At 43.9% G+C, this 576716-nt stretch overlaps 10 protein-coding genes and 4 long non-coding RNA genes across 20 annotated transcripts in view; 8 read left to right on the forward strand and 6 right to left on the reverse strand.

Moving 5' to 3' along the window:
* DNAI7 (dynein axonemal intermediate chain 7) overlaps window positions 1-30635 on the reverse strand; it is a 352760-nt gene extending 322125 nt beyond the window's left edge. Inside the window, exon 1 of the mRNA XM_085049056.1 lies at window positions 30617-30635. Coding sequence (XP_084905182.1) covers window positions 30617-30619 — 3 coding nt within the window. The 5' untranslated portion in view covers window positions 30620-30635. The remainder of the gene's footprint in view (window positions 1-30616) is intronic.
* The window catches only part of RASSF8 (Ras association domain family member 8), a 78803-nt gene extending 26914 nt beyond the window's left edge, over window positions 1-51889 (forward strand). For all 3 annotated transcript variants that reach the window (XM_085049064.1, XM_085049063.1, XM_085049065.1), the window contains exons 2-6: window positions 7377-7459; window positions 31219-31413; window positions 43465-44354; window positions 46335-46479; window positions 47594-51889. In XM_085049064.1, coding sequence (XP_084905190.1) covers window positions 31311-31413; window positions 43465-44354; window positions 46335-46479; window positions 47594-47715 — 1260 coding nt within the window. In that variant the 5' untranslated portion in view covers window positions 7377-7459; window positions 31219-31310 and the 3' untranslated portion in view covers window positions 47716-51889. The remainder of the gene's footprint in view (window positions 1-7376; window positions 7460-31218; window positions 31414-43464; window positions 44355-46334; window positions 46480-47593) is intronic.
* A 14299-nt stretch (window positions 51890-66188) lies between these two features.
* On the reverse strand, window positions 66189-70113 carry BHLHE41 (basic helix-loop-helix family member e41). Of its 2 annotated transcripts, XM_085049076.1 has the most exons (5): window positions 69875-70108; window positions 69553-69616; window positions 69164-69271; window positions 68831-68942; window positions 66189-68707 (listed from the first exon to the last, which is right to left on the reverse strand). In XM_085049076.1, the coding sequence occupies exons 1-5, from the start codon at window positions 69934-69936 to the stop codon at window positions 67683-67685; spliced, it is 1371 nt and encodes a 456-aa protein (XP_084905202.1). In that variant the 5' UTR covers window positions 69937-70108; the 3' UTR covers window positions 66189-67682. The 2 variants fall into 2 exon arrangements, with proteins under 2 accessions (XP_084905202.1, XP_084905201.1); XM_085049075.1 differs by having other exon boundaries at window positions 66189-68942; window positions 69875-70113.
* An 11458-nt stretch (window positions 70114-81571) lies between these two features.
* On the forward strand, window positions 81572-93166 carry LOC146443910 (uncharacterized). Its single transcript, XR_014849361.1, has 3 exons — window positions 81572-81654; window positions 83495-83832; window positions 84474-93166. It is a non-coding gene; the product is annotated as an uncharacterized LOC146443910 (long non-coding RNA).
* LOC146443911 (uncharacterized) lies at window positions 81782-82574 on the reverse strand. The gene is made up of 2 exons (XR_014849362.1): window positions 82472-82574; window positions 81782-82107 (listed from the first exon to the last, which is right to left on the reverse strand). It is a non-coding gene; the product is annotated as an uncharacterized LOC146443911 (long non-coding RNA).
* A 1980-nt stretch (window positions 93167-95146) lies between the features above and the next one.
* SSPN (sarcospan) lies at window positions 95147-111794 on the forward strand. The gene is made up of 3 exons (XM_085049078.1): window positions 95147-95625; window positions 105880-105966; window positions 110854-111794. The coding sequence occupies exons 1-3, from the start codon at window positions 95305-95307 to the stop codon at window positions 111217-111219; spliced, it is 774 nt and encodes a 257-aa protein (XP_084905204.1). The 5' UTR covers window positions 95147-95304; the 3' UTR covers window positions 111220-111794.
* A 25861-nt stretch (window positions 111795-137655) lies between these two features.
* On the reverse strand, window positions 137656-380048 carry ITPR2 (inositol 1,4,5-trisphosphate receptor type 2). 2 transcript variants are annotated; one of them, XM_085049079.1, is made up of 57 exons: window positions 379768-380048; window positions 350659-350729; window positions 343382-343497; window positions 342219-342305; window positions 341313-341471; window positions 337556-337654; window positions 336570-336653; window positions 335571-335717; window positions 334241-334336; window positions 322575-322619; window positions 313541-313695; window positions 312048-312147; window positions 311767-311927; window positions 309414-309555; window positions 308522-308680; window positions 307478-307650; window positions 305820-305939; window positions 305533-305718; window positions 304750-305001; window positions 303744-303888; window positions 302663-302813; window positions 288990-289183; window positions 285990-286122; window positions 285020-285077; window positions 283324-283489; window positions 281216-281389; window positions 276455-276544; window positions 276167-276292; window positions 274854-274976; window positions 273029-273229; window positions 269390-269641; window positions 267819-267944; window positions 262788-262916; window positions 262091-262211; window positions 252263-252453; window positions 250940-251082; window positions 248490-248598; window positions 214293-214401; window positions 212543-212730; window positions 211283-211466; window positions 210445-210701; window positions 209350-209550; window positions 207306-207416; window positions 202454-202549; window positions 201189-201308; window positions 182989-183096; window positions 181275-181467; window positions 178710-178835; window positions 175468-175643; window positions 174004-174168; window positions 171711-171906; window positions 169548-169640; window positions 165265-165392; window positions 163777-163942; window positions 162370-162530; window positions 141760-141921; window positions 137656-140504 (listed from the first exon to the last, which is right to left on the reverse strand). In XM_085049079.1, exons 1-57 carry the CDS (start codon window positions 379857-379859, stop codon window positions 140418-140420), a joined length of 8103 nt encoding a protein of 2700 aa, XP_084905205.1. In that variant the 5' UTR covers window positions 379860-380048; the 3' UTR covers window positions 137656-140417. The 2 variants fall into 2 exon arrangements, with proteins under 2 accessions (XP_084905205.1, XP_084905206.1); XM_085049080.1 differs by lacking the exon at window positions 322575-322619.
* A 24771-nt stretch (window positions 380049-404819) lies between these two features.
* Window positions 404820-406514, forward strand: LOC146443914 (uncharacterized). Its single transcript, XR_014856117.1, has 3 exons — window positions 404820-404861; window positions 405882-406000; window positions 406193-406514. It is a non-coding gene; the product is annotated as an uncharacterized LOC146443914 (long non-coding RNA).
* An 8770-nt stretch (window positions 406515-415284) lies between these two features.
* Window positions 415285-434767, reverse strand: INTS13 (integrator complex subunit 13). 2 transcript variants are annotated; one of them, XM_085049081.1, is made up of 18 exons: window positions 434280-434767; window positions 432566-432797; window positions 431600-431674; window positions 430653-430855; window positions 429811-429891; window positions 428558-428648; window positions 427552-427680; window positions 427367-427390; window positions 425790-425874; window positions 423482-423571; window positions 422915-423004; window positions 421286-421464; window positions 420336-420506; window positions 419793-419947; window positions 418600-418830; window positions 417560-417699; window positions 416764-416899; window positions 415285-415994 (listed from the first exon to the last, which is right to left on the reverse strand). In XM_085049081.1, the coding sequence occupies exons 2-18, from the start codon at window positions 432788-432790 to the stop codon at window positions 415955-415957; spliced, it is 2145 nt and encodes a 714-aa protein (XP_084905207.1). In that variant the 5' UTR covers window positions 432791-432797; window positions 434280-434767; the 3' UTR covers window positions 415285-415954. The 2 variants fall into 2 exon arrangements, with proteins under 2 accessions (XP_084905207.1, XP_084905208.1); XM_085049082.1 differs by lacking the exon at window positions 427367-427390.
* A 960-nt stretch (window positions 434768-435727) lies between these two features.
* FGFR1OP2 (FGFR1 oncogene partner 2) lies at window positions 435728-446806 on the forward strand. The gene is made up of 6 exons (XM_085049083.1): window positions 435728-435869; window positions 438728-438864; window positions 440007-440124; window positions 440993-441135; window positions 444095-444208; window positions 444515-446806. Exons 1-6 carry the CDS (start codon window positions 435866-435868, stop codon window positions 444650-444652), a joined length of 654 nt encoding a protein of 217 aa, XP_084905209.1. The 5' UTR covers window positions 435728-435865; the 3' UTR covers window positions 444653-446806.
* A 3517-nt stretch (window positions 446807-450323) lies between these two features.
* Window positions 450324-468562, reverse strand: TM7SF3 (transmembrane 7 superfamily member 3). The gene is made up of 12 exons (XM_085049084.1): window positions 468286-468562; window positions 462122-462276; window positions 460170-460320; window positions 458943-459063; window positions 458059-458230; window positions 457590-457767; window positions 456257-456343; window positions 455764-455844; window positions 454908-455060; window positions 453688-453785; window positions 452991-453153; window positions 450324-452531 (listed from the first exon to the last, which is right to left on the reverse strand). The coding sequence occupies exons 1-12, from the start codon at window positions 468353-468355 to the stop codon at window positions 452269-452271; spliced, it is 1692 nt and encodes a 563-aa protein (XP_084905210.1). The 5' UTR covers window positions 468356-468562; the 3' UTR covers window positions 450324-452268.
* Window positions 468563-469697: 1135 nt separating this feature from the next.
* MED21 (mediator complex subunit 21) lies at window positions 469698-474000 on the forward strand. Its single transcript, XM_085049085.1, has 4 exons — window positions 469698-469854; window positions 470068-470182; window positions 470400-470500; window positions 473278-474000. Exons 1-4 carry the CDS (start codon window positions 469813-469815, stop codon window positions 473452-473454), a joined length of 435 nt encoding a protein of 144 aa, XP_084905211.1. The 5' UTR covers window positions 469698-469812; the 3' UTR covers window positions 473455-474000.
* Window positions 474001-518737: 44737 nt separating this feature from the next.
* On the forward strand, window positions 518738-523681 carry LOC146443919 (uncharacterized). The gene is made up of 3 exons (XR_014856118.1): window positions 518738-518833; window positions 519473-519590; window positions 521947-523681. It is a non-coding gene; the product is annotated as an uncharacterized LOC146443919 (long non-coding RNA).
* Window positions 523682-526462: 2781 nt separating this feature from the next.
* On the forward strand, window positions 526463-573339 carry STK38L (serine/threonine kinase 38 like). 2 transcript variants are annotated; one of them, XM_085049086.1, is made up of 14 exons: window positions 526463-526572; window positions 555815-555959; window positions 557719-557770; window positions 559054-559176; window positions 559719-559802; window positions 561423-561546; window positions 562130-562284; window positions 563170-563272; window positions 563884-563945; window positions 564767-564884; window positions 565063-565186; window positions 566789-566884; window positions 567791-567882; window positions 569285-573339. In XM_085049086.1, the coding sequence occupies exons 2-14, from the start codon at window positions 555826-555828 to the stop codon at window positions 569410-569412; spliced, it is 1395 nt and encodes a 464-aa protein (XP_084905212.1). In that variant the 5' UTR covers window positions 526463-526572; window positions 555815-555825; the 3' UTR covers window positions 569413-573339. The 2 variants fall into 2 exon arrangements, with proteins under 2 accessions (XP_084905212.1, XP_084905213.1); XM_085049087.1 differs by lacking the exon at window positions 526463-526572 and adding an exon at window positions 550151-550399.
* Window positions 573340-576716: the final 3377 nt, after the last annotated feature.

The raw sequence follows: 576716 nt of genomic DNA on the forward strand, positions 1-576716 counted from the left end.
GGAAGAAAAAGGAAGTTTGGCATCTCTTGGCTACATAATGAAGTGACAGATTAAAGCTCCAAAAGAAATCTGTGGTTATGTAGTAGCAGTAGCTGCTGTAAGACATTTATTCCTTTGGTTGGTTACTAAGAAATGGCGTATTATAATCCAAATAACACCATTTCCTCACACAGCCAGGGAGGGGAATGCGATGGCACAGGACAGGGATGTTGGATGAAGGACTGATGGAGGATACTCATCATCCCCAAGGACAAAAGCTTGTGGGGGAAGCTGGAAATCTGCAAGCTTTCAGGACTGGCTTTGCTCTCTGCAGGTGCCATCTGTGACTGGTTTTTACAGCCATGAAACACGTAACAGCTGCACACTTCAGCGTTTTACCTCTCATTAGCCAGTGTGTGCTTTCAGTTAAAGACACTGGAAGTTCGCTAGATGGAAGCTATTTGCAGACACAGGTTATCTGAAAGGAATTATTGCTTAACAAACTTGCTGTTTTATTCTTGCCTTTGGAACAGGGGCTGGACTTCTCTGTCTCCTGCCAGGTTTTCCTGCTGCTGAGAGCAGTCTTAAGTGCTTTGCTTTGTCCTGTGCAAGTCTAAGAGGTCTGGAATCAGGGGGTTATTAACAGTGGTTTATGACTCCTTGCCAAGGGAAGGGTAATTGAAGTTAACCTTTAAACCCTCTGGAAAATCACTGGTTTGGGTGAGAACTTTCATGTGTGGAAAGGGTTATTTGGAAATGCAGAGTGATGGCAAATGTTCTGCTTATGTTACAGACAAAACTGACTTGACACTGGATATTTTTGCTGGCATGGGTTAATCCTAGACTGAACCAATTTGAAATTGCAAATAATCGGCAGTGACTGTTTAATCCTGATATCTTAATTGTTTTATGTTCCTGATGTGGGCTCTGCAAACTAATGTACCTCAGTGCTCCTACAAAACCAGGCTAAATCACCACACAAAGGGATGCTGTGTAAACAACCCAGGCAAGCAGAAAAGAAGGGCTTTTACTTGCAAAGATAGCAGCAATCTTTCATTATTTTCAAAAATAGAACAGGCTCTCAAGAACTGAATATAAATTGATACGATGTGGAAATGGAGATTGTCTGGCAGTGCCTAGAAAGTGGAGCATTGTTTCATCAAGAATTGTGATATCCACTGAGAGAGAACTGGAGGTTCTGTTGGATTCTGGCTTCATGGTGAACCACTGCTTTGCCACCAGTGCAGTCTTTCTGCTGGCAGGGACACCTGATCAGTGATAAAGGAATCATAAAGCTTTCAATGGCTTGGGTTGGACAGAACTTCAGAGGTCATCCAGTTCCAACCCCCTGCCATGGGCAGAGACACCTTCCACTATCCCAGGCTGCTCATCCAGCCTGGCCTTGAGCACTTCCAGGGATGGGGCAGCCACAGCTTCTCTGGGAAGGGAGATTTGGTTTTATTTTTCATTAGTTCTCCATGATTTTAACTACACTAATGGAAATAAATCAGAATCTTACTCCATTATTTTTTTCAGTCGCTGTCAAGTAGACTTATCTTCAAGGAAAGAAATGAAAGCGAATGCAACGTCATTGTACTTCTATTTTTATGTGCTACCCCTTCTGTGTTGCCTAAATACCTGGATGACTTGGCCAACTGTACTTTCTCAGAGACGTGCATGCTTAATGACAGACATGTTTTAACTTGAATTGTTGCTTCAAAGTGCCTTCCTGTGGCTCTAACCACTAGGATTAACAACAGGAGCTAACCTCCAACCCAGACAGGTCAGTGGATATGTGAACACACAGGCCTAATCCTGGTTTCTGCTCAGTGCTGCTTGACTTTATTACTCAGTCTCTTGCTCTTTTTCTTTCAATATGCTTTCTCATTCATGCTTTTCTGAGAATTTTCAGTGTTAGCTTGGAGAAGGAGAAAGCATGGTGCTCTACCTGTGAGTATTCTGCTTGATGTGATGATGTCCTCTGAGCCTGTATGTCGAGGCTCTCTTAGCTGGGTCGTTCAAACAGAAAGAAAATAAATCACTTCAAGTGTTTTTCTTCTTCTGTCTCTTTCCTCAACGATTGGAACTCTAAGGGCTTAGAAATGTATTAAGTGAATTCAAGCCTCTTGTTCCTGGAAAGCAAATGCCCTTCACATACTTGCAAGGAGACAAATGACAGGCAGAGTCCTGGAGATCTCAGTCAAGACTTTTCTTTTACATCAAGTAGCTTTATGATTTTAATTTCACTCTTCTTGGTTTATGTGTCAACATGTTTTTTTGTAGCACTTGCTTTTCAACACCGTGGTAGAGCTTAAAGAGCTAGGGTAATGTTGGGAGCAAATAAGGAGTAGTTCAGAGTGGAATTTGAAGATAAGCAGTTCTTTTTCCTCCTGAGAAGAGCTTAATAGTAGTCATGAAGAATCACCTTCTTTTCTGGGAGGTAAATGGTGTTGCTCCTGCTAACACAGGGTATGGGACTTAGTGGTGAAGTCTGGGCTGGACAAGTCCAATGTCAATTCTATTTGAGGTGGTGTGTTGTTCAGGGAAAGGAGAAATAAACTTTTTGGCTCTTGCTATGACTTCTGTAGTCGTGTGAGGACATGAGCAAGTGACTGCAGTCGGGGAAGATGTGAACAGCTTGATGCTCCTTATATTCTCCTAATAATGTGTCTTGCTCCCAGTTTGGTTTGGTTTTGTCCCCACAGGTAAGAGCAGTAGCCAAAGCAGGGTGATCCAGACCCTGTCAATTTGGGAGCACATGCTGTTTATCAATAGGGTCAGAAAGGGCAGAACAGTGATCTGGCAGGAGGGAGAACTGCCTTCTCCTTCCCACTGGTGTGCCTCTAAATCTTCTTGTCAGCATTTCCTGTATTCCATTTTCACACCTGATGGGAAGACTCCATCTCACCCCTGCAGACCTTTGTGCCACAGGTTTGTCAATGAGGAGATGCTGCCTGCACTGACTGACTTGTGAGAGGCAAGCTCTCCTCTTGCTAGAAGCCAAACACCAATCCCAGGTCTATTTTTACACAGGTTATTATATAGCTGCTGAAGGATGACTTCTGATTAACAGTGATGAGAAGATAATTGGGACCATCTGCCCCAGATGTGGTAAAAGGCTTCCCTAGCTGGCAGCACCTGATCCTCCTCACCACTCAGTCCAAAACAAACATACCTTTCATCACTACCTCAAGGCATTCACAGATCCATCTGTACTTTGGATGTGATGGTGTATCTTACTAAGTTGTGGCCTTGAGGCAAATAATTCTAGTGGTGTAGTTTCCAAGTGATATCTGCAGTCTTTCAGAGTTGTCATTGCCTTGGTAGGAACAGAAGCTAACATCCTGTATCTTCCATTACCCAAAAGAACTGACTGAAATGTTCTGACCTTGTTAAAATTACAGATGTGTCTCCTTGGAGATAGTGACTCAAACTTTCTAAGCTGTTCTTTCCATATTTTTTTTTCCTTTGTGGCTAATTGTTACTTAACTTCAACAAAGACAGGGATGTAATTTCAAAGATTTCCTGCTTTTAATCAAGAATGTTGCTTTCCTGTATTTAAAAAACAACACAACCACCCCCACCCCCACCCCCAAACCACTCTGAGTTTTGAAAAGTTAACCTCACACCTTTTTTAATGCTCTTTCTCTGTAAGGTCTTTGTCAGTGTCATAAACTGCCTTGTGTTTCCTGAACTTCATTTAAACAGAAGGTTGCTTTGGTTCACATGGATTGAGGCACAGTTTTGATCATACAGTAAGCTGTAGACCACCTGTGAAGAAAATAAAACATGATTTAAGGTAAAAGCATTTGTTACCATGCCAATCTTGTTTTCCTTCCATGTGAGTGGAAGGGTCACAGTTGCTTTAGAAATGTGTGGCTGAAAGAGACCACCTGAGTTGGAAAGTAATTCCTTGTTCTTCCAATCCTCCTCCTGCACTGCAGACTATGGACTAATAAAAAGTTTAGCCAAAGAGGTTTTGGAAAAGGCCTCAGTGGGAACAGACCACAAACCAGGCATTTTGCATTTTCATACTCTCCAAAGTGGTGACCAACAACACATTGACCTCATTCAGTTAGCTTTTGTTGGTAATGCCATCAGATACTCAGCTGATGGACTGTGTCTGGGTTCTCCCTTCTGCCCTCACCACTAAGAAAGCCCTTGCTTTGCTGGGCAGGCTCCCAGGTGGGATGCAAACCCTTGCTTGGGATAGACAGGGATAACGCAGACCTCTCATGTGTCTCAGGCTGACATCTGAGATGTTGCAAAAAAGCTGTTGCAAGCGAAGGAAATCAGCTCTTCCTTCTTTCTGTGATCTTTTCTGTGCTCTTGAATTCTCAGCCTCAGATGCTCTTTAAGCCATCTGATGAAGAAGGAAGAGAGGGGGTGTTTGACCATGGGGATTTTTTTCAGTGTCTGCTCAACAGTTTGTAAATGTTCTTTTTGAACAGCAGAGCTGAACCTGGAACAGTCCCTCAGTGTATGTTTAGTTTGGTGAAAGAATGAGCCTGGTTAGGTTTGGGTTTAATTTTCTTCTCCCTTCTTTCAGAGGAGTGTGAGGTCTTTCCACCTGCAGGAAAGGGAGTTTCCCACCTACAAGAGCTGGAAGTCTTGCTCCTCTCTCTGTTTCCTCCCTACCAGTGAGCTCCCTGCATGTGCAGTGTGTATTTCCTTGTGATCAGAGATGCACATTGTCACCAGCATGATTTTACCAGTTTGCCAAAACAGATGGGTTGTGTAGCAGGTTGGTCATCTTGGTTCACCTTGCAAAGAAACCTGGCCTCTGGGGAAATCCTTTTTTGTGGCATCTCTTATAAAAGAAGCTCTTCCTTTGAGGTACTTGTGGTATTTGCATGTGTGCGTCTCCTCAGAGCCTTGTAGGAATAGACCTTTAATTCTTCTCTTATTTTACCTACTTCTGTTAATTACTTTTTCTTTGTAAGTTTGGTTATTTTTGTTTTTTTGAGACCATATGCCAGGGAACCTAGGCAGCAATTTATGCTGTATCCCTGCTAAGATTCAGCTAGGCTGGACTCCTTTCTTGCTGGTTTGGCTGATTTCTCTCTATTCTGTATATCTCTTTGCCTTTTAACTTGTGAGGATCTCCTTCTACAAGTACATACTGGAGCTGGGGGTCTGGTCTACAAGGCTGCAGTGTGAGAACAAAGACCACTTCGGTATTTTCCTTGGGACTTTCATAAAATAAAATACATAAAACATCTCCATTAAAATGTCTGGATTGATGAAGGGAAGGGGGAAAAAAAGCGCCTTTTCCTCCAGCAGTGGCTTGATTAATGGATTTATTGTTTGGACAGATTTTCTCAGGAAGCCATATGGCTTGAGGAGAACAAAGAGGAAGTGGCTGATGTTGGGAATCTGATTTAATAGGGGTCCCTAAGGACAGAATGTGGCTCTTATCCTCACTGCTTCCCACTCAGTTTGCAGAGTGGTCTGGGAAGAGCTTTAGGGCTTCAGCAGAGCTGCAGATAATGCAGCTCTGTTGGAGTGGAAGTGTTGCTCCCTGTGCTGGGTCAGCAGCACAGCCAGTCCTTTCTCAGCTTCAGAATCCACTGGCTTTGGCTGCTGTGGGAAGTGTCCTGGAGTAATTAACAACCAACAGTAATTGAAATGTTTGCTACTCGTGTATTGGCAGTTGATCAGTTTGCAGTAGATTAAGGCAACTTTTGGTATCTCAGAGCTGAGCTTTCATAGTTTGGGGTGAGATGACTATTTCTCTCCTCTCTATCTCTCCCTCCCCCAGCAAAATTCAAGCATCTGTGCCTCTGGATTAACTAATTCACCATCTGTATCCTAAAACCAGATTTATTTTCCTAATCTAACATGTGTAAATGGGGATTGATAAGTAACTGGGGCTCAAGCACTGGTGGTTTAACCTGATGGGGTGGGTTAGATAAGCGTTGTGCATTTTCTATGGCTGTTTGACCCTAATGAGGATTATGTGGTGAATAAACCTGAGTAGAGAACTTAAAGAAATGTTCTATAATGGAACTGCAATCAAATACATTAAGGAGCTTTATCAAGCATATCTTCCTTTTGTTAAATTACAGCTTCTCAGCTGAGAGGCATAAACTCACCAGAAACTATTCTGTTCATTTCAGAGCTAAAGTAAAAGGCTCATGTGAACTGTTTGTATATGTTAGTGGGTCCAGAGTGGAAAGCACAAAACATCACAAAAATGTATTCTGACAACTCAGGAATTCATTAATATTGGTTTGTGAGTGAAAACTGCATATCCAGTCAGTCGTGGTGAAAATGATTTGATATGTGCCTGAGATTTTAGGAGCTCCTAAATGTCCCATTGTGAAGTTTTGGGCTGTGGTGAGAGAAGCAATTATTCCTATAGGGCTTTGGTGCATCATGTGCATGGTCCAGTATTTTACAGACATGCCTTATATCTGGATCTTTAAGAGGTTTTTGTTGTTTTCTGAACTCTTATGACATTTCTGTGCTGGAGTTGGGACTTCTTAGATCTTTCCATGTGACAGATACTAGGAGACAGGCATTTTGTCTGGACAAAATTCAGTGTCTGACAACAGTGGCAGACGAGATGCTGAAATACCAGTGGGAAGTTTTTCTGATTTAGATCTATTCTTCCACGCTGCACTCTATAAAGTGCCCGTGTAGAGTTACACATAAAAGATACGTTCCTTTAAAATATTATTCAGAAAATCTTTGGTCAGGAAGGTTTAAAAATAACCACTTCTCACATGTTCTCCTTGGCTGTGCCACAGCATTAGGCAATGTCTGTCCGTCTGTCACAATGATGCTGCTAAACATTGTTGTAGTAAGCATCCCTCCCAAGCTGATTATTAGTCTTAATCAGCAGTTTGGGGTTTGTTACCTTTTGCCCAGTTTGTTTGGCTATTTATGCATGCATTGCTCGTGATTCACTGCTGCAGGCAGTCAGGGTGTGCAGCTCGAGAGCACTTGGAGGGTTCTACATCTGGAACAGCTCCAGTTTGAGGATTATTTTCCTTAAAAAGAAAATTGGGAAAGCAGATTATTTCACAATCTCCTATATTTACAATTGAGCAGTGCTAGATGCTCGTGACTACCTAATACAGTGCTTAGGATTTGTTTGGGGTTTTTTTCCTAATGTTCTGGGAAGCTGTTGAAACGTTGTTTACCACACTTAGTTATTTATAGCAGGAACATGTCACACCAGGTATAAGAAGCAGCAAATTAAGAGCAGCATTCTGCATTTCTTTTGAACTAACTTTTCAAAAATGAAATGCAGCTTGTGTGTTAGAGATCCATAGATGCCAGGTGAACAGTGTGTTTTTCCAAAGCATTAAAGGAAGGAGGGGGAATAGGATTTCATTCTCACGAAGGCTGTTTTACTAATGTGTAACAATATTTCTATTTTTTCCTTCTAGCAACTGCCCTTGTCAGCAGAGTTGACACCAATGCCTGGAGTAGCAGACTGTGCATAAGCAGAGATCTCTGTCTTCATTTGCAGGTAAGAAGTTAGCACCAAAACCCTCCAAGTAGGAGCTTCACATGATGCTGGGCAGCAGATCTTCATTTCGGGGAGAATTTCTTTGCTGAAGGGGTTGCCAAGCATTGAAATGGGCTGCCCAGGGAGCTGATGGAGTCCCCATCCCTGGAGGTGGTCAAGAAACATCTGGTATTTGTGCTCTGGTTTGGGTGATGAGGTGGTGTTCAGGCAAAGATTGGACTTGGTGATATTGGAGGTATTTTCCAAGCTTCATGGTTTGGTGATTCTCTGTAAGGAGTTGTCCTCAGCTCAGCCACTCACACTTTGCCAAAAATCAAAAAAAAACTGTCAGGAAAAGTGAACAACAGCAGGTGATGTTTTTCCTGACAAAGTGATGAATTTTTGATATAGTAGAAATTTAGTTTTGCACTGGTTTGGTTTTCTGAGTCCCTTGTTTGATGATGCAGATGAAGTTGGTGAAACAAGTGAGAAAAACTCAAAATGCAGCTTCTTCTCTGGTTTGTCACCATTTACAGCCCTTGTTTGAAGCTGATTTGTCTCATGCACATTCCAGCTTTACAGTGGAAGACTTCAGTACCAGTCACAGCACCTCTTTCATTTCTATGTATAGATTGCCATCCTACCACTCCTTCTATTGCAAATACAGGATTTGTAGCAGTATTCTGTCAATAACTGAAGCAGCTGAGGGACCATGAGAGCTAAATAAATTGAAATGCTTTGTTCATTTGCCACAATGAGCTTGTCTCAAGTTGAAGTTCTCTGTATCAGAGGTGCAGACAAAGATAAAGGTACAACAGCTTTATCTCACTGCAGGAAAAGCTGAAGCAAGGCAGCATTGGATGGATACTTTAATTATCCTTAATACAGTGTGGAACTAGCAGAAATACCAATGCACATATATAAAATGCACCCTGTAGGGTGAAGGGGAGCTTTGCTGAAGGGCAGCATGTGTGTGTGGATGATATATCTGTACATACAGCATCCAAAATGCTGTATTGACTTGAGTCTGGCTTCAGACATGTCTCAAGTTGCCTCATATTTGAGAGGTGGTTTTGGTTATTCATTAAAGCACTTTCAGTCCCACATTCTAGGCACCTTATGTGTCTCTTAAATACACATCAGTGGATTGTTTCTAAGGCAAACATTTCCAGAGCATTAATTGCTGCCTTCAACCAACAGCATGTTCTTGCTGCAGGGTGTGATGGTTGGTGGGGTGGGGTGGTACCAGCAGTGGGGACAGTCCTGCTGGCTAGAGCAGCACACAGAATTTATACACACACTGCTCTCTTATTTTTCCCAGGTGACATTTAGCCAGAGCACACACACATATGTATGTTAACCTGGAACTCCAGGAAACTTGGAATGGGGTGGTGTTGAGCCAGGTTTTCTTCTGCCAAGTTAAAATATGTAAGAATTTGTTGGCGACTCTATTTTGAATAAATTCCTTTCAGTGGAGCAAGTTTGTGGCCAGCTGCCAGGTGACTGCAGTGTCACTCCTTTATTTGTCACTTCGAAACAAGTCATGTGAGTTACTGTCTCTGAATGATGTTATTGTATGAGAGCAGAAGGTATTTGCCTGCTGGAAGTTCATCAGGATGGTGCCTGTCCATCCTCTCATGGGGAGAGTTACTTACTTATCTTCGTGTGTTGTGAACAAACCAATTTGATTTTTTGCCTTAAGCATCACTAATGTAATTTGTTGTTGTTGTGTGACTTTATTTTGCTGTCTGTTTTGGAGCACAAGGCAGGGTCAGTTTGTAGCATGTGTTTTATGAATGCATTTTTTTCCCTAGCTGAAATCATAGAGTAATAATAGATTTATGGACTTCAAAAATCAATCCACTTTTATTCAGTGTTAATCAATAAGATCTGTTGCTTTTCTTCATTATTTTATTTATTTTCTCTGGCAGCACAAGTGGACATCAAATCACAGGAGTAACTTTGGGAAACATTTTTCTTTCAGTACTTAAACTTTAAATATGAAAAGTGGACAAAAATAGACATAACTTTTTCTTTGAAGTTCAGAGTAGGTCTAATGACTCTCTAAATTGAATTAACTCATACCAAGTCTTAAATACAGTTGACACAAAGGTTGTTTTGAGAGCCACTTCAGAAGCTTTCACTGGCAGAATGCTACTTCATGGCTTTTTGCATAGTGATACTGCATTTTCTGACACGTTTGATGAGCAACAAAACTAGACTTTGTTGGCGTGTGAGCGCTGAGACTTGATCTGTGTCCTTCAGCTGTTTTGTGACCTGTGTTTGTGGTGATGTAGATGTCTTTGACCTACCTGAGCTGGGCAGATGCTTCTGCTGCTGGCTGGACTAAAAATCCTGAGTGTTCCCTTCCATGGAAGCAGAGTGAATTCCTTTTTCATCTGAGCACCCCAGGTCATGAATCAGAAAATACTCCATTCCTTCATCTCATGATTTTTTTTTCCTCTTCACCTTTGGTTAGTATCCACTGGGAGCCATTAACAGGTGGGAGAAGTTCCTGGGTGCTCTGAGAGGATCTCTGGCTCAGAGAGTTCTCCTCTGCAGTGCCAGTGAGCTCTGATTGAGCTGGGCAGTGACCTCCAGGGGAAAGTTCTCCTTGCTTGCCCTGCCTGCCTCAGCTGGTGTGGCTGCACACCTTTCTCCTGCTGCCTGTGCATGTAGCCTCTGCAGGGAAAAGCCAGATTCCTTGGACTGTGGGATTGCTGGGATCCTTGGGGTTTGCTGCATTCTTTGCATTGCAAGAGATACTTTTCATCTCTTCCTCTCCTCCCCACTCTGCACAAAGTGCCTCTTGTTTCCCTGCTGTGTTGCACTTGTTCAGACTGGTGGGACAGCAGAACTGAAATTGAAGATACCATGGCATGTGCATCCATTGCTTTCCTTTGCCTCACTTGGTAATATTTTTATTACGTGTAGTTTCTTGCTTTCTCATTTAAGGTTTCTTTTCCTTCACTTTATTGTCCTGTGTAAATCTGTCCTTACATAAAACTTGGGTCTTATATCCACATCTAAATAGTTTCTTTGCATTTGGAGCAGCAGTGTTTGAAATGCATTTCAAGTTGAATGCTTTGAATGTGTTTCTGAGGAAATAAACTGGTCTGACGGTTTAAAAAAAAAAATTAAGATTCTGTCAGTGGTTTTTCAGAGTTGGGATTCATCTTGTGCTTGCCAGCTGAGGGCAAGCTGAAAATGGAATGTAAGTGGAGACAGGATGTCTGGAAAGGACAGCAGTATTGATAATAAATGGCAGGGAGGGTGGTGTGTGGAAATGCCACTTACATGAAGAGACAGGAGTCCCTGCTTTTTCTGCTTCAGAAATACTTGATTTTTGAAATGTGAGTTGCTGCATCCAAGCCCTGGGTGTTGCAGGCAAACCATTTCATCTTTTTTTTTTTTTTTCATTAATTTATCGAGCTTTGGCAAGGTTTGCATCCTCTTACTTGCTGGGTTGTCACTTTCTGTAGAGCACTGAATAAAATGGGATCGTGCAATTCCTGTGGACTCTAAAGTTAAAATTACTTCATTCAGTTTTTATTAATTTATCAATCACTAGGGAAATCTACAGTATTCTAATCTTCATGGCAGCAAAATGTGGAAGACCTCACCTCATGGATGTTTAATGATTCACTGTCATTAAACATTTGAGAGGAAAAATGTGCCTGTTACCCAACTCAGAATTTTTCCCACTTTACTTACTGCTGTGTAAACATCAAAATGTAGTTTTCCCAGTCTGCAACTGCAAAGATAGTATTGTTTTTTGCACTAATTGCAATGCACATTAGTCATTTCTCTCTCTGGCAGGAAAGAAACTCTGCTTTTTGGAGGCATGTCATTCTGATACAATCTCTCCTCTTTGTTCCATGCAGGTTTGGCAGTTCTGCAGACTGCTTCCTACAAAGGATCATTGCACAATGCTTAAAAAATGAGAATTTCTGGGCTTGAAAGAAATAGAAGTTTACCTTTTGAATTGTAGTTGTTAAGGAAATGTGCTTTAGTATTTGATATCTTGGAGTGAGGAAGGAAAAATAGCAGCTAAATGAAGTCAAATTTAAATGCATCTTGTTTGTCAAATTGCAGAAATCTTATTCACAAATACCTGCAGTTAATATTCAGGTCATTCATCACTAAATAGGAAGAGAAATGTGAATGCCTGTCTTACCTCACTCTGTAAGCCTAGCTTTGTAGTTCTATACATTTTATAAGTTTACCACACACCCCTCCTTTTTTTTCCTTCATTTTTTTCTTTATCCCCAGTCTTCCTCATCAGTTTGGATTATTAGGAAGGAAGGGAAGCAAAGTGTTAGACTGCCAGCACTCACTGCATTGTATTTTTGCTGTAATAGATCAGTGGTGAGCACATCTCTAAACGAGGTCCAAGCCTCTCCCTTGCCAGAGGGCATTTGAATTAGCATTTCTACCACAACCAGACTGCAGGATTTCCTCAGCCAAATCTCCTTGTTGGGCACATTGAGCCAGTTTGCTGCTCTCCCTCTTGAAGGCCATACCTCTGGAAGGTTCATGGAGTTCAGGGAACACTTCAGCTGTGCCTATGAGATGGGAGATTGTCTGGAATGGATTTCCTCAAAACCCTGCGGCCTGGATTGGCACAATGTCTTAGGCCATGGGAGATCTTCATTTAATGCTTTTGGGGGAAAGTTCTCTTAAACCAGCAAGGAACTGGTCTTTGCATTTCTGCACTTGGGGTGTTTCACTGAGCAAAACTGTGTAGCTTTAGTGCAAGTTCTCAGTGTGAACCCAGAACAGAGTTTAGGGGTTTATAGCTTCATTTCCCAGGGTGCAGCCCTGTGCCATGTGCTCTGGGATGGTCCTGCATGGGCAGGGAGGTGGCACCAGTGACTCACTGTGCTCCTTCCAGCCTGACCATCCTGCCAGTCTGCTCTGAGCTGGGAAAAGGTTGTTTTTTAAAAGAGGTTTGTAGTCAGATCCTGTCTCTCCAGAGGCATTGCATGCTTAACTTTCCTGGGAATCTACCAGTGTGCATGAAGCTGAAGTGTTTGTTTGAGCCTCTTTAGGCTCAGGGCTCTTTTTGGTGGTTATGAATGGAAAATATGAGTTTATGAACCACAATAGATTATACTATAAAGACTGGCACAGTGTCTTCTCTTGACATGTCCAAGACCCTGACTTGCAAAGTACAGACTCCAGCACTGTTACACTGATTTAGTATCATAAAATGTATTGCCAGTAATCTGCTGTTCTTAGTTGAAACAGAAATCTCTTATTCTGGAGCATGCTTGGGCAATGGATGCTTAATTTTGTTGGCAACCTTTATCATATAAAAGGTACAAACTGATTACCTAAAACAAAGCTGCCATGTGTATGCCTACTTTTCCCCATGTTGGAAAAAGCTATTAGATTTTATTTAGATGTTTTTAGAAGCCTGTCTATCCAGACAAGAAGATGGATAATTAATTACTCTGCTCTTTTCAATAAATGGGAGAGGAGTGACTGTATGGTGATGGTAATTTGTGGATAGTTTTAGGATTTTTTTGTCAGGAATTACTGCTTTTCTAAATGTTTTTAACTTTGTTTAGAGGGGCTCAGAGAAGGTCAAAGAGCTGTAATGCTACTTGAAGGGAAAATGCTGAGGGCCCTTTCTGTAACACAAACAGCTTATTTTGGTGTCTCTGGTCAAATTATTGTGTCAATATTAGAAGACTTGCACCTGAAGTAGGTGTACGTAGTCAGAAAGCTGAAAATTGTTCTGCTGATGGTTCTGTAAGGGTGAAGCTTATTTACCACTTTAAAGTATTTCCAAGTATAATCTTAAATAAGGAGAAGCTCAAATGGGAGAACCTTGCTAGACTTCTGAACATAGAAATGAAAGCTTTGTTCAAGAAACTTCATGTAGCCTAAGTACTTAATGTACTTAATGTACCCCATCCATACTTAATGTACCCATGGGTTTGGTGGGCAGCACATGTGGAAGAGAAAAATCAGCCCCTGATTTTGTGTGTGCATGGACAGTGCAAGCTGGAGGCACAAATAACTGTATGTGGGAGTACATGCTCTGAAACTAAAATGTGACAAAATATGCTGCTTTTTGCAAATTTTCTGGGTGTATTTACATGGTCTGTGTGTGTATTAACATGGTTATTTCAGCACAAGAAGCATTTTTGCCAAACACAGTGTTATCAGAGGTTTTCAGAAGGGTTTGTGTAATTTACTGATTGTGAAACACAACACAGTGTGGGAGCTGTTGTCAGATAAAGCCATAAATCTTTGCCTGCTGTTCAGAACATGCAACAATTCCCTTTCCCTTGCACGTACTTTTATCACCTTTTTCACATCATCACAAGGTATTGGCTGGAACGGTCCTTCTGAGGTCAAGGACTCCAATATTCTGCTTCAACACATCACAAACATGGGATGAAATCAGCTGGGAAGTTGGTCTGACCATGTCTTGAAAACCTACAGGGCTGGAGGTTTGCACAGCCAGCTTGGCTCCCACTATTCCAGGGCTGCCCTGCCCTCCCAGAAAGGAAGTTTTTCCAAATAGCCCAAAATCCATGTTAGCCATGGTCTTCAGAGCTCTTTGGAATGTTCTTTTCTCCAGCTCTAGGGTGCCAGGGTTCCAGGGGAGTTAATATTTTCCAACTTCCAAACAAAATGTCTTAAGACACTTCTCCCACTAACAAAAAAATTACAAGAAGTAGTATTGTTAATGTAGCTTCTAATAAATACGTATAATGAAACCTTTTTTGTGAGATTTAACATATTAAAGGCTAAGATTTAAGACTATTTCGCATCTTGGTATTGAAATGTACCTCAGAATTTGGTGGGGAAAAGACATGGTCCTTCTTTCTTGTTTATTTTGTCTGGCAAACTAACCTTGTAGAAAAAACACCATGGTTCCATTAGAAGAAAACAAAGGAAAAGGACATCAGCAGTATTGTGTAGTTGATGGTTTCTAGTTCAGTCTCTTCAATGCACCCTTAAAGAGTTTCTTTAGAGAATTAAGGTTTTGGGGTTTGTTAATTTTGGGGGGGTTCAATTGGGTGGGGAGTGAATCTTTGCTATCTTCATAGCTAAAGATCCTCATGTTTTCTTCACTGAAGCATAGCTGTACAAAATAAAAACCTGAAATGTGAATTAAGGGTATCCCTAGAAAAATAACTTGTAAGTAGCAGCATTTTCCATCTCGCAGCTCGTGTGGTCTGAGAGAAAAGAAAATATAGATTTTCTGCAAGTAACATATTAAACTTTCCATTTTCAATTCCAAGTGGGGATATAAATCTTGCCCTACATGTATCTGATGCAAAAGCTATGGCTGAGCTGAAAAAAGAACTTTATCTAGAAAATACAGGTAGTAGTGCAGGTGGAAGCTCAAATGCCTTTACCTCCCTGGGAGATGTGTCAAAAGTACCTGCAGAAATACTTAAATCACAAACTCCTCTTTGGTGTCTCAGTGCCAGTAATGTGATACAGAAGTGCTTTACAGGTAAAGAGAAACAAAAGTTTTAAAAGAACATGGAAAGGGACATGTATGTCATAGGCTGTCACAAGTGGCTTAGATTCTTTCTAGTGTGACATGTGAAATCTGCTGTGTTAGTCAGAGATTCTGAATGGAATCCATCACTTTTTTTTCCAATTTTTTTTACTATCAGATGTGAGATATGCCCAGCAATGGTAAAACATGCTCTTGAGCTGCAGCAGACCCTTTTCCAGGGTTATAAAATGAGTATAAACACATGGGTGTGCATTGTAATGGGACAGTCTTTTCCTACTTATGCCAGCAAGGCTTTACAGACTGAAGTTTGCACCGAAATTGAGGAACAATGAGATAAAGCTCTTACTGGTCACGTGGATATGCTATCCACACTCTTGAAAGCTTGCAGGAATGTATAAGATGATGGGGGTGATTTGGTAGTGTTTTCTTCCCAAAGACTGTTCTGAAAGTGTCACCTGAAAGTTCTGTGCAGCTCTCATAAGCTCTAGTCTGAGAAAAATTTCTTCATGCTGGACTATTTCAAAAGTTTTAGGGGGAAATCTTTGAGCAGGGTAGAAATAACATTGTTCTCTGGTGGACTCCTCCATTTGGGAAGATGAGTCCTTTTTTTACCATTGTGTTTGGGCCAAGACAACATCCTTGGCACTTCTGAGAGAGACAACTTCAAGGTTAAAACTAACCAGAGATTAGATAACTAGGGTTTGGCTTCAAGGTGCAATCCTGTTCCATAAAATACTTGAAGGGCAACCTGACCTCTGCAAGAATGTTAAAAGAAAAAAAGACAAAAAAGCTGGAGCCTGAACATTATCCAGCAATTATATTGTACTGCATTCTGCATTTCTTCTCATTGTGCAACATCACAGTTAGCAGAAGTAAGAAATCCTACTAGTTCTCTGTTAGCATAAAAGGATGGAATGTTCAGCTGTTCCCACTGCTCCCTGGATGTGAAATTGGAACTTAGCAACACTTTGTGGTGCTGGTGCATTTGAACAGTCTGACTTGATCCACAACTTACAGTTTGTTACACATAAGCTAAACCCAGACAGTTTACTAACTTTCCAGTTCCTACTGACCTGCCCCTATATGCTGACAGGCAATAAGAATCAGACAAATTTGTGATGGAGAGAAGTTCTGAGATTGGGCAAGATGATCCAGCACTTGTCCAGAGTATGTCCTAACGTGAAGCTGATACACTGTGCTGCTTTGGGGTGCCTTCTTCAGCTTTACTGTCCCTGTGGTGTATTAAAATACTGAAAAACTAAAAGGTTCTCAGTGAATTGTATGTTCAGTTTATTGTTTAGTGTGAATGCTTTTTTTTTCCTCCCTTGAGAAATGCTAAATGATCAACATTTTTTCCCATAGAAGTTTACCTTTTCTTGTTTTCCTGTATTGAATAACTGATGCAGGGATGTGCATCTGGTCCTGGGTTGGGTCCCTGTTGGCCTTTTGGCCTGTTTGAGAGAGAGCTTTTGTGTTTCACCCTCTGAAAGTTCATCTGACATGCACCCAGTGCCGCAGTGCAGACCCTGGCACACACTTCTCTCCCTGTGCTTTGGGAAACCTACAGCATGAGCTTCCTGCATTCCCATGTCTGCTGCCAGGGCTTTGTAAGCATTTCTGTGAAAGGATTTTAGTTTAATCCCAAGTCTGTAAGCAGTATTAAGAACTGAAAATTGTTCCATACCATAAGAATGCCTTTAATTACCAGATTTGTAGAGCTAAAATCCCTCTTGCTTTTTCCACAGTCTGATGTACTTTGGGGGTGTTTCTGGCTTCATCACAAGAGGAATGACACCATCATCTATGAGAATGCTTATCTGAAAGTAAAAGATGAGGTTTGAGGCTCTTGAAAAAAAGAAGAGTCTAGAACCCTGCTCTCCCACTTCAGGGGTAAATGCTCTGAGCTCCTACATCCAGTCTCCTCCTTGTCCCTGGGTCTAATATTCAAATCTGGAAGAAAAATTGGGATTATAAGATTGCTGGGAAGGACTTTGAGCTGTGAACATTCCCCCTCTTCACCCAGCCTGGCTGAAGAGCCTGAACACACGAGACATGCACTTGCAGGTGCCTCTGTCTCTGGGGCTGTGTCCCCAAATATCTACCTCTGGCTGCCCTGGGTAGGGAGCTCTGGCACTGCAGGTTCTGTGGCAGCCCAGGAAGAGTGGCCAAGGTCCAGCATGCCTGGGAGAAAGTCCTGCTCTAGGTCTGCCTGTACCAGAGACTGTAACTCCACAGAGTTGTTTCAAGGAAATGTCATTCACTGCTGTCTCCAATACTGCTTTCTAAAGCTTTCCTGTCCGTTCTGCATGCTGAATTCTCAGCTGGTATTTGGTTTCAGACCTGAATCCATGCTGCTCACATACCTGTTCTGACACTGTTACTCTAAACAATCTTCTTCAAAGTGCTCCTGCAGCAATAGAATATGTGTGTTCTGATGTGCAGGTAGGGATTCCTACATACCCCCAATTGGTTTTGCATTTCTGCAGATGTAATGTTTGAGGGGTGGAAGAAAGCATTAGACCTTGGATAGGGCTAGTATCTGATCTGAAGGTTTTCTTAGCATGTTTGTCCCTGAAAGTATGTTTTGACAGAGTGCAGCAGTTCCTGTGAAGCTGGTCCTGGATTACAATATTGTTTGTTTAGGACTCAGAAGCCTCGGCTTAGATTGCTGCTTGTCAGCACAGTGCAGGATATTCCACACGGTGTTTGCACATGGAAACACTGTGACCCCAGCTCCAGCAGTGGAATTCAGATAAAGTCATACTGTTTTCAGCTTTTTTTATCCTCATTTCTCCATGAAAAGGTAATACTTTATGCTGTAGTTGAATCTGCCTCAACTTAGTGAAAGAAAATATTTCAGAAATAGCCCGGAGGTGTTATATTCTGCACCAGAATACACCAGGTATTAAAGCACTACTGAAGCAAGAAAGTATATTGCTAAGGTTGAAAGCTCTCGGGTTTGGTGAGCTCAGCCTAAATGTTTCAGCTTCCTTATCTCCAGGATCCCAGTGAGCTTTTGTAAGTGGAAGAACTGCAAATAGTTGAACAAGCAGGGCTTCAGCTCCCAAGTTGTTTTTAATTAAAGGCTCTCCCTTCTGCAAACTACTCCCACATGGAGGGCTGGAAACTCCCAACTCCAGAATTTTTCTTTATTCCCCAGGGAGGACAATGGAGTTGACCACCTACAAAGAGTGCAGATATTGCAGTGAACACAAACTGCTTCCTCTCCAGGCAGAGGTTAGCTGGGAAGGAAATTAAAAGAGCTGGAGGTTTTGGTTGTGCTTTTCTTCTCGCAATCCATGTACAACATGATTTCATTTGACAGAGAAATCCAAACCACTGCTATCTAGCCTTGAGTGTTCTGGTTGCACTCTCAGAGATTCTCAGGCAATGAGAGTAGCTGCTCCAGGTGAAATTTTAGGCTGGTCAGTGTGTATACCATTGTACTCAAATTCAGGTCATGGTGAAAATGCATTAAAAGTGACCTTTCTGTGATCTGATCAGGGAACCAGATTTCTTTAATTTAAAGCAGGTTTAATAATTTCTGTTTTTTTCCAAAATGTTGCTGAAGCATATTGCTTCTAAAAGCAAAGAGAGGGAACCAGTCAAACCTTTGTGACTGGAACATTGTGATGAGCTTGTTCTTATCAATATCACTGAGTAGCTGTCATGGTTCATTAGGATTCCTCAAATTTATAGGCAACACACTCTGTAAATTAAGCTTTATTTATCTAGCACATAACCATTGTGGTGTAACCATCCTAACATATTTCCTTTATAGTGAATAATGGACTCCAGCATCAAGTTAATCTTAACAACTGTGTGAGTTTGCTGTACATCTATCAAGATGTAGGATATGTTTTCAAATATTATCTCACCTTGTTCTGCTGCTGTGGAGGTTGCTCAGCTCTGTCCATGCCAATGGCTCTGTTGTTGGCACAGCAGAAGAAAGGGAGAAGATCATGAAGGCTTAAATAAATGTTGATTCAAAGCCTTTCTCTCTGCCTGCTGGACTGTGGTACAGTGCAGTCTTTTCGTGAAGAAGGGTGATAACACTGGAAGCTCTTTCTATGACAGAGGAGAAAAGAAAGGAGGGGGGGGTTCTTTAGGTGACCAAATTGCCAGGGGTTCCTTGACATTTGCTGATCTAAAATAATGAACATAAACATTGTTTGTCCCTCAATGAAAACCTGAACCCAAAAAAAAAAAAGAAAAAAAGACATGCAGAAGAAGGAGATCTTTAGGAAATGAGATGAAAATTTAGATTCACTGGGGTATATCTGGCTTGGGCCACTTCATTTGAGGTGTTTGGTATTGGAGTTGCTATTGGAGTTGCAGAGCCAGGGGGACTCAACACTTTGTGGAAATTAAAGCCCAGTGACATATCACACACAGGAACATGTGCTACATAAGCAGTATTAAATTAGCTGCTGCTGGAGCTGTAGCCTTTTTGGTCACCTCTGCAGTAATGTAGATGTCCCAAGGACTTGCAGGGTTCTGGGATTTTTTTCCTTTCTTTCTAGCCTGGCCTGCATTAGATGCATAGAATGTAAAACTCTATTGCACTCTGTGCTAAAGGTGTGTAAGCTGCAGATTGCTGAACTCTTCCCCTCAATTGCTGCTATCTAATACCTTCTTTCTTTTGGTTTCTTTGGTCTAATGGTTTCTTTCTTTTTGATAAAGACACATACAAGCATACAGGCAATTTGAACATGGGTGTCTAATGTGGCTTTTCAGTTTTCCCATTAGAAAAATAAACAAACCTTTACTTCTCTTTTCTGATATAAGTACTCATGTAATTGGATTTTAATTTAAATGTCATGTTTTGGATGTCTGGACTCCTTAATGCTTTATATTTTGGACAATTTTAGATGTTAATTTGCTTACTAGCTTATGATTAGCACAAACTTTCTGTGGGCACTGCCCCTTGAGTTCTTTCCAGGATTTAGATTGCTTGCTAGGTAATTGTGCTTAATAATCCATCCTGGCCTCCTGATGGTACCTGGTATTGTATACTTCCATAGCTGTATATCAATAAAGATTAGAAATCCCAGCAACCACTTTTTATTGAAAAGAAAACTGACCAGGCTCTTTCAGTTAAGCTCCCTCACACAGTTCTAAATCCTTAACCCTATTAACTCATTCACTGCTGCCAGTGGCTCTCCAGACTGCACAGCCTCTGTTTCTGTGGAGAAGAGGAATCCATAGAAACAGAATCCACAGATACTGGTTTGTTTGTTTGTTTGTTTGTTTGTTTTTAAGTAAGGAAGACCAGGGGAAAGTAAAAATGTCCTAATCGGATCTCTTGGTTTTGGTTTGGTTTTTTTTTTTTTTCTTCTTCAAAAGAGAAAGGCAAGCTGGACTTTGTCCTTCATAAGCAGTATGATGATAACCCAGAGAGTTCACCTCAGCAGTTCATACAGCAGTGCTGAATGTGCTGTTGTGTTTAACTTGGGTTCTATGTCAGGAAGGCTTCAGGAAGAATTTCTTTGTGGAAAGGGTGGGCAGGCATTGGAATGGGCTGCCCAGGGAGGTGGTGGAGTCACCACCCCTGGAGGTGTTGAAGGAAAGATTGGACATGGCACTCAGTGCTCTGGGCTGGTTGGCAAGGTGCTGATCAAAGGTTGGACTCGATGATCCTGGAGATCTTTGCCAACACTGATGGTTCTGTGCTCTTCAGTACCATGTCTGACATCCCAGGCATCTCATAAGTTCAGAACAAATGGTGAAGATCCACCTTGATAGGAGGAATGATAATGAAATTCCTTCTGGAGCGACAAGTGTACTTCCAGAAGGCTTGATTACATTGCCCATCCTCTGATGCTTTGCAGGAGCTCTTTGAAGCAGAACTGTGCTTGTCTTGGCCTCCCTGAAAGGCAACAGAACCCCCAGAGAGAAGGTGTACCTGCCCAAGGTGTGTAGGGCACGTGGAGAGGGGTAGAGTAAGCTCAATCTGCACAAAAAGCAGCAGGATCATACCTGTGGATCCACTGTGCTTTGGTAGATGCTCTGCAGAAATGGGTTAAGGGACAATGTGGAGGAGGATAGAGAACTTCAACCAGTAACTTGGTGGAGTTGCTCTTCCATGTGCCTGTCTGAGGTGACACTAGTGAGGGAGCCATAAGGTGTTGGAGTTGACTGGGAAAAATATGTGAGAAGTAAATAAGAAGGGTGTGGAAGGACTTCCTGAGTGAAAATAAGTAGATCAAGTGAAGAAAGGGGAGGGCTGCTTCACACTGCCTGCATTTGGCAAGTCTGGTGACTCCTGAAATGTGTCCTGGCATCATTGTTCTGGTTGCTGAGGGTGCAGGGAGGAGGAGAATGTAGCCCTGAGGGGCTGAGATGAAAGCCTGTGGCTACGTGGCCAGCAGTGAAAGGCTGCATGTATCTCAGAAAGCACAAAATGGAGACATTCTCTGAAAATACAGAGGGAAATCAGTAAGTGGGAAGTCATGCCAGTTTAAAAATGGATAAGAAGGTAGGAGCAGGAAAATGAAAACTTTTTTTTCCCCCTTGCCATACTTGAATTTAACCTAACATCCATTTTCCATTGGCATTGCTGACTGTGACTTCTGTTAATTGCTGTCAGTTTTCTGGCAGAGAACCATGCTTTTCCTGAAGAGCTCTTTGCTGGGTCCTTCTGTGAATGCAATACACGATCTTTTTAAGACTTCCAAGGGGAAGTGTACTTATTATGATGTTCATCTCCACACTTCTTGCTCATCCCAGTGAGTTGTGGAGTTTAGGCGACTTTTAGCCAAACTTAAGAGAGAATTATTGGTCTAGAAAGTGTGGAGTTGGTAACATTTTCCTTAAGATTATCAGCTGAATAGAGAACCTGAGCTTCCTCACCTCCTGAAGTGGAGTTTGGTTCCACATCCATTTTGTGCAGTGTGGCCAAAGTGGTGCAGCCTAACCTTGGAGCTGCCTGTAGCACAGCCACAGTGCTGAAAGCAGGGCTAGGGCAATTCAGACTGAAAGAGGGGGAAATCAGGTAGATAGCAGGAAGATATACTTCCCTGTGAGGGTGCTGAGGCCCTCAGAGAAGCTGTGGCTGCCCCTGGATCCCTGGAGGTGTCCAAGGCCAGGCTGGATGTGGCTCTGAGCAACCTGGGATAGTGGAAGGTGTCCCTGTGCATGGCAGGGAGTGGAACAAGATGGTCTTGAAGGTCCCTTCCAACCCAGCCCATTCCATGATTCCATGAATTAAGTAATGCACTTAGAGTATTTTAGCCCATAAACTATTGCTGTGTGTTATGATTACCTCAGATTTTGCTCTAATAAAATTAGCCAAGCTCACAATTGTCAAGAGAGGGGAAATACTTAAGTGATCCAGCTGAGTCCTATAAATAGATAATAGAAGAAATAAAGAAGTTCTTTTGTGCCTGGGGAAATATGGAAGTAAGCACAGCCAAGTGTAAATTTTAGAAAGGGATGGGTTCCCCCCACTCATTTATCTTGCTTAACTGGTTCAAGACTCCTTGGAGTAGTAAGTTCTGTTCTGTCTTGCAGACTTTTCTAGGTTGCCAGGAGAGCAACTTGAAATTTCTTAGGTAATGTGTGATGAATAATGTAGCTGCTCACTGAGTAAAGCTTTGAGGTTATAATTTTTTGGAACAGTTATGTTAAATAAGTTATGTTAAATAAGTTGAAAGTGCCTCCCCTTGTTTCTGTTTCAGAAATTGCATTTCATTATAGTGAGATTTCGGCAGTCCTGTCATACCATGGTTCTAAACCATGTGCCTAACTGACTTTTAAAACTTCTGTCAATTCAAATGTAAATAGTTTTCAATTGCAAGATATGTTTTATTTCCTGCATCCTTCAGTGCAGACTTGGAAGTGGAGGAATGTGCTCATTTGTTTTCAAGGTTCATCACAACACAGAGGAAGAAGGTGCTGTGTTTTGGTCCATATCTTGAAATGTGGGAAATAGAAGTTTTCTGTATTTTTTTTCCTGAAATTTGCCCCCAGCTCACGTTTTGGGTGCAGGGAGCACCTCTGACAGCTGAGAGTCAGGGTAGCTGCAGTCAAATAACTAAGCCCAGCAACTGCTGCACGTGGGCTTGTCTGAAATGCAAGGAATAGATTCAGCCCTACAAGAACAAGAGTTAATGCAGCTCTTGCCAAAACGGAGCAGATGAGCTCATTGCCTCGTTAGGGTAAATATTGGCAATTACACACCAATGTCTTCAGCCCCTCAGCTGGGTGTGAGTGTTTGTGGACAAGCCGTGATGGGAGAGGGGAAAAGTTGAACGGGTGGAGCTGTGTCTTGCTTGGAACCAGTTTGGAGAGTGACCTGTTTTGTCTCCTTTGAAGCCAGGGCATCTCGAGGTCTAAGGCAACTTTGAAGTAAGGTGTGTCTGTTGTAGCTTTCGTATAAATATTTCCCCTGCAATGAACCAGCTTATTTCTCTGCTCTTTGTTTTCTTTCACTCCCACACACTATTTAGACCATATTAGAGATGTATAGATGTGACTTCCACCTAATGCTGCTGTTTATTAATAAAGTGGTGTGTAATAAAGCTGTTTTCTCAAATGCACTATATATTTGCTACTAATGAGGAACAAATACTTACACAGCTTTGGAAGACATTAGAGTGCAGTAAATGTCTGCCTGCTGACTGAGATGATGAATCAGGAGATGTTTATTTAATGCACATGTCTTTTTTTGAGCTGTTTGTCACAGGATTTATATGCAGTGCAGGCTCCTTGGCTAACATATCTGGAAAAGGATATTCCTCTGCCATAGAATAAATCCATTCCAGCTGCTGTCTGAACCTCTGCTGTGCTGCTACCACTTATCCTGCTGGAGCCACAGCAGGGACACCAAGGGCATCCCAGGCATGGAGCAGCTCTGCTGGGAGGAAAGGCTGAGGGAATTGGGATTGTTCACCTGCAGAAGAGAACCTTTGGGGTGACCTCACTGTGGCCTTGCAGTGCCTGAAGGGAGCCTGCAGGAGAGATGGAGAGACTCTGGACAAGGGCCTGGAGTGACAGGACAAGGGACAATGGCTTCACACTGACTGAGAGCAGGTTTGGATATTAGGAAGACATTCTCCCCTGTGAGGGTGCTGAGGCCCTGGCACAGGGTGCCCAGAGAAGCTGTGGCTGCCCCTGGATCCCTGGCAGTGTCCAAGGCCAGGCTGGATGTGGCTCTGAGCAGCCTGGGACAGTGGAAGGTGTCCCTGCCCATGGCAGGGGGTGGAACTGGATGGGCTTTAAGATCCCTTCCAACTCAAACCATTCTGTGATGCTGTGATCCAGCCCTTCCTAGAACAGTGGTGGTCAGTGAGGCTTTCTAGGATGAATCCACTCAATCCTGCCTCTCTAGTAGGATTCTGATGTTTCCTACTGACATTTTTGTTTGTTAGTAGCTAAACTACAGAATGAGGAAAAGGAGTGCTTTGTGTAAAATGAAGCAGTTGATACTTGAGTCCTAATCCTGGAACAGATTCAGGGCTGGGATTTATTGAGTAAGCCTGCTTGAATTGAATTCAGACTTGTATCAAAGTAAATCCTATCTCAAGACTGAAAGAAGTGCTGCATCAGATCTTGTGTTGGTTTGCTGGTACATATCCTAAATATAATGCTCTGAAGTTTTAGATTTTTAAACATCTGCTTTAGAAACTCTCTGACTGAAATCTAGTAGAAGCAAGGATCCTTGAAACTCTGACTGAAGTGCTGTCAACATTTCCAAAATGCCCTTGGGTTTTTGTACCACAATTCCATGTGGAGTTTGGATGCTTTTTATATCTAATCTTGGGGAAAGGAGAGTATTAATTTCAGAGAGGTTGTTCCTGTTGAATTAATGTAAGTGCCAGAGTGTGAAACTTACTGTTAGAAATGCAAGGTTATGCTCTCAGCAGTGACCAAATATAAAGGAACTTCAGTAAGCCATCTGTTTCCTTGGCTCACCTGCTGGCTTGTTTTCTTTCAAACGTTTTGTGGGGATTTGAAAACGCTTTGCAGCACCACTGGGTCAAGCCTTAAGATAACAAGGTGTTCCAGACTGTGGTAAGAGCACTATCAGTCCAACCATCAATATATGCTTGTGACAGATGGTTGGACTTCACTTTTCCTGTGAAAGGTGTGAGAATTTTAGACAGTTTGGGATCATACAGGTTTGTAGTAATGTCATCACTCATACCCCATATTGGATGAATGTTGTTTCGTGCTGCAGTTGAGTCATTACTAAGTGGTGCCTCTGGTTTCTTCAGATTGTCACGTGTGATTTAGATTAAAACACTATGCAGGAAGATGTCCTAAAGACTTAACACACTTGCTGAAGTCAGAGATCAGTCTTAGAATTAAAACTGAAGATAAAAATACAGTTTTCAAGGTGGAAGAACTATTTCAGGTTGCCATTAACAAATAGTAGTATCTTCTCAAGGGATGACAAGAAGCATGGATGAATGCTTTACCTCCTGCTATCACTCCTCCACCCCTAAAAGAAAACAAGTTAATTCTTTCTAGCTAATTCTCACCAATACAGAGAGAAGATACAATTTGTTTTTTCTGTGCTGTAAAGATTGCAGCTCAAGGAGAGATTGTAGCTCAGGGAGAGGTCGGGAATGTTCTGTAATTAGGCAAAATACCAGCTGTAGCTGTCCTGCTTCAGAACAATGTTTCTTTCCTTCATTTTTTCCCACCAAATTGTTAGCTGTATTGCAGCAGGAGAAATTGCAGTGCAAGCAGCAGTTCCAGTTCTAGGCAGTTGAGGGTTCCTGGATGGAAGTCAACTGGTAATTTGTCTGGGAAGCTGCAACTTGGGGAATTTTGGGTTATCCAGAGGCATGATTTTGTGCAGCTATTGTTGCTAGAACAACTGCCTGCACTTTAATGCTTACACACACTCCTGTGCTGGTGCTGTACTGTCCTCTCACAGGAGAGGTGTGTGTGTGTTGTGTCTGTTTGGATATCACTTTGGGCATCGGGATTTGGGTCTGTGACACAAAGCTGTCAGACCATCTTTTGGCCAGTCTCGTGGAGGAAAATTCCTTGGTCCTGAACTCTCTCTCAAGCTCACTCTCAACACTATCATCTTCATGGTTGTGGGACCTCTGGTTTATTTGTTTCAAGCAGTGCTTATTATGTCAGAGTGTTCTTCTGGAATAGCGCAAGAATAACCTCCACGAGGGTTAGTCCCACAGAAAAACACTGTGTAAACACTTTCTTTTCAAAGAAAGTCATAGCCTGATTTCAACCCCACAACCTGTTCCTTTCTGATAAAAGTTTTGCCAAATGAAAGTCTTGCAGGAGACTTTCACTTGGATATTTTTGACTTGAACCTGACGTGAAATGTTTTTACCCTTTGCTGATGGGAAGCTGCATATCTTGCAGGATATTCTTCTTCATCAGTCTAAGGGAGGAGGATTTTTGGTAAATGCTAGGGAGCTTATTTCTAGCAACCAATTCTGTATTTGCAGTTATCTTCATCTGGAAAATTTTACTTGGCTCTGTGCCAGGGTTCTTATGGTGGGGAAGACCTTCCAAATGCATCCCTGTTCACAGGGAAGGCACTGCCATGCTCTTCTGGTTAGTTTTGAACTCTTTCTGGATAGCTGCACTGGCTCATTTATGTTCCTTTGTTTGGTATTTTCCAATCAAGCCTCACTAGCACTGACTAATTATTCTTATTAATGGCTTACAGCATGGGTGGAACAAGCTGCCTGTTTGTCCAGGGCCCTACCTGATGTCATAATAGGGCAAAACAAGGAGCACAGCTTGGCCATAGTGCACAGAGAATGGAAAATAAAGGGTAAATGCCGAACTCCAAATGATGTTTGGTTATTGCTAATTACAAATGGAAGCACCCTGACTTCTAAGTGTAATAAACAACATGCTGAGGACTTGCTGGGGCTACAGAAAGTCGTTGAGCTGGTTGGTCAAAATTCTGCTGCAGCAGGTTTTAGCCCTGGTTTGAGGTGCGTGATGGTTTCAGACAGTATGAACCTTCTAAAAATTAGAAATGAGGCGAAATTGGCATCTTGATTTTAGCTCTCAGATTTCCTCATGACTTAACACTTATGTGAAGGTGTTCTGCAAACATCTGCCTGGAATATCTTTTTTTTCTTAAATGCTAGGAAAGCCCTTTGCGCTTAGTCTGATCTGTTTGTCTTTTGTGAAGCCTCAGCCTTTTCTATATTTTGTAAGCAGGTTGTGGAGAGGTAGCTAAATAGTAGCATATATATCTATATATATGTTTGTGTGTGTATATATGTACATATATGTATATATATATATATATGCTGGATTTTATTTACACTTAAAAACTGAGCAAATATCTGAAAGAGTAAGATACCATCAGCCAATTAGGATGAAAGGGGAATTTAGGGAAAATGCTTAATGCATGGTAAACAAGGTAATTGAGGAGGCTTCAGGCAAGGTGGTGAAGTGGGGGAAGGAAGTAGCTGTGGAATGCCAGATTTCCAGTGCTTGGTTCCAAGCAGAACTACGTGTGGCTGTGGAACTGATGGCTGACAAACTGGGAAAAAGCTGTGATCACAGACGTGCTTTGGCTTGTTTGCCCTCAGTAAATTAGTTGTGCATTCCTATTCCCAGTCATTGCTGAAATAAGTTATGCATAAGGTGAACTGGTTTTGAACTTAAGGAATTGAGAAACCTCAAGTGAGTTTTTCTTTCCCCCCCCCCCACCCCTTCCACTGGCTTCAGAAAGAAATTTGTACAGTATTGGTGGCAAGGATTATTTTTCCTCCTCCAATATAAAAACACAGTGTGCATTCTGGACACAGATTTCAGGTCGAAAAATATATTTGGGGCTGTCAGATGGCCCTCAGTGGCAAGGCAAATCAGCTATTACTGGTATGAAAGTTAACTAACAGCAAATAAAGAACTGAATGCATATGAAGGAAAACCAAAGGCTAATAAAAAGGTGCTACAGAGGTATGTTGGGGAAGCAGAGATAAGCATGTGGCCAGAAGATTTTCTGGTTTCCAGACCTCTCTGGGAACTTCTACTGCACAATCCTAGAAACCAAACCAATCCTAGATTTCTTTTTAATTTTTTTAAAACTTACTGCAGTTTCTACTTTGCATAGAAACTCTAATGAGACACAGTGATTTCAGCACATGGATCTAACATTTCCAGTGTTCTTAGTGGAAGGTCCCCAGAGAATCTTGTGAGCACGTGTGGGGCACATGGAATCACACAATCAGTGAGGTTGGAAAAGACCTCCAGGATCGTTGAGTCCAAGCTGGGCTCAGTCAGCTTGTCAACTAAACCAGAGCACTGAGTGCCACATCAGCCATTCCTTGAACACCTCCAGGGATGTGCAGACCTTTTATTAACACACTCCTTTCATTCAGCCCTGCCTGTTGGTCAGATGGACGCATGTACCACAAATTCTTTATATTATTTAGTCTATTAAAACTATTTGTCCTGTAAGAAATGAATGTTTCTCCTGAGCTTGAATGTTTCAAAGGCACTTTGTTCAGATCATTTGCTTTGGTGAATGCTTTCTTCAAACTTGGAAGTGTCAGCAAGTATTTCCTTATTATATGACGCCTCTCCTTTAGTCTTTGCTTTTTTTAAAGATGGACTGTAGGAAAACAAATGACCAAACCTGATCTGCACTGAGCAGAAGACTGTGCTGTGTGCTGACTGGGGGGAAAAAATGCACTTGCTGGCTTGCTAAATTGAGATAATACTTTGGATGTTGACAGACAGAAAAACAATTAGAGCTGTCGGATGCTTTGCTGACATGTGCGTTGTCGCATGGAGAGATGGCTTGGTTGGTGCCAGGAAACCTGAACTGTTCAACCTTCAGCAAGATATTAAGTTAATTAATAAAGTTCCTTACAGCTGGGCTGGGAATGTGAGGTCTGTTTATTTGTGAACACAACTGGTCCAAGAACAAACAGCAGAGGTCACTGATGGAGCCTGTGAGGTGCTTTCTCAGTTGCTGTTCTGTTATGGGCTGGTAAAAGACTTTCTTCTGCTTAGTTTATTGGTTCTTTAAAATGGTGTTAACCTGATGGAAGTGTTTGTGTTTGTACACTGTTAATGCCTGTGCAGATAGTAGCTTTCTTTGAATTATCCAGCTTTATGTAGGAAAATATTTATCAAAATATTGTTTCTGTAAATGCTGGTATTCTTAAAAGGTATCACTTTTCTATTGAGTGTGCAAGTCTGTTTGAAATCTGGTTTTACTTATATAATTTTACATATACTTCTGAACAGGTAGGTTTGGACAGGGATTTTGGGGAAACTGTGCTGGTCTGAGTTCACTGCTTGGTGCTTCCCTGCTAGAGCTCATCCTGTCCATGTGCTGGGACCCTTCTGGCTCTTACAGGCTCTGAGGTTGTTGCTGCCCCAGCCTGTCAGGTGAGGATCTTCCAGGAGTCCTCTGGATCATGTGTCAGCATTTGTCAGCTGCTGGAGGAACTGTTTGGTTGCAGAAGTGAAGTCACTTCTCCCTCTAGCTTGAGGGCTGCACTGGTGCATCTTCTTGCTGCAGAAAGAGATGTTCACTTCCCCAGGAGAAAGCAGCTCTGGTTAGACTGTAAATGTGAACAGCACTATGTATTTGCTTAGTGTTCCCTGCACCATTTCTGCCTCGACGTGCAGTTCTGTTCAGTCCATCAGCATCATCAGATTCCATGTTTCTTGTGTAGCCCTACCCTGCCTGTCTTCACTAATCTCCTCTAAATAATTTTCAGAGTTCTTTCACTCCATCCCTGTGTTATCCGATTTCCTGGTACTTAATTCTTCAAAAATATTGTTTTTAATTTTATCGCTTTATCCATATAGGATTACCTGAATACATGAGCTTCTTTTATGGTATTATCACAGTTTATTTTTCCTCTATCTGCTTAAGTAGCCCAGCTGTCTTATTAGGCTTTCTTTATTTGTTTTTGGGTTTTTGTTGTTGGTTGGTGTGTAGGTGGTTTTTGGGTATTTGCTTTCTTGTTCATTTGTGGGGTTTTTAAGACTTAATCATCATTATTGGTGCTTTGGTTTTTGTTGCGTTTTGGGGGGAGATTCTATCTTTTGAAGACAAAGTTTTTGGTGGGTTTACTTCAAAATTTTTTTCGTTTGTTTAGTATCATTGCAGTGCCTATGGAAAAACCTAGGATAAGATATTAGACAACATCTGTTTCCTCACAGAACCAGCACAGTGCTGGTAGGGGTTAAACCACCCCTACAACACTTTGCCTGATGCATCTTGTTTCAGAGGAAGAGAGAAGCAGTCTCTCTGCTCATTTTCCTTTCTGGGTTCTGGTACAAAATGCACAGGTTTGTGAGGAATAGGAACCTTCAGCTGCTTCTGCACGGAGACCAAGTTGGACTCTCATGGATGGCTGTAATTAAAAATGTTTCCCCCTTGTTTTGCTACAGCCCCACCTGCTAGGAATTATTGAAAAAACATTGAAAGCATTCCTAACCAGTCCCTTGAGACATCCAGGCAGCAGATAAAGGAACAGGGGCACCTGTTACTGCAAACTGTTAGGAGTTTATTCTGGAGTTGTTTCTTTAGTGCTATTTCTCTGGGTGCTCTTTTTGTAACAGCTTCTAAAATTTTAGAAAATAAACTGTAATGAAACTTTTGGGTGTGCCTGAAGAAGAGGTAGATGTTGGTAAAGCATGGGATCCTGGAATGGAATCACAGACTTACTAAGGTTGGATAAGACCTCCAGGGTCACCAAGTCCAACCTGTGACCAATCCCCACCATGTCACCCAGCCCAGAGCACTGAGTGCCACATCCACTCCTTCCTTGGACTCCACCTCCTCCTTGGGCAGCCCCTTCCAAAGGCTGAAAAAATTCCTGCTGATATTCAACCTGTACCTCCCCTGCCACAGCTTGAGGCTGTTCCCTCTCCTCCTGTCCCTATTCCCTGGAGCACAGCCTGACCCCCTGGCTGTCCCCTCCTGTCAGGAGCTGTGCAGAGCCACAAGGTCCCCCTGAGCCTCCTTTGCTCCAGGCTGAGCTCCTTTCCCAGCTCCCTCGGCCCCTCCTGGCTCTCCAGACCCTTCCCCAGCTCTGTTGCCTTCCCTGGACACTCTCCAGCCCCTCAGTGTCCTTCCTGAAATGAGGGGCCCAGAACTGGACACAGCACTCGAGGACTCAATGCTGTTGACCAGCATCCCCAGGTCCTTTTCCACTGGGCAGCTTTCCAGCCACTCTGCCCCCAAAATGTGTGGATATTTGTTTCCTGTTGCTGTTTTTAAAGAAAGCAAGCTGTGTTGCCCCTCCTGCCCAATAGATGTCAATGTGAAATTGTCAACTTTTAAAATTTCTTTGCTATAAACACCAGGATTTTTCTCTTCCAGCTGCTGCAGGCCGTCAGCTGCGTTGTCTTTGCTGTAGTGCAAGTATGACTTGACTGACTTGCATTCATGGCTCTTGGATGATCTGGTGAACCATGGAGCTCAAGGTATGGGTGGATGGAGTGCAGAGAATCGTGTGTGGTGTCACCGAAGTCACAACATGCCAGGAAGTTGTCATAGCCCTTGCTCAGGCTATTGGTGAGTACTGCCAGCTGGGAAGTGGGGTGAAGCTAAACCAAGGGAGGGTGGGGTGCCATCAGAGCAGAAAATAAAATGCACAGTGGGATAACCTTGCAGCGTGAACTTGTAGCCTTGGATTTTTCACCTGCTAGAGAGAGATTAAAAAGACAGAAAAGAAACACTTTGAAATCTATAAACTTGCATTCAGATAAAATTTATTCTCTAAGTAATAATAATTATGCTGCTGCTTGTTGTTGTAAATGCAGCCTGGACTAAGGATGGTGCTAAACTGCCAATACTCTGAGTACCAAAGAAAATAAAAAAGCAGTGCAATATAATTGGTTGGCTTTCACATCCTAATGATGTTCATTGAAATTATACTCATTGTAAGTGTCTTTAGCTATACTGGGAATAGTGTAGATCAATGAAATAGATCCTTCAGGGTCTCCTCTTACTCCTGCATCCCCCATAACTCACTGCTCACGATTGGGTAACTTGCAAGTCTCTATGCTGTTAGCTCTTTGCTGAAGAATTTAGAAGAAAAAAGGAAAATCTTCCAGGCTCCACCACAGGACGGTCTTGTCAGATCTTGCTCAGTGATTAACACCCTGAATAAGCCTCAACCTCATCCCTTCAGTATTTCCTATGCTGATACTTATTCTTTGCTGAAATGTTATAATTGGCTTGCATACTATTTAAATTTAGACATTAAAACCTACGTTTTACCTAAAATTAATAGTTTAAAGGCAAGCTTTTGCATTTTTCAGTATGCCAGCATTTTTGTCAGATTGTATTAGCAGTTAGACTCAATTTTAAAATAATAATTTTCTAATAAAGAGCAAGTTAGGCCCATGAATGTCAATGAAGTATTCTACCTGTAAGCACAAAGTCAATTTCTCTGAAATAGTGAGGTTTATGTATTTAAATGTTAATCTTCTAAATATCACTTCTATCTATTTTCATCTGATGGAGTGGAAGACTGGCACTTTTGTATTTTATAGATTAAGGGGTTTGAACACAATGGTAGCATGTGCATCTCTATATGCATCAAGTAACTTTTAAGGCTTCATTTAATAATTGTAGCAAGTCAGTTTGTCTCTCAAATCTTGTGTTTGATGTTAAGCTGTTAAATGTGCTTTTTCTGGTTGTGTTAGTTGCAGCTTTTTGTTTAATAGTAATTGGTTCATGAATTGCTTCCATATCTCATTTTCTGCCTGCAGGGCTTTTTAGAAACAATTCTGCTAGCATGATCATTTTCTAGTAATGATGAAGTGATACATGTTTAGAAATAGTGAAGTGGTTGTGATGCTTTTGTTCTTCACTTTGCTTCCAATATCTCTTTCAATTCTGTTTCCTTTGCCTTCTCCCACAGAAATGTCAGACTTCCAGTTCTAGACAGTAATTTAATGTTCTCCTGTGCAATTTCTCCTTGGGTTTTTTTTTTCCTGTATCCTCAGTTATCAGCCTGAACTCTGTAAAGACTCCCTCAGCCTTGGAAACACACACAGGTTTTGTCAGCTCTGCAGACTTCCTTTTCTGTAACACATCACCAGTTTGTCTGGGACAGGCGACTCTGCTTCCATGCCGAGATAAATTTCAGTTTGCAACCAGAGCCAAATGAAGCTAATCCTTTGGAAATTCCTTCCTGAGGCAAATAACCTCTCTAGAAAACCCCCAGAACAATTCCCCTCTCACTGGGGCAGCTAGGACAGTATCAAACACCATATAAATTCCCTGTGTGTCTTTGGCAGGTAGGGCTTTCCCAGCCCTCCTGTCAGGCTGTTGGTCAGGACAGCAGCCATATGTCTGCCCCTGTGATCTGGCTGTAGGCCCCAGCTTCCCAGGAGTAATTGTCACTCGAATTTGAATGGGAATCTGTTAAAATGTGTTCCTCTAGCTCTCACCTGACATTTGGTGGTGGAAAGTGGCCAGTCTTAGTTGGCTTCCCCCTCGATTGGCTCTGATGGGATTTTCCACTTTGCAGTCTGGCTCCTTCAGCAGTCACATAACTTGGCTGCACTCAGGATTATTTTGTCTGTCTGTAAAGTTTGTGAGAGGCTCCTTTTGTTTTATTATGCCTTACAGTTTATTACTAGGTCCTTGACTTAAAGCATGCAGCACACACAACACAGTCTTCTTCACCAAGCCTGAAATGTGAACTGTGAGAAGTGTATTATTTTCTAGAAGTGCAGCATCTGGAATATCTGCAAACTGGCTTATTTTACAGCCATATCCACTGAGGAAAGGACAAGCTAAAGATACCTGGATTAAGACATCCATAGTTAAGCTTCTCATAGACAAATGAAGCTGCCTATATTCTAGACTTGTGAAAAATAAAGCTTTATTCTGTATTTCAAAAATAGGAAAATCAAAATCCTTATGGAGTGGGCTGTGGTTAAAAGGCACCTTTGGACATTATCCAGTCCAAATCTGCTGCTCAAAGCAGGGTCAGGCAGAGCAGGTTGCACAGGACCAGGGACAGTTGGGTTCTGAATGTGGCCAAGTGTGGAGACCCCATGGCAGCAGTGTTTACTCCCCCTGGCAGTGAGAGGGTGTTGTCCTTAAATGGAATTTCTTGTATTTAAAAAAGTGCCTTTTGCCGTCACTTGATCGAATGCAGGGCCCTGTCTCCTGATCTCCTGCTGTGATAAGAGCAATAAAGGTTTCCATCTATGCACTTTCCAGCTCTTCCCTTGTGTCATGGAAATTCAGCAACAGCTTCAGGATACAAAAGTTTGTTGGTTTTTTTGCTTGTTTTCTTTTTTTATGTTCTAGGGAGATTTTACCCAGGAAAAAAAAAACCAACAAATTATACTGGGCTGTGAGCCTTTGCAAGAGGTCCTATCCCATATCCAGTGTCTAATCCTTTGGCCATGGCATTCTGTCACTTAACTTGCCTGGCTAATGCTCCTTGATTCCTTAGAAATTGGAGCTCCTTCAGTAAAAAAGTGTCTCTCTGGGGCTGTACTCCTGATGAATAACATTTGTGTTACCTCTTCTTTTACTGTCATCTCCTTCCCCTTCCCCTGCTGCTCATCTCTTGATCACTGCAGAATAAGAAATTACTCTACCCAAAGCAAGAATTTTAGAGGGTTTTGGCTGGGTTTTTTTCCTTTTTTTTTTAATTTCTAAAGAGTTTGAATTCAATCTCAGAACACTCTCATTCTTTAAGATAAAAAAAGAAGGGAGAGTTATCTCCTTTGGTGATCCCAACAAAGCTTATTAAAAAAAATGTGTACGTAATTTATTGAATGCAAGCGAGAATAATATCAATTGGATGTAATTCCAGATGCTGAAACTGACTGTATCTCTAACTTAGAAGGAGCTGGAAGTGCCTTAGCTGGAGGGAGGACTGCTGGAATTCTGTTCAAGACAGACCTAAAAACTATTCAGTTACAAGTTTCCAGAGAGTGAAATCATCTCTCACTGGGATCTTGAAAAACACTTGATACTACCTTTTACGACTCTTATCTAGGTCTCCTTTATTTTTTTTTTTCTTTACTCAAGCTGTTTGCAAGTTACAAAGAGGATGTGGCTTTTTAATACAAATAAGAGAAATTATTGTTTCATTGTGAGAAACTAAGCCCTCACCAAAAGAAAAATTCACCTCAGCACACAATTAAAATAGAAGACAACCATGAGGCTTGTTTTAAAAATATTTTTTGCGAGGAGAGATGAGCTTTTCCAAGATTCATCTTTGTCCCTTTTAAAAATGTACATTTGACAGCAAATTCTTCACTAACTCTTGTGTGCATTCTGTGAAAATCATGCCAGAATCTCTGCATATAAACATTGCTTGGTCATTTTGATTCCTCTTCTTTATTTGGGCCACTAAAAACAAGTAAAACAAAAATTGTTGATACTTTTAAACTATGTGTGTTGAGATGGCCGATGAATCCAGCCCAAGGTCTCTTTTGAGTGTGTGTGAGCATAGTGACTCTTCTCAAAAGAGCATTGTGGTACTGAGGGGAAAAGCAGGTGGTATCCTAAAAAAAGTGAGCTAATCGTTTTAGCTGATGGTTTAAGCTTAGGTAGTTTAACTGTAGATACTTTTGTTTTTTTAATTGGCTTTTACTGGCAAACACAAAAAATAAAAAAAATTGTTCCAAAGCAATGTGGCAATGAATAGTGCAGTCACAGTTATGAACAGTCACTTGCCCTGTTCCTTCAGACTTGTTGCTCTCCCACTTCCAGCTCCCATGAGGATTTTTACTGCATTTGTTGTGATTTCCTTTAGCCCTGGAGCCTAGAACACATCTCCTGTGCTCAGAATGACATGTTTGTTTCCTAGAAAGAGAATATTTCAGTCTAGAGACACAAAGTTTGAATTTCTTACCAAAAGAAACCTGCTGCCCTCCTCCCTGTAATTTTCTGTGGCAAATAATTAAATTGGCATACTTGCTTTAAATAGTGCTGTGGATTTTGGTACTTCTGGCTGGAGAATATGAGCACTACTTCACTGAATAAGAAGTACAGCCGTCTCTTTTTAAAATTAAGCAAATGCAGCCATTAGGTGTCTTTTTTTTTTTTTCAGTATTTTTCCTCAAAGATAAATGGAGTGTATTAATTAAAATGTCAATGCTGTCTCAAACACGTGTTAGGCATTGTAAGGCTCAGCCAGAGTTGTATCTGGAAAGATCATACCACTTCTTTTACAAAACCATGTAGTGACAGGGCAAGGGGGAATGGCTTAGCACTGATAGAGAGGTGCTTTAGATTGGGTATTAGGAAGAAATTCTTCCCTGTGAGGGTGGGCAGGCTCTGGCACAGGGTGCCCAGAGAAGCTGTGGCTGCCCCTGGATCCCTGGCAGTGTCCCAGGCCAGGTTGGACAGGGCTTGGAGCAACCTGGGATAGTGGAAGGTGTCACTGCTAAATCTGCTTAAAACTTGAGTGTTTTCATGCCCAAAATTTCATTTTCTCCTGTTTCAAATAGTGACATTGAGTGATAAGTACAAGAGAGTGGTGCTCTGTGGTGTTGCCATGATGTGATCGTGTAAACTTTCTGGTTCAGAAATCTGGTGCCAGTAAGCTTGCAGAGGGAGACCTGGGCTCCTGGATGTGCTTTGCCATGTCTTGCTGTCTGACCTCGGCCAAACAGCCCTGCTGTTTTGCCTGTTTAGGACACAGGTCTCAAAGAAATGTGGTACCTCAGGGTGCTTGGACAAAAGGCAGTTGAAAGTATGAAGTGATAACTTTGTTCTGTCAGGTTGTGATAAATGCATACCCTTTTTCTGAGAGCAAGGAGAATAGTAATGAACTAAGACTTCAGTCCTGATAAAGTCACGGAGCAATGGCTGTGCCTGGAGAACTCAGCAGAGCTTCAGTGGAGCCTGTATATTTCTGTGGGTATTTCTTCCTAGGACTGGACTCCTCCTCTGATTTGTTACTTTTCATCATGCTTCATACCTGTGGATGCAAAATATGGCATGAGTTAAGAAATCTGAGTAATGCAAACTCTAACCTCTGTTTTGAAGGGTTTTTTTCTCTTAATCTTGGGTATTTAACGAGTTCTCAGGTAGCTGGAATGGTATTTTTTCTAAATTGCTGTGGATGTTAGTTTAAGTATCACATAATGAATGAAATGTCAGCTTCATATTTCAAAAATACTGAGTTCAAATCATCCTGGGTTGATTAAAATTGCCAGCAATTACTTTTCTATCAGTACTGTTAAAGATTCAGGAGTTAATGCTGTTGTCCCTTTGGTAAGGCAGAGCATTTTCACCCATGTGTTCCACATAATAAGAGCTCTTAGAAGGTTTTACCCACATGCAATTACTTTTCTTTTGCACTGCCTTGTTAAGGAAGAGCAGCCTAGGGCTGGAAGGCTGTCTCTGGGAAACCAAGTGGGTCACAAAGCTGTAGCCAGGTTGTGGAGGGGATGCATTTTTCAGCACTCTGGGCAGTCTGGGTTTGGCTTGAGCTAAGTGTTGGCAGGTCTGGTTTTACCTCTATGGAAACCTGTGTGCAGACAGGTGACAGTGTGTTTGTTCTTACTGTGCACTGTGCTGAGTCTGGGGTGCTCATGCAGATTCAGCTCAAGAGCAAGACTGCTCCATCTTCCGTTTTGGTTTGGCTGTCTTAAAACTTCTGTCTCAGGTGCAGATTTTCTTTTTTGCCTTTTTTTTTTTTTTCAAGACTGTCCAGAGTGCCACCTTGTAGGGCAGGCCTTTGGCACAGCTGCTGTGCAGCAGAGGTGATGGCACCCCTGGGGAAAACAGGAGCTAGGAATGTGCCTGCCAGGCAACTTCACTGGCACTGAGTGCATCCTGGTGGTGTCTGGGAAAGAGGAGAAACTGGGAGCATGACTGCATTGAAGAGTTTGAGAGTAACTCCTATGAGGAGCAGCTGAGGGAGCTGGGAAAGGAGCTCAGCCTGGAGAAAAGGAGGCTCAGGGGGACCTTCTGGCTCTGCACAGCTCCTGACAGGAGAGGACAGCCAGGGCAGGTTGAGCTCTGCTCCAGTGAACAAGGGACAGGACAAGAGGAAACGGCCTCGGGCTGTGCCAGGGGAGGGTCAGGTTGGATATCAGGAGGGATTTCACCGAAAAGGCTGTTAACATTGGCAGGGGCTACCCGAGGAGGTTTGGAGTCCCTGTCCCTGGAGGTGTCCAAGGAGGGCCTGGATGTGGCACTCAGTGCTCTGGGCTGGGTGACAAGGTGGGGATCAGACACAGGTTGGACTCAATGATCTTGGAGGGCTTTTCCAACCTGAATGCTTCTATGGCCTCTGGTGCCAAAGGCCTGCTCTTGCCCACCCCTGCCCCTTGTCTAAGGAAGGAGAAGTGCCCTCATGTCTAAGACTGCTCATTCCCCCACCTTTCCCAGAAATGATGTGAGAGCAGGGCAGTGAGTCACCTCCTTGCACTGACTCACTGCTGTAGGTCCTGGCTCTGATGCACAGCAGACACTTAATGGAAAGATGCATCTTATTTGGTGCTTGGCATAAACGGTTGTAGCCTGATGGGAAAGATAAGGCACAGATGTATTTTTTTCATGGTGTATAATACTACCTGCGCACCAAAAAAACATAGTGCCTGAAATGCTCTGCATGTAGAGGATTATGGACTTCTGAGAGGGAGTAATGGGATGAATGATTTCTGTCCTGAAAAGGAGAATTGATGACCTCTCAGGTTACAGTCTTGCCAAGAGTGTTGCTACTGCTGCTTTCCTTTGGAGTTTCATTTTCACTTTTGGCAGCAGAAATAGTCGCTCTTGTCTACTGTGTCAGCTGCAAATATTAAAACATAGAGGAGCTTAAAGTGAGTAATACTTACATGGGTCCTACTGCCTTCATGGAGTGTAATTTAAAAATCTGCCTCTTGAGAGTCTGAAAAAAATGTTCAATTACCTAGTACCTATATTTCCTTAGTTTAATCACCGTTCATTGTGATGGAATCTCTGTTTAATTTAGCAAAGGACATCAATCCCAAGCTAAGACTGTGTGCCTATGGCTGGGCACATGGTGTGGGCACTTGGGTCCAGAGGTTGTGTTTGGCTGTGCAGCTCAGCCAGCTGCAGGACACGGAGTGCAGTTTGCCCTTTAATGTCACAGCATTAGAGCCAGGTTCAAACCACACATGACAGCTACTTTGTAGGCTGTCAGAACGTCAGCATTCTGGAGTCCATCTGTTTCCTTTCTTGATGTCTGTCTCAATTTTGAACTAAATTATTTTTTTGAAGGTGTTCCTGTGGTAAGAACCTGTGATAGGTGTGCTTAGGGAGCTGTAGGTGGAAACAACCTGTTAACCTTGACGCTGTCCTTTGTGCAGATAGAGTGTGCTTCAGGGATGTGAATATGGAGCTCCTTCTGGTTTTGCTTGTCATTTGCTGTCTTGCGAAAAAGATAGAAGTTCTTGACAGTTGTTTTGAGATGGTAGTATGTGGTAATATCATAATCTAATTCACAGTATCATAGAATGGTTTGGGTTGGAAGGTATCTTAAAGCTCATCCAGTGCCACCCCTGCCATGGCAGGGTCACCTTCCACTATCCCAGGTTGCTCAGAGCCACATCCAGCCTGGCCTGGGACACTGCCAGGGATCCAGGGGCAGCCACAGCTTCTCTGGGCACCCTGTGCCAGGGCCTCAGCACCCTCACAGGGAACAAGTTCTTCCCAATATCCAAACCTGCTCTCAGTCAGTGTGAAGCCATTGCCCTTGTGCTGTCACTCCAGGCCCTTGTCAAGAGTCTCTCTCCATCTTTCCTCTCAGCCCCTTCAGGCACTGCAAGGCCACAGTGAGGTCACCCCAAAGCTTCTCTTCTCCACGTGAACAATCCCAATTCCCTCAGCCTTTCCTCCCAGCAGAGCTGCTCCATGCCTGGGATGCCCTTGGTGTCCCTGCTGTGGCTCCAGCAGCTCCATGTCCTTGCTGTGCTGGGCCCAGGGCAGGATGCAGCCCTGCAGGGGGGCTCAGCAGAGGGGCAGAATCCTCCCTGCCCTGCTGCCCATGAAGTAGCTGCACCTGGAATAGGGTGCACAGGCTCTCTGCTTTCTCCAGCCCTTGAATTCCTGTTTTCTGAAGAGGAAACTGTAGAACACCATGCTGCTGGGGCTTTTTTTGGGCTTGTCTCATGGTTTTTCTCTACCATTCTCATCAATACAAGGCTTTGATAGAAGTATTAAAAAAAAAAAAGTCTAATATGTTCTAGTTGCACTTAAAGAAAAGTTTTATTTCAGAAGTTATAGGGGATTCACTGCTGACCTGCTCACTGAACTTTCCCTGGAGATACTGCATAATTCCAGATGAGATTCAATATTATATTCAGCTGGGAGAAACACACTTTAATTTAAGGAATGCCTTACATTGCTGATACATGACCATTACCTGAATGCAACTGTAACTTAATTTTTAAAATAATAAGGTTGCATGAATGAGGCTGGACTGTGTTTTTCCAGGTGCTCTTTGTGTCCAGAAGCTTGTGGACAGCAGGCAAGGCAAGAAGCAGCATGCAGGCGTCAAACTGTTCCTCGTCAACAACCCGGGGAAGCTGCTTTCTCCTTGTCAGTGGCTGCACATCAAAACCAGCAGTTTGCTGCAGGGACGCCTGTGTTCTGAAATACTCTGTCATTAGTTCTGAATTAACTCATTCACCCTTTCATTTGTGAATTAATCCCCTCTAATGCAGGCAAACATCACAGTTGTGGTTGTCTGGGTGTTGTTAATCTGCGTCATGCACAGGCTGAGCACTAGACCTGGGTAATGATCTCGGAAGAGAACAGCTTTGTTGTAGACCAATCCTGAGCTCCAGGTGTGGTTGTTGAACTGTGCAAGTATTACTTCTACAAAACACTTCCTTTTATGTGGATCTTGAGTGCTGAGTTCATTGTTTAGGGCTGTGTGTTGATTTGGAACCCTAAACTAAGATGAAAATAGTTCTTGGCAAGTCGGTGCTTAATTCTTTAATTCACTTTCAGTCAAGATTGTTAGAGCTTTATTTTCCTCCTCTCTCTCTCTCTCTTTTCTTTTCTTTTTTTTTCTCCTGTTATATTTCTTTTAAGTAATGAATTTAATAGCAGAGTGAGTAGAAACTGCACTCTGCTCACTCCCCTAGTGGTACCTACTCCTGTTTGCAATTTCAGGATTTCTTTGAACTTGACTGTTTCTGACATAACATGAGCATTAGTAGCACAACCATGATTACAGGCTGAAAGCTTTTAAGATTAACAAAACAGAGCAGTGAAGTGCAGCCTTTGTCCTGGGGTATGTTTTTAGTTAATTTTTCCTCTCCAGGAAATTATTGTCAGTATGCTATGGCAAACAGTATTACATTTATTTTTCCTATAACAAAACCATTGCCTACTAAAAGCTATAAATCTTCATGGATCAATGAGCAATATTGTGAGTTAGCAAAAATCTCCCCACTTTATCTCATATACTTTTATAACCTTGATTTTGAATTACTTTATTACAATATGCCTTAAATCTCTTTCTGAGAGTGTTGCCCAAGTGTGTTAGTATGCTGATAGGATTATTTTTCTTTTTTCCACTTTTTTTTCCCAGTGCCTTCATGGAGTCATTTATTTATAAGGCATTTGTAGTGGTGGATTGCTGTTCTTGTGCTGCCCACCTTGTTTTGCTGACTTCCATCAGGCAAATCATTCAGCCCTCATTCTTAACTTGGAAGTGAGCATGGACATTTCAGTCTCTGACTGGGCCAGCCAATCCTTCTGGGAAAAGCCACAAGCCAAAGCTGCCTGTTCTCCAGGCAGTGCCTCCACAGATGATTTTTGTTCTTGTTCTTTGCATTGTGAGCTAATTTTGAGGAAGTGAGAGCAGAGGAGCCATGTCCAACTCAGTAGTTCTATCTCGGGAAGCTCTTTAGGAGGCAGAGTCTGATTTTTGTGGGGTGCTCAGTGTGTTAATCACCGCAGTGCAGTTCATTTCCTACAAATCTGAAGTGAGGAGTCCATGTGAGTGTTGTGACTGGAGGTCAGGGGCAGATCTCCAGCCTGAGATTAGGATATTCTTGTCCTTTTGGAAAATGTGTGATGATTGGGCAGGTTGTATGAGTAAGGAGAACATATCAAATAGATTACCACTGATAACTACATTTCTTCCAACTCCTTCCCTCTGCAGTTGCATATATGACAGGCTTTTATGTGCTGAAATAAATCATTTGAATGATCATTTCTCATGAAAATGAATGAAGGTAATGCATTAAAGTAGTTAATGATGTTTTTAAGGTTAATGGCAATTGTGGAGCTGTTCAGAAATTCATTAGCATCAACTGCTTTAAAAGCAGTTGATCTTTCACATCTATTTGTAAATAATGTTGTGGCTTTTAAGTGAAGTTACTTTGATGGGGGAAACTCTTCTAAAATGGGAGAATGCCATATATCAGAGTAGTGGGAGTGCTTAGAAAAATATCCCATAATGAGTGTTGGAGAAGGAAGACTACTAAGCTGAATTTAAGTATGTTTGATAAGGGAACAAATGAAGCCATGAATGTAAGTTGTACTGTGTCAAAAGAGCACTCAGAAAAACTCTCAACACTTTATGAAAGGACTCGAGCTTCTTCTTGAAGGCTGGGTTACCCCAGTGGAGATGTGGAAGCTGCTGTTACAGGTGAGGAGTTTGAGCAGGGAACCCAATTGTTCATTTGCAATTCAGGCAGCCTCTGCTGCTCTCGTCCCTGTGCTCTCCTCAGTGAAGGTTTGTCGCATCAGCAGTGCTGCCACAGGCATCACATCAGGCTGGGGCCCAGGCTGGCTCAGGGTCTCAGTGAACTGGGGAATGAAGCTCTGTCAGTCATTAACAGCTGCCTCTGACTGATGAAACAGTTTACCAGCACACACAGAGCCTCCAAATTTGATATTTTTACATAACTGTATGAAAGATCTGGGTCTCCTCCTTGTTTTTGTTCTTGTTTTCTTGGTCCAGAGGTTTGCATTCGGTGTATTTACGTGGTGGTTACTGGGTCACTTGCTTTATTCTCCCCTGTGAGAGTGCTGAGGCCCTGGCACAGGGTGCCCAGAGAAGCTGTGGATGCCCCTGGATCCCTGGCAGTGTCCAAGGCCAGGCTGGATGTGGCTCTGAGCAACCTGGGATAGTGCAAGGTGTCCCTGCCATGGCAGGGGGCTGGAACTGGACCATCTTTAGGTCCTTTCCAACCCAGGCCATTCTGCGATCCCATGAATTGCGTGAATCTCCGTGAAAGCCTGCCGCGGACTCGTGTAATTCCGCGAGTTCCCACGGTGTCAGTCGTTCCTCGCTGCCGCCGTTCCCGCCCTGCGCGGGGAGGGTTTAGTGCCGCTCGGTGATGTGCGAGTGAGGCAGCGGGTGGGGGCCGGGCAGCCGCGCGGGGCTGGGCGGGAGGGCCCTGTCCCGGTGCCGTCCCGCCGTGTCCCGGCTTTGTCCCGGTGCCGTCCCTCGTGTCCCGGTTTTGTCCCGGCTCCGTCCCTCGTGTCCCGGTTTTGTCCCGGCTCCGTCCCTCGTGTCCCGGTTTTGTCCCGGCGCCGTCCCTCGTGTCCCGGTTTTGTCCCGGCGCCGTCCCTCGTGTCCCCGCCATCCCTCACGGGCGGAGCGGCGGCGCCCCCCCGCGGCCGCGCTGACGCTGTGCTCCCTTGCAGGGCGCACCGGGCGCTACACGCTGATCGAGAAGTGGCGGGACACGGAGCGGCACCTGGCGCCGCACGAGAACCCCATCGTGTCCCTCAACAAGTGGGGACAGTACGCCAGCGACGTGCAGCTGATCCTGCGGCGCACCGGGCCCTCCCTGAGCGAGCGGCCCACGTCGGACAGCGTGGCGCGCATCCCCGAGAGGACTCTGTACCGGCAGAGCTTGCCGCCCCTGGCCAAGCTCAGGCCGCCCGGCGACAAGGCCATGAAGAGGAGGGAGCCGAAAAGGAAATCGCTCACCTTCACCGGCGGCGCCAAGGGCCTCATGGACATCTTCGGGAAGAGCAAGGAATCCGAGTTCAAGCAAAAGGTGCTCAACAACTGTAAAACGACGGCGGACGAGTTGAAGAAGCTGATCCACCTGCAGACGGAGAAGCTTCAGTGCATCGAGAAGCAGCTGGAGTCCAACGAAGCCGAGATCCGCTACTGGGAGCAAAAGTACAACGCCAGCCTGGAAGAAGAAATCCTCAAACTGGAGCAGAAGATCAAACGGAACGAAGTGGAGATCGAGGAGGAAGAGTTCTGGGAAAACGAGCTGCAGATCGAACAGGAGAACGAAAAGCAGCTGACGGAGCAGCTGCAGGAGATGAGGCAGAGGATCCTGGAGTGCGAGAGCAAGCTCAAGGACTACGTGTCTCAGATCCACAACATGGAGAGCGGCCTCGAGGCAGAGAAGCTGCAGCGGGAGGTTCAAGAGTCCCAAGTGAATGAAGAAGAGGTCAAGGAAAAGATTGAGAAGGTGAAGGGAGAAATTGATATTCAGGGCCAGCAGAGTCTGAGGTTGGAAAATGGCATTAAAGCTGTAGAAAGGTCTTTGGGCCAAGCTACCAAGCGATTACAGGTAAGACTGTCCTTTTATCTGTAGCTAGAGAAAGTCAAAGAGTGTGTCCAATTTCTCTTACACAAATCTGAATCCCATGAAAGAAAACGTGGAGAAAGTGTCCAAAGTGAATTGGGGTAAAAGGGGGTATGTTTTGCTTTCATTTTCAAATTGCATTTCAGTTTGGGGGCTTTATTTTGAAGAGCAGACAGTTTTCATTTCACCTGTGTTTAATGTGATCATTCAAACTATCTGAGAAGAAAAGCAGTAATTTGCACCACCATAGCCTTTTCTGAGGATAAACTTCTGATCCTTTCTAGGTTTGTCTGCCCCCCAAAGACATTAATTAAAAAGAACAGTCCAAAAGCAGCACCTGGATAGATAGATAGATAGATAGATAGATAGATAGATATAGAGTTAAAGAAGCTGCTACCTTGCAGGGTTTTTGTTTTAAACAACAGCATCCCTCTCTTCCTGGCTGACTTGCTGGTGTTCAGGATTTTCTTTTCTCAACACCTCAGGCATTTGTGGCACATGTGTCAAAAGAGAATCCAGTCCCTGTTTCCTCACTAAAGTAATTATATCACCTGGAACTTGATAGAACATGAAAGAATAAATGGAACTCCAGCTGCTAGCTGGATGAGGTGGAGGAAAGATTGGGGCTGCTGGGATTTTTGTGTGCCACATAAGATAGTCCTAAGGCACCACACATCAGCTGGAGTTGTGGCTCTTGCTGATTGCCAGGATTCACTGTTAATATATTCTGCAGTGCTGCAGTAGCATTAAGGTGATTCCACTGCGAATATGTAAAGGGATTTTGTATCCTTGTTCTTGCCCTAGAACCATGCCAGTAGGAGCTGTTTTGCTAAATGATGGCAGGGGGAGGTAATCTTTTCATCCAGAGCAAAATGGATGAAAACTGTGAGCAGTTTGGCCGTGTTTATCTATGCTAAGTTTCCAGACATGCTACATTTAAGGATTTTTACTGATAGAAAGCTCTAAGTCCTTTTATCTATCCTCACTAGCATTTACTGAGGCTATGATGGAGTTAAAAATATTTCTGGCATGGTTCTTTTCATAGGCTAGGTTTCACTTTCTCAAGAAAGATACCAGTTAATTCAGACTTTCCAATTTTGTTCTAAACCTAAAGGTGCACAAATCTGGAAGTCCACAAAAAATAAAGTGACCTCTGTATTACGGAGCTTTGGCAGAGAGGAAATAGAGAAATAGTTTATTGCATGCCTAAAATTAAAGATGTCTGCTAAAGCAGCTCAACCTCTGTGTGTGGGAATAATAGTAGTCCAAGATTATTGTAATCTATCAGAGCTGCCAGATTTGCATATCATGAGAGAAGTACAGAGAAAGATCCTAAATCATCATCTGTGCTTTGAAGGGGTGGTGAACCAGCCAGGCTTTGGCCTCACTGCGCAAAACACTTGCAGAGTGAGAAAGTTCTGTCCAAAAAAGCTTAGACAGAAAATGCAAAGAATGAGAAGAGAAAAGAATTATACCCCTTTTAAGATCAGAGGAACTAAATGAGCTGCCCAAGCCATTCTGGACACATCAGGTAGAACTAAGACTTGGTGCCAGACTGCTGCTCAGTTGATTATTTTTTCAGAATTCACACTATTACCTTTATTTGCTTACATCTGATGTGCCAAAGTTTTTCTCAGGTGGTATGAGAAACATCTGCTAGTCAGCTGAGAAGCAATATAAAAATAAAATACATTAAAAAAAAACCCATTAGGGTCATAGGTTGGACTCAATGATCTCAGAGGTCTTTTCCAACTTAATTGATTGTGTGATTTTACTAAGTGTAGTGAGTGTTGACTCGCTTTTTAAATTACAAGATTAAAATACCTTTCAGTTCTTCAATTTGCATTTGAGCTTTAAAAACTGGAGGCTTTCTCATCAAAGGGAACAGCATTAGTTGCCCAGTTGTAAATATGGTAATGAAATGCTGCTTTATATGCTCAGCAGATGTTTTCTCTTTCCTGGCAGGACAGGGAACAAGAACTGGAGCAACTGACCAAGGAGCTGCGCCAGGTGAACCTGCAGCAGTTCATCCAGCAAACGGGAACCAAGGTGACGGTGCTGCCGGCAGACCCCGTGGAGGTGGAGGCCCCACACGTGGAGCTCGAGAGAGGTACAGCCCTTGGAATGCCTTGGGAGGGAGGGAGAAGGAGGGAGAGGGGGCTGGCAGTGCCTTTACTGCTGCTTAATGCTGGCACTCCTACGTGAAATGAATGCTCCCTTAGCGAAGACATTAGCAAAACTCTAAGAGAGCGCATTGTGGAGTACTTCTTTTCATTCCAAGGGTTTAGCAGGCTCTAAATAAAGAGCAGTATGTGGAGAACTTCTCTCCCACTGTGCCTGGGCATGCGTTTGTCCCATCAGCAGCCCATTAAGCCTGCAGCTTTCAAGAGTGGCTGCCGTGGCTGCAGGCTGTCACGCTGGCACTGAACGTGACCGTACATCTGACGTTGCCGTTCGTCTGGGTTCTTCCTCTTCTGGTGGGGGTGTTGTCAAAGCAGAGAAAGGAATGTGTCTGGATCCCAAGAAATGCCAGACAGCAGCCGCATGGGAACAGGAGCTAATCCAGCTGGGCTGCCAGCCATGCAGCAGTCCTGCACAGATGGCTGTCGCGGCGGGTGCAAGTTGACTTTGCCCCTGGTGAGATCAGTGCGGCTGCACGTGCCCACATCTGGATTCGGGATTTCCTGGGCAGAACTATGGGAGCGTTTTGAATGCGTGTCAGAGCTGCAGCACCAGCATGGCTGTGTGCTTTTTCCAGCACTCTGCTTCCAGGGGGGCTGTTTGTCTCAGCATTCTCCTGTGCTGGGTCTGTCCCTCTACTCAGAAAACTTTCTGACCAAAAGGGAGGGCAATGGCGTGGGGAGAGGAGAAAAGACAGCCAGGCCTTAAAATCCAGCATTTGTATGACCTGTTTTAAGGGGGCAGGAAGCTGAAGCTTTGATTTGTGTTAGAGGTTCAAACTCTTTCTGCACATCACCATACAAATGTGTGTATCTATATACATATTTCTCATGGGAGGGTAATTATTTTGCATGGGTTTTGTTCTGTTTTGAAATGAGTAGGAAGTGTGCACCTTAGATCTCCTCATTTCCTAGCCAGGCACTTCAGTTGTTTGTTATATGTGGAATTTGTTCTTCTGTATCACACTAAGCAGGAGAAGGAGAGGTGCTTTATGAATGTCACCCCTGCTGATGACTTTTCTAATTGCCCTTTTTTTCATGCAGAGCCAACCTTTCAGTCTGGGTCACTGAAGCGCCCTGGCTCCTCAAGACAACTCCCCAGCAACCTTCGGATCCTACAGAATCCCCTGTCATCTGGTTTTAACCCGGAGGGCATTTATGTATGACAATACATACCTCTTCTAGAGAGGACCTAGTAAGGTACCCTGGACAAGATACACTTTATTTTATTCTGCCAGTGATGAATGGAAAAAGTTTTTCTTGTTTTGTTTTTTTTGTTACGCCACCGTATTATTTTTTCTTCCTCCAACACCACTTGGAGCCATACCCTGTGCACTGATGCTAAAGAGACAGGAACTGTCTCAATTCATAATTGGCAAGGATGACCTTGCTGTCAACACAGCTTGAGTGAAAAAAACTTCATTGTTTTTGCCACTTCAGAAGTGTTTGGGAAAGTGTTGTTCCTTGTATAGGCATAAATGGAAGACTGAGGGTGAAGGAAACCGTGTATGCAACTTAACTGAGGTTTAATTTATTCCCTTTAATCAATGGACCTGTGAATGTTGACCTTTTATATTTTTATTTTTAACTTGTGAATTATCACGTATGGCTGTGTGTCAGTCTGACAAGGTGACTTTAATTTGTGTGTACAAACATCCCCCATTTGATCAAGTACAGCAACCTGCAATGCAGAGTTCTGAGGGGTGCTGAACCATTGCAGTGGTTTCTCACCACTAACTTCGTTCATTTCTGTTGTGGGTCATCATGTCATGTTCCATCCATCGCTATCTTTTAAGGCGTGAAAAGTGAGTTTGTGGGATTTACTTGCTGTTGAATCTGCCTTGAATGAAGCACCTAGCGTTCAGAAGATTTATGGATTTTAAACCTTGGCTTGGTAAAAATATTTCCAGCATATGATTGAGAATGCACTAGTTAGATGATATTTTATTATATAGAATGTATATTTGAAATATTTTGCCACATTGTATATGCCTTTTGAGAAAAGAACAATGTAAGAAGTTGTCTTCATATATCTTACCAAAAGAGAGTAGGAGGCTTCCACTGTGTGTGATTTTGTACTTTATTTTTTCCACTAGCCATTACAGTGTTCTTGCTTTGTAACTAATCTTGCTGTTGGAGGGGAAGAAAAACGCAACACAAGTGAGTATCCTCTTCCAGCCTTCCAGAATCCACTCAAGTTTTGTGAAGGAAAGAAACCTGGCAGAGTCCCATGAAGTCAATAGCAGAGTTCTTATTAATAGGAGTGAGGCCAGGATTTCATTCAGCTCCCTGGTGGAGACATTTGGCCCCTTTGAAAGACAGTCACTTACAGAATGTAAAGCTTCCAAGCAGGAAATTCACACTTTTGGTGGTCATTTTTCACAAAACGTGAAAAGAGAACATTGTCTTATCTCAATGTTGCTCTAATGCAATCGAAGCTAAGAAAGAATTAGAGAACAAGGTTTCCCTGCAGAGAGTAGCCACTCCCAAATAACTCAGTGGTTCCAGGCCTTGAAGTGAGATTGCTGCAGGGGACACCAAGGTTGTGGAGAAAGGGACTGGCATCAGTGGGACACTGTGAACGTTGGGGGCTGGCCTCATGGATGAGTTAGGGAAGGGATGGGCATTCTCTGGCTGCATTTGGATTTTCTGTTCTAACTCACAGCATCATCCCCACCCTGGGCACCACAGGGGGACACTGTGCCCTCACTGCAGGACTGAAAACTTGGGCTCAGTCAGTGGCAAAACAACTGAACTCCTGATGTCCTTAGCAGGATCAGGGTTTTACCACTGGTAGGAAACTCCAAGCTTTTTGCCATAAAAAAATACTTAACTCCTAGCATCCTCTTGTGTTGATTCACTGATGTGCAGATAAATGTTAATTTAAGTCTCCTTTTTTAAAAAAGGAGCTTCCTGACAAATGGAAGTTTTAAAAGATATAGTAGAAGATGTAGGATTCTTGAGTGTTTAATGCATTTTTTTTCTTTCCACTTATTAATGGCATCATATATTCTAAAAATGCTGCTGTATTTAGACTAACAGCAACAGATAAGGCTGTGAATATATAAAGGACCTTTCCAAATGGACTCTGAATTTTTACTGTTTAACTTATCAGGTTTTTTTTTTTTTGTTTGTTTGTTTAGTTGTTTTTTTTTTCATCTTCCCTTGTGAGCAAACTGGAAAATGAGATATTCCTACCTGAGGAACCTTTGCAGTGCTCACCTATTTTACTGTTAGTTTATCACAATTCTGTGCTCATGTTTACTGTGCCCATAACTTTGTATTAAAAAAAAAAGAAAAAAAAAAGAAAGAATGTGTGTATATATATATTTTAAAAAAAGTGTAAAATATACATAGTTTGGGGACAATATCTGTCCAAGGTACTTGAGCATTTATGCCTTACATTCTGGGTTCAATTTACAGAAATGAAATGGCCCTCTCCAGTGGATATCTTGCATCTTCAGCACCTCTTGATGTTAGAGAACTGAGGCACTCAGCACCTTGCAAAGTCTGGCCCAAATTATGCTGCATGGGGGTGGGGGGAAACAGTCTTGTCCTGAGATGAAGTATTTTTAAGGCAGATCAGCATATTTACCCCAGCTAATGTTTTTGTCATGTTCTGTGACTGGTCCATCTCCCACAGATGTCAGTTTGAGCTGAACTGGGCTCTTGCACCATAAAACCTGCTCTCTTTCTCTGCCAGGTTATTCTTTAAGACGGAGGGAGGAGGGAAAGGATAAAAAGCAAGAGTAAGAGCAGCTTTGGAGGACTTAAATGACAGCTTTGTAACAGAATCAAGGGAGGAATTTGCCGTTTGAGTTAAAAAGTAGCACCTGCTGACCGCAGCAGCTGTTTGACACAGGGGCCAGCCTGGAGCTGGCTCAGGAGTGACCACTGCAGCACCCCTGAGTGGCCCCTCCTTGTCAGGGCTTTGGCACATGTCAAGGTGATCTGAAAAACGTTTGCAGCTTCAGTCACTCTGGTGGCTGAGGAGAGGTTTTGGTATCCAGACGTGCCAGTTGTGAGACACTGACAAATTCCCCTGCCCCCACCATACTCCTCTTGCTTATTGAATTTCACCCAGGCTGAAGTTCCGTAGCATTTTCGCTCTCTCTGTAAATAAACCAAAAAGAAATGGCATGCCCTTGCATTAAATGTGAATTGAACCATGTGTAACAGTTAGAGAAATTCCTCACACCACGACGTTCTGAGTTCTGCTTCTGATCAACTGCGGAAACTTGCTCCTTCTTTACAACTGTACAAAAAGTCCATTTTCACAAGTGTTCCAAACCTACTTCTGGGGCATTAGCAGAAAGGAAGCTACACACATACTAATTTTAACAAGTGCCATATTATTTACTGGGCAGCATGATAAAAATGGGGTTTTTTGCTTGCATTAAATAGTTGAATACACAAGCACTATTTTCCAGTGCACAGGGAATTTATATGGAGAACTCCTGTAATTTATTACTAATGAAAATTAACTGTGTTACCTCTTTCACCCATGAGGATACAGTTCATTTTTGCTGGAGATGCTATGTTGTTAGGGGAAAAGAGGGGGATGACCATCTGAAAAGCCAGTAGGTTAAGGCTAAGGTAAACAGTGTGAACGCCTGAGCAAGAGAGAAACCCAAGTCCCACTCTGAAAAGTCAGCTAGGAACCTGCCTACAAGTATGCTTCAGTGGGACTTAGGTTCCCAAGTGCCTGAATTGCTTCTGGAAATGGTATGTTAGCTTTGAGATTGCTTGCTTTTATAAACCCTGGCAAGTTGAGAGGAAGTTCTTGAAGAAGAGAACTACCACTACTAGCATTAGCAATATGCAAACATATGAGGTAAGAGGGTGAAAAGATCCTTTAGTGAAATAAAAAAACTCCTCTTGGGGCAGTAATTGCCTTGTTTTTAGCATGAAGAGTATTGCATTATTTTATTGAACTGGGATCATATGAGTATGATCAAAGAAAAATTGATCTTGTAATTTTTAGTAAGTTACCTTGAAGCATATAAATTCCTGATGTGCATTAACTTGAGTGAATTGGGCCTTAATGATACATGTAAATAACAAAACTGTATTCAGATATTTTTTTCCAGAAAATCCTCTCTAATGGTCTGTACTGTATTAAAAAAAAGTGTCAAAGTGTTACTTTTATATTACACCTCCCTTTTTTTTTGTTTTTGTTTTTTTTAAGAACATTGGTATGTGCATGTTTATTCTATTTGCTACAGTATTTTAATGTTTTGGATGAAGGCCATCACTTGTATGGAGATGACAAAACAATCATTCTGTCTATTTATTCAGTATTGCTGCTTAAAGTTTTCAAAATAAAGCTTTCAATGCCAATATAGTGACTGATTGAAAGCTGTTCTAGCTCTCTTCAGGTGTTTTTTTTCTATGTTTATAGAAAACTAAATAAGTGAAATTTGGTGTATGAGCTGTTACACCAGCAAAGAATTATTGCAGTAATATGGGGGGTGGGATGTAAGTGTGTGTAGTAAATACCTAAATGTATGCATGTGGTGAATGCCTTTAGGTCTCTAAGGGGAGTGCTGAAGAATGTTAAGTCCTTTGGTCTTGCGAGCACTTTACACATGTGATCAAGTACTGGTCAGAGCTTCACACCCGTGTGCAGTGCTTGTGAGGGCAGAACAAGGGGCTCACAAAGGATCAGCTCGGAGCCCTTTGAACCACATTGGATTTAAGCACATTCTGGAGTGTTCCATTGATGTGTCTCTGACTGGGGCCTAAACACATGTTCTGATACAAAACCCTTTCAGTCGCGGCAAGGATGCCTCAAGTGTAGCTGGTACCTCCAAAAATTTTGGTAGTGCCAAAATGGATCAAGTGTGTCTGCTCTACTTGTGAAGTGTATGAGAATGCTGAGAGCATTCACCCTCACCATCATCCCACGAAACTGCTAACTAGGGGTTCTGGCTGGAACATTTGAGTTGCTGATGCTTTAACCTAGAGAAGCAACGCAAACTAACTGTGAAAACACGAGTGACGAGCATTTTATTACTGCTCTGCTTCAATGCAAGATGAAAATCTGTATTATATGTAACTATATTTTTTTTTGTCATTTAAAAAGCTTCTATTTTTTATTCTCATGAATGGTTGACAAAAAATATTGGATATGCTCCCATACAATAAATTCCCCTCTGAAACTTTGGGTCTTTACAGTTCATGGTTTGCTGGAATTGCACCGTTCATGTCGCGCACGTCTCACAATAGAGCTGCTGGGACTCTGTCAGAGAACATGGGAGCTGAAAGCAGGGCCAAGGCCAAGGTTGGTGTGTCCAGCTCAAACAATCCCAGAAGTGGCCCTGTGTCAAGCATTAGGACACAGGAACTCTCCTAAATGGCAATTTTGTTGGGTTGTGGGACACACAGCTGGTTGGTGTGGGACCTCTATGGCAGACAAGAGAGATTCTCTATCATTAGTGTGCTGTAATCTCAAAAAGATAAAACCCAGGCACTGCAAGAGAGCAGAGGAGCTTCTTTTCAGCTGAGGAACTGTTACTAAGATTAACAGGAGCCCTGAAAAGACAGAATTGGTCAGCAACTTGGGGGAAGTGTAATTAAAGCCAAGAGGCAGAGGTTGACGTGGAGGTGATCAGGGAGAGGAATTGAATGTCCAGACCCTTCCCAGAACAAATGCAGGGTGCCCTGATGCTTCAGGGAGCAGAAAGACATTAATCTTTGAACAAGGAACAGAAGGTCTTTTAGGCCAGATTCAGGTGTAGTTACTGTGCTGAGGACCCGAGAGGGTCTGAAGATTGCTTGAGATCATTTGAGCTAATCGAGGCTGGGAACTTGCTACAGTTGGAGACTTGTGATTTAAGCCATCCAAATGCAGTCCTTAGTCTAATATCACAACAAATGGATTTTCCTAAGCTAACTGGAGCCTAATCTCATTAGATGTGAGGAGAAATGAGCTAACAGTAGTAGTACTGTTGACTGGCGAAGAGACAATGTCATGAACTCCACCGAAGCCCTAGTACTGTTGTTGTCAGGGCTGTGGAAGTTATGGAGGCCCTCTGCTTCTGAAAGGTGCCCTTTCCTGCTCCTGTGCCAGTCAGCTAGCTGGGTTTTGTGGTAACTAATGTTTCCCAGCGTGCTCAGCACAGCCAGAGCTACAGCTGATGGTTCTGATCTTTGCCTTTGCCTTTAAGGAACAAAGTGGCGTATTTGTATGTGGCTGCTCCAGCACTAACTAGCTCAGTGTAACTGCACCACTAATGAGTTGCAAAACCAGACCAGATCAATGATCCATTTCATTCAGAAGCTGTACTGAATTCTTCTGCCTGTCACGTCTGTGTCAGCTAGGTAGTATTCCTTTATAAGCCAAATTTTTAATGATTGTTTCAACTAAGATGTCTAGTGTCTGAAGTAGGGCATAATGAGCAATGGTCCCCATTCTTGCCTTGCTTGAAAACAATGTATTTGCTACCTTTGATATTGTAGCTAGTGTTAATGAGTATTTTCTGGGTCAGCCACTGCTTCATCATTAACTTTCTCCAGAAATACTGGATGGAGACAATCTCAGTTGGTCTATTCTGTTCCCTTTTTCCAGGTGGGTATGCTGTGTCCATTTTTCCCATCCTCTGCAGTGAGTTCTGTGTGCTGTCCAGGGGCTGACTGGAATGGAGCCTCTGGCGTGAGCTAGTGCAAACAGAGCTGATAAACTTCATTGCTCAACCCCACCCTTGTCTGATCAACTCAGGCACTGCCAGTGTCCTCATGCCCCTTCTGGTGGGTCTGTGTGTGCCTCCCCCAGGCAGGAGACCTTGCTGCCACACAGACAGCCCTGGAGTTTCTCCCCCATGCAATCTGAAGTTTCATTCCTAGAGGCTTTGTGGATCTGAATCCCTGGCTGTGGAAAGGCTGCAGGGATGTCTGCCATCTGTGGGAGAGTGTCATCACAGTATCATCACACTTCTGTTCAGACATCTGGAAGCTGATGGAGGTGAAATACCACTATACCACACTGTGCTTATTGTTTCAGCTACACGCTTTGTCTTGTTGTACCCCTCTGCAAAGGGAGGCAGGTAATTGGTAATTGGAAGACTTAGTAGGAAAACGCAGGATTAAAGATCTAATATTCAATCCTGGGTGAAGTTGTAGGGAAGAAAAGTTTTCTATGATTTATTTTTAATGAGCAAAAGTTTGAAGGAAAAATATTCAGAAGAGCTCCAGCTGGGCTTCTGGAAAGTGAACTTAAAAAACCCACCTTATCCCATGCAACACAAATGAGTGCCAATAATTACCTGCCTAGGTATTTTAAAAAGGAGGGCTTCTGGTCAAGAAAAAAAAATGGGAGAGTGGGGGAAGGAGAGAAGTGAGATGTAGACCAAGTAAAATTCCTTTAACCTGATTTCTATTTTCCCTGAAGTCCCTTCCACTGCCAGTGTGATGGAAAGTGAATCATCCAGCTTTGGAGCCAGTGACATGGTATCACACAAGTACCATCAGGAGCTATTGCTAAAATGAAATTCAGGCCAGCCTTTAAGTGGGAAATAACTGGAATTGCTTTGTGGTTGCCTGTGGAGCTTCTCCTAAATTACTACCTGTCACAACTTTTATCAGGTGTATCAAACTGGTGCTCATGAAATGTTATGTGCCCAGAAAAGATGATGTCTCTAGCAGTCCCAATCAGCCTGAGGTGAGCTTTGATCGATGAGGTGGAACTGGCCGTCCTGGCACACTGAAGAGAAGCCCCAGAGTGCCAGCTGACCTTTGACTACACTTTATTGCTGTAAAGTTGTCTTAAGTGGTCCCTTGACCTGGCACATCTGCAGCATGGCTGCCAAGACTATGACCTGCATTCTCCATTGTCATGTTGCTCGTGTCACGTACAAAATGAGCGTGGAGGAGACAGCGACACAGCAAACGAGAAAGGCAACAATGTCCATTAGCTGCAGGGCTCGTGTGAAAGGTTATGCCAGGGGCAGGCAGCAGGTAATTGTGTCCCCTCGACTGTGACAACGCTGCAGTTCCCGGTAGGCCCACACGAGAGGGCAGCAGTACATGCAGCAGCTATGCACTGAGATGGGAAGCCGGTTTTCTAGGAATTCACAGCACGTGATAGGGAATCGCATAAGGCACCCAACTTTCCATCTTTACACGTGTTCTTTCAGAAAGGACACAGTAATACTTAAAAAGAGCCATGTCTTAGACACAGTATCAGTGTAACTGATGCACAAATGATGCCATTCCTGCAGTTTCTGAGCAGGCCTGGAAGCTTTCTGAAACCTGTACAGATGTGGATTGAAACATTCCATTTTAGATTCTATCCTGTGCCTGGTGTATTTACCCATGCCTGGGAAGCTTTTGTTTCATTTCCCAGCTCTGCCACAGATTCCTGTGTGTGACCTTAGGCAAGCTACTATAATCCCTGTGGATTGGAGTCCCCCAGCTGTAAGCCTGAGATAATACTGCCTCATCCCCTTTGACTTTGTCTGTGTATACGGCAGGCCCCGTGGGGAACAGCATCTCCATTCCTATTTGTTTGGCAAATAGTACTGAGCACAATGTGGTCCTGAACTTGGCTGTGCCATCCAGACACTGCTGCATGAAGTGTATTTTTATATCCTACCAAGAGAGTGACAAGAAGTCACTCAAGAGTTGGTTTTTCCTTGCAGTGAGAGCAAGATGCAGTAGTGCTGTGGGGAGCTGGGGTGTTCTGAAGGTGAATTGTTGTTTAACTTAAAGTAGATTTCTTTTTGCAAAGGCATAAAAAGAAAAATCAAGCTAAGGAATAAAACCTCATTTCAACTTCTGCTCAGCTCTCCTCTTGCAAAGTGCTTCTATTACCAGAGGCAGCCTAAATCCTTTTGCAAGTGCTGCTTGGGAGGGTGTTGTACCTAATCAATAGAAACAATTGAGTGAGCAGGCTGAGATTTGCTTGATGGTCCCGAATGTTCCAGTATTTCCACAGGCCTTAGGATGTTCTAGGAACGTGCATGTAACCAGTAATGCACCATGACAGGTTGCCATCTCACAATTTTCCATAGATACCAAATGCCCTTTGGTATTAGTGGCTGAAGAGATAAAGCACCCAAGAGTTGCAATTGTAGGAGAGTGCCTTTTTTGGTTGTTTCCCAATTCCAAAATGTTCTCTGCATGCTCCAAATAAATTTAACTAAAAAACACCTCAGCTGCACTTACACAGGAGTCCTGCACAGAATGGGCACCCTTCAGCATGTCTGAGCACAGAGACTCCCCACTGCTCAGTTCTGAGGTGAAAGAGCATTTAAAGATGTTGCCATCTGAACCCATTTCAGTAAGAATTAGTGCAGCTGCTGGCATCTGACAAGGCAGTGAATAAGCAGCCTTGCAGTACCTTATCTCATGTCCTGCTTGATAAAGTTCTTGCTGCTACCTTTGTACATTATCTGAGGAGCTGCACAGCGGGAGGCACCTACTTCTAGGAACACCTCTCTCCTGTGGCAGGAAGAATGCAGTTTCCCCAGGATGCAGCCACACAGGACAAACACGTCATCCAGGTGTTGTGAAAAACTGCAAAAGCAGTAGCCTGGAAAGTGTGAGTACCTTGTTTGACATATCTTTGTGAGAGCACAATTCCCAATTCTCAGCAATTCCTAAAATTCCCAAGAAAAAAACTACTTTCTTATGTTACAACTGTGTAACAATGATCCAAATTATACATTTTTTATATGTGCATGCAAACATACGTGTATATAATCACTCATTAGATGTCATTATCCCTTTTGTCAGTTTGGGAAACTAAAGCCCGGGGATGTGCAGGGCTTTCCCAGGAGTACAAGCCCTTCATCTCCATGTACTGGCTTTTTCACATGGACCATTTGCTAAAAAGTCTGTTCTGACCAACACAGAGTTGTCCAGCAATGGTTCAGTGAGGCTGTGGGGCCACCTGGCCTAACATTGTGCCTCAAGCTCTATAGCAAGAGCTGACTGGGCACAGGCAGCTCAACAGTAAACCACCCTTGGTGTGGAGTTACCAAAATAACCTACTTAGTGAGGAAGCTTTCCCTAACCCTTCAGTCAGAGGTTAAACCTCTTTCTGATAGCAGAGGATTTATATCCCTTCCAAATTAAATAATGAGAGCACTTCAAAAGAGGTGAGACTTAATCTCTTCTTTTGCAAGTGTTGCACCAACTTCAACCAATACAGATTTTACCTTTTAGATCTAATTAATCTGTTTTATACTCAAAACTTTGCAAAATCAGCATCTTCATTTACTGGTGATTTTAGCACACTGGTTTCAGCATATGCAGGAGTTCAGCTCCTTACATTATTCGAGTCTCTTCTGATTTCCACTTCAGGTAACTCTGCTTAGCTTATTGCTTCTCTTGTCAGAAGCTCAAAGACTCTCCTGCAACGTGGAGGTGCCTTCAGTCGAGGAGTCAGGCTTGCATCCTGAGGGCACTGCTGTGTGGAGGCATCAGGAACACCCGGGGAAAGGAGGGAATCCCCTCTTCACAGGCTTGTACAAATGCAGATGGTTTGACCTAATTGCCCCTTCTAGTGCCTGAAGGGAGTCTACAGGGGAGATGGAGAGACACTCTTTCCAAACGCCTGGAGTGACAGGACAAGGGGCAATGGCTTCACACTGACTGAGAGGAGGGTTAGATTGGATATGAGGAAGAAATTCTTCCCTGTGAGGGTGGTGAAGCCCTGGCACAGGTTACCCAGAGGAGCTGTGGCTGCCCCTGGATCCCTGGAAATGTCCAAGGCCAGGCTGAATGTGGCTCTGAGCAACCTGGTCTGGTGGAAGGTGTCCCTGCCCATGGCAGGAGATGGAACTGATGATCTTGAAGATCTCCTCCAATCCAGGCCATTCTGTGATTCTGTTTTATGATGTGGCTGTACCCACTAGGGAAAGTGCTAGGGTAGCCCTAAACTACCAGGGTGCTGCCCCAGCCCAGGCAGCTTTGTTCCTGAAGGTACAGGTGGTGATCTCTGTGGAAAACAAAAGTCAGGGACATGCAGTATCTTCCCCCTGGCTTTGCCAGGCAGCTGAATTGCCCTCTACCCCTTGGAATGCACTGCCACAGCGTTACTAAACTCAAGTAATCCTGTGACATCACCGTGTACTTTTAAAAGCAGGTACTGCAGACTCTGCATGTTCAGCAATCACAGCAAACAGCTGGACTCCTGGAAATGCCTTCTGGGCCTGGCAGGACACTGATGGGAGCGTGCTTCCCACGGCTGGCTCCTGGGGCATGGCTCACAGATTGCTCTCAAAGGTCATTTTAAATAACTGTACTTACCTCGTCATTTACAACACCAGAATCAGCCCCGTGACCAGTTAGGCATTTTTCAAAGCCACTTCACATTTTGCAGACATGGATGTATCTTTATATCCTTATTTCTGCGCTCTGCAGAGCAAACTGCACTCCAAACACAGCCAAGGAGCAGGAACATGTGCAGCCCAGCTTCACACAAACACATTTTCCTTTGCAGACAGACTAGGAGTGCCCAGAATGATCTTCTAATAGTGGCAGCTTGTTAAGCAAAGGTAGCTCCTTCTCTCTCAGACATCAGGAGATGTTGAGCGAAGCACAGGCAGTCTTAACTCTGACCCTCATTCACATGCATCCCAAACCCTTCAATTACCTTTGTAGCAGGTAAAAAGGAATTCTTGCTTATTCTACACACTTTTCAAATTTTTAAGCATTTTTTTCCTAGTCATGTTGGTCCATTTGCCTCTACACATTTCATTTCTGACTCTACTGTGGAAAAGGAAGTTCTGCTGGCAATGCATTCTGCATGACAGATCTAGCAAACTCCCTGTATCTCTGACAGATACTCCAAACCAGAGTATCTGTCAGAGACTGCAGTTCTGGAGAAAACAAACCCACCTCAGAGTCAAGGTTTCAATTCCCTAACTCCCAGCAGCTTCTCCCTGGAACAACAGAGGGCACCAGTCCTCACACAAAAAGCTGCAGCTGGAAGAGAAGCAGCCCTGCCTTTGAGTCATAGTTCAGGACCGAGAATATTTATGTCTCAGTAGGTGATTGGGATTGAATATTCTTCCTCCAAGGAGGTTCACCTCTGCATCTGCTGCTCCCTGTGCCAAAAGCTGCTCTCAGAGATGTGTGCACTGTTTCTCTGGTGGATCTTGCCCTAGTTTGCACAGAATGATTAAGCAGTCACTTACTAAGAAATAGCTTTAGCCTGTTTGATTAGAATCTGCACTTGGGGGAAGAGGAAACCACAGTGCCAGTTCCTGCCCCAGTTCCCGTGAAGATCTGTTTTTATTCCAGTGGACTTGGAATATAAAATGCATAAACCTGCAGCAAAGCAGGGCTGGAGCCTCGGTTTCTCCTCTCAGGTAGCTTTGTTATTTTCTGACCTTGCTGGTCTGTCCAACAGGTGCCACCACATCAGTGCTGCCACCACCAACAGTTCTGAAATAAAGGGACCTATAAGAGCCTACAGGAAAGATGGAGAGACTATTTACAAGGGCCTGGAGTGACAGGACAAGGGGCAATGGCTTCACACTGACTGAGAGGAGGTTTAGATGGGATAGCAGGAAGAAATTCTTCCCTGTGAAGGTGGTGAGGCCTTGACAGAGGTTGCCCAGAGAAGCTGTGGCTGCCTCTGGATCCCTGGCAGTGTCCAAGGCCAAGTTGGATGGAGCTCTGAGCAACCTGCATAGTGGAAGCTGTCCCTGCCCATGGCAGGGGAATGGAACTAGATGATGTTTAAGGTCCTTTCCAAACCAGACCATTCTGTGATTCTATGTCACAGCAACAATATTGTTATTTCTTAAGAATCTAAGTTAAAAAACAGCCTCTGCTAAAGCATTCCCTAATTTATTGATGCTCCAGCTGATGCCGTCAAGGGCTGTAAACCTCTTGATTTTTATTATTTTCTGTACAGAATTGGCCCATACCTGCATAACGTTGCATTCTCTTTGCTCAATGTGCATCAGGCAAACCTCTTGAATACTGTGACTCTGAACCCCTCAGCAGCCCTTAGACAGGACATAGTCTTAAGCTGTGCCAGGGGAGGTTTAGGTTGGACATTACAGAATCACAGAATACGGTGACTTGGAATGGACCCACAAGTCCAACTCCTGTCTCTGCACACACAGTCCCTAAGAGTCACATCGTGTGCTCAAGACTGTTGTCCAAAAGCTCCTGGAGCTGTCAGCCTTGAGGCTGTGACCATTCCCTGGGGAGCCTGTTCAATGCCTCTGGGGGGAAGAACCTTTCCCTGATATCCAGCCTAACCCTGCCCTGATACATCTCCAGCTGTTTCCTGGGTCCTGTCCCTGAGAGGTCAGCACAGAGCAGAGATCAGGGCCTGCCCCTCCCCTTCCCCTCGTGAGGAAGCTGCAGAACTGCTGTGAGCTCTGACCTCAGTCTCCTCCAGCTGAACAACCAAGTGCCCTCAGCCCCTCCTCATGTGGCTTCAGCTCCAGGCCCTTCCCCATCTCCATGTCCGTCCTTTGGATGCTAACAGCTGTAGATCTTTCTTATATTGCAGTGACCAAAACTGCACTCAATAATCAAGGTGAGACCGCAACAATGCAGAGTAGGAAGAATTTGTTCACTGAAAGGGTGATCAGACAGTGGAACTGGCTCGCAGGGAGGCGGTGGAGCCGCCGTCCCTGCAGGTGTCTAAGGAAAGGCTGGACGTGGCACTCAGTCCGTGGCGTGGCTGACGCGGTGGAGTTCGGTCGCAGGTTGGCGTCAGTGCTGTCAGAGGACTTTTGCAGCCTCACTGACCCTGTGACTCAGCGGGAGCAGTGCCGATCCCCCGCCCAGGGCGGCCATGCCTGAGGGCAGGCGGGGCCGCCTGAGGGGAGGTGGAGCGCGAGCCGCGCGCCGACCAATGGCTGCAGTCACCGCCGCTGGCCCCGCCCCCTCACCACCTCCCGCCCTCCCGCGGCGGGCGCGGCCCCGCGCTCACGTGCCGGGCAGCGTGCGCGGCGGTCACGCGGGCGCGCGCGTGACGACGGCGGCCTGAGGGGCGGGCGCGCACTTGGGATGAGGCGGGAGCCGGGAAGCGCCGGGAGGGGCGGGGGGAAGGAGACTGCCGGGGAACCGGGCGGGCTGCAGGGGATTCTCCGGCGAAATCACCGCGAAGGGGCCCCTAGGCCCCCTGCGGTGCCTCCCGGCAGCGCTGTCCGCACTGACGCGCCCGGTGGGTGCGCGGGTACTGCCCGAGCGCTCCTGCCGTGCGAGCGAGCCCAGCGCGCACAAGTGCGACAGACCTTCTCTCTTCACAGAACCATAGAATCATTTCGGTTGGAAAAGTCCTCTGAGATTACTGAGTCCAACCTATGACCGAACACCACCGTCTCAAGCAGACTGAGTGCCCGTCCAGCCTTTCCTTACACACCTGCAGGGATGGTGATTCCCCCGCCTCCCTGAGAGCCAGTTCCACTGTCTGATCACCTTCCCAGTGAAGAACTTCTCCTTATGTCCGACCTAAACCTCCCTGGCACACCTTAAGACTTACATCCTCTCGTTGTAAGCACAGCATAAAGAGATTTTTCATCTTTCATTCATTTTTAGCCTCTCAGTCCTGTGCAGAACAAAAGAGTTCAACTTGCATGTTAAAAGGAGACACTCAGTTTCTCCTGCTGGTAGTCCTGCAAACACATTTGGAGATCTTGCTGCCAGGAGAGGATATGGAGTCTCCCTCACTGGAGGGATTCCAGAACCATCTGGATGCAATCCTGTGCCGTGTGCTTGAGCAGGGAGGTGGGACCAAATGACCCACTGTGGTCCCTTCCAGCCTGACCATCCTGGGATTCTGTGAAGAGAAGCTTTTTTTTTTTCCTGCAGTTCAGGCTGCTTTATTGCTACAGTCTGCTCTTGGTGGTTTATGATTGTTTTTGATGGGGACACTCATATTTCAGGTCCTACAGCTGGAACTTAGGGCCCAGTCTTACAAACTTTGTGGAAGCTGTGATCTCCATACCATAAAAATGCTGATCAGGGTCACTATTCACAGGCTCCAAACCTGAAGCCAGTGCAGTGAACTTTAACCAAGCCTGAAGCCCTCAACACTATAACCATTAGCCCATGCAGAGGGGCTGCTGCTCCCACCTAGGTGGGCTCCTCTGCAAACAACATGATGTATAAAGAAGGCTGTGGGCCTGTGTGCCACCAAATGCAGGGCTGAAGCCTTGGCAACCTTGTTGATAAAGTAGTGGGAGAATAGAATCCACTTCAGTGTCTGTCAGCACAGCTGCCTCTGTACTTCAGGTATTAACCCAAACACGCTTGGGGAGACAATTTTCTGCTGAGGAAGAAGGTGCCATATTTACATGGCTCTTTTCCTGAAGTTATTCCCTAGAAATTGCTCTGCTGTGAGAGTGGTTTGATCACATCCTTTAAAAACATATAGTAAAAGGCAAAGTGAAAAACCCCAACAACCAACCAACAGGGCTTTATGAAGGCAGGAGAAGCAATTTTCCCTTGTCCCTGTGATGTGGTAGAGCTGCGTGGAATCACAGTCCCTGCTTTCTGAAGCATGGGGAAACATCTCCCCGCCTGTCCCAGGCACCGCCTGCCTCCTCTGGGGTGCCGGGAGGGTCATGCAGGCCGGGGAATATCTGCAGCCCAGGAAGAGGCAGCGGTGGCAGCAGCAGGTGTGCTGCCACAGGGTGCCCCGTGAGTTCAGCGAGGCAGAACAGCCTGTCCCAGGCAGGGCAGCTCCCGCAGCCCGCGGCAGCGCTGTCATGCAGGCTGCGCTGAATTTAGTGCTTGTGACAGATTGACAGCCCTGCAGGCTGAAATGCTGGAGCCACGGGAAGGATGCAGAGAGCAGAGCAGCTCGGCCTTGCTCACATCCAGCCCACGGCTTGCGCAGCTGCTGCTGGCGGCAGGTGAGCCACCGGCTTCTCTCTGCTGCTTCCCAGTGAGCTGCTCGGAGCCTGCAGGAGAACCAGAGGCAGTCAGCAGAGATTCACACTTTCTTGAGTGAAGCTGGCTCTAAAAAAATCCAAAGCTTTTTTTGGCAGAGAGGAAATTTCACATTTTTATTACTTTTTTTCTCCGGGGTTGTAGTTTCATGTTCATTTCTGCAACTAGAAGGCAGGAAACTTCTCAAAGAAGGCAGGGATCACATGATTCCAAGAGCTGAGGTTTGAAGGGAGAAAGAAATGCATTGCAAGACCCAGGTTAAGGGCAGGCTAGGAATTTGCAGGTGCTGAAACACACTTTGCACAAAATCTCCAGGCTTGCTGGATGTTAGACATCCAGTCTGCCCTGACTAGAGACGAAAATTAAACAAACAAGGTCCAAAACACAAGGTCCAGGACCTACTCCAAGGCCCATTATGTTCCAGAAAAGGAGTCACATGGCTTAATTGGTAGGTCAGGCCTGTCTTAAACAGGGCTGATGGTCAAGTTCTGTAACTGTAACCCTCCCAAATATAAAAATTCCTTGTCCTTCAGTCAGAGGTACATGATACTGCCTTCCATTGGCTTAACAATCCCAACCATGGTTATTTAACACACTCTAATGGAGGCTGTCATGCCACTATAATATACTGGTTAGTAAGATCTGCTTTCAGTTTATTGCTTAAGAAAATAAGCTTGCATCCCTTATCTTGTAGTTTATGGGACAACAGAATATGGATTCAAGTGTAAACAGTAAACGTAGCACCCAGTCCTGCACTCTTAGCACTTCCATAAGGGAATGTATATTTAAAGCTGGGAAGTTCTTGTCCAGTGTTTCTCTGATTGTTTTTAACCTCAAGAAAATTCAAGATATACAAATTGCTTTAGGCTCCAAAGGGATCTGAGGAAGCCTGGAATTTAATAATTAAGGCTGACACTAGGGTCCCTCCTGTCATTTGCCTTTTGCCTCCAGCAGCAGTGGGTTATCAGCCTCAATTACAAACCTTTTTTCCCCATGTTTGCATTTGTCAGGCATTGAGATTATCAGAACACACATAATTTGTCTTTATGTTTTATGTCATAAAATGTAATAGATTCATCTGATGCTGCAACTTGGCATGAAGTCATTTGGCACACTTGATTCAAGGGCTAATAAAAACAAGCCTTCCTGTTATTGTACATGGTAAATACTGAAATTGATAAAGCCCTCTAAGGATCTTGGTTTATAGCCCAGTGAAACTTAAACCTATTCATATTCCCAAAGGAGGGAAATTTGAAGGAGACCTAAAGCCTTGCTCACACTCAGATTTTAAACTACGCTCTTTAGGAGGGGCACTGTTTTTTAAACATTTTTTAAGGAGTGCTTATGGCTCCCTACTCTTTGTGTGCCTGTAGTGAGATGGTAGGAAGGGCTTTGAGCTCGGTCAGGCTGATTCCCTGGCTGTCAGGAAGAGCTGGAATACATGAGCACTTTCATCCCAGCCTAACTGGTAGCCTAACAAATGTTAAGCTGTTCAAGTATGCAGGTCAAAGCTACGAGTGGAAGGGTTGAGCCAAGCTCACTTTCATTCGTGTGACAATGCAGGGAGCAGAACCTGATCCAAAGATGGCTGGAGCCACATGCAGATTTTTTCCCATTTCCATACCTAGTAATTGACTCCAGCAGGTAGGGTGGTGCACTGTAGCAGCCTTTGGTCCATTATTTATGGAAAAAACACATCTATGTGTCCATTGGTATTTGCAGACAGCCTGCCTGTATCTCTGATAGGAATTAAATTTACTCTAGCTTCCATGTGAAGACACATACCTATTTCTTAACAATCCTACTCGAGTCGTTCAAAAGGAGCACTTATTTTTCACCCAATTTATAATTCCTCCTGTATTTTAAAGGATTCATGGAATGAACACGACTCTTAGGAGTTTTTTATTCCACTCAAACTTCATTCCTTGTCAGTGTAGTCACCGATATTGCAGAACCAGCAGAGGGAGCACGGAACGTTCCCTTCATCTCTCTCTTACGTAAACACTGGCTACTGTTTGAGGGGTTCCTTTAATTTTATTTCTCTACAAGAATTTTTACAGGGAAAGGTGATCTACAGCTCTTCTATTCAATCTGTAGAAGTCTTTAGGGTGTTTCATTTCCATGCTAGGAATGATTTGCCCGCTTCCACCACTCTATTCCTTCTCCTGCTCTCCCCCCACCACAAAATGCTCAGTTGTCATAGAGTATTTCCAAGCTGGGACATCCATCATTCATTCTTGCAGAGATTATGATACGTCATTAGATTGTCAGACAAATCATAAAGTTTGCTCCTTGTGAGCAAAGAGAGCTCCCATGCAGCACCAGGGCTGTCAAGTGTTAATTTTAGAGACTAATATTTTGCAAAAAGAAGAGGAAAAAAGTAGATGTCAAGAAGAAACATGCATGTTCCACATGCATGCTTTACACTTGGCTTTGTAAAATATGCACATATTAGACCAGAGTTTGCCAAAGAGAGTTACAGGAATCCCAGCAAATTCAAACCCAGATTAAAAATGTGAATTAAATTATCATTAGCCACGCAGTCATACAGTTTGAAGCTCAATGCACCAATTATTATGTATTATCATTACATTTTTTAATTAGTAGACAACCCCATTTTGTGTATTAAAGTTTTTATTCTTTAGTAAGAATTTTTTAATCACAAAATAGTGTGGAAATATTTAGATAATAGAACTCATGGAGTGCTGGAAAATATTGAATATAAAGATTGATTTCTAATATATCACATACTAAACTGTTCTAAAACAGCTGGTTTCTTGCAGACAAGATTTATTTTTTTAATAATTTAAGACAGCATAAGCTTGTATCAAGCATAAGCATTGTAACAAAAGTGCAACTTTTTCAGCAAATCCTCCCAAAAGATATTTAACTCAAAATATCATTAACACATATTTTTCTCCCTACAAAAATAGCATGTCAGACATCATTAATTGGATGTATTAACAACTATTTACATACAGCCACTCTGTAGGCTAGTAAGATTTTTTTTTTTTTGTAACGTTGTTTAAACACAGCGTTTGAGGCAAACAGTAGCAACAGCAGCAGCAGATGCACCAAACGGACTGACGGACCCCGGACACACACACACTCCTCGCCAGGCTGTGGTGTCTCACCTCTTACATAACATTCAAGTGAGATTTCTCACAGTGCTACCTTGGCAACAAACTAAAAATATCTAGGCAAGGTCTTGGTTTAAGCCTTATTATAAAAGCTTTATCTGTGTGATTATCTGGCGTCTGGTTTGTCTCCAGAAAGGGAAATCGCAGTATTTGAGCATGGGATGAGGGGAGAACCCATATGGGAAACTTACCCCAACTGGTATAATCGTTTCTGATTGCACAGCGAGGTGTTTGCCTACAACCTCCAGTTTGTGTCACTCAGAATTTAGGATAAAATGAGTTGAGGCTGACAAGTTGCTCTGTGTTTTCTTGGGGGAGAGAAGGGGTTGGGGTTTTTTGTAGTTCAGTGCAGTAACATTCATTTTATACAGCAAGGTTTGGGGTGGGGAAAAACTCTCGGGAACATATTGGATTAAATAAAGATGGGGTGAGAACAAATGCACTTGCCACACCTGTATACCTTAGCCAAAAAAAAAAGAAAAGAAATAAACACAAGGTTATGTAATGGGTCTGACCCTCCTTCCCTTGCACACCCAAAACTCGCTGGAGCCAGCGGCATCCCCGGGTGCTCAAGGCACTGCAGGTTTGGGCTCAGGGTGCATCCTCCACGCTCCGGTTCTCCATAAAGTGCTAGCACAGGTGCTGGGCTCTGCCCTTCCTCCCTCGCCTCGCTCCCCGCCCTCACCCTGAACCCATCCAGGTCTCCCGGACAACAAGTGCAAGGTCCCAGGTGGGACTAAGGGACACACTGTATAAACCGATTCCAAATAAGGTGCCACATTTAATTACTCTATATAGAGAAAAAAAAAAGAAGTATCCTTACTATGTTTTCTTCCTTCTTCTTCTTTTTTTTTTTTGGGTTTTTTTTTTTTTTGTTTTCCTTATTTATGCATTTATAAAGCCAAACATTAAAAAAATACTGAGTAGCAAATTTTATCCTCGACGGTCCTCTGCGGGAGCCGCTCCGGGACCTGCCGCCCTGGCAGCACCCCGCGGCCGCCAGCTCCCGGCGATCACGGGCCCCGGGGACCCCTGCCCTCCGAAGGAAACCAGGGGCGCAAGTGCTGGCCCGACGGCCCCTCAGTCCGAGGGGAGGGCAGCGGCGGCGGGGAGCCCGCGGGGGCGTCTCACGGGCCCTCTGCGCCGGGCTCCTCGGCAGCTGCGGGCTCCGGCTCCTCGCCGGGCTCGGCGGCGACGGCGGCAGCGAAGGGGTGCGGGAGGTGGGGCGTCGGGGGCAGCCCGGCGGCGGCCGCCGCCGCCTTCTCAGCGGGGCCGAGCACGGAGGAGAGGCAGGGGAAGGAGGCGGCGGCGGCAGCAGCAGCGGCGGCCGCCTGGGCCGGGATGCCCGGGTAGAGGAGCGGGATGGGGGCGGCGGGGTAGAGATACTTCTCCAGGCTGCCTTTATCCAGGAAGGGCTGCATGTACGCGGCGGCGGCCGAGGGGGAGATGAAGTAGAAGGGCAGGCAGAAAGGGGCCGCCGCCGGCTGTCCGAAGGGGGCCCCGCCGCCGCCCGCCCCCAGGGCCATCAGCGAGCCCAGCAGGGAGGCGTCGGGTCTGACCAGCGCGGCCGCCGCCGCCGCTGCCGCCGCCGCCGCCGCCTCGGCGCCCCGCGCCGCCAGCCCCGGCGGGCCGGGCATGGGGCTCCCGCCGCGGTCCAGCTTCAGCCGCTTGGGCGCTGGGGGCAGCTCGTCCCCCGACGGCTCCTGCTTGATGGCCAGGGCGGGCAGCGCTCCGCCGGCCGCCGCCGGGGCTCCGCGCTCGGGGCGCGCCTCGCCCTCCCCGCCGTAGCCGCTGTCCGTGTCCGTGTCGGTCTCGGCGCTGAGCTCGGCGGCGTGAGTCCGCTGGATGACGGGCACGCAATTAGCCTGGCCCTCCGGCTTGTGGACCGGCGCGCAGCGGGGGGCGGGCGGGGAGGAAGAGGAGGAGGATCCCTTGCTGAGGGGGCCCGGCGGCGGGGAGAGGAGCTGGGGGCCGGGGAGGAACTGCGAGGAGATGGAGTGCAGGTGGCCGAGGAGCTGAGCGCATCGCTGCTCGCGGGGGGTCCAGCTCTCGAAGCGGGAGAGGTACTGCAGCACTTCCTTGGCGCACGTCTGAAAGCCCGAGTGGAAGGCGTCCAGGTCGGCCTGCACCGGAGACTTCATGGACCGCTCCCCTGCGGGGGAGACCGAGCGGGGACAGCGTTTGCCCGCGGCTCCGGCATGGGGTTCCCCGCTCCGCGCCTCCCCCCGCCCGCCCCGGTGCGCCCCAGCGGCGGCGCCCCCAGGGCCCCGCTTACCATTCTGCAAAGCAATAATCTTCTGGTGCTGCTGCTCCGTTAAGGCTGTTAGCGCTTTCAAGTGCTTCAAAGTCAGTTCCAGCACCACCGCTTTCTCCAGGTGTCCCAGCGTCTGCAAAGGCAAGGGTAGGGGGCAGCTCGGCTACCTCCCGGCACGTTTTGGCTACCGCCAAACGCCGCCTGCTTTAACTTCGGTGTAGCTGGTCCCTGAGGCATTACGGCCAGGACGGCGGGCCGGCAGCGGGCAGGCAGCCCGGCGTCCCGGGGGCTGCGCAGCGGGCAGGCTGCCGGCGCCCGCATCTGCATGGACATACACGCTCCTGGGCACCTTACCGTCAGTTTCAGATGCTCGGGCAGTAAATCCTTCAACTGGGCAATGCACTCGTTAATCCTGTCTCGCCTCTTCTTTTCTATCAGTCTATGTGGCAGTTTGTACGTCTCCTAATAGCAAAACCCGGAAAAGCCAAGTGTTAGGCAGGGTCCCTCGGAACGCTGATCAAAACCAAAACAAATGTCATGCGGACCACATGCCGCGCAAATTATCGTCAAGGCACCGCTCTCCCCGCCGTGCCAGCTCGCTCGTAAACCCACTTGCAATTCGGGGGGCAAGTTATATGCGCAGCCCCCCGGGGATGCTCTCGGGAGTGAAGCTGGGCTGCAGAATTCAGCGAACCCCAATAAGGCGGTTAAAGGAGAAGAGAGCCCCAGAAACTTATTCTTACCTTGCTCTCGTCCCTCTTCACGCCCCTCTTGGGTTTGCACATATACAGGGCAGGGTAGTCCAGCCTGGAGAAAAACACAAAGATCCAGCATCGGCAAGTGCAGCGAGAGCTTGCCTAGCACCTCCTCGAGTGGGCACACGGGCGCCGAGCGCTCTGCCCGAAGGGCCGGGCAAGGGCTCGGCCGGGTCCGCCCGCGGAGGGAGGCGGCGAGCCCCGCGCCCCGCCGGGGAGCCGGCGCCGCTCCCAGCGCTTCGCAGCACTTTCTCAAGAAGACGAAACGCCGTAGAGATACGAGACGGAGATACTGGCCCCGGCGCCTTACCCTATAAAATCCCTATGCTCCAGTAGCTGCCTCTCCGGCAAGCGGGAGATTCCTTCATCCATGTCTGGCAGCGGCTGATGTTTAGTCGCTGCTTTTGACTGAGCCTGCGGGATGCTGAGATCAGTCTCGGGAGATCCGCGAGCGACGCTGCGCACATGCAGCCTCCGTCCCCCCTCTCCCGTGCAGTGGCCAAAAGTGTGCGGCGGTTCGTCCCCCCCCTCCCCCCCAAAGTGCCTCCGCCGCCGCTGCCGCTCCCCCCCTGCCCGCCTTCGCTGCGCTCCCCGCGCACACGCCCGCAGCTCCCGCCGCCGCCGCCGCCGCCGCGCCTGCCCGCGGGGCACGCGCGCCGCCAGCCAGCCCCGCACCCGGCTCACGTGCGGCGCGGGCGGGGGCGGGACCGGGGAGGGGACGGGGGGGTCCCACCGCCCGCCCGGGGCCGCCCTGCGAGACAGCGGCTTCCCCCCGCGTTACTGCTACTGCCGCTGTCATCGTCAGCGTTACCTCCGTGATTATTGCCACTCTTACTGTATTTTTATTATTTTTATTTTTTTTCTAATTTTAATAATTTCTTTTAAAATTCTACTTTTATTATTGTATTTTTTTCCCCTTGTATCTGGGGAGGAGATCCGGCCGTGGAAAACGTGCCCAGGGAGAGAACAGGGGAATAATCGAGCCCCTCTCTTGGGGGAAGCGGTTAGGGGGTCACGTTCGCCATACGTTCTCTATAGATTTCTATAGGATGCGTGGGCACGAACAGGCGCACACCCGTGTTATTGCGCGGAGCGCTCCCTGGCCCGGCGCCGCCGTGCCGCAGCTCTCGTCCCCCGGTGCTCCCGCCTGGCCGCCGCTGCTCCCGGCAGCTCTCCCTCCCGACCTTTGGACGGGAGCCGGATGTGCCTGCAACGCCAGACCGGGGCAGAAGCCCTCCATCTACACAGACGGACTCACGTACAGAGGCACATATATATAAAAATACGCCTATCTGTAATATAAACACGTCTGCTGTTGACGCTGCCCTCGGGCAGCCCGCATCCCAGCGGGGCGCAGGGGGTGACATTGGCAGAGGATTTGTACCGGTGCAGCGTGACGGACCGCGGCAGCCCCGGGACGGGGCGGGGCGGGAACCCCCCCCGCCCCCCCGGCCGCGTCCCTGCGCGCCGGGCGCGCCCGCGCAGCCCCCGCTCCCCGCCGGCGGCGGCGGCACCGACAGCCGCCTCCCTAATCCCGTCTCACACTGGTACGAGCACAGGGCCGGCAACGTGACCCGACCTGCTGCCACATCACTGCCGCCGGGCTGCACCGGGCGGCCCTGCCCCGCCGCCCCCCGCTAGCAGGCGGCGGCACCGGGCGGCACCGGGCACCCCCGGCTCGGGCTACCGCGGGCCGTGCCCCTCCTGCCCCGCGCCCCCCGCCCCTTGCCGGGCAGCCCGCCAGGAGCGTCCTGCCGGCGGAGGGAGGGGGTGCCGGTGCCCGAGGGAAGGGGATGCTCTGCCCCGCGCCCCGTGCAAAGGCGCTGGTTGTGCGTGCGTGTGTGTCCCCGCGTGTGCGTGTCCCGGTGTGCGTGTCCCCGCGTGTCCCCGCGTGTGCGCCGTGCCTGCACGCCGGCGCGGCATGTGTGGCCCTGCAACGTGCGGGGTGTGCGGCGTGTGCGGCGAGTGCGGCGGCCCCGGCCCCACGTGCGGGGCGGGGGGAGCGGACACCCCCCACACCACCGCCCCCTCTCCGAGCCGGGCTGGCGGGTTGCTCTCCGGTATTCCCGGCGGGAACCGCGGGCGGGAAGTGTCAGCTGAGGCGATGCATAGCGATGTGTTTATCCCCGCCGCCGGCGCTGACCGCTTGCTTTTCATTTGGTTGGGTTTTGCTCCCTCCCTTCCGCGGGCTCCGGCTCCTGGAGGTGAGTGACCTCCAAACCCGGGCTCCCACGGAATCCGGCGGCTGGGGAGGCGGGGGAATCACCCCAATAAACACAAAACACGCCCCCGCCTGCCAAAACGGAGACGGGAACCTCACATCATTCCTGTCTAGCGATCGTGCTTTACAGGTAATCTGGCCAGGAGGGTAACTCGTGATTTTTGCGTGCGGGGGGGGCTGCCGAACCGCACTGCCCGTATGTAAAGTGCGAATGAGGTTTTAGGAGCAGCGAAGGCTCTGATGAGGTGTTTGAGGCTCCTGCTTGGCAAGCAGCAAGCGGCACTGCGGGCTTGTACAGCTCTCTCCCTGTTAACTTGATGGCATTTCCACACTGCCCGTGAAGCTAAACCGAGGACAAAAATAAATAACATACATGTGTGCCATGTGCCTATAGGTTATAGGAGTGGGGGGGTCAGAAGGAAAGGCTTGTGGACTGCTGCAGAGGTGGTTGGGAAAATCTGCTGCTGGTGAGGAAAGCAAACTATCACATGTGTTCATGGAGTCATAGCATGTTCTGAGTTGGAAGTGACCCACAAGGATCATGGAATCCAACTCCTGGCTCTGCACAGGACACCCCAACAATCCCACAATGTGCCTGAGAGTGTTGTCCAAACAAAGCTCTGGCAGCCTTGGGGCCACGGTCACTTCCCCAGTGAGCCTGCTTGACCACCTTCTGGGGGAAGAACCTTTGCCTAATATCCAACCTCAATCTCCACTGGCACATTACCTCAGGTAAGCCTGGACTATATAGAGCATCTCCCTCAGGAAGGGGGATCACAGACTGCAAGGGAAATTTGCTCATCAAGGACACATTGGTTGTCCCAAGTCAGACATCCATGCTGGACATCTAAAGTGGAGCTGCAGGCTCTCTTGTTAGTCAGCAGAGAGAAGCAAGCAGCTTCAGCATGAAATTCCTCTCCTCCTGATTGGAGTGGTCCTTGAGAAAGCATCGAGAAAACTGGAGGCACAGCCCATGTAAAAGAAGGAGCTTTACTGTGAAATAAAGGACATGGGGACCTTTTTGGGGGTGCCAACTCAAAGGGAGCTTGAACTCTGAAAGAAAAGACAGGTCCCTGCAGGTCATTCCTGCTCCCATGGGCAGGAAAGCAGGGCTTTGCATGGTTTCTAACAGACAGCACGGGGAGCACGGGGGTGAGCATTTCTGGAGCAACCTCCTTGTGGAACACCTGGAGCATTTCTGGAGCATTTCTTTGCCAGCTTCGTCCTCTCTGGAACAACCTTCAAATTATGGAAAGAATGTCCGGGGTGAGACTCAGCTTCTAGGATAAGTCCTTATTCTGGGATTCCTCTGGAACCAAGTGGGAACGGAAATTTAAAATTACCAAAGACGCAAAACATGAGCCGAGACAGCTGGAGACTTTGCAAAAGGAGTTCAAGCAACATCTGGAAACTTCTAAGAGAGTTTTATAAGAGGTCACCTGCAGACAAGGATTAAAGACTTCAGTGTCCAGAGAGAGTGCAAAATTCTCCTGGAGGATTCCCAGTTTAAAGGGGCAGGATAGATCAAAGGGGTGATCAGCAGCGTGAGTATCATGCAAAATAATGTTTTCCAGAAAACAAGAGGCGCAACAAAATCTTTGGCCAATTTATAAGCCAAGATGAACCACAGCAAAGAGTTAAGAAACTGAGAAAATCAGTCAGAAAAGGAAATAAAAGGCTTGCAGGTCACCGCAGGAAAAAACAGCCTCCTGCTGCAGACAAGAGCTGGCGAGCACACCGCCTACCACCAACATCCACCAGCATTTCCAGTCTCCAGGAGGAAGGAATCAAACTACTTGTCCCAGCTGAATCAGTGCAAAAGCCACAGTGTTTGAGGAAAATATTTCTGGGAGATTTGTTCAGCTCAGGTCATAACCACAGCATAAAGGAATGGCTCTGAAATGGGAGGCCTAGGAACCAATTTGATGGGGTCAGTTCTTATGTCAGTGAGCACTTGCCTTCATGAAAAGAGATTAAATTATCTAGTCTGGCTGTATGACTAGAATCAACCATCAAATTAGAGAGAACTGGTCATCTGTGTGCCACAAAGTGGGGGACAAAGAGAATTCAGCTGAAGGGTCTGGATTATTTTGGTTGAACAACAAGGTATTCAACCAGGGGAAATTGGACGTTGACCTATTAATGGATTTTTCAGTTAGGGGATGACCAGATTGAAACTGGGGGAAAAGTGAAATGCAAGCACATAAAAACCTGAGCTGGGTCAGAACAAAGGTCCTGCTGTCCTGGAGACCAGGAGGAGATACTTCTGGAGGAGCAGACAAACAGAGCATGCACGTAATGCAAGCTCCCTGGGCTGGTCTCCCAGGTCCTGGTGGAGACTTCCCGAGCCAGGAATGATAGCTCTGTGTTTAATGGGAAGCCAAAGATGCTCTGAGAGGCTGAGGAATGTGCCAAGTCCTTAAATCATGGGCTGCAGCAGAGCATTGGGCCAGGGAGCAGCCAGTGGTGACAAGGTGGTCAGTCCTGTCAGTGCAGCTCTGTGGCTCACGTGGGGACAAGAAAAGAGAACTTCCAGCTCAGAGTGTACCTAACATATGTAAAGTGAGAGAGACAGGGGCCGTGCAAAAACACAGCTGAGCTCAGAAGCAGAAATAAAATAACCTGAGTGTGAGAAGGTGGTGGGCCAAGACACAACGTGCAACGAGCCCTTTGCAGGGATGCAAAATGGGGAAATAGGGAGAGATCCAGCTGGGGCACCATGTGTTTGTGAAGAACTGATGCAAAAAATGTACAAGGGAAGCATTGGTCACAATCTGGTAGACTTTGGCACATCTTAGGGCCAAAGAGATGGGACAAAATCTACCAAAGCAGCCCATGGGCTAACGGTGGCCAAGCTAATCAGCTTGTGGTGGATAGTGGTGACAGGAGAGTGTAGACACATCTCCAAACCTGGGAAAGTCAGATTGGTGAAACAAGGTGCTGGAGTAATAAGTGAGCCATGGTGATGTCCTGATAAACACCAGGAACTGTTTCTTACGCCATCAGTTTGGAAATTCCCTTAAAAGGTGCGTTTCAAGTGAAGCAAATTGTTTGAAGGTAGCTGAGAACCTGTCCTGTCTTTGGGGACAGTGAAAAATAAAGGTGGCTCCACTCTGAGGTCTCTGCCAGCCCTGATGATGGGAGAGTCTGAAGCCTGCCTGGAATTTTGGGACCTTCAGAGCCTCTTCCCCAGCAGGTCAGTTAGATGTTGTGCATGTGAAACAGAAATGATCCCCATCTGTCTGCTGGATGCTTTCCAGGAACATCAACCAGGACCAAGTAAAACAACCTTCCCCCTAAACTCCCCCACTGAAGTCCCTGGGGAGAAGTTGTTTCTGAGCATGAAGGCCCCTTGGGTAATGCCATTGGGCTCAGTTTGGTCAGTCACAATAGATCTGAAAGCTGTATATTGGCAGGCAGAAAAGAAAAAGAAAAGAAAGATGGGAAAATGGCTTTCTCAGCAAAGCCCAACCTGGGAATTTAGTGATGGTTGGGAGCTCATGCAAAGCCCCAGCTGCATGGGAGGGGTTGATGGGGAAGGGAGGGCACACCATGCCAACAGGAGGCCTTGGATGGCCTCAACCTTCCAAGAGGTCTGCTGTTCTTAGGCTATTTTTGGGTGCATGCTGAGACCTTTGAACAAGTGGTAGGTGCAGTTACACAGAGCCTGTGATAAGTTCAAGGCTGACAGTCTATAACTGGTCCCAAAGGAAAGAGAGTTGTTCCAAAAGAGGGTAACTGCTGTCTGCTGCACAAGCTGGTGATGGGGAATTTCCACTGAAAAAAGCAAAACCGAGGTTGCCCGGAGCTGGCCTGTTCCCCAGAGCTGCAGGTCCATAGGACTCTGCTCCTGTTACAGAAGATTTTTTTGTGGATATGCTAACATTGCACAACTTCACTCGGGCACAGTGACAGAGGGAGAGCATTTCAATGGCCAGCAGAATGGGATTTAGCAGTTTCAACCTGTGCAATTCTTGCCAGTGGTTAAATTTACTGATAAGCTCTGCTGGTATTTGCACAGGAGGAACACTGTAATAAGGGTAGGCCATGAATCCCTGCATTAGCTCACTCCATGGGCCTAGGAGTCCCAGATGCAATTTGCCCAGGTCTTTAGGAAAATGGCAATTTTACAACTGCTCAATTAACTACACCTCTGGGCACAAGTGGAGTAGCAGGGATGCCTAAACCAGGCAGCACCTTTGGGATGTGGTGCAACAGCGTCATGAAGGGTTGATTCTTCAAGAGGATGAATGCAAGAGAGGGAGATGCTTGTTTCCTCTCAAACTACTTGTAGATGTGCAAATACTTCCAGTTCACTCAGGAGAGCCAAGGAAGGGAAGTGCCAGAGAAGGAATGTGGGCTCCTGAACAAGTCCATGGCGGAAGGTTCATCACAGAAAGAATCCCAGTAGGATACAACTAGATGAGCTGGGAAACTCCACTGGCCTAGAGCACAATAGACATGCATTTGGAGCACAGTCGAGTGTGGGCTACCAAGGGAAAAGCAATCTGGTCGTGGTGGAAAAGCCTGGAGTTAAAGGTCAAATATGGCACAAAAGTTATAGTGTATGGAAACAATCTGTGGTGCATGTTGTTCAGTGATGTCTGGAGCAGGAATTCTGAGATTATTATTTCAAAGCTGGCAAATGTTTTAAACCACCCTGTGTTTTGGTACATTTCCAACAAGCCTTAGCTAAGCTAAGGGAAAAAGTCCTACATCGGTTAAGAATCTGGAAAGATGTAGAAAATGCGTGCAGGAGATGAATGCCACTATTGCAAATCACAGTCCCACAGAAACACAGAGACACCCCATGAAACAGAATCTGACAGACTCATTCCATTAATGGGCTGCATTGCCTGGTGTCCTTGGGTTTCTGTCTGAAGCAGATTCTGGGAGCTGCAGACTATTTCACAAAATGCCCTGGAGCTTGTCTGTTAGGACAACAGTGCCAGATGTCCAAGTGAAAGACGTCCTCTCCCTCCAAGTCCTAGGAGGTATGGGAGGATTGCACAAAACTCAAGGGAGAAACACTGAATCCAGAACATTTCGGCAGATCTGTGAGGTGGTTGGGATCCCAAAACAGCTCCATGTGACCACAGCCTGAAGGGTTGGTGGGATATTCTTTTTGCAGAGTCTTCCAGTCAAGTGGCTTGCTCCTCAGAACTGCATCAAGTGGTAACACCCAGCAGATTCTAGTCCTTTGGGAGGCCCCAGGAGTAGCAAAGCAGTTCCTCACCATTTTGGTGAAAACTGAAGGACTTCTGCATGCCTTTTTATGGACTTTTGGGAGAAGAACAAAGAGTTTTGGATCATGCATAGAAGCACATGTTCTTTTTATTTTTTTTTTAATTGAGTGGAAATCTGGGGTATTTTACAGTCTTAGAAAAAACAGTGTGAGAGTCTTAAAAAGGATAAACCTAGAGCAACTCTGTTGGACTTGCTGTATAAGGCCATATGGTACTGACCTGGATATTTATGGTGCTAACACACTACAGTGGGGTCCCAGGCTGTCACAAAAAATGTGCTAGGAAAAAAAACATACTGGGGGAACAAAACTTCAGTGTTTCACTCTTCCTCTGTTCTTCCTTCACTGCAAATGTAGCTGTGGAAAGCTGAGGCTGGAGAAGTTGAGGCACAGATTCCCTTCCTCCCTGCTAGCTCCAAAGGGGCAGAGATTTGCAGGAACACTGAATGCACCTTGAGAGCACTCTGGGAGTGGCAGCCTGGAAGGGAATCAAGGAGCAGAAAACTACGAGAAAGGGGAGTGCAAATGTTTTGGATTAGTGATAGGAAAATACCTCGCTGAAGTGCACTGTGTAATTACAGTAAGTACCAATGTGTCATTCATCACTTCAGAAATTATTTTCCCTCCTTCTCAGCATGGTGGGTTTATTAGAACCTTGTCATTTTGAACTCCTTCAGAACAAAGGAGGAGGCTGAGAGGTCAGGAGTGGGAGGGAGACCAAGTCTTCCTAAATCCAAGTGTGCAAGACAGGCAGGACAGTCTTCCTCCTCTATGAAACAGAAACCACCCCATTCCAGACACTTGGCTGCAGACAGGTGAGTGCTGAGATGATGTAAGAGAAGTCAGAGAAAAAGCCCAGTGTGTGTTTTTGGGCACAGATGCTACTTGGAGCAGTCTGGCTCTGAACAAAGAGCCAAACTCCCATTGTATGAGTCCTGGGTTCTGGTTGCTCAGGCCTGAGCTTTTCAGCTAGAAGGACAGGAGGAGAAATCAGGGGATCAGTTGCTGCCTGTCTGCTTCAGCCACTACCTGAGATCTACCTGGAATGTGCAAGCAAGGAGAAGTCCTCTGCATTGTGTAAACAGCATTGGACTGGAAAGCCAAAGTGCTCCACAGGCATAGGAACCAACTGGAGCCCAGCCCCAGAGCACAGGCAGGACAGCACAGAGCTCAGCACAGGCACTCAAGAGAAGGGACAGGCGTGTGTGATGATCACTACAACCCATTGTCCCAGAGGGAGGGACAAGTCAGCCCTTAGACCCATCCTAGCTTGTCAGGACGTATCCAGGATACCTCTGGACCTTGTACCAGCTGGGAAATACCCCTTCAGCCATTGTGCCTGAATTCCCTGCTCCCTCCAGTGTGCCCTTTGCTCCCAGACCAGATGGCAGGCATGGTGACCTGTGCTGGCAGTGCTTCCTGGGGTGTGCAGTGCCACAGTGAGCTACCCCGCGGCATGTGGGGCTCTGAAGCTCGTGAAAATGCTGCTTGCAGGGTCACCTGCCCGTGGTGGCGTTCATCTCCCCGGTGTTTTACCAGGCTGCTGCAGCCGGGGAGGGAGCACTGCCTGCGTGTGAGCAGTGCTGGTGGCAGGCCTGGCAAACCTCCCTTCTTCACAGGGATTCTCTCCTCCCCTCGATGAGCAGGTTTCCAGACAGCTGCCTTTTATGAGGACGGGTTTCAGGAAGGCTCTAAAGCCCAGCCTCGTTTAACTCGTCTCCCAGTCCTGTGCTCTGTGTCCTGCTGGGGAGGCATTGCATGACCCCTTCCAGCTGCCGGCAGCCAGGCTTTCAACGTGGCAAGGGGCCGGGCTGTGTCTGGGCAAATGTTTTCTTTCTGCGGTCAGAAAGCAGGGCTGGGCAGAGGCGCCGTGCCCGAGGCACATCCTGACAATGAGCCCCTGCCCACCCAGGACACGCTGGGTCCCGATCTCCCACGTTGATGGCAGGGACAGTGAGGGTGGCAGTGACCCTGGGTCTGCCCCAGGCACAGTGCTTTTCCCTGGGGAGCAGCAGGGACTCTCACCCTGGTGGGGAGGGATGCAGGGTGCCAGAAGAAGAGCCCGGGGTGCATCACAGGACGGGCACAGTGCCACCCACACGGCCTACCTGTGGGATGTGCTAGCACCCGCTAGCTCTGCAGCTTGGCTTTGGTGTTGGCCCCCTGGCAGAAGGTGGTGTGCAGCCTGTGCACCCCAGCAGGACCACCAGGGACCCCTGCCTGCAGCCAGGCACTGCTGAGGTTGCTGTTCCATCATCCCCACACACACACATGCACGCACCCCACAGCTGTGAGGGTCCAAACCATCTTTGCACAAAAATGCTTTGCATCCCAGACCCCAAGCACAAACCTGGTGGCCTTGGCAAAGAGCAGGGAATTAAATCGCCAAACCCAAGGCTTCAGCATGTGCCTGTTAAAGCTCATGAATTTATGTCAGAGCTGGAAAAGGTCTGTGGTATGAAAAGGTCAGTGTTCTGTTTTACTGCCCTTTACTTCCTTTGCTGTCCTACCAAGGTGTGAGGAGGAAGCTGTAGGTTGGAGGGGTGCAGGACTCATGGAGGTGAGCAGGTGAAGCATGACGTGCAAGCCAGGCAGAGCAGTGAGTGATGCTCACCCCACCCTCCCATCCAGAGCAGGATGGGCAGCAGGTCCCCACAAAACTCTGCTGTGAGGAGCAGAAGCTGTGCAGCCATTTCAAGACTTGCTTTGAACTTCACTCTGTGACTTAAAGCAGCCATGGCCAAAGTTCCGCCCACGGAGCTCAGCACAGCGGTCCAGGCCTTTGCAAGGAGGTCTCACTTGTGGGATTTCCTGTATGGCACAAACCACTCTTTAAAAACTCTTCCAGTGTGTGAAGTCTTTGGCAAGGCAGCAAGACCTTGACCAACACAGTTTTTTCCTGAAGAGCAGAGGCCCCATGAGGTACAAATACCTATGCCTGCCCTGGGAGCTGAGCTGAGGTGTGGGAGCTCAGCTGGGCAGAGTGAGGCAAGCAGGACCACTACCACATCATCCCTCATCCCTGTCCATGGCAGGGAGATTGGAGCTAGATGATTTTTAAGATCCCTCCCAACCCAGGCCATTCTATGATTCCATGATTCCTCAGCCCCACAAACCCAGGGGAGACAAGAAAACTTAGACTTTTTATTACTTTCCCATTTTGCAGATTAGTGTTATCATTCCCGTTACATTTTTCATTTTAAACACCTTTTTTTGTTGTAACCAAAACCATTTAGAGGAGTTTCCTGAGGCTCTGCGGGAGGGGGACAGCAGCTGGGTGCTGGCAAGTGCCTGCAACAGGACAGTGTGTCTTCTTGATATCTCCATCTTCTGCAAGTCCAGTCCATCCACTCCTGGGAGCACTACCCTCAATAGCTCTTTTTTTTTTGCCTCTCTGGAGTTGTCTACTGCAAGAGTCCCCTCAAAGCACTTGCATGCAACCTAGTGTGGCACAGTCCATGCTGGCAGCTTGAGATCCCCACTGGCACCAGCAACAGATGACAGAATCAGGCAAATTTCAGATCTGTATCTTCATGCCTGGAGAATTCAGGCCAGATGAGACAAGCAGCAAAGACTTTGTCTGCAGAGGGGAGGAAAAGATCCCTAGATGCCACATTCATATCAACCATCCTGCTTTTGCCACTGCCTGGCAGCTGGAATGCTGGCAGTGTGAGAGCTGGAGGCCTGGCCTGTGTGCAACATGGTGCCTTGGGGACCTATAATCAAAGTTTTGATTATTAGCGTAACATTGGTCATAAAGAGGAAACAGAATGAAATAAAATGAAAGTGCAGCTATCAGCTTCCCTTGAGTTTAGCTTGATCTATTTTAATTTAAATGGAAAATGCCACATAACTTATCTATAACACTCTAAAGCCCTAGTCAGGAACATATTGCCAGTGCTAGATAGTGGCATGTTTTAGCAGCAGTATGATGGACATAAAGCTCTTTAACACACACAGAAAACCAAACCTTGAATGCTCTGCGAGGAAAATGATTTGGGCCTTGTCAAGAAAGTAGGGAGCTTGGGGCAGGAAGAAATGCACAGTACCTGGCATGGAGTCTCATCATGTATCTTGGCATCTTTTTATCTGTTTCTGGAAGTTCCGAATGGCAAAAATAGAAAACGTCCATCGCAAAGGTGCTGTGAGGCAATTTTGTGCATGTGAAGTGTTTCGAAAGCCCTGGGAGCCTTGCCCAGCTGTCATACAGTGACCTCGGACAGGGGTTCATTGCAATGAGCTCCCAATGTCCCTCCAGCAAAATGACCAGAGGGTCTTCACTCCAGTGCAGCTTGCGCCGCAGGTCCTGAGGGCAAAAGCTTGATGGGCTCCTCCAAGATTGTTTTTATGTTCACAGCAGATTGCAAGTGGAATTATATTCCTCTCCCCCTACCAGAAAAGGCTTTGGAGAGGTGTGCAGGGTTCATGCTTCTGGAAATGCCCCCTCACGTGGAGCCTGTGCCCAGCTGACAGGGAGTGTCCCTGTGTCCTTGTGCCTTGGCCCTGGGAAGGCAAACCTCTTCCAGCTCCCAACAGCACACTCGAGTTCCCACTCGACATGGAAAACGCCGAGGATGGTGTGGAGAGCGCTGCTCCAGTGGCCTGGCGCCGATATCAAAGGCAGGTACGTGGCCTCATTTCCCACTCGAGGCAGCTGCAGGACGGCGCCGCTTCCCTCTGCAGGGGGAAGCTCGCGCACGGGCCGGAAGCCATCATGGAACAGCCAGCTCAGGAAGGGGCCAGGGCCAAGATTTTGTTTTTAACCTGTTTCTTGTTTATTTAAGCCTTTGAGGAAGACGAATAAAAGCAGCCAGTGAGTGAGGCGGGCTGTGTTGCAATCGGAGCTGCGTGTGCTGGCTGGGTCGCGGCGGTGGCGGCGAAGGCGGCCTGCGTGACAGCAGCCACTGCTCAGCCCCACAGAGCCACCAGCGGCTCACACGGCAGCCAGGCTGCTCCCAGAAGGTGTCCTGGGCACATCCACGTCGAGCCAGCAGCAGCTGGTGCTTTGGCTGGCGGCAGGAGAGCTGTGCTGCCTGCCAGGCTGCGGCGCGGGATCAGGGCTCCGGAGCTGCCTCTGCTGAAGGAGGAATTAGAGGCACAGATGTTTTGGTTATTTTGTGCAGAACAAGTAAAAGTAACTCTTTCCCTTTTACACAGAGGCATCAGTCCCGGATGCCTAGTCCCTGCTAGTGCTGCCTGTGCCACCTGCCTCCTGCCCCAAAAACAGGGACAGGCCAGTCCTACAGAGCTTCTGCCCCTCTGTGCAGCACTGACAGATGTAGCACTGCGCATATTTGATGCTGCAATGGGATGGCAGCAGATTTGCCACAATCAGCCAATTTTTGTTGCAGTTCACATCTCCCTTGCATCGCTCATGCTCCCCAGTCCAGGCTCCAGGTTTTGATGAGGGCAAACTCACGTTCCATCAGAGCAGTGCTTACCAGGGAGAGCAGTGATCAGATACTGATACACAGGGCTGTGGGGGAATGTCTGCCCCCTCTCTCCCATCCAGACTGGCTGCTACTTCCCATGTCTGTGATCTCATAGTGCACTGGTTTGGGAAAACACTGGTTTGGGAACTTCCAGCTGTTCCCACCAGGTGCTACAGGAGGTCCCAGCAACACAGAGCTGGCAGCTGGACCCAGGACTGGGATCACTGCACTGGAATTGGAACCAGAATTTGACTGCAGAGCTGGGAGATAAATACACAGTTTCCTATTACAGAAAATGTAGACTCAGGTAGAGGTATCTTCTTGTTTTTAACAGGCAGAGGATTAGTGCCTGTTAGAGGTCATCCCGATATTTAAAAGTGTAAATAAAACGTAAAAATTGGATTAAGTGTGAGTGTCACCATGGGGAGGGTCTGACTGGGGCTTGGGGTCAAAGTACAGTGTGTGGAATAAAGTGAGACCATTATGGGTTTGGATCCCATAACTTTCATGTGCAGGAACTACCTTCCCCTCTCAATGTTATTTTAAAAGGACCCATAAGGGGCACTAGGTTTAACCCATTTCAAAGAGCTCTAAGGCAATGTTAGGATGTTTTTCTGAAATGCTCCTTTCCCCTAAGAGAGTAGATAGATATGTCATAATCTATTCGTAACTCTCCTTCCAAGTTTGCTTGAAAAGTAAATGAAGCCATTACAGAAATTCAGCTGACCAAAAAAAAGGCCAGCTCTGGCCAGTCATTTCAGGCTAAGCTAATGCAATTATCATTCTTACCCATATTGTCATGCAGTTAGTCCTGCTGAGCCTAGCACTCAATGGTCCTGATTTTTCATCATAAATTCTCTTTGTTCTTCTTCAAGTATTACTCCTGATTAAGGTCTGAGATTTGAGAAAATTAATGTCAGATTTTAAAGTGACAGGTGATTTTTCTTTGAGCAAGTTTGTTTTGTATGGATAAGCTTTTACACAGCATTGACATATTTTTGACTCCTCTTTACCTTTTGGTTTCCTTTGTAGATGCTCTTCTTAATATCTCTGAAAAGATTGTTGAGCCTGTGCTCTCAGAGAGGGTAACAAGCCCTCTTGCAGGTGTCACTGTGCAGCGGGGGAAGACATGGAATGGAAGCAGGCACCAGGAATGCAAATTCCCGCAGCAATTTGGGTCACATGTCCAAAGGGAATTATAATTCCTCACATGCTTTCTCACGCAGCAGGACACAGGACCAGAGGGACTGCTGCCACGGACTGGGCTTTCAGCTCATCTACTCCACTCTCCTCTCTGAAGGTGCCCAACTGCCAAGTCCTGTAAACCCGGAGCGAGAAACACCAGAATGGCCAATCCTAACTTGCTTATGGTAAAATATTTTGCTAACCCATGGCATATATCACTTGGTATGTCCCCTGAAGAGCTCTGGTTTGTATCCTTTCTGCTTGATTATCTCCAATGAGGTAACCCTGGAGATATCCACAACCTTTATAAATGCCCGTGCATTTTTTTTCAGACCTCCTGAGCTCTGCGTCTCAGCAATCTCCAGTGGCAGTGAATCCCAATCTTGCAGCTCACTGCTGAACAAACACTCAGTCCTTCTGCCACTCAGTGCCCATTTTTAAAAGCAAATCAAGCATTCCCATTCCCTTTCCCACAACAACATGAACTTTCTTGCCGCAGCCTCCCTTGCGCTTTGCTCTCTGCCCTCTGTATCAGTCAGTCAGTACTACCTTTATTACTATTCCCTTTCACCCCATCATCCACCTTTGCACAAGATCTTTCCAATCATCTTCAGCAGGAATCTCCTTGGCCCTTGAGGCACAAAACTGCCTACCCTCCTGGGCATCCCTCTCCCCCCTTTACTGCTCCTCACCAGGACTGCAGATGTAGAATGGATTATTTTGAGGTCTGGGCAAAGGGAGTCACACCACAGATAAAACTGTGCTGAAATCAGGAGGTGTCTCAGCCAAGGTACTAATCAGATTTGCTTTTGTTACCCTGATGCAGGCCAAGACCTACAGCAGGGACATCAACCAGGGTCCAGCAACTCCTTCCTGCAACTTCTATTTCACCCTGGCAAGCCAGACCTCCGCCCTCACCTTCCCTGTGTCACTGAGGCCATCAACCTGCCCCTGCCAGGACTGCTAACACAGCTTCATGAGGCCTTGCTTGCACCAGAGACCTCATTTTGTGTAGGAAAATGTATGTCCAAAATCCCTGGTTATGATCCACAGTGCTGGCAGCAGGCAGTCTGCTCTCAGCCATGCTGGCTGATAGAACAGGTGTAAAAAGAGCAAGAGAGGGATTTTGAGAGCTATTACAGCTATCAGAGAGACAAAAAAAATTATTCCAGCACAGACATGGTATTCACATGGAGAGCAATGGGAAAGAGGGTTTGGTTGGCAGCATCCCCTTGACAGTGCCTGTGAGAGCAAAACAGATCCTTCAAGCATTCTCAGTTCAGCTCTGGGCTGTGGCTGCCCAGAGGAGAGCTCCTGGGCTCTGGACACCATGCAGAGCTCGCAGGGAGCTGCCAGGCTGTCACTGCAGAGGAGGCCCTCTTGGTGCCCATTTAAGCTGCTTATGGATGCCTGGGACAAAAGGCTCTTTTTCTTTCTGCCTTGTAGCTGGAGCTCAAGGTTGGACACTCCCGGAGCAGTGGATGTCCAAGGGCACGAGTCCCTGTGACTGTGCCCATGTAAAATGGCCTGTGCTGGCAGGAGGAGGATGACAGTCAGAGATACCACTGACATAATTTTGAGGCTGGGTGAACACATTGCAGCTGGAAAAACACTAAAAAAAAAGGCATTTACACACCTTGTACAGGCAACTGCACTATAGGCAGCTCTGGTAAGGATGTTTGCTTTTCAAGTTACTCAGGACATCCCATTATACAACCCCATTTTCAGTCGACTAAAGCTTTGCCAAGCATTTTGAGGTGATTTTTTCCATGCTGTATGGCTGCCTCTGACATCTTTGAGGGAAAGATCCAGCCAAATGGGCTGGGTGGATGCCTGGCACCAAGCACAAGAGGAGAGGGCAGAAGAAGATGTTTTGCACCACATGAAGTGCTTCTGGTGACCTTTTTGCTGAATGGCTCGAGCACAGCCTTGTTTTAGAGCAGGGGTTTGAAACTTGGCACAAGGGCTGGGTGCCATGTCAGGGGTTTGCTGTGGGTCTTCCCACTGCCTCCCATCCTGCACCAATTCCTTGCTCCTGCCAGTCAGTCCCCAGGCTGTCTGAGGTGTCTCACCTGCTACCTCTTGGTTTTACAGCCCTGCTGATGAGCCATGGCACTGCCAATGTGGCATGAGACCATGGGATTTCTGTCTTTGTGGGATTTAAAAAACTACACCCACGAATTTGGGTAAGAAAATTTTACTACAGTTGCACAGTGAATTATTGAGAGGTTTAGAAGTGCCAGGATTGAACTGACCTGTGCAAATTCAATTCACTGTCCAAAGCTAGTTTAAAAGAGATATCTCTTGCTTCTTTCTTCACCCTACACAGCTGGCCTTCCCATCTGAATTTCCTGTAGTTTTAGTTACAATGTATTGATAACCCCTAAGCTTTTGTTGTTTTTTTCAACATGGCTTGAACTGGAGGTATTTGCAAACAGCTGAGATTTCAGGAATGTTACTGTTGCTGTGCATCCCAAAAGAAACACCCTTCCTTGCCTCTCATGCAGCAGTGAGGTGGAAGAGATGTCACCCTGCTTAAACCCTGCTTTAACACAGGTCCTGAAGAGTGGATAGTAAGAAATTAATACTAAGGAACACAGAGGATCTCTAGCCAGAGGGAGTGACACAACAAGACAATTGCAACCGCAGCTTTGACTCTACTGTGCTCGTTAGAATACTGTACTTCCATCACTGTTCCATTATCACAGTTTCCCTCTCAGCTGGTGCACAACTCCATGGATCTCAGTTATAACCTGTGGATTCCTGAGGGATTTGTGCAGGTGAGGAGCTTAACTGTCTTAAGTGCAGCCGATTTTGTGGGTAATACTGATGCGGAGTAAGCAGCATTCACAGCTAATTAAAAATGCTACACTTTAAAATAATTTCTGCAAATTAAAAATCTTTAGCAGCACTATTTTAACTACATTTTCTAAGTTCCATGGGGATTTGAACTCTGTTAATTTTCCACTCACTCCCTTGGCACCATTTAGCATATCAAAATGACCATGAAATTAAAAAACCTTAGCCGTTTTTACTTCTCTAGGAATTAGTGCTAGCAGGAACAGGAAAATGTTTTGCTGCAGGAAAAATGTGACTAAATTCAGGCCCTTTCCCCCTTTCTTCCCCACAAAAAGACATTATGTTGCAGTGCTGATTGACCCAGAGGAGCACAGGAGCTTCTCTGGGCACATACTGATTGCTCTGCCAGGAGGAGGATGCACAGGGCCACATTTCCTTGTGCCATCAGGCTGGGCAGTGAGTTAGTGCTAAATGACATTCTCTTGGCCTCAGAATGAGTCAGTATCTGTCAAAATCAGCCTGGTGTTTTAACTCCCACTCTGGGCACTGGCCACTGAGATGCAGCTACTACCCTGTGCAGCGTCAGACACCAGACCAATGCTGGAATGAATACTGAACCTCAAGTGTGTTGTTCCCAGGTTCCTGTTCTGCCTAACAAACTGCACTGTAAGCCAGAAATGTCCTTTAAAAAGGGTGGAAAAGAGTGGGGGCATGTGAGACTTCTCTTTGGAACAAGGCAGAGTGCATTTGCAGCATCCTGACATCGTCACAGCAGCCCAAACTCACAAACATCACTCTGTGAATTTGCAAGAAAAATGGCTCCGTTATTTAGCAATGAAATCTGCAAATCAGCCTCTGACAGTCACTCTGAAAAACGACATAAACATTCAACACAAGAACAATCAAAAATACATCAGATGTTATTTTTTTTTAACTGAGAGAGAAGACTCACATCCTTTCACTGAATGTATGTCTACACAGATCAGTGTCAGCTCTTATTCATTTGCTACTTCTAACTATGTACATTTATTTCTGTTCCTTGGGTCTTAGTCACCTTGCCACTGTGATGGCTTTGTTCTGCATGCTCTGATGAAACTGAATTCTGGGTGTTTCTTCAGAGCACAGGACACATCATTTTCTGGTCCTCTCTCATCCATACAGCATCCCATACTTGCCCTGCAAGCAGCTCTCGCTGGCAGCCTCACTCTCTTCTCCCTCTTTGGAACAAGGGGGTATCCAGGAGAGTTATCACCCTGCCTCCACCACTGGATCCCTTGTGGACCCTGTGCACATCATGGAACCTTTTCTTGCCTCTTCAGGCCAAGACACTGCATCAATCCCAGTGGGATGAGCCTGGCAGCAAGGATCTGTGCTACGTTTGCTTTCCCCACTTGTAAACTGAGCATCATAATACTTGCCTAGATCAAAGGGGGTAGGGGGAGAATTAAATAATTAATGTATGTAAAGCACTTTGAAAGATGAAAGATGCTATATAAGTACAAAGTACTAACTACAAAAAAAAAAAAACAACAAACAAACAAAACCCAAACTGGTTACTGATGTAAGTCTCCATTTTATTCTGTAAGAAATGCATGAAATCAGAATAATTGCCACTAACAAATTAGGAGTTAGATTATGCCAGGCCCTATCACAGCTAGTCAGGGGACTGGCAGCCTTGCCTCCTCCTGTGGTTGAGTTAGGGCACCCATATGGGCAGAAGGCTCAGAAAGTGTACCCACAATGGGGATCTGGAAGGGAAGGCACTTCCTGCATCACTGAATCATCTCAAGCACCGTGTCAAATGGTACAATTCAAAATTTGATGCTGCAGTGCCTTACAACAAGCTGTTCCTTGCTGTTCCTCTGCCTCGCTGCTCCAATGGCCAGAAACCTTCCTCTGGCTCCCAGGCTGAAGGCACTCATGGCCATTTGTATCCATTTGTCCTTGTGCCAACATTGTTTTAAGTTTAACGCAGGATATTTATAGATCAATCGTGTCCTCTCTAACCTCTGATGTTGTTGGGCTGAACCAGGCAATCCCTTTCAGTTTCCTATTGCTGCATGGGGTCTCCAGCCCCCACCAAGCAGCCTTAGTGACACTTGGTCCTGTCACAGTTCATCTTTCTCTAACAGAGATGAATAAAGCTGAGTGCAGCCTCCTCACAGGGTCCACTGATACTTGTTCTCCACCACTAATACCTTTCAGTCCCATGAGGGAAATGCTTGATTCATCCTCTCTCACATTTACCTTTTTCCATAGCCATACTGTGCTGCCATTTCAGAGTAATCCTGTCACCAGCCAGGGCGCCTGAGACTTTTTATTTTCCCAGAGAAACTCTGACCCTTCAGCCTTACGTGCCAAACCTTACATTTGGCACAATTGAATTTCGTCCTATTCCCATTGTTCCCACCCTCGAGGTCACACAGTCCTTCCTGTTTGATAGGCTGGGGCCTCTCTGTATTGACAAGCGCTCGCATGTCTGTGTCATCAGGAAATTTCACCATGCACTCCTCCCTCTTTTGTGTGACAGAAAAATATGGACTAAAAGCAGTCCCCAGGCAGCCCTCAGACCAATTCACCAGCACCTTCCAGACCTGCTTTCAGTTCATCTTGCTTTCACCTCCTATCCTGCTATGCCTCACCTATCTTACAGAGATGGTGGAGGTTCTTCTGGTGGGAAAGATGGTACAGGTTTGTAGGGCTTGCTGGACCCAACCAGTGCTTTGAAAGTGGTTGTGTTCCCTTGGGGACATTGCAAAAGAGAGTCAGACAAGTTGCGAAGCACTGACATTTCATAACAATGTCAAGCCAAGGAAATATAATACCCAGGGTAACTTGGGATGGGAGGGAATACTCTTCAACATCTGGTGGAGCACATGCAGTAATTCTGGCAGCACGGAGAGCTCTGTGTCCTCAAGAACCCTTTTATATTACAACATGAAGCCATGTTGGTATTGCTGCTCAGAGGGAAGCTGAGCCCATGGAGAAGTGGAGGGCAGAGACAAGGGCCAGGGGGCTTTTCAGGAGAGAGGTGCACAGAGATCAGGAGTCCCAGATCTGTCACACAGCTCTAGCCCAAGCCTTAGGCCTCTGTTGAGCCTCAGATAAAGACCAGGCAGCTTTGCTCATTTGTGGAGGTGATTTGTAGATAGTTTATGTCAATGTAGCAAAGCAGGAATCAAAGGGATGCTGATTTCTGGGAATATTCAGGTCTTTTTGAGGCAGAAGATTATGGTCCAGAATCTACTGCATCCTGCAACTGCTAAGAGAAGCTCAGGAGGAGACTGCAAAAGATGAAGCCCAGTATATTCAGGTCTCCTCTCCCCAGGGAAGATCATGGGGTTCATCTTTGAACCAGCCAAGAAGTAAAGGCAAATCTTGGCCACACCAAGGTGAGCAACCAACTTCAGCTGGGCTGGAGATGTCAGCTCCAACACTCAGGTGCTTCAGGGCTCCAAAGATGACTCTGAGAAAAGCCATCACTGATGGTGGACCCTGGTCAGAGGAAAGTCACAACCACTTGCTTTCAAAAGACTGAGTGACTCAGAAAATTCCAGGTGGTGTGCCTTCCAGAGGACCCAAAATTGTGTTTCAGGCAACTGCAGTGCCTGTGAGTACATCAGATCTTGGAGTACTGCTGGAGCAGTGAGTAACACAGTGAGACTGCCCCAGTGCCAGGGTGAGACCTTGAGCCAGCTGCAGGAACAAAGCCCCAAGTGTCTCCATGTGCCAGAAAGTGAAAGAAATGGGATACATGTGCGTATGTTCCACAAAGTTTGTCCTGGATCTTTGGAGAGAACACCTTCTTAGAGCTGCTGGTAGTGTTACACCAGCTCAGAAGCAGTTTGTTTCATGTGCTTCTTGAAAATAAGGCCTCTCTGATTTTATTACAAAACATCCACTCGCATGGGACAAGCTGAGCACATTTGGCACCCACTGCTATGAAGCTGCTTAATTTTATGCCTCTCATTAATGAGAAGTGGGAGCAGAAGCCCTTGCCCTTCCCTCTGCTGCCCACAGTGCCTATGTCCTGGTGTAAAGCCACAGGTAGATTTCCTGGAACTTCTGCACATGGTTTAAGGCAGCATCTCGAGCCCTGCACATGCATGTGGGTGTGTGAATGCATTTTATTTCATGATCAGAGGCGATGAAGAGAGTAAGGTGCATTATTAAATGTACAGCCTCAGTGTGTGGAGTATCCTGACCTAAAACAAATCCTCTTCTACTTCTTTCCACATCTGTGACCTCAGCCAGCTAAACTGAAAAGCTCTGTACCTTGGTCTTACCCTTAGTGATGCCAAAAAGGCACATGGAGCATATGCAAAGAATACTTTGCATTGCATGGTTACTCTGGAGGGCACCTGGCACAACCCAGCACTCAGAGCAGAGCCTGCAGACACACAAAACAACATGAAATAGCCTCAGAAGGGCCTGTGGAAAACAAGCCTCCACCTCCAGATGACCTGAACTTTAAAAGTGGCTGTGGCAGAAGCCAGCCTGGATTGCAAGTGTTGGACCCATTTCTAATTGGTCTTGTGTTTTATGCAAATGTGCTTTCAAGAGTGACACATTGTTATTATCTGTTGTCAACGGGCACGAGGTTGTGGAAATCAAGTTTGACTTTAAACCTTTTTTCAGTGAGAATCTTCCGTCATTTACTTTAATGGGGAACCCCCTGCAGTTTGGCCCAATCTTGGTGCTGAACTTTGGCTCCTTGGCCATGCCTGGTGCAGCTCTGCAGTCCATGGCTCACGGTGAAGGGATCAGGGGAACAATAAACAAGGGTGAGGCAAGGTCTCAGCTTCTCCTTAGCTTGGAGAGTGGTGATCCTTTGGCCAGCTGTGGCACATCTGGCTCCCTCCCAACTCCAGCTGTCACACTGGGGTGGCATCTCTGAGGGTGCTCCTGGGTCAGCAGCTTTTTGTGGAGTTGCTCCTCGGGCAAAGGCAGCCAAATGTCCCCCAGTCCTTGAGGCAACGAGGAGAGCCACATCCAAGCCTTTGTTCCTTGCTAATTCTGCTGCTCTGGATTTGTGTGCCTCAACCCTGCCATTGGCACTTGGCTGGGCTGCTGCTGCCTGGAGAAATATCTGTGTAAACACCATGCTATGGGAGTGAGTGCCTGTGCCTCTCTGGGAGCCCAACCACGCCAAGCCCACTCAATTTCCAGGGCAAAAATGGCAGTGGGGAAAAATCAGAGCTTTCTGTAGTTCCTGTGTGTCCCCAGCCCTAGGAGAAGCACTAGGAAAGACTGTGTCACCACGAAGCTGCAGCCCAGGCCTCGCCTTTTCCATGCCTGGCGATGTGTGTCCTCTTTGCCTTGTTGTCACCCGGGCTGCACTGCTTGCTGGCACGGCGAGGAACAAGAGCAGGCAATGTTTTACAGAGGATGGTGTCTGGCTGTGGAAAAGCTGTGCAACATGACTCATTTTGTGTAAAGGACATGAAATTACAACTGCGTGCCACATGAGAGATGGTAGCTGGGCTCAAATCAAAAAACATCCTCATCCAGGAAGGGTATTCAAGCATGTGCTTAATTTAAGAACATACTTAATCAGGGCCTTTGGGCATAAAAGGGTAATGATTATTCTTGTGTTGCTGGGAAAATCCAAGTGACATCCGGAAGATGTATTACTCGAGAAAATTTAGTGTTATTTCAGTGTCCTCGTTTAATCTTTCAATTTCCAGAAATGTAATTCTTTTAATTTGTCATTGCTATGAGTTCCTTCACAGCTGTTTTACACTCAATTGTTAATGCCAAGTGGAATCAGCAAATACAATCTGGTTCAGATAATAAGCATGGAAGATCAATCCTCCATCAGTCTCTTTTCTCCGTCCCCATTAAACTTCCCAGCATGTAAGATATCTGTGTTTGACTTTGCAGGGAAGGCTAGCCACTGCAAAAGAACTTCTGGTACACACTGTTTAATAATTTAAAATCAGCAACATCCCTGCCCAGATTTTTTTCAATGCATTTGACCCCTAATTTTTTCTCTAAATAACCCTGCATTGCTGCAGAGATCAGAAATTGTGTGATTCTAAGGTGGAAATGACTTTTTGTGTGCAAGGAGCCAAGGAGAGCCTGCCTGTCTCAGTGTGACCAGAGCAGATGGCAACTAATGCTTTCGTTTTCCTTGGAAAAACCAAGTTGCACAGCTACTTTGAGAAGGCAACTCTGGTCTACGCTGACCACATTTCATGGTTTCATGCCCAAACCCTTCTGTCACTCTACAGAAGATGTCCCCTGAGCTGGCCTAGACTTCTCCTGCCCTGGGGACTCTGGGCACCAGCTGGAATTTTCAGAGGGGCTGCAGGGATCTGGGACCCAAGTGGACATCCCACCTATATCCTGTAGGAGATCCTCAGCCCTTGGAGCATGGCCTCATTTTTTTACTTGCTGTATAGCAAAGGTATTGAGGCACCTGTTTTACCAGAGATTCTCCAGCCAAGAGATAAACAAGGGTTGTTATTGGCTGTAAGGTAAGTGCTTGTTAATTTTATTGACTTTAGGTTAAATCCTGTTCATCCTCCTCAGGCAATTACTCCCACTGAAACAAATATGAATGTCAGCATGAATAAAGCAGTTGGATTTTGGCCCCTTTTAGAAGACAGCAATCATAAAGCTAGCTGCCAGCACAAATCCAGGTGCTAAACCAGGGACTTTCCTGGGGGAAAAACCACAGTAAAGATCTGTGGGATAGAATTAGGGAAATGGATGGCCATAAAGGAAAAAAAAATGTAACTTCATTTCACTCTAATAATTATTAGAGTAGATTTTCAACTGGGCATAAGTAAAACGTGTCCACAGCTTTGGCACTGCTTCCTCGTCTGACCTTGGGGATGATCCTTGAAAACTCCATTCTTCTCAAAGCTGTGGTTAGATATAATTGTATGTGGCTTTGAGAGACAAGATACACCAGTCCAGACCAGAGTGCAAGCTATTGTAAGGATATTTTAAAAAGTGGATGATAGTGACAAAACCTCTTGGTGGGAAACTGTGAAAACACAGTGCTCTAAGCAACATGACTAGAGGAGAAGGGCTTTTCTCAATTTTTTTTCACCTCTTGTTTATTTTCCTCTTCCTTTTTTGAACAATATATCTTAATCTGGCCCTATAGATGTAGCACGAGAGTTATGTGTGCAGAAAGCATCTGAAACCACTTTGTTTCTAGTTTTCTTTCATGCATTCGGTATTATAAATAACCAAAGAGGATATTGCTTAACCCATAAAACAAAGTGACATCATAATTTATTAATACAGAAGACACAGTTCATTGCTGTTAAATGCCATAAAGAGCTGGAAATAGAGTAGTTTCTCAGAAGGCACTGCCAGTGTGTCAGAGGAAATATTTCCTCGATGCTATATCAGCATGTGTAAGATCCCCTCTGAGTATTTCAGCATTTTGGCCAATCCCAGCTGAACTGCTCTGCCACACCCAAAGGCAGTTCTGGTGGGGATTTCTCCAGTCTCTCCCATCTTCTTCAGAATGAACCTGAATGAACCTGCCCTACTCCTCCCAATGCTTTTCTCTTGCTGTCTGCTTCTAAGGGAAGGCAAAAAGCCCCACAGAGCCCCTTGGTGGGGACAGAGCTGGCTGGTCCATGTCTGGTTCTCTCATCAGTGTCGGTGGGGCAGCAGCACAAGCCCACATGTCCTCAGGGTGTCCCTGTGACAGCAGGGAGGAGCGATGCCATGTGTCAGGCTGTACACACCCGGCCCCAGGCCAGAAAAGCATTGAGGCACCTGTTTACCCCGAAGCTTTTGAGTAATTCCTCTGGTCTGAGCTAAGCACAGGCTTCCCACAGGCTCTCCACTTCCCAGGGGCTTCCCCAGGACTGGAGCACTGTGGCCCAGCTGAGCTAGGGCTGCCGGCACAGCCCCAGCACAGGACCACTCACCACCCACCTCTTCTTGCTCCCTCCTCCTCACAGAGCCAGAATTCAGTGTCTGCCTCTGCAGCCTCCAGTCCTGCTGCCACCTCCATGGGTGAGCCCCTGGGGAGCCCCACCAGTGTCCGAGAGGCTCTGCCAGGGCTCCCAGTGCTGGATTCAGCCACAGAGCAATTTCTGATTATTTCAGGAAAAAAATCCAAATTCTGTTGCTGTGTTGTCTCCAAGCACCAGCATCAGCTCACATATGGACAAAGTGCAGTGACCACATGTCCACAATAAGACATCCCTGTCTCTTTTAGGTAACATAAACAATCCTTCTGGTAAGGACAACTTGCAGCCCTGGAAACACACTCAGCGGATGTTCAGCTCCATGCTCTACCTCTGCCTGCCCAGAAGCACCAGTTCTCACTGCTGCTCCCCATCTGCCTCATCACAAAACATGCCTAGCTGTGCTTTTGCAACTTTTAGGAAGAGACAGGATCCCTTTTGGCTCCCTGGGACATTAATGTGTATTTTTATTTGCATTCGTTTCACACTTCCCACACACGCCATTGACCGAATGCACCTATTCAGTGAGGCCCAGTGGATGCTGTGTGGCTTCCCCCAGTGCAGCCAGGGTGCCATGAGCTCCTACCTGCCGGGCATTTGAGCATTCCTGGCTCCCTGTCCAGGCAGGTTTCCCTGCTGTCCATCAGTGCTGAGTTCCTGTCCCGCTCTCGGCCCGCGAGGCTCCTGCGCGTTGGCAGTGCGCTACCCCCCTCGCATCCCCCCCTTCTCCGGGCTATATGTGGCATTTCGAAGCTCTGACAATCTGCTCTGAATGTTTTCCATATTTGTTCAGCCTCCTCGATTCAAATACCAGGAGCAAGTCGGCCGGCACAAAGCGGAGCTTTGGGGGGCGAGAAGCTCAGGGCCCCGTGGGCGTGCGCTCTCTCTCACACACGTGAAAGGCTGCGCTCCGCCAGCATGGGAAAGGAGGAGAAGAAAGCCCAGCACGGCAATCCCAATAACCAGAGCCACGCAGGGAAGGCACCCGGAGCGGAGAAAAGCACCGACTCGACGCGGGAGCCTGCGATGAAGAAGAAGAAGAAGCAGAGGAAAGCCAAGGGGGATCCCAAAAGTGGCCAGGAGGAGGAATCCCACACTTGTTGTGGCTGCCGTTTCCCGCTGCTGCTGGCTCTGTTGCAGCTGGCGTTAGGCATCTCTGTGACAGTGCTGGGCTTCCTCATGGCAGGCTTCAGTTCCTCTCTGCTAGTCAGAGACACTCCATATTGGGCTGGGATAATTGTAAGCATAAAGTCTGTTTCTCCATAAAGTGCCTTTGCCAGCATTAATGCAAGCTGCATGACGCTCCACTTTAGACTAACCAACTGCATGCACAACACCATTTGAGTTATGCTAACTATAAATATTCCTGGGATTAAGTGTCTGGCTATACTTTCCCAAGGAAAACCGCTCCTGCAGAATAACACAGCCTTTCGTATTCTGCCCTGCAATACCCAACAGACCTGAAATAAAATACAGGGTTGCTGTTCACTAGATGTATCTATTAGCTTGTGCTTTGCAGTGAACTCCTGCCTGGTGATGCTGAAAAAAAATGTTAATTTCTTACGCTGCCTACCCTCTTTGCCCACCAAACCATAACCATCAGGTTTTGGAAGTGAGAGCATAACTGTGTAACTCGCAACTTTTAGCCGGGTGAGGAGAGCAATGTCTGTCTCCGCAGCTTCCTCGCTGCTCTGTGCTGGAGAACTGCTGGGATTTAACCCTCCTCCTGCTTCTGTTCCTGCCTTCTCCCCAGCAGTGGGAGAGACTGCACGTGGCCACGGGGAGGGGACAGGCCTGGTGGATGTGGCAGGGACAGGGAGCCCATCCCAGGGCCTGCTGGTGGCTCCTGCCAGCTCATTTTGGAGTGACATGCCAGCCTCGCCACATGGGCTGGAGGGACTGGGCAGAGGGCAGAGTCCTGCTGGGTGCAAATCAGGGGCATGCCTGGGGGGAAGCCTGGGTTGTTCCCCAGCAGCAGCCACCCCTGTAGAGGCGGGGACAAGGTGTGTGGTGCCATCTGTGGTGTGACCCTTCTGGCTGTGTGCTTGGGGACATGAACTTTGCCTTGTGGAGACACAAGGTCAGTGATTACGAGCCTGGGATAGGCCATGGATATAACTGAGCATGCAGGTTTTTTTCCCCTAAGCAGCAGGTTTCAGGAAAGGATATCCTGAAAATATGTCCTGATGTGTTAGCACAGTTCTGGGTGTTGTCAGACTGGAAGAATTCCCAGCAAATAAATTTGTGTTTAGGTACTTAGAGAAAAGATTTCTCAAAGTGCTGAACTGCTATAGAAGCATCTCCTGTAAATATAATTGATTGTTAGAAGATTATCTGAACACCTGAACTGATTGGGGTTTGCTCTGTTAATCCTGCTGGGCAACCCTTCAGAGAGTGGAGGGAGCAAGGCCTGAGCTCCCAAAGGAAGAGCTCCTCTGACTCATCTCTTCATGTTTCTCTTCTGGCTGAAGAGGTATCCAAGAGTTTAGTGGTGTTTTGTGGGGCAAGAGCCTGTCCTTGCTTGGAAGGAGAACTTCCTGCTGTTACAAACCTGGGGAGAATACACATGATGAAATAGCAGTATGTGACATGTTCTCTCCTCTTGTTTATTTTGGGGATTCTGGAGGTCAGATTAAGTCTTTTCCAGACAGCACTGCTGGTGTCACAGGTTTGACAGAGCTTTTTCACTAGAAAAAACTGGGGAAAGAGTGAGCTGGACTGAACTAATGTACAGCCAGGGATATGAGAAAAGCCATGAAGCAGCCCCTGGCCCGTGTGAATGTCATCAGTGCTCAAGCAGCATCCATCTGAGACATCCACAAATGGCTGGTCTCCCCTGGAGAGGCCTGAAGCCCCACCAAAGTCACTACTCTCTGAAAACAGAGCTCTAACCCCTGTTGTTTTTAGCAGCAGCTGCCAGCAGTAGTGACATTTAGATGCCCACATGAGGCAAAGCTCAGTCGCTTTCAGAGTTCCCCCCTGAAAATCAGCAATAATTCTCCATGTGTGTTCCTGAGCTAATTCCCAACACTGAGCAAGACTCAGCTCTCAGCCACGGTGGTCATGTTTTTCACTCACCAGCCAGGATAATCCCTGGGGAAACATTTCCTGGGACTGTGTGCTGGCTGTGGGAGCTGGGGCTGTGCTTTGTTTCGTGTTCCAGGTGTCAGGAGGACCAGTGCAGACTGTGGCTGCAGGGAGAGCCCCTGGGGAAGGGTGACTGCACCTACGCTCTGAGTCAGAGGGTGACTCTCACCTGGGGGACTCTGGTGACATGTTGAGTCACCAGCACACTCAAGCGTGGCTCGATGCCTCCTGGCTCGAAACGGCTTTTGGTGCCTCCCTGTTTACCCTCAGGGTGATGACAGGGACTGTCTGCTGGGGACACATGGCCAGGCAGGCTCCTGGAGGGTCTGACACCAGCTGAGAGGAGGTGAAAAGGAAGCTGGGGCTACAAAGGGAAGGATGAAGCAGTGAGGCAGCCCCAGAGCTCCCAGCACTGGCTGTGGCATCACTGGAGCAGTGCAAAGCACAGGACTGAGGGGCAAAATGCAGGAGGCACAAGATGGTGCTGCATTTACTTGGTTCCCGTGCTGTGGTGTCTCCGTGGAGGGACTTGGTGCCCACTGGGACATTGGGTGGAGATGCCAGGAGCTGCTGAGCTGGGGTTTGCAGGTGGGCAGTCCCAGGGTGCTGCTGGTGAGCTGTGGTGGGGACTGCACTGAGGATCAGTTGGGCAAAACTGGGGAAAACTGAAGGAGGAGCCTTGGCTAGGACCTGTGTGTGGCTGTTTGTCTTGAGGGCTGCATGGAAGGTGTATGGATAGGGGATGGGTGACCCGTGTGCTGCTCAAGAACAAACCTCATGGCAGAAAGTGGCTTCTCAAAACTCATATATTCACACAGAAATGAGCAACAGGACAGAAGGATGCGGTGTAACATACCAGAGCATATTTGTTGTAGTAGCATCCCACTCAAGTGCTCTTTTTAAAGGACTTGATTAGTATTCAGAATCAAGAACTTAAAAAATCTATTATCGAGACCTTTTTAGCAACATTAGCTATAATGGGTGAAGCTCATTCCTGGTGTTACTCCTTTGGAATTACACCAGACTGGATTTGACCCCACGGCTGTTAATGCAGGATGACAGAAAAATGAAGGAAATTTGCTAATGTGCTAAATAGACCCTGATTGATTGAAATCTGGTTGTATTTTTTTTTATCTTCTTTATTAGTGGCAAAATGGTGACACCGTTCCTTGCTGAAAATCAAGTGCTTCAGTGCATTACCATGAATGGAAAGGAACTGTTTTTAGAGGAGCAGCCAATGCAAAATTTTAGCTGAGGAAAACCAGGCAAGGCAGTCTGAACTGAATGGGTTCAAAATCCGATTGCCTGGGTTTGTGAGGCTGGAGCAGGCCAGGGATTGGGTTCACCATCCTGGGGAATAAATGTGGCCAGTGGTGCTCTGAGTGGCAGTGGAGGAGGACTCCAAACCCCTAAGCACCAGCCCTTCCCTCCTGAGCCCCTGGAGAAGGAAACCATGCAACTTGCATGGCAGCAAAAGGATTGCACCATGAAAACCAGCTAAAACCCAGTTCAAACCAAAATGCATTTAGTCCAAAATGCATGGGGCATTGGTCAGAAAGCAAAGGAATGTTTTACAGACAGAAACCATGGAGCCTATGGGATTTACCACTTCTGCTTGGGCTTCAACAACCTGTTCCCTGTAGAAAGCCTCTGTCCCATTGCCAAGGAGAGGCAGATAAATGCAGTTAAAAGCAGTGAGGGTGGCATTTGTTTCACTTGCCTAGAGCCATTTACAGTGAAGGTGCCCAGCTCTGAAGCAGCTGCCCATTAGACCTGTCCTGAGCTCCCCAAACTGGACTCCCTGACAGTCTCTTCCTTCTTGCTGTTTTACAAGAGCTTGGACAATCTCTTCACAAACTCACCCATGAGTGCAGGGCTTTTATTTTTTTTTCTGTGTCTTGCCACTGGCTCGGTGCACAGCTTTGGGCAAGTTACTTAACCTTGCTAAGACTTTGTTATTTCCCCTGTAAAGTGGGGTTAATAGTGGCCATCCGTCACCCCTTGCTTTGAGATCCTGGGATGAAAAGTGTCACAGAGACAGTAGATATTAATGGTCTCCTTTTCATTCTTTTTCATTAGCTTGTGGCCTTTTGACACCCAGAAGAAGTAACGATGTATTTCTCCTTGAAAAACCTACTTTAGATTATTTCCACTGCGATCAAAGTTGGAGAGTACCAGAGTTTTCATGGGCAAGCTCCCTTTTCAGCCCTGTTTTGCAGACTCAGGCAGTTAAGAAAGTTACAGAACTGCTCATCAGAAATGATTATCCAGGGTGTTTATTATTTCTGTCAGGAAGTTATTTTAAATGTATATGTATAGATGTTCATAAAATTAGGACTTTCAAAAACATTTTTAAAAATCTGATTCACAAGCAGCTCCAGGCAGCAACTGTGGCTCCAGCTGTCACTGATTTTAGTGCAAAAAGCATCCCAAAAGATCTGTTCTGATGCTTTTTCCATGCTCCAGCCCTTCTTCATCTCCCCAGGTGTTTCCCCAGGCCAGAGAGTCCCTGAGCTTTACTCAAGGGATGACCATGGCTTGTCACTTTTTGGCATCAGTGCTCAAGCACTGGTTTCTCTGCCCTGGTGGAAGTGAGGCTGATGTGGGGCAGCGTGGTGCAAAAGGCAGGCAGACTTTTAACTGCAAAAGCAGTTTAATCAACCTTCACTTACCTGGAGTCAGAAATGTTTATGTCTCTATAGCTTTTACTTGTTATTAGGGAAACCATTTTCAATTTTTAATGGAAGTTGACACATAAAACCTGGTGCCATCAAAGCAGCTAGTGGAAATTACAGTCCTGCAGGCATCCATGGTTTTTTTATACAGGATAGTTTCAATCAGCCATGGGCAAACACCTGAAGTTTTGAGGGAGGACTGCCTTGAAGACTGCTTGTTTAGAGCCATGTGTAGCACCTGAGCTGGACTCTTCAGAGCCCTCTGCCATTAAACCTCATCCTCTTCCAAGAGTAACTGTGCACTGATTAACTGAAATCCACACCTTTGTGTTGCTCAGGTGTAGAGTGAAAAGCTGTCATGGGAAGGAAAGTTCAAACGTTGTGAAAGAATGGTTTGAGAAGGTAACTGCACACCTGGGCTGTGTGTGATACCTGGCCAAGGGCTGCTCTGATCCTGGACCCCTCTGTGGCTTAGCCCCCAGCTGAACTAGCTAGATTGTGTTTGTGCAAAATTCCTAGCTAGATTATGTTTGTGCAAAAAGCCTGGGTAAGATTTGGAGAGGGATATCAAACAAGTTTCCCCAGCCTGGGTAGCCTCACAACTCTGGAGATGGTGGCTTCCTGTAACTCCACAGTCACAGACACACCTCAAACCACGAGTGCTGCTCACGAGTACTCTCAGCCCTGCTGCACTTCTCAGGCTGAAAATCACTGCTGGCTCTGTGAATGCCTGATTTTATTTGATTTTTTTGATCCCTCAGGCGTTTGTTCAGGCAGGACAGTATTTCTGGTTGAACAGCAGCAATGGACTGCTGCTGCAGCTCCTGGCTGTGTAAGCAATCGTAGCCTTTGCTGGGGGAATTAAATCTTACCTTAGCACCAGTGATGAGCTGCTTTCAGCACTGAGCAACTGACCTAAACAGCAAAGATCATTATGGAAAAAATAGCATTTTATGTGATTGTGGAGGTTCTTGCAGGGTTTTAATGACTTTACAGGGTTTAAAAGAAAGTTGTGGATCTGCCACGGTGTGTTATTGCATGGCTCAAAGGGAGCTGTGGCAAAAACATCATTATTTTATTCTGTAGGTGGGGCAGGGATGGGCAGTTATTGTAGGGTTTATGGCTTTTGCCTGCAAACACAATATACATGTTTGCCTTTATTATTATTTCTGGAAGTAATTTATATGCAACTAGACTGTCCTTAAATTTCACAAGAAGTCTATAAGGGGTAAAAAAGCCATTAAGGCACAGTACCTCTGTGTTGCAGAGTGGCTTCTTTCACATGTGGCAGTGAGACCCAGGCTGACCTGAGGCTGATGAAAGCTGGCAGAGAAAGCTGCCTGCAGCACCCACTTTCATCACAGCTTCCTCAAACCTCGTGCAGCAAATGAACTTCAGAGCTGCTGTCTGCAGCAGCCTGTAGAGATGTCTGGCACCAGAGGTGATCCAGGTTTATAATGGCAAAGCCAACAGGGACATGTTCTTCCTCACATCAAAATCCCTGTGCAGCAGGAGCGTTAGATTTGCTGGATAAAGTGGCTTCTCCAAAGGTGTAGACAGCAGTTAAGCCTTGCCTGATAAGGTGGGAGAACCATCAAGCCAAGGATCACCTCTGAGGGTGAGCCAGAGACTTCAGAGATAGCTACAAGAGATCATTCTTTACCTGTGTCCCTGCAAACAGAAACATCCCAGGTGTCTCCAAGTCAGCAACTAGAAAATAACTTGTCCAGAATGGAAATTGCTTCCTAATTCTATTAACAGCTATTTTCCTCCTGAAGTTTGAGTCTATGTTCTTATTAAATAGGAAGAGTCCTCCTGTGGGTCTCAGCAGTGCCATGTGTGTTGCAATGTGCACAAGGGAGAGGTTTTGTCCTGCAGGGTTTGCTTTCCACCCCTAAAAACTGGCAGGAGGTTCTCTCTAAAAAAGTCCCCACACAAAGAGCAGATGAGCTATCCTGTGTCTTTGTGAGTGTTTACAGCACTTGCCTGCTGATGTGGCACAGACCCAAGGTGCTCCCTAGAGCCAGGTTTCTGCCTCCTGCCTTCATTTCTTGGTGGATATTCCCAACTCTCCTGCTTTACCAGCCTCAGGCGCCAAGGTTTTCAAGATGCCCTGGGTAGGAGGTAGTTTGGTAGAGAAAACCACCTATTCTACATTTGGGCTAAAACTGTAGCAATAACAAAAGGAAAACTGGTTTCACAAGCATACAAGGGAGAGATGGAGAGAGATTAGAGCAATCTGTGGTTTTGAAATCTGTCGGAATAAAGCAAACCACATTAATAAGTCAGCGTGCAAAGATAATGAGTGCAAACCACAGCGGAAATTTGCGCCCTACACGTTCATATTTCCCCTAACTACACACAACATGCAACCTTCTTCATCCCTGCCACGTGGTGTCCTTGTGCTGTTTGTACACCTAGTGCTGAGACCTTGCAGGAGCAGATGGGATAACATGACAACAGGCCCTCTTTGGGGTGGGAGCAGTCTGGAAAATTTCTCCTTCTATTTTGATTGTGGCTTAAAAAAACCAATGATTGTTCAGTCACTTTTCAGCCCTGAGGTGCTCCTGCCCAATGGAGGGAATGCCTACTGCTTCCCACAAAAAAAGAAATAGTGTTAAAAATTTTGTGTCTAAATTTCGAGGTTTTTCAGCCGGTGCTAGTAAATAGCTGTTTTCCTGGGTTGCAAACTGGGAGGATTTCATAGGGTATGCCTTAAACAAAATGAAATCTTTACCTTTCCTAAGTACTTCTGTATCACATTTGGGTCTTTTTCTAGACAGCGCTTTCCAAAATTAAATTCTTCCCTTGGATAACCTTTCACGTCACTACCTATTCAGCAAAGGGTGTGTTAGTCCATATGGAAATTTTGAAGCAGGATCTTGAAATAAACCCAAGTTGAAATTTGCCCAGCACAGAAATGCAAGAAATGCATATTCCTGGATTTCTGGGCAGCAGCTGACCAGAGCTGATCTAATTAATTGTCATCCTGCGGGTCTCACAGAATCTGTTTTATTTGCGTAACAAATGTGCATCGATCGGTGGCAAGCACGTGCTAAAGCGGGTTCAATTGCATTTTATGTTGTGTGCTCAGTCAATAAGGCAGAGGAAATGTGTGCTTCACTCTGGGATGTGGCAGTGGCTGTTGCAGCAGCAGGATGCAGGATTACCTAATGCTATTTAGCAGTCAGCATCAACAGCACCTGTAATGCGCCTGCAGCTGTTTTAGTTACTTAGTGGCTCCTAAAAAATATTTACTGGAGGATTTTTATAGTTATTCTGTTACACTTCACAGGTGTAATTCAAAGCTGATCTATTAATAATGTATAAAATAGCAGCATAGAGCTGTTTCCTATATAAACGTTCCACGCTTTGGTTTCCTCCAAGGAGTGAATTTACCTTTAAAGAGCTGAAATGTAAAACATATGTGGGTCATAATTCTCAGCCACGTTATTTTTTTTACTGCCACTTAGAAAAATACACATCTCTGGTTTAAAAAAAAAAAAAAAAAAGTTACTGTATTGTTATAAAAGAAATTCTGAAGCTTTCTGAAATATCCTGGTCAAGACTTGCCGGAATCCTGACCCAGTGTAATCCTTTATAAATACTTCTCTACAAATGTGCTTCTTCAAGTATCCCTGAGCATATTATTTAAATCCCAGAGGACCTTTAGAAAGTGTGTGCAGGAATGAAACTACTTTTAAGCGATAGCCCTTTGTATGGGAAGCTTTCTGAAGAGGGAGGTCTGATCCTGCCACGTGTGAAGCCAGCAGGAGTTGTGCAAGAGTCGTCCAGGGCACTTGATGGCACAGAGAAGAGTCCAGCACTGGTCTCTGGCTCTGACCTCGGAAATGAATGCAGCTCTGTCAGCCTCTGTGGTGAAATGGAGCGGGAAGGAGGCACTGGGAACAATCCCATGATGGCTCCTGGCAGTAACCTGAAGGCAAATTTGGCTCTCGGTCCATGCAAGTGTAAATGCCCACTGGTGTAGCTGAAGCAAAGCAAATGTGATTTATTGCTCATAACAAGATCCTTCAGCACCAGATCCTGAAAATACTTAGGTCCAGCTTTGATGTGAGAAGCCCCCATGATTTGTCATGAATTTTGGGGTGTGATGTTAAGAGACTGTATTTAAGCATTATTATTTTGTTTAGATCTTGCTGCAGGTTCTTTCCTGCAGCCATTACTGCCACTGGGGGAACTTATCATTTGGATATTATCAGCAATAGGATGTCTTCAGATTTAAGTTTTATGGGCATGTTAATTGAATTGAAAGATTAATATACAGCGCAAAGGACCAAGGACATAGGCGATTAATCCTGAGAAATAAAACATGGTTGAGTCACACAGAAGCACTACAGGGCAAAAAAATCCCCAGTACTGAAGGACCTTTGACAAGAAAGGTTGTTTTTTCCCCAGACAACCCTGTCAGCTACGGCTGTCAACAATAAAAAGAAAGAAACAAATAAATTGGAGGCCGTGTGTAAGTCACAGGACCAGAATATAAATACACATGACATGGAAAGGAGTAAATAATCCTGACGCATTCTTTAGAAATGTTCTCGGGCAATACTTCCTATTCATGTCCCACTGAAGTGACATGAAATAAAACTTTATGGGGAGAAGTGTTGCTAATCACCCAGGTTCCTGAGGGACATGGCTGTGTGCTGGGAGGCACTCCTTCTTTGCAGGGCTGCTGTCTCAGGCCTTCCACCAGCAATGCAGATGTTAAAAGTTTGATACCTGGTGCAACAGATCATGAAAGGAACATGTTTATCCATTGCTGTCTAACAGGACACTGTGGGTTTTGCACTGCAGGTCAAGCTCCCCGTGGAGCTGGAAATGTGGATGTGGGCAGTGCTGCCAGTCCATGCAGTGAGCAGGAGGGGATGGGGCTGTGCTGGAGCCCCACACTCCTGCAGGCATCTCCATGGCAAAGCCCCACCTGGACAAAAGGCAGCTCACACCTGGCTCTGGCCAAAGAGGGAAAGCAGAAAGCCTCAGATTAGTGACAACTCTTCCAAACTCCAGAAGTAAAATGGAGGAGGTAAAAAATACATATCTATCTAAAAATCTAAATAATCTTCTAAAAAAAGGAAATCATATTTATTGGTCTAGATCATCAGAGCAGGATCTTCCCTTCTTACCTGGCTGGAAAACGCCTACCTGTGGGTATCTGCTCCAGCAAATAAATCCAGAATTAATAATAAAGACAGATAAATGACTAATAAAGTGTGAAAATACTTTTCCATTACTGTTAACTTTCAGCAATTACTGTCACAGGGCTACAACACAGTTTCAGATTGCAGGGGAGACACTTACCTTCTTCAGTAAGGTGTCCACTCCAGAGGAGGGTGAAAGCCTCTGCTATTAACTCTGCTGCTTCTTTTCCAGTGGCAGCCATTGTTTAAGGATTTAACACTTGCACAGGTGACATAAAAACTGCCAGCACCCAGGGCTGCATAGGATGGGGCTTTTTGGGCCTGCAGGCTCAACTTCACAAGCCTTTTGCTCTTTTTCGATAGTTACATGGGCAAAAACTCAACACAACCCTGGCGACTGTTGCTGAGCTGTGTCTTTGATGACTTTGCTTCCACACTGCTTCTTGAGTTATGGTCCTGATAACACAGAAAGGTGGCTTGGCTTGGGGTGGGGCGGGGGGAGGGAAGGTATTTTTGTGTTTTGTAGGGTTTTTTTAACCTCGACACATTTTACATCTCCTGCCTTGCAGGTCTGCCTGGTGTCCTTAGTGGGATTTGTTATGCTTTGTACTTCGTACCAACCCGATGAGAAGACTTGTGTGCAGTTCACAGTGAAGGTATTTACCTTAATATTTTTTTAACATTTCTTTTGCTTCTCAAGTCATTAAATGCAATCAGAAAAGTTAATACTGGGGGTATCTTTAAAACCACAGGAAAAGAAGTGAAAATACACCTGAAATGCAGGAATGGTTTTCTGTTACTTTCCAGGCAGCCAAGAAGAAACTGTATCCTACTAAGGAGAAACTCTAATAACAGTTCAAATAGGAACAAGATACCATTTTATTCACCATGTGTTAGGAATATAGACAAATCTGGAATAATCTGGGAAGTGTTCAGAGAGTTTAAGTAGATTAAGTGGAGACAGTGAGCAAGGTAAGAGGTAGGGTGGCATGAAATGACTCCACTTAAACCAAGTTTTAGTATTTAATGGGGAAGTGCTAGGAAAGCATGGGAACATGCATTCTCCCACAAAGCAAATTCCCATCTGAGCATTGCAGGAACTGTACAATATTCCACCTTTGTCTCCAAAACTCATTTGCTGACTCTGGTGAGCAGCTAGAAGAGCAAGGCTGAGAACACTTGTTTGTAACACCATTTTTTTTCGGGGCTATTTTTCCTTATTATTGTAATTTTCAGGGCCCTTAATATTTTGCAGACACATAATAACCGAGAAAAATACCGACGCAAGCATCACAAAATAACAGTGATTATTAACTGAAAAAGGCAGAAGGAAACAAAAGGCAAGGAGCAGCCTTTCAGAACCTGGCATCCATCCTCCCTTAGAAATTAGACCCCGGTGTGCCTTTTGTGTCTTCCTCGAGCTTCTCCCGTAGTTAAAGAAAGAAAGGGAGAAGAACAATTGTGCCTGCCCTGTGACTGCCACTACATTGTCCGCTGTCACCTTTACAGCCCCGGGGCTGCCCAGGGAGCTGCTGGGCTGGGCGGGGGCTGCCACACCAGGCTTTTTACAGCCTGCATTAAATCCAACTTGGCATCCAGGCAGGAAGGGAGTCATCCCTCGCCTTGGGAACTGGGCAGCTCAGATGTCTCTGCCACCCTCGGCGACACCACCCACCCTGACAGTAAGGAATGTTGAGCCATCGTTCCCTGAAAGGAAATAGCCCTTTGGAAATTGCTCCCGAGGTGATGTAAAATGGGTCATTCCTCGGCACCAGGCAGAATTGGAGCTAAAATCTCCCGTGAAGGACTCCTGGCTCAGTCAATAGCCAGCGGAATGTTGCCTACCCAAGGCATCCTGCTCCCCAAAATCCCCCTTCCCAGCATTTCCTACTGCTGCATGCCACAGAACTCCATCATTCACAGGCTGTTCCCCTCTCCTGTCCCATGTCCCTGCTGGGAGCTGTTATTCCACAGTGCCTCTCTGGACAAATGGCTTCTGGGTTTGTACCTGTTTTAACAAAGTAGGAGCTAAAAGTCTCCTCCAGGGCTTTGAACACACAGAACTCAACAACATCTCCAGTATCACTTCTCAAACCTTCACATTTCAGTCAAAGGCCACCTCTGAACTAAAAAAAGAGCATCAGCCATGACAAGGTTGAGGATGCAAGATTACAGTCATGAGACAGATTGTTCAGTGGGTTGTTCTTTTCTCCTTGGGGGCTGATGCTCCATCCAGCACTGCAGTTGGGTTCAGCCCAATCTGCTCCACCTGATCCCTGGCCCAGGTCCTGCCAGTGCCTGGTTCCCACCTGCCACACACCATCCTACAAGAGAATCTTGGCTGGGCTTCCCTGGAGTGCAGTGAGCACCCCGAATTTCCTCACAGCCCAAGGATCACTGTGACAGGAGGACCACACACACAGAGGGGCCTGGGGGGTTTTGGCCAACCCCCAAGGTGACCCTGTGGCCACTGTGAGTGACTCTCTCAGCGTGGAAAACAGGAGAAGACCTGTGCAGTCCTCTCTGCCTTCCTCCCTCTCCACAGCTGCTTCTTTCATTTCACACTTGCATGAGCCCTGGATCCTGTTAAAGAAGGAGGTGTGAGAATTGCTTTCGGCAGAAGTCCCTTCCTGAGACTCCTGTGGGTACCCACAGCACGCCATGTGTCCCTAAGGAGGGGAGACCACCCAAAAAAGGGAGGGTGGCTGTGCCCTTCAGGGGGACAACCGCAGTGAGTGCCACACAGGACAATGCTGAGCCATCCTGTGGGTTTCCTGGGCTCTGTGCTGCCATCTGACACATCACTCAGCAGGGCTGTGCCCACGGCATCCCCCAGGGTAGCGTGACACCCTCTGCACCCAGCCCACGCTGTGACACACCACAGCTCCTGCTCCTGGCAGGGCTCTGCCTGAGCCACCACCACCCTCACTAAGGGCTTCCTGATCCACCTCTGCACACCCCTCTGCTTTCACCTCTCAGAACTATAGGAGCCTTTTCCATGAGGAACTTGATCCATCTTTGGTTATTTATTTTATTATTTTAGTCAGAGAGGGAAACTGCTGCCAGTAAATATTGCTAAAATGTCTCTCCCGTGTATGAGGAACACGAAGGAGGATGAGCTGCCATGCTCTGACCTCATTGCACACTGTCTCTCCCCGCTTCCCTTTTCTTCTTCTATTTAGGCAGTAATTGCAGTGCCTATCTCTCTGAAGCTGTTAAAGAGCAGTTTTCTAGTGGCAAGTTCTGGTTCCTGGGCACAGCCCACCATGCAGTTGTATTTGTGATGCTGAAGTTGCCTCCAGGTCTGGCATGTGATTCATCTGCTGATGGGATCTCAGCACTCACTGTCTCGTGCTCCCTCAGAGGCAGTGCTTGCATTTGGCTCACCTTTGATATTTGGAAACGTGTTCACTTCCAGCAGCTCGCAGAGAGATTCCTCTGCAAACATCTTGTGAGAATAATAAGCTGTTTGGAAATTGCCCTGTGTCCCTCATGCACCTCCCTTTGCCTCCAAGGATTACTATAAGAGCTGCCTGTGTATTCAGATTGTGAGATTTCCTTCCCTTTAGGAACACAACAGACAAATTCTCCCTTACTGTACCTGGAGCACGGATTAGGCGGTAGATTTCATGCTGCTGTGTCCTGACTTTGGAGAGAAGTTGGCAGCTAAATAAAATACCTGCCAAGGGAGAACCAGGTGTAGCCTTGGCTTAGAATCTTGTCTTTAGGGAGGCCTGATCTGTCTTCTGCTGGGCTGAATCCAGGGACTTCCACCAGGACTCCTATATCACAGAACAAGCAACATTTGCCCATTTTCTATTTTCCCCATCAAACACATTTGCACCATCTTTTAAAACAATGCCATTGGCTTATGAGTTAACACGTCTTGGTTTGGAGGGAGTCCATCAGTCAGTAGCACTGCATCTTCTGTGTGCTTTATATGGTGGCCCTATTTTCCAGCTTCACCTTTCCCATGGACCTTCCCCTTGAAAGCTGCAGGGGTAAAGTAATTGCATTTAATAAGAGCCACCCTCATTTTGAAGTTGCCCTTGGTTTAAGGCTTCAGGGGAAGTAATTAAATTTAATAGTAGCCAAGTCTTGGAAACTAAGATCTTTCTGTAAGAATTTGGTGATATGAGGGGAAAAATGTATATATAGTGCTTCAAGACCTGCAATAAGCCCAAATACTTTTTTTCAAGCTGGCAACCAAATAGAAGATTGATTCACACTGTAGATATAAGACAAATACACCAGGAGTGTGAATTTTATCAGGACATATATACTTGGAGTTTCAAGGTCACAAAAAATGCTTTTATATTGATATTTTGCTGGCAGTATTGAGGTTAAAGAGGGAAAGAGAGAAAGAGAAAGAGAGAGAGAGAGGGAGAAGCTGCTGTTTAAAATAACAGATTCCCAACCATGCCATGTGTCTGACAGATAAGACGCCAAGGAAAATAAATGTTTTTACAGTGCTGAACAGAACCAAAAATGCATTTTTGGCTAAACACAGACTATGACTTTAATATACATTCACACATATTTTGTATGCAGTGCAGCAAGTGCCAGTTCCAGCTATCAGAAGCAAAGGGAAGTCCATATGTGCTGGTATCCAAAGCTCTCAGATGCATCCTGGGGTGACAAAGGCTCTGCCTTGCTGCCACATTCCATGTGTTTGTGGGGGTGCACTCTGCAGAGCTACCCTTGATAAAAGCCACGCTATTTTTAAGCTGCCACTGTTGCAAAGAGCAGCGGAGGTGATGCCCAGGCCCTTGTCCTTCTCACACCACAGCACTGGGAGAAGAAAGTGCTTGCTGCTCTTTCAGGCCTGTGAAAGGCTTCCCCACGTTTATGGGGCAGGTTTTGGAAGCAGACTGAGCACAGCACACACTTTTTTTGTGGAGGTCTGCATTCCCATTCCACAGGGGGACCTGGGAAGCAAACAGGCTGGCTGCATCTGCAGGGCCACAAGCGGGAGGTCAGCCACCCTGCTGCCTGGTTTGCAAGTATAAATCGCATTTTTTTGGGTGTGCAAACCAAGAGCCGGGAATAACACACGAGCTAAGTCTCAGAAACACCTACAGTTCAGCACAGCCTGGGATAAGATGGCAGCCCAAGCCTCAGCTCTGCTTCCAGGCACTAATTTATCTCGGCTGATGACCGTGAATCCTGTCAATGCAGGTACAACTGAGAGGAAAATGCTCCCTCCCTCTCCGTAAAGCATCTGGCTGTATAGAGGCACCAACTTCTCAGTGCTCTCACCAGGCCTCGAAATTGCAAGGTGGAATTATTAATTCTTGAGAATTAACATATATTTGATTTATATACTCATGCTGAATATGCGTGGCAGAGTTGTTAGTTCTTGAGATGACCACGCATCATAAGGAGCCTTGCAGTTTTTGAAGCACCAAATATCACATGGAGGGTATGCAAAGCACCAAGCCACATGGAGGGTATGCATGCATTCCTCATGTGTTCCTCAATCTCTGTGCAGCTGGAAAAAGGGGGTTTTATATTTTGTTGGGGTTTATTTTCCTTTCTTTTAGCTGCTGTATTTTCTCCTGAGCGCCCTGGCTCTGGTTGCCTGTGTTTTGGCAGTGGCTTTTGCTGCACACCACTACTTGCAGCTGACCAGGTTCACCTGCGACACCACCCTGGAGTCCTGCCAGTGCAAACTGGACGCGGCAGACCCGCTGGGCCGGACCTTCGTGTACCAGGATGCAGCTGACTGCGCCAGCCTGACCAGCCTGCTCGGCCTGTTCCTGCTCCTGCAGATGGCTCTCAACCTGGTGGCAGCCCTGCTGTGCCTCCTGACGTGCTTTGTGGTGTGGAAGCACCGCTACCAGGTCTTCTACGTGGGCGCTCGCTTCCAGCCCCTCACCGCCGCCGAAGGCTGCGGGCAGCAAGTGTAGGGCTGGGCTGGCAGGGCCTGGGATGCCAGGGAATCCTGGGCATTCTGGGAAGTGGCCATGGAATGGCTTTAATGAATGTATTTTTCAATCAGTTTAAGAGCGTTTCGTCCGTGGAAAGAGGCCTCTTGTGAGATTAGCAGGAGGTCATGCAGCCCTGAAGATGCGGCTGTACAAATGCTCACCAAAGAGGAGCCTTAATAGCCGTAGATAAAATCACTGGGAACTCATCTGCAGGGCGACAGCCATTACAAAATAGGGGCCATTTCCCTCTTGCCTTCAGAGAAGCTATGCCAATTTCTACCACGTAAGGATCCAGACTGCTTCATTATATCTACGGGAACATGCTTCGGGAATGTATCATACCTTGGTGCTCTGGCTGTAATGCACACCAACCTGATGGGAATTTAACATTCAGAAAAGCAATGAGGGAGGTCAAGACCTCTTCAAATGCAGGTTGAGACCAACAGCAAAGTCAATGTATTGATGGTTGCCATATATAATACAGCTTTTCAGAATAATTAATGATATAGGTTACCTAACCCAATTACTAATAAACAACAATATGAGTGAGTTCACTGATGGTTGTTTGGTGGGCCCTGCTTGAGATCCCAGGCAGATTTCTGAAGTTTGGGAGAAAAGATCAGTTTAAGGAATCATCCTTTGGAATCCCAAAGTAGAGGGACCCTAAATCACTAGTCGTGTTGAAAACTAGGTCCATATTGCTCTAATTGCAGGCTCACAAACCCGGATTTTAGCCAGTTCCACCAATTATGCTCCAAGCACAAAAGGCCAAATGCATTTTTGGTGTAACTCCTCTGAAGACAATCAGCCTTACACACCAGCAGTGGAGTTGGGCCAACAGCCCTGAAAGATATATCCCTGCAACAATGAGTGTTTTTAAAATGGGGTGGAGGGAGGGAAACAAGAAGAGACTGCCAGTCTCCCAAAGACATCTTTGATAATGATGAGGGCAACAGAATAATTATTTCTTAATGACTATAGAAAAACAAAGCGTATTCAGGCAGTACCTTTTCACCCTGAAAGTGCAGCTCTAGAAGTGCTTTATATCTTATTAGCCTTATGCCAAGACAACTATGTTGGTTTGTCCCTTGCACTGCCATTTCCACTTGCACATCATGGACATCTATATTTAGGAGCAATTCAGAACTGGCAGCGCTTTGGACTGCCTCCTGATCCATATCTGTGCAAGAGCGAGGCAGCTGGTGCTCACACCCTGCCATGACGAGGGATTTCCCGATCCCAGCCAGAACAAGGATGTCTCTGAGGTGGGGTGGAGCAATCACATGGCAGAAAAATTGTGCCATAATCATGAGCTAGGAGGAAGCAAATGAAATTTATATAAGGTTTCAAAGAAACAAAAACAAGTTTCTGCAGCAAAAATAGCCATCAGGAAGTCAAAAACCCAGCATGGTGAAAATCTAGTTGTCTGAGGAGCTCTAGTCCTACCAAAAAACTGTCTTCCTGGTGATCACATCATCCAGGGGCTAGACCATCAAGCCTGCAGGGTTGGAAGATTAGAGCATAGTGAAGCCTCCCATGGCCCACCTAGAACACTGCTGGGTGTATGGGCTGTAGTTTTAGTCATGGAAAGCACCTCTGCAGCAGACAGCATCACCAAGGCACTCTCTGCCAAACCACAAAGCAAGGAGCTGCAGAAGATGAGGGGTTTTGAGATCTGCTCCCAAAGGGCCTTTTTTAAGCACCTAAAAGTAACAAGCACGGTAAGCCTGGCCGCAGGGCACGTTTGCAAGGGTGCCCATGTCACCACCCATCCAAAGAGCTCAGCCTGCCTCCCAGGCACTGCTGGGGCGAGCTGAGACAGGAGAGGAGCATGCAGACCATGGCAGACTCATCCAGCAGCATCCTGGGGCCATCCGTGCGGGATCTGGTGTGAGCCAGCCCATCTCCCACGGCTCTGGCACAACATGCTGCAGGCAGAGCTCAGGGAGCTGTGCCAGGGCCATGCCCCCTGCAGATGGGTGCACAGGGGTGCCTCTCCCCAGGGTGTGCTCAGCTCTGTCCCCCATCCTGCACACGGCTCCAGCAGTGCTCTCTGGGGAAGCTCAGGGCACAGGATTTACCTTCCTCTGACCTACACAGCCCTCAGTGCACCTGTCCCTCCCTCCAAAAATGTGGGATCTTCTCTCCACAAAGGAGCAGGAAAGGGATCAAAGGGAGTCTGAAGGAGAGCTGAGCTTTGGGGCTTCCTCCTACCCTCACCCCAACACCGACGGCTGGCAAAGCAAGAGGGAGGCTCTGCTGGCAGAGAAGGCATGCTGCCCCCGGCCCATCCCGAGCGCCAAAGAGGACAGCTTGCTGTGAGCACTGCAGCTGAGGCTGGCAGCAGCCCTGAGCTGCTGTGGGACACGGCTGGCCAGCCCCGGCCCAGCGGCATTTCCACCAGAGCCGCCCTTTGTCTCCTTAATCCCCTGACCTCCGCCTCACCCGCGCGTTTTCAGCGCCCGTCTCCCATCGCCTCCCAGGTGCTGGGCTCCCGGAGGGATGGATGGAGCTGCCTGGCCTCTGCCTGCTCACCCCTGGGCTGAGATTTGCTGGGGCTGCTCTGGAGCACGGCAGGCGCAGCGGGGATGAGCACAGAGCTGCTGCCAGTGCCTTCCGAGGAGAGGGGAGCTCCGGATAGCAGAGCCTGCTCCACTGAACAAGCTGAGCACCTCCCTGGCAGCACACCCTCCACCTCCAGTTCGGCTCGCTAATCAGCGCGATGCAACTTAACCCTCTGCTCTGGAAGAAAGCAATATTCATCACGGATTCTGTCGGTGGTTTATATGCTTAATGAGTAAATACGGGGCATTCTGATCAAGCAAGGATTAAATTCTTTATTTCCTTTTTATGTCTCTCAAGAGCATAAAATCGAAACGGGAGAGATGGAGAAACAGACACGGGAGGTTTAGGAACTGAGTTCCCCCTGGGTATGGTTTTACAATGTGTATTTTGCTCAGATTAAGAATTTTGGAAAGTACTAATTAAAGGATTTTCACCTACCACAGCATACCCAGACACCTCCCAGCCTTTTCCCACTGTCAGAGTCCACATGGACTGCACTAGGAAAAAGGACTAGGATTAAAAGGCTTGGAAAAGACAGAGGTGTTGAAGAAGAAAACAACCTTTTTTAAGCCTGGGAAATTTATTTTCTAGGTGAATGCCACAGAAAGGGGTAGGATTAAACCTCTATGGGCACACAGAATTTGCGAAGGGCTCGATGTAATTTACTCTCACAAGCCCAGGTGTGATTCTCATTTGCACCCTGGCCACTTTACACTGTTTTCCCAGTGTAAAGGGGTTGTAAAGACCGCATCAATCATCTTTACACCTACTTTATGGCCATTTTACACAGCTAAAAGGGCCCTTTGTGTAAATGAGAACTCAAGCCCCAGAGAATTTAATAGAGAGGAGATCCTTTCTATAGACTGTGCTAGACCCTCTAATAGGGTCTATTACCGGGATATAACTCTCCGCCGGATTTTATAGCCTGGCTCAGAGATCATCAGTCTCGATTAAATTCAGCTCTGCAAAACTTTTCCAAAGGCCATAACCCCCTGGTGTCACGCCTGCTCCTCCACCCCGCACACCCGCCGAGAGCTGCACGGATGGATAGCTGCTGGGCTTTTCAAAAGGAGAAGCAGCAGCCACCGCTCGCCTCCAGCCCGGAGGCATCTCCATGTCGCGCTATGCAAATCCCGGAGCAGCGACACGGCAGCGAAAAGGGAACCGAGACACGGCGCCTCGCGGGGAGCCGAAATGTCACACAGCCGCAGGGAGCTGCTGCCCCTCGGCCTCCCCTGCTGCCCCGGGAAGGACAGGGGCTGGTGGGCGAAGGGGAAGCACGGCCAGCTCCTGGCCCCACGCTGGGCTACCACCAGCCCTCCCGTGCTGGCCATCTGCGCCTGGCTGGCCCGGCCGCGCTGCGTGGGCACCGCCTGGAGCTGTGCCTGGAAAACAACTCTGCACAGCTCTCCTCATCCCCGGGAGCTGCAATCCACTCACAGGACTCCTTTTTTTTCTATTTTTTTTTTTTCACGCTCCCAGCCAGTGCAATATTTGCTCTCGGGGCCTTTCGAAAGAGAAAGCACGCTGCTAGCGTGTGAGAGGAGCCGCAGCTCAGGTCCTCTATATTTAGAAAGCCAGGATGTCGTACCTCGCCTTGAAATTTTCATAGTCCCCTGCACCCTGCCCACCCACACACGTACACATGCTTGCGTCTGGAAAATGTTTCTCGGCCTCAGCGAAGGGTGTTGGCTTAGGGGGATTCGAGGGAGGTGCAGAGGAACAACAGCAGCTCCGTCCCGGGAGCCAAGCTCGAGGTGTCCTTAAGGCAGAGCATGGCAGGGCTGGGGACACTCCGCGGCAGGGCTGGGGACACTGCCGGGCAGGGCAGCAGGGCTGGGGACACTGCCGGGCAGGGCAGCAGGGCTGGGGACACTGCCGGGCAGGGCAGCAGGGCTGGGGACACTGCCGGGCAGGGCAGCCGGGCTGGGGACACTGCCGGGCAGGGCAGCATCGCGGCTCCTCGCGGCTCTGTATCATAAGCCCCGAGGCAGGGCCGAGCTGTCCCGAGGCACAGGAAAGCCCTGTCCCGTGTCACAGCAGGCACTGCTGTGCCCTCAGCCAGCATCTCCCCCGGTTCGTTTTCAAGTGGCTGCAGCGCCTGTAGCAAGGGCTCCAAGGAGGGCAATTCTGGGGGTAGCTCATCTCAGGTCTCTGCAGTTCCTCCTCCCCGGGCATTTTTGCTTTCTGCTAAATGGCTGCTTCTAGAAATCACTACTCAGTAGCATTTATCCTCTGCTAAATTGCGTCTGTAGCCAAATATCATAAACAATTATTGCATCTGCAAAGACTGTGGTTTGTTTTTCTTTTGGTTTTGGTACCTGGTTGAGATGCCTTTGTCCAAGCAAACAGCTGAATGCCTCACCTAAACTTCAAACTTGTTGGGGGGCAGCTGGCGATTTCTTTTTCCTTTCTTTTAAAGAAGATACGGGCAATGCCTATTTAATTTGTTACCTCAACGCTTTCCCACTCCACAAGACTGTCTCCACGCTGGAGTGCAGCCCCTAATAAAGCTGGCTGCAGGCAGAGCGTGGAGCTGAGACCACCCAAGCCCACCAGAGAGCCCCTGCTTCAGCCAGGTGCAGCCAGGTGTCCCTGCCTGGCACGGAGGGTCAGCCACCAAACACAAGCAGGAGCCTGGCCTGAGAGGAGAGAATAACCTGCAGAGGGTGATTTGAGTCCCTGCCTCTCCTTCAGGCAGATGGATTAGGAATGATGAGTGCTGGGCTGACTTCGAGTTATAGGAGATACAGAGAGTGACACCGATTAAGGCAGCCCTCGGCTTTACGAGCCCTGATTGTCCTGAAATGAGGTATTTGAGCAAGACAGGGTTTTAACCCCGTTTCACTCTCACAGCTGTGTAAGGAGAACTATTTTTAATAAGCCCAAAGCTGAGTGGAGAAGAATTTCTCCTCACTTCAGTGCAGGATTTCTCTTTCACCAAAACTACGATGAGAGGAAGCCTTTCCCTGATCCGTCCCCCGTGAGGCTGGCTGGGAGCATCTCTGCTGCAGCCAGAGCTGCACGCATGCAGAGGTGTGTAGAAGCCACCCTAATGTCCTTTTTGGGACATTTTCTTCCAGTTCCAGCTGCCAGCTGACACAGGGAGGACAGGGGAACCCAGTGTCCCAGATCCATAATGTGCCCGAGTCAACCAAGCCCTGCAGCAATCCCCATTTATACTGACACTGCTGGCCACCAGGGATTTGGTGGGATAGTTTAGGGAACAATCACACCGAAAAGGAAAGAAAATAGACATTTACACTTTCCCTTCCACCTTGTGAATGCAGGCAGCAGAGCAGCTCGTACACAAAGGGGCCCAAGAGGAAAAGCAAAGCCTCCCATGCCTTTTTGCTGTCCAAACCTGCCAACGTGCTGAGAAACAATGAAAAAGTGCAGAAAATAAACCCCCAGAAATCAGGCACTGATTTCTGAAAACACTTCAGGTTTTCAAGATCCAAAGTGTTATTAGATTAGGAACATGAAAATTAGTGCATTTTCATGCTTGTTCAAGTCTTCCAGACAGCATCAGGTGGGGACCCAGACAGCCAGGCTTCCTTGCTGTCACCAAAGGAACTAAATTTTGTAACCCAGCTGGGAGGGGAGAGAGATGGGGAAGGGCAGTTTTGGGACTGTACTCACATATCCATATATATTCTGTTAAGGCTACTGTTTGCATAAATTCAACATTTTTCTTGTGTACAAAAGGAAATTGTAGCATCTCAGCTGGCAAAATTCTGTGCTTCTGAATTAACAGAAGTTGCATCTCCACTTCATTTCTAATAAAACTTTTCTCAGTCACTCCACCCAGGTTTCAGTGCTTCTCTTCCTTCTCCATTTTCCAGTGAGGCAGGAGTTTCCTGGCTCATCCTCCACAAAGCAGGTGGAGTAGAAGAGGAGTAAAGACTGATTGGATTTGTCTTTGCCTGAGCATGACACATCTTACTGTAAAGCTTTCCCCACTGACAGGAACATGTTGACTGGGGCTGGTTTGGAGTTTGATGGGGTTTTTCTTTCAGTGGCTGTATAAGGATCTGTTTCAAGGCCACTGAAATGGGTGAAAAACTAACAAATATTTCCCTTGCCTAATGCAAAGCATCATTAACCCTGCTGCAGCACACTAGAGGCAACACCAGCTATCAGAGAAAGTGGGTTGCTTAAGGGACAGCCTCAAAGACTAAAAATAATCAGGGAAATAAGAATTGATGCCATATGAAAGCAAACACGCAGTCAGTTGTTATCACAGAGCTTTTCACGTGATGGTCTGCGCGCTGATCTCACCCTGAGCCTGTTTGTTTTGGACAATCTTAAAGGGTCCAGCCCCATGGACTGGCAGCAGCACACAGGGACTGATCCGAGAGCACAGGCCTGACCCAAAGCCCATGGAAGTCAAGGCATTGACTCCTCCAAGCCCTCCCTGCAGGAATCACTCTGGGTTTGGAAAGATATGTTGCAGTTAAAGACGTTGGTCTGGGCTTAGGGAAAATGTACTGACACTGTCGCTGTCAAATCCAGGCAGAGACAAGTGGAAATCAGAGGGGTTGTAACTAACAAGTGCAACACAAAATACAAACAAAGTGGCTGAAGGAAAACTTGAGCAGTCAAGGGGAAATGCAGCAAGTTCAAACAGACTGCCTTGGCCCAGACACATTGCACAAAACCTGCAGTGATTTGAAGAGGAAGGGGAGAAGGATGGCAGGAACTCAGCATCTCGCTTTCTCACAAGCCTCAAAAACATCGCAGGCGATGCGAGAAGAAAAAATTACATGGCTTCAGTCTTGTCTGGAAACATGTGGCACAAACTGAGGCAGAGGAGATTAAACTTGGCTTTGCCCTCTTTTTTCATTCCCCTGCTCTTTGCTAGTATTATCTGGGCCGCTTGGTCCTCAGCAAACAACCGAGCAGCCAAAATATGGGCAGGATTCACACCATCACCAAACCAGCCAATGAGTGAAATAAGGCACTTGTTTTCCTGGAGCAGAGGGGGGGAAGCAGGGGGGATTTTAGCATTTCTGTGTGGTGTTGGAAACCCACCTTGAGCAGAAGCAGTCCCTCAGCTCACACAAACCACCGGCGCTCCTCTGACGTCAATTGGCAGCCGCTGGTTTGCACCATCCCAGCGCTGGCTGCAGCAGCACAAGCAAACAGCTCTGGGCTCCTGCAGCCCTGCCCTCCCCTCGCTGCTCTCCAGCATCACCCACAGCTGTGTTTGCAGAGGCAAAAGGGCACAGAGCAGCCACGGCAGGCATGGCTCGGGCAAGCGGCACGTTGGCTGGCGAGGTGTGGGTGGCACGGGGCTGCAGGGGATGGTGGGTGCCAGAAAGCTGAGGGTGTGCTGGGCAGGGTCTCTGCTGAGGGCTTCAGCACTCAGGGCCACCCGTGAGCTGTGGCAGTGCCCGGACAGGCTGCTGGGAAGAGAGCAATGCTCACACAGCTACGGGAGAGACAGGGATGGCTGATGTCCTCCAGCTTGTCTCTGGAGAGGGTTTGGGAGAGCTTGTGAAAGAAGGATGAGAAAATTACTGACCGTGGGGAATACCACAGGCACTCATCTGCTCTCCCCTTTCCCTCTTCCCACCAAACAGACTCCAGGCCTGAAGAGGGTGGGAGCAGGAGAAATGTGACTCCTCCAGGGTGCTTCCTGCAGCACAGGGCTGGAGGGAAAGGTGGCAGCAGCTGGGCAGCTCCTTCCCTGCCCTCCCTACTCTAGGTTCTACCCCCAGCCACCCATCCCAGCCCATCCCACAGGATGCATTTTGTCCCAGCTGTGTCCCAAAACTGCTCACAGAGCTTGGCAGCCCTTGGTTTTGGGGAGATGCTGCTGAGGCTGGCAGTCAGTGGCAGGATGAGGGCGGCTGCAGCGTGGGGAGCCTCTGGGGACCATGCACGGCTGCGTTCCTGGGCTGCAGTTTTCAACAACAGCAGAGCAGCCCACTCTCTTTTTTCCCCACCTGAAAAGCCTTCAAAGGCCTTGCCTTCCAGAGCAGGAGGTAACTGCAGCCCCTGCAAGCCAGCTCAGCTGAAGCTGTCCTGAGATGAACCCAAAATTAAGGCAGCCAGAACTGCTGATTGCCTCTGAAAAGGAAAGCACCAGAGACCCTTAATTCCTGGATCTCCTTCCCCACCCATGCTGAGGGCTGCTCAGGGGCTTGCAGTGTGTGGTGCAGTACAGAACCCCACTGAAGTGCCTTTTCCCTCATTCCCATGATCAGTATTTGTTCCTGGAAAAAGGGATGCTGTGTGCAGCCACAGGCTGGAGCTCAAAGGCACAGTGGAGAAAGGAGGTTGGACATGAACTATTCCCAAGCCAGAACCAGTTTGCCCACAGCACGTTTGCCACTTCCACAGCCAAGAAGTGGGCTGAGAGCTGTGTTGTTCTCTTCACAACACAGCTCTGCCTTGGAGAGCCCTTTGCAGAGCATCTGGACCTACATTACAAAAGCTCTAATGCAGCTGAAGTGAGGTGTAAGCCCACTCTGTGACTTTAGTTTGAACCTGTTCATTTTATGGGACAGTGGGAGGATGTGAATCCCTTTCCCCTAACCTACTGTAACACTGTGGATCCCTTTTCTCAAACCTACTGTTTGAGTTGAAATGCTCACAAAGAAGGCAGAGGGCCCAGCTGACCCCCTGCAGTGACATAGGGAGACCCAGTTTTGAGGCACGACAGATTCAGTGACCAACTGAGGGCTGTGGGCTTTGTGGGGAGAAAAGAGACCTGCAGGACAGGGACACTGTGGGAGCAGCAGCTGCCTGCAGAGCCCGGGGCTGGCTGGGGCCAGCACAGTAGTAAGCAGGTGTTTCCATCAGCAAAAGCTCTCTACTTGCTAAAATAGATGTCGCACAAGCAGCTGAGAAAGAAAGCTCCAGTGCCCAGCTGCCTGCTGCAGGCACAGCTCAGTGGTGAGGGACTCTGTCAGGGACAGCCAAAGGCCATGGAAGGTGATGGGGGGAGCTGGCAGAGGTTTTCCCTCTGCACCATGCCAGGGCTGCATCCCAGCAGTTCCCCGAGCACCTGGGCATCCTGGCTGGCTGGAGGGCCTCTGCTCACCTTGCCAGGAGCAGCCATCCTCCTGCCAGCCCCTGTCACCACAGCTGCACCCTGTCCTGCCGGCAGTGTCCCAAAGGGGTGTTAAACAAAGCGAGCCACCCATGCTGTGCTGGGTGCTGAGTGCAGGGAGTCAGCCCCTCCTGCCTTCACTCGTGGGATCCGGGTGACCAGAGAGAACAACTGCGTGTGTGGTCCTTGGGAGTGGCTCATTCCTCAGCCCCGGGGCACAGGGGCACCAGTGCTTGTGCAGAGCAGCTCCCTGGGGCCGAGGAGTCCCGGCAAACACCCCCAAGGTGTTGTGCAAGTGGTGGGAATGTGTTGTGCAAGCGGTGGGGCACGCTGGCTCTGGCAGCATCCTGCAGGCTCCTCTGGAGCAGCACAACCCCAAGCCTCACGCTGCAGCTCATGGATCCTGCTCTCCTGCAAATGTTGCTCCCTGCCTCTCCAAACACCACCCAAACCTCCTGCTCCACTGGCTCCCTGAGCATGGTTGTGTCATCTGCAAGAAGCAGGATGGCCCCAATCTTCCAGCCTTTCCACCAGACAGACCTGCTTGAAATGGGTGGGGATTTTCCCTGTTCAGTGGACCGAGTGTGTTGTGATAGTTGTTGCAAATTAGAGCAAGTAAAAAAGAAAAAAAATCTGCAAGCAAATGAGGGGGAGATGTAGGAATGCTGTTCTTCCTTCTCATCTCCTCTAAGCTATCCTACAGCCTCCATCCAAAATGCCTGTGTTGTATCCTCACAAGCAGCACTGTGGTCACTCAGCCGTGCCACCAGATGCTTTGGGGAGGACCTCCTTCTCTGGGGCTGAACCTGAAGTTCATCCTCTGGGATTAGGAGATTCACTGTTGATAGCTACTCATTTCCATGGTGATTATTCCCTTCCACACACAGAGTAAATGGCCTGTGCAGCTCTGAGCACCGCGGGAGGCAAAGCTCTCATGGGAAAACCAGCCCCAAAACACTTGAGAGAGGAAAGAGGGTTAATGGCTTTACCCATCATGGACTGAGCTCTCCGACTTGACAAACGCCCCTGCTGGGATCCAGACCCTGAGCAGGCTGTCACAGCTCGGGACCACCAGCTGTCCTTTGGGTCATTTGGATCCTTTGGAAGCTGGCAGCACAATGCTGTCTGTGCAAATAGCACAGTGCAAATCTGGGAAACACAAACCCAGCTCTGCTACTGACCTCCAATACGGTCCCAGAGAGCCCTGGCATCTCTGTGCTCCTGATTCCAGGCTTTTCCCTCCCCAGGCTCCAAACCTTTTTGGCTGGGGACGCTAGTTTTCATGTTTGCAAACAAGAGTGTGAATCATGTGGGGCAAACCCGCTGGGCTTGGGGCAGCGTTTCTGATTTACACCGCTGTAAATTACTGCCTCTGCTTTCAAAAATGTTGTTGCTTTGTTGGACAGGGTCCCAGTAACTCTGCAAAGAAGGGAGTGGGAGAAATTCTTCGTAGATTAATTTCTTATGATTTATTGGCTGCTGAGCATCAAGCAACCACTTGCCTTGCACAAGGCTTGTGCATCCCCACAGTGGATAGTGGCTCCAGAGGACTTGGTGCTGTACAAACAAGGAATAAGTTGGCTGTTTCCAGCTAAGAAGAAGCTCACAAGGCTGTTTTACACCAGTGAAAGGGGAAGGTGGAAGAAATAAAAGGAGGGTCGGGACAGCTCACCAGTGAAATACACATTTTGACCCGAGGTGTTCATTCATCCTTCTAGCAGCAGCTCTAGCCACAGTTGCTTTGACTGAAAAAGAAAACTTTCCAAACACAGATTAGGGGGTCAAATAAGAAGCTCTGCCATGAAAATACTCATGCTGGGTGGAGAAGGATGAGGAGGAAAGAAGAACACCCTTGGGGAGGCAGGTTGCTGAGAGCTGGGCTGGTGAGGGAGGCACAAGCAGGAGTCTGAGGGGCAGCCAGAGATGGAGAAGCCACCATGGAGCATCACAGGTGTCCATCAGGCAGGATGGCTCAGGACAAGAGGTCCCAGCTCCAAGGGGTGACCCTCCTGCTGGGGCTCTCAGAGCTGCCAGGAAGGCTCTGATTGCTTCTCCTTCTGAGAATGCATTTATCTGTGGGTAAAAATTAAGACCTAGTCTCCATCAATCTGCCATCCTTCGTTGGTTAATTCACTGAAAGTGGTCTGAAAAAAATACATATAAAGAAAAAGACTTTCCCTTGTTAGTCACTTTCCAGTGATGTATAAATGCTCTGACAGACAATTATCAGTGATATTGATTCTAACTAGGGCAGAAAATGAGCAGGTGAGTGTGAAATAGAAAGTTATTTATAAAGATGCAATTGAAACAAAATCCATCCTGCAGGCTTGAGAGTTTAAGGAGCAAAAAATGCCTTTACTGTATGTCTGTGCTCTCTCTGCTGGGGTTCGGATGCTTCCTCAGGAGTGGGAAGGCCACTTCCGTGGAAACAACCTGCTGAAATAAATAGGCAGCATGGCAACAGCTGAAAATAGGCCTGAAGACACCAGAGAGAGACCCTCAGCCCAAGGCAGAGCGGGCTGGTGCAGCATCCATCAGGCTGAACTGGTGCTTGCTCAGCCCTCTGCAGCGGGACGTCAACACCAAGATGCATTTTCAAATGGAAACCTAATTCTTACTGTGGCAAGCATGGCTCTAGGTGCTTTTTGCAGTGCTGGCACCCAGAAAAATGCCACCACCACTGGCAAGTCTTCTCTGGGCAGTGGTGGTGACTCCATTTGCCTCTCCCTAGCTGCAGAGCCCTCTTATTGCTGTGCTTTGGGGTCCTCCAGCTTGGGAGCTGCAAACTCTCACTGGCACAGCACTGAAGCCCTTTTGCAGGCACAGCCCTGTGCCAGAACCCTGTAGGAGGCTGTGCTGTGGCTGCTGGCCCTCAGCACCAGGCTCACTTTCCCCAGCAGCTCCCCCACACATCCTCCAGCCAGGCCAAGACCTAATTTGCTGGCCACAGGCTGGAGGTGACTCTTGCTGAGGAAGGAAGGCTTTTGCCAGTTTGTTATTAAATCACAGCACTGTCCATGCCAACATTAGGCTGTCTGGGGCTAAATGCACAGCAATTATGTACCTGGGCTCTGCCAGACAGCTTGGGGCAGTGATGCAGGGCGAGGTGGGCCTTCCTTGCCCTGCTCAGCCTCTTGCTGCCAGCTTTGTGACTCCCACCCTGGAGGTACTCCCAGAGGGAGAGAAGACCTGTGGAGATGTGTAGGTGTGCTTTTGGATGTAGGATCTGCTGCAATGCTGAAGTCCTTTTGCTTCTTTATCCCTTGCTGTCCAAGTCATTCATCCTCATCCCACCCAGGGCCACCACTCCTGGCAAAGCTGTGACAGCAGAGAGCAGCACGTCAAATGGACAGCTGGTCCCAGTTTGGTTCCCAGGATTGCCCCAAGCATCCGGGGGCTCTGAGGAGCTGAGCATCACAGGTCACCTCCCCTGCCCCGGTGACGACAGCGAGGGTGTCTGTGTGGAGCCACATCCCCCAGCAGGGCTGCTGTACCTGTCCTTGTGCAGAAGGACACCCTCCGGGGCCGCCAGCCTTTCGGGAGGGGCTCAAACTAAACAGGAAGGCTTGTGAGCAGATGTGGTTGCAGCAGTGCTTCTGCCAAGGCTCTGCTCCACAGGCATCAGCTGTGGGGAGAGGTTTAGCCCGAGCTGCAGTGCCTCATGCCCAGCATCCCTGCACAAACAGCCTCCAAATCATGGGGGAGTGTGTAGCTCTTTCAGAGCCGACCGGATGGTTCCCTCATTTGACATGTCCTCGTCTTGAAACAACATCACTTTGTTGAATTTTGTGGCTTTCTACGTGGAACAACATTAGCTCATCCAAGTCTGTGGTTTATTTGAAAATGAAATTCCGGTAAGCTTTTGTACCATCTGGCAGCGTCCAGCCGAGCGGGGTTAGCGAGAAACCGCTGCACACGTGTGCACAAACACACACCCAGGAACACTGTCAGCATCACACCGGGGCTTGCAGCGAGCCTGGCATCCGCAGGGCAAGGCAACAGGGAGAAAATCAGAGCCTGACTCCTCTCCCAGCCGTTTGCCTTCCGTGGGGCTTGGCTCCCTCCAGCAGAGGGCATTTTCCAAGCCATCCCTCCTGCGCCGCTTCTACCCCTTCCTTCCTCTGACGTGAGCGGCCGAGTGGCTCCAGATGTAAATCAAACACAGCTGGGTGAGCTGCAGCCCGGCGCCGTGTCACAGTCACAGCTGCTGCAGGTCACTGCTCTGCTCTCACAGGGGTTCTGATCCACACCAGCCTGGCCAGGCACGCTGAGGAGGGTCTGAAGCAAAAAGGAGAGGTGTGGAGCCCATGCCATGGCTTCTTGGCAGCTCCATGCAGTGGCTGAAGTGGCACTAGGTGGGACCAGCCCTGGATTCCCTCCTAGCTCCTCTGGCCAAGTCAGGAAGCAGGACACACAGCAGATCCCTGATATTTTGTGCCATCCATTGCAGCCTTTCTCTCCTCCTCCCACATCTGTGCACACAGAGAGCTGCCACAGGCAAAGCTGAGAGATGTGGCCATCAGCCATGCACACAGCAGACCACCAAGCATCCATCTGTCATCTTCTCCCCTGCTAGAGGGCTCAATTATTTCTTCTCCCTGATGTCCAGTGATAGGATGCATGGGGAATGGTTCAGAGCTGTGCAGGGGAGGTTCAGACTGGACATTAGGAAGCATTTCTTTAGCCAGAGGGTGGGGAAACACTGGAACAGCTTCCTAGAGGGGTGGTCAATGCCCTGGGCCTGTCAGTGTTTAAGAGGCATTTGGACAATGCCCTTCCCAACAAGCCTTAACCTTTGGTCAGCTCTGAAGTGCTCAGGCAGTTGGACTGGATGATCATTGTAGGTCCCTTCCAAGTGGAATAGTCTGTTCCATTCTATTCTACTCTATTCAATTGATTCCCCTAATTTCATTCAGGTTTCTCCCTTCTTTCACACTCAGCTTCTGATGGATTTGTATTAAATGTGTGTGTGATGGTGGGGAAATGGTGGGGAACATGAGATGCTAGTTAGGACATGCAGGACTGTGAGAGCCAAACCCAAAGCCCACTGGAGCCAGCAGGCAGTTTTCCAGTCATCCAGCAAGCACAGGGTGTCTGCACACATTCACCTCTATGAGCTGAGGGACAGAGGAAAATATACGTAATGCCTTTAAAAAACCTTAAATTCTAGCAGAGATCTGCTTTTGGGAGCAAGCAATGGATATCTGAAGGATGAGCTCTGATGCTCAGCCAGCATTGCTGAAAGACTTCAGACCCATGGAGGTCACACAGTGCCCTGCTCTGAGGGGACATTTCCCAGCAGCAGCTGTGCTTTGGTACCACAATCTACAACTGCATGGACAGGACTTTTGATGGAAATTGCTGTGGATTTCTCCATTCAGGAGGGGCACTGCTGGATCTCAGTCTGCATCACATGCATTTAAAACGTGTGACTGTTCACCTGTGTGAGAGTATTTTCTCCCTGCATTGGACACAGGGATAAACCTGTGACCCTGAGGTAGCTGGAGGGCAGCAGGGGAAGGCAAGATGCCCTCAGCCCCAGCCTGACAGGGGCTGCTTTTGCCTGGCTGCTGAGCCCCAGCTCCTTCCTCCACATGAGATCACCAACACCATCTCATCCTCTGCCCAGCCCACAGCTGCTAATAAAAGCAGGAATTTGGATCACCTGGGAACATCTCCCATCATCCTGACTGGAGAAATAAAATCAAATCAATTCTACCCACAAAGGCTTCAAACCCAGGCAGTGTTTCTAAAAGGTGGCCCTGGTGAGGTGCTGCACTGGCTGGGCTGCGGATGGGAGGCTGACACGCTGTGATAATCCTGCTCTAATTCTTTTTTTTACAACGATTTTTTTTTTTTTTAATATATATATAGTTTTGCCTCCGGCATATGCTGTACCAGTGTAGCAGCTCTTCAAGTCCCATGTTTTCCAGCGAATGTGTGAGTGACAGCACCTAAAAACAGCAGCTGTTACATAAATAAGGCTGGCGCTTCCCCGCCAGCGCCGCCGTGGCAGTGGGGACAGGGGCCAGCACGGCCTGCGGGTGACATCACTGTCCTGGACAGAGGGGGACAAAGTGGGGGACACCCCCCAGGGCAGCCCTGGTCACCACCAGCCTCTCCATCCATCACAGACTGTCACCTCCCGGGGCAGAGGCTGCTGCATCCCTGCTGCTTGTCACCGGTGACGTTCCTGTCACTGCTGTCCTGTAAAACAGCAAATAGATAAAAGGAATAACCCAAAATGTGGATTTCTGGCATCTCACAGTTATTTTGCCGATGCTGAGTGTAAGGATTAAAGTGGCCATTGTTCCAGCACGATGTATGTTGTATCTTAATGAGCAGCTTAATTATTTCACTTAGCAGGAGATGGCCAATAAAGTATTAAGAAGCCAAATTTGGGACTTGGTTTCCTTTCATATTAAGATGCAAAAGTCTGATTTGTACTGCTTGTAAATTTGCCATATCTCAGCATGCAAATACTCCTGAATAATTTAGGTTTTCTTTAAGAAAGCGTGCGATATACCCAGAAAAGATTAATATTCAACAGACGTCCATCATCGAAGCAAACACTTCTTTTTTTTTTTTTTTTTTTAAATTCTAAAACTGTACTGAGTTTCTCATAAATTCCTTTAATGGGACAGAAACCATCCTGGTCCTTCTTCATAAGGCTTGTCAGTGTGTCTCTGTTCATGAATGTGGCAGGAAAATTTTGCCTGTGTGAAGCTTAGAAATGTTTGACCCCCTTGGAAGGACAGGAGGGGATGTTCTTTGAACACTTAGCCAGACCCAAAGGGGAATAACAAGAAGCACAGCAGGAGGGAAGCTGGGACCTGAGGTCATGTTTGAGTTTGTAGGAAGAGGAGATGGCAGAAGCCCGTGGTCAGCCCTGGATGGACACAGCTTTGCTCACACACTCACTTTGTTGGGGGGAGAAGAGTGATGGTCCCTGAGGCACTTCCAGGTTGTGCCTCCCACTCTTGTGACTTCCCTGCACCTTGTAACGTGGCAGTCAGGAGCCAGGACTCCCACATTCCCATTTGGAGAGTGGAATTCACTGAAAGGTAAGAAGGAGAACTGAAATGTGCTGCTCTTCAGGCTCAGGTATCAGCAAGAAGAAGTTTTCTCTCTCTGACCCACCTACAGCTGACACATCTGTGAGGAAGGTGATGTGAGACTGCATCAGCAAAGGTGTGTGATTCACCCAAAACTAGGTGGGTACAAAAAAATCACTAGGTTGGGATTTTAAAATAAGCATCAGCTTTGAAATTTATGTCTCTGTTCATAAACCCAGAATTTCTGGTAGGAAACCACTCCAGCAAAATATAAATGGGCATTGATTACGAATTTTGGCAGAAGCTCAAGTTTTTCTGAAGTTTGAAGTGGTCTCAGGTAGCTCAACCTCCTGGCAGGTGAGAACCCCCTTTGTGTTTTGAACTTGGAGCTCAAATTGCTGTGGGTCCAGGTGTGTTTGGGCACTGGCCTTTGGCTCACACACCTTTTGGGCTCAGAGCAGCTGGCAAAGGATGGATTTCAGAGTGTGGAGTCAGAGGCAGACATCAAGTCACAGCAGGGAAAAATTGCTCTCCAAAAGTGATTGTTCTAAAACCAAATGCCCAAGACTTTGATCATTACAGAGGGTAACTGTGGAGGCTGAAGGGAATGAATCCCTTATTAGAGGTGATATGGTCACACAGAGGAATTCCAAGCAAACAGTTCTGGAATAAATGATGCTGCTCAGTTCTTTTTGGAGAAACAAATGAGTTCCCTTAACTACAGGCTGAGACTCAGAGCATCTTCAGCCAGTTCAGCTTCCCAGGATGAGCTCATGGACACAGTGCCTGTTTGGAAGCCCCAAATATGCCTCTAAAAGCAACAGCTAAACCCCTGCCTCATCCTATCAATCCTTTAACTTGAGACATGTCTTGCCCAGGGCGGGACTCTGCAGACACAGTGAATCCTTCCTGCCCAGCATCCCTGGGGTCAGAGGAAGAGGCAGCCTGGCAGCAGGTCTGGCTGGGTGGGAATTGTGAAGGACTTGAAGAGAGGGATCAGAGACAGCCTGAAAATTGCAAAACAATGGTCAGTCTGTGTTTGGAGGGTGCTGGCTTTCATTTGGACATAAAACTGGTTGTGAGAAAAGGATATTCAGACCAAAGTGGTGCTGAGGGTTTTGTTTTCTCTCCCCTAGCCAGCGAGTGTGAGCACTGATATTTCCCCAGCTGTGGAAGGGTCATTTGAGTGCCTTATGATCACTAAAGGAAAGTGCCTACATCAAACCCACACCTCACAGAAACACTTCACCAGAGCTTCACTGCTCTCCTTGGCTCATCCCCTCTGAGATGTGGAAGCACCTTGTTCCCAGCAACTCCTGGTGCCTGCCAGGAGCCCCAGTGCCTCTGGGAATGCAGGTCCCACTCCCAGCTCTGGGATACACCAGCTCCCCTTCCACCCACGGTGACCTGGATAGCCCCTGGGGAAAGTGATGTCCAAGGGCACACAGTCCTCCACCTCTCTTGGCTCCATTCAACCACAGGATAAAACACCCATGAGTGTTTTTCCAACCTGTATCTCTAGCCTTGACATTCCCATTTGACACAAACCTGCCTGAAGCTCTTGAGTCTTCATAGATCCTGAGCATTGCTAATTGTCATGGCTATTGATGTGAGACAATGGGTCAGAAACTCTCCACGAGCTAATGGAAGTTTGCAGAATGAAGAGTCTCTAGGAGCATTTTGGAAGCCAGGGCTTGGTATTTGACTGAAGTGCTGTACCTGACAGGAAGGTTATAAACATAGCCATAAAAGATATCCCAGTGCCTAGTCCCTTCTATTCGAGTTGCAAAGTCAGGTAAGATTATTCATTTCAATAAATAGTCAAGACATCTTCAATCAAGTGACAGCTTGTTCCCATACCATAATTAAATTTGAAGCTCAATTACTATTGTATAAGTCAATGGCATAGACAGGATTATTACAGGAAAATCCCCAGAGATGCCAAGATTGGTACAGAGAGGTGGAAGTGAGAGTTCAGTGTGAAGCTAAGTGTAGCCCAGGCCAGATCTTGCTGCTGGGCTGGTCCTGGGCTGTATCCTGGAGGCACAAGCATCACTCATGGAATTGCCAAAAAATCCTGTCTCCTCCCTGCAAAGGGAGGTGCAAATATGTGTGAAAGCAGGAGCCCAAGAAAATCAGTGCAAGCTGGACATGAGCTTCTGGGGCTGGATGGCCCAGCAGTGGGAACTGAACCCCAGAACCCATCCTGTGCTGGGCTGCAGCAGAGCCCGTGGGCAGCAGGGCAGGGGGGATTCTGCCCCTCTGCTGAGCCCCCCTGCAGGGCTGCATCCTGCCCTGGGGCCAGCACAGCAAGGACATGGAGCTGCTGGAGCCACAGCAGGGACACCAAGGGCATCCCAGGGATGGAGCAGCTCTGCTGGGAGGAAAGGCTGAGGGAATTGGGATTGTTCACCTGCAGAAGAGAAGCTTTGGGGTGACCTCATTGCTGCTTTTTCAGTACTTAAAGAGGACTTACAAGAAAGGTGGGGGCAGACTTTTAGCCAGGCCTGTAGCAATAGGACAAGGGGTAATGGTTTTAAACTAAAAGAAGGCCAATTTAGATTAGATATAAGGAACAAGTATTTTACAGGGAGGATGTGTTACACTGGAACAGGCTGCCCGAAGAGGTGGTGGATGCCCCAGCCCTGGAAACATCCAAGGTCAGGTTGGAAGGGGCTCTGAGCAGCCTGATCTAGCTGAAGACTAGATCTCTCCCTGCTCATTGCAGGGAGGTTGGGCTGGATGACCTTTGGAGGTGCCTCCCAGGCCAAATTATCCAGGGATGCTGTGACTCCACAGGTCTGTGTCTGGGTGGCTGTGGCAGTGTGGGAACTCCAGCACAGCCATGCATTTGCATTCCCTGAGCTCCTTCTCCTGCAGGGCTGCAGAGCACCTCTCCCTCCCCACCTCCTCCTCCTGCAGGGCTGTGTTCTCCAGCTGCAGCAGAGCTGCACAAGCACATCAGGCTCTGCTGGATGGGGACAAATCCCAGCCCTGGCAGGGCTGAGGACCTCCTGAGGTGAAGGACCACCCCTCCCATCGCTCCCTGAGGACAGCACTGGACACTGCTGCTGCCCAGCTCACAGCTGTTTTCCCTCAGCTCAGCTCTGGTTACTGCCCAAGGGCTCCACTTCATCCCTGCAGCTTCCAAGTCCTTCAGCTGCTTCTCCTGTTTGTACTGATGGACGAGGAAAAGGACCAAACTCTGTGTTCCCACTCCAGGGGACAAACAAGGAGAGCATCATCACATTGACTTGGCTTGCATTTCATGAAATAATTAAAAAGATATCTTTAGTTTTGGAGAACCTGGGTGGTAATCCCAAACACAGGGGTTCAGATGTCACACTGCTAAGGCCAGTGCTGCAACTGTGGCTGGCTCAGGGCCTCAGTGCAGTTTAAGGTCAAGGCACTTCTGACCATGGTGAACTTCTTTTTGGGATGTGGGGATGGTTTCCACCCCCTATCCCCCTGCCATTTGTATTTGTAAATGAATTTCAAAAGGAAACAGTGCCTTTGAGCTGCTAACAGAAAAGTCTAAGATGGTGAATATACTTTTAACCAAAAAAAACCCCCAGTACTGATGGAATTACTGCTCATACACACAAAAATCCCCATTAAAGTGCAATCCAGAAATTACAGGATAATTTCATTTCTTAAAAGAAGCTATGTTTCCTTTATCCCTCCTTGCCAAGTGCTGCTCTGTTCTGAAGAAGTTTCTTGCTCTTGCCTGTCCTTTCTAGCTGCCCATTCATGTTCCAGGTGTAGCAGCTTTACATCTCTTCCCAGCCCTGCATGAAGCAAGTCCAGGACTGCTCAGAGCAGCAGCTTTTCATAAGCCCTTTGCCCTCCTGCTGTGAGTTTCCAGCATGGGGCTCTGCAGGAAGCTGCTGCTGAGGGTTTCAGTGGGAGTCATGGCTTTGACCAGCTGCCCATGGCCAGCCAACGTGACCACTGGTGCTCAGTGCTCAGCAGCACGCTGGCCTCTGTGCCCTGCTTTCTCCTCACCTGTGCCCCTGGGCTTGCCAGGATGTCCCCTGGCAGTGGGCACACACCCCATGGGTGTGGACTTGCCCTCCAAACTTGTGCTTTCCTTCTCTGGAGGGAGCAGGCTCTGCAGCTTCTCCTGGCCGTGCTCTGTGCGCTTTGGTCTGGGTGCTGATCAGCTGCAGGCACGAGGAGCCAGCCCAGCCCCATTGTCTGCTCCACACTTCATCTGCCAAGGAAGGTGCCAATTAGTGCCAGCTGTCCTGGGCTGCTTCCTGCAGGGCTGAGGGGGGTCCTGGATCTGGGCCCCCTCTCTTGTTCTCTCTTTGTAGCAAACTCCCTCAGTTTGCCCACTGATGTCCAGGGATTTCCTAAAAAACAAAACAAAAACCACCAAAGAAACCCCTTATTCAGACAGCTTGATGTTCAGTGCCCTGCTTTATTTCATGTGTTTGGAATATAATAGATTATTATTAAAATAATGTGGTAATAACTCCCCACAGTGTGAGGATGCTCAGAAGGCAGAGCAGCCTGGCCTGGGGGATTTGCAGCTCTCTCACCCATCTGCACTTACTGGTCCCATGGCTGCTTTCCGAGCCCAGCACAGCCAGCAAGAGGAAATCAAGAGGCATCTCCTAAAAGGAAATATTTCAGAGGGTTGCCAGCACCATGGTGCCATCAGAATAAGCTGTCACCAAACGGCAGCAGCACGTCTCCCAGCACAGGTGAGCTCACTGAGCCATCATTCCCAAATGCTGGGGATCTGTGCTGGAGTTTCACCCACTCCACAGGACTGAATGGGCTAATCCAAGCCCATCCCCTCCCCACTGGCACTGAGTTGGAGGCTGTGCAGGTGTTTGACCTGATGTGGGACATCTATCCTCCACTGTCACTCTCAGCCTTGGGGTGCACCAGGGTGTCCTTTGTCACCAGCACCACATCCCCCTGGGGCCATCCTGCCCTGCCGAGGCTGCCAGGGGCTGAGCAGGACTCGGGCAGTGGCTTTGTGACCTGGGGAGGTTTGAGCTGAGGCAGAACCAGCTGGCCCTAGGCCTTACCTGCAAGGTCACAGCACAGGGCCCTGCACGGGGTCAGGAAGGAAAGACAGAGGTGGAAAGATTAAGGCACAAAGCAGGGAGCAAAGCAAATGATCTTTTTGTGTCTGAAGCCATTGCTCCATCAAACAACTGGCATTCCTCACCCTGTCAGTAATTCCCAGCCCCTCTGGGTTCATGAATGGCACGTGGAAAACACCACAGATGGTCATTTGGCCATGGCGTGTTTGCAATTTATAGCTGACTTCCTCAGAGCCCTGCTAAGTCACTAAGCAGCCTTGAGGTCTGAGCGAAGGTTTAGGAGCCAGGAAAATCTGGGATGAATCACTTGCTCACGCACTGGCGACCTGAGGAAATCAGTTGACCTCCTTGTGCCCGGGCAGTGAGAGAGGAGCCCTGCACACAGCCCCAGCTCCTGCCCCAGCCAAGAGCAGTCCCTGGCCCCGGCAGCAATCCTGGAATGCACGGGGTGTGTCCCAGAGCCAGGATCCCACGGAGCTGCAGCCACTCGGGCTCCCTGCATGGAGCCAACCCCAAGCCCTTGGAAAGCCCAGGGAAGACTTGCAGAGCTTTCTGTGTGTTGCTGCTCAGGAGTCACTTGCTTCCCCGCAGTGTCCGTCTGGATTTTGAATAGCTCATATAATATGTTATAAATGACAATTGAAACATAAAATGAAGAGGGGAGCACGTGGCTCCAGGCAACATTTAAAAATACCAAGACTATTTCTAAATGGAGATCACCACATCCAAAACAGCCCTGGGCAGACTTAGCTGGAGGTCATTTGCTGGCCTGGCTGAAAGGACATGTGTGGTCTCCATCAGTTCTCAGAAGATGCTGTTAATAGGACATTTTCTGGCAAAGCAAAGGCAGGAGGGGACACCCAGGAGATGGGCAGTGCTGAGGACACAGACCTTCCCTCCTCTCTTCTGAGGGGGGAGCAGTGACAAAGGCAGGTTGGATCAATGTCCCTGTTTCCCCCTGAGGAGGGTGAAGTGTTGGATCAGGGCAGAGGACCTGTGCAGTGCCCTAAATTCCCAGCCATCTTTTCCTCAGCATGTGGCTGCTCATGCCATGGACGTTATTGCTGTGGGAATCTGCCACAGCCAGATCCCAGCCACATCCCACTGTCCCATCAGTGGCACAGCTTCCTTTCCTTCCCTGCCACCTGCACTGACATAACTTCTGTTTCCAAATATTTGGCCAGATGGGGAAAATTACAGTTACCCCATGAGATAACTTGTCACTTGCCTGGAGAAAGCGTCTGTGAACCTCTGGCTGAGGGAAGGCTCAGAAAGGCTGAGAAAGAAGCTCTCCCCAGTAAAACCAGGCAAAATAAAAGGCATTTGCAGGGGAAAAAAAGGTAATCTGGCAGCACCATACCTGCCTGGATTTGGTGTGAGTGCAGAAGCACCACACTCAGCCCAGGAGACAATTTCAGATATGTGCTCCTCGCCTTGGAGGTGATGACCTGGAGCAGGGTGGGCCTTTGATCATTCTAATGCAGAGTTTGATTTTGCCATGTTGAAAAAATGAGCTTGGTTATAATTTGCTTTTGCTTTTCTTTTTCCTCTCTTGAACATGCTTCCACCTCCCGCTCTGCGCCGAGCCCGGAAGCAGAAGTATCACATTACTATGAGAGAAACGAGTTTTGTGGTATTTCCATCCCATCCAGAGCCAGGAAACGCAGGCAATTTTGCAAGACAGCTTGTACTCAGTAAATTTCCAGCTCGGTTTATATTTCTGTATTTATTTAGATTTGTGCTAACCATGTAAGAGAGCACTCATCCCAAGTGAGGTGCTGTGGACAAAATTGAAAAAAATCCTCAGATTTCCCAGACAAAGGACCCTGAGCAACAGAGATTTCACTGGACTGGTGAATCCTCTCTTCCAAAGACACCCAAGATTGACAAAGGCATGGACAGCCAACTTCTGGTAACACTAATTCTTCACAGCAAATCAAAAGCAAACTTTTAGTAAATCCCACCAGTAAATTCACCATCTCTGACAACATTTTCTTGTACCTTTGAGACCTTCCCTTGAGCTTTCTGCCTTCCCTTTCTTTCCCTGCACTGTAACACATCACATTTACAACACTCACAGTCCTTGGCTAGATGCATAACACCCTGCAGGCATCTTCCCACAGCCCAGCTGAGCAGCCAGTGACCTGTACAGATGTTTACACCTGCATGGGAAGGACCATGACAGCTCCAGGGACCAAAATCTCCTCTCCTGACTCCTCCATCGGCAGCAAAGCCCTGCCACAGGCAGAAGGATTCACATTTCACACGGGGAGGCAGTGCTCACACCAGCTTTGCTTGTTTAGGGCTGCAGCCAAGCCATCCCCATTGCTGCCAGCCAGTGTTCCCAAATACCCTCAGTGTGCACGAACCACACACAGCACAAACACCTTCAGCTCCTGAAACACAAAGATGAAGGGCTGGGAGGGCTTTTTGGAAGCACCAAGAGTTCTGCTGGCTTTATCAAACTGGGGTGAAGGCTTTGGTGCCAGATAAAGCTGCCATTGCAGCTCCCTGGTGGGCTACAGATGGGCCAGAACCAGCCTCAAAGCCAGCAAATGTTGACTTGAAAAAAAAAGCTAACTCAGAGCCAACTTCTCACATCCAGCATCAGCTGAAAATGGAGTTTTTTTAAACTCTGTTTCAAGGTTGTGCTGTGCTCTGCTGAACACAACTGTGGGTCTCTACAGCTGGGCCTGAGTTAAGAGTTTCATGCTGCAATGCTGACGGGGCAGGGAAGAGAAAGCAAGGAAATATATCCTTATATCTTTGGTAAGGGAGCAAGTGCTCCAAGGAGAGGATTGTGAAATTCAGATTGCCATATCCCAGTTGAAGGCCATTACAGGAAACGCTGCTGGAATCCACAGTTTTTGCAGCAGCTCCATGTTATTGGGAACAAAGCCTATAGAGCATAAGGCAGACTTTGGGGGCCAGAAGGGAGTAACTTATAAAGGGAATTGGAGCCTCTGGGCTGCAAGTTGATCCTCACACTGATCTTGCTATCTGGATGAAATCTGAATGGGAATGTCATCCAGAGTAACAGGCTATAGCTGGCTTCAAACTCCAGCTGAGGGGATGAAGACTGTGCACTAATTTGCCACAAGAAGGGCTGCTAGAAAAACCTCCTGCTTACATTGAGTCAGATATTGGATATGGATGATCTACAACATTTAGACAGAGTTATTAAGTCATAAGTATGCCAGTTTGACCATGCTCCTACACACTGTAGCTTACTGCTCTGACTTATCAGGTAATGCCCTGTGGTCCAGGACATGCCCAGGTCTCACCTTCCCTGTATGGCAGCACACAATGGTGGGGACATGGAGAAAGAAGCTTCCAGTACAAAAAAAAAAGGTAACTGTTGGCTATTAGCAGCCAGAGAAACACATTGAAATAGCAAAGTCACAAAGGCTACTTGTCTTGTGCCTTGCAGTTTCCTGCTTCAGCCTGAAAAAGTGCAGCATATAAATAGAGCAGGCAAGTGTGAGCTGATGATAGCAATACACCAGTGCACGTTTAAAAACCCCACAGCCCCAGTTTCTTTTGAGGCATTTTGAATGATTTTCTGCAAGCTGGGGATGTTCAGCAGGGGCACCTGCAGGCAGCAGCCATGGTCCTGCGGGCATTCCGGGACAGCGGAGAGGTTAGCAGCCTTAAACCTCAGCTTGCTCCCCTCAAAAATAAACTTGGCAGCCTTCCCCAGCAAATAAGCACGTGCTTTCCAAAGAAAACATCCTCGTCTGCAGATGCTTTTGTCACAGCAGCAGCAGCAGGGAGGGTGGTTAGGGAGGAGCAGAATTCACTTGCAGGCCACAGAGGTGTGAGCCAGTGCTGAGGGAGAGGTTTGCTCCCTGAAACACCTCTTGAATTAAAATGTGCCTTGGGGGAAGACATCTTTAAAAAGAAAAGCCTTGGCATTAGGTTCTCAGTCCTGCATGAGAAACTGCTCCCCTTTGGGCTTAGAAGCTTAAGGCTGGTTTGGGGGCTTTTTTAAGTATGACTGTAATCTTAGGTTGAAAGCTTACCGTGTGAAAACCCGTTTTCTCTTAGGATATCCTTTTTGCAAAACCATCTAACAAACCTAGTAGTAAACAAGCTCCTTTCTACTTAACCTTAAAATCATAAGAGAGAATAGAAAAGAAAGTTAATTCTACTCAAAACCTCAGCAAGCTGGCGTAACAAGTGCACGGGAGAAACAGCATGCTCTATTTAATAGGATTTTTCTTACTAATTAATTAGCAGGCTTTCTCTCACTAAGAAGAGGCCTTATTCATTTCCTCATTAATGTTGACTATCTGTAAAAAACACAGCTGGGAAAAAAAGAAAGAAAGCACTTGTAGTTGACCTGCCACAGGTTTGTAGTGCTCTTCTTTTTTTTCACAAGACCAGAGATTTCCTCAGCCCAGTTTGTCTCGGTTGAGAGACACAGTGGTTTTAAGCTGTTTGTCTTTCTCAGTTCTTTCACCCAGATGAGCGGGGAAAGCCCTCAGTCTCTCCCTCAATGTGCTACTTGAAACTAAAAATATGGGGAGGGAAAAAAGGGAGTAGAATAAAGTGCAAAAATATTGCACCTCTGCCCACCCTCAGCCAGGCTTTCCCAAAGACTGCCAGCCTGGGTTTCCCAGACCAGAACACACACTTCCCCCAGCCTCAGCACCAAGAATGAGACAGACATATATAAAATGACACACTTTATTAAAAGTTACATTCAGCAGCAATGGACATATTTACTTAAGTAGATTTTAACTGTCAAGGAGCTTATAATTATAAATCTCTCTAAGGCATTAAAAGCTCTTAGACATTTTAACTTCTTTGCAATCATTTCATATAAATAGGTAAGGTAAATGATAGTTGCCTAGGAAGAGCATACCCCAGCTGCATTAAACAAAGATATACACATAAATATATGTATAAAACAATGCTTTTTGTTATAAACTCATTCATGGGGATATTTCACAATCTTTAAGTCTTGGGGCCTGGCCCTGCAACTATTATCCATGCAAGGAGCCTCCTGTTTGCATTACCATGTGTGAGTGTACAGATTGCTCACATGGATGGAGCAGGGCAGGGCCTAAGCTTTGACAGAAACAGCAAAAATGTCAAAATGCTCAGTGAAATATATGTACAGTCTGTGCAAGCAGCATCATCTGCTGTCACTGATTACAGAGGTCTCTCTGGGAAGCTATGAAAGGCAGAAAGGCACCATGGCCAAGGTGAAACTGCATGTGTTGTTTCTGATGCTGTAGGTGTCCCTTCAGAAGAGCAGGATTTGGGCCCCTGAGCCCCAGGGGATGTGGTGTGAGCTGTGAGACAGAGAGAGCACCAGCAGCACCCAACTGCAGCCCTGAGCTGGGGGCACAAACACATCAAACCTCAGCTTCTTCCACCTCCAGCAGCAGAAACCTCCCCTGATGGGCAGCACTGCAGCTGCATTTTCTGAGTGTAAACAAGGAAAGTGCCAACCAATTCCAGTATTAGCCAACCACCCACCCCCAATAAATAATGAGAGTTTAATTTATCTTATAATTGAGCTGTGCTTTGTGTTTTATTACCACACGTGTGAGGAAGAGGAAATTGCTGTTGCAACAGAAGCTGTGACTAGATCTGATTAACTGTATGAACTAATTTGAATTAATACAGCTACAGGGTCTGAGTCTCTACCAACTGACTGCTGACTTTATGTTTGTGGGCAACTCCTTTGGCCATCACCTCTCACAGCCAGGATGCTTTCTGGGCTAAGGCAAACAGAAGGAGATTTTCTTCCAGTAAAATACCTGATTTCCACACAGTATTTTTTGAAGGACACAATTGAAGTCAATGGGAAATGTTTTTGTGGTAGAAGATATATTACTAAAATAGATTGCTTTTTTCTCAGCCATATCACTGTCACAAAAAAAGAAAAAAATAACTGGTTTGAATTTGGGATAAAGAGAGTGAAATGCCCCTTCCTTCCCTTTCCTCTAGGTTTGAAAGTGCCTTAACTAAGACAACAGCATTTCTCCAGGAGGAAACTGGAAAATATTGACACCACTAACACTTTTTCCTTTGACCAAAATGGCTTTTATAACAAAATGAAAATGTTACAGGGAAAAATCATTGCAAAAATATTTTGGTTTAAAAAGTGTCTCTATGGAACAAGAGGTGCATTTTCAAATGCAAGACAATTTGGTAACCAAAAGCCACTGCAAATGAAAGTGAACTGAGAACACAACTCCCATTTGTGCCCCCCAAGTTTTCTCCTAAAAGACAGAAGAGTCCCCTAGAGCTCTGTGGAAACCCTGTAACTTTTCTTTTAAGCCATCCCAAGAAATGCAGGGCAGGGCAGAGCAGAAACCTTCTCAGGTGACTCAGGGCTGAGAGCTGGAAGGAACTTCTCTGGCATTGCCCCTCTGTTCCCCAGCAGCCAGGCCAGGCCTGCAAGCCCCTGAAGCAGGAAGGGCAGGCAAAACCATCAGCCCATGATCTTCTGCTCACAGGAAAGCTGGCAGAATATGCTGCTTATTTATTCAAGTCAACTCCTGCTGAAGATGAGTTTATGGAAGGGAATGACACCATTACACCTCTGTACAGAAAGACATTTCTAAGATTTTTTTTTTTTAAATAAAATCCCATACACACTTCAAACTATAGTTTTTTTTGGGGTTGGTTTTTTTTCTGAATCCTCCATTGGAACTTGAATTTAAAACACAGTTTAACTCCTCAGTATGTGAAACCTCACAGCCACATTAATCGAGAACATCTGAAGCCAGGAGAAAGAAATCACTTCCAGTTATGTTGTCAGTGTTCTGTGCATAACATTCCCACAGCTGTAGATCCATTGTGCTCCATGTTATAAATAAGAAATTGCATGGTGACAGCTAAAATTCAAAAGCGTTAATGTTTCTCTTCACAATTCTTTTTCTATTTCTTCCTTCCCCCCCTCCCAGACTGTTGAGGTTTCTCCCCTTTCCCTCCTAGCAGAAGTTACTTGAAGCAACATTATCGCTTCCCCGACCGACGTATTTACGGCAATTAAAAACTAGTAGATGCCAAGCAAATATGACTAATGTTGCTATTTGGCGAGTGAGCCAGAGACGACCTATTGATTCCGAGCCAGGCTGTCGTGTCTGCCTTAATAAACACCTCTCCTCCTTGTGCTCAGCTCGGCTCTCCCGGCAGCTCCCAGGACACATCACGCTGTCCCAGCCTCTGTCCCTGCCGGGCCAGCGAGGGAATACAAACGAGCTGCCTTGTATCGCTCACATTCTAGGTTGTGGTCCCTCTCAGCCATGAAAAACAGCTACAAATTGTTCCCAGAGCTAAACCACTTAACATCTTGGCACTCGGTTGTTTTTAACTTTGCAACAATAGGCACTGTTCACTCCTCTCAGTCTCAGTTTTTTATTCTATAATAAAGCAGGAATACTGATGAAAGGCTAGTCACGGCTTCTCCCCGTGGTATCAGGGTGGTGGCATGTGATGATTCACATGGGGTGTGTTTGATCCAAGAAAGCCCAGCCTCTGCTTATTCTTCCTTTGTTCTGTCATCTAAGGTAGAAAGGCAGAGAGAGACGAGTTGAGATTTTTTTTTCTTTTTACTATTATTTAGCAGTCACAGAGCAAGATACATATAAGCAAAACAACAGGGAGTGGAATTCTTTTCTTCAGCACAGAAAATTACAAGTAAGAGATGTCTTTGAAGTGAGAGATCTGTTTCCTGCAAAGTATGGACATTTCATTTTCATTTATACATTATCGTTATCCCCCCGGCAGGTCTTACAGTGTATCATTTGCGCTGCTATTATGTTGTGTAGCCCTGCAGAGGGTCAGCATTTACACTTGGTGCTGTACAATCACAGAATTAAAAGATGGCCTCAGCCACACAGAGTTTAAATTTAAGCCAGGAGAGAAGAGATTCAGCCAGAGGAGGATGAAAAAAATCCCACCAGGATGGTGTGGGTAAGCACAATAAGCAATGGTCTCAGCACATCCAGCCTAAACCTTTGTCGGCTTTTTCACAGCGAAAAGTTTTAAGGAGGGATTTGAAGGGGAATAATTAGAAAACTGTCGATGCCACTGAAGTGCTTCCCATAAAGAAAAACACACAGATGCTTTTCTGAAACTGTAATGAGCAAAGCAGAGGTGACCAGCATCTGCAGCAAAAAAAGGAGCTGGCCTTTTGATCCTGAAGGGAGAGCAAACACACAGGGCAGTGTGGGCAGGAGCAGGGCTTTAAGGGAGGCTTTAGGGGAGGTTTTAGGGGAGGCTTTAAGGGAGGCCAGCAGCTTGTGCTCCACACAGGAGAGAAGAGGGACCCCCAGGAGGGGCACCAAGGCAAGGGTGACACCAGCAAAGCAACGGGCTCTGCAAATCATTTTCACAAGGGCACTGCTGATGTTCTCACTTCGGGGAAAAAGCCCAAGGGCTGGACACAGAAGGCTTTTTTCCCCGGGGCTCCATCAGTGTGCAGCTATTCCTGACACCACAGTGCTTTCACTGCCGGGGTATGCAGCACCTCATCCCTCCTGCACTTCCCTCTCTGTCCTCACACACTCTCTGGGAGGATTTCATGACTAATTCCCCCTCAGCTTTTCTCCGTACCTGATCTTTGTTGCTGCTAACAGAGTACAATTTCACTCCAAACCCCTATCAGTGTTATCTACCCAGAAAGCTTACTGGAGGGAAAGATAAAACCTTCCCGAGACAAAAGTCTCTTTTGTAACACTGTCCTGACTTCGACCTGATGAAAGGTAGCACCTTCACCCACACGTGCCCACTTTGCTGTCCACATTGGGGCACTTACCTGTTCCTTGAGCTCAGCCAGCTGACTGGAAAGCTGTTTTACAAGGCTCATGGTTGACTCCAGCCTCTCTTGCAGGTTCCTGATTTCATTTTGCTCACTGTCGCCTTCATTGCTAACCAGAGACATGGCTCTCATCCGAGGGAACCAGTCCAAATTCTTCTCCTGCATGGGTATGAGAAAAATTAGCTGTGTTAATAGGGCTTTATGTAGGGCAACTAAGCTGAGACTAGAGAGCCAAAGCTCAGAAGGACTTCTACTCAGTGGATGACGAACAGCAAGTGAGCTTAAGCAGTAAATTTAGAAGGTATTTCAAATGAGCAGTTTTATGCTTGGTTCTCCTTAGCTACAGAGAAGGTACCTGGAAAATCTGGGCTCCCCACAGCTGCACCTGTATTGCAGCATGGGCAGCATGGCACATTTATCTGTGGCTCTGGCAGGCAGAAATGACCCTGCTGGGAAGACTCCTCTGGTGCACCAGCCCCAGGAAAGCCTCAGTGCTCCCCATGCTTTGCTCTTGAGTGTTTGCACTCAATTTCCCCACCATGCCTTCAGCTTGGCTGGTCTCCATCTATTTTGGCTGTCCTTGGAGCAATGTCAGTGAGCCAACACCAGGAAAACAAGACAGGAGTCCTCCAGACCAGCCTCAAGCATTTCCACTGGAAGAGCAGAAGGACCTGGGCATGGCTTAGACTGTAATGTGCTATTCAGACTGTGCATCTTGGATAAATGCAAGCACAACCCCACAGCCAAGGGCTAACCTGCCAAGGACCAAGCAGTGCGTGGAACAGCACTCAGCAGGGTGTTTCTTTATCCATGGACTCAGGCTATGGATTCAGTCAGGATAAAACCACTGCAAACACACAATATGAGTCAGGAAGGTGCTGAGTATCTACATGAGCCTGAGTTGTCTCCATGGCTCAGGGGCACAGATATTTGTGTGCAGAGCTTACCAGATGGAGGAGACGGAAGGGTGCAAGACTAGGAGGAGGGGCAGCCATGTGGAAAGCAACCTGCTTTGCCCTGAGACAAAGGGAGCAGGTCCTGCAGTGGGCTGTGCATTACATCCACCCCTGCCCTGCACCTTGTGGGCAGTGGGAGGATGTGGTTGGGTCATGTGCATGGGGTTTGCAAGGGGCCTCTCTGGACACGTGCTCTTAACTCGAGAAGAGAGGCAGAACGAGCTGAAGTGCGTTTCTTCCAATCCCCTGAGCTGTGAATGGCCCCACACAAACAGCACTGTGTCGGGAGGAATGGAAAGGAGCTCTTTCCGAAAGTCCACCTGCAAGACATCTGGAAGGCAGGAGCTCAGCTCTGTTGTCCAGGTATTTGGTAAAGTTTTAAGTGCATGAAACTTATCATGGGCTTAGACTTTGCCTCTGTTTTTCCTATGAAAATAGAGAAGGCAGCAATGATTCTGCAGCATTAACAGCCCAGGGCAGCTGGGCCTGAGCAGGACCCAGGAGGGCTGGCCCAGCTGAGCTGTGAGCCTGGGCATACACCAAGGCTTTATCCTGCTTCCAGCAAGATTTCCTTTCATCTCTGTAGTGCTCTGCCCTGATCACCAAACCTCCCCTCCTACAGCAGCATGATTTAGAAACAACCAAGCTAAGCCTGGGTAAGCATGGAAGAACTTAGAGTACTCACATTTGCCCACTGTTTGTGTTAGCCCAGTCCCCTCTGTTACCCTGGATAAGACTAAATGCAAAGCGGCATGAATTTTAGCTTTTTTTCCCTTCTTTTTAACTCGAAACTTCCAAAGAGTTTTTGTCTGGCTGTGCAACCCCTGGTCCTGTCCCTAAATCAGCAGAGATGTCCAGGGATTTGGAGCGTGGCCTGGGTTGCATTTTGCAGCCCTGGGCTGTCAGCCGTGGGCGCTGGTGGAACGAGGCCTCTTTGCTCGCCGCTCACTTCTCGAGCCTCGTGATCTCATTATGACAATTTACTGTGGTTACGCATGATGCCATTTTCAATGGGTCATAACTCATTCAAATCAAAACCTGTTTTCACCAGCTCTGCTGGTGAGCTGGAGAGGAGTGCACGTGACCCTCCCTGTGGATATCCCCAGCTGACATGCGGAGCGGGAGGCTCCTGTTTCTGCAGCATGCTTTCCTGCTCACAACACCAGCATTCATCTTCCACCAGTATGGGCTGATATTTATTTTAAATTTATTTTGGCTAGGCTCTAGCAGGGCATTCATCACGTGCCTGGTGTCGAGCACAGGTGTACTCATTTATACTAAGCTTAGTTTGTGCACAGTGCCTTTCTGGATCGATGCCTCTTTCTTCTTTTTTTTTTTCTTTTGCAAAATGTTTGCCAGCAAATTTGTCTGCCACTACAGGCACAGAACTTTAATTCAAGGCAGCTACAGCGAACAGAGCTGCACTTGTACCTGAATGTTTCCTGGAAAGCTCTGGTATCTGCACCCATTACAGCTTCTCTTGCTCAAAGCACCTGAAGATACCAAATGCAAGGCCACAGGAGCCAGCTGAGGGAACAGGAGCCCCTTCAAAGCTCACAACAATGCCAGAGCTCCTAAAGCCAGGCTGCACAGGGAGAGCAATCTGAGACTCCATCGTTGTGGTTCCTCTGTTTGCCGAGTATTGCTGCCAGGATTGTGAAATGCACTTTGCTGGTTTTGTTTTTTCCATCTGCCACGCCCTCACTCCTCCAGGACACAAGGCAGAGACCGCTGGCTGCTTTGGAAAGATTTTTGTGGACTGACCCTGCACCCACTGCAGCATCCAGAGCAACACCACACCAGACATCCTGGCTCTCCTGGGGATCCCAGTGTCACCTGCTTCCCTCCTCCTCAGCATGGCATTGCACTGCCCAGAGAGAGGGATGGCCAGGCGCAGCTGGAGACAGGAGACAGGGACAGAACTCACTGTGGAGCACACGGAGCAGATGTGCCCCTTCAGCTGGAGCCACCCTGCACCATGTGCCAGCTCATCTTGGCCACCACGAGCCCCAGAGTCACAGGACTTCAGTGACAGACTCCACTCCTTCACGTGTGCCTGGCTTTTGCCTCCCTAGAAATGCTGCGATAATCTCTTCCAGGAAAGAAACCCAGCGGTGGTTCAGTTACATATCAGGAAAATCTGGGCCTTTTCTTTTTCCAGAGTATTGTGGAGGATCAAGCAAGCACTTGATCCAAGTTCCAAGAGAAGCTGATGGTTTGCCTGGACTGGAGAGCTCATGAAAAGGTGCTGCTGGACTTGTGCAGGTAGCAGAGACACAACAGGTCCAACACCTGCTCACAGGTCCCACTTGGCAGCCCCAAGGCTGTGTTAGGCACAGGCCTCTTGGTTCTCAGCTGCAATACACACCGAATTAAATCAGTCCAGCTGCGTATTTCTGTCATGCAAAGGATCAGAAAGAGTCAAAATTCAGTAGGAGACACATTATAGCTTGCCAGGCTGTCTTTAGGTTAAAAATACTTATCTAGCTTTCACTGATAGTTCCTTTATAGTGCACACAGCAGGTACTTTCCCTTGCTGAACAGCATGCTTTTGCCAGTCAATATGATCTTACTTTTTCATTGCACTATGAACTGCAGAACTTTATTAAAGGGCAGCATGAAAATTAGCTTTGGCAGATAGCTCTGTTTGCTGAGTCTATACCACAAACAAACAGCAACTGGTGCTGGAGACAAATAACTTTTCATCTCAAACCTGCCAGGATCCAGGCAGGCAAACTGGACAAGGCTCCTTGGCCAAAAATTTTCATGATCTGTTAGTGTTCATGGGGAGGCACGCACTCCTGTGACTGCTCAGCAATGGGACAGCTATTTTTACTTCAAGTTAATTGCTTGCCAATTAACTGGAGGTCATTAACATGTTTGTACAACCCCAGACATTTGTTCTGGGACTTAAATGTTTATGGGCTCGGTGCAGGGTTCACCCTGACCAACACCTTCAAGCTGTAACGTGCAGGAGCACTCCTGGGGGTTTGCAGGATGGCATCTACCACGCCTTAGCCATTACTCTTAGAAATCCAACTATTTTGCCCAGGATAGCATTCACTCAGACATTCTGAACCCTGCCTGGAACCGAGAGGCAATTTGGAGGAGGAAAGCAGGCTGCTGGCAGGGAGCAGGGCAAACCTCTGCAAACAGCTGTCACGGGACTCAATCAGCAGCCACCAGGTTAGCCTGAGGTGACACAGCTCGAGCATTAATGAGCTCACAGAGGGTGAACCATGTGGACAGGACGCTTTTAAACGAAGTAGCTACCTGAACAAATAATTAATTGTTAAAATGTACCGAAATCTTCCTCCTAAACAACCACAGTTTGAGGCAGTATGTTGTTAGCTGTTATTGTTATTTCATTCTTGCACAGGACAGCAGCTATTCACAGCCCACCTACGGATCACAGCATCCTCCTGCTCCACACTCTTCCTGCAAGCACAACCTGTGCCTCGCAGGATCCATATTTAAGCAGACATCTGTGTCCAGGGCACAGCGTCAGCCAGACAGCAAAGCTGCAGGGACAGAAAGGAGCTGCAGCCTCCTCTCCGCCAGTTCAGCTGGGGGAAAGGAAAAAAAAACCAGAAAGGAAAAAAGGCAGGTGGGGTGAGCCAAAAGGCTGCAGGCCAGAGAGACTGCACACGAGCAGAGCAGACATTCGGTGTGGCGATCCAGCGAGCTCGCTGCCTCCCTGCTCCCCCTCGGCTGGGGCTCCAGCCGCAGGCACGGCTCCCCCAGGGCCAGACCTCCTCTGGGTACACATCCTCGAGGTGCCCAGGCCAGGGCACATGCCTGAGAAATCACAGGGCTTAGAGGATTTGCTGCTTGCGCCTGCTGGGAAACCTCAAGCCCTCTGTCTCGGAGAGGCGGGCTCAGAGCAAAAGTCTGTGTCTGCCTCCTGCAGTTTTCTGTGCAACTCTCTCCTTCCCTTCTGTGGGCTTTCCAGGGGGATGGCAGAGCCATGGGATAAGTCCTATTGGTAAAATATTGCCATTTTTCTGACTTTGCTGGCGCCGGTTGAGCACGGGTGGAGGAAAGGCTGAAGAAATCTGTTTAGAGTTTCTATACTTTGTACGAAGCCTCACTTGAGCCATCTCTGTCCTGTTGGCACAGCCAACTGGCTTCAATCAGGCTCTCACGCTGAGCTGAATCCATGCCTTCGGAGTAATTGGCAGAGGGATGTTTCTTTAGGAGGTGCTGGTTTCACAGGCTAGCAGCAAGATGGATCAGCTGCAACCAGCAGGAAACACTGGGCTGAGCCTTTAAAAAATAGATTACTAGATAACAGTGAGAGAAAATAGGTCAAAGAGTAGGACAAGGGGGATGAAGTAGAGGAGCAAAGGCAGCCTAATGCATACTTTCAGCCAGAGATCCTGCCATGGGCTGTGAGTGCCATGCTGCCCTCGGCTGTGCCAGCCGCTCATTTCTCCAGGACGCTCTAATGCAGTGACTCTCAGCCCTTCCCATCCCGTGACCCCTTGTTGCAACACGAAAACAAGCCCTTGCAGGACTTCCCTCCTATCTGGTCACCATGAAAAGTGGTGATTACTGCTCCTGGCTCCTTCTGGGTTGTGACCTGCCCAGCTGCATGCACCAGGGCAGGGGACCGGCCTCCATGTCCCCCAGCCCACAGTTCCACAAGGATCCTTCTCTCCTCGGGGACTCAGCGAGGCTGTCATCACGAGGGCTGTGACCTAACACCAAGGCTGAGGAAACAGGTGTGCTGGGAGCCCTCTTGCTCCTCAGCTAGATGGCCACTGAAGGATGCACAAGAGGAGCATCAATCACCACAAGGGTTTGATCCTGGCACCTCCATGTGTTGTCCCAGAACACAGCTTTGTGGGCAGGCAGCAATCACAACCTCCAAAAAATGTTCCTTCAGCTTTAGGAGACTGAACCTCTTTAGAGAGCCTGAATCTCTCAGGTTTTCATTGGGGTGGTAAAACCCTGCTGCACCGTACTGAGGAGAGACCCTGCTGCTGATCCCATGGTCTCCACGGCTGAGGAGAGGCATAGCCAGACCTCTGTGCCTCCAGCATGAGGGCAAACAAGCCATCACTGCTCTCCAGCAGGAGCCCCTGCCCTTCCAGGCATGAGAAGGAACAGTTCATTCCCCTTTTCTGGCCAGCACCTTGAATAAATACTTAGCACTTGGTACAAAGAGATTTGTTTACTGAGAATTATTCTGTATGTCTGAAATGCAAATAAATCCATCCCTTCCCTTCCCAAACAGGCTGCCCACAGAAGCAGAGAGGGATCAGTCCAAATGACCTTTCGAAAGCTATTATTTTTTTGTCTAGGGACAGAGTCTGGTCCTAAAAGTCTGGAGTTATATAGCTCCTATAGCCACCTTAAAAAGGGATTTTAAAGATTTAAGCTATCGTGTGCTTTAGATGACACAGGGCAATAACCACTTTGTGATTTAATCACAGACAATAATAATTTGGTTCAGTGCATGATTCAGCTAATCCACAATTTGATAAATGTTCATCCTAAACTACAAACCCAAATAGCTTTCTGCAAATCCTGTTTGACACTTTAATGTTAAGACTGTATTTGATAAGCAATCTGTGCTGTACAAGAATATGGGGAGGGAAATTAGGAATTGTTATGCATCTATATGCGTCCACAACAGTAATTCAAAGAAAATAAAAATAAGCCTTGGCAATTACAGATAAATCTTTATGCAACAAGAAAACTAATAGGTTTGGCTGGGTCTACACTGGATTGATACATGCTACAGCTCCCACAGCTCACAGAAAAATAGAAAAACTTGTTTCCCCCTGAAAGAAGGTTGAAACCACAACACAGACCCACTGTCTGCTTTAGCAGTGTCATTGATGCATTTACTTTAATTTTAACTTGGCTGAATGTTTTCGAGGGCTGCAACAGAATCTATCACCGTAATTCTGAGTAATTGTGAGTTTTTCTAGACTGATATCCAGGCCAGGCAGTTATAAATGTCTCAGTGCTTCTGTATCAGCATTCCCACTCATGATACCCCTGAGTATCATGAAAAATACTCAGGGTGAGTATTAATTAAAATTGCTCAGGGTGAGCAAAAATTAGGGTGAGGAATGATAATAAGCCCCAAAACTATGAAGAATTTTCTCTGATGCTCTGTGGGGCAGTTCTGACACTCAGCTTGAACCTCTGTAAAGGACACACTCACAAGGTGTGTCTGGCACCACAAAATTTCTGCTTATCAAACACACCTGAGGGACTTGGCATTTACCTCCAAAAGATGGAAATGATCACGAAAATAATTTTTTCCAGTCAGGGCCGTAAGTGTGAACGTGCTCTCACAGCGCTGTGGTGGGCAAGCCACAGGTCCGTGAGACACAGAGTGTCCCTAGAGGGGAAAAGGCCACCCTGACCCAGGCTGCAGCCACCAGAGAGGAGCCACATGGGAAGGGATCCCACTGCAGCAACTCTGCCCTGGAGGGTGGAGAGTAGAAACCAAAGCAAGTGGCTTTGTCCCTGAAATGGCACCGTGGAACCCGGGGATCTGCAGGTGTGCAGGGACCATAGGGGACTCAAGGGAGAGCCATGGCACAGCTGCTGGTGCTTGGAGAGCCCAAGCCTGTGTCCCATCCCAGCACCACTCTCCTGGAACACGCGTTTGTTTCTCGTGTCATCCCTTCCCCATGGTGCATTTCTCAGCTGTTGCTTCCTTCTGCTGTTTCAATTGCTCCCTGCCACCTTATCTCTCTCATAGCCCTGATAATTGATATTCTCCTCTTCAAATCTTCAAGAATCCCAACATTACCATCAAAAGCTAGGATTTGGTTTGTAGTATTTCCACCCTTAAAATAGATACAATTACAGATTTGTGTAAAACATGAGTTTATTTTTCCACATTCCAGTGTTTTCATGTTGTTAGTGGTTACGAGACATACTTTAGGAAAAACACTTCAGATTATTCATTTAAAATAATTAAATTATTTCTGATATAATCCCTGGATCTTGTGCATAACGAAACATCTGGTACAGAGGTTAGAAAATAAATGTTCTTGGCTTTTTTTTTTCTTTTGTCAAACAGATGTTGTTGATACAAAACACAGAACTGTAAATCATAGCCTGCATGTGGACACAGACTGTCACTACTGAGCCGAAATTTACTGTGGCTAGATAGAGGTTTGAAACAGCAATGAATCACTGGCTCACTAACTTTATTCACGTGGGTATGGTTTCAATATCCTGACATTAAGTGCACATGTCCTGAAAGAAAGGACCTTCTAATGGCAGCCGGGGAGGCTGTGGCTCAGCTCCAGCTGTCTCGGTGTGGGAAGCACAGGGCAGCCCGTGTGCAGGGGAGCGTGGCAGTGTCTGTGTGCCCTCGCAGCCCCAGCACTGCCACCAAAATGCCTCTAACTCGTTCCCCCTCAGCTTCCCCTGCTGCTCCCGACAGCATTTCAGCGAGCTCACCCATGGTTTGCGGGCCAGGCTCCCGCAGAGCCCGGCAGCGGCGGCTGTGCTTCCCGTTGGCTTTGTTTGGAGTGACCAGAATTCCGATGCCTCTCCGGCCCCGTGCCATTCCCACTGCCACACTGCTTGCACCAGCAGGCTGAAGCTCCCACTTCTCCCGTTCCTCTTTTCATATTGATTTTCCTTCACAAAACACGCCAGCAGCACGCTGCAGACACTGAGCTCCAGACAAAAGCCAGTGGCACAAATCCCACTGCAATGTAAGCATACCCTGCAGTACCAGGCCACAGATGATGTCTCCTCCTCAGAGACTTGGGTGCCATCCAGCTGGAGAGGACACCACAAATTTTGACCTGTTTTTGCCAATGTGCCTGCTGGTTTGATCCAATGGATCAGGGTCTAAACTCCAAGCCATGACCTCTACTTCCTATCTTTTGTAGCACAGGATTCAGGAGAATATTGGTTGAAATTTATGTTTTGGGGTTTTTTTTTCTCATTTAGCTTTACTTCTCTGGCCCTGTCACCTTGTATTTTCCAAGCACTGTCCATTTCCTGGCTTTATCTTCAATTTGATGTAACAGAATCTTTGGGAAATACAAAGACTCAGCTGGAGACTCATTTTTCAGAGGCCCAGGACTTGACCTTGTTCTCAGCTTTACACAGGCAGAGCTCCACTGATTGCAGCGCGATTGTTCTGGTTTAGGATACTGCCAGAGCCGAGGCATTTGGAACCCTGACCTGAATGTTCCTGCTTCAGGCCCATTTTCATTCTGATGTATTTTGCACATGGGGGCACTATGAAAGGACAACTGAAAGAATAACACTTTCTTTGAAAATTAGTAAGAATTATTGACTATCCCCACACAGAACAGTTTTGTTAAGCACTGATGCACTCATGCACATACCTTACACATGCACAAACCACAAAATCATTAAGGTTGGAAAAGACCTGTAAGATCATAAATGCACATACTCAAGTACCACTCAGAGGAGAGGAATAAAATCTAAAATTCTCTATGAAGCATCTCTTGACAAAAAAACACCAAGCAATGGCCACCTTCCAGCCCTATGGGCTTGAACACTATCAGCTTACTATCAACCTGCTCCCTGACCTCTAGCTCTGCTCCACTGCTTGCAAGTGGATTCCTCTGCACAGCAAGAACAACTCCTTGCCCAAGCAGGCACAATGGCCATGGATTGGCCTCATGGCAGCTCTGGCTGCAGCAGATCCCACAAGGTGCCACCTGCCCACTGGGAAGGAAGCACAAAGCCCTTTTATTCCCTTCAGGAACCAGCAAAACTGGGCCCTCAAGGTGAAATGTCCACTTGTTCAGGTTTGTGTCTACTGTGCTTTGTTTTCAAAGCTGCAGGGATAGGTCAATAAAAGAAAAAAACACAGTGGTAAGTGGTACTTTGTGACCCTTTATCTGCCTATACTACATTTTCATTTAGTGCTCTTGCTAGGAAATATTAAAATGGATCCTCTGTACAGATCTGCTTTTTTTTTTCTAATTTTTTTTTCAGTCCAGCATTTAAAATTGTTTGCTCTGTTCAATTAAACTGAATTTTCACTTGAGAACGAGCAGACCCGAACTTAGGATTTTCCTTCAGCCACACCTGGCAAAATGAAAAACAGAAATGAAACATTTTAGTCACATGTGTATAAAATACACAGGGTTCATTAAACATGATTTAAAGTTGCCTGTTTGTTTTGGAAGCTCTTTAGAGCTCCTACCACCCTAAACTCACAGAAGTGTAATGTGCTTCCTGATCTATTGAATTTTGGAGGATGGCTGTAGTGGGTTCCATTATATATAAATTGGATGCAGCCAATTTACAATCTCCGATATATACTTTTATCTCAAAATGCCCTGTGAGGCAATTGTGTAAAGTACTTTATCAGGGATTGTTGTTGGTAATATTGCAAGAATTCATGATGTAAAAAATACATCAATGTCATTTAAATTGAACAAAATAGTTCCTATTTTTTTTCTTGTCGAGCATTTTTAACCATCTTCTCAACAAATTTGTTCAATAAATACTGTATGAAACAAACATTTTGCACTTTGTCCCACAGATGCAATTTGCCAACCTGATTGATTTCTTTCTCTACAACTAATCTGATTTCTTTAGGCTATATATCTTCTCTTTTATTAAAGATGATGCAATCTTAGCTTTTTATCATACACACATCCACCACACAAAAAAAAGAGAGCAGATTCTGCAAACCAGCCTTGCAACCAAATAGAAAAGCCTGACACAAATCTCATAAAGCTGATCCCAAAAGATAAATGGCACAATGAGACCAAAGTTACACAAATTCAGAAACTTATCCATGCAGAGTAATACAGGCCAGTGGATTTTTCTTCCTGTGACAGATATGGCAAACAAGTAACTTCATCATATCTGTAGCACCTTGTGAATCAAGCTCACGCTAATGCTGCACCAAGTTCCTCCAAATCTTGCTGTCTCTGCACTGTGAGAGGTCAGAAGCAGAATTGCATTTTTGTAGCCTTTCCTTGGTTTACATCTTGTAGAATCTCAGTGCTGTGGTTTGGGTCCAAACAACTTTAGGGCTATTTAATTTTAAAAGGAGTTCCTGGTAAGGCAACAAACCCATCACCCTGTTCTTTTACTGACTGCCCTCATGTCTTTGGGGAACCCTTGCCTTTCTCAGCATCTGCAGTTATCTGCCTTGGCTGTGGCCAATTTTTCAGTCTCTTTCCCATTCAAGCAGCCAGAGGCTTAGTACCACTGTAATACAAAGAACAATAATTGTTTTCAAATGTTGCAATAATATTCTCAAAGAGCACTGAAGCGTTTTGTGTCTGTTGCTTCTCCCATCGAGAGAAATCAAATGAATTCAGTTGACACGTTTTGGGATCTGCTCATCACGTTGTTCCTCTGGGGTTCAGTTTCTTATCACTAGCTGTGATCCCAGCTAAGGTCCAGCTTTCACTAGGCAAAGCCCTGCACAGCCAGTCCCGGGAGGATCAGGGCTCTGTCACTGCCAGAATTTTAAGTGCAACAGTAGGTGCCGATCCAGTGCCCTGGAGAGCCATTCCATCACTTGGAATCACAGACTAAAGGTCTGCCCACACACAGACCCATCTCAAGCCACAGGCTTCTTTAACAAAGGGATAAAAGATGGCTTTTGCAGGCTGCCTGGAAAGTTAACAGCTCCAGTCTCTGGCAGGTCGAGGCGAGAGCAGATTCCAGCTGGGAACCGCAGCCCATGTGCTGCCAGCAGCACTGCTCGGCTCCAGGGCGCTCCAGCTGGAACACCTCCACTCCCTGCTCCTGGGGATGTGCAAGTTTCAAGGAACACTGCCTCGTGTCCAGACCCCTCCTCGAGTTTTTCAGGCCAGCAGCAAGCAAACAAACAGGAACCCAGCTCAGCTCGTTTGTTTTAATTCGCAAATTGAACGAGTTGAGGTTGGAAGGGAGACAAGGAGGCTGTGACTACACTGTATTACCAAGGCAGAATCCATCTTTGTAGCAAAATCTTTGAAGTCTAAATACTGGTTAATAGACAGGTGGCCAAATCTTGAAAATACAGAGGAAGTCAAGCTAAGCTTACAAGTGAGCTACAATATCACAGGGGCCAAAAAGACTAGGTCTGGGCAGCATCAAACCACTGATTCTGGATTTCAGTAGGAAAAGAACCCCAAATATAAATGAACATATTTTTGAGGAGTGTTAGGCTCCACTCTGTAACTTGGAATTACACCACAGCTGTGTATTGAGAAGTGATTTGAAAGGAGAGCGGGAAACAGGGTTGTGTTGGTGCTGGGACCTGTCTCTGTGAGTTAACAGAATGTGAGGGGCTGAGCAGGGACAAGGGTTCTGTGCCACAGCCATTCCCTCCCCGAGTCAGCTGGGGGACGAGGCTCAACACCATCCCCTCACCACACACAGCAAACCTGCCTGTATGCAGCACCTGCCCTGGATACCAATCTTTCTCCTGCTCCAGCTAATGGCATCGTTTCTAAGGAGGCAGGATCAGATCCATGGTTTCCTCTGCAAGCAGCAGCAGGATAATTAATTTTGCCTGTCTGTGTATAAACACAAAACCACTGAAACCTCAAGCTTTCACAAGGAGGTACCAAATGAAGCCCACCTTTCCCTTTATTTACCCACATCTCACGCATCACTGAGCCAAGCAGGCCAACTAAGTTATTTATGGCAGACCAAAGAGCCCATTGCTGGAAGATGCAGAGCCCTTCAAGTAGAAAAGAAGATGCTCAGCTCTCTTGAAGAATAGGAGCTTTGTGCAGAGATGCAAAGTCCTCACGTGATGCTAACTTTTCATGCTTTGAGAAACACAAATGAGCAGGAAAGCAGCTAATTAGGCACGTTACTGTGATTGCTTATTTTATGAAGTGGAGAGGGAGGTGTTCAGCACTTTAATGAGATAATAGCATAGTGGCAAAATTGTACAGAGAAGCAAAAATAGCAGTGGTCTACCTACAGAAATGAACATTATTTTTGAGCGACGAGAAAAGCAACAATAGAAAAATAACTCAGTACCTAGCAGCAGAAAGAACAGTACCTCAATTTATTCTGTACATGTAAGACCTGGATAACACTTGGATATATGAGAGAAGAGGGACCTGCCCTCCTATACCCATGCAGTGGTTGGACCTGTGCAAAGCAGCTTCAGTTCTGTTTTAGTGACCATTACTCAATAGTGACCGCTCTGAGATCCTCCATGGATTTGGGGCAGGCCTTAATGCAGAAAAAGGACTTTCTCTGGGACCTGGTACACCTAATCCAAAGCCCTGGACTCCCCACAGGACCTGGGTCCACGTGGAAGGACACAGAGAGCTGTGTTCTCACTCGCTCTCCTATTTTGAGCACAACAAAAAAGTGGGAGCTGTAAATCATCTATTTAGGCGTTATTTCTTTAATTGCTTATTTTATGAAAACCCAACTGCAGACAAAACCAACACTGCATTTCCTAGGAAATGAGCCTGTCTGCGAGACCTCAGATCTTATTTAGCAGCCAGCTTTTGTGCTCTTGGTATTACTGCCATGGTAAGTAATTACTCATAACGTGACATGCATCGTATCAGCCTTTTAAAAGTAATTAAGAAAAAGTTGCATTGCTTAATGATATGTACATACGTCTCATCCTTGCAAGTTCGGCTTTGATAACATCTGCTAGTTTCTGGAGCAAAGCCAGTCTTAAAAAGTAAAATAACCCAGCCCTAACAATGGGAGCATTATTAGCTTCCCAAAAGCTATAAACTCCATGCCCCACTCCAGCACAGCATTTGTGTGCACAAGTTCTGTAAGGAGTTTCAAGCCTGAGAGTTGCCAGATCAGAAAAATTCTGATGAACTAGAATTTATGATAATGAAGAAACCTTAAAAACAGGGTTTATTTATAGTGAGCCAGTTTAAGGGCTGCAGCTCACCGTCCCTGGCAGATTGAGCTGGTGCCCTTTCTCCCTGCTGATATTATCCCACCTCTAAAGAGGCAGCAGAACTGGTGCCGTGTCCTCTCCTCAACCAGTGCAGCTCAGACTGGCGTGACTTCAGCGGCCATCAATTTTCATATTAGTACTCTGGGCTGTGAACTGCAGCAGCCCAGGAGTGAACAAACACATTCCTGGTCCTCCCCCCTTCTGCTCTCGCTGCGGCAGAAGGGTCTGGTGGACATCTGGGGGAGGAAACTCCTGAAATTGTCTGGGATGAATCACCAGAGTGCATGTGAAAAGCACATGGAGTGTCTTCCCCAGATTCCAAGTGCCTGTTCTGCAGCATTTATGCTACCTTGGATTGACATTTCTCTGCTTTAGGTCGTTCTCTCTACCCATACAGTGTTTTGTGATTCTTGGATGTAATAAGAATATCTGTAGAACTAGCGGAGAAAACTTTTACCTCCAAAATTCAAAAAGGTGAAGGATAACAGAATAGAAAAATTTTGGATGTCAGAACTTTTTTCTTCCTTCTCCAAAGAAGCTTTATTTTAAGAGCAGAGGTCAACAGCCCTCTTAGTAGGTATTATTTTATTACATTCTTTGACAAAAATCGACAGCAGTAAAGAACAGCTTGTTCCACAAACGCCCATGCTGTCATGCCCTTCCCCTTTCTGTACAGCACTTTTTCACTGTCTCCACCTCTCCTGGCTGAATTTCCCTTGGAGCTGCCTCCCCTAGAACCTCCACGTGCTTCACTCGGGGACAGCCACCAACTCTGTTGGTCATCAGGGGAGCACACCAGGCTTTGGCATCGGTGAAATGCCTTTTTCTCACTAAGCAACCCTGGAGCAACCACTCCTGAGGTGTGAGGGGACGGGCAGGCAGCCTCCTGACCCACAGCTGTTGGGCTCCGTGGGCGCCCTTGGCTCACACCTTGGCTGTTTTGACAGTCAGCTATGTCTGCTGGGGTTGGCTCAAGTGAGAAAAAGTCCCTTTGCAGGGTGTGCCAGGGGCTGTGCGCAAGCAGCTCTGGCTCCAGGACAGAGCTTCTCCCCTCGCCCTGCTCCTCTACCGGGGGGTCACAGCCTCATGGAGAGGCTCTGGCCAGGACCTGACCCCTGGGAGCAGCCAGGAGCTGCCACAGCTCACATCACACCTCCCCTCCCGAGGTGGGAACTCGGGAAACATGGAACGGCGAGGCAGGAGAGAGGAGGATGCCGAGGGAAAAGGCTGGCGCTGCCCAGCACACAGCATGGGCAGCATGACAACTATTGTGAGGCTTCTCAATGGCTCATTTGGCATTCTTCCCAGTGCTGCTTTTGAATTTAACACCCACTTCTGGGTGTCTAATAGAAGGCAAAACCATGAGGCTGGAGGTAGGAAGAACAGAAACAGCACCAGTTCAAAGGAGCACTAAATCCAGCTGAATTTTCAAACTTCAGCGTTTAAAACAGCAAACAAAACCATCAGAATGTTTCAAAAGGGGAATGCATTTTTCCTCGTGACATGGCTAAATGCTTCTTTTATTTAATAATTTAAAAGAAAAATAATAATTAAAAAGAAAAGCGGACACCTTCAAAATATTTAAAAGAAAGCAGGTAAAATATTTTGTCATGCGACCAATGTCAGGTAATTGCTGTGCTGCAAAAGTGCTTTTAAAGAGCTGAATCAGAAGACAATTGTTCAGAATTTCAGGCTCGTGTTGCTCAACCTGTCTCTACTGCTTCCTCCCTGCCACACTGATGGAAATAAAAGCTCCATGGTCCCAGTGACCATAATGGAGAGCAGGAATAGAACAGAACCTTTAATTTCCCAGCAAAGATTGCCTTGCTTTAGAGAGATGGTCTAATTCATGGCAGTATCCTTTACTCTTAGGAGCATAGGCTGGTTTTAGAGCAGTTTTCAGCTGACTGAGGAGTTACATAATTGCACCAATTACATCCAATTACATAATTAGGGTAAATAAGTAATAATATAATTAGGTGCTGTAATTATGTAGTTATGACAGGTAGCACTAATGCTGATAAAAGCCATTATGAAACTTGCTAAGAACTGTGGACAGAGCATGCGAGAATGAAACTTTCAGGGCTTCGTTTCCCAAAGTCTTTCATTCTTCCAATGGGCAAAATAATTAATTTAATTACTATGCCAATAGCCTTTTATTTTTGCAAATGAATGGAGGCACAAATCGTAGGCTAATTCATATCTGTGTTTAGCTGCAAAAAAATCAGTAGCTAACCATATCCTTTTTTTTAACCTCCATTTATCTATTTACAGCTACCAAAGCTCAGGTGAAATATGTGTGTACAAATTACACCTCTGAAAAGTGAAGTATAAAAGTTTGGACATTAACCTTCATTGTTCCAGTTATCACATTAAACTGTCTCCTCTGACAAATGGACACGAGGAACATTCAAAGATTGCTGTATCGATGTAATACAGGTTATGTGCATCTCTGGGTTTGCTAGGGATGCTGTTCCTGGTCAAATGGGTCAGATAAGCAGGGTTTTTTCTACAGGAATGAAAATTCAATAGGGGAATCAGTCATGCAGGTTCTCAGTGCAAACACAAGGCATGCAGCCAGCTTTTCAAAGTTTCTGTCTCTTTAGATATTGTATAATACTTGTCTGACTTCATAAAAAGGCCTGGAGAGCAAACAAATAATAAAACCTACTGCCCTGCTTTAATATTCATTAATATTTGACCCAATAACTGATAAAAGATAGTGTGCTGGAAGAAAGGGCATCGCTGGAAGAGCTGAAGTGCTTTATTCCCACCAACATCTCCATAAAGCTTGAGGTGTATAAACTGTGTGTTGCTTCACAATACATTTTATACTTGATGCTTTTTTCTAAAAAGAAAAAAACCCAGAAATAATAATACCTTTCTTTATGAAAGCTGGATAGCTCCTGACCAATTCTATCACTGCTCAGAACAGTATGCTAAGCACTCAAGCAAACACAGAGCTGCTGGGAAAATCAAAATCACAGGGAACATTAGGAGTTTGCAGAGACAATGCCCACAGTCCAGAGCAAGAAAGCAAAAGAAGTGCTCTCCCCTGAGGTCTTTTGAGGCCAGAGACATACAAGATAATGGGAATGGCTTGAAACAAACCACCCCTGGAATAGAAATACAAATGAACTTGGAAAGCTGCAAAAATCTTGCCTTTGAGTGAGGAGTGTGTACAACACCCACGTGTTTCTTCCCCATTCTTGAACTAGAAAATTGGAGAAGTGAACTATGATGTGTAAATAACTCCCATCCCTTTTGGCACCTAGCCTTTCAAATAATATTCCAAAACAAGAAAACCACAGTATTCCTGGTTTTTTAATCTGTTGTGCTGTCAGCAAGCCTTCAAACCAGATGGTTCACTGTTTGCTGGACAAATGATACATAGAAAAGACTGAGAGTCATAAAGTCGACAGTCATATTTTTGGGTTCTGACGAGGCTGAGCAATGGAGAAAAGAGACTATCAGAAATTGCAGATGCTTCTCCTGGTGCTTAGTTAATACTGATAATTATTCAAATGTTACTTTTTGCAGTACTTTGCAAGACAGGAGTAGGCAAATGCAAATACTAATTAGTTCCTAATTGCAGTTGTAGGGGCAATGAGGATGACACCTAGAACTAAAGTCTACTATTAAAGTTACTGCAACATACTCCAATATTTTGACCTATGTGTATTTAAGGACAGATCAGAGCCTTGAAGATTGGATTTGGGTGGAAGTTCTCTTCAAGTGATCTGGCTGTGAAAACACAGACTGGGGTTTGATCTGTTAAAGCTACAGAAGCAGCCACAGACAGCATTCCTAATAGTAACAAAGACTAATAGAATGAAGAGAGCTCTTCCATGAGTATGATTCACAGATTTTTTTTTGGCCATATTTTATATAATATGAAATATAAAATCTCATTCCACCTTGTCCTTTCCAAAGAGGTCCCAAAACTGCCTGGCTATTCAAACTATCCTGTATTCCTGCAAGTATTTCCTGCAATGCCATACACCCCCAGTAAGACTTATTCAGCAGTGAGTCAGTTCCACTGGCAAGCCCCTTGTGAAAGGTTAATTTGAAGTCTCTTTTCTGCCAATGCTAACCAGGATGGGGTGTCTTACCTGGGACTTGGTCACCTCTCCCAGCATCACAAGGATGGTCATTCAGCTTTCAGGCTCTCAGAGAGTCTGAATCAGCTTCTCTCTCTGTCTTCATGACAAAAGCCATACTCAGGCTGAATTAGTGCATGGAATGTAGCACATCTCACGTGCCTTTGGTGTGATTTCATTACCATCAGGCTGTGTTTGAGACACACCAAACACATTTACTACAGCAGCTCATCCGTTTGACAGCTGCAAAACTGCCTCTGAGAGTTTTCTTTTGACTTTTCCTTTGGTCCTGAGCAAAGCTGTATCTCTAAATCTCTTCTTCCACTCAAATATCGTACTTCACTCTTCCAGTCAGAGTCTTTAATTTCTTAATATTCCTTGTAGCATGTGATATACAGTAAATTCTCTGGCTCCAAGAGAAAGTGTCCTTTTTTATTCACTTCAGAATTTCCAATTGCTTCTGCTATGCAGCACTAGTATTTCTGCAGCACACCTTCCCTGGATTTTGCACTAGGAATTTAAACTACACAAAGACACAATTACTAATCTCATACCAGACACTTGCAGTTTGTTCAAATTTTTATTTCCCTTTTTTTTTCTCCCACTCCACCATTTATACTTCCAGTCCATGTAAGCTCTACACTTCTAGGTCCATAGGTACTTCTCCCATCACCCAAAATAACCTTTAGCTTTTTATATACTTATGGAAAAAACAAGTCTTCCATCAGAGAGTTTAATAATCCCAAAAACAGGATTAAGCCACCAGCATTCTGCCACTGAGGAACAGGGGCTTTGAGAAATCAGTTCAGTGCTAGAGGTCACATGAGATTTTGGTGTTTTCCTGTAAGTGTTTTAGATATTCAAACAGGAGTTCCAGCCATTGATGCAGAAGTAAAATACTTCTGAATTACACATTGGAAAAGTCAAACCACTGCTGCCACAGGATGAATACACTTACTGTGAATATTAATGCATGTCTTGGAATTAAACGTTAATACCTAACATACATACCACAAAGTTTAAAATCTTACAAACACTGCAGGGAGAGGAAGAGGAGGAATGAACAAATGAGACAAGCCCCAGAGTTTGATTACACCAATTAAAGTGTATTTCTGAGATAAACTAAAATATTTCCACGTGTAACAGGACAAACTTGCCACTATGAATAATTTCTTGTAATGCAACAGAGTCTACAAGGATTTGTTTTAGGTTTTCTAGCTCACCCACCACCCTAGAGAAGTGTAGGTCCATCCTGCCTACAGTATAAACCCTCTGAGCTGGGCAATGAGATTGATGGTACAAAATTGATGGAAATAGGATGTTCCTCTGTACCTGAGCACTGAATTCCCATCACCTGCCACAGCACCTTCCCTTCCAGTGGTAATAGCACTCACAAAAGCTCCATTTAACTGCAGCAATCAAGCACACACTCCTGTCTGAACACAACCATTTCCACTAATGTGAGTTCTTCAAGGTAAACTCTGCACAGTGGTGGAGTCACCTCTAATTTTAGCCTGCTCCCAATTAGGCATCTTGTCTAAACCAACCATTTAGGCTCTCAGCAGAGTGAGAAAGGTGAGTGAGCCCAGCTATCCTGGACACCCATCAGAAGCCAGGATAAATACCCCAGCTTTCTGCACTGATGAGGCACAAAAAAGAAGCTGGGATCGACTGAAACCCAGCACCTGACCTGATGACAGCTGAAGTGAAAGAAGAAGAATCTTCCCCTTGGCTAAACTGGGGACTAAAAGGCCACCCAGCATCTCAGTAATGAGGCTGGGTAGTACATCCAGTCAAAGGCCTGATGAGGGATAACAGAGAGATAGCCTTGAGAAGAAATGTGGCTCCAGAAATGCATAAACAGTGAAGCCCAATGTGCATTTGGTTACAGCCTCCTCCAGGATTCAGACACATGCCAGCTCTGCAACCACAGAGCCTGGCACAGGCCCTGAGCACTGCAATACCTGCCAGCAAGTCCACAGGAAGAAAATGCTGCACCAGAATATCCCAGCAGGCAGGCAGAATTCCTCAAAAATGAAGCCCCGAGCCAGGCAGCCTCGATAATCCATCCCTCTCACTCACCAGAACGAACCCTCTTCAGCAGCAGGCTGGAAATGAAAAGTAATCGAACACCTCTCTGGGCCAGAGTCATCACATTTCTCTGCCTGAATCCAAGTACTCTCACTGCTTCACATGGCAGCTCCTGCAGCTCCTCAAATCCCTGTGGCTGCTCTGCTTGCTCTTCTCACTCGCTGGTTCAGAGCAGCCATAGGAGAAAAGCAGCAGCCCCAAGCACTGACCCTGCATTTCAGTGCTCAGCAGGAGATGTTATTTTTCTGGACAGCAGCCCAGAGACACCGGACAAAGCCGGAGCAGCAGCAGATGTTATGATGCTTGAGGTGTATAAACTGTGTGTTGCTCTCCTGCCCCAGCTTTGGCTAATGAGGCAGCAGAAGCCACAGAGCATGAGAGCACCGACGCCAAACTGGAGACCGCGGCCTGCGCCTTCATCTTTTTCATTATGTTTAAGGCTGGGTTTTGTTGCAGGCTAAGACACGTGAAAAGGTCTTTAAAAATACAGATCGATGCCTCCTATTGTTCAGAGAGAGAGGAAAAAGAAAGATATTCTCTGCTCTATCTGCAAGGAGCATCTCTCAGTTGCCTAAAGCACATGCCCAAATTGACTTACCACAATCATTTGCGCCACGTAGCTCTCCGGGCCAGTGTATTCAGTTGGATCTTTAACTTTGACAAGAACTATAAAGTACAAATAATGCCACATGTTGTGTTCTGCCTTGATATGCTCCTCAAACGAAACGGTCTTGTTATCGAATTTGTCTCTCTCCAGTCCTGCAAAAAGAGACGAACATAATGCCAAAAAATAAACTTCGACATAAAAATACGCAAATCTGTTAAATATGTTAAAGCAACCTAACTTAATTTAAAGGATCATAAATTTGAAGGATCTTAATTTAAAAGCTATAGCTGCCAGGCAAGAAACATCAGGCCAGAAGGCATTCCTGACAGAAGTCTTTCAATGCAGCATTTATTCTCTTTTGTGATATTTCCTCTTAATAACAATAACAATATAATAAATATGTTACAGCTTTACAGTGCCTTCTATGCTGAAGGCTATAAAGTGCTTTACAAGCATTGGCTCTGGCTCTTGCTAGATGTGTACTGGGAAGCACACAGTGTGCAGTCCAGGTCCTGATCTTCCCAAGATTTATGCACATTTTTAGCATCAAGCATATAAACAGTCCCACTGAAGCTGCAGTGGGATTGTTTGTGCACTTAAGCCTGGCAGAGAGGGTGAGTCTCTGCAGCTCTGTTGTCACACAGTCTTTTCAGAGCTGTAGTCGTAAGAAATTTTTTGGTTTTTTCCCTGTAATGGGTCAGATCCCTGAAGAAGGATACCAGAAGTGAGGAAGGAGAGGAATCACCAGTGTTTGCCTCCATGTTAGTGCTCTCCTCCCTCGATCTCTTGCCCACAGACACGAAAGATGTTGTGCTCCGTTCATCCCTGTCAGCACAACCATGGAAACAGCACCCAGACTACAAAAATGCAGGTATTTCTGAAGTCCCCCAGGGAGTGCAGGTCTGCCCCTCTTTGTGAGTGCACTTCAAAGTAAGTGTGATTTATCTGTGGGCTTTGTGGGGATGATTTCCACCGAATTCTTTTGTTCCCTGCTTCATAGCACCTCCTGAAATCGGCAGGTGCTGCTGATGCTCCCCTTCTGGAATGCACTGCACTGTGAAATAGAAGCTGCACTTTCATCTGCAGCACACTCTGTGAAACCAAGTCAGCAGCTGCCCCATCTCCATTAGTGGTGATGATGCATGTGTGAGACACAGCTCTTCTGCCTCAGACTCTGGGTGGAGACTGTGATGCCACCTCTTAGCAAAGCTAGCTTTTGATTCATAAACCAACTCTTTTTCCTACTGAGAGGGAATAAATTTGGAATCACACTCTGGCATTTCACAGATTTTCCTTGCAGAAGATAACCAGTCCTGAGGCCCAAGCTTTATTTATTGAGGAGTAGTTCATTTTTACTCCTTTCACCCTCAAATATCTCAACAGATCAGTAACACCTACCACAGATGAAACAGGTGGTCTTTAGTATCTCCTCCTTTTTCTGCTTTTCGCTCCTGAGATCAGCAAATGTATCAATGATGACTCCAAAGATCAGGTTTAGAACAATAATTATGACAATGAAGTAAAACAGAAGATCATAAACAACTCGTGCAGCAAACAAGGGCTCCTGCAATAACAAGGTTGCAATAAGGTATAAAAATAGCACACCTCTAAAATATTAAACAACTTTTTCACCATAGCTCAAGCACAGCTAACAGATCTTTCTTTTCACATGCCAAATTCTGCTAGCCTTACTCACCAGAGAGGGACTATCTATGTGTCCCAAGTCCTTTTCTTCACCATGACTGAGACTTGAAGCCACCCAGTTGCTCAGTTTCCCACACATTCATGGAGATAATAGCATTACCCTTTGTGAAGTGCTTTAATGTAATTAGCATTAAATAGCTGCTAAGTGGCAAGGGGTCACTTTCAAAGTCTCTAAGTGCTTACAGAGTCCACTGAGAATAAACTTTGGCTCCTGCAGAACCTCCCAGTCTGTGAGACAGGATGTAGTCTCCTACTACAAGCACAGGGAGCTCTTCCCTCCAGATTTGAGTTGTCTGTGGACTCTTGCAAGCCTTGCTGAGATCCTACTTTACCCTGAATTTATTTGTAACACATTCTTGTGTTATGGTGCAGCTCATCAAAGTGCTGCCAAATTAGCTTTATTGGTGATGTTCTTTTTGAACCTAAATAAAAATGCATGAAACCACCCAAATATTAAGGGAAGTCCTTAAATCACTGAATTTTTGAGGAAACTTCTGGAAGAGAAAATAGGCCAGAATATATGAAATTTTGTTTCGACCTTCATGCTGGTTGAGTACAAGTAAACAACAGGACCTATTCCACTGGATATGCCACGCTGAATATAAGCTAGAATGTCCAGGTGGAAGCTCCTGGGCTCAGTCCCTCTGGTGCCATTGCTGGGCCCTGCTCTGACCCTCCCTGCACAGGGACACCCAGGGCTGAGGCTCCTCTCAGCTGGGGCTCCTCTGGGGGCTGAGCAGCCCCAGCTCCCTCAGCCTTTCCCTGTCAGAGATGCTCCAGGCCCTAAATCATCTCCACAGCCTCTGCTGGCCCTGCTCCAGGAGCTCCATGTCTGTCCCCAGGAGCTCAGAGCTGGACACAGCACTCCAGATGTGCCTCACAGGGCTGACTTCTTAGCAGTGCATTGAAGGTTATGATATTCTGCAGCTTTCCATAAGTGTGGAAAGCTTTGTTGTGCAGCTTTCCAACTACCTAGAGATCCTTTCTTCAGCTATCATCATCACACCAAGCTTAGCTCTTCCCATTAAATATCCCATCTGGGATCTAAAAATTACACAGATAAATCAACTGTGTGACATGAGATCAGACTAGATACAAACACTGTCTATAACCTCCAAAAATTGACTTTGGCATTCATGAGATGCACAGGGAGTAATGCATTTCCTCAGCCAAAACACTCACATCTTTGGAAGGCTTTCTGAGCACGTCTCCCACACCACCACCATTCCGCAGGCCTTGGTTTAACACGGTCACAATGCACATGAGCAGTGTGTCACAGGTCCTTTCTATTCCATCCTCCTCCTCTTCACCTGCAGACAGGAGAGTGGCAGCCTTAGGAACCACAGCATCAAGCAATCACTCGACAAATAAAGCCACAATTCTGTGTTAGAGAAAGCTACTGCAGGACACATCTGCGTCTCCTATTCTGCATCCAGGACCTCATTGATCATCCCCACCCATGTGCACATCGCTGCTGGTGACATAGTTAGGCACATCAGGCATGCTTAGCCTGAAGAGAGATGGAGAAAATCACAAGCAGGGCTCCCACCAGAGCTGTTAATGACCCAGAGCTGCCATCTCTACTCATGGGAGCACCCCTTCTCTTTGCAGTCCTCCCACCGCTTTTCCAGGGTGGGCCCCTAAAAACATAGCATAGACAAGAAGCAATAAACTGAGAATAAGAAGCACATTTGGAAAAGGATTGTCTTCCTGTGAAATCATTCCTCTACCTACTCATGCACAAGCCAAGTCGTGTTAGCATTTCAAACCATTAAGGAGGGACTGGCTTTTGTACAAGGCAATCTGTCCACAATCTCTCCACCAGCACACGTGCCCAAGCTCAGGTCTGACAGGCTTTAAATGAAAGGCTCTCCCTGACCTCAGCCTGAAAACTTGGATCCTGTCCTTATCTCTGCTGCAGAGCTGCTGTGTGGTTTTGGCCGAGCCACAGAGGGTACTATTGTGCAGGAGATATTTGAACGTGCAGAGGAGCTGGGCTGGAACACCAAACCCGGGGGGACTCTGTCTGCCTTGGCCAGGGTCCCTTTGAAGAGCCCTGCTTGAGCTGTGTCCTGCTGCCTCGGGCTGAAGGGTCAGGGCTGGGATTGCCATTCCTCCTGCCTTCCCTTCTCCTTAGGGACACTCTTGAGCGGGGAAGGCAGCGATTCACACTCGCTTTGCTCCACACACTCATCGTAACGTGGTTTAATAAATAACAACATCCTGCTGGGAGAGCTGACTGAAACACATATTTAACAGCCCCAAACCACCACATCTGGGGCACTGAGACAGACTCTGATAAACTGAATTGACTGCAAGCACTCGCACTACAGACAAGTAATTTGGATTTAAATTTAATTTTGTGTTTGGGTTCCCAAATTGCAGTGCATGCATCCCGGCTGGGATGGGCCAGCGCTGGTGTCTGCTGCTTTTGCCTCCACTGCTTCTCCTCCACAAGCAAATTAAATGAGAAAGGAACTCTGAGCAAAAAGAAAAGCAAAAGCAGACATTGGGACAGACTTCCCTGTTAAACTATATGGTCATTACAGACACTACTCCCACAAATAATCCCAGATTTAAAAATAAATGCTTAAATATTGAAACTGAAAGGATTGAAACAAGAAACCTTTTTTATCCTGACATATCTAGATTTTTTTTACTAGCAAAGTGATGTTATTCATACCAACCAATCTTTGCTGTCATATCCTGCCATTATTTCCTCCTTTCAAACAACACTCCACAATTTTTTTTTTTGGAGCTGTGCTTGAGAAGGAGACAATCCACAAAACAAATTAAAAGCCTTGGAAAAAGCCAAAGCTTTGAGTTGGAAAAAGCCAAAGCTTTGATTTCCTTTAGGTAATTACAATATTTTCACTAATCACAAGACCAAACTCAGGTGCTGGAAGCAGCAGAGGATTAGATTCTGGTGAACAGAGAGGATAAACTGGGGCTGAAAACTGGAGAGGAGGGAGTTACCTACCAGCAGCCCTAACAGACAACTCCCCATGCCCACTGAGATGCAAATTCAGAGCAAGCCAGGCTTCAGAGAAACAAGATACATCACCTTGCACATCTTGCAACACAGAGTCAGCATCCCACACTGCACCCAGAAAAGCAAGCTCAGGCTGCAAGATCTTTGCCAAAGAATCAGACTGCCCAAAGTTGGCAGAAACCTCTAGTGCAGCAATGTAAGCTGTGGGGAGTGTGCAGACATCCTTTTTTCTGTTCTATTTCCACTCCCAGATGTGGAGCAACAAGAGCTGCCTTCGACCTGGGAGCCAGGCAATCCTACAGGCACATGTTCTGCCTCAGTTGTTCTGTCTCCAACACTCAAAAGCATTCACAACCCAGGCTCAGCCCCTCCAGTCACCAACCATGCCTATACTTGAAAGAAAGGAGTGGATCTGTAGAGTGGATCACTGTTCAGGACCCAATATTGGCACTAATTGAGGCTCAGGGGGGTTTATTTGCAAGCAGTTCCACCCTGGAGAGTGTCTGGTGTCTGGACAGCATTAGGCAGGCTGTCTTCTGATTAAACTTAATTCAGAGGCAAAGCTGGTTAAACACTAAGACCACCCCACAACGTTAATCACGGGGCAGGAGGAGGGATAATAGGAAGATTCACTTCAAAAATCCTCCTCTGATGGCCCACAGCTACCTGGGCCACAGCAGCACATCAGGGGAGACACCATGCAGACCCATGGAGCCTGCACAGAGCAGGCCTGGGAGTGGAATGAGGCTTTGGAAATGTCCCCTTTTGCACACAGATACCTGTGCACCTTCCTGGCATGGGTCTCTAGGGGCAAAGGAGATATGTACTGCAGGATGTGAAGCTCCTGTAAGTGATAAGCACTTCAGCCTAGACTTAAGCAATATGAAAATGTCTTTGGAGCTGAGAGAGGGAGACTCTGAGGCAGGTGAGATGAAGTATTTCTAGGCTGACAGCCCAGAGCAGCAGTGAGGCTGCAGGGAGGGGAGGCTCTCTGGGCAGAGCACACTGGCTCCCAGGGAACTCCCTCACCAGGGAGAGCAACAGCTGAGCACAGGAAACCCAAGGAACATGCAGAGGCCCATCAGAAGAAATGATCAGAAAGGATCTGATCTGAAAATCCAAAGAAATTCCTGTCTCCACTCGGGACCTGACATGCCACTGAGAACATTTTTTGTTTCCTACACACAGCTGTGGACTTCTCTGGTGCTGCAGTGGGAAACTCCCCAAATCTCACAGAATCACAGCACCATTAAGGCTGGAAAAGACCTCTGAGATCGAGTCCAGCCATTAACCTAACCCTGCCATGTTCACCACTAACCCACATCCCAAGTGCCACATCCCCATGCCTTTTGAACACTTCCAGGGATGGTGACCTCATGCCTTTGCATTCCACCACAGTCACACGTCTGCCAGAGGGCAAATCTGTCCCAGGAAAAGAGAGAAAGTAGAATAATACCTTTTGACCAGGTGGCTAAGGTGAGCAAAACTGTTCTTGCTGAATGTTGGTGGTTTTTAATGTTACCGGATAAATAAAATCTATTGATGTGAGAGTGCATTTAGATGTTTTGTACAGCCCTCTTTCATTATGGTTTGATTTTAAAGGAGCAGTACCCAAACAATAAGAAATGTGAGATTTCTATCATTTAAAGAGCTTGGCAAAAGCCACACTTCATGTCTCTGACTGATTGATTACTCTTTGAATGCAGCAGCTTTGCCAATAGCTCTTAGACTGTTTTCTCTATCTAGTCAGACAGCTTCCCATGTTGTTTATGAGGCCTGTTTGCACACCAGCTGGGGAGAAAAAGCCTACTTTTATAGCCCTCTCCCTGAAGCCTTTGATCCTAAAAACTCAAAAATTAGTAGTAGAAGAATAGAGCTTATGAAACAACATTATATTGACAGGAAGGGAGCATTTATTTCCCCAGTTTCAGCCCCCAGCAACCACAGGCAACTGTGGCAAGAAATGAATTTCTGTGGCCCTGACTGGATCTAACAGTGGCTCAGTGTGTGCAGGTGAGGATGCTGCAGACAAGCAGCGAGTTTTTTCTCTCAGCTAAGTCACTTGGCAAGAAGCAACCTGTACATTCGAGCATAATGATTCAGCAAGCTCTTTTAGTAACAAAATTAATGTCAGTGCATTTGGAAATCAGGTGTGGGAAGCACTCCCATTAACAGCAAAGCTGCCAACTAAGCTCCAAGCCCTGCACAAGTTGAGCACTTCTGACTCACAACAATGATCCTCACTTCTCACGCTGGCAGAAGTCCCTGCAACAGCAACACACAAATCAGAGAATCATAGAATGGCCTGGGTTGGAAGGGACCTTGAAGATCATCTCATTCCAGCCCCCTGCCATGGCAGGGACACCTTCCACTACCCCAGGTGGCTCAGAGCCACATCCAGCCTGGCCTTGGACACTGCCAGGGATCCCTTGGTTCTAAGTGATCGTCAGTCTGAGGGAACTCCTGTACTGACCTGGGTTAAGAGCTGGGATGCTTGTGGAACAGTTCTCTTTTGCACAGGCTCCCATCATTGATGTCAGGGTTGTAGTGGGAACTTCACCCATGCCTGTGAAAAAAGCAGGATGTTGACAAAAAGACAGGTACTGCACTGATGTCAAGTTTGGAATCATTATTTTCTAGAAGCAAATCACTGGGTTAGAGAGTTAAGAAGAAGAAACAGAACAAATTACATCAGCATTTCCTCCCTCCTCAAAAGAGTGTGCCTCAACAGCTCAAAGCAATCACAATGAACAAAAACACAGTTTTATATTTACTGTATATCACAGCTATTCCCATTTCATCTCCTGAAATTAATGAATCTACATCAAATGCGGCTGCTTCTGGTGAGAACAAAATATATTCAAAGCAAGAAACAACTGTCAGATATGAAAATAATGTCAGTTTTTAAAACCATTAGATAAATTATTCACAAAAGCTGACAAGAAGGACACCAAGCTGATGTTCAGTTATCCTGAATGTAGAATATTTAAGGGTTTTCAAGGATTATAACACAGTTTGGTACTCATTTGTAAATATGTATGGGTTTGTGTAAAACGCTAATTTAACATTCCCCAAAGTGGTAAATGTGTACATCAGCTTGATTTTATCAAACCAATTTTGTCTTGTGCATCTTCAACAATTTTCTGCATTTCAAATTAGAGATACAAAAAGGTTGAAGGAGAAAAAAATGAAGACAAAACTATACAACGAAGTAACAGCCTAAGACAGTATGCGTAATGCAGAAAACATGCACTCTGACTTACTTTCTGCTACTTTATAAAGAAAAAATTTAAAGCACTTGTCCTGGGAAGCATAATGTTCCATCAACATGCAGTCAGCATATTTTCTTGATGAGTTTTTCATCAGAAATGGCAATGTATGAAGCCAGCAAGAACATACCCACACCACAAAAATCTGCCAAGAACTCAACAGAAGCAGCACAAACGCACCGGAGCCGCTGCCCTGGATCAGACCAGGGCTGGGCGTAGCCTGTTTTATTAAGATGGTCACAACTACCTTTCAAAGTCACAGTTCACACCCTAAGTTCTGCCCCAAAAATGCATGGTAAGCCAATTTAGCCCCTAAAGGATGATCAGTGGCAAAAAAAAAAAAAAAAAAAGTATGTTAAAGAAATCTGTCAATTTCTTTTTTTTTTTTTCCATATGGTTTCAAACCAGCTGCAGAAGTACACCAGGCCCATGGCTCTTGAATGACCTTTGCCTTGTTTGTGAGCTTTAAATCTTGAAAAAACAACTTCAGGAAAAGGCTGGCAAACACACAGCCCCGGCTGGATTCTGCCAGTTCAGTGCTTTTGTACAGGTCTGAAGAGCTCAGCATTTGGGAAAATCATGCCTCTAGGAATTTAATCACAAGCAATTCTCAGGTATTTCTGTGCAGCCAGTTACCTCCCTGCCCATGCTCCCAGCAGGCTGGTTGGCAGCACACACAAAGCTCTCAACAGAGCAGACCTGGCTCGTTTCTAGCAAAGCAAGTTTGTAATTCTCGATTCACTTTGCTAAAGTCTCTTATTCCAGAAAGCTGAAATTCTCGCCTTCTAAAAACTGGTTCACAACCTCCCAATGACTTTACTGAAGTCAAGATTACACACTAATGATGATGTTCATGAAATACACACTGAATTTAAAAGATGCTCCAGGAAATCTCCTATCAGTAGAAGTGTGGATTCTGTGATAAATTTATTCTGGATGGAGCTTAAAAAACAATGAAATGAATGCAGCTGCTGAACATGTTAAGATCACATGCCTCATATAGGGCACAGAAATTATGATGAGCTGCTTTCAAGGTGGGATGAGAACAAATACAATCCACTTTGAGCTGCTTTTCCAAATACTTAGGAAATACAGATTATTTTTTTAATGTTATCATGAGTTTGTGAAGCAAACATAATAAATCAAACATGTTAGATTTTAGTACTTCAACAAATAAGCCCAGACTAAAACAACACTATAGACATTAAATTTTACACAGAGACTTAATTGAGTTCTAAGGTATATGGAATTAGTTCTGCTCTCACACAGGCACAAATAAAGAAATTTGATGCCCTTAGATGAAAAGTTAGGTTAGGCAGACAGAAGAGGGGTATGTCGGCAGCAAATTTTAATATAAAAACCAATACCTGCAGCAGGGGTCCTGATTTTCAACCTGTCAACCTCCATGATAAAGTCATCTTTCAGGAAGAGGAAGCCAATGATGGAGAAGAGATAAACCAGGATAAGTGCTAGCACTGCAGTGAGGATAATTGAACGGCCATTCCGGGTAACACTTTTTATCACATTTAGCAAAGTCTCCTCTCTGTACACCAGATCAAACAGCTGGGAAAGGCACAGAGTGAAGGAAAAATGAATACAAATGAGGCAATATATAGATGTTACATAGCAAAACAATCTGAGCTATTGAAACATGCATCGAGCCATGTTCTACTTTCTCAGCTTCATAAACCTGCATTGACTTCAGTGGGAGCTAGGCATGCTGGTGGAGGAGGAAATCTAGCACAGAAGTTTAAATTTTATAATAAATTATAGCAAAATCCAAAGCCACAAAGTGTATTTGAGCCTGATCCAGACATGGACAACACCTACCAACAAGATCCATTTTTTCTTTCTGTGTTCAAAATCAGGCTAGATTAAAATTTTAAAAATGTGTTCATACTATGGATCTGTATCTACAAAGGAATTTTTCATGTTATCTCTCATCTCACAAACTTGCATAGGCTACAACTCACAAATGCACTCATACATGTAAGTAATCACATGCTTGTAAACTGTTTCTTTGGGCTCATGGCATCATTCAAACGTCACATGGACAAAGATTGTGGCCACCTTTTTTTAGGACAAAGTTAAATCCATGGCACTGTTTGTATAAGACTATTCTTCTTTACCCTGCACCATAAGCTTTCCTGGTATTTAAAGAAAAGTATATATTAAGATAATATTGCTTTAAATGTCAAAAGCCTAAACTAGCAATTAAATGTGACAGGAGCTTTACAAGAACCTATAACTTTTTTTCCCCTCTTACAATCTTCTTGATGTTCTATAGTGCTTTAGACCTTATCTGTAATGCATGTATTTCTACTTCCAAACACTCAGATTACAGATATAAAGTGACACACTATGATTTATCAAAATGCTCCACAGAAGAAGGTATTAGCCACAATTTATAAGATCTGAAATCCACAGCCTTGTGAAAGGATTAATAATAAAGGAAGAAAGAGGGGAGGCAGTGATTCATTCCATACAAAGCAAAGATTAAAATGAGGAACAAATATGAGAGTTTAGACTACATCCACTACTAAGTGAACAGCTGGGAGCAACCTGGGAATGTGGATAATGTCCATGAATCATGGACATTGGTCAATAGCAGTCACTGACAAAAAATAAGTACATTAAATGTTTCTTAAGCTGCTTGACACTTTGCAAAGCATTCTAAGATAGAGATCATCTTACTCATGGAAGGAACAGCAGATAATTTGTGCATTTTTTAAGCAGGAGAGTTACATCCATTTGAAGAGGGTCCTGCAGCTACAGCCACAATCTTTGCTCCTTTAAAATCTGCCCAAACTTTGAAGCAGACTATAATGTCAAGATCTGGAAGGTCTGACTTCAACAGGAGCTCTACCTGAGTAAGCACCCAACCCCTGAAAATTTTAGTGTGCTTAACACATCTTTGAAATGCTGCAAGTTCACCCCTATTCAGGAAGCTGAGAAAAAATACACCAGGAAGGTGAACCCATGGAAATGACCACAATTTAGTCAGTCTCCCTACAAGTTTTACACGTTCCAGTATAGAGCAAAACAATTAGCACACAAGAGCAGTGAAACACCTTTCCCTGCTACTCAGCATGAAGGGAGCAGTCAGTGGAGTTTAGCATAATTTTGTGTGATTCATTTTCACTGCACCTGTACCACATTATTAAAAGGCATTCCATCTGGGTAATGGCAACGAAAGAAAATGAAGTGGGATACATTTCAAGTGATGAATCTTCCTGCTACACCAGAGGCATGCCATCCCCATTTCCCAAGTAATTAAAAAAAAATAAATTATTGGGGATGAGGAATGGGATCCTTTGGTATAGGTATGATGCACAGACCACAGGACAGCTGCCCCCAAAATGTTAGGACTGACAGAAGATGCAGGAACAATGGACACAGAATATGGAGAAAGCTGGGAAAAAGGAGTGGTGATTGCCTGAAAAGAAAGGAGCAGACTTTCAGCTCTAAAACAGATAAAATAAGTCCTAACAGAAACAGGTTCTAATAAAAACAGCAGCTCCTAAGGGGCAGCAACACAACGGCGTGCTAAAAATACACATGATTTGGCTTGATTGTCAGGAAGAAATTGAAGACAGCTGCATGGGTAACGGTATTTTCTATTTTTGCAAAGTTTTCCCCTCCACAGCAGCACGTACTTACCAGGAAGCTATAGAAGAATTCGTGCACACAGAGGCCCAGCATGCAGACCAGGACATAGGCCACGTGGTAGAGGAAAGCCATGTCCATGATGACCGCTCTGTAGCCGCGCGTGAAAGTCCCGCGGTTCCCAACAAAGCTCACCAGGAACACGATTTTGTTACAGAGCTGGGGGGGAGAACAAAGGCTGGGTTTATGCCATCGGGAAAAATCCTGTTATATATTGTTGGGGTTGCTGTCTAGATAAGTTGGTTTGACTAAATGCACAACTTTTAGATAGCTGGAGTGAGGTGAGAGAAACCCAGCTCCGACTGCGCACTGGGAACGAGCCCATGAGGATGAGTGGAAGTACATCACTGCTCCAACACTGCCCTGCGCCTCCTCACTCTGGGATTTATTCCTATAACATTAGTAAATAGGTGGGCAGGATTAATGTCACAAGGCATTAAAAATCAACTGGGGAGTGAGCTCCCAACAATTTTGAGTTTAGACCCGAGACTATGTAAGAGCAGCTAGGCATGCTACTACCAGGAGAACAATAGTAACACAACAGAAAGCGTGTGGGGGTGTGTGAGAGCCATTGCCTTCAGATCGTGTTCTTCAATAAAAAAAATCCCTAAAAAAACCCATCAGAACTGAGGACATTTTTGAAGTATAGCATTTAAACAACAGCATCAGATTCTCCATGGCTCCTGAGCTTTGCCTGCACACCAGCAGCAGGGCAGAATGAGCAGGAAAGCATCTCACCTCATCTCTTTGGCAGTCCAGGACAAGGAGTGAGGACTCAACATGACCCCTTTGTTCATGGGCAAGCACTGTTTACTTGCCTTTACCTTTGACTATATGTCTGGGTATTTTTAAGTATGTGAAATTCTCACATACAGAACTGGTGGCAAACAGCCCAGTACTTCATGCTGGGGTGAATTAGAGCTGTAGCAGTCAGGCAGAAATTTAAACAGATGACTTGTGAACACGACTGTGTATCTTACCAAGCTCAGTAAGCATGCAAACTTATTCATGTCTAAGTTAAGAGATCTGGCAAAGAGCTGAGAAAATTTTTAATTTTGAAAACTCTTTTCTTCCCAAAAATGTATTTAAGGTCTCAGAAACTTTTCACAAATTCGTGTCAATAGTGCTGAGCATGCTGGTAGAGAAAATTATTCTTTTAACCTGAGAAACTGTAGATTCGATTGCCCTTATGCAGCAATATTTCTTTAAATTTCATACTGTTTTTGTTTTTAAAATATTTGCATATGCACAAAACTAATCCAGGTTTTTTCTTAGCTTCCCACTTTGCTGACACTGCTGTTTCAGGATGACTGGAAATGATTTATTTTTTTGGCTTAACCAATGAACCAGAAAAAGAAGTTTTTGCGCAGCTCTAATCAAAGGGTTTTTTTAATAGGACACCCTTAATATTTTTCCTTCTGCTGAAAGGGAAATTCTGCTTGCTTTTGAAGTACTTACATTAGCAGCACCAAGGAGTATCAAGGTAGGGCCGAGCCCTATAGTATATATAGACCTGAGAATAACAGACACCAAAAAGGGTCGAATGCCAACAGGCTTGGAGATGAAAAATAGCATTGCTGTGCAAAACGCCACTGCTATCCAGAGGAGCACGGAAAACAACGGTGAGAGCGTGCCTGTAGGGAGGAGAAAGGGAGATTTGAGAAAGGCATCTTTGGAGACTCCATTTTCCACCAAGAAACAGATCCAAAAGATCAATTCCTTTGCCAGTAGAACTAACAAAAGCGTGATTCACGCATCACAACTGCTGACCACGGCTTGCCCTAATTGCGGCAGAGCTATTATTCTCAGAGCATTGTCGCTTTTTGCACAGGTAATAATAAGAGCAGCTAATGAAATTTCCATTAAAATCCAGGGAGTGCTCAGAGATGGAGCAGTTTAGCCTTCTCCCGGAGCAAGGCACTAATCAGCTCCCTTCTGCAGGGATCATTAGGGCTCCTCCGGGCTGATTCCGTGATTGCTCAGCTACAGAAATAGCCGGTGCTGGGGGCAGCACAGCGAGTGGCAGCACAGCGCCGCAGTGCCACGTTTCCAGCCCCGGCTCCCGGAAAAGCAGCACTCTCCCGAAGGGCTGCGGGTGTTCCGCGGGAGCCTCCGCCTCCTCCTCCGCACGGGAGCAGGGCACTGGGGACAGCCGGAGCAGCCCGGGCAGGGACAGCATCTGCAGTGCCCGCAGCGGCTGCGCTGCGCTCCGGGAGCAGCGGGTCCCCTGCAGTCGCGGCTGCTCTGCGAGATGCTGGCTCCAGGCGCTCCCCGAGACTCGAGCGATGCCCCTGTTTTCCCTCCCAGCTCCGCTTCAAGCCCTGGAAACACACCACGTTGCTGCGATATAAAAAGCACATTCAGATCTCGGGGCGCTGTCACACTTGTACACTGACTGCTATTGTTACGGGATGAACCGAGAGGTCAGTGACGGGGGAGAAGGGAATAGAAAATTTAGCTCGACTCACAATAGGAATCATGCTATCTCTTTGGCAACGGATGCACAGCTGAGCAGCATCATTGGGATTAGAAAACAATGAGGTGAGGCCCTAGCCTCAACATTCAGATGGTATCCAAACTTTTCCAAAGTTCGGGAGCATTTATAACCCTGGCAGGAGGTTCAAGGTCAGCTCTGTCAGGTAGTTTCTTTGCCAACAAGATTTGGAAATTTTTAATGGATCCTGAAAAACAACTCTTAAGCCGATCTGAAAGGTAAGGCAAAAGCTCTCTGTGGTTCTCTCACATATCAGTTTTCCTCCTTCTCTCCCGCAGGTCCAGCAGTTTCATGTCGCAGGACCATGCAGGCAGACAGACACCCTGGAGGCAAGGAGTCTTCACAGAATCATGGTTTGGGTTGGAATGGACCTTAAAGATCACCTTGTTCCACCCCCTTTGCCATGGGCAGGACACCTTCCACTGTCCCAGGTTGCTCAGAGCCACATCCAGTCCAGCCTTGGACACTCCCAGGGATGAGGCAACCACAGCTTCTCTGGGCACCCTGTGCCAGGGCCTCAGCACCCTCACAGGGAACAATTTCTTCCTGGTATCTAAACTAAGCCTCCCCTCTGTCAGTGTGAAGTCATTGCCCTTTCTCCTGTCACTACATGCTCTTGTCACTCTTCAGTCTTTCTTTTCAGCTCCCTTCAGGAACTGTATTCAGCTGGAGCAGTTTTGCTTATGTCATATTACATAAGAACTGCAGGTACCTATTAAAAGGCAGCATTTTGGGATGATTAGATCAGCCCAGGCACCTCGGACAGGTGAGGAGAGGTGGATTTACACAGGGAGAAGGGGAAAAATGGGAGACAAACCCCAGCTGTTGAACCAGGCTCTGGTGGAGGGGAAGGAGGTGGAAGTAAGGTGGTGGTGGAAGTAAGGAGGTGGCCTCATGACCTGCTGATCTGATTTGGCCACACCTATTCCTTGCTGCTCAGGAGTCGCTCTGGCTTTACAAGCGCCAGGAGCTGGAATCCTGAAATGCGCTATCACTGGATTACTGGGGCCACTTAAACTAATGCCATTTAAATCTGCAGTTCAGAATAAGTATTAATACCTACTGATTGCAGACTAGAGGATTTACACGAGTATAGATTAGCTAAAATTCAGTAGCTTAAAAGGTTTATTTTTAACCCTTTGTTTCTCCTCTCATCCTCCATGGGCTCCAACACATGTACTCTGGGTGATTCCCTGTTTTATAAAAAGGAAAGCACTGCATGCAAATGCTTCCCTTTCCCTGGACACTGCCCTGCAAACTCTGCTTCACTCCACGAGGCTGTGGAGCTGCCTGTGCTGTGACCTGCAGAGACCATCCCGTGGGGTGAGAGGTTGGTGTGGCCCCCATGCCAATGGATTTTAATCCGCTGCCTTTCTGTTTCGCCAGCCAGCAGGAATGCTTGCTGGTGCCAGCTGTGGTGTTTGTGAAAAGCACATGTATCTGCTAGAAGCTGGACTGCTTCCACCAGCCCAGTTCACATGCCATCAGACAGAGGTGACTTTCAGTCACATTACTGACTGGACACGAATCAAAGGCCCAAAGGTGAATGGCTCTGCTCCCATTACCAGTATTCTGAACTATTTAGTCTCCTTTATCCCAATTAAGCTTGTTTGGGCTTCAAAGAGGCCTCCTGCTATTCTACTGCGTTTACAGCAAATAATAAATTTCATTAAATATTTCCTGTGACATGGGATGAAGCAGAGAAAGGATCATAAGTTTTAAGAGTATTTTTATATAATGCATTTATCCTCTGCAACCGTTATGCCCTTTTATTCCAATGAAAAACACAGTCAAAAGCCAACAACCTAGTTTTCAAATCATTCTATTCCATATGTTTCCAAGGCTGCAAGTCATTCCGTTTGGTCAGGCTTAAGGAATCTCTGTCCCTCTGCTGCCAGGAATCCTCCTCCAGTTCAGAAGCTGCAGCTAAATGTGTGCAGTGGGATGCTGCAGTATGGCAATATAAAAAAATTAGCTGAGATCATCTAGATAATCTTCAGCTTATGCTCTGTCCGTTTTACTCTGCATTGTGTTGGCAACATGACACACAGATCAACCACCACATTTCAGACAACATCTGGTACCTACTTAGGAGACACTAAATGGCTTCCAGAAATGACTGCACCTGAAGATGCAGCTTTATTTGTTCCATTAGAAGTGAAAGCATCTAAACTTAAAAGGAAAAGTAGAAGCAAACTCTACTTGCCTTCATCTCCATCATCTCCAAAAGGGTAGAACAGAGCAACTGCTAAATTGATGAACACAGCAAGGTTGAAGGAAATGCTTCCCCAGAGAGAGATGTGTCTGGAGAACCAAAACAGGGCTGGATTATCTAGAAAGGGGAGAAAAGCAGCAATCAATGAACTGAAAGCGGGCAGAAACTCAATCAGCAATGGCCCCAAGGGAATGAAATACAGATTAATGTAGCAAATATGCAGATCATTAAAATTAATTAAAATAGGCAAATATGGAACATAGGTTTGCCATGAAACACAGTTTCAAGCAGAGCTTTTAATCCAAGATCACAGTCCAGTTTATTATATACCAGAGTTTTGCCTCTGGTGAGATTTTAGGCCTGGATATTTTGCAAAGGAGATTTTTCAGCTGCTTCTGAAATGCAGCCTCTGTGCATGGGGACACAAAATCAAGCCAACAAATAGATTTTAGCACTCTGCATGCCAGTCAACCAGAAGACCCGGAATGGGTGATCCAGATGACCTATTTGGACCAAGTACACTGATGACACATGCAAAGAACGATGGAATAGACATGGTTTCAGAACTGCAGTATTTTTCCCACCTCTGTCAAACGAAAAACATTCTGATCTGCTTGGGAAGCAGGCAAAATTTGGTCTGACTGGGTTTTGGTTCTACAAAAGCTGACTATTTCCTGCATGATGCTCAGAAGCCCATGGTCACCTGCTGGCAAAAAGCTCTGTACTCCTGCTTCAAAGGACTCAAACAAGCCGTGATCTCCATATGTGAAGTGCTGTACAAATACACAGAAATAGTCTATATCCCAAGGAACCTACAGCCTAGCTAAAAAAGACTAAAAAGGGAAACAGGGCAAAACAGGGTTAAGATTTTGAGTCCAGAGTCACATAAAGGGGTCAGCAGGAAGGCCAGGAACAAGATCAGAGGGTGCTAAGACTCAGGAAAGCACTTCATATATATGAATGCACTAAAATGCATTTAAATGAACATTTGAAACAAGATCCTATGTGCCATAGTGTAAAAATATCCTTAGTCAGAGAGGTTTCAAACATGATGCATCCCTATTAATTAGATTTTAAAGTACTGAAAACTTGCTGGAAGTATGCAGAGCACCCAGCTAAGTTTTTAAAAAACAGCAGACTCCTTCAACTGCACATGACTGTCTCAGGCTTTAATGGCAATTAGGCAAATACTCAGATTTCACTGTGATAACCTTGTGCTGCTGACTCCTGAGATTTAAGCATTTGGAGCCATTGCACAAATGACATCTGTCAATTTAAGCAGTACATGCTAACAGAGACTTGGCTAAAGAATGAACCCAGCTTCAACCTGTATTATCTTTTCAAATAATAAAAAAAACCCCAACATGGAGACTTGTGAGCTATTCCACTGATGAGAGGAATTGAGAAATTTCTGTTCTGAATAAAAATAAACCAATTTTCTTTGTTTATAGCATTAGGCAGGTCTGGTCTATCTAATTGTTGTGTTGGCTTTTTTATTTATGTTTCTAAAGCAAAACCCCCAGATATGATTCTTTTACTGAAGTAATTTTTCTACAATAAAATGGCTTTTATTCCTAAACAGACTGCAGATTCTGGAATAATTTATTTTCCAACTTCTATTCTGGTCAGTTTGTCACTACTAAGTTTTTAGAGTGCCACCAAGAGAAGCAGACTTGGGCTGATGGGGTTTGTGCTGAAGACTCAATGCTGCTGAAAATTATAGCCTGGGACTTGACATATAAAAAGTTGCAGCAACATCCATGTTTCCATCATGTGAAGGATGCTCCCACATTGCTTTGACTGTCCAAACTCCCAAGATTTTCTGACCACTGACCCTATTCCTCCCTTCTTTCCTGATCAGTTGCTGTGAGCAGATGATGTGTGACGCTCCAAGAGCATGTGGATTTTAGCAGTGAATTTCACTTTTAGGCTTTTTTACATATGTTCAGCCTGAAGAAGAGAGGCTTTGGAGTGATCTAATCATGGCCTTGCAGTGCCTGAAGGGAGCCTGCAGGAGAGATGGAGAGAGAGACTCTTGACAAGGGCCTGGAGTGACAGGACAAGGGGCAATGGCTTCACCCTGACAGAGGGGGACTGACTCCATGGGAACCAGGCAGATTTTAAGCAGCTGAGGTTCTGGTGAGAGATGTTTTTAAGTGAGTGACGTTTACAAGCTTTTTAATGGTCTTTCAGGAATCTGCAAACCTCAAATACGCAGCTACACATGTTTTTGTTAAATATTAGGGGCCTTGGCTTAATTAGGTGCAATGCTATTGAGATTAGTAGAACTACACCCAGTTTGTCCATCCCTCAATTTAACTTTTGGAGTCCAAAACATCATCTTGAACACATTAATAACTGCTCCATATTACACTTCTTTTATGGTGGCATGCAAGTATCTCAGCTGATCTACACTCTCAAGCTCTGAACAGTTTTGCCTGTTGTAGTATCAGAGTGAACAGAAAAAAGTGTATCGTTAAAATGAAAGTATTTGAAGGTTTAAAAACAAGGGTTTAGCATAATGAAGCTATTTTTTTAAAAAATTACAGTACTTACTCCTAATTTTCTTTTGCCATTTCATCTCGTTGTACAGATCCTCAGTCTGCTGGAAAAAGTCATTGACTTTGCTGCCTTGTTCATCTCTCTCTGTTGTGTTGAATACTCGACTTTTGGATTCCCGAGTGAGGAATTCACAAATGTTGGGGACAGGAAAGACAATTTTTTCCATTGTTCTATCGTGGCGAACTATCTATAAACAAAATGCACATTTTTGTCAGAGTCAGTTACTATTCCATCATTTTGTCATATCTTTTCTTGTTCATACATCTCTTTTTATTTATAAATTGTTGCATTAATTATTTGAGCATTACAGTACAGTTGAACCAATCAATCCCAATACAGATTAATGCTGGGTTTTTATTCTCAAAAGCCTGAAGGTGGTTGCCTGAATAAGGTGGCAAACAGAGGTCTCAAGAAAAACCTAGGTCCAGACTTCCCCAAATATAAAAAATGTTCTAATTCAGAATGCTTCAATTTTGCAGTATACTGAAACAAATCTCTCCCAGTAAAAAGTGGAGAAGTTCAGGGGCTTTCTGCTCTGATTACAAAATTATTTTCTCATTTCTACAATGGGACAAGTTGTGAAGGTGAACATGCAAAAATAGCACCTTCTGGACCCACCCATATCTTGTTGGTCTTTATCTTTCTACTTGACAAAACCCAAGGTTTTGAATTGTTTGCCTTTCAGGACCTACCAAGTTATTGGTGAGTGGGCTAGATTTTATTTCATCTCACTACACAGCCATCAAAATTGCTTCCCCATTCTGATCGTGGACTCTGCATTACTAAAAATACAGAAATTGCTAGAAAACTCATTTTGACTCCAGCAACCATGTCTCTGTGCAGCCACTGGTGAAAATAAAAAACCACCACTATTTGAATTTCAAATCAAACAAATGAGATACCTTAATATAGGAGAGATAATATCTGAAATACCAAACAGGTCTAGGACTGCTTTCAGAGAAAGGCAAGCAATTATCTATTTTGTATAGCAGCAGTGCTGGGTTGAGTTTCAGTTTTCCAGAAGGAACTATTGGCCACATAAAAGTTGACCACATGCTTTGTTTAATGCCTAAATTTACAACCTACCCAGATAAACTGGCTGATAATTGTTAAGGGAGATCTCAGCAGCACCCAAAGTATTAAAATACATTAAGAGGAGCACTGAGCTGCCCTCTGGATAACCACTGCCATGGAGCTTCCATCTATCCCCTGGTGGGATACCTCTGCGGACCTCTTTCTCAATCCAACCCATGGCAGGTGTAAAGTTTAAAACAGAGAACAGAACTGCTGAACCAGGCCAAGCCTTGGTACTTTAAACAAAAGCCATATTGAATGTCTACACCACTTCAAAACCTCCTTGTACTCCAGCCAGACTTTTAATTTGATCAGCCAGCATCAGCAGCTTTGAAACTCATGATTATTTATTTGAGTGATGTACCATACAAGACTATTCTTGACTTAATGACACAGCTACTATCCACAGTCATTATTTCCCTAACAAAACATGTTTGGTAACACACAGCAAAGCTACTGAGAAATGATTGTTTCGAGCCACTTCTGATACAGGTGTATTCCTCTTCCTCCCACAGCCAAAACCATATTATTCAACCTTCTCCTCATAAATAACCCACACCATTTGGAAGTTTAAAGAGAGGAGATACACCACACACAAGATGCAGATTTCATCTTCTGGTGAGCAATGCTTTACCTCTATCTGTGCAGTATGTTTGGCATAAAACCTCAAGGCTTCATCTCCTTCATCTGGATCTGACCCTGGCTTCAGCATCTGATGCAATGTTTTATTGTGACAAGCCAACTAGAAAAAGAAGAAAAATCTGATTTATGTCCCGCTGCTATGTTTTCAGCGTTATCATCTCCACTTAACTAACACAAATCCTCCTTCCCCCCATTCCCATATACTTACATGCTCAACCCAGTGGGGCTCTTTCCACAGATAACAACAAAAATGTAATTACTCGAGAACAATAGAAATAATTTAGTCTTAAGAAGTCAGCAGCAAGTCTTCAGTTGAGATTTATGAAAGGCAGCTTAGCCCACAGCCTGGATGGTTTTTGGAGGGCTTTTGAGAAATGCCAAACTATTCGACTGAATGCTTCTTTTCACTTGAATTTGGACATAAAATTTGCATACCTCTGAGTACTAAATTACATTTACAACTAATTTTTCTCAGCGACTTCAAATGGCTAAGCTAGGTTGTAGGTTGGTATTCCAGGGCTGGCAAGATAATGTCTGTAACTAATTCTGAGGCAGCTGGACTGCAGCACCAGGCAAATAGATCCTTAACTGTAAAGTTTATACACACAGCAAGTATGTACATACACACAAATATGTATCTCTTACAAACTTTCACAAATCATACACTTTACATGATTCATAAAATACATCTGTTCTATGTTGAGTAGTAGATACTTTAAATGCTCCATTGCTGTACAAAGTTTAATAAAAAAATTCTATCAAACGTATTCATGATGTCCTGTAGGTGAGTGAGAAACAAAGACTTCATTATAAGGCATAAGGAAACTACTAAAAATTCAATTTTCCCTACATCATAGTAAGTGGTTTCCATCCAGAATAGCTGAGACATTTCACCTGTTTTAAGATGGGAAAAACTCCAGAAGGAAAGGGAAAGGGAAAGGGAAAGGGAAAGGGAAAGGGAAAGGGAAAGGGAAAGGGAAAGGGAAAGGGAAAGGGAAAGGGCTCCTCCCAGATGTGATCTAGGGCTGAATCATCCCAGCTGACATTACCACAACAGCCCAGACACAGCCATTAGAAACGAGGCAGGCACAGCACTCAAAATGACCACAGGAACTCAGGCTTTGAAGTGATGATCTCCACAGGTGCACCACGATTGTACTACATGAAATAGCACAGCCTGGTGAGGAATTATAAAATAATTGCACAGCTATGAAAAGACTGACAGGGATTAAGTCTAAAAGTAACAATGGATCCAAACAGATATTGTAATAATCTAACCAGAAAGTGATCTCAATCATTTGGAATCTGCATGTCTTATTATCTCCCTTTTTTTTAAACAATAAGGCAGAGGAAAGTTACATATACAGTTTAGTTCCCTAGAATCTACAGATCAAAATAAATGTTCTTCTCGGTCTTGATATGCACTTACTAATTAAAGATTAATAAAAAAAGGAACATCCAAAAGTAAGAGAATATCAGAAAGGGATATTCAGGAAGAATAAATGTGCTTCCTACAATTTCCTTGGGGACAGAAATCTGCTTGGTCCTGACAGCAGAGCCCAAGCCAATGTGGCAGAACATCAGCCCTTTATAAAAGGGTCATGAGCAGATATTCAGGGAGACCAGCAAAGAAATGACATGAGGATCAACTGCAAAGGAATATTTCTTCCATCAGCAATAGGTTTCCGTCCTGAATAGTTACTTTTTCACTCTGTCTAGGAAATGCATGGATAGTAGCATAGCACGTACTCATGTCTTAACTTCCACTTATTTTTGAGACTAAAAAGGTTAAGACCATCTGACTAGTTCTTCCCCTTCATACAAGCCAAATAACCTGATCCAGTCAGCAGCCTTTGCAGCATGACCCCAACAACTGCTTATTGAATTCATTTTCTAGAGGTCTCTTGCATACCCCCTCAAGACATGCTCTAGAATCACAGAGAAAGAAGATGAGCCTGTGGAAACAAGACAGTTACTGCTTAAAAATGCCCTTTCAACAGTGTTATTACTTTTGCCTTTCTGCTTTATTGGATGTCCCTCTGCTTCTGTACTTAAGAAAGGGCAAGCAAGAGCGCCCAGTTCACCTTCTCTGTACCATTCATCATTCTGTACACTACTGTCACGTTCTCTTTTATTTGTCTCTTCTTTAAATTAAAACAATCCCTATCTTTCCCATCCCTCCTCAAACAGAAGACTCCCTGTGACTCAATTATTTTCCCTGTCTATCTCCAAATGCCCTTTACTTTGGCTGTATCTCTTCTTTAAGATACGAAGAAGAGCACTGACTAGACAGAATGCAATCACACCGTGCTTGGAGTGATGAATTAGCATAACCAGAAGCAAATATATTCCCCTTTTATTATCTTCTGTAATACAGAGGAACTTTGCCTGTATCTTGACCTTTATTTCTCCAATGTGAACCATTAAGATTTTGTGTTTTCTAACAAATGACAAGTCAAGGACATATGGGTAGTTCTTCTTATTAAAACTAAGCCAGTTTGGAGAAAGGGACATGCTATAGATTCAGAAATTTCTATTAATACCACAAAAAACTTTCTATATTCATACATGAATTTGTATACAGAATTGGAAATGTATACAGAATTGGAAATGTAAAGCATATGAAAACTCCAGATACTGCTTCCTGGTATGCTCTGAACTGTCCATAGCTTTTACTGTAAAAGTCTCTCTTGATAAGTAGCAGTAACAGGACTAGAAGGGAAAACCATCTCAGTTCTCGTGCTGTAATGGGACTGGCTAGGACAGCGTATTCAGGGACTGCTGAGGATTTGAGATGGAGCATATTTTGCTATCAGGTTTCACATGGACAGCAGCCACACTCTTTAGAACAGTGTGTATTTGGTGATCTGCACTGTATTTTCTGAGGCTGTGCTTTCAGGCTGTGACTGTCCCGTGCTGATGTGTGAACAGAGCCTAGCACTGCCCAGCTGGGGCTTTCCAACACAGCCACTGGACACAGTGATCTGAAGAATAAGCCAGGATTTTCTGTGCCAGGACCTCAACTGCCCCAGAAAGGACACATCAGAAACAATGAGGGATTGCTGATCAAGCTGGAGGAACTGCAGCACATTTCAGACAGGGAACCTACCCAAAAGCACCAGCAATCTTCAGCTGGTGAAGCTGAATTTTCTTCACTCATAACTTCATTTCTCTCAGCTTCCAAATCTCTCAATACCCACTTACCTTCTGTGTACTCTAAAGCTTCAGACAGTAACCTCAGGGCAAAGGGCCCATCAATTTTCTGCTCATAGTGCAGTTTTCACACAGGTGGGATTGCTCTACCTCTACTGCTAATATTTCTGTATTGCCATAGCTCCACTGACGAAAGAACGTTGTGGGCAGCAATCTGAGAGAGCTCAGATCCAAAGCACAGGCCCGTGGAGGGACACAGAACAGCTTTAGGAGTGCTGTTATTTGGCAACCACAGTGTTTTCTGATGCTCTGCTTTCATGATCCTTCCTTCGCCCCGTAACGAGCTCAAAGGCCCACGAGGGCCAGGGGGACTGTGTCAACAGATTCCTTGACCAGGGCAGAGCTTTTTGTGAGATCAAAGACACAGCAATGAAAATAACAATGCAGTGACAAACTGTGAACCTAAAATGCAGAAAGCTTATCCAAGCTTATAATACACCCTAGGTGACAGTCTGTGCGTGGCATGTAAAGGCCGTGCAAGCTTATATTTTTTTCATCTCTAACTGCTGTGATGTAGTAAATTGTTACATCCAGGGTGCTGCACAAATCTTTTGGGGCAGCTGGAGGACAAGACATGGGATGGACATGGCTGATAGCAGCTATAATGAGAAGAACAGTCCCATGTATGTTCGCAAAGCAAAGCTCAAAAATGCCGTTCAAGAATACACAGCAAATGTAACTGAAACAAAAAAAAGTTACCATCACTAGAGCCTGAATTTGCAATGAGCTCCTGAAAAGTCACCATTGAGGAGAAAACTCACTCACTCCCTCACTCCCTCAACTCCATCCCTCACTCACACATCAGCCATGCCAGTGACAATATTTTAAATGTCAACACTGTATTTTACTGCTCATCAAGGCATGTAGGGACAAGGAAGCAATAGCACATAATGGAACAGTGATTTCCAAAGAGGGGATGTGCAAGGCAATAGCTATATGAATAAAGATCATTTGGCTTTCAGTCAGCTCCTGAGGAAGGAGTGCTGTTCATCTTGAAAGATTTTTACTTAAAAATTTGGAAAACACTGTAATAAAGCATCAGTACAAAATGTGAAAGATTGAGGACAGACCAAGAACGTTGAAGACATTAATAAAGAAACAGTAGAAATAAATGACAGAATTACAAGTAATGCTCAGTCTAAACTCCTGATACAACATGACTATAAAATCAGACCTGCTAGTCATCTGGGATGCCATATATGATCAGCAGTGTGGAAAACCACAGCAGACCCACCTTTTGCAATTAATATATGGGTTTCCTGCAGGCATTTGGTTTTATAGTCCAGATTACCTTGAACAAAAATGAAGTTATTTAGATGCTCCTAAAGAAATGACTGATTTAAAGCTGTGAACATTCATTTCACCAGCCTGTCATTAACTTGCTGAGGTGGGATAGTGGATTGGTTTGCCAAAATAACACTATGGATATATATATGTGAGCACATTGAAAAATTGCTCGGAAAAGAGAATGTTTTTCATCACTTCTCATCATTTCTGTAAAACACAGAGCCCCTCCCTATTTCAATAAGAACGTGTCAGTCCCTGCTTGTAACTTGTAAACTGCAGGGGCCTCTCCAGTTCTCATCAAAGGCATGAGGTCTTACCCAGTGCACAGCTGAGATGGTTGTCAAAATTCCTGCTGATTACACCAGGCTTTGCTGAAGCCCCCAAAAGGATAAGAAATGCAAGGAAAAAAGTACAAGAAACACAAGCTAGAAATAGTAGGCTGGAGACCCCCAAATTCTGAGAGATTTATTTCACTCTCCAGCATTTTAAAACTGCCAAACCTGGGGGGTAAATGTGACTTTTTATCACTAGAATGGTATAAAGGGATCTAAATGAGTGAGACTTAGTGTCCTGTAAGCAGTCAGGGTTTTTATGGAAGAGTCAGTTCACAGGCAAAGTGTCAAACACATTAAACTGATTTCCTAGGAAAGGTTGATGGAATATTACAAAAAGCACTGGATAACTGGCTGAGAAGCAGAAATAAACACACAAACAGCACAAACAGTTCCTGTGCCTTGACACAATTTACAGTTACAGTATTGCTATTAAGAAGCATTACAAACATCTAAAAAAAGTAGAAACAAAATTCTTTAAGGAATGATTCTCCTTGTTCCAATTCTCTCAATTCTCCTCACAGCACTCCTGGCAGGGGAAGGGCACTGGGGAAGGCAGCATCAGGAGCATTGACTGGGGTTTGTTTTGGGGAGGGAACTGGATGGGGATATGCTTGTAAGCTGTCACACTGCACAGTGCCCCCTCTGCCCCTGCCCCACTCACCCTCTAGGCTGCCAGCCAGCCCACCCTGAGCCTGTCAGGGCAGGGAGGCCACTCCCCAGTCCTGGAAGTTAATGAACAACAGCATTTAGGGAAAGTGAGGCGAGAGTGTTTGTACAGACCTGATGTCCAAGGCATGATGTCTAATAGATCTGCTGTAAATTATCTTCACCTCTATCCTGTCAGTAACCAGAGCTCCTGCAGTGTGGGTTGCCATGCCCCAAGGCCAGTGGTTCTTCACCAGGGGGAAATGTGACAAAATATAACTTGCAGCAACACCAAAATAATTGCATCTGCTCAGATGAGTCTCACCTTGCCATGCAAAAAGGTTTGTGCAGCTGGGGCTCACCTACAGCCTCAATCTCTTCCTCTTTTGTCCTCTTCAGTTCCTTTGGCTCCCAGAGCTGGGTGATGGGAGATCTGGCACCACCAAACCTCCCCACCAGGGATAGCCCAGTCATCTCACCAAACACTTCATTTTCTGCTTAGAGAGTGAGAAAGGATACAAAAGCTGCCTGGGGGCTGACAAGGAAACCCCCAAGGACCGAGAAAAAACAACCAAGAGAAAGTCAAGGAGTAGCAAACAGGATGGGTGACAGACAGAAGAGTACAGGAGACAGAGAAGGAGCTCCTCTTCCTTGGCATGCCAGACCTTGCCCCACACAAGCTCCCTGCCAGGGCAAATGGGAACATTCCATCGGTAAACAAGGAGAGAAAAACGCCAGGAAAAAAGAAATGTCATCTTAACCATAACTGAGCAGAAATTTTTATTTCAAGTAGCTGTACTAAAAGCAATAACAACTTCTCAGCTCCCCATGTTCCAATCAAAACTGAATGGTGCTTTCTGCAATACACAGGGCAACTTCCTTTCCAGAAGTCATTACAGTTTTATAGAGCGGCACCTTTGCACTCTACCACAAAGCAATCTGTTAACAAACATTAGGAACAGCAGGGATGGAGCAATGGGAGACTCTCAAATCAAGTATTCATTGATTTCATTTAGACAATTATACCATACAGAGCAACCAAAAGGGTTTAGAGTTAATCTTTCCCTGATGGCTTGTGGTACATGAGCAGGTCCCTGGGTGGTCCAGACGCTTTGGATTCTGCTGCTGGGTCTTCCATGGCCTCGTGTAACCTCTGACACACCAACTCTCCTCCCCAGCCTCCACATGGGGCACACTACAAATTGTGGCTAATAGTCATCTACCTCACAGGGGAGAAACAAAACACCTCAGCATTATCACATAAAAGAAACCACCACAGCTAAGTGAACTCTATCACTATTGTGTTTGCAGCCCCCCATTGTAATTGCATTGCTATTTTTGTTGTGGTTTCGCTGTTCTTTTTTACCCTGATGAAAACCAGCAGAAGACAAAACGACTTGTTAATATTTCAATGAGCTTTACTTCCACTAGCCTCCTCTCTAATTTCTTTTGCAGGAAAAAGCTGAGCTGCAAAAACATGAAGTGTACACACGTGTGGGGAGGTTCAGGTCAGACAAAACACGCTGCAACCAAAAAAGATGAATTTGAGGTGGGTGGATGTGAAACATCTCCACGGGCTACATGTAAACTGCCATGGGCAGCTGTGCCTGCTTGAGTCAAACCAGCCCAATGAACACACTGGCCACACAGGGATTTGGGTGTCCAGTGGCTGTACTGGACACAGCATGTGGACAGCAGCATGCAATCCAGAATATTCCAACAGGATGGCACAACTGCACTTGTAGACTGCCACCCGTGACTACCGTGAGCAAAGTTTTGCAAGATGGACGGAAGATGATGGAAGTGTCAGACATGATTTCAGGAAAGTAATGAGAAAGTTCAATGGGAAAGAAAGAAAAGGAGAGCAGAGTTTCTCCAACTGGTCTTCTTCAGAGCATAACAAGGAAAAAGATCCCAGCCACATGCAACTTCCATGAAAGGCAGACACAATCTGAGAAAGCCCAAACCAGTGAGTATATGGATTCCAAATCCACATAGCAAGAGAACAGTCCACTTCTAAAAGCCACCAACGAAATATATAAATACACCTGAGATAAGAGAGAAGGCACACCCTTTTCAGGAACTCTTAAAATCCTTTTGCTCCCAAGCACTTCACTTTCTGTGTTTCTCTTTTCTGCAGAACGTGACTCTCTGCCAGCTATCTTCTCCTGTCTACAATGTGGCTTCTCTAGAATAGGAAGGCTAGCACAAACAAAAGGAGGAACTGCTGATGACTCTTACTTTGGGGACAATGTGGTGAGGGGAACCACAGTTTTAAGTTTTTAAGGACGGACACACTTCCTTCTGTAAGCCAAAAGACCAGAAGACGTTGACTGGCAGTCAACATCCCTTCCTCTGGCACCGTGAGCAGAAAGCACCTCATGGGTTGGTCCTTCCAGAATGGACTCAACCTCTTCTTCAGGATCTACCCAAACTCATCACTTCCATTTGCAGGGTGGTGCCATGGTTTCTTTGGCACATTGTGACCCCTTGGGCTGTTCACTAACCCAAGCTGACACAACCACCAGCTCTGCTGCAGGCAGGTGTGGCTTGTAACGCAGCCACAGTCCACACTGCCCCTGCAGAGGCTGGGATAAGCCATCTCCCTGTCTTCAATGAGGCACATTAAAGGGGTTTAAGTCCTCAGCTGCAGCTTGTTCTCATGGCTTCTCATCAATGGCAAATTAAAAAGCCTGTTCATAGCCAGTCCTGTTCACATCCCACCTTCTCGACACGTAGTTCCACAACACACAGAAAAACAACTCACTCATTCAGAGTCAAAAACATACAAGACCGGAGTAGCAAGCAAACAGCTGAAGCTGCAATCTGTCAGATTCCCAGCAGACATGGATTTCCTGCTATCTGCTGGGATTGGATATATGTATGTTGTGGGGTAAAAAGCAGGGCAGGGTAGAAGTGTGGAGATGGACAGGAACTGAGACATTACTCCCCTCAAACAATTACAATGGGGAGATATTCCAGCATTTTCAACCTTGCTGCCAAATCTCTGCCTCCCCATCCAATGAGCAGAGCAAAACATCCCTAAAAAAAAAAAACAAACCAGGAGCATAGGAACAGAGAGAGGAGAATGTAAAATGATGAGTTGCTCTTTCCAACTCTGTATTATGGCTATTGTCCTCAGCAGAGCCCTTTCACCTGGCACCTATGAAGTAACAGTTACTGCTGGGAGTAAAAATTTCACCTCTCTTCTCATCAGGTATTCACAAATAATGCTGTTTTACCCAACCAACTAGCACCTAAAGGCTGTTCTGCAGACTCAAAGACAGAAAAAGCTGGAAAGATTTTCCAAATGAAGTTCATTTAAGGCTACCACAGATAATCATTTGTAAAACAAACTCTGAAAATCCTTGCCCACAGAAAAAGGCAGAGAAAAGGCTGCTTTAACCCCAGGCTGATTAGATGCCTATCTGTGTGCAGGTCTGAAGGTGATCATAAGTAACTGATCACCTCACTTTTGGTGTAGAAAAGCATAATCAGCCGTTACAACTAAATTTCACAGCTGGACACTTTTATTCAGTATCTCATAAAGCTGCCTCAGAAAAAGTGCAAGGTGAACCTCATTTTCACTTTTCTGCACTGTGTTAAATAAATGAAATACAGTGGATGGCAACTGAGCTCTGCCTATTTGTAGATTACAAATTCAGATCTTGTCTGGAAAACTCTATGGTGACTGAGATATCTAATTAAATTGTGACATCAGAAGAGATGAGAGTTAAAACGGAGCAACTGTGAGGAACAGACATATTTTGACATTCTGTTTAATGCTCTTTATTTTTGTTAACCTGTAATTACTTCAATGACTACTGAACATAAAAAAGTATGTCTTTGTTAGAAAAGATGCTCCCCCCCACCCGATTTTAATTAAGGTGTTAAGGATTTCACAGTGCAGATATCTGAGGCCTATTAGAACTGCTCTGATACTATTAAGTGAGACCAGATTTCACTTCCATTATATTTCCAAGGTTACCCTCACTGCCCTTCAAACCAAACAACAGTTCCTCCAAGCTTAGAGTAAAATGTTTTAGTTGTGCTTTAGTTCTAAGTAAAAGGTGCACCTTGGTTCATTTGATGGTTACCTCTAATGGAAAAGCTCCATCTCTGCCTCTAGAACAAGAACTCAACACTTTGTGTAATTAAACTTCCTTAACGAGGGTAGTCTGCAGCAATTTGAACAAAATAACTACATTACTTACGTTTCTGAGCCAGTGATATGTGCACACAGCACCTGAAGGTGGCTGAACATGCAGTCTGCTTTGAAGGGTGACTTTGGAAAGATGGCACTGTGTGGTCCCACATTTATTGCCTCTCAATGGCTCTGGATTGAGTTTACTCAGTTTACAAGGAAAAGAATTTTCATTTCTACATCACGCTTCTCCAAGCAACTTCCACCTAAAAGTTTGAAGTCAAGCATCCTCCTTGTGGCCCATAGATCATCACTCTTAATGCAGGCTGAGCATGCCAAACACAAGCAGGCAGCTCCAGGGCAAGAGTATGGTGTGAGGACAACAGGACAAGTTCTCTACTAGCATAAATCAGTATAAATCAGTATTGCTTGCCTGCTTGGAGTGGAGGCATTTCCACGTAGAGCAGCTGTGGATACAGCTAAGCAAAGTGGGAAGCAAAGTAGCTGCCCCATGGGTGACAGAGAACCAAAGGAGGACTGAAGTCCCTCTGTCCACCCCATGCTGCTTCAGACAGCAATAAAAAGGTAGTGTGGTTATTGCTAGGATAGGGCTGCAGAGCCTGAGAGCAGAGAATGTCTTGAACAGTATTTCATTGTCCCACAGCCAATTTTCAGAGTAAAACCACAGACTAATGTGAAGATTTCACAATGCAGACATTTGACAAAGAAAGGATATTTCTTCTGGTGTAACGTTTGGGCCCTGACACCAATACAACATATTTCCCAAAGACAAAAAATCTTGTAAACCACAAAACACAAGGATTACAGAAGTTAAAGATAGAAGAAGAAACCCACAAAGCAGAAATATTAAGGCCACCTGTGCACTAGTGAAATGCACAGTTGCCACAGTCAAACAGGATATATCCCTCATTAACATTACATATAATAAATCACACACATATGTAGAATAGACACTTCATCTTATTCTAGAGAAGTAGAATGAGAAGAATTAAAATAAGCTAAAACTTTTGTGGCCAACCTACGGCAAAAAGCTCTAGCTTGAATCCTAGCAGCTCTTAGCAGCCTAAGTGAACATGACACCAGATGGAAAACAGAGGTTCCCATGCAGATCCCTATCAAAGTCAGAACAAGATTGTGAGGTGAATGCTTCCAAGGAGAAGGGGAGAAAAAGACAACAATGAAGGACAAGTTACCAAGGTTATAACCTGAGACCTAACATCAGCCACAGACATTTATTTAATCTTTCAGGTGCTCATTAGTGTCAAGCCCTCATGGCAGCCTCCATACTGTCTCTCTACACTGCAGCTGGCTGAACGTGGAGTTATATCCCATCCTAATGAGCCACAAGGAGGGTGATGTGCGTCACTGGCTTCTGTTTCAATCTTGGCAATCTCAGTGTAAAAGCCTTGCAACAGCTTCTGATTCTCCTGACATTTAATTAGCCGGTGTCATTTTGATGCCATAGCCTGTCTCATCAGGATGATAACTACAAAACAACATGTGGAGCATAAAAGTTCCATGAAAAGTTTCAGGTCTGGCAGCCAAGCTTACGAGTCCCCTGACAGTCACGGTTCCTGGGACTGGTTCCCATTAGCCTTTTGTTTTGGCACTGCTATCAGCAAGAGCTTCTCTATTAAGGAGAGAGAAACAAAAAAACTACCAAAAAACTGCAAACCTCAGCATAGCCTTGCAAAAAGTGAAAACCTTTAGCTTGAAAAATTTTAGCTGTCCTGCAGAAAGAGAGCATCCTCATTGCACAAACTCACAGCTATTCATCTTGAAGGACAGTTTTATCCTACAGGATAGAGTCCATCATCTTCTGGCCTCAAAAGGCAGTCCTATTTATTTAAATGTGTACAGTATTTGTCCCATTTGCCATCTGGTACTTGGGAAGACAATCTCCAACAATATCTGTCAATTGCTCCTTGTTCACATCAGCTGCAGAATTTCACAATGGTCATTGCTACACAAAAGGTGAGCAATCTACATTTTGACTCGATATAACCAGTGTGGGTTTTTCCAAAATCCCTATCTCTACACTAAAACAGTTAATTTTTGAGAGTGCACCAGTCACAGATGTGTAAAAAGTCAAATGAACCAAGACATTTTGTTCACAAAGCAGAATCAACTCAAAATCTTTGTCATCAGAACCTCGGTACAACCTAACATTTTGTAAAGACAGACATGCAACTACCTGAGGCAGAAGAGGAGAAAGAACTCAGCAAGCTTAAAATATTTACTGAACCAGTGTGGTCCCCAGACCTCAGCTCTTCTGGAGGATCCTTGCCTGAGCTCAAAGCTGCTTCCCAACTGAAAGAGCCTATCTTTTGGAGCAAAATGCTCTGGGAACTTACAGCTCCCCCAGGGACAGGGAGATTTCTTTTAGGCAAATGTTGTGGGCCAGTAATGACAACACCTCTATCAAGGGTGAAGGTGTTCTTCCAAGACTTTTCCCTTTGTCTTCTGTTCATCTCATTTCCATGATATAACCACAATATTAAAGCTTCAGCCATTTTATGCCCACTGCAGACCACTGGGCTGTTACTGGTTCCACCAGTTCTCTATCCTATACAGCCTTTCAGGTGCTTTTTGCTGTGTCTTAGAGAAGGTGCTTGTCAATGCATAGTATCGAGCAATTAATTTCTGCCTTCTTCATCAATATTTCTTTATCAGAAGTCAAATTTCACCCTGAATTTACACCTAACCACAATCACACTTCATGTAGAACAGTGTCTGGTCAGCCTGGGACAGCCCACTCAGTTCAGGAAGCTTTGGAGAAGCCACGGGCAGTGATCCCACTCCACATCTGCAGTCCCACATTTACAGTGTTACTTCTTGTTTCCTCCTGCATTAAACCACGGGAAATCTGCACCTATCATTTTAAGCAAGGTCTTGCCATGGAATCCCTTGACCTGACTTGAATTATATTCAGGTCAAGACAAATGGATGAGTACAAGAATCCACATTAACCTTACAGCATAAGTTTTAATAATTGCATTTTATTTTATACATGCACACACAAACTCAAGGGAAAAGGAGGACGAAGGACTAAGTGAATCTGTCTAAAAGTTAAAATACAGCAAAGTGAAGGAAATCCAGGAACTGCTCCAAACTACAACACCAAAAATAACCACCTACAAAAAACCCTTAAGCCTGACAATACCTCCCTCACACACATACACACATTTGCATCCGTTACCTTATGAAAGCTTTTCTTGCCTCAGCAATCCATAATGGTAGCAGCACAGGAAAGTTTATTTGAAAAACACATGTTAGCATGTCTCTAAAAGGCTTTTGGAGTACTAATATGCTCAGTGATTATGCACTTCCCACCTGTACTACCCAAAAAATGCCAATTTTCCACATTAGCAAAGTAGCTGGGATCGAGTGAGCATAGCAGGGAAGCCAATGTGGCAGTCAAAGCAAAGCACTGGGGATCAAACAAGCCAGATTTGCTTCCCGTATCAGCTCATGACCTGCTGTCTGTGCCTGCTTCTGCCTTGGTGCCTCTACCTGCAACACCAGGTAACACCACCTACCTGAAAAGGGCAAAACAAAATTAACAAGAGATTTTAACCGCTCCAAAATTCTACAAAAAGTAAGATTAATTCTTTAAAAATTTCTGAAGCCATTATTATTATTTTATTGTAATTTCTTTGTTCTGCTGGAGCATATAAGAGTCCCAGAACCATGCAGTCGTAGGCACAGCATGACTTGATGTGGAAAGTAAAGGTGGTCCCAGCCCTGGATGTACTCAAATCTGATGATTTGAAAGACAGACTTGAACAGAAACCCACAGAAACAAAAGGCTTTGCGCTTCTTAGAATTTTTCATATTTGGATAGCTACATTTTTACTTTCTTTCTCCTTGACTTCACTTTTTCCTTAATGAATGCCTCATATCCAAGTCTCGTTATCAAACCTCTCGTATTTCATATGTCAAAACCAGTAACTTTTAAAAAATAGCTGGTAGTGTATTCCTACTCCCAAACTATAAATCCATGCCATCAATTATTGCCATTTTAATTGCCTAGTTAGGAAATACCCTTCATCTGTCTACACTACTAAGTAATGAAGTAAACATGGCAACAAGACATTAGTTTGATAACGCTTGCCAAGTTTGATAAAAAAGTCTTGATTCTGGTATTAATATATTAACAAATAGATGAGGCTGAATGACTTATTTTGCTCAGCCCACTTAAAATTAGCACCAGAGAGAAAGATGTGTGTCCTTAGGAGTACCTGCAGTGAGAACCTTACAGTTCACAGCAGATGAACTTGGTTTATTTTAAGAACTTATAAAGGGAAGGACACTTCCAACTGTGTTAGTCTAGCAGAAGATAGCCTGGTTCAAACTTGTGTTTTCTCTGCACTGATCTCAGGCAGTGATAACTCTTCACACCTTATGAGGTGAGGAGATAATTTTCATTAAGTCTTGGTGGCACCAGGAAATTGTATAAATATAAGTAGTTTACTTGGTTGGGATTTAAACAATATTTTAGCTTAACCTCATAAAAACCCCCAAACAAATAACCAACCTTCTATTCACCTGGAAGTGACAAAGGTAGTGTGGAATTCCCTGTGCTCCCTCTCCAACAGGGCATTTAGGCATAAACTTAAAACTGAGAAAACATTTTGCCAGCCTGAGACCACAGAACATGATGTCTACAGGCAGATGAAAGTATGCTCTTGACACGCTGCAAGCTGACAAAAAGCTATGTAAAGTTATTTCATGTTCTTGTGACCATCATGAATAAAGCCCCTGCTGAAAGGTACAGTGGGTTAGCTTGGGCTCCATGCCTGATTTAGACAGTTTGCATGAGCTGAAAAACACAGAGAAACACTCCAAAGTATTTTTTGTTAACAGAAGCATATATATATATATATATATATATATAGATATAGATATAGATATATATATACACGCATGCAAACTACAGGAGCCTCTGGTTATAATCAGTGCCTTATCTTACTTCCTAGTAAATGCAAAGGGATCATGAACCTCATGGAAATATTGCCAATGAAGTGCTGTGTTTTAGTTTACTAACTTCTGAAATATTTTGTTATGACTAACAGGCAGCCAGCTCCAGCAGCCATCTGAAAAGCCAGAGGATTTCTTTAGCCTTTTATAATTTATTTTTTTGCGTAACCATTCAAGAACTTGATTCTATTACACTAATGCTTCTGCAGGTAAGGAGCAGGAATGAAACTTTTTTTTGTGCTACTGTGTCAAAAGCTTTTGTAATTTCCTACAGGGACATAACATCAAGATGAAGTCTCTTTGTGGACAGCCTTACTAACTCGGCAAAACGAAGTGTGACCTGCTTTAACACAACCTCTTAAGAGGACAGCAGTAAAAATACCACACCTATTGACTGGGGCTGGAAGAAAAGAGGTATAAGAGATGATGGAACTGTTCATAACACACCTCTGGCACTCACCTGAGACTACTGAGACAAACAGCAAGGTCAAGGCTTGGCTCTGATCATGACATTTGAACTAGAGAAAGAAAACAGAACTTCCACCGTGGATTTTCAAGAGAATTGTGAACCCTTTCTACCTACCAATAACAGGCTTATTTTTGCAGGATGTGACCTCAAGCACCAGAAGGGCTACATCTGGAAGGAGACCCTGCCCCAGTTCAGGGCAGTTCCTCGTGCACAGCTCAGTTCTGCTTTCTCCCAGTGGTGCTCCCTTCTCCCTCTGCTCATCCAGGGAGCAGCAAAAGTAAGGAGCAGCAGTGTCCAGACAGCCCGGGGTCAGTGCAAGGGAAGCAGCACAGCCAGGGCACGTGGCAGGCTGGAGGAAGATGAAGAAATAAAGGAAAGAGAGGACAGGGAAACATGTGGAAGCCATGTGATCAGTGGCTGCTGCGCCCACACATCTCTGTGTGTGCACCATGTACAAGTGCATTTAGGAAGGGGCTGGGCGGCTGTAAGGGAGATTTGGTAACAGAAATCTCAGCCTTGCTTGTGACACACGCCTAACTTTCTATGCACCGTGGGTCAAACATTTACAAAAATGCCTTTTGCTTCTGGTAAAGTCAACCACAGGAAGGGCAAGGAAGGATGTAGTGGTGGCAAAATGCAGAACCCACCAGCAGCCTGAAGAGCGCAACGACAAAAACTGAAAGTCGGAGCTCCCCAAAATAAACTGTCTGTGTTTGAGGGTTGGAACAGCAAAAAGGGGAACTCTCAGTCTTGGTTCTGCCATTACAGAGGGACCAAAAAGCTGTAACTAGAGCAAGTGGTCACCAGGAAGTGTCAGGAAAGTGACTGAAGAGCCACACTAGTAGCAGAAGAAAGCTAAGTCAGGCGAACTGCGACAGCAAAGAAATGTTACATAAATCAGGTCAGCTAAGCCAAGAAGAAGGCCCAGGCAGCAAAAAGCCACTTTGACAGCAAAGCAGAGGTGTTTGGAGACTGCAGCCAGCAGAGGAACCCAGCAACAGTGGCCTTACTGAGGAGGGTCCATGCTTGTATCCTGCCCATCCCAGGGCAAGCAAAAGGACACATATGGAAAGAGTTTGGGGTCAAAGATCAGCAGGCCTGTGCCAAGAACTGAAGCTTTTCACTAGCAGAGGACAGAGAAAGGTCCCAGATTGCCTGCCCTTCCATTGCTTTGTTTTGATATGGGGCTTGACATGGCTGCAAAGCTATCGTAAACACACGTACTGTGTTACAGAAATGCAAGAAAAAGAAATCAGACTTTTTTTCTTTTTTCTTTTTTTTTTTTTTTTGGTAAAAAGATGGATATTTTTACAGCATACAGAGCCAATCATGACATTTAATTTTACAGAACAGGAAGGAGCTCAGTAAATTGCTGTAAAAATATCCACCTTATGCAACCAAAATGCTAGCTACAGATCAGGAATAGCTGTGGAGTGGCATCATGGACCTCCCAGCACCATGGATATGAGCCTAGGGACAGAGCTTAACCTACACCTCAGCTAGCTAGTGTACCCCTGGTAGTGGCCTCTTGTGTAAAATGACCCCAGGAGTCACCCCATTTACAGCTTTAGGCCTGGATTCCACTGCCCCAAACCATCTTTTCCAAGTCAAAGACCCTGCTAAGTAATTTAACACAAACTGTAGGCAGAAGACATAAAACACTGACATTTCGATTTGGCAGGCATCATTCAGACTAGTAGTAAATAGTCCTACAAGGGAAGGAGCTGCGGATGCTTTCCAAAATACTGTCATTTTTGATGGGTATCTTATGGACAGCCCTACACAGTGTGAGTAGAACATGGTCAACCACAACAACAACATAATAGCAATACTTACTTCTTTAAATGTGCTTCAAGCACACCAGCATAACTCAGTAACTGTCTTTCTGCATTCCTTGCTTGAAAGAAACATTGCATAATACTACTGTAACTATAGATTGCTTTCTTGTCTTTTTTCCACCAAGTATTCAATTCCTAACAACACTTAATAAATTTAAGTAATGAGGAACACTCCCTATCCCCATCTATTTATTTCTTCTTACTCAGGAAAAACATTAAAAAAAATTTGGCCCTTATATGAAATACCAAATTTATTATATAACCGAGAAGTTTGTGGTCCTTACTCTTTTAATGACAAAAAACTTTTCAATACTTTGAACATAATTGAAAGATAAACTATTTTTGACACCAAGTGCTCTGAAGAATAAATAGCCCATTAAATAAAAACCTTCAGTGTACCTTCTACCTTTACCAGAGAAGTAAAAGTGATCAGAAAAAGCTCGAGGGCACTACAGCATAATTCAAAAGAAGAAAGCAGTGAAAATGCCCAATTATTCTCATTGGCAATGTAATACATCTAAAAAAATAGTTATCTTCTGAAATTAAGTTCACTTGGTATCATAGCCAAAGGCACCATTTAAAATACACCAATAATGGTAACATAATTTATTATTTGATTGATATAAATGATCTGTTAATATTAAAAGAAGACAAAACTAGGTGGACACTCACTGTTTTGCTCTACATTGTTATTTCAACCAAATAACACTTTGCGTGAAATTTCTCCTCAATGGGAGGACCAACATATTCAGGATCTCCCCTTGAGCAGGGAATGCCTCTCAAGGTTGCTCCCCAAGAATGAGAGATTCCTTACCACAGCAGACTCTTGGGAAGTGGTAAATAGCATGCTAAACTCTGAAATCTTAGCTAAACTATATAAAGGATTGATCATGTGCATATAATCCTTTAGACATAAATGGCTGGGCAAGTCTGGGATTAAGTCTGGATCCAGCTGCACCTAAACTCCCCTCTGAGGGGTTTGGAATGCAGGAGGGTCCTTCCTTAACATCACAACTCAACAGGAGGGTCTCCCTGACACTTTTGGCTGAGCCTGTCCTGTATGCAGGAAATAATCAAGTATGCCTTGCCATTGAATCTTATTAACCCACTGTCACATTTGCTATCAAGCTTTGTTTTTTTATCAGTAAACATGCTGTTACTTCTCTCTTACAGCTGAAGTGCATCACCCCACCTGTGACAATGTGGAATTAAACCATGTAAAGCTTTTCTGGAAGCCATCAGCAAACAAATCAGACATACCTGATGTGCCAAAATATAGATATTGTGGCCAACATCTTTTGGGGAGATGCCATCATCTCCGTTCTCCTCCTCGTGGTCACATTCCAGACCTTGGTTGTATGCATTCTTCATCACATCCACCTGCAATGCAAACCCAGCCAGGGAGAGATGAAATAAATGTGGTTCTTGGGGAAAAAACACACTGTGTTTGAACACAGCCACTTTGTTCAGCTCCAGCCTGGATGGGTGCCCTGCAGCTCTGCAAGAAGAGCGAGCAGCCCGAGAAACACTTTCTGAATAAAGACAAGCTTGACGGATTTATGAAGCTCCAAACCACTACATTTTTCATCAGCAGCCACGAGAAAGGAACAGGAATGCTGCGCCTTTCTGAGCAATGATTTTCACAAATGCTTCTCAAGACAGGTCTAGATATGGCAGGTAGTGTTGTGCAGCACTTAGAGTGCAGCCATGATCTTCCTCTGGCCAGAAGAGGCAGCAACACAATTTCACAGGAAAAAACCCACACTTAAATCAGAAAAGAAAGGAGGATCTGGGCAGGGTGCTGGGGAAATTCCAAATATTCAAAAGCTTCCTGCAGGACCAACATGGGGTTCCCCACACAAGGCCTGATCCTGCAGTTGTACCCTAGATGTCACCTTAGTGATGACTCCCTGAAACCAGCAGGCACTGGGCTCTGCCTGAGGGCAGCACCAATGCCCTCAGATACTTCCTCAAAATTCCTACAGAATTCCCAGATCTCTCAGTGTCTCATGATCAATAGCACTGGAAACAACTTCTCCAGATTTCTAATCCATTTAAAGTTCCTGGAGAGCTCCACAAACATCAGGGCTGTTCCAAAACACAGCAACAACTGTTTGTAACTCCCTTTGTTCATGAGGCATAAATATAAAACACACATATATAATAAATATATTCTATGTCTACACACACATTTCTGTTAGCACTGCTTCACAAACTGTACAAGCTTAATTTGCCAGCCCCTGACAAACTGCACTTGAAGACAGTCTACCAGAGTATGATAATTTAGTTAGGAAACAATTACAGAAAAGTGCTTGGAACAGATAAAAATAATGAAGTCGTAAAGACTGAAATCATGCATGCTTGATCCTTTTAAAGTACTTTTTGTGAATTAGTACTATCCTGATACATTGTGCCACCATACGCTGCCAACACTTTTCAGCTTAGATGCAGATCATTTTAAAAATGTTTTAATGACAGATTTTTTTTCAGCCAAAAGATTTATGAATATTCACAAGTTTTCTCACCAGTTCTCTTGGTCTCATGTTGAAAAGGATTCTTTCCGCATTCTCACTGTCTTGCCTGCTTTCCATAATAGCCAGCAAAAGCTTGGAGGCATTGTTCTAGAGACACAAAACCAAATTAATGCAAATTTTAAATCTCTTTCATGGATTAATGACCCTTGCATTTGTTTTAATTGAGATTATGAGGACCACTTTTTTAGTGGATAAGATTTTCAACTACTTGCATCTTTTATTTTACTGACATATTTAATAGGGTTTTTTAATGTCAGCATACTGTAAAAGTAACTCTGCACGCTATATTGGAAGAAAAATTTTAAACGCTGAAAAATATTTTACTTAAATACAGAGCCTAGCTGTAGACTGTGCACAAGAAATTAAATGCCATTCCCTTGCCTTATTGCCCACCTAGCAATTTTTGCCTTGGCCTTCTGTTAAAACAAGACTCAACAGAGGTAATTACAAAACATATTACACAAAAGGTTTTATCATTCCAGCAGGTTTCCTTCCCCTCTGGTTTTTACAAAATCCAACTGGTTATTATTTGAAAGGCTGTAAAATAAACTGTTTTCATACACTCCTGAGACTTTGTTTCACTACTGAATATTCCTGGGGGAATATATAAAGACAACCTTTGCTTTGTCAACTGGCTGCTTTTCCCCAAGACCTCTCCTAAGGATTGAACAGCATGAGCTTTAACAGCAGTAGCCCAGTGGTGCCTCAGACTTCAGAGACCTGTCTGTCTTCCAGCTAAATCAGCTGTTGTGAATAGAAGAGGAAGAATGGTTTTGGAGGGTTGAGTGCTTTCTGGCAGAGCAGGGTGGCCTTGGTTGACCTGCTCCAGCATCTCCTCATCATCCCCTGTTATAGACAGAGCTGTCTGAACACTTGAAAGCAGGATGTATCCCCAAGAGAAGAGGTAAGGACCAGGAAAACTCCCAACCCACCCTACAACCTCATTCTCAGCTGCTATTGCCAGTATAGCAATTCCAACTGAAATCTCTCCAGTGAGGGTGTGCCTCAGACAATTGGCATGGGCAGTTTCAGAGGAAAAGGGTTCAGCTGGTTTTGGGACCAGGGCAAAAAGAAAGATTTTATTCCCTACATGTTCAAGAAACTTATGCTATAAGCTGCCTTTGTATCCCCAAGTTTTGATAGTAGAGCTGAGAATAAGGAGCACTGGAGGCCAACAGAACAATCACATGAGTTGTAGTCTCCCAGCCAAAGTTGTCCAACTCGGAAGCATTTAGTAAATTACAATTTGAGTGCTACAGAGCAGAAACATGCTAATTTCATAGCTAAAAGCCCACAGAGTTTATTCTCAGTGAGCACAGAACCACAAAACTGTGCCGGTTGGATCACAAAACCACACACTAAAGGGTGCCCTCTGGACTGTGGTTTCAGCAGTCCAATTCCTGCTCAAAGCAGGTTGCCCAGGGCTGTGTCAAGCTGAGGTTTAAACATCTCTGACTGAAGGATGAGACTGAAGGTAGATGGAAGGAGAATAGATTAGAATGAAGACTTGTATATAACTGGGGAATAGGAAACTTCTGGGAGAAGAGACTGGGAGTTGAATGAGAATCCAGGACAGGGGAGCCTGGGTTTGCCAACACAGGAATGAGATAAGGATAAAGAATTTATAGATGAGGAGAAAAGCCTTAAGTGGGACTGGCTCAAGGAGAAGAGCACTCCACATTTTGCCATTTCCCTTTCCTTTTGCCTGAAATCAAATCAGGACCATCTACAGGAAAGGTCCAGTGAGATTCCTTCCCCTGCAACTAACACTGCAGAAATTCAATGTGCACAGCAAACGAGAACTGGAGGGAGAGGACAGCATTTCCATGAGCATTCCCAACAGGATGCCGCTCTGAAAAGCAGGATGCTTCCTCTTCTGTTGCAGTTTTGCCTTGCAGTGGTGACCAGGTCAGTCGTGGTAGCATTGACAGGATCTCAAACAGAGGAGGAGGGAAGGGGCCATGACAGGCTGCCAGGTAGCTTGAGAAGGAAAGGGAGGAAACAGGAGAGAGGCAACAGTCTACTCACTCACGGGGGAGGAGGACTTTGAAGCTATTTCCCAGCGCAGATAACCCTGGGGATGGAGAGAAGCCTGCCACAGCTTCCAGGAAGCTGGGAAAGGTAGAGGCTGAGTAAGACTTTGTGCCATCAACAGCCAGCTTCTTGCTACTGACTCAGCAAAAGTGGCATGCCATGGCCTAGAATTACAGCAGCCATTTGAGATGGTTATTTGACTACTTGTTCCTAACTTTCTGCACATTTGGAGACCCTAGGATCTGATTTCTAATCCCAGACATCAGTGAGGAAAAGATGTCCATTGCTTGGAAAACACAGCACAAAGTTCATAACACATTAGTACTGTGAAAACTCAGTTTCCAGGTGCCACAAAACAGGAAAGCCTGAAGTTCTTCTGGTCTTTCACTTTCACCTGGGTTCCCTGCTCATCTCCTCAGAAAAATTTTGGAAAAATAAATTAATGAGGGAAGCAATTAGATACAGCAATGAGAAAAAATAAGACACTTGTATTGGACTCTCTCTACCCTTAGACTTACAATGTCTCATCACAGATGTGGCAGATATTGAGGTCTTACTGTGTGGCAGGGCTTACACACCAGTCAGTAAGGAAGGCCACAGGGTCACACTCAAAATAAAAAGAGGCAGAATAGAGCACTGGCCATCTGTGCACTCAGTGAACACTGCCTGCTCTGCTCACTAAATGATTCGGGAGTCCACTGGAAAATATAATCCATGAAGATGTAATTAAATACCACATCAAAAACTATGTGCAAAACAAGCTAAACTAAGATGGCATGGGAAAATACAATTCTGCATTGCCTTTCCTTTGATTGGGGGGTGTAAGTTCAACATACAATGTTCCCTGCAAACGGTGTCTGAGCTTGTTTGTAATTGCAAATGTATGGGCCTATATACTTTGAATTCTGTATTTTCACTGCAAAAATTTATGTATTTGCAACTTCACAGTTGCCTATGAACACTGACAGAGTGTCAATGTTAAACATTACATGGTAAATTCAGTGCTTTATTATTTCAGTGTGTTGCCACTCAAAATCAAAACTGGCAGCTTCTTAATTTGGATCCAATTCTTGAGATGAGATGTGGCTGAGCAACTTGTCCAGTTCCAAGCTCCCAGTATAAGAATGATATGGACTTAATGGAATGAGTCCAGCAAAAGCCATGAAAACGATGAAGGGAATGGAGCATTTTTCATATAAGGAGCCACTGAAAGTTGTGACTGTTTAGCCGGGAAACAGATGGCTTAGATGGATCTTATCAATGGGTAGAAATACCTGCTGGGAGGACATGTAGAAGATGGTTCCAGACCCCTCTCAGCAGTGTCCAATCAGAGGGCAAGAGACAAAATAAAATATCCATGAAATTCTATCTAAACACAGATGTACTTTCATACTGTCAGAGCGATCAAACAGTGGAATAGATTGCCCAAAATGGTCGTGGAGTCTCCAGTTGTGGAGATATTCATCTGGACATGGTCCTGGGAAACCTGCTCTAGCTGACCCTGCTTGATCAGGGGGGTGGGACAAGGTGACCTCAAGACATCCCTCCTAAAACAAATGACTGATTCTGTAAAATCTGAATAATTTCCACAGTTTGAACCTCTGCTATCATTCACCACCATTTTTGTTATTTAAGTAAGTCTGAGCCTCCTGTGAACAAGGTAACATTAGTCCTTGCAGAGATGTCTCTAAACTCCATTTTTGGTTACTACACAAAAAAGCTGTTCTACAAGCATTTGCTCACTTCATGACAATGGCAAATCAAAATGGCACTGGAGTGAATGCAGCTACATCTTTACAGAGACTGAAATTTGGACTTCAAAAGAACTGTCTGCATGTTCAAAGTTAAATGTCTGCCTAAGTGTTTTGCTAGAGGGGGACCTGAATTACATTGCCATTCAAAAATGTAATTACAGTTATTAAAATCATATGTAAAGCACTGTTTATTCAGTGTTTCATTGTACATGATATATAGCTACATTAATTATTTTATTAGACATGTGTAAACGTTGCCAATATGATGCAATGCAGCTACCACAAAGTATTTGCTGGTTTGGGGAGGAAACAGACCATCTGCAATGGAAATACTTAATTCGGGAGGCAAGAAAAAGAAATAACGCAGAGCTCCTCCTGGACAGATTCTACCCTACTTGGCAGACAGCACAGCTGCAGGGCTCCCCTCTGCATGCTGTGGCACACAGGCAGGAGAAACTTATCTAGAATCCTATCTAAGTCTCCCCAGAATACAGAACAAAATTCCTTTATAAGCCCTCCTGCTCTAGTCTTTGCCCTCACACTCTACACTTTGTGTTTCCCCTCAGAGGACACTGAGAAGGGAAATAAAAAACAATTTACTTGAACCTTGTTTTCAACTTCGTTTGACATTGCAGGTCATCTGATGTATTATTCTTTTTCACAACATTTCCTTCTCAAGTAGTTTTTAAGAGTTCACTATACACAGAGACTTGTTGCATGCCTGTACAGTGTGGCTATTTATCAGTCTTGAGAGATTTTACATCCACAATACAGACTTTTCATGCTAGCTATGTCATGCCTGTTTGATAGAAGTTTTTTTTAAAAAGCTGAGGACATTCTCCCAACACAGCAGTAGGTCAAAAGGCCTGTGGCAGAGGGCCTGATAAGGATTCAGAAGCTGAGCTGAATTCATTTGCAAGCTCTTTTTTTCAAAGGCGTCTGAGTATATGATGCTGTGGTAAGATGCAGTAAATGTCAGGCTGCCTGGAGCTCCCACATAGGTATGCTTTCTGTTGTTACACAAATTCACATAAACAAATTTACAAATACTGTACCTTGAGCTGAAGCACCAGGTCCATGCAGTATTTGCCAAGAGGGTTTATGTCATTCAAGATGAGAGCAATTATAATATCAATCCCATTAGACTCATGGGTGGCTATGCACGTCTGCAAAATAAGAGAAGAGAAGAGAATGGGGCAGGAGAGAAGGAGGGGAGGAGCAGGAAAAAGAGAGAGACAGGACAGCCAGAGGGAGGGAGAGAATATGCACATCAGCAAATTTCCAAAAGAAGGACCCAGAACTAATAAAGACCTTGCAACAGCAATGAACCTTTCAGCCAAAGCAGAACAGCCTGAAAACATGCCACAAGAAGTGCTGGGGGAGACTTGTGTGGCACACAACTAACCCAAACACTGCCAGTAGCGAAACACCCAACTGGAAAAAAGGTGGTGCAAGCTAAAATCTGCTGCCAGTGAATCCTGCAGGGCTTGGCACCAAGTGGTACAAGTTCCAGACAGCAGCCCTCAAGAGCACTGCCAGATTCAGCTGAGCACATGCCAGCCTCAGACATGAAACACTTGCTCAGCTGCAGGCACAACCCAATTTGCACGCTCAGATTCTTCATTTGCCCTCAGCAGCCAGCATTTACACTGCTGTTATAGCACAAAGTGTTTGTGAACAGCAAGGATCTCTCCATGCGTCTGGACGTGTCCTGCACAGAAGGATATTTCTGGATATGGGACACAAAGCTGTATTTGTGACCAGTGGTACTTCCCAAATGCCTTTGCAGCTGGAGTTCTGAACCTTCTAGGCCTTGTGCATAAGAGCCAGTTATACAAAAGCCTATAGCACTTTTTCTTCTGGCAGGTTTATAGGACAATAGGAAAAGTTTCCCAGAAAGACAGAGGGGAAAAAATGAAAGTGCAAGCATGGAGCGTTTGCCCCTGAAATGCACTGAATTAGACTTGCAATTATTGTAAACAAGTCTAACTCAAATCCTGAGTGACTTCCCAGCACGCAGGTCTAAGTAATAAAGTGTAATTCATCATTCCCTTCCATATCAGCATTCCTCCAGTACTTTTCACGTAAATTTGTTGGAGAACACGTTAACATGTAACATTTCAATTCCAGTCCTGTAACTATGCATTTCTCACAGTTGTTTTTCCCATTCATAAGTGGATTGAATATGGCTGTTCAAAATTCAGTCCACTAAGTGATTTTTGTTTGTTTTTAAAATATTAAGTAAAGGCAGCTGATTACCAGCAATGGTAATAATAGCACTTTACATTTCATTGGTGCACATTAATGAAGAAGCGTTAATATTGCATATATTTCCTCAGCTTTTTCTAGCATAAAGAAGAATTTGCTTCTGTAATTTCACTCACCACAATTTTCCTACTGCTAATCCACAGTAAAAATTCTGCAGTTTCATCTGCACACTACTACAGTTCTCTTCAGATCAAATATGGCAGCACATAACTACATCCTTTCTCTTTCTATACTTCTTCAGCACGGTACTAAAGAGATTTTACCAAAAATCACAGCTGTGTGACTTCAAAAGACTGCAGAGAGCAAGGCACAGGAGATCAGAAGCATGGTTTTTAGTCTCATCCATTTCACTGCTGATGCCATAATTAAAGATGCTGCTAGGTGGTACAGTAGGATGGCTAGCTAAACTTTGTGGCAGTCATGTGAAGTAAGGAAAGGAAATGTTTGCAATGTGTATAAACAGCAGCAAGGGCAAAATGTGTGAAAATGAAGAACACAAGTCTGTGTTTGCAATGCACCTCCAAAACTTGAGATTCCAAACCAATCTCACAAAGTGAGGTTTAAGCCATGGACATACCAACATAAAACATGAAACTCTCTCCAAAAGGACTGTGAACCCCCAGAGGAAGAAGTACTAGTGGAAGTGTCTGTTTTGAGTTCTGATTTAAAAGGGTCGCTCAGGCCCTATGAAAGCTTGAAGCATGTTAAGTCTAGTCACAGCAGCTACAAGTGAATTTCTGTTATGAGCAATACTGAAAGGTTTGTGATAAGCACCCAGACACCACACATCCAGATAGATTCCTCTGCACCCAGAACTGATTTGAGCCCTACCTGGTTTTCATGGCATGGGCCCTGACAATATTCCGTCAAGCTTTCCAGCGTCTGGTTGACAAGAGCCACATTCCTCTCATTGATGTAAAGCCCCAGTAAACCCAGCCCACCTGTGGTGCTGCCACAGATGCAGTCCAAAAACTGAAGGGTCTCACAAACGAGGTTGTAATTCGTTTTATTGTTTTGATGTCTTAAAAAATTCTGGTGAATAGAGAAAAGGAACAAACACACACACAAGGAAAAAAAAAGAGAGTCAAGGCAAACAAGTCTTTTTTCAGGAAAACATTGAAGATTACAATTTATGATCATATGACCACTGTGTCTCAGGTACTGAAGTACACTTCTACAGAAAAGACATTAGGCCTCAATGCAGCAGTTGAGAACTATTACCTAATTAAATCATAAAGCGAGGGGGACTAAGGAAAGTGAACTTGGCAAACATCTGCACTGGCCTTAAATGCCTTTTATCTGTCCTGTATACCTGCTCCCATCCACCTGTTACAGTCCTTCTCTTGGAAGCTCACTGCCCACAGCTGAGCAGGTCTGGTGGTACATTATGGTTGTTATTTGGCAGAACAGGAGCTCAGCTCAAACCACTCCAACCACTCCTTGAAGGGAAGCTCCTGGCCACAGCACTGAGGTGTATTTGCAGAAAATACATTTTGCAAAGTTTGCCATGAGTGCAGTAATTTCTGTAGAGCTGATAGCAGGGACACACACAGCATCTTCAAGCCTATGATCATAACACCTTTGGAAAAGTACCCAAACACTGCCCAGAAAGTTCCTGTGCCCTTCAGGTCTGTGGTCAGTCATTTGTGCACAGGAAGCTTACCAACAGAGACATTTAGACCCTTCTCAGTTCCATGTAGCTGTGCTGAGATCCCCAAGTAATTCTGAGGACACAGAAACGTGCTACACCACAGCACCCAAATGATTCCTGAAAAGGGTAATTTTAACCCTTGGACCAAAAACCCCAACATTTCAGACACCTTTATTCTGTAACAGGAGCCAGGCAAAGGTGTGGGGTTTTTTCCCTTATGGAGGTGCAGCCCCTCTAATAACACCCCTGTAAAAGCTCAGCTCAAAACACTTTACCTGGAGCTCTCGGTTGTGGTTCTCACACAGCAGCTGAAGAAATCTCAATATTGGCTGCATGATTGCAATGGCAGGGCTCATGATTGCTTCTTCTGTGGATTTCTCTTCTGCATTTGCAGCATCTGCTCCCGAGCCCATCAGATCTATTTCTGGGTCCATTTCTCTTCTGTACACAGAGTAAGCCTTGGAAGTTGCAGAAGATGCTTCTGTTAACTGTCCTTTCATACCCTCTTTCAGATGCAGGGTTGAATCCTTAACTGAAAAGAAGATAATTCTCCTTTATTTTTGAAAGTCTTTCTCCCCATTTGATTAAACAATAAGAAAACAATAATAATGAATGCAACTTTTTCTTTGTTGGTGCCTAACTTTTCGAAGACCTCTAGGCAACTCACAAAGAATATCAAAGCAACATTCATGCATGTTCCAAATAAACCACAAACCAGAGTGAAACAGAACATTAACACAAAAAGCCCTACTATTTCTCTCCCATATACAATAAATGATGAGAACAATGGGAAGACCACAGGGTGGGAAATCAGTTCCTGCGCTTGCTCTTGTGAAATAGCCCCATTAGCAGCAGCCTCTGCCTCTGCTCCTCTGAAAGCATGGCTCTATATCTTTTATTGATGCAAACTGGCAGAGCTTCACTGATTTCATCAAAGCTCATTCCTTGTAGCCAACCTGTGATGGACTATAATTCAGAGAAAAACAGGCAAAATATGCAGATCAGCAATGATTAATAGTAAAGCCTATTGATCAACTCAACATCGCATCAGTGGTGCAGCACATGAGGTGTCCACATGTGCTTCTCCCCTCTTTCACAGGGGTGCCTCCTTACCTCTCTTTTTGGGAACAGATACGGTCAGGTCACTGTCATCCTCTTTCTTTTTGCTCCCCAAATCAATAGTGTTCACTGTCACTGTGGATCGGATCTCCTGCTGAGCAGCTTTCATGCGATCATACAGCACTTTAAAGAACCTTTCCGACTTTTTCTGCTCCTTTAGTTGCTGGTAAGTCGAATACTGCAAAAAAAAAAAAAATCTTAGATATCAATCTTCTAAGGAAGAAGAAATACAAAAATACACTTTTTTGGGAAAAAAAATGCTGCATAATTACTTCACTTACACAGAACAAATGTTGACCAGTTCTTTCATTAAGTAACATACAAGGCTGGTAACAAAGATTGATAATAATGTTTTAAAATTTGGGTAAAATGGTGAACAGTGCTATTTGCAATCTTTTAAATTTCACAATATAACACTTGAAGTTAAATTACTTTGTGACACTCTCCATTCCTCCAAGCTTACTAGAGTCATAATATTCCATCTACAAATAACAGTGAAAAGTATCTCATTATGTAACAACAAGAGGAAGCATGGAACATCTAATATGTAATATTATAGCTTGGAATATATTGATTTTTTTTGTGCTACAAACAGACTTTAATATTAAATAATATTTTAGGTTATTAATTCCAGTCCCTCAGTACAACTGTCAAGAAGACTGAGTACCATTTGCAACAGTTTACAAACAATCCCAATTCTCCCAGCCTTCTCTCATCATAGCAATTCTGTCTCTTCCCTCAAGATTAGGCTAAAATCAAGATTTAGCCTTGATTTGGCTAAATCTGGGTAAGAGGGATATAATTCACAAAAAATCTAGAATCCACAGTTTAAAGATATTTTCTATGGACTAGGATACTGGTCTTCTCAAATGACCAGTTTTTCTCCCTTTGGAGATTTTGATAAATGTCTCTGAAGGCTTCCAGAAAATAATTTGTTATTATAAACTTAAAAGTATTATAATCTTTTATTTTACGAAGAGTGACCTAAAATGGGTGGGGATAATGCCCACATGGCAATGACCAGATTAAAAGTACAGTGCTCCACAGAAAGGGACAGCTGAAACACATTTTCTTCTACTGAAGTCTCCCCTACGAGCTACTGCACAGTAACAGTGCATATTTACATTTGTATTTCAGTGATTCATATTACAGTGACAAACTTCCCAGAACTCACAGCAAAAAGGTTCTCCTTATTTGTCTCCAGACCACATGCACCTGAGAATCAATATGTGAATAAGCACATTAAATAAGTACCTGTGTTTGCGTATTTCCACCTTCGAGCAAGGCAATACCAAGCAGAATGCCTTCTGAGAAAATCCTGTCATTCCTGGTGTTCACTATCACATCTATGACCAGTTCTGAGGCACCTTCTTTGTCCAGGAGGCATTGGATATCAAACATGGTCACCCCAGACTTATCTGCATCTTGTCCTGAAAATCCACCTGCAGATTAAAAAATACACAAATATACTTCATGTTTGCTTCACAAACATATATGGAAAAGGATCTATTAGTACTGATAAAGCACGCAATAGCAACGTAATAAATTGAATTTTGAAATTCTGTTTCAGGCAAAATTCCCTTTGATAAAAACAAGATTTTTGTATGAAACTGCAATGTTGGGCTCTAAGAATAAGAAATAAAACAAATCCCCAAGCCATTGTTCTGTCAAGAAATTCAGACAATAAATAAGTGGAAATGACACTGATTTGTTCACGGAACACTTTTTTAATTCCACTGCTGCATACATACACTAAACTGTGAGTAGGGTCAGTGCTCTGAGACCACTTTTAAACGTGCTCTTAATCTCAGGCCTAATCTGTACAAAAATCATGTCCTGGTAAATCCATCCTGGTTATGACTCTGACCTTCAAAGCCAAATGCTTTTGCCAACTCCTGGATCAGCAGCATCATGATAACATTCTTCAAGAGCACAGACTCAAGTTAATCCAAATTAAAGGTGTGGGTTGAAAAAATTTTGCTAAATTCTATTAGCTCATTAAATCAACCATCTTTTATTATCACAGATTATCATCTTTCCTGCTATACTTACTTCTATAAAGATGTAACTGCGTCTACTTCATTAGTAAAAATATAGTAGCTTTAATCAGCCAGTACTACTTTGATTAAACTGATTAAAATGGTTCAGACTTTGTGATTAAGCCACACACACACTTTTAAGAGAGAACTAAAAAAATAGTGAATCTTCAGTCTCTTGTTTCTTAGGGAGCAAAATTTGGCATATAGGATATTAAGACTGTAAACACTTCCAGTGTCCACACTGAAATAGCTAGGGAGGAACAGCTGGGTAACATCTGGAAAAGCTGACAAATCTGGGCATGCCTTCAATGTGCACTGAAAATGCAAAATGCAGTTTTGACCTGGCTCTATACCTAGCTCCTGCCTCATTTCTATGACATCCATTATTATTGGTTTTCCTAGAAACCACCCCACAGTAACTTCCCATGGCTCCTACAGCAGAATGATACAAAAATTTAGGTTATAATGGACCTACAGAGATCATCTACAGAAACTTCCTCCCCACAGGAAGTTAGGGCAGGTTCATCAGAGTCTTGTCCAGTGAAGTTGTAACAAAAACTGACACATCCTACAACCTCTCAGGAACATCTGTTCTGTTGTCTGACCAGTATTTTCATGAGCAGCTTTTCCTTTGATCTTATTTTTTTTCTCATATATCAATAAAGCATCTGGAATGTCAAAAAAAAAAAAATTCCGTTTCCAGAAACAACATTCTCACTCTTCAAATGTTTTGTGCTTTGCTGAATTTATTTATTGGTACCTACTTTGGTACCTCCAAATGGACAATCTGAGACAAGCATGTGCAACTTAAAAATAGGAAAAGTCTGATACTACCTCTCTTCTAAGTGGTTACAGAACACGTTTGATTTATTTACCAACTGAATGCCTGGAGCATGTCCAATGTGCCTATTAGAAAAAATGGTGCTGCTAATTTTGCTCTCCTGAAATGCTGTGTGTTGATTTACCTCCCACTTGTGCAGTTTTGCTGTAGCTGGCAGACAGGGGCCCATTCATGCCACTTCCATATTCCCCTTTAAAGTACCGATACAGGAGTATTTTCCTTAAAGTGTTGCCCTTTAGGAGAAAGATAAAAATAGAAGAAATGAGAGTTGTGGCCAATTTCCTTTGTTTGAAAAGCAAGCTGTTTAACATAGATACATAATTTAGTAGGCCTTTCCATTAGAATTAGTAAGCACACAAATAGGAAACTTGTCCAGAAAACAAACATCTAATGGTCTTATCTAACAAATCCCAGGGGAAAATTCTAAAATAGTGTTGTATAAACTTTTTTTGAAGTTTGTTTTAAACTTACTGATTATAAATAAAACACTTCCACCTTAATAATTGTGACTGGCTGTCTGTAAGATGTGTGTATTGAAACAAGCTCCACAAACAGCCAGTGCTCTGCAGTCAGTGTGTCTGTGCCCTACCCTGCCATGGCAGTACTTTCTTCCTATTTTCTGCAGCTGAGTAGTACCACTCCCTGTTCTCTGATCTCAGAGAATCCAGCTGATCATCTGAAAGAAGCCACATCACATAAAATATTAAAACAGAGATATGACATTTGATAGAACAGCTTAAAAAGCATTCTCTGTGTCTCCTTGTTCCTTGACTTCCAAAACCACAACCAGTCAAAATTTGCATGCAGCTCCTTGAAGATCTTCCCTTTCATTTTACTTATGTTCTGCAACACAAGACACGTTGGAGTGAAAGTCAGGGGTACCAATTACTTGGCATTTTTAGTTTGCCTTCAGTCTCCACAGAACACCTGCAGTCAACACTCAGCTTTGCAGAGGCAGAAGGTGACACAACAACTGCAGGCTATGTGTAACCTCAGGTTTTATAAAGAAGAGTAAGCAAGCTCTCCAATGACCAACACAGAAGGGAAAAATTGGTAATTTCAAGAGTTTGGCAGCAAAATGGAACAATTTTTCACTACTTTTACTAAACTATCTGGTTTTAATGAAAAGAAAATTCTAAAAAATATGTGCACTAGAAGCATTCTCAGCATTCAGCAGCTCGCCAGTGCCTGCACATTAGTGCAGCAGTCAACTTGGCAATCAAAACATCTCTGTGGCCACCGCAGACAGCAGGCAGTGGGGAAGCAACTCCCAGACACTCCCACTTCTCTGTGAACTTAGCAATATTTCCAGTGGCAACCACACACTGCAGTGGGGCTTCACTGCTTCACAAGCCTCAAAGACAGCAGCCTTGTTCACCTCAAACAAGTGCCAAAATGCAGGATTTTGTGTGTCGCCTGACAACACCAACCAGCCATTCTTTCCTAGTTCTCCCATTTTGGTGTTTTCATTTGATCACAGTCTGTAAAGAGTTCCCTCAAACAGCCAAGGAAAGCACAAGGACTACAGTAAAATATCAAAAGATATAAATACAATGCCTTCAAGAAAAATAAGGAGTGTCACCCACAGGGAATTTATTGGGTGGATTTTCCAGGCGAGTTTAATCCAGTATGCTCTACACTACAGAGGAAGGCAAAGAACCAGAAGTCTCTGAGGAACTCACACAGAGACAGATTCCTTCCCAGCCTGGTTTGTGATGGGGTTTAACCCAGAGTACATGGACAGGCTACACTAACCAAGCTCATAAGCAATTTTAAGAGCACCAGCTCCTCCTGCTCAACATTCTGTCTGCAGCTGGGACGAAAATCCAGTGTCTCACAGCAAAGTGACCCTCATTTTCTTCATCTCCTGATGAAGAAAAACGTATTATTGATGGGAAAAAGAGTTCCCAGAAGAACTGATAAACATGGACTGAGAAGAAGGCTGAAGGCCCTTTTCAAGCTTTCTCAGGCATGTATATCACAGAGTCATAAAACTGTGTTGAACAAAGCGGATCACATAGCAGAAACCCTTCTTAACTCCTGACTAGGACCCAATCCAGAATGGGCACTGCCTTGAGACATGATCTTTTAAACAGAAATCTTGGCATTTGCCATAAAACTTGACTAACCACTCAGTTTGAGTCAACATCCACAACCAGCAACCTATGCAGTCAGCTGATGACTAATGGTAAATTATATAAACAGTCACAGTGCAGTCACGGGAAGAAACACCAAAAGCCATCTATATATAGTTAAGAATACTACCTGTGGTCACAAGCTTTATTGTTCAACCAAAAGAGCCTTTATTTTATCAAGAAGAATGTTGAAAACCAGAAAATAGCTTTTGACTTATAAAATGAGTGATTTAGCACTGGGGTCTGATTACCTGGAAGCAAGGAACTGCTAGCACATCTCAGATCTTCCTCCTGCCTGGTAACCTTCAAAGACACCAGGGGATATGAAGATGTTTCTCCAGCTGGCTATGGAGAGGGGAATTCTGCTCCACCCATATCCAAACTAAGGCAGAGGTTTCATTACTTCTTCCAAGAGGTCTTAATTATTAGGATTCCTGCTCTCTCTGAACCTCCCGTGAATACAGAAACAGTTATAGTTCCCAGAAGCCACAGCGTCAAGAGTCAAGGATGTTTGAAAAGCAGAAGTGTGGTGGAACCTCTGCTTCGCCTGACAGCTGTGTCAAAAATGCACCCTCAGGCTCAACCCACATATTCACAAACTCGGGATCTTCATCCCCTTTGTGACGGCCTCAGGCAGCCATATGACTTCCATGAGTCTTGTGAAATGAGCTGCCACTACAAAGAGCAGGAGAGCCCAGCCCCACAAACCGGGGCTGAGAAACGCGCGGAGAAACGCCTGAGGAATGCATCAGAAACGCCCGTCACCTCCAGCATGTGACTGTGAGGCACCACGCTACAAAAAGCTGGAAAGACCCTGCTTCCAGAAAAAGTGCTGATCCCGCTGGCGTAGGTGTGTGGGAATGCTTTTATGGGAATGCCAACAAACACAGTCAAGAACAGCCCCATCACACGGACGAGAGCAGCTGCTGCCAGGACCAGCGAGACAGCCACGCCATTGATGTCCTTGGAAATGGATTCCTAACTTAGCATAGCCACAAAATTAATACTGCCCAAAAGCAAATGATCGCAGCAGCAGCATGAATAAGCAGTTTGCAGCAGCTACTACTGACACTCATGGTACTCCAGCAGAGGCCAAAAATAAAAGCACACTCGGCAGTGCAGTGCTATCTTCCCCAACAGCGTTTCTACACGAGGCAGAAGTCCTGGCCTTCCAAGCTGAATCTCTGCCCTGGTGGCTACAATACACTTTCTTTTATACCTCTTATTAGTGTATGGAAGTGGCATGTAAACATCACTCAGCTGACTGCAACCCTTCCATAATGGCTAGAACATTGTATAGCTTTGGAAAAACGACAATGAAACATAACAGTCTTATTGTTGCTGATGAATACCAGTGCATTGTCCCTAACAAAAGCTAGGATAAAGACAGAGGACACAAGAAAGCAACAACTGGATATTGTTGTTGCAGTTTTAAATAGCTAGGGATTGACAGGCAAAAGTTTCCAATAGGGAATAATTATTCCAGTAGGAACATGTAGACACAAACAAATTACGTTTTCTCAGTCCGTATTTCATTACACTCGTTGGTCCTTAAACTTGATTTAAATGCCTTAATACAATGGTTTATTCACTTGCCTTCTCTGAGCCTGCAAAAGGCTGGTTCCACATGGGGATGTGCCAGGAACCAATGGCTGACAGAGGTAGCTAAGGCTTATCATGGATACCTGCATCAGCACCAGCTCACTCTATTACACTACCAAAACTTATCTGTCCTGTCTTAAATAACTCTGCAAACTTCTTAAGGAACTGGAATTATACTCAGGATGTTCTGGAGGCTGAACTAGAGGATCTGGTGATGTCTTCTGGTTCTCACTCTACATTAAATGCTCAGATTATCAGTGATTACACAGAAAAGGCAGCTACATCCAACAAGTATTTCTGTGATACAGTGAGAATATTTCAGCATTAATCCAGGAAGATGCACAAAAACCAGGCTTATTAAATCTTTATATATGTCTAACTTGCAGCCAATTACGAAAGAGGAGCTGTTGGGGATCTCTGTTCTACTAATAAAGGTTTTCAGAAAGTTTGGAAGAGATACAAAATCCCAGAGAACTGGGAGAAATCTCTCATGCAATGATACTTTTCCAAAAGTACCTGGGAGTACTTTCTACACTTTCTAATGATATCCAATCCTCTGCAGTGAGCTTGGTATCAGTTCTGGGTAAGGCAAAGAAATAACTGATTTTGCATTCCATTAACACAAAATTAAACTACTATATACTGATGGCAGTTTTAAAACTGGCGTAATGTTGTAATAACTGCCTCTGTACAGGTTTGCAAAAACAGACCTTCTGAAACTTCTGAAGATTATCTTCTGCTTTTGCTAATAATGAAAATACCATTCTGGTGAAGTTTGATAAACTGTGCAGTGTGACACAATCCTGTAAGTCAAAATTTTTGATAAAGTAAGCCCAGAAGGATAGTTATCAAATGGCTTAACAACTGAGTGACTGACAGAATTCAACGTGCAATTTAAAGCAAAAAATCATAAACAGATGAATGGGCTTCTAATGGGAAAACTTATGAAGTATGTATTGTCTGTCTCATTTGGGGTTTTCTTTATGAAATGAAATAACACAGAAAATAATTATTAATTGTGTTTAGAAAGGACACACAAAAAAAGGGGGGGATGAGGTCAAGTCACCGCCAACAGTTTAGGCATCATTTATTAAACTGACTAGAAGCAAACAATATGAGTGCCATTATGTCCAAACCTCTGTATGTCTTAATAACAATAAAATGCAGAACACACCAAAAAATGGAAGATTCTGTTCTAGGAGGTCATGACTTTGGAGAAGAATGAAAGGCCTTGGAGAAAAATCAGTGCAACAACAACTCCTCAAATCCCACAGTTCTGCAAAGGGCAACGAGAGCTGTTATGTAGGATTTGTGAGACTATTTTACTCATCCACATGCAGGGGCATGTTACTGCAGCAATACCACATGACAAGTTGGTGTCCACAGCTCAAGAAGAATGCTGACAAATTGGATCAGGTTTGGAGAAGCTCCATGAGAGTGATTAGAGAATAAAACATGCCTTTTCATCAGAAATTCAAGGCTTTCAATCCACTGAGCTTATCAGTCTAAGCATGAACTCTGTTTCTGACTATCTACATAAGAAATCTGATATAATGGATGAGTTCAGTCTAAAGATAAAAGGTGCAAGACATGCTGGTGAGAAGCTGAAGACAGAGAAATTCGGCTAGAAAAGAGGTAGAGGCAGCTGGGTTATTCAGTTTGTGGGTTATGAATTTTATTTTTATTTTATATAACAGTAGTGGCATTTAGCTATTGGAACAGCTTAAGAAGAGGTGTGATAGTCTGTACTGCTGGCAGTTACTAAACCACGACTAGGTGGCTTCTCAGACAGAAACTATTTGAAGATCTTGTGGTCTACACTAGGAGAACAAGCTGGGTGACAAAAATATGCCATCTCACATAATCTATGAAGACATCGTGCCACCTTTTCCTGTAGTAAATATAGATGAGGTTAGAAGCCTGGCTTTCTATGAAGGCTATGTTTAAAAAACACCTACATGTTTCTTGTCATTATTTATAAATGAAATTTCTACTCTACTTGGTCTGAGTGCCTGCTTCAGGATGAATTCCTCAGTTGTTGTTTTGTTGTTGTTGTTGTTGTTGTTGTTGCTGCTTTTCACCCATTTTCAAACTATTTTGCTCCCTCAGTTCTCCTGGAGACAAACCATGGTAGGAGAAGGAGTTTTGTGCAAGTGGCTTCTGCGAAGATACCACTCGTGGTTTTATAAGCCTTTAAATGATGATTCAACCTGCTCTTGAAATGTAAGATGACACAGACGTCTCCCCATCTCCAAAAGAGATCAGCTGAGGCCACAGTTACCACACACACGGTGTTGCACAAGCACGGGCTTGGAAGAGAGCCCTGGAGTCTTGACTCCTATTATGTCCATGAAGTGGAAAATTTCTGTTTTCATGATGCCAGCAACTTCCAGGGGGCTCACAAATTGGGGGAAGTTGTTTGTTTTGGGGAGTTGTTTGTTTGTTTTTACACAGAGTGAGCTTTTTTCTTGGTTTTGATCTTTTTGCAACAAGATGTTTTCATAGCCAACTGATAGTTGAAAGTGATATATTTTCACCAATAAAATATGACACCCAACAGCAGAGTTATTTGCACACTGGGGCATTTATCCACCCCAGGGAAAAGAGCAATTTTAAATATGAAGTTGGGTCCAGCTGGAGTCCAACTTTTCTTCCACTAAAATCAACGGGAGATTTGCCAGCAACTCAAGTAGGAGAAGGAGCAGACACACACTTTGCCAGGCAAAAGCGTTTTATCCAAGACTAAAAGGAAAAAAACAACCCAAAATATGCACCAGACTTCATGACACAGTTCTCTTAGGAGAGCAGAGCTGGCCACCCACACCTCTCAGCTGTCTCTCATTAGGCAGAGACACCCCACATTTAAAATGTGCCATTGTTCAATCCTACACAAAACTGGGAGGAATCCCACTTGTCTCAGTACAAATTGCCTACATCACAAATACTAACTGATAAACTTGAGGTTGTAACTAATGCAGAGATGCATTAACAGGTCCAGATAAAAAAAAACAACCGAACAAGCATGACCTTCTGTAAAACCAAACCACAGTTGTTCGAAAAAGGAGTTTATTTTTTAAACAGTCTTTTAATTCTTCTTTCCTTTGCAGTTCCAGGTTCCATAGAAAGCTGGAAGCTTAAGTGCCAAACTATTGCAAAACAACTGCTATTGCCAGTCCATTTTCAATATGGATAGGGAAAAGAATACTGGATACACTGCAAAAAAAACCCCACAGGTTCTGCCTGATAACTGTCCAATTTTGCACTCCGAAGAAACTCAGGAAAGTGTCATATTAAGAGTAAGATTTTTTTGGCAGTACCTCTAAAAAGTGTCTCCACTAGGAATATAGCCGGATAGAAAAATTGTTTGGGTTAGTGAAAACCTCAGCACTGGGGCATTCAGACTTAGAGTGAGAAGAAAACACTTTGAAAAACAGAGTTTGATTTTGTAATTGTATCATTTTTCTATTGGGCCATTAAGTATTAGTAGCTACTGACTGGCTTTTCTTTTTCTTTTTCTTTTTTTTTTGTTCAAATATAAGATCCCTACATATGTATATATGCATTTATATGTGGAGAGAACAGGACTTTGCTGTGGGCAAATATTATTGTTTATATCTGTCACTTGTGCACATAAACTGTGCACTTACAAAACAGGTCATGTTTGCACCTCTGTAATTTTTCCTTTCAAACTTCCTCCAGTACAAGACAAAGCACTGAGATACACAATAACTCAAGTTCTCCACCACAGAAGGAAAACAATGTAAGATTTGATCACGATTATTCAGAAGCATTTATGAGTGCACCATCAATAACAGACTGTAGGAAAAGACCAGATCTGAGAAGCACAATTTCAGAGACTAAAATTATCTAACTCTTATGCTGCAGGGGGTAAACTTTCAAAGTGATGCACAAGGAGTTATGCACACAAATCCTATTATTTGTTAACAGGATTTCTCTGTGGAACTCCTCATGCTCTGCAAGGAAAAAAATTACCCCTAATGTGAATATTTACCAAAACAGACACTTAATTTCCAGATGCATACTTATGAGCACTACTGTGCTTTGACATTCCATGAGCACTTTGAAACAGGTAGAAAGGGAAAATACTAGAGGAGGCCAAACACCAATTTCATGACATTATTCTCTTTTGCCATGCTGCTATTATGTTGAACTTCAATGCCAGAGCATTACTGATACCTGATTTGCTAGCTAAGGGTTGCACTGCAGGTGCAGTAACTGCCCTGTTTTGGATCAGATACAGCAGAATCTTCACCTGTTGGCTCAGGAGACACTTCTGTATTTCAGTTTTCTGTTCATTTTTACCTTCCACCAGTTCCACTGATTTCTCAACTTCCTCCTTGTCTACTAGCAAAGATCACAAAATCACAGAATGATTGACTTCTTTGGGTTGGAAGAGACCTTAAAAATCACCCAGTTCCACCCCTGCCATGGCAGGGACACTTTCCACTGTTCCAAGTTGCTCAGAGTCCCATCCAGCCTGGCCTTGGACATTGCCAGGGATCCAGGGGCAGCCACAGCTTCTCTGGGCACCCTGTGCCAGGGCCTCAGCACCCTCACAGGGGACAATTTCTCCCCAATATCCAATCCAAAACTGCTCTCTGTTAGTGTGAAGCCATTGCCCCTTGTCCTGTCACTCCAGGCCCTTGTCAAGAGTCTCTCTCCATCTCTCCTGCAGGCTCCCTTCAGGCACTGCAAGGCCACAGTGAGGATACCCTGAAGACTGATGATGACACTTCAGAATTTGTACTCATGTCACTGCTTACCTCTGAAGAGACCTATGCATTTCTTAAACCAGGTTATCAGAATTATTTTGCAATCCAGGGTTACAGGCTTCTGGAAATTTTTCATTGGATTTGACATGAGTTGTAGATTGTTCTAATACACTACTAAATGAGTACTTCTCATTGGTTTTCAATGGTTTGGAGTTTTACTATGTAAATGTCAATAAACTGTGATCTGTCACTTTCTCCAATAAATAGAAACGTTCCCAGTTAATTATTCTGTTAGAAGTGGTCTATATGTCTATAGTATTTTTCTTTTGAAAGAAGTGATATCGAAATAAACCAATTCTCAGCATTCTTGCAAAATAATCAAGGAGCTTACGTCTTGTCTCAAAACAATCCCAAGACCTCATCAAAACCAACCATTTTTTCCTCTAGTGCCATTCACCTCTGCCTGAACACCACTATATTCAACACACAGAACTGCCAGATTCTCTCTTTCCATGATTTACAGATGTGCTTTTGACAATGATCAGCAACCCTGTATCCAGAGTGCCCTGAGAACCAGCCTGACAAAATGATCAACACTCCTGACGCCTCTGAGAAATGCCTCTTGCATTCTTAGATGGAACTAGATACCAAATTGTTGCTGAATTCCTGGATTTCAGGCACCACGGGAAAAAAAAACAGGTGTGCATACGTGTGTGTGTGTCTCCAAATATCCTTGTGGCCACTGCAAAGGAAAACAGCTGGTCCAAACATATTCTAGAAGCTTCCATCCACACAGGAAAATGGGAAGGGCGGAAGGAAGCCAACCCTGCAGCAGTTCAGGGCAGCAGCAATATTTAAAGTGTTTTCAGTGGGGTGTGGAAACACAGCCTTAGCATCCACCTTGCTGGAAAACATGCACAGGTCAGCTCCATAAAACAATCTGGGTGGGGCCAGATAAAGCAGGAGGTGTCCTAAGTGGTGACATCCATCCATCCATCCATCCATCCATCCATCCATCCATCCATCCACATCTCCCTTCGCTCTGCGCTGCACAGCACAGCAAGGAAAACAAAGCACCCTCCTCCTTTTCTAAGCAGAGGGGAACAATTCCCACCTGGAACAAAGCCAGCTGCTGCACTGATTTCACTACATCTATGAAATTAGGTGGAATTTCAGACTTACAGAAAAGTAGAGCAAAGTTAGACAACACTACAAGTCTAGCGCTTTATTAGAGATCCTTTTTGACAGGGATAATTTGAAAACATTTATAATTCATGTTTGCCAGTTAAAAAAAAAATAGTAGCAGCTTGAATAAATTTCCAGTAAACTTGATCAGGAATTTTCTATTCATGTCAGCTCTCCCAGCTGTATAATCCTTTTCATGATAGCTGGCACCTGAAGTTCAGCATCTAAAGTTTTGTGCTTGTATCAGAATTCCAGTTCACATTAAAAAAAAGTCCAAACCAAAACCCATCACCACACTAATCTCTAGTGTTCCTGGTCCTGGGAATAGTACTTGGAAATGTGAAATCTGTGCGGCCAGAGCCAGAGGGCCAGGGAAAAGAAAAGAAAAGAAGAAAAAAACCCCTAAAATATGTGGATGGGGTTTTGATCGTTAACAAACAAAACCAAAGTAGTTTCATCATTTCTAGGAGCCTGGCTCATGACTTTGATTGCCAGAGGTGGCAAATATCAAATATTAAGCAACCTCCTCTGGTAGATCTGTTGATTTTTGTCAGATCCTTGCTGCTGACCCTCAGCAAGGACATAGTTGCTGCCACTTCGTTGTCACCACAAGGAGCCACATCTCCTCTTCCTCAAACAGCAAATGCACCCCAAGTAGCTAAGAATTAATGGCAATACAGGATTAGCAGGTAAGGCCACACTAGAAGGAAAGGACCCCTTGATAAAATATGAGAAATGGATAATCTTGTGACTAAAATAACGTCCTTGAAGATTTGAGCTCTTTTTTCTGCCCTGGCAAAGGCTGTGCTGCCACAGAGAAGAGCTGAGCTCTGCAGTAACCCCAGTGCTGAATTCCTCAGGAGGCTGGGAAAATAGGTCTTTGGTAGGTTTATTCCCCAGGAATGAGGAATCAGGTCCTGGTTCAGACCCTGGGCTAGGCCAAGCCACCTCAACTCCCATAAATGTCATTAAAAAGTGAGCAGGCTAAGCACCTCTCCAGGGTCATTCCGGGATTATCCTGGATTTTACCCACTGATTCACAAACCTGCAGTGACTCGGTGTTGGAGCTGGTCTTTCCTGGCATAGCTGAACTTTTTTTAGAACAGAGCTTCTCTTCCAAATGACAGACAGACATTCTGATTTTTGAAGGGAACTTTCACTAGGTAAAACCTCTATGTTTCCAAAGCAGTTCTCAATCCTCCCTTTTAAATTAGAGGCCAATATTAGCTTTCCATGCGTGGAGCCTGAATTTCATCAGTTCAAACAAATAAACCCAGTAACATCCTTTGAAGACTGCCATGGAAATAATTCTGACTTTGTGCAACACTGCAGCAGAAGGTTCATAAACTAATTCTATTAGCCAAAGTTGCTGCATGAAACTGAAACGTTGTTAAAAGAGTAACATTTTGTTTTTAATAACTTTCAGAGGTATATTGGCTGTCACATCAGAGCTCAATAGCTTCTTAGCTGTCATCTTATTTCAGGAGCAACAACAATTTCTAAATGCTAAATTTCCCAAGATCAGGAAAAAGTTATCTTCTATGTTGAACAGAAAAAAAAACCACTGAAGCCACTCTAGAACTGATTGAAAAATGACCAAAATTTGCTTGAAATTAAATCAGCTGTTCAGAGGTACAGACAAGAGGGAGATGAAGTCACATTTTCGTGAGCCTGTCTCAGCTTTTCAAATTCCCACTACTAAAAGACAGATTCATGTTTATATAAAATTTAATATGCAAGCTGTTCACCCATAATATTAAATTGCCCCTTTATATTTAATATTTGCTAAAATTGCTGAGATATTTATGTCCCAGATAAGACTGCAGCACATGTGCATTAGCTATTTCATCATAAAAGATTTTAGCATATATTTCTTATGAAGCTGTTGCCATTATAATGCCTAAATGTCTATTGCTTCCAAGGAGAAATATATGATCACTGGAATGTTCCTACATGCACAGCATGTAGCTATGGAAATACAATGTCATATACTTCTTTAGAGGTGTTAAGTACAGCATAGATTGACTGTGAGCCTGCAGGAAACCTGCTCTGGAAGTCCTGCAACAGCAATTTTTTTCTCCTGTGTTTCAAGGGTACTGATATTCCCACTCCTGACATCTGATAAATGCCATGCAACATCCCAACATCAGGACTCAGCAGCATTATGAAAGCCAAGATGAACTTGACAGTCCCAATAACCAGGAATTCAACTGCATAGCCATGGCACCCAGTCAGTGCTTTTAATGAGCACAAAACAAAACCCACCAACAGTTTTAGGGGCTAAGTAAGTGACTGATCAGGCTATTCTGCTTATTGGTAAAAGCCTCTGTTCTGAATGCAGCAAAAAACCTTGTGAAAACACAGAGTAGGGTGGAAAATGGTATAGACAAAATTAGTGCTCCAAGTTAGATCAATACCACAGTTTCATCCAAGTCCTGTGTTCTCTACAGGTTGCCATTTCCCAGAAGGCTCAGAGAAGTGCTGGGAGCACAGAAAGGTGTGGAGAAGCCATGGTATTATAGATTGAGATTTCTAGCCTTGGAAAAGACATGGAAAGATGTGGCAAAAGTACAGCAAAGCATGAATGGGGTGGAGATGGGGAGCTCAGGAATTCCTGTTTCTTCTCCCACCCAAAAAGTGGCCACTAATGGAATGTAAAGAGGGTCGATGAAAAAGTGATAAAGAAATAACTGTTAGCCCACACATAATTAAATGGCCATGGGAAGTCACCAAGGCCAAGAATTCAGCAAGACTCAGAAGAGGATTTGGGCATTTCTATAGACAAGAAGTAAAACCAGTTACAATAGCAAATGTTAAAAAAACAGCTATGGGAAAGAAGACAAAATCTCTTGCTTTAGGGCCCACAGATTTATGATCTTACTGTTAAGGATTATCCCAAGACTTCAGGAAGAATAGAAAACTTGATGTCTGTCTACAGTGGGGGTTCTTAGACCTTCTGAAGCATCTGGTGATGGCCACACAGCAAGAAACACTCTTAATCCTCTGGTCTGACCCTCTTTAGCAATCCACATGAGTTTAAAAGAGAACATTAAGTGTACCAAGTCTATTTGTACTGGATCCAAGAAAACAGAGCAACCCAGTGGAGATGCAAGAGAAAAATAGTTTCTAGCAGAGCACTACAGTGACCCAAAATATCAGCTGGAACTCCGACTCCAACAGCTTAAAAACAGAATTACCATACCAAGAGAGTATATTACTAAAATCCTGATGTGAAAAGGTCTGCATTTCCACCATCTGATAAATATCCTTGGCCAAATATTTCTGGTTTATATAAAAACAATGGCAGGTAGAAACATTCTTGCTTTTGAACACAAGGCAGCTTCTTAGGGCAAAGCTCCAGGCTCCCTTCTCCAGTGAGACATTCTGCTGGTGTGGACTTGGGTACACACACTAACCTGATCAGCCAGGTAACTCCAAATTCTCCTTCTCACTCCCACAGAAGACTCTTCTGTTTTGTACTAGCAGAGCCCGAAGCACCTCATCCTCTGAGACACTAAAGAATGTCCCTGCATGGCAGAGACAGCCACAGTAACAGACTTCTCAGTTCTGATGACAGCCTATGAACACCAGATCCCTCACTTAGCCCTAAGTAACACTGACCAGAACATCACCATTATTTAGTTCCTTTAATTAATTACCACTTTGCAAAGGCTTTGTTACATAAATTGGTTTCCTATACATATTAATGCCTTTCTGTCTCCCTGTGGGTCCACTTGATGATGAAATGGCTTTTTGACTGCAAAGGACTCAGTGTCACCCAGATGCCTCCACCTACATACTTAATGTCCCTCTCTGGCCTAAAATTCCCTGTATGCAGAAGCAAGAATTAGTATTCTAACTGTGGCACCATGAGCTGCTGAGACTCAGCCAAAAGCTTGACAGATTTATTTAGTGCAGAAGGGATGATGCAGGAGACCAGGAGAGGATCTGGATTTCGTCTCTCCTGCTTTGCTGTCCTCCATCTTTTTTTTCCTTCCTTGTCCCCTCTGAGTTTGCCTTTTTCCTCCCTGTCCCCTGGCTGTACTAAGGACACATTATAATCCATGTGACACTTGATATGTAGCTTCTGTCCCTCAGTAACTCTGGTAATCATGCCTCTTGTTTTACAAAGCAGCTCTGGAGGAGACTGGGAAAGGGCAAGTGAGCATTTGGGAAAGAAGCATCTGGTTAAAAGATGAGCCTTTTCCTTCTCCTCCACACTTGAGTCACTAAGCCAAACTCTCAGTAGAAATGCACCTGATGATTCACTGTACCAAAAGCATTGGGACTGACACAACAAACCAAGATGAAGCAAAATGATGGCCAAAGAAAAAAGGACAGGAGAAGTTTAAGATGGAAGCAAGCTGGCAGATGAAAAAGTTCCAAGCATGGCATCTGGTTCTGCAGAGAATTTTCCTCAGGCTTTGGTATATGCAGATAAGTACCTCAGACAACAGCAAAAAATCATTATAGATACGAAGAGAAACTCATCTTAATGAACATGTATTCTGCAAATCAACAGGAAGATGGGGAAGGAAGGAGGATAATCTTCAGTGTCTAATCTTGGACTCACCTTCGAGAGAAGTCAAAGGAAACTGAGTATACCAAGTATTGACAGAGGTCCTGGATGAAAATGTAAACTCTACTTTAGGATGTTACTGCAGTGTTAAGTAGAAACTTTAATTTGGAATTTGCTTGCTGCAAAGCCCTTAACGTTTTTAGCACAAGACTTAGGTTTCATTTGAACAGGTCTGAGAAACAGACATATTTACAGCGGCAAAGGTGTTTTACTTTGTTTTCACTAGCAGAATGCTCAAATGGCTAATTAAAATGAAATTCTCTTACCAAAAAAAAAAAAAAAAAAAGAAGAAGACAAAAGCCAGAGCCAGTGTCTTTTTAAAATTCCCTGATGTTTAAGGCAGACTAAATAGAGTTGGTTTCTGGGAATGTGCATGCTCTGACCTGTGTGAAAAGGCAGCTGAGGGACTGTGTACAGGCAAGGCAGTTACCATGGATACCTCACTGCTTTAGGTGTAGAAGCTTAACACTGCAAACAACTTTGCAGCATTAGGCGACCAGCCTCATAAAAACACTGCAAAATAACAATGAGCTCTGAGATAACCATTATGATCTGCTTTGTGACATGCAAATATAAATCTTCTATCCTAAGACAAAAGACAAAAGTAGGATTGAGAGGACGTGGCCAGACCTTGCAGGCCTTAGTTTACAGTCTACTCCTGAAGGATGCCATGGTCCTTGGCTCCCTGATGATAATGGGACCTGCAAGTAGGCAGCTTGCCTCAGAATATTGCCCTCCTACCTAAAGTTTTACTTTAATTAGAACCCCAAATTTGAGCCAACGCAGCACAGGCAGAAGGAGACAAAGTCAGGGTCAAAAAAATCACAATTATTTAAAATTTTCTCTGAAACAGTGCGAGTTACTCTGTAAATACTACCACAGAGCTTACGGTATGACTGCATTAAATGACAGATCTTTCACATGAGATAGTAAAATGTATTCCCACATCCTTCAAAGAGCACTGGGTCTTTGTGAGGAGATGCTGACTGTGCCTGCTGGGCAGTGAGCTGTGTGCCTGCTTAATGCCCTCAGCCTTGAGAGAGGCCAGAGATTTTTTACCTTTACAACTGCAAGCCCATCTCTAGGCTTAACTACCACTGCACCTGCCAGACAGACAGTCTCAATGAGCAAAGAAAATCTGCTTCATACCATTCTAATAGTGGCAAAAGATATTCAGTCCCTCACATCAAACTATCTGATCTATTGATCCAACAGCCAACCATTTTCCAGGCAGTGAATGCATGTGTCTCCTCTTTCACCTGGAGCAAAAGTGCACAGGAAATCACTTGAGATGCTTTCTCCTGCTTCTGGTATTAAATTACACACAAAAGAAGTTCAGGTGCAAGTGAGGCTGGGGTTATGTTTCAGGGGATGAAAAATCCACCTCAAGGAGATTTATGATCATTTCAACTATTCCACAGCCAGGAGCTCACACGGATCAAAAGCAGTGCTCATAGCTGGCTCTTACAACATTGTTTAAGATGCTTCAACAAGATTATAGATGCATTTATTGCAAAGCTGTGATGGCCAAACCCTTTCACGAGGCAGGACAGCTGAAGAGTGACCTGGAAGAGCTGCAAGTTACAGGCTATAAAGCAATCAGAGAAGTTGGAGCTGATGTGGGATGCAGACAGGGGCATTCAGCTCGTAAGACTCAGCTGAACACAGATGTGCATACCTGCAATGTTTCATAAGCAAACAGCAGGTACCCCTCCAGCTTTTTGCAGACTTACCTGACAGAGCAAAGTGGACTCCTTTCATGCTCTGTCAAGTATTTCTGGCAGTGGGTGCATTCCCCTACACTGTAATAAATTTGCACTGCCCTGAGTTTTCGCCAGCACAGAACCATCTCTCAGCCTTCGTGGCACAAATCAAAAGGGGCACAAGCAAAAACTAAACTGAAACCCTAGATCTGTGCCACAAGGGACCACTTTTTCAGTATCAGGCTTTCTTTGTGCCCATAGTAACAAGAAGGAATAATACAGATCACATAAATGGCAAAGTAATTGATTCTATCTACAAACTAAGCAGGCAGATTTTAAAGACGCCCAGCGCCAAGGGCCTCCTTGGCTCCTCTGAGAGCACTGTGGGAGCTCAGGTCCCCTTGCAGCTCTCCCCATCAACATTTCTACTACAGCTAGCCAAGTTCTGTAACAATGAGAAGCAGGTGCAATGACTGAGAAACCTTTAAACCACTAAAGACCAGTTTCCTGATGAGCGAGGGTGGAAAACTTCCTGCTTGTTTGATGACTGATCCCATGGGGAACACTGAGCAGGCAATGCTGTCAGCAAGGGAACAAGGAAAGTGTGGCCAGAGTGATCCCATCATGGCTCTAATAACATTAGAAATCTTTTTAGTGGCTTTAATGGGATTTGGATCAGGTGCAAAGGAAGCCACCTTACATCCCCCTGATCTGTTACTCCTACCAGCACAGCAAAACAATCAAATCCCAAGCACCTGGTTTTGCATGTCTGCACTTTGTGAAGGATCACAATCCCCCTACATCCACACACAAACAACCTCTACAGCTGTAAGACAACTTGTTTCTTAATATACTAGTGAGAGAGGAATTAGTAAAGTAGGTAAAAAAAGGAAGTAAAGAATTAAATACAAATTTTTAATTTGGTATTTTCCCCTCTAAAAATGTTGCTGTGTATTTTAAGCAACCAACCATCCAAAAGAGGCCTGAAAGTGGCTAGAGTTATACTTACAATACTATTAATTTCAGTGTCCAGATCAAGGGCAATGAAGTACTCTAAATGTACATTAAATCCTCCCATGTAACCAAGCTATGCTGCATGCCCAAAACCACTGCTAATGCTCTATGAGCTGCACGAAACGCCACCTGATTTTTCTGGATTCTGCCTGTGCTACAGTTTAACATCAAAGGGAGTATTTAAAAAATACTTCATTATGCGCAGTGTTGGCTGAGGTTTGTCACTATTCCTTGCCCTTCTACTGAAGAGATTAAGTGGATTTAGAGCTAGACATAAACTCCTTGGTGTTTTTCAGATAAAGAATCCCACTCCTCCTCATTTAAAAGCTGCTAGCCTTGCTGTAGGTGGTAATTACATTGAGGGTGAATTGCTGTGGTTTCTGTCTGGCAACACCCAGCACTGGCACATGCAATCCCCACAGTGTCTGGAAACAGCATTACATCAAACCATCCAAGCTAGTGGCTTACACAACCAGCTACAGCCCTTTGAAATCTGTCAGCTCCAGTGACTTGCTGTGTGCACTTCTGCTCCTCAGACATCAGCTTCATCCCTTTTAACACACAGGTATCAGCCTCCTTTAAAAATAAAATTTGGAGGCATCAACCTTTAGCCTAACTTAAAATCATAGGATGAAAAAAACATCTACGTATCAAACAGCAAAGAGCTGCTTGATTTTAACACCAAATCTGACCTCAGTCCATAAGAGGTTGTGGGTGCATACATGCATCACTGTGGAGAGGAACCTCAGACAACAAGAAACAAGATAGCACCAGAAAGGGAAGCTGTAAAATTCTGCTTGTGAAATTAATTCGTGAAATGGGTTAATTTGGAGCTAGCCTAGAGATCCCTAAGGCAGGGCAGCACTGCACACTGTAGGCAGGCACATCCCATCATTAAATCTAAGAGCTATGGATCAGGTTCTTAATTAAAATCAGTTCTGCTGGGATCTCTGCACCAAAATTAAAAATCACCGAAAAATCTCAAATCAAACAAGGCATTCATGTCTCGAGCTTTCAGGCAGCCATGTCACATTATGTGAAGACCTGTGAGAAAGAATTATCTCCTGAAATCAGTGGGAGCAGACATCAAGCAGGTACTCCTCAGCTCAGAACAGCTGTATCTGCATCATAGCTGTGTGCTAAGTAGGCAACAGCCTAAGCCACAGAATCACTGCATTTTCTACAGGATTTGAAAACAAACACGTTGTACTTTTACAAGAAATACTGTAACTGTGTCCTTGGAGGATTGTTGTTCTGTACCAAAGAATTATTTCCCTTCCCTCTCCTCCCCCACTTCCCTCCCCTATGAATTAGTAAATGAATTTCTGCCACAAACCCTCAAACCATATTCTTCCCAATCAAAGAGTAAAACGATACCCAAGAGAGCAAGGCAGCACAGAACCAGTGAGATCCTGCAGACAGCCAGACTGGGTGGAAAGCTCCTGTCACTGCCACACACAGATGGGCACACATGCTCAGAAAGCCTATGGGGGTAAAACAGGACAAGACCAGAAAGGATTACATCCAAACTACATTGCTGGAAAATGTTCTCCTGGAACTGGACAGCTGAATCATCTGCAACCAGACCAAAAAAAAAAAAAAAAAAAGATGATATGCAACAAAAGACCATCCATGTAATTTAATAAGTAAGCACAGTTTTGGTGATTTGCCTTTTTTTTTTTTTCCCTCTGACCCCACACCACAAGTTTGGAAACAATTCCTTAAGGGCAAGGTCCATATAATGGGAGAATCCAGCATAGGCACTTATGGGCAAATATATTACAATCTGCATATATTTCCAGGGGAAATGAAGCCTGCAGTTGAGCTCAGGGTCTGCACTTCGGTGTTTTAGCAAATGGGCGATATAATGCGTGCCTGTGAACTCAGCCAGAATACAGATCCAAGAAGATGGGACTCTTTTAATGTTGTTTTTTTTATTTTTTTTTGTAAGACGCAGTGCTACAGGGGCTAAATAAAAAGCTTTTGAAAAAGTCATTGCACATAGCATGAGAATAAAGTGCCAGTCGCAGCAGTGGCCGCACAGCCGGCATCCACATTGTACAACAATCGCACAGCGCAAATCGTGACTATGAAAGGACAGCCCGAGCAGCAGGTGGCAGGGAGGGATGGCAGGGGGCCACAGCCCAGCACCTCTCTCTGCAATCTCTCTGTTCATCAGTCATGTCACACGGGCTGTTCCCCTGCAAGGAACATCCAGAGGAACAGAGGAACTAGAAATGCGTGTCCCGGGCAGGGGAAGCAGCTGGCAGGCATCTGTAATTGAATTCCAGGAGGACTTGGGCTATTTTTAAAACTCTCTGTAGGTTGGCTTTTTTGCTTTTTTTTTTTTCAAACAGGTGAACATTTCCAAAACTCCACAGAGTTTTAAAGTTTCACTGCATACATCTCTGAGTTCCTGCTCTGTGTAAAAATCATGCGATAGCAGCGAAGCATGAGCAGTCAGAACCAGATTCTAAAACTCTGCACCAAGAAGGGGAAAAAAATAATCCATTTTCTCTGTAACTGTATATTTTAAGGATAAAGAACTTTTGTCTTGAAGTGCAAACACATGAAACCTCTTCTACGGTATTTATACCCTACGGGGACACTGATTTTCTCACAACTCCAAAATAAAACAAATTTCATTGTTATTTTTTATGTGCTGTGCTTCTGCAGTATCTAGTAACCCACAGCTCTGAGGGCCCATTGGTATTTAAGGAATGAAGCCCTACAAAATATTGGCTATGGAATTGGAAGAATTTTGCTATTTTCATAAATGGTACCCGAATAAGGTGTTTTTATTTGACCAGTCAAACACTTACAGCACTGGCAGAGCTAAGCAGGACTCCTGATGTGCTCAGGTTGTTCATAAGCAACCTGACCTGCTCAAGCTGCAGTCCGAGCTTTCCACACCTTTGGAGCTCCTTTATCTCCTGTAATGCCTGTTAGATGATAACCAGAGCCCTAATATTCCCTCTCCACAGCCTGGGAGAAGAATGGCCCTTTATTTTGAGAGGAGGCCTGCTGCTAATCTCCAGCTGTCAAGACCTCTGAATCTGTTTACCTGTCTGGGCACTCCCTCTCCTCACGAGAGGCAGGAGTACCTGCCACTTCCTTACCTGTCCTTGGGTGGATCAGCAATGGATGGTTAAAGGACTTGAAATGCAGCTCAGCATGGCTAATACGAGGCAGGGAAAACCAAAGACTGCTAAAGCTGCAGAGAGGAGAAGTTCTCATTTTGCTCACAGCACAGTCCAGTCTGAGCTGTACTCTGAGCTGTACTCATTTATTTTCTGAGATGCTGCAGCAAGTTAAATTCTCTGATGATAATGAGCAGTCACCAACTGCATCACCAACTCATTAAATCAACTCAGTATCCACTCGTTAGCAAACACATTTATACTCTCTGGTTTTAAGACTCACTGGCTAGCAAAAGCCAAGCATATGATATTTGTTGGGGTATAATTTCTATTATTTTTGTTCTGATTTGTGGGAAATGATCCTTATGTAGCAGCAGCATGCCTCCCTCCGTCTTTTGATGTGCTAGATTATACACAAAACCTGTTACTTTTAAAAAATATTCAGAAGATAAAGCCAGGGATCATTTTTTCAGCACTTTGCAAGACAGGGTTATGTAACTATACATCACAATGTATATTTTAACACAGGTCTGCTGCATATAGAGAGGTGAAGTAAAAGAATAGAGGAAGAGCAACAGAAAGGAAGCCAAAAACCTCTAAACCACCCAAAAAAACCCCATTTTGTGATGCTTATTAATACAAAACCAACTCCAACAATAATATCCTCTTGGAAATACAATAAATAGAGGATAATAGAATGTGTATCATATAAAGTGATATTATTTGTTGAATATTCCCCAGATGCACAACCAGTATACCTGATCTTACCCAACAGCACTGGAGTTTGTTGCAAGCACAGCTTTATAAATGGCTATTTTCTTGCTGTAGTGGTGGCAGGGGAAATGTTTAAGAAGAAAATGTTTTGACTGCCATGCAATCAGACTGCCTGTAAGCAGTATATTCTGGCCCTTAGAAAGTAGGGGGGATTTAATACAGTTCAAAATTTCGGAGGGTTTGGTTTCTTCACAGCTCCTGGGCAGCACTATTATTCTTTCCAAGGGCAAGACAATGAACATTAGCTTCCATCACAGGAGGAAGGATGGGATTTCAAATGGTACTTTGGAGAAATGGTGAATGCTGCAGGGTGGGGATGGGGGAATCACTTCTCTGTCTTTCAGCCCTGTTATGTCAATTTGCTCCTTGGCTGCTTATCAATAAAATTTGTTGCTTCAATTTAAAGCTGCCCCAGACGCTCCACATTTGGAGGTTTTTTCCCTCCCCACAGTCACAGGACCTTCTTTTTTTTTTTTTTTTTCCCAGAGAACGGGATAAAAGGTGAGAGGTTGGTGGCAAGAACGTCTGCAGCTGCACACAGGCACCCCTGTGCAATGCCACTGGGGACTCACACACCGAATAATTTATGAAAACTCCTCTCAGGCCACCTGCACTCCCAAACCTCAGCGCCTGCTCTCCAGCATCCTCCGCCAAATCCCCCATCCCCAAAGGCGGGGAGGCACCTCTGCCTGCAGAAGCCCTTCCAGAGGCGGCGGCACGGCAGGAGAGAGCAGGTTCATAAATCAAACGCTGCTCCCGCGGCGAGGCAGGGGCACGGGGGAAGGAAGGCAGGAAGGCAGGCGCGGGGCTCTGTCTGTCCCCCGCCGCCGCCGCGTTACATAAGGCGCAACTCGCGGCTCCCTCGGGCGGCGCGGGGATGCGAGCTCCATGCAAATGCAGCCCCGCAGGAACGGCGGGAGCCATTTCCCAGCTCCTGCCGGCGGGGCCGAGCTCCCCGCGGGCTCGGGGCCGTGCACGGAGCCAGACACTGCGCCCATTACATAACAGAGCCCGCGCCTCCCCCGGCGGCGCCGCTCACATGCGGCCGGTCACATGCCCAAACAGCTCGCCGCATCGCAGCCCGGCCACGGGCCGTGGCAGCACGGTGGCCAAAATTCCAGATATTCCATCTCTGAAAGGGGCATGAGCCTTGCGCTCGTCCGCATCCTCCCGGCACAGCGCGCTGCCCTGCGGGAGCATCCCTGGCGCACCGCAGCTGCCGCAGCACCTGCGCGGAGCTGAGCACCGCTGGGCACTGCTGGGCACCGCTGGGCGCCGCTGGACACTGCTGGGCACCGCTGGGCACCGCTGGAGCACGGCTGGACACGGCTGGGCACCGCTGTGACCCGTCCTGCTGCCACCGTGCCCGGCTCTCAGCGGTGGGGAGGGCTGGGAGCAGCATCTCCCGTGCAGTGAGTGCGTACCGCGCTCAGCGCTCACAATCACAGCATTGCTGGGCTCGGAGGGGATCTCTGGAGCTCGGCCAGGCTAACCCCCCTGCCTTGGTGACAGAGAAACGCAGCCAGGTGGGTTTAAAAGGTCTCCGGTGTCATCTGGGGATTCTCCCCAGACAAGGCAGGTGCTATTGAATAATGGATGTAGATCGGCTGTTGGGGATAAACATGCTCCTCCCCGTGTTACAGACGAGGCCCAGATGCCCCTGAGGCAAGGGGGTTCCTCCCAGTGTCACCAGCTGCAGGTCTGTATTCCCACAGGTAGGACAGATAAAAACATTTCCCCTGGTATGAGTGCCACAGATCCCAGCCAGGTGCTGGGAGGACTGTGGGGTTAACACACATCCCAGGTCTCAACATCCATCTTGCTGCCTTGCAAGCTGACAGCCACCCTACCCACGCTGGGCATCTGCCCTCGGGTTGCAGATTTTTGGAGCCACCTTGACCCAGAAATCCTCCTTCAGGAGAACAGGCATTGCAAATCAAGTTGGCCAACACAGCAGGAAGAGTCTCTGGAGTCTGTACAACTCAAGAAGCGACTCTTTTCGTGTATGCCAACATTTCAGCAAATTTGAAAAAGCATGTTTTTTTCCCAATAGAAGCCAACTTCAGAACAAGAATTTATACAGTAATCCAAGCTTAGTAATTTTTATTTTTTTTTAAAGACTTCAGACCATTTTTTTCCCCCAAGAAATCTTTCATTCACAAAGCCCAGGAGCACACTCCTTGATTTAGGGAGGAGAAAACGGGCACCCTGCCAACCTGCGAGGTTCTGCACTGTCATATCCAAAGTCCTGCTTCCACTTTCAGAGAGACCTTCTCTCAAGGTGAGTCACTCAGTCCTCTGGAGAGGAGCCCAAAACAGGAGTGAGCTTGTGATACTGAAAAGTCCCCTGTGCTGCACTGACACGTGCCCACGGTGGTGGTACCTTGCTGTGCAGCAAGCTCAGGGCAAGAGGAAGAGCTCTGTTCAAGTAGCCTGTCAGAGGGGACATCAGCTCCCTTCCCTGGTCCTTCAGCAACCCTCCTCACCGCAAAAAAACCTCAAATTAACAAAGTCCCAGGCCTAAGCACAGAGCTCACCGAGGCAGAAACAAGCATTCAGGCAAGATATCTGTTGACCGATCTCAGAGAAAAAAAAGAAAAAGACAGCCTTCCCCAGGGTGGCTGTTGCTCAAGTCAGATGGGCAGTGTAACTTGTTTTAGCTGCACATGTGCTTCCCGAGCAGGAACGTGTGTGAAAGAGCCCTTTTGTGCAGGGCTGCAGCTGCCTGGTGCTGCTTTGCCACCTCCTGTGGCTCTGGAGGCCCCTGCTGGAAGATGGAGCTGGACGGGCATGGCAGCAGCAGGGGCAAGAAAGCAGCCCCTTTGCAGCTGGCAGGGCTGCAGTGTGCAATTAATAGCTGAGAATCATGCAGAAGGCTTGAGAAGACTCTTCGAATTTACCCTGATTTTACTACCTCACGGTTCTTGCAGGGGGCAGAGCCCCAGCTGGCTCAATAGTAAAATCACACTGCACAGGGCTTAGAGCAAAACAGACAGATAGTGATCAAAGTACTGAATTTAAGACACAGAAGCCATAAACTGTTGGGTAGATCAAAAGAAAACATTATTCCAGCAACATTTCCTTTCCTGGTCCCAAATAAAGTCTTTCTTCGGCTAAAAATCAGAAAAAAACATAGAGAAAAAGGAAAAAGTATTTGCAAAAATAGGAAAGAGAAAGATTGTTTAAAGAGACAAAGGAATTGTTTTTCCAGTTTCAATTCTTTTATAGTTTAAAAATTAGGTTAAATACATGATGAATTAAAGTACATATTAAGTAGTTGACTTCCTGGGTTTCTTTAATCTTTTTTTTTTTTTTTAAAGGAAGTAAAAGACCTGTATTTAGAGTACCCAGTGTGCTAGAATTTGCTACTGAGTTAAACACAGCCAGCACTGCTCTCACCTGATGCCCTACACAGCCACAAATAGGTACCAGGCTTTGCCCAGACTTCTGCAATACAAATTACTCATTTCTGACTAAGCACACCCCAACCCCAAAGTAATCCCCTGAACTTGCTGCTCTGACTGACATTTAGGTTGTTTTTTTGTTTTTGGTTTTTTTTCATTAAAACATTTACATGCACAGAAAAAAATCCAAACTCAAGCAATAAAACCTGAGGTTTTCCTTGGCATGATGTTATTCGCTGTAAGAATACTTAAATATGATACTTAAATACTTTAAAAGGATGGCTTAAATGGTTCAACTTCCATTTTTGAAATGGCCCCTTCTAAGTCCTTATGGTTGGTTTTATTGTGAGAATTATCATGCCTACACAACATGCCAGGAACAACCAGGACAAATTTAATAAAGACTGGGACATATAACCAGAACAATCCTTGTGCCACCCAGGGTAAATTTACTGACCAGTGCACACTTTATTGCTAGCAGTGAATTACCACTGTTATATCCTCTGCCTCACAAAAGCAGCCTAGTTAATATGGGTCTCCTTGCAAAATCAAGGATATTCAGGCTGCACAGTCTATTCTCCAGGAACATTTTTAGCCTCTTTAAAAAAACTGTAAAAGAAGAAGTTCCCAATGATGTGCAGGGCGTCCAGCATTTGTTTAAATGCAAAGATTTTCATTTTTAGAGAGCCACAGTCAAATATTTGTATATTTGGGAGAGTTTGGTTTCTTAAAATGCTAAGCTGCACTCAGTAGAGTGGCCTGGGAGGAACCTTAGAGCTGGGAACCTCTAACTGGGCACAGCTGAGAAAACACCTGGTTCAAGGGAAGCTTGTTGTTCCCCTGGAAGCAGTAAGGAGTCTTCCAACTGGAAGACCTGAGAGTCAAGGTTATCTAAATTTCTTTTGCAGCAGAGACAGGCAGACAGGCATCCAGCCCTACTGAGTGGAGGGCTAATGGGACAGAAATGCTACTGTAGACACGTAAGGAGTCAAAAAAATCAAGTTTTTTGCAAGAAAGAGGAGAAAAGTAGTAAAAAAAAAAAAAAAAAAGAAAAGCTTACGGGTCAAAGTGACACTGAAAATTAAGCTCAAAATCTTCAGGGTAATCACCAACTGCAGACCAGCCTGGTCATCACACATCATTTAACTATTCTGGTCTTTTCCCCACAAACTCCAGAGGTCAGGTAACCATAAATGAACCTGGCTTTTATTGCAGTAAATAAACACATGAAAATTCAGCAAAGGGTTCTTCAAACCCTAGGATTTGTAAAATAAAATTGGAAGAACAGGCGCTCTAAAGACTCAGAGAAATCCTAAATAAACTACTTGTAATTAAAAAATCTCATGATTTTCAAGCCAAATCTCGTGATTTGTTTGTGGCCTGACTCAGGGTTTTCAGTGCTTGGGGCTGGCAACTCTGACTAAGCAGGGATATGAAATAAGAGCGAGAGTGACTGCCCGCCAGGCTTCTGTTTTCCTGGGACAGAAGACAAAGCAGCTCTGACAATTCCAGCTGGCAATACCATCCAGGCTCTCCTCCAAGGCCAAACATGCTGGGTAAAATCCTCAGCAGACAAAAAAAAAAAAAAAAAAAAAAAAAAAATCCTATCAGAAGCAGTCACTGTGGTTGCTTAATAGCTGTTTTCTGAAGTTCAATATAACATACATTTTCTTTTCCTTGAAAAGGGGGAGAAGGGCCACGTTACAGACTAATCCCTTGCCAGATGTCATTAGTGATGAAGTCCCTTAGAAATTACATCAGTTTGAAACGAATCAGAAAACAGTGAGTTTCCATTTCCTCCTCCTGCCTGGCTAGACAGAGACCTCAGCATCAGCTTTCATCTGTGGCCTGGAATCAACCCTCCTCTGCGTCTTGCTCGGGGTGGCAGGGGTGTTAAGCACGTAATTGCAACCATTAGAAAGAAAAATAGCTCCCTCTCTCCTGCTCCCCATCCCTGCCAAATACCAGCTCCTTCATTAGGCTTCCTGGGAGCTGTCTCAGCACCCTGCAGGAGTTTCTCCCTGCTCCTGGTGGAGGTGGGTTTCTCCAGCTGTGGCACACATCTGCAGCCACCACCCTTGTGTCCTCCTGGTGATGCCAAACTGGCAGCTGTCCCCTCTCTCCTGATGACCCCAGGTGTCCCCTCACACCTGGGGTGTGACAGCCTGGGCAGGGAGTGGAACGTCATTTCCACCCCTGTGCAATGATTAGCCCTCCCTCTGTCTGCTCACAGGGTGATGGATGAGGAGCAGAAGCACAGAAAGAGGTCGAGTAGAAGGGCCTTGCTGGTTCTTAGTGCTTTTGCTTTCTCTAGTAAGGCAAGAGCAAAGCCTATCCTGGTATATGAAAGGGATGTATCTTTAATTCTTGGTGCTTGGACTGACTAAACCAAAATAATATCATAAAGCAATGTTTTCTGTAGAAACTCAGTGCCTGAAACACATTTCTGGATCGTAAATCTTGGACTGGAGCAGTTTATGTAATGCCACCTATTCACGCTGCCCTAAGTAACCATAACTAACCATTCCATTATAATGAGTCCATTATCCCCTGCTTTATTGTATTTTCTCTTAAAACAGAGATCAAAGATTTGGATCTAGTGGCATCATGCCGATTTCATTTTTATTACTGGCTCCCTAGGTCTATCATAAATATTCATTGGCCATCCTTAATACAAGGCATTGAATTCTGCTCACTGCTATCTCTGGTGCGACTGCAAAGTACAAACAGGGTTGTTGCTCAAACATATTAAATAAAGCAGCAGCAAATTTGTGACAGTCAACAACAACAGCAGCCACAACAACAACAAAAAACCCACCCAGAAAACAAAAGAAGCCTTTTTCCTTTCCAAGGGAATTCAAAACTGAAGGAGACATTTTCTCTCGCCCCCTCCACGACTACTGCAGACATTTGACTGCTGTGGGAATCGAGCTGTGCAGCAGCAGCAGCAGCAGCTGACCTGCTCTCCCACAGACAGGAGACATTTCTGAAAAGTCCACAGTTGCCACACTGTGGTCTCTGTGATACTGCAGCACTCTCTGTGCTCCCCAGTAAGAATTATAACCACTACCTGGCAGTGGTACTGAAACTGCTCATAAATGTGGCCTTTTCGTATAGGAATTAATTCTGAAAAGGGAGTGGGAAGCGTGTGGAGAGAAATATGCTCCAGAATCACAGTCAGGAAAAAGGTTTATGCAGTTTTATCCTCCTGATTCTCAAAAAACCTTGCAACTGTCCCTAACTTCAGGGTGCCTGCAATTTGTTTCTCTCACATGTTCCTTTGAACTCCCTTCCCACCTCAGTGTAGCTCCTCCCAGGGTATGGAAACCCCTGTTGCACATACAGGAATTGCTCCTGCTCTGCAAATAAGCACAGACAAAGGCCCCTTGGGATGTCAGCTGGACATTTTGAGCAACCATCAATCACTAAAATTAGGGTGGCCATGGGAATTATATTTTTCCTCCTGTTAAGTAACACTCTGAGAGCATTAACACATATCAGTTGCTTTATGTTCTAAGCAAGAACATCTACTCCATTAAAAACAAAACAATATGCTAAGACACCAAATGAAAATTCTAATATTTGTCTTCTAAGAAAAGGAGATGGAATTGGACTAAATAATCTAAAATAAATATTTATATTTTATGCATATGAATCTATCCTCACACAAAACTCCACACACCTGGAGACATGAACTATATGATGAAACTGTTGACTTGTTTTACCTATTAACTTACAATATACCTTTGGTTATTTGCCTAGTCCTTTGTCAGTCTAGGATCTGATAGAACCTTCCACTGAATTCCTAAAAATCTGCTTTATTCCTAACTGAAAATATAGAAATAAAACCAGTCAGGAAGAAAACCTTGATCATGGTATCTTCATGATGCAGAATTTGATTTGAAGAGCCCCAGTGAGCATGGAATTTAACTTCTAGATGTATTGAAGTATTTGGTGCAATTCATCTCACCTGTATTCGAAACAACAACAAAAATAAAACCTACTTGGTGTTGTTCACAAAAAGGATCCTGATCAGTTCCACCTGAATAAGGTGAGATGAATCGTACCCAGAGCTTGAACAGTTTCATTTATTAAACACCTCTCTTCTCTTGCACTCTTTTCCATTTGTTTTTAACTAGCAGCAATATCAACAGAGAAGGATGTCAAACAGTTTGCAGGCAGTTTAGATTTTCTTGCTGATTTGCCCTTCTTAAGATCACATCCAAAGAAAGGAATTAATGTGAAATAAGAAGGGCAAACCCCCTATGCCCTATACACTTTGTAAAGAAGGAATTCCAGAGAAAAAATTGGTCATTTGAAGTTCAGAGCAAGGAAAAAGCCAGTCCAGTTTTATTGGTTTGGTTGATGCTATCTAAATCAATAGCTACAAAAAATATTTTAGGGTATCAGATGCTCCTTGAGAGGAAAGATGATGTATGTGAGAAGGGCAGATGATCCAAATTCCAAAATAATTTAACAATCAGGATTTGGCATTTAATATTTCTGAAAGAAAACTGGGTAACAACATACCATATTCTTAAAATGTGATAAATATGAGCCTCCCTGTTTGAAAAATAGGGAGACTACAATCTTTTGGATGAAATGTGTTTACAACCATGTGTTTCTGCAGCCTGGGCATCCTGCCATTAGATTTGTCTGTGACTTGAAGAACAAACAAACAACATAAAAGTTCAAGCCCAAGGTTTTGAAACAAAAAGGAGTAAGTTCCAGTGAGTAGTGAATACCATTGCTCACTGAACTATCACCTGAGCTAAAAGTACCTTTAGGTCTCTGGAGATACTATATTTGCATCATGGTGAGTTAACAATCATACATATAAAAGAGAGGGCAGAATCATGACTGCAATGTAGTTAGGCTTGTGTTCACTGCCCCTCCAGCAGATTAAAGTGCCTTTCACTAGATCAGGACTTGCACTTCATAGGGGGTCAGAAGGGCTGTCTCCTGAATTACCTGGCCTTGAGACCCAACTTTGGGTTTAAAGTTCCTGTCCAGCTCAACAAGAGCAGTGCACCCTGCCTGAAACTTCCTGTGGCACAGACCCCTGTAAGTGCCTCACAAAGGCCCAACTAAAGTGGCTCTGAACAGGCTTCTGAACACAGGCAGGTGACAGGAGCAAATCCCTGGGGCCTCTTACAGAAAAAAAACCCCAAAAACTCCCCTTATTTAAAAATAAGTCATGCTTTTCATACACCAAGTTCTCACAGGGTTTTGCAGCAGCAACAAATGTATGTGGCTGAAAACCCAGCAGAACATCTGGGGGCTGTCCACCAGTGTTGCCCTTCAGTCCAGAACGATGCACATCCCAGGAGGGATAAGAGGCACCCCAAAGATGAGAGGTGCTAATTCAGAATATTCTGGTTGATGCTGCCTGTCACAGCCCCAGAAATGTGCAGCAGAAACAACACAACAGTGCTTGATGGCCTGAGGCTCTAAGCACTGTGGCTGACAACACCTGGCTAGAGCAAACAACACCATCACATGCCTCCTGGTATCCCTTTGCTTAATTATTCCAGCTTCAAGCCTGGAGGAGGGGAAAAGTGAAACTGTGCTCATTTGTTTTTCTGTAGGTGTTATCTTTTTGTAAAATGTCAGCTGTGTGGGTCTAATGAGAAATTACCATATTTTAAGGTTCTGACCACATCCAGTGTTTAGTCTTGCATATCTGAAAGCTCTGGTGCTCCTGCCACTGCAATTATTGGCTCAGAGGATTCAGGGCAATAGCAAAGCTGGAATCCTCTGCTGCAATGGATTTCTGGAGGCTTTGGTTCTGCAGCTGACCACTACCTTCACACAAAGCATCTCCAAGTCTGAGGGGTTTGTCCCACTTGTGTTTGAACTTCCACTCATCATTTAACTCCCATGACAAAGCCACCAAGGGCAGTTTCTGGACTGTACCAGAAGTGCTGGCACTGCTGGAGGTAAACATTCTTCCTCCCTGTGAACTGGTTTCCTAAGGAGAGAGATTTTAATGCAGGATCCTGCAAAAACATCCTTTACCAGCTAAAATACACCAGTGATTTTAAAAATAATTCAGTATAAACAGCACTGAGGTGACATGTTCTCCTGTGGTGTTTCTAACCCCCTTTTACCTCGCAGACACACTGAGCTCAGAGAGGAGAATGGCCTGTTGACAGCAGGGAGAAACAGGGCAGTGCATAGGCAATTTTATACATCAGCACAAATAAAACTGACAGCAGAAATAGGGAAAAATTAAATGTAATTCTTCAAAATGCCTGCAGTGCCACTAACCTGAAATGTGAGTAGTAACACAAATAAAGGAATTTGGATCCCATTCTCCCATTTAAAATAAGCACTCTTTTGAGGTGTGGTACATTTAGCAAGCAACACATATTCAGAATTATTCTCTGTTTTCTCCTCTTTTTTTTTTTTTTTTACCTACAAATGCTGTTTATCTGAGTGCTGCCTAATTTGCACATGCAAATAAATAAAATCATCTCAAAAAGATGAGGCTTTAGACTAGAATGCAGTTTAAGCTGAGAATGTCTGTGATTCAAAGAGCTGCAATGCTGGGACACTGTAGTGGCTCCCAGCAAAATCTCCTGGCTTCTAAAACCCACTGAGGCCATTTATCCCAGCAGAAAAAGACCTGCAGCTCCCACTGGCTGCAGCCTGACTGGTAGATGAATACAATAATAAACTGGCACTATTGCTTTTGACAAACTCACTGGAGTTTTGTCAACAGCTCCACATGAAAATGTTCAGTTCTTCTGGCACAAAATAACCATGAGGCAGCAGTGGCCATATCTGGGACCACATCTCACAGGAATAAAATACATTTGTATTTCTACTGAAGCTGTGCTGGGCTTTTTCAGATGTATATCTGGTGGTGCTGCTGCAAACAGAGGGGAGAGGAGAGCTTACGTTTTATATCTCAAGTGGGATGCAGAAACATTAACCCTGCAAAACAAAAGGCCACAAAGCTACTTCTGTTTTTTTTAAATCATGAACTAGTGCAAAACTCTAAGAGCAAACCAACATTTTTCATGAGTTTTTCCAAAAAAGGCAAAAAGCTCAACTACTTGTTTCTGACAATTAAGCAGCTTACAGAGTCTTTGTTCTACTGACACTTAAAAATGCAGTTTTCAATTATTTATACTGTAGTTCAACACCTAAGGAAATAGAAGTATAAAGTCTGTGTTCTGCAGCACAGAATTTAAGAATTTCAGCTTCTGAACCCTCTTTGAAGCTGCTGGACCACCTTTCCTGGCCCACCAGCTCCATGGTAGGGACACTTTAACATTAATAAGGCAGCAAGTTAATGCTAAGGTTTTAAACTGCTCCAGTCATTTGCAAAGGGAGCACACATCAGTCTACATGTCTCAGGTGCTTTTGGAAATGTTACTCAGATTCAAACTGAGATGTATAACTAGGTCTAGAGGCAACATTCACCCAGAAATTAAACTGATACCAAGCACTGTGGTGAAGGATAAAGAGTTATGCCTTAAAAAAATTCAAAAATCACAGTCCAAGACCCTTCTGGTTTTGTAAAATGGGTATACAAATGGCCAGCAATTATAAAACCAAATATAGATGGGGCAGATCTAGTCCAAGCACAGTCCTTTCTGCCCCTCCTGTTTTTCTTCTCAAATAGTCAGTCTGAAGCAGGCTTTTAGATAAATCCATTTAGATGCTACGGTAGCTCTCTGAACAGAGACAGTGTGAGCTCCCTCCACACACTGCTTCCCCCAAATGCTTTAATGCTGTTCTGGAAGAGCCTTCTGTAAGGGAGGGGCTGTAGATCAAGTTTCCCTCCAGTCAGTGACCTAATCAATACAAACAGGACTAGGACTTAATGCAGAACTTCCAGGAGATTGCAATAATCACCCACAATTACTTACGAAAGCCAATCAATGGCCAGGAGGTTTTATGGGTCGTTTATATACCTTAAATCAAACTTCTGAAATTAAACCTTGATACCCAACACAATTAGATCTGGTGCTAAGCAAGACAAGGCACAAGCAAGTGCTGCCTCAGAGGCTGACTGCAAAGGAATCCAAGGATGGAGCCAGGAGAGCACCAGAGACCTGAAACACAGAGCCAAGGGGAGGTGGAACAGCAGAGGTGACACAGTGGGTACAGGAAGAGATATAAAATCAGTGAAAGAAGGCCCCACACCTGGTTTTCCCTCTTGTTCCTTCACTGACTGGGAATTAAAGCAAAGAGAAAGAGAGAGGAGGAAATTTTATTTCACGTTTTCAGCCTTGTTTCTTACTATGGGAAAGTCTGCAGAAACTGGAGGTTTACCATTTGTGCCACATTTATCACAGAAAATACATTGTGATTAGCAGACTCGGGTTTCCTGTCAAAATGTCCCACATCCCTCTGTAGCTTTGTTCTGGTTATGACCATCATGTATATACTACTATATATTTTTTTAATATCTGCATACCATAGTTGAATAATTTTGCAGGCAGTGAGATCACAGCTCAAAAAAGATGGGAAACGTGCACATGAGGCTACTCATTGTGTTATTTTTACTGTTCTGAAGCCCATGGCATTGAACAATGACTCATAAGAGCAGCAAGCCAGAGAAGCACTTGCAAAGCATATCCAAGGTTGTTTATTCATGTATTTGTTTGCACTGATTCATCACGTTCCTCTGTGAAACCAATGGGATTCCAAGGGAGGAAAGGGGAGAAATTCTGTGTACAAAGAGCTTTTCTACCCACCATGGCCTCCTGAGCTGATGGAGGTCACATGGGGGATTTGGGAATACAACTCCTTTATGCACTCCTGAAAAGCAGAGCCCTTGCATGGGAGTACACTCCCTCTGATGGGAATTCCCTCCCTTAACTCTACCTCTCTTTATCAGCACACACAACAGGGTACAAGCAGCAACTAAAACAAGCAAATCTTCTTGCTTGTTTCATGTCCTTCATTAAAAGTGTTGCCTTTTTTCTTCCCCTGTAGTCTGAGATAAGGTTAACTTATGGTGGGTCTATGTAATTATTTTGGAGAAGTTTGGCAAAGGTCAGTTACAAAAGCAAATTATTTTTCCCATGTGATGCAGTGATGTTATGCACTCAGAATGCTAGTAGAATAAATATGAATAATGAAGAATAATAATACCTGCTTCCCCTGAGAAATTATTTTTATGACATTAAAAGAGAATTTGTCTGCCCAGGCCTAACCACAGTTTTCTTGGAGTAGGAGGTGAATATGGGGTTGGTTTTCTCTGCTTACACTGGTTATTTTTGCATAGGGCAGGGCTGATGTCAGCACTGAGAGATTAGCTGATAGCTCTGTGATTCATATTTAAGAGTGAATAATGCTGAAAGGATTTGGGGAATACCCAAAAATACGGATAAGAGGAAACTACACAAAAGGCACTGGGATCAGGCTCAGAAAGAACAGGGACAGCTGACATCTAAATCTGAATCTACCTATTGATACCCAAAGGAACAGGCAAAATGAAAGAGGCATTTGAAAAACTTGGTTTTACAAGAGAAAACTGGGCAATGAGGGGAGAGAGGAATGCAAGAAATAATTAGACACTCACAGAGTACAGACTATGTCACTTTTTCCCAAAACTGGCAGCTCTGCTTAAACATTGCAGATTTCCTTTCACACATTTGCGAGCATTAAAAAGTGTGTGGAGTACAAAAGTCTGGCACCACAGGCAGCAGGGAAAAATTGTACAATTGCAATTAAAAATCCCTATATTTCCATTCATTTGATGGTAAAGTTAGGTGTGACATATGAAGACTAGTCACCAGAAATAGAGGACATCCAATATATAACAATTATACATAGCAATACTTGCTACTGCTAATTTATTTCATCTTCCTTGCCTTGACTCTTGTCAAGTCCCTCACACAGAACTATGTAAGGCAGATAGTTTCTTTTGTTCCAAACCAACTTCCTACCTTACCACACTGTTCTTAAGACTCCAAGTTATCCCTAAAACATATACAAAATTGAAATAATGTCAGATTCTGTTACTGTCCCACAGCCAACGTTTTAATACCGTGCTGTTAGTTCTATATTTAATATTAAAGTGGTAGCAGTACCTCTTCTGCAAAGTTAGTTTTCTTGTCAAGCATTTCTCGTAACGTCTGAAGAATTTTAATGCAGAGCTTTTCTTCTTTCTCCATTAGCTTCTTTGTGTGATTAATCAACCTTAAAGTAAAATATTAAAACTTAAAGAGCATTGCACATTGTTGCTAAGCCATACTACAGTTTCTTTATGCAAAAATTGCCCATCACTATATTTTTCCTCAAGGAAAGGAAATAAAAGTGGGCAAGAGAAATCATAATTAAAAAGAAAATGGGACTTTCAAGGTGTTGGGAGATTTTTGTGTCAATTTGCATATCTTACTGCCCATACAGAAGGCAGAATTCTACATCCACTTTTTATAAGGGCTTTCAGTTAAGATCCAGACTTGCTATTTCATCCTTTCTTTATTTAAAGTTAACTTATTTCAACCCTTATTTAAAGGTAACCAGCATTCACCATGCATCTTGCAAACTTTAAAAGCTACAACCTTTACACCTTCCAACTTCTATGATGGTTATATTATATTTATGATACAATTAGCAAGTGGTATTCAGCCAAAAGGATTTCCAAAAACCCTTACATGGAAGTGTTCAGAAATACAGACATTTGGATGAAACATAATCACTGTTTACATTCACACAACAACTTGACAAGCCAGAAAACAAGGTACATTTCTGTCTCCAGCTATGACTGTGACAGGAGTTTGGATTTCAGTCAGCTGAAGCCGATACCAGAAGCAGCCTTTCTGTCTTTGTGCAGAACAGATCTGTGCACAGGTCCTTGCACTGGTTCACACATTGCTGGAGAAACGTTTGTGAAAATAGAAAGGGAGGAAAACTGAAGGCTTTAGACAGGTCTGTTTTTTTTCCTTCAGTACCAGTGCTGGTTTATGGTGGATAAAATAGAGTTCATCAAATTATGGTTTGAGATCAGCATGCATCACACAGAGGCACTGTGGCCATTGATTTGCACTGAAAGATGGCAGCATTAATGGTCCTAAATCACAAACAGTCTCCAGAACCAAGGCTGGGAGAGCTGACACTGTCATCTAGACCAGCTCTGAAACACAACAGAACTGATCACTGCTAAGCTGGAATCACAGAACCATTTAGGCTGGAAAAGACCTCTCAGATTATCGAGCCAAACCATTAACCTATCACTGCCAAGGCCACCACCAAACCATTTCCCTAAGTGCCAGGTCTTTTAAATGACTCCAGGGATTGCTAATGCCATTCTGGACTCAGTGGGGACACTGTGCAGGACTCTCCCACTGTCATCTTCACCCATTTCATGAGTTTTGAGTACAAAACCAAGCAGTTCTCAGGCCTGCAGGACTAACAACATTTTAAAAGAAGTACATCTTTACCTAGGGATTTCTATATTATCTAAGGATTCCTTTGCCATGGGAGGTAATTAAGCAAAATTGGACATCAGGAGGAATTTCTTCACAGAAAGGGCTGTTAAACATTGGCAGGGGCTGCCTGGGGAGGTTTGCAGTCCCCATCCCTGGAGGTGTCCAAGGAAGGCCTGGATGTGGCACTCAGTACTCTGGGCTGGGTGACAAGGTGGGGATCAGACACAGGTTGGACTCAGTGATCTTAGAGGTCATTTCCAACCTGAATGATTCTGTGATTCTGTGAAAACAGAAAGGTGTTGATTGCATTTTCATGCTGGCTTCAAACAGGAGTTTAGACAGAGGACATGGGATGAGACAATCACAAAATTAAAATTTAAAAAATAAAATTTCCAAACATATAAAATATATTGTTATAATGCTACCTCTGCAGAATATGCAAATAGCCAAGGAATCAGGAGAGCTGCCAAATACATTCATTTCCCCCAAGTTATCTCTGTTTAAATTATAGTTTCTCAAGGGCAGGGAGGGCATCTCACTTGAGGACTAATAAAAAATTTGCAAGACTCTATTCCAATGCACAGACTGCAAATAAAACATCTAATAATTTAAGACCAGAAAGGGGTGCCAGTGAAATGTATTTTCAAAGAGCTGTTGGCAGTTTAAAATTAAAATATCTATTTGCTGTACCAAAAAAAAAAAAACCTAACAAAAAACCCACAAGCCTTGAGCACCCCATTGATTCATTATGGATTCTTGAAAATTCTACCACAGAAAGTCTAAGTTTCTGCTGTTGATTTGGAAAATGTAGTAACAAAACTAGTCCATTAAGAAAAGTAGGTTGAGCCTGTCACAATTTTAACAAGCCACTAGCATCTCATTTCTAGCAGGTATGGCAAGCAACCTCCCTCTCTGCTTTCTCCAGAAAACAAAACTGCCAAGAAACATAAAACATGGAGCAAAAGACCTCACTTTAAGCTTTCAGTAGTGAACTCAGACACCTGCATGCTTTAGTCTCTGCTGAAAAGCACAGGTGAGGGCTGTTGAAAATGTTAAAACCCTGCTATATTTTCCAAAGAAGCAAATAGGCCCCTCTGTACTCCACTTACTTGGACATGAAAGCACCACATCTTATTCTGGCATCGCTGCCCTCAGGAAAAAGGAGCTCTGGACTGTACAGCACATCAACCAGCACTGAGAATTCAGCTTGCATCATGGGGGTGAACTGCTGCTCCAAGGAGGACACCACGTCCTGGGGAAGACAGGAGAACAACATCCATAACTGCAAGAGAACTACACCAACATCGCTGCAGAGTCGCACAGTTGGGTGTGATGCACTGCTGGAACCACTCTGGTGCCCAGCTGCAAGAGCCCTGGGCAAGCCAGGTGACTGTAAAGCCACTTCAAGCCTTTCTTCACGCCACTCCTCAAGCAGGACAAGGGGGAGAAGGTGCCCATTGCTGTTCTCTGAAATTTCTCCTCCTCAGTGCTGCTCACAAAACCTGTGGCAACAGGCAGGATGATGGTGGGCTGGAAGAGCAATGCTCATACATGCACAAGGTGATCTCCATCTCATGGAAATCTGCAGTGATACAAACCTGGCCTAGTGGCTCCCAAAACCCCCAATACCTCCTCTGCAGCCAGAAAAGGACATGTGGCCATGAAAAGGCAGAAAGGAGATCCTATTCTGTGGAGCACTTTGAGGAGAACACAGCTTGAATACTGTGTGCAGTTTTGGGCACCACAATATAAGGAACATCTAAAGCTGTGAGAGAGCCTCCAAAGGAGGGGCATGGAGATGGGGAAGGGCCTGGAGCTGAAGCCACATGAGGAGGGGCTGAGGGCACTTGGTTGTTCAGCTGGAGGAGACTGAGGTCAGAGCTCACAGCAGTTCTGCAGCTTCCTCACGAGGGGAAGAGGAGGGGCAGGCCCTGATCTCTGCTCTGTGCTGACCTCTCAGGGACAGGACCCAGGGGATGGCTGGAGCTGTGCCAGGGAAGGGTTAGGGTGGATTTCAGGAAAAGGTTCTTCCCCCAGAGGGTGGTGGGCACTGAACAGACTCCCCAGGGAATGGTCATGGCTCCAGGGCTGCCAGAGCTCCAGGAGCATTTGGACACTGCTCTGAGGCACAGAGTGGGATTGTTGGGGTGTCCATCCAGGGCCAGGAGCTGGACTTTGATCCTTGTGGGACCCTTCCAGCTCAGCTCATTCTGGGATACCTCCTCCCCCTGACTTCTGCAGGAGCTGAGTGCTGATCCCGGATTGAAAGGCCCCACTTTGCCCAGACACCAGAGCAGAGCTGAGCCTTCAGCTGCCCCACACAGGAGTGCATTTGCTCCTCCAACACAGCACAAAATATGCACTGGGCCTGTCCCTGGTGTTTTCCACACCTGCACTCCCCCTGCTGCCCAAGCCGTTGGCTATGTCTGTACCTGGAGTTTTTCTATGATATTCCTGTAATCCCAGGCAGGCCCACCAAGAGCTTCTTTGAAGCGAGGTCCACTGCGGGCTGACATCCTCCACCCCATGGCTGCCCTCTGCACCATGTTGGAGTGACTCTTCATGAACAAGGTGTTGACCTGGCTGTCCAAATCCACTGGAATCGCAATCCCACGGTTCTTTGCTTTAATAGGAACAAAAAGAAGAAGACATTTATATTGACAAAAAAATTGAAAATCTTACAAAGATCATGCCACGCAAAAGCCTGATCCTGTTCAAGTTAAGGGGCAGGGTGATATCACTTCAACAGGTTTTAAAAATAAGGACCCTTAAAAAAAAAGACCCTTAAAACTAAGGATACCTAAATGGTAGAAGTCAGCTGTAATCTAGTTAAAGAAAGCAAGTTGTACTTGGATCATTTCCACTATATATTTTCACAGACACAGACATTTATTTTTTAAAACAGAATAATTTTTTTACTAACTTGAAAAAATCCAGATATATTAATAAAAGTAACAAAGTATGTGTTATTATTTCCACAGCTAGTTTTACTCTATTCAGAAGGAAATTCTAAAATTCTTCTTTCTAGTGGGCATATGCACATTTATCCAATTTATCCCAAGTACTCTCTGTTGCTTTTCTGTGTATTTCACTTGTGAAGACCTTGAAGAACCAAGTGCATACAAATTAAATTTGAAAAAGACTGTCTCCTTTTCTCTCTAGCTTTCCTATACTGCGAGGGTTGCTAAACCCTGGATTCCTGGATGGTTCCTGAATGTCACTGCAATACATCCAGTAGTTAATAAACATTTGATAGTCTAACTGACAGTTAAGAAAATTTAACCAATAGCTAAAAATGCTGGTTTTTTTTTCTTTTTCAGACTTAAGAGGCAGGAAATGACAGTAAAAAGAATATCAGAATAAAAAAAAAAAAAAAGAGGAAAGACTTGCTGAAATTCTTACAGGGCATCCACTATTAAAGTACTATTGCATCCTGAACTGTTGTTTGAAAAGGAAGTTTGGAAGGTATGTCAGAAGGAAATGTTAGAAGGAAAAGAATGTTAGAAGGTATCTGCCCTCTCCCTCATTAAAATCTCTGTTTTAGCTGCTCCTCTCCATTCCACTGGAGATCAGAGTGACATTGTTCTCTGGCTCAGCATGAGTCATTTGAAATCCAACCGATAAAGAAGAGCTTGTCCCACCCCTGGCAGTGCCCAAGGCCAGGTTGGATGGGGCTTGGAGGAACCTGGGGTAGTGGAAGGTGTCTCTGCCCATGGCAGGGAGGTTGGAACTGGATGGGCTTTAACTTTTTCCAACTCAGGCCATTCTGTGATTCTGTGATCGATACAGCAGTATCTCTGAAAGATTATGTCCTGTTCCAGTGATTAGCCTCTATATTCTATGTCATTTCACTTAATTTCCATGGCACAATTAATGTTTAATAAACACTTAGAAGTAAAACAGAGAAGCAGTTCTAATCCATTTGCAATAATGACTAATAATAAGTAAGTTTTCAGTTTTCCTTACTGAAACAAGGTGAATTTTAAAAAACCATTAGTCCAAATTGCTGTTTCCCCACCACTCCACACTAACAGGCTTTCCACAGTGGGGGAAGGCATCAAAAATATTCCACCCCTCCCTGCCAGCTCTTAAAACATCCACAACTTTAAGTCCTGAAGGTGTGAAGTCAGCAGATGCCCTTGTTTCCCCAAGAGCCCATGCCTCCAACCCCACGGGAGGACGTGCAGGCAGAGGCACCACACAGCTCTGATGAATGAAGGCTGCAGTGCTGCCAAGCACTGTGAGTCACAGAGCCCAGGCACAAACTTTCTCTTCCCCTCAGTAGGAGATGGGAATGACAGCTTTTATTATCAACCTAAATCTGGCTGTGACACCTCAACCCCCAGCCTTAGAGGCTGGCAAGGGTGCTCTGTCAGGGGCACTCTCATCGCCTCAATGGATCCCGCAGGTTCAGGGCACCCTCCTCTCTTCCCACTGCAAGGCTGGATCCTGATGCAGGACTGGGGCTTCCCCCTGAGGATCAGGCTGTTTCACTGGGATACAGGAGAGTTTTCTAATTCCATTCCTGGTAGGCACTTTCTTTTAAACGGTTTGCCATGGGGAATTGAAAAAAAAAATATTTTTAGGTCAAGCTGGGAAGACACAAATTGACTTTTCCTTTCCACTCTCCATTTGTTTTGAAGGCAGGCTCCTGATTAGCATGTGGAAAATGCCATGTGTGGCTGGCCATTATTTCTAATGATTGTTTTTCCATATAATTCAACTGGGCTATTTTTCAAAACACATTTGCCCTGTTGCTGCCTGCTTTACTGGAGAAGTCCATTAAAGTTCTGCCAGTGTGGGTAGGGTGCTGCAGCCTATTAATCCAATTTATTGTGTCCCAGTGTCAATCACTGGAATGTTACTGGACAATGCTCACTTCTCAATTAAGTGGAATGTATGCAGAATCCTGATAAATTGAAGAATAAATTTAGCAATGGGGAGCACACTGCTCAGAGGAAAACCCAGACTTCTGCAGTCCTGTAGATGCCATTTGAAGTTAACAACTTCCATCAGTGTCTGAGGAGCAGTCAAGGACTATGATTGTTCAAAGAGTTGCAGCTAATTAAAACTATCACAAAGAAAACCAGAGAGAGAAAAAAAATACTCCTTTGTTTTGAGCACTTCTTACATGTATAATTCCATTTGTAATTAAGATTTGTATTGGTTGTCAAAGGGCACCGTTGAAGTCTAAGCTATAAACAAAGCCTTTGTCTTCTTATTTCTTTGCAGCTTGTAGAAAGTTTATCTTTCATTTGTTTCACATTTCATTATTTAAAACAACATGAAACATATTTTTGCATTTTGGAAAGCTGATGAACAAATGTGAACATAAATATTTATTTTTAATTTAGGTGTTGTAGGCTGCTTTCCTCTTCAAAATGTGTCAATCTCCCTTAAAGTATCAACATCAAATATTTAAAAGCATGTTTATTTTTGTTCCACTTAGAAATACTTTTGGACAGCACTCAAACTTGCAAAGTACAGTCAGAGCTGGTAGACAAAGGAGCCAACAGGGGGTAAAATTCTGTCTTTCATCTGACTGGTGAACTTGGGCAAAAGCTACATGGCTGTCTGTACATAAATATCCAGCAGCATACTTACCAGGATGAACTCAATGATCATTGTGGGTCCCTTCCAACTCAAAATATTGTGCAATTCTCTGTTGTCTTCAGCAAAGGTAAATTCTGCCCTGCAGTGGAGGGCACATCTCAGGCCTATCCAGTGCCCAATTCCCACCTAGGGCAGCACAGTCTGGCCAATTCCCACCTAGGGCAGCACACACAGGGCTAATTACACCCTGAATACATCATTTTGCCAGCATCAGAGGAGATGGAATTTCTGGGAAATCCTTTGAACTACTAACTCTCAATCCACTGCTCCCAATTATCTCTCAGCAAGAGAGCCAAGATGAGCAAGCAAATGGGACCTGTGGCAATGGCAAGAAACACGGTGCCACCAATTCAGCCAGGTCACAGCAAAATGCTCTGCCCTGTGCTGGGTGGTTCTGTGGGCATCCAGTGCATCAGCAGCTTTCCTGCCCCTTGCTGCTTAAACAGAGAAAAAGGACTCAGAGATTCAGAAGAAAAGGCCAACATGAATGTCAAGGATCAAGTAGCTAAAAATCAAGGTGCTCTCGACGAGCAAGCAAGACTCCAGCAAAGTCCTAGGAGCACAGTCCAGCTGCTCTGAGAGGCTGAAATGAGCCCAGGTGTTATTTTGTTAAATTACCTGCATGTAGTTCTCTTCACAGAAGCACAGCAATTGGAGCAATTTCAGGAATGCCTCCTGAAGCATCGTCCTTTCACTGTGCTGCTGCCTGAGTCTGAGGACCAATTTAGCCCTAAGGATTTCCAGGAAGTGGCCCTTGCCTGTAATTTTCCTTGGAAGCCCATTCTCCAGAATAATCCATCTTGCCATGAGGAACCTTGCTGTTCTCGCTATTTCCACCTACTGCTCCCTAATTTTAAATTTCACTCCATTATCTTTTGCAGTATAGACAAAATACACCAGCGTGTAGTGGCTTCACAGCTAAATTAACCCTGAACCATCCCTGGCGTGGGTTTTCAGGGGGATTTCAACCCTAAGAGCCTCTCAAGGAGGGGTGTGATGGGCAATGTGGTCAGGAAAAAGCCCCAGCTGTAGCTGGCTGTGAATCCTTTCCTCTGCTCACAGTTTACACCCCCTGGTAGTCGCAGACAGCTCTATCATGTTCTCCCACGCTTCCCAGTTGTCACGTAACGGAGCGATGCATATTTAGTTCAATTAATTTTGTTCCATAAATCAGTCCCTCCAGCTCCTTAATCATTTACTGACTGCTTAACAAATGCATTTGGATGGAGAGACACTAATGCTAGCAACAGCAAGACTTTTTAAGGGAAATAAAAGCTTTGTGTAGACAAGACACAAACCTGCCAATCTTGTACCCTTCACTTGGATGTTTTTTTCCAACGGAAAATCTATGCTAAAATATTTATCAGCCTGTAAAAAGATCATCATTGAATTTTTCTTGCAATTAGGGAAACACAAACAGTTAAAATAGAATAAAATATGTGCTTCATCTGAAATGTATTCTCCTTGCTGTCAAAAAAGTAACAACAGGATAATTATTTCATTTGAACTAAAAATTGAAAATGAAGGTCTAGCTTTTTAAAAAATGGAAAAAGATTTTAAAATTCAAATGGGAAGTGAAGTAAACATATTTTCAGGACTGAAAAAAAATTGTTATGCAAAAATTCTCCTATATGGACATTAAAATACACATAATAATTCCAAAGAAGCAATAAAATGTGACCTAGATTTTATGTTTAATGTTTTTTATTTGTAATTTGTCAGGGAAAAGTAAAGGGCTTTAGAGGGCATAAAGACGGTCAAGAAGAACCACAGGAGAGTTTTTTTGGATTTTGTACAAGGAGGTATTGGTGACTTTAAATTAAGGAATAAATACTCCACTAGAAAGGACTTCACTACACCTTCAGACCATCTGCTCTCTGTTTCAGACAACCCATGTTCCTTAATGTCTTTGGAAAAATTTATTGAGACCCATTTAAAATGAAGGCTTATCTGCCATCCCTCCTCCCTCCACTTTCTCTCAGCCCAATGACCAAGGACATTCTTCCAAAGTTGGTTCCAATCCTCTGATTTACAATCTAAATTTATTTAAGTTATTTACAACCTAGTGTAATTTATGTCCCGTTGGTTTTGGGTCAGCACTGTCCTTCAGCTTAAATGCCTCTGTGACCATTTATCTTCTTGAGTACTTTTAAAGAGCAACACCACAGGTTTGTGTTTTGCTCGGCAAAGCACATGGGGGCTCTGAATTCCCTTCCTGGAGCACAGGTCTCCTTTCCCCTGAGCACCACAGCAGTGCTCCCTCTGTACCTGTTCCAGTTTTCAACTTAGGAAATGGCATTCTTACAGGGCTCGCCTCGGATTTTGTAGGATGGAAACAAGAATTCTCCTTTTGCTTCTCCCGCACAACATCCCAGAGCATAATCGGATGGTGAGTGACTAATGCAATTTGGCTTGCTAACAGATTTTTTTTTAGAGGGTCTGCCAAGAGACTTGGTCTAACAGAATGCAGGTTCCTATCTGGCACTGTTTGCTCATCTGGGAAATTCCAATTATTTCATTATTGGTGATCACAGCACAGGCATACACAGACTACATCCTTGGGATACACAGAGTATCAAAGGCAAGATTCAATTTTTAAAAACATAAGGGAGAAAACTAATGGATACTACAGAGACAAGAGCATGAGAAAACTACATTTGTCCTTGTAACAGAAAGCTGATGCTCAGAGGTGAAGATACAAGAATCTCTGCTTAATTAAGAAGCAAAGACAGTTCTCTGTGTGGGTCCTGAAGGATTGGTCAGCTCTGGGAGAAAGACCCTGCTCCAATGCCATTTAAGATATGCAATTCAAGACATACAACCTTTAGCTGAGAGGACAGGAGGTATTCCCCGGTCTTTACAGAAATACAGTGGATGGTTTAAAATGCAAACTTTGAGACTGGCCTCCACCCTTCTCAACCTTGCAAAGATCATAAAATGCACCAACTGAAAGTCCTCTGATAATGAATTCATTCAAAATAATTTAAATGGCTAGATGTCTTAGTTCCTCTGCTTCACAAGGGTCTGGGGAACTTTTAAACATTTTTCATTTGTCACTGTTTTACCAGGGAGATGGGAGCTGTTTTGATAATAAATTTTCTGGGCTGCATTTTCAAACAAAAGTTCAGTCCTATGTAATAATAGAGAAAAGGCAAAAGTGATGTATGTATAATGTGTTCATTCTCCCTACTGTGAGAACCTGCTTCAGAAATCCATGTGAACAAGTCACATTAATATATGTATATTATTTCCTAAGTCTTTCTATTCATGCCGAGCAGCCAAATGTCTCCTGGTGCACATCAGTATCCATGTGTTCCAAACCTCCTGGAAGCACAGAGGGCTCTGCTGAGCAAGAGGAGCAAGCCTCTATGCTTCCTGCTGAACTGGAGGCAGGGAACTGGTGAAGTGGAGTTGAAAGAAATAAGCTTCTGCAACATATCCTTTTGTTGACCTGCAGGGTAACACACATTCTTACAGTGCTCTGCAGAAGGTAGATGTAATGATCTTGAGGTCTTGAGGCAGTGCTTGCATTCACCTGCCAGCAACAAACCAGGAAGCACTGAAAGCTTTATGTTGCTTAAACCTGCTCTGAAGTGGGTTTTTAAAGTAAGTCATTATATGGATCTTTGATATCTTGGGAAATCTGTGTATGATCTCTCTTCCCCCTGAGATTCATTTGTAAATCCAGGGCAATGACACACCAACAACCACAACAAAAAAGTCACGTTTGTTCTTTCAACTCTGTACTACAGTTATTTTCCTTCAGAAGTCTTTGGTCCCTGCTGTAAATCTGTCCAGTACTCCATCTTTCTGATATAGGCAAAATCTTTTTAGAGGCTTTTTAAAGCCCTGCTGTGAAACACGAAGGCCCTAACATTAAAGCTGTCAGACTCTCAAGTCAGAAGAGGGAAACAAAGGTCCACATACACAGCAGCAAAAGAGGCACAGGCAGGCTGCTTTGTTTGTATCATGGAAGATGCCTCTGGCTTCTCAAAGCCAAGCATCATTTTGGGCAGTGGAACAACCGACAGAGAAAGGCAGCAGGCACATGCTGCAATCACAGAAGGGGTTTGGTTTTAACAGTCTCTGGTACCCTCAGCTGGGGCAGTTTTCCCATGTATTTCCACAGAGAAGAGCAGGCCTACTCAACTAACCCAGGCAAGACACGTTTGCCATCGTGCCTACAAACACCGAGTATCACCCGCGGTTAAAATCTCCGCTGGCCAGGCCGATTTTGCACAGGGGTGTTTGTCAGAAACTCTGCTTCCACTTCTTCTCTAGCTAACTTGCTCTTTGGGGAAATCCCCCTCACCCCTTCTCTTACTCTCCATTTCTGCACTGTCAAAATAAAACACTAAATAAAAACGTGTGACAATTCTTGAACAGAACACAATTTTACCATGCTGGATATTGCTATTAGTGATGAATCCCCAAATAGCAGCTATGATATGAGCAAGGAAATCAGCTTTCAGGGAGCTGCTCTGAGGCTGCTAGCCTGTGGCACCCCCAGGGGTTTCCCAGGCTCCCTTTTCCTTCTGCTGCTGCAGGGAAGTCCCAGAGGAGGACATGGAGTGATGCCCTTCAGCAACAGCTCAGCTCCGCTCTGCCACGCCTGAGAGTACCCAAGGCATGGCTCAGGTCCCAGGGGTGGGAAGCCAGAGTAGCAGGAAGGAGGTTGGACCCATAGGACAGCATGAAAGTTTATTTATTAAAAAAAACCCAACAATTGTAAACCATCTCCAGAAAAAAGAAAACAGAATGAAAGAAAGGACTGTAGAAATTAAATTCCACAAATAGGGAGCTAAGTCACACATCTGAAGCAAACTGCAGACATCAGCCATTCCTGGTTCCAGCAACAAGAGGCACCCAGAAGACTACCCACCCAAGACCACCAACCCTTTCATGTGCTGGCACACCTGGCATGAAGCTAGATCTGCCATCCCCTTGGGGTAACCTGTGGTTTCCCTGTCAAGCTGCTGTGGGGACAAGTTCAGCTTGGCTGTCCCAACATTACAGAATCATAGAATAATTTAGGTTGGAAAAGACCTCTAAGAGAGAGTCCAACCAGTAACCTAACAGTGCCAAGTCCACTGCTACACCAGGTCTCTAAGTGCCACATCTAGATGTCTTTGAAATATCCCCAGGGATGATGACTCAACCACTTTCCAGGGCAGCCTGTTCTGGTGCTTGACAACCTTTCCATGAAGAAGTTTTTCCTAATACCCAACCAAAACCTCCCCTGGTGCAATTTGAGGCCATTTCTTCTCGTCGTAGCACAATGCCCCTTGGGAGAAGAGAAAGCCCAGTGAGACCCTGGCCTGACTCATCTGGCAATTAGCAGAGCTCTGTATCACTGGAATTTGCTGGGAATTTTTCATGCCAGAATCAGCTGTGTGCTGTAGGCACGTAGCCAAAGGGAAAATAAACCCATGCTCAGTTGTCTCCAAACACCCTCATCTTGATGAGGTAACACAACGACCTCTCTGAGCTAGAATTTGATTTTAGATGCAGCTCGACAGAAATGAAGACATTGAGCTGTCGACAAGCACACAGAGGGCATGGTTGGTCTCAAACATACTCTCACCTGCCCTACTTCTCCCCCTTTCCCCAGACTCCCAAAGGAAGTAATTTATTGATGACTGTTTCCAGAAATGCCAGAGAAGAGCAAGGACATAAGTGTTAAACACACAAACAAGGATTTGTAGAGATGGAGCTCTATGTGAGACTGTAGTAGCTGTAGCATAAAGGAAATTAAATGTCTCCAACTTCCCAAGTTCTCTTGCCAGATGGATCCATAATTAAATCATTTGCACAACAAATAAAACAATTGAAGGTTGCTAAATTTTTAGGCAACTGCTTATTCACATTCACACAAAAAGTTAATGAGATGTTTTGCCTAAAATGTTAAATGATACTTCTGTAAAGCTATCCCAAAAATCTAAATTTAGAGTGGATTGTTACTGTGCTGCAGATGGCTCAGGGACCCTCTCATATTGCTTTATCATTATTTATTAATACTTTTTAATACGTGTATCAACAATAGAATTCAGCCAATTTCTATGTATCTCTCCCTCTACTCAGCTTTCGTTCACACTGAGCAGAACCTTATTCTACAAGCAATCAGCATCGCTGACTTTTGGAAACTATATTGAATAATCCTTTATTCTGTCATAGCAGAAGGCTTAAAAATCATATTTATGGAAATTTAACTTTATGAACTTTTGCCAGTTTTAGCAGTGTTCTGGTGAAGAATATTTTCTTTATGTAGGATAAGAAGTTTTAAAACGCATTTGAACAGGGACACCTTTGCTTATGTTGTGATTTAATATCATAATTTGCTTGATATTAAAGAGTTAAAATCATCAAAAGTTTCAACCAACAAATTAAAATTGATGGTTGAAAGTTCAACCATCACTCACTTAGCAAGCTCAGCCCTCTGACCTACCAGTTTCACCCTAACAACCCTATTTGGTGAGGCAGATTTGAATGGGTTATAAAAGAAGGAAGAATTTAGCCTCAGAAACTGGGATTTCTGAAATCACCACAGACACAATTTCAGGATGGTAGAGTCAAATTAAAAACTGTTAAACCTCAAGTCAGATCTTTAAACAAAAAGAGCAATAATCAAAGTAAAACCTGGCACCTACCCACTTCAGCCAAAGTCTTGATACATGACTCCACCGAGGCTTTCTGCGTTGGGTTTGGCCAGGTACAGTTGTAAATTCTAAAAGCAGACTGCAGCAGCTGAATAAAAACAGGCTGGTGTGTCTGAAAACAAAAACAAACGTGGAATTATATCTGTAAGGATCTCCTCACAGCTGCCCTAGGGTTTGACACAAGGTAAAGCAAGGGGTTTTTAGCTTGTAGACTGAAGTTATAGCTCCATTAAATTCTCTTTGATCTTTAGGTCTGGCAGAAGCAGAAATCAATGCTGCACCTCTGAAAAGGCCACATCATGCCATTTTTTCTCAGACTGACACTGATATCAAGCAAACAGTACAAACCAGGACAGAGGAGTCTTCCCCATTTTCAGGCATGTGTTCCTTCTGTCATAGGACACAGCACTTCCCTCACACAAATACAATGATTATTCTGCAAGGATGCCCGTTCCAATGAATTCACAAGAGCCAGAAGTAAATCTGACCACACTGAGCTGTCTACTGGTTTAGAGATGTAAATGATTAAAGTGTTTTAAAGAGGAATTAAGCTGGTAATCAGTGATGTGAGAGGGGACAGAGAAGTTAAAGGAAGGTGAAAAGAGACAGCATTCCTACTCCAGCAGGTAGCAAAAGGTATCTTATTAACGGTCTGAATAACTTATGCGTCTGTGTCTCTTCTCCTTACCTGGAGGCTGGTGCTGTTATCTGAAAATGGTGAATTGAAGAAGCCACTCACAATGCTCATGACAGGCTCAGTGACATATTTCTCCAGAGACGTGTCTGCATGTTTACGATCTGTGGTTGTGTTACAAACCTGCAGGGAGGAAGGAGGAGGAAACAATGAGATTTAGTTCTTTCCAATAAGCCAGCTTCATTATTTTGCATTTATTACAACACATCTGGTATTTCTCCTTAATGTAAAAATGAAAGATTTTTACACAAAATCTATCAGAGATAACTGTGCTAAGAATCCAAGCTGGATTTGTGGTAGTTCATCTTTATTTTTGGAGGTCCACATTGTCTTTTGAATACCATTCTCTTCTGAACTAGCTCTTTCTGGCTGCCTGCCTATTCTTTCCCACATCATGAAGAAGAAATCCCCCTAAATCAGCACACTGCATGCCACTTACACATTTAGACAGATTCAAGAAGAAAATGGACCTTTCCTCCCATTGCAGGGCTGGATGGAAGATGCTTCAGAGACAGATGAGACATAAACAACTGAGGTTAGAAAGATTTCATACAGCATTTAGCTTCTCTCAACAATTAATCACCTCAACTGGGTGGCAAACATGAAGCTCATTTGCAGGAGAAATGTTGTTTAAAAGGAGGGAAAGAAGGGAAACAGCACACTCAATACCAACAGGCTTTAGGATAGTACTGGAAGACAGGCAGTGATTCTTAGGGAAGCCACATGGGGAAAATACAGAAGCCAAGCTAAAACAATGAAAGAAGGGAATGGATGATACCAGAACAACTCTGGAACACAGAAGGATGATTAAATGGTGGGACGAAGTGGGAAGATTTCTACAAAAAAGGATCCTGAAGACTCCCTTTGGTACGACACTAAAAGTTTGTTGCTGTGTAAAGATGTCACACTTAAAGAAAGGGAAAATTACTGGGGTGGATTACATCCTTCAGTATTTCCTTTATTTCTCTTCAACACTTGTGAACAGCTATACAGAGTCATGTTAACTTTGCATATGTCAGTGTACACAGTACTGAAAGGAGTCTACAGAGAGCCAAAAACAGCGGGAAAGGCAAGACTGGACAAATAAGGAGTACAGACTGTAGTCATACTATCTCTTCAACACCCTTTAAATAAGCAGTTGTAGTCATATTTAACAAGAAATGAAGGCAGAGTTGTTTTCTCTTTCACCTACGCAAGCCAGAGACAACTGCAATGTTCTAGGGAATCTACGCAAAAGCAGATTTTATTTTGAATACAGACTCCAGAGGCAGCCTTTTCATTGCCATCTGTGCATTTAACACATAATCACAAACCTGAGTGGTACACACTTACCATTACATCTCTTCAGGGATGGGGAGTCCAGAGAAGCTGAATGAATTGCATAAGGTCACAGAGAAAAGTTGGTGACAGAAGCAGAGAGATAATCCACACCTGAATCTCACACAGGGCAAAGATTCTCTCTAATTACTGTCATGTAATGACCCTGTCATGTCACTGCCACTGTCACCACGAGACGGCAATTTCACCAGGACTGTTTTAAGGAAGTTCACTGACAAGACATCCAAGAGCACCTGTGTTCAGGGTGTGACAGAGCTCAGGGGATCACAGAAGTACCAGGAGTCTAGCATTGTCATATACTAGGCAGAGGAATAACCAAAGAGAACTTGAGGCCTAGACAAATGAGGCATCTTGAGGAGCTTGCTTGTCTGCTTATCTAAAATGTGTCAGATAAACCAGTCATGCCTCCACAGAGTGCATTTTTTATCACCCCAGGAAAGATTTTGGTCAGAGTAGCAAGAGTGGCTAAAATTAAATAGCAAACTCTGCAGCCCTTCCATTTTGGGAAAAGTGTGACACCACCACCACCCCCAGCCCTCATGAAGGTAAATGATTGAGTTAATAATCAAAACTCATTTAAAAAGGTTTTTTTTATTTGTTTTTTAAAAAAAAGACATCATAGATCTAAAAATCTCTGGAAGTTCTTTTGCTTTTAATTAATCTGCATGCCAATTTTGGCTGGAACCAGTAGCTCTGAGCTCAGCACATGCAATCCTAATAGGAAGACAAGGAGCTGTGCAGTGCTAGCACAGTGAATTCAGAAATCACCAAAACTAAATTGCAAAACACTTTTAAGCTTTCCCCTTCAGTTGCCTGAAAAGCAGAGCCATATGCAGGGATGCCACTCTGCTCCAACAGAAAAATTCCAACAGTCTGAAAAATTCCCAGCACAGAAGGAATTTGGAAATCCTCTCATTTGTTCTTATGCCTCTGCCCTCTGGGGACTGCAAGATCTTCCTCAGTGGAAGAAAAAAAACCTGAAATGCATGAAATGGAGATGAGGATTGAGAAAGCAGTGTTTAAAAACCCCTTAAGAGGCTTTGGGACCAAAACTCACATGAATAATACTTCAAAAATTCTGCAGAGAAAGCCAGAATGACTTTACAGCTGTCAGATCCCAGCTCTTTAATCCTGCTCAGACTACAGCTGCTGACTTACACAGGCTGGGCCACACGCAGGAAAGGGAAGCCTTTCCTTCAGCAGCACCCACTTTGCTGAGCACAACGCTGTAAGTCACACACAGGAGAAAGTAGGTTGGCAGAAACTGCAGAAACAGGGTGTCTTTGGAAGCGCGAAGGCTTTTGGCAAACCCACTTTATACACGGATCTGCATCATGCCTGCTTTGCAGTGCATCACGTTGTGGGAAGGAAAATGACAGTTGGGGACTAAATATTTCCTTCCTCGATCCAGAAAAAAAGAGAAAAAAATCAGTTACTTTTTTTTTTTTTTTTTAAATATATATCTAAAACAGAAGGAATCCAACCTGGGGATAATACTCTCCATCTTTCACCTTGGTACTCTCCAATGACAGACTCAAAGCTCACAAACTCACCCACTGACAGGCATTTGTAGCAGCTAAAAGAAAAGCATTTCCCCTTCCCCCATGCAAAAGCATCCCTTTTAGCTCACTGGAACACAGAGGATCAAAGGGCTCTTTTTCTAAATGCTTTGAAAGCTATTGTAACATCTTTCATGAGGCTGACAGCATTCTAACTGTCCTGATAGCTATGGAACACTGATATATTTATAACACATGGACTCTGTCAGGGCCTCAGAACACCAAATCCGAACAAATACACTCCATAACCTAGAAAATATAGCTATCCATGCCTGGAGAGCAGGACAGGCCAGAGTGCTTCTGACATCCTTGCAGGAGAGCAAAGCAAACCTACATTTTGCCATTCAGTCCCAACAGCACACACACAAAATGCAGCATTAATCGTTCTCTCTTCACCTCTGAAGACCTGGGGTCTCATTCTCTTCTGAGAGGGATGTGTGCAAACAAGCTCGGTGGTCACCAGCAGCTGGACAAGCCCACAGCATTTGGCACCGTGCAGTTTGTCTCCAGGTTCATGAGAGGAAAGCTGGACAGAGCCTTCTCTCTACTTGTCTGCTTCTAGCCCAGAAAATTGGCCATGTTCAAGGGCTAGGGAGGAGGGATCGTCTGTTTGGGAAGTCAGGGTCAGGACATGTCAGGAAAGGGCAACCCAGAAAGGGAATTAAATAGAAGAAAATACTTCTCGAGGTAAAACCAGTAAGATTAAAACTCCTCTAAGGGTGTTTCTTATTTTAATTTTCAACCAAGGTTATTTTTTCCAGAAGGGCTTTCACTGTATAACACAACCAGAGAGACAAAACAGCAAGAAAACAGGGTTTGTAGAGGACTAATTACTCCTGAAAATGGCTACCACAAAAAAAAAAAAGGCAGCAAAAACATTCCTGCCATAATCTGCTCCCAGGGGAAAAAGAAAGCACCAAAAAACCAAAAACCAACCACAAAAGAAAAAACCCCAACTGTTCATAAGTTTTCTGCTTCACAAATAAATGAACAGGTCCCAGTGCCTATTGTACAGCACAAGTCTGTGCATTCATTCTTCTTTTAGCCAGAATTCATGGTATTTGCTCCCAATAGGTCTCATAGAAATTATTTTGTAGCACACTAGAGGTCAATGTCTGCTGCAGGACTGAACTGAGATTCTTTAACCCTTTTTTCTTCATCTCAACAAAATGAAGCATGCAAGGAGTGAGAACTTAAGTATTATAAAATGTACTGGACTGTGGACTGGGAAAAACCCAAAAACTCATGGTTCTACTTCTTGAGCAGAAAGAGCAACACCGTTTCTTGGCATTAATATTGTAATTATTTACAATAACAAGAAGCATTAACCTCCTAGAAAAGGATATGTAATATAGGCTATAATCATTACATCCCACTGGCTTCCCCTCGTGACTCTACTATTGTATTTAATCCCTGTGGAAGTCATAAGATTTCCCTTGTTTTCTGCCTTCAAAATAGCTGGAAAAGGAAGCTTAATTCAACTTGTAACTTAAAATTTAATTCAACAAGTACTGACACTGTGAAGCTCACTGGGGACCACAGGAATGGCAGGCCTGTGGTACTGCCTGTGCCCTGTCACCTTGTAGCTGTAATTTCTATTTGAATTAGTATTCTGAGGGACCAGAGCTCTGCACCTGCCTTTCACATCAGCAGTGAGAATGCACTGACAGGAGAATAAAAGACAAAAACAGAGATTAAAGAAGGAACATGAGCCAAAGAAGATCTTGATCCCTGATCCTCACTATAACAACAGAGTAAAGGAAGAGATTACAGATGTGGGGGTTTTTTAGTCACCACCATAATGACATGTAGCACATGTTCCCAAGAGACGTACAAAGGCTCTCAGCCATGTACACACACCCAATTTATTTCTCTGGAAGAAAAGAGAAAGGCACGTGGGTTCCAAGAAGCCCTTTTAGAAAGAGAAGGCTGGTAGTAATTAGCAGGTTAAATGACAATAAAGAAATTAGAAATGACTGTTGAATAAACCAACCAACCCCTCTTAACCTACTGTCAACTTTGAATAAAAATAGTTAACAAAATAGAAGGAATTCACCAAAAAAAGTTCTTGCCAGTTCAGTTGTCACCCATGACTATTCTGTAGTATTTAACACCTGGTGAAGCTTACCCTTGCCATATCAACAAGGAAGTTCTCAAATAGCTTCCAAATATGGTTACTGGCATAGATTTCTTTCATTTCCACTTCAGTGTCCACGTAACAGTGGTTAACAAAATTAACATAGGCAATTTTCACCTGCAGGAACAGTGAAAACACAATCATTATGGAATGGAACAGTAAAAGCAATTAACATGATGTTTTCTACCTGCAAAAATACTGAACAATAAAGATGAACCTTCCAGTACTAACAAACATTCAAAACCATAATAATGCATATGTTTGGTTCTGAAGATTTAAGGAGAAGGAGGGCACCACATGCCTTGATGTGCTTAATGAAAGACCACATGAAGAACAATGAAAAGGTTTTGCAAACATCCTGACTCTAACGACAAAACCCCTACAAAACAAACCAATAATAATTCTGATATTTAACTGATATTAAGGCTAGCAAAGCCTGGGCTCCAAAGGCAGGGCCTGTCAAAATGCAGCACACCCCTACACTTGCCAGTTGACTGTGGTGGGTTGAAGCCTTGTGACAGGCTTGCCAAATATAAAATAAAAAGTCTTCAGCAGAGCCAGGACTGCAGTCCCAATCTTCCCACAGTCCTAATGCAGCACTTGCATTTGGGATCTAAGTCACAGAGAAAGGCTGTGGAGCACTGGGACTGCAGCAATGGCAGCACAAGGCTTAGGAGGAGGACTGCAGTCGTGTTTCTTTCTGGCATGTGCACAGCATAAAAATGGATATTCAGTGCCCAAAATGTATAGATTAAATATAAACATATGCAGATGCACTGAAAATTTCTTGTCACGGTCAAAGGAGAGAGAGTTGCATATGTTTAATGCAGTGAAGAGAAAACTCAGATCAGACCTTTCGCTTTCATTTGTTTGGGCTTTTTTTTAATTGCCATCTGTTGAAATTAATGTTAAGAGGAACTTTCATGCAAAGCAAACATATTTCTTTTTAGTAAAAGAATTAGTTGATCAAAAGGGCAATTTTCATGGCACAGAGGGAGTCTTAACTCCTGCAGGCCCCAGTTCTGTTGTTTTGAGCCCCGTTTTTCCACCAGGCAGTATCACTGTCCCACTTCAGCATGAGAGGTGCAGAATTGTGCCTTCATATGCAGTGAATAAAAACATTTGTGGGACTGCAGTTGAGTTTAATAAAATGAGACTTCACCCATATTCATGCTGACTTCAGCATGGACAGAATTTTATCCATCATTCCCAACAAATTCAGGCAGTGGCAAAACATTGGCTTGACCAACAACTCAGCTGGGTCTTCACAGCTACAGCCAGGAGTTATGAGACATTAAACTCTTCACATTGGCTGGACAAAGCCAAGAAGGCAAATCAAGGTGTCAGGTCTGAAAAGCTAACAAACCAAGCATAAGGGACAAGGAATTCTCTGTGGAATTAAATACTGTCTATCCTTTCTCACTTAGTCACCTTAAGAAGCACCACCCATTTCCAGCCTGTTTCCTGTGCAAGTACTCAACTTGCCAGTGCATTACAAACAACACAACCATGCCTGAGTTTCTAAAAACGCACAGCCTGCTTCCTCCCTGGGCGAATCGTACCTCGGGAATGCAGTCATCGTGGGTCACTACCCTCACTATATCATCCAGTGGCAGCAGTGAATTGCACTTGATCTCTGTGTAGACATTCTTGCCCTCGGTGCAGGCGGCCAGCAGCTCCACCAGGGTGACGTGGTAGGCCAAGGGGCCGCTGTCGTCGGCTCGGTCGCGCTCCGAGCACATCATCTGCAGCAGCACTGGGAACGACGCTCTGTCGTTGTAGAATATCAGCACATCTTCGCCGCCGTTGATCAGCTGAGGAAGAGATGACATGGTTTGGAGCTGCAGTCATTTTGGACTCGGTGATTTTAAACATCTTTTCCAACCTAAATGATTCTGTGATTTTCTTAATTTCTTATTTAGTTCTAGCTCTAAATATAAAAACTCTTTAGCTAAAACCCTAACAACCAAACAAAAATTACTCTCATGTGGCTTACCAAATGAACATGTCAAAACAATACCCAAGGCAAACTTCTCTTATCTACAGAAGTGCAAATCTGGAATAACTCAGCAAGGAATGCACTAATGCAAGGTGAATTCGAGGCTTAATTTCTGTGTAGCTCTGTCTTTACCTAAGACAGCATGCCATTCTTATTATTCCTACCATCTCGATGTTTGTGTGAAGTTAATTAATTATCCTCACCTCCTACTGGGAGGCCAGGATGCATTATTATCCCTGTTTTATAGATAGGCACTTGAGGTGCAGTGAGATGCAATCTTCCACACTGCCTCACACAAAAAGCCTGTGGATCACCCGGAATTGAACCCAGCTTTTCCCTGCCCTTGCCCAGCATTGGAAACAAGGGACAATTCTTCCCACCCTGTGCAAGTTTGGCAGCTGGGTCATGACTTTGTCAGGGTCATGTCAGCACTTTCATTTAACAGAAGACTGGGGTATGTGATAAATATTTGATTCTGCTACAAGTGCACTGCTCATCTCAAGAGGATCCAAGGTGGTGCTGGATGCCAGCAACCCCATCTCAGCACATCTCACTGAAGAGTTTTGCTCTAACCCTGCTTGGAATCCTCTCTCCATCACTGTCCTTTTAAGCACAATCCACTCTCAGTGTGGGTGAAAATAAGCTCCCACAAACCCTTTCTAATACAGAACACACCCCAGCAGCTCAAAAGTCACATATATTTTGTGAATTAGGCACTTGACCTATTCCAGTCCATACGTGACATGAAATCCCAGCTTACTCAATTCAAGGGTAGGCACAAAGGTTGCTGGAGCTGCTGAGAAATGGGAAAGCAGCAAGAACAGGAATTAAAATTAGTCTCCTGTAATGAAAAGTCAAGAAACATTTCATTACACTTTCCAGGGTTTCAACACTTCAAATTTTGAATTCACAGCTTTTCTGTTTGTGCTTTCCCCGTTTCTTGCTTATTTTTACTTTGACATTTGGCTGGAGTGAATTGTGAATCCAGTCTTTCCTGCAATTCCTATTTCTCATTTATCTTTGGGTTTCTAAAGTATTTCTACACCCATGACTTCTCAGACATTTTCTGGACAATCCACAGCACAGAAAAAAAATTTTAAAGGGACAAGAGCTTGGGACAAAACAACCCAGCAGCATTTTCTTCCAGTGCAGTATATTTTTTGTGAGTTAAGAACTCTATGGAAATATAATAAAGGCTGGTCAGTATTGGAGTAGCTATTGATGCTCAGTGAAATATTACTCCAGAATACTACAGGTAGTAGAAAACTCTGCTGCCACATTGATCTGGCTCAAAGTAAATTCTGCTTTCCCTTCTGTAATAGTGTTTGCTCTGGTAGGCACAGTTCTTCCAGGAACCTCAAAGAATGCTTGTAATGAGAAAAAGTGCCCTAAGGAACCTTTCAGGTTGGTAAACATCATTGCAGACATGGAGACCAAGGAGAGAAGAACAAGGGAATCAGCCAGATTAGGGATGTTCAATCTATTTTATGACAGTATTCTCTTGCCATGGTGCTGTGTAGAACATGTAAATATGAGGTTTATTCCTCACTCCCAGTAAACAGGAATAAGCTCCAATATACTTCCTGTGGGTGAAAGAAAACACAGGAGGAGTTGAGGCAAGCTGTACAGTCATATTCTCTCTTGCCTTGTGGTAAATTGTTTATGTGCCCCATCTGGAGGCACAGGAAAAGCTGCACCACTTGTTTAAGGTCACAAAGCACATCCCAGTTGTCTGCTGAGAAATTGTCCTGACTCTGCAGCAAGTTCCAACCATTTGTTCCCTTTAGAGTAGATTGCCATTCAAGTTTCACAATTAGCATCCTTTTCTAAGAAATCATAATTGCTTACCTGTAATGTCCTACCTTTTGAAAAAGAGATCATTATCTTACCCTCTTTCATCAAACCAGGGTTGCTCCCTCCCCCCAGCAAAATCCTGCAGGACTTACAATGTGAATGTCATAACCAAGTTCCTTTCTACTTTCATCATGGAGTCAGGTTGAAAATGTAATAGGACTGTTTATCTTTATGCTGTTATAGGCCAATAACAAAATATATTTAAATTGAGAAAAGTCTAAAAATTTTGTTTGATGATAAAAAAAACCCTACACAAGCCTTTGGTGGAAGCAGAAAAATCTAAAACCACAAAGGCACAAGAAATGTTTGAATTATGTAAATCAAAGGCTTGTAATTGATATTGCACGTTAAAACACTTCAGTCAAATTGAAAAGGTTGAGGTGAATTTCATTAAAGGTTATCCATGTAGGCAGGAGCTTTATTTTCTTAATTAGAACTTTTTCCTCTTGTTGCTGTGGAATAAAATTTCAGTGGAATTTAGATTTGCTCATACCACAAAAATCTAGAGCTTATCTGTGACTTCTTTGTGAAGACATCTCTTAAAAAAAACCAAACCAAGCCAAAAATAAAAAGCACTTTGTAAAGTTAATAAAAATGTTGCTTGGATTCTAATCCTACCATGACTTTTCACCATATTCAACTTTACCCACTCATTAATCTCAAGGAACTGTTAACATAATTACAGTTAAATGCATGAGTGTCTGCAAGTTGAAGACTTCATTTATCCTGCTCACTATATATCAAATCCTAATTGCAAAGAAGTCAATTAGGTATTTTCCTAGGAAATTCATTGGCAAAAAGATTTGTCCACAAACCACTTGGTGGAATTTACTGGGTTAGACTCTGAATCTAGCTAGTTAAAGCTAGAGTAGCTCTACTGACCCTCACAGAAATGCTTTGAAATAAAACAAAACCAACAAAAAAGGCAGAAACTAGTAGGTAAGAATTGATACATGCTAAAAAAATGGTCTACAACACTATTTAGACAAATCCATAGAGCTAAGAGCCTCTTATATGGCAAACCCATGCCACAAGAGTGGGTAAAAGTGATCCTAAATTACATTACGGGAAAATGAAGGTTTATGTAACTCTGAGATTTCCATGCTACATCATCTACAAATAGACATCTCTGTATCACCATGCTAACACTCATGTTTTCTTTCTAGTAGTTATACAGATGGCCTTACAAAATTAGATCAAACTCCCAAAAACGTCTGCTAAAATATTCATTATTTGCGATGCCGCTGAAAATTCTAAAGCGAGGGTGCCATTATATCTCATTGGTATCAAGAGCAGGAAAAACAGCCTCAAAATACACGAGTGATTAGCATGTGAAGCCTTTGCTTACCTCTGTCATTACCATGTCCTGGCATTTTTTGACGTATTTGCCATCTGCTTTGACGATGGTCTGCAGGAATCGCAGGTACTCCACGTGCCGGCCGTGGGTCTCGATGCAGTGCACAAAGTGCTGCACCACCCTCTCGCTGATCTCGTTGCACAGGAGGTAATTATTCATGAAGATGTGCCTCATGGTCTCAGCTTCCAGGAGCTAAACAGATCAGAAACAGCCTTGTGAGCAGAGCAGATCTGCGTTGGGATTGTTGAGAGAGGCACAGGACTCCCGAAGAGAGGAAGGCTCATTGGTAAAGGGAAACTGGAGAAATCCAATGGGCACCAGCACAGTCATTTTCAGTGATCTTGGGGTCCAGCTTCCAGTTGTGATGGGATTTCTCCACACTTCCCTATGAGCACAAACAGTCCTCAAGTGGACACAAACCAAAGCTGTGTCCCTGTGGAAGGGGAAGGCACACACACACCACACTGCTGGAGCACTCTACAGGGGCTTTGGAATATGGGACACCTGAGACCACACTGGTGCCACTCACCATCAAACTTTGCAATGAGGCCAACAAATGAGAGGATGAGCTGCTCTGGCTCTCTCTGTGGCTGACAGAGGAGGCACTTCCAGCAAGCAAATCCCTGCACATGCAGACTGATCACTCTCAAACAGAATGTCTCTTTCCACATTAACTCCAGAGGGAGCCTGGGGCTGTGTATCCATGAGTAGCGTGGAGCAAGAGGAACAGATCTGGAGCATGAAGGGATGCTGATGAGGACTCAGCACGCAGACTTTGTGCATTCTTGGGCCTTTTGCTCTAGGTCAGTCCCTTAGACTAAAGGCTCATGAGGGTTGGATGTGCTCCTAGAGGATATGTGTCTGTTTAGTGTCATCTGAAAGCAATCCACACCAAGTCTGCTCCACACTGAGCACAAAAGCACAGTAACTGGGATGATCAGGAAATCAGCTCCAAAAGGACAGAAATGTGAGTGCAAGCAGGCTCCATCCCTGGCACCCGAGTTAAGTGTCAGTGTTGGATATGATGGGATCTGGGCACTGGTTCCCACTGTGCTCAGCACAGTGATGTTCACTTTTGTCCCAAAACGCAGAAATAAAAAACAATAGAACAGATGACTCCTAATGTACACAGGCCAGAGTCTACAATCCTCATACTCACAACTCTAAAAGCATGTTTTGCTCAGTAGATCCACTGAGCAAGCATCATTCTATATGTACCTGTAAACACACATACAAACATATACAAAAGGATTGTGATAAAAAATACAATCATTGTATTGTAAAGACAACAATTTAATAGAAATTCAAACTTCAGATTAGTTGAATCAAATGGGAGCATCATCAACAAAAATGTATGGGTCTGATTGTCTTGTCACACAAGCTTCATGACAGCAGTCACAGCATCTTCTACCTTGGCTTTACAGTCCATCAGTGAGTCAGGATGAATCACATCAGAGTCAAGTTCAGCACAATGATGTGACACATATTCACAGATACTTCCAGTAAACCCCACTAGTAATACTGTTTTCCACTTTTAAAATGGTAACATTAAAGCAAATGACATAAAGAGCAACACTAGGGGAGAGGAGAGAGGAGAGAGGAGAGAGGAGAGAGGAGAGAGGAGAGAGGAGAGAGGGGAGAGAAGAGAGGGGAGAGGGGAGAGGGGAGAGGGGAGAGGGGAGAGAGCAGAGAGGAGAGAGGAGAGAGGAGAGAGGAGAGGCATAATTTAGTGAAATTATTTATTTAGCGCTGGGATTTTTCAGCAAGCCCAAATTTAATTCCAATTATCATATTCTACTTCAAATGAAATACTTACCCCTGGAGTTAAGAACAAGTTGAGATTTTTGTGGAGGAGAACTTGATTCTGAGGATTTCCTCGACAGAAATTCTGAAGAAAAGTGTGGGCTAGATTCATAACTTCATTCATCTTTTCATCACTCTGCAGGAAGAAAGGAAAAACAAAATCAGCTGGCTGTACCTAAACATACTTGTTAAAACCACACAACATCAATTCAGACAGGAGCAAAGCAACTCTCCTGAGCCTTTATAGGGCAGGAGTTCTCCCTCTGGCAAAAGCAACTGATGCAGTTTCCTTCAGAGTCCATTAGCAGCTGTATCTTACTCTGAATCAACTTGACAATAGAGACTCAGGTAGGAGCACAAAATCAAAGTAAGATTTCCTCATATGTGGTTATAATTTCCTAGTTTAAAAAAGTGCTAAGGTGCTTGATTTAAAAAACAAAAAAGTAAAAAAACCCCAACCAACCAAAACAAAAATATCTCTCTGCATTAATTTTAAACTTTGGCAAAGATTTGACTTTTATATAGCTACATAAAGAAACAGATGTATGTGTGCATGTGTTCATACACATACTCCCACAGAAATATATGTCTCGTTTCATCCCCACGTTATATTCCTCTCATGTAGTATCCCAAGTATGATTTGATGAACCACCTGTATGGACAAGCTCTATTTTACTAACAGCTGAACCCAGTGTCTATAACATGACACTCAGGAAAATACAGCCCAGCTGAGGTTTTATCTCTCTCAGTGATTCCATGAAGATCTAGAAAGATGTGCTCTTTAAAAGCCTATCTAGTTCACTCATTTGTATGTTCAGCTCCACTGAATCAGTACAAAATCACATTGTCTTGTGAAAAAATGGCAAATGGAACTAGGTTTGAGACGTCCACCACAGAAACAAAGATGTTGTTTCAAATTTGATCCATGAAAGCTTTGAGTCCATCTGATCTGTCTACAACAGCTCTCACATCAGTACCCAACAGTGGGATTTAGATTCCCTGCCAGGAATGCCATTAAACCATTACTTCTTCCCATGCAGTGACTGCAGGCCCGAGAGCTGCCTGTTTCAGGAATGGACACAGGAATGTGACATGCAGGCACCTGAGGCAGTAAGTGGTAAATTTTAAATAAAACCATGCATGCAGCTGTATTTAAACAGAACCCAAGCTCAATATTATTACGGTAGAAAACGACATCATCATTTCAGGTTTGTGCCATAGCTCACAATTCAGTTGTTAAAAAATATTCCCATTGATTCTTGGGCCTCCCAGGGCCTTTCCCTTCCCCGAGTTCATGTTCTCTGCCACCAAAGTTATGAAAATAACCTTCTCATAGGGGATCTGCAGAAGGTCCAGGACTACCAAGTGGGCGCCCATGTTTTTCAGTAAACGCTGCTGTTGATTCCGACATTTTTTATTCTGAACGCAGAGTTTGCTGAGTCGAATCAAAATCTATAAATAATAATAATGAAAAAAACAATTAAATAAGCATGCAAGCAAGAAAAGAACCAGTCACGTCCAACAAACCAAACAAACATACTTTCTTTCAAAATAATTACTAAATCTACTAATCAAACAGGTATGTCAAGCAAGTTTCTTGGCAGATATACCAACCTCTTTAACAATATTGTAGTTGTTGCTTTTAATGCTGTCTATTTGGGGTTTTTTCATCCCATCCTGTATTGGGCTCAAAAGGTTTGACTCCTGTAATAAAGAACACATGACAAGAGGAGATCGATTGCAATTTTGTCAACATGAACTAATTGTATTTAATAGCAGTAAGTGACAAAGTATCCCAGCAGCTCATAAAGAATTGATATAACACAGATAATAAAGAAAGACTCATTTATTCTTTATCCACTGGTCCAGTGAGTGAAAAGATTTACATTCAAGTCCTTCCTTTGTTTCAAATTTCCAAGGTAATTTGAGGCAATTACTCTATGTCTTCATGCTTCTAATCATTCTGAAAGAGAATATGTCCCTAAATTGCAGAATAGACACACCAAGGAATTTAAATACTGTGAGAAGAAGGACCAAAAGTGTATTTCAGTAGTGACCACATGTTACAAAAACCTGTAACACAGCTGGAAAGATTACAAAATCTGTGTATGTGAACACTAAAGAGTCTGGAAAAGGAGCTTAAGACAATCTCTGCAGTTAAGCAGGGTGGAGTTCTCAACAGCACAGGAACAAGTAGCATGTGGAAATTAGAGATGTTCCTCCCACAAAGGGGATGCTTCTGCTCCTATCTCTGGATGATGCAGGAAAAGATTTAAAAACAAATAGGAACCATATGTTAAACTGCAGCATCAAGTCCTGACGCCGTATGCTCGAGGCCTTGGCTCCTGGAAAGCCCCAGCTGGGTACGATAAATAGGAGAAATCAAGTCAGCAAGTAACTGCCAACACCCACGCACCTTTCCATGCATACATCTCCATCAAAACACAGGAGAACATGTACACAAACACTGCCACTAAGAATACTGGCAGTGTTGGGGGGTTTTCTGCTGTCAGCTGTGGTGAGCCTTTCTTAACTGGCAACAAAAAAAAAATTGAGAAAAGATTGGACTTCGGATGCTGAAATTATAAAGTGTGAAGAAAAACTCTAGCAGATCTTGAGACTGAGTCACAGTACAACCACAAGGATGTAAACCAGAGTAACAGCATAAAAAAAAAAAAGGAACAGGTGCACTTCTGAGTTTCATTGTGTCCTCAAACTTCCTACTGTTTTAGAGAAGAGAAATACACTAAAACACACATGTGCACGCCAAGCTGAATGTTTATACATCCTGAAACCTCTCTCTGAACTTTCTTAGCTGATGGTGAAGTTCAGGAGTTCTGTAAATCCCATCTGGTGCTCATTTCCAGTGAGGTAAGAGCAGCTGCACCACTTGGCCATGTAAGTTGTTTATAAGCATGTCAGCACTGCTTTTCAGCCGTGCTGATCTATGTAACAAGAGTGGATTTTATTTGTTTAGGTTTGTTAGTATGCAGGCTGCCATCTCTCTAGCTGCTTGAATCAATATTTTGGGAGATACTTCAGGCTTTTTCCTATAATTAACCACTCTCCTCCGTTCTGGGATTGTGGGTTAACCAAGATTAATTTACTTGTTAGTTTTATCAGCATTCTTCCTCCATCAAAGTAGTTTTATAATCCACATGAACTATATGTCTTATCTGGAAGTACTGATCAGCATTAAACTGCTGAATCTATCCTTTCTCTTAACAAAATAAAAAGTTGTTTATTGAACCCATAAGAGTACGCCAGGGATGTATTTACCAGAGATAATCACACCACTGGGATACCAAAGACACTCAGCTGCATATCCTGCCTTGTTATGCCCCATGACAGACATTCTCTGTCACACTTTTCCACAGGGGACAGGCAGGCATAAGAGATCTCAGTGAGAAAGGCTCTCACCTGAGCACCTCACCTTTAGGAAATCATATTTTCTCAAAGAGACTACTTCCTCTATTCATAAAATTCCTGGAATAACACTCAGCATCAGCCTTAGATCCTTTTTCCCCAATGGAGACCCAGATTCCTGAATTCAGTCAGAGCAGTTCCCCATCACTGAACAGTCTCACTCATCCCACTGGAACAAGGCACTTGTCAGTGACCCCATGGTACAGCTTTGCCCTCCACAGGCTGTGTTTCCTTACTAGGGGAATGAGAGATACTCTTAGAAGTCTCCATTCACAACCTCAGCCTATATATGATGTTTGTTCAAACATTCCCAGAACCACGGAGTAGAAAGGAAAGGAAGTAAGGGAACGACAGGTGCTTAGAGGTGCTGAAAGGTTGGACCACTTGAAACCTCATGGTTTCTCAGCAGATGGCAAAGATGAGAAATTCCATAAATGCCATTGCACTCTATTCCAGCTTCACCTTTCACTGAGCCTGTTTCTCCTACTCAGAGCTATGTTTCTGGTGCTCCACCACCAAAGCATCCTCCAGGGACAAGACAATAAAAATCACACTTTCCGTGGTCTGTGGTATCTCCACAGACCCAGAGCACTCCTCCTAGAGAGAACTGAGTGAACAGGCTTTATCTGTTTTCCCCTTCTCAAGCAGGGCTCTTATGTGAGCTCAGTTTCAGCATTTCTGGCTAACCCTATGTGTGTCTCCTTTATGTCTGACCTAACTCCAAGTACTCTTTCCAGCTCTGATCTCCAGTTCCTGTCAAGACAGTCCTGCACAGATGTAAGAGTTGCCATTTTTCCTGTGGAGAACTCCGGATATTTTTTTAAGAACAAGGCTTTTTTTCTACAAATCTCATTTCTGGAGTCATATGACTTAAAAAAAAAAAAAGAAAAAAAGAAAGGTCCACAGGTTATGATAGTAAGCCGAAAACAATTAACCAGGAAGACTTAGGCAAAAAAAATCCAATATTTTCAAACTCTTATGCACATCTTTCAACATGCTTCATGAGACAACAGATATTTGGGTTTAACGTGAGTGCTCTGGAATGTCATTTAAGCTGCTGTGTGCACTTTAATGTTGTTTGGGAAAAATTAGGCACAGGCAAATGAAGCATATTCCCTAAAGACCTAGAGGTTCATCCAGCTCTGAATACCAAGTATCCATTCCAAGGAAGCATGGATCTCATGGGTTTTTTTATCTGCTTAAAGCTAGCCACCTGCTTCACACGTAGATTATGCCCCACATCACACCTCCTACATCTGACTCAAGACCTCAAAGAGTACTGACTATCTAACGTTATTTTTTTGCCAGGTAAAATAACTTCCTGACTGTTAGAGAATAATTTAGCAGGGGGAAAAAAATGATGGACAAGGTTCTCAGCTATTGTAACCTGGCACAGCTCTCAGGGAATTACCAGCAGATGATCTAACCAGCAGATTACGTATTACTGCTCTGATACAGTAATCTCTCTGATCTGCCAGAGATAATATTGTGCATCTACTGAAGCACTGCTAATCCAGACAGACCCACAGATGCCTCATGGGAAACCAAACACTCAAAATATCCCATTGAGAGATTCCTCTGTTTCAAACACATTGTTTTGCCCTCTTTTTCCTGGAGTTTCCTTCCTATCAGGGCTACCCATAGGAATAAAAAGGATCTTACTGCACTTTTAAAATGTATTATAGCTAAAAAGCTTTGTAATCCTGCTGCAATTCTGTTTTCCATTTCCCCATTATCTTTTCCATTCATTAAATACATAAAGGAACATTTTCTTTCCTACTAGAGCTGTGCTTGAGGAAAGAAAGTAGGAAATACCACACACTTAAGCTCCTAGTCCAGATTCCTCCCTAGTTCTGACACCACTCAATTCAGCTAAGATAGACCAAAGAAAGAGTAGGATTCTTCCTTGAAATGTTGGATTTTCCCCTGTATGAAGCCACCAAAAATCTGCTTTCCCATCTAAAAGGCCACAGATATTTGCAAACATCCTCTCTTTTCTCCATGGCTCCAACCTTTTCCTAAAGTGTGACCTTCACAATGCTGTACAACCTCTACTTGGCTTTCTACTAAGCTTCCCCTGGAGGCTTCCTTGACGCATCTCTCTCGACACCAGGAAAGCGAACAAGGAAAATGCTGTGTTAGAAATCACAGATGTTCATCCCTCCCCACTTCCTCTGATGAAAATGGGAATGAAAGTGGGAATAAATATTTGGTGGGAAAGCCTGTTCTATCTACTCTTATGCCACAAACCTCAATCATAGAAACACTTGGTGTTTTCTTAAAAGCTTGTGTTGGAGCTAAATGATTACATGGTGACCTCAGTTTTCACTGAAAAGCAAAATTTTAAAAATCCAAACAATGAAATCTAAACAAAACTGAAGAGGGGAAAAAAAAAAAAGGTGTCTTCATGGTCCTAGATTCAAGTTCTACAGTTTCTCAGATCAGAGTATATCCTGAGAAAGTGGTATGACAAGGGCCAAAGAAATGAAAATATTAGTTCACCTATAAAATCGCAACATTTTTAGGTCAGTCTCACATTTGGTGAAGAGTGGAACTACTTGTGATTTTTGAAAGCATGGGTTTGATTGTGCTCCTCTCCCTTAGCTGCAGGACACTGTCTACTACTCCTTGTTTCCAGCAAGTCTACCCAACTGCCAGCACATGATCCCCATATTATTTCCAGAGTGCTGCTGCTCACTGTGGCTTGCACTCACAAAGGAAGGCAGCTCTGTGACATAAGGATGCAGTTACTGAAAGCAGCAGGACAGAATATTGAACATATTGATAACAGAGGTTTTATTTTCTTTTCTGGCTGTTCCTAGAGCTCAGCCAGAATACTGCACATTCTCGCTTTGCCTCTTTGCTCAACCAGACCACAATTTTTACAGTTGTTCATCAAACTACCTATCAATATTGAAACAATTCTAACAGCAAAGGCTTTAAGCCTACCTCCATTGGCTCTTCTCCCCCTTTGGTTTGATTGTCGCCCACCTCTCCACTCTCATAATTGCTGCTCTTCTCAACCCACAGTTCTGATTTTTCTACAGTCAGACGTAGCTGATCAAGATCTGCCTTGATCTGCTTGTAGTTATCCACATCTTGATTGGACACCAGCAACTGAACCTGGAAATAGAGGAAATTGTAAAGCTATTACAGCAGTAGCACCAGCACTTATGGCTGGGTAATTTGCCTGGCAGTTCCTATTCCAAGCCTCTCTTTTCAGGTGCTTTGTGCAACCTTCCCTATGCAATCAAAACATGGCACACACAGGCTTTTAGCCCTCATTCATCAGAAACCTTTATCAGAGCCAGAGGCTGTGGTTGCTCAAAACAGGATAGTTACAACATTCACAATGTCCTCTCACCTTCTTGAATACACTGGCAAACATTTTCAGCACAAGCAGATTTACAGGCTCTTGAGTTCTATGCAGAGTGAGCTCTGATGCAGTGATCATGATCCTCATGGCATTAAAACAGTACAGTTATACACTATTAAAGCAACAGAAATAGCTGATGCTTCAGCACTGTACTTCAGAAGAAGTAGGAAAAAAAAAGGATAATGTGACAAGGAATCAGGGCATCCAAAGAAAAGTCAGAATGGCCAGCAGTTGTAATGATCACCTACACCACTGTGATCAAATACTGAAAAATAACAGACTTTAACACTGTTAGGCCAGCTTAGGGAAACTTCTGTGAATATAGTTGATAAATGGACTTTCAGGTTCATGGAATTTCTCACCATCTGAGTGGTTGCCATTTATTAAGACTAATCTCATTTTTTTCCTTTGTCTGTACTGCTCAAATTAGCTAGGTTTTTTCACTGTTATGTGTAGTTCTTGATTTAGCATGACTTACACATTTTCTTTCTTTTTAACGCTCTCTGTTCCTCCAAGATTATTAATGAAGATAGTATTCAAAAAACTAACAGCGATCTTTTCAGTAAATTAATAAACACTATTAAGAAATCATACTTATGTAAAAGATTATGGGTCGTTGACAACACTGATAGGGATGTTCTTTTTAAAACCACATTACATCCAGGCAAATACTCACTATTTTGTAACATAAAGTTTTCATCATAATCATCTCTCTTGGCTTGGCAAAACCTTGTTATTTTACAGAATTTATAAACACTGCTTATCTGCAGACGTTCTTATTCCATATTCTGTACGGTTTTTTCTGTTTATTTCTCAATTAGCCCTTTCCACCCTTCACAAAAACACGTTAAGCAACTCAGTCCTTGCTTACCTGGGAATAACAGCTATTTATGCAACTAACCAGTACAGCCTAACTTTAAATACCTGGTGGGAGGCCATTATGCTGCACAACAAAAACATTAAACAAAAGCTTTTCAGGTCTTTATCATTCATCTGTTTTCACAGGAGAGAAACCTCCCCATCTTACATAACGATGAGACAACACGTTACCAAGCTCCTGAAATAAGCATCAGATGTTCTTATCAACATATGTTATAAAGGGTTACGTAACAGAGACGTCCCTGTCATGCAGCCCCTTGACATCAGATCTCCCATGCTAATCCACTGACACATGGAGCCTGCACATGCAGGGAAAGAATACAGAGGGAGAGAATAAAAGCTGAAAACAGGCTTGGCTCTATTCCTGCCTTCCTGCTAGTTGGGCATGTATGAGGCAGGGGAACACTGTGCAAAGACACCTGAGTCAGAACTGGAAGCACCAGGTGAATAACAACACAGCTTTATACTCAGCCCAAGTGGCCCTGAAGGCAGGGAAATCTTGCTGCTGACTCGGGGACACTGCTTGCCAAACATGTGGCACTGCCTTTGTCCCTGAGGGATCGCTGTGAGAGGCTCACCACGGAGCTACATTTTCCCTAATGGATGCAATGCCAGAAAGAACTATTCCTGGGGGCACAGAACTATAATATACACCAGCACATATGGCCAAAGAAGTCTGCTGCTACTGGGCCTCTAAGGAAATAACACTGCCATGCAACAAACAGCATTTTAAGTAGCAGAGCAGCCTTTGCAAAGGCTCCCTGCATTCAGTGTGCTGGGATAACACTCTGCCCATCCATACCTGTTTAAATGCCTGCAGAACTTCTGCTCTCTGGCTGAAGTGCTTAAACAGCAGGTGCAGAGCCCCTGAGAGCAACGGGGGGTAGTCGTGCATGATGAGGTGAATGAGGACCCGTAAAAAAGTTCTGCCCCCTTCATCATCCAGCTGAACTGCATTCTTCTCCTTTCTGCAGTAGAAATGGGGGGAAAGGACCAGATAAAGTAAAGTATATCAGAAAAAAATAAAAGCCTTTGAGATAAATATGACTCTATGCACAATCTTCACTCAACAGAACTCTTCAAATCCAATCAAATACACTGCAGGAAGGAAAATATAAATATCACTTTAACATATTTTATGAGGACTTCTATCCTACAGTTATGTGCTGTTGCAGCAATCATGTAGCAGAATGGACATTATAGAACAAAAATAAGCTATCTATTAAAGGTGTCAAACATTGTGATTAAAATCTATATTGCAAAAGCACTCATTTATGTCTTGGATAAGTTGAGCCAAGCTCATCCTCAATCCAAATTAAATGAAGTGAACTGCATTTCATCAGAGATTAATTTGACCCTTTCCTTTTCACTTCTTCCCTTTTGAGTTGCTATTAAAATTTCATTTAAGAAAAAAATAAGATAAAAAATAGCAACATTTGCCAAAAGCATCATATTTCTGGAATCATATTCATAATGTGGAACGGCAGAAAGCAGATTTACACTTAACATATCAAAGCAGAAATAATGTTTCCAAGAAACCAGTCGGTCTCTCTGTTCATTTTAAAGATGCACATGCCAAGAGCTGTGTGTTGTTTTACATTATGGGAGTTCAGGGAGAGGCCTGGAGGCATTGCTTGTGCTGGTAAAGATTGAGAATGCATGAGGGACTGAGAGAGGAAAGATCACAGCACCCATATTGCAGATTCTTCTCCTTAGCTCCAAGAAAAACTTTAAAGTCCATGGCCTTGTCTAAATGGAATTAATTTTTACTGGTGTAATTATAATTATACCCATAAAATTAAACCAATATAGTGATAACAGTAATAACTCTCCAGTGTGAGTGTTTTCCTTTTTTTTTTTTTCTGTTCACAGCACAGCTGAAATCCCTTCCAAAACTCTGCAAGCATAACTTGGGATCTACAGGCCTCTGGTGGTCCAGGAGATCATGGCAAGTGGTCCATTCCTGATCTGAGGAGTCATAGGAGAGATTATTGTTGGTACAATTTTCCTAAGGAGTTTGAACACTAAGTGCAATGACAACAGGTCATGTGGTCTACAAGAAATACTGAGGGATGATTGCCATAAGGCACAGCAGAAAAAAAGGCTTTTTTCAGCACCCATGTGTGACATTATAAGATAAATAGATAATTAGTGTGGTTTAGCACAATACACCTGTACACAATTCCCCAGCTGCCTTTGGGAACATGACAAAAACTTTCTATCAACTCTCTTACAACTAAGAGGGAGGTCATATCCAACCCCACAGCCATCCAGACCAGCTGGGCTCTGACTGAAATCCAGGCACATCTTTCCTGGCACATTTCTGTTCAAGTATGGCTTATGCAATAACAAGCAGGCAAAGGAAGAGAAAGGGCTATGAAAATAAGCACAGAATAAACAGAGATTGTCCATGAGAAATATCAATGTCAATATATATATATATAGATATATGTATATATACATATATATCCATAGAGGTAAAACTTCAGAGAATATACCTGCCAGCAAACATGGTTTCAGCCTGAGCTGCAATTTCATCTATGTCAGGAACAATTGCTGGGAAAAAATAATCAGAAGAAAAATAATTTTTTAAAATTAAAAATAAAAGAAGCCACTGATCATTGTTTATAATGTGCACAGCAAATGGAGTTCTGTTCCTCTTAAAAGCAGATGGTATCAAGTAAATGTCTAACTAGCCATTCCCCAACTAGGCAAAATTCCCTTTCTGCTAGAGTAGCAGAGATCACACAGGATATGGGGCAGAGTAAAACTGTGCATTACCATTCCTGAGGGAGAGAATTGTAGTGACCAACCAAGGCCACATGGTGCTAGGAGCTGCACCAACCACCAGCAGTGACCCAAAAATGACACAGATTATGAAACTTTTACATTTTTTGTTACATGAGCCAATCCCAGCAAAGCATATTCATGAACTTTAGAATATTTACCATGAGCAAATGATTTACAACTCCCTCATTTTGCTTTAGAAGGGCTTTATGATAACTTAAGACTTCAGTACCCCTGTATTATATATGTGCCCACCTCCAACTAGAGTAATTCTCCCCTACTTGCAGGTGATCACAGAGACCTTTTGAGCACTTCTGTGTGCATGGGAAGGCTCCCTGGGAAGTCAAATCATTCCTGTACCAAGTTTACCTCCCTTAAACCTGTCCTCATCCATCCCCAGCCACTCTCCATGATCTACCCTCTACTCCATTTGCCACCATGCAGCATTTTGGGAAGAGCACAAGTAAAAGAACAAAATACCATAGTGGGGAAAAACTATTCACTTTTTTGTTAGAGGAGGACAGTCCAGCAAAACAAATTTTGTGGAATTCCTTAGAATTGTTATTATTTCAGAAGCTTTTCAACTTGCAGCAGCCTGTGTCTTTCTGGTGTAGTTAAGCTCATTGTTTGCAGTCACCTACCCAGAATTATTTTGCACTGAAAGAAAGCATTAAGATTTACCTGAGGCAGTCCCTGATGTATCAGGTGGGGATGATGTAGAGCAATCAACATTTTCAGTGTTTTCCCCAAACTCTCTCTTATAGATAGACAGCATGTAGGATATTCTGTAGTCCAGTCTAACACTGAGAATAAACTACAAGAAGACAAAACGTGAAGTAAATTAAGTCCACTATGAAAAAACAATCCATTCCATTCACCAGTTTTCTGTGATTTCTTTCTTTACCCTGCCCATTCTGAGACATGTTGAACTCTGCCCTGTGGATTGCTGAGTACCAAGAAGCACACTGGAGGTATCCAGGGGCTCCAACACACTGCCTTGTCCTCCCTGCCTTTGAGCCAGATCAGAACCTTCAAACCCATGCTGACACCAATTATTTCACATTTCAGCTGGACTTTTAGTGCCCCATGAAGGTAAGAAGTGGAGTGGGATAGAGGGCAAGCACAACAGGCCTAATTCTCACCCTCTCAGATGCCTGGGAAATGCCCTTTTGTTCTTCAGCTGTGAAACTGGAAACTCATTCAGGAAAGATCCTAATTCAGAGCTGGAAGTGCTGCTTTTATATTGGAACAGTAAGGAAAATAACTAGGCTGGAAGCATTAGTACCAAATTAAGGGCTGACACTTATACCCATGGATGCTTCTTACCCACAAGCACATAATCAAACACCTTGAAGATCATTTAACATATTTTACAACCAGGAGGGATAAAAGACATATGCTGAGTTTCCAAGGCTGAGGCGACAGATGATCTGAAAGGTGACTTAGCAAATGGTGGCAACCTGTTTCTTTGATCTGCAGCTAAAGTCAACATGCTTCCCAGACCCACTGTAACAGGATTTGGCTGTTTTGGTTCCATGATAAACAATACCCTAGAATTGTTCAAGTAAGATTCTTTAAAATAAAAATTTCCCAAGTCCATGCACAGTTGACTAAGTCTATCAGACCATCTGTTTAATTCTGGCTGAGGGTAGAATAGAAACTCGTAAGTTAAAAAGTCTTTACTTAAAGAAATAGGAAGATATGTTGAGAATTAAATTACTATAAAATGAAATATTTCTGAGAATAGAATAGCTTTAATCACAATTGTACTTGCTGTGCATGTTAGTAAAATAAATCTAAAATATTCTTACTCACCTTTGAAACTAATAACACAGTAATGAAAGGTAACGTGATTTAAATTAATCCTTCCTCATTGCATTTTAAGTGAAACTGAATTATTTTGTATTTCTTGTGGGCTATGATCATATAGATGCACATTTACTGTGATTCACCCAGCATATGACAACTTGTTTATCTGAAGTGGTTTGACCATGTGACTAATCCTTAACTAAAAAACCACAGATTAAGTACCAAATTAGGATTAAGCACTCTCCAATCCTGGGTGCTCTTGCACTCAATGTGCTGTGAAAAAGGAAAGGATGAGACAAAATGTGATTCCCTCAGGGAATGCACAAGCCAAGGTCCTGGAATCATCCTGCTAGGCATCAACCAGGTAAGCAATGTAGGGAGAGAAATTTAGTCATGGAAAAAAAAAAAGAAAATGAGAAGCAAAAGAATGGTGTTATATAGGTCATATAACTTCAAAACACTCTGCCTTTCACTCTACATTTAAAACTAAAGGAGCCCTGGAACCAAAGAATGCAGTATTGAGTATATTCTAACAATTGATAGCCTTTCAGATGACAAGTAATTAGAGTAATCTAAATCATTTATGAGCAGTCAGAACAAATGGAATCCTTCAAAAGTGACATTGGTACCAACAAATCCGGAGAATTTATAGAAAACACCAAAACATTGCTTCAGGGCCTAAGTATTATGGAAGCTGTGATTGGATACACAGAGCAAACATGTGCCACTTCCCTTATTGACAGCAAAATCTGCATCTCAGGAGGCAGGCTGGTGTCACACAGGCTGGCAGGGCAGCTGGGAGAGAATCACAGCAGCCCACAGACTGTTCTCAGTCCAACAGTGGAACTCTGAAATGCACATCAGAAGTGCACAGCCTCGCCCAACTTGCGTGGGGCCAATCCTGCCCTTCATCCAACTGCTGCAGCAGGGGGGAAATGTTTCAAGCAGGCAACTACCCCATGGAAACTGAGGGTTAAAGAAACTGGAACCAGACACACTGTCTTCAGGAAACATCGGTGAGGCAAATTAGAGGGTAAGTTCTGTCGTTTCTCAGTTACAGAGAGAAAGTTTCTGCAGCATCTCATTCCTTCTAAAGTGAAGCTGAAACTGATGCCTTTCGGCTGGCTTGGGGGTTCGAGTCCCACCTGGGCTGCCAGAAAATTGTTGGTTTTTGGCGAGTCTTAGAATTATGAGGTAGATACGGTTAAAGGGGTAAAAGGCTTTTACTTTGATATTTTAATAGGATTTTAGGTGCACTGTTTTTTAAAGGTGGAACACGTTGAGATGCACCTCTCTAAAATGTGTATACAATTTTATAGATCTGGCAAATTAGTGTATCTGTCTAGAATCTCCCAATAAGAAACTTAATAAATGAAGTAGTATCCCCTTATTCTAAAGAACTTTCCCTCCCCCCATCATATGAGGCTAGAGCCCAGTTTACAAAATGTGTTCCAGAGAGGTTTCAACCAAGGTTGAAACCTTGAGTTTTTGGTAGCAAGGAGCTTTCTGGCCTCTTATTGTGAATGTTTGGTCTTTCTGCCTTGCAGAACTTCATAACTAAGCTAGAGTATCAGACTACAAAAATTACAAGCATGTAGACTAAGGGTACAGAAAATGTATAAAAAGGTACAGAAAACATATCAAAGGGTATATAAAAAAGAAAAGGCAAAAATCATCAGGCATCATTACAACAGGGTGGGGACCACAACTGTACAATTGTTCCCACAAAGGAGTATTCTTCCTCACGTCAAAGAGTTATTTCTACAACGAGCAGCCCAGTGAATATTAAGAACATAGGCAACAGAATTTGCCACTATGTAAGTAAAGAACCATGACATGACTGCTATGTAATATTCCACCCCTTGTCATTACCTGCAAAATCTCAATGATTTTCAGTTTGGTGTCCATTACGATCACATCTTCGCTGTCTGCAGTGCTGGCTTGCTTGCTTGGGTGAATGCTTGGCTGTATGTCAGGGGTACTGATGGGAAATACAGACCCTCTGCTCAGCACCATTTGGGTCATCATCTCTCCTACCCCATGGATGGTCCTCATGACATTGTTTCCTGTGCATTAAACAAAAGCACAGAGGTATTTGCTGTGAGTAAAGGTTGTTTACAAAGCTATCTATCACACACACACACCCCCATGTTGTCAAACCCCTTCCCAGTCTCAACGGGTATACTGAAAAAGAAGCCCTCAATTCCTGAATTCATTCAAATTACCCAATTAGGCAGAAATTTTCTATACTAATTTTCCAAGACATCATTCCTTACAGGTCAACAGATGGTAAATATGCCAAAATATTTCCAGAGTTCTGTTAACATGTTCAACAAATGATAAAAAGTAGAGCTAAAGAAATCAAACCCATTCCTTTGAAGGTATATTATCCACATCTAAGATAATTCCTTAAAGACGTTTGTTTAATCTGTTTTTAAGAACATTTGCAAACTAAGTGTTGCATATCCAATATTATACAGTATCCCTAGGCAAGAAATTACAGTACCTGTGTTTATCATTAGAAAACTTTGATTGGTATTTCATTAATACCAACTATCTGCAATTTGTAGACACATTGGAGGAGTTCATTCTCCAGGCCTGCTCCCACTGCTGTCTATTCTGACTGAACATGATATAAATGCTTGACAGCAAGGTTGCCTTTGGCACTGCAGAAGCTAGAAGGAGACTATTTCAGGCATTTTATGTGTCACATTGAGAGAGAGTGAAGAGATGAGGCTGTGCTAGTGTGATCAATCTCTGTATGTGGTTCAAATAGCAGGCCAGAACCAGCCAACCATCCCCCTACAAAAAAAGTCCCCAGAGAATGCCAGGCCTAAGGCTGTCCTGAAGGTCAAACTAGTATCTGTAATCACAGTGCCCTTTGTAGACTATTCATGAGGGAAAAAATAATTACATTTTTGTGGTAAAACCTGTATCCAGACTGGTTGCAATGGTACCCGTCACTGATGCCCCTTAAGCAAAATCTACCAAGAAATACCATCTGTTCCCATAGATTATACTGATCTTTATAGTGAATTTTGATGGGGAAAGCATCTCAGTGAATCAATGACTTCCTTGCAAAGGTGGGGAGAAGAAAGAATGAGAATATCATGGTACCTACCAACATGACTTAGTTTCCTTTCTTGCAAAGCACAGATAGGAACTGATGGAGGAAAGGAAAGGAATGACAGCATCTCTTCATGGGAAGAGTGCAAAAGACCTAGACTACACTAAAGGCAAAGAAAAGACTGGAGGAAATGTACTTTTGCTGAGAGAAGCCTGAATAGTTCTTGTCTGTCATTTAGTACACTTTAATCATCATGCCATGGCCAAGCTTTACTCACACTGAAGAGACCCTCTTCCAGATAACCTGCTGTAAAAAGCCAAGACTGAGATTTTGTTAGCAAAATCCTCCTCTTATTCCCTTCTATCTTCAATCCAGATAGCTCAACTACTGCATGCAGGGAAAGAGGATGTCCTCAGCCCTGACTTTAAAAGGGAAACACACAAGGAGTTTGTGACTAGCACAGGTCCTTCTCATGAGAACATTTTGCTGTGCTTTATAAACAAAGATAAAGTTTGTATGTTTTTGCAAACAGGGTCTCAAGACTTGGGCAGTTCAGGCCTGGCCAATTAGGCCAAGGGGGAGGTTTTTGACTGACCAATCTGGGTGACCTGTGAGAAGTCTATATATACGGAAATCAAAATAATAAAGGCTTTTTTTTCTTGCCTGAGAACCTGGGTTTGTACTTCTCTGCTAGCGGCTCAACAGCGACAGGAGTTTACTTTTTCAAAGTGAGAGACAGACTAGCATCAGGTTTAAGGTCCCATTCAGCATCTGGTCTGATAAGCAATCACTCTGAATCAGTCTTTTGAAAATAATACTTCAAGTCTTTACAGAGGAGAGGGGGAAGATGTACTGATTCTGCATGATGTTAGGGAAAAAAAACCTAGAAGTCAAACTACAGGCTGGATCCTTACATTAGGCAGGGACAGAAAGTTCTAACTGCTTACACTAGCATAAAGGAAATAAAATAATCATAAATACCATTGATGCAAAATGAAAACTGTGTGTTTTCCTTTCAAATCAAATAAAACAGCATGGGAATAACATAGGATGGATATCTCTCTCTCTCTCTCCCACTCCCCAACCCCTTTCTCCCAGTGTACTGAACAAGTATTTGCATTGGTGACACTTCAGTGCAGCTGTGCAAAGCTACAGAAATATGTGGAGGACCTTCGACCCTTAAAGCACCTTTGATTAAACTGACTGTGTGCATCTCCTTCATCTTCAAACCATGAAATAAATGACATTTCATTCATTTAATTCTGCCCTTAATGCTGACAGATAAGCCCATAACAAGACCTGCAGCAGTCAGCTGATATGATACTGGAGCCTAGAAAAGCATCCAGGAAACAAAAAGAAATGAGGTGATTTCTGTCCTTTCCTGTTACCCACAGAACATCAGTGGTCAAAGGTGGCACAAACCAGTGAGAGGCAGCTGTGGAGCTGCTTCCCAACAGCATCAGTAATAAGGATAAACCCTCTGTCCACAACATTCCTTCACTATTGACCTTCATGCAACTGATCTCAAAAGATAAAGGTGGGAAAGCGAAGGAGGATTAAGGTGGCACTTATTATCCCTGCCATTTCAAATAGCATTTCATTAATGCATAGGAAAGGATTTTAGTAAGAGAAAAGTCTACTTAATCCAGTGCAGTATTTACAGCTGAAATGGGTAGGGACTCAATACTGGATTATTCCTGTCAATAACAGCAGTGAGACAAGGTGTCATCTTGGAAAACTTTTTAACTAACTGCCTGATGCAGACTATAATTTTCAGTTAATTCAGAGCAGGCCTGGGGAGAACATTCCCAGGGTTAAAATGCTGCAGCAACTGGAGCATTTCAGCATTTCTTTTCAGGAAAGGTATTTCAAGAACTATGTTTTGCAGGGTGCTGATGAAATGCAACCTTCTCCAAGGAGCAGACAGCAGTCAAGCACCACATTCCTGGATGGCAGCAAAGCAGCAGATGTGTCTGAACGCTGAGAGGAGCTGCTCTACTCTGTGAAAGAAGCCATGGGGATCATTCAGTGCATAAGGAGTGGATCTCTTCCAAAACATCCCCAGCAATCAGCATTCATGATGCTCAGTGTTATCTGCCCAGCCTTGGAAGCCTGGACCATGTTAAGTATGGATTTAAATCTGTCACTCAAAAACACAAGGGGCCAGCAGCAGTCTTGCTTGAACATAGTTATCCCAGCAGGGAAGGGTGTGCATCCCTGAGGTGAAGCATGCAGGAAGGTTACTGCAGCTTAAAAAGGGACTGGCTCTCTGTCAGCTAAGCCTGCAACAAGGCAAGACAAAACACATTGGCTCAATAAAAGAGATTTAAGTTCTTAGTACATGTGCACACAATGACTAAAGTAAGGGAGCTCTGATCTTAGTCACATCTCCAAAGTGCTTCCTGAATACCAATGACCAAGGAAAAATTAACTTACTGCCTCAGCTAGTTAACTGAGCTAAATCAGGAGAGAGAGCAAGTAGATGTGAACCCTGATTACTTTTATGCACACTTTGCCAGAGATAAGTGAAGAGAAGCCTGAGCTGTGCCTCCATATGGTACTGCCACCCTTAACCTGCTGACCTCATCTTCGGCTGTTTTCTTTGAGGTCAAGGTACTGACATTTATACAGGCCTGTGAAGCGAGGCAGGGAGAGAACAGTCCTTGCAGTGTTGTAAGGTGCTAATGTGTGCAACCAACCACTTCTCTCAGCAGCAAACTGCTGCAGAAGTGCTCAGAGCTGTGACTGACCAACAGAGGAAAAGAACATGAGGAAATCTCCCTGAATTTTTTCCCAGTTTTGCTTTCTTCTCTCTTTCCCCCACTGCCAAGACATGGCAGTTGCCAAAAACCTTCCATAAGCAGTGGACCCATTAGAAATGTCTCCTGTTGAATGTACAGTCTCAACAAGATTAGTCAATGGAAGAGTGAATTCTCTGTGCACAAGTGGTAATTTAAAGGAGCTGCAGATTGACAGACACTGAAAGAAGAGGAAAGAAGAGAATGCTTGTCATGTTCTGAATAGACAACTGTGCATCTCCTTTTCATTACTTTTTATTACAGTGATCACAACTTCCTAATGAGTATCAGTTTCTGTCACAAAACTGCAGCACATAATCTCATACAATTTGGCACGATTGACAACACAGCGGCCTCTCTGAGAAGAAAGGCTTTTCAGAGGAGTCAATTATGGAAAAAAAATAACAACCACCCAAGTAATCGAAACAGTGGATAATTTGACACTTCATTTTCTACATAAACATATTTTCTTGATAAGTCATTTACTGGTTGCAAGAATTCTAAAAGCAGAATATAAAAGTAAACAACAATCTGCTATGCAATACAGTATGGATGGTAAGTGACAAAATACCGTATTCAGTAAGAAAAACAACTGTCAAAGGCAGCTGGCAATTCGTGCCTTTTCTTCCAACTGTTCCCAGCCCATTGCTATGGAGCATCCTCAGTTTGCTCCCCCAGGACCCACAGAATTTTGGGTTTTTCACACACAGTGCAGAGAATCATGCAGAAGCTGAGGGTGAATATGCAATAGAAGCCTCACAGGCCAGCAGATCCCTTAACAGCCAGCAGTCCTCTGCTCCACAGAAATCCCCAAGATGCCAGGGAACCAACATGCAGCCTTGCTTATTCAAAAAGTTTTTTTTATTTAAAAACTAACTATAGGCAGCTGATCTGGTCCCTAGTTGCCAGGGAAGGACAGAGCCTGCTCTTACTAACATTGCTTTTCAGTCATCCTCAACTCAGAGGAATGAAAGATGGATTCCTAGCACTCAGCTTTCAAAACTGCTCAGCTATTCTTAGTTTGAGCAGTTGTCCACAGTGCTTGTCTCCCTACACAGAAATTTTAAAAGTGCACATATTTTCAAATGGATTTTAACACCCAGGAGCTTTCATTAGGGACTGGACAAGCTGGATGCTCGATGCTTCTGGAAACTAAGTACCTAAATGAGAGCAGCCATATAGACTCATAAACTGGTTTGGGTTGGAAGGGACCTTAGAGATCATCCAGTTAAAAAACACCCTGCCATGGGCAGGGACACCTTCCACTGTCCCAGGCTGCTCAGAGCCACATCCAGCCTGGCCTTGGACACTGCCAGGGATCCAGGGGCAGCCACAGCTTCTCTGGGCACCCTGTGCCAGGGCCTCAGCACCCTCACAGGGGACAATTTCTTCCTAATATCCAATCCAAACTTCCTCTCTGTCAGTGTGAAGCCATTCTCCTTGTCGTGTCATTTCCATGCCCTTGGAGTAAATAGTCCCTCACCATCTTTCTTGTAGGTTCCCTTCAGGTACTGAAAGGTCTGATCAGATGTTCAGGAAATTTGTTAATGACAGAAAAGACAAATGTATGTGCATCCACTACCCCAACAACTTTCATTAACCTGACCATGAAAATCATATGCAATATTCAATCTTGCTTACAAAAAAAAAGAAGGGGGGAAGAAATCAAAGGTTTTGGAAAAATGTATCCATTCTCACATGGTCTATGTAGTTCTTAAGTTACAGAAACAACTCTCTCATCTCATCAAACCCGAGCATGCTTTTGATTAGGAAACCTGACACTTCAGCCAAAACCAGCACAAGGGACCTGGTCTCAACCCATGTATCAGTGTCACTGCATTCAACCAGGTTTTAAGGCAATACTTGGAACAGCAAGACTCCAAATGTCCTTGGCTTTGTGGATTACAGTGAGATCTACACTATTGCTCCACCAAAAGCTTTCTAAAGAAAGCTTCAGTGCCATCTTAGAGCACAAAACATCACCAGTCCTCAGGGATCCTCTGGCAGAGAACCATGTGTGCAGAAATGTCTAAATACCAAGGGCAAGATTAAGAATCTAATGGCAATTTTAGCTCTAAATTTCTTTGCTGATTTGGCTACATTGCTTCATGCAATTTAATTTTTCTGTATGAAAAGTTACAGCCATTTTAAGGACATATAATAACAACACTTCAGTACCTAAAGGAACACATTTTATTTCAAACTCTTTAGGGCTGTATATTATTTGCCAGAAGTATTAAAGCCTTACAACTCTGTTTGTGAAAGAGGTATTAATTTTTACAGGTTTTCTACAGAATTTGTTCATAAAGACTTCAGAACCTACCATAAACAGGCCAAGAATCACACTTTATGTCTTCATTAAACCATTTTTCATTGCTCAATAACTAGCTAACCCCAGGTAAGGCTCACAGAAAACCTAATGCATGGCATTAAGGACACATGGTGAGGTATCACTTCTATATTTTGTAGTCCTCAGAAGAAATGAGGCAAAACAAAGGGAAAAACATACAATATGCCATGCACATACATTTGCTAGCCAGCCCCAGCGTGCATCTGGCCACTCCAGCCTGCACTGAGCCACAGCATATCCACAAGCCCTCCCTTTTTAAATACAAACTCTCAGCTGCCCAGCCAAGGTGGAACTCCACCAAAATTCACCTCCTCCTGACATTGTGCAGGTTCTGGGGTTTTTGCCTATCCCCCAGACCACAAGGCAGTGTCAAGAATGGCTTTCGTACCACAGACATAAGTCAGAGGAAAAAATACAAACATCAGCATGCCAGCCTTGCAGGTAAAAGCACCATGGGAATCAAGCCTCCCAGCTGAGCTACATCTGTAAGGCAGATATTGATTCCTAGAAGAGCAATGGTCTCTGGAATCCCATTAATGCACAGGTCTTACAATGAGGGAACGAAAAAGGGAGAAAGAGAAATGGTTCATGCCACAGAATTAAGCTCTCAGACTGACCTCCCCTTTGGTCTGGCAATACCCTCCACTGAACAGCAGTTTCTTCTCTGTAGACATGTGTGACTAACACAGTTAACTTTCCTAAGGGTTAATTTTTTTTTTCTCCTCTTATAACTCTTCTGTTCTTGTAAACTGCTGGTATAAATTATTGCTGCAGTCTGCCAGGCAGCCACTGCCATGTTAGCCCATAATCAAAGTATGCCTCAAAAAAGATACTGCAAATTGTTAACCAGACAAAAGTGCAGGTAACAGATATGGATGCGAGGCTCAGAAACAATACAGTAATTTCTAACAATGTTGGATGAAATCTGGTCCTTCTTGGTCACATAGGGGCCACAGAAAATGCAGGTCCGGCCTTGTTTTCAGCCTTGCCCTAGCAGTGGCCTCACTGGTGCTTCCAGTCACTGTGCACCTCTACTTGCAGCCAAAAGGGCTGGAAGAAAACATGACCTAACTTCTTGCTCAGCTGGAACTGAGGGCCTGAGGAGGCTACTGGGATGTGTGACAGCAACAGAAGTTTGGACAAGAGTCCCCTGACAGACAGACACAGCAGCACTCCTCTGCAGAGAGAAGGTAGCAGTGCTGATGACTCCAGGAGAAGGCGAGGCCTTCCTGTTGTGCTCCCTGGCAGGGTGGGATCCTCAGTCCCTTCAGGCTGCAGGAGAACACAGCACCAGGATAAAGACCTAGGCACAGCAGGGAGGAGCTGGGATGTTTCACCACCAGCTGGAACAGGTAAAAAGAGGCACCTCTTGAGGCAGTTATGGGCAACACATTCAATGTAAGAATCAGCTGGGAACAATTTAAGTTTATTAAAGGCAGTTTTTAGAACCTGTTTTTTCAAAAAGACTGAGCAAAGGAAACCAAAAGACTGTCACTGATGTCAGTGGACACTAGCTCAGGAAAATGTAGAGCTCCTGAGGGACAGACACACTCTGCAGACAACCCAGGTCTGCCCCACTGAGGGCTTTTTCAGCTGGTGCCCAGCACTGTGAACTGCAACTCAAGACATATGGAGCTTAATTTCAAGGATGTATTTCCTGGCATGGCATTATTCTCATTCCCAAACAACATTAACTAAACAGCACTGAGCTGCATGGCAAATGTGTAGCTTACCTGCTCCTACTACCATGTTGCTTCCTCTTTCAGACCTGACACATGCTGTAGTTGCATGGTTCGACTAAAATCAGCTATTTGAAAGAGCAAATAGCACCTACAGAAAGATGTGCATTTTAATTCACAGGGAATAAATTAGCAGTATTGGACAAGGCAGATTGGCTCCTTACTCTGGAATGATACAGCAGGGTGCACTTACTAGGAAAGCAATGACTTTACCTTTTAATTAAAACTGCAAGAGATTATAATGTTCTTGGAAGGTGCCAGAATGACAGCACTACTAAATGAAATCCTCATTTTCTCCTCAAGGCAAAAAAAAGAGCCTCTTTAGGACACAGGTAGTATATTTTATATACCCCATATATTTTTTTAGAATCTAAAAGGGAATAAAAAAGAAACAGAAAACAGCTTTAAATATCCACAAAAATAATTCAAAGTTGAGACACACTGGTTGAACCAAAAAAAGAAGTTGGTTGCAAGATTTTCAAGTCAATTCATTTTTAGGGTGCCATCTAGATAAGAAGCATTTCCAAAAATACACATCCTTACTTTTTACAGGATCTTATCTCATAAATGTTTCTTAGCCAACTTTCCCCAATCTGTCTTCATCAAATAAGGTCACACATGAAATCTGCATGCACATTAATTTAATTCTGGTTAAAGGAACTGACAGTTGCATTAAAATTAAGCTTTCTAAAGGAAGCAAGGCTTAACATTTACAATAATATATGGATCAACAGGACAAGAGGGAATAGCTGCACACTGACAGAGAGCAGGTTTGGATTGGATATTGGGAAGGAATTGCTCCCTGTGAGGGTGCTGAGGCCCTGGCACAGGGTGCCCAGAGAAGCTGTGGCTGCCCCTGGATCCCTGGCAGTGTCCAAGGCCAGGCTGGATGTGGCTCTGAGCAAGTTGGGACAGTGGAAGGTGTCCCTGCCCATGGCAGGGGTTGGAACTGGATGATCTTGGAGGTCCCTTCCAACCCATACCATTCTGTGATCTTTTTAAAACCTTTGCAGAACCAAGACAGAGAAACCCACAGAAAACATCAAGGACTACCTCAGCTACCAAGGTGGCTCCAGATTTAAGCAAAGGATGGAAAAGGACATCTTAAGGTAAAAGGTTAATTAAGTCTTCATACAACTTCCACTAAGCCTAATAATACACCCCATTTGGCAGATTTGCCTCAACAGTTCAACACTTGTCATATACAACTCCTTACTTAACAAGCAGTTTTACTGAAATAAGTGGGTGTATTTAAGAAATAAATATTAAACAGGAAAGAAGACTCAAGATCCTTGGTTGAAAATTTGGTTGTTTCAATTCTGAGGTGCAAAACGCCAGGAAAACTTCCCTCAGCCAAGACTCTCCACATTCTTCTACCCATCATTAATACATTTCCCAAAATCCTGACTACAGTTTTCACAGTGTGGACTGGTCAAACCAGACAGGAATCCAGCTCACCAGTTCCCTACAACTTCACATTACCAGAATCAGATTTTGGAAGCTTTTGTTGCTACTGACCTGGAACAAGTCAATGGCAATAACAGAAAGTCAGCATAACATACCTGTCTCCAAATTTATTCAGCACTGATTTTCCCACAGAAATCAATATATTTTAACAAAACTAAAATGCAAGACCTATCATGTAAAACACATAGATCCTGACCAAAACTATAAACTTCTACAGAGATGTTCTATCTACCACAACTGCAGAATAGAAATTACAAGACTTTTCCACTTGGCCAAACTTCTTTTCAAGTAATTTCTCCTAGAACATGAAGATTACTGCATTTCTGAATAGGCATACTATTGACAAAATCTTGTTGTTAAATATACATTTACTATCCATCTATGCAAATTTACACTTAGATAGTGATGAAGATTAAAATATACAGAAGCTAAGCTGGTATTCAGTAGCACTTTTCCTACAGATGACTTACAGGATCACGCCCCTAATGCTTGATAAAATTTAAACATATTTGTTTATACCAATAAACTGTCAGTCCTAGGCATCATGACTGGCTTTCAGTGTCTGTCAAAACTGGAGTTTAGAGCTACACTTCAAAGCTCTAAGCTCAAGGAATGAAATACATACTCTTACTTAATTAAAGCTTATGCCTAGACATTTGTGATCCCTGACTGGAAGCTTTAAAAAACACCCAACCAACAAACAAATATAAAAACCCAAACAAAACCTCGCAACTTTTATAAATTCCAAAATTAATAATTTACTTCCATACATTCACAATATATACACAAAATCACAACAGAAACAGTCTTACCTGTTTGTTTGTTTGTTTGTTTAAAGAACATCAATGTAATGATTTTTGCAACTCAAGGAAGGTATTTTTTCTTAAAAAAGAAGCTGTGTAAACCTGCACATCCCTGGAGTAATCATGTGTTGGAGGGACACCTACCTGCAATATTCTGCAAAGGTTTGGTATGACTGTTATAAGTATTGGACCTGCCAGAGAGGATGCTGCAGTCTGGAGAGGATGGGAGAGGGGAATCTGACCTCCTCTAAAGGCAAGAACTCACCCTCACTCCTACCTGACTGGAGGGAGGGCTCCTACCATCCTGAAAGAGGGCTAGGAACAATCCATCTGTCTGTATTTTATGGAAGTTATGAGTAAGAAAACACTTGGGGAAAAAATCAACAGACCATTCTGATTTTAGAAAATGTCATCACATTTTCCAAGAGCTAAAAAAAACCAGACTGAGATAATTTCTACTTTAATCCTATTTAATAGCCTAAGAGACCAGTATTGTAAATTAAAAGAGACAATAAAAAGCCAGGATAGGTAACTAAGAAAACAACTGACACGTTCTGAACAACAGAACTTTATAAGAGAGGATATCTGTGTAAAAAGGGAAGGGAAACCTTTGGTGTACAGTCTTATAATTACTATAAAATTGAAAAGCAGTGTCTACCTACAGCTTTGCATGGTGAACAGTCCTTACTTTCAGACTGAGGGGAGATCTAGCTAAAATTCCCAAGACCAATTCTTACGCTTGCCTTTTCATTCTTCAGGATCCCTTAGTGGATCTTGGACAAGATGGATCCAGACTCCACAGGACCTAGGTAACACCTGTACTTTTGGATTCATCCCTTGTGTCATCTACAGCCCAACACATGCAGAGGCCCCGAAGTTCCAGCCCTGCACCAACCCTCAGTGGTGCAATGTGCAACTAAAGTGATACTGATTGATTCTTGTGTGGTTCTCCTTAATGGAACATGCTCCCTGGTTTTGCTTGAGTAATATGATTTTCTGACACAAAATATGTTCTTTGAACAGGAAGCTGGGTGCTCAAAAATAGTGAATCTGAGTTATTAAATTGCTTGAACTTCATCCTTGTAACACATGCATCTTCAGAGCCCATAGCTAGGTAACTTTGCACCTCCAGGGAAAGCAGAAAAGGCAAGATGCTTGGACACAATAGTTAAATATTCAGGATCATTCTGTCTCAACTGCAGAGCAAATGCACAGTCTATGTGGTTTATAGCTTGTCAGTCAGAAAAGAAGAGGGAGGATGAAGACAAGATCTGAACATCCAAAGACATCCTTTTGTTTTACAAAGACTGTGGAAGGCCTCTCCAGCAAGTCTTACAGTTATTTCTACATAAAAACACCTTGTCTCACCACAACAATGTTTCAATGTCTATTTTTAAGTCTAGACAGCACAGCCAGTATCTCCAGCCTCCTGTAAGATTGCAGACATGACTGACAACAGACTGAGCCAGGAAAAAAAAGCCCTCCAAAGCATTGGGCTTTCTAGACATAGAGCTAGTAGGTAAAGTGGAAAAAAACCCAACCAAACAAACCAAACCAACCCACTGATAATTACCAAAAGACCATCCACGGATTGTCACATCGTGACCTGAACTGGTCAGTGTTTAAAAGGTAAACAGTCATGGAGACAACTACAGGAAAAAAATTTACATCATCTGTACAAAGGCTGAAGCTAATAAAAAAACCCCACACCTTTGTTCTGAGCTTTTTTGCTGAAAGGACATGAGACAAAACCAGGTTTCTGACCGAAAGTTTGCAACAAGGCTCCAGTACATGGCTGAGCATTACTAAAAAGGCTACTGAGCTTCCACTTGTACGGTGGTGCCATTTACAGCATTCCTTCACACTCGTTTATTTCAAAGCAAATTCATTGATTTGCATGGAATTGCTAAGGAAATTCACATAACTGAGAGGAGGAGTGTTTGCACTTAATGGGTGGTTCCTTCCTTTCTTATATAGCTTGAAAGGAAACCCTTCAACAGAAATAAAAGGGAATTAAGGACGAAATATGATTTTATGGGTAATGAATGTGAGTAAAAACACTGAGATGTATAATCAGGATTAAAGGCTTGGGCAGAGTGAGAACGAAGCAGAAGAACCACATCTGCATGTTCCATGTTGCCAATATGCCAAGATTGTGTCTGGAGTCACACTGTGTCCAGAGCCATTTAAGAAGAGAGTCTGCAATGCAGTCTTTCAGGGACAAAAAAAGGAGAACATAATTCCAAGTATCTGGGCATACAGTCTATTCTCTAGTGCTGAGGAGGGACTGCAGCCAGCTCCAGCACAACTTAGTGTGCACTGCATTGCAGGAAAGACTTCCAGAGGGTTTCAGTAAAGTCTGGTGGCAGTGATGGAGGGAAGATCAAGGGAACCAAGCATATGACTTCTTGGTTCAGAGATGACAATGACAGTCTACACCTCTCCAGAGTGTGTGAACCTCAAAGAAGAAAAAAGTTGTGAAGGACAGCACACTCCTGCAGGGCATTTGTGGGAGTGACTGAGCAAAATGATGATTAGAAAAACTCAAGGCTGGGAAAAGGCCTCCCAGAGAAAACACAAAATAATTGTTTCAAACAAGACAGCTCATCCATTTTGGTGCTGTGAGCCAGCTGGCTGGCAACACCAGCTACATATTAAAACAGAATTTGCCATCAGTCAGCCTCCTGGACTCTCAGCCCACACAACTGTCACACCTCCTTTCCACTCACACAGGAAAACTAAACTGCTAAGTTCCAGCACCTTCCTGGCATGCTCATTCTTCAACCCAGTTTTAAACCATGGTAGAAGAGGCAGTGGCACATGCAGAGTGGTCCTGGGGTTGTCAGAGACCACTGTGGTCAGGGTTCAAAAAAGAACATTCTAAACTGACAAATAGGCAGAAGATGGCCTCCTCTGGACTTCCATGTGGTGTTGTGGGAGCAGCACCATCTCATTCTCCCTTTCAGTGAAGTGCTGAGAAGACTAACATGTGCCACAGGTGAGCCACCACAAGCCCAGGCAAATGGTGTTTGAACTTCCTTGGGATGTCCAGTGCAACGGGTACTGAGGCTTAGAACCAAATCTGAGAGTTCCAAATAAGCAAAGGAGCAGCAACATGAATGCAGTACCCACAAGTCATGAAGGATGCAGCGCTGTTCAAAAAAGGTTCCTTTTCAGCTGATATACCCTGCAATGCATTCCTGCAGGTGGGTTAATGTGTCAGTACAGAACCTTGAAAGAGTAATGAGATGTTCCATAAATTATTTCCAACCTAAAAAGCTAATTATCCACTGGAATAACAGTCTTTGCTGCTTATCTCACCTCCATCCTGAAACTTGCTCAACCTCTCGAAGTATGACGATATGGGAACTTGAACAATATCTAGAATTGCCAGCAGCGTCCGGGTCAGTCTGAGAAGCTCACTAAAACTATAAAACCCAAAGTATATGAGGTTTCGAGCCAGATGTACCACCTATGAGAAAAAGAAATTAACAATGAAGGAAGTACTGACAACCTTTGAGGTCTTTGGTTGCATTTCACACCGCAGCTTCCACAGAGATTCAGACCTTGAGTGCATTCAAGTTAGCACAAGTCTTCCTGCTGATTTTTGGACTAAGCCCAGCGACATTAAATGTTTGTCAAATGTTTTAGACAAAGCAATTGGTCAGTCAGGTTACAGCAGACAGCAAAACCAAGGTGATATTTAGGAAGGCTTGAGAGGATACAATTGCATCTGTGAAAATATGTAAGAGATCAAGAAGAAAGACTCTGGCAAATTATTTAAAGGAGCAGCTTTGGGGAGGATGGAATTCAGAAGAGTAAGATGGCTGTGATAAATTTGCACAGAGGTGATTTCAGGCGACCAGAGGCAAAAGCGACAAAGGGGAATAGGCTAGAGGAAGAATTGTAAAAGCTGTAAGCATTTCCCATTTATTCTATGCTATTTGAATCTAGAAAATCTAGGTCTACCTAAAGTTTCTATCAGGAATTTCAAGCAATGTTTAAACCACAGGATTAGACTGTTCAGAGTGTTTCATTCAGTGTAATATCCCCCACAGAAAATAGCACTTAATTATATTGAAGAATCATCACAAGGTATTTCACTGATGTAGAAAGAACAGGAATATGGCCATTCTACCCCCCAAAAACCCCTTCTCCCTCCAATGAAATGCAACCAGCTCATGAGATGGAAGGAAAGGTTGGCAAAATACAGCAGACAGGAATATTATTTTCTGTGGTAACAGTCATCACCAAAACCACTGGAATTAGGAACAGGTGCTTGCTTCTTTAGGCTATTTTACACCAACATTTATTCTGCAGCTAGCTTAATTTTGAAAGAACCTATGTCAACTTATCTGAAATGAGGAATACTGTAAGTAGGATGCAGATAGCTGAGAAGTACCTCAAATGTAAGTTTATTTTTCTCTTTGTCTCCAAATGGAAAGGGTTGGTTCACAACTTCTTTCAAGTACTCTTCTACAAATTCCATTGTTAGTGCAAACTTTGTCTTCATTTCATTCCTCGAAGAGTCCGTGAAAGAATCATACCTACAATGCAAGGCACAGACAGAGGGAAAATTAAACACCTCTTATATCAGGATCAGCTGTCACTGAAGAAAAAACAAACCAATCACAATCCTCTGAAATTACTCAGTTCAGCTCTTTGTAGATATGGAAAGTGGATGCACAAACTTTCCCTCCAACAGTATCAGGAAGGATTGAAGTGAATGGTAAGAATATAGACAGGAAAATACCACTCTTCTGGCAGATAGGACCCTTAAATCTTGCTGTGGCAATTCAATAAGGTCACTAACAGAAACAACACTGCCTGCTGCACTGCTGTGCTTCTTGCTCTTTCTCTCCAGCCAGATATTCCCTGGCTGGGGGTATCCCAGTGCTGCTGCTCCATCAAATCAGCAGAGTCAGAGAGGATTTCCACTGAAATCAATGGTCTTTTCTATAAAATTAAATTTAACACATGCTTAAGTACTTTACTAAGTGAAGGCCAAAGGCTCTGTGAAGTGGTTCTGGCCAGCAGATGTGTCTTAATTCTGGGTTTCCAACTGTGGCTTTCCGTTGAGCTTTAGGTACAAAACCAAGTTCCAGCCTAGCAAACCTGTCCTGTTAGACACTAGATTACTTCAAGTGCAGCTGGTCTGAGGAAAAGCCATTCCATTTTCCACAGCTTGTACCATAAAAGAACATAGTGAAAAATGAAATTTAAATACTGAATGATTGAAAGCTACCCATGGAAGACTCCAAGAGTAACAATAATTAATAGTTCTGTGCTCTGCAAAAAATACCTTTTCACCCACATTTGGTTGACACTGGACATCTTACAAACATTTTGTTCAGAGACTAACCCTACAAAGAGCTTTTGTACTTTAGTTTGAAACACTTTCAACTCACTCATGAATTGTGATCTTGGTAGGAATTTCAGTCCACAATCTGGCATATTTGACAGGCACCACAGACTCCTGAGGATCTCTGTCCACATGCATGTGCAGCATCAGACGACAAAAGGAGGCCCGGAGGTCATAGGGGAGGCTTTCATCAGACATACACCTGAGGATCAAGTCTACTGACAGCTGGGCAGAAATCTGGTTGATGGCGAGATACTGGCGGTCCAGGCACATTCTTGCAAAGAGGTTCAGCTGGTACCTTAAAAAAAAGGTAATACCATGGTATTCAAGGCAATCGGTTGGAAATGAAAGAACATACCTCAGAATCTCATGTTACAAGCCTGTTGTGAGCCTTTCTGATATAAATCCTAAAAAATAACAAGAGTGACTTTCTTAAGCAAGGGATTAACTTGACATTACAACCTATTTGTTATGAATTAGTAGAAAACACTATTCCATTATCCCATTTCCTCTCTAATCCTCAAGACACTCAGGAAGCTCTGGTCCTCAGAGTGTGCAGAACAACCTAAAATTAAAGCCCAATAAATAAAAGGTAAGAGGCAAAATAAAAATGAGACACAAAGAGATATGATGAGCAGACGAAACTCAAGATTTGCCTGGAATAGAGAGCAGAGACTGTGATGACTCCCACAAGAAAAACTTGAAATGAACTTTTAATCTCAGTTTCTGGCATGACCTAGTTTCCTTTTTTGATACTGGCAAACGATAAGAACAGCATTGGGGTTTTCAGAGAGTTTACATTTTTTTCCATTTGGATAAGCAGTTTTACCTGTAGTAGGTAAGAACTTCTAAATCAGCCTTTGTGCCCTCCTTTGCCTCCTGAGCCAGATGCCTGATGGCTTTGCCATGAGGCTCCTTGTTACTGTCAATCCAGTAAAGCCACACTTCCTCTTCATCAATGTCATCTGAGATGACTGGGCATTCCAAGGGATTGTCCATTTGGGTTGAAACCAGCCTGCAAACACAAACCATTCAAGGTGGAGCCACGAGCAAACTGCTACCAATTTAAGAGAGCAGACAACAAAAAGGTGGCATGTTCTGACTACAGATACTCACTTGGTCTGGATGAGAATGTCAGCATTCCCTGGGCTCAGCATAAACTTGCAGATGAGTTCCTGAGTTACTGGTATTGCTGTGGTGTTAGATACACACAGGTCTGACAGATAATCCAAGAATCTGCAGCCAAAAAAACCCACAGATGCAACAGAACATGAGATTTAATCTACTGTTGGGAAACTGCAGCAGAAATCTGTAGCCCCCAGCAGTAGAGGATGGATAGACTAGAGGGACTCTATACCATATGATATCAACATATGATCTTTGCCAGTTCAAACTCTTGCTATTCACAACACCTTCCACTAGATCAGGTTACTCCAAGCCCTATCCAGCCTGGCCTTGAACACCACCAGGGACTCTGGGCTAGCAGACAAGAGTGAAGATCTGTCAGGACCTGCAGCCAGGGCTCTGCATTCAAAGAGGTCATTCCATGTAAAGCAGAAAGAACACAGCTTTGCAGGGAAATCAGTTTCCTATGAATTTGCCTCTCAAATTCAGGTCTTCTGGTGTTTAACAATGTTCAGGCTGAGGCTTTCCTCACAGCTGGGACATTCATTAGGTACCTGGGTTTGTCTCTTTTCAGGGATTCCTGTGTGTGCAGTAACAGTAATCCATATTGCAGCCTTTGACACACTGGAATATAAAGAAGGCCTCACCCCCTATATAGTTTCCTCTTTCCATGACATTCATAGGAATTAAGTTTCTCTGAGCCCACCACTCCTCTAGCAAATGCAGCTAAAACTGAGCAAGGTGCTAAAGAGCTGGTGGGAGAGCAGATATGAGCAGGAAGACACACACACACACAGACACCATATATTCCATCTCCTTAGAAATCTGGGTACAAACTCTGACCATCTGCTATCAGCCATTCCGGATGGATCCAATAGTTTGAACCTCTGTAGATGATCACCTTACCAGAGGGAATCAAAAAATCATTTCTGAATTAGCACAGACTACAGTCCCCACTAAAGCCTGGGAACTGTAGGGGGTGAGTACAGACAGCATTTTTAGGGTACATTTAGGAAAAAAATTCACCCATGACTGAAATGGAGCTTTGTGGCAACTTGTAATTACAACTTGTAATTACTTGTGCACAGTAATCACAAAGATAAAATTAAGTAAGCAGCACATAACTACACAGAATTCTGGGGAAGCCACCTAGCTGGAGCCAAAACTCAGGAAGGTTTTTAATTTTGTAACTCATGTGTTTTAGAGCAGAATGCCACAATTGTCACTCACACAAACAGTGCTGCAAAAATCTACAAGACTCGCAAAACTGATATTAATAAAATCTTAGAAAAACTGATATGTGTGTGATTTACACCAAGGTTATTAGTAGGGGAACCAACACAAGAGGCAGTTTCACAGAGGAGCTGCAGAGCTGGGAGAAATTAAACTTTCTGTTCATTTCTCTTTGTCCCAGTCTGAACTAAGACCAAATTTTCAAAGTTGTCCTGTAAATTATAAACCCTCTTTTCAGTAAACTCTAATTTTAAACTGTGGATATGGTCAAATTCCAAGAATTACAGGTAGTTGTAATATTTTCTGCACATGTGGGGTTTTGCCTGCTGGTCAAAACAGGGAGAAAGAGACATCAAAGCAATGAATAGGATGCAATTCACAGCTACTGCAAAAATGCTATGTGGACCACTTCAAACCTTGGCTCTCGATTTCTCCTGAGTAAATTCACAAATGTCTCTATTTCTTTAGCCGTGATGTGTTTCTCTAGCAGTTTTCTGTTGTTGTGCAACAAAGCTGTGATGGTGTCTTCTGCCAGAATATCATAGCCAATCTGGGACTGCATGACGCAGAAGTTCTTAGCAATATATTCCTGAAAGAAGGAAAAATTCCCATGATGACCTGCTAAGCAGTAATGTTTCTTCAATTAGAACCAGAGGCATCCAGCTCAGTTAGCAATCAAAAGAACCCTCAAAACTTCCCCCTTTTAACTGGCCTGAACAAAAGAACTTTTGAATACCTAAAATATGTACCCTGAGAAGCAGATTCTATGTTAGGGATGACTAAGTCTTCTTATTCTTTCATAAACCAAAGGAATGAACCCATGAAAATATACACAAAATTCAAGAAATGGCAACCCTTTTTTCTTAAGAAAAAAAAAAAAAAAAGGGAAACACTGAAAGGTTTTAGAATGTTTAAAAAGCTTTTTTCCTGAGTCTTCCCTCCTCTGTTTCTCTCCCTTCAGGACAGAAATATTTCTGTAAAATATTGGAAAGAAAACAAGGAAGCCCCACAGCAGTTCAGGCTTTTATCTCCAGTCCTTTTAGTCATTTTTCTGAAATACCTCTTGCTCACAGGAAGTCTCCAGCAGTGGGAAATCAGCCTACCTGACATAACAACCTCTGCTCTGACTCACTGCCATCCCTCTACAAATATTTAAGCAAGAGAAACAGACAGCTTTGCAGATTTCCCAATTTAAATCCAGGCTCCAAGAACGTATTTTTAATAACAGAAAGCTCATGAATGAAGCAGTGAACCCCAGTCTCAGTCTGAGCCTGCAAAAGTACAAAGTGAACCTGTGATATTCATTACTGGACTTTCAATTCATACACTACTAAGCACCATCAAAAAAAATGCCTTTCACCATTACAACAGAATCCCACTTGTAGGCGCAGAGAGCCATGTCAAACCCAGGATATATCATTACAGAAATCAGGAGGAAAATTATCCTCAATATCACTGACCTGGTTCTTCCTATAGTCCTGTTGTGAGTGTCTTAGAACTCTGTAACATAATCTTAACATGTATTTGTAGGGAGCATATCTCTGGTCACCCAGGTCTTCAAGTCTCAGCATCGATCCTTCCCCTTTGTCCTTAAAAGGAGCTTTGAGGATGCCGAATATCTGTTCAAAATCCAAATCACTGAGAGTGAAAACCAGACCCAGATTTCTGCTGAACTTACAGCAGTCAATGGAAAAGTTCCCAAAGGATCAGCACAACAGCCTTGATTAAACACAAGTGGGGGCACAACCTGAGATATCACAGCTTTATGCATTTGGGGTTAGCTTTACATTTCCCACCAACTTCATTGACATTGCTTTCTCTTTAGTGCTATCCCCAGCTTCAAACAGTTTTAGTTAAGTGTCTTAACTTTGGATAATTTAGGGATGAAGAAGGAGAACAACACTGGTTGACAATTTCATCCTTTTCCCCTTTCTTAAGTTGGTTCCAGTAGAATACTTAGAAAGAATATTATTTTTATTTACTTGCAAGCTTGCCCTCATACAAACAAATTCCGAGTTTCATAAAGGCACTAGAATTTTTCCTGTATGGGGAACACTTGCAGAATTGGGACCATGCTCCATGCTCAAATTTTGTGAAGAATTTGCTCTCAAATCTAGTCTTCTTATGTCATCAGAACCACATGAAATTGAAAGGCATCAGACACAACCCCTTGTGCTTCACTCTGATTCAGGGACCAAGAGATGAGCCTTGACCAAGTAGTGTCATTTCTACCTGATCCCACCAGGCACAAACCCAACCTGGCATAAGCCAAGCTATCCAAAAATAAAATTTTCTCATGTCACTCTACTACAATCTGTTTGCAAATACAATTATTAACACAGGAGGACATACCTGAGCCAATATATTTTGTTCCCTCATCAATTTTTGTCGTTCCCGGTTTGGCTTGGTAACAATCACATCCAAGACTTCTTGCCCATTATTGGGCACATCAGCAACAAAGAAAATGAGATCTTCTAGAAGCTTGGTTACAAACCTAGAATGAATGGACAAATCATTATTATTAACAGTCACTCAACACTTGATAGGATTCAGTAGAAACAAAAATCACTTTTATTCCAAACTTTACCTAGCACAATGGAATTTCCATCACTGCACAGTTAAGTTTGGCATGTACTTAAGGATTCCAAGCCTTGGTTCAGCAGAAGCTTAAATCAATCACAGGGCTGTTTACCAAGGCATTAAACAACAACCAGAGGGAAAACAAGAGAAAAATACAGGCTGCTGGATTGATACACAGTATTCAGAGATCCAAAATCTATACCAGCTGGCCTCAAGGCCCAGGAGCAGTAAAAAGAAACTTACACAGCCTAGCAAGGATTTTTATGCTTTATCATGGGTCTATGAAACAAGATGATGGACTCACTAGAGGAATAAAAACATCTGCCACTAGGTAATTTCCCTACTGAATCATGAAACTGTTTCATATATATACTTTTTCATATATATATATATATATATATATATTCATACATAACTGTTTTCCTGTATATACTGACCCAAGAAACTGTATTTGTTTCATTCTTTGCTAAACAAAAGATTTGGCAGAAGCAGGTGCTAAAAACGAGAGAAGCCGTAGTAATTCCTTCTCTCACGCCTTCAGAAAATGCAAAAAGACAGAATACAAATACAAAAAAGAAAAGAAAACAAAGTAACCATTGCCTCCTTGTTACTAACACCTCACCAGGCATGCAGCGAGAAACACAGATGTCCACAGATTTCAAAGAACATCCCTTAAAAACACTAGCAAGCTTTCACATACAAAACTCAGCATCGTCTGAATTTGGACAGTATCTAGTCTATAACTAACAAATCTGCCAGCTATGAAAGAGGCAGGAAGATCCCCAAGAGATTTTCAGTCATCTCTGGGAGCCAGACACTAAGTTGCCATTAGCCACAAGTGGGCTGGGCTGCTCAGCTAAACCCTCTGAGTGAGCTTTAGCTTTAAAAGCCTCAGCCCACTGGTGGAAAAAGCAAGGTGTGTGTCACACCCCAGCCCCCCCATAAAAAAAAGTAGAAAAGGCAGCTGTAGAATGGAGCAACCAGGAATAAACTGTTGGGACTCCTACTTGTCTAAGCAGGAAGGTGATAAGACAAGAAAAAGATGGTTTGGGGTTTCTTTTCCAAAGGAACTCACAAGAACAAATGAATAATGGCATCATTCTGAAACAGCTCTGAAATGTTTGACAGGTTTGCTGGGTGAGTCTGTCAACATCAAGACCTGACAATACTGACACAAGGTTCATGCAGGGATGTCCCACCTTGACACTGTGGAATCCCTCTCTGGGTCAACTCAATCATGAAATGGCCCACCAGCTTTTCAAGGCTGAGTACCAACACCCAGGCTATTAAAAGTCTGCCTGTTACTATTAAACCATCTGGCCTAATTGTTACCGGAAACTGACTGCAAAAATTCAGTTTTATCACCAAAGATTTTAGAAAAAAAAGCTGTATATAATGTATTACAGGTTATAAATTAACACTGCCAGAGATGCTGTCTCATATTCAGTTTAACCACAGACAGCTGAAGACAAATAGTGAACTATATCACCGGCAGTGGAATATATTTGGCTACAATGTACAACAAATGTATAACAAAATCCCTTGATTCAGGGGCGGGTGTGAAGAGCAGACATTCTAATAGTGCTGCAGACAAAATGGGGACGAATACAAAGGGTAACAACCAAAAGGATGTAAAATAGAAAAAGAGAACAGGGGGAAATAAAAATGAGAAAGCACAAGGATTATTGAGGCCGCTTCTCAGTCCCACTGAGACCTCCTTCCAAGGCTTTTGCAGTGTGGTAAACTCCACACAAGGCAAGAGCCCTGCCATACTGCTTTCCTGTCCATGAGACTCAGATGGAGTGCACCCTCTATTACAGCTCAGAAGTGGATTATCAAAGAAATGCAGACAAAGACTTTTGCCCAGGGAACTACCCCTTTGTTTACGTGGCCAGTCAGCTGGGGAAGAGCTGTTTTTACATAGGAGATACATAGATCAGGCTGAGGTGCAGCAAGGATGCTCTGACAGAGGTACAATTTAACCCCAGGCTGGCACTCTCAGCACTGAAGTGTCCTCTCCCAGTTGCCTCTGTGGCCATGTGGGTATTACCAACCTACCCATGACTGTGTTACCACAAGTAACTAAACACCAATTTAGCAGGGGAAAAAGATAAAACTCACTAACCTCCTTTCATTCTGGGTTATTGTCCCATTCTCCAGCTTTTTAACAGTTGATGCTAAAACCTTGTTGGCATCATTGGCGAAGTCCAAGTCTCTGACCTCAGACAGAGGAACTGACACAATGGCAAAAGCTTCCTTGTCCTCTTTGGTTTGGCATGTCCCAATCTGCAACAGTTTTTGGTTTAATGTGGGTGAGCAAGCCTCTTACCTTTATCCTACTTATTATGCACATCTCATGTGGTAGAAGTGAGACAGCTTCAGGCATGAGTTGGGGGTTTTGTTTACCTTTAACATCACAGGCCTCTCCTCCTCGGTGTCGATTGGAATGCTGGTGCTGGTGACCCAAGTGTTGGTGCACAAGTGCCTCAGCCGCACGTAGGAGTTCCTACAGGGGGGCAAAGCAAACAGCAGGTGACATGGATCTCACCTCATCTCACCTCACCAGAGTGGAGTGGATGAGCCCAAGTGGGCAAGGTGGGATGCCCTGCAACACCTGCCCATGGCATGAGACTGCAGAGCAGGAGCCACACCAGCCACTGGCAATAAAAAGGGGAGGTGGACCTAAAAGACACTTTTCCCATGACTCCTTCTTTCTCACCCAGAGAGTGCTGCAACAAGAACCACCAGCATCTTGGGACTATGCAGAATGCTGGGTTTAAGTATTTATGTAAGCCCTAGGAGTAAAATATTCTTTAAAGAAAAATAAAACTAAAAGCAAGATGTTATAAAATCCCATCTGAATAGAAATACATTTCATGAATAAACCCATTTCTTTTATTTTTTTCTGTAGAATAACGAGCCCTTTTAAGCTGTCACAGCACAAAAGCCAGAAAGTAAAGCTGACCGTGGTTTCACAGCTTCATCATTATGATCTGCAAACCCTTATTCCAGAGCAAGCATTTACAGAACCAGTTCTCAACTGAAAATCAAGTGAACAAAGAGCAGACATGACATCCTTCTAAATTCTTTCCATATGATAATCTGTGGTATTATCAAAAAGCAGAGCTGAGAAATCAATTACAGTTTTAACTCTGAATTTTACTTTTGAAATATATTCACTGTGGTCTCCATTCACGCTCTCCCTTTCACGCTGATGGGCTTTTGAGTATTCAAGTAAGCAAATTATCTGGCAGAACTTAGCATAGCAAACACACTTCAAAGCCACATACATCAGTATTTATGGGTACCCAGCTTTAAAATCCACCCTCATAACAACCAGCCCCAAGTGTCTGCAAGCCCATTCAGTCACAACCAACACTGTGTGACTTATCTAGCCAATCTCAGCTATGCTACACAGCTGAAATTTCAAATATTGACAACTAAAACCCAGAAGCCACTTGCTGACTACATTTGAATAATGAATGTGTTCAGTGGCATCATGATCTGTCAGGGAAACAGAAGCCCAGTTCACCACACGCATTATTTTGTTGGGAACAATTCAGTTAAATCTATTAGAAGTACATTTTTTTTTCAAACAGTGCACAGAGCTCAATTCTATCCTCACATATATCTATGCAATATTTAGACCATTATTTTTCTCTTCACAGACTCTCTGTGTCACTTGTTTTATCCTTATAATTATTTTACCCAGTCACAGAAGCAGTATCATGTTTTATACATCCCTTGTTTATCCATGAACACTCCTCAAATTTTAACAGGATAATACTTGCTCATGTTTGATTTTTTTTTTCTGCTTTACTCACCAGCATAATGCCAGGAAGAAACCCAGTCAATGCAGCACTATTTTTTGCCCTTTTTTTTTTTTAAATTTATTTTACCTTGGAACCAGGCAATCAGCTCTCTGAAGAGTGGTGGCATCCAGTTCAAAGAGAGATGCAATGTCATTTCCATGTGGCACAGAGACCAAAGTATACATAATCTTCTCCCCTGCCTGGCGTTTCTTCTTTGAAGCAGGAAGGTCGCCGTCTCTCTGCTGATTAGCACAAGGGTTATTTGCTTGCATCAGGGCCCATTAGAAATTCTTCAATTACCTTGCAGACAAGTAACACACCTGAATTGGAATTTCTTTTTATTGTTTTTTTTTTTTTAACCTTCTAGCAAGAATCTACCATGACTGGCTTTGGAATAGCACAAGGAATACACTTTGCCCCATGGGGTCTCAGGCAGTCAGTAGAACAACAGCAGATCATGAGCTACAGAGGGACTGCAGCACTGGATAAGCTTTATTTGACACCTGCAACTTCAAAAAACCTGCAGTAGTTGCAGACAACTCACTCCCAGCAGATGCAACTACACAGTGCTGGTCTGGAAACGGCCACAGTTGAATGAAGAGAATTAATAAAAATTAGATTTATTTTTAAGAAGAGGAGGGGATTTAAAAAGTAAGCAATTTGCCTAAATCCATCATTGTTTTATGTAAGTTTGATGGCTTTTTCCTCTCATATGGTAGACTCACAGTAGCAGACTTTCAGAGAATCACAGAATCATTTAGGTTGGAAAAGGCCTCCAAGATCACCAAGTCCAGCCTTTGACTGAACACCACCCTGTCACCTAAACCTGAGCATTGAGAGCCACGTCCCACTGCTTCTTGGACACTTCCAGGGATGGTGACTCCATCACCTCCCTGGGCAGCCCATTTCAATGCCTCTCAGCCTTTTCCATGGAGGAATTATTCCTGTTGTCCAACCTGAACCTCCCCTGGAGCAGCTTGAGGCCATTTCCTCTTGTCCTGTTGACACTTTCCACACAGCAAGAGCCAGAACATCTGCTCTATCAGGATCAGCTTGTCATGGGAAGGGGGACAGGCTGGAATGCATTACAAATCTTAGCCCAGGCTGATAACACATTTGAGGCTGGATCCAACACAGGTCTGACTTTACCCACTGCAAGGGCAGAAGTTGCTCCCTTTGAGGAACAGAGTTACTCAAACAAGGCACATGAGTGAAGGTGGGATCTTCCTCCCACCACCTGCTGAAAGCCCATGGGAATTTGGTGACCCTGCAGCACTAAGCAGCCATCCTCACATCTTTAGTTACCTAAGTACCTTTGTCTACAGACTGCAAGTGCCACCTTCCCTGAGCAGGTTCCTTGGCCTGAAGGAGTCCTTCACAGTCTGTGCCTGCATCCACACAGCAACCAACAGAGTTACTGGCCTAAGTAAAAGCTGCTCCTCAGGGATGTCGAGCTGCACATCTTACAAAAGACTGATGACCAATTAAGAGACTGGCAGCCCAAGGTCCTTCACGTACACAAAATGTATCACAGGGTGAGAGGAGAAGAGGAATAAGGAAAGCCAAAAGAGGAGGAAAAAATCCAGCCCTGGAAGCTTGAAATGCTGTTATAATGATTACCAGTGCAGCACTAAGGAAGAGCTGTACAATGTAAAAGGCCAGGCTGTACCTGGTTTGCATTAGTAGCTTGATTAAAACCAAACTGTAAGGGATAATCAAGGGCAAAGCTTTGATTATCCATATTGACAATTGAGGTTAAACAACAAAATCAAGGATGAGTGAAATTATGGAAGAAAGAGCAAGTTATCAACTCATTTTGAGTCACTTTTTGCATCCTTCCAAAACATCCATTTTTTCATTTTCAAGCTTAAAAAAATGCCTGCTTTCCATCCTATGACTTCTATCAAGGAAGGAGAAAGTAGGAAAAAAACACAGGAAGAAATTTTTCTTAGGCTCCTCTAGTCATTACAGTAGTGCCATTAGAGTTTGAGAGGAAGGCTTGCTAAGATAAAGAGCAACCATCTCCTGTGACTTGCACAAGAGTAAACTCATCTGACAGTCCCCACATCCTATCATATCTCATGTCCAAAAAATACTAAAGAAAAATGCACAAAAAATTTAAGTTGTATGGGAGGATTGAGAAAATAGCGAATAGTTTTTTGTGATTTCCATACCTATTTTGTTTTACATACTTGTGATGAGACACAAACTGAAAAGGCACAGAAACAATAAAAGAATCCTTCTAAGAGCTTAACAGGTGTGAGTCAGAATCTAATATTAAATGAAAAACTACTTCCTACATTTCATAAATAAACAGAAAACCGGAAAATCAGTTTAAAATTCAAGAGGTCTGTAAAAGGGTGAGTACACAGGATAGTTTAGAACAGCATCCAAACTTTTTGATATTTTCCAAAGCTTACATTCAAATCTAGTTAGGGTTTCCCAGAAACTACCCATTTCACTTTAATTTCCAAACAGAAATGACTGGTATACCAAAAGGCAGGAAACTTCATCATTTTATGGGTTTTTATTTATCCTGGGGCTCTGGGTAAAATACAGACCAAAATATGAAACCATATTCTACTTGCTGTTACAGAGATTTTTAAACTCACTCATTACAAAATTTCTCACCATCTCCAATAGATCACTGTCCACATATCCAGGTTTCTACATGTCCTGGTTTCAACTGGGATAGAGTTAATTTTTTTCCTAGTAGCTGGTACAGGGCAGTGTTTTGGATGTAGTAGGAGAATAATGCTGATGACACAGGGATGCTTTGGTTGTTTCTAGTGCTTATCCTAAACCAAGGACTTTTCATTTTTCCAGTGAGCAGCTGGACAAAAAGGTGGGAGGGAATATGGGCAGAACACCTGACCCAGACCGGCCAAATGGATATTACACACCACAGAACACCATGACCAGTGTATCAACTGGGTGAGCTGGCAGGGGGCAGAGTCTAAAGCAGGTCTCCTGTGCTTCAGTAGTTCACACCAATGGTTAGCTCTGTGGAGATGTTCGCCCAGTGGTTTGGGGCTGACCCTACCCACTCCCTGCTGCTCCCAGCAGTTGTACAGATCCAGTCAAGCAATGGAATTGGCCTAAATCCCACCAACCAGGTTTAGCAGCTGGCAGACATAGCAGCAAGGTCTGGGCTTTAGCCTCAAAAGAAATTCCACTTCAACAGAGGGCAAGATAGTGCCTGCAACACTGCTAACTCAATGCCAAGCTCAGCTGGGCAAAATCAGACCTGCAGCTCCAGATTGAGCTCCACCACCAACCTCAGAACTCTCCTTATAACATTATTTTAGAATCTGAATCTCACAACTCAACCTGGATTATGGGAGTTAAGCACTAATGGTGGAAAAAAACCCAAAACATGTCACAAGAAGTGACCCCCAACCTGACAGCTCTGAAAACATTTTGCATACAAGGGGTACACGAGAGACAGCCATGCTGCCATTACATATGAACAGACATGGACTTGTGTTTATGTCTCAGTGCACGTGCACATGCCTCTGTGTGTGGGAGAGAGAGAACGCGCAGACACTTGCACACAGAAAGCTTCTCACAATAAATTAAATTTAAGCAGCCATCAGAATCTGCACTTAACCCAGCCATTATTGAATCAGCAGATGAGTCTATGTGAGGATGTGGAAAGAAGTGAAAGTACTAGGCTAGTTTAAATTGATTAGACAATAGCTCAGGAGAAGCACTGCATTCCTAAGCAGATGAAAACAAGATGACATTTGCTCAGGTAAAAAACTGGCATATGAGCAGATGCAGCCAGCAAAACTGGATTCAATTAAGAGGAAGGAAGAAAAGAACTGCAAAGGAACTCAAATGTAGAGAAGAAAATTCAACTTAAAGTAGTGTGAAGAGGAAGCAAATGGACCAGTTTTGGAGATGTGGTCAGTGACAGCCAAGAAAAACACTCCCAAGACTTTTTTTAAAAAAACAAACAACAAAAAAAAAACTCAACAAAAAACAACAACAACAAAAATCCAGGTGAATTACAGGCTAGGAGTATAGAAAACTGTTGTTACCAAGTAGTACATTCACTGAAGGAAAACATATATAGTTTTGATTGTCCAAAACTACAATAAACTAGCAACAGGCTGTCACAAGTCAAATCAGAACACATATCCAAGGTGAAGACAGTGGAATCACTTCACTCTTGTGCACTGGTTAAATCACTCATGAGAATAAAGGAAACACAGATTCAGCTCCACTTCTACCTGGCAGGAGTTGGATCTACAGCTTCCAAACAACCCAGTCTAAGTATCAGGTGGTACAAAGAGCAGAGTCATCTCCTTCAGCCTGAGAAAACCTCAGTGTCCACTGCACAGAAGGCTGTGAGCCCCCCTAACCTTATTCTGCAGCAGCAAAGCCCAATAATCACACCCAGGAAAGGGAACTGAGCAAATCCCCACCATACAGCCAGTGGCACTTTTCCAAGAGGGACCCATCTAGGGAAGCAAGGGCTGAGCATTCAAAAAGAAGAGTCCTAGTTAGTGAAAAAAACCACCCTTTTGGTGAGGAGTGGAAATATTGATCCAGGCCCACAGCAAAGTCCATCATTCCTGGGCTACCACCACTGATTTACAGTGCATCATGATTTTAAAAGAAGCTTAAAGACAAAAAAACGATGCAGACATATTGCTTGCCATTTGGAGGGCAAATGTAAGGGGAGACAAATCCCATGCTGGAATCAGTGACAAAATTATCAGGTACAATTGGATTTGTCTCTTTCTTGAGACTTGCAGCCCAGCAGATAACCCTCTTCACAGCTCTTAATAGAATTTGCTGCTAATTGTGACCTATTCCAAACCTTCCTTATCCATCTCAACTGGGCATCATACCTAAAATTCAAGAGATTTACATGGAGTTTTGCTTATGGAAGGATCTTCATTTCAACTGCAAAAAGCAATACAAAAACATGACAGACTTAAAATACCTTTTCTTTTAGAAACCCAATCTACAATTCCAATGGGTGAAGACACCTCTTGTGGCATAGAGACAGACAAGGATAATGCTCTGCTCCTGAATGAATACATTAAGCTGCACTACAGATTTCAGCAGAAATTAAATTTAATAGCAGCCAGAGTTCTGAAAATGCCTGTTAAATCCAGAGCAATGTGGTATCTCAATATGTTAACCCAGTTTAGGCGGCTCTTACAAAAGCAACATTTTCACAGAGCAGTAACGTGAGCAGAACTCCATAGGTTAGATTATTTTAAAAATTCTTTATGAAAAGCAAATGGAGTAAATTAATGGCCAGCCTTGCTCCTGCATGCCAGGAGCCGTGGCAGACAGCACAGCAGTTAGCCTCCTGTAGCACCTTCACTGTTGACTCATTTGTGAGTCATCGCATTTTTAGCAGAGACATCACGTTGCAATCCTGTTGTTAGGAGCCAGAGACATTCTGTAAGAAACAATGTATGCATTTCCAGAGCTGATTCAGACCCGTGTGCAACAGCAGAATAATAATAATGTGCTAGCATCCGTGTCTCCCCTTCTCCCCCAGCCTCTCCAGTGGTCTGACTGCTGGCTTTATGTAAGCAGAGATGATGCCATTTTTAAGCTGATGATTTTTCTTTTTTCTTTTCAATGTTTTTCAGATTGTCTGTTCTACTTGTTTAAACTGCATCACCCATATAAAATATGTAACTCAATAAACTTTGTTCCTGGAAGGTAAAATGAAATCATTTTTTTAAAAATTAATTTACAGTGTTTACCAGAAAAAAAATGTCTTGAGTTGGCAGCAAGAAAGAAAAGTTGGAATTGCAGAATTTTGGGAATTCATAGAGATAGATAAACAGGAATCAGAGGAGATACACCAAATTGCACCTGGCAGTCCATGGTAGAACTGCCCAACTTCTTTACAAGAGAAGTAAATGCATACCAGTCTCAATCCTAAGAAAACTCTCAACAATAAAAGGCAGTTTGGAACTGGTTAGAATTAGCCCTCTCATGAAAATGCAGACAAATGGAGATAAGGTACCTATCCAAAGTCAGCCTTTAACACAAAGGCACTAACAAATGCCAGGCTCCCAGCTGTTCCTGACATTTCCCCGATGTTTGTAGCATTCTTCTGGATGCTGTACATTTCTTTCCTTAGCAAAAACATACTAATTTGCAGCAGAAAATACACCGATTTTGGGTTTAGTGGGAGACACAACACAGACCGCTGCATTTTGATGCATGATACACTACACTCCCCTAGACTTCAAGAGATGAAGAAGCCTTTTTCTGATAAGACCCTTAAACTGCAGAGAGGTCTTTCCATTTAAAAAAAAAAATCTTCTGGGGCTTAGATGTGAGAATATTACTCAACTCATTATAAGGCCAAATTTTACCAGAATTATAAAGCAGTGCTTCACAAGACAATTTGGCTGGATTGTCAAGAAGCTCATAAACAAGCAATGAACCCCAGTCCAAACATACCCTTAATGCTTGGGAACAAAAGTCCTAGTGACTTCCAGTAATACTGACGTTCTCTGGAGCCCAAACCCTTTCAGATTTTTGAGTCACTTAGGGCAAGGCAGAAAAGATGTGCTTAGGCAGAACCTCAGTATCTGTGCCCATGAGTGCATCATGGAAAACCCTTCTCCAGTGCTGCTTCCCAAAATTCAGTTGCCTGAGCAAATGGGATCAGGCCTGGTAAACCAGGCCATGAACATGCACAAGCAGCCCCAGCACACACTGAGGGGTTAAGGGTTGGCACAGAGTGCACAGATGGCTGTGCTGTGCTGCCTTTAAAACCCACACAACACATAAGTAGCTGCTACACCTTCATTCAACAGCCTAGCAGAGAAAAGAAAGAATCCCAGAATGGCTCGGGCTGGAGGGACCATGGTGGGTCAGCTGGTGCCACCTCCCTGCTCTGCTCCAGCAGGGCCATGCCAGAGCACACAGCACAGGATTGTGTCCAGAGGGGTCTGGAATATCCTCAGGGAGGAGGCTCCACAGCCTCTCTGGTCTTTGTTCAGGCCTCAGTCGCTGCACAGGACAGAAGTTCTGCCTCCTGTCCAGGTGGAAGCTCCTGAGCTCAGTCCCTGCCCGTTCCTCTGGTGCCATTGCTGGGCCCTGCTCTGACCCTCCCTGCACAGGGACACCCAGGGCTGAGGCTGCTCTCAGCTGGGCTCCTCTGGAGGCTGAGCAGCCCCAGCTCCCTCAGCCTTTCCCTGTAAGAGATGCTCCAGGCCCTAAATATTCTCCACAGCCTCTGCTGGCCCTGCTCCAGGAGCTCCATGTCTGTCCCAAGGAGCCCAGAGCTGGACACAACACTCCAGGGCTGAGCAGAAGGGCAGATCAACTCCCTGACCTGCTGGCAATGCTCTTTCTGCTGGGGTAGGTCCACTCCAACCTCCCCCTCCAGATTACTTCACAGGCAGTATTTCAAAATTAATTCCTCTAAAAGATGAAAAAGAAGATGCCTTTGCAGTGAGCCAGTTAGGCAGTGACCAGGCAGAGGAAACACGAGATGATAACCACAGAGCAAGGAAAGCCTGAGTGTTCCAGGTTGTGTGCTGTTGGATACAACACTGACATAGCTGACCCTTAAAGAACATCAAATGTTATAAGATTCGTGTACTTTTGAGGGACAATTTAAAACACTGCAGCACTGTAACATAAAAGAAATTCTGCACAGGGATGTGAAGCTTCTCCACTCGGTTGCTCAGGACAGAATGAAGGCTTAAATAGCCATTGCTGACTCATGGCATTTCCAACAAGACTGTAAAGGGCTGAAGGATCCAAAGGGATTTCTACTATACTAATAGAACCTGTAGGCTTGGATTTACATGGAGGTATTGCCAAAAATTGCTAGAAGTTCTTTCACAAAACATCTTTCACAGGAAAGTGCTGATTGCATGCGTTAAAATTTCCACAGAGGCATCAGTTTTGGTCATCAATCAGCTTTGATTCTTTTTTATTTTTTCTTTTTTTAAAGTATTTCTCTAAATGTGATTTGTCTGGTCTGGGTTTTTAGCTGAAACCAACACCCAGGAGGAATAAGCCAAACTGTTAGTGAAGCCACCCTTAACATTTATGTTTAGATTATTCTTGTGCCTTCATCATTACCCAGTCCAGGGAATATTTTACTGTTTAGATGAACTGAAATGGCTACAGATGGAAACCCTATACTATCAATAAGTATGGTGTGGTACAGTAGGATTGGATCCTCAGTGACAAGGGCCTATCACATACTCACTGAGGAATTCTACAACTGATCCTGATTTCCATTCCAAAGCTCCAAAGGCCTCAAGTGTCATTCCAATATAAGAGAGAAACAACTGGTGGAACTTCTGTACTTTCATAGAAGAGAATTCTCATTCATCTACACATCTTAGCTGTTATTTCTATATTACCATAATGCCAAATACCAGTGAAGATGGAAAACCAATGTTGCCAACGCCTACAAGTCTCCATTTTTATTAAAATTGCAGTCCTCAAGGCATGTGATTATGTAAGAATCTTGGGTTTCATGTCATGAAAAATCAAAAAATTCTTCCCTGTGCAGAGAAAAACTTGAAAATGTGTTCTCTTAAAGAACAAAAGCCGGGAGGTGAGCAGAAAGAAATGAAACTGATTTTTTTTGAAGAAGATCTCAGCCTTTCCAAGGCAATCACATGATTTTGATGGAGGAATGATTGTTTTTTGGAATATTTGTTGACTTAGTAACAATAAGATTCCCCCAAGGTTTTATCTCTGCTTCCTTCACACACTATAATCTCCATGTCTTGCATTGCTTCATTAGTTAGAATTAACTAAAATGTTCCTGACGCTGTACCAGGGAAAGGTTGATGCCATGAGTAACACATCTGAGCTGGGAAGAATGAATACATTCAGATCAGTCAGATACCAAGCAGAGCAGCTCCAACTAATGCCACTTTGATGCAGAATTTTAGTAAGTTTCTTATCATTTGCCTTACATGAGGGGAAACTTTCTGAACTGCCAGTTCTGAGTTGCATACTACTTTACACAGGATATGGAAGACAATCCCAGCAGCTGGAACATGTAAGTAAAAGGAAAGCTATGAAGGGCCTCCATATGTCAGGCTGTGCTGGATGAAGGATATAGCATTCCCCAGATTATATGCAACATATAAATTCCACTTACCAAAGCTTTTCCTTCATTATTACCTTCTGGGTAGTGTGGGTTAAGCTGGAAAAGAAAAGAAGTCAAATACTATCTCGACAGCTTTCAGACATTTCATAACTAGGGGAGAGAGTTGGGTTCAGCTCTGTGTTATGTTTTCACCCTGCAAAAGGACAGTGGAATATTTGGAAGCAGTATGAGAGTGAAAGACTTACTGCTTCAATTTCTGGCTGACTTGACAGGCTATGTCCTCACCTCTAGAAAGAGCATCTTGCAATCAAGCTTGTTAACTCCAGAGGAATCTCAAATAACCAAAATCAAAAAGGATGATGAGGAAAGCACAGTTACTATTCTAAATGCAGCCAGTTACAGTCACCCACACACATACACATGCAGTCACTTCCAGGACTGACCTTGGGCAGATATATTGAGATAAAAACCTGATGTTCTCCATGTCTACTGTGATTTTACAGGAAGACTGTGAACTCAGAATTAATGCATCTTTGAAACAGGAGTGACTGACAATGCCACTACAGACCATTATTTAATTATACTCTGGTTCTGTTTAACCATTATTAATGGGGATAATATTTTCTATGTAATATCAGAATTCAAGCCTTAATTAATACTAAAGTAATATGAGAAGCTTGGATGAAAGCCAAAGTTATATAATAATAAGTGTAAAGTATTACTATTTAACAGCCATTCAACATGATTCTACTTTTGACAAGGGAAATATGTAGCCTATAAAATGAAGGATTATGTAGGCAGATATATTCTCAAATAAACAAAAACACACACACCCACTCACTGGCTGCACATGAAACCTTTCAAGATTTGATTTACACAAAGAAACAATTTTGCATCAACATTTACCAATATTCCTTGACATGGGATATGCCACCAAAGCACTGAAAATGCTGAAGTGAGTTGATTAGTTATATAAGGCAATTTTGTTCTTAGGCAATTACAATGTATATACATCTTACAGATGACTACTGTCCTTTTCTTGGCTTGAATTTGGAATTACCAGTGTGGAAGACCCAGAAGAGAACTGCACAGGGCAAGATGCACAAATCCCAGTAAAACTTTTCAATATCACATTATCATACATCTAACATTACACAGACAACTGTTGTGAGGAGTTTTTGTTAAGTTGATATGGCTTTTATTAAAATATTATCATTTATAACTCTTTAACCCCTCAAAAAGCCAGTGCCTCTCCACACTGTGAGCCTGAAGAAAGGAGGGAAACTTTTAGATCTTTGTCAAATTGCTGAAAATACCTCCCCTCTGTGTCACAACTTGATGTGCTAACACAGAAATGGCCAAAGGTTTATTCTGGCTCCATTTCTTTTTTTTTTTTTTTTTTTGCATTAGCCACTGTGTTACCATCACAAACTTAAGTTAGAGAGCCTGCTTTCCTCCCTGTGTTGACACCTATCTCAAATCTTGCATTTTGCTCCTCCCTGGCGTAGTTACAGCCTCTCATCTTCAAGTCCCTCCTGCTTCTGGTGTACAGCAACAAGAACAGGAGAAGAATGCCAAACAAATGAGAACTTAGACTTATATGTAACTGTTTTCACACAGTTTTGGTTCTTTCTTAAGTTTCCACAGTTCTTTTGGCGTGACATTTGTTCACCTGACACCTTAAAATAATCCTAGTGTCCCATTTTCTGCATCCAAGCTGAGTTCTCTGCCTTTGGTCCCCCATCCAGAAGGGATAAAATTAGTAGGCAGTGCTCTTCAGTCCCAGCTATGCACTATGGCCTTTCAGCTCAGGTGCAGAGAAGGTGCAGAAAGGCTAAATTTCTATCCTACCTTCAGATATTTCTGGTTGAAAGCAAGCAAGAAAAAAGTCTGGGTCACCTCAGGTTTGTCACTAGACTCAGCACAGAGAACTTGGCACTGAGGACTTGATCCTACAGGTTTTCAGTGAAGGGATTGAGTGAATACAGCTGTCTATCCAGGATGAATTGAATTCTGATATCCTTCAGCTGTTTGCTTTCAACACAATGGTGATTAAAAAAAAAATAAGAGTAACAGGAGAAATTAGGAAAGTCTCCCTCCCTCGACACTTCTTGCCTTCTTGAAAAATGACTGAACAAACTGCCATCAAATTTCCAAAATGGCTCAGCTGTGGACTGAGGGTGATGGAGACTGAAGGCTCAAGTGAGAAATCAAGTAAATCCTTAATGCTGCTTTTTCTTGCCCCACTGTTACAGAACTAATAAAACTAAAAATATGCTGTTTAGAGAAAGTTTTTAGATGCTGACATTAAACCATAAACACAATGGAACTCAGTTTTAGGGCTGACATTCAAAATCCCATTTTCAGCTGTGCTTGGCAGTTGCCACTTTGATTTTCATTTCAGCTGAGATTTTTGGTGCTGAGGGTTTCTAAAACATGGACTAGTAGCTATTACCCCGTGCTATATTATCCAGGTAGAGAGGGCATAAATCATCTAGCATTGTATGTCATATTACACTTGTTCTGAGTCCCTTTCAATATCCCAGTACAGAATGACCTAAGGACACCGTGACAGTCTTAACACTCCAAAATCTATTGCTTTTTCTGATTTATGGGAGATCACTTCCATGGTCTTCAATAAGCCTCCAAAACAAAAGAAGCCTTGAAAATAACAACGTTCATATTTTTATCTTGCTACTAATGAAATCAAGTCAAATATTCTGCAGGTGTTTGGAAAGTAAGAATACTATGCTAAAATAGGCCTTGATAAAGCTCAAGAGTTTTCATGCTTTTTTGTGTCATTGGATGTCTTGAAGTCGCAATTTCCTGAATTGTAGCTCAAATACAGCACTGAGTATTCCTGCAAAATGCCTTTGGAAGGTGCATGCAGCCAATATGCACCAAGAACACAATGCATTGCAGACAAGGACAGTCAATATCATGGGAAAGCCAGCACCACCACACAAGGCCATGTTTTTAAAGACTAAAATTGTTGATAATTTTGGAGTTAAGAGATAGATTAGCAAAGAAGATAATACATTCTTTTACATCTAAATTGAAATAGTATTTACTCGTGATCTACACAAAGTATCTGAGAGAGCCTGAAGGTCAGGGTCAGTGTTGCAGGTGGTCCTCCTTGCTATAAAATTGGTGTCTCTTGGACAGATTTCAGGCTCTGCTTTCACCCACAGTAGTATGTGAAAAGAGCAGATGTTGAATGCATACATATATCAACATACTCATCCTGTGGGAGCAGCACAAGGCCCCCAGGAGAGTGTTTGTGTGACAAACTCATAGTAGAAGTCAGCTTTTACAGGTGGGAAACTGAGGTATAGACAAAGTCTTTAATTATTTCTGGTTAAAATTATTTGGAAGGGCAAGGAATCTCATTCCTGAATTTTCACCCAGTGATTTTACAAAGTCTGTAAAGTCTGCATAATATGAAGACAACTTTCATCTCTGTGTGTTTGTGTGTTACCTCTGGTATTTGGTGCTCAGAGAATGCAAGTGCCCTGGTAATCCTGAGAGCTATTCCACTAGACTGAGCACCAGAAATTCCAGGCTCTGTCATCTCTGCTGATTAAAGCTACTCAAAGTTGTATCTTGAAGCTTTCAAACCCCAGCAGTCCACTGTGCATCATTTCCTGGGGTTGTGCAGAACAGCATCTCACAGGTTATTCCTGGCTCTAATTTTACTTTTGCACCTTCACATAGTAAGATATCCCTTACAGTCCAAAAAGTTTGAAATTCCACATTTCTACTGATTGTTGTTTTCTTGGAGGAATGCATGGAAAGTACCCAAACAGGCTATTTTTGGACACTCAATTAAGAAGGAGAGAGAGGAGCTTGGGGAAAGAAACACCCATGCTGATTTTAATCAAATTTTGTTGACTAGGTAAAGGATATTTAAAGCATCTTGTCAGGGGAAGAATTAGATTGCCAAATTTCAGCTAAATGAGCATGTTAATGACTTGGTTAAAACCTGCATTTATGAAGGAATCCCTGACAGACAAAGAAAAAAAGGATCTAATTCAACACACACAAACATTCCCCATTTCATTTGATAACCAGCCTGTTAACACACAGCCTGTTACCCATCCAACAAGGGCAAGTGTTTCAAGGAAAAAAAGCCAGGACAAAAGAAAAATAATCCACTTTTCAAATCTTTCATCTTCATTAGGCTTGCTTTGTTCTTTGTTAATGTCATACTGATTAGCTTTCGATAAATCCAAAGGACTTTTGCACAATTTCAAAGACTTCCAGCGGCATTCAAAGGACTTTTGCCATCTTATTAACTTGCCAGGGAGACTGGCTATGGCTCTGCCTTGATAAACTGCATTCAACCTTGCCACGGCATCAGCACAGAGCTCCTGATAATCATCATCTGAGGAAAGTTTAAAAATCTTAAAAGGTCTTCTATTTCAGGGTTATATTTTCCTTATGATCCATGTCTTAGCAGATCAGACAAGTTTCCAGGGAGCATTGGGAGACCTGAACCTTTTTGTCTGCTTCAGGCACCCCTGCTAGTCAAAAACAGGAATGAGAAGCAGCTCCAACACCTTCTTGTCCTGATTGTTCACCCTCATTACCAGAAGAAAGATCATCTTGATGGCATTTCCAGCTCCTGTGTGAGCAATGGCAGGTAGCATTATGCCATGCCTAAATCAGCATGGATTGAAAGGTCTCACATCAGCAGCATAAGCTGGGGTAGCTCCATGTGAGGAGTGGAGAGAGTGGCAACCGGGAAATTCCATTTCTTCTACTGGGATCAAGTGCAGAGAACCTGAAACCAGTCCCACCCAGCCATATCCCACTGTGCAGAGGAAGTCAAAAGAAAGAAAAATCTTTTAGAGATCCTTTAGTGTAACCTGGATACTGGGCAATAACTTTGGTCTGAGCTTCAGCAGTTCTGTGTCAACCTGTGCTAGGTTAAAATAGCATCCTCATCTCTTCAGGAGTTATGTTCTAAATATTAATATCCCATATGCCTTTCAGTGGTCCTCACAGGAGTAACTAGGGATGATTGAATTAGACATGACTGACATTTCTACTGTTAAAAAAAGACCAAACAAAAAACACAGGTGCACAAAACCCCTAAAACAATAAAAAATAAAGGAGGGAAGCCTTGTAAACCTCCATCAAGTATCACAAATAACGAGGCACAAATACAATTGAATAAAAGCTTCTCAAGTAATCTTGAAAAACTAAAAAGGAAAAAAAAGGCACTTAAGAACAGACCACAGGTCTACATTTGCTGTTTTGCAGCACATCAAAATACAAAATGTATTTTTAATAACAGAAGTAAGCCTTGTAATGACTAAATGACAATAAATGCTGCATTAATGTCTTTGCTCTTCCTTACTCCTAAAGCTTGTGTATGTACAACCATGGCCCAAATGCAGCCAACTACAGGCAGGACTGAAATAGCTGAACACTCTCACAGGTCACGACTGCAAATTAGTTGGCTGGGGGAATAACATTTCCTCTGAGATCCAGATTTATGAAGGCATTTCCACACTGACAGATTCTGCCAAAGTCAAGACAAGTCAGGTCAAGAAATTTAGCTGCGTTCTTAAGACTGTTGAAAACCTTAGAAAAAACTAGCTCTGGGTTTTGCTAAATGGACATCTTTTAGATCTGTCACTTTAAAAAGCCACATCCAAGTCTGCAGAACAGGTCAGGCTGGCTCTGTAAATCAGTAATCCATCCTTCTCCTCTGGATCTCCTCTGGATCTCTTCCATCTCTTCATGCATAGCTGTAAATTACCCTTCACTCCTTACAGAGTTTTAAAACAAAACCCCACTCCTATGAGACAGTGAAAAACAGAAATAAGGCTTACAGTGCTGGGTTCACCCTGTCACCTTGGCAAATCCTTTTTCTTATGAGAACCTTTAATCACTGAGCCAAACAGATAGAAACTAAACAGAATGCTGTGTTCACATTTAATGAAGAGCCTGGGAAAAACCAGCTCCAAAGGAAAATTTTGAAGCAATCTCCAGGTGAGGAGGTCCCACAGCACCCAGGAATGAAATCCGAACAGATGTGTGAAGGCCTTGGTGGATGCTGCCATCTCCTGGCATCTCCTCCAGCTTACAAACGGTTCCTGAGCAAAAGGTTCCTCACAGCTCAGTTAAACAATGCCATTTTTATCCAATTACTTGCCACACTCTTCTAAAGGCAAACAGAACCACAGAGCAATTAACAGTGTGTTTGCCTCCTCTGCATGACCAGGGGATGAACAAGTCCTTCTGCACAGGTTTGTTTCCATGTCAGCCCAAAACCAAAAACATAATTACACTGGCAAACAGTGGGTCCATTTTTGCTTCCTAAATTTTAAAAAAACCCAATCTCTGTCAGTAGTCCAATTTTTAACAGGTGAATAACAAAAAGCCTAAATTATGGACTTCAAATAATCAATCTCAGATGCCTCAATAAAATATCCTACGCAGGACTCCATTTCCCAGAGCAGTTTAAGAAAGTGAAAGAAAAGTCCATAAAACTACAGAGACAGCTTCTTCAGGGCTCCAGGAGTTTAATCCTGGTTTATAGCCTCAAGTTTAAGAACTGATTTGCCTTTTACATTTCTTTTATCTTAGCTAATGCTGAGAATATTATTACCCATACAATTATGTAATCTTTCTGAAAATCTCTTTAAATGCTTTGTTTTCTATTCTTGTGGGATTCTTGTGACAATCTTTACAATTCAGAAGGCAGGAGATGATTATTTTCTCTCAATATTAAATTGAGCATGTACTCAGCTATCTTCACCATGATCCAAATCAAGTGATTATCACATCAGGTTTAAATTTTCTATGAAGAGTATGGCCCTGTCCATCTGGATAAATGCATATCATAACAATATATATAATGTGGCAGGCTAATCTTTTTAATCATAGAATCATAGAATGGTTTGGGTTGGAAAGGACCTTAAAGATCCTCTAGTTCCAACCCCCTGCCCTGGACTTTAAAAGCAAAATTTAACAGCAGTTCTCAATTTAATGCAAATTCTGTACATAAGCTTCTCTGAAAAGAAAGGGGCAGTTGCAGGCAATTTTGACAGAAAAGTAGAGTGAGGTAATATGGGAAGAAATTATTCAAGAAAGACAAGAGAAATATGAGTCACTTCTATTGGCCATTGATCCAAGAGCTCTCAGCAAGTGGTTTGCACCACAACCAGGTGAAAATCAGCTGACAGTCCCACGAGGCTTCAGCAGTTCCTGTTAACCCACCCAAAACACTCATGCTCTGGAGCCTTAGCTCAGTGACCCTACTCCAGCACAGACTATTCCCTCTTCCAATATAGACTAGTCCCTCTTCCCCATGCCCTGGAGTCCATGCCAACACCACCGCAGGGACAGCACCTTCTGTCACAGGACTGCAATCCAATAGCTGAGGAAAGAGGACATTTCTGAAGCCTGTGCTGCCACTGCAGTGTTTTATCACTGAATTACAGCCATGGCGAGTTGGACTGGACTTCCTGGTCAATAAATATTCATTTAATTGTCATTTCACCTCACGTAGTTGTAACCCTGTGATGCTCAGCCCAACTGAATTCAGTTATTCCTGCCTCCAAAAAAACTCCACTGAGTATTTAGTGCTAAAATAATCCTAAAGCTGGAAGGATGTTTCATGTGGGATTTTAGGAATAGAGTTTAGAACAAAACTCTGATCAGAGTTGATCCATTTTACAGCTTAAACCCTGTCCTTTCACTCTGAGAGAGAAAGCCAGAAGAGTTTTCCAGAGTATTGATTTGAACCCTTGTTTATGGCCACACTTCTGGGGAAGCACAGAATGTAAACATCCAGGCTGCCATTCTACATGCCTTATCTTAATTCATTTAGTAGAGTAGAGCTAGTTTGGTGTCAAAGACCTCACCAGATTTAATGCCATATTTTGTCCAAGGTATCTAATCAATCTGGCTAAGTAAAACAGAATTATCACAGATTTTTCCTTACAAATTATGATTATGTTTAGGTACATGCTCACAATGTCTCACAAGCAATGCACTTTGGCTTATCTATTGTCTACTACAATATCTGAGAGCAACATGCCTATATATTCTGTAATTACTTTAGCCACACCTGAGAAGCTGAATATGAAATGACAGACTTGTCCTGCATTTCTTGTGTGTGGGCACAAATATCTCTGTATAACAGCCTCATACAACAAGTGTTAATAGTTTCAATATGAATTGCCCAGTTTCGAAATCACAGAACTGGAGCTGCTATACACATGGAGAACAATATTAAAAGTGCCTGTTTTGGTCCAGCATAATTGATAAGCTGATATTCAGTTCAAAGAGACTTTTATCTTGGCAATTTAGAATATTGAAAAGGTTATGTGTGTTTGTGAGAAAGGCACAGCTGTGAGGTCCCAACCTGCAGCATTTGCAAAGCTGCTCAAGCAAACTGCAGCTCACTCCCACACACACACAGATAGATTTAGGTGCCTTCTACATGTGGTACATGCACTGAAAAGACTTTTGGGAAAATCTTTGTTACTTTGAAACATCCAATTTTCACCTAACCTTGCAGCCTCTCTTTATAAACGTAAAGCTTTGAAATAACTTGGGTCATTTTGCTGTAACCAGGGCTATAAAAAGCATCTTCTACAGAACTTTTTCTAAAAGACTGCTGACTCTGTGAAGATGAGAATAAAACTCTGTTCTGAGAATGAAACTCAGCAGCCTGGATCTTAGCTGGTGGCTTAGTGCCTAAATCTCCTGCTAAAGATCTGGCTCAGCTCTTTTGGGTGAAAACAAGCCCTTATGACACTAAGAGCAGAACACCCACTGTCTCCAAAGAAGACAATTTCTCTTTCCAGTTTTTCGGTTGAGTATTTGGTTCCATTTTTTTTTTTGGAATGTCTGAGCCTGTGGCTTAAGGTTTCCAAATGTCAGACATCATTACCACCTATCCCGATTTCCAATGCCCCAAATCTTATCACCAAACATCAAACCCTTTCTTCAGCATATTCCTCCTGTGTTTTCAGTAATTGTGTGAGAGCACACAGACATCTGGTGTGTCCCAGGATGTGCAGAGCAGCAGGGGAATGACAATGCAGGTATGTGGAATTACCAGATGTCTCCCACTGTGACTCCTTCAGCAGTGGGTCTTTCAGGTTGGCTCACCTTCAGCCCAAAGTCTGGAAGAAGGATCTAGATTGCTTTAAGGCATTAGTAGGTCTTAAAGAACTTCAAAGCATAGTAATTAAAATTAGCCTAAATAATGCCAAGTGGAAAGAGGATTAAAGGAAATTGTACTACTTGAGACTGTGTCAGAAGTAGAGATATCAGAGGTCTTTGAAAGGTAACAAAAGTTGGACAACTGATTGTACTTCTAAGGAACACGGAATTTAGGACTGACACATCCTGACTTCATCCTCTCAAGTTTATAACAATTAGATTTAAACTCCTGTGTTTTGTTTATTGAATAACTGTATTGCCTTACTTTTTATTTTATTTTTTAAATTCACTTACTGTAGTATTGAAACACCTTTATCAGCTTTAAATGCCTTAATTCTCTGAGGCAAGTATCTTCCATTTTCTTAGTCCCCAGATCATCCCCTGGCCTTAACAAGCTGCAGGGGCATCCCTTCACAACGTGGCTCAGCAGTGACCCACCAAATCGCAAACCAGTCTGGCCAGTTACATCTGGCACAGGAAAACTCAGAGAAAAGGAGAAGGCACAGACTGCTCACTCAAGGCATGAGCCCAATTGCAGAGGAGAAAAGGGAGGCACCCAGGTGAAGGACATTTCTGCTCCTTGTCTGAGACTTGTCCCACTGTCAAGACTCCACTGCAGAAGTCTCCGTGGCACACATCAAGTTGATTTAAGGGAGGATGAGGTAAGAAAAAAAATAGTAATAAACACTGATGAGTCCTGATTTACAACAGCTCAAACTGTGACAGATACTGCATCATTAGCCAACAACAGAATGCTTAAAAGATTTGCAAATTTTTGTTCTTGTGTTTGTGCTTATTATTGCACTCTGGATATCTTTATCATGGAGGCTTAAACAAAATCAGGTCATGGCAATGTGTGACGCTGTTGATAATCCATACCATGAGTAATCTCCCTGTGCTGCAAAAGCACAGATAAGTGCTCAGTAGGCTTTGCCCAATTGATTTAAAGTTAGGTCACGCACACAAGGTGTCTGCCTGCCTGTTCATAAATCTTTGACGTGTCTGGCTGGCTGGCATGTTGTGCCTGACATATGAACTGTGCAAAATACAGTTCACAGGGTTTTATGATGGCAGCACCTTTAATATCTCCACCACAGGTATTTTACACCTCACAGACACAGTCACTAATGCAGCTCCCCAGTCACAGCATATCATCTCTGTCCAACCCAGAGGCTCCTCCAGCACTCACTCCACTGCTGTCAATTGTACTCTCCCTGATGGGGATTTCCTTTCCAGAGGCAGAAAGGACCTAAGCTCAGGTTTGACATCCAGGGCAGTGTGGACACCTCTTCATCTGAAGATTTTTCTCCTAAAAATCCCCCTGACAGATCATCTGGTGGGAGAAGGAAGTCCATCAGTGTGCTCAGTGCCATTCCTGACTCTCCATCAGCTTAGCTAGTAAAATCTTCCTACTAGGAGCACCTCTCACTGTAAACAGAAAGGAAAATACTCCCACTCTTAGGTGGGAGTAGTGGTTGCCTCTTGAAAATTAGCTATTATTAGCTATTGTTAGCAGTCCACTGTTTATGTTTTGATACTGGCCTTGGCATAATTAGAAATAAATGAAGGTTTGATAGCTCCTGTTTGTTCTTCCTCTGAATTCAGTGCCAACTGTGACAGGAGCTGGAAAATGAAAGCAGCACCCTGGTAATACTACAGAGTTGTCTGCATACACAAGTTGCACTGCTGTAAATCTAACTCAACCCAGTTAGAGCAAGTCTTTGTTCAGGGATTCCCTAACATGTAGTGATTTATACGTTTCTTCTTGTACTAAATTTTCACACTCATACTTCAAAGCATAAGTCAAAAGAAGCAATCCTAACTAAATCAGTAGGGAAAAAAAACTACTTTTCACTCCATTGATACAACTTGGACAAAGACCTGTGGCAATATGGATTAGATATGACTCAAAGAGTTCAGAGCTTCTTGCAACCATTAAAAAATCCAAGACTGTACCATTTCATAACTTGGTATTATCTGCTCTATTCCAGGTTGTCAAGAGCCATATTTTATTTTTAAGGAGTCTTAAAAGATATTAAGCTGTTCTTTTGGGGAGTCACAATACTCTTTTGCCTTAACACAAAGTCCCAGTTAGTGACCAGACAAGTTGCAAGATATTCCTTGTCCTCTGGGAACTTCTGCTCCATCAAAAGGCAGCAATGACTTCCTCAGATCTTTATCTATTCGAATTTTAGTCAAAAGGCAAGAGTGCAATAGCAGAACACTGCAGCCTATATAATCACAATGAACTTGCATGACACCAATATACAGTCACAACACCACTCCAAAAATCAAGGGCAAACAGGAGCAGAGAGATCAATGAACCCAAGGGTTTTCAGTGTGAATGTGCTGGATATTTAACAGTGGTGTTTGTTCTGCAATCCCTGTGCAGCAATACAGTATGGCCCAGCAGTGGCCCAGTGAGGGATCTTTTTGGAGATCTACACTGCAGACCTTCCTACCACAGCAGTTCTGAACCAGCAGGACTTGGTTGGGCAGCACACAGACACTTGTTTAATTGGCATTCTTACCTCTGCAGCCAAGTAGTTTCCAGTTGCCAAATGCTTAAATCGAAACAAGCTATTCCACTGCCCGGCCCCTCCCCGGCAAGGGTCATGGTGCACAACCTAAAAGAAGAATTTAGATTTTAATCATGCTCATCAACATCATACTTTAGACTACTGACATTTCCTGCAGCTCACTCCGAATAAAAATATGCAAACAACATCATTACAGTCTGCCAAAGAGAGGAATTCTGTGCTTACACGAAGCCTACCATAGATAACAACTACTTACATTTACTTTTTGCCATGTGCCAGGAAATATTCCTCCTATTACTTTCCATGCTTTCATTAAGCTATTCCCTGCAAACGTGATGAGGCAATTTTGCTTTCAAGTGATGTGGTGTGAATCTGGAGCTCAAGAAAGTAAGGAGAGCTGTTCTACACTACTAGGCACTACTTAAAAGCAAATTTCAAACCATCTTATATTATTTTACCAATTACACCAGCTCTATTTTTGGCAATACTAGGGGCTTCTGAAAACTTTTCATTCAAGTGATATATCCCCATATCATCTGAAATATCCCAGGTTATCTCTTTTATCCCTTGACTTAGTTGTAGATCATTTGCTTTCTTCAAATCTAGCAGTGTCTGTCTCTTTTAAGGAGTAATCTCCAATAGTGCCTTACATGTGCCATACATGCTGTTCCAGGCAATCCTTACTCAGACAAAAATCAACCATTTTTCTGAAGACTCTGTTCTAAATGCATGAAGTTTGGTCGTCACACAAGAACTTTTGGGTATAGGAGTTACATTTTTGTAATAGTAAGGATTTGAAACACACCAATTTCCAAAGTTTCTCAGTTGAACAAAAATGCATTTGCTAGTTATCTTCTCAAAATCACCCCCATTTAGAACACCACCTTTCTGCAGGTTCACTTTTAACAAATGTTGATGTTTTGTGTGATGTTTGTGAGATTTCCTGTCAGCCATGAATTTCCATGTTCTATACTGCACACAAAGTTAAATGTAAACACCCAAAACTCGGGACAGATCAGTTTCCTTTGATTGGCTTTGATAAAATCACACCATCTACGTCAAGTCTGAATTTGAAATTTGACTCTTCCTCATTTTAGTGCAGGTAAATATAGTAAGAAAGCCTCCTCTCTCCACACACACAGAGCAATAAAGCGGCTCTTCAGGGTTCATCCTACACAAACCGCTTCATGAAATAATAATAGTTACAGGGAGGTGTATGATGGTATCAGGAGCCTGTGAATGACTCATGTTGTGGTGAAGTCTTTTTACTGAACCCTGGCCTTCAGGTCTTAAAATATTTATGAAAAGAAAGAAAAAATACCTCTATTTCCCAGAGTGCTTTAGAACTTGTTGCAGACGTGGCTGACTGACGTAATGTAGTGCGAAGGAAAATGTGTTGTTTCTTCTCATATTCATCACAGGTCAGAAACTTCTCTTGCTCTGCATGAAACAGCCTCACAACATCTCCCTAAAGCAATATGAAAAAGAAGCATTATTAAGTGGTAGGTAAAGCCACCAGACTCATTTTCTGTATTTGCAATAGCTCCAGTGATGCCAGCAGAGTTGATGGGAAGAAAACACTTCTGAGTTTCCTGTTGCTGGAGCAGGTACCAAGTGAAGAGCATTCAATCTTGGCACCAAGTGTGGAAATCAAATGGGGTAATTAATGGCCTTTTGGGAAAGCAGACCTTTTTTCAGAGCACCACAATGAACAGTGGCCAACAATTAACATAAAGGTGATTTTTAATTCTAGTTAACTTTATTGAATTGATTTTTTGCATTTCTAATCTCTCTTATTATTTAGGAAAAGTGAAAAGCTTTTCCAACATTATATTATCTCATCTCTTCAACTCTGCAATCAACACTAGTGCTGCATCTGTATTTCTTCTGTTGGAATAATTTTTGTTTCCTTCTGCCTTGCTCCAAGGCTTGAAACACTCTCACTAAATGGTTCTACACAAATATACTGTTTTCCCTTTCAAATTCGTCCTCAAAAACTGCTGATGCCTTGATACCTACTGAAAAATAGCCAGTTGATAATGATTTATTAAGGTATATGTGAGGACAAAGTAAATCAGTCTTTAAAAGGAAAATGGAAATCACCTCAGAGATTAACCTACAGGCATGAAACTATGCAGTACCTCAGCATGTAAAGCTACATTGTCTTATTACAGCTATTGTCATCCATAAGGCTGTAATCCCACTTTTAACACCTCCATAAAGTCCTTAGTTATTCTTTTATTCGCCAGGTAATATTTCTCTACAGTCAAATATAGTGTGATTTTTTGGATTCAAAAAATAATTAAAAAATCATACTTACTCCTTTCAGTACATCATCTCGGTAACTACTGAATTTCATGAACAAAGTTATTTTCCAGCTTGTGTTACAATTTACAGCATTTACCTTTAGAAAACAAAACAAAACAAACAAAAAAACCAGTTCTAGTATTAGGGGATGTTCTTTTCGAGACATTCCATTCTTCTGAAAGACCTCACCATATCTAGGATGGGTGGGACACGGCTTAGCTACATATTTGTACAGTTCCTGACATGGGTCAAGTGTTAATGATGGTGATGCTGGACAAGACTGAGTGGGGAAAATGCTGCCCTTTCTGCTGACAGCCTACCAAGAACACCCTAAAGAGATGCTGAATGAGGATTTACTCTCACATCAGTGAGAGTCTGAGATACTCATGCAAACTTCACAGGGTTTCCAGTGCCAGGCATGACTGCAGCAAGAGTATTTCATTGTGGGTTTTTGAGGCTGAGCAGGAACCAGAGTTAAATATTGCTCTGAGCCCATGGTGGGCACATGATGGGTTCTGTTTACCAGTAAAGAGCAACATATCATAGAATCACAGGCTTGGGTTGGAAGGGACCTTAAAGACCATCTCATTCCAACTCCCTTCCCAGAGCAGGGACACATTCCCCTATCCCAGGGTGCTCAGAGCCCCATCCAGCCTGGCCTGGAACACTTCCAGAGATCCAGGGGCAGCCACAGCTTCTCTGAGCATCCTGTGCCACGTTTCCCACCCTCACAGGGAACAATTCCTTCCTAATTTCCAACCCAAACCTGCTCTCTGTCAGTGTGAAGCCATTGCCCTTGTCCTGTCACTCCAGGCCCTTGTCCAGAGTCTCTCTCCATCTCTCCTGCAGGCTCCCTCCCTTTAGGCACTGCAAGGCCACAGTGAGGTCACCCCAAAGCTTCTCTTCTCTTCTCTTCTCCAGGTGAACAATCCCAATTCCCTCAGCCTTTCCATAACACATCTCAGATCAGCAGTTACCCCTCCTCCCTGCTGAACTCACCTCTTTGCAGCCAGGGTTATCTAGAAGCTCAATGTTGCTGGCATGCAGAGGCTGTCCTGCATTAACTGGCATGAGAACAACTTTATCTCCCACCACAACCTGGAAGTCGGGAATAAAATGCAGTTTAGACCTATGTAGTTATCCAATAAAATGAAGTAATGTAACATATTTAGAAAATAACTCAAATGCATGCTCTATGAATGGCACTTGGTGAATTTATTTGCAGAAGATTCACACAGCAGCTCTGTTCACCCACGATCTGCAATCACTTGGGTTCAAGGTTTACCACTAATAAATCCTCACATTCCCAACAAGCATGTCCCCTGCTTCAGCAGAACCTCCAGACCATGAAATGGATATGAATCTATGAATTCCAGGACTGGCTCAGTTCATCTGCAAGTTACATTAAGTTCTCTTTATCCCAGCCAAAAGGCAGAGAAAGCTTACAAAGTAGTTGTGAGTCCCCAGCTCTGTGGACCATCTGCCAGCAAATGTCACTACAGGCTCAGGAGTTCTGTGATTCGAACTTCCTGACTGCAATCTAGAAAGGCACAGAAATCACTGGAAATTCAGAGAGAGGTGAACACACTCCATCCCCTCTGCTGTTACTCCCTAAGTGGGGTTTGAGCTCAGCACAGGCAGCAGATAAACCAGCTGAGACACCTTCTCTCTACAAGAGGAATTCCTGGCTGGCTCCCTGCAAGCAAATTCCCATGCCCTGGAAACTCTTTACCTCTACAGAGAGAGAAAAACAATATGCAAAAATTTCTTTAACCTAAAAACTGCTTTCAGAGACATGCATTTAGAGAATTCAATTCATGCCTGGAAGGGGAAAAAAGAATAATAAAAAAATATCAATCCACATAGATTGGTTGGCACTGATTTGCTTATGTTGTTCACAGCAATTTTAAGCATACACAGACATGAAGACAAGTGGTTGCATGTGATTTTTTTACTATATGAAATGCTGCACAAGCCATGCTTTCTTTTGGAAAACAAATAAACAAAAACGCTTTTTGCATTGATCAGCACATTTCCTATGAAAAAGCTGAGCCCAGTTCAGCCTTGTGCAACTTCAATGCAGGTGAATTTGGCCCACTTGTTGCAGAGGTGAAAAGGAAGTTTGCCTGTTTTTTACCAACACAGCTAAAATAAACAGTAGCATTAAGACAAGGTCATCATGCTCAGATCACACACAGAAATCCTACTTGACCCAAGTCATGGGAACAAGTTCACTGACAGAACCAAAATAATGACAAGATGCCTGTAAGACACATTATTTATGCAATACATTCCTGCATGCCATGCTTCACACAGACATTACTTACAGCCTGTTTTAAGAAGTTATGACCAGACAATTCATTAACCAAAATACCACCAGGTTTGCATCCTGCAAAGTGGAATCAGGACTTCAAAATTGTTGCAGGTACACCAGGACTATCACAACTTAATTAGCAAGAGAGCAGATCATTAAGCATCTTATTTAAATAGAAAAAAAAACCCACTAAAATGGCAGATAACTGCAATGCAATCCACACAGCACTGATCCTGCTGTCAGAGCATATTTTGCTGTCCTGTCCATCTGGAACCAGCTCTAGCCTTAATCAGTCCTGTCTTCAATCAAAGAGCAGTTTCAAAAATAAAGAAGACTTAGTAAAAGCCTGCAGAAAATATTGCAGTTACGCCAATTACTGTAAATTTTCAGTCATATTCTTTCATTACTTTCACTGACTTGCGTAATTAATCAGTTGCTAGTGAAGCTAAGCTAACTTTTCAGAAAACTAAGTTCTAAAATATTTCATATGGCTAAAAAACTGTGATGACTTACCAAAAGAGTCACACAAAAAGAGTCACACACAACTTCTTGTATCAGATTCCCAAATTCCTTTTCTTTTAGGATCTATGGCATATCTGGATCTACCTCGCCCGTGTTACCTGACACAGTAGCAGCCATCCAAGCCGTAATTAAATACTAACTTCTATTGTTTTAAAGACTGTCTGAAATGTGTTTTCTTAGGAAATTTCCTCATTATAGCACAGAAATGTAGTTTAAAAAAAATCCCAAAGTTTCTAAACAGAGTAAGGGCCTGATATACCAAACTAACTCCATGAATGGAAAAGTTTGCATGTCTGGCAGTAACTGAAAGGAGTGGGTACAAGGCTGGAGCCACTCTCCATGTAGGAGAAGAAAATGAGGATTTCCCCCATTGCTACTCCTGTCCTCTGTGAAACAGCTGCCTGGTTTGTGTATCTGTTGAAGGGGTAGAAATGTGCAAAAGCACTTATGAGAAAGCTACCAAAGGACTAATGTTTGTCACTGGAAATTTGCAAAGAAAATTGTCAAATGTGTTTGGGCCTGGTAGAAGCCAGAAGCAACTTCCCTTTGTAAATTCCTTCTGTATATTACAATGGCAAGTTCCCAGCTCTGAAAGGCAAGCTGGTAGCAGAAACTGAGCAGCAGGCCATTCCAAAGGATCTTATTCCATTGAGTTAGGTATAAGCCCAGGACAGTTTCCCAAACTGTCCTTATAGCTCAGAGCCTGTCAGATAAATCCACACAAGGTATGAACTAGGAAAGGGGTCTGTGGAATGGGATGTTACAGACATCCCTGCAATGATCTGCAAACCTTTTAGATCAGCAAATCTGCTTCCAAACTCTTACGTGTGCACAATATGTGTGGAAAACGGAATCAAAATCTTTAAGCCACATTTGTTTTCCCCAGCTGAAAAGCCATGCAGAGGCCCTCCTGAGGGCTGTATTTCTCTGCAGCAGGCTTTAGGAAAAAGGAGGATTTTCACATACCCTTTGGATCACTACGTGGAGCAGGGAAAGACTGACTTTGACCAGGATATTTGGCCAGGGATATTTGACCAGGAGCTGGGAATGCAATCCTTCTCCTCCCCACAAAAGATTGCAAAAGCAGTTGCAAGCAACCACACTCATCATCCTGGAGAGCATCCCAAGAGCTGGGTAACCACAAAATTAATGAGAGAAAATACATTAAAAATGAGGCATTCCCTTCTGTGATCCTGAGAAGGCTTTCACTGATTATGCACAGAGGAAAGCAGCCAAACATTCCCAGCCAGGTCTACAATATAAATCCACATATGTTCATCATCGTGTGGCCTTCCTGGAGGCAGATCTGAATTCTCCACAGCAGGCACTTGACCAAGCCACAGAATGAAGAAGGGAGTTGTGATCTCATGGCACAGCTCCCAGACCTGCAGCAAAGAGCTCTCCTGTGCATTCTTCCTCCCACCAATATGCAAGACTCCTGCTGAAACCTACCCAGAAAAGACCTTCCAGACTATGCAACCCAGCTCCAATCATAGACACCACTTTCACTCCAGCACGGAATACACATTTTTAAAAAACGGATGTATTTCCTAGAGACATTCTCTACTGACCTCTTGAAAAAAAATGTTGCCCACAATATTGGAAAAAAAAAAAAACTTTAAAAGAATTTAGCATGAACAATGATTTATTGGCAGCTTTGTAAATCTGCACAAAGCAGGTAGACTTAGCAAAGATGTCCCAACGGAGAGGCTAAGTTGAATGTGGCAACACATCAGATTCCAGACCACATAATTTAGTAACACCTTCCAGTTACACATGAAGGGTAATAGTCCCAATCACTCTTTTATTTTTTTCTTTCCTGAATTTAATCCATTATGAAATAGGCCAGCAGCAAAGGAATTATATCTCCTGGAAATCTTCTGCCTTCTCCTTCTTAACACATTCAGTATCTCTACTTACATTGTCACCTTCACTCCTCAGTTTCCAGAATGGCTGGATATAAAACCAGGAGCCCTCATTCCCTGCAGCATCCAGAGACACCCTCATAGCATTCTTCTCTAGCAGAGCTGGCAATCTCTTATTGACTGTGAGGTACTTGTTGCTTTTTATGTGCAGTAGCTGTAGTGAACAAAGAATAATTTAAAAAAAATTAGTACAGCTTTCAGTTGCTTTTTCTCCCTTCAGTCAAAAGAGGAGGTCCACGTTTTCATATTGCAGTGAAAATTATTATTTGCTATAATATGTATAGAGACAAATAAATAAATACATAAATACGTATTATTTGCTATAATATGTATAAAGACAAAATAAAACTAGAAGGTAGTCATCAAAGTATGCTACAGTTTAGGAAAATACATTATCTATCTCAGACTGAGAGAAATATGTCAGGGATCAATTTTACAGCAGGGCAAGGGTCCATTGCAGTGTTTCCTTCAGGAATTACATCCATTACAGGAAAGTTGTACTGAACTTAAGGAACATAGCTCCTATGTCATTTTTATGTCATGAAATACAGACTACTTCAGTGATTTAAAAGGAGCTGCATGGCACCTCTACAGCATGATTTTGGAATAACTCTTGAAAGTAAAAGTCATATGTTCACATTCAGATTCCAAATTGCCACACCAAGAAATACAGACACAATTTTTATTATGACATATTATTTAAACACAAATGTACAGCACTTCTGGTAGGCTTTGAAACAGACAGAAAGGCACAATATTGTAAACTCCACCAAATTCTGTTTACCTGACCCTTGACAGTCCAGACTACAGTGGGTAGTTTAATTTTCACTGTAATCTTGAAATGAAGCAACTGTTTCCTCTCCAACACTGAGAGAAGGCAGATGGATTTCAATAGGTTTACCTGGATGACATTGCTGTATTTTACAATTTCGCCCAACAGCTTTCTGTTCTCACTTTCGTTCTGCTTTTGTTCCAGTTCTGCTGCATGCTGCAAGAAAATGATTAGTTCTTTAGATTCTACAAAAGCAGTACCTGTATTCAGCTACTGAAACACACAGTGCAAAAAGGAAATGGCATCATATATAAATCCTGCAACCTGCAAGCATTACTGCACAGAAAATATTAGTACCCAAATCCTGACGTTGATTCTGGCTTTTTTATTACCCAAAATAGAGACTGTAATAATTTATGAGTCACACCTGAGATGCATTTTATTTTAAAAATTTAAGCCCAAAAAGTAATTCCAGGTGCTTTATTTCATCCTGGAGATGACAAAAATAGCCTGTGATCAGCTTCTCACCACTCCTTTTACTTGTTGGGATTTAATAGTATATAAATACACGGACTTTCTAACAAAACAGAAATAGTAGGTCACACACGGAAACATCAAGATTAAGCACAATAGTCTGGGTCAAGCCCAGCCACAGAGCAAACTCTCACCACCTAATTGCTGTGTGACTCTGGCCACACACCATGTGCCTTCCTTGCTGTTTTTAACTGGAAGCACTGGCAGCCTCTCCACTGCCCACAAAACTGTCACCCAGGTTTCACAGGACCTTGTTTTCACTTAGTCTCATCCATTCAGTTATAACACCTCACCAGAGGAGTTGCGCCATCCTCACTGTATTTGAGGCAAAACAGAATCTGCAAAATGGTTCACAAAAGAACCACCTAGACTGAAGGCAAGGACAAACACAATGATGAGGAATTTCCAGTCTAGAGCATTGAGAACTTCTCTTTGTCCACTCTTCTGCCTAATTCCTGGAGAGGAATTCCAGCATTATTTAAATCAGTGCTCCATCCTGATTTTAACAACTCCATTTTTACTTCATAAAACTTCTGAAAGCACTATCTTGCTTACAGCAAAGGCAAAACCCCCAGCCCAAAGTGAGATAAACATCAGGCCAGGGGGCAGGAGAGCTAAGGAGGCTATAGAGTTGCTATGGTGGCATAATAATACCCATCACAGTGGTTCCCAAGGCACTTGTAATTATTCTTTCTGTTCCTATTGTAATTTTACAGCCTGCAGATTGAGATAAGATTACAAATACAGATGTCTCTCACTTGAAGTTTCTTCAGCAGTGCAGCTTCGGTATGGTTTCCTTGTTTGGCTTGCTTGGCTTTCCAGTACTGCTTCTGGGCTGAATATCTGTTCATAGGACACACCTTGAAAAGGCAATCTGGGGAAAGATTGAAAGAAATACCCCTAAGAAATGTTGAAAGACATTTCCTTCATTTGTAAGTCTGCTTTGGTTGGAGTTTTCTGTCCAGAAATGTCCAAATACCAGTGTTTAAACATAGCCACTAAGCAGCTTGGGGGCAAGGGTACCACGAACAGGGTGGCACAACGTTGGAGTTGAACCTAAAGCTTTTAAGCCCCACATGTTCCCTCTCTGTGCAACCTCTGTAAGAGCCCCAGGCTGTGATCCTGCCATATGCAAAGATGCCTGCTGCTTTATTAGCACCCCAACATCACAGATGCACTGACTGAAGGCGTGTGAAACCTTGGAAAAACAGTCCTGCTGTCTGTATGCCACACACCTGGCTTGGGCAGCCCCTGCTGGCACTGCTGAAACCAAGGGTGGCAGGGGCATTCAGCTGCCAGCCACAAGCAGGTTCACACTGAGTTGGGGTCTCTGTGTGTCTTCACTAAGTTGTTTTTACTGTTCAAGCTTTTTTTATCAAAGTGATACAAGCCGAACATCACCACTGTCCAGGAGAAAAGCATGTGAGGAGAGAGGAGCCACCAGAGTGGGGTGGAAATGCAAATGAGGAGAAGGAGAAGGAGAAGGAGAAGGAGAAGGAGAAGGAGAAGGAGAAGGAGAAGGAGAAGGAGAAGGAGAAGGAGAAGGAGAAGGAGAAGGAGAAGAAGGAGAAGGAGAAGGAGAAGGAGAAGGAGAAGGAGAAGGAGAAGGAGAAGGAGAAGGAGAAGGAGAAGGAGAAGGAGAAGGAGAAGGAGAAGGAGAAGGAGAAGAAGAAGGAGAAGGAGAAGGAAACTGCAGCCAACACAGAGATGCTGAGTAAGAAATTAGGAGCAACAAAGGAAACAATCTCCACACACCAACCCTCATCCCATCCCTACCACCTCCCCATGCAGAGTGAGGAGGCTGCAGATCAGGAAGGAGGAGAGATGTGTCTGGAACAAAGCCAAGGGGTACTTCCCTAAATGTTTGTTCAGTTGTTCATCTTTATTTCCTAATACTGTAATCAATAATGTTAACTGGCAATAAACCGAATTTTGTGAAGTTCCGTGACTCAAGAGTTTTTGGGAGGTTTTTTTTGTCCAGTGGCAGTCCTATAAACTTGAAATAGAGGCTTATGATTCATCCAAAGCCAGCTACTTTTGGAATGATAAACAATACCTAATCTTACACAGTCACAATCATCAACTGCTCTAAAAGCAAGACTTGACAGACATTTCACGTGACAAATGTTGGTAGTTGTCCTTTCACACGCTGTGTATTAACAGGCAAGAAGAAGGAAGAGTTCTGCTGTGAGAGTAGTGAGGGCACACAGGACTGCCTGGCTACTGTAGGGTGAAACTCTTCCCCAGCATGGGTTGCATGGATGTCAAAGGAAACTCTGTCCCAGACTATGAGCCCTCCATATTTCCCTGGCACAGATGGCCAAGCACTGACCCATCCCCTATTCCCAGCAGCAAAGCTTGTTCATACAAAATTACCCCCAGAACCTTCCTTGGCCAAAGTGTTGTGCTCCCTCATCACAACCCTGAGCTGCTGTTTCTAGTAGAAAGTCCTACAAATCCTTATCAAAGCAAACCTAGCTACTTTGCAAAGGTGTTTGCTTTCATTTCACACTTATAATGGGAATTATATCACACAATCTAGAGCACACAGCTCCCAGGTAATTTTTACAATATCCTGGAAACCAAGAAGGTGAAAAAAAGCCGAAAACAAGCACCAAAGTGCTGTGTACCATTAAATCATACTGTATGTTATAAGGTATTTATTTGAAATATCAGGATTTCAGCTCATGAGACAAAAAGTCTATTATTTTCTGTCACAATCTATAATTAACATGCCTTCTCAGAAGGCTTCATGAAATATTTATTTCTCTGAAGTAACAATACCTTCTTTTTATAGGACCAGTCTTCATTTCTCAGTTACTCCCCAGACATCCTGCTACTTTGAGTAAACACAGCACTTCCCATCCTCCTGCAGAATCTCAGAGCACAGTGCTACCACTCTGCAGAGGACTTTTCTCAAATCAGTATTACTTCGATTGTATTTTCCTCTATTCATAGACTAAAAAAAAAATTAAAAATCATAGTATTTTTTTCCATTTATTTTCTTAGGCTAACAACACTATGTAAATTCAAGTTTCCTGATCCTAAACATTGCAGGGGGTGGAACAGTGCCTGCCCTAGAGATGCTACAGTTCAAATAAACAGAAAAAAGAGAGAAACTGAGGCATAAGATTATAAAGCAATTTTCCAGCACACACAGTAGATCAAAAAGCTCATCTCTCCTGGAGGTCAGTCTAGCAACCCACTCATGAGACAAAATGTCTCTTCTGACTTCTCCAGACAGTCTCAGATAGTCCTAATTCCCAATTCATTACTCTGTGCAGTTTTACATAAATGCTTCTCTTCCTGAGGACACTAATTAAGGAGGCAATATCAAAGGTAAGCAAATAGCACCTACACTTAGGAAGTCTGAAAAGGAAAATAACTCCTGCTATGCCCTTTAAATGTTTCTTGTATATTGGATAAAGATGGGTTAGAACAATCTTTGTCAGATGTTTTCTCTCCCTGCACTCTCTTGGGTTTTTTTTTTTTTTGGTAAGTGTTAGAAATTCAACTCTTGCCCATCATGGAATATTTCTTTGGTTTGCAGAAGTAGAGAAATTATCCCATGGCTTTACTAAAACCAGCAGGCTGAGAAATGGGCAAGCGGAAGTGACAGGGCTATTAAATCACAGTGTGTACAAATCTAGTTGGTTTAGAAACCAAAAAAAATAACAAAAAAATCAGAAAGGTAAAAAGTAACTAATGTGAAAATGAAAAGGGAAAAATGTGAGGGAGCAAGGAGTGGGGCAATGAAGGGCCCTAGGGAGAACAATAACAAAACTATCAGCAGTCCAAGAAATGAATTAAAGCAATTAAGGAACTGAGAGAAAGAAGAAGAAAATAAAAGGATAAACAAAAACTATGAAGAGGGCAAGTAAAAAGAAAAATGGCAGATGGAAGAAGAAAGGCTGGGAGGAGGAAAGGAGAGAGTGCAGAGGAATGCAAAGGAAGGGAGAGAAGACAAAAGAGCAGTGTCAGAAAAACTTTAGATCAGACTAAAAACTGAAAGGCAAAGGGAGGATATTTAGGAACCCAAGCACCACTTCCACTGCAGAAGCCTCAAGAGAAGAAAGGAATACAAAATGTAAGGAAGTTGAGACCAGTTTAAAAACTTCGGTCATTTTACATTTAAAATAAGAGAGAGATTTGTACTCCTGTTCCAGAGTTGCTAAATCTGGCACACAAGCAGGTCTTATCTGTGCTATTTCACACCTTGGAAGTTGAAAGTGTTTCCCCCTGGAGACAGGAGCATCAAGCTGAAATGCATTTAGGATCCCAGACTAAGGAAACCTGCAGCCCTGTGGTTCACGATGTGGCTTTTCTTTAGAGGTGCACAGCTCCTGGCACACACTGTTTTTCCCAATCTCTGTGAACCCAGCCCTGCAGCACAGTAAGCATTTCCACAGAGACATTCAGTGCCTTGCATCTCACCAGCTTCAGCTGGAATTAAGACAAGAAGCACCTGGTTTGGTCAATCCTTTCAATTCAACTGCAAAACAGTAAATGTGTAGTGGTTTGGGTTTTTTTCCCACCAGGCTCCAGGAAACACATGTGGGACCCTTAGCTTAACAACACTCCAAGCTGTAGGATGTTCTGAAACAACCAGAACAGCAACCACCCACCCAAAAAGAAAAAAAAAAAAAAAAAAAGAACGAAGGAAAGTAAACACATAACAAAAACGAAACTGCTATTTTGAGACACCTCTTTACATAGGCTTTCAGTTCAGGCCAACAGCTCAAGTACCTTTATTTGATCTCTGAGTGAACCCTGTAGGAGAGATACAAGCAGTTCAAAAAGACAATCTTTTTGTCCCTCCCACTGGGGAAAGGGTTGATAAAATACTACCAAAAAAGACCAAACACAGTCCTCTCTGATATTAATTTTCAGAGTCAGTCCTTGAAATCTAAACATCTTGTTAGAAACATGTTTTTCTCATACTTCTTTGACTCCCAGGTCATGCTCTAACCTCAAATCAACGCCAGTTCAGCTATCAGTGATAAAAACATTGTAAACTATACAGACAGCAGTTCCTATTACTGAAGAGGCCCTAGTCATCCTGCTCTTAGATGCTATTTTCAGTTGCTTATGTGTAATCATTCAATTAATCATTCATGCCTAAGTGTTCCTTTCATGTCAAGAACCCACTTAAAGCAGTTTCTGTTTGGTTTATTAACTTTGCTGCTTTAACTGAAAGCTATTTCCCAGAAGATTCCTGGGGAGAAAAATATGGATTTAGCTTAGATTTCTTGGTCGTAAGGACAACATTTAGCAACTCTTTTGCCTCAGGGCTCTGACCACAGCTAAGAAATTTAACATAGCCTGGCAGAGAGGTGCTTTTGGTTGCTCTCTTGGTAGAGACACCTCCATGGTACAAGGCACTAAATCTCAATTAGACAGCAGGTTTCTGCTGGGCTCTCAGCAAAGCTCCTTCTATTCCTACACTTAGAATTTGACTTGTAGGATGAAGGAGAAAGCATCCAGGCTTTATCTTTCCTGCAGCCATCCTCCTGAATGCACCTTGATTATTGATACCTGAAGAAGCAGGAAAATTATACTACATGCAGCCCCTAACCATGATGTCATAGAATGGTGGGTTGCATCAATTAATGTGACAAAACTCACTTTCTCACTAATTTAGTTTCTTCTACAGGTGTTAGAGACCTTATAGCACCTTTCAGTACCTAAACATTGCTTACAAGAAAGCTGGAGAAGGACTTTTTAAAAGGGCATGGAGTAACAGGAGAAGGGGAAATGGCTTTAAACTGAAAAATTATAGATTCAGACTGGGTATTAGGAAAGAATTGCTCCCTGTGAGGGAGCTGAGGCCCTGGCACAGGTTGCCCAGAGAAGCTGTGGCTGCCCCTGGATCCCTGGCAGTGTCCAAGGCCAGCCTGGATGGGGTTCTGAGCAACCTAGGACAGTGGAATGTGTCCCTGCCCATGGCATGGGATGGAATGAGATTACGTTTAAGGTCGCTTCCAATTCAAGTCATTCTGTGCTGCAGCTCATCTAAATTTGCATGCTGCCACAACCCCAGCAGTACCAAAATTAAGTCAGCTTTGGATGCACTGCAAAGTAGAAAGAGCTAAGGAGTGACCGGAAGAAAGGCTGCAAAGGGAGCTAAGAGGCAGCAGGGAGGAAGACGAGGAGGAGGAGGAGGAGGAGGAGGAAAGTAGCTCCTGAAAGGTTTTGGGGCAGGGAGGGAGAGGGAGAAGAGGGAATCCCCATAAAGAGGAGCATCTGAGTTCGTGCAAAGGAAAGGTTAGATGCTGTGGAGAAGAGGGAGCAGAGCCAGCTGGAGATAAAGAGATGTGTTATGCAAGCAACAAACAGAGGTTACAATAGGGGACAGAGCCAAAACTGTCCACAACTAATAGAAACCATTCCCCTACAGAAGCTGGGATGTAACTCAGGAGTACAGCCCTTGCTTTCCCCAGCAGCAGAAAACAGCTGTACATTTGTCAGTGTCCCTCCCCCTTGCGACATCTGCTCCACATGTGCTGCCATCACTGAGGGCAAGTCAGTAGTGCTGGGAGTTCCATCAGTTTCCACCCTGCACCAAAGTGCCCAAACCTGCTTGATGCTGCTGCAATCACTTTTAAAAAACATCAACACAGAACATTACCAACTTTCTCTTTCTTTGCCTTTTGAAGCTAGAAATGAACGACACAGAGCTGCAATAAAAGAACTGTACTGTATTGAAGTTTTAAAATCAAGCCCTCAAACACTAGACACTGAAAAAATTATGGTTGTCTGTTTAAGCTCTGTTTGGATCCTCAATTTGGGCATTTGGGTGTATTCTGCAATTTTCCTATCACAAATCTTTCCCAGTGACCTTGGTCTCATCTAGAAACCTGGATATGCTCAACTTTAGGAACACATCGGGGCAGTTCAGTGACAAAAATATTGTCCAGAGAATCCCCACCTGAAATTTTGTGCAAAGTGGAAACTGAATTACACACGTACTTGCAGGCAGTGAGACGGTGAAATCACAGCCTGAAAGCCACACTGGACTGAAATTTGTTACTGTTAGTTTCGAAATCTGCATCCTCACTTTCTCAGTTTTCAGTATCTGCCAGTGTGCTGAATGCTCACAGCTGGAACTGGAACCAACTGCTGATGTTTCCTGAATATATAATGGAAAAAAGCCTTGGATTCTCTGGGAAAGCAGAACTTCACTCTCCCAGTGTTTTAAATGGTTACTTTTGTGCAATAATAGCATATACATAAACACTGGAAGTAAAATACTAAGGTTAAGCATGTCAGTGCAACCCCTCAAGATTATAGAATGGTTTGGGTTGGAAGGCACCTTAAAGATCATTGAAAATAGATACAAACAGCCATGAAACACATTTCCCTTGCTCTAAATCTGGCAAGTCGTAACTCTTTATCTCAGAACCGGTGTGAATCCAAGCCCTTTTAAGCCAAAAGGGGACTGGATCAGGCTAGTAAGGCTCTGCTCTGGCACAGTTAAGAGTATTTTTTAGCACTCAAGAAGTAAAAACTACATGTTGTCAGTGCACTGCTATTTTTTCCAATAAGCAAAACAGCAGAATTATCCAAATATTCAAGGTCAAGTTGAAAAAAATCAGATACAGTTTTAAGAAAAGCAAAACAAAAAGCTGATAAAATATTTGGGGGTAGTCCTTAAAATGGTATTTTATCTTGAAAAAAAAAATAAACAATCCACCAGCTCCAGTAGCTTTGGACCTCAAGCTTGTCTCCCACTTACAGTAAGAGCAGAGCTGGAGCAAAGAGTTTGTCACACAGCAGGGAACCAGTGTTCAGTGTACAGAACACAGCAACCAACTCTTGGACTACAAGAAAATCAGCCCCTTTCCCCGTATTTTTCACCTGCCTCTCATGCCTTTGCAAATTTTATTTTTAATTCTCAAAATCCATCATTCATGCTCCAGTCTGAAACTTCGTCTGTGTGTCTACAAACCATGTGGGAAGTTACATGCCAAAAGTGTCCAAGGAGTTAGAACTGCATCAGTTGGTGATTAAAGAGAAATGATGCCCAGTTACTGACCTCTGAACTTCTTTGGAGGATTAGCAAGGTCCCCTGCCTCTGGCTGGACCACACACCGGTCATCCACTAACCTAGAAAAACAAAAGTTATCACACTCACTAAAACATGACATCATTATATAAATGCAGAGACACACCTGCCACACCATAGATACAGAAGCTTCCACATTTCTCCAATGCAGTACAAAAAATACCTTAGAAACTCTGTTATTCAGTTATTAAGCAAAACCAAGAAAAGTCTGTATTTTCCTTCCAGAGAGAGGATTTCTTCTACTGCACTAAATTATGGCCCTGTGTTTCAGATTCCACTTGTTTTAGATCCAGTTAAAATCCCTTTTCTTACACCACATACATTGATGTTACATGTAAAATTTATGTTTCCCTTCATTAGAGCTCATTAACCCTCAATCAGAAACAGTTTTGTTTTCTGCAGCTGTCAGATTTTCTTCTTCACCATTTCCAATCTTTTTCCTCCAAGCAGGCATGTGGAATTAAGGTTCAGCTCTAACCAAAACTCCCAGGACCACATTTTCCTGTGTTAAAATGAATAAGCATTTCTTTATTCCACAGCAGAAAATCTAGATGATAAATCTATTTCTTGCAATATTTTAGATGCTAAATAAACAATAAAATTAAAAAGTATGAATTGTTAAACTTATCTCAGAACTTCCTAAACATAAATTCAGCTTCCTTTCAGGAAGCATCCTGTAAATAATTTGCCCATTTCAAACAATTATTCAGGAAAATCATGTTTAAGGACACACTACTGCCCTGCCACTTCACAGCAACAGTCTTAGCAGCATTTCTGTTGGAAACTGCCAGAAAAAGCACAATTTGGCTTCAGCCAAGTTACACAATGGACACACTGAGCTTTCACTCAAGTTGGTGAAGGCTTTGCCTCCAGCCACGAGCACAGCAAGGCCAATCCCCCAGCACACCCATGCATTTTCTACCTCTAGCAACCTGACTGCTGACAAAATGCCCACAGTGACTGCAGCTCCCAGAAGCAAAAACGACAGGGAATTTTGGAAGTCAGCAGCTCCAATCTCGTAACACACTTGGATGCAAACATGAGGCATCAGTGAGGAAGGGGGATTGAAGAAACAGCTTCAGGAGCAAGCAGGGGACCTTACAGAGTTGTGTTTTTTCACAGTCTAGGCTTAGCAAGAAGAAAGTGAGGTTCGGAAAGAGTCTTGCAGTCTTGCTATGCTCTGTCCATGTTCTAATAGGCCAAAGCTTCCTATAAACATCACCAAAAACCTGGAGCCACAGAGAGCTGACTGGAAAGGACTACCTTAACAGAAGCTTTGCCAAAGGATTTTAATGCTAAGGAGTACTTGTCACTCTCAACAAAATATCTCAAAGGTTTTTTAAGGAGGAACCCATAAGGTTTGACCTTAAGCACTGTCAGGATGGAGGCATATTGAAAAGCCAGCCATAACTCTCAAGGAACCTCCTGTGCTCCTTGGTGACAACTTGTGCATCCTTGTGACAACTACAGCTGTGGGTGTAACACAAAACTTTCACCATGGCACACCACTGTACCAACAGCCATGCAGAAAACAAGGTGCTGGTGCTGAGAAAAACAAATGAGATGTTGCACACTCTCTGAGGCAGCCAGCTGCAGTGCTCAAACACACTGGCCTTGCAGAGAACAGACATTAAACAATTAATATCAATCACTTGCATTTAAGCATTTTCTAAAGGCATTAAGATAAGGACCATCAATGAGTTCTGCAGCCATCAGGAACCAAAGACATCAGACAAGACAAAGGAGGAAGGAACTGGTGCTGCTCCCATCCTGTGGACACAAAATGAAAGCACAGATATTGACATGTGGCAGGGCAGCAGCATGACAGAGCAGGAACATCATCTCCTGAGCCCTTGCTCAGCACCTCAGCTTCTCACACCTTTGTTTCTTGTAACCCATGACAAACACCCAAGGAAAGTATTGTCTATTTAACAGTCCTCCAACAATTTAATCCCCAGAATTTCCACATAATGCCATTGATCCTGTATTCCAGCTGCATGACCTTCAGAGAGTTTAACAGCTCCTTGTTTACTCTGGAGGTGCTTGTTATGGAGCCGTGGGGAGAGCTGAGCTGCGCATTGCACATGATGCAAGACTTCAGCCTGCTCTGTGGATAAGAACAGAAGAGCCTCTTCAAACACAGACCACTTCCTCTGATGCACAATTCAAAATATTCAAATCCCACTTTTATAGCGAGCCAAAAGCAGCTGCTGGTTTGTTACTGACACCTGCAAGGTGGCTGTGTTAAACAACCAGCAATTCAAGATCTTTGTAACCTTTGTTGCAAACAAATCCATTTGAGATGTGTGAAAGCAAATAACAGGCTTGGCTGTAAAAGATCCTGGGCACCTGCAGTGACTGTCAGACCTCAGCACAGCAGGTTTTAAGATCACTTGCTTGTAGGTTTGAATAAGAGGCCAAAGTGCACCAGACCAGGCTTTTCTGATAAAGGCAGAATTTATTCTATTTCTTGCATTATACCATACAGTTTGCAAGCTATGTAAACTCTGATCCAAATTATGATGCCAATATTCAAGTCACTTAACCATAGTACTATCAGAGAAGCTTTGACAAACTTCAAGGGGTTTAATTCCTCAGCTTGGACTGCAGACAATACTGCTTTGTGCTCTCTGCTGTCATTCAGCACCTGGCACATACAGCATGATTGCATTTCAGTTTTCCACACGTCGGCAGCATATAAATGACAAAGGAGATCCCTGCACATGTATGGTATGATTTTTTTAGCTAGACAAGTTCTTCCCTGAACACAATAAATATCTGGGTTTTGCACAATCCCTCCAAGTAACTCCTATAACTAAGCTGTACAGTTCATTGGTGCTGCCTAAGATAAATCATCAGGAAAGCCAAAACAGTAATTACAGCCCCGGACTTTACGCATAGCCCTTTGTATCCAGTAATTGCAGGATTAGGGGCTGAAAGTAACAATGCTCATGGGATTCCTTGTCATAGATGCCCAGTCATTCCCCCACGGAAGCCAGTGGAAGTTTTTCCACTCGCTGCAGGGCAAGCAAGGGCAGTTCCTCATCACAGTGCCACAGGCAGCCAACCTCACAGACCAGCAGGTGTTTAAGCCATTAAGGCCTCACAGTGTACAAAAGAGTACAAAGGCTCATGAAACAAGAATTGGAACTACCTAAAGCAGTGCCTAGGAGTTAAGGTGTGCTTCTCCACAGAGTGGGGGGGGTGGGAAGTGAAGGTGGCTTTCAGCTCTCCACTGTCATCAGAGAATCTCAGGATGGGTCAGGCTGGAAAGGATCACAGTGGGGCAGCTGGTCCAGCCTGCCTGCTCCATCTGGGCCATCCCAGAGCACATGGCATAGGATTGTGTCCAGACAACTCTGGAATATCCCCGGGGAGGGAGACTCCACACCCCCTCTGGACAATCTGTTCGGTGCTCAGTCAATGCACAGAACAGAAGTTCTGCCTCCTGTGCAGGTGGAACTCCCTGAGCATCAGCCAGAATATGGCACCATATCATGTGAAGTGGTCAAAGCCTGAACCTGTAGAGTTCGGCACCTGCCTCCCTCTCTTTTCACTTCCCCCCCATCCTTTGGTGGAGTTAAAGCTGTCCCTTCTCAGGTGAACTGGGAGGAAGGACACAGGGATGGGAGGAGCAGGGCCGAGCAGCAGCAGTGTAACTGATAAGGAAGGTATGTTGGCAGAAATGTCTAACGGTGCCTGGGTTCACAGGTATGAATCACATACACTAGGTAAGTCTTTGTGTCCTGCAAGCTCCCCTGATTACCTAACTCAGGCTAAAGGTAAATACACCAAAGGTTTCTAGGAACTTGCAGATGGAGTGCAAGAGTCAGTGAATAGTTGTACAGCTATAATCCTAGAAGGACTGTTCCCAGTGATGGGTTATTTTAGATTTACTACTGGGATACAGTTGCATTCTGAAAGAACAAAAAAACAATGTAAGAAAACAATAGGAAAGGAATTAAGGTGGGTTTCATAAACTTTAGGTCTCCTTCATAACATAAGATGCTTTTTAGATTGTCAAAGAAAGCAGCCACATAATATCATTTATCTCAGCTTGTGCCTTGAGTTTAAAAAACATCATCCTGAAATGTATTTTGTCTCTTCCTACCAATAAAGATTTCCAGCCAATAATCATAGCCAATATTATTAAGTAAAACATTATCTGAACAAACACAGAAGCACACAGACTCTCCCACATATGTAACTGCACATGTGTGTGTGTATGTAACCTGTTTAAAAATACCAGGCCCAGCTACTGATGTCTATTACACATGGGGATGACTATTTATACATCTATGGAGTATTTTACTCCTCAAAGAGCTGAATAAACTCAGATAGAGGCAATGTCTTCAATCTAAGACACTCAAGTTGCTCAGCTTTTACTCTCTTAATGGTATCATCATTTTGAGCAGCACAAGGCCTGGCAGCAGCAGGAAGAGGGGCAGTGTTGATGACAGGCATCAGCAAGAGGAGCTGGGTCTTTTAACTGCCAGTGGAGCCCAGCAACATCTTTGTTCAACATCAGTTCACTTCACAAACCATGCTGAGGTTACATCCCAAAACCACATAAGCTTGGCATCCCCTCATGAACAAAGAAGCAGCCCCCAAAGCCTCCCTCACTTTGCTCCTCAGATGTCCCTTGACACAGGAAACATTCCTCCAGGGCACTTGCCACCCAGGACACTTCTTTCCTCCCTAACTGCAGCACAAAGCCTCTCCTGAGCCCCACACATCCCAGCAACCACTCGGGAAGAGAGGTGCAAGTCATGCCACTAAGGAACCAACCAATAACGAACAATAGGTGATTAAAATTCTGCTGCCCTGGAAATCAAACATCAAATACCTAAGTGCCAAAACAATCAGGTCCACCCAGTTCTTCTCCAAGTCCACCCACTTTTCATTTCACTAAGCCTCTTATCAGGCATCTAGGTCAGCCCACTTCTTGTGTGCTTCAAGTGGTCTCCTGCCAAAAATCTACAGTCATCCCACCTCACCCTTCCCAAAATATGAGTTCATACTCCTTTCTGACTACCAGCCCTTTTTCAAATGATTTACAGCTCTATGATTTAGCTGTTCTGTATGATATTAAATGTATTCTTTTTTCCCGTCTCTTTCCAAAGCCAAATTTTTCAACATCCTCTTTTCACACCTGCCACGCCTTTAAGGGTCGCCAACTCACACAGAAAATAAAAAGGGTCCTCCTTGGATTTATAGCAGGGCTATTAAATGCCTGTACCATTTAGGAAGATTCCATGCTAAAAATCCCTTTTGACAAACGGGAGGATGGCAGAACACAATATTTAAAGAACTGCACTTCATGCCAACAAGGTGCAGCAGCACAGAGAGAAGAAAGTCTCTCTGCCTTCCTCAAACGTTAGGAACTTTATCCTTTCCTTTCTGAATAAATTTTAACTTCCATGAACACAAAGCATAACTCAGGTTGAAAGGAGCTATTAAATGAATACCCTTACCCTGGGAAAGCCAACTTCTATGTATCTAAAATATTCCAAACCTCTCATGGTGCCTAAAACAGCAGACAAAATTCACCATACAACCATCTTCAGTGTGAAACAAGGATGTGGGTGCATTTTATCTCAGCAACACAGAGCAGGAACACTCAGCCATTCCCACCATCCCAAAAAATGCTTGTGTGGGTCACTGAATTGTATTGTCAAATGGTGTGGAGACAGAAGGGCAGAAAGCACAATCCCAAGCATATACTGGGAAACAAAACCACCACCATACAAGCAGGCAGCTCTGCATTTGCACTAACAACTGCACAAATAATTAGCCCTAAAGTTTTTCCCTTATCTGATAGTGCACTCATATATTCTTGTAAGCGTACCTGCAGGCTTGCATGTCAAAGCAGGGGGAAAACAGAAGTTTTCCTGCTCAATTAAGTAATCCAGCTATAAATCCTGAATGTCATTTTGTTATTCTCTTGTATTGTGTTATATCCAGTCATGCTTTTAGCTGGCAAAAGTTTGTGTTCAGTGGAACTTGTTTATCCCTTTTTATAGTTCTATTTACATTTAAAACATTTGTGCAATTGTGCAATTTCAATTAAATTATAAGAACAGAGTTAAAATAAATGGTTACAAAGGATTACAGAGAAAAGGAGAAAATGTGATTCTTAGATTTTAGTCTCAGTTTTGCAATTTTCTTGGCCTGTGTAATAGGTAAGCCATTAATGCACCAAGAAAATGGTTCTGAGCTTTGCTCAGAACGAATACTCATTTTTGCCAAGTAAATGAACATTTGCACACCATTTCAAGATCCTCACATCAATACAACAAGAAGTCATTTTCACTGGTGCCAAGCACACCTATTTTCTGCTTTCAAAAGGGGACTGGGAAGTGGTCACAGCCCCAAGGCTGCCAGATCTTAAGGACTGTTTGGACAACACTCTGAGGCACAGGGTGATTCTTGGGGCTGTGCTGTGCAGGGCCAGGAGTTGTACTTAATGATCCTTGTGGGTCCATTCCAGCTCAGGATATTCAGTGATTCCATGGGGAATTGGCAATGGTGTGCCAGCATATCCCACCCAGCTCACTCCCCAGGCACACAAAGTCCTGCTGCACTTCTCCTGCTCCCAGGCAGCTTTTGGCTTCAGTCTGTCTCAGTGCCTTTGATAAACAAATTACATTCCCATAAACCCAAGGAAATGGCTGATTTCTTCCTTTATTTCTTTTCTTTTTTTTTTTTAATATGAAAAGTAAGAGTCTATCATACAAGGATGTTGCGACAGCCTAAAGGCATCTAATTGGAAAACATTTCCACAGGCAAAGCCTCTTTTGGATGCAATTTGTATTAATACACTCTCTTAAAGCTAAAAAATGGGAATTATAAAATGAGTATTAGGAAAGCTTTCTGAAGGCTTGCAGAACACAGACCCACTAATAACGCACATCACCTGGAAAACTGGACAATCTTTTCATGACTGACTTTTTTTTTTTAGGTGAAATTTTGGTTCTCTTTGAACTTACTGACAAAAATTGCCACTGATGTCTCTGAGGTCAGCATTTCACCCCCACCATCCCACCTTCCCAAAAGTGCACTGAGGGATGAAGTTTCAAGAAGCAACATCAGCACCTTACACTGAGGGGTCCTTCATTAAAGTTTTTAATTACAATCTAACCTCTGCAGCATTTCCACTTAATCCTTACTCCAGCTAGCTCCAGACAGAATGCAAACACTGTAACAAGTCCAGGATTTGGCCCAAAGCAAACCTAACACTGACTTTGAAGTAAATCAGAAAACCCAGATTAAACACGTGACTTTAACTCGGCTTGCTCATACCTTACAACCACCCAGAACAGGTCTGCAACTCAGTTCTCTCAATGTAAAAAAGTAGATACAGATAAAGTAGAATTATTAGGTATATTAACCTAACGTACATTAGAAACACTGGGACGTCAGTTAACTACAAATGAGATTTTCACATGCAAGCCTGCATCTGAATTATGTAATTATGTGAATTACAGACTCACTAATCAGTCCCTATCAGACTGAATAGCTTAAATTTCCATGGTACACAGTGACTTCAGAAGAGAGGTCCTAGTAATAGAATCACTGCTCCCAAAATCAGGCAGAACTCATTGCAGAATTACCTATTCAGCCAGAGACAGCAAGCCAAGCCAGCAGCACAGAGAAAATAATCACAATCAGAAGAAATTCTATGTTCAGTTTACCTTAGAAGAATTTGCGCTTTTGCTCTCAGCTTTGCACATATTTGTGAATGGCCACTTGAAAACTGCTTTGAAAAACTATGTGCTAATAAAAGGAGTCAGATATGCTGGGTCTTTCACTGTTAACAGTATTTAATGAAAATGGAAAAATTTACCCAGAAAAATGCTGTTGAGAAAGGCCAATATCTGTCCAGTGATCAAAAAGTGACTTCATCCCTGTAATGAAGGCAGTCACACCTACTCATCAAAATGGCAACACTTACTGTATAAAGGATGCATAAGCAAAAAAAGAAAATTAGGAGGCTTTGCTGAAACAGCATAAAAATATTGCTGTTTAAGGAGACAAAGCAGCTTCAAATGCTACTGTAAGGCCTATAACGAACCTCAGCATCTGGAATAGCAACATATATGTAGTCAAACATATACATACAAAAATATATACATACACAAATATGTATGGACAAATTATCAATCCTGCAAACACAAGTTGGAATGCAAATCCTGGAAAATAAAGCAAGTTCTTTCTCCATTTTGTAACACAAACAGTGATAATCCGGCAGACCAACTCATGCCACACCACATAAAAATATGCATGGAAAACACTGCTCAAGCAAAATGCTGACATTTTACACATTCTGCTGGGTTTATTTCACACAGGAGAGGCAAATTTCACGTGCCTAATTTTTTGCTTAAGTTAAAAAAATAAACAAAACCCAACTTTTTAGATCACACAGATAACAAAACCCTCCATGCTACAAACTCCATTGTATGTCAGGATACCAAATGAGAAAGGGCTCGCCTCATTTCGGAGGTAAACAACGGGGACAAGTCCCAAGATAGTGTGAACATGTGTAATTCCACTGAAGTTAGTCAAACAGCCCTCTTCTGCAGCAACTCAACACCTGACCCAGTGCTTTTCATACCTTTCCTTTAGTCTACTTTCCTTCAGCAGCCCCAGAAACTGTCCTCAAGGTCAAGCATGCTCACACAACACATCCTGAGCTCCTTCCAGCCACAGCCCCTTTCCATGGGATGTGCAATACCTGGAATTACAGCACTGCCTGGTTCTGCCTTCAGATAAAAGGAGACAACTCTCAAGTTGAACAGCACAACCATGACCATGCTTGGACCCAGCACGCAATCCAGTTCCCAAAATCCTGCTGCTGGTTTCAGCATTTACTTCTGCCCCTGGGGACAATGACTTTGGCTTGCAGGAATTCCCTGAACGAGGCCTGCTCACCCTTTGATGTGTCCAGCTCTCACCAGTGGCAATGAGAATTGGGCACAGGAGACACCTTCACATCAACACGTGTTCCAATTCTCTCAACAAAGCATTGTATTTGTTTTATTTTCATTTTGCAAGAATAAATGTTAACAAATTTTTGCAGCCAGGCCAGGTATTTTCACATATTCTTTGCAGTCTTCTCTTTCTTCTGCAGCAAGTTGAAAAAGACCTTCCAAACAAAAACCAGCTGAGAAATCACAGTGCCTCTATTTACTTGTTTTTAAACTGAGCAGAGCCAGTTTCCTACCTGGAGAGATCATTTTGGGAGCTGTTCCAGACTGTCTCAAAGCTGCTTTCCCAGTTGCTGGGAGCAGCTCTGGGAGCCCTTTGCCACACCTACACCCAACCTGTACACACTCGCTTGAGAGAGCCCCACGTACCAGCACAAAGCTGAAACCTGCAGAGGAAATGCTTGGGAATGATTCTGCCAGAGCAGAAGGAGCTGGGAAGTGGGAGAGTCACGAAACAGCAGCCACAAACAGGATGGCTAAATAGTCACTTCTGTGCAGGTGGACTGGTGTGAAGTTGAAAGTGGAAGAGGAGACTATTCACTGCTGTGCTACTCGTGGGAACCTTTCAGAAGTACCATTTTAAAGCAGCAAAATGATGTAATAAGCAGGTTCACACCTCAAAATGGCTTCAGACCTTTCTCAAACTGACCACCAGGCAGGCTGGCATCTCCTCTGCTTTTAACACAACAGGGCTACACTCAGAGCAGCCAATCTCACATGCCCGAGGACACTCCCAAGCTCTGAGGCACAGAAAACCCCACATCTGCTCAGCAGAGCTCTGCATTCAAGCCAGGGTGGCTGGGCATTCCAGGAGGAGCTTCCAGGATCCCTCCATCCCCATTCCTGCACAGGGTCTGGGGACAGTGTTAGTGACAAAAATCACTCCAGGAAACAGTCATGGCAATGTGCTGGTACAAGCCATTGCATCCCAGCACCCCAGAGCACAGGTGAGCAGGGGTTTATCTATTAATACAGATTTTTTTGGTCCACCTGAACTCTCAGGAATGACTCTCTGAGCACCAAGGAGCTCTGACTCTCTGGCTGTGCTGTCAGCTGTCAGTCAGATCACCTTCTAAGGTGAGTCTTAACAACAGGTTCTGGTATGAAGAAATGAGCTTGGCCTTTTACCTTCAGGCTCTCCAGTTCGGCAGCATTCTTTTCAGCTGAAGGAAATGCTTCCAGGTCTCCTGGCACAGCTTATCCTGACACCGTAAGGGAGGGAAAACGCCTGCAAATAATCACTTTCTACTGGGAGAACTGGAGCCTTTTATCACTTACGTGCATTTACTGGGAATTAACTGGCAGAGAAACAAAGAAATCACGTTTTCTAGAAAAGCCTGCACTTGGTGATATGATAAGTGGAACAGTGATATCCACTTCATTTTTCCTTTTTAAGTGCAATACTGCTGTGCACACACACACTTATCAACACTCATGCTACAAATCCCACAGAATCTGTGGGTTTTAAAGATGCAGGCTGTGTTTTACCTGGGAAAAAGGAGCATGGTTCCTCCTTCTGGATCGGTCTCAAACATGATCCAGGCACACACAACGCACCTTCTCCCTCCTGTGCCAAAGTATATACCTCATAAAGCAAAGGCAAACCAGCTCCAGGGTTACACCTAACCCCTGTTGCAAAAGCTTTTCAAGCCAAAGCAATCAGCTCTAGAAGAACTGTGATGCTATCACACATTTTATTCCAAACCATGCGATCTTTGGTATCTTTTCCATTGGTGTCCTTCCGGATGCTGCATTAATAGATATTAAAAACCCTTCTGCTTTCACGGGAAAGGAAAAGAGTGTGTGTTCCTTACTGTCACCACTGCCTTGAGAAATGGGAGAAATGGCCTCCAGCTCTGAGAGCTCAGAAACCAGAAGACCACGAGAACAAACGCACGCATGATTACTTTTTTAAAAATCTCACCATTTTTCAAACCCCTCTCTTTTGTTTCTGGGGATCTGACTCATAATTTTCAGAAGCAAACAGGAAGCACTGCAGACATCTCCAAGTATTTCCTCTCTCCACCCTCCCACCCACCCCTCTTGTCTTTTACATAATTTCTGAAGACGTTATTATTCCTTTTGCTATATTAGCAATGAAATAGCACTTCCCTACACCAGCTCCAGTGTGCCAAGGTGCAAGAGGCCCTCTTGTGCCCAAGTCCAAAGGAGAGATGTCCTTCATCCCCTCAGCAGCACAAAGCAGGGCTTTCCCTGCCCGAGGAAGCCAGGCCTTGGGGGTTGGCAGGAGCCAGCTGTGGGGAATTCTGTCCCACTCCCCACAGCAGAGTGGGACCTGGAGCAGAGAAACAGGATGGAGAAGTGTTAGAAGGTAATGTGCTGGGAAAGCCTTCTTACCTCACTCCGTTTATTACAGCGTTTCCTTTCATTGTATACACGGAAAAAAATAACATTTCCCCTTCTCCGTTCACCGGCAGAACCTGTCAGAGCGCCGGGCAAGCAGCTGCCTGGCAGGCTGGGCAGGAGGCATGGCAGAGGGACAGCCTTGGGACAAGCTCCCAGAGCAGAGCCCTGGCTGCAGCAGGGGGAGGATTACCTAGTCATGCTGCAGCAAGTTCTTGATGCTCTCAAGCAACAGGTGGGCGGGGAAGGGGCAGAATCCGAGGTGTGGGAAGGCTGGCGATGGGATGGCATGGGGCTCCAAGGCACGAGTGAGGGGGCAGAAACAATATGAGGGACGACAGGAGAAAAGAAATTACCTGGTTTGAAGGAGACCACACAGCTACCGTGAGGAACAGGAGCAAGGTGAGAATGTGATGGGTGATGGAGTAAATAGCCACCACTCCTGCATGACCAACTCTCAGCCAGCGTGGTAGGGACCATGGAGAAATGCAATAGGAAGACACCTGTTTCCCCTTTTGGAGATGCCAGCTCTTTCAGGCCATTCTTTTTTATTTTCCGAATGGAAAATTATAAGAAAATGGGATACATTTAAGCAGCTCTTCCCAAGAAGAAGGCATTCTGCCTTTCAGGGTGCTTTGTGTATTCCATCTCTTGCTGTCTGTGAAGGTCTTAAACACAATTACAGACAAGCCTGAGATCCTGAGGTTTATATCCATGACACCCTGGTTCCCATAGTGACTTTGTAGCAGCAACTGCTACAGCACACTCTCCCTGCAAGGGGAGCCTGGACACAAAATAAAAGCACACCAAAGCTCACATCTATTTTCAAGTTAAACTAATTGGTACAAACAACCCCCATTAAAAAAGCTTTAATCTAACATTGTGCAATAATATTTAGCACAGTAGAACTACTCTAACCCTTTCCTTATCAATCCACAACCCTCTCGGACACATTATCACAAGAACTTAACCTGCTGCCTGGCACATTAAGATTAAAAACCTGCCCACTGCTTCAGCTACTATTCCCTAGTCACTTGTGCATAGTAAATAATACTCCACAGCTATAAGCTGATCTGAAAAGATAGCACAGCACCCCACCCAAAAATCAGCTCCATTTTTATCACCTCTCCAGATTTTATGACCTAATCAAAAAGCCAATCGGCTATCGCTGTGGTGCAGCTTTGCATACAGTTACACAATTCCCTCTCCAAGTCAAACAGCACCACATTGTCTGGGATAATCTCATCCACTCACATAAACAATTAGTCTGCTATATTTTGATTAACACTTCCGTTTAAGAGGACATTGAGACGCTTCAGCCTGAGTGGCAGAATGTCTGGCCTCCTGCTAAAACAGACATATCTTCCCGAACTTCTTCCTTGACTGGAAATCTCAGCTGCCAGCCTCGTCCCAAGTACTTCTCCTGAGAAGAATTCTCCACTATTTTCTGATTTGACACATGGAATAAAACAGCATACCTGACCCCCTTTTGAGTTACAAGACTCATAGGTCACAACATTCAATAAAAGAACTCAGTTGACCCCAGTGCAGGCAAGGGCAAAAGTAAACATTAATCTGGGTCATTCATTTCACATTACAACCTTTCAGGGCCTGAGGGTCTCTAAGCAACAGTCAACCCCGTTAGCACAAATCATCTACTAAATTGTTTAAGTATATGAGCTCATATTGCTTAGAGAGGGCTGAGAAACACTCACATAAACTGTTTTGATGGGGAGCAGTAATGTGAAGCCACTGATAAAAAACAACTTGCAGAGTAAGTGCACATCCACAGCCTCAGTGGTTTGAAAAACTATTCACCAAGGCAAAAGGCACGATAATCTGATTGCAGTTTACTCACATCATAGAAACTCTTCCATCAGTATAGTGCCCTAAAAAAGACATCAGAAATTAACTGCTCTCTTGTGATACATAAAGATAGAAACAGATATTGGTTAAGCCTAAATATTATCATATTTCTTAGAAAAATTGAAGCAGAGACAAGGATTTATTCCACTGCATGTCTATGCTGCTTGCTGCTCTAGTAACTTAAAAGGACTACAAATTATTCCTGTGCCTCACAATGTGCTGATCATCTGGCTGGTCTGCAGCTTTGTGTCAGCAATTATGTGAGTTGGACGTGAGCTTGAGCCTTTGTTCTTTCTTTTTTCCAACCTTTAATCTGAAAAGGTTTTAGAACATGTTTTTGTTTATTTTTACCTTTCAAGCTTAATTCTTTTCTTAGGAAAAAAGAACCAAAAATAACTATTTGTTTGTGTTTAAAGCTCTGTGTTTATACAATAGAAAAGCTTGTATCTCACTTGTCATCCTGAAATAAGAAAAAAGTATCACAGCACTTAACTCAGCAAAGTTCTGTTAAGTTCCTGCCAAATAATTTTGTAGAGATCTTGTCATAGCTGTAGAGCAGACTTTCAATGGCATTTAAATCAGATATTCAGCTGACCTTCTCTGGCAACACAGTGCCCAGAAAACAGCTGACCAGCAAGCGCTCATTTCTCCATCTGCAAGGGATGGCACCAATATCCCACTTCCCCTCCTCCCAGCACACTGTAGCCAAGCTGGAAGAAGTAAAACGAGACTTCACAGCATTCCCTGCAATCCCCTCTGGGCAAGACCCATCAGAAAGCAGCTGCTTCCACAGCAGGGCTAATACGAATCAGAAATCCAGGCACATGGAATTTCATCTGGACACCCAGGTGACGGTTCAAGGTGGGAACAGCAGCCTCCAAAGAGAAAATCCCTTACCTCCAGGACACAAAGAGCCACTAGCCAGCTGGGGCAGCGCAGGAGTCCTGTCCCTTGCCTCTCCTTGGAGAGTTTGGCCTTTACAGAAAGGATCTCACTCTATTTGCATCTATACTATTAAAATTAACGTGCCAGTCCCTTCCAGGCAATCCTCAGTTCCTTCACATTCACTGTCTGTCCCAAAAGATCCTACCTTCACTCTGGGTGGTGGAGTCTTCATATTCCTGAGATAAACCCCTAATCTGAGCAAGGATCAGAGCATCTCCCCCTCCTGCAAACTGACAGGAAACCAAAACTCACTGGAAACCAAAACTCATTGGCATCCCCAAGACTCAGAATTGCTTCATTTTTCAAAGTCCCCTAGAAGCAGAAACTGTGCATAAGATTGACTGTTTAGTGATAACAGATCTGGTGATCTTCAGTTTGAGCTGTGGGGACCCTTCACTGCTCAAATTTTCCCTTTGACATTCTGCCACCAACCACACAAGCTGTGGCAGAAGGAGTGTGTCAGGGGTGCAAAAGGCTTCCTGCAGGGTGCCACTACCAGCACAAACCACTTGCTTGGGATGCCAGAGCTCAGTACCAGAGACAAAATGAGCTTCCAGTTCCTCCACAGCTGACACAGGAGGTGACAAACCACAGTGAACCACCTCAGCCTGCACAGCCCCCAGACTGGGACCAAATACCATGTAGAAAGAGCTACCAACATACTTCACAGTGCACAGGAAAATCCTCCTCCCTCTCCTCTTCAACTAGACTAGATAACCTACATCTCATTTCATTCACAATGATTCAGTCCCTTTTTGTATGGAGGAGGACTGAGTACTCACAGATGGTACATAAGGTCCACCTTGTAAAACAGATCCATATTTCTTTTGGCTGCAGAAGTCAGGGGAAAAAAGCTGCCTGTTTTTTAACAGAAAAAAGGAGCGCCTTCAACAATCCTTAAAAATCAGGTACTCACATTTGATCCCTCAATCTACTAGCACATAAAAGCACCCAAAACCCATCAAAACACAGAAATTCTAAAGCTCCTCCAATGGGTAACATCATCCACCAACACAGATACCCTCAGCCAAGGTGCAGAAACCACTCTGACAGCATTTGAAGATACCTGGAGACATTTCATCACTCAAGCAAGCCTGTAAATACAATATCTCCGTTATTCTCTGAGGACTGAAGTCACTGAAAAGAGGAGCTGACAAGATATTTTCAGTCCTTTCAGGCTAAAGGGACAAAATTCCTCTAGTTCTTCTATGACCTCTGCTAAACTGAGATAATAGATGAAAAGCAGCTATGGAAAAAATGCTTTATTTCACCTCAGCTTGCTGGAAATCTTTATTCTTGATATGGACATGAACTTGGTCTTCTTATTTTACGCATTTGTCACTACAAGGGTAGATGATTTTAACACATGTATTTCAACTACCTAGAAAAAGGAGGTACAAAGGGCAATTGGGACTGAATTCTCCTTGATTCATTGTCTCACTCACATCCAGTCAACCCCTGGATTTCATAAGCTCTCCTGTAAAATTACATCCAAGAGATGTTCATGTTACCAAACAGGCTCGGACAAGCTTTTCCAGCCTAGTGTTTGATCTTCTACACAGTCCACATCAACCCAAAATTTCTTTATAATACAGAGATTTGCTTTATATTGAAACAAAATAACTTCTGGAGTAATTAATATTCTCATCCACTGCTGTTTTAAATTCCTCAAAAGCAGTTGGACACAGTGCCTTAATTTCCTTGAATCTATAGAATAAGAAATTGAGGGTAGAAGTCCATAATGACCCTTTCTACCCCCACCCATCAGGCTGTGGTCACACTGAGATAGGGTGCCTTTTGTGGGAGCTTACAGTCTCAGAGACTTAGCAAAATACTTGGAATTCCAAATTATCCTTTGATCTGTAGATAGTTTACTCTTGTTTCTACATCTACAAAAGTCATTCAGCCAACTTTCCCCTATTTGCAGTGCCCTTTGGTGCCTGACTTTACAAGCACCAGGTGATTTTGTGAAATAAATCATGGCTATGTCAGTGGACAGTCATAACTACCAATTCTCTGGCACAAAAAAACCTTCATCCACACACTTCAAGGATGCCCCCATAAAGACACTGTTGAGTCAGGGCTGTCTCTCTTCTATCTGCCTTGCCAACATCACATTTCCTGCACCATTTTCCACTTCCTGCTTACACGTCACTAAATCATACAATTTTCAAATCAGCCATGACTCTTCCAGCATCCCCAGTTTCAGCAGTTTCAAAGCCATGATACAATTTCTGAATAAATATAACCACCTGTGTACCACCTCATTTCTAAATTCCAAGCTTGCCTGGTGAGATCAGGAAACCTAGATCTGGCCATTCTGAGGGGATGCTACACTTTCAGATGCTTGCAAGAGCCTAAATGGTCTCTTGAGAAAGCTTTTGGCTGCTCTGAAGTCTGTTCCAGGAACAATACATTCATCAGATGAGTGATTCAGGAGGGTTTTGCACCTTATTCAAAAGGTTTTTCTAAGTTATGAGAAGGAAAGGAAAAGCAATGCCTTTTTCAGCAGTCAATCCTTGAAATAATTACTCCATCTTCTGCCTAAGGCAATATCTACAAGTAGTCTCCAAAGAGTTGCTTTGGGTGAAGCATCAAGGTGACCCTCATGCTCCCAGATCTGGAAAGCACAGCCCTATTAATTCCTACAGCTAAATGTGTGAGCTGCTCTTGAGATGCCTCAGCAAGGTACTGACCATGTACTTCTTCCCCAGGGAAATTAAAATGAAAACATCTGAACCTCTAAGCACCAAGAGGAGTTCTCCCAAAAGAGGTCAAAAAATTCTATCCTACTTTGTCACCTGCTCAGCTCCCCTTTGCTTTCTCATACCTATGTTTCCACAGCTGAATAGCTGATCTGCAAGGTCATTTCTAAAGTCAAGTATGCTGAGGCTCAAACACAAAGCAATCCAAAGCTTCCCTCACCTCTATTTTGTGGAAAAATAGATCAGAGCAAATATATTTTTTACCAGCTCAGTGACCCCACCCTGCTGTTTAAGAGTGGCTTTATTTGCTGCTCATTTCCCAGACTTGGCCAGACAGTTTTTAATTGCTGCCCATAAACGGTTTCACTTTCACCTGCTAATTATCACTCAAAGTGTCACTAGGAAACCTCTTTGCTCTGACTCCTACTGATGCACCCAGCTCTTTTTCCAGATGGCATTTTCCATTATTGCTTTAATTCCACCCCCAAGGCTTCCAGTTCTCTCTGGTCTCATTTGATGGTGCATATTGTCTTCTGTGATTGCTTCTTGCACCATGGCTCCACATGAATGCCAGTCACAAATTTCCACTTTGGAAGTTGGATCCATCCCATGATATCAGATTATTGCTAGTCAGAAGCAATTATGTCAATTCTGGAGACTTAAAAGCTGATTCTGCCATGAAGAAAAGTTTGAGATGGTGTCAGGTATTTTCTTCATTGTTCATTTGGAAATAGTTTTATTTAATCATAGAATCATTTAAGTTGGAAAATACCTCTAAGAGTCCAACAAGTCCAAGTTTTGTGAATTCCCCTTTTCCTGAACACAGTACATATCAAACAGCAGGAGTTTCTTTGATAGCAGTTTTCAGAAAGAATAGTGCTCAGTGGCACACTCATTTCGTTGCCCTTGGGCCAACATATCAGATTTTCTCTTCTATGACTGATGTTTTTGTCTTGTGTTCTCTGTTCTCTCTCAGACCTGTACACCTTGCCCTGATGATGCTGAATGTCTTGCTAAGAAATTTCTTGGGTAACACAGGTCAGCTTTTACTCAGTTTTACCAAGTGTAAGTGCTTTGAGTGGTGACTCCTATTGCTCCAGTTATCAGGTTACAGAAAGGATGCAGGATTTTCTCCCTCACCTCCATTATGGATTAAGAACTTTAATTACACTTACCAGTGTCAATGAGCTTCACCCCAAGGGGTGAGCATAACAATAATGCCAGCAAGTGTCAAACTCTCTTCAGCACACCTTTTTCTTGAAATGATAAATTCTGCATCTTTAGACACATAAAATAAAACAACACAACCTTTGACATGTGGAAACTTTAATGAACTAACTAGCATGGTCCCAACCGGCTTACTGCCAGGTTTACTGCAAGATAAACCAATATAAAATAATTGATGCATTGAACAGCTCACCAGATCAATTCTTACAAAAAGAGCACTGGCCCAGAACTTGGAGTCTTTGGTTGTATGCCACAGTTTGTCAACAACCTTGCTCAAATCACCCCTCTGCTTGTGTCCCTCAATCCAGTGTTTCCATTTAAACATACTTTAGATCCATGATTGAAAACTCCAACCAACGCTGTCCCACTTCCAGCTCTGCCCAAGGAAAACAGTTCCATTAAGAGCAGCCTAATCACAGGGAACAGTTTAATCCAACATAGAACGAAATGGATCAGATGAAATGAGAGTTTGACTCCACCAGCCTCGTGCACAGCACAGCCTCAAGTAAGCTGTTATAACCAAACTTTATATGCCATGGGTTTACTATATACTAGATATTACAGGGGGAAGGGGTGTGGGACATTTATTGGTCCTTACATTCAGTGGCAGAAAAACCTGTTCAACTACAAAAGTTAATACAGACAAGACTTAATTGCCTGCCAGGTCCTGACCTTGTTTTGTTTCTGCAAGAGAAGCCACTGAGAACACAAACTGAGCAGACCTCTAATGCAGACCCTGCGGCTGCCCAGGGTCCACAGCAGTGCCCCCTGTGCCAGGGGTCTGCCTCTGAGGAAAAGAATATACAGTATTATAGAATGGCCTGGACTGGAAGGGTCCTTAAAAAGCATCTAATTCCAACCCCCTGCCATGGGCAGGGACATCTTCCAGCAGACCTGAGCCACATCCAGCCTGGCCTGGGACACTGCCAGGGATCCAGGGGCAGCCACAGCTTCTCTGGGCAACCTGTGCCAGGGCCTCAGCACCCTCACAGGGAACAATTCCTTCCCAATATCCCATCTAAACCTCCTCTCAGTGCGAAGCCATTCCCCCTTGTCCTGTCACTCCAGGCCCTTGTAAAAAATCTCACCCTCTTTTCTGTAGGCTCACTTCAGGCTGAACAATCCCAATTCTCTCAGGCTTTCCTCACGGGAGAGATGCTCCTCCCCTTTAATCAGCTTGGCCAGCCTGACACAAATAAATTGTTACCTCCTCACCACCAAAGAAAAAAATCATTAATATCTCTGTACATTATTTTGTACTTTTATGATTTAAAGGCAAGGATATTCTTTATAAATAAAATGCTACAATGATATGTAAGGATATCTACAGAGATACCTGAAAATCTCATTTGAAACTTGGATTTCCTGTATTTAGTGAAGTAATCAGCTTTACTCTTCTCCCAGCAACACTAAAATCCAAAATACCTATACATCAGTTCAGGACTTAGGAAACGTGTTTGACAGTAAAGTTTGACTTACTAAATTCTGTCTTCAACCTGGGAAGCATTAGAGATGTCATCCTACCTGCTTTATATATCAGCAAGCCTGATGTAAAACCTCATTTTAGTCCATTGAAATTCCACAAACCTGTCCACTAAACCCTGACTTTTCAGCTCTCTGTAAAGAGCCAAGCTCACTGGTCACTGTCAAATTTGGAACAGGAGTTCACGGATTGGCACCCTCACAAGTGCCAGACAGCAAAGCAAGGACAGTACATTCAGCTGAAACTGAGATCACCTTAGCAAAACCTGATCACTTGAAAAACTGCCCAAAATATCAGACAAAACACTACTAACAGGCAGCTAGCCTTTTTCACTGCGTACACTTTGCTGTTTGTTTTTTTAAATGAAGGATATTTTTAAAAAAACCCACCAAACTTTCTAGGTAGGCTTTAAACTTTTATTCTTTGATCAGAAGAATAACACTTGCTCAGTGATGCATTTCAACGTTTTTCAGCATTCACAGCTGAACAAAGATCTGCTCTCAGTGTTTTCAAAAGTGATATCCACTCTTCCCTAATACATTAATTTTGTTTCCTTTCTTTAGTTGTTTTTTCTGAACAATAAAAGGATATTAGCCAGCTTGAAAAGGCAGCTGAGAACATTTTAGCAAAGCACACCACTATTTCTGTTATCTGGAACAACTGGGGAGCCTGTCAGGAATTTAAGCCCAGCTAAATTTAAAACAAAATCAACAAGGTCACGCAAAAAGTGCTGCTTGGGGTCTCAAACACTCACATACCATTAGTTATCACCCCCTACCTGCAAAACATATGCTCTGATTTTAAGTTAATGGAAGAAAATTACTTCTAAACTCAGGGCATTTCTCACATTTCACTGTGACCATTCTGGTTTTCAAGCTTTTCTCCATACCCACAAGGGAGAAAGCTGATGATATCCAAAAGTAATAGAACTGTGGGAGTTGGGATTTTACAAATAAAGTCAGGTATTGCAAGATTCAGGACAAAACTACACTGCTCACATCTAACTTTGCTGCCCTCTAAAGCTGCCTAGTCAAATTTTCCACATCACAGTGCTCAACATGACACAACTACACAGAATTTACCCTTAAGAACTGGGTTGCTGTCTCTTAACTGTGGGAAGCAGGTATAAAAATGTGGGGCTTGCTATGAGTTTAAGCAGTTGTTTCCCTGATTCTGTGACTGCTTTCAGCTTTCAGCTGCCCCTGCAGCACTGATTAACTTGTGTGTGTCAAGTGCAGGGAATAAAAAAGCTGTTTGAAATTCAAACAAGCCTCAAAAAGAAAATCAAGATAAGAAGCCCGAGCACTGGATCACAACAAGTTTCTGTATTTTGAGATTCATACAAAGAGGCTCATTTCAGGGTTTGTTTGTTGATTTTCCTTTTAAATGACATTGGTTTTTATCAGCCAGAGGTCAAAGAACAAAAACTTGACTACTGCGTTAATATCATACAGAAAACAGCTGCAGTAACCTTAACTTAGTGTTAAATCACAGAATCCCAGAACAAGCTGAGTTGGGAGGGACCCACAGTGGTAACAACCACACTTAGATATGCTCTTCCAGCCTCCTCCTGCCAATTATTTTCATATAAATTCCAGCCCTATACCTTCACTCATGCAGCAGCAACGACCTAAAGGGACATTTCAAATGAATTGCCCAAACTTCATCATATAAGAAGATTATCAACTACCAGAATTTGTTATATATAATTTTTGTTGTTGCAAAAAGTACCACAGACAATCTTAAGGTGTGATTTCTTTCTGAGGAATTGACATTTTACCTCAGACATTCTCTTGGAGAAGGTGATATAAAATGTGCATTTTCTTGAACAAAGCCAAAACCCTCAGAACAAAAAAACAAAGTGTTTGAAACCATCCTAGCCTTAGTACAGACCTCAACCATTTGAAATATCAGAGTAAAAAGTGGCAATGACAAGCTGACTTCTTCCCTTTGAAAAGAACGAAGTTTGTCAGTAGCTTTCAGAGCTATTTTCTCTCAGCAAGGGACTGCAGATCTCTTGGCAACTGTCCAGCTCCTGTTCCTCTTCAGCCCCACTTCCCTTCTAACACTTGCTCTGCTCGTTTTTCATCCTAAATTCATCAACACACCTCTCTTCCTCCTCTTCGTCATCCAGCAAGGGAGTACTGGATTGTTTTCCTCACGTTCTTTTCTGCAGCCCATAGCCCACACTTCAGGGTCCTCTTTCCTTTATTACTAAGCAATCAATAAGAACTGTTTTTAAATCAAATGCTTTGGACAATGCTTTGTTTCTATTCAGCAGCAATCAAACCATCCAAACGAATGAGGATAAGAGGCAGACAGAGATTCAGGCACAGAAAGAATTACAAAACCAGCACTAGAGCAACAGAACCATTCCTGACACAACCTTTTGGCTACCACCGCCAAACCAGCACCTCAAAACCTCAAGCAGTACTTAGTATCAGACATGAATAAGTACATTTTAACCCTGGGGTTTTTTTCCTTTAATTCTGTTTCCAAAACTTTTACCTTGCAAGAATGTAAATTCTTTGTTTAAGTTTGTTTCCTATTTGAAGTGAACTGAGACACTAAAACCAGAAATAATTTTTCCTCCTCCCGAATTGGGAACTCAAAGCAGCTGGACAACTGAACCTCTGCTGTGACCTCCCCAGGAAAAGAATCTGGAAATCCTGGGAATTGGGATTCACCTCCCACACAGATGCAGGTCAGGTCAAGGGCTCAGTGTCAGCAGAGATGAGAAGCTGCCCCTGCCAGGTAAGAACTGCTGCCCTCCAGCAAGAGGCAGGTTCCACAACAGCCCACAAAGTCATAGGGTGAAATCCTTCCTCAACTTACACTTGTCAAACCTGGGCAAAATTCCAAAGGGGCAGAAAAAGACAAGCCCTCCCTGCTGGAGAAGTGGGGCTGGAGACAGTACTGCAGCTCAGGAAGACTCGTGACACACATTTGCAAGACCCTTGGGGATTTTTTAAAGAACGGGAATAACATGGGGTTTGGTTTGGTGGTTGGTTTGTTTGCTGGGGGATTTTTTCTGCTTATCTCGTTCTCAGAAAGGCCATTTTACTTGAAACTTTCCACACCAAAACATTCAGCTCTAGGCATCTACCTTGGGTCCAAAATGTCAAGGTTAAGCATCCTAAACAGCAAAAACCTGGTGTCAGAAGTGTCTACACATCTACATAGTGGTGGAACTGCTGGTTCAACTAATTAGATGGAATCAGATTTACAAGTAACAAATAGAAGTTTAAAAGGGTCAGTCATAAGGGGGATTATGTCCTTAACAGAATTAAAATATGCATCTCTGATCAAGAGATCAGGCACAGACAAGGTAAAAAGTAAAACCCTGAACTACTGTTCATTTTCTTCAATTTTTACACAAATATCCCCAACCAAGTATACCAAAGTGATGGACCTTCACCTGTCTCCCTTTCATACACAAAGCAACAGACCATTCAAAGCAAGCAACAGACCATTCAAACCAGACTTTCAAGTGCAGAGGACACAGGTTTGTGCTGTTGCCCAACAAACAGGCTCAGGCTTCAGCCGAGCAGCACCGGCAGTGGAGGGTGCCAAAGACCTCACCGTGCTGTAAAACACCAGCTGAGCAAAGGTCCACCTGCCCCTTGGGGAACAATTTTCCAGGCTGAGGAAGTCAAAGATTGATCTGACTTCTTCCTCTGCAGTAGTTTTAAAATAGGAAGTAACTGTGGTTTCTAGTGACACCAAGAGCCACATCAAGGGGGTCTAGTTAATCCCCCCGATATGTAAAAAGAAGGTAAAAAAAAAAAATCCAGTCACACAGGTAAAGCTCTTCTCTCTTTCCTGACTATTCCCCACATCACCCAAAGCCCAGCTGAGAACCACAGAAGCTGTATGTCCTGGCTCAATTCAAAAGAACTCTTACTTCCAGTTACCACCACACAGCTTATGGGCAAGCTCACTTCTAATTTAATCAATCAGTTCTTTCCCTAACCCCCATTTTCTCACCAATTCTGTTTGATAATGAGCCCTTTGAACCAAGGATATTACATTTTAGCATCCAGCCTCATAAATCATACAGCTGTAATTAAGTCTAATGTTATGTTCCCTCACAGCCAGGTTGTGCTCTGTGTACGAATAAAACTTCTGAAACAAACCAACTTCCCCCGGGGCTCATGACTTGCTGCACTCCCCTAAGGCTGCTTTGTGGAAAGCTTTGTCTCATTGTTTATTTAAAGATGGCACTGCTGTTAGAGTGTTTGAAACAAGCATCAAAACAAGGCTGCTCTAAACGGCAGAGCTGGAGCGGTGCCTAATTGCTAGTGTGAGTGGATAATTACAGAGGATATAAGCTTTGATATATGGATTGAATCGCAAAGCATGAGAGATACAGAGGTGTGTTTATGTGCCTACATCTCCACTTACATGGCATTTATTGTAAGATCAATGAAAGTAGTTAATAATGCATCTAATATAGCTTATGCTGAAAGTTATCACAGAGAAGTTATCACAGAAAAGAAATACACCATGTAGCTAAGAAGTGTACATTACCACATATTCTAAGCAGCTGCAGAATTCAGACCAGGGCTCTTGCATTAAAAAGAGAACATATTCCTGAAAATGGCAATCCTACACAGTATTTTTTTAAAAATTCAGAATCACACAATCAAAACTGTCAAGTTTCATTGGTTCTATCAGTCTAGAGGATAAAGCACCTCAGAAACAAAACACACAAGTACTTTTTCCCACAAAAAAAGCTGAAATTTATATTCCCTTCTCTCTTTTAGGTATTATTTGATTCTCTATGTGTCAGAATCAAATTATGAGTAATTCTAGTTATGCCACTCTCACTTTCTTCAGGCTTTTTATTCTCTCCTGACTAATTACCTTTTTCCAGCTGGCACATGAAAGAAAAATTTGCTATTAATTAAAGGAAGGATACTCTGTTCCTTAACCACAGCTTACACTTGCAGACAGCAGGAAAGAAAGGTTAAAAAAATGAGTGTACTGATGAAAACACTACATTGCTGTCTTGTAAGTATCATCAGGCACTACATCTTTTCTCTTAGCACCTGAAGCCACCAAGATGACATATTTTAGCCTTTGTTATACTTGCGGTATTTTGATTTATGCTGCTCCTTAAGCACTTTCTACTTAATCTTGTCTCTTCACAGAGTATGATAGACTCAACCTCTGTGTGAAGTCCAAGTGCAATAAGACAACTAATTCACAAAAACCCAGTGAAGAAGCCTGAACAAATCAGTGATATTTCAAGTAAGAAAGTTCCAGCAAGCACTTCCACAAATTAAGGAAGTTTTTCAAGAAAAATCAACATTAAATGCAAGGAAATGAGTCCAAAACACTTTACAACGTAATTTTTTGCTGCTAATTAGAAGTAAGCCTCAGCACTCCTCGTCATCCAGGGCCATCTATCATGGAGCAGGCGGGTGCTGCTGCATGCTCCATTAATTATGTTCCATGAGATCTCTCATTGCACATTTATGGAGGTGAGACAGGAATGCAGCTCCCCATGGTGACTAACAGGCCCATCGTCAGACTTTCCTACAGCTGATCCTGGCCCTTGTCGTTCCTTACTTTTTTTTTCCACCTCTCCAATTGAGAATATTTTCTTCCCCTCATGGTACTGATAGGTGATTAATGCAGTTTTAATTCCCAGCATGCATCACTGAGAGCATTCACAGCCAAAATACTGGGAAAGGTGGTCTCAACACCAGCCTAGGAAAACATGAGATCACTGGATGCACTGCCTAGCCTTGCCACACAACTCCTGTGGGATGTAAGACCAGCTGTGCTGAAGCCAAAACACACTAAAAGCTAAAGAAATAAAGGAAAGCCCTACAGTATTAGCACAGTTCAATAATCCCAATGGATGTAAATGGCTTTTCCCAAGCATTTCCTTGACTATCAGCTTACACACCCAAAAGCATTCTCATTTTTAAAAAGGGAGGAGGGCAGGTAGGAAATTCAGAGAGCCTTGAGGTTGGAAAAGCCAGACTACACATCATTAGCACCTCAATGCAGCATCCAAACCCAGAGTAAGCCCAAAGCCAAGCAGGAAAAAAGAGTAGGGAATTGCTTGGGCTCTCAGTCCCTCAGGAATCCAAAGGTCTGCTGTAGCCAATGGAGAATGCTGAGGCCTAAAACCCTTTTCTGTACCATTACCCAGAGAGGCTCCTCTCCATGTGGCATCCACAGCCTGGAACAACACCCTGGAGACAGGTGGTTACACCTCTTCCTCTTCTATAACAAGCAAAATTGCTCTCTTTTAAAATATAGACCCAGGAGCAAGAATTGGAGCAGCAGAGCCCAACTTCCCTGTCCCCAGCACACCCTACAGCACTAACCCTAGATGCAGAAGAGAGGTTCAGTTTCCTCTTCTAACTAAGAGGGATCAGATCTGAATGCAGAGGCCTCATGCTCACATCCAACAGCTGTTTATAGCAATGAAACCGTTCAGAGACAAGGAGGTTAAGAACTCAGGTTTCTTCCAGCTCCAAGAAGTGCTGCAGGCCTTTGGGACCCACTTACAAAATGTTGTTCCAGCAATTCTAAAATGCTCTTTGTAGAGGGAGGTGTGGAAGGCACTCCTGCCCTCACCTAGCACCTCTCAACATGCTCAGCTGGCCACAGGGCACAGATCCTCTGTCTCCTAAAAAGAGGTAGTTTACACCTCCTAAACCACACCAGAGGAAGATTTCCACACTCAGGTTATAATAGATATTAACCTGACCCAGCACACAATCTGGACAGCTCAGCTACATCTTCCTCTCAGCTTTAAGTTTTCTGGGAACATGGAGCATGTGAATATTTCTGCACTAGCAAATGAAGAAAAAATACTCCAAAATTCATGAAAATGCCTATGCTTAGAAATCCCCCTCAAAACTCATGTGTCAACCTGGATCAACCCTTCAAGAAGTCATGTCCACTGACGTGACAGACTTGCCCTGCTTGGAGAGGTGCTGTGCACTTCTTTATCTTATTTATAGAATGGTCTTGTTCACACTTGGCTTAAGAAACAATAAGCTTTGACAGCTTAAAATAAACAGGACCCTCTCCCTGCTGCAGAGTCACTAGACCTGATCTGGATTTCAAGTTTTTGAAATAGCATGAGACTCACCAATGGGCCCAACAGTGTAAGAGACAGTTGCTGGGTAAGATAACCTTTCAGAGCAGCATCCTGAGCAATCCAAGCAAGAGAAATTAAACAAGGATTCACATCAGTCAAATGAAGCAAGCAGGCCATCATTCCAAATCCTACCCCACTCTGTCCTTGCCAGCTAGAGGCATCTCTGGAAGGTGAGGCCTCCTCTTTCCAGAGGTTTGCAGAGAACCTGCAGGAAGGCAGGAGGTGGAGAAGTTCAGCAATAGTTGCACACCAGAAGTGCAGCTGGCCAAGTTTTTTCCCTGAATACAAGGAATTTTTCTGCCTCTTGTGTTGCTGCAACCAGTCCAAAGGCAGCAATTGCAATAGCTGGCACAGATAACGTCACTTGGCATCACAACTTTGAATTTCAGTCCAAGCTCTTGTACCACCAGCAGAGGGGTCAGCATTCCCATTGAGTAGACATGGGAGTTTTCCATTGGTGGCTTCAAGTTTCCCAGAGCTCCTCCACTCCAGCCTCCTGGTTCAGCAGCTGCCTTTTCAGTGCCAGGAAGCAGGGCAAAAAAAGCTGTACTGAAAAGCCAACAGAGGTACATCAGCATTCCTGAGCTCCTGTCTCATCCCAGGTAGTTTTCTTGAGCTGGGTTTTCTGGCTAAAAGAGCCTTGGAGAGAAAGTTGGCTCGAGCTCACTTGCTTCTTCTAGTAAAGAGCTCCCATGTGCCCTAGGCACGCTTGGATCTTGGCTTCTCATCTATAAAACTGGGAGTAAATGTCCTGCCTTAACTCAGAGGGATCAGGGGAGGATCAGCACTCTGAATACTGTGGCAGAGTGATGCCAACACATACTCAAGTGACAGTCCCAGTCACAGCAGGAACATCTCTGCCACGAGCAGGTGTTCTCAGAGAGGAGGAACACAATGAAAAGCAAAAGCACGGCATACTCAGCTTCCTCCGGATAACAGAACCCAGCGATGAGACACAACAACACAACCAACCAGCAACAGACTGTGCCAGCAAAAAGGAAGTGCAGGGGTGAACAAGAATAAGAAACAATATCCAGCAATTAACAGCTGCAGAAAGCAAAAGTTTTCAGACAGGATTTAAAGTTGTAAGAGTCAGCAAAACAAAAGATGTGAGACAACATGGGGAGTCACGGACAGACGAGGCGCCAAATTAACAAACAGAGGAACAAACCATGGAAAAACACTTGTCAACAGATCAAAAGAGCGAACAGCAAGGATTAGATGCAATAATAAGATTTTTTAAAATATAAAGGACCTTGAACATCAGCTCTTTTCCAGTAACAGCAGCACACCAAGTTAACTTAGACATTCATTGTTTGCATTTTAATACCGACAGTCCTCCCATCGCAGGGATCCCAGAACACAGGGAGCCTAACACAAGCACAGGAGTGATACTCAGGCACACATTAACTTGCCTTAGCATGTATCACTTTTACTCCGAGGGTCCCACTAATGTTTAAGCAGATATTTACTTGAGTTTGAACTGTCTTGCCAATCGTGTCACTTAAAACCATGCAGCGAAGGAGTTGTTTCCAGTGACAAAGGTTTCAGGACACGCTTGCTTTGGATGTGCCACAAAGTCACTGAAATTACTGCAGCTCTCCTACAAACATCAGAGGGAACGACTGCACCCTCGGGACATCTAACTGGAACCAAACTACAGGATAGTTTTAATGAATGTATCCACGTAAAGAAATGTATCAGAGTATCCGTGTCATCCTTCGCCGAGGCTTTCCCTCCTGGATTCCCAAAGGGTGATTTAATGTGGTCACTGTTAATAAAACACTGAAACAAGCACTGGTTCAGTGCAGTAACCACAGCTAAGGTAAATCTTTTCACCCCGCAAAGAGAAAGCTCACGGGAAAAGCATCCCCATGAAGCTACACATCTGATCACAAGGATCTGATCACTGACAACCAGATTGTGCCGGACACAAACCAAAAATAAAGGGATTCACATTTAACGAGCTGATTACGACGATGAGCAAGAAAGGAAAGAGTTTTGCCCTCCATGTCTTTGTCAAACGCTCTCAGACGGGCAATTAAAACAAATTAATCAATTAATTAAAAGGTCAGCTATCCACAATCCCCGTACGAAGGCGTTTGGCTAGGGCGGAGAGCGGGGTCTGGTGCTGCGGTCGGGGCTGGAGCGGGGGCGCAGCCCCGGCAGGAGCCGAGTGGGCATCCCGGGAGCCGCCGCCGCCACCGGGCCCCTCTCGGGAACTTCTCTCATCCCTTGCCGCTCCCCATCACTTCCTACTTTCCCCGCTCCGCCGAGCAGGGCGCGCTGCCGCCCCTTCCTGTGCCGCTGCCGCCGGCGCTGCCCGCGGGCCGGCTCCGCTCCGAGCGCACGGCTCCGGGCCCCGGCCCCACTCACCCCAGCGTGCTGATGAACCCGTTGACGGAGCCCTCCGCGTACAGGGACACGATGTCCCCGATGTACAGAAAGCTGGACATTTTCTCAGACATTCTGGCTCATTTTCCAGCTGGGTTTCGCGCTCCTCCCCTTCGTGGTGGAAAAAAAAAAAATTTAAAATAAAATCAACCCAAATGCCAGCGATCAGTGGGGAGGCCGGGGTCTGAGGCGGGCAGGGGGCTGAGCGCGGCCCCTGAAGCGCGGTGAGGGCTGACAGGAGCGCGGTGCTTGGCTCTGCACGGCCCGGCCCCCGCCCGCCCCCCGCGCCTCCGCCCCTGCCCGCCCCTGCCCGCCCCGCCCCGTTCCACCGCCCCGGGCACGGAGCGAGCCCTCCGACCGGGAGCGAGCCCTCGGACAGGCACCGAGCCCCCGGGCAAGGACCGAACCCTCAGACAGAGCACCGAGCCCTCAGACAGGGCTCCGAGCCCCCGGGCAAGGAGCGAGCCCTCAGACAGGGCATCGAGCCTTCAGACAGGCACCGAGCCCCCGGGCCGGCTGCCCCTCCTTCCCCGACCGCCGTGAGGTGCTGCGGTCCTCACGGTGTATTTTTCCAGTGCTTTCCCGCCGAAAGCCGCGGGACAGCGGGTGAGGGGCGCAGAGCCGGCGGCGGGAGGCGTGAGGGGACGGCGAGCCTTCCCCACAGCAGGACTCTCCGCTGAGAGAGGATGCTTGGTGTGGTCGCCCTCTATTTTATGACTTTCAGACTTCAGGAACCACAACGCCTTTAATGAATGTTTTGAATCAGAAGCAAACCGTGCTGCAGTGCTGTGCAGGACTTCACAGAATGACAGGAGGGGTCAGGGTGGAAGGGGCCACGGTGGGTCAGCTCTGCCACCTCGCTACTCCAGCAGGGCCATCCCAGAGCACACGGCACAGGATTGTGTCCAGACAGCTCTGCAATATCCCCGGTTAGGAGACTCCACACCCTCTCCGGGCAATCTGGAAGAAGTTCCTCCCCCTGTGCAGGTGGAAGCTCCTGGGCTCAGTCCCTGGCGTTCCTCTGGTGCCATTGCTGGGCCCTGCTCTGACCCTCCCTGCACAGGGACACCCAGGGCTGAGGCTGCTCTCAGCTGGGCATCCTCTCACCCCCAACAGCACACATTACCCCAAGAAAATTCCCACCAATGTAACGACAAAAAAACCCACCCTCAGTGTAGAGGGCACTCTGGGAGCCTTTTCTGCCCAGGACATTGCAGCTTCCCCGTGCTCACCAGAGTGGGGCTGCCAGAGCTCCCCCAACATGCCCAGCTGGAAGAGGGCACAGTTGCCAGAGAGGCTGCAGCCCATGCCTTAGTGGCCAGAGGGGCTCAGGGGGCTGCACAAACCCACTCTGCTTCAGTTCACTGCCCAAAACCAAGGACTAGCCCTCCAAACCAGCAGTGGATGGAAGTGTTCAGTTCCAAGGTAAGGCTATCCCCAGCAGAGGACTCTTATTCTTAAAAATACTGTGCATTCTTTAAACAAAAATGTGATTTTAACTAATGATTCTAGGAATCAAAATATTTCCACTTTTTATGATTTTTCAAGTATATTTTACCTCCCTGAGACAGCTCTCCTAATTACAAGCAAACTCAGCAGTAGTACTTGTTAACCGGTGTATTTTTCCAAAGATATTGTTTGGAATAAAAAGAAGGGGAAAAAAAAAAGGAAACAATAACTCATGCAGGTCTAAGAGCCTGATCAAATACTAACTCTGAAATTATGAGAATATTAATCTAGTCACAGGAGTGTGCAGACTGCTGGTAGTGAGTAATAGGCTGAGGGTTTCACACTTAGATTTAATCTCTGGGATCTATAACTTCCAACCTAACCACACTTCTGAACATAAATTGTAGAGATCAGAAGTGATGAGTCTCCAAATAAAAAAAAAAGGTTTTACCATCTAGATGTATGTTATGCCCTTCTAGACGTCCCTCTTTTGTGGTGAGCACCAGCAAAGACCTCTCCTATGAAGCCAGACTGAGAGTTGGAATTGTTCAGCCTATGGAAGGGAAGGCTCTGGGGAGACCTTCTAGAACCTTCCAGTACCTATGGGGGCTTACAAGAAAGCTGGAGAGTGACTTTTTACAAGGGCCTAGATGAGGGAGAAGGGCTTTAAACTGAAAAAGGGTGGGTTTAGACTGGATATTAGGAATAATTTCTTCCCTGTGAGGGTTCTGAGGCCCTGGCACAGGTTGCTCAGAGAAGCTGTGGCTGCCCCTGGATCCCTGGCAGTGTCCAAGGCCAGGCTGGATGTGGCTCTGAGCAACCTGGGATAGGGGAAGCTGTCCCTGCTCATGGCAGAGGTGGGAGTGGGTGGTCTTTAAGGTCCCTTCCAACCCAGTCCATTCTGTGACTCTATTCTATGATTCTGTGGTCTGCACCTGTATTTCCTTCTGTACACACACATATACAGGCCCTAGACCTGACACTTCCCCAGATTCTTCCAGCTCAGTCTCCTGAAGTCACCACAGTTGTTAAATCATTCCTGGAAAAGTCTTCTGATACTAACAGGCGCCAGAGCCCTCATTCAGGAACCAGCCTTTGCACGTGAAAACCAAAGATGAGTCCAATCAAACTGCCCCAAACACACACAGCAAACCCCAAATCTGGGCTAAACTAAAACACACAAGAATCCAAAAGTCCAAGCAGCACAATGCACCAGAGGAGAGAGAAGCTCTGGCTCCCTGCCCACATGCTGACTACATGAAAAGCATTGACCCAGGGGCCCTCCAGGAGCCACCACAGAAAACTCAGGTGTTTTATTTCAGGAAAATGTGGTTTTGGACAGCTTGAACTGAGCAGCAAAGGCTTTACAATGCATTGTCAATATCCTTTGGCCTCCTGACCCTGTTTATCTCAGCCATTTTATACCAGACTCTAATGGCCTAATTAAGGTACTTTAGCCAGGGAGGTTTCACATTTCCCAGCAGTAAATGAAATCCTGGCATGCCTCAGATCAGTGGGAGTTTTCCTGAGAATGAACTTCAGAAACTGGCCAAGCAGCAGGATTGCCTGTCCTTGGTATGCCTGGGAGCAAAGCCCCATTTGGGACCATTCTGTCAGGAAGGGACAGCTCTGTTGTCTAAACACCGTTTATTGGGACCATTTGAAGTGTCCTTTGGCACCTGAGGCATCCCTGTGTGTTGTCAGCAGGAAGGCAGGACTGCTGTGTCCTTGACAGCTCTGCCTGCATGGGGGCCCACATGTTTTGCCATTACAAGAAGGTTAATTCAGGTCACTTTAGAAAATATTTAGTGTTTGCTTGCCATGGCAAAGCTTGAAACTGATAGGAGTCCTACACTTGCAGTCATCTTTGCTTCCTTCCCCCCCTCCCGAGGAACTCAAGGCACAGGCTGCATTCTCCTTCATTTCTAGGCTTGTTCACCTTGGCTCAGGCTGGATCTTGCCAGCAGCTGAATGCTGTTACTACCTCATAGCTCTCCAGCGATACAAATTAAACCAACTGGAAATCTCAATCGAGTTCCAAGCAATGAAAGCTATTAACTAGAAATGAGTCCTGTGACATCAGCAGTTTTGCAGAAGTCACATCCTGAAGGCAGTCAAGTGTTTAAGCAAACACTTCATTTTAAACCTGTGCCATTGAAACATCCCAACAATCTCATTGAAGTTACCAGATGATTTGCATGCTCAAAATAAGTAATCCACTTTTGTAGACCATGTCTTAAGCTGGTAGAAAGATCACCCTGGAAAAGCAGATCTGAAGAATGCTTCCTCATCTTCTCCTTGCAGACAGGAAACATAAGTAGTGACAATCCTCCAGCATTCTTAACAAGTACTAACTCTCTTCTATTAAAAATAATGATTATGCCTCTCTGAGTACCAGTTTTATGAAGATGGTATCTGGAAAAATTTAATTAAAATTAAAGAGGTTTTGTCGTAACAAGTCTACATAGAAAAAGATAAAACATGGTCAGAGATTATAATGGAATATTGCTCCATTTATCTGGAGCAGAAATACTGCAAATGGGTTATTTGGATAAATATGGATATTTTTACTACAGTTTTTAACCTTGTAATTAGCTGCAGGGTGAAGGTGAGGCTGCTTAGTCAATAACTGGGATATGTTTTCCATCAGTTATCTCTGGTAATCTTTTGTTCCAAAGCTAGGAATACAGGCTTTGCTGTGAAACAGGACCCAGATGTAGGAATCATCAGCTGCTGCTGACAGATTGCCCCGGTGCACATATTCCTCTGTACATTGTAACAATGAAAAAGCCTTTCTTTCTCAGCTTTAGTTTCTACTCTATTGATTATTTTCAGAGAAGAAAATATTCAAGCAATTTCTGCAGTGGTACTCTAACATTAAGTCTCTCTATAAAAGTATTTGACAATATTAAAATGCAGGGAAGTTTTACCATGATGTCTGTGTCCTAGATTTTGGTGTTCATTCCAGTGCTGAGGCACAGAGGAGCAGCTTATCCACAGAGAGGTCAACAGAACCACCCCATTGCATCCACTTTAGATGTGGAAATACACAAAATTACAAAGCCCTCAGACTCCAAAACCTCACTAAGCTAAACAGGCCAATGTCATCATATTCCTGCTCCCTCTCCACCCCTCACACCTTAGGAAGATGTCTGAATTTCCTGCTCACCTTGTCTAAACAGAGGAGGCTCCTGACAGAAGCTGAGCTTTTTATGCATTTGAAAATTGTCTGATTGAAAAGGTTTTAATCCCACACCTACACAGCCTCCCTCTTGGATGAAGTTACAGATGTATAGGCCACTCCAGTGAAAGCAAACTGAACCAACCAGGGGCTCAGACAACAGGCAGCATTGATGTTTGTTTTCATGAGGGCAGAGGATAGTGCTTTCCATCTGCAGGGGGAAATGGGGAAGAGAAGAATGCCTTTAACTGTTTTAATACAATAGATGGAGATGGGAGCAGGCCAAAACCCAGGCAGGCACCCCAGAGCTTTAGCATGCAGCTAGATCAAAGTTTGGACCCAAACCTTTGGGTTTGTTTCTTATCTTTCTAATAGACAAGAAAAAGAAAAAAAAAAAAAGAAAGAAAGAAAAGAAACAGAGAAGAAGAAAGAACAACAGATTTTGATGTTTAAAATCCAACTCTGACTTTAAAACCCATCTGTAGCTGGAGTATTCTTAATGTGCTTATCTGAAGCAATGCACAATTAACAGCTTACTTGAGGAAGGCCTGGCTTTTAAAGGCACCCAGTGAAGTATCCCACACCAGCTGGAGACACCCATTGCCTTGTGCATATTCATATTTCAGCCAGCCAAGCTCTTCCCAGAGCACAATGGCATTTCAAAACATAGGGATGTATAAAATCAGCATCACTTGGCCCACAGGTTGGATCAGAGAGCTCCTTTTGACAGTACCCCCACAAAGGAATTGATTTACTACTGGTAGAGCTTTGTTTTACTTTGCCTATAGCAAACGTCAGAGCAGGAGCTGATTGCTTGATAGATAGCCAGCTCTGGGGACTCATTCTGCCTTTCTTCTCCTCATGGGAGTTAACTCTTTACTGATGTTTCAAGCAGTATGTTGGTATTGGAGCCATACAAAGTATCAAACATCTGTTTAAAAAAATAAAAATTACACTAACAGAATACCCCGGGGAAAAAGAGGCCTGGCAGAGATAAATGTGCTTTAGTAATGTAATAAAGCAGTGAATCATGCAAAATAAGCGTCATTATTTGGTTGAGAATGAGAAAACCAGAATATGAAGCATTCAGTGCTGGTTTACCCACTTCATTCAACCTGGCTTAGTAGGAACAGGAAATTCCAGCTAAATTCCTCACACCTTGTCTTGTAAAGGACTTTCCCGTGGAGGAAAACACATTTTTCTTAACTTTAGAAAATTAACAACTCTCATAAGTGACCTCTTGGGGGTTTCACTAGGACATGGGTGTGAGATTTTCATCCTCACTGTCCAGGCACAATGGGTCACATCACGGTGTGAATGAATAGGCAGGGACTGTCTGACTTGCTCTTTGCTACATCTGAATTTACAAGAGCTAATATATGTATTAATTCAAGCATTTAAATAATCACTGTCTTGCTATAATAATCTCTTGAAAGAAGCAAACCTAGAAATAAAGAAAACTGAAGTTATTTGTGAATTAATACCTTAAGTAAAAGGAGTTTAGATTAAAGAGGAAGCTTGGCCACCCTTGTAGCTGTGGCACGACACAGCAGCTATGTAAATAAACTCCTGAGAGAAGCTCCAAGCCATTCCAGTGAGGATATTTTCCCTTGCCATACATTCTGAAATCAGTTTCCAACTGCTTCACCACCAAAGCTGTCCATTCAAAGAGCCAAATACGAAAACCCAACCAAAGCAGAAAGTATAATGTGCCTTTCTCTGGAGGAAAAAAAAAAAACCTACAGAAAGGATGCTTTATTTAGAGGGTTCAGGAAGTTGAAGCGTTGCCTTCTATCAGCTCCCGACCGCAGAGCGAGCATCAGGAAGCGCACAAAAATGAACTCACTATTCCTGCAGGGAGCAAGTGCCAACGGCTACAGCGAGTTTGCTTCCAACCTTGCAGCCCTCTCTGCCAGCCCCCACAGTCTTGTTAATCAGCCACTGTCTCCTGGGGCTTCTGTGCTGCTTGGCTGCCTCCAAAGGAAGCCTTTCCCTACCAAACAGGGAAAGGGGCGCATACCTTGTTTGAATTTTCTCTTTTGCTGGCTGGCATGAGACTTCAGACACCTGAAAACACAGGGAAAAAAGTGAATCACCTTCATAAAAGGTTTAAAAAAACCTCCTGTAGAGGACAGTGACTGTAATTAAACAGCAATTGTGTTTTGAGTCCTGTCATTAATACTGGCTGAGCCAGTGGCTGTAGCATGGAAACAGCATCAGCAACATACAGCAGTTCTTTAAAATAAATATATATTAAATCATGTGAGCAATATTCCACAGAAACTCAATGTTGCAAATTTTTTTCAACACCAAAATTGAAAAGGTTTTCCAAAAATTTCCACAATAAAGCCTAAGAAAATTTCCACAATACTATTCAATTGTGTACTATTCAATTTCAACAACAATAGTACACAACAAATGTGTACTATTCAATTTCAACACAAAAACAATTTCCTAAAAAAAATTTCCACAATAAAGCCTGACAGTTCTAGTAAGAAGCCTAGAAATGCAGCTGTATTTCCAAGCTGGATTAAGTGGCAATATTTAGCAGCTAACATATTTTAAGAAGTGAAAAATATCTGTAATTGCTGTATGGCTGCAGTTAAATTGCAATCAGGGACCTTGAAAAGTGTACCTGAGGAATACCTCCCTACCTTTCCTCATTTTATCATGCAGAGCCTCAGGAAAGATGCTTCAAACCTGTGGAAGCTTTGCACTTCAGGACTGCTTAAAAAGCCTTGTGCTTTTTATGTTTTTTCTGATCAACATTTTTTTTTTTCCTTTCTGAAAAGCTTTTGCAAAATAAATAGAGATTCTTTTTTGGTCAGAATTATCTCCTTTCACCAGCATATTGGCAATGTTTGGAAAAAAAAAAAGAGGGCTGTACACAGCTTTTTTCTTTTTTTTGAACACATTAAAAATTACCAGAGGGAGGAAAAAATTGTAATTAGTTTTGCTCAAGCACCAGGCCCATCCTTCCTGGGCCACACCAGCATTTCTAACCTTGGGATGAAGTGCATTTCTCTTTTTGGTCTAGGTTCAGGCAAGGAGACATCAAGAAAAACAGCTTTTTTCAGCAGAACCTCATGAGAGCAGGGGCCACAGATCTTCACCTTAGGCCCATTCTAGCTTTCAGATGTGTAAAATAAATTGAAAATACTGTGTTAGAGAGGGGGACACAAGCCAACAGGCTTTGGGTAGTTGGCTCTGCATTTCCAGAGAAGTCATTTAGGGACATCTGGAGTAATTAAATCCCATTTAAAGACATTACTCTTCTCCCTCACCCCAAGTGTTGATGTTTCTCAGAAATGCATTCAGATTGAAAAGTTGAAGATCAGGGATTCTATTGGTCACTGTGTCTAGGGATTTATTGGATAGGGATGTCCAAGAAATCTCTCTTTGTCAGTCCCAGCCCCCCATGCCCTCACCTCTGATCAGCATTGGTGCATCCACGTTGGTTCTTTCCAAGGTCATTTCCACTTTTACCTCTCCCAAATGCAGATTATTTTCCAGAACATTATGGATTTATTATACTTGATTTGCTTTTTCATTTAGGAATGCCTTGTGCATTTGCCTCTGTCCCCTACCAATATTTAACATTGCATTAAAGGTGGAAGTCATGAGTCAGAAAAAAACTCTGCATTATGTTCATGCCTTGTCCCTGAGAACTGAGGGGGGTTTGTTTGGGTTTATTTTGTGGGTTCTTTTTTTCTTTTAATATGTTCCTCATTTGGGTGTCTTCCTTAGCCACTCTAAAAGTTAGCAGAACAGCTGAATCCTGAAAAGCTGAGGCATGCAATTTCATATCCTCCAGGCATCCTAAGATTTAAGTAGATCGGTGATGTGAATGCTTGATGAAATAAATCCCTGGTTCAATGTGATACATAAACTAAATCAGTGAAAAAAACCTCTTGTTTCTCAGTATCCCTTGCAAGATGTATTGCATCTTCCTAGCAGTGGAACTTAGAAATATGAATATGTTTATGAAATTAGATTTTAACTAAGCTGTAGACAACCACAAACAAGTGCATTAAGAAAGCAGAACCATTACTCACTATTTCCATTTTGTCAACCTGAAAAAGGAAAAGTTAGCAGCAGATGAATTATTTTACTAGTGAAATGGATTTTGTTTAAAAAACATAGAAGAAGTGAATGTTGTTACCATGTCACAGGCAAAGAAACTGCTGGAGTTAGCTAATAAAGCCCAGATTTAAAATGCACATAGATACGTTTAGCATTACACTTGATATTATCTCCTCAGCGATCTGCAGCGATATTAAATTGCTGGTTGAAAACAGATGGGTAACATAAAAGTGAAGCCTGCCCTCTGAGATCAGCACAATCAGCACCTCTGTTTCACAAGCAGGCTGGGAACTGCCACCTCTTCAGCAGCAGGGACATCAAAACACCAACAGGAGACATCCTGCCTGGTGCACTCTTGTTGGTCAATAGCTGCAAGCACCAGGAACAGGCTCACAGGGTTGCAGATGCAGCAGGACTGGGTCACATCAGGGCACAGTGGATGGGGGATTCACCCACAAGTTTATTAGAGAGATAACATTTTAATGTGAAAATGAGGGTGTAAAGTCAAAAAGAAGAAGAAGAAATGCTGGTTTCTATCAATTTTCCCCTCATGGTACAATTTGTTATCTGACATCTAGGAGAAAAACATACTTCCCGTGGCAACCAGAGCCTCTAGAAATGCCCCAAGCTGCCCTGCTGGCAGCTGGCTGATAGAGCAAAAGGGGAACAGGCAACTGCTGCCACGAGGACACTGCTGAGCCCCTCTGCAGGAGAGGGAAGGGGGCAGATGATGGGGTTGGTCCTTGGTGCCATTTCCACTGCAATGAAAAGCACCAGCAAGCCACCATCCCTGCAGCATTCCCAGGCTGGGATGAGCCCACTCCTGCTCCTAGAACATGCTGCCAAGCTCTCTTTTAATCCTCGCCCATCTCTTCCTGCCCATCACCCTTGTACCTCCCGTTTTCAATCTCTGCCACAGCCACAAGGCCACTCTATCTTTCCCTGGCAGGGACAGGTTGTGTCTGGCTGCTGCTGCTTCCTGGTGTCTACATTCCTCCTTTCCAGCCCCTGGATCATGCATGTGAGCTATGAACAGCAAGCACAGGGAATTTTGGAAGCAGCAAAGAAAAGCAACCCTCCCCCAGCAGGTAGCATCTTTCAGTGTATTTTGATAGATAAAAGCTTCCTCTTGGCGATCTCATCTGAAAAACTGGTTTATCCCCCATTCCCACCATATGTAATTAATGAAACTGCAATAATGAACATATGACAACCCCCATGTGAGAAAGCAAGTATTAATTACCTGAGGAGGGTACAGCACAGGTGAGGAATGGAAGAACTGAGAGATCTGGGAAGGTATTTATGAATTTAGCCACTGAGAAGCAGGCCTGTTGGGAGATTTATTTATTTCGTGACCCAGCTGAAGGACTCGCAGAGATCAGTGAGACACTGGCTCTTAACTTGCCTGTCTGCCTTTGAGAAGTCTGAGAGGCTCCTATCTGAATCTCAAATGCTTTGGAAAGATGTTCACATGATGAATCCAAAGGCACTGTGGTGATGTCTCCAAGTCCCAAGTTAGAGCCCAAACCACCTATTTGGGCCTAAGGCCAGGAAATTATGGCCTTAGGAAATCAGCTGGATCTCAGGCTTTAAATCCCCGGCCATGGAGAGAGAGTTGCTTTAAACTCATCCTGAAGATAAAGAGGATGCAGGCTTGACTGGCGGGTGTAGTCCTCTACAGACAAATTTGAATTAACAGTGTTCTTACCATAGATCATCCCTATCCAGTGGCAGTATCTGTTCATCTGAACAGCTGCTCAAAAAGCTCCATGGAAGCAGAGGCAGAGAGCCCAGAGGGAGCAGGCTGTGGCAGGTCAGACACAGGATATTCCTCCATGGTGAATATTTCTCCAGCAAGTTCTGCACATGGTGCAGAACTACAAGAGGAGTGCAGGGACTGCTGTGGTTTATTTTGTGTTACGAGTTTCAGTTTTGAATTTCACAGCTAGCATGGAAGCATGGTTCTGTTTTTAATGCTTAAATTCAGAGAGTTTATATTGCAAGGTGACAACCCCTCCTGAGAGACTGTCATACACATGGCAGTGATCTCCTCAGTGTGGGAGGTGCAGGACACTGGGAAGGGCAGTGTTTGCTGCATATTGGCAGGTACCCCATCCCTCATCTCCCTCGAAAAGGAAATCACACATTACACTGCTGAGAAAGGAGGTTTGTTGCTTTCCTTCAGATGCCAAACTAATCACTGGCGTTTGTTCTTCGCTGTGAACATTTATTCTTCTACCTTGGAGCCCTTTCCACTTGCTAGGACTTCAGCATGATGCGCACCCTGCACACAGGCCAGGCAGCAATTTCACCTTTACATGTGACCTCAGGTGGGGGCTGTGAAAGAATAAGGAAAAATTAGTGCTCAAGTGCACATATTGCTCAGTCCCTGAAATGCAGGAAAATATTTACCATTTTCAATAGGTTTTTATTGAAGTTTCTCACCTGGATATGGTGCCCACTGCTCTATCCCAGGCACCCACATGTGTACACACACAGCCTCAGCTGCTGATAAACTCCACATCATCACACATCAGTTCACTGCTGTGATAATTTCTGTTCCCTGAACAAAATCCAGGAACTTGCTACAAAATTCTTACACCCATTTCCAGAAAAGTATCACTGTACCAATAACACACAACAATGTTAACTGCAAAGAGATATCCACAAAAAATGAAAAGTAGGATTCAAATGAAAGGGAACACCCAGCAAATAAAGGAGGCAGCTTATGTGTTTCTAAGAAAGTTATAGATAAACGGACATAAACAGAGGACACAAGGAACCATGTTTGGTTTGTGTGTGGAATGAGCTGACAGGGTATTGCATAAATCTCAGAGTAAATGAGATACGCCAGGGAGCTCTTGGATGCTCTTAACTAGTAGTAAATCAGCTACTTTTTATTATTTCCCACTGATGCTCTTACTGGAGTGCATTCAGCTAATTTTTAAACAAAGTACTTTCTGTACCCAAATGGCAAACAAATAACTGATTAAATGGAGAGATAGCGTACCCAGAAGATTTGCATCTACCTAACAGCACCTCAAGTCATATAATTATGCTTTGTAACGCCACTGCAAAGGGCTTGAACTAAAATTCCCCAAATACAGGGATACTAATTGTGCCAGCATGAGGTTCCTAATTTATTTTTTAGTATCACACACAATCTCCCCAAGGGGTCTTGTGATGCCTGAAGGTCCCCCCCAGTCTCCAAAACAGGAGTAAATTTAACTTTAGCCTTTTGCACAGTATTTTGTGTTTACTGATATAAAAGTGTTTTGTGGAGGGCTTTTTTTTTCCCTCCCAGATCTGTGCGCATGAAACTCTGCCAGAAGCACGGTGATGTCCCACAAGTCCTAATTGTTTCACCTTCACAGTGAGACACAACAAACCCACAAACATACTGACAACTACACTCATGGCACCCACTTTTCCATCCCAACCCACCAGCTCAGACCTGCAGAACCATACAAATTCCACATCCACAAACGACCCACCTCTGTGATTCCTCCCAGGAGCACTGGGGGTAAGACAACAGCTCCAAACCTGCAGGAAGATGATGGTAGGCACTATAGGCAGGCTGTGACTGCTCTTCAACAAGCTTAAATATTATGCTTATGTGACAGCTGTTTGGGAGGGGGAAGCATTACTAGTCATGGCTTGGATTAGAGTCAGGAAAAAAGGGAAGCAAATATGACCTGGAATGGAAAATAATTTGGATTGTGGCACTCATTTTGCAGCGTTTATTGATGATGGTTCAAAACCGTTTTTCTAACAGCTGCACATCCTCTAAGATGTGGCAAGTTAAGATTGTAAATAAGCTCTGGGGTAATTAAGCCTCCCCTGCTCCACCAAACACCTTCAGCACTGCATTTGAGGAGTCAGCTTCCAGCCTCTGCCTCAAATTTGCCGCTTCATCCATCCAAAACCACCTGGCCTTAAGCAAGGGAGAAGAGGGAGAGACAGAAATCTTGAACTCCCAGCTGGAGAATATTCCTAATGTAGAAAAGGTCCAAATAATCACATTCCTCACGCTCAATTACATTTATTTGCCACCTGCTCAACAGATGAGAGTCCTACATACAGAGACATACACAGGAAACCACTTGCAAACAGATCCAAGGACTGCCTAAAAATGAAGCTCCCTCCTCCTTTCCAGCTCCCATAAACTGCTCTGTCTCTGACCAACCCAAAATTATGCTGGCTGAGATGTCCAGAAACAGGAACCCCTCCAAGTTGTGTTTGTCCTGAGGGGATGAGACAGATGAGGTTTCTTCTAGCTTTTCCTCAAATTGCTCCTGCCAGGGAGCTCTCCTGGGCTGCAGCCAGCTAAACCCTTGGAAGATGGGGGAATGTCCTTTCCAGACTCCCTAACAGGATAGTCCCAATGCTCAGCAACAAAGTGGTGCAGGGGTTGTTAAGGGTTGGCAGGTTAGAAGAAAAATAAGGAGGAAACCACCTATGCAACAATAACACCTACAACATTAAGTGACAAATGTTCTCCAACAGTCTGTCACACCAAGAGTGGCATGTGGCCAGGGATAGATGTTTGTACCTCTCTGCTAATGCAACTCAGAGCTGCAGAGCGAAACCACAGAGAGGAACCACTCAGAGAACAAACCAAAGGCACAACAGGCAGCACATCCACATGGCTCCTTCCCCCAGGAAACTGCTAATGCTCCTATAAATTGATGGGGAGAACAGAGACACCTTACCCAGCTCCTGGGTTGCCTGATTTGGCTAGAGGAAGGGTCACTGCATACATACCTTGTTCTTGTTTCTCCTCAGGCATCCATCCCTGGCCACTGCTGGGCGAGTGGATTCTGAGCCAGGTGAATAGCCAGGTGAATCACCAGGTGTCCTCACTCTTGCATTCCTGTCACTGCTAAAGAAAATGGCTAAACTTCAACTGGTTTTAATAATTCTGGTCTTAATTCTGTTTCACCTGTTTAGAAAGTCTAGGTTTATAAAGCAAGCTACAAGAAGTTTGGCATGGAGCTTGCAAAGCAAAGATCACCACCACCACCAACTTAGCCAAGGAAAAGCCAACCAAATTAAAACACACACACATCATACAGCTATAGATATAGCTGTGGCTATAGCTATAGATATAGACACCCATGAAGAGAGAGTCTCATTGCTACTAAGGGACAGAATTCTCCTTGGGATTTGTCCTCAGTCGCAGCTGAAGCCTGAGAGGAAGCAGTCAGGCTCTTCAGTATTGCTGAACATTTTCATGAAGTTTGATTCAGACTGGATTGTAACCTGCAGGCCAAATTCCACTCTCCATATCATGTCATCCTCTCGGTTTTCAGCTGGGTTTGACTCTTTGCTTAAAATTAAAATTGAAAAAATGAAATAGTAGAACCTTTTCTGGGGTTTATTAAAGGTGGTATCCTATTCCAAGGGCTGGATCTAAGCAAACACTGGAGCATCTTGTCATTTTCTGTAACACCTCAAATGAGAACTGAAGTGATGCCAAGGGCTGTGGCCTGCCAGCTTCTGAAGCAAAGCTGCAGCCTGGGGAGAACCACCTGATGAATTTAGAATGTGTATACAAAATGGATCTCTGAAAGCACAGCAATTCCCACCAGCACTCCCAGCAAACCTGTCAGACAAAACTTCCCTTCACGCTCGAGTTGGAATTCAGCCAGAGCAAAGACCAATGAATCTTATTTCTTGTTGTTTGAGTAGAGAGAGACATTGGTGATAGGTGGCAGGTCAAGTGTGCCTGCCCTGCCTGCTCCTGTGTCCCAGGAGCCAGCTGCAGGGACAAGATGTTTCACTCAGATCGTTCTCAGTAATTACCCAGACTCTCCTGTTTACCTTGGTGGAAACACTGGTACATGGAGTGTGCACCTCTGCTTTACCTGTGCTGGCAAAAACACAGAGTGGAGATCAAGAGATTAAAAAGAAAGCTTTTTCAGCATTCTGGCTAGCTGCTCTGGAAACCCTAGGAGTCTGGGAGCAAGGATGTGCACAGACAGGCCTGAAGCACTTCAAGCAGCTGTTGGCTTTGCCAGATCACCTTTTTCCAGCTTCCTTCTTCCACCAAGCCAACAGTGAGGACAAGACATTGTCAGCTTCCTTTAAAAAGTGGTGATGAAATGAAAAACAGTGTGGTTATCCCACCACAGAGCAGCCCCTCAACAAGCACAGCTCTTGAGGGGCTGCTCTGTCATGGGATAACAAATCCCACTGCAAATGGGGGATTGAGGGAATTGGGGTTTCTGATTTCAGTCAGAAGGGGCCCTTCCCTCACCTGCCAGCAGGTTCTCTTCAAAGCTGTGCGCTGCCACATCATTTTCAGCATCATTTTGTCCTGTGAGCAGTGCCTGGATCAACCTTGGTGTACACAGTCATTTGCAAACCTGCTCTGCCTCCAGTTATCCCCATGGGATCACAGAGGCCCTGGTTTGGGGGTAGCACAGGTTTACACTCCTCAGCACCTGCCCAGCAGCAGTTTGGTCCAGTGAAAGTACTTAGGATTTACATAGAACCATAGGATAATTTAGGTTGGGAGGTACCTTAAAAATTACCCAGTTCCACGGGCAGGGACACTTTCCACTATCCCAGGGTGTTCCAAGCCCCATCTAACCTGGCCTTGGACACTGCCAAGGATCCAGGGGCAGCCACAGCTCCTCCGGACAATCTGTGCCAGGGTCTCCCCACCCTAATAGGGAAGGATTTCTTCCATGCTTGGACTCAAGATGGAGATCTCCTCTTGGTTTTTCACATGCCTGCTGTGTGCTGGTGAGGCAGAGCTGCTGTGCTCACCCAGCCTGGTGTGGGGCCAACACTAATGCATATCAAGGAGACATAGATAAACTTAAATCAGACTCTGTCATTCAAACCCAAAAATGCAGGCAGCCAAACGGCAAGACTCCAGCTTCTACTTCTACTTCTACACCCAACACTGCTTGTACATGGGTGGGGGAAGGGAGGGGGAGCACAGGAACTTTTGTAAAAGTACAAAGGGAATTTTTACAAGATGGTTTCTGGAGCTCAAAAACTAGCTTACTCTTACAAAGTGCTTTGCTCCCCGGGTTCAGGTAGCTGGTATTACTGAAATCTCTGTATACTTACAAAGAAAACACTCTGCTCTAGCTGAAGCCCAAGCTGTCTCTGGATAGAAGTCACAGAACTACAGATTAGGACATGGCCTCTCCTGTACCACTGCAGTATTTGATGCTTCCAGACTGTCCATTTCTCCTACAATTTCTTACTGTATTTTCCATGGTCTCATCACTTGCCTGTTTTCCATCCTGCAGTTTTCCCTCTCCACTCTGTGTTCCTGGGCTTGCTCCTGCACAGGCAAAACCAGCAGCCAGGCTGTTTTTTGAGATCAAAAGCTCCAAGCTGTCAGTATTCAAACCAGCTCCAGAGCAGATAAAAGCAGCTTGCCTGTGCTCTGCTCACTGCTCAGGAAAGGAAAAGCCTTTTTCCCACGTAGCACTTCATTGCAAGAGCCCCTGGCAGCATGAACAATCCACCAACTTCTCTATCTTTTGCCCTTCTCTAGTAAACCCAGTTTGGAGGCCCCAGTGCAATAAAAATTGCTGGAGAAAAGAATTCTTCAAGTATAAAACTAGCACAAATCCTACAGCAGCTCCTTAAGCTCTCGCAATAAAGGCTTTTTGCTTACAGGTGTCAAATTCCCAAGGACAAATATCCATATCACTTTAAATTCAATTTCCTGAGCTGTAATTTATTAAAAACAGAGCTGGTTAATCCCCATGTATATCAACCCTTCAAAAAAATTGTTTTCCTCCTCCTTTTCTAAGAGAATAGCCAATACCAAGGGATTTCAGGTTCTGTTTTTTCACCCATAATGAAAAACAAAACCTCAGATCTGAAAACTATGAAGCTGGAAGGAAAGGTATTTGATTTCCAACACTGCATCTAAGGTAACACTTAAAAGCCTTCTGAGGGAGCACACCCAACACCAGTATTTTCCTTTCCTTGACACAGATAATCCTATGTGACCATAAATAAATACTAATCTTTCCCACTTTCAAGAGAGATGCCTCACACAGGAATGCATTACAGAAACTGGAGGGGGTTAGGTATATGGTCCCAAGTTGACACTATCTTGATGATCCCAGGCCTTGAGCCTCTTGCTGTTCCTGGCAAAGTGAACCGTTTACAATAACTCTCCCTTGCATGAGGCCAGACTGGGCTGGGTTTTAGTGTTTGACCATCTCAGAAGAAAAAGAAACCTTTATGTTGCTCTGGTCATCGAGTAAAATACTAAGGAGGTGTAGATTAAAAAAATAATCATACTTTCAACAGGAATGAAGCTGATACATGACACACTCATCAAATATTTGTAACCACCCACCTCCAATGCCTCTCCGCAGCCACTTAGGGCTTGCTGTAAAAACGTTCTGAGGGAGAGGACAAAAAAATAGTTATCAGCAGGAATTCTGTTAATTGTCACCAAAAGGCTTTCGCTGGATCATTTCCTGTGCCCTGGATCCAGCTGGAAGCGCTCTCCGTTGGGAAGGCCGACACACAATCACCCAGCCCTGCCGCTCACTGCCAGACAAATGGAGGAAACTGCAGCCTATCATAAATCTGTCAGTCATGGACCAAATGGGTATCGTGAGGGCTGGGCTTCTCTTCCCCTCAATTATCACTTGGCAGACACACAGAAATGGAGCTGGGAGATAAATGGCTTTTTTCAGTGGCCCAGTCCCACAAATTCAGCTTAGAACCACAGAATGGCCTGGGTTGGGAAGAATCTTGAAAATCATCTTGTTCCAGCCCCCCCCGCCATGGGCAGAGACATTTTCCACTATCCCAGAGTGTTCCAAGCCCCGTCCAACCTGGCCTTGGACACTGCCAGGGATGGGACAACCACAGCTTCTCTGGGCACCCTGTGCCAGGGCCTCAGCACCCTCACAGGGAACAATTTCTTCCATACATGTGATCTAAATTCCCCCTCTTTCTGTTTGCACCCATTCCTCTATGTCCTGTCACTACAGTTCCTGATAAAGAATCCCTCTGCAGCTTCCTTGTGGGTCCCTTCAGACCCACCTGGAAGGTTCTGTGAGGTCTTCACACAACCTTCTCTTCTCCAGGCTGAGCAGCCCCAACTTCTCACAGCCCCAAACCAGAGCAGTGAAAGAGGCTGATCAAAGGGTGGGATCAGAGGGAGCTCAGGAGACCTGCCTGCAGTCCTGCTCTGCCACTGCTCTGCAGGGTGAGCTTAAAAAATTTCTCCTTTAAAAAACAACAACCAAAAAAAAAAACAAAAACCAAACCAACAAAAAAAACCCCAAGCAAACAAAAACCCAACCAACCAAAAACCAACCCAAACTGAAACCCAAAAATAACCCCAAAAAAATGCAAACCCTAGCAAACAAAACCAAGACCAACCCTTTTCTTTAGGTTGTTTCAGTGAATGAGCTAAAGATAATGATGTCAAGCAGTATTAAGTTATTTAATGCAAGCTGATCATTGCTGTTTTGACATGTCCAGGCATATTTGAGTAATAGGAAAGCAGGTAGAAACAAAATAAACAAAGAAAACATCTGTGAGTTTCAGTAACAGAAGAAGCATCCTGAGATTCCTTTCTCCAAACAGTTGGTCCTGAAAAAAGTCAACATTTTAACGGCCTGGTGGCAATTACAAACAAACAGGGGTAAAGCCACAGTGACAGCTGGTCCTGAAGCCAACCGGGCAACCCTGGGGTCAGAAGGGAAATGGAGACACCAAGAGGCAAAGGGCAGGAGCTACAGAGGAATCTGGGGGAAGCAGGGAGGCCTGGAGTCCCTCTGGGATGTGGGCAAGGGGAGTCAGCGTCAGGGATGAACAGCAAGGTGTGAGGAAAGCCCTTGGATGTGGGAAGAGTCCTTGAAGTAAATGTTGCGGATGTCAGAGGTTGCTAGGCAGGGACTGGGTGATGCCCAACGACAGGCACACAAACAAATAAATAACAAAATAAAACCACTGCAATGCTTTGCTGGTCCCTGCCAAGGGCACCTCAGGCAAAGGCAGGTGCCAGCAGCCAAGGCAGGATGGAACCCAGCTCTCCTGGCTCCCGGTCCAGCACCCAGCCAGGAGGCCGAGGTGCCACTCTCACCCTGCTTTCAAAGGGAAACAACAGAGAAAGCTGTTACCCTGGCAACTTTCAGAGCTGGGACTGTTGCAAGAACAAACATTATGTATGCAAATAAAAGCATCCAGGCACAACAGCCTTGGAAAAAAAAAAAGCAAATAGCCAGACTAATATTTGCAGAAATAAGTGCCTGAAGTAAGGCTTCTAGATCCAGAACTAGAGCTTTAAATAGATAATGTAGTTTCCAGAAGCTCTGAAGGACTGCAAGAGCTTGAACTTTTCCTAAAAACTTAGCTAATTTACCAAATGCCTTGTTACAGTATCTGCTGTTGAGATCTGACTGTGAAAACACAGCCCCACAAAAACCTCTGCTGCCTTTTATAAGAGCAGCTACAAAGCTCAGCTAAAGACTTTTTGCGTTATTTTATGCATAATTTCATATCAGGCATGCAGCATCTACACAAACTAAATTGGTTTGGTTTTCTCCATCCCCCAAGCTCAACACAAGTTATTCTCTGGGGCTGATTCTTGTTGTGCTGTGCATTACTCTGTGCATATGAGCATAGGGGAGGTGTGCTCACAGTGTGCTTCTTGGTCCCAACTCACTCAAAAAACATTAAGAACCTCCTCCAACTCTTGGGCATAAATGTGTGACAGACCTGTAAGGAATGCCCACGCAGAGCCCTTTCCCACACTTGACTCCAGATCCCTCACTTTCTGTGTTAAACTCACTCAATACCTCAAGGCTGCCTTTCCCTTTTTTTTTTTCTCCCTCTTGCACTGATAAGCCTCCATAAAAACCCTTGAACACCTCAACATGAGTCATGCACATAGTTACCAGGCCTTGGAGCAAGTCTCAACTCCCTCTAAAATCTGACAAATTGGTTTTCCTTAATTTCTGGCATATTAAATATTTAGGGATTACTTTCAATCCCCTGTCAAAGATCTGACTCCATCACTGATAAGTCATAAAATTCTTCAAAGTCATGGGAGCAGAGTCATAGCTGCATCTCTGTGGAGGCCTCAGTCATTGCTTTCACACACAGGAAAACACTTTCCCTGAGCTGTGGTTTTCTGGGCAACACTTGATTTCACCTACAAAAGGACAATTGGCATAAACTGAAAACAAATACAGGCAGAAACTCAATCAGACTCGTAACTCCAGGCAGCCCATTTGAAAGGAAGCTGTAAACATTGTGATCAAGTCAAGGGTGAACATAAACACTACTTTACTGTAACTGTCATAGAAACTCCTTTATGTTAAAGTGATACCATGCTTTCTTCCCCTCGTTGCTTCATTGCAACTGAGACAGCCTTGAGTGCTTTGCTGAGGACACGGATTTTTATTCTGCTCAGTGCTAGCAATAGCAGGAGCAGCTCACCAAAGCAGCTCCAAGAGATGCAGAAAACAAGAGGCCTTTTTACAAAACAGGCTTCCAAGGACTGACTTCTACCTTGGTGCCATGAGGAAACAAAGCTTGTGCAGTTGCAGCTTGTCCCCTCCAAGAACCTGGTCCTCTCCCCAGCCAGAAATGCCTCATCCCATTTTTAGCCATTTTAGAGCATTTGGAGTGGGAGGGATCTTTTGGATGCCTTGAAAATTATGTTATTTCAAGATTTTTTTAAAACTAGAAGTCAGCTAAGGGACAGAAATTCAAAACCATGTCGCCACTGAGGGAGGGAAAAGCCAAACCCAGGCCTGCCGAGCTCCTGGCTGCACTTCACCATGGAAAACATGGCAGAGGATAAAACTGAGATCATTAAACCAGAAGAAAGCAAACTGCAGGAAAACCTGAAGGAAACCAGACTCCATCAGCTGCACCACTCAGACAGCAATTTATTTAGCCAATTGCCAAAGTAAAACAAACGTCAAAAGAAAAACATCTGGGAGGAGAAATTAGTGAGAGGGATATGCCTGTAAATTTCCCTCCTTTCCCCCATCAGCCAACAGCCTCTCAGCTTCTGCTACAGAGAAAGGCACGAGGATTCAGCTGTTATTTGTTTTTTGAAGGAGCTTTAGGACTGACTTTACAAAACAAGCAGAGGGGAAGGAGGGAGAACAGTCCCACTGCCCTGTTTCCAGCACCTCTGGAAATGCCTAAGGGGGAAGGAGGTGCTCTGCACAGCCCGAACCAGCCAGCCTCTCACCCACTGGGCAACACTGCCATCTCCACTGCAGCTTCCTCATCACTTCCAGAATCCACTCTCGTCATGAGAAAGATCCATGGCTGTTAACGTGGAAATGTGGTCTTTTTTTTTTTCTTCTTTCCAGCAGAGAAGACAGAAACCATCTAAGAGAAAGAGAAACTGCATCTGTGTTAGTGGAGGGACAGCACTGGGTTTAGCAGAGAGCTTTGAGCCAAATTTGGGGCTGGTGCCAGGGGAAGGGAGCTCTGTCCCAACTGTCACATCAGCTAAGAGTGAGGCTAAACTGAGCCCATTGAGTGAAACAAAAACCATTTAGAGGTTATTCCAGCCACTGGTTTGAGACCCTGCTGTGGGAAGGCAGCAACGCCGGCTGAATGCAAAAGCTGGGCCTGGGAGCAGCAGCAGGCGCCGTAAATAAGGTTCTGTCAGCCTGGCCATTATAAACCTTGTGCTCCTTGTTTGGTACATATCCCACCCCCTCTGTAAAAATCACACAAGGCTGGAACTTGGCATGCCAGCCTCCATCCTGCCCTGGGGTTTGTGCAAACCTCAGCTCTGCTCAGGCTCCTCCATTCGACCAAAAAAAGGCCAGAAGGAAAAAATACCAAAACAGCAGCGAGGACTTTGCCGAAAGATTTCAGCCAACAGCTCCTTTTGCCATGAAGGACAGCTTAGAGTAGTATCAGCTGACAGGATTTCTAAATTCCCTTTTGAAGTGACAGCCCATGTTGGTATTAACAGCTGGAGAGAGATGCAGTTTTAATGAAGTTTTATTTGTTTGCAGGTCTCACAATGAATTTAACAGGTGTAAAGGCAAAAGTTCTGCTTTATGGGCAGCTCTAGCACCTTCTCCCACTTCCCTTCCCACAGGGCACAGTGTTACAAACAAAACCTTCCTACAGCAGAGCAGCTGTATTCAAGCCAGATTAATGTTCTTTTCCTTAAAGGAATTACTAGATAACTAATAACTTTGAAAAAGGCTAAAATTTAATATTACTTCAAAGTTTATGAAAATATGATCTTTCATTAAAAAAAAAAACCACCAAACATTTTGAATTTATTCTGTTTTCCTCGTTTTCAAAGAAGTTGAAATGCAAGACCAAAAGATGGCACTTTAGAAAGTGAAATCATTGAAGTAAATTCTTTCTTCTTACTTTTTAGCTCTCCCTAGGGAAAAAACCCTACACAACAACTAATATGAAATAGTGACGGGCTTGTCTGAGCAGGAAAGCTTTATCTGCTAGATGTGTAGCTGTAACTCTGTAAGTGCCTGAGTCCTTTTAATACAGCCTTTTCTAGCTCAGTTTAATCAGTTTGCAATGGCATAAACTGAGCTTTAAAGAGGAAAAGAAAACCATAAGTTGGGGAAAAAAAAATGTGCTTGTAGCAAAACAACAACATTCACGTAGGTAGTTAAAACAAAATTTAACCTTGGTATAAAACCATCCCTTGACTTTCATGTTTAAACTTTCCCACGTAGACAATTTCTCAGAGGAAACATAAGGCTTTGGGAGGGAAGTGAAAATACTTTCCCAGTGCTAAGCAGAATGAGAAATAGAAGCAAGTAAAGACGAGGTTTAAGAAGCAGCTATCCCTCAGACGTTGTTTCTTTGTCCTTTCCACTCTTTCCCCCATTTGTTTTAAAGTAAGAGAAAAAGAAATAAAACCTGAGGCAAACACTGAAAGATAAAACACCAGCATGATTAAAACTAATAAAATTGGGGGTGGGGAGGGGCTGCATTATTATTTTGAAGAAAAGGCATGAAAAGAAACCCAACCCTTTTTCTGATGCTTATCCCAGATACTAAAACCTTGACTTTCTATTTAATTTGCACTTGGCAACACAGGAGTGACATGGTTGTGACACACAGGAACACACAGGCTCCTTTCGTCCATCACATCAATTTGTCTTTCCCAACAGGCAGTTTCCAGGATTCTGCCTTCCAGAAAGAGGCAATGTGTTTATTGCCACAGTGCAAGTCAAAAACATCTCCCACAGTTTGCATAGGACTCAATGCACCAACAGCCAATTTGCAGGCATATCTCTACAGGTTTCTAGGCAACTCCAGCACAGGAGGCTTTTCCTGGAATTTAATGGAAGTCAAAGGTGGAAAACTCATGTACTGGACAATTCAGCAGAAAATGTGCTGCCACCAGGTTTCCTGTATGTTCTGAAACTGGCTGGCAGGTTATCAAGGTATGGACTCCAGGGCTGCCAGCAGTGCCAGCTTCAGACGTTGAAAAAATAATGAATCAGGCCACCAAAATACTGTTCTCAAGTCAGCTTCTGCCTGCTGAGTATTCTGGAGCTACTGGGAAAAGGTCTGGGTTTCCTTTGCAGCAAAGAATGGGGCTGGAATATCAAAGAGACTTAAAAGGAAGTTAAAATTGCCAAGAAATTACTTGATTCCAGGTGTTGGGGATTTAATAGATACAATAAACAACCTCATCAAAAAAACATTACCTTTGTGGTGTAGGTTGTAAATCTGAACCATTCCAAGCTATTTGGGATGTTACAGGAGACCCTAAATCCTGCCAAGCAGGCTTGCTAAACATGGACAGAGAATTATTGGACATTTGTTCCCTATTTCCTCTAAGAAGGAGTGACAAGGGAGTGCCTTAGGCGGGGGCAGCACAGGGAAACAAGACAGTCACAATTTCCATCCTACAAGATCACCCAGAAAGAAAACAGGAGATAGTGTATCCTTCATTTGTGTCCTTTGGTGTTTCAGGTAAGGATTAAGGGGCATTTCTTTCCCCAATTTCAGAATCACATTTGTATAAATGCAGCACACACTTGTTGGAAAAAGTGTCTAAAGCTAGAAGTAAAGCAAAATACATAAGTTGTTTTGTCACTACAAGAACATACAGGTGCCCCAAAAAGATCCTGTTTGATACAAGTGAGCTTTGGATTACACTTGCCCACCTTTGTCTATGCACCTTGGTCCTGAAATCACATGAGAATGAAGTTATTCCATAAAACTTTTTAATATTTCTTGGTTCTGTGTAGGAAATAAATGCTTCAAGCCAGTAGTCCTTGTTTCTGGATTAGCTACATTTGTTCACAAGTTTCCCTGCATTTAGACATAGAGTGATATTTGGGATGGTTTCAGCGAATCATAAAATGGCCTGGGCTGGAAGGGACCTTAAAAATCACCCACTCCCACCCCTGCCACGGGCAGGGACAGCTTCCCCTATCCCAGGTTGCTCATCCAGCCTAGACTTGGACACTGCCAGGGATCCAGGGGCAGCCACAGCTTCTCTGGGCACCCTGTGCCAGGGCCTCACCACCCTCACAGGGAAGAGTTTCTTCCTAATATCCAATCTAAACCCACCCTCTTTCAGCATGAAGCCATTCCTGCTTGTTCTGTTGCTTCATGCTCTTTTATAAAGTCCCTGTCCACCTCTCTCATTTCTGCTTTTATCAAAAGGCATTTACCCAATGAACTGCCACATGCCTCTGTTGCAATTTAGCAAGAACAATTCATTAAGAGCTCAGTAATTATACAACAGTAAGGATTACAGGGAGGCTCCAGAGAAGTTATAAAAATCTAATTATTTTAAGCTTCCCTAGCACATTTATGTAAAGTTTAGTACGTTTATACACAGAACCCCACAACAGCAGGCAGTGTGAAAACACTGCTTCACCTGACACAACAGAGCAAATGCAAAAGACCTGCAGCAGTCAAAGCGAGGAGGTCAAATGTTCCTAAGGATGGACTGGACCCAAATAGGTGAAACCCTCACTGGCATTCCCCACCTGAGACACAGGTGTGTCCACAAGGCTTTGGATCCCTGAACTGGGCAGATGTTGCCCTTCCAGGGGTGGTTTGAGCAACTGTCAGTTTACAGCAACTGAGGGATCTCAGAGTATTCCCAACCCTTCAGAGCATGCTGATGATTCATGCATGGTTACATGGCAATATTTACTCAGCTCTCAGGAGGCAAATTCATTAGGAGGGATTAGTCAGCTGTCAAGCACCCATTCCCTTGCATAGGAATGATATTCCCTAAATAAAAGTCCTCATCTGCAACTTGAACTTCTGCTCCACCACCTATTCCCTCTTTTCATAAGTGGTGAATGAGGACTTGTATTGCTTTCAGGGATTTCAGGAGAAGGGAACGTGAGAGATGTTGACAGTGAAAAATGGAGAGGTGAGTGTAGCAACTTGTTTCTCAGCATAGCTGAGCATAATCAAAGAAACACAAACTTTTGATTATTCAGAGCCAGTCATGGTTGCAATGTAAACAGATTTTGCTGGATGAAGATTCATCTCTAGCCAAAAGCAGACAACAACCCCAAGCATATTCACTGAGCTCTGCACACCGATCAGTACGTCAAGTCAGTTTCTGTTCTTTCCAGAGTATGGGAACACACTGCAGGCTCTAGCAAACCACTGTCTTTTGGTAGATATCACACAATTTTTGTCTTTACATAAGATTTGCATCACCATTTCTTACTTTATCCAAAGCATGCTCCCCTCGTGGCTGAAATGGAAGGGACCTGCACAATGGGGTATGACAGAAAGCTTGGAAACTACTGCAAACACATCCACAAACAGAAGGAAGAAAATACTAGTGAAAAACCAGCTGAGCAAGACCTGATTCCTTGATGAATAGCCACTGAATTTGTTGGGCCAAAGCAAAGCAGGCTGTGGTTTTCAAGCCATCCTGCTGGCAGAGCAGTGCCAAGAAAGGAGCACTCCCTGCCCCGCTGCTGCAGTCATCTGTCTCCAAAACATCCCTGCTTTCTCAGTTGTATCAGCTGGGTTAGTAAATGTTATATTCTTCTTGTATGCTTTCAAATAAAGCTGTCCTAAGCAGGACAGACCAAGCACATTGTATGCAGAGCTCATCTAAAGCCATTCAGTTTTATGAGAGCCCTTACTACTGCTTTCGTCCTCTCTTAAAGAAGCAGCATCAAATGTAGCAAATCAGAAGTCCAGCCCTTGATGCTACAAAGCAAAGGACAGTGAGTCTCAGCCTGCCTTTATCCCCATGATCAATGCCTGTTGCCATCCTCACCTTTCCCTTTGCTACCACTACACCACAAAATCCTGGCAGGTCAGGTTACTGCGCTGCTCACCTGGCTCTGCCCTAAGCCATATGTTGGAGGCCCCCCCAATGAGGCCCTAGTGTAGCATTTCACCTCTGAGTGGGCTTTTATCACAACAGAAGCTGAGATGGGAGCAACAGCAAGACTGAAGGAAACTGGGTTAAAAAGCATAATGAACCAGCTTTGTGCTATGAGGAGTTTCCCCGTGGAAATCCTTCAGCTGAACGGAGCAGCGATGGTGAGTACCGAGGCTCTCTAAAGCCCAGAGCCCTCCCCAAATGTCACTGTGGCCCAAAGAGACCAGCAGGGCTGCAATCAAAGCAGTGAGAAGCCTCTGACATTTGGGAAGGGCTCTGCTTCCCTGGGAGGTGGAGCTGGCTGATCTGAAGAGCACATGCCCATGGGTTTGGGTTTTCTCTTTCCCCTACAGCTCCAGTAGCAGCACGTGGCTGCCAGAGGCACTGGATGAGGATGGATGATGCCTGCAGGGCCCCAGGGCACACTCAGCACAGCTCTCCTGCCTCAGGGTCCTCCTTGCTCCCAGGGCTGAGAGCCTTGCCTCTGCTCCCTCTTCTCTTCATTCTGCTCTCTGTCTCTGTGAGCTCCCCTGCTGAGGTTGCCAAGGGATTGAATAACAGATGGGAAGAAACAAAGAGCCTGCAAGGAATAATCCCAGATGCAACTATCCTCACGGGAAAAATATTCTATTATCCAGTGCCAGTATTTGCCTTTCAGGGAACAATAACTCAGTACAAGGTAATGCTATTCAATACATTTCTTGGTACAGTCCTGCAGCAAAAACATTATCTTTATGTTTAAAATGAACTTGCTAAAAATCTCCTTCCACAAAGTGCCTCAAATGTATTAGAAACAGGTAGAACTGATGGCAAAATCTCACGTCATTCACTGCCAATGCAGCAGCTCCCTACTGAGCAAATAACAACCTACACACGTGTTTTATCTACCTGCAGTCTAAAGAATGCAGGGTCTTGGAAATGGGCAAGTAAGTGTTGCCACTGTGCTAAAAACACCCAAAATAAGCACTGTATGACAAACCAAGGCACTGTGGTTTCTAAGATTTTCAAATAGATTATTTGTGGCTGTTCCTGGACTTCCGTCCTGCTAGACTTTGCAGTATGTAAAACAAGTAGTAACACCATTTCCTATCACTAATTCTGTTTCTCTGCCATCCTCTCACGGAGCAGGTCTCATTAGCCAGTGGTGCAGATTTGCCAAAATGGTTGGAATTCAACCCTAATACAAGCATACTGCAAGGGCTGCCAATGGCAGGGGAGGGAGGAGTGTACCTGCTCAACATTGTTGCCTCTGGAGGGGTGCATGGGCAGGAAACACCAAGAGCTGCTGGAAATTTCACCATCCATGTGCAGGACAGAAGTTTATCCTTGGAAATGCAGAGCTTGAACCACACACCAAACAGCTACCAGTGAGTACTGCTGGCCTCTATGGCTTCTGTTCAGTGAGGGGAGGGAAAAACAATTTTTAAAAAAGAGATGGGTGCTCCCTAACTGACACAGGGTGGGTTTTTTCCTGCTGTGGAAATGTGACATCAGGGAACCAAAACCAAAACAAAACCACACAAAATATTGAACAAACAGGTGTTGAATCTAAAAGCAGGAGGTTTTGTTGTCCCAGAGCAACAGTGCGCAGCAAATATGGGCATGAAGACTGTAAGCCCAGCAGCACTGGGACACTGATTCTCCACTGTCCAGGTGGCATCCAGCCTCCCTGCTCTAGTTCCTAACTCTTCTGTCAGCAGAGAGAGAGGCAGGCTCCCCATGAAGCTCCAAATTGCTACACAAGACACTGCTTGCTACCACAGATGGTACTTGCTAAATGTAAGTACCTACATTTGATGTCTAACAGACTGGGAATATCTCTGAAGTGAATTACTTCCATAATGAGGACAGTGCTTGGGAAATCCAGACCATGCTGCTGTGTTCTGCACAAGCAGTGGGATGAAACTTAGTGATCACTGAAGTTAAGGGAATGGGAAACATTCATATACTCAAGGAAAAGGAAGTTTTGGATTAAGAGGTAAAATTTTGAACAGTGATTGATTAAATTCAAACAGGGATCTTCAAAAAACAGGGAGGGGGAAAGAATTACTCTTAACCACTACAGTTCTGGACTTTCAATGCCAGGTGTGGGAAGGAAGCTCCCATCACTTCAGCTGAAATCATTCTCTCTACTGGAGTAGAAGCTCTGGAAGTTCAGGAACGCCTGTCTGTGGTGTGCAGGATGGCTGAATACCTGCACCTGCCCAGCTCCCTGCTGAGCCTGCTGCAGCACACAGAGTCAGCAGCAAGAGGCTCACACATCCTGGCTGAGCACACTGGGCATATCCACCTCCCGGCCAGCCGCTACGTGGGTCTCTCCTGGCCTGTCAAGTGTGGAGGCTTTGCCATGCTCCAGCAACTCAGCCAAGTCCTGCAGCACAGCATGGACTCACAGCACCTCTCACGGCTACTGGGGTATGAAATTGCAGGCTGGAGAATACTCAGAAGAGGGGATTATGAAAGAAAGTCTCCAGGACGATATCGCAGGCGATTAATGATCACACCAACACCTGCATTGAAACCAACTAGAATTACCCAGAGACCAGCTGCAGGAGAGGCTTCCAGGCCTTTGTTCTTTACTGTGCCAAGCCATTTACTCACACCACTTGTGGTATCACCTCTTCAGAGCTCGTCACCTCTCTGTGGAGAAAGTATAACGATAGCAAGCTACAAGGTGCAGAATAATATCCACCTTGCAAGTCAAGAAAGCTTGGTCACCTTAGAAATGGACTCAGCACAGGACATGCCAAGTAACCCATCAGCATCCATTATGTCTGCAGACTCTCATTTCCCAGATCTTTCACCTTCACTGATGACTGAAACAAGGCTTCTCTTCTCTGAACTGGAAGTGCTGCCTACTCAAGCTTCTGGTACATCCTTGCTGTTAAAACAGCCAGAGCCTCATGTGCCTGAGACAGACTCATATTTGCTTTCTAGTAAATCAGAAGTACCCACATACCATTTCCTGCAGGACATCACTTCAGGCACAGAGCAGCTTTCCAGGCCCATGTCAACATGGGTGATAAACACTCTTCAGGAATGGCCTCACAGCTCAGCAGTGCCATTTTCTCCCAAGACAGAATTATACCCATTTTTGCCAGAAGCAATGTCAACATCGGAAGTGCCAGATTATAGTGATGAGGCAAAAAGACACTTTCTAGAATCTGAAAAGCTTTCTGGTGCATCCCTCTCTCCAGAAGCACTCCCTTCACTATTCCAAAAAGCTTCAGTAAGGGCCACAACGTTTTCTGACTTCACATCTCGCATTGATAACACATTCCCACCCGTTGTAGCAAGAAGCAGTCTGAGCCAAGTGTTCACAAATGGCTCTGAACCTCAATCTAAAGTTTTTATGACTGTCCCACAGCCTAGTGGCTTTCCATTTGCTGGAGGGAAAAGCACAGCTCCCTCTGTAGCCCAGAGAGAAGCACTGACCCTCTATTCCAAATTGATTTCCAGACCTGCAGCCTCAGCCAGCTTTCATCACACATTAACCAGCAAGGTCCCTAGTAAGGCTGAAGCACCTCTTGAACCAAGTCTGGTCACTCTGTCCCACCCTGACACCACTCCAATGCTTACTGTGCCAGATTTTTCTTCCTTTCACATGTCCAAGTTCTCCAGACCAACACACACACTCCCTCTGTCTTACAGCAGCAGCATGCTCAGAGCAGAGCCACAACCCACAAGGATTTTATCTAGCAGCACAAAGGAACTGCCTTCAGACAAAGACCTGGAAAAAAGTGGGATTTTGCCAAATGTCACTGAGCCTACCCTGGAGTCACACAGAATCTCAGGCATCAAGCCAGATGCTGTGGAAGCACCTCTGGTGACTTTATTTAATGCCACTTCCCATCTGCCCAGCAGCATACCAGGTATGTTTAAGATTTGACTTTCCATTTATCCTGTCTTCTGCCCTGGGTCCTGCCAGAGTAATTCAATACAGTTGCTCGTGCAAAAGCACAACTTCCCTGCATTAGGGATGTGCCAGCAGCAGTAAGGGAATGTAATTTTTCTGTTGCTCAGCTGGGAGCAGATAACAGCTCAGCTGAATGATCAGGCCCAGCTTTGGCCATCCTATCTAAGGAAACATGTGGACCCTCAAAAAAGCTCCAGAGCATGGTCAGAAGTCCAGAAAACATGTCAAACTGAAATAATTCGTCTAGAAGGCTGAAAAGATACATATGTTTATACAATATTTTGCTTAAAATATGAAAGAAGCATTCTCAGTATCCTCTGGGAACTGGCACAGCACTAATGACTTTTAACTGCAGTTAAGATGATTTAAATTAGACATTAGATAAACTTTCTCACAGTAAGGATAATGAAACATTAGAAGAGATGCTTGGAGAACATTGTAGAGGGTTTTTAAGGACTGAACAATAAATATTTATAAAAAATGACACAGAAGTAACTGAGTATCCTTTGGAGTAAAGAATTAGGCCAGACACACTTTTTAGTCTGCCTTCTTCTCTAGCTGCATGAATCTGTAACTGAGGCTTAAGTGTATAATAAACAACAAAGATGGTTTGTTTGTAGTGCAAATTGGGTAAATTTGTGGGATTATGCCTGAATCAGCTTATATTAAACCTGTAAAAATGTACACATGGTAGATTTAAACAGTTACTAAGTGCAGAATCCAGAGCTTTGTTAATGCCCTTCAGAGCCACCTTATTTGTAAAACCTTATTAGACCCACATTAAGTCTGTACCCAAAGCCTAAGACTGTAGTCTGAGATACTTAGGTTTGCAATCAGGTGTCCTTTGCAATCATTTGGGGAGAGGCTCATTACAAGAGCATGTGGGGCAATAGCTTCACAATGACAGAGAGGAGGTTTGGATTGGATATTGGGAATAATTTCTTCCCTGTGAGGGTTCTGAGGCCCTGGCACAGGGTGCCCAGAGAAGCTGTGGCTGCCCCTGGATCCCTGGCAGTGTCCAAGTCCAAGGCTCTGAGCAGCCTGGGGTAGTGGAAGGTGTCCCTGCCTGTGGACATGGCAGGGGGGTTGGAACTGGATGGGCTTTAAAGTCCCTTTCAGCCCAGGCCATTCTTTGATTCTGTGATCTGTCAAAGCCCACAGATGGACAACACAGCCCTAACACAATACTCTTATTAACACCCTTGCAGGCACAGGCCATAGAGAAATATTAAAAAAAAAAAAATCTTTCTTCTCCAAAGATAGAAGGCACTCTGTTTTTAAAGGGGAGGTTGAACTCCAGCCTGCTTCCCGTGGTCCTTCCTGTGCTGGCAAATGCTGGCAAAGATCTTCAATCACATGCCATAAATGTTCTTAAACTGTATTTCAAACCCTGAACCATATTATTGACATAAGATTGCTTTTACATAGATCTAAATGATCTTTCACCCTTAATTGTAAGGATCTCACTTTCACAGAGGTGGGTGAGACACTGCTGCCATCACACCAGGATCCAAGCACCTGGCTGTTTCCCACATCTGAAAGACTACAGTTTCTGGGAAGTGCATGGATTCTTCCTCCATATTCTGTTTCACAAGAGCTGCAGACAGTAGCCCAAGGTAAAAACAAGTTTACTTTTCTGTTCTTGCTTCTGAACACAGCTGCCATCAACCTTTTTATCCACCTTGCAAGGTGTGTCTGGTTTACTGTACTAGAGCCCACACAGTCCTCAAACTATTACAACCTAAATATTCGTGTTCTGGATTAATCCCTGCCTAATATTTACATTGGGTTGTATAATGAGAGGATAATAGGACATGATTTTTACTAGTCCTTATCGTAAAGCATAAAAGTACAAGAAAGCACAAATATACAAGATCCAGAAACAGCAGGAAGAACCATTTTTGTCACAGGCTGCAAGAACTCTGTGTCCTGATCCTTCACTCATACTCGAACCTGACAGCAAACTTCACCTCAGAGTCACAAAGAAGAGGTTTCCTTTCAAATTTGTCCCCACACTTAATCTTCCTCCAGCTTACCCGGTGTCACCTCCCATATCCACTGGACCTCCTCAAACCAGGCAGAAGTACAGCACTCACAGTAATCCTGTCCCAGGCAGGGTGCTGTGGGGTCATGCCAAGGCATCCATACTCCCATAAAATCCCCAACAAAAAAAATCCATAATTAATGTTGGAAATAGAAGATGAAATAATACCATGCTGTGGTATTTCTATGTAAAAATTATTGGAATTAGATGCTATTGTTTGGAAAGGGGCTATACAAAGCCTGATTAATATTCTGGACTAGACAAAACAGTGTTGAGGATATTTACAGCTCTTTAAATTAACAGCTTCTAAATAGGTATCTAAATATGCTTAATAAATTAAGTTTGGATGTGATCAAGACTTTATTGTTTTAAGTTTCGGTTTCAGCACACTCCACAATCCTGAGGCTGACAAGATCTCTTTGCCGTCACTCAGCGAGAGGTAGCAATTTTTTCCTCCTAATTCTTTCCTTCCCTTTTCTCCCTCCTCTCTAAAGGGCAAGCAAACACTTCCCCAAGGGTTGCTCATGCCATTAAATCCCTAACAGCAACCATCGGATGCCTGTTCTTTTTCCCTATACCTGCCACCACGTTTTATGATGAGGAAGATGGCAACTCCACCCAGTTATCCCTACAAATCCTCCCAGCTGATGGCTCTCCGTCAGGATCCGAGAGCTGGCTGCAGTTTAATGCCTCCCAGCAGGCCATGCATGGCTATCCCCTGGAGATCGACTTCCAGTATTCCCCTCAGGAGTTTGTGCTGTGTGCCACAGATTCTGGAGGGCTGACAGCCTGGGAATCCTTCACCATCGAGCTCCTGAAGCCACCCCAGCTACCGTGCCACCTTTACACCATGCGCACCAAGAACAGCTACGCCTCTTTCCTGAGGGAGAGGAAAAGGGTGGGTTTGTTCCTGGAGAAGCTCTCCCTCTTCCTGAACTCCAGCAACCCCCAAGACATCGCGGTGACAGCTCTGCAGCCTGGCTCCACAGTCATCTCCTGGTACAACAGCTCGCTGTGCGCAAGTGTCAACAGATCTGCCGGCTGGTGCGGGAAACACAAAATCCAGCAGGCACTGGAGAAATTGGGAGTGCCAGCTGGGTCTGTGAGCCCACACTTCGTCCAGGCAATGCTGCCAGAGTACAAGATTGATGCAACTTTCAGCATTTCCTACAGTGAGGACTGCCCTGCCAGCACAGAGCTGTTCCCAGGGCCTTCCAGCAGCACTGGGCTGACACTGCCGGCCAAGGATGACTCCACCATGAGGAGGAGCCCACATGTCCTGCTGAGCAGTCTTTGTGCCACTGCTGGGGTGGTACTGGCAATAGTGGTTTGCTGGCTCTGCAAGTGTCCCAGGAGGATTCCTGGACTGCAGCCTGTGCTGTTTCAGAGAAACTCCCAGCTAGGCTGTGCTGATGTGGAATTGGACGCCCTGAGACCTCGCAAAGCCGCTGTACACGAGTGCAGAGCTTCACCTTCACCTCCCTTATGGATCCCACCTTCAGGATCACTTCCCTCCCGTGAGCAGTGTCCCAGGCCAATCCCAATCCCTCACATCACACCACCTCTGCAGCCACCGAAGTACCAACTCCCTCCCCATTATCCAGAGGCTCTGGCCACACACCACAACCAGGGCAACATCCAGAGGCTCAAGGTTTAGCAACTTTTAAACGGCATTAATAGCAAATCTTCAGAAAGACTAATTGTACTACAAGGTGCTATCCTTATTACTCAGAAAAAACAACATGAAGAGGCACATGAATTTATAACTTTTCAATTTAGAACAAATTTAACCTATACCTGACAAAGAGGCAGTCAGTGCTGTGCAAATCTCACTCCATTCTGTCTCCCTGATTCATGAATACACATTTTACATAGAAGAGGCCAAACTGTCACAGAAGGACCATCACAAAACATGATGTTTCCATTGAAATTCAGAGGTGCTACAACCCTTGAGTCTCCAGGTCATCTTAGAATTTTAGTTTTCAAACAATGCCTGACGTGGTCTCTGTCCTTTCAACCTTTCAGAACTTTTTTTACTGTTTGTATAAATACATCATATGTAGCATTTCTAAATGCAATGGTAGCTACGTAACTCTTTCTGTTAGGTAATTTGGTGCAATGTACCTTTTAAGATGCATTTTCAAGTCACAGGCTTGCTTTCTTTTGAATAAAACTGTCTCTTGTCTGCTTCCACCTGTGACAGCTCAAGGATGCTGGGAAGAGGATTACTGAAATTCTGCAAAAGAATTTCTAAGGACTTCTCAAACATTCTGAAGTCCTTCCAGTTTACTAGATTAACATATACAAAATGTAATTAACATTTTAATTATGAACTACATTTTGCAATTACATAATTACAGATTAAACTACTTAATCCATAACTTCCAATTTTACTCTGTAAACTCTTTTTAGAACTGAAAATATCCTCCCTTAAGCTGAAAAGCACAATGTGAACTAGGACCAGAGCAGCACCAGCACCACTGTGCAGGACAGGAGATGAGTATGGAATGCCCTTTTGAGAACTGCAAAGATCAGCCCTTGCAGTGCCTTGTGTCCCTGTAAGACTCTTCAAGCATGTCAAATACAGACCACAGCCACCACACAGGAGATGTGATTTAACCACCAAACACTATGACCTGGCAGATGCTCCAAACACGGAGAATGGAGTTAGTAAACAAGCTAAACAAATACATATATTAATAGTAGGTGCTATTAAACTTTTCTTCCACTAATAAAGTATTTAATTCCTGGGCGTATTTTCAAGGAGTGCAGCTGAATATGAATAGCACAGCAGGAGTGGAACACACAATTCTCAAGGCACAGGATAAGCTTTTCAGCTCTAACTCTCCAGACTAGGAAATTGCAGAGCTGACATTTACAAGCTCCCCAGCTTCCAGACTTAAAAACTCCTTTAGTAAACAAGAGAAACATCCAGAGTGATATGCAATAAAATCTGATTAAAACAACTCAGAAAGTTATGAGAAACAGTAGTTTTGATGGAGAAAACTGCCACAAAACATTTCAGATAGGATATCAAGAGATGTGGTGATGCAGGACAACCTATTTTCAATGAAGTAGAAAACCGAAGTAATAAAAGTCTTCAGACTAGGATCTCAAAAAATTACACATTGCTGCTGTAAAAGCTACAAATATCTCACAATATGATAGAAAATATTACCATGCAAGCACTATTTAATCACTCTGTAAAACTGGTTCTAAAATCATTTAACAGAAAACACACCTGCACCACAGTGGCTGAATAATCACCTTGAAATTTTTCATGGGACTTCAGCAGAGCTGAAGAAAGGGTTCAGTTACAAATGAGTTTAGAGTTCTACCCTCCAGTAAAAAAAAAAAAGGGGGCTCTACTCAAGGAAACTGAAGATAGATCACCCACCTTTTCATTTCACAACCATTTATACTCAGAGTAAGTCTCTCAGGCATGTAACCATAAGTATCTTACAGAACACACTTCATCAAAAAAATAATTACTAGCAAAAAAATTTATTGTACTTTTGCTTACAAAGCCTTAACTCCAACACAACAACCTGAAAGGATTGATTTGCTAAAGACCATTTCCATTTCATTTTTAAAAGTCCTTAAACCAACAATCTTTATCTGTAAAACCCCTCACCCTCCCACTGCTCAGATGAAAACCAAGACTGGCACTCTCTCAGCTCAGTGTCTGGGTACTCAGTGTGCAGCCTTTCCCATAATTCTGAACTCCTGTGGAATTTTCATATAAATAAAAAGTATTCATGAACCAAACTTAACAATGTTACCAGCTTATTATAAACTACTTGAATGGTTGTTTTTTTTTAAGACAGTCATCACTGATTTCAAAATAGTATCCAATACTTCTGGGCAAGGACTTAAAGCTAGCATTTTTGATTACTTGATTTACTCCATGGCAGCAGAGGTTTTCTTCATCCTAAAGCATGCCTGGAAAACACTTCAGGACAGCTCCTATTTGCACACAGCTCCTTTAACGTGATATGCAGATTTCAAACTTCATAGCAAAAATAGGACTAGAAAAACGTAAAAACCAATCAAACCAGAGCTATACAATTGTATTGAAACAGTACCAAGAGCAATTCCAGCATTAAATATTTTTGCAATTTAGCCAAGTTTTGTCCCAAGAAACAGAATTAATCCTCATTGCCGGCCTGCTTTTCCATTTTCCGTTGTTTCCATTCTGAAAGGCAAGACAACAATTGGTAAGGCTTGTTACTGGAAAAGCAATCAACAGTTTTAAAACAAAATCAGATTTAAATGCTTTCATAAGTATTTTTTTACTTCACTAGCCATCCTGTCTCTCCCTGCTCAACATATGCAATCTTATCTCCTTTTAATACTTCTTTAAGCAGCAATCAATATATAAGGGCAAAATTTCTGCAAAGATACATTTTAGCAACAACTCTGAAAAATGATCCATTATCAACCTCACTAAAAGACAAAATATTCATGTGACTGGAGAATATTCATGTAACTAGAGAATCCATTTTGAAAGCCTGAGCTTCAGTTATTTGTTTCAAGGACTTTGTTTTCACCCCTCTTACTCTCATCTTTGTCTACCATCATCTGATTTCCTTAAGAAGAGGTTGGTTTGGTTTTCCAGTATTTTTGCTAGAACATGGACTACTGTCCATTTGATTACAGCACAGCCTAAGATTCAACCACTATTATCAACAATATTTCTGTCTCAGCCATTTCTTTGGAAGCTAAAGCAAGCCAAACCCCTCAACTTTCTACTGCTTAACCTCCTGAAGTTTAGTAAGTTTTGCTGCAAGGGCAATCGCCAATGCACAGCTCTCAGCAGTCAGCCTTGCACACAGATGCAAGCACTGCTGTGGTTCTCCATCAATGCTGAGAAGCAAAGGAATGTATTTAGATATTTTAATCATCAGAAGAGTCCACACTAACTACTGCCAGGATATGGTAGTGATGCATTTGCTGATACAAACCCATTTTCTTCTTTCAGATGTTGATATAGCTCAGCTTTGTTGTTGACAGAGTTCAACCGACCAATAAATTCCTGGTGTTTCCTAGAGTTGGCAGTATTAATTCTGTTGCTCCATAAAGACAGCAAGGACATTGGCCCTAAAATTGCAAGTAAAAAGAGTCTAAGGGATTAAATTTTTGAATTAACATTACATCACTATAACATCTTAAAGGAATTACAGTTTATGGTAATACACCATGTTAAAACCACTAATATTAAACAACCTTACAACAGGGACTAAATAAATACAAAATAAGCAAAGTGATAATGGCTGAGGAGTTGCTGCACGTGAGATGGACTTGACTTGAAATGCAGAACCTCAGCACCAGCTCAGCCACTGAGACAGACACCAATTCACATCAAGGAAGAGGAGTGAGGGAGAACTGCCCATTCTGACAACTGCGCTGCTTGGGCAAGCTGGTATTTATTAGTCATCAGGAGACAGTGATTTCTGCTACCTCCCTTTTAATAGCATTTCTCATTTACAGTAGCTCAAGCAGCACCAGCAGGAACTTGGCCAAGCCCCTGCCAACCCAAGGGTCTATCAGCAGCCCCACACTGGTACCAGCCTTTTCTCACAGACCTGTTGAGGTTAACGTGTTTTCCAAGAATTTCTCAACGTTTAGCATTTAATTAAACATGATCTATACTGACTTAGCTTTAACTACAACATGATTCACCTTATTACTTTAGAAAATACAGACTGATGCAACATCTACCTTTAAAAGAAATAATCTGCTGCAATTGTTCTGGTTTACCTTTTGCCTTTTCGACTGTGGGCATTTCATCCATGCTAATAAGAGGCTTTTTGTTGGGGGGCTCAGGAGAATCAGGGGAGTCTTTGATAACTTCAGCTTCTGCCAGTTCTTCTTTCTCTCGATCCAGAAGACCTTTTAACCTTTTTGAGGGAGAAGGAAAGGAGTGAAGAAAGATATGCTTGAGCAAAACATAATTCTTGATACCATTCTGTACTCCTCAAAGTCATCCAGGACCATAAGAAAATTTCTTCTAACCCCTTGGAAAGGGTGAAAAACAAGGGGGAATTCTAGCCAAATAATCCTCTGGATAAAGCCTTACATAAAGGGAAGGTTCTTAACACATTGTTTCACTTCAGCTGTTGAGACAGTAGATCAGTCTTAACTTTGAAGGAAAGATTAAATAAAAATAAATATATCTAGAAATACCATACAATTTCCCATTATCTTTTGTAGGTGAATTCAGACCAATTCTACACTTTTATTTCAGTCTCCATTTCTGCTCCACGTGTGAAAGTTGCAGGAATGATGGTAAACAGGAAGGAATGAAAGGTCATCAGCATGGTGACAGCAGTGTAGATGAAAAGGCCCTCCTATCCTAAGTGGTCACAGCATGCACAAAACACATGCAAATTAAGCTTATTACCATGAGTTTTTTGGATCTCTTTAGAAAGTAGTTTGAAAGAAGGAGAACAGACCAGACTGACAGATGCTTTCCACTCAGACTAGCTACAGTAACAGCATGAATTACAGACAGGAGGTAAATGGACATTAACCCTGATGTTTGACTGAAGAGAAGGGCCAAATCAAGCTGTTTAATCAACCTGAACACTGAACTATCTACAGCTTGAAAGATAACATCTGCTTGTCCCAAGTTTTCAGCCATGCTTTGGATTTCCATAAAGCAGATTAATGTCTAATAGGGGGTGTGACTATGGCAGAATCCATAGCAGCAACTCCTCAATCTAAAACACCCTGCTAAGTGATCAAAAACTAATAACAAAAATTACGATGCTACTTTGATTTCACTTTAGAAAATGTACCTCTCCGATTCCTGCCATGGCTTATCTGACTCATAGTCTTTGCCCAGCTTCTCTGACTTGTCCTCTTTGTCTTCTCTCTTTCTGCCTCGTTTCTTGCGCTCCTCCTCCTCGGGGGGTTTGCTCCTGCAGGCCATCAGACACTCCAGGACTCGCTGGTGTTTGTCAGAGTTGTTGATGTGTGCGCGGACAAGGGTCTCCAGCTCATTCCACATGATCCGGTACTGTTCATCCCTGAGAAAGGCCAGCAAAAGCACATTATGGGATGGATTACCAAAATCAGTAATAATCACTGAACGAATGCAGACCTTAAGAAGCAAAAAAAAAGAAACCCCAAACCAAAAATAACTCAAAACAGATTATCTGTCCTCCTGTACTGGAGGTCTCTCCACCTGCGATTATTCCACCCTTGAAACCACATTAACATTTCCCAATTAACACCCAGAGTTAAGTTTAAATTGAAATTAACTATGTCCATTGAAATCATATTGTTCCACAAGGCCCCACTGCCAAAAGGCACTTGTGAAATCTCTCAGGTGTTTGCTGACAATGCAGTGTCAGAGGGCCACTCATGTACTGACATGCAAAGTAATTATTACATTATTTGGGTTAAAAAAATAAGAAAGAATTGCACCACACTACTGTCGATAACTCCCAGTCATGTAGGCAAATCAGTAGCTGAATTTCTTCTCAGCCAGTTCTTGGAAATACAAGAAACACATCATAATGGCTGAGGTATCCAAATATTCTATGCTTATTTTAAAGAAGCATCCCACATTTTAAAAAACTGTTTCAAAAGGAGTTGACTATTCTAATATGTCCCAATTTCAATTCGTTATTCATTTAAAATATACCTACATTTTCCTTTTCTTTAGTTTGGAATTATTCCATTTGATGTGTCCAATTTGTATCTATCGCTTAGCTCTCTTGATGACCACCTTTGATTTCATATTTTTAACATATTTAAATTCTCAGGTAATAAAATGATAGAATTTTCTTCCCTAACATACAGCAATATCAGTACTGTGATAATCCCTAAAGATACAGGCAAAGTATTCACAGCATTTGGGTTGTGCACATAGAGCATTTAATATATATTACTTTCAGCTGTATTTCAAAAACTTGGTAAGAAAACATTGTCAACAGAGTATTTCTGAAAATAGTCCAGCATCAACAAAGAGAGATATGCATGTAACCTTTTTGGCCCCTTTCCTCTGGTACCAACTGTGGAAATCGGCAGTGGATCGTTCTTCCTCTCCATGTCTACCAAATTGTATATTGTTTTTTGACAATTCAGCACATCCTCATCAGTCATTGCTTCCTTTACAATCACACTGGCTAACGGCACTACCTGCAAGGCAAAACAGAAATGAACAAGAAGAAAATGTGTGTATGTCACAGGACAGCACCAGGAAAAAGAAAATTCAAAGGCAGTGAGACAACACCCAGCAAAAGCCCACCCTCCTATCCTCAGTTTAGTACTAACTCTGAGTAAATATAAGCAGATGCTTTCTCTACCCAGCAGCACTGGAGCTGTCAGGTTCAAATATTCCACCTTATTTAAATGGCATTCCAATAATCTACTGCATTAAACACTGAGTTAGTTCAGTAAAAATAAAGCTGAAAAACTGATTTTGAGGCAAGTGATTTATCATCCAATAGAGTTAATATTTCATCAAGTGACAAGGTGAAACTTAATCTAGGAACAGAACAAAAATTAACAACCCCAGGTTACTTACAGCTTGCATGTTGAAGATGGTAGTCTGAGAAATAATCATAGGCCAGTAACGAGTATGTTTCTCTAACTGATCTTTTGCACGTTCCAATGGAATTTCAAGACTTCCATCGATCTTATATCTGGGCTCTAGAAAAGGAGTTAATCGGTTTTCCCTCATAAATTCACCAAAATCCTAATGATAACCAAACAAGATACAATTAGGCATTTCTCTAACAAAGTAATTTTCACTGAAGGGGCTAAACAGCTTAGTCTTGCTAATCACTAACTTTGTACCATCCCCACTGCCACAGCTGAGCCTACCAACCAGAGCCCTGCTTCCAGCTTTCAGATGCACATGCATTAATCAGGGGGAACACAAAAACAGGGGTATAGAAATATAGGTTACAAATCTATGGAGGGCTTTTGATGAGAAGGGCTTCTGGATCTGCAAGGCATTTCATGTATGGGAAGAGTTACATTTTTCCAGAAGGAACTTCTGCTTGTTTACAAGAGATACCAAGGATGTGTTGAAAAAAATAAAGGATAAACAAAATGCATGTCAGCTGATTGTCTGCTCCACATCACAGTTCAAAGCTGACAACTTTATCTTTTCTGTTTATTGTACAAACCACACATTTGCAATCTATCCTTTGACAATAAGCAGGATATAGTCCTATGTGTATCCAACCCACAAAAAAAAAAAAAAAACCTGCCAAGAAAAGTGTTCTTCTACAACCAGAACAGACTTTAAACACTCCTAGTGCATTAAGGAGGTATTCCTTGACACTGGAAGTATTTATGAAGCAGGCATAACAAACAGGTACAGTATTTTGTACTAAACATCTATCCAAGGTATTTATTACAAAGGAAATCTCACCATGCAATCCACCCCAACATTTCCCTCACACATATACTGCCCTGCATCTGTTGTCATGTGAGAGAAGCAGCAGTGTAAGACAGAAAGACCCTTACTGTGATCCTGTAGTCAGTGACCCTCCCGCCGCACCCTTCGCTAATGGATGGGGGATCTTCCAGAATGGAGCGGGAGCTGCTCAACACATGCAGGAAAATCTCTCCCCCGTGGCTGCTGAGCATGTGGCTGATGACTTTTGAGCCAGACTTCCGTGGCTGTTCCAACAACACCGAACGACCTGGTGGAAGTGACATCAGTTTCATTCATTACCGTGTTGGTGCCTCAAGATTTTTGCTTTTTGTGTATTTTTCATATATTCGTAGCTCTGTAGGCTACTACTAAACAGTTAGTAGCTCCTAGTACTTTTCCCACCCTTTCTCTCAGATTTTAGAAAAATAAGCTAACCCTTGAAATGAGTACTTGGAATTCTGTTTAGCCTTATTCTTAAGACGAAGAAGAAGCCTGACCATGACATTTTGTTTTCCAACTAGAATCTGAGAAGACACAACAAAAAAACAGGGGAATGGGTCCAGGGGCTGGGGGAAAATTACCTAACTGCTTTTCTAATTGGACAATATTAGTTAGATATGTTAATTTGTTAAACTTATAAAAAAAAATGTAGAAATCTGATGCTGAGTACGCCCATGACCACCAGGACCCCTGGAAGATTCCAAATGCAGGGCTGCTTTTTATATTATTTCAACACTGCTGCAGGAGTTTTTCTCGTTGGGTATTAGGCAACAGTGTGCTGCAATTTTAAATTTATAGCTACATAAATACAGCTTTGTGCTTGGCCAGTGAGAGTCTGAATTCAAGGTGGTGTTTTCACCCAGATGAACGCTTGCCACCTCATTGGAGTATTTACTCATTGTCTGGACAATGAACAGGATCATATGCTCCTTAAAATTCTACACAAGAAGACCAAAAGACGTCTCCTAGACCACCCAATCACTTTTTCTATAGGGTATTACTCTTAGGAAAAAACACATATTCATAAGCCATTAAAATGGCCCTGCTGCAGAAACACTCTCATTAAAAGCAACCTTCAAAAAGTAGTAAAATAACCTCTTGCACATAAAGGTATCAGTTGATACCCCTTGTTAATGCTTAACAAGGATACTGTTCTTCAGACAGAGAAATAAAACTGCCTTTGTCTTATTTCCAGTAAAATACACTAAGCATAAAAGGATGCACTCTCCAAATAAGTTGCTTGTTATTACGAAGCAAAACCAGCAAAACTTTCTCAAATATGCTATTAATTTTGGTTCTAACCATTTTTATTACTCAAAGGACATTTTCACTACACAATCTCTAGAGAAAAATACACTAAGCTATAGTGTTTAATAAAACCACTGCACATTTAGACAATCAAATGACTCGACTGAAGAAAACATTCCATTAAAAGAGTGTTTGTAATGCAATTCTTGCTTGCAAACACACAAACCTCCATCTCAATACCTGTTCCTTCTTTACATCTCTCCTCCCATCTTTAAGTTTCAAAACACATTCCTTTTACCTTTGAGGACATTTAACAACTTTCTTCTCTTATTTATAGGACATTCTGAAATAAACTTAGCATTTTTACAGTATATAGACCTGACTGCTATACAAATCAAACTGTGCTGAGTCCTCTTTTTGCAGAATTAAAAATTAAAACATTGAATAAGTAGCTAAGGACAGAAATTTACCATTAAGGAGAAAGTTTGTAAGGCATGAAGAAGGTCTGCTATTTACATCTACTGGTGAAATTCTGTATGCTCCAGTGCAATAGTGCAGTTCTGAAAAGTAAAGAAGTAGAAAAATTGAGTGTAACTCCACAGACAGAAAAAACAATCCCCAAAATAAAAAAGGAAGAGGAGGAGGCTAGTCCACAATGAGCAGAACTAGGAAGTCTAGATGCCTCTCAATCTAAAAGTCTGCTCCTTTCACCATCTCCTCACAGTTGTTCATTGGGAGGATTCCCAACCACCCACAGCTTTGAGAATTTCATATATTCCCAAGCCCTTCTTCCAGCAGGAATCCCAATTCTTTATCTCCTGAATCACTTCACTGAACAGTCAGTCTGCTCTTATTTCTCTAACCTGTATTTTCAACCTGCCAGCTCAATGAGCCAACACAAACTGCAAATAGTTAATGGTGCATGAGCTGAATGGCCACATGATTTCTGTGTTACCTCAGACCTTCCCTGTCTTTCTCTCCTGTACTCAGATTGGTACAAGTTCCCAGCCAGTTCTAGAAGATTCCATGTCACCTACCCACACTGTTTGTTCGAGGAGTGCACCATTTCAATGTCACAGTTTCCTTAAATGTGCCTTCTCTGCTATTGCCACCCGTGTGATTATCACCTGCAGAAAAAGGCAGAAAAAGGAGGTGATCAACTACAGTTTCTTTATTACAGCAAACAACTCTAAACTTTTAGGGTTCAAAATATATGTAAGATGAGCATATACAAAATGTAATCTAAATTTAAAAGTTAAATAGCTAACTTAATAAAAAAGTTATTAGCAGTGGCAGCTGAAAAAAAATAAGCTCTTAAAATCAGCAGTCATTGCATATATTTTAAAAAACAACTTAGCCAACAAAATACTGTAGCTCCAGAGTATGTTCCACATATGTTTAGGTGGTTTGCTTTGTCAATTAGGTTTGCTTTGACAATTAGGAAGTTCCACATATATTTAGTTTTATCAGTAACAGGCAATTTTTCCTTCTAAAATGCCCAAGACTTTAAGGCAGTATCTTTTTTAAATTTTCCACACAGAAATCAGAGCTCCAAAATGCTAGAGCAGATTGTTTCTTTTACATATTATATTCCCAAGTCAATTAAACCAATCTAAAGGCACATCTGACAAGTTTAGTTTTTGGGGGGAAAAAAAGTATTTGGTCCCATCATCCAGTATCTCTGCCATGCCAGATTCAGTCTGAATTCTCTCAATGTGTTTCACTGACTGCAGATTCTTTATTATTAAAATACCTTCATACAAGGTCCCACTGGTCTTGCAAAAGCCACCTAAAGGCCTTAAACCAGACATTAGCAATCCTCCTTTACACTGCACTACATTTCTTCTAGTGAGTTTTGAGAATCTTTGACTCACATTGTCTCAGGAAAGGATTAATTGAGTTGTGCAGGAAGGTTCATAATTACAGCAGCACAGCCACTGATCATGTTCAAATCCCCAATATTTGGGAGGAATGACACAGGTACATCAACATGCAACACTGTAATATGGTAGGGTTGAGTCTTATCTTACCAGACATATCAGTATCAAAGACACTCATGAACGACTAATTTGTTCTTATTAACCATGCAGGTAACTTGCGATAGTTGGGGTTTTTTTCATTAAATTAACTGGAACAATTTTAGATATTATCTTTTAGAGTATCTAAAGGCCAAAGTTATTTCATCTAAAAATTCCTTGGCAATATTTCAGAGAAATAAGACCAGCATAACTGAATTCCTGCTATTACAGCTGAAATACGTATTTAGAAACAAAGAACCCAAAATTCACAGGATCTAAGAAGAGACTTTTTCCTCTCAAAGTTCTGACAGGAAAAATCTGAAGAGGAAATGCAGTCAGTTGGCTTTTGTGTTTTACTAGGAGACCTAATTGCTTGAGCCAACAGGTTTTACAAAATTGCTTCTGAGCCCTTGCAACAAAGCTTTAAGCTTTCAACATCCTAACACAAGTTCGGGTGAGGCTGAGGTCATTACTGGCACCTTATGCCTCTCATCAATCTTTAGTCATCCACTCCACTAAAATATGGAGCATAGCACTTGCAGATGACAAAGGGGTTACCTTCTCTTCCTCACAGTAATGGAAATCCCCTTCTGAAGGAAAAAAGCACAAACTCCCCAAAATGGCTACTTATGGATCATATGACATTGAATTCTACTAATACAAAAGTTATAAGGTGATTTTTAATGAAGTTTTACGTCAAGCAGTTTACTCAACAAAATAGTTTTGCATAAGGCTTAAGTGTTGTGCTTTTCTAACTTCAGTTGAGCTGTTGAAAATTTGCCTCAGAGGAATACTAGGTAATAATTGCAAAATTACAAAAAAAGGCAGTAGGTATTTTAAATACAATAAGAAGGCTCACCAGCCAAACAAGTCTTGTTTTTTCTGAACAAATTAGTGTCATAAACAAGCCTGTGGGATGTAAGTGATGCCAACCATTATTGCTTCAAGAAGTTTAGTTGTGCAACACATAATTTTGCACAAATACCCACAAGAGCGACTTCATTTTGTAAAATCTCCCTGCACATCTGGTCTCTCACCTACTTTTTATATCTCAGTAAGAAGCTGATACGCCCTTCAAATCTCACAGAAATATCCTCAGCACATGTGATTTTGACCTGTCTTCTCATTGCTGTATTAAAATATGTCAATAATGAGTGAAACTCCAATGCCAACATTACAAATGAAGCATTTTGGGTTGCAAGGAATAGCTGAAAAATCTGCTACTCGAGCCTGAAATTTATATGGGTTTGAAGTTCACAATCTTTCTTAGTAAGTATTTCCAGAGAGGCTCATCAAAAGCCACCTCCAGAGGACCATTTCTACTTACCACTCTTTAAAAAATCCACATGTGCCTCTTTGTGATGAAGCAGCTCCACATCATAGTTGGCTGACGTGTTAGCATGTTGTTCTTCCTTTAGAAGAGAAAGGTAGAAAGAAGTATTTTATCTAGAGGTCCCCGTTTTCATAAAGGAGTGATTCTACATTTGCCTTTCACTCCAGAAGAAAACAAAAAGTGTCCAAGTGCCTCAGACAACAACGGGATTGCAATGTTGAGGTAACTGTTTGCTCTCTGAGCAATTTAAAGATGCAGAGAACTGCTGTTCCTCTTATTTTCTTTTTTGAAACCCTATTCCTCTTTATACAAGTGTCATGACAGGGTGCAGAGGATAAAATACAGGTAAAAACTAGGCTTAACTACTTTGTTTAAATTAGTGAAGTTAAGGAAGCCTACAGCATGTTAAATAAACACCAGCTGTTACAACTTACTGAGCAGCAATAAAGGGTCACTGCAGGGTAGAGTGACAACTGCGTTTCATTACCAAAAATCTCAAGAATCTAAACCAAACCATACACTTCAAACTTATTCTTTCTGAAGCTTAAGATAAGAAATGCACTTGCAGCTGCAAGTTTATAACTAAAAAACTGGATTTTTGTAAAGAGGACACTGCATCTTTAAACAGCTGCAGAGGATTAGCAAAAACAGAACGGTAACTCTGGTAACTTACTCCAAGTTTAAAAAGAAAAACAATTTAAAAAACCCCAAAAAACACAAAGAAAAAACCACAGAGAACCCAACATAGTCTATTTACTATAAGGACAAAGGCAGAAGGGAGAGGCATACCAGCAGCACACAGGTCAGAAAGTTACAGACAAGGTATTTGCAAACTGAAGTCACATTTATGCCATGACCCACGTCAAACTCAGAAAAGCTGTGAAGATTATTTTAATATGTTTTAACTTATAAAATCCATATAATATTGCTAGTTTTCAAAGATGCAATTAATGATCGACTGTGCTACAACTTAATGAATTTTTGAAGTCATGGAAGTTACCTGCCCCTGGCTCTTATTGTTTGAATACTGACACTTCTGTCTCAATTGGGTCTTGCTGCCTGATCAGAAAATTCCTGTCAGCTTAATACTTGATGTTCTCAACTGCAATAATTTCCCTCCAAGTAGCAAAAAAAAGTAAAAATATGGACACAAACAGCTTCTACCACAAGATGTTTAATTGAATATCTTTCTTAACGAGATATATCCTGTCCCCATTTCATGTTTATGGATCTTCAGAGTAGAAAATCCACTGGAAAATCATTGGTCAAAAAGCAGCTATTAGTTACAAACACCTTTATGTTGGGTGGGCATGATAATGAAACAGAGGAAAAAGAGACTCACTATGCCACTAAAATGCACAAGGGTCAAGAATATCTAAACACAACTACAAAAAGACAAAAGAATCACAGACAAATTAATCTGAGGTAAACAAGATTGTATTTATGTAAAGTAATAAAAACAGAACTGAAATAACATTTGTATTGCTACGTCAAAAATCGAGATCCAGCAATACAGTATTTGTTCTGTGATCCTTCTTTACATTTTTTTCCCCTTCTTTATTTTTACTAACCTGGTCACAGACATTGAATGTGGGCTAATAAAAAAAAAAAGAACAAAAAAAAAAGAACAAAACAGAAAATATGATATGGAGAGAAAAACAATGTAAAAAATTCAATTAAAATAAACATTAAAAGTTTTCAAACAAATTTAGAAGTGATGCAGCTGGTTGACACAGAGCTGTAGACACAGCATTACCTTCATAGGGATGTTAGTTATTGTGGTTGAAGCCAGATCAAAGTGTTGTTGCACTAGAAGATTCAGTTTTGTAGCCAGGTGTCTCCCTGCACGGACACTGTGCACCTCACTGGTTAGAACAGGGGACAGCTGAAATAAATTGAACACAGAATTAATTCCAGTATCATTGAATAGCTCACTCAATACTCTTTAATAAGCATTTCTATTGCTAACTTTAGGAGGGAAAACTACCACCCAAAAACCCACACCAGTGGAAACTAATACGAAAGAAGCAAAAATTATTTCTCATTCCAAATTTTGAGGTTATGCCAGGTGCTATAGTTGCAGTTCCTACAAATGGTAAAAAAAAAAAACCTAAAAGTGTGCTAAAAAACTAATTCTTAATAGGAAAAATTAGTATCACAACACGGGGAATAAATCTTAACAGCAGCTCTGAGCCTGATTTTTCACTCTTTTACATGCTGAGTAACAGTAGCAAAGTAATTTTTAGATGTCTACCTGTAAATGCATCATACATACACAAGGCAAATAAACACAAGCTAGAAGATCCATCTGATTTTTCCCTAACTAACAAGAACATTGTGTTTGAGCTCAAAAACAAAACAAAACAACAACACAACAAAAACTACAAACAACCACCAAAAAACCCCCAAACAAACAAAAAAATCCCCAACACCCCCCCCCCAATTTTTTAGCACAACTACAGCAGAGTTCTGTAGAAATTAATCTCAGGAAAGTATCCCCTTTCCTTTTTTTCATTAAATAATATGCAGGACTACATGCCTTTCATGTTTTTTTTCTTGTGCCTTCATCTTACAGACAGCAAATTAAAATGCAGAGCAGACTGGTGAACAGCAGAATATACTACAAATACTTTGTATATACTTGGTTTCAAACAACCACCACACAGGCTTTTGCTACTGAACGACTGACAATAATCTGCACTATTTTCAGGCTGACATGGTTCCTAATCCTGGGATAAATTTTCTCATTTTAGGCTCCTCACCTCTTTTTTAGGACGATCTGAAACCAGGCTGTCTTCACCAACAGGGTAGGTGTGGATTAACACCAGTTCACATTTCTGAATCTGCATTAGACTTAAAAATAAAAGCATTTTGCTTAGCCTACAGTGTGGCAGATTATCTCCTAGAAATCAAATTAATTCTGATATCTAGAAGAGAGAATCATAACATATGTTAACACCATGTTGTTCCTGAAAGTATGCTGCAGAAACTAGGTTACACATATGATTTTCAAAAGCAAATACTTCAAAATACATTATCAGAACAAAAATAAAAGCCCAACATTTCTTGCTCTTCAGATGCTATAGCACTGTGTTTCTTTTTGGACACATCAATAGAGTAAGTCCTTAACTGGTGCAATCTGTTCAGCTTTATTCAGCTGAATATTGACACTCCAGAGAATCCATGTGTAGGTATGAATAAGGGGATTCCAGGGAACATAAAAACAACTACCCAAACAGCACAGAGATATAGGGTGGGTAATAGGATATATGCTTATATCCTAAAGCAGCTGGAAGTCTAGAGCAGCACAGACACTGTACCACATCTCTACCTAGGAGAGTAAGACTTTCCTGTCTTTACAATGGATTTAACACCTAATCCCCTGGGTAAGATCCTTTATACATCCACGACACTGCAACTGCAGCAGCAAAATACAGGAGTCTCCTGTTTCTGCTACTGAAGTGCCTGAGGAGCAACCAGGAGTAGGATCTCAACCTACTACAACTTCACCAGGCAACACAAAGTCCCATGGCCAAACACTTCAGCATTTAACTTGGATAAAAACTTCTCAGAGGAGATGCACTCTGAATTTCAAGATTCCTTAATCTCAAGGGAAGTGTCAGGCAACACAATAATTTAGCAATTAAAACTAGTTTCAGAGAAGTTAGCTGTTTTAGTCAAAGAAAGATGAACATAAAAGTAACACAGTATTTTTAAGAAAAACTGCTTCAGATGAGTTAGTGATTAAAAACACAGTGTATAACAAGGCACAGTTGTGTGTCTTGTTTTGGAGCAAGCTGTAGAAGGTAACAAGCTCAAGAAATCCTGTCCAATGAGGATAAAGGATGATACTAAAAAGATAACAATCATACATCAGCTGTCAGCCAACAGTATCACGATTTGCAACCGTCTATGTCACATAGACATTCATTCAGTTAATCAGAGCGAGTTTTGTGACAAAAATACATCCATATTTTACAGAGGATACAGAAAAATATGTAAAAAGCATACTCACTGGTCAGAGTTAGCTGCAAGCTTGTTGTGCTCATGAATGGTCTCCTGAACACAATCCTCCAGCATGCGAACATGGCTGTCACTACAAAGAAATGGGGCATTTCTTTTAAGGCTGGATCATCAATCCTTCTGTTCAATCATCAATCCTCCTGTTCAAAGCCACTGAATGTTCTCCTATTTCAAGAAATCTTAGAAATGTTTGGCATTTTGCTGTCAGACCCTCATAAACAAAACTCTTGATAAGGCAAGAAGTGCTGTCACAAGGACCTCTGCACAGAAACCGCCTGCTGATTCCCACCAGTGCAACCCTTGTGGTGATGCCAGATGATTTCTGCCTTTTTTTTTCACGTATTTGTAGCCTCCCCAGTACTTCTCCTTACCCTTTTTCCCAGCTAGAAAAACCAAACATATTCCAGAGCTCCAAGCCCAGAAGGGTACAAAGCCCCTATCCTATCTTAATTCTTCCTGAGAACCAAAGTCTTTGAGACACATTTTTATAAACTAGTACAGCTAGTATCAAGGGGGGGTGGTTCCAGAGAAGGGGCCTGACCTGGGGGAATTGCATCAACACTTGTCCTCCGAATTGGTGCTTTGGATCAACTCTGCTGATTTCCTAAAACTTATGAAAGGGTATTTGCCCCTGTGAGGGCTTTTGTGGACACTCTTCCATAACTGCCCCTGGAGCTCCAATAAAGATCCACTTCACCATTACCTCCTATACTAAAATCATCTCAATTTTCGTTTCCAGGCTGCAAAAGGCAACAGTTACTGTGGCACACCCAGATGGGAGGAAGGCTGTCTGGACAGGGCCAGGAGCCACGAGCACACCCCATGTGCACGCACCTCTTGGCGTTGGTGATGCAGATGATCCTGCCCCTGTTGCCCACGCGCTCGGCGTTCTCCATGAGCGTGGTGCGCGCCTCGTGCTGGTACTCGGTGATCTTGCACAGAGCCTCCACGGCCGCCACCAGCCCGTGCAGGATGCTGCAGCACTCGGGGTCTGCCCGCGGGTTGGGAGGGCCCACGGCCGCCAGCGCTGCCATCAGCTGCACAGGGAACAAAGGGACTCTTACCGACAGCTGCCTCCCACAGGTTTCAAACAGCACGGAAAAGTCAGCGTTGTAACACGTTTGAAAAGCAAATGGACTGATTAACTGGTATTATTTTATGCTGGCAGCCTTCTGGAAAATGTTTGGCCCTAAATTATCCTTTGTGATTCAATTTATTCATTGTTGCTGAGCCTTAGGAATATAATATTCTCATTTATAGCAGAAAAATACCTGACTATAATAACAACTTATATGTGAGACCTGAAAGACATTCTAATATTGTTAGTTGTGTTGTGCTTTTATTTTCTGAGAATTTGGAAATGCAGTTCCTCCTCAAAGTAAATTTTTCGGAGGATGAGCCCTTTCAGTATGAAGCAATATGACAGAAAAGAGGATTTTTACAATTTATGAATTTAACATAGGTTATTTGCCTCTCACGCAAATGTTTTTTAAAAGACTTTGAATTCAAGAAGTAGCACCAAATTACAGAAGAAATACATAACTTATTTCTTCATGATATTTGTTTTAATATTTAAGTCTATTTTTAAAGACAGATGATTCTTTTTGTATTTTGTCTGTAGAATAATCCAGGCTCACAGGCAGCTGCCTGAAATTCAGTTATACAACAATTTCAGACTAGATCCACCCATATTCTAATTAACCAGAGATATTTCATATTGAATACAGTGTTTTCACAATGAAGTCAGAACTACAAAGCGAAAGAACAGTTACAAAGCATACCTCCTGCAAGTTCTGATCTTCTTGAGTCCAAGAATTCAACACATGAGCCCCAGAATCACTCACAATGAAATTCACCTAAAAGGATCAAAAAAGCACATTAAGGTAACAGCCATTGTATTGTTACTTCCCCAAATACAAACATGAATTGCACTGCTTTTTTCTGGTAGTCTGGAGATATGTGCAATGACCAGCCAAACTCAAAATAGCAAGCCCACAAAAATCACACACTCGCACTATATTCACTCTTCTCTTTAGCAATATGATTAACAAATTCTACTTACATTTTTAAGCCACAAAATTATTCTCAACACCAAATTAATTTCCAAAATATTAGTATTTTAAGAATTAGATAATGTTTTCACTAGAATAGCTACAAAATAAAGTAAATTTTAATATTGCAAACTGCATATCATTCTCCAAATGTCACTGTACATCACAGGGTAAATATCTACCAAGATTTAATAAACATCACTAAGAAAATATGTTTTTCTCAACAAGGAGTTGGGTGTGCCAGGAAGCTCTCCCACTTTTCCAAACTGGTAGCTTCAGGGTGATCCTACCTCTTCATAAAGCCCAGAATTCCTTCAAAGGTGACACCAAAACCCTTATGAAGGAGCTACCACGTGTGTTTAGCAACAAAATTCAACTTGAGACAATACCTCACTCAAGCACAGTAATAAATCTCTAAGTTGCCCTAAGGCATCTCTCCATATTTTGCACTGAATTGTAAAGTGACATTAAGACAATAAGAATTCCCAAAATTAAATATGTAATGAGATTCATATACTACCAAAACCAATTTAAAGCACGACGAAGCACGTAAACAGTAGAAACTATTTTTAAGTGATAAATTATATTTGAGATTTTACTCTAAACAACAGTTAAAGATATGGAAAGACTTGCATAAAACATGAAAACATCCCTTATTGTATCAGGCATGATATACAGCGTGGCTGCAGAACTTACCAGTTTCTTGAAAGGGAAAATATCATACATTATTCTACAGTACTCCATGGATGATTCCACGGAGCAGGTCCACAGGGACTTGGAGATGGGAGCTAGAGGAATAATCCCCTGGGTGCGGTTCTTCACTAACATATCGAATTCCACGTGTTGCCTGCATGATTCTGCCATGTAGGGGCAGTGATCCACAACGAAAACAGTTTTGTGAGACTCAGAAAATATTTTCATTTTCTTCCTGAAAGACATGGAAAGCAGAACGGAATTGCACACGGTGAAAAAAACCAAACAGAACATACTGTAACATGACAGTGCAATTTACAGATAACATCCAAGAATTATCCAACTTTTACAAAGGTTATTTCTTACAGTATTTAGATTATATATTGCACATGGAAATGGACTCTTGACAAGGGCCTGGAGTGACAGGACAAGGGGCAATGGCTTCACACTGACTGAGAGGAGGGTTAGATTGGATATGAGGAAGAAATTGTTCCCTGTGAGGGTGCTGAGGCCCTGGCACAGGTTGCCCAGAGAAGCTGTGGCTGCCCCTGGATCCCTGGCAGTGTCCAAGGCCAGGCTGGATGTGGCTCTGAGCAGCCTGGGGTAGTGGAAGGTGTCCCTGCCCAGCCTATTTCAATCCAAACACTTCTGTGATTCTATGATTCTCCTGTGAGTTCCACAGAACTGTTCTGGTTTTCAAGAAGTGCAGAATTTTCCATTTTAAGGATCTCTTTGCATGGAGATAAACATCCTCTAGAACTCTAACTAGTCCATATTTAGTAGACTTCATTTCTAATCAGAAGAAACAATTTTTTCTCAAGAGGAAGAATACAGCAAAAAGTACAATTATACTGCTAAAAAGGCAACAAAAATGCACAGTATTACTCTCCCCACTTCTCTAATTAAAAGCAACTTTAAAGAAGTAGAGAAACTGCTTCCCACTTAAAGCTTATTTCCTAAAACAAGTAACATGGAAAATATGGTTAAGCTTTGAGGACCTTTAAGCAGCATAATCAGAATTTTAAGCCGACTTTCTATCTTGTCTCTGCTGAATACATCTCTCCTTTTAAACGAATATTTCCATCTGTACTTCAACATCTCACTGACAAACATACAAAGTGTGAAATTATAAGAATCACGCAGCAATGAGGGCTGGAAGGAACCTCCAGGGATCATCCAGTGCAGCCCCCTGCCAAGGCAGGGTGACCTAGAGCGGCTAATGCGTTCACGTGGGGCTGCAAGGTCTGCAGAGGGAAACTCCAGCACCTCCCCGGGCAGCTGCTCCAGGGCTCTCCCACCCTCAGCGGAAAGGAATTCTTCCTCGTGTTGAGGTGGAACTTCTTGTGTTTTAGTTTATGGCTATCGTTCCTCGTCCTGTCGCTGGGACCACCGAAAATGGCAATTTCCAGCGTAAGAATTTATTTTTCCATTCATTTCTGCTGAATTACAGAATACCCAAACCCAAAAAACCCACATATGACCTCATTAAAAAGCCTAAACGGCTAAAGCAAGGAGGATGCCAGCAGCCAGCCGGCTGTTCCCCAGGAAGCAGGGCAGGTCTGGCCCCGCTCTGGGCTGCAGCTGCCGGTGTCAGCGCAGCGCCTTCGGGAGAGCCCCGGCCGCTGCCGCCCGGCTGAGCAGCGTGTGCTCGGCGCGGCGGGGAGCCCGACGGAACAGGGAAGCCGCAGAGCCTGAAGGGGACGGCAGCGTTCCTCACCTGGGCCGGCTCCTCCTGTGGTGCAGCAGCCCCGGTCCCGCTCCTCGCCGCGCCCGGGCGCGGCCGCGGCCCCGCTCCGAGGAGGAGGAGGGACGAGGCCCGCGGGGCGCCCTAGACGGGGCCAGGCGCGGGCGCCTCCGGCCGGGCGCCCTCCATGGCCCTGCGGCGCTCTGCTCCCCCTCCTCGGGCGGCTCGGCGGGGAGCGCGGAGCCCGGGTCCGGCCTGCGCGCCCGGCGCCCGCGGGGGTGGGAGAGGCGGCCGGAGCCCCCCCCGCTCCGCCCACCCCTGAGCCCGCGGGGGCCCCGCGCGGCCACGGGCGCCGCCGGCACCGCGGCTCCCCCGGGGGGAGCGCCCGGCCCCTGCCCGCACCTCCCCGGGCCACAGCGCCCGGCCGGGATCACTCGCCCGACATGCCGAGGCCGCCGCCGGCCCCGCTCCCGGTTCCCGATCCCGATCCCGATCCCGATCCCGCCCGGGCGCGGACGCCCCGCCCGCTCCCAGCGCTCCCCGCGCGGCTCGGGGGAGGAGCCCGCGATCTCGCGAGAGCTCGGGGCGCCCTATGGGCCGGCCCCCCGGAGCAGCCGTGTTCTCGCGAGACCTGCGGGCGCGGCGCACAGCGAGGGGCGGGCAGGGCGGGCGCTCGGTGGTTGATTTCGGTTTGCGGAGGAGGAGGAGGTGTGTGTGAGCGCGCAGCGCAGCTCCCCGAGCGGCCGAACTGCCCGCTGCTTATACCGTTTAGGAAACAGAAGCGTCAGCGTACAAGGGTTGCAAGCTGTGAATTTGTCTCTTCATTAGTGCTCAGCCCCGTTTGCTGAGCGTATCTGGTTTATGCTCGCTAGGGCGCAGGCAGAGCGCTTCTCTCCACTGCGGTCTGGGGTCTCTTCAGTAGGAGCTCGGTGGTCGCGATCGCCCACTGCCCCAATTAACTTTGCCCCAGTTACTGCTCATTCCTGCTAACGTCATTCCTGGTGGCTCTCGGCCACAATGCCCCTTCATTCTGGGATTGACTTCCTTTTTTCGTGAAGGATTAGACAAACATGCGATTATAGAATCACACGGTGCCCTGGCTTGGAAAGGGCCTTAAAGCCCATCCATTTCCAGCCCCCTGCCAGGGCAGGGACATCTTCCACTATCCCAGGTTGCTCAGAGCCACATCCAGCCTGGCCTTGGACACTGCCAGGGATCCAGGGGCAGCCACAGCTTCTCTGGGCACCCTGTGCCAGGGCCTCAGCACCCTCACCAGAATTTCTTCCTAAAAGCCCATCTAAACCTACTCACAATGCATTGGCTGAACCCTAGCGTGCGGCTAGAGCTGCAGCTGAGCAGTTTAGCACAAACCCGAGCTCTGGCTCCACACCCCTCACCCCCGAGCATCGCCACCCACAGCAGGGCGGGGCGACTTCTCGCGAGATCTGCGGCAGCCGGCGGCCAGGGACGTCCTCTCGCGAGAGCGGCGCGAGGCCGGTGCCGCCCCCGCCGCACGGCGCCCCCTGGCGGGGCCGGGACGCCGCCCTCCCCTCACGCCGCCATTTGACATCGGTCGCGGCCGGTCCGGGTTCAGCCCCGGCGCGGCCGGAGCCCCGGGCATGAGTGAGTGCCGACAGGGGTTCGGGGATACGGGGGGCGCCGCTGTGTTCGTCGCCGGGCGGTCGGGAGCGCGGCGGAGGCGCGTTGCGACGCCCCGAGGCCGGGGCGCCGTGAGGGGCGCGAAGGAGGAGGAGGAGGAGGAGGAGGAGGAGGAGGACACCCCCTGCCCCCCCGGGAGCCGCGGGTCGGGGCGGGCCGGGTGCCCCTCACGTGTCTCGGCTCGCGCCGGTGTCGCGACAGGCGCCGGTGTCGCGATAGTGCCGCGGTTTGGGGGAGGAAGGGACGGTGGCGGCGGTGACAGCCCCGGGTGCCCCTGTCACGGCGGAGGGGACTCCTCGGGATCGCTCGCACCGGGAGCGCGGCGGGGACATGCCCGGGATGCTCCTGTCACACCGGGACCTTGACAACACGCTAAATTCCTTGGAATTCCTTGGAAATTGCCTTCTGGCTCAGCGCTGCCCAACTGGCCACTGTGGTAAAAAAACCCACGAGCTGTGGGAAAAGGTGGCTTCCAGTAAGGATAGAAAAGAAAGAAGAGGCAGAAAGTTGGAAGACGGTGGTTGCACAGCAATCCTTATTCTTTGGTGTTGTTTTTGGGGTTTAATTTGGTAATGAAAGCCATTAGTAAATAGCAGGAAGTGCCAGGCAGTGAGTTGGTAGTGGGAGTGTTGCTGGGTTGAGTTGTTGCTCTGCTACCTGTTGACAAGATTGCACTAACAAGCTTCTGTGCAACTGGGCATCTCTGGTAGGGCAAGGTTCAGCAGTCATTAACTTCAGCTCCTCTAGTCATGCTCATAAAAAATAATATATGGTAAGGATTCACTTAAATCGATTATATTTGATTAATTGGGGTTTTTTCACCCCTTAAATGTCCAGGCTAACTCACAGGTTTAGCTCAATTTCAGGATCAGGCAAAGGTTTTGTTTTTCACAGGCAGTCAGAGCATTTTAAATTTCAAGGATTAGGACCCGTGTCTTGCCCAAGAAGGTATTATAGCCAGGATTTGGGGCCACTGTGAATTACCATGACACAAACAATGATTCTGCTTTTTGAGGTACAAATGCTGCCTGAAAACTGGAGCTGGCCCCTGGCCTGACAGGGGACAGTCACTGCAGAATTTATGGGGCTGCCCTCCACATGTCTTGCCCAACTCATTCCCAGTGAAAAGGAGCACCAGTGGCTTTGCCACAAACGAGCTGCTTTTCCTCTGGTGTGGTTGTGCTGGGGCAAAAACAAAAAAGTGCATGTATTAAACATACACTGTTTAAAAATGCATATGGATGCAGACAGATTGTCAGAGGTGTTAAGTGCATTGTAGTCTGAATGCCAGATTTATTCCCAGCTCGTGGAGAGGCCTCTGAGGCTTTGTTTGGCCAGAGAATTCCTGCACTGTGAGTTGAGTTAAAGGCTGCTTCTCAGATTGCCCCTGAACATGGATCTTACTAAATCAATTTCAGCCAGTTAGTGTGGAAGATCATCTTTTGTCTGGGGTATTTCTGTAGGAAATCTGACTGGAGGGAGGAGCAAGGAGAGCAGATCCCTAAAAACAATGCTGTCTGGTTCCTCTCCAAGTCATATTTGAAAGAGCTCCCACTGTCAAGTCAGATAGAATAAGTTACCCACCCAGGATAGCAGAGCAGTCTGTTGAAGACCTTGATACCTCAAATACATCACATGGAAAGTTAAATGAAAATGCTCTCTGACAAACAGGAAACCTGCACATGCCAAAATGCTGATGTTTTTGATAACACATGAATCTCAGAAAACACAAGTTAAATGTCTAGTGTTTGAAATATCCTTGCTTCTACTACTTACCTGGGACAGGGGCAAGAGGTCAGTTGAAGTAAATTTGAGGATTTCTTTAAGTTTGGCTTAAGGATCCTGGGCTGTAATTTGTAAAGGTCCCTGAGAATGTTAGAAAATCAACTCAAAGTGATTTTTTTTTCCTGTAGCTCAGGAAAGACTCAATAATCTTTAATGCCTACAAAAATCTTTATTTTCGCAAATGGCCTAGCTAAGAAATGGGTTTATTTGATTCTTTCTGTATCTTAGAACGTTTCCTAAACCAAATATTAAGTCTGATATCAACGAAACCCATAAATCTCATAAACCTCTATCCCTGCTGTTTGATTGCTGAAGACTGTTGAAGGAGTTTAAGTAGATATCCTTTTCAGTAGAACAAGTGCAAGGTTTCTTAAAAGGAAATAAAAACTTAGGCTGAAAATCTTTGTCTTGAAACCTAATCTGCCAAGCATGAATATGAAAAAATGTAGCATAAAGGCCAGTATTGTTGGCAATATGCACAAGCATTTTGCAAGTTTGGTAGTACTGGCAATACATAATTCCTGTTAGAAGGCTGGAATTTTAAGGATGCAGTTGGTTCTTTTCCTTAGCTGAGTTGCTGTCTTTCTCCATGCTGTTGAAAATGTCAGTTCTTTTCTGTAGAGTGATGTTTGTGTTCATTTATAGACATGAACAAACACAAGCCTTTCGTCTTCTGAATTTTCCATGAGCAATTTTCTCTGCTCCATCAGTGTGAGCTTCTCCTTTTCTGCTGATTTAATTCATCAGAATCTTCCAGGCCACTGTAATCCTTCAGCATTCTTTTGTGCTAGATTTATACCTCAGTTATCCTGAAGCATATCAGTTAGGAGGGCACCTTTAAAAAGAAAAAAAGCATTGAAAATGAATGAGTTGGTGGAATATTCTTCTATTTTCTGCCTTGCTCTAACAGAAGCATGAGCAGTGCCCAGCTTTGGTGTGTTCAGTGTGCTGCCTTTGGCAGCTGATGTACCCCTGGGTAGCTGTGCTGTGTGGAGAGGGGCTGTGGTGCAAACGCTGCCTTCCTTTGTCGCGTTCAGGAATGAGCTGCACCATCGAGAAGGCGCTGGCGGACGCGAAGGCGCTGGTGGAGCGGCTGAGGGAGCACGACAGCGCGGCCGAGGCGCTCATCGAACAGACCACGGCGCTCAACAAGCGGGTGGAAGCCATGAAACAGGTCTGCTCTCCAGCTCTGCTTGCTCCAGTGAAGAGCAGCTGGCAAGCACAGCATTTCCCATCCCTTGTGTGCTTCTGTGCAGCTCACATCGAGCGTGGTGCTCAGTTAATCCTTTCATGCCATACTTGGTGTTTTTATAGGAGGTGTGGCTCTCATCTAAAAATAGCTTGTTTATATAGTTGGAGCCTGTGAAAAAGTTTTCACAGTTACTCCAGCATAAATATTGAAAACAAGCATTTCAAAACAAGCATCTCTCTGGTAGAAATGGGCTTGGTATCTTAACAAACCCTTTGTGGTGTCTCATGTTTTGCTCTCCAGTGCAATACTACACATCTTCATTAATTTCAACATGCCCATTTAATCATGCAGAGGCTCTGTCTTGTTTTCTTCTGTACAGAATACTTTGCAGTGTCCCCTTTTATTTCCAAATAGCCTCTTTGGCTTTTTTGGTGCTCATTTCTCTTCTGATGTTGTGCTGTTCAAGGCATGTTGTTAGATTGAGTGTGATTTTCACAGAGAACTGAGAAAACAAAGATGTTTTCTGACTTTCCATATGGGAGTTCATTCTGTCACTTTAATGAACCCAAGATATGTTAATGGGCCTATAAAATAATAAAACCCTGCATGCAATTCAGCCCTGTAAAACTAGTCATGCAGAGGCTCCATGGCTTCAGATCAAGAGTATTACATTTACCTACCATCTGTTGGGAGTCAGGATCCAGTGACTCCAATGTGTGTGACTTGTACCCACACAGCCTTGTGGTTTAAGGTTTTGGGAAGCCACACTAAATGTCAAGAGGTTAATACCTCATGCTTTGTCTTTACCACATCTCTATGAGTTTCAAATTGCCTGATGGTGAACTTGATCTGCATTAACTGAAGGTTAAATAACAGCCTCCACACACACTTAAGGTATGAAACTTGTTTAGAAACGAAGGTGATGCTTTTGTGTCTCTAAAGGACAGGATGTCTGCAACACCTTCAGGTGTGTGTGTTTGATATTATTATTTAAAGCAAGCATTGTCTCGCTGGTTACAGACTCTGACTGCTAGTGGAACTGGTGCTTTGTGACCTGCTGAGTAATGCCTGCCTTTGGTTAATCAAATATGTTCTGCCCTGTTGGTTGTTTTTTTAATAACCAGTACCAGGAAGAAATCCAAGAGCTCAATGAAGTAGCAAGACATCGCCCTCGCTCTACGCTGGTGATGGGTATCCAGCAAGAAAACAGACAGATTAGGGAATTGCAACAGGAAAACAAAGGTAAAACATGAATATTCTGTCCTTTTCAAGCTCCAGCCAGCATCACTGGAAATAGTGAGACATTTACCATTGATCTTTTTTTCAAAATTTAGCTGCAGAAGAAATTTTTTCTTCTAATTTCAATTTGTCATAATAATTTCAATTGATCATAATACAATTCAAGAGTCTTAAAGTCAAACCTCTGGGAGTGATTAACAAAAAGAGAGATTTGGGAAAAATTACTTTTTTTGATCCTTACCTAATGTCCAGCACAAGTAAGGAGACAAATAGGACTTAATTCTGTATAGGGATATGTTTGAAGAAGTGTTTTCCCACTGCTGCAAATAATAGGAGCAGTCAGGACATGGTATGGTGTAAGTATATTAGTATAATTCCTTCTGGAATTCTGTACATTAGGAATGCACTGTTCCTCCTGGAAGGCCTTAGGTATTGTAACAGTTTCATTCAGCAAAGGATTCAGTGATCCCAACTCAGATGAGTCTTGCCTTATCTCAGGGCTTATTTATCCTTTGACTCGGTATTTTGAACAAAAGCACTTTTTGACTCTTGGTGAACCTGCAGATTCTTTTGTACAGTGTGCTTGTAGTGGCTGGGCTAAAGCTGCTCACCCACACTCCAGGTGGCTTTTGTCAGCCAGAGGGACTGGACATGAAGTCACACTGACAAAAGACCATTTGTTACTGACCAGGAATTGTCCCAGGCTGGTCACCATCAAAGCCATTTGCAGAGCCTGTGTAGCTATCGTGGTGCAGGGAGAGGGGACACTCAGTGATGGGCTTATTTCAGTTTTCTCAAGCTGCAGTACTTGTGCATATTGATTTGGCTCTTCTGTGTAAACTCTAAAGTGAATTTTAAATTCTGTTGGCAGAACTGCGCACATCTCTCGAAGAGCACCAGTCTGCTCTGGAACTCATCATGAGCAAGTACAGAGAACAGATGTTTAGGTTGCTTATGGCGAGCAAAAAGGATGATCCAAGTATAATAATGAAGTTAAAAGAGCAACATTCCAAGGTAAAAACGTTATTGAGGCTTTTTGGGTTTTTTTCAGTTAACACCTGAATTAATTTGTAGTGGATCAATTCAAAGCTTACTTTGTCTCAATTTTCCTGTTGCTGTACTACTGAGTCCTAATTTTTATAATCCATTCCATGCAACACAAACAGGACACTATCAGTTGAACCTAACCAGCTTCTCATTTATTTAAACTTCCAGCAGGTAGCATTTCATTATTGTATTTGCTTAACTTACTTTCTTTTCCACCTCGATCTTTAAGGCAACTGCCCTGTTAGACTGCCTGAGCTTAGTAATATTCCCACTTCTAGACTGGTTTTAACTGAGCTTGTGACATCAATAAATAATTAGCAAACCAGTGCTTAGGGAGAGTAGGAGGAACAAGCTTTTTAAATTCAAGATTCAGGTTTTTTCCTCTAAATATCGTAAATAAATTAAAAAACTTATAAGTCTGTTTGACTGTTGAATAACTGAATGAAGCAGGAAACAAGAGTGTATGCTCAGTTATTCAACAGTCAAAAGGACTTTTAAATATTAGGGGAATTCATTATTCTAGGTCACTAACACATTTAAACAGGAGCTTTTTTAGCAAATTATTACATTTCATTGAAAATGTAACAAACATTAGAGCACTGCAGCTCTGTAGACAAACATAAATTCTAAGTGTTTAATAATCTTTTACCTCAGCTAACTTAAGTTTGCAAAGCAAAGTTAGGGTCTGCTTACAGGGAAAACAAAATTTCAGAATTTAGTTCTTTCTTGCCTGCTTACATCCTATGTGTGTAATTAGTGCCATTGGTATGAAAAAAACACTGGATTAGAACTATATCTTTAACATAAAATCTTGAAAAATGACAGGTAGAGATCATTTACAAAGAAATTACCTCTGAATATGGTATAACATGTCCTACAGCTTCAGGAGAACCAGCACAAGAGGGTAAAAGTATATCCATCCTGAAATAGACTGGGATAGTTCCTTTAGGAGCACTTCCATGGAGGAGAACATTGAGGAAAAAGAAACAAAAGAAAAAATATCTTGCATTATAACTGGAACAGGAGATTTAGGCTCCAGCATTTCCATTCAACCCTACATGAATGCCTGATAAAAAGGATTTATCACCCTTACCCTGACAGTTAGGATTTCTGGAATTTCACTGTAAGCTCTCTAGCTCAGCCCTCACAGTCAGGAAGACTGAACAATCTTGAAACACTTTTGAAACACTTCTCCCTTGTTAAGTAAAAACTCCATTATACCCAAGGAGTTAAGCTCCCTGTTACCAATGGCTTGTTTTCTCAAGTGCCAGCTGTTATTTTAGTGCCTATTTACAGATTATTACAAGATCATTGATTGCTGCAGATCAACAAGCACCTCCTTTAAACAGAAAAACAGTTTCTTTTGGTAGTGTTGTGTGCAAGAGAAAAGGGCATGTTGGTAGCAGTGACCCTGAGCTAAACCTACTGTTTGAATTTGCTCCGCTGAAACAAGTCCTTGAAATGGGTGTGGCTCCTTTTTATCTCTTTGGAGAGAAAAAACTCAACGGTGTGAAAAAGAGAGAGATACACAGAGGCTTTCACTTTCGTTGCATTCTTTAGTTTTACCCCATACAAGTTTCCACATGTGCCTTCCAGTTTGGCATTAGGATCTGATCTAACACCAGTGACCTTGGAACAGGCCTGAAGTTGCATTGATCCAGAGACCACAGGAGCTGGGAAAACAGGAAGCAGGGAGGACAGCAGTGTATCTGAAACCAACAGCTCCTACCCAGTCCTTCTCAAGGGTACATCTTTTCCTGACCACAGCTTCCTGTCAAGCTAAATTTGGGACATCTTTGAAAAAAGAAAACGTTATGTGTAATCACCTGCAGCGGAAACTGAGAAGAAAATAAAGATTTACAGCAAGTTCTTCCCTGCCCACTCACATTCAGAGTGGGCATTTAACAACAGCTAAATTATAGCTTGGACAGTTGGAACGGCAGAAAGGAAAGGGCTGATGTTCATTTTAGCAAAGGGTATTTGTTTTGGTCAGGTAAGTTTATGATTCCAAGGGAGACAGTTCTTTGTGGTAGTTTAAAGGCAAGATGGATCTTCTGCCAGTTGTGTAGGCTTCCCATCAAATTTATTATTTAAAGATGGGATTTGGCTTTAGTCTCTACTGTCCTTCACTTCAGCCCTCCTGTCCTGCTTTTCCTGATATTAGCTAATAAATACTGTGGATTTTGTCCTGAGGCCAGGGCAGGCCCAACTAGACTGGCATCACAGCAGAGCTGGAATAAAAGACAAGTTGAAAAATGAAAGCTGCTGGAAATACCATTAAACTCTCTGGCTTAACTGAGCAGCAGTGAATAGCAGAGGGGCAAAGGCTCTTCATGTAGCATTGTGGGGAAAGGCAGCAGTGACCCTTCTTCCTGAACCTCTGAAGTCCAGAGCCCAGATAAGCTGGACTTGAAGGTGGATTCAAGCAAAAGTACCTAAAATAAAGTTTTGTAATACGTGACAAAGTAAATAGTACCACTACACCTGGTGTTTCCTAGAGAGAAATGCCTGTCCATGGGCTGTTACTGGAGATCAGGTTTCAGACATCTGGAAAGAATGAGGCTTTCCCTGCTGTTCTCAGAGGAGTTGAGTGGTTTTGCATATCCAAAATAACACATATCAGTTCCTGCTGCACAGGAAGGTGTGGTCAGGGCAAGCACAAAAACAACTTGTAGCCATTTGGAGGCTGGGGATGATACAGTCAGTTAAGCTGTATCAAATTCCAATGAAAGGGATCCCTGTGGGGCAAATCACATCTGTTTAATTAAACAGGACCACTGTGGCTGTCCCCACTGTAGAGAGAATTTTCCAAAATTGAGATGTGTGTTAAAAAATGTCACACCAGTTAAAACACTTTTAATGCTTGGCTTTCTTTAATAATGCAGGAAATACAGTACTAATATATTACTAAATATTTCTGTCTCAGGAGCTGCAAGTGCACGTGGACCAAATTACAGAGATGGCAGCAGTAATGAGAAAAGCCATTGAGGTGGATGAAAGGCATGGCTGCAAAGAGCAGGAGCGCATCACCCAGCTCGAGGTGAGGAGAAAGCTGCAGGGGCACAGAGAGGGGAGTAAAGACCATCATAGGTCCAGTCAATCACTGCTGTTGTGTTACCCTTGCCTTGCTGGAGCAGGGGAAGCACCACTACAGCTTAATCTCAAGGAGGGAATGCTTAAAGCCCATCCAAGAGAGCAGGAGGGTCAGAAACCTGATGTTCTCCCACGTAGAAGATGTCACAGCACTGATTTTGGTGCATTAGTTTGAAAGCAGAGAGGAGGTTTTAACAGCTACCCTTCTTTCTTTCTGGAGTCCTATTAATGCCTTTTTCTTCTCTGGTTCTAGCAAGAAAACAAAGGCTTGAGAGAAATTCTCCAGATCACTAGAGAATCGTTTCTGAACCTCAAGAAAGAGGATGCATCAGAGAGCACATCCCTGTCAGGATTAGTGACAAGCAGTGATCTGAGCCTGAGGAAAAGCTAAGGACTCTGGGAATCAGCAAGCTTCAGTTGCACACTTACCAATGGAGCATCAGGGGGCACTGGTCAAGCACTTGTTACTGAATAGGGCACCAGCAAGAGAATGCATCCTACTCCAGCTCAGTGGCTTTTACACTGTGTAACATAAATTCAGCTGGTATTCTGCAATACCCTCAGTGACAGATTGATTGCCATAGATCTAACCTCAGTAGGAAATGGATTAATGCACTTGCTGAATTGCAGATTCTTTTTTATATGAACTCATTTTACAGATAAAAGGTGAGATTTCAAGTAATTTATATAAATTATTACTCATACAAAGTTTCAGTGCAACTCTTAGGTAATAAAGGTAAGATTTCAATGTCTGATCTCTGCCTTGAAAGTAGTAACTTATGAATATGCTTTGTGCATGATCCACACAGCATTTTTTCCTTTTGTTTTGGTTTTTATAAATTCTCGTTTTGCAACAAACCTCTTTGATGGGAGGGGCACACAGGCAGCATAAAACTTAAGGATCTTTGTCATGTAGCCTTGGGCTATCCCTTTCAAATATAAAGGCAATTTTTAAATGTAAGGAATGCTGTCAGTCAGTAGTTTGGTGGGTTTTAAATTGAATGAGATTCTTTAAAACATGTGCACTGAATTGTATTGTGAGGACATGGAAAGAGCTGTTAGCCCATTGTTCCCAGGAGCACAGGTAACAATGCAATTCTGCTTCAGCTTTGCCTGTAGGAGAGGAAATCCAGCTCAGTTCTCTGTCAGGAAGAAGCACATGAGTCCCATGCCTTTGTTCTGCAGTTGCCTGCCCAAACTTCCTAACTGGGAATTGGCAACAGGAAAGCACCCAAGCTGTGGCAGTAGAAAGGGGTGTGGAGGAAGGAGGAAGCAGCTTCTTGGTAGAGTTGGCAGCCTGCAGTTAATACTCTAAATTTTCCTTTCTTCAATATTAACTAGTCATCAAGAAGGTTTTAAAGGGAGTTAAGCAGAGTGAAAGCTGTCAGCTACAGAAAACTGTGGAACTACAGCTGCCACCCACAGTTTAGCATTCTGGCTGTTCAATAACCCACCAAGCAACATGAGCTGAGCTATCCTGAAACCAACCAATACTTCCAAGCCTGCCAGCTTCAATACAGCTTCCTGTGCCTCAGCACAGCTTCCCTGGGCTCAAGGTAAATGTTCCACAGGGCTAAGGGGGAGCTTTCAGTGTCACTGAACTGACTTAGGGGCAGCTCAGTACCTTTGTTCTGTTCTCTCTGTTGCTGCGCCTTCCTGTGGTGGTTTTAGAAGGAGTAAAAGGAGAAGAGAGTGTTAGCAGGCAGCAAATGCTTGTTTTCAGTGAACTAATACGTGTGCTGAAAGGACAGGGAAATCAGGTCTCCACATTCTCAGAGTCTGGTTTAGAAATGGAGACTCTGCTGCTTCTCTTTGCAGAGCACTTTGGCTTCTCTCTAGGCTTAAAAATAGGCTGAGGACATTGGCATGCATGGAAAAAAGTTATGGCCATTTCCAAACTTACGAAACAGCCGAGGGGGAACATTTTAGCTCAAGCACAAAATATTCCTGTCTGGTTTTATTATCTGTAAAGCCTCGCCAATGCTTCTCTAATTTAGATTTTGCATTTCTGCCGTGGCTTGCAAGCTGCTGACTTACCAGAAGCAACGTCTTTTTTCACTGGAGTGTTCTGTTGTTGTAAACTTAGAAGGAATTTTGGGTTCAGTTGTTGAAGTTCTTGTTTCTAGAAGCATCTTTTCAGCCATGCACTGCTGTCAAGAGGCATTTCTATCCATTTGATGCTGAATTCAGCTTCGTGGCTGACTTCTGGTTTGGCTTTTGAATACAGAAGAGGGTTGTTAGTCTGTGGCAGTACTTTCAGGTTGCTCTATGATGAAATAATGCTTGATTAGTGTTTATTTTTGTAAATTAAAAAAAAAATGTGACTTAATTTATCTACTCCTAGTCTTCACATTTGATACGCCTCCCCTTTCATTCCCCTGCCCTGATCACGTTAGGATTTTAAAGAGCCTTCACAGTGTGTGGAGTGACTATTTTTCATTGCATACCTGTTATTTTTGTAATGCAGATGGCTTGAAAAGGATTTATGGCTAGAATTGTGTACTGTACAGTAAACTTATTTTATCAATAAAGTTGACTGAAAACATGGATGTCTCCATGATTAAAGCAAGGTACTGGATCTGAGCTGAGCCTTGTTGGCAACACAAGATAAAGAAAAGGCAACCAAAACTTCTAACTGGCAGCTGCTCAGCTGAGGGCACACTGTAACTAAATTGGGCAGGTTTGTACAACTGAAAGCTTTATATAGCCTTGACTTTTTAACAAGCACACTGGATTAGAAGATTCTATTAAAATACAGAACTAAGGGCTCTGTTCTCATGCAGAATTACATGTACTGGGATCCCTGTGTATATACCCAGACTAAATTTACATTAGCTTAGGGAGTTGCCTTGAGCACTTTTTCTGCGTAAAAGAGGATTTTCCACATCTGCTGTTTGAGTGTAAAACTTGCACTTGTTCTTTTTAGAGAGCCAGGAGTCTGAGTGTCCAGGGTGTGAGCAATGGTCACTTTGGCCAGGGAAGCACAGTGGTGCTTCTCACAGCATGAGGGCAGAGGGAAGATGAGGTCTTAGAGCTCATCCAGTGCCATTCCTACCATGGACAGGGACACCTTCCACTGTCCCAGGTTGCTCCAAGCCCCATCCAGCAAGGGGGCACTGCCAGGGATCCAGGGGCAGCCACAGCTTCTCTGGGCAACCTGTGCCAGGGCCTCAGCACCCTCACAGGGAAGAATTTCTTTCTAAATTTTAATCTTAACCTGCACTCAGTCAGTGTGAAGCCATTGCCCTTGTCCTGTCACTCCAGGCCCTTGTCAAGAGTCTCTCTCCATCTCTCCTGCAGGCTCCCTTCAGGCACTGCAAGGCCACAGTGAGGTCACCCCAAAGCTTCTCTTCTCTTCTGCAGGTGAACAATCCCAATTCCCTCAGCCTTTCCTCCCAGCAGAGCTGCTCCATCCCTGGGATGCCCTTGGTGTCCCTGCTGTGGCTCCAGCAGTGCTGGTGTTGCTATTCTGGAGGCAGAAGCAGCTGCCCCACGCTGTGAGCAGAGGTTCCCTGCTGACCTGACCCCTCAGGAACACTTGAGCTGTGCTGGAGCCCTTGCCCTGCCTGGCTGTTTGATTCTCCCACACGGGCCTGCTGTGGGGCAAGGCCCCATCCCACCTCTCTCGTGTGTGGTGCAGGTGCATTTCACACTGGGGATGGCAGAACAGGCACAGTGAAACAAAACCACTGACCTCCCACACGGAAAGTGTGCTGCAAAGTAGAACAGACTGTTTCAGTGACTCTATGAGAGGATGGACTAATTCCTGCTGCCTGCAACCACCTTCCTTCCCCAGACACTGGGAGCCAGCACGGCCTTTGTATCAGAGATCATTATTTCCCACTTTCAGGAAAAGACTCACCTGACATCTGCCTTAACCAACTGCCCAGCAAAGAGAGAAACACTTCGTCACTGCAGCCTTGGAAGAAGTTCGTGCTGGCAGCACTCCTCAGGGCCGAGTCAGAGAACAGTCACACAGGGGAAACCCACAGAACTCCAGCTGCAGTCCCTGTCCCTTGTCCCAAGGGGAAGGTTTACCTTTTTGAAGCATGGCAGACACTGATTTCCTGCAGTGTTCTCAGCACCGGAAATCCCCCGATCCATACACCTGAGGCTGGCTCTTCGAGCAGTGAGCAGCATCAGAGCTGTTTGTAGGAAGTCAGTCCTTGGAAGCTCAAACAGCACAGCACACCAATGGACACAGGGTGATCAGCACCTTCCATTTTCCAATACTATGTTCAGGAACACCGTAAACAAATTTTTAAATGACTCATCTGCAACTCATTACATTCCTGGCTAAGCAAACAGCAGCTGCCTCCTAGGATACTCTATCTGTGCTTCTTTGCTTCCCGCATAGGGCTTTTTCACCTCCCCCAGCATTCAGGATAAAAAATTAGATAATCTGTTGTTAAACCAGACAACATGGAAAAATTGGAACTGGTGCTTTTTCTGATGAGGCAGCCGTGTGAAGACCCAGTTCTAAGCAGGCAGGGAAGTTTTACACAACCCTCTTCTTCTGCCACTCCCTCTCGCCCCCAAAATGAGCTCATTTATTGCTCTGCTTTGAAGTTTTGACTTCTCCCAGTGTGCAAGGAAGCACAAAGCCTGTCATGCTCACCAGGAGTCAGCTGCCTGCTTGGAGCTGTGGACTAGAGCAGACAGGGTCTGAGAGCAATAGAATAAATGTTAAAAACAACAAGTATCTGTTGAACACATAGAAGTGTTATTGGAGCTACTGTTTCTAGAGAAAACTCAGACACCAGAGCCTACTAATCCAGGATGTAGGAGGGGATGACATAACCAGATGGACACTGGCAAAATTCAAATCTGGATATATCAATGCATCCCAGCTCATGAGTCAGAACACAATCACCTAACATAATTCTCACTTCACATACCGAAGGCTCAGTGTTTCTTATGCTCACTATTCACTGGATAAACCAACCAGGAACCAAAGTTCCACTAAAGCTAGCCCCAAAAATGGCTGCAGACCTACAGCTGCTGATGGATCAATGCAGAGAGGTGGAAAACTCCAAAGCTCAGTGAAAAATGCACATTTTGAGATGGAGCCTTCTGATTTCCTCTTTTTTGGAAGCCTTTCCAGATCCAGGACAGCTCTAGGCAAAGACAGAAAGGTTTGTGCTGGAAGGAACCTTAAAGAGACCTCAAGCAGATCTCACCTGGACACAGGAGACACCAAAGCAGTGATGAAAGGTGCTGTTCTTCCCTCTGCACACACAGCACCCAAACAGCCAAACCTGCAAACCCCAGCGCCCCGCCGGTCACTGCTGCTGGCTGAGCTTCATGGCACATCCTGCTGGGAGCATTGGCACTTGTACCACTACAATATGCTTGTCCTTAGTCTAATTAAAAATAAAAGCACTCTCCTGAAGAGTTCCTGATGTCTGTGCCACATAACAACAGGGATTTGGTCCTCAAGCAGCTTTACATTAAACAGTGCTTCACCCCCTCAGTTTTGGTACCCAGTCAGAACAGATGCACTGCAGGGTAGGATCCAGCTTTCCTTGGGCAACTGCCTCAGTACAGAAAAAATGCCTTGAAAATACCCCTTCAACACTGCAGTGGATCAGTTCATGTATTCTGATCATCACCACTGTTACTCACTGTGCCTTAAAGATTATAGAAGAAAATTCCTGAACCATCTCTTGGCAGAATTAAGAAAAGGAAACAATCTCCAAGTCAGGATCTCAGAAGAAGAGTTCAAAGTCCACTTCTGCTATGGGATTGCTATGTGATCTTGCAGACCAGTTTTCAGGCAAGAAGGGGATGACAACTATTCCTTTGTTCCCTAGAGCCTCATCTGACAAAGCTGTCAAAAAAAAACCAAAAAAAAAGCCTCTTTGGACCACGCGCTCCCCTGAGAGGCTGCACAGAGAACAAGCCACACTCGCAGCCTCTGGGTGTCACTGCAATGCCAGCCAAGCTCACCCACCTCAGCCCTTGGCAAGAACTTTTCAAAGCAAACTCTCCCTGCAAGATCAAAGGCAGAGGCTAAACTGTAAAAGCATCATTGCATTCAAAGAGACCCTTTAGTTCCAATATTCTTTGAAAAGACATCTTTATTATAAAAGATATAGAAAATTAGAGTTAAACTTGTTTCTTGCACAATGTTAATGACAGCAGTTATAAAAACCCACCAAGGTAAACATGTTTAAGAGCATTTCTATACCACAGAAGTATTTGCTGCTTGCCATCCCACATGGCAGAGACATGCTCAGGATCAGTGCAGGGAGGACAGGCAAAGACTCAGGAAAGAGCTCCTTGTTTACCCCCTTGAGCCAACAGCACAGGGAAACAAGACCCAAACTGCAGGATTTCAGCCTTGCTTTGCTGTTTGAGGCAGATGTTCTAGCTCCAAGCAATGGTGGGATTTGTCTCTAAACATCAGAAGGGTTCAGTCACCTCGGGCACTGTCTTTGAGCTCTCAGTCCTTAAAGAAAAGCTATTTTAAAGTCATCCATTCCTTTCTATGCCAGGGTGTTTTAACTTCCAACCACGTTCCCAGAAAAAGTTCTTTTGCCAGTTTCCTCAGAAACATATTTCCTACCAAGAATTTAAAGTGGTGGCTGAGAATTTAAGCTTCCTCCCTAGGGAATTCCCTGATGGAGGCTCCAGGCAGGCACCTGAGCAGCCACTTACCTGCACACAGGCAGGACTGTGCACTTGGCTGCCCTCACTGAAGGTCTGGATGCAGGGAGAAGGAGGAAGAGTCACCATAACCTGTGCCAAGGTCCAGGATGTGAGACTTCAGCCATCCTTCAGTGCATGACACATCCCACTGGACACCAGGAGTAGGCACGAGAGGCAAGCACAGGTAAAACAGCCTCAGGTCTGCCTGGGGAGTTACATGAGCCAAAACCACTTTGCTCCAGTTGGCATTTTGAAAATGGCTCCTGGGGTTTTGTTTTTTAAGGAAGGCTTTTTAAGGAAGAGGCTTTTAAGGAAGCCACCACATGAGATTGGTCCCTCATCTGTTTTTATACTACATTCTACTTTGGGCAGATGCAATTTGAATAGGTAAGGAACACATTCAGTGAGCAAGGATCCTGGTCAGTATTTTGCTAGCTGAATGCTGGTTTTACCCCTTAAAATTAAAAGATGATTAAAAATAAATAATTAGTGTTTCAGCCAACTCTAGGGGGAAAAAATTGCCACTGGCTACAAAGAGCTTATTTAGTTTTTTCTTTTATGACAGCACCATCAAAAAAAGACTATACCAGAGCAAAAACAAGACACAGGCTGTTCAGAAAGCAAACAGGGAGACAAATCTCTTGTGTTCTCTTAGCAGTCATCTCTGCACAGACACCAGATGACCAGCTTGCTACAGAACCACCCAAAAGCAAGGGAAAAAGTCTTCTTGTCTCAGATCAATCCTCATTCCTGAGTCCCACAGTGCACACATACAACAGTTAACTCAGTGCAGTTTAAATTCAAGTCACTCCGTTCAGCTTGCAAGGTTCAGTAACACTTTTTGGAAACCAGTGTGTCTGCAGCCACACATTTTGTACCTGTATTAGGAGGACATGCTCAGTTCCTGCTGGAAGAACCCCTTGTGTGTCCAGTCCTTGTCCCTCCCCCTCAGGGCTGGACAGGCTGCCCACCCTCAGGAACGTCAGGCACTGCCTCAGCAGAGGTTTCCACATGCAAGGAAACAAGCAGCAGGTTGCTTTCCAAGGTCTGTTTGACACTTCACGTACCCAAACAGCAAAGTAGAGCCCACAGGATCAATGCCTGTCCTTGGCCACAAGTACAGGATTCTGCAGCTGGACACAAGCAGGTTACAGTGGGCAGAGTGTGCCACAGAGGAGCCACAATCAGCATGTAGTGTACTGGACAGGTAACTGGTCTGCCAAGCTGGGCAAACAGCAATCTCTTATTCAGCAGGACAAAGTAGCAGTGGTAAATCCTGCACCACTGGCTGGTTGCTGGTAATCATCTCACCATTCCCAGATCCTCCCTCTCTGTTCCCACCAGTTATTTAGCAAGTCACAGAAGCAGTGGAGTTCTCTCCCCAGCTGGCTGGTCTTTCTGGAAGAGCTCTTTGATGTGCAGCAGCTTGTTGTGGATCCTCTCCCTCAGGGGAGGGATATGGTGGCTGGGATCTAAGACATTGGTGCTCCTTCTCTCCCTCTCCCGTTTCCAGGTGAGGTAGGGGTGTGGTGGGAAGGGCACCTCGCTCCTCTCCCGCCGGAGCTGCACTGTGATCCCGCTGAGGGCCAGCAGTGCCCACACTGACAGGATGATGAAGTCTGCAAAACGGAGGAACAGATGGCTACTGCAAAGCAGAACATTCTGTGCTTTCCCCAGCACAAACACTGAACAAGTTTGGTGACAGAAAGGAATGGAGTATCATCTCTGCATCCTCACATGCCCAGAGGATCTCCATGCAGAGACCAGGATGCACAGGGAGTTGGAAAGAGTCTGTTCACTGTATTAGGCCTCTGACTGCCCACTCTGCAAACTCCTCAGCAAACTGCCAGCCCAAGCCTGAGCAGCACCTTTCACAAGGGTCTTTGTCACAACATCTGCAGGAAAGCTCCTGCCTTTGAGTCTACTCAGTGTTGCTTTTGAAGGACAATAATTTATCACGTGGCAGTTAAATCTCACACTGTACTGTGTTCTCCCATCCCTTCCTGCTCTCACCCACTGTTAACAAACCAAGAGGCAGTGATTCCTTCTTAAAAAGAGAAGAAAGTCTCAGGACTCACCATTCCTTTGAAAAGGCACATTGGTGTAAGCTCTGCTGAAATAATTGTTGAGGACCCTTCTGAGCAGGTCTAAGGTGATGTAAGCAAGGCTTGTGTAGACATAACAAGCAATAGCCAGAATCACTGTGTAAGAGCCCACTACTCCAGAGGCCAGGATGTTCAGCTAGACAGGGAGAAAAAACATTGCTTTAGGAGCCTGATGAACACTCTATTCCTCACTTCCTTAAGACAGTAGAATCATAGAATCTCAGAATGGCCTGGGTTGGAAGGGACCTTAAAGATCATCCAGGGACACCTTCCACTATCCCAGGTTGCTCAGAGCCACATCCAGCCTGGCCTTGGACACTGCCAGGGGTCCAGGGGCAGCCACAGCTTCTCTGGGCAAGTATTTTGTAATTTTTGTCAGTTCTTCTGTGATGAACTGCCTGCACACACCTGTTAACCAGCCAAGCTGATAAGACAGCAGGAGTCAACTAAACATATGTGTATGTTATGTGCAAAAGAAGTCACTCCTTTGGTTATGGACCATTTAGTGCAAGTAGGGCTGAACAGGAGCTGCCTGGAACTGGTTCTGTGCTGAGCTTCACAAAGCTGTGCTAAGTTTTCTGTACATATCCCACAGGACAACATTTTGCATTAAGAAGTCTGACCCTCCTCCCTCCCTCCCTCCTTCTGAGGTGACAGCACAGTTACTTACAATTCTTGGACAGCCAACAAAAAGCACTGGAATCATCAAGGCTACACAAGTGAAGGTCACCCAGAACACCACATCATCCCGGAAGACCCTGTAGTCTCCTGCCAAGAAACCACACTTGCCAGTGAGGAAAACATTTCCCTTTCTGCAAGTGGTTGGGGGTAAGCTTTTACCCCCCAAAATTTCCTATGTTCAGAAATACCTGGAGTACATTATTGAAAAGCTCAACTTCTGATCTCAAATGCTGACTGTTAAAGATGCATTGGGACAGTTATTTGAGAACAGAAAAATTGCCCCAGTTGAGCACAGGTCCTGTACCCTCTGCTGGAACAACAGATCTTGTCCATGGGACACAGATTTTTGACAAGGTACATGTTACTCACCTGGTAAGAATAAAAAGTACCAGAGTACTGCTGCCCCATAAGAAGCCATTTTATGGCTTATATGGGTTTCTAAGGTAAAAATCTGCATCTATTCAAGTTTGACTCTGGAGTACGGTGCAAATGTAGCCATCACAACAACAGGCAACAAATTCTTCTGGCTTTAGGAAAATTAAATCACTCAAACACTTTTTTGCTCCCCCTGCCTTCTAAGGCCTGTGGATTAACCAGAGGGGACAAGCTGACCCCCAACTGAGTTACTGTTCCATTGTAATGAAGAGCAACCAGGAACTGCATGGATTATCACAGAATCATGGCTCGAGTCAAACACACATGACTGGAGAATAAAATGTTCCACCAAGGGACCTTAGATTGAGAAGTTTTGAGACTAAAAGCTACAACAGTGTAGCTGATGCTCTGATGTGCCAGAGGGACTCCAGCTCAACAGGCTTACTGACTCTTAAAAAATTTGTCTAAGGTCTTTATGCCTGAAGCCTCCTAATTAGACTGTAGATTTGCTACAGGGACTTGCTCTGGACTGAGAACAAGAGAGCAAGTGCATGCTTGGAGGAGAGCTGGTGTTACACAGAGATGACACACAGCTTTAGTAGGAAGAGTCTCACCAAGCTGTCTGCAGAATAATCAGTTTCCTTTTCCCAGAGTAGTTTTAGTTACAGCACAGCTCACAGAAGACTTTAGGTACATCTCCATTTCTCCCAACACTGGAAAGTTAAACCTCCCACTAAGAGAAACCAGAGAGTGCCATTCACCCTCGAGCCCTGCAGTGTCCCTGCAGCACAGCAGGAACGCAGCACTCACCAAGCAGAGCATTTCAGGGCTTACCTAGGGGAGTAAAGAAGAGTGTTGATGAGAAGAGAAATCCCAGCACAAGTCCAATAACAAACATGCTGAGGAGGACAGAGCCAAATCTCCACCAGCTCACAACCAAGAGCAGGCCTCCGATAATGCCAGACACTGCTGTCAAAATAAGACGCACTGAAAGAGAAAAGAGAAAATTCCAGCATTCTGGAAAATTCAGTTCCTGCACTGACATGTTCAGCAGCTTTATTTACATGCTTGTTTGGCTTTTTTTCAGTGAGTTTTCATGAGGTAACAAGTAAGAGTATCAGAACTTGCTTCATGCATGTCACATAGATGCCAGCCTGCAGCTGGGGATGTGGGAGTGTCAGGCTGGAATGGAGGTATGGTACCATGAACATCAGTACCCTGAGCTCCCAGGGAGCTGAGGTGGCTACAGCTACTGCACATGTGTCAAAAAAGGAGTTCTGTAAGGTGGGACAGACAACAGTACTTATTCTGTCTAGTCTAACAAGCTGGGTGCATACCACCTACTTCCATTTTACAGATGAAACCTGCATTTGATCTGAAACAGAGCTCCACACATTGTGGAAGAAGTAGGAAGAAAGCACATTGCAAACTTCCAGAGTTTCCAAAAACCTCTTATCTTCCTTGGATAGCTACTGAAATTAAATTCTGGTATTAATTTTGCATCACTTTGATGTTGGAAGCAACACTCACTCTGTTGGATATTCAGCTATTACAGCAATCAGAGCTCAAGCACCCAGGCATCATCCTGCTATCCTTCCTGTGGCTGGCCAACAGCACACTGGAATTGTACCAGAAGGGTTCCTAACAAGAGTTTGGGAAGAGCATGGGGCATCCTGACACATCTACTCACCATCATAACTAAGGCCAGTTACCCTTGTAATGAATACAAAGAAGAAGAATGCTGCAACGATGAAGCCCATGAAGAACAAGTCTGGAAAAGAAGGAAAAAATATTTAGCAAGCTTCATACCAAGCCAAATTCAATGGATCTTCAGACATCTTCATATTACAATAGGTAAGGAACATAGCAATTCACAAAAGGAGAACCAGACAACACTTTGTCCTGGACAGGGGTGTCCTCAAGCACTTCAAACAGCCAAAAATTACATCTTTATAGTATATTACCCATCATGCACCCCAGTTCTAGGTTTCTGTTCTTTGCATCCCAGAAACTTCTTGCTCTGAGCTTAAAAGCTCAGATCCTATAAAAGCAAAGCAGTAGACCTAACTGGCACAGCATCACTATCAAGAGAATCTTGGTAGTAACCCCACCATTCTAAATTACACAGAGTAACATTTATGGAGTTCCAATCAGATTTAGAAGGAAAAATAAATATTCAGCACCTGTTTTCCAGAATCTGTGTCCAAAAAAGCAGGTGAAAAGACCAAGAACAGCAAAAGCAGTGAAGAATACTTTGGTAGAGAGTTTACCTGCAAGACAAAAGGAAAGTTTACTAGAGCATTCCACCTAGCAGTCCCAACAGAAAGATTAAGGTAAGGTCAGGTTGCTATCACAACCTTTACTCTGTCAGATCTGCAAAACCTGAACTAACAGATGTCTTGGTAGGATCTCCAACATAACATTGAAATAATCCCATTCTGATTAAGAAATTGAGAGCTTCCTCTTTATTCAAGAGAAATGAAGTTTTGGTACCAATTAGTTAAGTAGATGTAACTAGTTTATAATACAGATACAACTTTGCCTGAAAATTCTCTGCTCAGATTTAAAAAAGGGACATCCAGTCTTCTATAAAAATCAGTGCTATGGGACTGGTGACCCAGGTAGCAACTGTAGTGTCTATCACTGCAGCCTTCACCATTTGTCTCCCTCTCATACATGGTCCATACAACAAAAATTATCAGCATCCCATTATGGCTCACCTCTGTCTTCCAGACAAATTTCTTACCTATATTTAAGCTATTTGAAGAAGTAAACCATATTTTCCATGTGCTCTGAATGAGAGAGGTTTAGCCTAAGTGATTAGTCTCATGCTGTCATAAGACAACACTGAGCTTGACAACAGTCACTTGTGCTACAGTATATAAGAAAATAATGAGAACAAATCTTTATGACCCAAATTTTACCAGTTATTCAAGTCCCTTCTGCAGTCATAATGGGTGTGGCAGCTTTGCTCTGTTTCTGCTCAAATTCCATCATTATACAGCATTGTACAAAGTAGCATGACTTGGTAGTCACTCCACTACTGCTGACATTACCTTCATGCTTACTTTATGTGACTGTCTCCTTTCAAAATACCTGCAGGTTAGTGATTCTCATCAGCACCAGCACAGCTAAATCTGGCTGAAGCCTAATCTAGTTTGTGTTTTATCCTAGTTTCACATCCAGCACCTAGAGTCCTACAGATGATTTGAAATAATGTATCCAGTTCAAATGGAACAAGCTGGAGTGGCACTACAGAGTTCAGAGTTACATTTGCAAACCACATACTAAACCTCCATTAAGTTAAACCTCAATTGCTAATAGTTCTCCTTAGTCTAGAGTGATGAAGTAAAACTTTCTCCTCAAGCAGACTCCATCATAAAGTAACAATATATACCCAGTGTAAAACAAAGATCTCCTCCACACATGAAAAACCTAATCTCAAAGCACCATTCAGCACATTGGAGCACAACAAGCTGCAGCTGAGTTGGAGAGGCCATACAATTCCCAACTTACTGAGAGAAGAACAGTTATCCACCAGGTCAGCAAAGCTGCAGGCATATGTATGCACAGGTATGTATGCAGCAGAACTGTTCCAAAGAGGATCCCACACTATGACATTGTAGATCACACCTTGCCCAGGAAGTGAGGAGAAGTAGACATCGGTCTTGTCATCAGCTGTCAGTGTAAGCATCTGGAAAAGTAAATATCTGTATGGCATTCAAGGCTCACAGGACAGAACCCCTCCTCCAGCACTACTGTGTTTTCTGACAGGGGAGAAGATTGTCCCACTATGTTTTGTCCCTACCTGCCTGCTGACCCAGGTCTGGCCTCTGAGGCAGGCAAGGCTGCCATTCCACTCCCCAGCAGGGCCAGGGAGCCTGCCTATGTCTCCACTCCAGGAGGATGAGCACAGGGGAGGAGAAAACACGAGAGCCCTCACCCCTGCCACATGGGTGAGAGCACCCCAGTGGTTCAGGCTCACCTTAATGCCATTGGCTTTGATACTCTGCACCTCTGCCATCTTCCGCAGGTGGCTCATGAGCACCATCTCAGACAGCTCATTCTCGGGCAGGAAGTACTGATACACATCGTAGCGCAGCCGCCAGCGCGAGTTCTGCCCAGTCCCCGAGTCACAGGAGGGGGGGTTTGCTCCTCTGCAGTTAAAAACACATCAGCCACGTGCCCAGTGCAAGCCACTAGACCCTAACATTTGTTTTCAGTGGTCCCTGCCCACAGGATTTGCCTCTACACTTTAGGGGTGCACACCAGCAGCTAACTCAAAGCTGCATCACAGAGCCACCCTGGTACAGGTGGTGTCTGTGCTGGTGCCTGTCTTGACACTTACAGAGGCTTCCTGTGAATTGCCATAACAAGAATTCCAAGAGGCCACAACATCACTGTTTGTTTTTCCATGCAGTTCTGGGCATAGTCTTCCCCATTCCCTGCCTAACACTTGTGACACCAGGCAGCATTCAGGAAATAATGCTTTTGACTTGAAGTCTCAAGTTAAACAAAACTCTGGTTCATTATCATGTTTCAGTACTAGTAAAGAAATAAAGTGGCTATAGCACACAATTGCTCCTCAAACAAATTAAGTTGTTACCAGGAATGGAAAGATCCAGTATTTGCTGACTGTTTACATTTCTGAAGTTACATCTTGTGGGGGAGCTTATGCAACTCTCCACTTTTATCTCTCTCATGTAGTATCTCTTCCCCTCCTCCTTTTCCCCGTTTACATTTGTTGCAGCAAATGAGATTTCTCCCAGCAGCTGGATGGTTCAGCTGTTCCAGCAGGGTCTTGGTTGAGCCTTTTGGCCAAACACAGGACAAAAGGTCTTGCTCAGTGCACTGAAGGTTCTCACTCACCTGGTATAACCCAAGTTTGCAGGGGCAAACTTGATGTGTATATCAACCAACGTATAGTCCAGGTAAAGATTTGGATCCACTTCCAAGTCAAATTCTAGATTGCAGCCCCCAGGAATAGGATCTAGAACACAGAGAAGATAACTGCAGTTATGCACTTGCAGGCATGATCCGCTTGCTGAGCTCAGAAAATCATCAGGTTCTGGCCCTGCAGGCAGCACAAGGGTTTCACTGCAGCCTGTGAAAGGTCCCCCCACATGGGGACATTGATTGGAGTGTTGGAATTGGAGGATACAAGCTCCTGTCAGGTCCTACACATGGATCAAGGCAATCCCAAGCACAAACACAGGCTGGGCGGAGAATGGATTGAGAGCAGCCCTGAGGAGAAGCTTGACAGGACCCAGCACTGTGTGCTCGCAGCCCAGACAGCCAACAGCATCCTGCATCCAAAGAAGTGTGGGCAGCAGCATGAGGGAGGGAGCTCTGCCCCTCTACTCTGCCTTTGGCAAGACCTCACCCCAACATAAGAAAGATGTGGAGCTGCTGGAGTTCAAAGGAAGACTGAAGATGATTAGAGGAATGGAGCATTTCTCCTGTGAGGAAAGGCTGAGTTGGGGTTGTTCAGCCTGGAGAAGACTCTGGGGAGACCTTTCCAGCAGCTTCTTTGTACCTGAAGGAAGCCTACAAGAAAACTGGAGAGGAATTTTTTACGAGGGCCTGGAGTGACAGGACAAGGGGGAATGGCTTTAAGCTGAAGGAAAGCAGTTTTAGATTAGACATTAGGAAGAAATTGTTCCCTGTGAGGGTGCTAAGGCCCTGGCACAGGGTGCCCAGAGAAGCTGTGGCTGCCCCTGGATCCCTGGCACTGTCCAAGGCCAGGTTGGATGGGGCTTGGAGCTGCCTGGTCTGGTGGAAGATGTCCCTGCCCATTGCAGGGGGTTGGAACTGGATGATCTTCAAGGCCCACTTCCAATCCAAACAGATTTGTGATTCCATGATATGCACAGCAGTTTTCTATTCTAAGGCCGAAGTCATGGCAAGACCACAGAGTAAAACCCATATGCAACTCAGAATTCAGCAGTGAATTGTGAAACAATAAAAACTTTCCCAGCCCATTTCAAAAGAATTTCTGGTATCTCCATCCCATTTCCACCATGTAAGACTAAAAGGCCAACACCTCATTCCCCAGATCACTTGACTCAGCAGAGCTGACTCCCCATGAGAACATACCTTTCTCCATGTAGGGAATGGAGATGGCAGTGCTGAGCACCTGGCCAGCATCCAGGGCGCGCAGGTACCATGTGCATACGGTCTGCTCAGGCCGAAGGATGGACACCAGCCCTCTGTCTGCTCCAATCCCTGAGCCATTCACCAGTGGAGTCTGCACAGAAACAAACAAGCAGTTCTTCTTGAGAAGATTTCTACTGGATTTTGATAATATTTCTATATTTTGATAATATCACAGGAGCCCATTCCTGCCACAAACCTGCCAGGCACACATCAGTGCCAGTTGCAACAGATCAGGCTCTGCTCAAGATATATTTGTGCCTGGAATTGTCCAGCTCCATGTGCAGGACCTTGCTGAACCATATGGGTCTGTGCAGGCCCAACTCTCAAGCCTGTCAAGGTCTCTCTGGATGGCATCCCGAGCTGGTGAAAAAAGGGAGCTGCCAAATAAGGAGCTCTGACACCACACACTGCCTGGCTCAGGCTCAAAAACACAAGTAACAAGTGTGGCACTACTAGAGTTGATAATCATAATCAAGTCGAAGAGAAATCTAGCTAGTTGAAGTCTAGCAATGGATTGACTAGTGGACGTGTAAAAGGACTGGAATATCCCTTACAAAATGTGACATGGCAAACTGGGAACCAGTGTACAGAGGCACCTTCCTATCTCCACCAGAAAGGAGATGACTTAGATGACTTAGCATTAGCAATACCAGATAGTTTTGGGCCCAGGCCAGCTACTGACCCAATCCCCAGCATCACCATCCCTTCCAGAACCAGGGCTCTTGAGGAGAGATCAGGCAGCAAGGGCAGTATCACAGTCTCACAGCTGGAACAACCAATTGACCTGCAGTCACATTTTCAGCATGAAAAGTGTGCCTTTGGCCAAGGCAGCCACAGTTACCCAAGGCAACACTGCAAGGAAGCACAGTGGACCTGGCAGACTTTAAGGTCCAGCTCAACTGCATATTTCTAGAGGCAGGCCAGCCCTAAAAGCAGTACAGCTGTATTTATGCATCACTGCTCTTGGCCTGGTAAGGCCCATAAATGCAAAGAGGATCTGAACTGGCAGCAAAAGATTCTACCAGTGGTAAGGAAAGACTGAACAGGTGTAACAGTAATGCCTCAGCCCTGTAATCCTGGCTGTTTCACCAGTACAAGGATGGTTGAGCTGGGTGACTTTTGTTACAGGTCATTCATCTTCTAGGCTGCCCAGGATACTTCTTGGCGCTCAGTGTATTCTCATTTCAAAGACGCTGGTGGAGAGAGGGGAACTGGATGGCAGCTGTCAGACCTCCATCTGCCATCTTCAGCTTAGTCAATGTTCTGTTCAAATACCAGTTAGAGCCTGCCAGCACCACAACAACAACATAAATCAGTATTTCAGATTAGCCTCAGTTTCATTACTGGGATGCAGTGTACAGCAGCAGGAATGTTTTCATTGCTGTCTAGAAGTAGCGGCTTTTGCTGGAGTACTGTGGAGGAATTTCCCCATGTGTTACCAAAGGAGAATTAGATTAAGGACAAGGAGCAGAGATCACATCATATCTGCCATATCTGTTAGATCCAAGGCATGGAAACAGCAGACAACTAAACATCCCGATGTGGTCATGTATAAGGCACCTGGCAAACACACAGATCTGTTTTTAATCTGACAAAATGATGGACAGCAGTCAGTACAGCCACACATCAAAAGCACCACTTCCACCAAATAAAAAGCCTTGAAACATTTTCAAGCCAGCTCTGAAATTCCTTTAGCATTCAGTCCTTCAAAATAGCAGCTATGACATGTAAGTGCGGGAAGTGATTTCTGAAGCTACAGTAACACTGTCTAAAAGCCAAGCAGGTAAAAGATACTCATTATTTATACAGCTTCAGTTCAATAGCCCTACATGTACCAGAGCCAAGCCCTTTGTGGAAAGAGAGGCAGCACTTAACAGAAGTGACACTCTTACCTTATCAAAGGATATCACCACATCATTTTGCTGGGCATGCACTTGAAAAAGAACCACAGTCACGTTGCTGGCGATGTTCCTGATTACAGCCTCCACTGGATTGGTCTGGTTAAGTAGCACATTTCTGAATTTTCCCAAGGAGAGCTCAAGAAGACCTGCATTACAAAAAAGGGAAGATACAGGGTTTTTTTGGTCCAGAGGGAAGCAATTACTAAGGACGCCTGGAAGTTTCCAGTAGCCCAGTATTAGTCAGCTGGGAGCAGGGCAGGATGTTGGTTTGTGCTGCTCTCATCCTGTGAGCTGTACCAAGGTTTCAGAGACTGCTACACACAGAGCAGTGCCTACAGATAGAGGCACAGGCAGAGCTCCTGCCCTGCAGCCTGGCACTCACCTGAGCACAGGGACAGGGCTTCCCACCAGGAGTCAGAATTTGACATAGCTGAGCTCAGCAGCTCAGCCAAACAGCCAATTACACTGCACAAAGTCAGTAAGAGAAGATACTGAGGATTGCCTGATCTTTGGCAAATACAGGTGACTATGTCTGTATCAGCTGGCCAACTTGCACAATATCCATCAAACCTTCCAAGGGAATTCCTATGGACCATGGGAATTGGAGTCAACTTCTGGAAGACAGAGTCAAGTCTGTAGTTTACATACATACATTTATTTACCCACTTTCAGCTATTCCACATGTTTTTTCTTCCTAAACTACTTTTAATCATTAGGACTGCTGGATTCTGATTTCAGGACCTAAAAATCTGACTGATTTTTCCTAGACACAACCTAGGTAATTTCTTCTTACAGTGAGCATAACCCCATGACCCACTGTCATTTTAATTTAAAGAGAACCACATGACCTAGGATAAAAGATCTTTGAGCATCAGCTTTGGTTTGTCATTCAAGACCTGCAAGCAAGCCTGGCTTCTCTCTGGCTGGGCTCAGGCTGGACAGGAGATGCCAAGGGAGGAAAGCGAAGCAGCCACACAGAAGCCACAAGATGCTCTTGGGTTGGTGGTTGCAACCAGACTGCACAATGCCTTCCAGGTTTTTCCCTGAATTCCTCTGCAGTCACACAATACCCAAACAGACCTAAAACTTATCAAGCCTAAACACACACACACATTTCCTCAACGGAGTTGCCTCTGGTGTAAAGAGCTGATACTGCCAAGTGCCCTAACACAGAGCCACCAGCAGCACCATCCCATGGACACTTGCTGATGGCACAGAGGGGCTCCCATTCACAAGGGACAGTTTTCTTATCTGAAACTGTACCCAGAACTCAGTAACTCCTTTCCTGTTACTCTTCTCTCTTTCCTGCCAAGAGCTAACATCACTGGCCAGTTTCTTTGCCTCTTGATATGAAACCAGAGGGGAGCTCCCACCCTCATGCCTCCTCCACTCGCTACACAGTGAAGGAAGGAACTTCAACACTTAAATACTCACTCCCAAAATTCAGTTAATACCAGTACTGCATCACCAATAAAACCTCAGCTAAAATATGGGGATCTTAAACCACTTTGGAAGAAAGAATGATTCTCAATTTTTTCTGTTTCATCATTTGCAGTTTGTGTTAAGATCAAAGTTTCTACACCAAGTTTTCAAACAGTAATTAAAGTAAAATTAAAGATACAAAAAAAGTTTGTGTATCCTCAGTTTCTGATTCTTCAGAGCCCCTCGATCAGCATTCAGATGTCTTCAGATCTCTTTCCTCATTAGCTCAAGTTCTACCAGAAATGCAAGTAGCAGTATGAATGCTAAAGAAAAGCATTCAGAAGGGACAGACTATACATCCATACACTCAAACTTGCAGTGAAAGCGTAGAATGCAGGAAAAATATTTTTCTTTGATCTTTAAGAACTTCAGCAGAGCTTCCTGAACCGCAAGACATTCACACTTAGATGTTCTTTTAAAAAAAAAAGCTGAAACCATACACACTCTCTGTGTGATCTACATCAAGGGGAAAAACTGCATTGTTCCGCCTTGTTTCTCACCTCCACTCGGTACCCATAGCCAGGGGCCTCTGCATAAATAAGGACAGATTCGTCAGCAAGACACACAGCCACTACTTAGTGATCATGAGACTCTAAATGTCAGAGGCACTCTCTCAAGTTTAATTAGCATGGTGAATTAAGGTATGGTGCTCTATATTGCTTTACTGTTTGCATAACTGGTCTGAAAACAGTGCATGTGACACGCATTATCCCAAAGTCTGGGCAGAAGAGCAGAGACTCAGGGTGAAGAACAAGAACATCTACACACATCACACAAGTATTGTTCAGCTTGCTGTTCACAGGCTCCTCGAACCACACTTCCACTCAGGCCTGGAAGATGATGAGCACTGCAGAGCAATAGAACCTTCTAAGAAGTTTTTGGGAGAGTAATTGCTCCACAGCCACAGACCAGAGCACCCTTCCAGCCTTCTCCATCACTGTCGTTTGAGCAAGTCAATCCTTGGACACTGAGACACAAAGGGAAGATGATGAGCAAGACTTATTAATTAAATTAACCAACTCCTAATTCAACAGGCCTATAGCTATCACCAGTTCTCTGGTTCTAATATCAGACAGATATTAAACTCCCTGAGCCACAGGGAGCTCAGTCTTGTCAAATATCCTTTGAAGAACAGACAGAGACCTCCATGACCACATAGTGGTGGCCACAGCACACAACCTTCTCCTTCAGGCAAGCTTGATCTCCCTGGACATGGCCCACCAGACAGATCTGCAGGACCAGCAGCACAGGCAGCACAGTTAATACCACCTCACAGCTGAGAGGTTGTGAGCTGGTTGTAGATCCAGCAAGTCAGCAACAGAGACAGGAGCAAAATCCAGGCATCCCAATTTGTTTTATTGCTTCCAATGGTAAAGGTCTGGAAACACTCTAAGGTGCCAGGCTATCCCTCTTCCTTGCCTTGCAGGGAGAACTGCAACAGTCACTGCACATCAGAGTAATTTTGGGTTAGAAACAACAGAGGAACCCCCACTGTTACAGAGCTTATCAACTGAATAGATGCTCAGAGGAAGTCAGCATTGCTGAAACCAAGCAGCAGCAGAGCAAAGATGGATCACTGAGCATGTATTACTCCATATGCCAGCACCAGCACGGGAGCACAGATAGTCCTGCAGACAGAACTGATGAACAGAGGCAGACAGCCACAATGTCACTCCACATTGTATCTTTTCTCTCACATGAAGAGCAAAACCAGTAAAGACAGCAAAGAAATAGACCTTCCTGGAGCTCTTCTGAAATCAAAAGTCCTTATTCCTAACTCTAAACAAGAAAATCAATTCCAGAGCCTCTGCATTTGTTATCCCTTCCCTGTGATACACAGCTTCTCCATCAGGCAACACCCAGCTTGAACCATTTCCATTCTGCTGATTCAGTGCCAAGCTCTTGGCTCCTTTGATGCTTTGAGTAAACCACATTTCCAGCTCCAAAAGCCAAGTGTCACTCCCCACCACCACCACGGTGCAGCTAACCACACAAGGTTCTTGATTACACCTAGCAGTCCAATTTCCAATAAGAAATACAACTGAAGAAATGCCATTGCTGACCATACAAAAACAGTGTTCACATACAGAGCCATGCCCAAACATTATGCTTCCTTCTGAGAGTTCCTCTGCAGTCAGAGAAAACACATTTCTACTGGGTGCCAAGCATCTTGCAGTGGATATGCAAAACAACCTGATGTAAGCAAGTGCCAGGAGCTAAGGAGAACTTTCCAGTGTAGGGAGTACAACAACAAGTAGTCACATGAAGACATTTAATGAAGTGCAAGCTCAGACTGACAACCAGTCTGAGTAAGAAAAACATTAGCATACAGTTACTTAACAGAATAAAGCCCAGAGCCATGTGCTATCAGACCTGTAAGGCCATGCAGATATGGATGCATGGGAGGGTCCTGCTACACTAGTGGGCCCCCAAAAAAAGACAGCACCCACCCCACTCCCAAAAGAAGCAAGAACATGTATGAAAACTTCTAAACTTTGATGGTGTGTGTACTGAGACTCATGCATAAAGCAGGTGACACCACAGCATGTGGCTTGTTGCCATCTGCACCATTCCCACCCCAGAGGACTATTCTGTTACCAGGTTGGAGGTTTTTACAGCCTGAAAAGTGAGGGAAGAGCTTTGCGTGGATGTCTTATTATAAAATATCATTTCTGCATAGACTAAACAGCTGGCACAAACAAGTTTCACCCAGATAAACTCCCTTTACAAAAGCACTGCTCAGTCCTGATTACACTATAACTTCACTTTAGTTTTTCCAACACTAAACAGCCTGGTTTGGATGTAGCAAACTTGGCCAGTCGAGGTCCTCTTAATGAAAATAGAGTTCCCATGAAGGCAACAAACACAATATATAAAATACTTCTACACAAAGACCAAGTTTGAAGAGCTGCAGCCCATCAGAAGCCCAGGGAGGTTAACATAGGCCATCATGCAAAGATTTTAGTAACCAGCATTTTAAAATTCAGCAGGATCTTCAAGTACTAGTAGTTAAGCAGAGCCCATCCCTGCAAAATGGGTGTCCACAGCTGAATAACCACAAGACAATTTCAAATCAGTGAACCATTAAGCAAGTGGCCTTGTTTAAAGGGCCTAATGATCAGCTAGACTCTGGTACACAAATTACACAGCTTATTAGCTTTTCACAAGGAAAATACTTTCCCCCTCCACCCTCAATCTTGCAAGGAAAAACAGCAACAGGCTCCTTCAAGGCAAAGTAGTTTGCTTTTTACATGCTGTAAAAAAATTACTCAACACATGACCCATTTTCATCAAGTCCAGGAGACAAACTGCTTGTCAGTATCCTTTAATAGAAGCATTAAGGTCTAAGAACCCTGAGCCTTCATTCTCACACCTCCTTGCCACCATCAGGTGTCCAGCCAAAGCTTTTAGGTCTTACAAGAAATAGGGAATACTTGGCTCTTCATTAAGATATTGGGCATGATACGTGGGGGAGGGCAGAGAGAAGCCTTCCACACTTGGGACTGGCTCCAAATGATGTCCTGCAGCCCTGCAAAATATCCCAATGGTCTCCTTTGGGACAATTAAACTTCATTCATTCAAGGCCAGGTTGGGTGGGGCTCTGAGCAACCTGGTCTAATGGCAGGTGTCCCTACCCATGGCAGGGGGGTTGAAACGAGATGTGCTTTAAGGTTCCTTCCAACCCAAACCATTCTATGATCAGAAGTAAGATTAAAAATAAAGCAAACTAAGAGGAGGAGGTTTATATCAGCCCTAATGTGAAGGATGGCTTGCTTATCTGTGGATTATCTCTGAGACGAAACCGTTTATTTTTTCCTTTATTTGAACAGATAAGAGTTTAACCAGAAAAAAAAAAAGAAAAAGAAGTAACTGTAAATCTTCCCGAACTATACTTGTTATAGCGCACTTAACTCTGGACTCCTATTTTAGTCCCATGCAGGAACACAGGGAAAGTTCAAATAAAGCCCGTGCCAAATAAAGTCAGATTACATCAGTACGGACTTCAAGTAACTTTAGGCATCAAACTGCAAATTGCAGGTTCTGCTGCTTTCCTCAGTTTTATAGCGAGGGTGGTTTTCAACCCACCATCCACTGGCTAGTGCAACCCATGACCACCTGTACGTCGTCGGGGGGGAAAAAACCAAAACCAAATAAAAACAAGCCTCCTTTTAGCCATGTTCCCTTTGTCATACAAACTCCTGTCCAAGGCAGTGAATGCCACCTTGTTCCTGCCCAGGGAACACAGCCTTACACATCAACACAGCCTTTCACAGCATCAGCTGCGCCGCATCCTGCAACAGCGCCCTTACAGTGATTCCCTGTTCTCCGTGAAAGAGTTAAAATTATGGCCTTCATGTTAAGGTGCAAAAAAATAAAGGGGGGGGGGGAAGGGGAAAAACAAAGGGTGGTTCTCCTTGTCCTCGTGGAAGATAACCACGAATACACACAGCGCTCCTGCAGCGCCGCAGCCAGCTTTGCTCCCCACTCCTCATCCCTCCCACAGCAGCACCGGGGACACCCCCAAAAGGCTCTGCAGCCGCAGCGAGCCCCCGCCGTGCCTGCCCTGGACATTACCCGGGCACAGCCGCCCAGTTCCCGGCCCGAGCTGCCCTCTCCGCCCGCTTAATGGCGGCCACGGCCCGACCGCCCCCCCACACCGCCCGCCGCCTCACCTGAGGCTCCGCCATGGCGCAGCACTCCCAGCAGCAGCAGGAGCAGCGCGGGGCGAGGGGAGACCCGCATAGCGCTGCGGAGAGAGCGGGCACAGGGGGCTGAAGCCGGGCAAGGGCCGGGCGGCGGGCGGGGCGGCGCTAGGGGCGGTGAGCAGGCAGGGCCCGCCCGGACGGGCCGCTCCCGCCCCCTCAGGCACCTGCGGGCGGGCCTGCGGGAAGGGAGAGCGGAACGGAGCGGCTCGGCGGCGGGAGCTGCTGTGAGCGCCTCAGAAATGCACCTCGGGTTGGGACCAGCACCCTGTGACTTGGGTTTTTCACTCAGGGGCGTGAAGAGACCCACCTCCCAGCTTGCATGTGCAGGCGAACAAAATCCTCACCCAGCCGCGCCGTCGGGAAAGCACTTTGAGTGGGTTAGTTTGTACCATTGCTGCAGCCACGGTACCTCTGACAAGGCTAGAGAGTGGCTATTTACAAGGGCCTGGAGAAGAGAAATGGCTTCAAACTGACAGAGAGTAGGTTTGGATTGGATATTAGGAGGAAATTCTTCCTTTTAAGGCCCTGGCACAGGGTGCCCAGAGAAGCTGTGGCTGCCCCTGGATCCCTGGCAGTGTCCAAGGCCAGGTTGGACAGGGCTTGGAGCAAGCTGGGATGGTGGAAGGTGTCCTGCCATGGCAGGGGATGGAATGAGATGATCTTCAGGGTCCACCTGGGGGAAGGCTGGCATTGTACCCAGCTGTCAGAGATACGAAAGATGGGCACATACTGACTGGCACAAATGGCATTTGTTCTCCAACCCCTGGCCACGAAGGCCGCTGCTGGCTCTAAACTGGCGTGTTGGAGACACTATGCTCTGGCTTTTCCCTGCTAGATGTGATGCCTGCTCAGCCCAGAACTGGAGTGGAGAACCTGAGTGCCCTCAGCTGGGATCAGAGCGACTGATGCACAGCAAAACTGCCCACGCCGTGGCAGTAACAGAATTCCTTAATTTGGAAAAGACCTCTGAGATCATCGAGTCCAACCTGTGACCGAACACCACCGTGTAAACCAGACCATGGCACTGAGGGCAAAGTCCAGCCTTGCCTTAAACACCTCCAGGGATGGTGACTCCATCACCTCCCTGGAAGCCAGTTCCAATGCCTGCCCACCCTCTCAGTGAAGAAATTCTTTCTGATGCCCAACTTAAACCTCCCCTAGTGCAGCTTGAAGCCGTTCCCTCTCATCCTGTCGCTGTTTCCCGGGAGCAGAGCCCGACCCCACCTGGCTGCACCCTTCTGTCAGGGAGTTGTAGAGAGCGATAAGGTACACCCTGAGCCTCCTTTTCTCCAGGCTGAACACCTCCAGCTACTCTTCCCAGGATCCCGCAGCCATCTGAGGGTTTTTTTACGCCGCTACCGCGGCGGGCCCCGGCGATCCCGAGGGAACCGAGGCGCTGGGAATGCCGGACCGCTCGCTCCTCCGGGCCGGCAGGGGGCGCCCGCCCCGCGTGGCCCCGCCTCAGCGGCTCTGGCGGCGGTAGCAGCGGCAGCCATGGCGGACCGGCTGACCCAGCTGCAGGACGCCGTCAATTCGGTGAGGCTGCCGCTGTCCCCCGCTCCCCCGGGGCCGCGGGGCACGGCACGGGCTGTGCCGCCTGCGTGGGGACGCAGTTTCCCCTCCCGCAGCCCCCCAATCGGGGGTACGGCCGCGGGCTGGGGTGCTGCGCGGGCGGGGATGCGCCGTGAGGCGGCGGTGGCCGTAGCGGTGGGGTAGGGTGATTAACGCGGTGTTAATTGGTGCCGGCAGCTCGCAGACCAGTTCTGTAACGCCATCGGAGTGCTGCAGCAGTGCGGCCCGCCGGCCTCCTTCAGCAACATCCAGACGGCCATAAACAAGGATCAGCCCGCCAACCCCACGGAAGGCAAGTCCGGCTGCCTGCAGCTCCTGCTTCGGTGTAGTGCGCTCGGGAAGGCAAAATCCGGGCTCGGCAAAGGATTCCCCCCGTGGCTGGTGGAGGGATGGAGGTTTAGTCGTGAAAGGATGTCAGCTGCATTTTGTGCATAACGTTGTGATAGCAGAATTGTGCTTGTTTCCAGTAATTCCCTGAGTGATTGCGAGTTGTGCTGTGTTTTGTGCAGAGTACGCCCAGCTGTTCGCAGCTCTGATCGCTCGCACTGCCAAAGACATCGATGTTCTCATAGACTCCCTGCCCAGCGAAGAATCCACAGCAGCTTTGCAGGTGCGAGTCTTCCTAATTCCATTATCAGAACGTTTCTGAAGGCAAACTTCTGCCTACTCTTTTTTTTAAGCATGTTTTCTCATCCTTAGGCCATGTCATCTTGAAAAATTATTTTAAGACACATTTGAATTTTTCATGAGGGTAGCCTGTGTGTACTTATTGGTTCTAAATAAGGTTATGCTCTTATATAGTGGCAGTATTTAACACTTCGTTTCCTGTTAGAATATTAAAAAAAAGTGATTTTATCACACCATCACTGTACTGGGAACTGCTCACCCTTTTTTTCAGGTATTAACAGAACAGATGGAACAGTACTGATGCTTTGTGCATTGTTTTGTGTGGCTTTTTCTCTTGGATAATATTTCACATTTTCTCACATTACAGTTCATAGCTGCAGAACAAACACTTTACAGAAGTCTTTTGGTTGTTCCACATTGTTTCTGGTTAAAGAATTTGCAGGGTGTTCTTGAAGTTCTTCAGCTCTGTTCCTAAACAGTTCCATCACTTTTCAATAACAAGGAGTCCTTCTTTGAACCAGCCAAACTTGGTTTTTAATTTGGGGGGTTTTTTCTGTTATTTCTACAGATTTTGCCTATTAAGCAGCATTTTTTTTTCTTTTTGACTCTTAATTGCTAGATTTACATAAAGTATTTTCATTTTGGAATGTAGAAAGGATGCAGAGTGCTGTTTCCCTGACAACCCTGATGATCATCTTTAAGAAGTTTTTAAACCTGGGTTGATACTCTGTAACCATTCAAAGATGTTTTACAAAAGACTAGCACTAGATTGGCCAGATAGAAATTACTTGGCAGTGGCATCACATTTTGTTTTAAACAGAGGAAGTTAAATTTGGAAACTTTGCTAGTCACAATAATTGCTGAACATACTAATTGGGCTCGTTAACACCAGCATAATTTCATGTAAGTGCATTTTTAATAGCTGAAGATAGAATGCCTGCTGCAGACAAATTCCAGTTTCTTCCATGACTGAGCAGAGTCTGATCAAAGTGGCAGCTGATATGGGCAAAGCAGGGTGCTCCAAAAGGAGCAGCTGGTTACCCAGTGGGGAAATGCTTTCCATACAGGTGGTACTTCAACAGTTTCTTGCTGTCTTAATGAAAAACTTCATGTCACAAGAATTTCTGATATTTTCTCTCTGGTGTGGTTTTAAGATAAATCAGCTTGGATTCCATCACTTACTGATTCCAGTTTTGATTTTTATTTTCTGTTGCTTAATTTGATGTAGTATCAAATATTCTGACACTCGTCAAAGAAACAGTTTTGAAGGTGCTTGAAACACTTAAATATGCAGTATAGGTTTTGTTGAGAAGTGGTAGATAGTACTTGGCTAAGAGATGTACCTAGGCCAATCTGGTTTTTTTTAATACTAAAATTGTCTTGGTGTCTGTTTCAGCTCTGAGTCTTGTCTTAAAGGATAAAAGGAGCTGCTACAGTCATGCTCAACACAATTTACCCCTTTTGAGTTCCCTGTTAGTGAAGCTGACAGAACAAATTCTGTGAATTAGCTGCAGTCAACTATTGAACAACTGAGACTGAAGTAGTTGAGCTCAATTCTAAATTTCAGTCTTTCACCTTTGCCACTTTCCTTCTCTGACCCTTCCTCCAAGGGCTGTCAAGTCCTTCACTCCTGCATGAACCCTCACTAAAGACATCAGTCTTGGAGAACACAAGTTGAATATCTGGATAGAATTTGCCAGTTTGTATAAGCAGGACTTCTTAAGGACCTGTGTAACTGCTTTAAGAAAAATGTTTGAAACTATTTTTCCTTGCCTTTTCTGTTATTCAGTTAGAATTAATTTTAGTCTTTAAATTTGGTAAATGTTTTAAAGTATTGAAATACTTTGAAGTTAAAATGTTTTACTTCACTGTATTCTGTCTAACTGAAAAGCAGTTTGATACTGAAGAACAGAAGTTAAATAATACACTTTCATCTGAAAGATGCTATTTAATGAAAGGTTTAAATTAAGTTCTGCTAAGTAGAGATCCTTTCAGTAGAGGATAAATATTCCTCATAAGAAGAGCTGTACTGAGCTGAGAGTCATAGCATGAAAGAAGCTAAAATTCCTATTTAATATTTTTTTGTGTTTATTCCTTATAGATATGCACTGGTTTAGGCTGCAAGCTGTACGAAGTTGCTCTGAGGTTGTTAGGATGTAATTGAGGGGCTAAAAGAGAACCTTTCTTTTTTTAGGGAGCACCAGCTGTTCCCTCAGCATCCTTGAGTAGCAAAGTCACTTTTGGCTTCTATTGAAGATCTGTGCTTTTCCCTGTTGCCCAATATCAAAAGAGGAAACTCTTGAAACAGTGGTAAAATAAAGAGCAGGCCTTTTTTGGAAGCTTCCAGGTGTCCTGATGATCATGGGCACGGCATTGGATTTCTACAATTTTATAAGTTTAACAAATCAGCAAATCTAATAAATATTGTTCAATTAGAAGAGTAGTTGCTTAGGTAATTTTCCCTGGGTTTTGCATTATTGGGGTTATTCCAGGAGTTTCTTTGCCCCATTTCTTGTGTCTTCTCAGATTCTGGTTGGAAAACAAAACGTCCTTGTCAGGCTTCTTCTTAAGAATATGACTAACTAGAGTTCTGAGTGTGCTTTAGAAGGGTTAGCTTATTGTCCTGAAATCGAAGAGAAAGGGTAGGAAGAATACTTAGAGCTACATAACGATGTCATAGTAGCCTACAGAGCTATGAATACATGAAAAATACATGAAAAGCAAAAAATCTTTGAGCATCATCCTGGTTTTGTTTTGAAGGCTGCGAGCCTGTACCGGCTGGAGGAGGAGAACCACGAGGCGGCGGCGCGGCTGGAGGAGGTTGTGTATCGCGGGGATGTGCTGCTGGAGAAGATCCAGAGCGCGCTGGCCGACATCGCCCAGTCGCAGCTGAAGACGAGGAGCGGCACCCACAGCCAGCCCCTGCCCGACTCGTAGCGCCAGAGGGCAGCATGGCCCTGCCCAAGAGCCTCGGGAACGCCTCTGGATGCACCGGGAATGGAGCGGCCGGCCCGGCCCTCCCGCGGGGCTGCCCCGCGCTCTGCTCTGCGTCGGGAGCAGCGGCTTTGTCACGGCTCGGCTGCGGGTTTTGTGTGGGAAACGCTTCTGTTCTAGATCTGTGTGGATTGATGTGTGTTTCATTGGCTTCCGATGAGCTTTCTGTTCACAAACATGACTTCCTTCGAATTTGTTGCATATCAGAAGTATTTGTATAACTTAATCCCACTGTGGTCATGGTATGTTTTTTGTAAGCCTCAGACACATTTGAATTGGGCACAGTTCCCTGGAGACAGTGCTGTGAGTACAGCGGTGGTCATCTGTTTTAATGAACAGATCTGGTAATTAAACATTCCTATCGCTGATTGGCTGGTTTGCCACCCTTTACAGGGCATGTAAAAGGAAAAGTAAATTCTGATGTTTGCAGAGTGATTGCTCTTGTCATTGGCATCTCATTTACAAAGAAATAAACCCGCAGGTGTCTGATATTGATATATATTATTCTTTGTAACTCACAAATGAGCCTTTGACTCCATTGTCGCCACTGACACACTTGCTCTTACTTGCTTGTGCCACTTCTCTGCTTTTGCTGATGTTCTGTATTCTCTTGGCAACTGGTGAGTGCCTCTAAAGTAGGCAGTGATGAGGAAGCATTGGATGACTGGGTAAAAATTAGCAGTGAGAAAACTGAAAATAGCTTATTACATAAAGTTGCTTTTCAGTGTAAGCAGTGGCTGCCACATGAATGCTGTGATCATAAGCAGCAAGATGCCTGCTGTCCCCAAGGTGCTCTGAAGAGGTGCTTTGATCTTCACACAATCAGTGAAGGAATTTTTGCTCTTTGTTGGAGGACTATAGAAATACCAGCATCTTTTTTGATACTTAAACCAAACCAGCCAATAATATGGGGTTCACAGCATGAACTTGGGGTTAAACTTGGTCATTCTCTGTAGTTTTGAGATACCAGCCTTGTTATTGCAGGATGTTGTTTGTTGCCACACAACATTTGCTCATTTCCTGATCAAAATAACCTGTTTCTATATGTTGAATACACTGTCATTGACTCAAAAGTTACACATGTTGCTGTTGCATCCAGACAAATCAGAGCAATTCAAATATGCTTTTAGCATTCTCATCCTTAAGGAAGGAGATGCAGCCTCTCACTTGACTGCCCCAGTGAAAGAGCAAGTGTAGCACAACACAGTGTTTTGAGGATTAAAAAAATAAAAAAAATGCGTTCCTACCTCTAACAAATACTAAAACCAGAAGTACATAATCAGACTGGTTTTTCATTCTTAATAACTTTAGTCTGCTCTTGTGAAACTCTTGTTCTATCAGATTCTGCAGAAGGAAGAAAACATTGGAGGGTGAACAGGCTACAGTACAGCCCCAGGCCTGTGGCAGTGCATCAAGCCACATGTCTTTGTTTATTATGCACATGTCCTGGGGAGGCTTGAGGGGCCAGATTTTCATTTGAAGTCACTCATAGGGCCCAGGTTTTATTTTTTTCTGGAAAAACTGTGTCCAGTGCATCTCAAGATGATTGGGATTAGGGTGGGGTGAATTTTTGTTTGTTAGCTTGTTTTTTGAACTAATGGACTTTGAAAGAGGGAATAGTTTGGGCTTTGGATATTTTTTTTTTTTTTGAGAAATCTTAAATTGAGATTCGTATGTTGCCAGAAAAGAGGTTTGATCTTCATAGTAGATTTCTTCTTATTGTTTAACGTGTGCATCACCTCACACTTGTTAACTTGGGAACTGTGGGAGGTGGTGTGCATCTTCAGGAACCACAGTTCTTTTCATTTCATATCCTTCTAGTTTTTTATATTTGAAAACTGCTGTATTTCTGCCTGATGCTGCAGCCTGATACTGCCTAATTGTGAAGCTCTTTCTTCCAATTGCTGTTTATTTGAATATGCTAGCCCACTTTATGTTAAAGTGTCTTTCTGTATCAAACAGTTAATCACACTTGGAAGTAAACCTTAACCAGAGTTATAAGTAAGCTCCTTTGTAAGTATATTTGATTTTTCAATACTTTAGCTCTTGTAAATCTTCACCTGCTCTTTCACAGTCTGCAGCTCAGTCAACAAGGTTTGTACTTTCTGTTGGGTCTGACACAAAAAACATTATTTGCTGCAGCTGTCTAATGGACAAAGCATTAATTTGGGGCTGGAGATGTGGATTCCTGTGCTGATTTGTCAGGCGGCTGCTACTGAGGTTTGAATATCTCTGTTCAAAACACACTGTGTGATGGTAGTAATTCCCTTGTATTCAGGCAAGAATTGTAGGGCATGCAGGATTACTGGGTCTGTGTAATATAACGTGTTTTTAACACATTTATAACATTTATAAGCGGGGGAATCAGAAACATAGGGTGGAATGGGATCTTTAAGACCATCCAGTTCCAGCCCCCTGCCATGGGCAGGGACACCTGCCACTGTCCCACATTGCTCAGAGCCACATCCAGCCTGGCCTTGGACACTGCCAGGGATCCAGGGGCAGCCACAGCTTCTCTGGGCACCCTGTGCCAGGGCCTCAGAACCCTCACAGGGAACAATTCCTTCCCAATATCCAATCTAACCCTCCTCTCAGTCAGAGTGAAGCCATTGCCCCTTGTCCTGTCACTCCAGGCCCTTGTCAAGAGTCTCTCTCCATCTCTCCTGCAGGCTCCCTTCAGGCACTGCAAGGCCACAGTGAGGTCACCCCAAAGCTTCTCTTCTGCAGGTGAACAATCCCAATTCCCTCAGGGCTGGATGCAGCCCTGCAGGGGGGGCTCAGCAGAGGGGCAGAGGGGCAGAATCCCCCCTGCCCTGCTGCCCACGGGCTCTGCTGCAGCCCAGCACAGGGCAGCTCTGGGTCCCAGCACACATGGCTGGGGCAGGGCCAGCTCTCACCCACGGCACCCCCAAGCTCTTCTCCCAGGGCTGCTCCATCTGCTCATCCCCAGCCTGTGTGGCATTGTATGTTCCCTAAAAAGTCTTGACTGCCTCCAAAATTTTAATACTGGAGAGAGGAGGGTGGAGGGAAAACAAAACGGACACAGCAACTGATAAAAAATGCATCAGGTTACCTTTGAGAGCTGTGAAAGGAAACTTTGGTTGAGACGAGAGAATAGATGGAGGTTAAGCGCATGGGAAGAGAACAATTGTTGAGCAATGGTTCTGCATGTTTTGTTGGACAAGGAGTACTGCCCAGTGAACAAATTGTGCTTTGAAGAAAGATAGTACAGAGCATAATGGAAAATTCCATTGAAAAACAATCTCAACCACTTCAAATGAACAGGAGCATCTCATGCTGGGAATCCATACAGCCCACTGGCAAAGACGTTGGAATCAATTTCGTAAATTTAAGCAACTGAGCCTAGCAATCAAAGCCTAGTCTTCTTTACAATAAACAACCATGCTTGGAGGAAAGGAACACCTCACAGCAGCTGTTCTCTTTTTCAGATACAAGAATACAGAGAAATTCATACACTTGTTTTTAAAGGTACTGGGAAAAGTGCATTAACATCATTTTAGCTTAATGTCTACATTAAATTAATCTTGGCTTCTGTTGCACATGATCTTGGGAGATGTGGGACCTTCTGCTGTGTGTGGCATGGGGGAAGTGTTTTAGCCATCCCTGCCGACTTGATACCAAAATATTTTGGGAGTTTTCAACAATACAGGCCAACTGGCAGGCTGGAGTGCAGCTCTGCTCAGATGGACCTCGGGGCCTTGGCAGACAGGAGGCTGAGCAAGGGCCAGCAGCTGGCCTGGCAATACAAGGGGCCAGCAGCATGTCAGGCTGTGTTAGCGAGAGCACAGTCAGGGGATGGAGCAAAGTGATCACTTCCCTGTGCTCAGCACGTGTTGGAGTGCACCTGGAACACTCCTTACAGCTGTGGCCCCCAGGGTCAGCATGGGCTGGAGCACATCACCTGGGAGGAGAGGCTGAGGGAGCTAGGCTGGGGAAAGGGATGGCTTTGGGGACACCTAACAGCAGCCTGCCCACACCTCTGGGGGCTTATGAGAAGACAGGGCCAGGCTGTTCACAGTGGGGCTTGGCAGAAGGATGGTGATGGTGGACAGAGATTGAAACAACAGAGGTTCAGACTGATGGCAAGGAAAAGCTTCTTCAACGTCACAACAAGTAAATTTTGGAACACGTCCTCCAGAGAAGCTGAAAATCCAGGGAGGCTTTTCAAGACTTGGCTGCTTAAAACTCTGACCAACCTCACCTGACCTCACAGTTGACTTACCTTTGGGCAGGAGGTAGGGATGGACACCTCCTGAAGTCCCTCCTCTTGATCCTGTGGATACAAGACACACAGCTTCAGAAAGAACCAAGAAAGTGTTAAGGAATGTTGTGTCCCCATTATAGAAAGGCAGATCTAGAGGGCAGAAAAGTTAAGGTATCTCGTATCAGCCTCATTCCTATTGATGAGATTTTGTGATATGCTGGGAGGCCACTGAGTTGACCTTATGTGTGGTGTGAAATTCCACGCTGCAGCGACCCAAGTTTCCAACAGGTGCCCTTAGAGAGTGTGATATGCAAAATCTACATCCTACACTTAGAGAAAATTGATCTGTCAGATGATGCTGACTCACTGCTAGACAAAGGCAGACTCCTCTACAGAAAGAAATTGTATTTGTGTTTTATATAGCTTGTTATGTAGTCTTACATAAGAAATAACGAAAGCCCAATTTTCAGGCGTCAAACCTGAGGCTAGAGCAAAAGTTTTATTCTAGCTTCTTCTTTAAGATCTATGGAAGAATGACTTTTATTGACTTAAGAACAAATTGTTTGCCTGGCAGTAACTTTTTGCCTGAAGCCCATGTTCTAGCAACTAAGAGCACAGAAAACAAAGTTTGCCAGCTTTTTTCCACATTCCAGGCATGTCAGACGCTGTTTTAGGTACTTGCAGTAAGTGGCATCCACAGTGGAAATGATCTTCAGGAAGTTTCTGTCTCTTTCAATGTTTGTAGTGTAAAATGCTTTGTAGGAGTGCAGCTTGACAATGACTACATGCTGTCTGTGTACACTCAGATGCAAGGTTTATGTTTGTTTTTGTTTCTTGGAAAGCCTTGTCGAAAACCTGGCTTGTTGACTGTAGCTAGACAGGCAGACCAGCAATTTTACATTCTTGCTGCTGCTGTTCTCAACCAGCACGTTCACCTCCTGCTCTGAGCACAAAGGATTGTCTATTTTACAGCCATTTACACCATCATGTTTCTTCTGAATTTCTGTTTATATCTAACACTGAAGCAGCAGAATACAACAGTGCAAACAGTTTTCCCCGACTATTTTAACTTGATATTTGCTTACTGTAAATATTACTTGGGTCCTGGGTTTAGCCTCTTGCACGCTTCACTGAAGGCCTAAATGAATTAATTTTGTGAAGTGGAAATTTGTAGCTGAGTAGGGACTATAATTTGGCTGTGGGACATCCTTCCTCTACCCTGCCCACTTTAAAATCAAAGATTGGAATAAAAGCCCTCTTTCAGGAAAAAAAGTATCCCATTCTATGTCTGTGTGGGAAAGCAATTGACGCACATTAACTTTCCACAAGTGCAAGAGAAAAAATCCGAATTGTTTTCGCAAGCCGTGATCCCAGGGACAGAAGCCACATTCATGAAAAGTGTAACACCTTTGAAGCTAAGAGCTCGAAAGAGACTGTGGAGGTGGGGCTTCTGCAGGAGTTTCTCTTGCTTTCCCCAGGTGTTGCAGAAAAATGAATAGGAAGAAGTAACAGTTTGTGTGCTTGGTGCCTTCCATTGGGAAAAACAAGGGGAGGCAGGTTTTATTTCAGTGCTGAAGAAGGTTGATGTAGAAAGAAGAATGTCAGGGCAGACAGGATACAATTGTTCACAACCTAATGAAGTGTGCCTTTCAAAAAGGAAGGCTCCCTCTCTGTATTTTCTTTCCAGAGGTATAAGTGTGGATTCTGCTAACAGCCCCCCTGCCATTTTATTTTGAATGCTCATGTCAGCAAAAAATACCAGCAAGGATTAATTCTGAAAACTGGGCAGTGGTCAGATGAATCTCTTGCATGTGCCAGTGAGCACCCTGGGTGTGCACTGGACTCAGGACTGAAGGATCAGCTTTGGTAATGGAGGTTTTCCCTTGCTGGTGTTTTAAAAACGGCAAGAAGCTGCTGCCAGGAAGCTTTCCCTGTGTGGCAGTGCAGCAGTTTGTCCAACTTCTGCTGCAAAAATGCCACCAGAATCGTCCAGCTGTTGTCAGATGGTGATTGATGGTGTGGAAGCAGATCCTCTCTTTCAGTGCTACCAGGTACGTGTGGGTAAAGCTAAGGAAGCATCCTGACTGTCCTGGCAGGGGCAAATAAAACTAAAGTGGGGCCTGTGCCTCTGTGCAGCTCCTATGTGATTAACAGAGAGGCACAGTGTGAAGTGATGGAAGGAAAGCACTGCAGCAAAGGAAAAAAACCATTTTGGACTAATTCAAGGGTGGTGAGTGAGTGTGTAATGCCCTCCTCAGAGCAGATCTCCTGGTGTCCCTCCTCCTCTCTCCCTGCAGCATCAGGCAGGGCTAGGGCTGCAGCATGGATGTGCCTTCAGCCTCAGCAATGTAGAAGCCCTGTCACACCTAAATTTGATTACTAAAGGATGCACGATGTCATCCTCCTTCCCCGAAAGGTACTGAGTTTGAACAGAAAATGATGGACCTGGTTCAAATGACATGGTTTTAATTTGTGCTGTGGGAGCCAGCTATGGACAGGTGCCTACAGTGGATCTGGGTGCTGTGCTCCAGCTGGCTCCATGCATCCAAGAGCCCAAACCTGAGTGCTTTAGCGAAGGAGAGCTGACATTCCCAGGCACCACACAAGCCCTGAGGCTTCCGGTGCGCCAGACAGATCCACAGGGAGCACAGAGTGGGATCTGTCCCTGCAGTACTGGTCAACAGCAAGAAAAATCCTTCCTGTGGTTCCAACAGGCTGTAGAGGAGTTCCCCCATGTGCTGAGAGGGAGTGAAATCCTTCAGTGAGGCAGCATGATAATTAAAAGTAATTGAGTAATTAATCCCTGCCAGCCTCTCTAACAGGAGAAGGAATTCAGGAGGTGAGGTATGATAAAATGCAGTGTTTTGAATCTTAGGTGTAGCTGGGTAGTGAGGGACAAATTTTCTTTTCACTAAAGTTGTGTCATGAGCTTGTATTTATGATTTAGCAAAATGGGTTGGCATCTGTAGATGCCAGTGATACTTAACCTTGTGACTTGTTGTTTATGACTAGGTCATATTTAATTGTCTGGTGTGTAACAGTGGATATTAACCTCATCTGAAGTCCTGACTTCAATGGGCTGTGGAATACCCAGGAAATTGTAGGCTCAAATGTAAAAAAAAATTCCTCTCAGAGAAAATCTATCAGGAAGAATCCTATGGAGCAGAGTCAGAAATGAATGTGATGATTAGGGTAATAAAATGGTAATATTTACCACAGTAAGCAAGTTTGTGCCTGTATTCTGCACACCTCTTTATGCTTGGTGGCTGCCAGAATAAAGCTGCAATAACAGAACTTCTGAAATAACGAAGTTAAAGTGCAAAGGAGTTGTTGTTCCCCTCGTAAAGGGAACTTGTGGTTCCATTCTGTCCATCACATCTGACACTGGGGGACAGCAGAATTTTGGCAGTTAACTGTACATTTTCCTGACTCACCAGTGTTCAGAGCATGTCACGTTGTGACAAATAGCTTTTCAAAAAGACATCATCCCCAGCCTTAGTGACAGGGATTGTTAAAATTGTTACCTCTTCCTGTCATAGAACTGGACTATGCTTTAGATTATCCAGGCATTTAATCTAACAAATTCCTTACTCCTGCAGGCAATGTCACCTTAACAGTGCCCTTTTCACCTCTGCTTGCTTCCTGTGGTTTTCCAGTATTGGTGGCTTCCAGGCAGTTGATCTTGCCCACTCTGGCAGCCCCTTCCAATTTCACCCTGTCTTTGTCCTTGTGACAATAATTCCAGTGTTAACAGAGATTTATTACTCTGCCCCACCGAGATCAAAGAGAACAGGATTTCCCAGAAATGGGAGAGCAGGACTGCACTGGAATGCTTGCGAGGAGATGTTGCACTGCAGAACTTTTAATTCTCTTTTTTACTTGTGATTCATAATGCTGACGTACTCAGGAACTCTCGACCAGACACAATAGAGCCAGCTGCTGCACTTGCCAGAAATGCATTGTTCTGGGATTTTAACCCTATGCTGAGGAGAAATGTGTGCCAAAATTGCTTACAAGGAGACACTCTTCCTTGTTGTGACCACCTGGATGGATTCCTTTCTTTCAAAATCTTCAGCTCAGTCCTTTGGAGAGCACATCTTCAGGTCAGTCTTTTAGTCTAGAAGAACAGAGTTGTAGAGAACGAAGAATCTGTGTTTTACCTGTTTGTGTTCATTTTTGCTTACTGTTTTCAAGGGATACCCACACACCACTCTGTAAAACATTAAATCCCATGCCAGGATTTTCTCTCACAAATGTTCCACCTCACCTGGAATCACTCAAATTGTCACTTATCCAGACAGACGGATTGAGAATGCATAGATGTGGTTCATGTTCTAGTGTGAGTCAATACATCCAAGGGGAAGAGGAGAGTCACAGCTTCCAGTCCTTGCACAGAGACACAGACACAGTAAAAGTGGAAAAGCAAAGCTCCACCATTCCAGAACAGTCTGTAAACCTAGGTCGAATAGCTTCAGGTGCTGAGCAGGGAGATGAATAATCCCATTTCAGAGACTTCAGGGAGTTCTCAGATTCACTCCACAGGCACAGACATTCAGAGAGATACAATTCTTGCCTCTCTTAAGGGTAGGCAGGCTTGACCTAAATACTCTTGGAACAGACACTTGAAGCAGGAAGCCCCTAGAACAGCTAGATTTGGTGGCTAATTAAACTGAATAAATGAAGAAGCATTATTAGAAAACAAAAGGCGAACATTGCACAGTGTTTTATTATTGCAATAAAAAATTGGACTGATGCCCCATCTGGAGGAACAGGTGTTACCCTTTGTCCATTCAAACCCAGTGTTGTGTCTCAGAGCAGTGAGCAAGGATTTCCTTTGTGTCCCTCATGGCAGCAGCTTTAAGCAGACCTACCCAAAGAACCACAGTAGTGCTTCATTTCACACCAGCCACAAGATGAGGTGACATCAGCTGGGGACAAAGCTGGCCTTTGTTACCTGGGAGGGTGGCAAATGAGTGTGTGAGGGGCAGGGAGGGGGCAAGTTAATCAACAGATAAATCAGTCAGGTTCCCCAAAGCAGACAGGGTCCGAGTGTCCAGCACCCTCCAGCTGTGCCTGCAGCATGACAGGATAAAAGGACCAGGGAAGGAAAAGGGCCTGCTGTAATCCAGCAGCAGATTAAAGGGGCACGTGTCCCTTTGTCACCAGGGACAGATACACAATGATGACCAAAGCCACAGTGTCCTCTGGACATTAGACTAAACTATAAAACCTGTATTTTTAGAGTTTTCTGTCTGGGGGAGCTGATTTGCTCCCCCGTGCAGCTAGTGAGGTGCCACCAGCTCCCAGAGAGCACAATAATGCTCCAAAATCCAGGAAACCATCTAATCAGGTTTTTAAAGCTTTTAATATTGCAAAGGATCACTATATGCAATAAATAAACTTAGTGAAATGGGTATAAGTTAGGGGGGAAATAGCCTGATTGCCTGAAAGGTTGGGAGAGCCACAATATATCAGCAAAGTGCTTTAATGACTTTTTTTATTAGTGTCTCTGTCATTGTCAGCTTTTGTCAGAAAACTACCTAACTATCTTGATCTGGAGGTAGAAAAAGCAGTCTAGGATGACTCACAGGTGTCTGGAAAGGCCAGAATACTTCTCTCCTTGCATGTTTCATCACAGTATTTTCAAGAAATTACTGTAGAGTGATGTCACCCAAGGAAAATGTCATCCCACAAGGACTGCCCACAAGTTTGCCTTTATAAAGAAGGTTGAATAGTTCAGTCTGTGTTAATGGTTAAGCTGACCACACATTTCTCACTAATCACAACATTTTGTCCTTTTGGAGAGGCTGTGGCACGGGGGTTTTGCAGACTTACCTCATTCCCAAATCTGCCATGTTTACTCATCACATAGGTTTGTAGATACCTATTTTGGCGTCCCAGTGTTAAAAACAGCTTCAGGTGCTGAGCAGGGAGATGAAGAATCCCATTTCAGAGACTTCAGGGAGTTCTCAGATTCACTCCACAGGCACAGCATTCAGAGGGATACAATTCATTGTCTCTCTTAAGGGTAGGCTGGATAGGCTAGCTTGACCTAAATACTCCTGGAACAGACTTTAACCAGGAAGCCTCCAGACACAGTTAGTCAGATTTGGTGGCTAATTAAAATAATTCTAGGACAGATAATAGAAAGCAAAAGGTGCACAAAGTTTTGTTATTGAGTACTGAGATCATCATATCATCCTTTAACAGCTTCTCTCCCTTAAGGCTGATCATGTGGCATGAGAACCAGGCTGGGTGTCTGTATGGAGGAGACTGGCACCCTCTGCTTCTGGTCAGTGAATTGTTCTTGTCCCACACTCCCTATTTACAGACTCATGAGAAATACAGATGATTATTCTAAACTGAGGTATGTCAGTACAGCAAAATTATTCCAAGCAACACAAAGAAGGAGGAGAGTAATTCACTGATAGATGATAAACACAAAATACTACAGGCATCACACAATTATTAACCTACTATTTCTGCATCTGGTCTCCTTGACCCATCACCCCTTTTACCTTCACACTGAGGTGAAGATAAGAGAGGAAATAATTTTCATCTTCACCTCTCTCCTCCCACCCTTCCTAATTCTTTTTTTCTCCCTTATTAATACTCACTCTTATTTGTGAAGGTTGAGGTTTTCATGAGCTTATAGTTCCCTCCCAGCCAGGATGGATACTGTGTGTGCAGTGGGCTATGGGGTGACAGTGATTTAAAACAGCTCTAAAATATGGAAGCTCTGTCCCCCTGTGATTTTAGGCACAGTATTTTCCAGGTGGCATTGCTGGTCTCCTTAAATGGCCAGCAAGCAGTTTGCTGAATTTTTTCAAGTACCTCTGGCTTTTTCACAATACGAAAATAAACCTGTCCTGACCTCTTTTGAACCCATTTCTTAGGAACACGATCTCCATTGATGGTGGAGGTTTCCAGAACCTTTCAGGAAGCATTTTAACTACAGTGCATTAGACTTGGCCTTCTTTAGAAGCCTGATTCAGCACTTAGGAGTGGGCACAGCCTGGTCTGATGGTACAATACCATTCACTCCATGCTGTGCATGTCCTGAACTGCCTCTGCTGGGAAGCAATTGATCAGCCTTCTCATCATGCTCCCTGTCTGCCCTCAGACTTACTGCAGGAATTAATGATCCAAGCAAGAGACTAAATCAATTGAATCCCAGCTATTTACTCTGGAGAATGCCAGTGTCAGCTGGGGCTGCTGTAGCCAGCTCTGTTTATTGGCCCATGCACACTGGGCAGTAAAACACCACCTTGAACCCAAATGCCAGACCCTAGCATCCCCAAAGGTCAGGGAAAACTGCATCCAAGCCTGCCTTTAGTGCTCAGTGTTGGCTGAACCCCTTCATGGCTCTGCTGCAGGGGCAGAGTGAATATTTAGTACCACAGGTGGTTCCTGCCCCCTCAAAGGCAGCTGCTGTGCCCCTGTTACCACTGGCCCGAGGCTGGTGGCCATTTCTATAATGTAGCATTTCTGTACCTAAACTGGGCCCTTGGCAAGCCCAAATGGAGCTGTCAAGTGCTCTCTAGATTCCCCAGTGACACCTCCCTGCACACAGCAAGGGCTCTTCTTGTCAAGTGTTACACACAATTATTCCTGGATCTGATCCATAAAGCAAAGGCAAGTCAGAGTTGATAATTGAAGAAAGGCATGCAGAAAGGCTTTAAATCGTAAGCATGTTTTCCAGCTTTACCCCTAAATATCCAAACCCAATCCTATATCTTGTGCATATAAATATGTACACAGCCACCCCACACATGTGCAATGTTTGTCTGTGAACACAAACCTGCACTGGTATTTAACATTTTCATTTTATTCTGTGTGTGACTGAAAGATAAAAAGAAATGCAAGAAGATTACAATGATTAGGGATCATCTTACTGTCCTACCACTTGTGTTGCCTCCATTAGGACAAATTTCTCTAGGTTGTACCACGAAGTGAGGACCACTGATGACTGAGGCTTCACTGGTTGTCAGTGCATCTCCCTCCCACCACACTCTCCCTCTTTTCTTGGATCCTCCTCTCCTTGTGTGTTTTCCCCCCTTCCCACTCATCTTCTCACAGGAAATGAGTAACTGCCCCTGAAATCAGAGTGAGTTACTCACTTCCTGCAGCAGGGAGCTCAGATCCCTGCAGTGCACATTCTGTAGGATCACACTGACATTTGTGTGCCTGCTCCACAGTGGGAACAAGCTCTGAGAAAACTGCCTTGCAAGGTTTCTAGCACTTCATGGCTTGGATCTGGTGGGGGAAAAACCCTCTGAAAGGCTGTTTCATGAAGAATGAACAGTCATCATTTAAAAACTGTGGCTATATAGATGTAATTGGTGTTGTTATTTAAACGATGTTTCGTGGGAAAAGGACCATAATCTGGTATTTATTTTGGCGGGTTTTTATCACTTCTTGGTTTGCCAAATGCTTGTTGGTTTTTTTTTTCCAGTTCTGTATCACTTTGTCCAGGAAATTGTTCAGCCACTTTCTAAAATGAAGAGTTATGCTGGAGCTCAATGGGCACAATGTTTTGTATTTACAAAAAATGTCTTACTAGAGTTAGAAAAATGATCAAATCAAATTGTTGGATCTGCATAGCTCCAGTCATCCATGGATGAAGCTTGTTAGAAACCTCCTCAAGTGCTTGAATCCCTCTCTTCTACTCTAGGAGCCCCTGAAGCCCATCTAGAGTGAACTCTGCCCTTCAAGCAGACTGACTGCATCTTTAGATATTTACTCACACTTCCTCTTGAGGTACAAACATCTCTGAACCACAGCCTCACAAGGCCTTCTGAAATATGCTGTGGAGCTGATAGCAAACAACAGCAAGAGCTGACTGTTAGTCCTGCTGCATCCCCATGGAGCAGCTTGGAAATCTGGCTGATGATGATCAGGAGAGGAACTGCTGGGAGAAAACACTGCCTCATGCTTGCATAGGCTTGTGGTGGGACTTCAATTAATTCTTTTAACTCTAGGACTTGGATGAATAACTGGAGTTGAGAAAAAAAAACATTTCAAGATGGTTTTCTTTCATGGAAAACTCCCATTTGGCATGGATGTGTTTAAAAAAAGACTGGATGGGCACTCAGTGCCATGGTTTAGTTGATGGTGGTAGGTCATAGGTTTGGATTTGATGATCTCAAAGGTCTTTTCCAACCTAACTCATTCTGTGATTCTTTGATAAAACTCTTAAACAGGTAGTACCACTTGCAGTTTTGTTTTTCAAGCTGAACTAGGCAGCACCACGAAAAACAGTGGCACAGTAATTCTGGAAAATATCCACTCTGTATCACTGGGGGAAGAAGCAGCAGTACAAAAGCTGTTTCTCTGAAGTACATGTGATTAGCCATGCAGAGAAGACCTATATCCATACCAGCTGAAGCCAGAGATAAACACCAATAACTGCAATTTTCAGAATAAGAGCATAGAAAAAACCCTGAAATTTTCAGTCTAAGGGTGACTTAGAAGTGCAGTGAATGGAAGTAACACATAAGCCACAAAAGATTTCTCTTTTATTCCTGGCTGCACAAAAAAGGTGAGATAATGATACAGCTGTCAGAAGCTCCAGGTGTTTGTAAGAGCTTTTGTGCTCCAAGAGGTTGAGCTCCTAGAGAAAATCCTCAGGATTCCTGCAAATCCAGCTGGAGTTAATGAAGCCTTCTGGAAAGAAAGTACAGAAAGGCCATGCCCACAGGTCACATCTGAGTTCCTGAGGAGATGCCAAGGAACTGTCTGGGGGGTTCACTGACATCTCAGAGCAATCCTGAAAATGCTACTCTCATCAGGAGTGATTTCTGTCGAAGGAGCAAAGTCACCTTTTGGAGCCTCCAATGCCAATGCTGCTTTCTCTGCCATCTCTTCACTTGCTCAAATGTGCAGCTTGGACTTCTTCACCTTCAGGACAGCTTCTGCTTTTTGGGAATGCTGTCAGGCTCCCAAAGTCTCTGCCAGAGCTGGCTCTAACCTTTGCCTGCTCCTGCCCAAAGGAAGAGCTGAGAAGCACTTGCAGCACAGCACAGGAGAAGGTTTTCACATCTTTTCCCTTTCCGTCAGGTTTAAATCGCAGCCTCAAGGAACTCACAGGCTCATTGCCATCAGCCCTCCCCAAGTATATCTTGCCAGGGCCTTTTACAAAGAACCTACAGTGATGATCAATCTCTTTGTCTTCCTTTTTTTTAGAGATTAATCATGCTAGATCTTTTCCTGGTATAAAATCATATTAAAACCAAATATCTTGGAAAAGCCATTGCAGGTTTTTTGGTTTTTTTTCCCTGTGGGAGGAATGAGAGCCACCCCATTGGCAATCTCTGGTTGATTTTTCTCTCCTAAAAGCATTTTTTCTTTGCCTTAGTTTTTGCTGTGTTTCAAACCTTTGAAATAAAAACCTCTTCAATATTATTCACAGCTAGAGCACTAAAGACTTTTTTTTCTCCATAACATACACATTGATTTGTATCCTGGAATGGTTTTGAAGTACACCAGAGAAGGAGGCTGGGAAAGACAAAGGAAGGGGCAGCAAAGAGAATTAAAAGGACCAGAGAGAGATGGGGCTCTCTGAGGATCAAAAAAATCCTGAATGCTTATAATTCTGTCTCTGCCACAGATTAATTAGGTAAACAATAGGAAAATAGAAATGACTGGCTAATTCAGGCTGTATACTATGGTTTTCATTGGGGGGTAAAAAAAGGAAATAACTGAGAATAAACAGAATGCAACAACTTGGGGAAACATTTAGGATTAAAGATGTGTATACTAAAGAAGTGATTCCCTAGCTCCTTCAGGGGGAAGCTAGGAAAACAGTATTTCTGACACTTCCCATAAATGTCTCAGGAAAGCCAAAACATTTGATATTTTATCCTTATTATTTCTGAGCAAGAAAGCCTATGGGGGAAATGGATTTTTACCTCTGCTGTCAGAAAGCAGAGTGCCTTTGTGGGTGTGTGTGTTTGTACAGCCACAAAGCCAGTTTGTTTTTAAGCTTGAAGGTCACCATTAAGCAAAGATCATGGCCACAGTATTGAGTTATATTTAGGGACAAAAACACAACAAAGGAACAGGATAGTCTGTATTTTGTCAATGTCTGTGACATTTTTATTACCTATTTGTTATTGCAGTGTTATGGGAAAGTCACTGAAGCATACATTATTATTCACTATCCATCTTCATTCCACATGCTCCGAACCAGTTAAATGTAAAATTTCTGATCAGCTGTGGAAAAGTCTGCACATGTCACAAGCGATTTTCCATCCAGCCCTCCATTTGTCACTGTCCTGGAGATAAAGTGGGCTTGAGCCACCACTTGACCTGCTGCTTTTCCTTCTAGGAATCCTTGACTAAGACTAAGATGTGGGTAAAATGCCACCCAGGTTTTTAAACCCTTTCTCTGCTTACCAGTTATAAATTCATTTTCATTCTCTGTTTTTAAAGTCAGCATCAAGCTGTCACAAGAGTTATTGATATTCCCTGGATAAGCATCCATTAAGCAATCATTTCCACCCAACCCTGACTCTTCCCAAGCTGGTTTGCCTGGTGCTCTGCTTATTCCAACCTTGGAAAAAATTAATTAACAATCTTCATATTATTGAGGCACCTCTATTAAAGTCAGGAGAGCATCATCAGAAAAGTAAATGTAACTCTGTGGAGGTCTTGTAGGACTGTGGGTGAGTGCTCAGCAGATGGAATTTCCCTGTACAGCCATGCTTGCCTACTTTGCCAGTCACTTCCTGATGAAGCTGACTGGACCTTTTCATCAAACAGCTTCTTTCTTCAAGTGAGGAGGAAGATAGTGCATAGCAATTGGTTAAATGGCAGCAGTTACCTCAGCCAGATGTTGCCACAACAAATTCTGGCTTGCTGCAGCTCAGGTTGTTTCTCTTTTAACTTACTGTTTGTTTCCTAAATTTGTTTATCCAAAGTTGGAGCCAAGAAACCAGGAGCATCTTTTCCCATCACAGCAGTGCCACAGGGGATCCTTCTTAGCTTCATGTGGAAACTTGTGAGGCTTCCAAGAATGCTTAGAAGTAAAGAGAAACATTCAGCTTGATTGGAACAGTTTTTCCTTCTGTTTGGAATTCTGAAATTGAGATTTCAGGTTTACTGAGTGAAAGAACCCCTGTGCATCCACCACTATGGAGAGAGCACCTGACAGCTCCATCTGCAGTGGCAGCTCCATAGGGATCAGGTGAGAATACTGAAGCTCCCACTCCCTCACACAGACTTGAAAATGTTTGTAAATGGGACTGGTTTGCTGCTGCAACAGATCCTTAAGCAAGTGCTATCGGTACTTTCAGTTTACATTTTTGTGTCATTTCCCCACCTGATCAGTGCCCTCAAAATTTGCCTGTCCAAGTGAACACTACACTGGGCTTCACTATTAAGTTTTGCTCCCTTTCCTGCATATATGCAAATACACCCAAAGCCATCCCTACACAAAAGCTCTTCTGGATTAGGCAGGAATTTTATGTGAAAAAGGTCCCATCACTGCATCAGAGCAGACCTGTTTGATACAGGTCTCATGGCACATTTCCAGACAAACTTGGCACACTCATGATGGGCACTCTGAGAGCTTGGGTTTGGGCTTTTGATCTTGATCCTTCAGGATCTGAATTTTTAGACAGAATATTGAAATGGGATGTGAGTATTTTCTGTGATCTTAACATGGGTCTGCAGGTAAGACTGCATCCTAGGACTTCCTTCTAGCCTTAGGCAAAGGAGGCAGGAACAAAAGTGGCTTTGGGCATGGCCACATGTTTATTATACTGATAAATGCACAGTCACTTTCTGATAAGACCTGCCCTTTCCCATCACTCTAGAATCTGCTCCCGTGTTTCGGGGAAATTATGAGGATACAACAGAAGTAATTTGTTTCCTTTTGCTTTGTCTGGCTGATAACACACTGAACTGACTTCCTTGCACGTGCGTTATTCCTGCTGCCCTGTGAATCGCAGCTTGAGAGAAGGTTTGTGCCTGATTTGCTGGAAAATAGCAGCCACTTAACCAACTTGTCCCCTCAAGGAAGCTTTTCCAGTCCAAAATATCTCGGTGTGATCACAGGACAAGCTGCCGTGCACAAACCATGACCTTACTCATGCCAGGACAAACAGACTGGTTTGTCATCTGCAATTTTGGGCAAAATAGCTCCATACCTTTCACTCAATGTAGGCTGTTACATTGCCTCACTGGGACTGAATTTTTAGATACTTCCATTTCAAGGAGGGCTTCATAAGAGAAGACACAGCCCTTGGCTCAGAGCTGAGCAGTGCACGGTGTTTACAAAGGCCAAATATCCATTACAGATGTGCTCAGCTCCAGAAAGAGGAACTGTGTAAAAATGAGGAACCATTTCAAAAGGATTTAAAAGGGGCAACTATGAGAATTAAGTTCCTGCTAGCTGCATGGAGGTTGCTGAGTGGTGCCAGGCCAATAGTTCAATGCCTTTTCAGAAAGGCTTGAAGAAAGGGCAGAAGGCAGACAGCTTTGTTCAGCAGCAGAGCAAGGAAAGGCAGCAGGAAGAAGTTCAAAAGATGAAGGCATGTCCAAAGGGAGAAAATAGAAAGTATTATAACCCCTGGCAGATTAAATGTAAAAATAAAATAAAGGTCGCCAAAAAGAAGGGCTTAAGAACAAAACACAGAAATTATCCAAACTAATGACCTTTTTTTTTAATAGAATCACAGAATCATTCAGGTTGGAAAAGACCTCCAAGATCACCAAGTCCAACCTGTGACCAATTCCCACCTTGCCAACTAAGCCAGAGCACTGAGTGCCACATCCAGTCATTTCTTGAACACCTCCAGGGATTGGGACTCAGTCACCTCCCTGGGCAGTCCTTTCCAATGCTTGACAACCCTTTCAGTGAAAAAATTCTTCCTGATGTCCAACCTGAACCTTTTTTAATCCTGGCCAGGGGCAGTGAGGAGTGAAGATGTGTCATGTTCTTCCCCTTCTCGAGCAGCAATCAGGGCTCTCCAGGCACTTTTCATGTTGAGTGCTGTAACACTTCAATGCCCCTTTCAGACTTTGCTCACCTCCAGAGCAGCAGGTCTAATATTAAATACCTCCTCAGGCTGCTTCAAAGGTGTAGTTAGAAATATGAAATGACCCTCTGAGCGGTGTTACAGCTCTGTCTGTGTCTGTGTCATCCATCCTTCCCAGGCTTTTGGATGTTTACTTCTTCACTGAAATATGAGATTAATATTATGCTACTTATCTCATCTCCCATAGCAACGGGCAAACTTTCAAAATGTCAGTGACACACATCCAGAGAAATTACTATCTGCCCTCCAATTCTGCCATCAGAAAATAATGCCTACTTTGCAAAAATGGGATATTTCTAAAAATACCTTAAGAGGTCCTAATCATTTTGGGGCCAGAAATAAACAGAAAAAAAGATCCCTTTGAGTGGTGCATTAGTCATTTTAGGGAGACTGTGGAAAGCTGACACACTTCCTTATTTATTTTTGGGAAGGAAAAATTTCATCAGGTAATGCAGGAGAAACTACAGTACCACATTATGCAAGGGAGTTTTAATTTAAAATAATCAAGTACTGAAAATTCACTCTCTCGCTCCTTCAATGAAGTACTCAGCAATTCTAAGCTGGAAAAGGCCATTAGTATAATCTTATCTGACCCTTTCCATAAGAGAAACCACTAAACTTCATCCAATTTCCTTCAGTAATGCACTGTTTGGGTAAGGCCTAGTTTGAGAAAAGAATCTAGTCTTGATTTAAAATCTTCTAGAAGATAATTTGCTGGGTTCCATGTTAGTCTGTTCCAACACCTAATGGTACTCAAAAGACACATATTTTATTTTTCCTGACCTTGTGTACCAGCCTGGTTTGGTTTTTGCCTTCTTCTGTCAAAGGGAAGGATGAGCTCATTCCTCAGTTATATATAGTTGTGTCTAATGAGATTTGAGTATAAAAGTGGGAAGACCCAAAGTTTCAAAACTACAGAATAAGCTTTAGAAAAAAGTGAAGAGGGGAAAAAAATGACCTCTGGTAAAGCTATTCATTAGAAGTGTCTAGAGTAAAAGCACTGTGACTGTGGATCAGACCATGCCATGAGGAGGGAAGAGTTCTGCAGTCTTCACTAAGGCAAAATGTTCATTAGCATGGGAATTTCAAAACTGTAGTGACTGATTAAAGTTTATGATATTGCTTTCCATATTTAAATCTATTTAAAATGTTTCTGATAATTGCCAAGTACTTTTAATTTCCCTTCTAATAGCAGTTTTTTCTTATTCCATTGTTTTAACCGCACAAGTCAGCTAGCTAAAGGCATTTAGAAATCTGCCTTTCTTGACAGAGATTTTACAGTATCAAAGGAAAGGGGTTATTACAGATTCAACATAGCCCTTGAAGTGTTCTTCTGCTAAAGACATGACTTCTTGTTGAAATGTTTTCCTGAATCAAAGCCTTAATCCCCTGTACGTTTTAAGTCTGAGTGATAGGCGAGTCTAGTGTAGTGATCCCAGGCTCTCAGATAAAATCATGCACCAACTAACTCTGCAAATCCCTCTGTGCCACGGCTCTCCACGCAGGGCAAACCCACCCTGGGGCTGGGAGCACACATTTGTGTTCCCAAAGAGTGGAAGTTCCCTGCTATTTCTGTCCCATCCAACCCCTGTGCTGCTGTCCTCTTCCCTTCCAGCTTCAGCTCCTCCGCCTGGGTGGGAAATTCAGTCTGTGAGCCCCAAGTGGGCAGGAGGCAGCAGGACATGGCTCAGGGTGGAGCTGTTGGTGTGGCTGAGGCAGCTATTCCACCTTGCTGGATCAGGAGAACTCAGGACAGCCCTGCCCAGGGTCACAGAGGGGCATTTCAGTGTCTGCACAGGGGAAGGCTCATCTGGCAGCTGCTGGATGCCCACTCTGGGACCTACAGTTGTAATGCCAATTAATGGAAGAATTTCTGCCCCAAAAATCTCTTCTTTACCTTACAAAAAGCAGATATTCTGGCTTAAAGTGTTTGCTAACTATGTTTTAAATCTTTTTGCCATTTAACTCCCCAGTTAACAGCACCAATAATCCACATCCCAGAGTTCTTATGGCTGTTTTCACATCAATGCAACTGCAGAGTGGTGAGGGCTGTTTTCTCAACAAATTCCCTGCTAAAGAGTGGCAAAGTGAGACTCATTATTTCTGCCTGCTGACAGGCCCAGTAATACAGCATGAAATCAGTTTTCCTCCAGAAAAATTATTATGGTAAAAGGAAAAGTCACTGAAGGGTTTGCCTCTCATAAATGAACAGTAATCCAGATAACTGGGAAAGCAGAGAATTTTTTTGGCTTTTGAAAGAGCACAGCATGTATCGCCTGCACTTGGATTTCTATGTAGAAACACATGAAACAGTGTCATTTTTTGGGTTCACATTCACTGGATGATTTTCCATCTAGCAGTCAAATATTTCAACTTTTTCCAGTCTGTCAAATGCAAAAGCAGTTTTTTTTCACCACTGAACAGAGGGAAAGCAGCAGATGCTTTTTTCTACAGCCTCAATTAAGCAGATGCTGATGGAGGATGAGAAGACTTTTGATGTTAAGGCATATTCTGGCAGCAGGCCTAGCCCTCACCAGTTGATTTGAGCAAATTGGAAATAAATCTGCAGGATGAGAATTTCCAGAAATGTATTTAACTGTCAATGGAATGAGCTTTCAATACAATTTTTACCATATTGGCAGACCAAAAGCAACTCTTGTGTGCTTCATGTTCTGTTCCTGAAAGTACATTTTGACCCATGGAGAGCTCCACAAGAGATGTCCTCCAAAGTTCAGGAGGCTTATCAGACCATAAATGAGAGCAGGACACAAACATTAAAAGTCACAACATGGCCTGGCTCCTGTAAGAAATTTTGGGCCTTAATAGGATTCTGGAAGGTTGTGAGTTGCAAAAATGACATAAAAATAATGTTTATAAAGCATCCTGGCAGTGGCACGTTGCAACAGAATTGTTTTCTTTCCTTCTTTCCTCACATTCGTTTTCAGAGTCAGTGATTTTCCCAGATATATTCATTTGGATCCATTTCCCTATGCTTTACCACTATGCCAAAAGAAATGCTTGCCAAAGATAAATTCACAGATCTGGCAGGCTAGGAGGAGTCTCAGGAGATCATCTCATCCAACATCCTGCACTGAAGCAGGCTAAAAGTATCTGGACACCATCCTGACATTTTTATCTTCACCTTAAGAAATCGATATCCCTGGGTAGAAACACTTTGCCACACTTTCAGACAGATATCCTGATATCCTGCTGAAATCTTTTAGATGAAATGGAAACTGATTGCTTTTTGCTCATCCCTAATTGGATATGCAGAGCTGTTGCCCCACCTGCATCAATCCCTTTCAAGCTGCTGCACCATTTCTCAGCCTTCTCTTTTCAATCTTGTGCCTTCTCCTTCCTTTTTAGGAGTAATATTTTCTACCCCTCTTACCATGCTGGTTACTTTTCTGTGCTTTTCCCTTGCCTCTCTCTACTTACTGCTTCCAGCTGAGACAAAGGACTTGGGCTGGCAGTTCACTGCTGCTTCAGAAAGTGGAACAATTGCTGCTGCTGCCTACGGAAAGAGAGTTTTATTGTCAGAACAAAGCTCTTCTCTTCCTCAGCAGCATCTGATTATTGACGTGTACCTGACTGGAGCTCTGTAGTGTGGATCACAGAACACCAGGAATGCCAAGGGATTAAAAGAAACTCTCTAGTGAATGATACCTGGAAATCTTCAAAAGATGTTTGTCTCCCTTGTTCTTTAAAAATGTCCAACAGGAGAGTTCATTGTCATCATAGGCAATACATTCTAGTGCTTCACTGTCTTCACATTTAGGTGTTAGGAGACAAAATTATATCTTAAATCTGTAGGGTCCAGTCAGAAAATTCTGCTGTGATGCTGCCTAGCCAATAACTTCCATTTTTGTGCTTTGTCTGCTGAATTTCTCCTCTGACAGGAGGAAGACTTTGTGTTTGTCTGTGGCTAGCACAGGTCTTTCTCGTGAGAACATTTTGCTGTCTTTTATAAACAAAGATAAAGTTTGGATGTTTTTGCAAACAGGGTCTCGAGATTTGGGCAGTTCAGGCCTGGCCAATTAGGCCTAGGGGGAGGTTTTTGACTGACCAATCTGGGTGACCTGTGAAAAGTCTATATATATGGAAATCAAAATAATAAAGCTCTCTTTTCTTGCCTGAGAACCTGGGTTTCTATTTCTCTGCTAGCGGCTCAACAGCGACATTTGTCTTTGCTGAATTTTAGCTGTTTTTGTCTCAGGTTCTCTCTATGTTTTCAAGCAGTACTTGTAACCTTGATTTATGCCTTTCCCAATCCCTAACACTGTGGCCATGTTCTCTCTTTGTCCTCCAAACTGAGCAATGCTGGACAGAGCCAGGGCCAGAACAGAGCATCCTAGAAGAGCTGGGAGCACTCTGTGGGAAAAGGTTTCCAACCACTGCTCACCTTTCTTCTCATGACCACATCAACACTGCGTTTCATTAGTTTGCTCTTGGGAATGTTGTGAAGTGGCAGAAACGTCAATGGGATTGAGGTTACACCCCATTAGCTGTGTCCCCCTTTCTTCCCCCACTAGGCCACTTAAGCAGCCAAGGGCAGAAACTCCACAGGCTTGACATAATCCATTCTCAACAATCCTTGTGGGCTATTTCCTTTATCAGTTTATAATCACTGAGGTACTTACAAAGTTATTTTTTAACAGCTGTTGCAGAACCTTCCCAGGAATCAAAGTCACACTGACAGGTCCAAAGGAATAATATCTTGTCTTATATAAAAATACAGACAGTGCACATGTCCACAGAGTTTCCTAAATCCTCATATCAGAATACAGGTGTCCATTCCTACCTGACATACTGCTAGTGTGCTCAGAACTTTTTCCAGCATCAAACTATAACCTCATCAGAGGCTCAGGCATGACAGGAGTGACATTTCCAGGGTTTTCCACTGCTGAGTGTTTCTTTGCCAGCTTTTTTTCTCAAGGGTTTGTGACTGAAGCTAATATATGCTAAAATGAATTTTACCCCAAATCAGTAGACACTGCCCCTAATCAGATAGTGACACCAGAATCTCTCTGAGCAAAACCACCAAAATATTTGTAAGAGGACAGAAATTTATGGTTTTTCTTTCCAAGCTCAAATCTTGGAATTGAGGAGTTGTTTTGATTTAATCTTTCAAGGAAAAAAAAAAAAAAAAAAGGCATTTATAGAGGAGTAAAAATGGTAATGTCCTGGCTGGGACAACACAACCTGAGTGGAAGCTTGCAATGCTGCAGATGTTGTGGTTGCAAGTCTTCCTCATTGTGCCACGTGGAAAAAGAACTTTGTGTCCCCCCTGTGCCTTCCATATGAGCACATTACAAATGTTAAGCTATATTCACATCCTTTTCCAGGAAGCAGAAAATATTAATACCCATTTTTTATGGTCAGGAAAACATAAAGAAACCTTGTTCAAGGTCAGAGGGAGTCAACAGAGAGCAGAGGATGAAACTAAGCTACTCTCATGGTGTAATAACTTGGACTAGTTGCTCTTGGGTTTTATTCCCTTTCAGATAGTGTTCACCTGAGTAATCTTCTCTCCAAACCAGAAATGCTCCTCACAGGTCTGTAGTTGAAACACTGGTGAAGGACAAAGGGAAATCAGCTTTCTTTCTGGACAACCACCTTGGTTTATTTTCCATCAATTTACAATCCCCTACATAAATATTAAGGGATAGTTACTGAAATTAGCTTCCATGCAGCAGGTACTTTCTCCAAAAAAAAGCCTTTTAAAATAGATGTATCCCTTACAGACCCATTTACGAGGTGAAGAGTCTTCCATATTCCCTGCTTTAATTTCTAAATATGAATTATAATGGAAGGGATAAAAATCAGAACTGTGAATGCTGGGCTGATGGTGATGCTGCTTCACAAAACTCCCAGATTCCACTCTGGAATCTGAGCAGGGATGCAGATCTCCCTCAGCCAAGTACCCATTGCTCCAAACAGACATGAGGCCCTTGAACTGGCTGGTGTCCTCAGCTCAAAGCATTGCAGCTGGATGGTCCAGAAGAAAACAGGCAAAAAGCCTGTGATTCACTGGACTCTGGGGACTGAAGGAGACCTCATAGACATGCCCTGAAATGTGCCTGAAGAGCAAACAACTAACTGCATTTCTCTGCCTGCAGACCAGTCATGGTCTGGTCAGCAAATGCATATGTTTGGCAGATATTAAATGCATATATTAAACAGTCTTAAGCTGAAGGATGGTAGTTTTAATTGCATATTAGGAAGAAATTGTTCCCTGTGAGGGTGCTGAGGCCCTGGCACAGGGTGCCCAGAGAAGCTGTGGCTGCCCCTGGATCCCTGGCAGTGTCCAAGGCCAGGCTGGATGTGGCTCTGAGCAACCTGGGACAGTGCAAGGTGTCCCTGCCCATGGCAGGGAGCTGGAATGAGATGATCTTGAAGGTCCCTCCCAACTCTAACCACTCTGTGGTTCTATGAATTTCTTACCTCATTCAAAAGAGGGAGGCTTCTTTTTATCACCAGGATCTGTGTAGGTGCATTCCAGTGGTTGAAATATCTAATCCTGCCAAAGACTATTGTGTAGATAAATATTCAATGGCAAAAATACACTGAAAGTACCATTCTACCTACCCTAAGCTACTGAGGGTGCACAAGCTAGAAATGATCCTGTATTCATATAGAAAACAGAACAAAAGAAGGTGCTTATGTGACTGCACATGAGACACATTGTAGTTGCGACTTTCATTCACAGGTTTGCATGCACAAGGTGCTTGGAAAGTTGGGTATATGGAACAAGTTTTATCTAAAATGCTTTAGCTGACAGGTAAGAAGCTCAAAGGAGAGTTACTACTGGAGCATTAGGCAGGAAAACTCAAAAAAGTTCTTTACAAGGCTGGAGAACATAAAAGTAACAGCAAATTATCTGTGAAGTGGCAGAGCTTTTCCCTTTTTTTCACTTCCATATAATTATATGTTGTAAATATTTTTCTGTGTAAAGGTCATGGTGTGTTTATAATCATAATCATATAATCATAAAACCAGGAAAAACCCTGCTCTTTGAACCCCCATGAGCAGGGACATTGTTGACCAGATCAGGCTGCTCAGAGCCCCAGCCAGCCTGACCTTGAATGTTTCCAGGAACAGGGCATCCACCACCTCTCTGGGCAACCTCTTCCAGTGTTTCATCACCCTCATTGTAAAGCCATTTCTTCCTTATATTTAATCTAAATCAACCCTCTTGCAATTTGAAACCAATTACTCTTTGTCTTATCACATCAGGCCCTGATAAAATGTCTGTCCCCATCTTTCTTCTAAACCCCTTTCAGGTGCTGGAGGGCTGCAAAGGTGTCTGCCTGGAGCCTTCCCTTCTCCAGACTGAAAAACCCCAACTGGCTCAGCCTTTCCTCCCAGGAGAGCTGCTCCATCCCTCTGATTTGTGTCCCTGCTCTGGACTCACTCCAACAGGTCCATATCTTTCCTGTGCTGAGGACCCCAGAGCTGGATGCAGCACACCAGGTGTAGAGGGGCAGAATCTCTTCCCCATGCTGTCCACGCTGGTTTTGATGCATCCCAGAATCTAGGAATTGTCTCCTATGTCTCAGTTACTTATGTGTAAATCCTGGGTGATGATCCTTCCCTATTTTAGTGTGCTACTGGGAAGATAAACACATCAGAAGTATTCAGCAGTGTGAAGGAGCTATGCAAGCAGCAAAGATAGAAATGAGCCACAGTTTTTAATGCCTTCCAGGAGTCCTGAGCATGCAGAGAGTGCAGGAGCTGGAATCAAGGAAGCAGGAAATGGAATGCAAGAGACCTGCCCATCCTCAGGCACACTTTGCCTTAGGGCAATAAGGGGAGCTTAGTTTGAAAGGTGCCAGCAAAGCCAGTGTCTTTTACAAAGTAAAAGATGGCCATGTCCATTCTGGGAGCAACACAAAGCCCTCCAGAAAGCCTGGGCAGAAACCAAATGCTTTTCCCTGTGAAAGAGGAGGGGTTTGTGGGTTTATGCAACAGCTCTGCCTGGAGCTGAGCACCCTGGGGTTACAGGCTGGACAAGCTAGTAATGCCTCTGGTGTTAGACCCTGGGAGCAGGGATCAGAAAAAGGCAGTTTGGTTTCCACTGGACAGATGACTTTACTTTTCTCTGCCTTTCCCTATTCCCAGCAGTGTCCTGGAAGGCTGCAGTCCCCAGGGAGGAGAGGTGTCATAGCGTGACATCACTGGGTATTTTGGTTTGAATTCCCTGAAGAACTGGAGGTGGCTGTTGCTGTCTGTTGACTGAAAAGGGGCCTGTCTAAAATTGTAAGGCTCTTAGATCTCCAGGACTGCTCAGCAACTCTGACAGAACTTTTCATGGTCTAAAATGAGATATTTTTGATGGAGGATTGGCACTGGTCCTACAATCAATATGGTTTGCATCCATTTTCCCATAGCTTTCCTCCTGAGAAGAGCTGGTAGGATAACAGGCAGAATGTCCCCCTGGTCAACTGCCTCATGCTATGAAGAGCCAGGAAACCCCAGAGTATTCCAGCACACCAACAGAGCCTGGCACTGCACAGGCCAGGAGGATGCAGAGATCCAGCCCAAAAAGGGTTACTCTGACATACCACCACCCACTTCCCTCCTGACTAAAACTTTGTGCATTATTTGATATTCTAATTACTGTACAAATATTGATTACCTTTTAACCCGTGCAGCTCGGATGGATGATTGTTTCTGAATTGCTGCTCTTGTAGTCACTTACAAGAACCCCCACTTCCATGTGAGATACTGTGTGAACCATGGACAAGATCCTCCTTCTGGAAGGATCCTACAGAATCCACTGGACAGAGGTTGAGTTTGTACCTTATGCCCTTTAGAAGAAAAAAATTCTCTCCTCCTCCTACACAACCCATCTCCTAAAAAAAGAGAGGACAGAAATAAATGTTTAAACACACCAACTGATATCACCATTAGAAAAAACAAACAGAAGAAAATGGGCATATTCAGCTGACTTAAATGCCACCAAGTGTCATCTTTGTCTCCTGTTTCCTGCTGTCTGACTCAAGGCACCCACTCTGCACTTCCCTCGGGCTTCTGAATTGCTCTTCAGAGGCACTAAACCCACTGCAGGCACAGACATTTAAGTGGAATTTAGGCTGGCTGGAAATGGCCCAAAGCAATTTGAAAACAAGTTAGAAGACAAAACCACAGAAAAAGAAATATTCTCCTTGTTCATTGATATTCTCTGCCCCTCGAAGACCTGATGTGCACTAATTGAAGGTTTCAGATTTCATGGGACAATTTTCCTGTAATTTTCATAAAGAGTTTTTCTTGTTCTGGTATTTTTCATTTTGGGATCAGGTCTTGACAAAAGGAGAAATAACTTTTCTAAAAAACACGGTATTTTTTCATTTTAGTGATAACTGAATTTTGTCAGTGGGATTTTCATCTGTGGAGCTCTCAATAGCTCCCCAAGAAAGGATCCTTGCTCCCTTTCCATGCAATGAAGCAGGCTTTATAAATCCACCAGTATTTCAAATATGTCCTCTGGTGGAAGAGGAAATACTTCTGCCAGTCCATCCAGTGAAACTCAACCAGGCAGCTGCTGGCAACTGCTTGACTGTGCCAAACTAATGACACCATGGGACAGGTGAGGAGATCGAGCTGTGGGCATGAGCTCCTCCTGAGTGACATTAAAAACTGGCAGCAAAGAGCATCCTGGCACAATGCATGGCTGCAATATGATGAATCTGCCTCAAAACCAAACCCACACTCCATGAGCTGAAGATCTACCTGAGACTCTTGCTGGGCAGTTCATCAGCAATACCATCAGCAGCACCCTGGTGCCTGAGGGGTTATTCCAGCTCTGCAGCCATGGGAGTGCATTGGAAAGAAGAGTAATGCTTTAGAAGATGGCTTTGTATGGAAAATGGTCCAGCTGTTATGGTCCTAGATCCTGTTATGCTGTCCTGCTCCTAGGTGGGAGCTGTGATCTTCTATCCCATAGTGAATGCACACAAAAGAGACCAAAAAATAAGTAGTGTCCTACTCCACAGTGCTGCACCAGAAGGGAAGAAACTCCATCCTAAAAAAGCTCTGAGGCAGGAGAAAGGCCAAGGTCTCGGTGGTTTAAGGGAAAAACATGGTGCCAGAGGGACTCAGCTGTGTTTAGGAGACACTTCCAAGACAAAAACGCCCTGAGGTCTGCAAAGCAGCTGGATGAGACAGAAGCCAGCTCCTGTCCCTTCCAATGTCCATCTGCTGGAGCAAACATCCAAGAAAGGTGTCCAGCAGCTCTGTGCCACTGCAGTACTCTTTCACTGGATGAAGCTAGAAGCTGAAAGGTTCTCACTCACTCCAGTAACACTACCAGTGATGGGAATTGGTCATGAAAGATCCTATAGCAGCTTCACCTGGAAGAGGAACATCAAATCCCAGCTAGTGATGGCATTGCCTATACAAGTTCCCTTCTCACCACTGTTCAGCTTAAAAAACACTCAGCAGTCTTCATTTTCTGCATTTATACTCTCCAGACTACTGATTTTCTGCTATCTCCCACACTGAAGAGAAGGGGTTCCCAGCAGCTGCCAATTTCTACTGTTGAGAGGTGTCACACAGATACATTAATTGATGGGGGAGAGCTTTGAGACTGGCAAGCAAATTATCTAACCAAAGCTTAGAAAAATCCTCCAAATGCTATTCCCAAAGTTTTAGCTTCAGGCAGCTTATTTCCAGATATATTCCCTTAGTTTCTCTGTGGCTGTAGTAAGGACTAATGCCAAACAATCTTTACATACAGAAACCCTACATGAATTAGGCCTGGGTAAAGCAGCACATTCTGGCATTCTGGCATTCTGGCTCAGTTCACTGGTGCATTTTGTGCCCTTGTCACCCTGTCCCTACACCTGAGCCTGCTGGTAAAAGTGATTGGACTGACAATGCTCCAGCCTCCCCAGATTTCCCCCAGCTGGCTTGGAGGTCCTTGACCTGCAGAGTGAAACATGGCCTTGGCAGACTACAGTTTTAATGGCTAAGTCCAGGATTTTAACCCCAGCTGCTGTACCTCAGCATACATTTTTATTTAATCTATAATCCTAAGAAAAGCCACTTCCTAAGAAGCTAAGTTGTGCAGGAGTGACAGCTTTTTTTTTACTGGGAAGTAAAAAAACAACCCACACAAATTACAAGAGGCTCTGAGCCATCAGATGTGCCCTCCAGCATTTATTATCTGATTTGATGTGTTAATGGCTGGTTATTCTCATTAGCTCTTCTGTGGATTGACACAAGCTGTTTTCCTGCACTTAGGCTGTGCAGCCTAGTGTGTAAAGGCAATTAGCATGGGGCCTATGGATTAACTGGGGAATCAGATGTCAGCTGTGTTCCCATTCTCCAGCACTGGCCTAAGGAGATGCTGCTTGTGCAGCTCACAGTGTCAGGAGCCCCCGGCTGAGGTGAAGGCACTGATGTACAAACAGGAAGGGAGGTGCTGCCCTTCTGCACTTGCACCAGGGAAAGACAAGACAAACAAGGCAGAGCTGAAGCAGAGCCATAGAGATTGAGATATTTGTTAAACAAGAATGTGCCAAGGGGGAAGCAGGGCTCTGCAAACAGTGCTGTGCAAGAAAGCACTGGTGTTTAAGCAGCTTTACCTGGCTGCTCCACTTGCTGTGACTGATCCCTCCCTTGTGTTAAATAAAAACTGTCCACTGTGCTAAGGAAACCTGTGCAAAGCTCTGTACAAGAACCAATAAAATATCAAATGAGAGGGGAAACTGTGGAAAGCTACACCACTACTTACAACAGAGAAATTCTTGTCTCATGAGGCCTGACATTTCAGCACACAGACATTCTCTTGTTGTGTGTGAGGTAATGCTGTCCTCAAGGGCAAAATCACTTGAAGTGATATGACTGCAAGAAATACAGCACTTCACCTGATTCTGAAACCATCTGAGAACAGAAAGCTTTTTGTTTTGTCCTTTTGTCATTAGAAGCTGCAAACCAGAGCATGAGACACACCTCCATCTGATGCTGAAAAGAGATTCTCTCCACAGCTGGAACAAAGAGCTGACAGACTTCAGCTCTCAGGCATAAAATCCTTGCCCAGGCTGCATGAAACCTTTCTGTTGGCAAAAAGTATTATAAAAGGTGGGACCTGGAAACAGATCTTTCTGCCCGGCATGGTAGGATTGCTCAAGTGCAATGGTTGAAGCAAGGCCAGCATTAACAGCCTACTTGCACAGCATGCCCAAGACCCAAGTAAAGAAAGGTAAAAGATAGCACATACAAAAAGCGAAATGTGAATTTCCAGGTTAGAGGAGGAAAAACATGAGGAAAATCATAAACAATGTGTTAAAAAAGCCAAGGCTCAGTTTGGGATCTTAAAAAGTCTTAGAGTACAAGACCAAAAGAAAGAGGGATTCAGGCTTGTCTAGATTCCTTTGAGAAGCCTAATTCAACCCAACCTAGGTTTGTGTCTAAACTGACCTTGGAAAGCCAAACCAGCCAGGAAGCTCACAGTGTTCAGTGTGAGGGACACAGGCAAAGGAGGAGGTCACTGTTGTACATCTGCTGGGTCACTGGAGAAACTCCACGCTCAGCATGGAGGGGCAGACACAGCCTGGCAGGGAGAAAACAAGCTCCTCACCCACAGCCTGGCATCCCCACTGCCCTCCTCACCCACAGCCTGGCATCCCCACTGCCCCATGCCTGCTGGGAACAGGCCACTGTTTATGGACACTGCTCTGGGACTCAACTTCTGCAGTGGGGTCATCTAACTGTGGGTGATGTTGCTGTTACCAATTCACAAGTGCAGCCCTTTATCTGCTAAAAGTGTATCAGTAACTATGTTCTGGTCCTAAAATTAGCTCTAGAGTATATCATTAGAGTAGCCATGGTGTGGATGTGATCTCCCTGCTTTGAACTTGCATGAGGCTAAATCCAGGCTAAATGACTCATGCCCATGGATTATGGCAGCCAGTTAATGCCTACTGCAACTCCCCTAAACAAACCATCACTACATGGATCTGACAGATTCTTGTGCTCTGATACAACCAGCAACTCAACAAAAATGTCACTGGGTCCTTTACAGGAGCCACCTAAAGACACAATGCCCTGTACTCTGAGAAGTGAGGAAAGGTTGAGGGAATTGGGATTGTTCACTTGGAGAATAGAAGGCTTTGGGGTGACCTCACTGTGGCCTTGTAGTGCCTGAAGGGAACCTGCAGGAGAGATGGAGAGAGACTCTTGACAAGGGCCTGGAGTGACAGGACAAGGGACAATGAGACTGAGAGCAGGTTTGGATTCAATATTGGGATATTCTTCCCTGTGAAGGTGCTGAGGCCCTGGCACAGGGTGCCCAGAGAAGCTGTGGCTGCCCCTGGATCCCTGGCAGTGTCCAAGGCCAGGCTGGATGTGGCTCTGAGCAGCCTGGGACTGTGGAAGGTGTCCCTGCTCTGGGAAGGGAGTTGGAATGAGATGAACTTTAAGGTCCTTTCCAGCCCAGGCCATTCTGAGAGTCCATGATTCTATGAAGTAGATTATTTAGTCTATAAAAAGTTCTGATCAGCAGAAGCATTTATTGGTGTGTCCTCCAAAGGAATTCTTCATTATCATGGCCAGGCTAAAGGGTGCTGAAGATTTGACCTGTAATGATGGTTTGGGAGGTGTGTGCAGTGTATCACTGCTACTCATAAACTTGCTTTGGCCATATGTGGGACCAGTGTGGGTTCATAATCCTGACAACAGCTGGTTACACATTCACAGATCATTCCTAAAAAGCACTGTACAAGCAAAAGCCAGGAGAAGGAAGCTGTGGGATGAATGTAGCTCTTCTGCTGCAGCTGTGCTACAGTGGCAGCCTCATTAGCTGCAGGAAATTCAGAGAGAACCACATGACAGTGCACTGGACATGCTGACACTGATGAGGAGGATCAAATCCTCTTCCACTTGGGACAGAAGCAGCATCAGATGTAGAAGCAGGTAGTGACTGTCATGAAATGCTGAGCAACACAGGTGCAATCCCACTGCTCCAGGGTGACCACTTGTCCTGTGGGATGATACCGAGGGAGCACACACTGGTGCCCTGCAGAGCCATCTCTTACATTCACGTTCTTCTAAACTCAAAAGAGCAGCCCCAGCCTTTGGAGCAATACCCACAATGGCCACAATGGGAGAAAAAAAGCCGTCTTGTGTGCTCATTCCCATGAAACCGCCCGCAGGCAGACACGGAGCTCAGTCGTGAGCCCTTGGAGGCTGTTTCACGCTGGTAACTGAAAGATGTCAGCCACAAGCAGCTGTGACAGCGTTTTCAGCAAGCCAAGTGGTAAATTGATGGCTTGTAGTGACGCAGATCCAGCTCATCCTCAAAACATCTCCAGCGGGGGCAAGAGGAGAGTGAGCCACATGCTGCTGTCAGCTGTGCCACCGCGTGTGACAGCTGGAGACCCCGGGCTCTGCCAAGCTGTCAGCCATATGGCAAAGGAGGCACAGAACCATTGATCTGCATTCCCACAACAAACCTCTCTGGATAATGCAAGCATGGGGCCATGTCAGCACTCATAAGGCTTTACCACACTCCTCTATGGCAAAAGCAAAACATGCTCACACCTCCCACATGCACCTGCAGTTCAGGTAAGTAGGGAAATAGTTCACAGTGCCATTGACCCAAGCACACAGGTGAGTCACCCAGCACGAGGCACTTGGCATGGCAAGGTCCTGCCAGCTTGGCTTGTCTGAGCTGCCTTGCCAGAGCTGGAGACAGCCCAGGGCTCTTGCCTTCTGCACAAAGTATCTTCTCTGAAGACTTTGGAGGGTTATCAGTGCTAAAAACAGGGCTAAACTTCAAGGGATTTAGTTCTGGGGTTAAAAGAGGATTGAAATTGGCACTGAAGCCATTGAAAGGGAAGCCCCCTCCACCCCTGCCTGCAGGAAGCTGATGTGATTGCCATCTTTGATTTTTGCTTTCAAGAGTTAGCAAAACCAGCAAACCCTGATCTTCCCCCAGGGCTGAGCTACAGAAACTGGCTGGGATGCAGCACTTCAAATTCCAGACAGACGCTGTAATAAAATGTGAAAATTGGATGCAAATTATTTACTACATTTATGGTCCCACATTATTTACTGGTACTGCAGCTTGATAATCACAGCAATAATTTTCAAATTACCTTTGCTCAGTTTTCATTTTTATGAGTACTGAAATGATTCTCAATGTTCTTAAGCAGAGAATTCTTAAGCAGAGAGGATTTCTAACACTTGTCCCATGCTCCTAAATTGAAACAACTTGCAAATGACTGCAGAGGTCCAATGAACTGAAGACTGTCTTTCAAGGGCACAAATGGCAATGAAACATGATTTCTTCTCAGACAACAGAGGAAATTCTGCTAATGATTTGTTGCAGACCACACAAGAAGTCTTACATAAAACACTGTGTTAAATTCTCAGCTCTCAATTCCCAGTCAGTGGGGGAAAATCAACAAAAAGCCACTAAACCAACTTTCTTCTCCTACAGTGACTGGCTGTGTGTTTCTGAAGAGCACACAAGCCCATGAACCCATCTGAATTGAGATGATAATCTGCACCTGATAAGTTGCACCCTGGGACACCTGTTCAGTATTGACTTGCTTAGGTGTAATTGTTGGCTGGGACACATGGTAAACCAGGACATCAGATACGTACTGGCAGGAGGTGGAAGATCAGAAATAGGATCTGAGAGCAGTATCTTGCCATACTACATATCCAGGCAGGCAGGACTGTAAAGCTGACTATGAACAGGAAGCTTTCCCCTCCCTTGAAATAAATCATCCTTTAACAAATTAACCAGAACAACAGGACAAGATAGGTCTGAGTATTTCAGAATAAACATAGCAAGGCAAGACATGCTGAGTCTCACAACTTGTAAGAGATGCTCAGGGAGAACAATCTGCCAGAAGCTATCCTCCATCAAAATGATCTATCTCAGTATGAGGAGACACTGAAACATAATTATTACATGATGGTCATCTTCCAGTTGTGCTTTCCTGCTGTCTGCACCCGTGGATAAAGGCAGACATGGATTACTTAACTGATGATGCACATTTTGTGTACTTTTGTCCCACAGCCATCTATAAACAAAAACACATTTATATGATTATTATGTATAGTGCAAGAAAAAATAAAAAAGCAAACCCAAAGCAATGAATCACTTCCCTGAAAGCAATTTGCTTAATCACGTGCATGGTCATGCTGAGTGATGGTGTTGTGGGTACGATGACACATCTTCAGCTTGGTTTTCTCACTGACTAAAAGAGAAATGTCTGTGAAATACTCATCCAGATCAGCAATTTAATGTGTTGTCTCATTCTCATGCTTTTGCTAATTAAGGATGTTGTGCATGATAGGCCAGGGCAGCAGGTAGCAATGAGATATGAACTGTGCTCTGCTCTGTGCCACAGAGGCAGCACAGAGGAGCAGAGCAGGAAAAGCCTGGAATGAACACAAACCTGCTCATGAGCTTTCTGATGTGCCTTCTGAACTGACAGTCAGTGGGAGTGATCAGCCCTTCTACACACCTCTGTGCTGCAGCCTTGGCTGCTGTCACACAAAGATGGAACTTATCTCGCCTAAAGCACCAGGTGTCTGGGCTAGTTCTGCCTTTCAGGCCGATGGGGGAGAGATCCTCAGCTCGTATCTACTCACAAGCACCTGCAAGAGCACAGGAGTTTGCAGGTACTTAGTTCTCCTAAGGATTGAGAAGTCAGCAGAGGCAGTGTGTCACCATAAAATATCGATTAGCATATAAACTATAATAATTTTATGGTAGCACTCTTACTCCAGGATTACCATCCTTTTTCTCACTGCAAAGTTGTATTTACTTCCTGCTGTCCCTACACCATGAAACCTCTTGGTCTGCAGCATCCACAGGGAGCTTCTCATCCAACACCTCATCAGACAAATGTGTGATCTATTCTGTCCTTCTTTCCTGCACTGGGACAGCAATGATGCTCTCAGCAACACAAACCAGCTGGATATAACCAAGTCTGAAATTACTCACAGATTTCAAATTCACCACCTACATTTTCTTGACCCTGTGTATTTCACAGGAGGTTTATTACTCAACCAGACAGCTCTTTGCAGAATTACAATGCGGGCTTTTGCTCACAGGACAGAGTAGATATTTGTATTTCACAATCTGCATTTATTTGACAAACTCACAGCAAGAGATTCTGTTCTACTATAACCACAGATTGTCCTATTTGCAGAGAAAAACTAACCATTAGTCTAGTGAGACAACTAGGCAAACACCATTAATTATCAAGTGTGTAAACAAAATAGGTCTACATCAGCATTCACAGAGCTGAACCTTGCCACCACAGGGAAGCCTTTGCCTTTTCTTGTCTGCTTTTCTTGGCTTTGCTCTCCAGTGGTGAGGTTCAAACAGCCCACAAGGTGCCCCTCTTGCCATCATCCCACTACTGTAAAAACTGCTCTTTTTTTCACAGGGGAAGAATGTGAATCAAGTCTAAACATAGAGGACCTGTGGAGAGATATTGACATATTTAATCATGCTCTGCACACGCTGAGCTCCCATCTTAGGCTGGGTGTTTTTTTCTGGTGCCTGACAAACAGACTGCCAGGAGATCAAGCTCTCACATATGGATCCAACTCTCAGAAGTCCATCACACATTAGTGCTTCCTGTCATGCTCAAGGCCAGATTTTCAGTAGATTCAGCTGATTTTTTGAGATCACAGGAATGCCTGACCCTATGTGGAGTACTTGGTAACCCCAAAAATCCCGTCAAGAAGAATAAAGTGCATGAAAGACCTGTGCTGGTAAACTACAGCACTCCAAAAACCAGAATAAAGCAAAGAGTAAGCTCTGCTGGGAGTTCACACCCTTGCAGAAAAGGTATTGGCTTCTCAGTGCCACTGTATCTTAGTGAACATGCATCCTCCCATTAAAGATTTCATCCCAAACCATGAGCCAGCAATCCACAAGAAGCTATAATTTTTTTATAACACTCATAAGGGCCCAGAAGATCCATCTAGTCATTTTGTTTTTCCCTGATACAGATTTTTTTTTTCAAGAATCAGCTTTCAAATACTGGAAGCACCATGTTTTGGTGAGCTCATCAGCCCAGTCAAATTCTGTTACCTCCTGAGGCCTTCATGCTTCCTGAAGCATCTCCTCTGTCTACTGGAATTTTGTGTTTGATGGGAATGCTCTTCAGCCTCCAAGTCTGAAAAGTGCAGGTTTTAAACACACCTGCTTTTATTTTGGGTAAGATCATGTGCAATAGGTTTGCATTGCTCCATGTGGGATTTGCTGATCTGCTGGGACCAGAACTGGAGCCAGTGCTCATCCATGAAACACCTCCCATGAAATGCTTTGAACAGAGAACCCAGACAAGAGCAAAGCTTGCTGAGGGAGCTTTCCCCACTTGCTTGCAGGGGCCCTGGGTCCTTCCTTCTGCACTGAAAAATTCCTGGGACACCTGTATTTACTTGTTACAGTAAAGAAATACAGGAGTGCTCAACCTGCACTTTAGCCCTGAGGCATCTGCATGACAAAACTGGCTCTGGCTTGCTTAGCTCTGATTCCAGGAAAACAATTAAATCAAGCCCTGAACCACACACAGGATGACATATGTGCTTTACCTGCCTTTGATAAATATTTGGTCACAAAAAGCCTGTCACAGGTGGGAACACAGATCCTAAGTTGCAGCCAATAAATGGGACTTTGCATGAACCAGGCTCAGGACCCAAATCCTGAGCTGACAGGATACGAATGGAAGTGGCCCCAATGATAGAAACCAAGAGAGGCTGAGGCTAAAACACACACAGGATTGGCATTAGGAGACTTATTTTTACAGCCACAAGGCAAAAAAGTAAATCTGTGTTTTTAAAGTGTGTATCTGCCTTAACAACTGTCTTAACATGCAGCTGAAATAAGATGCAATTTATCTTTGGGTTTGGGCTTTTTCCTTAATATGGCAGGAGCTCACCTGGATTAGGCACCAGACTCAAAGAGTGAGTTTATGCAGAGGGAGAAGCACACAGAGAATCACCTGCTTAATCTCTGCACCAACTTTGAGCACTCACCTTGGGCATCCTTCTCTGCATTTCCTTCTGGCAGGTTTGGGAGTTTCCTGCTTAACTGGCTGCTTTCTCAGAATCTCATTTCCCAATGTCCATATCCTGCAGTGCATAAACCCATTAATGGGTTGTGTGGGTTGCCCATGGGCTGCTGTCCCACAGAGCTTGTGAAGCAGACAGAAAAATTTTACAAATCCCATGTTCACAGCTTCACTTTTTCTAACACCTGAAACAGAGCAAGAAACTGAGAGTCTGTGACTATGAACAGGCAGCACAAATTCCTTCTTTAGCTTAAATACTGCAGTCACCATGAGATTTCTGTTGGGTTTATAAATCCTTAGTCATGCAGCTTCCACCCCTCAGCTCTGATGTAGCAAAAAATAGGAGGAATTATTAGTTTATTACTGTGACCTCTGCATTGAGACTGATGCTTAATGATCCAACTCCTGAGGTTCCGTTAAAGCCATTTTCTTGCTATAAAATTCCCATGTCTCATTTGAAGCATTTCCCTCTCGTACATTAAGAGCTTTTATAGCTGACAGGCGACAACTGAGGCGAGATCAATAAATCCAGGGCCACTCAACTCATCCCAGCCCTGAGCTCCTTTCTAAAGACAACCTGCAAACGGGAAAGATGCTGGGTGTTTTCATTTTAGTTTCTCTTCTGATGGAAAAGCAGATGTGAAATAGCTTGACACTAGAAATAGCAAGGCTTGTTCTCAGCTCCTTACTGGAGATTTCTTTTGGACCATATTCTATTTATTTTTGAAGGGGTTTTTAAGTCTTTTTGGCATGAAACTGAGGGATATTTGACTGTGGTTGCTAAACACTCAGACAATAAAGAAGATCAGAAATGTAAACTATATTGGAGGGACTGCAGAATTAAAAGTTCTAGGAAAACAATTTAAGTAAAGTTAAATGTAGGGTATATTTTTAATAAGTATAATGCAAAGCAGAAGTATCACATAGAGAAAAACCACTGGTACTATTGGCTATTCAGCCTTCTTTAAAATTACATAAAGGACTCAATTTCTGGAGCAAAATCCCCAATCAGTAAGAGAATGCTCGAAAGGATTACAAAATGTCAAGAGGTAGTATAAAAGCAAGAAATGGAAAGTACATATGAGAACATAGGTGAGTTAGTACTGCCTCAGTCGTGCCAGCTCCCATCCTACCAACCTTAAAATTACAGTCCTGTAGTTTTGCAAATTACACTGTAACTACCTTAAACACAGCAACAGTCTGGAGAACAGCAAATAATTTAAAATCTCGCCTGGTAAAGACAGGCCACATTATAAACTGCAGTTCCTCAATTGTGTGAAGAGCTCAGCCCACTTAACCAACAGTATTTAGAATTTAGATGGTAGTTCCACTTGCAAATGCATCACAGATATTTGGGCATAAATAATCTTCCCAGTCTGGTGCCTTTTGGCACAAGCTGGAGGTTATTTGCCACCCAACCAGCTCTGCCCACGCTTGTTATCCACAGCAGAGTCTGGGTGGTGATCCCACTCACTTCCACTAGTGTGAGTGAGGAACACTCATCTGTACCCTCATGAGCAATTTTGGCAGCCAGAGGGGTGGCAACATCCAGGAAGGATGACACAAAGCAGAATTTTCAGGTCTTTTTTTCTATTTTTGTAATGCAGATATGCTCCTGACCTTCCCTTTGAGATAAATTAATATTGTTACTCCTAATGGCAATAACACTCCAGTCTCAGATCATCTTTTAGAGTATCACTGCATCCTGAAAAATTTCCAGCCTGTTCCTTCTCTTATTAAAGCCATTGACAAGGTAAATGATTTATTGATGCTGTGTTTCTGCAGCACAGAATTTTAGGAGCAATAAATCTGTGTTCAGACAGATGATGTAATAATCTCGGCTTTCTACAAATGACTTAATGTTTCTTTGCAAATGACTTAATGTTTCTTGGTGGTTCCTAGAACAGTTCATATTTCCTAATTGAATGAAGAAATACATGAAGTAGTTTCAGTAAAAGGTTAGATTTTTAATTTTCTTTTACTGACTTTCCTGTCTGGGATGGTAAATTGGTCTAGTTGATCATAAAAAAAGATGTGCTATTTCTCAGTCTTTTCCATGTGTAAATTTTTAGGTACTTTGTGACTCATACAATAAAACCAAATGGAGAAATACATAAACCAAAGGGCCAGGTCTGAATCCACACACTCCACCCTTCCTAAGGAGTGTGAGTCAAACTTCATTCCACCAGCACCGGGTTTTGGATGGACTTTTTCTTGCAAAGGCTGATTCCTTCAAATACACATGAACACACACAGATGCACACACATGCATTCTAAAAGAAGGAGATTGTCCCTTAGCACAGCTTCTGAAAACACCTGCTAATTTCCTTAATGCTGGTCGTGTTTCTTCCCACAGCCAGGTAAAGTTTGAAAAGTTCCTTTTGCTGTGTGTTTATAGGACTGGCATTGAGTGCAACATAAATCACCTGCTGTTGGCAAGATAGATATTACGTAAAAATCACCAATGACTTATTGCATTTCTAATTCCCTTTATATCAAGCACCTCAGCTCATCAAGATCTGCAATTTGGCTTGCTCTTTCTCCCTCTAGTCATTCTACTGGTCAATTTTCCTTACGACATAGTCCTTCTCTGTATTTTTAATTAAAATATCATCATTAGAATGCACACAGGAGAAGACAGGTGGAATGTTAACAGAGTCCTTTCCACTCTAAGAAACAACTGAAAGAAGAGAGATTGTGGAGATCAAGCCCATGAATTAAAGAGAGAGAAGAGACAATGTACAAGTGATGTGGGTGCTGCCCTCAGCTCTCTCCCTAAAGCCATAACCTCACACGTGCACAGAAGTCAGGGAAGCTTCATCCCTCAGGTAATGCCAGAAGGGAACAACCTTGCTGCAGGAATTGGAAGGGAGAAGTGACAACAGATTGGAAGAGCAGCATCCCTTGACTTTAACACTGTAGGACTGAGCTTCAGCTGTAAACTGGAACTGGGTTAGTGCTGCCATGCTCTGCCATTGACAATGGTGTGGATGGTGCCTGCTCCTCTTAATACTTTACCTGAAGAGAGATCTTGTTTTGGCATCAATCAGGAGTCTTGCTGAAGATAGTGATTTTAAGAGATCTCAAGAAACTGAATTGAGAGTTTTAGTGCCTGTTTTAAATCTTGCAATAGCTTGAACTTCTGTCAAGTGCTCACATTCAGGAGCTATCTAATAACTCCCTGTCCTGGCAGATCTCCAGACTAGTTCTGAGGTGTCACTTTAAGAAGGGTGGGATGCAATTTGCACAAGCAAAGGGGTGTAGCCTTGGTTGAAATTTTTAATTGAGATGCATTTGTTGTTTTTATTCCTGATTGCATCACTGATGTTGCTACACACCTCAGAGCACCATTACAACAGGCAAGAGCAGCAGAAATATGTCACCTGCTTCATGTCACAGCAGCCACCCAGTCTCTGGGAACCTCTCCTGGTTACAGCTGATGTAATTTTACAAATAACACCTTAATCTTGCAGATCTCCAGCTATTTGCCCTGTTTTATCAGTGCTTGTATCTATCTGCTCCATGAGGTAAGTCCCTGTCTGGAGAGGATGTAACAACTCTGGAGTTACTGAACTAAAAGCGACTTGCCACTGCTCCATGAGGAACTGGTGCATTTGGCCACTTGCTCTGCCTCACAGAAAGCATTGCCTGGTGCTTTAGACATAAGGGGAAGAAATTGCAGCCATTTAAAACAAAACCAGGAAGTTTTACCACTAGATAAGTCAAAATTGCTGGACCAGATGTGGTAACACTGGAAGCATGAAGTAGCTTTATCAGTAGGTAACTTAGGAATTATTCCTTGGTGAATGTTCTATTTTCAGGAGTTCTTAAGTGTTTTTTCTTTTTATTTGCAATTCTGCTAAATTCAAAATAGTTGTTGGAAAGAGGAATGGCACAGTTGGACAAGGTAATAACACAAAGGCAAAAGCTCTGCCTTCTTGGGTTTAGTTGTGCAACGTCATAATATTTTTAAAAGTCAAGCTAGCAAAATGTGATTCTTACTGGCAACAGAAGCAGCTTTTCATCTTTTTATCTAATCAAGAAAAGTAAAGAAATCCTGGACCTGGCTGCAGACAATTATTTATAAAGTGGTGATCGTTTGTTCTTTGACAGGATTAGCTCTGTTCACGTAGCTGGTAGACCAATAATTTCATACTTAATATACAGCATGTGAATTTGAAATCAAATGAAGATTGGGTATAAAAGAGCAAGTTCCAAAAAGCACAAATGTAGTGATCACCTGGCTAAAATTAATGCTGTGGCTTAGTCTGACGAGCCAGAACACTAGAAGCATAAAAAACTTGCTTGAAATAAATTTTTTCTTGAGTGAGGGGAAAGTAGATGTGGTTGCAGAGTTCAGTTTCACCAATATTTTGTAGAGGACTGTAAGGAATTATTTTAACATGATTTTAGTAAAATAGGTCCTTCCAGAGAGGAGAGGAACAAGCAGAACACTCTGATTAGCATCTCTTGTGATGAAACTTCTATTACTACACCTGAACTTAGTGTAGAAAGTCACAGCTTTGGATTTTGCCCAAACCACCCCAAATCTCCACTTTCACAAAATGTTTCACCTAAATACCTGCTTATTGCAAAGTATGTTTTGTGCCTGTTTTGTCAGCAACTGATGTTGTCTAACAAAAAATCATCTAAAAAAGCAAAATCAGATGAGACTTGATGAGACCAAAACCACCCTCACGGGCAGCCTAAGAAACACATTGACAGCAGTTCAGTGCCACCATGCCATTGCCAGAAAACCTCCAATTGTCAATAAAAGGCTATAAAAGACCTGCCTAAATCTATGCACCATTTAGTGTGCCATCAAGAGCTCTAAACTCAGGCTCCAGTACAACTTTTAGGGGAAAAGAAGATCTCTCAGCCAGGTGGTTCAACAGGAATACATTGCACCAGCCCTAGACCTCTCCAAAAAGCTTCCAGGTGATCACAGAAGCTGAGAGCAGTGTGACTCTTACAGAATCCATTGGAATACATGGGAAAAAGGAGTTTTCCGACATGCTCAGGACTATTAGAGATTACAGTCAATGCCACTTTCTGGAAATAATAAAGAAGCATCACCTCTTGATGGCCACTGCTGACTGGGGATTATCACCTGCAGAAGCAACTCAGAGTCCCAACTGTGAGGTTTAAATGTTTACCAGCAGATTAATAGGTTTGTAACATAGAATACAAATGCTTCAAAATGAAAAGAAGGCATTTGAACCTAAAGAAAAATAAATGTCACTGGGTCTCCTTATCCTACTCTCCTCTCTCTGACTGATGTCCTTTGTCCTCACTTGGTGTGCTACTCCTGCAAACAGCCACATGATAAGCAAATACTACTTGTGCAGAGACCCATTTCCCACTGCCAGTTACAAAAAGGATCACATAGTGGTTTTGGCATCCTATAAAGTAGCATAATTATTTTAAAATGATGAATTAAAGAGAAAACAAAACTACTTAGAGAGAAGCTACAAAAATGCCAAGCCAAAGGAGAGCCAAATTCTCCTCAGCACTGTAAGATGGTATTTGAAGATGTGGAGGCCACAAACTGTTCTGGGTAGTCCAGATTGGACATGAGCACATGTTTTTGGGGGGAGGATAGAAAAACACTGGAGTAGATGTCCTTGGAGGTTTTCAGGACTGTGCTAGAGAAGACAACCTATTGTAGAGTTGGTGGTAGGCCCAGTACAAGTGGGTGTGAGGACATAAAAAGTTGCAGAGTCCCTGCCAGCCAGTGCTGCTGTGCTCCAGGTTCACAGGCACAGACAGATCTGGAAGGTAATTCAGAAGGTAAACAAGTGATGTGGTGGTACTTCTGCCATGTTTCACGTTTTTATCTTGTTGGTGACACCTACAGATCTTATTTATCACAACAAACATTTATGAAAAGTAAGTTAAGATATTCTTTTCTCCCTTCAAACATTTGACCAGTTGTTCATTTCTGAAATACTTTCTTCTGATGAGAAATTTCTCCAGCTTCTCTGACAAATTTGGCTGCTGTTTGCTTTTGATACATTTTTCTTCTCCATATTCACTGCCATGATGTTTTCTTAGCATACAACACTTAAGGTGCAGAAACAAAGGCTTCAGTTGTGATTTTACAGTTGTTCCATGGGTCACTCCTCCACCTCTATATGGAAAAGAATCACAGAATAGCTTGGGTTGGAAGGGACCTTAAAGACCACCACATTCTGAGGCCCCTGCCATGGGCAGGGACACCTTGCACTACCCCAGATTGCTCAGAGCCACATCCAGCCTGGCCTTTGGCACTGCCAGGGGTGTGACAGCCACAACTCCTCTGGAAGGAGAAGGACAGGAGTCTCATTAAAGAGTAGAGATTCCTAGTTAGTTCAGCTGATGAAAAATTTCCGGCTAGTGGAACAACTCTAATATATGCAATCTCTTTGGAAATAGCCTTGGAGCTATGTTTTTTACTAAGGAACACTGCTGTCCCAGGGAGCCAGGAGACTAGTTAAATCACAAGAAACCTGAGGGAGTTTTTGTCCATGCTTACACCTTTTTGTAGGCACTCCCTCCCATCAGATTGTTTGCTCTGACCCTCACAAAACCAGGCCAGATATTTGACTGCTTCTCATCCTTCCATAGCTACTCTCCTTTGTCAGAAATCCTTCTGAGTACACTGATTTTTTCCACAGTTTTGTGTTAACTCAGGTGATCAAGCTGTGGCCATGCATGGCTAATTACAGTGGAAGAAGAAAAATGAGTACATTGATTAACATTCTGTTCCCTTTGGAGAGACTGAGAAATGGCTTTGGCAGCTCCAGCTTCACTGACACCCTACTGGCAGCTTATTGCCCATGCTTGTGAATCGCAGTAATTTTTGAAACATGTGGCAGATCCTTGACTGTTAACTGGGAGGGTAAGAACAGAGTTATGTGTATTTGATGTTTGATGCTATTTTAAAAAGCTTTTCTTCCCTGGGCCCCCTGTGGCCTTTCTCCACAGCAGGCTTGAGCACTGCAGGCCTAATTACTTGCTCTGCTTCCATTGGTGCACAGCGCTCTGAGGGCTCTGGAAGAATTCCATCCCACTGGACAGTCAGAGAGATCCAGCATTACACAACTGGTCCAACTGGTCCTGCTAAGGTGCCCCAGCTGCCTGCTCTACCTCTCTTTGACATTGTACCCATTCAGAGACAATGCACAGAAGGCTCTGGAATGAGTCCATGGGAACCAAGAGATCTTTTGTTGGCTTAAATGAAGACCTTAAACATACATTTTTTTCTTTAGGGGTCTGCCTCGTTTTTATCAGACCCAACTGTTTACTTCATGCTGGGACAATTAATTGGATTATTTTCATTTAAAGATCCAAGCCCACAAGATAACTGGAATGGAACTGAATTGTTTTCCTTTCCCTGCTCTCCCTCATTAGTAGTCTAAACAAGTGTGAGGCTGCATTAAGTTTGTAGCTATTTTGTTAGCTTCAATTGCTTTCTTCTCTTCTGCAGATGGAGACTGTGCTTACATCATTATATTCCAGGGTGCAGTTGTGGTATATTAAAAGTGAAAAGGCTAGTTACAGAATTTATGCTTGCAATTACCTTGGTAGGCAAAAAGGAGGACAACAAAAATAAGTTTTGCAAAAACAGGGAGCAAAAAGGAAACTACAGCATGTTTACTTTTTTTTTTTTTAAACTACAAAAAGTGGCACAAAACACTGCCTAAAGAAATTTCTAGGCTAAATTGGGCAGATGTTGGTATTACTACAAACTCTGCCTGCAACTCAGGTGAGCTTCCACAATGTCATCATATTTATTAGGTTTGTCTTCCCAGGGTGATTGTCTCAATTTCACACAGGCTTGACCTATAAATGCAATGGTTGACCAGGTCATCTCCTTAGTAACCTCTGAAAACCATTGCTGGAATGCTAAAGCTGCTGTGAAGCTGTCAGAGTTGTTAGTGCTTCATCTGGAAATCTCCAGAGGGTCACTTCTGGGATGAATGGGAGAAGTTACTTGTTCTTTCTTGACATTAGAACTTCAGAATGTAAGTGATTATGCTGGGTTAGGCCTTTATTCAATATTAGACATCTTCATGTGCCAGATTTAATTATACACTGGGTGTGGATGTGTTTGTAAGTAGGACACATGAAAGGGCAGGGACCCCATACAATTTCTGTCAACTGAGAAATGACTCTTGATAGTTTATCAAGACTTCACCAACAGAACAATCCATCTCCTCCTAAAAAATGGATTCATTTTCTGTATATTTACAGTGATTGTGTAAGACATGGGGAAACCAGATCTTAATGCCCCATTTCAAATGAGAATTACACTTGATTTTGAAATGTTTTGCCTAGAATCTCCTACTTCACATTAGGTGCTAATGGTAGCTAAGCCAATTTGCAAAGCCAGCTCATTTCAGAACTGACCTTTGCCAAACTCAAAACTATAATTTCTTTATCCCTGAACATTTTTACTGCATTTCATTGATGCGTGAGAAATACCCAGACCTCAAGAGCTGCCAGCTCTGGTTCTGCAAAGAGTTTTCTCTCTCTCTTTGTGTAGCAGAACCAAAGTTTACTGGCTGCTCTCTAGGTTGGAGAAAAGTCCTTTCTGCAACTTTGTCACTGGAGATCAGATTGGTGTTACAAATCTGGAAGAGACTTCTCCTGTTATGAAACAGCAAACATCAAGGAAAATACCCCTTATCCTGTTCAGTAAGGAAGAGCCAGTGATGAAAGACATCACAAGGACATGCTTCACACACCCAGGAAACAAAGGAGAACCTTGGCAAGCTGTTGGTGGGTTGGGGAAATGCAGTAGGAACAGTCAGGTACTGCTAAGCCAATTTAGGGAACTGGGAAGGCTCTAGGGAATGGAGCTGGAAGACTGAGAGAGAGGATTGGAGATGTAAATCAAGAACACAGCAGAGCAGGGGTTGCATCTCTGTGTATTTAGGATGGAGTTTTTCAGGCTTTCAATTATTCCACTGAAGTGGAGAGTAGTGGGAGAACAGGGCAGAAGAAATTAAATAACCAAAGCACTTGCCTAAACCTTGGCATTTCATCACCATCACCTCCTTCTTTCCCAGATTCATGGTCCTTTGAATTTTGTGAAAGTTTAGGAGAGCTCCAAATCCAATCAGGTGGTTCAGTCTCTGTGCCTCCTGTGCCTGTTTTGCTGCCCTTGCTTCTCCTGCATCAGCTACACGGTGCTGTAATGCCAGCCATCCCCTCCAAGCAAGAACATCCTCTCCCTAGGCTCTTCCAGAAGCTGTGTTCACTGGGATAGCTCCTGGGACTTCAGTATCAGGCCCTAAAATAGATGCATTAGGGTTGAAAAACAGGGAACACAGTGTAACAGCAAGTTGCATCATTTTGTTTATATCTTGTTCCAGTTTCTTTTTTCCTTAATTTATTTTGAGAGCTTTATGTCAGACAGAAAAGCTGCACTTGATCACTGTATAGCAAAGCCAAGCAGGAAGTAAATGTTGAGTAAGAAGACAGACTGTGGTTAAGCTTGCAACATAGAGATGATCTCCCATGTCTCAGGATAATGTGAAAAAAACAATGGATTTAGCAAAGAATCTGCAGAGAATCTTTGCTAAGAAGCAAAAAGTATATGATCGCTCCTGAAACAGTGTAAGAAGAGATCAAATAAATGTACTAAGAATAAGATGTCTGGGAAAAAAAAGGGTATTTTTATTTAATATATTATTTTGTATCCCTGGGATTGACTGGAAAATGTCACCATTCTTCTCTGGAGTTTTACGGAACGGATAATGCTGACTGTGCTAACTGATGAATAATATCGAGCTTCCTTAATTAAAAAGTTATTATTAGTTAGTGTATTTGTTAACTTGTTTGTTCCAGACCTTTCCATGTTTCTTTGTTTATGGAAAAAGATCATGTACCAAATATGTCTCTTGCAAGTCCACCAAGGATTTTCTCCAAGGAGAATCCAGGAATAATATTTTAAGAGATGACGCTGTTTAAGCAAACTCAGCTATAAATATTTTAATTGCTTACAAAACAAATCAAATTTGTCACATCCTTAACTGCTGCATGAGGAATCTGGTATCTCTGTGCCAGGAAGAGCTATGCTGTGAGTTCCAAATTGCCTGCAAAAGTCACAGCCAAGCCAGAAATTCATGCTAAAAAAAACCAAAAAAACCCCAAACTTACACAGGGAAGAAGTAATTTCAATGGTATTGAAAATTGGCAAAATCCTGGCTTTGGAAGGGCTGCTGGGTGTTGCTAAGACATTCAGGATATGAGTTGCCAGTCTGTAAGGTGACTATACCAATTTCCTTGATTTTGTAGAGCTGAATGAGTTGCTTTGTTCCTTAGACTACACACATGGAAATATAAATGGTTTCCCTGTGACATAGATGCTGTTAATATAAAGAAAATTATCTGGGCTTTCAGGAAAGTATAAACTAGAACTTTCTAAGAAAGGGTGTGGATATAGAACAGCCTGTAGTTGCCTCTATGGAACAGAGCTGGACTGTTTCAAATACTCTCAAAAGGCATCACATTTTAAAAACTGAACTAATATTCTTTATTTATTGTCATAATTTAACTTTTACCTATTTTAAGAGACATAGCAAATGGATCTCCAGATTCAGAGGTGAGGCAAAAATGATATGCTCCTGGTTGTATTCACCTTTCATCCACACTTTGAATGGTGAAATTCTGGTTTCTTTACTTCCAAAAATATAATAGAAATTGCAACATGGCAACATGACTGGTGAAAATATGGAGTGGCTTCCAGGCTAGGGCTCTTTAGTCTGGAATAAAGAATACTGAGAAAGTACAGGATATAAAAATAAAAGTAGCACTGCCAGGATGGACATGGATTGAGGTTTTTCACTGTCTATGCTGAGAACAAAAGCAGGGTCCACACCAAGATGCTCTCAGAACCAGGGTCAGGACAAGTAAAAGGAGGTGAATTTCACACAAGGGGCTGTGGAAGCCCCATGTGCTGGGAATGCAAGATGTTTATAGGCTTTTAAGAGTAGACTGCACAAGCATTTGGAAGAACAAACCCTTGAGTTACTGTTTAGACAGAAAGCATCAGGCTTGGGATAGGTGGAGAGTGAGGTGGACATTTTAAAGGAATCCTTTGTGAATTTTTTCTACTCTTCTTTTTCCCTAGATGTCAGACCGTGATCACTAGGAAGACAGAAATGTGACCAAGACAGAGCCTGGGTCTGAAGCAGTGCAGACATTCTGATGTCAATGGGTATTTTTAAATATTGATGACAATTTCCTAAAGATGGGGCATGACAGAAAACAACTGGGTGAGCAAATGTTACTTCTATGAATGGTCTCACAGAAGTAAACCAAAAGAATTTCTGAGTTATCTTACTCTTCAAGAGCTTGCACACCCAAATCTAAATTGTTTAATTAAACTCTGAAACACTGCATATGAAGTATGACCATATGTCCCTGCTTTTAAATTTGCATTCCACCTATTAAGAAATTACATTTTTGTCTATGCCACAGCTTTTTCTAAGCATTTGATTCACTGCTGTGCCCCACTGGAATCAAGCAACTGAAGATCTACAGGACATTCAACAGGTGTGAAATATTATCAGAATTGTGTCACAGCACAATGCTTAGTGTCATAAAACAGATTAATGGATTTACCTTTTTGCCTGGCCTTCTACCTGTTAAATATCAAAAACATATTTTTATTATTCAGACAGATTAGGGAGTTATAAGTAAAATTTGGATTAGAAGTAGTATTAACAGCAGTTTAAAAAGTCTTAATAAGCTAGTAGAAAATTTGTGGGAATGTTTCTGAATGGCTTGCACTATGCTTACCTAGCTCTACATTATTTCCTGCCCAGTTTTAAATGTTCTGGAATTTTCTGGCTTATTGTTGAGAAATACACCTTGACTATATTAGAAAAACAGTAAGAAAGAAAGAAAGGGAAGTCAGGATGGATTCCTAAATGTTGATTAAGTAGTTAGATGCAAACTACTTGTGAATTAAACATTTATAGGTTATTTCTGATGCTGAGAAGGAGTTTGCATGGTTAAAACCCCCTCAGAATCTTTCCAAGAGACATCTCCAGCATGACTCTGATACAGCAATTTGGATTTGTTACACCAATTGACTGCAGAGAAAGAAATGTCAGCTTCTCACATAAATGTCCTTTCTCTGACAAGCTCTCCCTCTTTTGAACTACAATACTGAGGACAACATTGTTTTGCTTTGCCACAGACCTTCCCCTAAGTTTTTTGAAGGCTTCAGAGGTTCCGTGGAATTTGACAAGAGGTATTTGGGCTTTTGTGTCTGCCTTTAATTGCTGCGCCCCGGGGTGGATCCTGCTGCTGCTGCTGCTGCTGCTGCTGCAGCCGGGGCCATCTGAGCAGAGGGTGCAGGACCTTTGGCTGCTTGTCACAGCTTGCAGGACTGGCACAGCACACAGCCTGCAGAGGTTTGCATGTTCAGAGCAAAGATTTTGTTTCAAAATGTTTGTCCAACTGTGCCTGGCAGCTCAAACAGGTGCTGCCCTTCTACACAGTGAATAGGTGCTTATATTTCTATATTAAGGGTTAACACTGAAAGTACACAGAAATAGAAGCTATTGGGCTGTTGGTAATGGTTCCACTGTGGCACAGTTTGGGTTAAAACCCTAAGTATTTCTGTCAGCTCTCCTTCAACAACAAACTTCATTTGCCTGCACAGACACTGCAGGTTTGGTTCTGCCATGGCTCATTTCAGGATGAGCATTTGGCTGTAACTTTATTTAGATGTGCAGACCTTCAAAGACTATGGACAAGCTTAACTATTCACATGAGGCATCAGCCAACTAACTTCAGCTGCAAGACTGGTGAACCCATTAATCAATCTTTTACAGCAGTGAGATAACCTTCTATGTGTACAGCTCTGTTAAAAGTACATATTAAGAATTAGAAAATTAAACCATGCGTGCTCTGCAATGGAATGTCTGCTAACACAAATACTTTTACAGCCACATAAAAATAGAAACATGAAATACTTACATTTTCCATAGGTCTGTTAAGCAACAGCCAGTGTTTTTATTAATATATTATTTCTCTTTTTAATTGCACTATTATTTAGAAAAAATCATGATCCTGACTTATGAGCAAAGTTACATGGAATCACACAGGAAACTTAGAATGCAAATAGACATGCCTCATTCCTTTAAAACAAGAGACTGGTTCTTTAAATGCCAGTAATTTTTGTAGTCTTAAGCAACAACTTGTTTCCCTTTCTCTCTTGAAAATAATTAAATAAATTGAAGTTTGCCCCACTTCCCTCCTCACACATCCACATACATGCACAGGACCAGCAAAACCCAGTAGTTTTCCACTGGCACAACAGCCTCTCAGTGCTTGCCATCTGCTGTGCTGGCAGGACCCACCAAAGGAGCAGCAGCAGCAAGTCAGGAACTGGAACGTCACGTTGTGAATATTCATTCCATTTTCATTGTCACAGCTGGGCCTCCTCGTCTCCGAGACTGACCTTGCCTCCCCCAGCTTTCCTGTGGCAGCTCTGGGGAGCAGACAGCAGTGAGGTACTGCCATCAAAGCCTACAGCTTACAAACACCAGAAATCCCCAGTCAAAACCAGTCCTGCTGGGGGGCAGAGGTGTCTGTCACTCCCACTGACCAGGGTTACACAGATTTTTAAGGACTTTCGCTCTGGGAAGAGTGTTTTACTGAAATACCACTTTTCTAGATCCATAAGCAGTTTATTTGGAATTTATTTATCGTAGAGTGCCTTTTCCCCTCTTGCTAATTGCATTTCTGGGTTATGTGCCCATGCTTTCAACACATGGTGAATGTGAGTGCACAACTTCATTACCTCAGGTTTCAAACGTGGAACCAAGTTCAGATGTCCCAAAGGACAGCCAGTCCCTTCAGGAAGCATTCCTGCACCTCATTCAAGTTAAAACATGCTAATTTTAAGCTTCTGTTATTTCAAACCTACCAAATCTAAAGCTTTCAAATCCCAGTCTCTGCAGGTAGGTCCACAGCGCTCAGGCAGGTCCATGGTGGATTCCCTGGCTCTGCCTGCAGGTCCTGAAATTCTAAGGTCTCTGGGCAAGAAATCTGCTTTAGTGCACAGAGCTCCTAAGATCCTTATCTCTACATAAAGACTAATGAGGTAAAAGAAATCAAATCTGTCTGTCAATTAAGTCCTACTCACCAACAACTCTCTTCAAGTCAACTTGAAGAGAATCTGAAGATGACATCAAGAGAAACTCTCCCTCGCTTCCAGACACTCCATGTTGTGATGGAAGCAGAAGATTATTGTACTTTGTCATTCCTCCAATCTGGGCTCACAGATTTGCCCTTGCATAGCTGGATTTTTATGAAATCTGTACCACTGCATCACTGGGATTGCAGCCTTCCGTCTAAGTGCTGCTGCTTTGTTTATGCTCAGGTAGTACTGAAACCACAGCAGGGTTTCACCCTCAGCCTGGTGCTTCAGCAGTGGGACAGAGGGAAGTAAAAACAGAACCACAGAATATCCTGGGCTGTAAGTGACCCACAAGGAACACACAGGTCCAAACCCTTGCCCTGCACAGGACAGCCCCAAGAATCAAGGCAAAAGGCCTGTCAACACTCTGTTTCCATTGAACTCTGCTGTCTTCTGTTTGAGCTCCTGCTGAGGGCAGTTTAAGCCCTGACTGTGAGACCACTCACAACCACGAGCCCTTCGGTGAGTCCTGACTGCCAGAGCCTGCTGAGGGCCGAGGTTTGCACTGGGGTTAGGAAGAGCATTGATTGATTGCAGGTAGAGGGAGCTCATCGTGCCCCTCTGCTCCACCCTGTGAGGCACATCTGGAGCGCTGTGTCCAGCTCTGGGCTCCTCAGGACAGACACGGAGCTCCTGGAGCGGGGCCAGCGGAGGCTGTGGAGAAGATTTAGGGCCTGGAGCATCTCTTGCAGGGAAAGGCTGAGGGAGCTGGGGCTGCTCAGCCCCCAGAGGAGCCCAGCTGAGAGAAGCCTCAGCCCTGGGTGTCCCTGTGCAGGGAGGGTCAGAGCAGGGCCCAGCAATGGCACCAGAGGAACGGCAGGGACTGAGCTCAGGAGCTTCCACCTGCACAGGCGGCAGAAGTTCCCTGTGCAGTGACCGAGCCCTGATCAGACTGTCCGGAGCGGGCGTGGAGTCTCGTCGCTGGGGACAGCGCGGAGCGGTGTGGCCGCAGTCCCGTGCCGGAGCAGCAGGGCTGGAGCAGCAGGGCTGGAGCGATGCCCGGCTGGAGCAGCAGGGCTGGGGCAGTGCCCGGCTGGAGCAGCAGGGCTGGAGCAGCAGGGCCGGAGCAGCAGGGCCGGAGCAGCAGGGCAGGGGCAGTGCCCGGCTGGAGCAGCAGGGCTGGAGCAGTGCCCGGCTGGAGCAGCAGGGCAGGGGCAGTGCCCGGCTGGAGCAGCAGGGCAGGGGCAGTGCCCGGCTGGAGCAGCAGGGCTGGAGCAGCAGGGCTGGAGCAGCAGGGCAGGGGCAGTGCCCGGCTGGAGCAGCAGGGCTGGAGCGATGCCCGGCTGGAGCAGAGCTCTCTCCCCGCCCGCCCGGCTCGCCGTGCCGCTGCTGAGGCGCGGGGCGGAGCGCGCGGAGCGCCGCGGGGCGGGCGGGAAGGGGCGGGGCGGGGCGGGCGGCGCGCGCCGGCGGGCGCGGCCAATCGCGGCGAGGGGCTCGGCGGCGCGCGGCTCTCGCGAGAGCCGGCGGGTAAACATCGGCCCCGCCGCGGGCCCGCCCGCTGCCATTAGCGCGGGGGCGGTGCCGCGCTCGGACCGGCGGGAGGTGAGTGCTGAGGCGAGCCGGGTCCTGAGGGGAGCCGGGGATCCTCCGCCCCGCCGCTCCCCGCCGGAACGGCCCCGGCGCGCTGCCGCCGGAGACCGGGAATCTCCCCCTGCCTTCCCTCCTTCCTCCCCCCGCACCGTGAGGCAGCAGGAGCAGCCATCGCCGCGGAGGCTGTGGGAGCGCAGCCTCAGCCCCGGCTGCGGGAGGGTCGGCGGTGGCTCTGGGCTCTCGGGCGACTCGTCCCCCTGCCTCCGGGGTGGCTTGCGGCTCGTCCCGCTGCCCCCGGGGTGTCTCGTCCCCCTGTCCCCGGGGCTGCTGGGGACCGAGGTGTCCCCGGGGGTCGGTGCGGGGGCACGGCGAGGCTGGGGCAGCCAGGGCCGGGGCTGTGCGGGGATCCCCCGGCAGGGTCACGGCTGGGCTCTGCTCGTGCTACGGAACGTGGCTCTGGGCTTAAGGGTGTCCTGCCCTCCTTAGAAATAAATAAATAAATCAAGGGACGAAATTATCTCCGTAATGCGCTTAGAAAAGCAAACAGAAGCTTCGCAAGTTCCCACGGGCGGCAGGAGCAGATCGCAGACCCTCTGCCGAGGCGGAGCAGTTTGGCACTGGGGCCCCCGCGGGTTGGCGGTCCGGCTCCTTTCTGTGCCTTTAGACAATTCTCAGTGACTCAGGTGAAAGTTAAATGCTAACAACTAAGAGAGGTCTCTCAGTTGTTTGGTTTTACTTGGTCCGAAACGCCTTGGGTTAGCACAGCAGAGTTCACACGCGTGCCTCTGCTGATGTACCTGGTTTCCTCCTGCAAAATCCAGACTGGCAGTAAATGAGCCTTGCTGTAGCCTCTGAATCTAAAGCAATGACGAAGTTTGATTTTTTTTTTAAGAGAAGTTTCCTGTAAGATATTTGGTGGGATGTATTGGTTTTGCTTTTGCCTCCTTTTTAGAGAGCATTGGGGTTTTTGTTGACGGCAGATGTTGGGGTTTGTCAGGTGTGCTGATTCAGTGTTTTGATTACAGTTTTTCGGTCACTTGGAGCAGAGGGATCCTGTTTATGAGTGTTTATAACGCTAATAAATCTCACTAAGTTGTTGTTCGTGTTCCATAAAAGGTGCCTGAATATACACAGGAATCTGAAAAATTGTTGTCATTCCTTATCCTTTAGGAATGAAAGAATATTAGCCTTAATTTTGCTCTGAAAAGTGAGAGGAATTAGGAGCACATGGGCTACTGACCTGAGAGGTGATGATCAATGGGTACCCTCATTGTATGTGAGAAATCTGTTCCTGTATCCTGTATGGCTGCAGTTTTACCTTCTGTGCCACATGTAGACATGTTTTCCTGGTTTTGGTAAGAAATGTCTTGGATAGGAAAAGTCAAATTTGCATAGCTCTGTGAACTCGTTTGTTTTTCATATTGGAAATGACACACCCTATGTTCAATTTAAATATTTTTGCTTAATAGAGCTTAAAAAAATTCTAAACATTTATTCTCAAACACTTTAGGGGAAGAAATCCCAAGCCACTAGCTAAACAAAATTCAGAAGCAAATATTTACAGAGGACAGGTATCACACTTTCTTTCTTCCTGCCCTTTTTTTTTTTCAGAAAGTTAGTCTGTCTTAAACATCGAACAGCAAACCCATGCCACATGATTAACTTGCAGAGGACTTGGAGCAGGCCTATGCTCCAAGAAAGTCCTCTTCCCAGGAGAACAGAACTTTTGGATATCTGTTGTGGGCCTGCTCTTGTAAGCTTTTTGGTGCTGACCTCTGAGGGTCTGGTCAGCAGTGGAGCCCCTGGTGGGACTCTGATTGGAATGATGTGGGATGTCACTGGAGTTCCACACATGCACAGCTCCTCGTGCTGAGGTTTGCTTACCTGTTCTTTCTCAGGAGTTCTGTGTAGCCTCCCTTTGATCATCTGTCTGTCCCTGAAGTTTGAACAGTGGCTAGGATTTTTTTTAATCATTTGAGTTACTGCTGTAGTTTGGGATGTCTCTTGATCCTGTAGTGATCACAAGGAGCTTAGTCACTGTCTTTGTCCTCTGTCTAGGCAGTGGGTTCATCTTGCTTTCAGAGCTTATCTTCTCCCTACAGATTCAGTTTTCACTCAGTCCATGTTTATTCTAATAAAAATGTTGCTCTTCGCACCAAGTTTTAGCTGAGCATGAGTTAAAATGCGAAGCCAGTTGATAAACTTTGATATTTCTATTCCAGGAGATGCAGGGTAGACATGGAAATAGCAATGAAAAGTATTGCTTCTCTGAATGCAGTATTCATCAGCACAAAGCCTGCTAAGCTGATATTATATGGTAAATGGTTTGCTTTTAGTCTCCCAGAAAGAGGCTTTGTGTCTTAGGGTAATGGCAGTTGACTTAAATCAAACATACAATTGTCCACAAAATCATTTAATCTTCTCTTGTTGCTCGTTTCAGCATAGAGCTGCACTTAGAGCAGACCTGCCACTAGTGGTAATTGCATTGCTGTGGCTTGAGAATTTGGATTTGATAAATAACTGAAGTCTAATTTTTGAGATGGGTTGGTGCAGAATTTTTCAAAGTCTAGTGATTAAATAACAGCTTTTGTTGTGCAAAAAATTGTTACACTAAGGGTAAGCCAATTTAATATTTTGGGGTATGAACTCAGGGAAGAGTTATTTATTCCATGTTGTGAATTTAAATAGTGAACTGTATTAAGGGTGGAGGATCTTTTCTTGAAGGCTCAGAAATTAGTCGTGAAATGCAGCAGAGCAGACTTTGTAATTTGATTGATACCGAAAATCCTGCAGGTCTGTAGTTTAAAACTTCAGAGTAACTTCTGGCAGTCCCACTGCTCCTGTGTTTGCATGGGGGAGTAATAGAACATTTTTCTTTTAGCAATATAAAATAAAACAGGAAGTAGGAGGATAAATAATCAAAAAAGCTTAGTTTCCTTGTCATAAATAATTTGATCAGTATGGGAATTATTAAAATGGGCAGTTGTCATAGTTAATACTATCTTGTGAAATCAGGTAATCTTGTAAGGCGTTGATATCTCATTAAATACTTTTTTGGATATTAAAAAAGCAAAGGAAAACACTGGAACAGGAAAAAAGATATTAATTTTTATGCTTTAAATATCTGGTTTTCTGATTTCTTAGTAATTTAGGCATTGGATTTTATATTCTGGTTTGAAGTGTGGATTCAGAAGTTGGTCTGTCTTATATGCCTTTCATATTTATACCTACAAACTCACCAATTTGTTAGCTGGCACATGGTTTTATGAGAGTTACAACTGATTAGAATGTGAAGAAAACAGATACCTAGAATTTGTAAGACTACTGCTGTGGGATTTTGATTGTCTAAGGAGCAGCTGACTTTATAGTTTTCCTAGTAAAAGGGAGCAGTGGTTGGTTGAAATGGTAGCCTGGGTTTATGGGATTTCACAAGAGTGAGAATGTCCTGAAGCAGTAAAAAGGGAATCAACTATTCACCTTTTAGTAACACAGAACAGCCAAGATGAAGTAATAGTTTGGTGTGAGCTGCTTGTGCAAACAGATGGAGTTTATCAGAGGTGACAGAAGGAATGGGATGGAGGAAGTTAGGTTAGGGGATAACTTGGATCTATATGTGAACATTTACTGTATTGCCACTTCTATTAGCTATGTCTCTTATGTTCCAGAGTTTGAGCCTGTGATCACTGGCTGCTGTAGAGGAGCTCCAGTCTTAGCAAAGACCTTGGCATATTGGAGTTTGTTTAATTTCCTTCCACAGAAGGGGAAACAAAAAAACTTCATTTCTTTTCTTTTGAGCAGATGAAAGGTTGTGAAGCCTTTTCCTACTACATGTAATAAAGAGAGCTGTTTACAATTCTGAGAGCCCTGTGTGTATTGTCACATTAAGTACTGCATTTATAAAATGTGCCAAGGTATTTTAGCAATTAAGTCTCCTGGTAGGAAACCCAAACCAAGCTGACCATCCCCCAGACTAACACTTGGAAAACTTTAGTCAAGTGGGTGCCTTCCCAGAAAGTTGTACTTGGTTGAAGGCCCTTTTTATGAGCCACTGTAGTGGAATAATGCTTACGAAAAACACAGTTGTGCCTAAATTGGGTGCAATTAAAGTGAAGATATTAGGCTGCACCAAGCCATAGGAGTTGCAAAGACACTCAGCTTCCATACACAGGAGTATATGGAAGGGGAAGTAGACATAACTCCATTCCCATAAGTGGGGGACGAGGAGGGAATGAGTGTCATCACTTCAGGAAGACACCTGACTACCCTGAGTGGCTGCTGAGGACAGAAACAATTAAGGAATGTGGCTTGAGAGAAGCAGCTTGTCACAAGTGGGGAGTTCTGTGTGCTTAGGGGGCTCTGCTGGTTGTACAGGCACCATATCCCTGTCCCTAATGCAACAGAGAGAGACAGCTTCTCTGGCACCCTTGTGCTGTGCCATGAGCTTCCTCCAGCATCACTGAGAACCTCCCCAAAGGACAGATGGGGCCTCTTCCTGCCAGATCACTGCCAGTTTGGAGATTCTTAAAGTCTGTTTTGTGGGTAGAAAGTCTCACTGTTTTTATGACTTTGCTCATTAAAAAAAAAACCAACCTACTTACAGCTGAACTGATAGGTAAATTCCAAAGCATATTTCCTTGTCTGCAGGAGGGCTGTTGTGTACACGCCAGCCAAGATGTGGATGACCTCACCAGAGAACTCCCTTACTCTTGCTTGAAGCTGAACTTGGAATTAGATGTCTTTGATTTCCATGGATCACATCTGAGCACAGAGGAGGTGACAGGATGCAGATGTCCCAGTATTGCCCCTTCATTTCCCAGTGTGGAGCTGCCTCTTTGGCTAATTAGATTTGAACCAGACTCTGGAGAAGGCTGGGGCAGTTCACAGGCCCCAGTGTTCCACTCTCCCATAAAAACTGAGGAAAACCTTTCCTTTCAGGGGAAATTCCCTTTCCCCAGATTAGCCCAGTAGAAATGGCAGACCTTAGAGCAATGGCATCAGACATTTCCTAAAATTTGTTTTAATTATTTTTTACAATGAGCAGTTGCATAATGTGTTCCCTTCCCTTCCCTCTTGCTGGTGCCTTATAAGGGAGGTAACCAGAACAGCAGCCAAATATCAGCCTGATGATGAAAGAATTGTTCCACTCAAAATGTCACTAATTTTTAGCCTGCTGAGTCCTGTATGAAGAGGAAATCTCATATTAGTAGCTCCCCAGACAAAAGTATTGCACTGCATTGTTTAAAGACAGTTGTTGTTTCTTGAAGTTAAAGATTCCTCTCTTCTGTGCTCTGTGGTGTTTGGCAGAGAAGCAAAGGAGAACAAATTTAATCACAGGGTAAAGATTTGGTGGGAGTACCTGTTTTTTCAAACAGTAACAGCTGGATATGTAGAATGAAGCCTGTTTACCAGTAATTAAAAGTATAAGAAGTTGTAAAATCTGGAACTCTAAGGGAATTTTGTGTTCTGCATGTTGGGTTCTCTGTGGGACACAGTCATTAAGCAGTGAGAGCTATGGCTGGTACAGACAGGTAACAGGCAGCTGTTAAAGCACATTCCTGTCTAATGGAGTAATGGCTGTTGGTTATTAGACACTGGTGTAGCAAATACTCTTGCTGAGACTTAGCAAGTCAGTTTGAAAGGCTGAGAGATTTGGGATTGTCTACCTGGAGAAGACAAGCTTTGGGGTGACCCCATTGTGGCCTTGCAGTGCCTGAAGGGAGCCTGCAGGAGAGATGGAGAGAGACTCTTGACAAGGGTCTGGAGTGACAGGACAAGGGACAATGGCTTCACACTGACTGAGAGGAGGGTTAGGTTGGATATTGGGAAGAAATTGTTCCCTGTGAGGGTGGTGGGGCCCTGGCACAGGGTGCCCAGAGGAGCTGTGGCTGCCCCTGGATCCCTGGCAGTGTCCAAGGCCAGGCTGGATGTGGCTCTGAGCAACCTGGGATAGTGGCAGGTGTCCTTGCCTGTGGCAGGGGGCTGGAATTGGCTGGTCTTAAGGGTCCCTTCCAGTCCAAACCAGTCTTTGATTTTCTGAAGTAAGGTTGCCTTGTGGTACAGATCCTATAGTTGCATGTCTTGGAAGGCAGTCAAGTGCATCACAGCAAATTCTGATTTGCAAGATAAGATGAAAAATAGGAATTTTATCACTTCTGGTGTCATTAGCATCTTTGTCACTGGATTTTATTGGTTTTGTTTGTGCTTGGTTGGTCCCACTAAAGTAATAAAGAACTCTGGTTGAACAGGTGAGTTGCAGTTCTTTGACTGACTTGCTGTATTTCACTTGTGTAAATCAAAAGTTTTATTGCATCTAAAGAAAATTTCTCTTACAAAACTGATCTGCCTGCTGATAGTTTAAAATAATTTCTTTGCTTCACTCCATTGAATTAGTTAAAGCATGTATCTCCATTTCCATGAATGCTGTAGGAAAAGAAATACTCATATTCATGTTTATTGGGGGGGAGAGGAGAGGCACAAACCAACCAGCCCTGATTATATTTTAAGTACAATTTCTAGTAAAGTCTTATTGTTTAGTCCTTCCCCAGTTTTCACAGCCATAGGTAGAGTCTTATGAAGTAGTGACTAAGGACAGAGAATCTAGGTTTATTAAAACAGGAGTTCTTCAAGAATTCAGCTCTCAAATCTTCTGTTAGCAAAGAATATAAAAGACCATTTTACGTTGAAGTGTATTAGATAGTTCCTCTTATGGTTAATTATTATATGGATACTCCTGCTCTGTGTTTATCTTTTCAGGGAGTTTAATTTAACAAAGGAGAGTTCATATGAAGTCTGTATCATTTGAGCATCTTAGCCCACTTGTAGTCTGGATATGGTGACCTCACTGCACAGTTCCCTAAGTAGCAATTAGAAATTTTTCTGTTAGGTGGTTTTTTTTCCTTCTTTACAAAAAAAACCTTTCACTACAATTATGTTAAGAACACCATGGAATAATGCCTTGTAAGTTGCTTATTCTTTGTGAAATGAAAGTGAAGTTGGACAAAATGACAATAAGCAACAGAGGCTGTGGTTCACAAGTCCAGTGAACCACAAACTGCTGTCAAGACACAACACACTCCCAGCCCATCATCCACCTCCCAGCCCATTGGACCACAGGTTGGAAATCACTACGTTAGGATGAACTGTGGTAGTAGGAACAAGCATCTTCAGAAACAGTTTCAGGTACGAAATTGAATTGCAGGAAGATTTTGAGGAGGAGATCTGAAAAAAACAATACCAGTTGTCTGGAAGATGAGAAGAATAGAGAAGGGGATTCTTCTGCCTGTTAAATCTTTTTCTTCCCCCCATTTTTTTTCCATGAGCCAGTGATAAAGGGAAAAGAACAAAGTGGAATGCTTTAAATTTTCAAGCTTTGCTGGCAAACCTTCAAAGAAATTGGAAAAATTTTTACCTTCTTTCTTACTTTGCACCAATTCTTGACTGCTCTAGTTCTCAGTAATTAACAGTGTTTACAGGCAGCAGCCATCCATTCCTTCAACAGGAAGGAACACACTGAAGTTACTGCAACCCTCAGGTGCACAAGGAGGTGCAAAGTTGTCTCCAATATTTGAGGCCATGTAACTGTGGTAGTGTTACAAGAGAACAAATCTGTGGGATGAATCCTTGGATTCCAGCTGTGCTGGCATGGTAATCATAAATGGAAGGATGGAGCTGCCCAGATGAGGATTAGAATTTGTTTACCAGCTAATCAGTTTGAGCAGGTAAATCCTTGCACTTCCAAAGGGTTGGTTACACCTGGGATACAATATAGATGGAAATAAACTTGTATAAAAGTTTCTTGTGACAGGAACGATGATGTGTCCTCCTGTCTTCCCAGCCTTGCTTTGGGCTCTGTCTTGATGACAGGTGGGAAATGAATGCTATACTGATATGATCAATGCCCCTGGAGGTGCTGAGAATTTCAGACCATGGATGTGTTAGTGACCAATATGTGGACATTTGACTTAATGTATTTCAGCTCTAATCCCAGCTCCTTCAGTCAGCACCCATGGTGCTGATGCTACTGTAGGGTGACCTAAAAGAACTTTCCGCTTGGTTTTTCAGGAGTTATCTGAGTACATACAACCTGCCCTGTCCCCTGCTCTGACTTCAGGCTGAAAGCAGTGTCTCTGACACCTGGGGTTCATTCATAACTCCAGTCTTAGGCTCACACTTGGATACCTTTAAACCCCATTTAATCCCAGAGGGCACCTGATTCATGTGAACTGTTTGCTTTTGCTCACCGACACGTAAGCCACTTTTGTAGTGGCACATGAAGAAAGAGAACAAATCCCTTTCAGAGTTCAGGAAAAAGAGACGAACACTGTATCACCAAAACCAGGGAAGAGAGAATCCTCATGTCTGAATACACACTGACCTGCAGCACTGACTGGAGCTGCTGCTCACAGCTTGTGCTGCAGCCTGGCTGCTGACAGGATAACTTGCTGATCACCTCTGCTGCAAAGAGGTTCCTTGGAGCCTGCCAAAAATACAGCTGCCTTCACCTTTGGTCCTCAGTAAGATGCAAAACTCTAGCCTTTGTCAGAGTACAATGAAGAAATATGCTTCCCTTTTATGTTTAAATAAGCAAAATAACATTCTGGTCTGTGAAATAATCTTTACAGTCAAAAGCAACATTTGGGGAGCAACCAATGGATACACATTCATTTTTTTCTATGTGTACTTTGGATCACATTTGTACTTTGCATTTGAAGGGATTGAAATCATAATGGAAAGTCAAAAAAGAAAAAGGAAGTAATTATTAAGTAATTGGGGGGAAATTATTATACTCTAATAAAGATAAGTAGTTTTAGCTAATTTTCTCTCTGCCTTTTTTTGTTAAACAAGCAGCAAGATTTAGAAAGCCAATTTCAGGTTTTTTTGTAGTCCAGTCTAGTTTCATGTGTTGACCACCAGGCGTGGGATGGGCCTGTGCTGCTTGGGGAGCAAGGGCTGCAAGAGAAGAATTATAATGATAATTTTGCTTATATTGTTTTGCTTCAAAAAATCCAAGAAACTGAAAGCTGTTAGTAGTTAGCTGTTACTTGTATTTTTTCTTTGTAGAAACTATTTTTTGAAATCAGTCCTGACAGTATCTTTCTTATTTCTATATGACTACAATTTTCTCAGTCTGAGAACCACAGCATAAATGTATTTCCTTGGTTCTTTTGCTTAAGTGCTTCACATTGGTTGTGTCATCTGTAGATGTACAGACTGAGAGGATAAAAGCTTCTGTATCCTTACTTAGGACATTAGGGAGAGTGAATCTATATCTGCTTCTGTGCAGCTGGAGAATGCATTGCAGGATGAGATTTTCCTATGTCAGTGTGCAATCCAAGTGCTTTCCCTCCTTCTCTTACCCACCAAGGCAAGGCTGGGTTTTGCTACAAAGTTGTTGGTCAGTTAAGGGACACACACACCCCACCCCTTCTCCTTGAATCCTAAAGTAAATCCTCCTCAGATATTGAAGGATAATAAACCACAGGAGGAGCAATGCAGATCAAGCTCCATATTTGTCTTGGAGGGAAGGCCTGACTCCTCTCTGGAGTATCTGAATTGGTGCTTTGGGTGCAGCTTCCTTCTGTTCAGGGCTGGTGATGGTCTTGTCAATGATGCACCTGATTTTCCAGATGAAGTCACTGACAAAATGGGCTCCCAGCCTTTATGTACATCTAGGCAGGGAAACAGGGGCTTTTTGTCTTGTGGTATAGCAAGCACCTGCCTTTGCTTTTCCCTCCCATTTTCCCTTCCTGGGATAGATCAGGAATGTGGTTTGTGCTTGATCCTGACTGTAGCATCTTTAATGAAATAAAATTTAGCTAAGGAAGCTTTACTGAATGCATTCCAATGGCTCTCCAGATTAATGGCATTGATTAATGTATGAATACAACAAACACCTAAGAATTTCTTGCAATTCTTGATTTCTTTTGGTACCTCAGTCAATGCTAATTCTAACCAAGAAGCCTCTTTTTTTTTTTTTAAATAAATCTACTACTCATTGAATTTGGTGTTATAATTCTCATCAACTTTGCAGGAGAGGGAACTGACAAAGGATAATTCTGCCTCTGTTGTGGATACTTAGGATATTTTTTGAAGTGCTAGGCAGATATGAGTGTATTGAGTTGTTTTTTACAAGTGCTTTTTCAATATTGAAACATGGTACTCTTTGAGGTTCTCACCACATTTGACCCTGTGTACTTCACAGGCATTGTTCAATCAGTTTAGCAGGTGTTTACAAAGCACCAAAATGCAGAAGATTTTCATCTCTGAATGAAACACATTCTTTTTGCTCAGCTTGGTGTCTCTGAATTTACTGAGCAGCACCAATCCCCTAATATTAAGTGTGATTAGATTCAGTTACCTTGTGCCATCCCAAAGCAAAAAGTTCAGTTAATTAATGGAAAGGACTGATGCTTTCAAAGCTAATGCTCTGAATTGTGGTTGTTGCACATACAGCTAAAATTACTTTGTTTTCCTAAAGCAGAATACAAAATATTGGTATTTAGTTTTCTCCATTTGTATCACTTCCTTCGTGCCCTTTTACTGGCAAGAGACAAGGCAAATACAACTAATGATTGATTTCTCTGGAATGAAGTGGTCAGTTCAAGGTGAACCTCTGTTTCTATGCTAAATTTTCTTAAAGAAAAATGCTTGAGAGCCCTGAAACTTTTGTTGGCTCCAGAAAGAAATGCAATTAGAATGTGGGATGGGAATATTCCTGCTCTCCTTTTGCATGGCTCTAGCATGTTGGAAGCCAGCAGGTCTTGGGCTTTACTACTAGCAAAGTGTTGGATTTCATGTATTACTTAAATGCATACTTAGATTAGCTTATATTTTGTAAAAATGCATTGGGATGCTTTCACCAAAGATGCTGGATAAAAGCAATTTGTGTTTTGAGGGAATGTGCTATTTTGAGGGAGGATAATTCTTTTTCCCTACCTTATTCGGTCCTTGGCCTTTAGAATGGTATCAACAAAGGAAGTGACTCTTACAGATGCTTTTGTGATGTGGTTCCTAATTTGCTGAGAGCTGGACTGAGATCCCTTGACTCATTTCACGTAAGCCAGCAAAGGGCTATTTCCAGTTACTGCCTGGATCAGGTCTTGGAGCTGGAAGATTCCATCTCTGACTGCCAGCCATGCCTCACAAGAATCATAGCAACTTGCATTTCAAATATTTCAACATGATAATGCAGCCTTTGAAGTTTTGGTACCTATTTGGCAAGAGATGTCTCCAAAGAGGTATTTTTAGCCAACACTATATATAGAGCTTCAGATCTTCATCCTTTTTCTTTATGTGGAGAATATTTTTACTGTCTATGAGGTGCCCAGACTTAAAGGCTGTAAAAATTACAAGATGCTCAAGTCACAGTTGGATTCAAATTGCTTTAAATTTGGTGGGAGCTGTGCCTGTCTACATTACAGACAGTTGCCTGGCCCTCCTCTGCTGGAGGGTCCAGTGCCCTGGGGTGCAGATGGAGGTGAGGGGATGAGGGATGCTGACTATTTAATTTGCTTCATTTGGCTTTTGGAACATATTTTAACTGAAAGAGAAGTCTGTCTGCTGTAGGACTGGTATTTGCTGAGGATGGTTCTCTAAAAGTTAAGAAACCTGTTACAGGCATGGCCAGCAGTTAGAGACATTGGAGATTATGAGGAAAAGCAAACTGCTAAATCCAAGGCTACTTCCAGGTGTCCTCGTGACAATGAGAGTTGGCATTGTGTCAGATGCCAGGCAGGATTCATCTACCTGCCCTTGGGTGCTTAAAAATTACACGTCCAAGCCAGGTTGACATCTTAGCCATCCTTTGTAGTCAGTGGAGTTGGAAAAGCACAAGGAGAGATGTTTTGTCCTGCTTCCTGCGAGGGTGGCTACGGATGGAGAAAAATACAGGTGCAGGGAAGGCCTGGGTGGATTCCCAGTTGTGCTGCCTCGAATGAACACCCTGGCACTGCTGTGTGACTTTTGAGCAGCTTCTTACAGCAGATGAAATGTCAACAATAAGGTCTTGTGGGTTCACTTTTGTCAAATGTCCCTGCAGGTGCACGCAAGAACTTGTGAATTCACAGACTCCTTTTGTTTTGCCAACAGCAGGGTCAGGATCCGTTTGTTTTTCTCCAGAGGAGCGTGAAGAATGTGCTCCCTCAGTAGCAGCTGCGAGAGCCCCAGGGCTTCTGTGATCCTCTGCAGTTGCACCTCTGAGAAAGCCCCAGGCTCAGGTCAACTGGGCTTTTTTTTTCTGTTTCCTGCTGTAGTTCTAGATTTTGCCATAGTTCATTGTGCCATTTAGTGTTAAAAATAGGATCTATAAAGCATTCTTATGTTCCTGAAGTGCACACACTTTATTTTTCAAACGTGTGTCTGTGTGAAGCCCTGCCAGAGGAGCAGTGTGTCTTTGCCCAGCACTGACCTGATCTGACTGTAATACTAAACTCAAGGTGAGAGTCAGGACTAATGCAGAGATTCTGTGTCTCAGCTCTTCCTTCAGGTTTTTGGCAGCTTCTGCAAGTTACTCTTTGTGCCTCAGATGCAGGTATGGTGCTGCATAGTTGAATTTTTAATTTAATTTGGTTTTTTGTGGCTTGGATTAGTTTTGTTGTGCCTCACTTTCTGCATTTCTGAAGTAAGATTGAAATTGGCTGCGTTTTTTGAGAACTATGTAAAGAGTGCCATATCAGCATGTGTGACTCTCCATCCCTGGAAGTGCTCACCATCCCTGGAATTGTACAAGAAATGACTGGAGGTGGCACTTTATGCCATGGTTTAATTGGTGTGGTGGTGTTTGGTCAGGGGTTGGACTGAATCTTGGAGGTCTTTTCCAACCATGATGACTCTAGGATTCTCTGTTATCTTGGATGTGTTTCTGCTCCTCAATGGAAGGACTCTGTTCCCCTGCTCTGTGGATACTTGTTACGAGTCAGGGATCTGCCCTTGCTCCCACACCTTCAAAATCCTGCCAGGACTGAGCCTGGGGATACTTTATTTCTTGCTCAGTCCAGGTGATACAGTTGCCTGTGTGCATTACCAAGATCACATGTTTTATGTTTCAGTTTTGCAAAATACCTCTAGAGCTGGTTGCAAAATATTTTAAAGGGGCAAAACATAATTTGCCTTACGGCTGGGAGGAAAGTACATCACACAGGGAAGCAGAATAAAGCCTGCAGCTCCAGTTCATTGGAAGATGAAGATCCTTTCTGGCATTATTAACATGAGGGATAACCCAGAGGAGAGGAAAGCAGCTTGAGGCTTGGAAGCAAACCCCAAGAGACCTTTGCAGCTTTGGGCATGCTGGGAAGAGGGAGGGCACACCTTCCCTCCTGGAGGCTGCTAGCAGAGCAGCTTCCCTGTGCTTTCAGGATTTGCTGAAATTTCCATAATTTACTTTGCAAAATTTTACTCAAGGGAATGCAAAAAAAAAGGGTAGACTAGCCTCCAGATCTGGCTTCCAACCCTGAGTTACCATCTTAGATCTGGGGAGAATAATGAAATTTTTATTATGGATCTAGGCTAGGGAGGTAGGGCTCAGTATCAATGGAGCACAGTCTGTGGAGTAAAAGGAGCTAGTTTTTTACAGACCTTTTCTGACTGCCAGAGGTAGTTCTAAAATAAGGCATTTCACTTGGTTTTTTTGTAAATGAGTACAAGTTGAAATATATTTTAAGGCTTTTCAAGGCTCAATTGAAGCAATAATTAATCATCTGAGGAATCCCAGATGTAAATGATTTTGGATTCTTTGCTAATACTACATTATTAGTATTAGACTACTTTCTCTTTATTTTTTGGTGCTCCTTGCATTTTCAGAAGTGAAGAGAATAGAGCAGAGCAGCTGCTTCCTTGTCCTTTGTGAAATTGGGAAACATTCTGTCTTGCCTTGTGCTATATCGATGTGACAAACAATATTCTTGATACTGCGTGTGGCTTTAGAGGAAGCTGTAAAACTTTCCAAAGGTTGTCTATTTATCAGTGCCTTAAAGGGCAGCTGATTAATGTTATTTGCATATGAGCAACAGAATATGTAAACATTGACTGGGGAGTCATTGGAGGAATGCTCTCAGCTAGGTTCATGAGAGCAGCATTTCTCCAGGGCTGTGTGTAGCTCAGCTTGGAAATGTTATCACCAAATTTGGTCTCTTGCAGAGTATTGATATTCAATGGTCCTTTCTGTTGCTCTTTCCCATATATTTTCCTCCTGTCTCTGCATTCACAGTGAGATTTGAACCCTGTCCTTGAAACAGTGCAAATTGTCTTGGGTGGTTATCGTGCCACACACCCACCCAACCCTCAGTGTACAGATCCTTGCCTGGCTGCAGCCATCAAATGGGGCAGCTCACACAAGTGCCCTTGCAAAGGAGGGCCCACATGTCTCATATGTTTTAGGTTAAATAATGGATTTTCAGAATGAATTAATAATTAATTAAGACCCCAGTCTTTTGTGCCTATGAACTCCTTAAGTCTCCTAATATGACCTGCTGGCTACAGGAATGATGTTTGCTTTCTTGTAGGGTAACTGAGGCACACCCTAAGTACATTTTTTCTGTATTTTTTTCTGTATGGTTTGTTTTTGCACATAGGAAATAAAATAGAATCCAGATCATCTGTTACTTAATGCAGTTTCCTGTGTTGTAGCCACAAGAGCATCCTTCCTCTGTGCATACATCATCTGCAATTAGAAACAGAAAACTCAAAATATTAATGACTTCAACACTTGTATCATTGGCAAATGACAGCAATTTGTTGTGGTTTGATTTTGCAGGATTTTTCTGCCTCAAGTCACCATTAGAGGTTGTGTTAGGGATACCTGAGCTGGTAACTCTTCTGGGAGAGTGGCTGAGTAGAATGAGAGGAGACGTGTTAAGGAATGAGTGAGAAATTAGGGTGAGCCTTCAAGTGGATGTTCCTGCTGTGTTGCCATAGATCAGGTACTGGGCATTGCTTGAAGTCTTTGAGTGACCATAAAACTATTCAGATTCAAGTACAAGTTGTGTCTGCTGCAGAGTGGGCTTCTGATCCAGGTCAGCATTGCTGTTTGAGCTTCTTTGTCTGTGCTGGGCTTTGCTCAACATGCAGGAACCAAGCAGTGCTCCAGCAGGAGAACTTGGGAGAGCTCATGGAGCAGCATGTGCTACAAACCCTTCCTGGCCTTTGCAAATATGGCTAGGGTGATCCACGGAGAGTGCAGCACATGGATGGGTGCTCAGCTCTGCATCCTGATTAGCCTCACCTCAACCACTCCCATCAGAATCAAACATTGTGTTCTGTACTGTTGCAGCCCCAAGTAAAGGGAGTATAAGGAAGTTACAGCCTGTGTTTCGAGGGCTTTGCACAGCTCTGTTCTCCACCAGTCCATTTCCAAATGGAGCCAGCAAAAGTGTGGGCAAGGGGGATGTGACTTGTTGGTGAGAGTCAATGTTTGTGTAACGTCGTCACCATTGTTGGGTTTCTCTTGTACCCAATCTGACATAAATGGCCTCTGTCAAAAGGGACAGCTCTGTCCTCCAGCTGCCACAAGTGTATCCAAACTTTACTGGGCTGTAGTCCAAGTCTGGCTGCCTGCAAAAGGGACAGTGCTGTTCTCCTCCTTGTTCTCTGTGCCTGTCCCTGTTTAATTGCTCCTTTTTCACTGAATTTGTGTAGTTGGAGTATGGGACAAACCAATCTGCTGATCTTATGGAAAACTGGTCTCCTTTTCACAAGAGCATGGGACTGGTCAGTAGCTTAATTTTGTCAGGCTGCTGAGTTCCCCTAACTGCACTGTAGCTGCATTATTAGGAAAACAGTAGGAGTATGTGGCTGGGGCTTGAGGGATCAGCCAAGTTGGAGAGAAAGGGGTTTGTCTTTCTAAGAAGCAGTTGCAGACCTTGAAGCAGGGCTTGGCGGCAATGTCTGTCCTTTCTGTGTAAGGGCCTTGAGCATAAGGCCCATCCCCATAAGGAAATGTTAATGTTAAATAATATTTCAAAAGTGGAAATGATCTCATTCTTCCTACGTCTTATTTGGGTTTTTCTCTGGTTACTATTTATGGGAAATAGCTGATTGTATCCAACTTGTCAAGCAATTCAGATCGCTGCCTGAAGGACTTCTTTATTTGCCACTCCACCAGTCTCCATCTCTACCCATTGTTTGCACAAAACTGCTATTTCCGTTCAGATTTCCTGCAGGTAGCTCCACTTGTATTTATCTGCACTTGACAGATAAAGAAATGGAGGCACAATGACACTTGTTCACTTACAGGGCAGTAGAGATACCTTGAAAAGGAAGAGTAGAGCCATTCTGTAGGGACACAAGTGTTGCTTCTCCTTTGAGGTGACCTGTGTTCTGTGAAGAGTCCTTGTTTCACTGGTGAGTCCTGCTCTTTGGCGTGGTCAAGAGAGTGCTTAGCCCCCAGGACATGCTCCAAGACTATTCTGTTCGGAAGGCTTCTTTGGTGGGAAAGGTTTGCGCCTAGAGAATTTGTCATCTTTGTTATTCTTATTTCATTTCACCTTGAAAGCATAGGAAACTGGGCTCTTTAAGATGTTTTTGGGTTTTTTATCTGGAAATATACTCTTTCATGCATATTTAACATACAGCCTTAATATCCCAGAGAAACTTAAGCATGTGTCTTCTATTCCTTTTCCCTCTCACTACCTTGCAGCTGGATGTAGCCAGAGCTTTTATCCACACCCTGGTTTGCTTCTCTTTTCCTTTAACTAGGAAACCAGATAATAGAATCCAATATCTGAGATTAATTTAAAGGAAAACAACACCCATTCTGAGTGAACTTTCCCTAGCCAAGACTGGGAATTGCATCTCACAGGGAGCAAATGCCTATCCCAATCCTCATCATCTTTCACCTACATGCAATTCCTTTTTTGCCTTTCTCTTCCCTTCCTAGAAGGGTGACTGTGCAGTTGTGTAGGAGGGATCATGTGTACATACAGACAGTCATAACAAAGCCTTCCTGATGCTCTTCAGCCCTGGAGGAGATGAGCAGTTGGGACCTTAAGGAAAGGCTGCAGGAAGGCTCTCAGATTTCACAAGGAAGTCTGCAAGAGCTGTTTCCTCTGTACCTCAACCTCTAAATCTCAGAAGAAGCCCCAGCTACCCACTTGCTGTGAGTTTGTGATATACATGTTCTCAACATGATAGAAATGTTGAAATATCAGACCACAGTTGCATTAACTGTTCTCCCCTAAACCAGTCTGGTAAAAAGGCAGAATGGTAAAGCTTTCTTTTCTCAGTTGTCCTTATCACCGTGGGGATTAGATGTTGCCATTATGGTTCCTTCATGAGATAATGTTTCGTTCTCTACCTTTGGTACTGATGGCCAGGGCTGCTGCTGCTGTGGTGGTAAGAGTATGGCACAGCTCCATCCCCACCATTCCAAATCCTCATCCCAGCTTCAGGCACCAGGAGGGTGGTGCCATGTGCTCCTCTCTTACGTCAGGAAACCACATATGTTTTTTTATCTCTCTGCACCCTGGGCCTCACCAAATTAGTCTGCTTTGTGTGCCAACAGCTGTCTGCTTCTCCAAAAGCCACAGTTAAAGGAATGAAGTGCTGTAGTGGGAATTAAGCAGACAGACATCTGTTCTCCACTATTGCATGCACTACCAGCATGCACTACCTGCATTTACAGTTTTGTAGGGCCAGAGGGATCTGTTGTGCTCATTAACCCTGACTGGAGGCACTGCACAGGCCATGGCCGGGCAGTGATGTTCTGCATCTCATTTAGCAGTCAGTTCCTTTGCTGGCACAGACTTACCATGTGTAATTACTTGATTTGATTGATGTGATCTAAAAAGAGCCTGGCAAGAGTCAGGGATGTATTCAAACATATATCAGTGAAAAAGAAAAGCAAACTTGGTGTCTTCTTCTCCAGCATTCTTCAATGCAAGAGTCCCTCCTAATTCCCAGAGGTCCTGCTTCTCTAGGCTCCTTAGGAAGTAGAAGGGGTTTGCAAAATGCCTGAAGTGTAAGAGTTTCTTGGATCACATCTGAAAATGTATTCCAGTTTCAAGGAAACTTTATACTGGTGCTGTGTTAGAAGCTCCTTCACTTACTCTTTGCTTCTATCCTAACTTGTGTCTCTTGGCCACCAAAGATGTAGAGAAGTTCACTGTGATTGAATGTTCCCTTTGGGCAGTTGTACATGTTTTAGAGTGGGATGTATTTCCAAGTGCACCTGAGTAGGACTTTATCCAGGAAACCAATAACTGAGGAGGAAGCAGATTTATGATTGTTGACCTTGCTCTGTTTGTGACTATTTCATGATCCAAAACATTGCAGCAAGATAGTTAGCACAAGCTTTTTAAATGCTGGTTAATTTAACAGGTCTTAAAACAATGTTTTCTTATGCCTGGATGCAAGTGCCTGCTAAAAGCTGTGTAAAGGCTTAAGTGCACAGGAATGCAATTACTCCAGTAAATAGAAGAGCTTCCTGTTTTTAGACACTTTTGAGAGGACAAAGATTTGCAGCACTGTGAAAGCTGAGAAGAGCCAGGAGAAAGGACAGATAAAAGCGAGCTGAAGCAAGCTATGAAATGCAATTTCAGTGCAGAGCATTGTTGGCTTTCCAGCAAGCTACTGATTTCTCTTGTCCCCAGGAAATTAAAATGCACCCAGTGGTAAACACTGGAAGAAAGGAGTGGCTGCTTGGGGCTGCAGGTCTGGTTCCCTCATCATGCCTCATGCTTCATTTAGTCATCCAGAGTGTTGTCCTGAGCTGACCTCCCGCTTGGAGCACTCCTTGGAGGACAACAGTGTGTGGATACAGCAGCACCTCTGTTCCTTCCCTGGTCCTGCCTCGAGCCCTCCATCCTTGCTGGTGGAGCAGGACGACAGCCACTCTGTGTCCCCTGTCTCTGTGAGGTTGGGGTGGGTGGGGGAGTTCTGCCCACAGCCACACACACGTGCACAGTGAGGCAGTTTGAGTGGGTACTGCTAAACCCCAAAGGGTTGGATTAGCTTAAGAAGGAAAGAAAATGAAATGAGTTATTTGAAAGAACTGAGCCCATGAAGATTTTGGTAAGTCACTGCATGTCCTTCAATGCTGAGTGAATGTTCTCAGCACAGAATGTCTCCAAATGTGCTCCTAACTTTGGGACGGAGCTATTGACAGCAGGGCATAAAGAATGTAATTGTATCACCAAGGGCTGAGGCGATTGGAGCTGAGATGGAAGTGACCTTTTTAATGGATTGGTGTTTCTAAACTTTAGAAGACCAGTCTCCCATTGTTTGTGAAAGCCAAGGTTATGACGTTTGGATCAAAAGTTTCTTTGCTACTTGAAATGGACAAAAGATTAAGTCTAAAAGGAAATAAACAGAGTTTATGTATCTTACATAGCTGTAGGTAGACTTAATTTATGTATATATTCCCCTATATACTCTTCTATACCCATACATAGTTTCAGCCAGCCTGTGCCTTTTCCTGTCAGGGAAATGAATTTGTGCTTGCTGCTCGTCGAAAGCAGCAGAGAACTGAATCACGGCTGCTGCTCATGGGAGACTTCTGCTGCTCAGCTGTGTTGAATAGCAGGAAATCCTGGAGTGCAGCACAACTCCAATATTCAGTTTTTATTCCTTATTAGGAAATATTTCCTTATCATTACTGCGGGTGTGTTGGAATGATTTCCGAGATTAGTTTCTGCGAGCCAAACGAACAGACGAGGAGGCCTTGTCTGCTGATTTCCCACTCTTGGACAGACTCCATGGGAAGGAATGAGCAGGCTCAGCCTGGGGCTGGGTGGCTCTTGTCGGTCCCTGCAGGTGAAACCAGCCTCACCCAAACTATTTTTAAAAGGAATCGTTTCAGCCTGGTGATGGTTGCTCAGTCTGGGTCACGCAGCGTGTCAGGCTGGCGCAGAGCACAGAGTGGCAGCGGGAGGGCAACAAACAGATGGTTGGATGGAAAATGGGATGGCTCCTTTCAGAGGCAGTCCTAGCTCGTGCCAGCTTACAGCACACACAGCCATGGGCTGGGAGGTTCCTGCTGTTTGGCCAAGGATTTTTTTGCCTGCTCTGATCAGAGACCCACACCGACATTTTGGGATATTTTAGGTTTAGGAATCTAACCCAAGGCGGGAAAGTACCTTCCTTCATCTTGAGAGCATCTTTTTTTGGGTGCATTAAGCCCTTCTGGAGCTTAGGGAGGATGTTGGAGCCAGCAGCTGACACCCCAAAATGCTCTCTGGGCCTCATTGTCCCATGGGTTTCCCTGGTATCATCATCATCCTCATCACCATCCTCATCATCACCACGGTGGCTGCAGGACTGATGCAGGGTTTTCATCCCAAGTCCTGTGTGTCTGTGAATGTCTCCCCAGGGTTTTCTCATGGCTGTGGGGATCAGGCACTGGGAGTGTCCCCTCCTTTTAGTTCACAAGTCATGGAACACTTTCTGCTTTTAGCTGACTATAACGGGTGCCTCACACAGATGCCCCATGGGGAAAGAATGACTGAAAATGGCTAAAACATTTGAACATCTTTGGCTTTTAAATAGCAAAGCCTGTTCCAGTGGGGCTAATTTTACTCGGTTTCTTAGCGGTACTTTAAATAGAACAAATATAATTAATTCTGTAACTTTAAAGTAGCAAAACCTACTGTCGGGGTTTGACCCTGACTAAATGCCAGACACCTCTGCTCCCTCCTGCTGCAGACCTGCAGGAGAGGGGAGAGGAAAAAAACCTGTTAAACACACACAGGATTCATGAGTTGAGATAGGACACTGATAAGAGGATGCACAGACAAAGGGGAAACAGGCTCCAAACTTAAAGTTGCAAAGTGATTTAATTACCTAACAGAGTTGGAGGATAAATGAGAGGTAAAAATAAGCTCTTCAGACACCATTCCTTCACTCACCCCCCTCCCTCTTAAGACACCATTTTTCTACTCACCCCCCTCCCTCCTTCGAACCAACAACTCAGGTAGGGTGGCAGGGTATGGGGTATTTTTCTTAGTCCATAAATCTATTCATCACTGCAATTCTTCTACTACAAACACTGTTTCTCTGTTCACCCCCCTCCCTCTTTCCAACCTACAACATGGGCAGGGGGCAGGGTAAGGGGTTTGTTCTCTGGTCAGTCCATCAGGGAGAGAGGTCCTCTACTTAGCCAGGGGTCCTTCCCACAAGAGACAGTCCTCTGGGAACTTCTTTGGCATGGGTCCAATCTCACGAGCAACATCCTGCCCGAATTCTGCTGCAACAGGAGTCCTCTTGTCCATAAGGTGCAGACTCTCCCAAGCTGAGGCCAGGCTGCTTCCATCTCAGGAGCAAGGCCTTTCTCTCCCTTGCAAGGCCTTTGCAGCTTTAACTCTTTATATGAGACTCCCACTGGTTCACAGCTTCCTCCAGGCATCCACCTGCTCCTCTGGCGTGGGCTGTGGGTAGAATTTCTGGATCCTTGTGGACTCCATGGGCTGCAGGGGAACCTCCTGCCCCCCCATGGCCTTCACTGTGGCTAGCAGAGAGTTTTCAGCTCTGGCGCCTGGAGCACCTCCTCCCCCACCTTCTTCACTGACCTCGGCACTCTCCATGCTGTTCTCGCTTCTCATATTTTCACCTCCTCCTAGCTAAAAAGAAGCTAAAAAGAAGTGCATGCCTGCTTTGTTTTGATTTTTTTCTTAAATATGTTTTCACAGAGGTGTAATTACCACCTCTAACTGGCACAGACTTGGCCGGCAGCATGTCCATCACCTTCAGAGCCATCAGAGATTGGCTCTGATGGACTTGATGGAAAACTTCCAGAACTTTCACTCAGGACATATAGGAACCATCATTGTGCCACTCCCCACCCCTCAGACACTTCTTCAGGCCTACCACAACAGCTTCTGAGGGGTTTAACTTTCTCTTAAATGTTAACACCTTGCTGATGTTCTGGGCTAAGCAAAACCACCACCCCTACTCAAACATAATGCATGTTGGGGAAGGAAAGCTAAAGGAGATGAAGTAAATAAACAAGGTGAATGAAATGCTGAAGTGTCAGTGATGCCTTGTTGCAGTCTTATTTTGTTTCCCCTTCCCAAACAGGGACTGTTGTAAAAACTGAAAGGTGTCAGAAGGACCTGGTCGTGGCAATAAAGCTGAAGAAGAACCTGTGCTTGAAATATCCAGTTTGTTTTATCTGGCAGGGAATGTTGCTTCCGTTACATAGCAGATTAAATAAAACAGGGGCTTGTGAATGGTGATACTACTGGAAACATTAATTATGGAGGAATGAAATATTTATTTTTCTATCTGAAACATACCCCAGAGCAGTGCTTGGCAAACATGCTGATCTGATAATTATGAACCTCAGTAAGAGCAGCTAGCATCGCCCCGAGGCTGGAATGGGAATATTAGGTCAAAACCTATTGAACTGAAGGGTTTTTTGTTGACATGAGTGAACTTTGAGGACAGAAAGCTGTATTTAGCAAAAACACAAATATTAAGATCACACCCCAAGAGTAGACAAATACTGGCTTATGATTGACATAGATGGGAGTAGTGGGGCTTTTTGTCAGCTTGCTGCTTGGAGACTTCAGGGTCCTGTAGAGTTTTGGGTGTTTCTGGAGGTTAATCAAAAGCTTTGGAATTGGATTTAAAGTGGGTTATAGAAAATGAAGACAGAACCACCCCCTGCCCTGTGCTGGGCTGCAGCAAAGCCCGTGGGCAGCAGAGCATGGGGGATTCTGCCCCTCTGCCCCTCTGCTGAGCCCCCCTGCAGGGCTGCATCCTGCCCTGAGGCACAGCACAGCAAGGACATGGAGCTGCTGGAGCCACAGCAGGGACACCAAGGGCATCCCAGGGATGGAGCAGCTCTGCTGGGAGGAAAGGCTGAGGGAATTGGGATTGTTCACCTGGAGAAGAGAAGCTTTGGGGTGACCTCACTGTGGCCTTGCAGTGCCTGAAGGGAGCCTGCAGGAGAGATGGAGAGAGACTCTTGACAAGGGCCTGGAGTGACAGGACAAGGGACAATGGCTTCACTCTGACTGAGAGCAGGTTTGGATTGGATATTAGGAAGAAATTGTTCCCTGTGAGGGTGCTGAGGCCCTGGCACAGGGTGCCCAGAGAAGCTGTGGCTGCCCCTGGATCCCTGGCAGTGTCCAAGGCCAGGCTGGATGTGGCTCTGAGCAACTTGGGATAGTGGAAGGTGTCCTTGCCCATGGCAGGGACGTTGGAACTGGATGGGTTTAAGGTCCCTTCCAACCCAAACCAGTCTGTGATCCTCAGCAGGAGGAGGTTCACTATAAACAATTGGGTGGTGCAAATATGCACGGCACAGTTGCCAAATCTGTGCTAGCAGAAACTGTAGTGCAGAAAGTAATTTTTCCTCTGGGCTGATGGCACAGTGTGGCCACTTTCTCCTTCTGTTCCCTCACAGGATCTCTCAGCTGTTGTACAGCACTTTTATCTTTGCTCTGTGCTCACACCACATACTGCTGCATGTCTCAGAAGCTGCTCACAGTATGTCCCTCCACATCGTCCTGCTGAGCCCTGGGCTGCTTTTTTTCATTTGTCTGGCCCTGCCCACTGCCCCTTGGTGTGAATCATGCTGTTATTTGTGTATGGTGGGTGGGTTTTTTTCAGTTTTATATATATCCTGTCTCTCTTTAGGAGAATTCAAACAACTTGGAGACAGTGGGGCTGGCGCTTGTGCTCGAAGCTTTGCTGTGTCCATGCTGCTTTCCTAGATAGCATCTCATTTTTTAAAATATAATCCTTGTCATTTTTTAAATATAATCCTTGTCAGCTGTGGGTTTTAGTTCCTGGCTTGGGGAGTTGCTGGGCTGTGTTTTCTGGAAGGAGCCAAGCAGAGTCTGCTCTCCCTTCTCACCCAGAAGAGCCCCAGCTCTGGGCACGGTGGTGACAGCTGGAGTTTCTGAAGGTACCCACTTTCTTGAACTCTATGTGTTTGCTGAGTTTCTGTTTTACTTCCTGGTTCTTGAAAAATGCTATTTGTATACTTCATTTCAGGAGCAAGTTCAATGTTGTGCTGAAAAAAAACCGGGAATTTTGAAAGGCAGAAATATGTTTTGATATCTGTCTTATCCAGAGGCTTTCACTCAAGAGGCAAATTCCCTTGGAATTTTAAATGGAAACTTCATAAACTTGGCAGTTTTTACTGTAACTGCAAACTGCCTTCCTAGCTGCTGGGCTTTAGGAGTGTGCTTGGGTGGGTAAATTAAAATTATTATCAGTCTTTCTGTGAATTGATGTGGTTTTGGAGGAAAGATTGCTCTTCCCTGTTCTGCTGAACATATGTGTAGCTTGACATTGTAAATCCAGATTGGAGATCGAGCAGCATCCTTCTGTCATGTGGAAAAAAAAGGTGTTTTTCTCTCTGGCAGAATTGTATGTGGTGTTTGCTCCCTAACTTAAATATTCACTGGGTCTTGAGTAAATTTATTCTAGGGCTACTGTAAAACTGCTACATATGTGGCTTCAAAAATAAGAATGATATTTCCATTGTGTGACTTAGATCCAGATTACTTTGATAGTATAGATCCATCCTTATTCAGTATATCCTGTGGCTTTTCTTACTGCCACAGCTGTGCAGGAGACTTGCCTGTGAAGGGACTGATCCCTTCAGAGCTGTTCTTGGGGAAGTGAAAGCCACTCCTGCCAGCCACCACTGCCCCACTGGCACACACTGGCTCTTTGGCTGGCAATCTGGGCAAGAGAAAGCAAGTATTGATCCAGCAGGTTACTGCACTATCCCAAGAAACATGAAAGCCTCCAATAAAGAAGATAGCTGGAAAGACTGTTTTGAATTTTCACTGCTTGTAGCGTACTCTCACGTGTTTATTTCCTCAGTTCAGTGAGAAATCAGTAAAAAACTAAATGGCAAAGGTTGGAAGAATGTGTTAGAAGGATCTGAAACTACAAACTTAATCTGCTTTTTGGGGGGGTGTTTTGTTTCCTGGTGGTTTTCTTTTTCCTGATTGAGTATTTGAATCTTCATCATTGCTATAGTTGAAATGTTTGGTGATGTCTTTCAAGTCTAGAGCTACCTGGACACATAGCAATAAATAGGCTCTAAAATTACTGAGAGTATCCATCTTTTCTCCCTGCGAAGCAATAGCTCTGTGCTCCCTTGCCTTGAGGCATCCTGAATGCCCCGAAATGAAGCTGTGAGGGCTGAAGATGACATGCAGGAGGCTTGAATTCTATCTTCTTATCCCTTCCTGATCAGAAAGTGATCCCACAAAGTGCTGTGTTTCAGGGGAGTGTGCTTTGATTTCTTCCATCTCTCCTCTTCAGAGCTGCTACAGCAGATGGGATTGGATGCCTCAGTGAATTTTGTTCTCATTAGCAGGAGAGTTAATCCATTAGTCTGATGAAAACGTTAATGACAGGCTGTGGGAGATGCCAAGAAGTGCCCCAGAGAGGATGTGGGGTTTGAGTTACCAGTGGTGTAGCAGAATCTGGGTGTGGGGTTTTAAACGGTGGAAACTCCTCCAGGGAAACAGATGCAGAGTTTGACTTAGAACTGTTGTGACAAATGGGAGTGCAGATTGAAGCTGTAGTAAATGCTGCTTGGCCTTTCTCTGCTTCCCAGTCAGGAAAGATCTGGGAATAAAAAGGTCAAATGTATGCTTTGATTAGGCAACATTTTTCTACCAGGAAGGAGAGGACCCTTCCAACTGAAATATTCCATTCCATGATGGATCAGGAGAGACTTGCTTAGAGCCATCTCTTGAAAACTCCAGTTCAGGAGCATTTGGCTGCTCTCCCCTGTCTGTAGCTGTTCCCTGCTCTCCCTCATCCTTCAGGAACATCCTTCCACTCCTCCTCTCTGTGCTGTTGTCCCACCTGCCTGTGGTGGCAAGATTTTCCCCGGCTGCTGCACATCCATAAGTCCTTATCCCCCTGCTGCAGGTGCTTGCTGGGAGCCGAGCAGGCATCAGGAGAGGCTCAGGCTGGAAGTTCAGCCATCCCTGCAGGAGGCACGGGCTTGTTTTCTAGGCCAGGCAGCATATATGGCATCCCTGCTCCTTGCAGCTCTGAGCCCTTGTCCTGCAGGCTCAGTGGCTCCTGTCGATTAGATCTGTTTGATGTCTTTCTTCCTCACAGTTGGGGATGTTCCAGGCCCTTCGGAAAGATCCCTGCGAGCCAGAGGAGTTTTGGCTAAAGTGGCCAGCTGGTTGCATATGACCTTCTTCATGGTCCAGGGAGCCAAAAGTAAAGCCAGTGATGCAGCAGGAGTGGAATGGTTCCATTATGAAAGTGGTGTGAATTTGGGTGAACTAGCAGGCTTTTTGAGGGCATTTCCAAGAATTATGGGTGGCACCTTTTTAAACCATTCTCGTTAATGTGGTGAGGTCAGTACAAGAAGTGTGCTGTCAATAAAAGGTCCTCCTTTGAAGCTCCTTCCTTCCCACCCCCATTCCTCTGCATCATTTGTTTGTAAAGGTCATGTTTAAGGTCTGCACTTAGCGACACCCAGCTGAATATTTTGCTTGGGATGTGGATTTGTGCTGTGTTTGGGGGCTCATTAGTGGAAGCAGAGAGACAGGAGGAAAAAGGCTGAAGAGGTTTTCTCAGCTGAGAACTCACATAGGATTTTGTGGGATATCTCACGCCTCCTGCCAGGTCTGTCCTCTTTTTCGTTTACTTTGGGGAATCTGGAGAGCTTAAGGCATCTCTTGGTTGTACAAATATTTTCTTTGTTGTGGTTTTGGGTAGGTTTTTTTCCCCACGGTGACAGCGCTAACTGGGGACACTCATCTGTATTTCCCTCCTGTGAAGCACAGTGATGGTCAGCCCTGCTGTTCATGGGAGATGCCAGTGCTGCAATTGGGATCTCCTTTTTTACAGGCTTAATAAAGCCCAGTGACTTTGGATTTGTTGTCTGGCAGTGCCTGCAGTTGTGAGTGTAGAGCATGGGGAAAACAAACAAGCAGGAAATCAAGTTGCAGTGTTGTTTTATCCTACCAGGAGCACAAGAAGTGCAAAGGAGAAATATCCGGTGCTAGAGTGTGCCCCTTATACCTTAAGTAAAGGTTAATCCATTTCAAGCCTGGGTTAATGCTGCTCTATCCTGATGTTCCAAAATTATCAGAAGGCAGGTTTTTACTCTGTTAAGTCATTTCTTGAAATAACTTCATCACAGGTGCCGGTGCATGGTCAGCAGTTCTCTGTTTGATTTGCTCTTATCAACTTCTTTGTATTTATCTTTTCCCACCTATCAAGGGGAAAAGTGTAAAATTGTACAATAAACACAACAGTGAGACCAATGCTAAGTTCTCTGAGCTTTTGGAGACGTGTCCAGCATGGGAGATGTCTCTGTGTGAAGAATAGAACCTCCTAGTTTTTAGTCAATGCTACTAGGAACTGACAGATCTCATCTTTCTTTAGTAGAAAACTGAAGGGGATAAAAGATTGATTAAAAAATAGAAACATGGGCATCACTTTGAAGCAGCTGTAGTGCCATTAAAACCTCTTTGTGTCTTTATGGGGAGATATATTTTTATTCTGAGAATTCTGGCATCTTGTGCTCTTCAAAATACACAGCTAAAATAATCTCTACATGATGCTATAAAACCTCTTTATTTGTGACACAGCAGCTGCGTTTCTGGCAACAAATATCCTATTGTCACATCAAATCCAATGAAAAATCCACAGGATAAAATCCCACCCTCTCCTAGTGTAGCAGGCAGAATCAAAACAAAGAGCCTGGAGCAGAGTCCAGCAATCCTCCTGCCCCAGTGTGGACGTGCAAGTTTTCTTCTAGATGAAACCCCTAATCAGTTCACCTTAAAAGGTATTTGGATCTGCTTAAATTAAGCCTAATTAGGGATTTGTCTTCCTCACAATCCCCTGGTGAAACAGAAGGATTAAGTAAATAATAAAAAGAAAGCCCAGAGCCTGAAGGGAGCCTACAGGGAAGGTGGAGAGAGACTCTTGACAAGGGCCTGGAGTGACAAGACAAGGGGCAATGGCTTCACACTGACAGAGAGCATCTAAGTTTACTAAGGTTTAGATGGGATTTTGGGAAGAAATTGTTCCCTGTGAGGGTGCTGAGGCCCTGGCACAGGGTGCCCAGAGAAGCTGTGGCTGCCCCTGGATCCCTGGCAGTGTCCAAGGCCAGGCTGGATGTGGCTCTGAGCAACCTGGGATAGTGGAAGCTGTCCCTGCTCTGGGAAGGGAGTTGGAATGAGATGATCTTTAAGGTCCTTTCCAATCAGGCCATTCCATGGTTCTGTGACGTGTACTTCCGTGTAATTTTCCAAAACTAACTTCAAAATAACCTGAACAAATGAGAGTGGGGCTGAGATGCTGCTCTTCGTGCTTTTCTTCCATGAGGCTCTCCTAAAGCACCTCAACCCACTTCTAGGTATGGCATGAATCTTAGGACAAACTGTGCTGGTTTTGGTTTTGGTTTTTTTAATGTCCCCTGGCTTTCCTGGATCAGCTGCAGGGCACTCAGAACTGCCCTGAGATGTCTTTTTCCAGCAGCAAAAAGTGTTTTTCCAGTATACCCAAGTTCTTTGGGTTAAAGATGAAAGCTCTCAAGGAGAGCAGCCTTTCTTCTTTCCTCTTTCTTTCTTTCGTCTTTCTTTCGTCTTTCTTTCTTCTTTCTTTCTTCTTTCTTTCTTCTTTCTTTCTTCTTTCTTTCTTCTTTCTTTCTTCTTTCTTTCTTCTTTCTTTCTTCTTTCTTTCTTCTTTCTTTCTTCTCTCTTCCCAGTTTTTAGGTGCTTAGTGACTGTGTGCCCTATGTTATAAGTTCCCTGTCTGCTTTGTTGAGCAGCTTTAAAATTCAAATATATTTTATGGTTATCTTTATCCTTGAAATAAGTTCTCTTCTGGGTTGGGGTTAGGGGTTTGGTCCATTTGCTGTCTCATTTTATCCCATCCTTTTTTTAGCATCTAGAATTTCTAGAGTCTGCAATTGTCACAGAGTTATGACAAGTCCAGCTGTGGGAGCTGCCTGATCCTTCTCTCTGCTTCCCCTTTTCCCTTCCCCAGGCTGGACCCAGGTCTGCCAGAGGAACATTTTCCTTATTTGTGGACAAGCACAGCTGGGTGAGCTGCCCAGCGTGCCTTGCTCTTTGCTATGATTCACTCTTTGTTTTGCCAACATGTTGTTATTTTTTTAGAGAGTGGGTAGCACATCCTCCAGCTGTCTTGGCATAATTTTATAATTTCATAATGGAGATTTTTATATGTAAAGAACAGTGCCATTCCTGTGAGTTCTGGAGTGCCTAAGAATTTGGAGATGGAGAGTGGGAAAGAGGGATGTGTATTTTTTTAGATTTTATTTTTGAAGTGAGTAATGATTTGACCTGCTCTGTTTCAGTACATGTTACCATGGCGATGACTGCAGGGACTACAACATCCTTTCCCATGAGTAACCACACCCGGGAGAGAGTGACGGTGGCCAAACTCACGCTGGAGAACTTCTACAGCAACCTAATTATCCAGCACGAGGAGAGGGAAACCAGGTACTGCCTCTGCTTCCTCTCACCCCTCTGCAGCTTTTCTTGGTGTTTGTTCAAAGGCTCTTCAATCCCCAGGGATGGGGCAGCTCTGGGAAGCTTGTCTGGATGTGCTGGCAGGGAGCAAATTCCTGAAGGGCCCAGGCTGCCTTTGGGGGAACTTGAAGAGTGATCAAGAACCTCCACTTCTGGTGTTCTCCTGCAATTTATCTCTTCATCAATTACTTTGGGGAAACTGCTCTGTGCAGGGTCTTGTTTTGCAGCACCTGTGAGGTTTCTCCTTCTGTGTGGGTTGGTGACCTCTGATTCTCTGCATGTGCCCCAGGGAATGAACTCTGCAGAGCTGCTGAGGGGTGGGAGCTTGGTTTGGGGTGAGGCAGTGGTTTGTGGTGTCTGTTCCTGCTCTGCAACATGGAGCTCATGCCAAGAACAACTCCCAGACCCTGCAGGAGGGAGTGTATAGGAGATAGGGAACAGGATGGAGAGGTGTGGGCCAGGGTGAAGGGATAAGGAAAGGAGGCAGAGAGCTGGGGTGGAAATAAGGGGCAGTAAAGAACTGAGGGGTTGATGATGGAGGGTTTTAGAGGCTCTCTGGTGGGCAGGAAGACTTCTGGGAATAATGTAATCCCCCTGTGTAAATTCTACTTGGGTGGGGCTGACTGGTACTCCTTACATGGGAGTATGTGTTGGTCATCCCCACTCAGCTTCTCCCAGCAGTGCCCAATCCTGTCTCTGAGGTGCTGAAGTGCCACTTAATTCAAGTGTCAAAGCACCAAGTGTTTGATTAGAATGAATGTTGTGTTGGATTGTCATTAGTGTGTGAAATTATCATCCCCCTGGTAATATGTTTTTAATTGAAGGGTTTTCAGTCAAGCAGCAGGGTTTCTATCTTCATCACATTTAGTCATTATTCCATGTAATGGAGTTGCTTCCAGTTAGGAGAATAGACTGTCTATGGAGGGCCTTTAATTTAGGGGATCTTGCTGTACTTCCCAAAGTGCAGAAAGGCACCAGCAGTCTGGCTCTAAGCCTTTGAATTCTTGGCTGCTGCTGTGGGGTAACCAGCCTTCAGAGAGCTGCACCCTTACAGCTGTAAAGCAGCATCCTGTGGGTGGAAACAAAGGAGTCCTGCAGCCACACTGCCATCTGCTGACCCCCTGCCCCCTGTGGGGTGTTCTCAGGCTTTGCTCCCCACTCAGAGCCTCCCAGCCTGGCATGGCACCCTTTGGAGGAGCCTTGGAGCTGGGAGCCCTGGCCTGGGCAGGACACTGGGAGGAGAGGATGGTGCATCCAGCAGGGTAGAGTTGGTTGGCACAGCTCTGAGGGGGGCAGGAGCAGCTGTGTGACCCACAGGGAGGTGGTCACACGGAGGGGGTAGAATTGGAGATAGAAACGGTGAAAAAAACATTTCTATTCTGGTTTGTAATCCTCATTGACAAAAACAGCCTTAATTCAAGAAGATATATGAAACAATTTATCATTATAGTGTTTGTATTTTTAATGCCTAATTCTGCAAATACATAAGGATGTGCTTAAATTTGCTTCTACCATTTCCACAGCTTTGTTCACAAATGAGTAACTGGGTGGAGTGGGGCTGTCTGCCTTCAGATTTCCATTTGAGGCAAATTCTTCAGTAATTGAAGTATGTGAAGCAAAGGTGTTGACTTGCTGTAGTGTTACATTTGGTTTTAATACATAATAAAAAGTATTATAATTTATATTATTTATAATAATAAAAGCAATCCCCTGTTTCTCCCCTTGGCAGGCAGAAGAAGCTGGAAGTGGCTATGGAAGAGGAAGGCCTTGCAGATGAGGAGGTAAATACTGCTTAAGTAACCTTACAAACTGCTTTGGTTTTGTCCCACTGCTTCAAATGGGCATTTGAGGAGCTCACAGAAACATCAGCCAGCATGACAGTAAGTTTCATTTTGCACATGAGTGTTGCCCCTGTAAATAACCTGTTTATTAGGAAAGCTGGGAATATGCTTGAATGATACTTGCAATAGCTAGCCAGGGCTTTCCATGCTACCTGTATTTCTTAAGAGACATAGCCACAGAAAGTATATAGCAAGCTTTTCAAAGATTAAAATTGTTTGCTCTTGTATTTGGGAAGAAAAAAAAAGATGATGTGGTTAGATGGGGATAGAAAGCAAAATGCTGAACCAATTTTTCTTTATTTAAACAATAAATTGTCACACCTTTTCTCCACTTGGATACAGGTGAGGAGGGATCTCTGGTGCCACGTCTCAGAACTTTGGTCAATAAGTTGCTTTTCTGAGGCCCATTTTACACCATGTTTGCCTTCAGAATAGGCTGGGGAATAAGTAGGAAGAGTGTCTCAGTCCTTTCTGAGTTTTTGTGGCTGCTGTAACTCCTGGGAAGTGGGAAAACGAATGTGGGTGTGTATTGCCATCTTGTGGCTTTAGAGGATGCTGTAATCCCAGCACAGAGACTGGCAGGTGCCTGATCCATGGACCTCCTTAGCAGTCTCTGACATCTCAGCATCTTTGGGAGCAGCATTTGTCTTCCCTGAGGTGAATCCTGTTGACATTTTCATCAGACAAAATATACCATGGCATTTGGACAGATTTTTCTTTCAGAAATGAGTGTTTGCCTGCCATAAACCAAATGGATTTTGTTGTGGATCTGTAATCAGGACCTCTGCTGCTTGCTAAGCTCCTTCTTGCCTGTCATCATTCTTTTTGGTGGGGTGCAAGTTTCAGCTTTTACTGATCCTTCACACTGCCCCAAATGAAGAGTCCTTGCCTCAGGCAGTAACTTTGGCCTTGGGACTGATACACTTTGTTTGGACCTGTATGATATTTTTTTCTTCCTTATTTTTCTTACTCTTTTTTTAATAACTAAGCAATAAAAATAAAATATCACCACCCACCAAAAAAAAAAAAAAGATGAAACTGTGCCTGAGGCTTCTATAGAAAAGGCCACACTCGCAGATCATACTTTGAGAAATTCAGAAAGAAATATAAAAGGAAAAGTGTTTCTGCTGTAAGGATTCAGAGAAGAACTTCCCAGGAGGGGAGGGTGCATTTCTTGACCCTCTACTGCCAAATGACTGACAGATTGCTGTGTGTGTCCTCAGAAAAAGCTGCGCAGGTCACAGCACGCTCGCAAGGAAACAGAGTTCCTGCGGCTCAAGAGGACCAGGCTCGGCTTGGATGACTTCGAGTCTTTGAAAGTCATAGGAAGAGGAGCATTTGGGGAGGTTTGTGGCATTCTTGCTGGAACAGGGTATTAAAATGGGATGGACCACTGTAATGAAGCATTTTAGTTACAATTGAATGAGTTGTTTTGCTGTAGAAGAGCAGCTGCTTGTGTCATTCTCCAAGTGTGGTAAGTCTAGTAATTAATCACGTGCACCAATTCCTCAAAGCTCCTGGAGAGGCCCTTCATTTCCCATGGCTTCCCACACTGATCTTGCCCACACAGCCCCTTGAAATCATGGATTTGCAGTGGCACAGCTCCTCTTCACAAACCTCCTTTGTGCCTTGTGTCCCATCAATAATTTCTTCTGAATTTCAGTGTACACAGTCCAAGCTCCCTGGAATTCCCTGTGCCTGCTGACCTTTCCTCAAACAATAGCTGTTCACCACTAGTGTTAGTGTTGTACATGGTGCAGAATAATTCCTTTTTCAATGTGTTTCTAAATATTTAACAAAAGAACTTTTCCATGCCTGGCAATTTGGAGCCTTCCAGTAGATTTCTGATGCAGAGGAGACTGACTGGGTTCTCTCTCTCTCATTAAAGGTACGCCTTGTTCAGAAGAAGGATACAGGTCATATATATGCAATGAAGATACTGAGAAAAGCAGATATGCTAGAGAAAGAGCAGGTTTGTGGTATATAAGTCCCCTAAATTTCAAACTTACCCTGTCTAGAAAATATTTTCCATCTTTGAAAGCCCCTGTAGTGGTCTGGCAGCCCAAAGGATCCATGGAGTTGCTACCACAGCACAAAAGAAGCAGAAGTTAGTTTCTAGAAAAATATTTTAAAATATTTTATTTACAACCAATTTGGAATAGTGACAGAGATTATATTTTTCTCCCCTTATCAACACAAAGCTTACACTACTGAACATGTAAAACTGCATTTCAAGGAAAATGCTTCTTGAAAAATTATCCTGTGCCAAAATGAAAACTGAGATATTTGATGTTTTCTTTTAAAGAAAACCAGCAGAAATCACATTGTTCATGAGCTTTGTCTTCCTTGGGTTTGCTTTATAGTTGGGTCTAATCTTGTTGGGTTTTTTTTCTTTGATTTTGTTAGTTTGGTTTGGTTTTTGCTTTTACTTTTTAGCTAACAATTCACTGTGAGGACACAGCAAGTACTTTAGCACCACAAAGCAGAGAAATCCAGGGTTGGTGACTCAAGTGAAAGAGTAGATAAAAGACAACTTCTTTCTTACAAGTCCAAACCTTACCCATCACTTGCACATCATTTCCCTGCAACAGTGGTATTTTCTTTTTTCCTGGCACAGGCTTTTCAGCCTATGCCCTGAATTTAGGGAACTAGAAGGGCAGCATGGTGTGCAGAGCAGCCTGGATTTGTGTGGTCCTGCTCCCATTTCATAACCTGATGTGGGAAGGAATCTGAGCTCACACTCTACCTTCCGTTTGGAACAGTGATCTTCCCTGGAGAGTGTGTTTCTGCTGGAATTTTCATTGCCTGGATTATTCCATGGACAGCAACAGAGGACACACATAAAGAAATCTTCTAGTATTTTTTTGCCCAAGCCTGGTAGCACTGGGAGAAATCCTGGCTATTTTTAAGCAAAGTTTTCCTATTGTGTTTTAGAACTGCATCGAGGAGTGGAGGTTGGAAAGAAATATTTTTCTAAGGAGACTAAGTAAAGCCAGATAAATCCAAGTTGAAGTGTTTCCTGCAGAGGGAGAACCTTTGCTCCATGCAACCCTGTGACAAGATAAATGTAAAAATGCTCCTCACCAGTAGAATTGGGGAGGAGATGCAGAAGACTGTTTGCTGCTTTTCTAACAGCTGTCAGGAAATATTTCTCCATGTATGTGTCTTCAATTTTTCCTCCAGGATGAGGGCACATTGTAGTGAAAACACACACCCTTCCTCCAATCTCCATTATTCTTAACTTCCAGCAAATTATGGGGTAACAGCTTTCCATATATTTTCCAAAGCCTTAGCTGGGAATATCTTGAGCAAGGTCAGATATTCCTGAACTCACTTGCACTTTTTCCACCATCTTTGTCAGTTCTTTCTAACAAAAAAGTCAGCTTTACAAGCTGTGCTTTGTGTTTTCAGAGAAACCCTAGGATCTACTAAAAAATAATGGAAAATATGAGCATGGAAAGAGCTAGAAAAATAGTTCCTTTGCTAAAGGGCATGAAAATATGTTGCAGGACTAGGAGTGTAATATGATGTTTCTTGTTGAAATATTTAAATATCTGTCCTTTATTAACAGTAATTAAAAAAAAATTTTTAGGTGGCCCATATCAGAGCAGAAAGAGATATTTTGGTTGAAGCAGATGGAGCCTGGGTTGTGAAAATGTTTTACAGCTTCCAGGATAAAAGGAACCTTTACCTGATCATGGAGTTCTTACCTGGAGGTAAGCTGGATGCTGTGGCATCAGGTGGTACAGGTACTTCTTGCTTAACTTCTGTTGGTTGCTTCATGACATGTTAGAAACAAACATGCTGTGTAATTTGTGATAATAAAACTGTTAATGCTCTTTTAAATGAAGTTCCAGTCATGTGACCATTCCTGATTTTTAGGGAAAGGAGAAAGGTTGTGAAGGGCTGTTAAACAGACTTGAATGAAGTAATTATTCTACTAGAAATTTCTGCTTTTTACTGCTGAAGCTGTTACCAGTAAAAACAAAACAAATGAAAAGCCCTTGTTCAAACAGTTTGTGCAGTAAATTTAATGTGTGTAAAAATTCACTATATTTTCCTGGGCTATTCCATTAAAATTCCTATTTAGGATTTTCAACAGTTGTACATCCAGCTTATTGAAAATGTAAGTTGGGTTTGTAGGTCCTTGCAGTAATAGTTTTATAATTAGTAACCATAAGGCCAGTTACAAGGTTAAATTTGGATTCTACTGGGGCTTCTTATAGTCTTGTAATTCACATAAGTCTCATGATTTAAAATGTTCTGATCCCTAAGCCGTATTTCCTTCTCTTTGATTAGGTGACATGATGACCTTACTAATGAAGAAGGACACTTTATCAGAGGAGGAGACACAGTTTTACATTTCTGAGACAGTGCTGGCCATCGATGCCATTCACCAGCTCGGATTTATCCACAGAGACATCAAGCCAGACAACCTCCTGCTGGATGCCAAGGCACGTTCTGGGCTCACAGACTGCTGGTGCATTCCAGATCCCAGATCCTGGTGCTGATCAGTGGGAGCCACTGGTGCCACCCCAGAGATGTAACCTGGCTGCAGGGAAGGCAGGGAATGGCCACTGCATTTCCCTTGGAGGGCACCACTGTGCTTAAACAAAGCCAAATCTTACTGAGAAGCCTTTTAATCATATTAAGGCTTTTAAGGGAGTGGATCCACTCAGGGTGACCAGATGCTGATATTCATACACATTTAAAGGTGATACTCTTGCTTTCATGCATCTTGAAGTAACGATGGAAAAAACAGACAATGCTCAAGAACTAGTGCAATTCCTACAGTTACCTCATTTGTTTTCATCACCCACTCACCTGTGGAAGCTCCCTCAGTTAGACTGACCATTCTGGCCATGAAATGGACCCAGTAAGCATCACAAAATTGTGAAATTATCTAGGGTGGAAAAGATCTTTAAGATGGTGGAGGCCAGGCATTATCATAACATGCACAAGTCTGTCAGGTTTGATAGGTTCCATCTAGCACTGATGTCTGGAAACCTGATTAAAGTCAAGGTTTCCATCAAAATAAAACAAAGGAATTTAGTCCTGTGGGCTTTCTCAGTTGCAGTGGTATCCAGTTCAAAACAAAACAAGGCAAATAGCTGCCCTCAGCTGTTGTGAAATTGCAGATAGAACCGTTCCTGGGAGGCAATAGCCTGTTGGAGAGAAAACACACTTTTCCAGTACAGCAAGGTTCAGTCATAGCTTCCCTACTAGTCCTGTACAAGTCCATCATGGCCTGAGGAGGAATCTGCAGTGATTAAATTTTTTTTTTCAAGCACTACCTATCTAAATAATGGTTTCATGTTCTCTGATTTTTTTTATTTTAGGGTCACGTAAAGCTGTCTGATTTTGGGCTCTGCACAGGTTTAAAGAAAGCCCACAGAACAGAGTTCTACAGGAATCTCACACACAACCCACCAAGTGACTTCTGTGAGTATGAGCTGTCCTAGTTTAACATGTAAATGGTTTTGAGCTGCAGCTGTACTTTGTACATGTATTTCTGCTGGGATAAGCAAAATGGGGCAGGCTGATTGCATTTAATTGGAAAACTGGAAATGCTTGTTCCCTGGGACATGGAAGCATTTCACAGGCATGAAATTATGATTTCTACAGTGATCATGTATTTTTGCACATTCACACAGAGATGTGAATACACATCATGTAATGTATCTATATTTTAATGTATTTTTCATAATGTTAGTGAAGGTACAGAACTGCTCTTTCAGGAGGGACATGGGTTTCATGTGCCACCCAACTGAAGTCAGTGACAGTGTCATGAAACTTTTCAGAAGCTGTTCTAAAAATTTTAGCAAGTTCTAATTTAGAATTGCTGATGATGTGTCCTACTTCCATGAGTTTCAGCTGTGCATTAACCAGTAGTTATTCTCACGTTCCCATTTTCAGTTATAATCAAGAATTTGTTTCTAGACTAAAGGATTCTAAACCTACAAAATAGTTATTTAAAACTGGAACCTTATCAATCTTTTTTCTCCTAATTCTCACAAATGCATTTGTTATTTAATAACTATTTTGTAAATTAGCATTTCAGAATATGAACTCAAAGAGGAAAGCAGAAACATGGAAGAAGAACAGGCGACAGCTGGTGAGTTAATTAAATAATGCATAATTCTTGTTTTGCTTTTAAACTATTTACAGAAAATGTTAAATTAAAACCCATCACTAATGCTACTGGTTTTCAAAACCTGCAAGATCCTCATAGGTTGCTCTTTACAAGCTCTCAAAAACAGTCCCACAGAGGGAATTAAAAGGCCAAAATGACAACTTGCATCAACACTGTTGGAAAAGGAGCTACATTTTTGGTGTTCCATTGGTTCAACTCTAAATGTCTCGGGTCTGTTCATTAAAACAAAGTGTTTTCTTTATGGTCAGACAAATGAAAGTAAAATACTTTTGTGGCAAAACTCCTCTTGGTGGACATTTTTGGTCTTGAGGGTTTTTTTGTTGGATTTTGGGGTCTTTTCTCTCCGTCATGCCCCATGGAAGATTTTTCATCAGTAAAGAGAAATTCCCAATATGCAGCTAGTGTACTATGAGTGTCACACATGGGAATCTGCCACTGATTATCCCTTTAAAAATAAACAAAGCCCACATCAATAGAACTCCCTGGGTATTTTTGTAATGCAGCTACCTGGAAGTTTAACTAAGATGACTTTCTGATATTGCAGTTGCAATATTCTATGATTTCATCACATTTGAGAGGATGATGGCCATTTATTTTTGAGGTTCTTTGTGTTTATTAATATAAAAGAATAGTATTTTTGTGATTCTAGTTCCTGTGAATTCTCAAATTAAGCATTCTTGCTCACCCTAACAAGATCCTGTATGTGAATCCCCATGAAAAGGTAATGCAAAGTGCAAAGCCTCAGCATTTATCTTTTAAAGAGAATGTTGTTTTTTTTCCAGGCATATTCTACTGTGGGAACCCCAGACTATATTGCTCCAGAAGTGTTTATGCAGACTGGGTACAACAAGCTATGTGACTGGTGGTCCTTGGGAGTGATCATGTATGAAATGCTAATAGGTATGTTAAAAACCCCAGCTTAAGAATTGTTCAAAGGTAACAGGGTTTGTTCAGTTTGTTCAGAAGAGAAAACTTCTGGCTAAGGCTTGTTAGAGTTGGGAGCCTCAGTGACAAAAGCAGAGGCCCAGGTCACTGCTCTGCTGGAAAAATCCTACTAATTTTTTATTTGTTCCTGCAGGATATCCACCTTTCTGCTCAGAAACACCACAAGAGACTTACAGGAAAGTTATGAACTGGAAAGAAACGTTGGTATTTCCTCCAGAGGTGCCCATTTCAGAGAAAGCAAAGGATTTAATTCTAAGGTCAGTAACGAAAGCCTAGTTCTGGCCTTTGCCTAGCCAGGGTTTTCCTCCATCAGGGTAAATTCCTCTTCTGTCTGAAGGAAGCTTTATGTTGGAGGGAAGGCTGGTTTCTTCTGTCACCATCCTTGATGGATTTTTTTAGTCCTTTTCCCTTTGCCATTTGTTTAACATGGAAGAATAAGCTGGAATGACCTTGATGTGCACTGTGGTATCAGGAGAAACAGAGCAGACCAAAAAGAAAGTGATCAACACGGAATTCTTCTCTTCTCAGAGGGGGCAAGAAAATAAAAATTCACCATTATTTAATGGCCTGAACAGAAATCTTTGGATGTTTTGGATTTACTCACTTCTTTCAAAATTCCCATTTTCAATTTGCATTGATGTTTTTGTGAGGGTTTTGGTGACAAAGTCAGGCAGAAATGCTCTCTTGTCCTGGAAGGGCTGGGTTGGGAGCACACTGATTTGGGGTTTGATATTTTTTCCTTTTTTTTTTTTTCCTTTTTTAAAATTAATGTTACAGGCTTACACAATTTTGTTACAGGCAAAAAGGGGAATGTACTTCAGAGACCTAGATTTATTATTTGTTCAAGCAATGCTCCAGTAACCTACAAAAACATAACAAACATAACACAAGAAATAGTTATCCTGCATCCAGTTAGTGATACTGACAGCTCAAATAATTGAATTATTGCTAACCCTCATTAATAAGTTCATGCAGAACAGTTATTTTCAGTATTTTTTTCTCTAGTGCTCTGCTCAACCTTCCTTGTCAGCATCCCAAGTTCTCTGCTGGGCTGAGTACAGCATTACTGCTGAGGATTTCTTCCTGCTCAATCCTGACTGTGTTTGGGGAATTTTTGGCGATTTTAGTATATTTGTTAGCATGTCTTGCTCATGAATCTACTTATACAATGACTACTTGAATTTATTAGTTTGTCCCCACAAGGAGAAGGGTTTAAAATGGGGTGAAACATCTTAGTTACAGATAATCTACTAAAATGAGATCAAAACAGGTTGGACAACAACCACCTGGGCATTGGGTACTTTGTCCATTACAGCTTGGACAAGTTGGGCAATGTGTGTTTTGGCTTAAAGGGAGATGCAGACAAAGCTAAAGGTATTTGTTATAGATACAGATAAATCCAAACTAAAATAAGCTTAAGTTCAGACAAGGCCTGACAAATCCTGTGGCCTGCTCTGGCTGAGTGTTATTACAAGGTTTGGGGATTGTTAGTCCTTGGCACCACCCAACCTGCTGGGCTGCAATACAAATACAGGGAGATTTTCTTCCCCAGTGACACTCAACGACAAGAAAAAGAACTTTATTCTCTAATTGGAGACAGTTTAGAGCCTAACCTGCTGTGTTATACATGCAGAAGGTGGCTGGGATTTAGTGAATTCCTAGGCCAAGTGTTGGTATTCCCACCTCCTGGATGAGATACCTGGGAGGCTTTTCCAGCCAGCTCAGCATCAGTCCAGAGGAGAAGGTTCAGCCTCTGCTGCTCTCTGGAACAAATCTTAAATTCTTGATGCAGGATACTGTTGCTTCTGTCCGAATTGATTGTAACATTCCCTTTGTTTCCCTTCTTCCCCCTTTTTCAGGTTTTGTATCGACTCAGAAAATAGAATTGGTAGCAATGGAGTAGAGGAAATAAAGAGTCATCCATTTTTTGAAGGAGTAGACTGGGGACATATCAGGTATGTATATACACGTGTTTTACAGGGAGAATAAAAGCCATGAAAGCAAGAATTTCGTATACTGGGATGTCAAGGATAATTATTTCCAATTCATCTTTCATTTTGAAAGGCAGCTACTGGCAGTAAGTGGGTGACACTGAAGGTTTTCTGGCCTTGCTGACATTTGTAGGAATGATCAGAGTTTAACTGTCTTGAGATACCTCAGATTGCTCCAGACTGCCCAGCATGGAAAGAAATAGTTGTAGGGTGACTGTGGTTTTAATTAGGTGTAGTAATTAGAACTGTGATGAGCTTACAGGTGTAAATCACTGCCTTTCCCACAGTGCTGTGTTCCAGCCTGAGTGCTTTGGTGGGACAGATTCCTTGGGCAGTTTCCAAAGCCACCTTAAAACTCCTGATTGTGGAGCTGCTAAAGCAGCAATGTGCCAGAGCCTGCCTGGTCTGGGCAAGAGATGCAGAGTGTCACAAAGAGGAGCTACAGTGCAAAGGTTTTGGATGAGGCCCAGGCTGATGAGCACTGGAATCATAAAGCAACACCTCTGCTGCTCTGGATGCAAGTGCAATCCTGCTGGGCTGGGTTTGTGAAACATGTAACCACAGTGGTGGCTGGTGACAGGCAAGATCACAGTGATAGCTGTGTGGCTGATAAGTGTGGAATGCTCTCTCACTTAATGAAAATGATGTTTGCCCCAAGCCTGCCAGGCAGACATCAATAGGGATAGGGAAACAAACAATCTCCCCATGGTGTCAGCAAACAGGCGAGTCAGATTCATCTGTGATGCACTCTGTGGAGCCCTTGTGCTCTGCGTTAAAGGTGTGTTGCAACTGCAAAAAGCTAAGTTAAAACTGGAACTGCATGTCTCTCTCCCTAGTATTCACTCTTCTGGCATTTATCTCTATTTGCAGGGAAAGACCAGCTGCAATCCCTATAGAAATCAAAAGTATTGATGATACTTCCAACTTCGATGAATTTCCTGAATCGGACATTTTACAGCCAGGTGGGTGAGGCTGCCATTGTGAGCTCCAAATTTCCATCTGTGACATGCCAGAATACTGCACAGATGCTTTTAGTTTTGTTTATATTCATTTTTCTGATGCCCAAATCATGTTAATCTAGAGACTTTCTTTGAACAATGAGTGTAAACCTCTGATCTCTCATAGCTGCAAAGCCCAGAGATTTTAAGAGTTGAAGCCATTGGTAAAAATGGTTCGCACAGGTCGTGAGCAAAGAAAGCAGTGGAGTTGTCTGCCAGTCTGTCTAACCATATTCCAGTAAAACATCATGCACTAATTTGCTTTTCATCTTTGATGACTTTTGAGGTTTGTGCCAAACACAATTGTTGAGATATATGTAGGTAAGAATTTTCAGACAGTGATTATTTAAAACTGTAATTTATGAACCTGAGTGGCTCTGTAAATCACTTCAGGGTTTTTTTTTAATTGTTGATTTCTCTTGGCAAGTTACAGGAAATTTTTATATATAAGACTTGATTCTCTGACATGCAAATACTCCCAGATCCCCCTGCTTTCAGTTACTTGAAGTTTGGCAGATGTTTAACAGTGATTAATTACTGAATGCTAAGTGTAGCTGTGTTAAGAGCCATAAAAATTATCCAAAAGCTGTTGGTTATTTTTTTCTGAAATGGTTTTTATTTAATGGCAAGGATGATTCTCCTTTTGATGCAAAGCAACCTATCTCCAGTGCCTAAGCTGTTTAACTCCCTGTTTGGAGAATACCAAGAACATTTGTATTGTTTTGGCATTTCAGACCCACTGAAAATGGTTCTGTACATGTAGATACCTAAATATAAGCTCTGCTTTTGGTTTCTTGAGTGAAAATATTTTTAGAGAAGTACAAAGAAGTCAGTGTGCAGCTTGCCAGCCATGTGGGCTGCTCATAAAATGAGGCTGTACAAGCCTTGCTGAAGCTTTAAGCAGGGAGGAAGTCCTTGGAGGCTGATATTTGTGTGATATGTGCAATTCTCTTGGGGGAATCTGGATATATCTTCTGTTTGTGGTGAGGATAGCAGGATATGTGCACATGCATTTGATGTGCTTGGAGCATCAGAAATGTCCTAGCGTTTGTAATTGTGGATCCTGTGGGTGTGTTAGAGGTTCCTGTCAAGATATGGAAGCCTGGTAGAGTGTGTAGCCATAATAAAAAAAAGCAAACCGAAAACCCCCCTTTTCCTGCTTCCAAGTTATATTCTGAAATTATAACTCTTCTCAGACCATTGACCAAAGGCAACTGACCTGATTAGAAACAGGATTTTTTCCAGGAATTTCTGCTGACTAAGGAAGTAAGAGTTCAGGGCTGTTTAGCTCTGTGAAAAGTCCTCTCAGAAGCTGCACTGGATTTGACTGGTTTAATGTGCATTTGCTTTTGTTCCTGAATTCTAGTGCCAAACACGACGGAACCTGACTACAAATCCAAAGACTGGGTTTTCCTCAATTACACCTACAAGAGGTTTGAAGGGCTCACCCAGCGTGGCTCCATCCCTTCCTACATGAAAGCTGGGAAGTTGTGAAACAGAACACAACCCCCCAAAGGAAACTGCAAACACAAACCTCAGGTAGCTGCATCACCAGGCCCGCTTGGCGTTAGTTATCAACACATCGACTCTGGTGCGCATCGATTTCACTCGGAAATTCTACAGGATTAGGATTTCTAAGACTACTACAGGAATTAGTTGGCAGTGCCAGCTGGGTTTTTTTTCTTTCTTTCCTTTCCTTTGGTTTTTTTTTGTTTTTTTTTTTTTAATATTTGAATATTTTTGTTAACTTTATTATACAAAGGTACTGGAATAAAAGGAATGTGCATCCCTTTTCCTGCACTGCCTATGTGTGGATAACAGTTAATTATGCCTCTCTGTACTGTGGCTTTGTTTGTACTGTAAACCATCTAATCCACCCAGGAGGGAAACATATCATTTGATGCAGCATTGTTGTTGTACTGCTCACCTGGTGGGGTTTAGATACACAGTATAAAAAAAATTGCCCACATTTGCAAACCTCTCTGAGCAGTTGCTCAAGGGTGTTCCATTTGTGGTCTGCAGATTCCCCATGAGTGTAGCACATGGAATTATTTTAAATAGCAGTGTCCTCTGGGCCTCCTTGTGCCCCGTGTGCCCTCTCTTGTCCCCACTGCAGGACTTTATCAGCCCTTTTTCATCACCCCTTCTCTTGCTTTTCCCATGGTGTGTGGCAGTGAGGCAGTCCTTGTGATCTGTTTCATGGGATTTCTGCTTTAAATGATAGCTGGTAGGTATTGTTCAAGGTGATGAGGCCTGCTGGCAACTTGAGAAGAAGAAAGGAATCTGAATAAAAAGTATCAATATTTTTAAAAGAAGGGAAACACTCTGATACAAAGTTTTGAGGAGATAGCAGTTTCCAAAACTGCATTAGTGCCTCCGCTCTAAAGCAGGTCATCTTTGAGCTACTTGTAATTCAAACATCCTCTTCTCTCTGTGCAAAATGTGTTCTAGAGAAGTGATCAGATTCGTGCTTGTTCTTTTTTTCATCTCTAAGAAGCTGCAGGCAGAAGGGATCCTGCTCTAGGCTTTTCTCTCCAGAACAGCAGCATCTGCTTGTATAGAGGAAGTGGAGTGTCCCACTAGATTCAGTCTCTCCAGTAGGCTCCTTTTTATTCTAGTATCTCCATCTGGCATGGCCATGGGATTACAAGGGATCAGCTGAGCCTGCAGCCCAGGTTGCAGGGACCATCTAAATGCTCTTGTGGGCATTTTGCAGGATGATGACAAACTGACAGATCTCCTTTCCCTAGACAGAGAGAATAGAAGCAGAAATACCTCCATGTGCAGACTCTGGTTTTGCTCATCAGCCCAACAGCAGTTCAGGACAGAGCTGCACTCCCTGAACAGTTTGCAATTTTGTGGTCACTGGTGACTTTCTCTGCCTGTACTCACAGATTACCTGCAGGGCTTTCAATCTGTCACAGTACAGTAGAGATCTCTGCTGTCATTTTCTGGCTAAAAGAAATGTACAGCAATGATCAATTCTCCAGTGACTCCACAAGCCGAGTCGCTGTTGCTGTCTCCCTCCTCTGAGCAGCAGTGAAAGGCACTCTAAAACCTCTGCAGCTCCCTCCAGGTGAAGCACAGGATGTTTGGGCATAAAGTAGGAAAGACTCAACTAGACTGGCTTTTGCAGCAATATGGAAGTTAGAGAAATACTTATTGCTGTCAGGCACTGTGGTATCAGCTGTTCTGAATTATTTGTGTGCTCTAAAAAACACACTGGGATGTTCATCTGCTGCATAAAAGCCTATTTGCCAGCAAGATATCTGTGCATCAGTACCTTGTGATGTGCAGGTAGTCTTCCCTTATCCAGCCAGGTTCCCTGATCCAGCCATTCCTCCATGGTTTTGTCTCCCTTGAAGCATCTAATATCTGTTACTTATACCAAACAATTTCAGTCTTCAGCTCATCAAAGAGGATTAGCCAGTGCCTCAGGGCCTGTCCAGTATTCTATCAGAGCAAAGCTACGCTAAATTTCTGCCTGAATGCTGTACTGAGGTGGGAATAGCTCCTTGATCTCCCAGATTTGCTTCCCAGACCTTACACGAATTAACATCCCTGTATTGCTGTTGGGGCAAGGTCCTTAAAAATTCTCCGGTGTTGTGTGGTGAAGCTCAACCTGTGTCCATCCAAGGGCTGTACAAAAACAATAACTCACTTAAATCCACCTTTCAGGCATCATTCTGCCGGTGCCCCAACAGCTCCTGAGGCTTCTCAGGAAAGGAAATGCCTTTCCTAAGGCCTTGAATGCAAGACAGGGAAACTCGGGCAGAAAATACCTGAGATGCAAGCTTGGCCTCAAAGGACACTGCTATTCAAAACAAGTTTCATTGGTTTTAATTTCCAGTCTCATCCATGGGGCACACCATGTGCAGGAATTGGAATTCCTGCAAACACCACCTTTCAGAAGAGCACAGTAACCCCATTAACATGACCTACAAAGAAGTCTTTGCTCAAACTTGTTGAGGCAAGCTCAGTTTCATGGAAACTGCAGATGCTCAGTGATACTGGTGATTTCTTTTTCCTGTGGGGTTTGGGGGAGGGCAGAGAAATACGCACTTAACTTAAAGCTATCTATTAAACAACTATGTCTGTACATACTCACTGGTTTACAAACTTGGGAAAAAGCTCAACCCTTCTACTTGCAACACTAAAGATAATACTCATTTAAAACTGCAGATGATTAATCATATCAGTGCTCACATAGGAGTTATATCCATAAGGAAACAGCCTGCAGCCTATCTAGCATAAACTCCTGTATTGTGGTAGTTGACTTTTAAAAATTTTTTTGTAAACATAGCATTATTTTAATCAGTAAGTCAAGTTAAACAATATTAACTACTGCTTTTAGGATGATAGGGTTTTTTTTTTAAAGGTGAAACTGTGACACTGTAATGGATTAAAGAGAACAGCAGGTTAATCTACACTGGCTTTCAAAAAAAATGGAAGTGGAACATATCTTTTGTTATTTCTGTCTGATTCCTTTGGATGGTTGTGTGTTTTCCTTTGGCAATGTTTGTCATTGTGCCATTTATTTTTCTTATTCTTGGAGTACCAAAGATCCTGAAATGGCTTGATGATTGCAACCATGTGAAAATTTATTTTCTGGAAGTATGTTTTGTTAAACTTTTGTTAAAACGTGGAATTGTGTATGCAAATTGTTATCAGAGGTTTGCTGGGATGTGTACCTATTCCAGCAGGGAAAACTTGAGTGCGTCAATGGAAGTGGAGAGCCTGAATCCAAATTCTGGATCTGAATTCCCAGGAAGTGGGGAGGAAGCTTGGATTGGGAACTGCAGCTGAGCTTTTGCACTTCGTTCCATCTCCAATCAGCGTGAATGAGTGGCCTTAGGTACAGGACATCAGCAGAGGTTGTTTCGTGTGCAAAAGGAGTTAAAAAAAAAAATTGCCAGCATTCAGAAATCAAATCTTGTTGATACTGCATTTGCACTGTTCAATTTGCCTTGCTGGAGAGTTATAGAAGTGTTATTTTTATAGGTCAATTGTTCCCCACCTGAGCCGTTGGAGACAGTCTGGGATAAGGGCACCTGCCGGGGGGAGTTCAGCCTGGGGCACCAGGAATGGCACTTGGCTCTGCTGTCAGCTCCTTCCCAGAGGTGACAGTCCTCCTGTGCACCAGCAAGCAGGGAATGCTGCAGTCTAGCCCGGGTAATGCTTAGGAAGTGCTCTCACTTTCTCAATAACACGAGCAATTACAGGCATTGTAACATACTGTACCTTGTCCTTTTACTGTTGGGATCTCACAGCAGCTCGTTCTTGGAGTCGAAATGGCAACTGCTATATTTTTCCTAGACTGTTTCATTAGTTGTGGTTGGGAAAGTTACATAGAAGCATTATAAAAATTTATATGAGGCTTTTTACAGCATTTGAAAATAAAAGTAGCATTCTTTTTGTAAAGTTGCAGTTTCGTTTTGTTCACCCTGGTGTACTGGATTTCTCTTCCAGAATGGGAGACATCTAAGGAATTGAGATCCTATTTTGTGGATTCTCATCTTGAATTCTGCAGATAATGAAACACTCCAGTGTTGCTACACTCAATCAGAAAGCAGAGAAAGCAAAAATTGTTTGACTTGTACCACCTGCAGTCACATGAAGCTGCTTCTCAAATGCCTACTGATTTTCTCCAGAGTCTTACCTTCCTCACAGGCTATAATTTATCCAGGAAAGCCTTCCGGGGGCAGTTGTGTCCTTTGATTCACTGTAGAAACTTTTCTGTCCTACTGTTCTCCTTTCCCTGCCAAGTTTAGAGCGGCAGCAGCAGATGCAGTGAAAGTTGTGTAAAAAAATGATCAGAGTAGAGCAGCTGAAAGCCAAGAGAAGTGAGCAGCCTGGCCTTGTCTGGAGGCCTTCCCTCCACTTCAGAATTGCTGCTCTCAGGGAAGGTAAAAATAAAACAGAATTTTACAAATTCTATTCACTGGGATCACACTTTTCTTCCCTCAACTGTACACGATTGTATGGCAGAGCTACACATCATCAGGCTTAATTCTTTACCTCTTATCTGGTATTCCTCAAAAAAAACCACTTTAATTGCAAATACATGAAGGCTATGGCTTCAGCATAAGTAAATTTCTTTTAAAAACATAGTTTTTAAATGGGTTCAGCCATGCCAGGCTCTGCAGTATGGGATGTCTGCTCCTAAAAACCATCACTGTGGGAAAGGTTCCAGTGCATTAATATTGGGAGAGCTGAAGGGCAATTGGTGTATAAATCACACACTGAACTGACTGTCAGTAGTAATGGCACCAGGCTTTGGACACCTCATCACACAGAACACTGCTGCAGTGGGTGTGAGAGGAAATGAATCTTTCCAGCCCAGGGAGAGCTCATCTCACAGCCTCCTACTCCTCCCACCACCTCTGCTGAGGTTATTTGATACCGCGGAGGTGCCTGCTCCCTGGGCAGATGGGGCGCACGGGCTTCAACCTGCTCGTGCTGAGGAGGGAAATGAACTCAGGTTTCTCCTTCCCCAACCAAGCCTGAGCTCTGCTAGGAACAGTTTGTTTCGGATCTGAACCGACCCTCCGTGCCACATCTTGTTTCCGTACCAGCTGCTTTAATCTGTTTCTAGTGAGCCACCATCTGCTGCGGCTTCTCCCTCCTCCAGGAATACGTGCTCGCTCTCCGTGCTGTCCCCAGGCAGTTCCCTTCCACTGGGAGTAGCTCATTCCTTTCCAGGTGCCTCTGCCCATCCTCCCCGCTCCAAAGACAAAATCTTTGCCCTTGCCTCTACATTTCCTGCCCTTGAAACTGAATGATGAGAGGGCGGCTCATCAGCAGAGCGAGCGCTGGGACCTCGAAGCTGTTCTGCAGAAGTGTAACCACAGCCCCTGCTCCACATCTTGCAAGAGAGACTGCGGCTATAGAGAGCAAGTGTTATAGACACATGGACGTGATTCCTCCCTCCCTCCAGGAGATGTGTGCAGGATCTGCCCCCCAGTGTGGATGTACAGGCTGGGATATGGAGGTGATGGAGCTCCAGCAGGAGTCAGATACCAAGACATTCCCCCTAACCTCATCTGTGCACATGTAGCCATGCACAACCTGGAAATGGGATCACTGATTTACAATTTATTTAAATGCCAGCAAGAGCTTGGGGTGCTGTGGGTGAGAGCTGGCCCTGCCCCAGCCATGTGTGCTGGGACCCAGAGCTGCCCTGTGCTGGGCTGCAGCAGAGCCCGTGGGCAGCAGGGCAGGGGGGATTCTGCCCCTCTGCCCCTCTGCTGAGCCCCCCTGCAGGGCTGCATCCTGCCCTGGGGCCAGCACAGCAAGGACATGGAGCTGCTGGAGCCACAGCAGGGACACCGAGGGCATCCCAGGGATGGAGCAGCTCTGCTGGGAGGAAAGGCTGAGGGAATTGGGATTGTTCACCTGCAGAAGAGAAGCTTTGGGGTGACCTCACTGTGGCCTTGCAGTGCCTGAAGGGAGCCTGCAGGAGAGATGGAGAGAGACTCTTGACAAGGGCCTGGAGTGACAGGACAAGGGCAATGGCTTCACACTGACTGAGAGCAGGTTTGGACTGGGTATTGGGAAGAAATTCTTCTCTGTGAGGGTTCTGACACCCTGGCACAGAGTGCCCAGAGAAGCTGTGGCTGCCTCTGGATCCCTGGCAGTGTCCAAGGCCAGGCTGGATGTGGCTCTGAGCAGCCTGGGACAATGGAAAGTGTCCCTGCCCATGGCCATGGCAGGGGGCTGGAACTGGATAACTATTAAGATCCCCTCCAACCCAAACCAGTCTGTGATTCAGTGATTCTATGATGAACATACATCTCTCTGGTGTTGGGACTTACTAAAAAAACAGCAATAGTTTTGGACACTTGATTTCCCTAATTCTCCTTCTGGCTTCACCATGTTTTTTTTTAATAATAGTGAATGATCAGATAAGAACTTCAGTGACTTTTTGATCAAGACAGGGTGAAATCATGTGTAATCTACACACACATACACGTCAAGATTTTCAATCCAGCAGTCTGTCTTTGAGGTATCATCCAACTCCCATTGACGTCAGCAAAAGATCCCTATCTAAAGCCCAAAGAAACCAGGAACAAGAATGGTCTTCAAAGCAAACAGGTTGCTGATGCCATGCTTTGGTGTTCCTTACAAATGAGACAAAAAGATTTCACTCTTTATACAACTCAGCTGCTTGAAAAGCAGTATGTGGAGAGGAGGCCTTTTGGCTTCAAATACAGTGGTGAGAAATTGGCATGGTACTTCTGCTGTTAAAGAGGACAATATTACCTGTTTTTTAATAAACAAAATTAAGCTAATGCCTCGAGGAAACTTTGCAAAATATACAATTTATTTAAATGCCTTTTTTTAGGCTCTCATTAGGCATTCAGAAATTACCAGTTTCTGCCAGGAACAAAAAGGCCATTTAAAAACTGAAGATTATTTTGCTTTTACATCAGAAGTGGCACCATCAAATTGAGAGACTTTGGGGTAAGAGATTTACAAGCAAGTGAATTATTTTGTGGGCATAAATTTCACCAGCTTGGACTCCAAAATGAAGCAAGCACTTTGGAAAATGTTCATCCTTTTGACATTCTTTAATTTTGTTAGAAAATCACACAGTAAATTATCATCCTACTGGCTCCAACACTGAGATTAGAGAGAGAAAACAAGTAGGATTTGGATGCTCTTCTCAAGTTAAAATTGTTTCATCATGCAAGGAATTTCCCCCTGATTTCCAGATGTCTAAGGCCAGACTATATCACCATCACAATCCAGCTGGATACTGTGAACATAATCCATGCCCCTGTACTATCCCAGCACAG

Source organism: Lichenostomus cassidix, chromosome 1Aa, assembly GCF_008360975.1.
Source record: "Lichenostomus cassidix isolate B80296 chromosome 1Aa, HeHo_3.0, whole genome shotgun sequence".
Lineage (NCBI taxonomy): Eukaryota > Metazoa > Chordata > Aves > Passeriformes > Meliphagidae > Lichenostomus > Lichenostomus cassidix.

What these genes read in the sequence shown, in the direction of transcription:
- BHLHE41 (XM_085049075.1), bottom strand. Translation starts at nt 69,936, where the DNA reads ATGGATGAAGGAATCTCCCGCTTGCCGGAGAGGCAGCTACTGGAGCAT. An exon ending in GAGCATAGGGATTTTATAGG is followed by an intron (nt 69,617 to 69,874) that starts GTAAGGCGCCGG and finishes GTTTTTCTCCAG; the next exon opens with GCTGGACTACCCTGCCCTGT. An exon ending in CCGAGCATCTGAAACTGACG is followed by an intron (nt 68,943 to 69,163) that starts GTAAGGTGCCCA and finishes TTGCCTTTGCAG; the next exon opens with ACGCTGGGACACCTGGAGAA.
- SSPN (XM_085049078.1), top strand. Translation starts at nt 95,305, where the DNA reads ATGGGAAAGGAGGAGAAGAAAGCCCAGCACGGCAATCCCAATAACCAG. An exon ending in CATATTGGGCTGGGATAATT is followed by an intron (nt 95,626 to 105,879) that starts GTAAGCATAAAG and finishes CCTGCCTTGCAG; the next exon opens with GTCTGCCTGGTGTCCTTAGT. An exon ending in GTGTGCAGTTCACAGTGAAG is followed by an intron (nt 105,967 to 110,853) that starts GTATTTACCTTA and finishes CCTTTCTTTTAG; the next exon opens with CTGCTGTATTTTCTCCTGAG.
- ITPR2 (XM_085049079.1), bottom strand. Translation starts at nt 379,859, where the DNA reads ATGTCTGAGAAAATGTCCAGCTTTCTGTACATCGGGGACATCGTGTCC. An exon ending in TTCTGCAGGCATTTAAACAG is followed by an intron (nt 281,390 to 283,323) that starts GTATGGATGGGC and finishes CTCTATTTCCAG; the next exon opens with GTTCAGTTGCTGGTGTCCAA. An exon ending in TCCTTGTTGATATGGCAAGG is followed by an intron (nt 262,917 to 267,818) that starts GTAAGCTTCACC and finishes TCCTCCCTGCAG; the next exon opens with GTTTGTAACACAACCACAGA.
- INTS13 (XM_085049081.1), bottom strand. Translation starts at nt 432,790, where the DNA reads ATGAAAATATTTTCTGAGTCTCACAAAACTGTTTTCGTTGTGGATCAC. An exon ending in TTTTCCCTTTCAAGAAACTG is followed by an intron (nt 431,675 to 432,565) that starts GTAAGTTCTGCA and finishes TGATCCTTTTAG; the next exon opens with GTGAATTTCATTGTGAGTGA. An exon ending in AAGATCAGAACTTGCAGGAG is followed by an intron (nt 430,856 to 431,599) that starts GTATGCTTTGTA and finishes TTCCCTGTGCAG; the next exon opens with CTGATGGCAGCGCTGGCGGC.
- FGFR1OP2 (XM_085049083.1), top strand. An exon ending in ATTGCAACAGGAAAACAAAG is followed by an intron (nt 440,125 to 440,992) that starts GTAAAACATGAA and finishes TTCTGTTGGCAG; the next exon opens with AACTGCGCACATCTCTCGAA. An exon ending in TAAAAGAGCAACATTCCAAG is followed by an intron (nt 441,136 to 444,094) that starts GTAAAAACGTTA and finishes TTTCTGTCTCAG; the next exon opens with GAGCTGCAAGTGCACGTGGA.
- TM7SF3 (XM_085049084.1), bottom strand. Translation starts at nt 468,355, where the DNA reads ATGCGGGTCTCCCCTCGCCCCGCGCTGCTCCTGCTGCTGCTGGGAGTG. An exon ending in CATTCCCTACATGGAGAAAG is followed by an intron (nt 459,064 to 460,169) that starts GTATGTTCTCAT and finishes TCTGTGTTCTAG; the next exon opens with ATCCTATTCCTGGGGGCTGC. An exon ending in ACTCTTCTTTACTCCCCTAG is followed by an intron (nt 453,786 to 454,907) that starts GTAAGCCCTGAA and finishes GTTTCTTGGCAG; the next exon opens with GAGACTACAGGGTCTTCCGG.
- MED21 (XM_085049085.1), top strand. Translation starts at nt 469,813, where the DNA reads ATGGCGGACCGGCTGACCCAGCTGCAGGACGCCGTCAATTCG. An exon ending in GCCCGCCAACCCCACGGAAG is followed by an intron (nt 470,183 to 470,399) that starts GCAAGTCCGGCT and finishes TGTTTTGTGCAG; the next exon opens with AGTACGCCCAGCTGTTCGCA. An exon ending in AATCCACAGCAGCTTTGCAG is followed by an intron (nt 470,501 to 473,277) that starts GTGCGAGTCTTC and finishes TTTGTTTTGAAG; the next exon opens with GCTGCGAGCCTGTACCGGCT.
- STK38L (XM_085049086.1), top strand. Translation starts at nt 555,826, where the DNA reads ATGGCGATGACTGCAGGGACTACAACATCCTTTCCCATGAGTAACCAC. An exon ending in ATATGCTAGAGAAAGAGCAG is followed by an intron (nt 559,803 to 561,422) that starts GTTTGTGGTATA and finishes AAAAATTTTTAG; the next exon opens with GTGGCCCATATCAGAGCAGA. An exon ending in ACCTCCTGCTGGATGCCAAG is followed by an intron (nt 562,285 to 563,169) that starts GCACGTTCTGGG and finishes TTTTTATTTTAG; the next exon opens with GGTCACGTAAAGCTGTCTGA.